Genomic DNA, 439,765 nt, shown 5'->3' with positions numbered 1-439,765 from the left:
CTATCAGTTGCTAGTCCTAACTTCCCAACTCTGAATCTAGTGAAAAAGACTGAAGATTCCTTATCGTTTGAATATTACCCAGTTGTTAGCCTGGATTGGAAAACCTTTGAGCAGTACCTCTACACGCTGGTAGGTGACGACACGAGGCTCTGCACTGATGCTGTCCCGCTCCAGAAATGACTTGTGGAGGCAATATAGGCACCACACCTGCGTGCTGATGTCAGTTCCTTTTTTCCAGATATGGTTCCGGAATCTGCTTTTGTCTCTATAGAGACCCTTTTGCTGCAGAAATTTCCGATTTAAATACCAGTTTGCGTAGGAAATGTCACTTTCCAAGTATATGCCTGTGACAGATCCCCATCAGGTTTACCTGTGGGGCCTCAGGTCGAGCTACGACTCCAATACCTGCAGTGACTGTGTGTCGATGAATCCAAAGCCATACGGTACCACGAGGTGAAATTGTATGGCACCAAATATCATACGCCCGCTCAGTTACTAGTCCAAGTCCAAGGGTCGGTCCCATTCCCAGTCCAGAAGTCGGTCCAGAAACCGATCGTCATCGCACTCCAAATCCTTGACTAAGTCCGCGAAAAAAACATAAAAAATGTAAGTGAGACTGCCCCTTTCCGCCACTCTCATACACCAGAGAAGGAATCCAACACTGCATTTCCTAAAGCAATTTGTTGTAATTACTTGCGTTGTAAAGGAACCTGTGGTAACGTTGCAGTCGTCGTACTGACTGCGTTGTAAAGGCACTAAAATGTAATGCCTGCATTGTATTAGATATTTTGCTTCCGAAACATCATGGAGCCTCTTCGGAAGCTGACAGACTCAGCCTCCGGCTCCACAATCCACTACAGTTCCCAGAGTGTCGAAGCTGATGCTAACTCCATCAATTCGGGAGGACGAGGCCCCCATTGTGCTCTCCATTTCTGAACCAGCACCGAGACAGCCTAAACAAAGACTACGTTTGATGCCCATTGACCCGCAGTCTTTGCCTAAACCACCTGACTCTTTTAACATCCCATTTGTACAGGACAGGCGCCTTACTCTGCATTCTTTATTTGGTATGGACTCTGATAATGACTATGATGGGGGGATGAACTTGGGCAACCCTGCCAAGGGAAAATTTGTATAAGGACCTCCAGGATGCAAGCGGCCTCAACTCCAGTCAGGCCAAATGTCATTATCGGCCCTGACACTGAAGAAATATCCTCCTTTGCAATGGTTATGCGGAGGGCGGCTGAGGTTCTCAATCTCCAACTCTCCATAATGGAGGGAAAAACGAACGTGTTAACTGAAATTCTGCAGCTGGATCGGACTAAATCTGATCCCTTTTTGCCTTTTAACAAGGCCATCACCATCATTCTTCTAGGGTCCGGGGCTGAACCTTGCTCTGGCCCTCCAGTGAATCGCCAGAGTGTGCTGCGCCATTGGCTGGTGCCCTGCGACCCAACCTTCTTGACACATTTCCCTTCACCCAAAATCTTGGTAGTTCAAGCTTCTACCAGCAATAAGAACCCACAAGCCTTGCCCACTACTCCTACAAAGTCCAAAAGAATTGAGACTATTGGGAAGAGGGTATTTTTTCCCCTGAACTTTGCCTTGTGCTCAGTCAATGCCAAATGCCTCTTATGCCGTCATTCCCACACTCTTTGGGACACTGTGGCTCACATTCTGTCCAGCGTTCCAGATGACAGCATCCCACCCTAACTCAGGCTATACAAGATAAACATGACACAACATAATTCTACATTTGTTGCAGCCTGGACACTACAGACTCCATTGGCCAGGCCATTGTTTCCAGTGTAGTCATCTGTCACCATGCCTGGTGGAGATCCACTGGTTTCTCCAGCGACGTTCAGTCATCCCTTATGGACATGCCATTTGATGGCATGAAACTTTTTTGGGACGTAGGGGATTCAGCTCTGTAGTGCTTTAAAATAGCAGGGCCACAGCGTGCTCCAGCACATCAACTGTATGCACCAGGTAGACCTTACCGCAATTTTGGCAGGGGTATACAAAGTGGACAGCCCACTCCAACCTCAGCAGGTTCCAAGCCTTTCCGTACCTGAAGTTGTGGTATGGATCAGTCCTGTGATCAGGGACAACTTGCCTGCCAGTCTGCTATATTTCCTCTCCGATCCCCTTCAGTGGGCCCACTGGCCAAACTCCTTTAGCATGCCCTTTGTAGAACACAGCCACCTAGCTGGCGGCAGAATCCAGTGGGCTTGTGAGGAAGATGGCGGCCGGCTGACGGCGGTCGCGAGAGCTCCCTCCTGACTGGGGATGTCTGGTCTCTCGGTTTATTGTATCGTCGCCCGCCACGGAAATTCATGCGGTAAGCGAGCGGGTTTGCACTCTTCCCTTCTCTCGAGCAGTAAACTAAAAGGGGGTGTCCTACTTTCTTTCATACGGAGGACTCACCAGGGGACACGGTGCTGCGGAGCCGGAGACATTAGGACCCGGCGGGAGACCTTCTAGACTGATGGGCGTTGACGCGGAGGCTGGAGGCGGAGGCGGAAGGGGCGATTGTGCTCTGCACGGACGAGGCAAGAGAGGTGGTCTCTACGCGGCGAGCAGGTTTGGCTTTTGGTGGAGGAAAATACGAGGGGCTGCTGCTAGAGTTTATCCTAGAGGCCACAGATCATTTGCGGTGAGCGGGTATTGTGGTTGGGGGGCAGAAGAGAAGCTGGTTAACGAGTGTGGCGAGTGTGGCATATCTACAACAAAGGCACAGCAGAGATTAAGAGCGAATGACTCTGGATCACGGAGGGGGAGACTGGCCTCTTATATACTTATAGAGTCTAAGGGGATGGACTCAGTTACTGGCTCGAAGTCCAAGGTCCCTTTGGATACAGCGGAGAGAGCTTGTCTGCAGCAACAGGATTGTAAGATAATAAGCCCCAATCTAGATTTAAGTACAATCGATCTTTTGCAAGGTGCTGCCCCTCCGGTAGTAAGAAGTAGATACCTCCTCCGTTCTTTGCCGGATAGAGAACTCTCATATCCCTCCCTTAAACGAGACTGTGGGCCAGTCCCTCTAACCCCATTACAGAAAAAAGAGAAGAGAGAAAGGAATAAGAACGTAGAGGGGGAAAAGCAAAAAAAAAAGACATTTGCAGCCTCAAAACAAGCCCCCTCCTTAACATCATATTTCAAAATCATGGAGAAAACAGCATCCAGTCTAGAACCGTCCACCATTGAGCAACTTTCAACCCCCGTGGCTTCACAAAACTCGCATGAAGTGGCCTTGCAAAATAGATATGCACCCTTACTGATAGACCCAGAAACGGAGATGACAGATGAGGTAACTGATGACGTCCCAAGTGGTGATCTACATAGGGATGACTCACAACCTGTGGTTTCCATAATAGGCAATACGGGCCCTGAGGTAGCTGGCTCTCCCACTGGAAATGGTTTATGTGAGGATAAACATCATAAAGCAGGAGGTGAAAGTATGGAGCACTTGTTTAGATCTCTACAGGATGATCTTTTGGCAAAACTTTTACCTAAATTTGAAATCTCTGAAGGTAACCAAAAGGAAATCGCTCAGAAATGCTCTATCTTGGAAGGAAAATTAGATGATGTATGCACAAGAACAGCAGCATTGGAGGGAGAGGTTGCCGTGCTTTCAAGGGCCTCACAAGCACAGTCCAACGCAATATCTGACCTGAGAGCCAAGAATCAGACCCTCCAACAGGATATGGAAAGGTTGGAAATCCACGCAAGACGCAATAATTTGAAATTTTTGAGAATACCAGAGGAGTCTGAGAATGGTGATGTTAAAACCATGATTTGCAAGCTCCTGAGAGAAGGTATCTTAAAAGACAGACCGGATATTGACTTAGAACGCGAAATTCAGAGAGCCCATAGAGATCCATTTCGTAGACATTCTGATAGAAATGCCCCAAGGAAAATTCTGGTTAACTTCCTATCTTATTCTGTTAAATAATTAATATTAAGTAGGGCTCTGAGGGACTCTTCACTTCAGATAGGGTCCTCAAAATATTTAATTTGTTCTGATGTAGGTAGAGTGACGGCCCAAAGACAGTGGGAGTTAGGATCCAGGATGCAGGAATTGAGAGGTCTGGGTGCCCAGGTGATGATGAGATTTCCTGCCTCCCTACGAGTGGTATGGAATAACAAGACCTATAATTTCGCATTTCCCCACGAAGTAGATGACTTTGTAGTAAGTGTGAAAGAGGCTCAAAAAGTATGAGAATAACGGAATGTTTAAACTTGAGACTTTAGTGGATTATATTAACAGAATGATTACCACTTCGTAGAAATACCATTACGAATAGTTACATTAAAGTTGTAGGTTTGGGAAAAAAAAAAAAAACTATGTAAAGCACAATAAAGATGGGGGAAGTAGGGGAAAAGGAAAGAGGGGAAGGGAGAAAAAAGAAAAAGGAAAAAAGAAAAAGAGAAGGGGAGAAAAAAGGAAAAAAAAATGTTTTTTTTTGTTGATAAGTTGGGTGAAGGTACATACAATTGTATAGTATGCATAGATAGGACCAGATTCCAGTTAGGGGGAGGGGCCTCGAATGGCGATATCTTCGCCAAAGGTAATATGGGAAGGTTCCTCATGGGGGGAGGAGGGTGGGGAGGGCAGGGAGGGAGCGCTTAAAAAAAAAAAAATTCCTCAAATAGCTATAAACTCCGAGAGCACTAAGAGTCAATATGCAACTAAGATCCACTTCCCCTTAGGGAATAATCAAGGAATATGGAGAATAAATTACAAATAATTAGCTGGAATGTCAATGGACTGAGGGAAAGCAGAAAAATCGGTAGAATTTGTGAATTCCTAAATAAGTCTGGCGCCCATATTCTTCTATTAGAAGAAACCCACCTTAATCCACAGGAGTGTAGATTGGCTTTTAAAAATCAAAAATGGATACAGGATATTCTATGCTCTCAGCAGTGCAATAATACTAGAGGAGTGATGATAATTATCAGAATTAATAGTGGAATAAGGGTTGAGAAATATGAAACAGATAATACAGGCAGATGGCTGACCGCATCATTGGTAGTGAAAAACATAAAGATAACATGTACTGTATACTATGGCCCAAACCAAGATGCGCCAGAGGCCTTGGTGAGTCTGAAAACTAGCCTTATCGAGTTGAATGCCCCCATCATATTAGGTGGCGATTTTAATTTGGTTTTCGATCCTAGATTGGATCGCACTTCTAAGGCTCCTGTACCTCCACTACTTAGATCTAAAAGGGAGCTTGGAAACATAATAAAGGACTTCAATTTGATAGATGTCTGGAGGACTAAGAATCGGAATAACAGAGATTATTCATTTTATAGCCACAGACATAAGCACCACTCACGAATTGATTTTTTTCTTATCGATCAAAGTCTTCTTTCTGAGACTCTTTCCGCGGCTTATATTCCGGCAATATTATCAGATCATTCCTTAGTGGAGCTAGTGCTTAAGCTCCCACAGAATTTACAAGTTAGGAGATGGACCTTAGATAGATCCTTATTATCACAAGAGAATCTAAAGCTTGAACTATTGAAATATATGACAGAATATTTTCAACTAAATAAGAGCACTGTATCGGAGCAAATATTATGGGATGCTTTCAAGCCTTTCTTAAGAGGTATATTTACATCCGAAATGATAAGAAGAAATAAAATTAGAAAAAAGGAAAATGAAGACTCTTTATCCCTTATAAAGCAAAAAGAGCAAGATTTACAGAAAGCTTGCTTAGAACAACGGATCGAGGTGACATCCATTCAAAAAGAGTTAGAGAACTTAAAAATTAAATACCGGGCCAACCTAGATAAAATTATTAAATTAAGGTGGGATACGAGTAGACTCCAGAATTTTTCTTATGGGGAGAAATGTGGGCGAATACTAGCTTGGAAGGCCAGAGCAGATCGTGTTAGGAATCAGATATCTGGTTTGAAGATACAGAGCTCTGGCGATATATCATCAGATAGTGGTGAGATCTTGAGGGAAGTTCAAACCTACATGCAAAATCTATATATGGGGAGTAATGACAAAATATGTTTGGAAGAGGTAGCTCAATGGTTGGAGGGAGTAAGTGTACCACGCCTAACAGAGACGGATAGCTCTATTTTAAGCTCACCAATTAAAGAGGGAGAGGTACATGATCAAATCAAGAGGATGGCCAGCGGTAAGGCTGCAGGCCCAGATGGGCTCCCAGCCGAAATATACCAAATAGAGCCGGGAATTTTATGTCCCATTTTAACAGCCCTTTTCAATCGAATACATTTAGAAGGAGATCCTATACCCCCGACATGGTCAGAGGCCACAGTAACCCTGGTTTTGAAACCTAATAAAGACCCCTCACTGGTTGAGTCGTTTAGGCCAATCTCGCTGCTGAACGTGGACTATAAAATCTTTGCAGGGGTTTTGGCAGCGAGATTGGCCAAAGTTATTAAGACTATTGTTCATGAGGACCAGAGGGGCTTTATGCCGGCCAGACAATTAAATGAATTGACCTTTCAGGCCATTGCGGCAATTGATTTTGCTATAGTGGAGGAGGTACCATTAAGTATAGTAGCAATCGATGCCGCTAAGGCCTTTGACCAAGTAAGTTGGACGTACCTATGGGAAGCTCTGTCAAAGTTTGGCATACCGACTAACTTTATAACATCGATAAAAGCGTTATACTGCCAACCCAGAGCTAAATTCTTAGTAAATAACTTGCTTACAGATTGGGTTAAAATTACACGTGGTACTCGGCAGGGTTGTCCCCTATCCCCCTTATTATTTAATCTATACTTGGAGCCCTTTGTTATCAAATTAAGATCAGATGATCTAATCGAACCCTTTCGCCTGAATGAGCTAAATTTGAAATTTGCCCTATACGCTGATGATCTCTTAATGTTCACATCTAACCCCGAAACGTCAATCCCTCAATTATTCCAACAAGCAGAAGCATTTGGAGAAGTTTCTGGGTACAAAGTAAATAAAGAAAAAACTGAGGTCATGCAATGGAACCAGGAGGTTAGGTTTCCTGGTGTAAAGACCCGTATGAGATATCTTGGTATCCAGCTTGTACAAAACATTACAGACATACCTAAAGTTAATTTGGAGAGGGTACTTAAAGATATCAACACACTTTTACACCGATGGTCGGGATTGGCGTTAAACATCTTTTGTAGAGTTAACCTGCTGAAGATGATCATCTTACCAAAGATCACCTTCCTTTTTAACTCAATACCTCTTTCATTTAGCCCTAAAGATATTGCTAAAATTCAGGGACGGATAGGGTCCTTTATTTGGAATTCCAAATCGCCCAGAATTTCTATGAAAAAACTTAGAAGAAAGATCAAAACAGGCGGGCTAGCTTTGCCAGACATTCTCCACTACTGTCAAGCTTTTCACTTTAAAAACTTTAGGTCAATGGCCGATAAAGCTGACTCATCCTGTTTGGGTCAACTATTTCAAGCTTTGTTACATAATATTCCTCAAGGTAAAGAATTTTTTTTATTTAAGTTCGGAGACCCGAAGTTCTACAAGAAGGTCAGACTAAAAATCCTGGGAACAGCTTTGCGAAATTGGGTGTTTATCAGGAAAAAACTGGACATCTCTTACTACACTCCCCTTGCCCCCATATGGGATTCGCCGGGAACACCCGAATGCCTGAGAGATCAATTATCGATTCCTCTTAGAACAGCGGGCATTGGACAGTGGCAAGACCTTATCGTAGACTTTAGACTAATGGAGTGGGATTCTTTATCCAGATTAACAAATGGAACCCTTACCAGATTCAAATTTTATCAATTATCCAACTGGTGTAGTACTATAACTTGGAATCTCACAACTAATCCTAAATTTGATCTAGTAAAGAGAAAAGGGAGCTGGAAAAAAGAAGTTGCCTTTTGGTACGACGCACTAAATGAGAAAGATCAAGCCACGGAATCTGAACTTAACAAATTATGGGGAGAAGAAATAGCTCTACAACATGGCGAACTACAAGGTCTTTGGGGAGATTCTTTTAAATTGTTGCATACGGTTGTTAAATCTGCCCCCTTAAAGCGAAACCATCTGTTTACATTATATAGAGCGTATTTTTCGCCCAAGAAGCTTTCCAAGTTTACAAATATGGATTACTCTTGCTTGCGCTGTAATCTTTCCAAGGCTGACGACATACATATGTTCGCAGAGTGCCCTAAATTATCTCTCTTTTGGTCCAAAATAGAGGAATTTATAATAGAAGTGTGTAATATACGGTTTAAAATTACTCCGATGACCATTTTTTTCGGGCTAGAGTTTGGATCTCCGCTTAATGAGATGAGGACTAAATTTATATTTTATGCAATGATTATAGCAAGACGAGAAATTTGTAAACTTTGGAAGTCAGAGATCATTCCTACCTTTGCAGATTTTTTAAGCTATATTATATATATCAGTGAAGCTGATCTTGCATGTGATAATTCTTGCCTTGACAAAACTTGGGCGGCCCTGGTGGCCTGGCGGAACCGATGATATATATTCCTATGATTTCACCTGGGTCCTGTGGACGCTTGGTATCCTACCCAACTGAGGGCCGTATCGACTATAGGGTATGGAGTGGACCTAGCTCACAGTGGAGACTGGAGGGGTATCCGACCTTCTCTCCCAATCTGGAGCCAAGACGGTAGTTTTGGTCCAGTTGGACGGAACATCGCATTGAGGAGAGGAGGAGATACCCTTTCTAGAATACCCACTTCTGGTATATGAGGAATAAAAAAAAATAAAAAAAAGAATCCAGTGGGCTTTAATACATGGCAAGCCGTAACATCAGACAGATTGGTCCTGTAAATTGTTCAGAGGTTGTACACACTCCCTTTCCTGACTTCTCTGCCACGCCTTCCACTGGTCCCAAAATGGCTGATGGAGGACCATATGTACATCTTATAGCATGAAGTGCATGCCCTTTGGGCCAAAGGGGCTATCGAGAGGGTGACTGCACTGGGGGTGGGTTGCAGTTGTTACTCCTGCTAGCTCTTGGTGCTGAACAAGGACAGAAGCCTTCATCCTAATTTAGACCTGTGCCGTTCACACTGGCCCAGGTCTTGTCTCCCCTAAACCGTGGAGACTGTATGGTGGTGCTGGATCTGCAGGACACTTATTTCCATATACCGGTCCTGCAGGCCCATTGTCGCTACTTGCGGTTTTGATGGGGCAGATTAATTCCAGTTCAGTTTGCTCCCCTTTGGTCTCAACAGTGCGTCTCTGGTGTTCAAAAAAACCATTGGGGCATTTGCAGCACACCTCCAGAGGTCAGGGTTCCCAGTCTTCCTTAACCCCGATGACTTGCCATTGAAGGTGGGCTCGCCTCGGGCAGTTGTCAACTACCTCCAGACTACAATGAACCTCCTGTCATCTTATGAAGCAAACGCAAAAGAGGGTTTTTTTGTATGGCAGGAGATGGCGCCAATGAGGTGTGCGTAAAATATGTCAGATGACAGTGAAGTGGTGAAAATAGGTGAGGGAGAACGCCCTAAGCCCTCCAAAATAGACCGGGTTAATTCTGAAACCTCGGAGCGCCGTTCACTATGGCCAGCGTACTCGCTGTTTAAGTACTCATACTCGGAGTGCTACGAGAATTCCTTATCTATTACTTGGACCCCACATACAGGTAAGCACATTCACTTAAGGACGTTTGTCCATTGCCAGGATTTCGTTAGAGAACATCAATTTTATCTACTTACCAGCCGGGATGGAATTACAACCGGCAGAGAGAAGCCCTTCAAATTTTCAAGTATTGCCATAAGCCCTGAAGAAGTCACGGGGTACTTCCCCAGACAAAACACGTGTTGGCTGGGAAATTGTTCTGATTAAAGGAGACAAGATAATCACGACCACACTGTTTTGATATGTATGATACATGTACCTTTTGATTCTGTGAAGAATTTGTACAAATGTCTTATTGAACATTGGAGTTTTAGCATGTGCATAGGCTTCCTGTAATCTCCCGTCATCTTCCTGACACTCCTCTTCATACTGGAAACAGTTCAATTTCATATCTTTCCCCTGGAAAAGAGAGTCCAAGACATTTAGGCCATGTTTCCGATATTTCTGCCTCTGTCTTAGATTTCAGTGATGTCAACTCTTAGGCTGCTGGAATCGATGGCCTCCTGCATCCAGCTGGCCAAGCACTCCAAGTGGCTTAATGAGGGCTCCGCAGTGGAATCTGAAGTCTCAGTGGGCCTAACATCAAGGGGACCTCTGCAACCACACGCAGATTTCATAACCCTTTCACTACCCCCTCAGAGCTGACAGTGGTGAACGATGCAACCCTGATGGGTTGGAGTGGGCACCTGGGATAGGTGAAGGTCAGAGGTCTCTGGAGTAGTCCTGGTTCCTTATCAGCTTGTGGAGCTGAGGGCAATCCCCTTGGCATTGAAAGCCTCCATTCCTTCCTTCCATCAAAGAGTGGTACAGGTGCTTATGGATAACACTACCACACTGTGGTATTGCACAAAACATGGTGGGTGGAGTCCTGAACCCTGTGTCAGGAGGCACTAATCCTCTGAAAATGGGTGGACCATCAAGAAATGTTCCTGTTGGTAAACCACCTAGCAGGATCTTTGAATGCCAGGGTGGACAAGTGGATCACTAGTAGCCGTTGCACCTGGAGGTGACACAAGGGTTCATTCGCAAATGATGAGAAGCTTGGCTCGATCTTTTCTCCACCACAGCTAACTTGCAGTGTCAGCAGATTTGCAGGTTGGATTTTTCAAGGCATCTCTCGCTAGGAGAGGTTTTCCACCTAGAGTGGAACTCTAGACTCTTTTATGCCTTCCTGACAATACCTCTCTTGCACTGAGTTCTGAAGAAGATCAGGACCAACCCAGCCCAAATCATCCCAGTGGCACTGAATTGGGCATGGAGAGTATGGTATACAGAGCTCCTGGGCATGAGATCTGTCCTCAGATCAGGCTACCCCATCCAAGCATAGTTGCTGTTGAAACAGTGGGGCAGGGTTCTGTACCCAGGCCTTTGCAACCTGCCCCTTCATTTTTGGAGCTTCAGCAGCCGCAGCTGAAAGCATTTGACTTTCCCCCCCAGAGATGGTTGATATAATCTTGGCAGTCAGGCATCTCTCAACAAAAACGGCATATGTCTGTTGTTGGGACAAATTTGCGGCTTAGTATGGTGTATGACAGATCAAATTCCTCAAGGCTAAGTTATCTGACTTTTTTTGTTTATTTTATCCCTTGCCTGGTAAGGTTTTTCTCTGGGCACAGTTAAAGGAACAACATTAATTATTTAAATTACACATGGTTTTTTGAAAGGCCTACAACATGTGTGTCCTCCCTCTCTCTTTGTCGTGCCACAGTGGTACATTCATTTGTTCTTCTCATACTTGATGTGCACTCCATTTGAACCGCTTCACAGCTGTCCTTTGTGGCTTCTAACCCTCAAGACAGTGTTCCTCATGGCCATAACATCAGCGCAGCATGAGCGAGTTTCAGGTGCTCTGCGTTAACCTGCTGTACAGCACCTTCTTCCCAGAAAAACTGGCTCTGTGGAAGCAAGCAGCCTTCTTGTCGCAAGTTGTGATGCTGTGTTCCACATTGGTCAAAACATCAACTTACCAGTGTCCCCTGCTCTGCCTCACCCCCTCTAAGGAGGAGGAAAGACTGTATTGCTTGGATCCGAGAGGAGCATTGAGCTTTATTATGGATTTTACCAAAAAACATGGGTTGGACGATCTGCTGTTTAAAATGAACCATCTCCCGTTGGATCGTGCTCTGCATCAAGATCTTCGTCAGGGGTCAGGGGTCACTACAAATAACATTGATATACGCATATGTTATTTCATTTAACTATTGTATATGCTCAACAACATGTAAAAAAAATCTAATAAAAATTGCTACTGACTACGTCCCAACCTTCTGACTTCAAAGTGGAGCCTCGCAGTCAGGCCGGGGTCGTTGTTGAACCCCTTTACCTTGCAGGCGATGCATGGTCGTCGAGAACCACAGGGATGTCCTCAAAGCAGCGATGCGTTGTCATTAAGCCTGGCAGGGATGTCTTCTGATCTGAGCTGCGTCAGTGTCGAAAATTCGCAGTCGGGACTGCGTCATCGAGGTATACGGAGGGCACTGACTGGGTCCTGATCAGCACAAAGTCATCACTGCGCTGCTTTTTGCAGGAAAACAGCAACAGAACCCACTTTGAAGGCCCAGGTCTGGATTGGCACCCCTTGGCAGGGCAGGATTCACAGCTGGTAGAGACCAACGGGTCAAGCAGAGTTGAAGGAAGTCTTTAATGGCCCAGAGACTTCAAATATAGAGGGCAAGCCAGCAAGCACTTGGAGAAACGTGTGTTCAAGAATGTAGAGAGCAGGTCCAGTCGTTCTCACTCCCAGGCAAGAAGCAGCAGGTACCAGGCCAACACAGGATAGAAGGTAGCAAGATGGCAGTCCATCCTGCAGCACAGGAATCAGCAGGTAGCAGACGAACACAGCAAAGCAGTTAGCAGCTCTTCTTCCTGGCAGAATGTCCATGGTTCCAGCAAAGTTCTTATTTGGTGGTGTCAGGGGTCCAGTACGTATACCCAGTTGTGCCTTTGAAGTGGGGGAGACTTCAAAGAAGCTGTTGAAGATCACAAGGTCCCTGCCTTTCCTACCCTGGCTCCAGACTGACTACAGGGGGTAAGCAGCTCTTTATGTGGGGACAGACACAACCCTAATCAGGTGCAAGTGTCAGCTTCTACCCCCAATCTACCTCAAATAGGCCCATCAGCCTGGTGATGGGCCATCAGGATGCAAAGCTCCCTTTGTGTGTGACGGACTAGAGGGAATGCAGAAAAGTCCAGCTGTCACCCAGCCCAGATATGTATTCAGAGACACAAAATAATTAAAGTAAGAAAATGCCACTACATTCCATCCCAGACATACAGTTTAAATCCATACCGCAGGTGCACTGTTTTTAATCCTGGCAGCGAGAGCATACAAAAAAACATGTATTCTCTAGCTAGTTTTATCATCACTCCCATCACATTGAATCATGTTTTGCGCTGAAAATGGAAGCACTGCTTCCGAGAGAGCCGCCTGTTGACCCCTGTGTGCGCAGGGCGGGCACAATTATCGATTTATCACGTTGGCACTGATTGCTGAATGTAAGTTTCGAGTGTTTGCTTCCAATGTTGCCAGTCACCATTGTTTGTTTTCTTGGGAACCATTCTGCCTCCTACTTAATCCTTCTCAGCTGCAATCCTTGGTGCGATTTCCCCTGAATTCTTGCATTCTGACCTTCTGTTTTGCTGACTTTCAGTGGCAGATGATTGTGAGAAGTTACCCTGGCATATGATGTCCACTAGTTCTAGTGGGCGCCTTGCACCAGTCTAATCGACCCTTAATGATGGTGGTTGTAAAGTCAACCTTATAGAAAGCTATCCTAGTGGTAGCATGAACCAGCAGTCATCAGGCTAAGACTTCAGTAGGCGAGTTAAGCAAGATGTTTTACCAATTATAATCCTTTGAGTACCAAATGAAAGGACACCACACAAGGTATATATCAAATATATATGTATTTAATCTAAACACAACCCCTCTGCACTCTTTATGAGGTCAGAGGTAAAAATACAATACAAGTCACACAATTAATATACAATAAGTTGCACAGTATACGTTATGACCTACGGGCCTCACAGACCATATACTAAGTAAGTGGTATAAGAACCACAAGAGAATTAGAAAGCAGGCCTGAGGCCTGTGGAATCGCTGGGGCTACTCTAATCAACCAAAGGTTAGGAAGTAGGAGGCCCACGGGAGACGTGTGCAGTGTCTAAACACAGGCGCGGGTTACCATTGACTTTCTATGGAGATCGCAAAAAATTACAAATATACAATTTAAGGACACTTCCGGATGGACTAGGATGAAACCCTTTTAAACTAGGACACTTCGAGAGTCAAGATCCACAGGAGCAATCCGAAGTACTCGTGTTACCTCACCCAGGGAAGCCGAGTTCATAGGTGTATTTTCGTGTCGGGTTTTGTCGTCGTTTCCTATGGAGAGCTGCAAAGAAGTGCTGCAGGCGACCAGAGGAAAAGTGTCCGGGTAGATCCAAGGGTAAATCGAAGATCTGAAGAACTCGAAAGCAGAAGGGACAGAGTCTGGGTCACTAGCCAGTGACCAGGAAGGAGCCAGGAAGGAACCAGGGGATGTCGGGTGATTTCAGGTGAAGTAGTCGAACTTGTCTCTTCAGCCAGGAGGCATCAACGATGACCAGGTGCTGGATTCGAGCTGTCCCACAATGGATCTAGTTGACTGCGGTGTCGGTATCCGGATTTGACCCAACAAGCCTTGGCAACCGCAACCCACGCAGGATGTCAAGATTGGCTCTGTTGCAGACCAGTAAGGTCTGTGGTGCTTCTCCTTTGCAGGGAAGCTGGAGCAAGCCTGAGCAACCAGGAAAGCGAGTTAGTTTCAAAATGGAGTCTTCAGGGGGCTCACTAGCCAACGGACTAGGAACCGGGAAGACGCGTCACGCTCAAATTCAAAAGCGGGGCCCACGGAACACTCGCGGAGTGTGGGGGCCTGGGCTTCAGTGCAAATGGTACTCAGGGCTGGGGCTTGAAGCACCCCAAAGCACAACTTCGAGATACCTTGTTGAAGGAGTGCAGCTTGCAAAATGCAGAATGTCCAGGAGTTCCGGTCCCAGGTCTCTCGTGTCTGCCATGTGTCTCAGCTTTGCTGTGGATGTGGGTCGGGTCAGAGATGTCTGGAAGTCAAGGTCCTGTGTCGCAGATTCTTCGGGATTCTTCGGGATCCGGCGGGAGCCTCGAAAATGCAGACTGGCAAATTTGCTGTTGGTGCCTGTTTGAACAGGGTGGCCACTCCTTGACCACAAGGGAGATATCTTCCGTCTTCCAGTCAGAATGGAACGTCGAAGGTCCAGGATATGTCTTTCAAAGATTCGTCCAGGGTAATCTAAAGTCCTAGGGACACAGCTCCTACACTTATACTAAGGATGGGGGCTGGACTACCTGGCTAGGTCCCTCCTATGGGTGGATCTGAGAACGGGGTCGTTACACCCCTTTCCCTTTGTCCAGTTTCACGCCAGAGCTGGAGCTGAGTGCCCCAGCAACTGGTTTGAACCGGGCTATGCATGGAGCACCTTGTGTGCCCCAGGCCCCTAGCATCCTCCCTGCCCCAATACACAAAACCCTGTCTGGAGAGGTGCTGGCACCTCCTTGGACAGGAAACCTATTGTCCAGGCCACCCCTGCCAGAGTTTCGTCCAGCAGCAGGAGGTCAGACTCATGTCTGTGGCAGCAGCATCCATTTTGTGATGCTGAGGCTCTGTTTAACTTTAACTGGGTAAAGCAGTAACTACATATCTTTTTCCTTGAGAAGGGTGGACTGTTACCCCCGCTGCCAGGACTGGCGGGCGGGGGGTAGTATTCCAAAGTGTCTGACACCTTACACAACATGTTTTGATGAAGCCAAACCAAAGTTAGCATTAACCACGAGGATTATAATGCACTTAATAGTATATGGCATGGCTATATCATAGAACAGCTATAAGGAGATGGTTCCAAAAGTTGCAGAGGGGCTCAGCTCATGCTAGGGCACCTTCTCACATAAAACCAAGCACTCTGCCTCCAGGATTGTTAAGGCCTGCCATAGGAGTGATTTATAGGTGTATATGTGTCTATATGTATATATAGATATAGGTATACTATATCTAAGTAAGGGGTGCTTACACCACCTTACCCAGGCTGTGTGAACAGACCTGTGGTGTCAGTTTGGGAGGCAAACCAGGGGTGGCACAATACATGCTGCAGCCCCTGGTAGGCCTAAGGTGCACCTTTGCCCTGGGTACCTATGGTACACTATACAGGGGCTCACAAGGGTGACCCAGTAACCAATCTGGTATGTACCTAAAGCACATGGAGTCCGTTTAATAGAGAAAGCAGATAGACTGGGGCTCTGAATAGCTGGGTCCCAGGGCAACTAAGTCGAAAACCAGCAAAACACCAGGAAAAAAGTGGGGGTAACCATATAGTCAGATTCCACCTTCCTACAATGATGACTTTGGAAAGCAGTGGGGCGTAAATGTGGCTGTCAATGGAGTGAATTGTCTCTCATCAATTAAGCAAAATAAACGAAAATGCTGTCACTAGAAGTAAAGAAAGAAAGGAGAATGTTTCTTTCTTGGCTTGTAGTGACAGCATTTTGTTTTTATTTTGCTTAATTGATGAGAGACAGTTCACTCCATTGACAGCCACATTTACGCCCCACTGCTTTTAAAAGTCATCATCTGCCACTGGAAGTCAGCAAAACAGAAGGTCAGAACGCAAGAATTCAGGGGTAATCGCACCAAGGATTCCAGGTCTAACAGAGTCACTACCAGAAAGAGCATTACCAAAGGTAAGTAACTTGTAAATTTCATCCAGAGTATCGCAACTCTTTGAAGCACAATCCTATATTCTCTGGGACATAACTGAGGACAAAGGTGCAGGAGTATCTAACTTATTTTGTGGCCGGCGCATTACAGCACTACTGTCACTATCCTAGGGATACATACCGTGCAGTTTTACGGTTCTGAATAGTTTCTTGTATATCTTGTATCACCGCTTATGTAGGTAGTCACAGTTTTTGCCTTGAGTGGTGGCCTCAGAGCAGCACTTTCCACAGTGCAAATGTACTACTTTTCAACCCTTTCATAAAACACTTGGGGAATTTTCAACTTTCCCCAAGCTATTCCAAGACAGGAGTTACAGCGGTAAATAAGTCCCCTGGAATATTTGAATAAAGTGTTACTCTCCGTAAATGTTCCAGTATTGGGGTTACGTTAGTAAATAAGCTTCCTAGATTATTTTGGTGAGAGCTAGACTTTGGCAAAATATTCTAGGACTAGTGTTAGATTAGTACATTTGTCTTCCTAGAATCATCTGCATGATGGAGCAGTTCGAGGCAAGAAGCACACAAAGAAGGTGGCTGTGTGTGCTCTCCACCTAACATTCTGCACTGCAATGCTGGCTTCACTGCCACGTTGTGTTCTTCATCTGGTACGTCATCAGTTAATCTTTGATAAGGGGAGGAACGACTTGACAATCCTGTAGCCAAGACTAGATCCTTGGGGAAGTTTTGACTGAGGGCACACAAAGCTCTCTTCAAAGTTATGCCCTCTATATCTGTGCCTGCAAATCTTATCACTATGAAAAAGGTTTTAGCAAGGGAACAAGCCACAAAAAGAAACTTGTTTAAGATATTTCTCAATAGTTTCAAGCTTAGTTGCCGGGCATCGCGCATTCCCTAGGACATAATGTCCTTCAAATATTTCTGTGTCTGACCAATCAGAACGAGAGCCACTGTAGATTTTTTTTGTTTAAATCTTTTTATTAGGGTTTTTCATTTTCAAGCAAAATCCCTTGCAGGAAGTACAACAAATCACAAGTCTGTCAGTATATATGTAAACAGTGTTCTCCGTTAGCTATCATGGCTTGTCAACAGCATAAGGACTCCAGTCTCTGGAATGAAACGGGTGTGATAAGCAAAGGGAACTAGGATCCGTCTCCCGAGTTTGCTATCGAGCTGTCTCATCGATGCATGTCAGTCTTGCGTATGCCTGACCTCTCTCAGTGTGTGGTAGCTAGGTCGGCGTGAAACTATTAACCCTTCTGATAGCGAGGTACCCTTGTGGAGATGTGCGAGTGATTATGTTTGCGTAACTGAGTCGGTCTTTGAACTGCTGACTGAGACTAGGCTAGTAACGATGGAGGGGGGATACCTCCCAAACAATAACCGGTGAAGAGAATGAAGGGGGGCAGCGGGGGAGCAGGGGGAGAAGTGCGGTGGATGAGGGCGAGTGGCCCATGTGGTCAGTGTGTGGGCTGGTCGCCAGGCAGTGGGGGGGGTCGACATGCATGGCCCAGAGGGGGGGAGAGGGGTGGGGGACTACTGAACCCACACTATCGGCGGGCGTTCGATGCAGCAGAAACCGCCATTTATCGTATGCCTGCCTCTCTGCTCACATGGTGGCGAGGGGTAGCGGGTCGGGCCTTGCTCAGGGTCGCTGGGTGTGGGTTGTGTCAACTCCGGGGTGTCCTCTACGGCTGTCTCCAGCTTAAATTGTATGAGGAGATGCGCCCATTCCATAGATATAGGGTGTTTGCGTGTGCCTTTTACCTCCTCCTCCCTCAGGGTCTCTTCTTCTGCTGCTCCCCACTTATTTACCGCCCCTATCGAGGCCGCCAATGCATGGATATATTTCTTTTTGCTAAGAGGAAGATTAGGGTTACAAACCGCCACTGTACTTTCTCCGATTTCTTTTTCTTATAGACCCCCAGGGCGCATACCTCCAGGGCCGGACTGGGAACCAGAACCGGCCCTGGCAAAGTGTTCGGCCTGCCTCCCCCCCCTCCTCCGGGAGGAAGGGTTGGGGAGGGAGGGGAGGGTGAGGGAGGGAGGGCGGGGAGGGGGTGCGACCGCGCTCTGTGCCAGGGCCGGTTTCCGGACGTTTTTGTTACAGGGCCGTTTTTGCAGCATAGCTGCAAAAACGGCCCTGTAACATAAAACGGCCCCCAGGGGACAAAAACCGGTCCCCAACCATGCGGCCCACCGGGGGATTGCCCGGTGCCCGCAACGGCCAGTCCGGGCCTGCATACCTCCCATGTGTCAGCGTATTGCAGGTGGACCAAAGTCTGTAAGGTGTGATGCACTCTGGTCCAGTACGGTTGCAGAGACAGACAGTCCCAGAACATGTGTCTGAAGGTCGCGTTTGGCGTCTGACAACGGGGGCATTTAAATTCTGTGTCTGGGTAGAATTTCTGCAGCTTTTCGGGTGTAAGGTAAGTGCGGTGTAGAAAGTTATATTGTATATTTTTAAAGCGGGATTTGCGGGAGCTTTTTTTGGACACTCTAGCACTTGTGTTCATTCCTTGTCGTGGAAGACTCGGCCTACGTCGTCTTCCCAGGTTTGGCATAGTCTGTCTAAGGGAACTTTAGTCAGCTCCCGTATGGCTTTATAGTGCCATGTCACTAAGTGCCTGCACGTCCCCATCTGTAGTCTCGTGTGTAGTACTGGGTGTGTAGGGGGTTCCCCATTTCTCAGATCCCAGTAAGCTCGGCCACTGTCTATCAGTTGCCTGTGCATCAGGAATTGACCCAGCGGGAGGTCGTACCACTCAATTAGTTGGTCATATGTTTTCAGCTGCCCTTCGAGGTACAAGGCTTCCATCTCCGTCACTCCACTATCTGTCCATGCCCGCAGATCTCCTTCTGTATAGTATCCCTCTTTTCAAGGAAAACCTACCAAGGGGAGCAGAGGGGAGTACAACGGCTGCCCCTTCGACAGTCGGTGAATCCGCAGCATGCACTTGAGAGCTACAGTGACCTGTATCGGATGTGTGTCATTCGGTTTGGAGCCTGGCATTAATAATCGTCTAATGGCAGGTAGAAGCAGCCTCCCTCCATCAGTAATCGTCTCGCCTAAGTGTTTCTCGGCTGTCCAATGAGACAACCATTGGAGTTGCGCAGCCAGGAAATATGATTCAAATGACGGGGCGCCCAGGCCTCCCTCAGTTGTGGGCAGCTGTAGATTGCGCAGAGCTATTCTATGTCGGCCATCCCCCCAAATAAGTGTAGTGAGAAGCGTGTCCAATTCGCGAAAGAAGAACCGGGGTGGGATCACCGTTAGATTGGTGAAGTGGTACAGTAGTCTGGGCACCATAATCATTTAAGCTACGGCTACCAGCCCTATAGGAGCCAGTGGAAGTGACTTCCAAAAACCGATCGCAGAGCGAAGGCCTGCCAACACCTTTCGATGATTTCCTTCGTATAGATCCTCAGGCGTTCGGTATAGGCGCACTCCGAGGTACCTGTGGGCCGCTTCGCTCCATTTCAGGGTGTGTGTGCCTACTTGCATGCCATGGGGTGCCAGATCAGGGCCAAGTGGGTAGATTGCCGATTTTTCCCAATTAACATTGAGGCCTGATAGGGCTCCAAAGTCCTGTAGTGTACGCCAGATTGAGGTGAGATCACCCGTCGCATCCCGGATGTAAACAAGCAAGTCGTCCGCGTAGAGCTGTGGTTCCCAAAGTGTGCGCCGCGGCGCCCCGGTGCGCCGTGATTAGAAGCCAGGGGCGCCGCGGCGCGGCGCAGGATGTGGGTCGTTGACATTGCAGCCGAAATTCCTCCCCCTCCTTTGTGCTGCCAGGTCACGTGATCCTCTTGAAGTGTTTGCTTGACCAGTTGACGGCCCTCGCATATGACACGCAGGGCTTCCACCGCTCTGTTCCTGAGGGAACAGCACTCCGCTGCAGCTCAACCAAGCATGGGCGTGCACGCTTTCTGGCAGACTGAGCCGATATTTAAGCAGAATTCCGATCATAATCCTGTGAAACGGAACCCATCAGTAAGAAAGGTATGTCTATTGTCCCCATCCCGAGGGACCTATGTCTAAGAGACCTTTTTAAGTCTATTTCGCAGTGGTGGTGGTTATTACTAATTCGTCTCCTCGTATTCATTTTTAGATCTCTGGTGCCTTTGATTTTTGCGAGCCCAAGTTTATGAAAATTGGACAACAATTGCTGATTTATTAAAAGTAGGATTCCTTTCTCGTATCATATAGCGCAACCTCGACCCGAAGGTATTGGAGCACTTTACGTCAGCACCAATTTCAGTACACAAGGGCACTTTATTTTGTGTATGTTTTTACAAGTGTCAGAGTATTGACTCGTTGTACATGGGCACTTGCACAGGTGGAGGAGCGGGTGGAGAGCCTACTAGTGACATGAGATTTGGCATATTGTACCAAGACACTGACACACTGATGAATGGGTGGAGCGCTACAAGTGGCACGTGTTGTGGCACATGGTACCGGACAGTGCACGTGTGGAGGAATGGGTAGGGAGCCTACTAATGGCCTGGGTTTTGGCATATTGTACACTACAGGGGCACTAGCACTTGTGAATGAATGGTTGGAGAGCCAAGTCGTGACCTGGACTTTGGCACTTTGTATGCGAGTACTGCTCCTGTGCAGGGATAGGTGAAATGCTTTCAAGTGGCCTGAGTTTTGGCACTTTGTTCATTGGCACTGGCCCATGTGGAGGATGTTTCATATGAACGACTGCATAAGTAAGTGCTCCTTGTTGGATGGGTACAGGGTCAGAGGCGTGGTGGGGAGCGTTGCGAAGGAGGGTGCAGGGTCAGGGGCCTGGTGGAGAGCGTTGGGTGGGTGCGTGCAGGGTCAGGGGCCTGGTGGAGCACATTGGGTGGGTGATTGGTGGGTCAGGGGCATGGTGGAGAGCGTTGGGTGGGTGCAGGGTCAGGGGTCTGGTGGAGAGAGTTGGGTGGGTGGGTGCGGAGTCAGGGACCTGGTGGAGCATGTTGAGTGGGTGAGTGGTGGGTCAGGGGCATGGTGGAGAGCGTTGGGCGGGTGCAGGGTCAGGGGCCTGGTGGAGAGCGTTGGGTGGGTGCAGGGTCAGGGGCCTGGTGGAGAGCGTTGGGTGGGTGTAGGGTCAGGGGCCTGGTGGAGAGCGTTGGGTGGGTGCAGGGTCAGGGTTCTGGTGGAGACCGTTGGGTGGGTGGGTGCAGGGTCAGGGGCCTGGTGGAGCGCGTTGGGTGGGTGCAGGGTCAGGGGTCTGGTGGAGAGCGTTGGGTGGGTGCAGGGTCAGGGGTCTGGTGGAGAGCGTTGGGCGGGTGGGTGCGGGGTCAGGGGCCTGGTGGAGCGCGTTGGGTGGGTGAGTGGTGGGTCAGGGGCATGGTGGAGAGCGTTGGGCAGGTGCAGGGTCAGGGGCCTGGTGGAGAGCGTTGGGTGGGTGCAGGGTCAGGGGCCTGGTGGATGGCGTTGGGTGGGTGCAGGGTCAGGGGCCTGGTGGAGAGCGTTGGGTGGGTGCAGGGTCAGGGACCTGGTGGAGAGCGTTGGGTGGGTGCAGGGTCAGAGGCCTGGTGGAGAGCGTTGGGTGGGCGCCTTATGCTCTGTAGTGATGGCTACTCTCTGAATCCTTCATCAGGTCTAGGCTTGATTCTTCATGTAGACCAGTGGTTCCCTTAAGGGAGCGCCGCGGTACCCGTTCCCGCGGGTAAAAAAAATTGGTGGGGAGCCACGGTCAACTGCCAATTAGGTCAAGGGAGCCACGGGTCAAAAAAGTTTGGGAACCACTGGCGTAGAGGGAGACGCAATGGAGTCCGTCCTCAATCGGAATGCCCCAGTCCTCTCCCTCCCTCCGTAATCGGATACCCAGGGGTTCCGCCGCTAGTGCGAACAGGAGAGGGGAGAGGGGAGAGGGGGCACCCCTGTCTGGTTCCCCTCTCCACTGGAAACGGGGCCGAAACCAGTTTCCCGATCCGCACCCTGGAGGTGAGTCCTCTGTAGAGGAGCTGGGTGTACGCCGTCAGTGTGGGGCCTATCTGTATTGCCTGTAGGACTGCGAAGAGGTGAGACCAGGCTAGAGTATCGAACGCCTTCTCTAAATCAAATATTAGGCAGGCCGCCCGCAGGAACCGGTCCGAGACAGTGTCTTGTATATGAAATAATCTGCGTAGATTGTGGGAGGTGTTATGCCTGGGCACAAAGCCGCACTGGTCAGGATGTACCAAGGCTGGGAGAATTTGACTATAGCGGTCTGCCAGTATCTTCCCTAGAATTTTACAATCTGCATTCAGCAGTGTAATTGGTCTATAAGAGGCCGGGAGTGTGGGGCCCCTGTGCGGCTTCGGGAAAGTCACGACTATCGACTCACGGAACGAGTCTGGCAGTATGCCCCCGGCCAGGGCCTCTTTGAACACTAGCACTAATTGGGGCACCGTTTCGGTCAGGAAGGTCTTGTAGTACTCCAGGGGGAACCCGTCCATTCCCGGTGCTTTTTTCCTTGCTAGCGAGCCTACAGCATGTTTGATGTCGGAGGGTGTAATTTTACCGTCCAGTTCCTTTCTGTCCGTCTGGGATATCGCCGGCAAGTGTGACGGGTCTAAAAAGTGAGTGAGGTTGTGGTGCGTCGTCGGTGTCGGGGCGTGGTATACCGCAGCATAATGGTCACGACATATGTGTAGGATGTCGAGTTGGGAGTGCTTAATCTGTCCATGTGCATCCACAAGTTCTGTTATGGGGCGGGACATCGTGTCTTGTTTGATCAGCCAGGCTAGAAGCGTGCCTGTTCTGTTGCTCTCCTTATGTACTCTAGCAGCGTAGGTGCAAAAGTTATATTTGCGCAAGTCTCTCATGGCCTCTGCATGCGCGAGTTTCGCTGCTGACAGTTGTGCAAGCGTGGCCGTTCCCTGATCCGCGTAAGAGTTCTGCTAGCGCTTTCTCTGCCCCGCCCAGTGCCAGTTCTAGTGTGCGCCATACCCCCACCACCTGTTGAATGCAATGACCCATAGAGCTAACTTTGTACGCGTCCCACTCTATTTCCCTGGAGGAGGCTGTGCCATTATTGCGTAGGAAGTGTTCCCTGATGTAGTCCCCATGAGTTTGATGGAACGCTTGATCTGTAAGGCACTCCTGGGGTAGTTTCCACGTTGGGACTGGGGGATGGGGCGGCTTCCATCGGATGACCACCACGTGGGCGTCGTGATCTGATATGACTCGTCCCAGGTAATCTGTGTACTGTAGCTTGGGTAGCAGGTCTGTGGAGCATAGGAACCTGTCCAGTCGGACTCGCAAGTCGTGGGGAACTGAGTGGAAGAAGAATAGTCTATCTGTAGGATGTAGTGTTCTCCATGCGTCTACTAGGGACCAGTGATCTAGCCAGCGGCAAAGTCGCTCTGTTTGTTTGTGTGCCGGAGAGTGTACTGGTGGGGGAACGAGAGCCACTGTAGATGATGCCGGTTAGGTTTCTAGTTGTCTGGTGTAGCTTTCTTTAGTAGCAGCTGGGCCAATCAACAAAGCCAGTTAACGGTCCTCACTGGACTCATGTGCGCCTAATGATGTCAACACCACCCTCTCCACCCACATAAATAATTTTCTGTTAAGAGACTTGGTGGCATATTTCCAAAAGTGGTGAAGCGTGTCGTTATGCCATGAATGCTAACAACATGCTCCGTCTCTTTAGTTACACAGGGCTGCACAATATTTATAAGAATATGGTGCGGTCCTGAATTTTTCCCTATGCTGGTGCTAAATTTAGCTGCCTAGTGGCAATACAGGCATCCTTGCACCATAGTACAGGGGTGCCTGTGTTGAGGGGAGTGATTGTTTATGTTCAGGAAGGGGGACCTTCCTGCACATAAACAATCTTTAAATGGCGTTTTGTACCTTCTATGTGTGCTGCTTAATGCAGCACCCATAGAAGTTGTAAAACTTCTTTTTTTTTTTTAAATGATTGTTGATTTGGAGGAAGGGACATCTTCTTGCACATAAACAATCAATGGCCTTTTGCAGTTTCTATGTGTGCTGCACAATGTAGCACACGTGGAAACAACAAAAACGAGGAGACAATAATCATTTTTCCTTATTGCGCCCTGTTAAGACCAGTTTTTTTGTGGTCCTAATTTTGGTGTAGCCCCATATTTACGCCATTCTTGTAAATATAGGCAGCAGCGTAAAAATGAATGAGTGTTGCGGTGGAACGCCTGTAGCAACACCCATTGCCCAACCCTTTCCGCTAAGTGTAGCGTGAAAGGGTGCCTTGTAAATAAGGCGAAGCCCCTATCGCCACCACAATGTCTTTAAAAGTGATGTTGTGGTGGCAACAGGGGCTTGTAAATATGCCCCTTGAACTGGACGTTTCAAACCACATTAAACGAGCCTATTTGACAACCTGTTTTCTACAATCCCACAGAACTCTATGGAAGCAACTTGCTCATCTTTGATAACAAAAATCACCTATTCTTCCACACCTTCCCCGTTAGTGAAGAAAAGTCCTTCGACTGACATCAACACACTGGTCATGTACAGCACACTGGTTGTCTTGCCAGAATTTACTTGCACCTTCGCGGCAAAATTAACACAGAAAAGAGTTACATCATTTATAAAGTACTGACCTAGATGGACCTGCTTCATGTACTCCAGTAAGGCCGCTCGGTTTTGGGTCCAGAATTCCGGAAGCTGCGATGGAAGTGGATATTTGCAGCAGGACAACTCGATAGTGATCTCAAAACACTGTCCCCACACGTAATTATAATCCTGCATGCCGCCTAGAAGAAGGGACAGGGGTTAGAGCATCACGGAGCAGCCTTCTCGAACAAGCAGACTGCAGATAAGTGATGTGGACAGGGCATATATCACAAAGGTTACACAATACATCGCAAACAATGAGGACAGACAATAATGACCTGAGTTAATGGGGATACACCCTAGGATGGCAGCTGCCTTTTGCCCAACTGGGTCAAAACAAGGTAACTGCATGTGCCTATCGCTAACACTAATTTGCCCCAAAATTAAGGCTTTTTAAAAACTAAGGGGCATATTACCAAGCAATAGCGATAATTATCGCTATTGCTTGGTTAGAGACAAAAATTTACCGCTGAGCTGCGGCGATTTTTATCGCAAATAAACCTTGGTATTACCAAGGTGTATCGCAAATGCGATAAAAATCGGCCGCAATGCATGAATATCGCTGAAAAGTCAGCGATATTCATGTATTACCGAGCTAATGCTCTTAGCCATGCTATCCACCTCCCATTGGATCACATGGCTAAGAACTGCACAGGGCAGGTGTTAGCTTTTGGAGATATTCGCGCTTAGCGCGAATATTTCCAAAAGTTGGTAATAGGAGATAGCGATGTTAGCGACTGTTTCCAGTCGCTAACATCTTGGCACGCCCACTTTGCATGTCATTAGTGATAAATATCACTGACATGCAAAGTGGGGCCCAAGATGGTCGCTATCTGCTACTAGCTGTCGCTAACTGTTGTTAGCGACAGCTAGGTAATAGGGAGATCATTTTATCTCCTCTTTCTTGGCTTTGAAAGCCAAAAAAGCGGAGATAAACCCCCTTGATAATATGCCCCTAATTTATTTTGAATTTGCATTTTATTTAACATAGCAGGAAATTGCGACATTTTTGTATTGTTGACACATTTGAAATCCCTTCTAAAATCCCATCTGTTTTAACAATGATCATTGCTTACCGTCTCGGATTTTGTTCAGCGTCAAAAACTGCTATGATTCGGCGTCAGGAAAACAAACATCATTTCTCTTGCCAAATGTTGGCGTTTCGAGCATTGGGGCTAATTATTGGGCAATCGGAAATAGTACCAATATTACCAAACTGGCAGTGTGTGATCTTTGCACCGACCTTTGCACCAGGCAGCCACTGCAAATCAGCATTTACAGATGCAATGGACTTGACCTTGGTTGTCTCCAAAATCTGGATATTGGCAATGACTCATCATACCTGGGTTTCACAAGAAGGTTGGTTGAGCATATTAACTAATGTATAATTGTGACATATGTTCAGTTGTTCCAGTCCCTCACTTCACAAGATCTTTGAGGTTTTCTGGCAAATGGCGTCAAAGGAGAATACGATTCACGTGTTCAGGATCCCACACAGCAATTAGCATCAATTGTTCCATACAACAGCACGCTGGTGCCCGCTGATGGGGACATGCATCAGAAACCTGTATCAATGACCCTAGATGGTTCTAGACCTAGGACCATCTCAGTGGTCCTAGGACTAGAACCATGATGACTTCTGACTGTGTAAATTAGCTCCAGTGAGTTTCATTTTGTTTTATAGTGTGAAGCTGACTCACGAGCATTGGAGCACTTCACGATACAACCTGACTAGGTTACGCTTTTTTAGGCACACAGAGATGTAGTGATTTGCTCAGAATCACAGAACTTTGAGCAGACTCCTTGATAAGAACCTCGTGCCCCATGTTCCAGAGTCTATTTCTAAAGTCTCTGAAAATCCAGCATGGATTAGACCCTCCACGGACTGTGTTTGGCAAACCTCTCTTAGAAAGCATATGCATCAGTTGCACTAGAATTATATGCATCAGTGGGCCCAGGCAGTACATTTGCATTATGGCGTCTCACGGCAACATTGAAGACCTCACTCAATAAACAGTTTTTATGGCCCACACAGTCACTAACCTTAATGGCCAGACACAGTGAGAATCGCTGCCAGCTCTTTTCTGCATGCTCCTATCTGCAGCTAAAGTGAAGAACCGACTCATATTAGTGGACCATGTGAATCTCCAGTGCCCGGAAGTGCCACGAGTGCACGCTGCTTACAACAACAATGATGCTGAACACTATTATGAGCATTCTTACATTATTGTTGTGCACCAGTAAGGTCAATCCTAAAATATTATTTTGTTATTGATAGTACTGCCAAATGGAGCTGAAACTTTGCTAAAATGGTGAAGGAAGTAGTTTTTTCATCCCGTTATGGTTTTAGCAGTAAACCCCTGATGGGAGGTTCATAACAGCTTTGAACTAGGGGAAGGGAAACCACTGTTGGGAGTGTTGTGCTCTGGTGCACTGGAAGTCAAGGATGTGAACCGTTGGTATAAGGGCTATGCATGCCCATTGGAGCGTAAAGCCATTGACGTCAACTGGGGTAGCCCATTGTGAGAAGGTAATGCCATTGCAGCTAGTGGAGGCGAGTGTTATGATGCATATAACGCCATTGAAGTCCATTTAAATAACTACTGTGGAAGATCTGTTGCTTCTCCGCTGGAGGATACTCTGTTCTAGGAGAGTGATACATATGATTCGAGGGTTTCGCCAGTAACGTAATCAGGGGTAATACATTTCATCCTATTTAAATCAGTGAAGTTTAGCCATTGGTGGTAGTGTGATGCAGGTTTGTGGAGGGAATTGCTGTTGAAGTCAATCACGTTCAACTTTGAAAGGGTGACGAAGGAGTTTGACCCCTTTTAGGTTCTAGTGGGGAACCAATGCTTTGTGGAACATGTTGGCTTGTTAGAGGGGAATGCCACTGAAGCCAATGGGGTGAAGCAATGTTGGAGGTGTGATGTAAGTGAAGCCAGTCGCTGCTGGGAGCTAATGACACTGAAGTCAGTGGGTGACTGTGAACCATTGCTAGGAGTGTGTGCAGGGTTGCTAGGAGGCAGATGACATTGAAGTCTATGGAGATAGTTTGCTTGTTTGTTCGGGATGTTTCTGGGTCGAAAGATGAGTCTGGAGGCAGTGACCTACTCTTTAGAAAGATAAGATGAAAGAAATGGGAGCATACCAACTACTTTACACAATGTATTCACTTCAGAATGCATCTGTTAGCATCATAGGGAACCAGGGAGTTTGGAATAAATACCTACGATCCAAGTGCCAAGAAGGAATTCAGTTTGGTTTAGGTGTATGAGTAATACTTTGTAAATACAAATGTCCTCTAATTTGATGGTAATTTCAGTGGTTTCATTACTGCCTCCAAGTAAGGGTTGGTACAGTGCTCTGATTATTTAGTGTTTGCTGAAACTTTTGTTGACTGAGCGGTCTTATTCAATGAGATGGAGGGAGATTGGAGGTTCAACTTGTCAGCAAGTGAGCTATCCAGCCAGCTGTCCCTTCTGGAACATGTATTTGTACTTTCTTAAGATAAACACTGGTCTACAACAGAATGCAAAGCAATGAGGACTTAACAGGGACTGTAGGCTAATGATCTGACCAGAGAGCTCAGTTTATCTCCTATCAGAGGCACTAGGCCATGTAATCTGTCACGCTCTTTGTACTCTGCTATTTGAGGTTTACTTTTCTCCTTATACACTCTGGACCACAAGTACTAGATTTAAAGTGGTTTACGTTCGAAAGGTAACATTATCTTTATAGGTCCTCCCTTTTTGAGCAACTCCACCTCTCATTCAAGAAGTGGGAGTTTCGTTCCCTCTCTCCTGTGAAGCAGTGAGTCCTCTCAGGCTCAACAATGCTCTTCGATCCCCAAGGGCATTGTGTCCCTCCTCCCAGCATCAGTGGATCATCTCACCTCCTGCCCCTGAAAAGCTCTTGCCCTGCCCCGAGCTCATGTGCTATTAACTTCAGGCTGCAGAATCCCAGAGTGAAGTGGTGAAGGAAGCCCGTCACACGCATGAAAATGACTAGTTTTTGGTATAACTGGACATGTTTCCACCCATACATCCATCATTTCACCATTCCTTCCATCTATCGTCTCATCGTTAGTCTTGCATTTATCCTTCTACTCACACTTCCAACCATTCCTCCATACTTTTAACCATTCATTTATCCACCAATTCACCCTCCTTTTACCAATCCACCAATTCATCCTTTTACCTTTCAATCCAGCCGTCTATACATCCATCCACCCATCCACCTATTCACCAAGCCTTTCATCATTACGAACACTTTCTTTCACCCACCCTTGTAAATCTTGTTCTCCATTTCCATCCATCAAACCTTTTATCCTTGCATTCACCCTTTCATCCACAGTTCCTTCCTTATTTTTATATTTCCTTGCTGTTGCTCTTCCTTCCAAACCTCTCTCCCACTCTCTTTCATTCCCTCTCTTTCTCTCTTAATGTCTTTGCTGTGCTTAACTCCTTATCACTGTGTTGTTTGTCGTTTTCCTTTACGATTGATTTTTTAATAGCTTTTACCTGCAGAGCTGCAGCCAGGACAGGGCCATAAATAACTATAATTGTCAACACTACTTCGCATAAGTTGTGAAAGCGGGGGTTCAGGACGCCCTCTGGTCATGCCTCTAGGGCAGCAACTGCTCAAAAAACATCTTATGTACTTGTGCATATACTTATGTTTAGGAAGAGTGCGAGAATGGACGCAGTGGCTTATACAGATACCTACTGTCTTTGGAGTGGTCTTTTGAAACAGTTTAAACCACCCTGAATATTGAGTTTAGTAAAGTGCAAGAGGTAGAAGGTACTTCCCTTGAAATTTACAAACTTCAATCAACTATATATATACTTTGGAGTTCAAACAGGAGCAGCAGAGAGGAAACCCAAAGAAATGGACATTATCAGCAATAGTATATGTTTTAAGTGGTTTAGGGCCGGATGTAGGACGGTCGGTAACGGCCGAAAATCGGTATTTTCGGCCGTTACCGACCGAGATTCACAAAATGGTATGTAGGGCCACATATTTTACAGATTCGGTAAATTTACCGATCGGTAAATTTACCGAATCTGTAAAATACCGAATCGGTATTTTTACCGATTCGGTAACAATGAGATGTAGGTGGGACTCTTCTGAGTCCCACAAGCCTTACAGAATCGGTATTTTACCATGAAATTCAACTTCATGGTAAAATACCGATTCCGGTGTGCATGCACATGTGTGCATGCACACCTGTGCCATATGACAGGCAGACCTGCCCTTAGGGCAGGTATGCCTGCCACATGGCCCCCGAATCTTTTTTGGGGGTGCTAGAGGGTGTCAAAGTGACACCCCCTGCACCCTTGTCAAAATCAGTATTTACCGATTCGTAAATACCGACCGGTAATGACCCATTCATTCGTATGGGCTTCAAAGCCCATAGGAATGAATGGGGCATTACCGGTCGGTATTTACCGAATCGGTAAATACAGATATTTACCGATTCGGTAAAAGGAACATCTGGATGTTCCTACATATCCACCCCTAAGATTTACCGATTTTTAATTACCGAATCGGTAGAATTCGGTAAATAAAATTCGGTAAATCTATTTACCTACATCTGGGCCTATGTTCTTGAACGGTTTAGGTCCTTCCATCAGAACCGCTCTCAAAGATTCCTAATCAACGGTAAACTGTCCGCTTCCTCTCCGATAACCGTCGGAGTCCACCAAGTATCAACCCTGCCCTTACCCTCTTTAATCTTTACCTTGAACGGCAATCAGAAGTATTACGCACCGCCAATATCTCCTATCAAATGTATGCCGATGACACCCAGATCTACATCACAATGTCTTCTCCCGAAGAGATCCTCTCCCTGAACGAGGCCTTCAAGCCGACTGTCCAATGGCTCACATCTAACCAGCTCAAACTCAACTCACAAAAAACGGAATTTCTTCTAAAACCCCAACTAAAAACAACCCCCACATTCAGGAATGTACTAAAGCGATCACTGCCTTAAACTGCACTACGACCATAGTGGACTCTGCCAAATCCCTTGGAATAACTCTAGATTGCAGTTTAAATATGCATGGACACATTAACTCAATGGCCATAACCACCAGATTTCACCTGAGCTATCTAAGAAAGCTAAAACCCCTCCTCGACACCCCTGACCTCAAAATGGCAGTCCAGGCACTAGTCATCTACAGACTCGAATATGGCTGCTCTTCTCTCTCGGGCCTCCCCAAGATCTCCCTGACCCCTTAAAAGCCTGCCTTAACACTACCCCAGACTTCTAACAGGCTCAAAGAAATTCGACCAGATTTTACCACACCTGAAAGCTCTTAACTGGCTTCCTCCTGAGGCCAAAATCCAGCTTAAACTCGTTTGTATCACTCACAAAGTTCTATACACTAATTCCCCTGTATTTATCGCCCAGAACTTGGAGCATCCGGAGGAACCAGAAACTCCTGGTCTGCCAGAGACCTCTTGCTCCAGCCTCCGCACTTGCGAAAGAAAAAAACATACAATCAGGCTTTCTCAGAGGCTGCACCAAGAATATGGAACTCACTCCTGCCTGCCATCAGAAAAATTCCATCCCTGGCACGCTTTAAAAAGAAGGCCAAAACCTTTCTAATGGACGAATTCCTTGCCTAAGTCCTGCACTGCACTCACCTCATACCCTACTACTGCCGCACCTTGGATTTACCAGATTGTATCCACCCGTCACCTCCCGGCATCACTCCTTTAGACCTCTCGCTCTTGTAAAATGTATATATTTGCTTTCTTTTCACAAATATTCCACCCCCTTACTAAGTTCTTTTGTATTAAAGTTTTAATCCTGTGAAGCGCTCTGATACCCTTACGGGTCAAGTTCGCGCTCTATAAAACACAAAAATAAATAATAAAGTATTCCCACGTACAGTGACAATTATATCCATGCCATAGTATATGCCGGAAAAGTGAGAAAGGGTAACACATTGGTACAGGCGTTATACAGCCAGCCGTGGCACTTGCTCTGAGGAGTGTACCAATGAGCAGCAGGGAGAAACTGCTAGGAGTACGAATAAATGCAACCAAGCCATACAATGTACAGCAATCTGTTGGGATGGGCACTATAAACCAGCCCCAAGGAGTGGACATTATAGAATCAGTCATAGCATATGCTCTGAAGAGTCCAACAGGAGCAGCAAAACTGCACTCTACTGGCTAAATGACAACGCACAGAAATGCCAATTTCGGGCATGAATTTACCACCTAACCACTAACAATTAGGCCTAAAGTTGCATCCAAGCTATGTGTCAACAGTTTGTGTGCATGAACGTCATGTCTGCTTGTGACAAAAGTGTATTTGCAACCTCAAATCACAAATTCTAATTCACAAAATAAGAATTTGTGGATTTTCCCAGATGATGGCCTTCATAGCGGCAGAAATGCCACCAGGATGCTGTGGGGAACATCCTTTTCAACGCGGATGTTACCCCGCAGTGCTTTTACGACGCGTCCTTTACAACGCAAGTCGTAACCACGACTTGCGCTGGAGGCACTAAAGGATAAAGAATAGTATATTTACTATTCCAACACCTTCCCTACTATCCACGGGGACTGGTGTAGAATAGTAAATTATACTATTTACTATCCGCGTCCAACAATGCAAGTCGTTGTAACGACTTGCGTTGTTAAAGACGCTTTGTAAAGGCACGCGTTGAAACGATACGCGTTGTACCGTCATACATCCGGATGGTGTACCCCTGTATTCAGTTACATGAATAAGATAGTTGTTTATGAGGATCTACTTGAGAATCTGAAATTCCATGATCAAGATAAACATTACCACTATGGTTTTGCCAAGAAAAGATTTCTACATTTTGTTTGTATTTATGTCAATTATTTTGTGTAGTGGAAGCTCCCTTAGTCCATCTCCCTCCCCCACTCCTCACCCCCAACACCCTGCAACCATCTGCAGGTCACACTTCGAGTCCCCCATCACAAACCCTTAATCTACAAAAAGTTGAGGTCATGATTTTCTTGATAATGGTGTTCTGGGTTTCTTGGTGAATATATTAAGATTTAATATATTTGGCCTCAATGTATGGGATTTTTGTGGTCTCTATCATAAGAATGAATAACTTTAGTTTCAAAATCTCTGAAAAGAAATGAGTTGTAGGGTAGTGGGTAAACTTTCAAAAATAATGGTATTGTTGTTTTGCAGGATATACCTCGAATCTCCCCCATTACCCATCACTTACCCACTTTTTGAGTGAATGAGTGCTTTTTTAATGGTCTGACTTGACAGCGCAGCTGTTGTCAGATAATTATGTGAGCATCACTAGTCAGATAATTATGTGAGCATCACTAGAGAGGGGCTTTAGCTACGCCCACATGTTAGGAGGCTGGAGTACATGTTTTGATAGGGCACTAATTGTGTGCTTCCACAAAAAAAGTGATTGACCTAGACACAGCTGTGTTCATTTTGTTTATTTATCCAGCTGCTGAAGCTTGATCTTTCAGGAGCACATGCATGGCATTGGAATGCTATTATAAAGTCTTAGATACTAAGATAACTTATGTTATTTTTCTCTGGCAGAAGCACAGATAGGAGGATGGCAGACCGTAGCTACATTGAGTTTTAGTTCTGGCTTGACAGTGCAACTGTCACCTGACCTTTTAACTTACAGCAACACTATATTATAGCTCTCTACTTCCACACAAGTGCACATCTATTTCCATGCTACTTACTAGTAACGCTTCAAATGACAATACAACATTCCTTGAAAGCCAGACATTTTGGCATTGCCAATGCTTTTTTTAATTTCCTACTTGCATCTTCCCTATTTGGCTGTTTTTAACATGCCTGACCAAGATTACTAGGGACTCAGTTTGGTTGCCTGCAGTATTTATCGTCTGTGGAGACGACCATAGCAGTGTCAACAATCTTAAATATGGGAGCACAGAGATGACAATGATGGAACTCTTCCTTGGTTCTGGTCATAAGCTAGTAAGTTCCCTTTATAGGTCAGGTTCAACAGTCTAGCTGTTGCCTTACCTTATGTGATCAACCTAAAAAAGAGCTTTCAAGAGTACTACAGAGTGAAGTTTTGATTCCGTCTACATGTTGGTGGACAGGAGTACATGTTTTGATTAGGAAGACGTTATGTGCGTTCACAGAAAAAGTGCTCACCTTCCAAGAGCTGTAATTTTTTTATCAAGTTGATTAAGCCAAAGATCTTTATCCATCTTGTGAGTTGCAGCCTACCTGTGCCCCAGATTGCAATGAGCAGAGTCGAGGAAGTGGTAAGGAGACAGACTAGTGCTGTCTCTTCCCCAAAACAAAAGTTGTTAAAAAAACGATTTCCCTTTCTGTGATTACTGTCTTTGCTTGTGGTTGTTACAGTTTAAAATTGCAGTTTTAACCTGCCTGTGATTGCATATTTTAGCACATGTTTTGTGTTTTAAACTTGTGGTTTTCCTGTCCACGATTGCTTCCATTTAATTTGTTGAATTGTAGGATTTGCAGTCCAAACTCTGTAGTTTATCCCTTTCATTCCTGGTGACCATTCAGTTTTCCCTCCAAATTTCTCCTTTGCTCTGAGCTAAGACCTTTATGTTAAAACAGTGCACCCCAGTCACCATTTTGTGTTCACAAGCCAGTGAGACCAGCCCCCCTGCCCCTCCCCCCCAGCAACTGGGATAGTCTACATCAGAGGGTGCTTCTGTGAACTGTTTAAACTGGGTTTACTACGGACTGTACACTTTGTTTTTTGGCCAGGAGAGGGAGTAACGTTTTATTCAAACAGTATTGTTAGATTTCAAGTTATTGAGGCCTTTACCTGCAGAAGTCCAAAGTGTGGATTGCGCCTGTCTTCCGAGGCGATTCTGAACAGGAGAAGCAGCTCCCCAGCCCCCATCCCCAGGCCAGCAGACCATTGGCTATTCAGCTACCAGGCAACTCTGAGCCCTCCCCACACACCTGCCCCGGCCCCTTAAGGCTTTGCTGGGTGCACCCCAAATCATTCTCCTCCATCTTGTGAGTTGCAGCCTACCTGTGCCCCAGATTGCAGTGAGCAGAGTCCAGGAAGTGGTAAGGAGACAGACTAGTGCTGTCTCTTCCCCAAAACAAAAGTTGTTAAAAAAAACGATTTTCCCTTTCTGTGATTATGGCCTGTGGTTGTTACAGTTTAAAATTGTAGTTTTAACCTGCCAGTGATTGCATATTTTATCACCTGTTTTGTGTTTTAAACTTGTGGTTTTCCCTGCCCATGATTGTTTCCATTTAACGTGTTGAATTGTGGGATTTGCAGTCCAAACTCTGTAGTTTATCCCTCTCAATCCTGGTGACAATTCAGTTTCCCCTCCAAATTTCTCCTTTGCTCTGTGCTAAGACCTGTATGTTAAAACAGTGCACCCCAGCCACCATTTTGTGTTCCCAAGCCAGTGAAACAAGCCCCCCTGCCATCCTCCCAACAACAGGGATATTCTACATCAGAGGGTGCTTCTGTGAGCTGTTTAAACCGTGTTTACTAGGGACTGTGCACTTCGTTTTTTGGCCAGGAGAGGGAGTAAAGTTTTATTCAAACAGTATTGTTAGATTTCAAGTTAGTGAGGCCTTTACCTGCAGAAGTCCAAAGTGTGGATTGAGCCTGTCTGTCTCCTAAGAGATTCTGAACAGGAGAAGCAGCTTCCAGCTCCCTGGCCAGCAAATCTTGTCTGAGGAAGCTGGGACCTTATATGTTCTGCTAGTGTTTGGTACATGTGTACACTGATTGGTGGTTGTATCTGGTGTTTCTATTGGATTAGGGTTAGTGTCCTCATTGGTTTGGTATTTGAGGGTTCTGATTGGTTTCTGGGTCTGTGATTCAATCAATGCAGGGTTGGTACTAGGGCTAGGGTTAGGATGTCTATTGGAAGTAGGGACTAGGGCTTCCTATGTTATTGGTTTTTGTGAGTAGGGTGGGACTAGGGCTAGGGTTGGACCTTTAATTGGAAGTAGCGATTAGGGCTTCTGGTGTGATTGGTTGCTGGACTAGTTGTGGGACTAAGAGTAGGGTTAGGCTTTCTATTGGAAGTAGGGACTAGGGCTTCCTGTGCCATTGGTTGCTTGGACTTGGGTTGGGACTACTGGTAGGGCTAGGGCCTCTATTGGATGTAGGGATCAGGGTTTTTGAACTGATTGGGTGCTTGGACTAGGGATAAGATTGGCTGTAATGTCCTGGTCTTTTATTGAGTCTAGATTTTAGGGCCAGTGTTGTGATTGGATAGTGTTAGGGCTAGGGTTCCCATTGACTGAAGGGTTCACCTGATTACTAGGGCTATAAAATGCCAGGGTTAGGACGTCTCAGCCCGGGCTTCGAGGCTAAGGGCAGAGAGGACAAGGGCAGTTTCCTGTTTGGGACGGGCCAGAAATGCTGCCTATTTTCCCACTTAGCAATACCCAGCCCACACCATCCACATCCACAAACTTATGGTACTTATGGATCTATATATTTATTACCTTCTTCTAATTTAGTATTTCCAATGCACTACCCTATTTCTCATCCTATACAACTATCAATATATCCTCTACATCCACTCTCATTTATCCCAAACCCCATACCACTACTATGATCCCCAAAATAACCCTTTCTAGACTCTATCCTACTCTACCCTCCTTGCACCATCTGACACCTCTTTTACTATACTGATTCCCTAAAACAAACCTTTCTAAACTCTTCCCTCTGACTCCTCCTCTCCAAAACTCATTTTTACTCATCCAAAAGCCTCCCCCTACTGCTAAAAACAAAAAAAACATATTTCACTCTTTTATCCCTTCACTATCCTTTTCAATCAAAATTAACAGACTAACATGTTCACTTCTCAAATTCCAAATTCAACTATACTAATTCACCACTAATCTTTTATGGGTTCCGGAGTGGCGTGCGACTTGCCAGAAAAGCGCTTCAACACCCATCAGCGGTAACAAGTGCTATATGCATGCAAACCTTTCTTCCCCTTTTATCCCTCCGCTATCCTTCTCACTCCAAATAACTGACTAATATCCACCACTGAAATTACTTCATATTTCGCCATATTAATTCACCACTAATCCTTCATGGGCTTCCTAAATAGCGTGCGCCAACATCCCATCAGGAGTAACAAGCGCGATATAAATACAAACCTTTTTCCTCCTCTATCCTTCTGCTTTCATTCCAAATCCAAATAACTTACTAACCTACCCACCACTTAAAATGTACTTGCATGTTTCACTATACTAAGACAACACTAATCCTCTAGTTGTCCCGGAGTAGCGTGCTACTCGCTGAAAAAGTGCTTCAATGCCTCGTCAGGGATAGCAAGCCCAACATAAATGCAATTAAAATACAATTCAACAGAGCTTGACCTTTAGGCCAAACAGATGCAACTGCAATGCTATATGCCTCCTACATAATTAGATAATGATGGTGTCTGTTCTTCTCTGGCAGTAGCACAGATAGAAGAAGGGATGTATTGCAGTCAAATCCACCTCCCCTTTCCCTTTCTATCATCTACTTCAGGAATAACGTAACATGACACTCCTCGAGAGAATGGTGTGTTTTTCTAATTCCTATTTTTAAGACAGATGGGCTGGAGAGGCTTTTTTAAGGGCCTTGACTCCTAAAAAGTTTATTTAATTATTTATTTTTATGTCTTTTTTAATACGCTACTAATATATCTATTATATATCTATATTTGCACATATTATATTAAACTAATTTATTTATTTAATAAGTACCCTTCGGTGAACCCTAAAATGCCTTACTACATATTAGTGTTACCTATCCTTGAAGCATAAAAACTGGTACACCTTTCCATCCCTAAACCATAAAATTCCCATAGTATCCATTCATTCTACCATTCTCAAGAGCCTAGAGACACTAATACCTCTTACTGCTATCATCTCGAAACCTTTAACATCCCTAAACACTACTCTTCCTCAACTGGAAAACTTTACTACCCTTGAACGCTGCCCATCCCATCCCTGAACCTTAAAATCCCTTACTACACCTTAACACTACCCTTGCTGAACTGAAAAACATTACTATCCTTTAATGCTGCCTATCACATCCCTGAACCTTAAAACCTCTTACTACTCCTTAACACTACCCTTCCTTGAACCCTAAAAAGTCCTTACTACTCCTTAAAGCTACACTTCCATGACCCCTAAAAACTCCTTGCTAGTCATTACGGGTACCCTTTCCTGAACACTACAAAACCCTTAACATCACTCTTCCCTGAATCCTACAAACCCATATTATCACGTAATGCCATCCATTTAGGAACCCTAAAAACCTAAATATGGCTTAACACTACCGTCCTTGAACCCCAGCTGCTATCCCTTAATGCTATGCATCCTTGAACTCAAAAAACCTAAAAACACAAACATTCTACATTCCTCGTTATAAGTAAAATTGAAAACATTTTAAAAATATTGAACTGAAACAAACTTAGGGGCCTATTAGGATGGTGGGGGGACTTACGTCCGCCCACCATCCTTGCAGTGCTGGGACCGGCCGCCAGTGGTGCGGCTGTCTCGCACTGGTAATTAGGATGCCACCGCCGCGGTGGCGGTGGCATCTCCCATCCACAACATTGTGGCGGGGGTGCTCACAGCACCACCCGCCACAATGCTGTTGCTGCACACTGTGCATTTGCATGCACAACTTGGCAGGCACAGCGCGGTGCCTGCCACGTTGTGAATGCAAATGCAGGGGGGTACCATAGGTACCCCCCTATTTGCCCCCCTCCACCCCCAACATCCTGGGGGCCCGCAACAGGCCCCCAACTGTGAAATCCGCATGCCTTTGCCGCCACGGAAAGGCTCATCCCCGCTTGCATTATAATATGGATGGCAATGTCTAACAGACACCGCCACCATATTCAAACCTTTTCCACCTGGCCGACTCATCGACCAGGCGGAAAAGTGGCGGACGGTCTTTCCGTCTGCCGCGGTACCCCCGCCAACATTATCAGGTGGTGGATAATGGCGGGCGGATCGCCACCGCCATACGCGCGTTGGAGATCCGCCCCCCATTATAATAGATCCCTCAATGTTTAGAAATACATTGGGCATGTGTTGCAAATTAATAAATAACGTCTATATATAAAAGTAAAACACACTTTAACCTGCCATGATCAAGGCTGACGGTGAACGAAACATGTGGGCACTACAGACACTGATACATAAATATATTTGTGTCTTTCAGTGAAAATAACTGTTGTAGAAAGCCGGCTCTTTAAATAGTGGATCAAAAAGAGGTACACTGTGTAATGAGTCCAGGCAAACCCCAGTCGGTAAATAGGGGCACAAATGATAACCCAAATGCTCTCTTAAGTGGTAGTTTGGGTGAGCAGTAAGGCGTATCAGAGGGTAGTGCTAAGCATTTGTTGACACACACTGAGGCAATAAATAAGACACACAAGAATAAATCTGAGACCACAGTCGGTTTGTCGGTACCCAGGCTGGGTCGCTCGAGTGCAGAGTGGAAATGTCAGCTGGGCTTTGTGTGACTTGGGACCTTGCATTGGTTGGTCTCACTGATTGAGGATGCAAAATCAGGAAAACTGGGCTACTCTGGAAGTGGGTCTCTTCAGAGCTGATGTTCCCCGACAGCTCCGTCATTGGGAGTCCTGATTGGACTATCACAGTCTCAGCTTGATGCAAGGAGTCCAGGGCCCTGGATATTGGTCCTCTGATGCTGCAGTTGGTCCTGATGTCCTCTCACTTGGTGTGTGGACAGATCTGATCTTCAGGAGCACAGGGTCCTCTTCCTGGGTGGCTGCTGTGTTGAGTTGGCTGGGGATCGACAACATGATAAACCAGACTTTAGGTTTCGATGACTTCCGACTGCAGGGAAGTAGCTCCTCTACTCCAAGGGACATTGCTTGGCAATTTGCTAAGGGTTGGCAGTATACTGGGGTTTTGGAAGCTGGTCGGCTGCAAGACAAGTCACAGGGTCCCAACTGTCGAGATTTAGTGCAGCAGGCAGGGTTTGGTGCCAAAAGTTCACAGCAGTCTTCAGTTCTCAGTTTTTCTTGGGGCTCTCTGTGTCACTCTCTACTTGATCGGTCAAATCTCAGATCCCGGTGTCAGAGGTGCCACCTAAATACACTAGGGACGTTATGGGGAGGGACAAGTAGTAGCCAATGGGTTATCTACCTTAAGGATTTCCACTACCTCTATATGCCTACTTCCTGTGGGAAGTTGGCATAACCCTAACCCAGAGACCCTAATTTCACCAAAATTAAGATGGAACTAGGCTGAGAGGGAGGCACGCCTCCTGACTAGCTAATTGTCCCACCTGTCTATGTGCCAAATGGGCCCAGGGCAGGGGGTGGCATTTCCTCTGTCTGGGGAAGCCTTTGGATTGCATATCAAAGGTGGTAAAGGCCTTTGAAACCTCCTGCCTTGATTTGCTGATCACTTAGCCATTCTTCTTGCAGGAATTAACATCACCTCTGGCCAGAGTAGTCATTGTTTCTGCCTCAGAGAGCGCTGGCTGTCACTTGCAGGGGGTCAGAAACCTGCCTGTGGTGGCAGGCTGGTCTACAACAGTCAGTCAGCTCACTAGTAGTCGGTAGGTTTTCAGGGGGAACCTCTGAAGTTCCCTCTGGGTATATGTATTAATACATCCACCACTGGAATCAGTGCGGGCTTATTAGACCGAGATGTTTGATACCAAACATCTCTGGTTTCAGTGAAGCCATCATGTAGCTGGGGTACTCGTTAACACCAGTGTCCAACACATGTACTTAAAACAAGGAATCAACTCAGATATCACAGGGGCACATCTGCTTAGGCATATATGTCCACACATGGAGTATGGTGCACCCTGCCTTAGGGCTGTAAGGCCAGCTGTAGGGGTGATTTACCTAAACTGCATGCAGGAGGTGTACCATGTCGTGTCTTCATTTTTCTCTGCACCACGGCCCGCAGCCCATAAAGGCAGTTTACATGTTGGTGCTGAGGAGTCCCCTAGGGTGGCATAATACATGCTGCAGTCCTTAGGGACCGTCTTTAGCCTCCTTGCCCTGAGTACCAAGAGTACCACTACTAGGGACTCAAAAGGGGGGGGCTAAAAGTATTGCCAATTGCAGGAACAATTGATCAGTTTAGGGAAAGAGATGTGGCACTAGGGACTTGGATAGCAGGAACCCAGTGCTATTTTCTATCAAAATGCATTAGATACCAGGCAAAAAGTGGGGGTGACAATGTCAAAATGGAACACTTTCCTCCATCTGTGACCCAATAAGGTTGTTATCTGGAGCAGCTGTACCAAATAACACACATTTATATTGATATTACTACAAAGATCAAAATCCAATTTATTACCACAATATAGCAAAGCGTGCAAAAAACACGATTTATTTACTGCCTCACAGATTACTTGTAGCAATGAGTTTCCAAGGGGACTCAAGTCTCCTTATAGTCTCGTCAATGTAGTTTGACCTTACTGCACAAATTGAACCCCTTGTATTCTGGTCCTTTTTAAATACCTTTTGTTAAAACAAAATATACATTAAAAGATGCCATGACGTATATGCAGGGTAAAATATACTATTTACTACCATTTGGAGTGATGAAGGGGCCTCATGACCCACGTGAGGTTTCACCTCTCCATACACATGACCCCTCTCCACTCATCGGAATATATACTGTACATATATATGTTTGTTTTGTCTGATATTACATAGCGGGATCAAAAGAGGTCGTCAATTTTGGCAGTTAAGGGAGGGTAGAACAGGTCACAGAAGACACATCTCAATGTGTCTCCACTTGTGGCCATAATTCGAGCTGTTGGGATGTACATGATATCATATGCTGATTGTGTCGATTCCCAAGAACTCTGCCACCACTGCAGATAATTTTTCTCAATGCATGTCGGCAGTTGCAGACTGAATGAGATGGAATTTTCAGAAATTAAATGGCGATAAAACTGAGGTGTTGTTCTTTGGCCCGCACTCTTATTAGCTGGAATAGCAATTGGTGGTCAGACACCTTAGGTATATGTCCCGTCCCAGTTGAGAAGGCAAAAAATGTCAGTGTCATTCTAGATTCTGCACTTAAATTTAATGACCAGGCCAAACACACTGTGACAGTCTGTTTCTTGCTCAGAAAGTGCTTAGAATGCTGTTTCTATTTATTCCCCGGCCTGCACGAAAGCAGGTTGCACTTGCCCTAATCATGTCCAATTGGACTATTGTAACTCCCGCTTTCTGGACTCCAATATTGGCAATTAGCACAATTGCAAGTAGCACAGAATGCGCTTGCTAGAACAATTCTGGATATTTCCAGGCGCCAATCCGCTACTGTGGGGTTGGGGACCTTACACTGGCTCCCCATCAGAAAGCGCATTAATAATAATAATAATAATAATAATAATCCACATTTGTAAAGCGCACAATCACCCGTAAGGGTCTCTAGGCGCTGGGGGCCGTCGGGAAGATTAAGCAAGCTATTGCCCAGAGTCACATGGTGCTGGGCTAATCTGCCGCCGGCCCTGGGGATCGAACCGTGATCCCCAGATTCCGGAGTATGTTGAAAGCAATATGTTACGGATGACAAGGCCCTTTTTCTCCACAGTCCAGCGGGGATCAAAGATATCTTTCACTAGCATATTCCAGATAGAAGCCCCCGATCTGCACATCGTAACCTGCTCACTGTGCCAAGGACCAGTAAGAAGAAACGGGGAGATAGAGCTTTCTCGATGGCTGCAAGCAGACTCTGGAATTCCCTCCCACAAAGTCTAAGAACTATCCCAGAGCTGCTACCTTTCAGAAAAGCCCTCAAAACCTGGCTCTATACTCTATAGCCTTCATTTTTAGGTCGAGCTCGACCTGCATTCAATGCGAAGCATTGATTGCTGTCTGCTCGGAACCTATTGTCAGCCGTTTCTAGATGTTTCTAGGAATGGAGACACGAGTCAGACGCGCGCTTTTGCAGTCTCAGTTTTGACCGCAGGAGCGCGCTTCTGACCCGCGCTTGCGCAGACGAACTCACAACCCCGGCTTTCCCTTCGCTCGCATGCATTAACGGCGCACACACACAGACACAGCCAGCCCCCACCCCTCTGCATGCACACACACACACACACACACACACAGGCGCGCACACATACACACGCTACCGCCCCCCACCCCCCTGCACACACACAGACACGCACGCATACACACGCCGCCGCCCTCTGCCCCCCCTCCCCCACACGCACACAGTGGTTGGGTGACACGGGCAGCTGCCCTCTGCCAGGCTCATAATAAGCGAGAGGGAGGGGCTTTGCTTATCCTTACCGGGGCTTTTCAGATTGTAGCGGGCTTCCATGGCTGCGGCTGCAGCTGCGGCTGCGGCTGCGGCTGCTGCTCTCACGGATGCTCGTGGTGTGCCGGGTTCATGTCGGTGTTCTGCCGCCCCAGCTTTAGCCCTGACGTGGCACCAAGTTCGTGGCCCTGCCCCGGTGCTCACACTAACGCTGCAAGCTGCGGTGCCCGGGGAGGTGACGTCAGCTCCAGCCGCTGACTGTGTCCTTCAGTGCAGCGCCGACATAGAAAAGGGACTGGTGCGGCGGAGAAAGTGCAAGCGGAACTGCAGGAAGGGTAGGCGGAGGCCTCGAGCGCGCAGACACTCAGGCCATCTTATGAGAAGGCTTCCTCTTCAAGTACCGTTCATCATTGAATTGAAAAAAAGAAAACAGATTTTTATTATGCATCTGACTTTAGGTAATGGCTTCTGGCTGCGCTGTCATAATTTTAATTGACATTCGAATATGTTTGCCGCTTTAGTAAGTAAGTACCCATAATATTTTTATAATAGGGATATGAAGGGCTTTTTTGGTAATGTTTCAAGGTATGTGACGTATACGCAGAGAAATCACATACTTGTTTTTTTTATCTGTCTCAGTGTGACTGTGTGTGCGCTAGGGCCTGGCCAGTGATTTATGCCATCGTTAGAGAAATTACATTTGTTGGCATTCTGTTGCCCTATTTTCTCCATCCTAGCACAGTAGCAATATTTGTGGCTTGCAGGGGCCAACTATGTAAGCCCCTCCCTGTGTGTGTGGTACCGCAGTAGGGTGAGCAGGTGTCCCGGATTCGCCGGGGCAGTCCCTGTTTTTCAACCGCTGGTTTGGGTCACGTCCCGGTCTTTAGAGAGGGCCAACTCAAAACAGTGAGAGACGCTTTTTTAGGTGTTCCAAATCAGCGATAGTTCGTAGCTGTTACTAGTAAGCAATTTAATTAATCGGTATGATGCTGGTTTTGAAAATTAAATTTTTTCAAATTTCTTAGTGCTTTTTCTCTGTGTTTGTGTTGTTGAGGGTTGTCCTTCTTTGCCACTTCCTTGATGTACAATTCTAGTCCTTCCTCTGTGTTTTTGAAATGTCCCGGTTTTTCAGTCGCATGATCTGGTCACCCTCTGTGGTAGGCATCCCCGACCAGAAGCTTCCTATTGGTTCTGGTCGGGTTCATTGCAGAGGTGGGCGGAGAGTCGTGGGTGTGGTCGACCCGCAGGAGCAGGGTTGATGCATTCCTACAGGTTAGTAAACATCGATGTGATGTTTGGTGCCACAACAATTTATCTTAAGGGGACCAGGTGCGTACCCATTCACATTAGTGCAACAGGAGCAGTGGCACCGGGGTCTGTCGATACTGGGGACAAGGCACTACACCACAGTTATGGTTGCATTTTACAACTGAACCAGGGCACCCTTGCTACGCCCCGACCCAGCACTGAAAGGAGCATTAAATATATCACTAGAATGTAACAAGGTAACCTATAGGTTACACATGCATCTCTGCAGTTGGTTCCTCAACCCATTGAGCGGTCTCCCTTAGAACAGAAAGTGTGAGCTCAGTTGCAGGTTATATTCTGGGATAGCAGTCTGCTGAATAAACTGATAAGTCGATCATACCTTAAGCTGTGTAGCAAGCACATTACCCCTTGGGCCCCAAGTCATCGTTCCAATAATACATGGAGAGTTCTGTAAACCAGATAAAGCATGGATATTTCCTGGATATGATCAGATAATGGCTAAGCCAATGTATACACTTTTAAACATATGTTCCGCACCTTTTACAAGGACAGTCATTAGCCAGACGCTCCAGTGAGCTATTTACGTAGCAGTAGATAATCTACATGAGAGTTAAGAAAGAAACAGATCTCTTTATTAATCAGACATGGAAGAATAGTTGGGACGAGCAACAAACGGAGCAATATCCTTTGAAGCCATGCACAGACTCTCACACTCTCACAGACTCTCACTCTCTCACTGACACACACTAACTCTCACTCACACTGACTCACTCACACTGACCCACTCACCCCACTGACTCACTCACACCACTGACTCACTCACACTGACTCTCTCACTCACTCTCTCACTCACACTGACTCACTCACACTGACTCTCTCACTCTCACTGACACTCTCCCACTCTCACTCTCACTAACTGACTCTCCCACTCTCTCACTCACTGTCACTAACAGACTCTCACTGACCGACTCGCCCACTCTCTCTCACTCACTGACTGACTCTCCCACTCACTGACTCACTCACTCACTGTCCAGATTCTCACTGACCGACTCACACACTCTCTCTCTCTCACTGACTCTCCCACTCACTGACTGACTCTCCCACTCATTCTCACTCACTGACTCACTCACTCACTCTCAACACATATGGTATTACAAATGTAATACGTTTCACATTTGCGAAAGTTTAAGATATTGGCATTGTAAATGACAATGCTATTAATGTATCTATTTTCAAAACCAACACATAAATAAAAAAAGTATCATTTACAATGCCAATAGCTCAAACTTTCCTAATGCGAGACCTATTGCATTGCAAATGCTTGTTTTGTCTTTGGTGGGCTTATAGATAGGGGTTTCCTCTGGACGGCCGGCTATAGCACCTTGATGCCTTCGGGTAATTGTTGTGCTCTATATAATCAAAATCAATCACTCAAATCAGTGACACACTGATGTTATGATAGCACATTCAGACAATGACACTCGGAGCATGCGTTCAATCACAGACATGCTCCTTTCTCCTGTGTACTTTATTCATGCATTATTTTTCAGCGTGCAATTTAAAATCTTAAATAATGTAGGGCAAGTTAATAATGAGAGGCAACAGTGCCACCCACTGTACGCTCTATAGGCTGAAGGCAATGCACACGTTTTGCGAGTCAGATTTGCCCATTCAGACAGCACACTTCGCGAAAGAGCGCAGAGCCGGCACTTGGTGGGGTAAGAATTTAACCCCAGGTCAGGATGGTGGTAATCTGAGAACTTGCAGCATTTGTATGTGTTCAAAACACTTGCATGTTAGTCATGCTTTGTGTAAAATATGCGAAGCAAAAATGGTATTAAATGTAATAATGACCTTGTACTGCATACCACGTCCATCCATTTGTTATGCCATCTGCAAAAACAAGTGACCCCGGGCAGGAGTTGCCAGTGTCCATGGTGGTATGGCTCGTGGAGTAGGTTAGAGCAAGATGTTTAAAGACATCATCGTCCGGGGAGATAGCACTTGTACCTGCATTGTGAAAACAAAAAGTTACACCTATAAATTGTCACGTAGCATATTAGAACACACGCAGTTTGAAATAGTTACTCTACAGATAACATTTGTACGTTTCCTTATTGTCAGGTATGGACCGTAAATAAAATAATAGATCATAAATAAGAGTAAAAAAGTTGCAATAAAACATAAAAATAGGTTTTAAAAGATACACTAACTTTAAAAGCTACACTATAGGTAATAAGAACCCTAAATTATACCTTCTGATGTGATGTATTGAGATTTAGTATTACCGATTTTTAATAATGAACTTAGCAAAAATGACTTAAGGGGTGCTGTTCATCTGTCAGTTTGACTGATTACAGGGCATATTTACAAGCCCCTTGCGCCGCCGGTATGTCCCTTTTTCCCATACTAAAAGTGACGCATCTGTACAAGGCCGGCGACGCCAGGGTGGTCTCTGGAAGGTTTGAGTTGGGGTATCACACGTCACTCGAATCCCCAGCCAAGCTCAGAGTTGCATACCGGGAGAAACACTTTTCACCGAGGAGGAAACTAGGAGAGCCTTCACGGAGAAGTTGAAAATGAGCCCAGAGTGAATGTGACTCCGCTACTCTGAGTGATTGTCTCAGGCTTGGTGTGTCCTCGAGCCCGAGATAAGGGTCGCGGGTTCTCTCCAGAGGGTCACGAGGACAGCCTTGTGTCGTAAAAGATGATTTTATTGTCTCTGTACCTATCTGAAAAGAATCTTCTCTCCTCATCTCTATTGCTGAGTTAGGGAACGGTTATCAATGTTGTGAGACAGAATGTATTTAACAGAAAGCTAATGGCTGAAGGCTGAAGGCTCCTGGCCCTATGAGCCAACGCCTGAAGGAAACTGAACCAAAGCCCGCTCTTTATGTGTATTATATACTTTATGAAAAATAAGGTGTCTGGCAAATGCTTAATTTGTAAAGAAGTAAGAGCCAGGGCCCTTCTCAGGTGGCAGCGGTGGCTTGCACCGCCCATTGCCCCTGTCAGTTCTGCCTATGACGTGCTATGACAACTATTGACCATTGCAGATCGTGACAATTCAGACTACCCCGAGCTATGAGAATGTTGTGGGCTGCAGGTATTATTCATTTTTAATGTATATGGAATTACTAAACACTGTTGTTGGGCTCATCTCAAAATTTGACTGACAGCTCCACTATGTATTGGACTTGTCATTAGTGCTGGTGCTGAGAATGAACTGGCTCAAATTAAGCGCTGGGTCTTGGGTTATGCCGGACATAAAGATAACCAAAGAGTCATTAAAACCGCAGTGCATTACCTACAGCAGTTTGTGGTTACATTTTCATGTGAGTGAAGAGACCACGCGGGACTGGGCCTTGTGCTTCCAGGTTCAACAGAATGGTTCTGTTTTACATAAGTACCTTTCCTGACGCCTGGTGTTCAGCGTGTTTCAACCAAGGCTCGAGTCGGGGTACCATGCGGGTGGACGGCGACCCCCGCTTATTTTACCGGGAGCTCGATGACTGGAGAAAATGGAGCCACACATTCACTTTTTGGCCTCTCTGTGGCGAGATCGGAGTTCATTCAGCACGCTGCTCACGCGCTGGCTTCTCTGATGAAATTGCATCTAAGGGGTGAGTGAGGGGAGGCAATGAGTCTCATGGTGCAAGCCGCCTTTCGTGACGTCAGCGTCCCCCCAATTCTTTTTTTAGGACTTGTGCCCTGGTTTCAACCATTACTAACTTTAACAAATAAAGGAGTGCACCCCAGCGATATGAAGGGTTTGTATAATTAAATGCACAATAGCATTACCATGACAAAAGAATATTAACATGTATTAGAAATTTGACATTATGTTGAGGTAACTGTGATTATGCTAACACTAGCTAATGTAGGCCTCCATTTCAAAATGGTTGGGGCTGCCTGCATCTACCTTTTCAGCATGTAATTATCTTTCGTTTCTGTCTCACCCTGCACACTCACTTTTAACGCACAAGCAACTTTGTAAATACTGCTTCGAGATGAATGATGCTTTCCTAGTACAGAATGATGTTTGTTTTAGAGTTCTGTAGCACAATGTTCCACTGGGAGTGAATGTTCCCAACGCCTCACTCATTGGGACAACAGTCATTTCTCATGAGAACCTGTCCTCCTATATTAAATAGCGACATTTGTATTAAAAATGTAGGCATCGACAACGGGAACTGCATTATGTGAATCTGCGGTAAATATATTTATGTTTGGTATTCATTGTATTTTGCATTATAAAAGAAGTCCATTCCAAAGGGTTGTCTTTATCTTTAGTCGGTCTGACCTCTGATTTGTAACTTATTTTAATTGAGCTGAACAATATTTTGTTCTATTATATTAATATTTGCATTTTATTAGCTTTATGCTATAATTTGATTCACAAGACCAATTGACTGATTATAACAAGTTAACTGCCTTATATAATTATTTAAACCTTTATTATATCTTTATAGCCCGCCGTAGTGGGCTATACCCACCATTAAAGGCTTGCTCCAGCGTTAAAGGCCCGAGCCAAAGGTGAGGGCCTTTCAAAAGGGTGAGGAACTTTAACGCCGTATAGCCCAGCTACAGAGAGCTATAACGCTATTAGAACATTCTGCCACTAGAGGGCATAATGTTCTACCAAATTAAACAAAGGCCTCTCGGAAACCGAGGGGATTTAAATCCCCTTGGGCTCCGAAAGGACTTTGTTCACAGCAGCAGCTGTGAATGGAAAAAAAAACATTAGAATGTTGCTCCGGGCTTCTACCGGCCCGTAGAAGCCCGGAGCACTCCACTGTCGGCAATGGAGTGCTCAACATTCTAATGTTCTAATAAACTGTCCATGGTTTTATTTTAAAATTTGTCTTGTTTTCATTGTAAAGGCTAATGTGCTTTATTATTTACATTGTAATTGGCATTGAAATTTGTTGATCAAGCCCAGTTGAGTGGCAACAAAATCCTTGGGGTATTAAAACTACATTCGTTCCGTCAGGAACACTTTAAATATGACATATTTGAAGAAAGCTCGATCAGATCTTTTAGCAGAAGATGGTTACAATCTAGACTTGGATGGTTAGAAACCGAATATGCATGGTTTAAAATTGGATTTAGATGCAACAGCTAATTATATCCAGAAACAAAATTTCCCTAACTCAGACTGTACTCCAAAATTCAAGGGTCCTTTTTGGATTGATGGCAGTGGGCCAGTGTTCCCAAAGCTGATCCATAAATTAAGGAGAAGTGAGTATAAATAGTTGATTTGTCATTGTAGACAAAGTCATTGAGAAGAAGTGAGTATAAATAGAGTGAATGATCATTATCATTGTAGAGAGTGTCGGTGAGAGTGCATTATTGTGTTAGATGTAGTGCATTGTGGGATTTGTAGTTTGGGTCTTCACTGTCATGAAAAATATAAGCAGGTTGTGCTTATATGCAGCTTTAATCTGAGGGATAGTAGGAGCTTTGGTTATTGTGGTTTTGACGCTTTGCTTCACTTTTCCGTTGTGCCCACTAATTGCAACCAAGAAGGCTATGTGTTTGCACTTAAATCTCAGGTGTTCCTTTGTCCTTATTGAATGTGCTTATTTTGATTAATGTGCTAATTGTTTTAAGTTTATGATTTACGTTATCGAATTTTGTTGTAAATTCAACATCCCGCAATAAAAATTAATTGTTGAAACCTGCCTGCTAAAGCTGAGTTGTGTATTGTGAGGCACCACATTCATATCATGGGATAAATTTACTAAAGTTCGAGTTGTGTAGTTGTAAATGCATATTAATGAAGATTGGTGATTGTTTATTCTTTGGCGCATAGGAGTAAATACACTATTCAAGGGTAGGTTACTGCTGACCATGCACCTGTTTCTCCTGTTGTGATGCCTTATAGAAGACATTTGATTTTCCCTTTTTTATTTTAAGGTCAAGCATGCAGGATGTTTTAATCCATTAGTCATCTCAAGTAGGCTGAACTCAAATATTACATTGCAGTGAGTCGCATAGTGTAGTGTAGGTTGTTGTATGGTGCCATGCAGATACAAGCTGTTATTGGTTAAACTGTGAAATGAATGCACTGCAATGAAAATGGGAATTTCATGTAGAACACCTTTCACTGCCATTTGTGAGGGAGAGAAATTGCCACGTGAAGGTACACCTGCCCATGACAGGGCATTTACCAAGGGTTTACACACTTGTCTGCTGATTAAAGATTGGAACAGGATCATTTCTGATAACAAGGGCATTCAGTTTCCTCTGAATGGTACCTTTAAAGTGAGAAACCTTTAGAATTTGAAACAAGTGTTGTATAAAACAAAAACCCCAACCCAGACCTGCCTACTTTTAAACATTGAATGCATGGGAGCATGTTCCACATGAGAAAGAACACAACTCTGATTAGAAACACTTTTAGTAATTGGTTGGATGCCAGATGGAATTGGAGACAGAAGGCATGATGTGGAAGTGCATTTGAAGGTGTAGGGGTTTATCCTGCAATTGTAAAAGGAAGAGAAGTGGGAGGCACTCAGAAAGGAGAGTCAGATTAAAGATCAAGACAAAGAAAGAGGACAGTCTGATGATAATCATAATGATGATGAAGAAGATGATTTTTTAAATGATCTATTGAGTGCCTCTGTATCAAATTGTACCCCCCCTGCAGGATCACAAACATAGTGTATCCACTGTGTCGAGTGCACCGGGAGGGGTAAGACTGTCTGTCATACTAGATACACTGATGCACCCAGCACAACTACTGTTGCTACAGCCACTGAACCATAACCTCACTCTGGAGAAAAGTGACCAAAGAGATTGAGATATATTGATTTTAAAGTTTGAAGACATTTTGAGGGAAACAATTGACATCAGGAAATTGAATACATAGGATGAGGTTGAAATGCGATACTAAACTAAAAATGTGCTAGGCATGCTCATGAGGCGCATAAGAATTCAGAACGTTTGTCTGAAAAGTATAACATTGATTTAAATAGAAATCAAACTTGCTAAATAATTTTTAGATTGGTAATGAGTGATGGAGAAATAAAGGAGATGAGATTGCCAAGTTTAAGAGTGCCCATTGAAGAATTAGTGAATTGCACAAGAACATTGGTAAAAGTGAAGAAATTTAAGACCAATGAGCAACAAAAGAGGGGGTCAAGGTGAAATAGAAAACGGCTTGGGGTGGAGCTGAAGGAGGTGCGAGTGTAAGCGAGTGAGTTTGAAACTGGAACAATTTCTGGACTCCATGTATGAGAAAGGTGCATAGAGGAATGTATGTGCCTTGGGGACCATCTGATCTTATTTCATTTACAACAAAATCCCCAGAGCTTTGGGGAACTGGTACACAAAAGAAGAAAGACATGTTTCTGTTTTGAACGTACTCTGGGAGTACCTGATCACCCTATTTGAGATTGTGGTTCCCAAAGACCTGTGGATGGAATGTAAGAGGGTTGTGAATTAGCCAACAGAAGAACTGGCAAGGGATGTGCCAACGAATAGTCAATCACCGGAAGTGATAAACAAATACAGAGCAGTAATTGAGCATTTGAAATTGAAGGTTCAGAAGAGAGAAGTGAATTGGTCTGAAATTATGAGCGTAATGCAAGAGCCAAAAGTGTCAGTGCATACCTAGTATGAGAGGCAAACGCAGATCTATAGAGCAGTTGAGGACCCAGCTGTGAAAGCGGTGTGTCTCCGTGTTTGAGCTTGGTCTGCATCCTAAGCTTAGTTCTCAGATACAGCAAAGTGTGATGGTTGTCGGACCAAATCCTTGGACAAAATGCTTATATGTGCAAAATACTCTAGTGATACATATAATGCTAATAAGAGTAAGAGTAAGGAAAAGTACACAAACAAAGATGGTTTATGGAAGTGGGAAGAGAGGTTCTTTTGAATCAGATTCAGGCCTTCATAATCTTCTCGGTTCAGGCATAAATATGGGCATGCAAGGAGTTGGTATTCAAGATAGTGTTCACAATGTGCAGACTGGGAATGTTGCTCCTCAAGGAGGTAGAGCTTTGTTGATAATGCTAATATATCTAAATATCAACAAAATTCTAGCTTTCATCAGAACCCATTGATAATCAATGACAGTTTCCCTCAGTTTTCCCTTTCTTCTAAACATGGCCCTAATCAAGCCCAAAGTGGTTGCTTACTCAGAATGATGCGAGAAATCTGGTACCCTGGGATGACAAATGGTTGAGTACCTTCGTAGAGCTCAGCAACTAACTCTGTACCCACCAGCACAAGAAATGCCAGACTATGAGAAGGATTTTTTCTTCTTCAGTCACAAACATGGAGGGTACATATTGTCGGGTTGACACAGATTTATGGTTGCCTGTAACTGGCTGCACCAGTCTGTGTGGGGATCCAACAGAGTGAAGAAATTAGTGAAGGGTTACACTCTTATTGAAATGGTTCCTCATTCAGTTGAGATTTTGATGACTTTTACTCTAGTTCTTTAATACAAAATGGAATGTACATTCTAGATCTTCTTAAAGCACTAAAGTTACCTGGAGAGATCTTTGAGCGTTGCACACAAGAGTGGTGGTGACATGGCCACATTGGTAAATAGCTATGCCAATAAGATGGCAAAATACTGCACTCTTGAGTCCTGCTCATTCAATTTAGATGAACCAAGTTAAACTGACAATGACCATGTAACCAATGTGTTGTTGATACCAGTCAAGACATTCAATGAGTTAAGGGAACCTCAATATCACGCACCTGAAGATGAGAAAGAGAAGTGGATATGAGCCGTATATGGAAGCAATACTTGAGTTTCAAATGATGGCAGGGCTGTGTTACCAGATTCTTGGTTACATGCATTGGTCTGACAATTCCATGCTCCTACACATGTTGAGAGGGATACCTTCAAAAGAATTTGTTTCACACCCATTTGTGGTCTGTGGCTGGGAGTTTGTGACCGAGATGCATTACTTTCCAGATTGTTAAATACCAATAAGAAAACAATTGTGACCATGAATCACATAGGAAAGTCTAATGGACCATTCAATCGAATGCAGTTCGATTTTGTGAAAATGCATCTGTATAACAGGCTTATGTATATTTTAGTAGTAGTGCATCTTTTATCCTGGTTAATTGAGTTATGCTCAGCAAAAGATATAATAGACTCATTGTAACAAAACTAATAAAGAGGGAGTTAATCCCTAGATTTGGAATACCAATTTCTTTAGAATCTGGCTGTGGGACCCATTTCAAGAATGATGTAATAAAGCTACTCTCTGTAGCCCTAAACAGTCACCAACAGCTTCACTGTAGCTGGAGACCAGAAGCATCAGGAGTTGTTGAGCAAATTAACAGCACAATGAAATCTAGTATTGCAAAAGCGTGCGCCTCCACCTCTGTCAGATGGTCTTATGCATTCCCACTTGTCTTGATGAGCCTCAGAAATACCCCAAATAGACCTTTTTCACAATATTTGGGAATGCCCATTTGTCCGATCATACTAGGACGCTATTACTAAACAAATGGAGAGGGCTGGGGGTAAGACATTGATGGCCTTCCCAAACCTTTGTCTACTAAATGTGTGGGATGCCACGGACCTCATCCAGACCGAGAAAACATGGGTCTCATTGGAATGGGCCATTGCAAAACGGAACATCGCACAAAAATGGGGTATGGGAGCGATGCCTAGTATTCGAGATTGGGCAGTTGACATGGATCGCATCATGATAGCTGAAAAGGATGACTTTAAACACAGGAGATGCCATAAAAAGTGGGATCGCAAATGGGGTATGTGGAACAAATGCAGAGGGGATATGTGTTTGTCTCCAACAGTTGAACTGCGACGTGGTGAAGCGGGGTTCGATGATACATGTGCTACCGAAGGGTCACCTCCGAACTGAGGGTCATAATGTTATTAATGTAATGTTGATCAGCTCACACGGATTGTATACCTAATGCATACCATGGCTTAAAAAAGCATTGCTGTATTGTTGGTTATGTTAATCAATAAAACTGTTTTTTTTAAAAAAGGAAATGCCCCAAATAAAAGGGCATTACTCTCTTACTATGAAGTGAGGAATTGTGAGGGCCATGATAATCACTTCTGTTCCTACAGCCACACTCCTAAATAGATGATATTGTTCTTAAGTATTACAATGGGCTGGCTGATGTGATGCAGTTTAGCTCTCGTTAGGTCAACTTGGCAACACCAATAGTGGGGCACAACCTCAACCCTGGAGGCTGGTTTAGGGCAAAAAAGCATGGTCATAAGATCTGATTGAGGCTTCGCTAGAAAGGCCTGTGTCAATTGATTTATGTAGCCCACAGTACAGTGAAATGTGCTGGATTGCCACAATGGATTCTGTTGGAGCAAATTTTATTCGCTAACAAAATGCTTACATTAATAATGTGCAAAGCTTATGTTTAAGTTACACTTATGCTAATTACAAAATTTTTAGTAGGTAATCATACTTAAAAGTTGTAGGCCTGCAAATGCATGTAGGTGCTGATTTAAATTGATTGTTTGTGGTGTGTCTAAATTTTTAAAGTGGTTTTGGTTGATTCGCCTAAGAAGGCTTTCATTGGCAATTTAATTCTTGTTTTATCCAACCTTATTTTAACATTTGTAATACACTGTGTTTGCTGTAAATATTGCCCTTTTTTAGGATTATATATTTGTATTGTGACTGTTGTAAATATTGTGTCTTTTTAAATAATATGTAAAGCTTTTATGATATTTTTACATATCGAAATAAAGCCTATCAATCAATCAATCAATCAATTAACCTAACTGTCGATGCCATGCCAACTAAAAAATAATGCGTTAATAGTGAAAGGCCTGATTTTTACATTGAATAGTTGTTTGTGCACAATATTTTTTTGCTTTTTGCTTTGTTACAGACATATTTGGCAAGAAGCCTTCTGTTAGTTATTGAATAGACACTTCTTTTGTATTAGACAACTGATAGTGAGCTCTCACCAGGAGGAGAGGAGGCGACCGAAAGGATGATTCATGAGAAAAACTGCCTGGACCACAAAATATCAACAATGTAACCTTTAAAGGTCTAATGTGTGAAAATCAATTGTGTCTGTAAGGGACGTTTGGGAGTTTGTGTAGTGCCAGGAGTTTACTGAAAGTTTATTGGAGGATGAAGAAGACGGAAGAAAATAATGTTGCAACATAGAAGTTGTGTGTTTATATCAGTGAATGTTCCCAGAGGAGAGCAGGATTCCTTTCCCAACACTCTGGCTGGAGACTCATCTCTGAGCTTCTTAGACTTTTCTACATAAGAGGTTATTAAACCTATTTTCCTTACGTCTGTTAACTTATATTTTAGGGTCCAAGATGCAAAGTATTTATGCTTGTACATTGATTCTCTCATCAGAGCTCTTCATTGAGTTTCTGAACTGACACCTTTTCTGTTTCACTCATTAGTCCAACTTAATTTAGAATAGGACGTTTTCCTTTATGGAACATTCTTGCTGTATTGTTACTGTATTAACTGTGATTCTAACTCACATTTTGTTCTATTTTACAATCAAATATTGATTGATGGATTATATTCATTTTTAATTCTGAAATCTAATGATTAATACCTAATGAATAAAAAGATGAAAGACTAAAAGAATTGAAAATAAAACACTTTAAGTCCCACTAATCCTCTTTAATGACTACATTAAAAGTCTTTAATGATTTACCATTGCTCCTTACTTCCCCTTGTTGATGAACAAAGGTTCATATGACCAGAGGAGGGGGTTTGTTTAATGATTACACCCAAAGATTGAGATCTAGAAAATCCTGCTTTCTTAAATCACACATCACACATGAAGAGGGTGAGACAAGCTGACGAAGAACTGGTGAAAACAGCCACCGATTCCCCAAGTCAGAACCCAGTCTGATGTGTGGGTCTGGAGGAGAAGAAGCACAAGTGGAGTCTTTGCAAGATGAGTGTTAGCAGGTCGAGTCTTATCAAGCCTTGGAGCTACAGCAAAAAAGGTGAGGATTGTCAAGAGTCTCAAATCCATGAATAGAAACAGAGACTAAAATGAAACTTCCAAAACTCCATGACCATTAGTGAATTTTGGTCAACCGTGAAAGATGAAGATGATCAAATTGAAAACCATCTTCAAGCTTTGGCAAAAGAAGTGCAGGTATCTGCAGTGGTCGAAAACGGATCTGAGGGGGTCACGTGGTCAGGGAACATGGCGGCTGGCTGAGACAGTCGGGAGAGCTCCGGCGCGAGGCGAGAAGTCCGGTGCTAATGCGCTAATGTCTGGAGGAGATTCGCTGCAGTGCTCCAGTGCTGCTGTTGCTGCAAGCGGTGATGTTGTTGGCGCGATGTGCATGACATAAAGCCTTCAGGTTTAAAGCGTTTTTTTGTGCAAGTGGTTCGGGCGACGCCAAATAGCGGATACCTCACCCTCTACGCTTTGATTGTGGTGGAGACATTTACCGGTTTAGAGCTGTGACCTCCGGTACGGTAAGGTTCTGCATGGGATTGATCTCAGCTCTCCCTGCTCCTGCCGCCGAAAGACGTGGCTCTGCCCCTTTGGGGGGTTGGAGTCCGACAGCAGTGTGCTGGAGGAAAATCCGTACAAGTGAGTCTCTCTGTGTCGGTAAGCAGGGTCGGATTGGGATCACAATTCGGCCCGGGCACTGACGAAAAAAGTGGCCCACATTCAAGAGGCTTGGCCCATATTTAAGGGGCGTGGCCCACATTCAAGAGGCGTGCCCTTTCATGAAACACTATTTGCACAGACAAGGAATGAAAGTGGGAGGATACTGTTCTTGCACAGGACACAGGGCAAAGGTGCAAATGGCCTACATGCTGAGCAACTAAAAAAAATAGCAAGGCCCCTTTCTGTCACAAAATTATTCCAGCCCTCCAGCACAGGAGCACCTGAAAATCAGCAAAGCCCCTGCTATTACTAACCTACTTAGCCCTCCCCAGACCTTCAGCTCAGGAGCACATGAACAGAGGTAAGGCCCCTGCAATTAGTAAATTAATCAGCCGTCCAGGCCTCGGGAAAATGTCCCGGCAGGGGAGCACAAAACACAGCTTTCTGGGTCATCCAAGGTAGCCAGGTAGCCAGGGGGGAGGCTGAGGTAAAGCTGGTGCATGGGAAGTGCCTTCCCAGTGTGTTCTGGCAGTTTGAGTGTTTACCATTTACTGTAGTATTACCCTTGTACCCGTGTATGGTACCCTTTTGTAACTTGCACACGTCACTTTTCTCTGGTATCACACTGTATGCTACCTCTCACTTTTGTTTGCTTTAGATACTTGCACAAGTGCCACCATTGCCTATGTAACGTTTGTTCTTGTGCTGGAGTGTCTGCCATTTATTGCAGTATTATACCTCTACTTGTACTTTGTACGCTTTTGTAACCTGCACACATATCACTTTTTCCTCCTGTAATGTACCGATTGCTACCTCATGTATTTTGGTTGCTCACTATTGTCACTTTTGATTCATGTAACTTAACGTTTGCTTTTGTAATTTGTCCACTTGTAATTTTTCTCCTCATGTATTATTGCTGTTCCTTGTGTGAAGCGCTCTGACACCTTCGGGTAAAGTCCGCGCTATATAAAATTGCATAAATAAATAAATAAAATAAAAAAATTCCAAACATCACCTGGCCCCCACAGCAAGACGCATTCTTCCTCGTCCACTATGCCCTGAATGTGAAGGGCTGTGGGCGAGGTGCTAAGACTAACACAGTTTCTGGGCTGCATGGGCCCCAGGGGGGCCGAGTTGAAAATGGCTCAAAGGCCTGAGAAACACCTGGCCCCCAGGGAGGCCGATTCTTGCAAACAATCACCCCTCCCCAGCCCAGCCTCAGCTTGATTGCTTGGCAGGGCAGGGGTGAAGAAGAGGCCACAGCTGACAATCGCTGTCTGGCCGCACTGCGAGGCTGCTTTCATTTTCTCTGTCTCTGTGGGCCGTTTTTTTTTTCTCCCCTTTCCTAGTCCACTCTCTGTGGACTGGGAGAGGGGAGAAAAAAACGGCCCACAGAGGGCACTGAGGCACCGGCCCTTCGGCCCATTCCCGAATGCCCGCCTTGCCAATCCGCCCATGTCGGTAAGTGTGGATTCTTCCCTATTATTTCATGTAAAACCTGTGACATCAACAAAGTGATCAAGAACAGAATTATAACTGGTGAATCTAATGCTTTTGAGCCATCTAAAGCAAACATACACGTTTCCAGAGGAATAGCAACTTCAGTATTTTCGGGGTTTGCTACAGTCACAGGACGGGACCTACAGCGATATCGAAGTCAGGAAGGGGTGGATGGAGAGTGGGTCTCACCCCCGTGCCCCAATACTCGATATACAGCACCCTATAAGTCTGGGTGAGGAGGGGGCCAGGTTACCTACACTAGGACGCGTGACGGAGGAGCTAAGCTCCCTGAGTGAGAGTATTATTAGTAATAAGGGAGCGAGGTCACCGCCGGTAAGGAGCAGATATCAACTTCGTTCAGTCCCGGATAAGAAAAAGAAACCGACAAGTAAGGATAAAGCTAAAGCTGACGAATTACATCCGGTGGTGACACCAAAGACACCTCTTAAAAAGAAGTCAAAAAAGGCTCCAATTAAAAAGTGTAGGTCAAGAGAACTGCAGTCATCTACTAAGCCACTCCCTTCTCTCAGATCGTATTTTTAAATAATGGAACAGGTTGCAGGTACAAAATCAATGGCTGGAGAGAGTGAGAGTGCACCGAATGTGGGGGAAAGCATGGCATCCCCTGTGTCTCAGGGTATCCAATTGAGACTTGAGAATCGTTTTGCTCCGCTCGCAGAGGTGCAGGAAAACCCACCTAAATCATCTCAGAATGGGTCAATGATGGAACAAGATTTGAATATTGAAATTGTAAGTGGAGCTCTGCCTCCTGAACTTCCGCATCCTGTTCAAGATGAAGCTACTTTAGGGGTGTCAGGAGGTCAGTTGGTGGATCTTTTAACTAGCCTAACACAAGAGATTCTAGCCAAGTTCGAGACTTCTGAAAACAATCAAAAGGAAATCCAGGATAGAGGGGAGATCCTTGAACATAAGATCGATGGATTAGCCAAACGTACGGAGAGTTTGGAAGAAGAGGTGAAGGTTTTGAGTGAAACCACTGCTTCAAATCTCAGGGAGATTGAGAAGCTCAAGCGAGGGAATAAGGAATTACAAGAGGATATGGAAAGGCTAGAATTGCAGGCTAGACAAAATAATATCCGCATTCTTGGTATAAATGAAAACGCAGAAGGGGTGGATATCAAAGATTTGTTTGTAAGCTGCTTTGGGAGCTCTTTCAAGATGTAGATTGGAGGAAAGAGCTCCAGAGAGTGCATAGAGACCCTTAAAGGTTACAGCCTGGGAGGAAAACCCAGAGGAAGAGATTGGTTTATTTTCTCTCTTATTTCGTCAAAGAGCTGGTTTTGGCCCGGACATTAAAAGACCGGTCACTGATGTTTGGGGGTTCCACCTATCTTATACGATCTGATATGGGCAAAAGAACAGCAGAGCGCAAATGGCTTCTAGGCTCAAAAATGAATGATCTTCGGTCCAAAGGGGCGCAAGTTCATATGAAATTTACCGCCATGTTGAAGATCATGTGGCAAAACAAAATGTATAATATCCGAGAGCCGGAGGAGGTGGGTGTACTATTAAAACAAATGGGAGGATCTGAATAGACTGTAGCTTTATTGTAGTTTCGGTTAAGGATATAATTGTAAATAATTTCCAAAAGAATTAGGTCTTTCTTATATCGAATATGAGTTTAGAATGGCCTATTCTAGGATAATTGGACAGTACAGCTGCACTGCTAATATCACAGAATATAGGTGTGGATGTTTATTCTTAATTTTGGTTTTTGCACCTAGACTTGCCTCGTCAGCGTAGGGATACCTCGAAGGCATTCGTGCCCTAAGAGATAATTAGGGGGGTTTCCCGGGGTGGGTGGGGGTCACTGGGTGTTGGGAGCACTTAAGAGAAAAAATTAAAAAAATGTGTGTCCTTAATCTGCCATATACGATTGGTTTCTTCTTTCTTTAAACTTTCTTTGCCAAAGGACTAGCTAACCGGCTCTTGCCCCATATCACAGCGTTGATCCACCCAGACCAGGTGGGCTTCATGCCCCAGAGGGCGGCCAGGCACAATATTCGGAGAGTGCATGTAGCGGTGGCAGCGGTTCAGCGCACAGGGGAGCAGGCAGCACTTTTATTAGCGGATATGGACATGGCATTTGATTCGCTAAGTTGGGTCTATCTGTTTGTGCTCCTGCCTCGGCTCAACTTGGGGCCCGACTTTCTTTCATATTTGCGACTTCTATATACGGATCTGAAAGCCTAGGTTCGAGTGGCGGGAGCCTTATCCTCCAGATTTTCAATTGGGCGCGGTACCAGTCAGGGCTGCCCTCTTTCGCCGTACCTAGTTGCCCTAGCCATGGAGCCGTTGGCGGCATGGGTGCGCATTGACGCGCAACTGCGAGGGTTCAAGTGGGAGCGGGGACTGTCTGACAGAGTCTCGCTCTACGTGGATGATGTCCTCTTTTTCCTTACAGACCTTAATAGGTCGGGCCGCGCCTTCTAGAAATCATGCAAATCTTCGGAGAATCATCAGGGCTATATATGATCCCTCGCAAGTCGACTCTATGGGTGTTGGGGAAGCGCTCAGGAGTGGGGGACTGGGCGTCTGAGCTTCAGGTAGCGGTGGGCGGCATTAAGTACTTAGGGGTGTTTATCTGCGAGGTGCCCGCGGTCTCCTGGGAGCGGAATGTTGTGCCGGTCTGGGAACGGGTCAGGCGGATATTAAGACGAGGTCCCGCATGCCATTGACCATATATGGTAGGTCGGCCATTTTTAAGATGGTGGCCCTCCCCAGACTACTATACCAACTGCAGAACCACCCTTACCCCATTCCGCCCCAATGGTTCCGACAGGTAAATTCTGTTCTGGGGCAGTTCCTCTGGGTGGGGGGCACTATACGGGTAGCATTGCGCACCTGTTTTTTTCTACTTATTGTGGGGGATTGGCGACCTCTGATATTCTTTCTTACTATCAAGCCTCCCATCTCCTAGTGTTAAATGAGTGGTGGTATGGCGACCGGGGGGACCCGGCATATGCCTTAATACGCAGCCTTATGGGGTCTCATACGCTACACACCATTCTCTATGCGGCGCGCTTACAGAAGACACTACCACAGGCCACGCAGGTTGTGTTCCAGATTTGGAGGCAGGCTCTGCGTCGCATGGGGTGGTGGAACACCCTGACGGGCGAAAACCCCCTGTGACACAACGTGCGGCTCCCTGGGCTCGTGAAACTGCGGGGATTCCGGGGATGGGACAGCATTGGAATCTCGACACTGGGAGATGTGCTGTCTGGTACGACGCTTAAGTCCTTTCAGGATCTATGTAGGGAATTTACTATGCCTCGTTCTCAGTTTTTTAAGTATCTTCAGTTCCGCCATGCCCTCGCCCTGAGCGTAGGGGGCCTGGAGTCCCTCCCCAAGATTAGCCCTCTGGAAGCAAAGGTGTTTATGGGAGACCTAGAGACGAAAAAGATCTCTCGCATATACCAGTCACTAGTCACACATTCTGCCCCTACATTGCAGCAGCTCCGGGAGTCCTGGGAAAGAGATGTGGGACAATTGGAGGAGGAAGATTGGAGGGAGGCCCCCAGGGGTACCGCCATAGCGATGCGCCTACGACTCATCCAATTCAAGTATTTACACAGAGTGTATATCACTAGGGAGCGGTTATGGCGGGCGGGGCTAGTTGCATCTCCGGACTGTCTAAGATGTGGCCAGGAAGTGGGGACGTTTATACTCACAGTGTGGGGATGCGGCTCACTAGTTCGGTTCTGGAAGGGGGTGCTGGATTGCTTGTCTCAGGTTCTGGGGTGGGAGGTCCCTGTACACCACAATTAGGCTTATTGCACGTGATGGATGGGGTGGGCGGTAATGTCTACAAGAGACACCTACTGCTGCTGGGCCTCACTCTGGCCAAAAGAGACGTGGCTAGAGCGTGGAAGGATCCGCAAGCCCCTTCAGTGGTGGGGTGGAAGAGAAGGGCTGGACTTCTGTATGGGGATGGAACAGTCGATTTTTGTAGCCCGGGGATACCCAAGAAAACACTATAGAATTTGGAAACGTTGGGCTGACTTTAGGGGCCTGTGGCTTGAGCTGCATGTGGACCGGGAAGATCTTCCGGGAGTGGCATGAAGGGGCCATGGTAGAGGTGATATGCATGTAGCCATTGGGATGTTTGATATGAAGGAGACACGTGATGGACCTGGTGCGACTCGGGTGGGTGGGATCCGGGAGGGGGGAGTTGGAGGGGGGTGCTTAGTATTGCTTTGTTTGTTTGTTTATCAAAAAATAAAAGAAAAAGTTGCTTGCATCTCAATTGATGTGGTATATCTGTCCTGCAGATATCTCTGGTGTGCAGAGCTCTGGGGAATATGTGCAATTTTTCAATAAAGTTTGTTTAAAAAAAAACAAATCTTGTTGCAGGCTGTAAAGAACTGGGTGTATATCCGGAAAAAATTGGGAATATCATATTAGTCAGATTATGCACCAAGTTGGGGTTCGCCTGGCACTCCAGCATGTTTAGATGACCAACTCAGCCTACCACTAAAGCATGCTAGTATCTCCCGTTGGGGGGACTTAAAAACAGGTGTGGATTTCATTTCTTGGGAAACTTTGAGTTTATGTACCCATGGTCAATTAACTAGATTTAAATATTATCACATGTCTGCTTGGTGGGCGGGACAACAGTGGGAGGATCAGATGGATTATGCCTGGTTAATTCAAGCTATGAAAATTGTGAATATTAACAAAGAGGTGGCATTGTGGTATCGAACCCTGATTGAAGCAGATGACAATGTAAAACGGGATATTGAAAAGCTTTGGAGTAATGAAGTAGTAAATATTAATCTGAATGAAGCCTGGTTGAGCTCATTCTCATTGCTCCGAGAGACTGTTAAGCCCGCATATTTCAAGCGAAATCACCTCTTCACTCTTTATCGGGTATATTGGTCCCCGGCGAAACTTACAACATTTTCTGGAAATCAGTTTCTCTGTTCAAGGCGCCAAAACCATTCAGCAAACGACTATCATATGTTTTTTACTTGTCCTGCAATTACAAAATTTGGGATCGAGCTGTGTGAATTTCTGTCAGAGGTAACAGGAATTCAGATAGAAGTGACCCCTGTACTTATGTTTTTTGAATTAGATCAGGAAAGTACTTTTGTTTCAAACAAAACTGTGGCGAGATTGATTTTCTATGTTATTTTACTGGGAAGACGAGAGATCTGTAAGGCCTGGAAGTCGGCCGTTCCACCCCTCTTCTCTGACTGCAAAAATAGTATTATATATACTAGCCAACAAGACATGGCATGTGACTCTAGAAGTCAGGAAAAGGTATGGGCTATGTTGGTTGATTGGTGCCAGAGGAATGTAATGTAATGTAATGTATAGGCATTTATATAGCGCACTACTTACCCGGAGGGTCCCAAGGCGCTTCGACCGCTGCGAATGGGGTCCAATGATTACGTCAATAAACAGCTGTCGGTCCTGGCCCCCTCTCTTCGGCATCTTCAGTATGTGTGCGTAAGAGGGGTTGGAGTGGAAACAGCTTGATTTCTTGTGTGGAAAGACTCTATTTCCCATCCGGTCCCAGTAAGGTAAAATGAGTATAGCCAACAAGTTAATTGGCAGAATGAGGACCAAAAAAAAATGAAAAGAAAACGGATCTGAGGGTGTAAATGATCACTGCGAGTCAGAGACATTCTTAAGTAATTCAAGAGGAAGACTTGCAAGGAATTGTGAAGAATGTTGGCCCAGACCTATTAGCCGATGATTCTGTTCCAAAGGTGTGTACTCATCTATGTGCCTCCAGTAATGTGCATCACCGTACAGTTATAGGACCAGTGTGACGGAATCCGCTAGTGTAGTCATTGGGAAGAGCCCAAAGGAGTACTTGTACAATTCAATATTCAGAACATTGAAACTATCTTCAAAAACTGCAACAATAACATAATAGTTAACAATAACTTAAAATATAAGAAATCAGAAAGAAAGAAAAAAGAGGCTGGTTGTCAATGTTGTGCTACCGCTAGTATAAAGAGTCTGATGCGTGGTGTGGCTGATCTGGGAGCCAGGGGGGATATGCAGGTGACGCGGTCCGGAGGGGGGGGGGGCAGCGGGGAGGTGTAAAGGGCCAACAATGTTCTCAGCATCAGCAATAGGATTTCAGCACATTAGGAACCGAACTATCGGGATTCAATATGCGGGTATGTCAACGCTGCTCCACCAAAGACTTTTCCCGAGGTGGCAGCTAGACACAAAGTAATTGCACTGGGCCGCCCCCTGTGTTAGTGTCCTGCTCGAAAACTGGGTCAAAGAGAGTGTGTCTGTGTGATTCCACATAGAAGGCACGCCCGGTGAAAGGCAGCCATGGTGTCATCCCAGGACTGTGCTATAGGATATGCTCGTAATCCTGCCGTTTCTTCCCTATGCAGTGTTATGCTTTCCGCTCTCACCCAATTGTCAAAAGAGCTGCGCCAATGTGCCGCCTGTGGGGGCTCGCTGTTTTTCCAGCGTTTAGTGATCAGCCGTTTGGCCGTGATCAAACCAAGGTCCCAGAATCTAGTGGGGACTCTCATCTGCTTCGTCCTTTTGTAGAGGCCTAGGAGGCATGTTTCCCATGTGTGTTGCAATTCCCCACCCACACTTCCAGCTAAGGAGGCTGTCACCGTGCGCCAATAGGCGTGCAGCGAGGGGCAGGACCAAAGCATGTGCAAAAGATATGCTGCAACAAGTGCACATCTCGGGCATGCAGACGTTGTGAGCCTGAAGTAGCGATTGATCTTGTCTGGAGACAAATATGCGCGGTGTATGATGTAGAATTGAATACGTTTAAATTGGGAGTTGCGTGGTATGTTCGTTGCGCCAGCCAATACCACTGCCCATTCCTTGTCTGTCCACTCCCGTCCACTGTCTACCGCCCACCTGTCCCGCAGGCGCTGAGAAGAAAATTGTGTGTGAGTGTGGAGGGCCTGCGCGAGCCAGCGTACCACGTGGGACCCGTTCCCCATGACATGCAAATATTGTATTAGCAAATGAGTTGGTAGTTCTTCAGAAAGGTCGCCCAAGCCCCGTGTTAGTGTGCGTATGAGTGTTGCATGTAGCAGAAACTGTCCCACTGGGAGGCCTGTGTCAGTGGCTGATGTCCCAAAAGGGGCCAGCTCCCCCTCCGCATATAAGTTCCCTACAGTATCCACCCCAGCTTGCACCCAGCTGCCCAGCATCATCTCTGTGACCATGCCCCTCTCCCTGGGTGTCCCCAACAGAGGCAGGATCGGAGCATGCAGCCTCATGGAACTAGTGAGTTTCAAGCTTCTCAAGTAGCACCTACGCGCTACTGCTAAGTGTAACTGTGTTGGACAACGGGTTTTGGCCAAAGGGTGGAGCAGTGCATGGATTTGTGTGAGCGTCATGACAGTGATGTCTGTGGCGGTATCTCCCAGGTTTTTTCCACTCAGCCAGCCGGCTACCCACTGCAGCTGTGCCTCTAAATAATAAAGTTTCTGGTTGGGAACCGCCAGGCCCCCTGCGTCTGTGGAGGCAAACAGCGTCCTGAAAGCCACTCGGGCCGTCCCGCGTTCCAGATAAGATTCCGAACAGAGGATTCTAGTTCTCGAAATATGCGTGTGGGAACATGCACTGGGAGGTTAGCATAGTAATACAATAATCTGGGCAGCGCTATCATCTTCGTCAAGGTGACTCGGCTAGGCACATTCAGGGTGGGGGTCTTCCAGAAAGTCATCTGCGCCTGCAGGGAGGAGATCGCCCGTACTAGATTGCCCTCCAACACATCCGTAAGGCTCCTATAAATATACACTTCACGGTAATGGTACGTGGTGGGGTACCAGTTGAGCCTTTCTCTGTGGATGGTAATTGCACATTCCGGCGTGGCAGCATCAAAGGAATACACACCAGACTTGGCCCAATTGACTTTAAGCCCCAACATTGTTTCGAAGGTACGGAAGATGGTAGTGAGAGCTAATGGAAAGCAAGTCAAGTCCCTGACATAGAGCAATAGATCATCAGCATACAACAATACTATGTGTAAGCCGTCAGCTAGGGGATACCCCATTCCGCGCCAGAGGTTCTCAACTGCGCTGCCAGGGGCTCCATCACTCGTGAAAAGATTAAAGGGGACAGGGGGCATCCCTGCCGAGTCCCCCTGCGCACGCGAATAGTATCCGACAGCAGCTTGCCCGTACGAACCCGCACTGTGGGCCTCTGATATAACAGCTCCACCATTTGGATATAGTCATCACCTAGGTCATATTTCTGCAACATCGCCATTAGATAAGGCCACTCTACAGAATCAAAAGCCTTTTCAAGATCGAGCACCAAGCATCCAAAGTGGGGCCACCGATTTGTGGCAAAGTTCTGTACCCTGAACAAGCGCCAGATGTTGTGTGAGGTGCTACGAGCTGGCATGAAACCATTCTGGTCGGCATGGACAAGGCTAGGTACCAAGGGAGCTAAACGTTGGGCCAGTGTGGAAGCCAGAATTTTGTAATCCGTGTTGAGGAGGGCCAATGGGCGGTACGATCCTAATTGGGCACCGTCTCTGCCAGGTTTTGGAAGGGATATCAGGTTGGCCTCGTTCAGCGTGGGCGGGAGGGCAGAGTCGACGAAGGCCGCCTCGTAAATCCGCAATAGTTCCGGAATCAAGATAACAGAATAAGCTTTATAAAATTCGGCAGTTAGCCCGTCGGGACCCGGGGATTTACCATTGGAAAGGGAAAAAATGGGTGTGTGCAATTCTTCAGGCGTCAGCGGGGCGCCTAGTACGTCACGCTGTGCGTCGTCTAACCCGGGCAAGGGTATAGCAGAAAGATATTCCGTTATGTCGGTGGTAGAAGCTTGCAGTCGGGAACGATAAAGGTCTGCATAATGGTCCGCAAAGGCGTCATGAATGGCTCTCTGCGTGTATACAGTATTACCCTGTTTAGTGCATATTGATGTCACTGGTTTGGGCTGGGCGTCTGGGTATACTCAGATGTGAGTCCCTAGCTCATTGCACCATCAGGATTCAAGCAAGCCGGGCCGAAGACGGCTGAAATGCCAGAAACCGGTCCCCGGTAGCTTGTTTCCTTCCCAGTATAAGAATTGGCTTGGTAGTTTGGTCTGCCCTGTTCCCATGATGCACTGGGCCAGGGTCAGACTAATTTGCATATAGCCAAGTTCTGAGCTGGGATGATGCAGTGAGCTAAAAAACGGTGATGGATCAAGCCCTGATCTTTGGACTGGGTAAGAGTGGTCTGCTTAATTCAGACACTCTGTTCATCACCACCCCCTTTTCTGAATGATCAACCATGCCAGCAGTTTGCCTGATTTATCCCCGAGGTGATGGGTGCGTGCTGAATGAGCTGTATAGTTCAAGTGTCTTAGCCTGTCCAGTAATTGTGCGTGTGCCTCTCGAGCTTCTAATAGCGACTACCCGTCCCCTTCCACCGCCTCCCGCTCCTTTTGCAGCAAATCAGACTCGGTGCGTGTCAGGTCTCAATCTATCGGTTTCTGCATACCTGCTTGTGTGCCTAGGCAATGACCCCTAATGACAATCTTGAACGCGTCCCATTCGAGCTGTGGGGTGGATGCAGTGTGATTGTTTTCTTCAAAATATTGTAAAAGACGCACCAATAGCGTGCCACGGAATGGAGCATCTAATAACAGATCAGGTTGGAGCCTCCAGGTGGGTATAGGTGGATGTGGTCGCTCCCATGCTAGCTCTAGGATATGAGGGTTATGGTCGGAGTGAGTGCGACCCATATAGTAAGTGTCAATGACGTGAGGGAGCAAGTCACTCGATAACATGTATCTGTCCAGCCTAACATGCAGTGTGTGTGCGCCCGAGTAGTAAGAGCATATCTTAGTGTGTGGGCTGCGACTCCGCCAAGCATCATATAGATCCCATTGTAACGTCCAATTCGTCAGCGCCCTCATGGACCCATGCACTGGTCCACTAGCAAGGGGTGGGAAGGAGCGATCGAGGGCAACATCCAGGACACAGTTATAGTCGCCTCCCAGCACCAAAGGAACACTGTGCCAAGGTGCCAGCACCGCAGACAACCGTGCAAAGAAGTCTCCCTGCTCAGTGTTAGGGGCATACAGGGATGTGAGGACAATTAATTGGCCGTCTAGTTTGCCTTAGATGACTACGTATCTGCCCTCCGTGTCTACCCTAAATTGGGAAAGTGCAAATGGAGTCCCAGGCAGACCCAAATTAACGCCCCTCGGCATAGGCCGAATATCCAGTAGCATACAACTGCCCCCGCCACCTACGATGTAGTTTCTGCATTTCCGGGCCAGTCAAATGAGTTTCCTGCAAGAGGGCTATGTGGACGTGATGCTGTTTAAGGTAAGAATAAATTTGGTATCGGCGTGATGGCGTATGCATGCCTCGCACGTTCCATGTGCATATTTTAACCGTTGACATGGTGTATCCAAGCACTCTCCACGTCCCCACCCCCCTAACCGCCCGCCACAGACAACCAGTGCAATGCCCCTTCGAGCCACACACCTAGAGTCACATGGTCATATGCAATTCATGACTAACAAGCTGGACAATCAGATGTAGAAGTCATCAATTTAACTGGCTTTCCAATAATTTAAAAAGAATTTCCATGAGTATGAACTGATTGAATTGTAACAATCATTTCCTGAATAATTTCCTGATAAATATTGAACTGAGATTCAAACTGTAATTTTGAGTATGAGTATATTTTGTTTTGTACCTGAGGTATCCAGTTTAAGATTCAGGGCTTTCTTTTAAGTATCCAGTTATAAATTGCAGGTTCCTCAAACATTAAATTATGAACTGAATGACATCTGAGCTTTTTGATGAAACTGAAGCTTTATTGATTTGCAAGATTACAATTTAGTAGTTAGATTTTGATGTTATTTTATATAGCATTTTTCATAGAAGAAACATAGCTAACGGCAAGAAAAACGGATGCGAAATTTTACAATTAATTTTGGGGTTATGATATTAATATTCATAGTTGGCTTCCTAGTGGGATCTAACACTTCGTTTGAGCATGCCTCGCCTAAAATAAAGATTAACCAGACCTTAATAGATGGAAGAAGAAAATTATATAACAAGTTATTGCATTGAGATCATTTTGTAGGTCATATTAGGGAAAAGGTATATTTTAGATTGTTAAATGAATATTCAAAACTCATGGAACTTGGTGAGTGTTACATCTGTACCTTTTTAGGTTTCGCCTGGCGTCGGAGCTCCTAGCTCCGCCCAGGAGAAATCTTATGTCCCTACAGTGTAGGGCTTAGTCCCGCCCTCTGTTCCATTGGCTAGCTCCATAAATGGAGGCTAGCCATTGGAACAGAGATCTGTCCGTCATGGCCGGACCAGATTCGTGGGCGTTCCTGAGATTTTTTCGCTCTCCGCCTCTGCGATGTCGTCATCGCGGCCGTGGGCGGGGTTTATTTTTATCATTCCGCCGCCGGAGGAAGTCCAGGTGAGTGCTCTCCGTACCTCCCTCCAATGGAGGAAGCCTTCCCGACCACCCCCCCGCTGTCCGTTCCCGCCCCCCCTGACCATGTCCTTTTCCCCGTCCCCCCCCCCCGCTGTCCGTGTGCCCGCCCGGCCCCCCTCCCGCTGTCCGTGTGCCCGCCACGCAAGCGGCAATTAGTAATAATAATGTTTCATCCATTGTATTTTACAAGCCGGCATCCATTACTGCTCTGCAGTCAAGTGTTATGGCCACGAGGCATTAACGTCTGAAGCAAGCACGGTGTCTGCGGGTGCGGTTCGATAACGCAAATCTAGTGGCAATGCAAAGTGGCGCTGTACAGGGGTGGGGGCCGGTGGGTGTACGCCACAGCTAGCTAGGAACATAGGAAAAGGGGGTGCTATCAATCCACGAAGTGCAGCTTAGGGTTCGAGGAATCTCGAAATAGCTTTGCGAAAACCGTTTCTAAAGGATTTCGGAACAAGGTTGGTCAGGAGAACTCCAAGCTGTAGAAATAGGTGCAGTTTTTGTTTACTGACAAAAACATCAAATTGTTGTACAGTTTCAGTTTTCAGTAATCTCATTTGATGGAGCAACACAATTTTATAATATTGCTGTGATCAATATAAACACTAATGTACATCCTGTTCTTCAGTCACTCGTATGACAATGATGTGACTTGGGCACTTTGATATTTGTTGAAGCCAAATGAATGACACCTACTACAGCCAACACCCGTTTCATTCCAAGGATCTTTTTCACGGCTAGTGATGTTTTGAAGGGAAAATGCAATGTTCAAGTCTTGCACAGGGATAATAAAATGTATATTAAACAGCAAATTATTGTGTGAAGGTTTTATATAATATCCAATCAAATGAAACTGGAGTGATTTGAGCGCAGCAGCTGGTAGCAGTGAATAAGATTGGTATGGGAGCCCGTATACCCGTTAGTTCTAGCTGTTCCAGTGGGCAGCAATATCACCAGCCTCATGTGCTTTGAATTGACATCTGCAGAAGCTACTGTTTACTTGTCAGTTCACGCTTTGCCCTTTTTTAAAGATGTTGGTCAGTAGCCTATAAACATGGTCAACTCCCTCAAAACATGTTTGCAGTAATGTTATCAGCTGCATTCAGTGTGTTTAGAATGCTGAATTATCACTCTATTTTCTGGTGTTGGCTCTAGGGATTGCTCCGCCCCATAGTTTGAATTCATAGCGGCACCTCCATTAGTTGAACTGAGTCCCCTCCTAAAAAAAAGTTCTGGCCTATTTGCCGACTTGCAATAACACCCCCCCTCTCTCCGCCACACACACGGTACCCACCAGGAATGATTCACGGGCTCATGGAAATGGTCTGATAGAGAAGCTGAGATGGAGAGAGGCGCAGAGGTTGAAAGGGGGAGCCATGAAAGGAGGTGAAAATCAACTAGGAGATGGAAATAGGCTGAGATGTGAGTGGGCTGAGAAGAAAGGGGGTGGAATTTTAATGCAGATACATATACATGCGAGAGATGAGGGGGCTAGAGGAAAGAGGGGTGTGTGAGCGAAGGGATGGAAAGAGAAATAACATGAAATAGAGACGAGTCAGGAGATACGGTTAAGGAGGGAGGCGCATATGGCAGAGATACAGGGGTGAGAATAAAGAAGAGATGGGTCGAAAGAGAAAGCAGCAAAACAGAGAAGATGGGAGCCTGGAAGTGGGGGCGGGGGGGTATGAGGTGAAGAGAAGACGTGAGAGGAAAGAAAGGGCAAAGGAGACATAGCCCCCCAAGAACTGTGGTGAGGAGCCCCTGAGCCTGTCCTAGCTCCCATAGAGGGCTGAACGTGGGGCCTGCATTGCTCCGGAGAGCGCCAGTGAAGCTATTGCCATTGTAAAGGACAATGCCATTTATTTATCTGTTTTCAAAACTAACACATAAATAAAACGTTTGTCATTCACAATGCCAATAGCTCAAACTTTTCCAAAGGCGAAACCGTTGCATTGTAAATGCTTGTTGACTTCATCTGCTCCTGAAGGCGTGACATATCATCACCTTATCCTCACCTACCCCTCGTCATGCAGTGTATTCATAAATATATCCTAGCAACAGAGGTTTCTTGAATTATAATGCTCAAATTATGATGTTTCTTTGGAGAAGATCCTTGCAGTCTTATTATGGAAGGACAAGCAAGGGAACTGTCTACATCCATCAAACACATTACATAAATGAACCAAACTAACAATGTTGTTAACAAGTTTGCATGCAGATTAAATAGAAATGCGAAGGATTTTGTGGAAGATCTCAACGAACGTAAGGCAAGATGCAGTGGAAAGTTACAGGAGGAAGAGTGATTGAGGTAGAGAGGGGAGAAGAGAGGGTCGGAAATACAAGTGTACACCCAAGACTCATCTTGAATAGGCATGAAAGCGACAGATATGTATGTGAAAAGAAAAGTAGTGGTTTGGAGCTAGTGTGAAGAAAGTTATGTGGCAAATAATATGATTTTGATTGGACAAGATCCAATTATCAAGGGGATTTATTATATGTGTGGTAGGATAACCTATTTTAAACTCCCTCATAATTGGTTAGGTTGCTGTTATTTAGCCTTAGTTTTCTCCAGTGTTCTTCACATGGGTGAATTTGGTGAGTGAAAGATAAAATGGTAAAGAAAAATAAATATAGCTTTGATCAAGTGATGGCACATATATTTGGTGCTAAGATTTGATCCATTAGACTGGCTTTGAATGGCGTGAAGATCAGAAAGAAGTCTACCTTAGATCGGTAGGCTACTAACAGTGCTGGTGATTTAACATACATTAACAAGGAGCCAATGGCTGTCTGAGCTCTGGAAATACAAAATAGGCTTGCTCTATATATATATATTATCAGCAAAGAAAGGCGGAGTCTGCTGCAAATTGAGGGTGCAAAGAGGCTGCAATTGTGTACTCCATAACAGTAATCAGATTAAAAATTATATTTTAAAAATCATTAACATCATGTGTGTGGTAAGGGTTTTTGAAGAGCAAGAAGCATGGGAAATAGTTAGTTCAGTGTTTCTGTGAATGGAAAAAGGTTTTCAAAGATTAGTGAGTGGTTTGGTGAGATAGGAGGAGGCGCCGTTAGTATTTTATCAACCAATGTAATAATTGTTTTGATTTGCGTACAGATCGTTTCGCTGAAAAAAAAGGTTTTAGATCCGTCCATGAGGGGGGCGGATTACATTGTCAACATAAGAAGAAGCTGTCAGCAACGAGCGGAAGTTAGAAAAAAAGGAAAGATTCTGATGTAGAGAACATCCGATCCAAAGTATATGATGAGATGAAGGAGTTGAAGGACGCCAGAAGCAGGAAGTTGAAACTAACAAAAACTGTAACATAAGGGGATGTCGTTAATGAAGTATGACTTGTACTGATTTAAAAAATCATCACAGCAGGGTGTTCACGAAGGATTTTATAATTACCAGCAAAATAGTATTACCTTAGTAAAAGAAAATTAACATGCAGTTGAAATCAGACATTATGTTGAGGCAACTGTGCTTATGTTAACATTAGATAATGTAGGCCTCATTGTCAAAATGGTTGGTGCTTCCTGCAACCATCTTTTCAGCATCTAATTATCTTTTGTCTCGCCTCAGCCTGTAGCACACTGTTCCATTGAGAGTAAATGTTCCCACTGTTTCACCTATTTGGACAACAATGATTTCTTGTCCTTGTCTATTAAGTAACAACATTTGTATAAACAATTTAGGTGGCTAAAAAGCACCAGGGTTGGGAACTGCAGCATGTGAATCTTTAAGATAGTGTTGAATAATTAATTGTTAAGAAACTGAATTGATCTTTCTTTAACCTAATTTATTCCAACAATGTGATTTCGGTATAACTGTATTTATGTATTGTTTTAATTGTCTTTTTAATTTGAAAAGAAGCCCGTTCCTGACCGTTGTGTGTTCTTTCTCCCCTAATCTTTAGAAAGTGACACCATGTTGGTTTGACCCCTGATTTGTGACTTATTTTAATTGACTGAACAATATTTTGGACTGCTATTTTATTGTTCGCATTTTTGTTTCCGAGCTGCTGCTATTAGTTGATCTAAATGACTAGTTGACTGATTTTGACGATTTATTTGCCTTCTGTTATTATTAAACCTTTTAAAAACCATTTTAAATCCTTCGATGGTTTTATTTTAATATTTGTTTAGTTATTCTTGTAAAGCCTAAAGTGCATCACTATTTAAATAGTAATTGGCTGGACTAGCTGAGAAGCATTACAATCTTTGGGGCGTTACACCGCTCCCGGTCCATCAGGATTGGTTTAAATTTGATATATTAGGAAAAAAATAGCACTATTCTCCATGCGCAGAAGAGGTATGTAAACTCACTTCCTCTCACAAGGCTGCAAAGTTTCACCTGGCAATCGTATGACCCCACTAAATGCACATAATGTATAGGATGAATTTACCAGCCTTATGAAACAGACAAGAAAAGTAGCACTTTCAACATTTAAAACAAACTTCTTTCATTTCATTTCAATTGAGCTTTAATATACAAGGTTTATAATCACTTTTCATATTGAAGGTGGCTCATTTGTTCTTAAAAAGCATTCAGTCATCGTTTCCCCTACTACAATTTACAAGAATAGGAATGTGGATTTCTTCAGTTGCACTGACAGGCCTGTGTAGGTGTGGACTTAGTAAAGAATGTGATAGTGACGTGTGGAATGTTGCGGTCTGGGTGCACCCTGGCAGAGGATTACAGACGGATGGAGGATGAAGCCATGACAGCATCTATGAGGCTGTAGCTGTAACTAAGCATGAAGTAAATACCTTGAGTCCTTTTAAGTGGCTCCTGACTCACCTCTATTTACGATCTTGCCTTCCAGCTACATCACTTTCCTGCACCTGTGCTTGTCTCTTTATCTTTGTTTAGTTGTGAATTTTCTAGAGCGTGGTGTGTCGCCTTTCAGTTACTACAGTGTTGATGTCCTGACAACAAACCCCTAGACAGACTCTCATGCAGTTCTTGCCAAGGCATATCGAAAAGGCGGTGTTGCAATAGCTTGTTCTTTTGTTGATGGTGAACTAACTCTGATTGATATTCCCAAAAATTGTTCATTTGTAGGGCCTACCATCAAAGATGATGTTCGAAAATTAAAGGTGTTATCTCATTCACCCCCTATGCCCCTCATAATCAATACTTGCCACCCTGTTAAAAATCAAGGGTCCTATCATGGAATATTGCGGGTCTGAATAATAAGATAGACTACCCGGATTGGGAATCTTTTACTAGCCAATTCGAGATCTGCATGTTCCAGGAAACCTGGGCCAGAGGGGACACTTTTAAGTCATGCTTTGCATCATTTAGTACCCCCGCAACATCCGGGGGTAATGGAAGACCTTCTAGTGGTCTTATGACATGGGTGGGAGTTCATTTGGGTTGTACTGCCGAAAAGATCGATACAGGTTCTATGACATATTATGTGTCATATTGAAATTTCCATCTTCAATCTCGGTAGTCCTCCTAAATGTTTATTCTAGACCAATACCCCAGGGCAAATAGTCTACCACGCTGGAGGAATTTACATCATTCTTAGGCACCATAGCTGTCAACCATATGGTGATCCGAGGTGGAGACTTTTTTTGAGCCCCTAGAGGGCATGCTACGGGATAGTCTAGATGATGAGGATGACTTTTGGGCAATTCCGGAGACAAGATGCCCAAAAGTTAAAAAACGGTCCCCGCTGGTGATTCAGTTGAATTCCCTTGTCCTGAAATACTCATTAAGAGCTTGTAATGAGAGAACCCCTTCAGATACATCCAATGGTTTTACATTCCATAGAAAAGATCGTGGTTCCCTATTAGACTATATCATAATCGACTCCAAATCATGGGGAAGATTGATTGATTTCAAAATTGTGCCACGATTGGATAGCGATCACCATGCGCTTGTACTTGAACTAAAACCATTTGTCTCAGGGAGTATGTCCACTTTGGACAATCCTATAGATTCCAGGTTGACAATCTCCAATTCCAGGCGAAGAGTACGATGGACTGATTTCAGTCAATCAGAAGATAAATTAAGCACCTTATATGAAGCTATACTGCCAGTGCTTTTGACGGCCTCCACCTCAAAAACTCATAATAGAGATGGCATAGACTTAGATACGGTTGAGATGAATCACGCTAGATTAGGTGAAGTTGCATTGAACTTCTTTTATCCCAAAAAAAAACTATCGGCCCAATTGGACCCCTCCCCACCCTTGGTATAACGATCTTTGCCATAAGGCTAAAAGATTACTAGTAACCACTATTGAAGCCAATGATCGTCCACAAATAAGATCTGCAAGGAAGGCATACAAAGTGGCTTTTTGGCTTGTGGTTAACACTGGTAGCTCTGGGGGGGAGGAGCCAAGATGGCGACCTGAACGGACGCGCAGCCTTCGGCTCCGCCGGCCCCGGAATCCCGCACCACGATCCTGCTTGCCCGGCTACCCAGTTTTGGTGCTAAAAGGTGCGGGAGACGGAGCTGCTGCTGCCGGTGCTTTGCCGGCCTCTCCACCCGCCCGGGTTCGGATGCTGTGGACGGACGCGCCCTGGCCCGAGACCCAGCTTCTTCCGCAGCGCCCTGCTGCCCTCGCGCCCCCTCCCGCAGCTGCTCTGTGACGGTGGGTGAAACGGCTGGACGGAGCTTCCCTGGGTGATTGCGACCAGCGCACTGCCTGCCAACGGGGACCGCAGCACACTTTCCGGGCTCCATGGTGCCGGTCGGCTTGGGCGCCTCGCCAGCGGGACCTTTGTTCTTGGCCGCCATTTTATTGCTCCTTGCTCCGTGTCCCTCTGGCTGACGACGGCTGACCCAGCCCTGATCTGCGGACCCCCCCGAGCAATTGTCGGCCCTCGGGTGATCCTCTGAGACGGGCGGCCCTTTGCTGACCGGTGGGTGATCGGCAACCGCCTGACCGCGTCCCGCTGCCTCCCCCCCTGCCTCTCCTTGCACTGGGCTGGACAGAATTCATGATGGCGCAGCAGATGGCTGCCTACTGTAACACAGTCTACACAGCCCCCCATCGCAGCAGCGAGCTCTCCGGCGTGAAAGGGATCGTAGCAGCACCTCCCCATGAGTCTGCGAACATGGGGTCTTTGCAGCCCACATTCACCCTTGCCGACGTTGTTGCAGCCCTGGGTGAGGTGCAAATGGAGATGTGGGACATCTGTAACGCGCTGGGGGCACGACTCGATGCCTGTTCCCGAGATTCCAGCCTGGAGCAGGGGCATTGTCTTCGACAAGACTCCGGACGGGAGTTACTACAGCCTGAAGCCGCAACATTGTTTCGTGAGGTTGCAGTGGAAGATATTGTAGCCATCGCGGGAGCCGGTAATGGGCTGTTGCCTCTTATTGCTACCATCAACGACACAGTGTATCTCCCTTGCTCCACGCAGAACTGTGTGCAGCAGCGCGAGAGATCGTGGCCTGGGCTATCAGTGTTTTGTTCTCCTGCCTCACCACCGGCATGCTTGCCTTGGATTTGCTTTGTACTGCTTTGCGACTTGTACGGCTGGACTATGCCAGAGCGGACTGGGACCGCGGTGGGCTCTTTTCCTGTGATCGGACGCCATTCTTCCTTCGATCGTGCACCTCCCCCCTCCCTCGAGCGGCCTTCCTTTGTTCTCCTGCACTACACCGGACTAGCGAGCGGAGGGGGTGAGAGACTGAGCCCCAGGACTGGCCAGGGATAAGGGACTTTCTTTGCTTAATTCCCGGGCGGGTGTGTGGAGGTAGGGTGGACCCCGAACTTGGCTTGCTTTATTGCTTATTACGTATTGATTCACTCCCCACTGTATTGCTTGCTGCAGCTTTATTGATGTTGTTATTGGGGTGGGGATTGATTATTGGACTGGCGGAGCTTGCGCGCATGTTTAATTGACCCTCCTCCCGGATCTTTCTTAGGGACGTTCAGGGACGGGGTTCCTGTTCTTACTCCCTATGTTATTGGAATTAGTTCTTTACTCTTACTTTCACTTTCGCTTTCTCTTCTTCCTCTTTTCTCTTTTCTTCCTATATTTCGGGTTTACGGGGCGACAGACACTCTGCTAGGGGGGGGGTAAGCCATAGCCTCTGCATGTGTGTAGGGTGGGGGGTTTAATTATTAGTTGAGTTTTTTCTTTCTATGGTTCCATTTTTGCTTTCTTTGATTTTCCCTTCTTTCTTAGGCCCGTGTTGGGTATGCTGGGGGATGGGTGGTGGCGCCATTGGAGATGGGTAGTTGGGTCAGCTTCCTGTGGTCTTACTATTCTGTGGCCATCCTCTGGTCGGGACTTGCATGTTGTGAATTGCTCTGCCAGACATGGATGTTTTTTGTCGAGTCCCGCCTACATGGACCTTGCTTTTTCTTTTTCGTTGCTTGAGTGCGGAGCAGTATGACCTGACCTTACTCTTTGCGCAAAAAAAGACTTTGAAATTAACCTACATTGCTCCTGTGCCTAGGTATGACGGCGCTTTCCAGTCTACTCTTGTATTGCAACCAGTGTCGTGCCGCATCACCATGGCGTCGTATTGTATGCACCGGTGCTAAATGTGTGACCGTGGCCGGCCGGATGGTTGTGGGCCCGTATTTGTACTGTCTTTTAGCACAATAAAGGTTTTAAAAAAAAAAAAAACACTGGTAGCTCTGTTTCTAACACACAGGTAGACCCGAACCTGAACGAAGAGATCTGGCGGGATCACTTTGAATGTCTTTATACCGAGGCAGAGACGATGAATCACCATCCATCTCGTCTGATGGAAGCATTTTGGGGACTGATGCTCCCCTCTCCTAAGGGGGAAATTAACTTCCCCGAGGAAGACAGCCCCAGTAAAGGTATAAGTTTAGATGAAGTAAAGGGAGCTCTATCAAAAATAGCCCCGGGTAAAGCTCCAGGCCTGGATCTTTTCTGAAGTGAGCCATCTGTCTGGGCTCCCTATATTTGGGTGTTATTCAATGCAATTTTCTAGGGTATGAAGATTCCCGCCAGCTGGGTTGGCGCGGAAATAATTCCAATTTTTAAAAAAGGTTCACCGCTCCTACCAACTCATTATAGACCAATCAGCCTGATAGACATCTCACAAAAAAAATGTGCGCATATTTTGCTACTCAGGCTACAAACCTGGATGGAAGAAAAGGGGATATTATCTCACCTTCAGGCAGGGTTCAGGGAGAAGATGTCCACCCTGGACCAAGTACTTAGGCTACAAATGTTGTACTGGAAGACTGTGAGCCTGGAGGGGGGTAGTCTCTACTTAGTGTTTGTAGACCTGAGGTCAGCCTTTGACTTGGTCCTGAGGGAAAAATTATGGTTAGTATTTTGCGAGATGGGGCTCCAGCATACTTATTCAATTTGATTAAACGGCTCAATCAGAACAACTTCGCGCAGATGAGGTTTGGTAGGGATGGGAAGTTAACTGAGATTTTCATACTGTTGTCTTCTAAATATATGTAACTGTTTCCTTTTTGATGCAATTCTTTTCTTTTTTTTTAAATTATATTGTATGTACTGTGTTGTACTTTTTAGGTCACGTTGCCCGAAATAAAGTTGTTTGAATACGAATGTTCTCTAAGCATGAGTAACAACTTAATCCATTGCGAAACCTTGTTACAAATTTCAACCAGTTCAGCATCCGAGAGAGAACTGCACGGTAGGATGTGGCTGATGGGCTGAGCAGCCAGATTTATCATTGCACTGCGTTACAGCCTAACATTACAGTTTGCTGAAACAGTTCTTGGAATTGATAAAGCTACATTGTCGGCCTTCCTTCTTCAGCAACTGCTTGCCAACAGATTCTGCCTGAATTTTGATTGTGGGAATATAGACTCTGTACAAAGGGCGAAAGGGGATGCATGCTGGGTTGACTATTATGCGAAAGTTAGACCTTTATTTACTAAAGGCTGAGTGAGCCTTTATAATGGTAGTAAATTGACACTGTTGTACGTTCAGTTGGATCACAAGTCTGTTGGCACAACACTTTAGTAATTAATGGTCTTAATCTTTTGTCCTTCATTCTGTTGATCTATGTGGTGCTGATGTGACAGTAAGTATAATACTCTTATTGCATTAATAGTGACTGCATGATGTGACCCTTGGAGATTTGTGTGGCACTACCCTCGTTTTCCCAAAAAGTATAAATATTGTTGGAATGGGGATTGCACGCATCCAAACTCAGTAACTTTGCACAGACACATTATAAAGAATCTTACTCATATTTTTGTTGTCATAGGGGTAGCTGGCGACCACTGCTCCACCGTGGAAGTTGGCAGAAAGGACAAACGTCTCACTTTGAATCCAATTCATCACTGCTTGTGTCTCAGGCTCTCGTGCAACATTATTTGCCTGGAAGGCGTCTGGGAAATTCCTATTGAGATCCACCATATTCTGGTTCAACCTTGGGATGCAAAGACATATAGAGGGTTTGTTTTGTTTATTTCTGCTAGCACGCTCCCCCTGTTTAATCTGGGAGCACCCCCAGATTTCTGTAGATTGCCCATGTCTGTTTCTAAGAATCATTTGTGCCATTTAAAATTGACCCCCTGAAAATTCTTTAATCAATACTCATTATTTGCTTTTGCACTTTATGCAGCCAATTAGTGGTTAGGAATAATTTTAGCCCAAGGAAGTTAGGTGTAATTCTAGAAAACAGAGCTTATAATATGTACATGTAACATAGTAAATTAACGAAGCGATGAGGAAATGCAGTATTCTTAAGCTGTCAGATGACACCAGTTTCTCCTCATGGGCACCACAGATCCCACTGTCCCATCGCCTGCAGAGTAACCTCTGGATTCATCCTTTTCCTAGTCATCTTCAACATCTTCATGGAGCCTCCAAGAACTCTTATCACCCACAAAAGCAACACACTACAACAATACACCAATCCCATACAACAGTATATGAAAGTCTCCTTCACTTGTGACATTCACTTCCTCAAGAACTACTCGCACCTTTGCCAGTCCCAGCTATCCACAACTACCAAGATCTCAACCTCATAATAACCGAATTGTCCTTTTCACTAAAAAATGGTCAAAACCTAGTGCAATGCTCTCAACCTTGATGGCACTAATGCTCAACTATCAGTCAACACCAAATCGCTTGGATTCACCCTCTACAGCAATCCTGAAAGAAAACCACCAAAAGACCAAAATACCTTGGTACTAAGTCTCACTAATAAATAAGTGACACTATTCTTCCCAGAAATTGACTTCAGAACTGCTGTCCAGGCCCTCATATTCACGTCTGGATGGTGTCCAACATTTTGCTCCATGAAATCCCAGACTTCATGCTGACTCTCCCAAAGGCATTCTACATCAGGGACCTGAAGAAATTAGACCATCTCATCCCAGCCCGAATACATTCCCGCTTGCTCCCCCAATGGCCCGCTCCACATTTAAAACCAGCTGCACTTTTAACACCACTTTCAAAACTTGTACTAGACGTACCCCGAGCAAGGATATCACTAGACTGGAGTTGAAGAGGTGCAGGAGGGAAAAAACAGAAAAGCTTTTTCCATCTACCAAAGCAGTACCTAGAACAACATGTCCAGCTCCATCGGAACTGCTGCTCCCGTCTTCCAATTCAGACAGTCCCCTTCGCCTCTCAGATCTCATCAGCTTCCCTCCTATAAGGAATACTTTCTTTGGTATTATTTGCTACAGCCTTGTGGGGTGCTCTTTTGCTTCTGGCTCGATTTTCACAGTATCAATAATTCTTACATACAAACATAAATACATGCGTCAACGAAGTATAGAAGATCCCCAGCACATGTCTGTGTAACCAACATACATCACTAGCTGGATGTAAGTTTGGAATACAGCATACAGTGATCGAGGATGGCTTGCTGGGTGTTGTGCAGGAGGGAGAGCGTAAAATATATTGGAATCCTCATTAAGATGATTTTCCTTGTTCAGTTTGCCCTGTTCCTCATCAGTTTGACGAATCTGAAACCGTGTATACCACAAAGAGTGGCAGAGAGTACGTGCCTCACCAGGCGTCAAGCAAAGAAATTGCTCTGAATGTCTTGGCAAATTGGTGCAAAGATCTTCAGAGTCCCTGGGGGAATGATGCTAGTAAGGTCTCACATGAAGACTTATGCTCAACTAGATTGTATGTTGGAGAGGCAATGGTAAGATTCCATGCTAGAGCACGAGGTATTAAGGGTGATATCAAATTGTCCGTCATACTGGTGCCTTGTCGCCTCTTTTTTCAATGAAAAGATGTTGAGTATTTAAGGATGCTGAACTGGTTGGTGATGTCTCAGGGATTCGTCAATTCCTGTACAAGTCAACTGAATAATGAACAACAAAATATCCGCTTGGTAATACTTCGAAGGGTTCAGGTTCTTCTCAGAACACAAGCCACTTACTTTTTGAATTATTCCTATGTCAATTCCTTTTCAACTCCAACTACGTCGTTGTATCCTGAGATGTCCAAATATATGCAAGCTAGTTTTTTAGGAAACATAACACATGTATTTGTAAAGCACACGTTTTCCCCAACTGGGCTTTTTGGCACTGAATAACAGATGTTTATTGTTACCCAACTCAATGGTACTCATTTGCGTACCTAAAATGGATGAAAGGCTGGTAATGGTACTCATTTGATCAACCTAAGATGGATGAAAGGCTGAGCCAGGATTTGAACCTGTGACCATGAGGTCGAACACAGGACACTACAATGGGTGCATTAGTCCACTGAGCCACCAGACCTGGCATACAGGCTTCAGTACAGCAATAGAAAGAAGGGGCCAGGAATGAACCCCATTCTTGTGCCAGGAGACCTGGAACTCGAGCAAGTAATAGAAAGATGGAATGCGAGATGAGCAGGAATACTAGGACATTATATTTTGAATGCCAAAATTACTTTCACTCCGGGGTTGTAGGAACTCATGAATTTAAAAAGAGCCAAACAAATGATGAAAGTCTGAGGTAAGTCATAAATAAACAGTCTTGGCCATTAATCAAGTGGTAAAGCCGTTTAAACTACTTTAAAAGCTTTGCCCTAAACAATCATAAAAGCAGAAGCACAGGATATGCGTTAATTACAAAGGCCAAAAGTGAATATCGGAGCTGAATTAAACGTACATTGAAATTTTACAGTGGTTAAACACTAAAATGAATGCATTTAGAAAAGGGGTACACTTACAAGCCCTATGAGTTGTACGAGTGGGCCCCCTGTTGGAAGTAAGTGGCTTAACTAGCTACAATCAGTGAAGAAAGGAGTGCAACTTCAGATGCAGCAAATGGTAAACATCCTTTACAAAGACTGCTTTACAACGCATGCCATTACCCTTCATTTTTTACTCCACACCATCTTTTAAAAAGCAGGGCTTTACACCGCAAACCATTACAACGCACTCCTCATTACAACACCCCGGTGGAGTTAGAATAGTAAATTGCGTTGTAACGGACAATGCGTTGTGATGGATTTTGTTATAAAGCCCTGCGCTGTAAAAGATTATACAAAGTAAAAAATGTGGGGTAATGGCACGCATTGTGAAAGCGTGCGGGGTAAAGTCTCATATTCGCAGCAAATTAGTGCTTTACTTGAAATACAGATTTAAATTGCTTCTAAGTGTAAAACATAAACGCCCTGTGAGATAATCAAGTAAACCCCACATTAGATAACTCACATCATACCCCACCTCAGGAAACTTCACTGGCTCCCCGTACAGAAGAGATGCTAATTTAAGCTGCTGACCCACGCACACAAGGCTCTACACTACCAAGGACCCGTCTACATTAACCACCACCTGAGCTTCTACCAACCATTGAGAAGACTACGCTCCGCCTCTCTTTCACTAGCTCATACTCCCCGCATTTACTGAAGCAGAAGTGGAGGACGCTCCTTCTCCCACATTGCAGCAAAGACCTGGAACAGCCTCCCAACGCACCTCTGGACCATCACCTCACTTCTGGAATTCCGAAAGGTCCTCAAGACCTGGCTGTTTGAATAAACCTCCAGGGCCTGCAAGCGCCTGGATACCCTATTGGGTGATCAGCCACGAGTTATAAATCCTGAATGATTGATTGATTGATACTCTGTTTAACATGCATATTTAAAGGGCTTCAGGTTGAAGTGTTGCTTAAGGTGTGGGTAAAAGTGCTTCAGGCTACTTTATGAAGTGCTATATGTGCCCACCCTGTGCCCTCTTGCTGGCTGAATGAAATGGCAGGCAGTTGGTTTGGTAGGAGGGCTGAAATCCCCTACCCTTTTTAACCAATAGGTCACAGGGGGACAGAACCGCACAGTGCTTCTGAAAAAAATAGAGAGCTTCAGGCTAATATGTGATGTCCTATAACATTTATCAAATTTTCCAGTGTCCCCGTGATCAAAACTGCACTGAGGTTGGGGGGTGGGGTAGGCTGGAGAACTAAGAAAGCGGATTTAAACATTTCAGGAAGTGAGCAGATGACTGGGTAGATTCCCCCTGTAAGGAACATTTCATTTCCCAGTTGTGAGAGCGAATATTCAACAACTTCAGGATGAGATATATCCAATATCTTCTGTGCAGAAGTAGCAGTTTAAATATGAAGATTAGGGTTCGCTACTCCCATGGCACATAGCCTACCCTGTGTGTCCTTTTCACTCCCTCCTCCTTCCAAACCAAAATGTTTTCCACACAAATGTTAATCTCATCAGCAATTTCTTTTGGCCCTTGGCGAGAGGCTGGGACAGATAAATTGGAGGAACCCTATGGTCATAAAGGCGGATGGCCCAGCTACCATGGAATTTCTCCTCCTGAGCATTCCTGTCACAGTCTGCTTGCTTCAATAGTAATCTCAAAGTCTGCTTCAGAGGGAGATTAGCGGGTCAGATATTGCATAATTCTAAGTCATTTGGAGAGCTATTGCCCGGGGAGGGCTCTTGTTCTAATGCATGCCACAAGAGGTGTTTTAGAGTACTGACATGTGCCCTTTTCAATTGTAAGCAATAGGACAAATATTGTGCATTCAAAAGTAGATGTTGACATGTCCACTTAAATCCTAATCAAACTTGGGCTTGAGTTGTGCTGTCGTGTAATGAAGATATGTTTCTGTAGCGGTTGATCTGGACTCTGTCCAACCAATTTGCAATTCTGCCTTTGAAAGCCTAGACACCATAGGCTGCTGAGAGCATTAACTTACATTAGCTTACTGGTTACTACCTTTAGCAAAGCTCTTAGGTCCGGGAACTGCAGAGGCTTGCGCAAAGTACAGAAGGCCAAAGTTAGGGAGCAGCAGCTGCTCCTATGCTATGGCGAAGGCGCTTCGCTTCCCCTGCCAGCAGCCAAAAAAATAAAAATAAAATGACAATGAATCTGTGTTTATTATCGTTTTATGTTTTTCCATAGCATCATCTAGGGGGCGGGGACATGGAGATGACAGGGAGAGGGAGAGTGGTAGGTGCACTGCTTGTCATTGCGCATGACGATTTGGCTGGCCGTCTCAGGCCTGCCAAACCGCCATGTCCATTGAAGCTCTCTCTAAACCCAGCTGTGTTGCTGGGTTAGAGAACGCAGGCATAGGCTCTCAGTCTACCTGGGAGCACAAATCCACAGTGCTCAGGCCAAACCTGACAGATCTTTCAAGCAGTGTCAGGATTGGCCCGGGGGATTCTGGAAGCCTTTGCCTGCAGAGCACCGTGACAGAGCCAGAGAGGAGCGTTGGAGTGTTGAACAGGTACTTTTTTTATTATTATTTTTTTGTTGTTGTCCATCTCTGGTCCTCCCTCTACCTCTTCCCCGCCACTTTGCACAGCCACCAGCTGCTACTGTTATGGAGTTGGTTGAAGCTTTCTGGGCTTGAACTTGTGCGGAGATTTGGCCTTTTTCACCCAGCCATACCCCTAGATACTTATATAATGGTACCTTCCCAACAGGACTCTCTTGAATAAATCAGGACCGTTTAATTGATATGGACTCCAAATAGTTAGCCTCCATCTTGGTGGAATTGTTGGTGGTACGTTTTGGCAGGTAAAATGCCTTGACAGAAAAAGCCATCGGATGCATCGATTAAGAAAGTGGACCTAGCCCTCTACAACATTGTTCTTGCACCCTCCTGGCTTTGAGGGCAGGGATCTATGAAGCGCACACTTTTCAAACCTTTTTTTCAGATTTCTAAAAAACTATTTAAGGCAATAGACTAAGGTATGGAATTCAATAAAATCTCGGAAGCCAGGAAAGACAAATTGAATTCATCCCTGATCTTTCTTCTGCTATTGATAGAGCTGAAGCCTTACCTCGAGGGGTATCTGAGGCTGCATGACATAATCTGCTTCTCAAAGACTGGCACACTGATGCTGCTTACAAGTCATCTGCTATGTGTATGTCATTTGAGGGGACATGTTTGTTTGGCCAAGAACCAGAGGAGAAGATGAGGAATTTGTTTAAAAAGAAGAAGCAGTCTTCCTCCTACAATAATTTTCAAATACATCTCCAGGATCAGGAAGTCAGTTCTTTTGTTGCCTATCAAATCTAAAACAGTAACAAGTCTTCCTTTAAAAGGTGGCGAAAAGGATATCAATCCAGTATCACAAAAAACCCAAATAAGGTTAATAGAATACTCAGAAGTCCTGGGTACACAGACAAAATATCGATTTTTAAATATCGATGTACAAAAATATCGAAGTTTAAATATCGATGGGACAAAATATCGAAGGTAAGTAATATCGACAGTCTTAATATCGATATTGGTATGATATCAGTAATATCGAAGTTGTAAATATCGATGTCAATAATATCGAAATTAATAACTTTGATGTTACTAATATCAATTTTTAAATAAATTTAGTGTATATTATATTGTATTTATTATGTTTTATTATTTATTTTTAATGTAATTTAATTAAATATTGTCTTTTACTACTGTAGCGGGTTGTGGGTTTATAGGGGAATAGGGTGGGAAGTAATTTAATTATGTTAAATTAATTATTAATTAGTAGGAATTATTAATTACTTAATTGAGAAATAATTTTTATTTATTTTTAATTAATTGATTAATTGATAAATATGTTCTGTAGCGGGTTATGGGTTTATAGGGGAATAGGGTGGGAAGTAATTTAATAATAATGAATTAATTGATATGGGTTTATAGGGGAATAGGGTGGGAAGTAATTTAATAATAATGAATTAATTGATATATGTTTGTACATATTTTAATTAATAATTAATTGGTAATTAATTTCTATTAATTAGTTAATTAATTAATATAATTTGTGACATATTTATAATTATTAATTAGTTGGTCATTAATTAATATTAATTATTTAATTACATTAATTATAGTAATGTTTTTTATATATAATGTATTGTTATTCTTAATTAATTAATTGGGAAAAATAATATTAATTATTAAATTTAATTAATTACAGCAAATGTGCTAATATATTTACTTTATTGTTATTGTTAAATAATAATTAATTGGTAATTAAATAATATTAATTAATTTTGGGTAAAGAAGTATTTTTAGGGTTCAGGGTCAGTTTTCAGTTTTTGGGTAAAGGGGTATTTTTAGGGTTCTGGGTCAGTTTTCAGTTTTTGGGTAAAGGGGTATTTTTAGGGTTCAGGGTCAGTTTTCAGTTCATGGGTAAAGGGGTATTTTGAGGGTTCAGGGTCAGTTTTCAGTTTTTGGGTAAAGGGGTATTTTTAGGGTTCAGGGTCAGTTTTCAGTTTTTGGGTAAAGGGGTATTTTTAGGGTTCTGGGTCAGTTTTCAGTTTTTGGGTAAAGGGGTATTTTTAGGGTTCTGGGTCAGTTTTCAGTTCATGGGTAAAGGGGTATTTTTAGGGTTCAGGGTCAGTTTTCAGTTTTTGGGTAAAGGGGTATTTTTAGGGTTTAGGGTCAGTTTTTAGTTTTTGGGTAAAGGGGTATTTTTAGGGTTCAGGGTCAGTTTTCAGTTTTTGGGTAAAGGGGTATTTTTAGGGATAAGGGTCAGTTTTCAGTTTTTGGGTAAAGGGGTATTTTTATGTTTCAGGGTCAGTTTTGGGTTTATGGGGTACAGGGATATTTTTAGGGTTCAGGGTCAGTTTTGGGTTTTTGGGGTACAGGCGTACAGGGTAAAAACAAAAAAAATTACATTAAATCAAATAAATTACATGAAAAAAATAAAATTACTTTAAATTATTAAGTGTTTTATTTTTTTTAAATGTATATGTATTAGTTTTAATTTTGTTTTAATATTTTTATTTAATAGTTGTAAAATTATATGTATTTTAAATTTATTTTTACATTATTATTAATACATTTAAAAAAACGATATTTTTGTACTTGGATATTATTTTTTCGATATTTTTGTACTTACCTTAATGAAGATAGGATTCCGATATTTTTGCTGTCGATATTTTTGCTCCGATATTTTTGCATATCGATATTCTGTCTGTCGATATTATGTCAGACATTCAAAGTCCTGACTATGCCACAGATGGCTAAGGGTAGCCAGTTGGAAGAAGAATACAGTTCTTCAAATCAACATGAGAGAATCCACTTCAGATGATTGTGTTCTACGAATAATCAGAAATGGATATCAAATAAAATCTGTCCCCTTACCTGACACAGGCGACAGGAAGACTCCTTGGCCAAAATGTTTGAAGAAAAGTTGGGCTTTTGCACTATCAATCCAGGATCCAGTGACAAAGAAATGAAATGGCTACTTACATGCTGTGCATTATTACACAATCTGATGGTTGGCTCCGAAACGGTCTCTGTTTTTCCTTTTTTTCCCTGTGGATGTCATCAACTACCATAGGGTGCTAGGTCCATCCACCATGTGATGTCAGACTGCTCCCAGGATGTTCCTGTGCATGGTAGGCATCGTCAGATTCTTTTTTCTTCTTTTTTCATGAATGTTTATTTTGTTTCCTTTATCTTATAACTTTTCTCTTCCTTATATGTGACCTCCTTCCGACCTGTTTTCTTTCTCATATCTGAGGCGGTAGGTGGGTCGCATGTGCATCTAGAAAACTCTTCAAGCTTCAAAACTACTCCTACTGGTAAGCATCTATTTCGTTTTACAGCATGAATCCTTCTCTGGGTTTACATGCTGTGCATTACATTATGTAGCAGTTCTCCCCCCTAGAGATAGGCTGGGTTAGATGAAGAAGAGTTCGCAAACAGGTGTTGTGGTACTTTCTGTCTAACCTGAGCTTCCTTTCTCATATGAATGTCTATAAAATAATGTTTGGAAAAGGTGTGTGGGGATGCCCATGTTGCAGCTGCACATATAGTGTCTACTGGCACATTTGCCATGAAGGCTAGAGTTGCCCCCTTTTTCCTTGTCGAATGAGCTTTTTAGCATAGGGTTAGAGTTTTTCCTGTCGAAGAGAAGCATGTTTGAATTGTCTCCACAATCCATTGTACAATAGTTCCCTTTGTAACAAGTGAACCCTTGCTGGTTTTAGCATGTGAGACAAACAATTGGTTCCCTTTATGAAACTGTTTTATCTCCTAAAGATAATACAGTAATGCTCTCCTTACATAGGCAAGCTCCTCTCCAGCTGTGTTTTCTGGTTGTTGAAGAAAACTGGTAACTAATTGCTTTGATGCAGGTGAAATCTGCTCACCCCCTTGGGTAGAAATTGAGGATTAGTTCTAAGAACTATTTTGTCTTTGTGAATTTGCATATATGGTTCCTCAATAGTTAACGCTCAGAGTTCACTTACTCTCTGTAGTGATGTTATTGCTATTAAGAAGGCAGTTTATAATGTGATATGCCATAGTTCTGCTTTATGCATAGGCTCAAATGGTTCTGATATTAGCTGTGTCAGTAAAGTGTTTAAGCTCCACACAGGGGCTGGGGCCTTCCTTGGAGGAGCTATTCTTTTGGAACCTTCTGGAGATCATTTGATGGCTGGTGATGTGAAAAAACTTTTACATGATGCAACCCTGGTGTAAGCCACAATAGCTGCCAGATGCACCTTGAGTGATGAATAGTTAATTGCACTGTCTAGTAACTGAGTGAGGTATATTATTGCTGTTTCCTGTGTAGACAATTGAGTCTAGGACATTGTTGCCTTTGCACCATAGGACATACCTTCTCCATTTCATTGCGTAGCATTGTCTGTTAGTTTTCTTGCCTCCTTTAGTACCTCCATTGGTCTTTGGAGAAAGGTTAGGTGCCCAAATTCTATGCATCAGGCACAAGGCTGCTGGGCTGAGTGCTGCTGGTTCCGTGTGGAACACGTGTCCCTTTTGCATAGTGAGACAGTCTCATTCCTCCTTGATCTTGATCATCTGTCCTTGGGACAGCTTGAGCAGGTCTAGGTACCACGTTTGTTTCGCTCATTGACGGTCTATGAGGATTATGTTTGTTCCCAGTTGCATGGCATTTACCAGTACTCTGCATAGTAGAGGGATTGGGGGGAAAGCTTGGACAAACCTCCCTGACCAATTTAGTGACAGGGCATTCCCTTCTGCCTGGTGGTGTTGACACCTGGAGGCGAAAAGTTGGCATTTTTTGTTCTCTAATGTTGTGAATAGGTTTATTGTTGGCCTTCCACAGAGCTTGAACATCTTGTCTAGGCCCTTTTGTCTTATCTTCCATTCGTGTGAGGTGCTGTTCTGTCTGCTGAGTTGATCTGCTGCTGTGTTGTCCTTTCCCGGTAGGTGGATTGTTTGTAGGTTGAGCCTCCGTGGTATTACTGATTGCCATATCTCTAGCACTAGTTTGCTTACGGTGAATGACTGTTTTCTTTCAAACCTGTTCAAGTAACACATATTTGTTCTATTGTCCATCTGAATTAGTATTGTTTTCCCTATGATGTGTGCTTGAAAGGCTTTCGATGCTAATAACACAGTCTTCATCTGTAGGAAGTTGATGTGATTTATGGATTCTGGGATGCTCCACTAACCACGAATTCTTGCGTTTTCTGTATGACCTCCGCACCCCTTGTGCAACATATCTGTTGTGATGGTTACTGAGGGAGGTGTTGTTTTTAAAGGCGTCCCTAAGGTTATGTTCTTGGATGCACCCTTCAAGTCTAAAGTTGCCATATATGCCCCCTTGTGGAATAGTGGGATTACCTCTTGTAGTGTTGTCATCTTGAAGTGTTGTTTGTGGATGAATATATTTATAAATCTAAGATATAGAATTGATCGCAGAGTGAGGTCTTGTATTGGTAGTGCAATACTTTTTAGCTCTATACAATAGCCGTGGTGCACCACGTTTAAAACTAAAGTGCCCATGGTGATCCTTTCCCATTCTTATGCTAATTGCGCTATCCTGCCACCCACTAGTGTTATGTGGGGGCCAACTTGGTTTCTGAGTCACTTGGAGCCTGTTCCTCCCACCCCTAGAGGACTGTCCTCTAGCCTTTCTTTTCCCATGAAAAGTCTGTCTTGTGTATTGTTGCCAGGATTGGCATCCTGACTGTTGGGTTGTTTGCTGTCCACTGCCCTGCGTTTGCTGTTGCTTATGCTGCCCTCCAGCTAGATTTCCCTTTTCTGCCGGATCTGTGAGGTTATTTCCTCCCCTTCTGAAGGTTCCTCTGTACTGTAGAGCACCCATCACCCTTGCTGTTTCATTGTCCTTTTTAAATTGGTGTAAGGACTCGTCTACCTCTAAGCCAAACAAGGCATCTGCAGTAAAAGGCTTATTAATTATTGTGGTTTGGACTTCCTCCTTGAAGCCTGAAATTCTGAGCCAGGCGTGTCTACTAAGGGTTGTGCATACCCATTTCCCCCCCAAAAAGCCATAACATTTTCGGGAATTTTCTCCCAAACTTCTGAGATTCTCCTTTTGCTTCCAGACCCAACAGCAGAAAAAATTATCTGAAGATGGCTTCCATGCACTGGAACGTCCAAGGTGCTGACTGACGTCACACAGGGGATGGACCTAGCACCAAAAGGTGGTCAACAACACCGACAAAGAAAAAAATTAGGGGAAAAAAGGGAAAGAGAGACTGTTCCAGACCCAACCAATAGATGGCCGAATAATGCACACCATGTGAATCCAGAAAAGGATTCATAATGCAAAAGCAGTGGTTCGATATCTGCCTCTGAAGAAGGAGAATGGAATGTTCTCCATAATTTCTCTGGTTTCCACGGCCCTCTGTTGACGAGGATACAGAATAGTGATTGACCTCAAATAAATAAATCAGTGGGTAATGGTGATTCATATCAGAATTAAGACATTAAAGATGATTATTGCATTGATCCCAGATGGGAATTTTATGGTGACCATAGCCTACTTTCAAGTATCAGACACATCCAGTCACCAGCAGTATCTGAGGTTCTGTTTTCGGGAGAATCCAGATCAGTTCCACGTCCTCCCCTTCAGACAGCTGAGATCACTGCCCAGGGTTTAATGAAAGTAGTGGTTCTTTTCCATCTGCAAGGCTGGTCGCTATTTCCGCACCTGGTCGATTGGCTCCTTGGTGCTCCTTCTCAGTCCAAAGCACTGGAATTTCTGGAAGTAGTGTGCACATTCTTAAAAGATTATGACTTTATGATCACCAAAGATAAAGGTCAGATGGTACCATCTTAACATCGGATCATTATGGGAGCAAGATTTAGGACAGACCTGGATGGTTTTCCTTCAGGAATTCAGAGTGATAGGCATTCAGAAAGTATTGCCAACTTTTTTAAGCATACCCCAAGCTATGGCTGAAAGCTAAGAGACATCTTACTTATTTCAGTGTCCCTTGGGCATTGATTTAATTAATACCTCACCTAAAGCACATGGAAATGTTTTGGAAACCCAGTTCCTTGAAATATGAGACAACGATTTCAATTTCAGATCAGGAAATCTTTAAGTTGATGTATGAATCGGGAAAATCTGGGCTATTTACCAGTAATCTTAATTACTCTTGGTCCTACTCATACTGGTCCCAGTCATTATGACCCTCTCTCCCACCCTCGACAGTAATGCAAGAGTACCAGTAAGTAATCCGGCCAATCCTAAACACTGTATAAGCCTTACATTTTCTCAGTGCCTCTTAGGGTGCACTAAAATTATACATGGGTAATGTAAAAGACTGTCCTCCAACCCTGTTTCCTCATGAAAAGTGTGTGGAAACTGCAAAACCTGAACTGAAGACCAGTTATCAAATCTAATTGGGATACACAGACAAAAAAGCATGTCATTTCTTATATAAAGAGCGCACATTTAGGCTTGTGTTCTGGTGAGTGCCGATATCTGTGGCTCAGCTATGGTGGAGGATTAATCTAAAAATGCCCATTATGGATAATGGGGTAACCCAAAAAGTCAAGACGGACCTGGGTGCAATACGGGAATGAAAAAATGGTCCGTGACCAATTTACCTATTGAATTCAATTCAATTATAAACAGTCTGTGTTGTGTAGAACACTACAACACTGATATTCAATATCCAAATGAACTTACTCATGCATGCACTCAATTACTATTTATGCATACATGTATCGAGAAACCACACAAAAAATAACGCCAACCAAATCAGACTAATTTAAAAAACATTTATTTGTTGACTGGGCAAAGAATTATTTTCAATAAATATAGGTTGCGCGCAAGAAGGGTGAAGGGTGAAGAAGTAGGGAATTGGTGGTGGAGGATAGTGAAAGTGCAAATCATAGGAATAAGGATAGATACAATTAGATACTTTTAGAATCACTGGTAATCAAAACCAGACAATGGAGACCTGTCCGATGTATAGCATTCATTTACATGTAATCTGTAAATGTACAATGTGCACTCAATGCATATTTCAACGGTATATCGGATAGAAAGCAGGTACAGGTCTTGTGAAGGTGTAGAGCGTCGACGTTTTGACTCGGCTGATGCAAGAAGGGAGATTTGAGCCTCAGCTGGGAGTCTTCTGCAGGACTGGGTATGGCAACCTATACCTGGTGCCAGGCCTGGCTACTCAGGTGTATAATCCAAGAGTGAAACCAATGGCCCAATTTCGCCAGGGGTACAGGAAACAGGGGTGTGCAGTGACTTCAACACCATATGTAGTGTTGAGTGTTGAGTGTAGTGATGAGTGTTATTAGAAACACTACCTGAATTCCGGAGACCTCGGGTCCATCCACGTTGCTCCAAATGCTCCCGGGCCGCGATCATTTGGAGCCTCCCCACTATAAACCCATGGATGCGACTCAATTCCAATTTATGCACTAGACAAGAGTGGAATTTTTTTATAGCATCCTGGGAAAAGCAAACACTCACAAGGAATGGAAGATTAAATTAAGCATGTGGTAAAGCATCTGAAATATAAGCAGGAACAATATGGTTACCATAAAGATTTGACACTCAGGTCCCCAGTAAAATAACTCAATATAAAATAAGATAGCACGGTATTGAGTTTAATAGTTGAAAATGCCGCCATCACCAGGTAGCGTCAGTTCATCATTTGTAAATATCAGAAAAACCTGATGACAAAAATACAGTGGTATTATGTCAAATTTTATTTTAAACTTATGGGGGCAGATTTACAAGCCCCGTATGCCACATTTGCGTCGCCGTTGCGTCACTTTTATGATACAGCGGCGGCACAGCCAGCGCCATGCTGCAGGGTATTTACAATGTGACGCATCTAGGGAGATGCGTCACGTTGTAAAGCCCTGCGCCACATGTGGGCATTCCGGCGCAGGAACGCCTCCTAAAAGTGGCTGAGTGAAATCGACAAGATTTCACTCAGTCACTTTTACGGCCATGCTGCGTCAAAACCCTGCGCCTGCTTGAAGCAGGCGTAAGGATTGACGCAGCATGTTAGGCATAGGGGCACACCGAGCCTTGCTGGAGCTGCGTAGTGCATTGGACACAACTCCAGCAATGCCTCACCTTTCCGGCATCAGATGCGTCACGCATCTGTCTATTCTTGCCCCATGGTGCGCCGCATTGTAAATGCGGCGCATCCATGGTGGCGCAAGAAGTGTCTGCCGTGACGCACAATAACTGGCGCATCTCTGCTGATATGTAGTTATCTCTGAGCCATGTATGTATGCTACTTACCTGTTCAACCATACATTTGAAAAGTAATACAAATAATTTAGTCTCTACAAACTGCATTAACTTTTTGCATGGGTGCATGCGTTTATGACAATGATCTTGTTCACATTGCTTAATATTATTGGGCTTTTTAATCAAACTAGAAGTCAGCTTTGTTTGCCCTGAGGAGTTACAAGGAACTCAGGCCTCATTTACAAAAAGATGATGCAGTGCAGACTGCAAGCCATTTTGCTGCGCTGAGCTGCGGCATTTTAAAAGCACAGGGATGCGTTGTATTAACAACAATATGGCGCATCCGTGTGTTTTCCCCGCACAATTAGCTGCACTGCGCCAGCGCAGGCACCCTTGCATCATGTTACAAGGGTGCATGCATTGTGAAGATGAATGTTTTAGTGAAGAAGGGACACCTTCCTGCACAAAAACAATCGTTGATGGCATTTTCCGCTTTCTATGAGTGCTGCAGAATGCAGCAGCACTCGCAGAAAGAGGAAAAACAAGCATTCACAATGCAATGGTCTCGGCATTATCAAAGGTAGAGCTATTGGCATTGCTCATGACTTTTTTTTTTTTTAATCTTAAATAAATGGCATTGCCATTTACATTGCCAATAGCTTAATCGTTAAATACATGGCATTGTCATGTACAATGCCAATAGGTTAATCGCTCACAAATGCATGACCTATTGAATTTACACCCACACAGAGTCACACACACACAAAGCCACCCACACACACACAGAGCCCCCCCACACACACACACAGAGCCCCCCACACACACACACAGAGCCCCCCACACACACAGAGCCCCCCACACACACAGAGCCCCCCACACACACAGAGCCCCCCCCCCACACACACAGAGCTCCACACACACAGAGCCCCACACACACACACAGAGCCCACACACACACACAGAGCCCCCACACACACACAGAGCCCCCCCACACACACAGAGCCCCCCCCCACACACACAGAGCTCCACACACACGGAGCCCCACACACACACAGAGCCCCCCCCACACACGCACACACACACACACACACACAGAGCCCCCCCCCCCACACACACAGAGCCCCCACACACACACAGAGCCCCCCCACACACACACAGAGCCCCCCCACACACAGAGCCACACACACAGAGCCCCCCCACACACACACACAGAGCCCGACACACACAGAGCCCCCCACACACACAGAGCCCCCCACACACACGCACACACACACACGCACACACAGAGCCCCCCCACACACACAGAGCCCCCACACACACACAGAGCCACACACACAGAGTCCCCCCCACACACACAGAGCCCCCCACACACACACACAGAGCACCACACACACAGAGCCGCCCAAACACACACAAAGCCCCACACCCACTCACACCCAGAGCCACACACACACCCAGAGCCACACACACACCCAGAGCCACACACACACCCAGAGCCACACACACACCCAGAGCTACACACACACATAGGAGAGCAAGCACAGCAAGGGGGCAGGGAAGCAAGCACAGCAAGGGGGCAGGGGAGCAAGCACAGCGAGGGGGCAGGGGAGCAATCACAGCCAGGGGGCAGGGGAGCAAGTACAGCCAGGGGGCAGGGGAGTAAGCACAGCCAGGGAGCAGATGAGCAAGCACAGCCAGGGTGCAGGGAAGCAAGCACAGCCAGGGGGCAGAGAAGCAAGCACAGCCAGGGGCAGGGAAGCAAGCACAGCGAGGGGGCAGGGGAACTAGGGGGCAGGGGAGCAAGCACAGCCAGTGGGCAGGGGAGAAAGCACAGCCGGGGGAGCAAGCACAGCCAGGGGGCAGGGGAGCAAGCACAGCCAGGGGGCAGGGAAGCAAGCACAGCCAGGGGGCAGGGAAGCAAGCACAGCCAGGGGGCAGGGAAGCAAGCACAGCCAGGGGGCAGGGGGCAGGGGAGCAAGCTATCCTGGCAAATTTAGCGGATGTCCAGGTTTTCACACAGGAGCAACTGGAAACAGAGGGATTCACACTCTGCAACTCTGGGCATTAGCATGCTTAATCTCCACAACGCCCCCCCCGCAGCGGGATGCCTGGCTTTCACCTTGGGGATGCCCAGTACGGGTTATCTTACAGGGAAAAGCCAGGTCGGGTTCCCAAGGCAAGCGCCGAGATGCCCTAGGGTAAGTCAAGCGCTATATAAGAACACACATACATACATATGTAGTCATTTTGTGCATCTTTGTATGTACTCCTATGTTGATAAGCGCTGTCATTTAAGTCCCCATTACCACTCAGATATAACATTGTAGTCATTCTTCTACATCTACTAAACGACCCTGTTTTTGGCTTTCAAAAACCTGGTCACCGTATTGTCAATAGAACACATAATACATGGGCAGAGGCGGCTGCCATGTAAGGTGTGGGCAACAAGCAACGTACCCAACTGGCGGAAGCGTAGCACCATGAAACATATATTGGCTTATGTCCGCAGTTCCTGTTACTCTGTAAGAACGTATTCTTTCAGTGAAACAACCTTACCTGCAGACAACTCGCAGCTCCGCCGCAATCTCCGCGTTGCAGCCCAACTCTTCTACCACTGCGAGTTCTTCCTCCTCCGCATCGACTTCCTCCTCTTCCTCCAAGGTGAGGTCCCGGAGTAGCAGCACCTCTCGCCACAGCGTACCCAAGGATCTCACGTGAAAGGTTTTGCTACTTACATCCTGGACTTCATATTCGGGAACGGTGCACCGTTCTCCTTGTGTGCTCTCCTCCCCTCTCGTCTCCTGGTGCTTTCTCTTTCACCCCCCCTTTTTCTTTCTAATATCTAACCCCCCCTTTGTCTCTTCTCTCCACTCACTCTCCCCTCCTTCTTTCCCTGTCTTTCTCTCGGCGTGTGATTGAGCGTCACACGCTCTTTCTTGCCTTGTTTCCTCTACACGTGCCCCCGTGTCGTCCTTTGTGATCTTGCTCTCTTTCTTGTTCTCCCCCTTTCTTGTTTTGCTTCCTTCGTTCTCCTGTCACTGTATATCATCCTCTGTTCCCTCCCTCCCTCTGTTTCTTTTTCTCACACCCCTTCGCTACTTCTCTCTGCCACATCTTTCTCTCTCACTCGCCATCTTTTCCCCCTCTACTCATTCTGTCCCTTTCTCATCCTCGTTTCTCCCCCTCTCATTCTATCCTTCCATCTACCTCCACCTCTCTCCCTCCCCTCTCGCCCCCTCGTTCCCTGTTGTTGTTACTCCTTCGCCCCCTCCCTCACCCCTTCTGCCTGTTTCTGTTTTCCCCTCACCTCAAGTCTCCATAAACTCCCTCAACCCATGAGTGCTTGTAGCAATGTTTTTTTAATGTTTTCTGTCTTTTAGTTGCTCTTTTGGCCCCTCACAGGTTCCGTAGGGGCTGCTTCTACCTCTATTAAATGTAGAGGCCCCTGGGCCACCGAGGGAGTACGAAGGTGAAGCCGCAGCCCATGGTAGTGGCGCACAGTAGAACCGCGTGTGTGATCCTGGGCTGGTAACAGAGAGGGGGAGGGGACTGAAGGTCAGAGCTGGGGTTCACTGGAGCAGGAGTGTGTGTGTGTGATCCAGGCATACACAAGGGGGCGCTGAAGTCTAGCAGTGAGATGCACCAGTAGAGCTTTGTCGAGGGTGCAGTCATGAGATAGAGAGGGCTGAATGTCAACATTAATGCACATTGCTGGAGCTGCTGGTCTGATCCATTAAAGATACACGGATGCTCGGGGTCACGAGTGACGTACATTGGCAGAGCTGCGCGCGTGACCCTGGATAGCGGGGTCAGGACTGAAATATTTTGACAGAGGTGCTTGCGTCTTCCCAACCATGGCACGCGCAGGTGGTGAGGGGCTACAGGTCATGAGAGAGGTGCTGTGTGACCCCAGTGAAAGGAAATCATGGGTGCTGAACGCCGAGAGTGGTGTGCAGTGTGCCCCTCTCTCTCTTTGCTCCCCCACCACTCTCTCTGTCTCTCTCTCTCCCCCTCTTTGTCTCCCTATATTTCCGTCTCTCTCTCGCTCTTTCTCTGTACCTCTCTTTGTCTCTCTGTATCTCGCTCTTCCCCTCTCTTTCTATATCTCTGTATTTCTCTTGTCTGTGTGTCTCTCTCTTGGGCACCATGTACGAGCTGCAGGCGGCTGCGGGGGACTCGGAGATCGACGTGGAGAGCCTGGAGCTGGACGAGGAGAGCGACGTGCCCCCAAGCCTCAGCCCCCCGCCGGCCAGGGACACCTGCGAGGAGGAGGAAGACGACGAAGAGGAGGAGGTGCCGCCAGGGTTTCGCCCCCCGGCACAGGGCACCCCGACGGGCACCGACAAGGGCTGCGGGGAGCAGAGGAAGCTGATGGAGGTGGTGTCCTGCCTGAAGGGGCGCAAGCGCTCCTTCGCTGGCGGGACTGTCAGTGTGCTAACTGCCTGCTGGTGGTGGCGCGGCAGCGGGTCATGGCGGCGCAGGTGGCGATCCGGGTACAGCAGGAGGGGGGCGGGATACAAAGACACGGACAGCGGGAGGGGGGTGGGATACAACGGGAACCAAGACACGGACAGCCGGAGGGGGGCGGGATACAACGGGAACAAAGACACGGAAAATAGGAAACACAAAAGACCCAACGAAACTGCACGTATAAAACAAACATGTGCTTTACCTTCAAACGGAGCCGGCGGCAGCAGTGATCTCCGGGTGCCCAGGGGACAGGAGGGTGGGGGACTGGGTAGAAGAGGCGGCGGCAGGGTCATGCGGCATAAGACGATCGATCCTCACCTCACCGCAGACGAGAAAAAATGGCACCCGCCAGCTTCCGAATTTTTCGGATTCGGGGGCGTGGTTTTGCTGTTTTGAGTGACAGACAACGTCACTGTCTAAAGAACAGCAAAACTTACGCCCCCAAATCCGAAAAAGACGGGGCTAAATCGGAGTGACGCATCTCTCCTCCAATGGCTGGCCTCCGTTTAGGAAGCAGCCAATGGAGGAGAGACAGGGCAGGGAGGCGGGTTCCAAAGCGCTACTAAGGGACATTAAATCTCCGACCCCAGACTGCGCAAGCGCAGCCTTTAGGTCCTCGACCTAAAAAGGAGGAGAAAAAATAGTATATCTCTTTGTTGCGCCACTCCTATGTCTCTCCTGGGGAGGCGTAAGACTCTGATGCATTCCCAGCTTTACAAAACTTTGTAAACCTGGGGATGTGTCAGGTTGCATGGATGTTGTGTAGTAACACCCACAGCAACACGCACGGATCACCCCTTTCACACAGAGTAATGCGAGAAAGGGGCCATATTTACAAGGCCAAGAAATGTCTTGCAGGGTGCCTTAAGGTGACCTTGTAAATATGGGCAGGCAAACTGCGCGCCCGAGTGTCAAAAAAAAGATGCACCTGCGACGCAATGCCATGTACAGGAAGCCCTCAAAATGCATGTTTTTGTGTTTTGAGCAGTGAACAGCTGCCTGGTCTGACTTCTTGCAAAGGTATTCAACTGTACTGGTTAGAAGGAGTGGCCGAACATGACCCTTTATGGCCCACAGTTCAGTAACCAAGAGTAGGAATTCATATATTTATTGTTCCACCGCCGGACGGGGCCCTTACTGATCTTTTCCTGATGGCATAATATTCCAAACATACTGGATTACTCCACAAGCGCTCGTGTAATCTTTTCATCTTTAACTTTCTAGGCCGCGGGCAACACACTCCAGATGCGAAGAATCACAAACAGCCAAAAGTACGGAAGAGGGACATGCATTTGCACAATGTGTGAAATTCGTTCATTTGAGTACAAGGTTCATGCAACCACGTGGGTATAACGATATGCCGACCACTATGTAAATAGCCGAATAGTTTTTAAGGCTCTCAAATTAGGGTCGGAATGTTTTACACCCTATTGGAAAGCGTAGAACACAACATTTTAAACGAACCTTCGACTAAAAAACACACAAGATCTCACGATGCCGCGACGATGAGACGCGCACATGACCCCAATCCCCAAGGCTTTCATTCCAAAAACGCCATAATCCCGGGGATAACCAATTCGGCACTGCGCCTCTTGGCGCCGGTGCAGCATTACCTTCCTAACACACCCATCCACCGATACACACTACTTTTTGGATTATCCAAATGTCACCCACAATTTGCCAGAATATTACAAAAACGCTTGTCATGATAACAACGTATTATTGCTTTTAGATTACTAGATACCATCTGAAAATATTAAAATCTGCTTGTGGCACCGTTTACACTCTCGTTAGACCTTGTCGGAGGTACATAACCTAACCCAAACATGAGCTGGGCACCAGTGACATGTAGACCGTGCAAAATACAAGAAAGGAACTCTGGGTAGTTCCATTTTATGGTGAGAAGTCCAAGTGAAATACACCTGTCTCTCCCTTTTTGTTTCGATATCTAATTCTATATAAAATAAAGTAAATAAGTGGACAACATAGATGATTGGGCTTGTTGATGGTCAGTGTTGTAGTTAGTATGTGTTAAAATGTATGTAGTTCAAATGTGACATGTATGTAATTAAAATGTGACCTCGTTCGCAGTCTTACCTTCCGGTTTGGTAAGCACAGTCAGGTAGATAAACGCTGTTTTCAAATCCATCCGGGTTCATGGAGGGCATGATGTGGATCCGGGTGTTATCCATCATTCCGGTGACAACTGGATCCGTCCCATAGTTCTGCACAAAGTACTGGATCAAGTACAGCAGCATCTCCCGGCCAATGACCTGCAAAAGCAACACTTGAGTGACAGGGCAGCATAAAACGTGTCCTAAAGTTTTGCAAGCTGCCAAGTGTTATGCCACACCTTAAGTATGGATTTCACTCTCACGCTACTTTTTCTTGAAACCAGGTGTAGTAAAACCAGGGATGGGATCAAATTGAAATTACAAAGAGGAGAAGCAAAAGCCCTTGTTCAGGATAGCATAATGCAGTGGAGGATTGTGACATGCGCACATCAGAATTTTGGTGAGTCTGGATACTTTTGAAACTCTACAACTGAGGGCATAATTGCTCAAATTAAATGTAGAGTTTGGAATCCCAAATACCATGCAGCAACTTTATTAAAGACATCCTAAACACATACATGTTTCCAGCCGTTTCACCCAATTATGTCCAAATGACAAACAGAAGTAATCACATCCTTCATGTGTGATCTCTTATTATGTAGCCTGTACACTGTTTTTGAGAAAGCTAGTGGCATTTTGGCAAAAGTAAGAACATAATTCACTATAAGACAGGGGGAAATTTATGTTGTGTGTGAATTGGGGAGGAAATCATTGTAAACAGAATTATAAGAATATTTTTGATGAACAGAATTGTGTGAAATATGTGGTGAGCGCAATATGAAGAAATTCATGGTGTGCAACAGACGTAGATTTTCTGGACACTGAGCAACATATGCCTGTCAAAAAAAGTGTTGAGCAACGTCCAGAAGTTAGAACACGACGGAACGTATTATAGAACAGATGATGATAAAATGATTCTTCCATGATTTAGAGTTGTAATTAATGTAATGTTAGAAATATGTGCATATTCACTCATTTAGAGTAATTGCAAATAATGTTAACTAGAATATGGAATATCCCTCCATGTAAGACAAGTACAGAGTCCAGTTCACATTGCTTTTAAAATTACGGCGTGAGTGGTAAATGGTGAATCTTTGAGCACTTTGGTCAAACAACATTGGGAAACACATTATAGACTTAAAAATCAGTTTTCGGGGTCATGTAGAATTTCTTGACCAATGATTGTTTAAAACATTTGCACGTGGTGCATTTTATTCACGTTAAGAGAATAATATTAGCTAACATTTTCAGGGATTAAAATTACAGAGACTTCGGAGGGTGTACCTAAAGCATTTTGGTGAAATCGTATTGGGAATTCTGCATTTTACTTAGCACATTAAGCCAGTATAATTTATCTAAGCATGCTAAGATTTAAATAATATTTTTGGCTGCTTTATCCAACTGATTTTTGGACAATATAGTGACAAATAGATTTGTTGATGTTTGTTAAAAACGGAGTTTCTAGTTGGCAGATGTTTGCACCCTGTCCAAATAGAGACTACAATCCCAGTCAGGGTAAGTCATGTACAAAACCTAAATTAACTTGTACTCAACCTCTGGTAGACTGATACATACTGCACACATGTTAGAAAAACAGAGCATAATTTAATGAACAAAACAAGACCAAAACGACAAAAATCCAAGAATTGAGCCAGAGTTATTCATTTTGAAAGAATGTCTTGAAATCTAGTGCTTAAAAGTCAATAGTACTTAGGGGTTACTTGAGTCGTGCTGAACCGGGTCAAATCTGAAAAGTCAAACTGACCGGGATGGAGCATGTATCAGACACATAAGCTGCGCAGTCAAGCTGAAAACAGTACCTTTCCGGAAGATGCATCGATGTCGAGGAGCAACTGCGTCTGTTGCGAATCACACAGTTGGGCTGATGCGTCGTCGTCGGACCTCGCAGATGGGTCCTACGTCGTCATCGAACCCCTTACGATGGAGGCGATGTGTCATCATCGAGCCTCGCAGTCGGGTCCCACGTCGTCATTGAACCCCTTACGATGGAGGCGATGCGTAGTCCTCAAGCCTTGCAGTCGGGGCCCAAATTATCTTTAATCCACGCAGAGATGTCCTTCAACCGGCACTGCATCGACTTTGTCCCGGCTGGCACAATGCAGGCAATGCATGGGGATTTGGAGAAAACAGATGCAGAAACCCTCTTGAAGGCCCAGAACTGGATTGGCGCCTGTTGGCAGGGCAGGATGCAGAGTTGGCAGAGTCCAGCCGCTAATGCAGAGTTGGATAAAGTCTTTGATTTCCCTGAAACATCAGAACAGGAGGCAACCCAGCAAGCCCTTGGAGTCACTTGGTTCTTGGAATATAGAGATTCAGGGCCAGTTCTTCTCACCACAAGGCAATGGGCAACAAGGCAGCACAGCAGATCAGGAGTCCAGCAAATCCAGCAAAGTGACAGTTCTTTCAGTGCACAGCAGTCCTTCTTGCTGGCAGAGTGTCCTTACATCCAGAGTGTGCTGAGTTGGTGGTGGAAGGGGCCCAGTACTTATACCTAGTTGTGCCTTAGAAGTGATGGAGACTACAAAGAGGTCTTTGAAGATCACAAGGTCCCTGCCCTTCCTCACTACAGGAGGCGGGGTAGGCAGCTCTTTGGATGGGGACAGGCACAGCAAGTGTCAGCTCCTCCCTCCCACTCTAGCACAGGAAGGCCCATCAGCCTGGTGATGGGCCATCTGGATGCAAATGTCACACCTCAGCTCCCTTTGTGTGTGACTGTTTAGAGAGAATGCAGAAAAACTAGTTGTCACTCAACCCAGACGTGTATTCAGAGACAGGCAGAGGCACAGAATGGCTAAAGTAAGAAAATGCCAACTTTTTCAGGCCTGCAATTCAAAATCCGACTTCACCATAAATAGCTTTTTTAAATTGTGAGTCCAGAGACCCCAAACTCGACATTTCCATCTTGTCCCAAATGGAAATTACACTTATGAGATAGTATTAGGTAAGCCAAATGCTAGCCTATGGTCAAGATAGACCTTACAGTAGTGAACAAAGAATGTAAGAATTGTTCACTACTTAGACATGTACATCTTAAAAGCACATTACCAAATTTTTAAATACACTGTGCCCTGCCCTTGGGGCTGTCTAGCGCCTACCTTAAGGGTGACCTGTATGTATGAAAAAGGAAGGTTCAGGCCTGCCAAGAGAGTTAATTGCAGTGGCAGGCCTGAGATATGTTTAAAGGGCTACTTGAGTGAGGGGCACAGTCAGTGATGCAGGCCCACTAGTAGCATTTAATTTACAGACCCTGGGCAGATACAGTGCACTTTACTAGGGATGTATAGATACATAAAATATGCCAATTATTGATATGCCAATGTTACCATGTTTTATGGAAAGAACTCATGCACTTTAGCACTGGTTAGCAGTGATAAAGTGCACAGAGTCCTAAAACCAACATAAAATAGGTCAGAAAAAGGGGAGGAGGAAGGCAAAATGTTTGGGGTGACCCTGCAGAAAGGGCCATCTCTAACAATATTTATACATATTAGATCAATCAGTAACATTATTCCATTTCTGGTACAACATAAGGACCAGTCTACACGGAGGTTTGATACTTAGATCCTTTCTAAAGTTTGGGGATATTTAGATGTACATGCTGCATTTATAAACATATGAACCCAGTGCCATTTGTCAAAAAATCGAGGCAAGCTATATTGGCTCAAATATTAAAAAGAATTAGACACCACTATCCTCCAGGCTTGGGGGCTCTCCCCATAAAAAATAATGCTAATGTGCACAGCTTTTCCATGCTCTTGTGCCTCTGTCAGAATACAGTTCAACGTACTTTATGTGCATACCTAATTAGTACACATTTACAACTTCCAAAGTAACTCCCGTACAGCTCTTCATGTCAAACATTTCCAGTTTAGTATCACTGTATTAACACTTGACATTACCCAAAACTAATTTTTCAAAGCCATCAGGATGATGGATTTAGCCAACCCTGCCAGGATTTGAAACTATGATTTGGAGCTGTAAATAGATATTTGAACAGGATGCTTAGCTCACTAAGCTATTTTCCTAGCTCACACACCCAGCATATTTAACCTTCTAAATTACCATACTATTTCCCAGGTTTGTAATAATGCAATCCATTCAAATTGGCCAGTTTAAGCCACTCTCTACGCAATATTTCTTCAAAAATATTCCATTCAATGATGCCACAGCCAGCCCTTGCCCCTTTGGCTGCCTTTCTGTGGCTCAGCTCAGATGTGGGGAGAAGTTGTGTCTGGCTTATCTGAAAGTGCTGGCACAGGCTGACTGGTCTGGTCAGCTGTTGTACTGGCACAGGCACCATAGCCGGTCATGAGTGGAGCAGCTGATCCAGTATTGCTATTGCCTGCCTTGTTTACTGACTGGCCTCTTTAGAGGAGCCCTGGCCCATGGCCCACCATTGAGTGGGAAGAGTGGTCAATTTACTCCTGTGCTTTTCCCCGCCTGCCATCCATAGTGTCTGTTGTAAAGAGGGTGTTTGCCCAAAGGCTTCTCTCTCCAGCCCATCCATCAAAGGTTGTACACTCCTGTTAGGGGGTGTACAAGCATTCAGGCAGTCGAGTAAGTCAATCAGGAAGGCACCCTATTCAAAATGTAAAACATGTTTGGTATTGAAAGAAAGGGGTGAGAATTCCTGAGCAACAACATGGGGGCTGAGAGCAACATGCTGATAATGAGCTAAACATTGGTGACCACTGCTGGACATAATTGTGGGAGTGGACATTTCTGAGTGAGCAGAATACACATTTATACAAAGTCCACATGTAGCAGTTATTCATAAGAATATGCAGAATGGTGAGAGAAATTCATGGTAGAGGGATTTCATAGGGAGCAGGTAAGTTAACCCAACCTGTATCTTGTTAGTAATCGAACAGACATCAGAATAAACTGTAGGTTTATGGGGAAATTTATATTATCATGTTCGGCTTGACAACTCGGCTGTCTGCTGACCAGTTGTTACATATTCTTTGCCACTGGTTCCAAGCCAGCCTGGCTGATGAGGGGTGTTACTCTAAAACCGGTCCCAGGATGCTTGTTTCAGGTCCAGTGAAAACCTTGCTTGGCAGTTCGACTGGACTGTTCCTATGAGTCACAGGGTCAAGACTGATTTGCATATGGCTGGGTCTGAACTGTAGCGGCAAAGTGAGTTAAAGAACGATGATGGATTCAACCCAGATCTGTGACTGAGGGTGAGTGTCTGAAAAGTTTCAGTGTTCCCTCCATCATCTCCTTGTGTTTGCTTTTTAATGCTTTAGTTAGGACTTGCATTTTCTGTGACAGAGCAATCAGAATCTACTGACATTCAAGCACAGTGGTAAAGCCAATCGATCGAATTTTAATATGCTAACACAAGCATGCACAAATGCTGTTTGGATACATTTGCACAATAAAGCCTGACCTACTGGTTTTCCAAACACTTGTTTGTGTAGGTAGAAGAAATGTCTACCTGATAAACAGGCAGCATAGATACAGGCACATTTAATGAGTGAGTGGAATTTAGCCAAAGTGCTGCAATCAAAGGATGTAGTAGCACAACTGCTTATTAATTCTTCAGTATGCTCAGATGGAAGCTGACTGAAGCATTCAAGAGGGCTACTATAACACCCAATCCTTAACCAGTACCACAACATTTCGACCTTTTGATACCTTGTAACCTGCATGAGGGATTTGTTACCTGGGAGCGATGGCATCAGGAAGCATGGCTATAGGTATTGCTTATCATTTACAACTTGTGCTAGGGAGTTATACTCCAAAGCCACTCACACTGAGTTTTTCCCAGGAAGAAGCAGCAAGTGTTCCCTTCAGAGTGTTGGTGCTGTTTGAACTCTGTACTGAGCTTTTACATTTGTAGAGTATGTACTAAGCGATAGTGTCCTGACAACAAACTCAGGAGGCCTTGAACTCTCACATAGTCTGGAGGCCTGGCAGCCATTGGGAATACTTGGGTATAGCTTCCCTCGAGGCCCACGGCATGTATGTTGTGCAATCATGATACAACCATGCTATAGCCGGGACGTTGCTACAAATTTTTTAAATGTTGTTTGCTAATGGGCAGTTGCTTACTTGGATTGCACTGAAGGACTTTAGGCAGTGGCAGTGGGTGCTTGTGGCGATCCCTGCGTTTGCAACCCCATGGCAGCCGCAGTAAAGAGCGGGGAGGGTGCTGGCGAGCATTTTCTCAGTTTGCCGCCTGAGGCAAACGCATTGTGTAACGCGTGGGCTTTGCTCTTGCTGCCCGAGATGCCAGGTGATAGCGGGGGAGGTCGCATCCCCAAAAACTCGTGCCGCCCGGGGCTGGCCGACCCCCCTTCCCCGCTCCTCCCTAACTACGCCACTGACTTTAGGAATACAAAGAGGTGTTTCTGTAAGTCGAGTTGTTGCAGGATAACAAACTGAACCAAGATGGAGTTAGAGCATACATAAGATGGAGTTGGACCTGAGGGGCTTTACGTCAATATGAACACTTATGAGATCATGAGTTTGTTGCATTTTGCTTGAAGGCTTCCTGTGAAGAAACAGGAAGGACCATTAAGCCAGGGCTATGTACTTTTGTTCCTCGTGGTATATATGTGTCAATGCATAAGATATTAGAATTCGACGATGATAATACTCTTTGCGAATGAAAGAATATTATAATATTTAACATTTGTTAATTACCTTGCAGTACTACACAAGACAAGTAGAAATTCTAAATCATCTTCCACAGAAAGTGCATTGTGACGAAGCATTAGGTAGTTATTAATTTCACACGGAGAAATGTTTAGTGAACATATTTTGACGATACTCATTATTTGTATATCTCGTTGCAGGAAATACATATTCCACACCAAACTACAGACAGTTGTCTATACTGAAAGATTGCCAAGGTACATCTATTCACTATTTCTGTTATGTGCAGGGCTCTTCTGGCACTTTACTGAAGATATCTTTTTGTCTTTAGACATCCATAACAGTCTGCAGACATTACTGACCAGCAAGAGTTATGAGTCAGTGTGGAGTCCAGTGTCTCTTTTATGTCTAGCATCTCATTCCCTAGTCCCTGTGCCTACCACGGTCCCTCATAGTCCTGTGTATTTGGTCATTGGCGGTAGTGGTGGGAGATGAAAGAGTGTTTTACTCCTCTTGGATTCCAAGTCCAAGGTTAGGAAATCCCTGAAATACAGTCAATTGCTGCTGCATACTGACACCTCACCTTTGTTCTGTAGTCCTGGTTTCTAGCCCACCACCAGATAAAGAGGTGAGTAACTTGGTGACCTAAACAAAGGAGAATCTCTCATTGGATCACAAATTGAGGCAGTGCCTATGTCCTGTCACAACCAGCTCTGAATCTTGCTATTGGAGCTCTGCCTACTGCAGGATGCCAAGCCCAGTTGTTACAGCCCCCTTAGTATAACTGAGTCTGGGCTACTATACTTTTATTTTGGCGAAGCATGACAGGAGCGATATCTACAGATTGCTGAGGAGCTGCTTCTTGAGCAAATAAATAAAAAGAACTTGGATTGTTGATATCCACTATTAAAGTTAAGTGCAAAGAAACCAATACTGGCATAGGCGGGCGCAATAAAATTTAAACAACAAAATATGAAACAAATAAAGGAAACCGTTTACCCTCTTCTATAAAAACACTCTCACACTGGTGGTCTAGTTCGGGCAATCAGTGGAAGTAGAAACACAACTGAAGAGATACCAGCACACTCATCAAGGGACTTGTGACATAACGCGTTCGGAAGTAGTCTATAGTTGTGGTGCATTTTGTGGTGGGTGAAGGGGAGCTGAGCTCCTCACTGTGCAGGTGCACAGAATAGAAGACAAAGAAAACTGACTAGCAGACAGCTTTCTATCCCATGATTTCCACTCAAATAATGCAGGTCTGTCGCCTACTTCCCTCATTTTTTAATCATTGTGTAAAACGCCTCATTGGGCAGAAATACATAAGTCCTTTAATGAGCAGAAGAGTAGATGAGATTTATGATTTATCAGCGAACTTTATGGTGAGCACATTTTTGGCATAGAGCAGACCAGGGGCTGCTCCTCCGTTATGGCGGAGGAGCGTCGCTCCCTGCTGAAAGTCGGCAGAGGCAAAGGACAAAAATAAAATGACAATAAAACATTTTTATGATCATTTTATTTTCAGCCCTGCAGGGTGCGAGCCGAGGGAGGTGCGTGGCCTTCCATCCTGATGCTACAGCTGCAGCACCATGGAGGAGGGGGGAGTGGTGAGCACTGCCAAGTGCTCAGAACGGGGTTGCCAGCACTCTGGGGCCGGCAAGACTGTCATGCGCACTTAGCCTTTCCACCCACTGTGTTGAACAGCTGGGTGGAGAAACCAACCCTGCTCCCTAGTCTATGTCTGAGCGCCGAACTGAGGCATTCAGACCAATCCCAGTGCTGCTTACATGCTGGGAATAGCCAGATTGGGAGCTGGGAACCTGTGAGGCTGTGCATTGCGCAGCAAGCTCCCGACAAGGAGCAAGGATTGGGAGCAAGGCGGCGGCCGTCGGAGCAGGTACGTTTTATTTCCTTTATTTATACTTTTATTTTTTTTGTGTTCTCCCCTCCCCACCACTTCGTAGTACGATTGGCTGCTACTGGAGGTGTTGGTAACAATAGTAAAGTAGGTGCAGTGACACTGGGCCCATGAGTATTATGGCCCAATGCACCAACATTTTGGCTGTATCTTACTGTTCAGTCATTGAAAGTGGCAGCCCATAGAGCTGACTTGCACCAGTGGCCATGGTAGTAGCGAAATCAATAACTCATATCATGGTGAGCGGGATTGTAGCAGAAACACGTGGTGCACAGAACTGTAGGAGATAATGATAGAATCGTAAGTGAAATTCATGGTAACCCCCTGAAGGACATCTGTCCAGGAAAAACAAGACGAAATTAAAGAAATAAAAAATTGCTAGGAAAAAGAATAGAGTGCTATTATGCTGGCTCAGATCCGACGACATTGAATCGAAAGCCAATACCGCCTCTGTATCTAGAAAAAACATCCATGGAGGAGGAATTTTAGCCACCTGCTAACAGACATTGAAAATGTGCCTTTTGTCGCCCCAAATAAATGAGACCACAGTAGTAACCTTCTACAGCAAAGATATGGCCTCTGCCCTACTGAAGAATAAAGATTGTTTGGGCGATTGGGGCATCCAGATTAGTCCTGCAACCAAAGTTAAGTACCCTGCGTTTTTAAAGGACAGAGCTCCTAATGCCACAAAAGATTCCAATATTCCAACTTTCTCTAACAGTGATTTAACCAGGCAGTTGCCTACTTCAGTTCTGTGTGGTTCCCTAGCGGGTACCCAAACAATGCCCTGGAAAAAGAACCCGCTATAAATAACATCCAGAGTAGGAGATTCCCGCCAGTGTGATCTCAAACAACAGAACTCTCAAGATTGGTCTTGGCTCTCTCATGCCTTAGGTTGAAGCACATAAAACCTCGACTGGACATAAAACCAGTAAAGATGCTGCTTACCACCTTAGAATCTGTTCTTGCAATATCCGAAGACTAACCAAGGAAAAGCTGAACGATTAACGACTTTGTTTGTGAAAAAATACGACATTATTGCTTTGCAAGAAATTTGGTCCTTGCAAACTATCCCCTGGGTGGACTATACTGTTTATGAATCTTGTGCAATAGCATCTCAAGTAGGCGGCCATGCGCCAGAAGGAGTATTAATCGCTTTGAAGAACAACCTGACCCTAAAGGTCTCCCCACTCTGTAAAGGGCAAGGCGAGAGTCAACCTTGAATAAAATGCTCCCTATCATGAGAGATCTTCTCGTGCACTTCCCAAACGATATGTGGCTAGTAATGGGAGACTTTAATGCTAACCTAATGGAGAAAGGAGTGGATTCTTCTCTCCTATCCTCATTGGACAACCAAATGTGGGCTATCCTGGATATAAGGTGCCAGTACCAACAGAAGGACAATCAAGGGACAAAGGTGGAAGTGTGCTTAAACCAACTAGGGCCCCGCATTTTAAACAGAAGACTTGATTTAGACTCGCCTCCTGCTTATACCCATGTATCCCCCTTCAGAATGGCTACCTTGGATTACATATGGATCTCAGTCGCCCACTTTCATCTTGTTCAGGCATTTGTGGTAACCCCCTCATTGGAAAGTGATTGTGCCGTCCTAACGTGCAAAGTTCTATCCAGGCAGAGCTCCCGCCCAAAAAATTACTTGATTGGGAAATAATCTATATTGGAGCCTATTAGAAAACTACGGTGGACCCTGGATCAACAAGAAACAATTGAAGAGAAGGTGGATGACTTCTAAGAAAACCTGAACCATGAGTTTAGCAACCAACTGACGGCACTATTGTGGAAACAGGTAGTGGAGGACCTAAATAAAATCTATCTATAAAGATACTTAAAAGTTCAAATAATTCCCCCTCAACTCTACCCTACTTTAGTGAGCACAAGCAAACTATGTTGAGTATTAAACACAAATTAAATAACCAAATGCACATACACCAACATAGTTCACAAATCCTTACGAGAGAAACCATTGATTACTCGCAAAGAGTATAGGAAGGCAAGGTTCACCTATCAGAGGATAAAAGAAGAACCGCACTAGACAATTGCCCATGAAATCATGAAATCAAAGGATCAAAAGAGGTTTTGGAGCTGGGTAAATAAGGCTGTTAGATCAGATCAACCATCTACAGTAACAAATATCTCCCCCACTGATTGGGAGGCTCATAGTGAAGCACTTTACGTTGAGCCCGTCAGAAACAACTGGCCTAATGATCACAGCTCTATTCTCCTTAATCCTCATATTGGAACGCCACCCACTATTAAGATCACCCCTAAACAAGTTGCACTTATTATAAAGCAAATGCGCCCAGGAGGGGCCCTGGGCCCAAGTGGTATACCAACAAAGATATATAAAGCTTCCACTCATAAGTGGGAAGCGCTCTTGGCCCCCCTATTTGAGGCATGCAGAATGGGCGGGCCTATTCTTCATTCTTGGCAAGGCGCTCTCCTCGTCCCAATCTACAAAAAAGGCCAGTGGTCTAATCCCAATAACTTTTGGATGATTGTCCTCCTTGACGTCGACGGGAAGGCCTATGCAGGCGTCTTATTACAAGAATTGATCAAATGGGCAGAAGACCGTAAACTAATACATATCACGCAAATCGGTTTCCAGAAGGGCTGTCACATCAAGGACAATCTGATCTGCTTAGCCCACATGATTGAGGATACTCTTGCAACAAAGGGAAAAATCGCTATTCTTGGGATTTATTGATTTTCGAAAGGCATTTGATAGCGTTGTCCATCCCAGGCTTTGGGAAAAACTGTTCAAATGGGGCATCCCGCAGTCTCTATTGAATGCCATTATCGCTCTCTATACCGATACCTGGGTAAAAATAAAAGTTTCCGCTGGTTGGTCTACAACCAATAAAATCATGACCAACAGAGGCCTAAAGCAGGGATGCATTTTGGCGCCTTTACTCTTTAATTAGTACCTTGCGGACTTGCCTGAGTGGCTGGCCTGTTCTCGAGCTTTCCCACCAAGAATCGCATCTGCTAAAATCCAGTCAATGCAATAGGCAGATGACATGATTCTTGATCAAACTCAGGTGGGCCTTCAACGACTTCTTGATTCACTGGCATCATATTGTGAAACAAATGTTTTGGAGATTAATATTTCTAAAACTAAGGTGATGATAGTCTTGAGGCGTTGAGCAAGACAGCGCCCCTGGTACATCGCTGGGAAACCTATAGAGGTAGTTGCCATATATAAATATCTTGGAGTTTGGTTAGACCACAGAGGGAGCCCGGGTCCGCAAGTCGCTGCAATGCAAGGTGTGGCTCGCAGCCTGGAGGGGTCTTCCTAAGAACTAAGAAAGCTCTCCATTCTCCAGACTTCCCCCCGTTAATTCGACTGATAGGTGCCAAATTACTATCCACTATAGTTTTTGGCGCCATTATTTTTAAAGATGAAATGTTCACCTGGTTGGATAGAGTACAATCAGCTTGTTTTCGCAGAGTGTTTCATCTACCCAACTCGACCTCTCATGCCCAAATCCATTTGGAGTTCTGCCTGTCTTCTCAACATTGGATCATGAAAGCAAGATTCATTGCCTATTGTGCAAAAACTAAAATGGCTCACAACTCTACACTAAGGAGCTGTATACGGTCACTGTTGAACAAACCTGGAATACATTTTTAATATTCTGCTTGGACGCACTAGAAGCTCTTGAATTATGGGCAAGCTCGCTGCCCATAGGGGTGGTTGCTAAAGTTTTGACTAAACAAGCAAAGATCTTCTCAGTGGAACAAGATGCATCAGCCATGAAAAATCTATCCCATGGCAGTTGGGCGTCAAAACTTTATGACCTTAAAACCATACCGCATTATCTGTCATCCTCTATGAAGCCATCGGTGAAACACCAGCTAATGAAACTACGTTTTGGCCTAATCCCTCGATGGGGTATAAGGATGGACGGAAGTATAAGGCAGATCCGCCCTCTCACTGTCGTGTTCGCTGCAATACGGAAGAAAATGTAATACACGTTTTGTGCATCTGTAGAATCCTACTCCCCTTTCGAATTTTTTGGTTGTGTCCTATCTGGAAAATTCTCAATGTGCGGACATGCCAAGAAGCCCTAGAGGAGTGGATGAAGGGGGACTCATCTCAGATGGCCGCCCGATTCGTAAAATTCATGATTAAAATAAACTCAATTTTACCAGTAGATGTTCCCCATGAACCTCCGCTGTGTTAGCTATGAAGTTCTTCCTTATTTTTTTTTAAACATTAACTTTTTAATTGAGAGTGGAAAGTGCTTTTTCATGTCCTTTTTGTATGAATTGCAATGATTTTAAATATTTGTGCAAATAAACATATCTATCTATCTATCTATCTATCTATCTATCTATCTATCTATCTATCTATCTATCTATCTATCTATCTATCTGTCTATCTGTCTATCTATCTATCTATCTATCTATCTATCTATCTATCTATCTATCTATCTATCTATCTATCTATCTATCTATCTATCTATCATGGTAACAAGAATTCTTGAAAATTCATGTTGTGCAGAGCTGTGGAAAGTTGATGAGATACTGAAATGTGATTAAAATAGTGTAGGAAATGTATGAACAACATAGGAAAAGGGAATACCTATGTTGAGTAGAAATGGGAAAACGCACACGATAAGCAAAACTATCCAGAATGAGGAATAATGTGAACCACTGAATGGGCGTTCATAGTTAGCAGAACTATGGGATAAAATCATACAAGGATGACTGTAGATAAGTAACTCTATGAAGAGCTGCAGAAAATTTATCTTCAGTAGAATTATGTGGGGCATAAAAGGGCATGGAGCTTGGTTCCCAAATCCATACTGAGCCAAAAAGTGAGTGCATGTTGGGGGCATGATGTTAACCTTTGAAAATGTAGTCAGCAATATGGACGGGGAAGCTGAAAAGAAACAGTATTAAGGACAATACATTTTAATATGATGCATCTGAGCACTATCTGAAAATATATCTTATTTTGACTATGTTCCTTAAAATGATATACTAATAATGGGTACAATTTACTTAACACAACCCCAAATGTCAGGGTAAGATTAGTAAAGTAGCCGATCAACAGATGGAAAAACATGAGCCTTGTGGAACCCTAACAGGGAGCACAAGGTTTATAGTGAAGACGGTACAAGTCATTTCCCAACACATATGGTTCTCTGGCCTCACACTGACGGGGAATACTAACCAAAACACGCCTTATAATAAATCATACCTGTTAGATATATGATCTCTAGTTGGCAGAGGTATGTACCCTGTCCAAGTTGGGACCACACAATCCTAGTCAGGGTAAGTGGGGTACACACTAAAAGTTTACTTGTGCTCAGCCTCTGGTAGCTTGGCACAGAGCAGTCAGGCTAAACTAAAGAGGCAATGTGTAAAGTATTTTTGCACATGCACACAGTAACACAGTGAAAACACAACAAAAGTACTCCACACCAGTTTGGAGAAATTAGCAAATATTTATCTGAGTAAAACAAGGCCAAAATGACAAAAGTACAACATACACCAGTCAAGATGTGATTTTTTAAAGATTAAATCAAAACTGCAGTGCTTAGAAGTCTATAGCCCCAACTGCAGCTGTCTGGTCACGCGTGATCTCAACAAAATCCAAAAGTTCATTCTTACTGCGATAAAAACGCAGGCTGGATACAGTAATCACGTGACCCCCTTACAGTACCTTTGATGAGTACAGTACCTTTGATGAGCTGAAAATGAAAGATGATGCATGGCGCAGAAGAGGTGAGGCGTCGTGGATTCAGGTGATGCGTCGGGCCCCTAAGATGGCGCAGGGTTGTTGAGCATTCCCGCTCAGTATTTGATGTCAGAGGTTCAGTACGCATCCCTATTTTAGCCTTTGAAGTAGAAAGGTCTTTGTGGCATACAATACCCTGCCCTTCCTGGTCCTAGCTCCTGACACACTACAGGGGGTATGCAGCTCCTTGTGTGGGTACAGGCACAGCACTATTCAGGTGCAAGGGTGAGCTCCTCCCACCACTCTAGCTCAGGAAGGCTCATCAGCCTGGTGATGGGCCATTAGCATAAAGGAAACACCTCCGCTCCCTTTGTGTGTGACTATCTAGAGTAAATTCACAAAGCCCAACTGTCATCCAAACCAGGTATGTATTTTGGGGACAGGAAGAGGCACAGAATGGTTAAGTAAAAAAATACCAACTTTCTAAAAGTGGTATTTTTAGACCTGCAACTTAAAAAACAACTTCACTAAAGGATGTTTTTATATTGTGAGTCCAGAGAAACCACTCCCAGTTGGAAGATACATTTGTAAGATGTTACAAGGCAGCTCCAATGCTAACCTACGGGAGAGACAGGCCTTACTGTAGTGAAAAGCTAATTTAGCAGTTTTTCACTACCAGGACATGTCATACACCAAGTACATGTCCTACCTTTTAAATACACTGCACCCTGCCCATGGGGTAACCTAGGGCCTGCCTTAGGTAAATGGTAGTTTAAAATTGCACACACAGGCTCTGCCGTGGCTGACCTGCAACAGGTTTGTAGGGCTACTCGTGTGGGTAGCACAATCAGTGTTGCAGGCCCACTAGTAGCATTTGATTTATGGGCTGTGGGCACGCACAGTGCACTGTACTAGGGACTAACTAGTAAATAGGTATGTATTTTGGGGACACGCAGAGGCACAGAATGGTTAAGTAAGAAAATACCAACTTTCTAAAAGTGGCATTTTCAGACCTGCAACTTAAAAACCAACTTCACTAAAACAAGTTTTTTAATTGTCCAGAGAAACCACACTGCAATTTTCTAACTGCTCCCAGTTGGAAGATACATTTGTAAGATGTTGCAAGGCAGCTCCAATGCTAACCTACGGTAGAGACGGGCCTTACTGTAGCGAAAAGCTAATTTAGCAGTTTTTCACTACCAGGACATGTCATACACCAAGTACATGTCCTACCTTTTAAATACTGTTCAAGATAGGTAGCGCACAGCTTTATTTAGATATGTTTTAAATTCTTGTGCACTTCGTGACACTGACGACCGGAGCTATCGACCACAGTACAACGAAAGCTCCCCGATGAAGGGCATGTTCTGCCCGAAATGCATTGGAGCATTTGGATGTATTTACGTTGTAAAAAATCCCATTGATATGATTTGAACTGCTTTAAATGAAGTACTATGAAAACACAGATGAATGATTAAATAATTCGTCATAACGATATTGGAGTCTCGCTTTCTTGAGAACCAAAGGTGTGCCCAAATGTGCAGGGATGACACCATGGTCCCATGGTGACACATGATTTATCTACCTTTTAAATACACTGCACCCTGCCCATGGGGTAACCTAGGGCCTACCTTAGGTAAATGGCAGTTTAAAACTGCACACAAAGGCTCTGCCGTGGCAGACCTGCGACAGGTTTGTAGGGCTTCTCGTGTGGGTAGCACAATCAGTGTTGCAGGCCCACTAGTAGCATTTGATTTATAGGCCCTGGGCACGCACAGTGCACTGTACTAGGGACTAAGGGCCAGATGTATCAAAGGGTTTTGCCCATTCTGTGTCTATGGGGAAATGTGTTGATACATATGGCCTTAACTAGTAAATCAAATTTGCCAATCATGAAGAAACTACATTCCATTACATTTTACACACAGAGCACATGCACGTTAGCACTGGTCAGGAGTGGTAGAGTGCCAAGAGTCCTGAAACCAGAAGTCAAGCACTCAGTCAAAAACAGGACAGGAGACAGGGGAAACCACACCAAAAGTTGTCAAATCTAACAATACATTTGCTCCTTCTTTATACCTGTCTCCATTAGTTTACGGCACAGGTAGGGTTCATGAATTTTCACCACGGTCCAACACTTCTACTGAAATATTATTTATGGTCAAACAACAGGTATCAAAGAATGGAATGGACTTGAACTTTGTCATGCTTTTAGTGGAATGTAACTTTTTGCTAACTATTAACGCCAACATTCTGAGTTAGCTGATATTTGCATGTGGTAATACCGTCTGGGGAACTACCAATAACATACGGTTTGGTTTTCCTCTACACAGTATTAACTATTACGAGTTCTGCAGATCAGAATGGGGATGAAGCAATATTTGTTCCCCCAATCTGAGTTCCGAAACTAGAAATGTGGTGAAAATTGGGCAGGGTCAAACTGACCGATATAGGAAGCTGTCTCTGTATATACTGTACCAAAATGAGGAATAGTGGGCACAGAGTCCAGTGGAACCCCAAAGGTAGGCAGAGGTAAACGTAGATAGCACCTTACTCTCTAGTAGTGGTAGTGTGGGCGTACAGTAAGGCTTTATCAGAGGGTAGTGTTAAGCATTTGTTGTACACAGGCAGCAAATGATGTCACACACTCATAGACTGAACTCAGACCAATTTGCAGGTATCAAAAATATTATTTATTTATTTTATTTCTTAGAACCAAGCCAAGCCTGGTGCAGGAAAGTGAAATCATACTTTGCAAAATCTTATGCAATGATTTACAGTTGAATGCAGGTTCAAATGCAGTTGGTAGAATTACAGGTAAGGCAACAGTTCGAAATTACTATTCAGTTACTTTACAGATTACTATGTACGTTACTTTTTAGATTACTTTTCAGATTACTTTTGCTAATCAGTGTGAAATGCCTAGATATCACACTGAGATATCTTCTAGACAAAAGGTAAGTAAATCACTTCTAGTACAAATCCAGTTTTTCAATGTTCCACACAAACCAACTCCACACAAAAATGTTCAAGGAAAAAAAGTCAATGTATTCCTATGGAGAAAGATGAAGTTGACGGTCTGCAGGTAAGTCCTTATTTGTTGGAGTTGGTATTCTGGGGTTAGAACTAGGGTTCTCCCAGGGTCAAGGCTGCACTCTCAGAACACCCTCAGCGGCACTAGGATGACCAGGTGCAGAGTGCTGAGGCCCAATGTTATCCAATATGGGATAGGGGCCTCCGGTTGCTGGCTGCTCACAAGTAGGCCACAAAGTTGTGGGAGCAAAGCTCATGGTGTTAGGCTCAGGGCAAAGGGGCATCCGGTTTAGCACCCAAAGTACACCCGCAGTGGTGCAGGGGGGGTCTTGGTGCACTGTACTGTTTTGCCGTCGAGTGTCCTGTTGTTTTCAATGGGGATTCTCCCGTTGCAACAAAGACTGTAGGCTCAGGCTGAAAATCTTCTGGAGGGGACCACTGGTTGGAGAGGTAAGTTGGGAGTCCTGGGGATGCTGGGACACCATCAGTTGGGCCACCCAAGGCCGTGGGATGTCGGGTGCAGGGGTGTCTTTAGGCGTCGTATTTTCTTACCAGTTCGGGTCGCAGTGGTGGGGGTTTGGACAGTCGATGCAGGTCAGAGAGTACACCAGATCTCAGGTCAGGATCGCTGGGGAGACCTCCTCGTGGTGTTGGGCCACTTGAACTAAGGCCATAGGCATCGGGTGCAGACACGGGTTTTGGCTGGGGCCTAGAGTCTGTTGGTGAGACAATCCGGTGCTCACAGGAGACAGTCTTGGGTTTGGAAGACAGGGCAGGTCCTTCGCGTTCTTGAGGTTGCTGGCTGCAGGACACACTCTGATTTTGCTGGAGCAGGTTCAAGGTGGGGATAGGCCAGTAGGGCTTAGCCAAGTTAGTGGGCGTCCTCCTCTTCTTAGTTTCAGGATGGCTTCTTCAGTCCTTCTTCTTCTTTTCTTCTGGTTGGTTCTTGTCTGAGGAGGCATGGTTCAGGGTGGCACCTAAATACTAGATTTAGGGGCGTTACTGGTAAGTAAAGGTTGGGACCAATGGGTCCCTTCCTTGGGGTGGGTACACCAACTATTATGCCTCCCTCCAGTAGGAGAGGGGCATATGCCACTCTCTGGTTGGTTGGGTACCCCATATGCAAGATGGCAGGGACTGAGAGTTGTGCTTCGCCTCCCCTCCCCCACCTGAGGTGTGGGGTTGGCAAAGGTTTGATTTTATTTGATTTGATTTTTAGATTTCTAATGCACAACGAATGCCCGGAGGCGTCTTGGCGCTGAAAAACTCAGAGGGGCGTGCAAGGGTGGGGTTTGCAGAAGTAAAATTAAAGGTCTGCTAGGTTTAGCCATGTTTTTAGTGATTTCCTAAATGATTTGAGATTCCGGCTGTTTTTAATTGTTAGTGGAAGAAGATTCCCAAATTTTGCAGATCTTAGCAAGAAGCTCCTTCCTCCCCATCGTGCCTGCTTAAACCTGGGGAATTGCAGCAGATTTAGTTGTGCACATCTAAGGTTCCTAGACGGCACATAGTGTTTAATCCGTGACGCAAGTAAGAAGGGCCCCTTTCTCGGAGCGCCTTAAACGTGATGCACAGTGACTTAAAGATTATTCTTTTCCTAACCGGCAGCCAGTGCAGAGCTCCTAGCTGCAGGGATACTGATTTGTGTTTAGGAATGTCCAAAATCAGTCTTTTTGCTGTGTTCTGCTGATGTTGGAGCTTTTTCAGATATTGTGTTTGAATCCCCACGTAAAGGGCATTTCCATAATCTTGTCTAGAAATGGCGAGGGCAGTCACCAAAGTTTTTAGAGCCTCAGGGGGAATGAAGGAACGGGTCTTTCTAATCATTTTTAGGATGGCCCAGAAACTGTCGGTAAGACAGCTGATCTGGCTGTCAAAGGTCAGCCGACAATCAAAGGTCACCCCTCTATTGTTTGCCTTTGAAACAGGTGTTGGGCACTCACCCAGCTCTGTAGGGCACCATTTCGGAGACCAGACCGGAGGATTGGCTCCCAAAAACTGAGTTTTAAACAGTTGATTGCATCCAGGTGTTGACATGGGACATGCAGTTCTTAAAACGGTCGGCAATCTCATCCTCATTGTTGGTTATTGATACGACCACTTGCTTATCATCTGCATAGGATATTACAGAGAACCCAAACTGTGTGATCAATGCGGCCAGAGGGGCCATCTAGACATTAAAAAGCGTAGGGCTCAAGGACGAGCCCTGCGGCACTCCGCATTGCAGATCGAAAGTTTGAGAGCTGGTTTCGCCTAATTCAACTCGGAAGGATCTGTCCGAGAGATATGATGTCAGTAAAGTCGTGGCAGATTCTTGAATGCCAGGCTCAGACAGTCTAGCAATTAATAATTTGTGATTGTGAAGGTGGGCACACCTCCCTTCCTCACTTGGTTTTACAGCCGATTCTCCCACCCAAAGTAGGGGTCAGAACCGGTGGGGGCCAGTTGCTGGAAGCAGCAAATGGCTGGTGTAGCGCACAAAGGTGGCAAGGCTTTGAAGTTTCCCCTTTGTGTACCCTGCCCATTCTGGGGGAGGAGGCTTGGCACCTTATCCCAGAATGTGCATTGTTTCAGACTCCTGAGAGCAGCAGGCTCTCGACCCAGGGGTCCAGAAACATGTCTGGTGGTGGCAGCTGGCAAGCAGCCACTCAGCCACGGCACTAGTGTTAGGTCGTTTTTCAGGGAGCATATCTAAGATGCCCTCTGTGTTCATTTTTCATTAAATCCCACACTGGCATCAGTGTGGGTTTAATGTGCTGAAACGTTTGATACCAAACTCCCCAGATTTCAGTAAAGCCATTATGGTGCTGTGGAGTTCGTAATGGCAAATTCCCGGTATCAAATAGTCTTAATGGCATTACTGCACTTTCAATGTCTAAGAATTGACTTAGACACTGTAGGGGTACAGGGCTCATGCACCAGTACCCTCACCACTGGTATAGTGCACCAAGCTAGAGGAGTGGTTGACCTATGCCAGGGCAGTGGGTTGTAGGCATGGCGCATAGGGATGGGCCATGTCGACTCTCCACTTTGTTCTGCACCAAAACACGCAGCCTGCAATGGCAGTGTGTGTGTAAATGTACAGGCCCTCTAAGGGTGGCACAATAAGCGCGGCCACAGTGCCCTTGGTACCTAGGGTACCATTTACAAGGGACTGACCTGTGGCCAAAGAGTGGCAATTGAGATTTTTATTAAAGCACTTTTAGGGAAAGAACATAGGCCCGGGTACCTGTTTGGCAGGAACCCAGGGCACATTCAGTTAAAGTAAATCAGCAGTTTGGCAAAAAGTGGGGGCAACCATGCAAAAAGAGGTCACTTTCTTTCACCGGATTGGTGGGAAATTTGCTCCTGACTTGTAATGCTGATTCAGGTGCAAAACCCCATATTCATCTAAGTCGGCATTACCAGATGGCTGAGAATCGGGGCCAAAGTAGCAGTTAAAAAGCCCAACGCTACTAAAGCTTCCTCCTAGTAGTTCATTAGGTATCTCCATACCATCCAGTACTGTTCCATCTTCATCACTTGGCATCAATTATCAAAATAATAACCCTAAACCATTGTATCTGTCATTGTTTCCATACTGGGTGCAAATGCTTTTCGAGAAGACAAATATCTTACCTCATCTCCATGCATGTTGGCAACATACTTAAACTCTGGTATTCCAACTGTGTGTGCAGAAGGAGATTTTCCCAATACAAGTACCCAAAGGTCTCTACCTTCAAGCCAAAGGGAAACAAAAGAAGAAAAATGTTGTTAGAAAAATGCTGCAGTTATTGACTACTATACAAATGTGAATCACATAAAAGAACAAAATACGATTGGTTTAACGAATGAAGAATATAATTATATTCAAAATAGAACATGCTCATGCATTCAAGGTTGCAGATATCGACAACAATTAATATTAATTATTATGCATTCTTATTTGTGTGGATCTCTCTGTTATATTTTCTTTGAACAAAGCTGGACTGTTCCTATTGGAGCAGGACCAGACTCATCTGCATGTGGGTGGGTCTAATCTGAGGTGGCATGGTGGGAAAAAAACAATGGGTAGGAATGCTACCTAAATGATTACCAATGGCGAGACCAAGTACAAGCATTCTTCCCATCACCTTTTGTGTGCTTGGTGTAACACCCTAAGTGACTTAGGTATGTCCCGACATGGGTCTCTTGCTCACTGTGCCACCGGAACAAAGATGCACCCGTTTGAAGATGTCCAATTATGCCTGAAACTGGTCTTGTGTTGCTTGTGTCCTGGCTCAAAAAGATCCTGTTTTGGCAGTCCTGATTGTACAGCTCCTTTTGGAGCAGAATCAAGGCTTTTTTAAATATAGCTGCCCCTAGTCTGAGGTGGCATGGTTGTCAAAACAACAGTGGATTGGAATGCTACACTGAGCGATTGTCTTTGGTTAGACAAATTGCAAGTATTCCTCCCATCATGATTTTGCATTTGTTTCTCTATTTAATTTGAGCCATGTTTGCACACAATTAAGCATAGCTGTCCTTGTCTCTCTGGGGTCATATTACATTAATATAGCTCAAAGAACAGAGGTTGACTGGGTGGTTGCGCCCGCTGCAAACCGGAACCGTGTGGAATGTTACCACCATAATATGCGTTTGGGACAGTGCATTAGGACAGCGAAGCCTGAAAGGCAGGGTGGCAGTCTGAACCTGCTAGTTTTCCTTTTAGTGCAAGGGGAACATTCTGCTTTTTCAGGGGGGGTATGGTTTCTCACCACAGGTGGATAAACTATGTGACTATACACCCCCTTTCCTGGGGGTTCTATGAACCCTATGTAACTCCTCCCAATGGGACACCGTCTGGAGTGCCAGCTCATGTGTATTGCACAATCAGCGCACCTCTTAATGGCCTGCCTCTTTCATACTGCAAGGGTGCATGGCAAAGGTGTTCCCTCATTTGCAAGGGGCCACAACCTCATGCGGATAAGATACATTCTCCTTGGCATCATGAAGGTGCAAAACGTTCACTTGTGCGATCTATACTAGTGGAGGTGCTTCACAAGAGTCTGTACCTCCTCTGTAACACCAAAATGCCCCAGTGACATCAAAAACACATGCGCATGCCTATTGTGCCTCAGGGCACTTTGTGTAGCACAACCCCGGTGTGATACCGGTCAAGTCAGTTCAAATAAAACGCAAAGACTTGGCTGAGAGGCGAGTAAAATTGAAAAAATGCTCAAAAATATGTGGTACCGTAATTCTGCCAGAAGTGGAGTAAACACTTGTCCTTTAGTTGTAAAAGAGCTGCTGAAGTTTTTGGCTGGAAATCCAATGACTGATCTTCGACAATGGCATTCATGTACAAATATGGATTTTTTTACTCCACCCCTGTGGTGGAGGTGCGGGATTTCCCAGCGCCTGATATGGTATTTCTGCTAGGAATCATTGAAACCATTGGGTTTAAGAGTTTATAAATAATATTGCTTCCTAGAAGGTGGAGCCTTTGACACTGTATCCCACACCATTCTTATCCGAAGGCTTGGTGAGGCTGGCATATCTGGCAAAGCGCTGGACTGGTTTCAATCGTTCCTTTCGGATCGATCCTTTCAGGTAGTAGTACCACCGTTTAGATCCAAGCCTCATGCCATCACCCAAGGAGTCCCGCAGGGTTCGGCGTTGAGCCCCACTCTCTTCAACCTATACGTTCAACCTTTGGCGGAAGTTGCGAAGAGTTGGGGTCTCACAATGGTATCATACGCCGATGATACCCAGTTGGCGGTGGCTCTAAACGGGGACTCTGACCAACTGGCATCAAATTTTGCGGATGGTTTGAGGGCTGTTGCTAGTTGGCTTACAGCCAACTGTTTACAGCTCAACGCCCTCAAAACCGAGGTGATGGTACTAGGGAAACATCCTGATCTGTGGGGTGCGAGCTGGTGGCCTAAGGAGCTGGGACCCCCTCCAAAACCTGTGTTCGAACTTAAAAATCTTGGCGTCTGGTTGGACTCCAAACTAACCTTCTCGTGTCATACTAAGAAGGTGGCATCCATGTGCTTTGGCATTCTGCGTGGTTTGAGGCCTATCCTCAAATTTTTTGATGCCCCTACACGTCAGATGGTTATTCAAGCTAGCGTATTATCGAGGCTCGATTACGCGAGCTCACTATTTTTGGGCGCCAACCAGGCGGAAGTCCGGCGACTCCAACGAGTGCAGAACGCGGCAGCCAGGGCCCTGGTGGGCTTGCCGCGTTTCTGCTCTGCCCGCAGTACAATTTCTAAATTGCACTGGCTACCAGTAGTTAGACGCATAGAATTTAAGACTCTTTGTTTTGCGTTTAAAATTCTTAAAACTGATACCCCTACCATCCTCCAGCACCTCCTGACTTTGTACACCCCTTCACGCAGCCTCCGTTCTGCCGGTCAGAATCTAGCACTTGTCCCACGTTTCCAAAAATGCAGATTAGGTGGCCGATCGTTTATGGTACTAGCCTCCAAACTGTGGAACACGCTTCCTGTCTACATTCGCTCTTTAGAAGATCTTTTTGCTTTCAGGAAAGCTGTTAAAACGTATCTTTTCCCCCAGCCTTATTAAAAACTCCCTACCGTGTCTGTTCCTGTTAGTTATGTTACCTTTCAGATATAGCGCCGGGACGCCCCTTCGCTGGGGCAGCTGTGCACTCAAAAATTTAATTAACATAACATAACATAACAAAAGTGAAAAATGTGGCTAAGTGGAGAAGAAGACTAATCCTCATAAATCTAAGCCAATTTCCTTTAATGAAGCAGTAAAAAAATAACCAAACATTTTGCCATATCTCAGAAAAGTCAAGGCGCTGATGCAAAACATCTACTGTAGATAGGTTCACACTCTACTTAGAGAAACTACCCCAGTGTGCTATACACATTTTAATAGTCTGTGGAGTTCATCTGCCTTGACGTTGTCCACATCCCATCTCTCTGACCTTCTCGCCAATGTTATTATGCTCTATCTGGCCAGTTTTCTTGCATTATTTTGGCACTTGTTATCCACTATAAACGCTCTCGTATATGATGTCAGCAGAGAAAAAATCTAAGCGTAAAAATGTAAGTGGGGCAGATCACAGAGCTAACCAAAGTGGTGAGTTTACCTCAGAGTATCAGCTATGGTGTCCTGATTACTTAGCGGTAATCCTCATTACTCTTACTCCTACTCATCCTTGATCCAGTCATAAAATATGAGGTAATATTTACTAACAGGAAAAAAAACAGGAAACGCTTGCTAACTCCACCCACTCTCCTACCAGGGGTTATTATACTTCCTGACATACCGAGCACAACAAAGGCCTGACACAGTGAGTTTGGCCACTAAGAGTAATGAGGATTGCTTTTTATACATTCTTCAAAACATCACTTTTCTTCTTCCGGGTAGCTGGTTTCGTGAGTTTGACTGGGTAATTACCACATTTCTGTGGGGGAGTGGAAGACCACGTATGGCCCTGGCCCGCTGTCGGATACCTACCTTTGATGATGGTATGGGGATGACCAACCTTCATCTCTACTACCTGGCCACCTGGCTTATTGTTATCCATGACTGGTTCGCTGGGGGCTGGTCTGACTCGGCCTACCGAACCGAGCTCAGAACTATGGACTTCCCTCGGCATCAGGCTTACCTGTACGGGACCCCTATTCTGCAGAATACCCCGCCCATCACCAGAGCGGTCCTAATGGTCTGGTGCTCTGCCCTGCGATACACATAATGGGACAAGAAACTCACTCAACACACGCCTCTTTGGCACGGTATATGGCTACACGAGGTATCGGCTCTCTGAGGGTTTCAACAATGGAACCGGATCGGGATAACACTCCTTGTGGATGTCTGGGTTGGTGATCACATTTGGGCCTTCTCCGATCTGCAGCAGCGCCATTCCCTTCTCCCTACACAATTTTATAAATATCTGCAACTCCGTCACGCCATTAATACACATGTTCCACCACATACCTCTCTCCCCGAATTTAATTCGCTGGAAGCTAAGGTCATGATAGGCAATCTGGGTAGAGGGGAAGTGTCACGGATCTATCGTTCCCTAGTGAATAACGGCCCTGCCACCTTAGAGGCGCTGCAAGCCCGCTGGGAGGGATGGTTGGGTCCCCTGGAAGAGGCAGACTGACGAGACGCCCTAATGGCTCCTAAAACTCTAACGACCTCCTCTCAACTACGCCTTATTCAACTTTACTACCTCCACATGGCGTATCTCGCCCTGGTGCGCCTACACAGGGCAGGTCTGCGCCCCTCCCCGGACTGTACCCATTGTGGCCAAGCGCTGGCTGATTTTTACCACTTGGTCTGTCAATGTGCTGCTCTCACCTCCTTCTGGGCAGGTATAGAGTCAGAACTCACACATACTTTGGGGTCCCCTATGATCCCTTACGCCTCCTCCTAGGAGTATTTGACGGCTTGGGCGGCTCACGACCGGACAAGCGTTTCCTGGGCACGACAGTGGCAGTGGCCAAGCGAGATATTGCTGCGGGGGGATGTACGACGTTACAACACGTACTTTTACAATGCATGCCGTTACTACGCAACTTTAACAACGCAAGTCGTTACAACGACTTGCGTTGAGGGGTGCTGGATAGTAAATATTTTAATTTACTATTCCAACTCCAGTCCCCGTGGATAGTAGGGAAGGAGTTGGATAGTAAATTAAACTATTTACTATCCTGGAGCGCCCCCCAGCGCAAGTCGTTGTAACGACTTGCGTTGTAAAAGTTGCGTGGTAACAGTACTGCGTTGTAAAACCTTTGTTGTAAAGGTTTTTCCCCGCTGCGGGGTGGTGACAAGCCAAGCCTCCCACTGTACATAAATGCGCCGAGGGGTGGATTGGTGCGCGGTCCAAGAGGAGCCCCTCTTTGTGGCCCAAGGTTGTCCTGAGAAGTTTGAGAAGGTGTGGGGCAAATGGTTAAACTTGCTGTTTTGAATTTTATGTTTGTTTTCCTCTTATATTGTTGCTCACCTTCCTCATATGAGACAATTTGTTAAAGGGCCTTATATTCGGATCAGGCCTCCTGCTGTCTGTTGATGATGGACTTCGATGTATTGTGCATTTGATGGTTGTCTTTATATGTTTTGTTTCTACAATTGATTATAAAAAAAAGAGTAATGAGGATTACCAGTAAGTAATCAGGACATTACCTCTCTGCCCCTTGTCCTCATCCCAGTAATAAAACATGAGGCATACCAAAGAAGATCCCGCCAACATGAAGGACTTTGGCACACCAGCAGAAAGAGAAGCACACAACAGTGAACTTTAATGGCATGAAAACCACTCATTGAGGAACAGCAGGCTCCACAGTATGCAAAACACCACACCCAATATTCAAAAGGTCACCCAGAGAGCAAATCAATCTGTAATGTCAAATAATTGTAAACGCAAGAGGCCAAGTCCCAGCACAACAGAGCTCATCGAAAGCCACCCCATGAAAGGCGTCCCAGGAAGCCGAGACCCCAGTGGACCAGGCCTAGACCCCTCAAGGACAGACCAAAAGTCCCACAAAAACTGTCAGAAGCACGAAAGGCAGCAGACCTGTCCACATACGAAGACAAAGCATGCTTCACATCCAGAGAGTGCAACAAGTGTTCCTCAGGAGAAGAGGTGAAGAGTAGAAAGAAGGAAACACCAACTCCTGAGACGTATGACATTTTCAGAATAAAACCAGGATCCAAACGCAAAATCACAGCATCCTCCACAAATCTAAAAAAAGGGGCAGAACAACGCAAAGCAGAAGGTTACCCCAACCTCCGAGCCGAAGTGATTGCCACCAGGAAAGCCACTTTATAAGACAAGAACTTGACATCCACAGTCAACAAAAGCTCAAAAGGAGAGTCCTGAAGAGCATGTAGGACCAAAGAAAGATCCCCGGTAGGCACCGAAGACCAGACAGCAGGGGAGGAGAGAGAAAAGCTCCGGAAAAACCGGGACACCAACAGACCGTCCGCAGAGGACAAACAAGCTAAATCCCGGAAAGCTCTGACAGCCACCCACTGGCCCTTCAGGATAGACAGAGCAAAACCCTTATGGAACCCATCCAAAAAGAACTGCAGAACCTCAGAGACATAACAAGAAGTAGAGGACAGGCCACGAACAGAACACCAGCTGTCGAATGAAGACCAATGCTTAGTATAACAAGAGAAAGTGGACTTCCTACGTGAACCCTGCATCATGGAAATAATGTGGTCAGGCGGACCCCACCTTCCTAGCAAAAGACACTTAACCTCTAGACCGCTAAGGTGAGTGGAAGTAGCAGGGGAGGAAAGGAAGGTCTCAGAGGAGAGGGATGCTGCAGCAAGATTCAAGGAGGACCAACCGCTAGACTCAACAACAGCTGGAACCAAGACCTCCGGGCCAGTGAGGGAACACAGCCACCACATGTGCCCCCACCCACTGGATCTTTAACAGGAACGCAGGAATGAGGGGAACAGGAGGGAAGACATACAGAATTCAAGGAGGCCACATGAGGGACAAGGCCTCCACACCCTACGCTCCCTGCTCTGGAATCTGGGAACAAAAGAAAGGCAGGAGAGCATTGGTCCTGGAAGCAAACAAGTCCAAACTGGGAGTCCCGAACCACTGGCAAAATAGGCGGAACACCCTGGGAGACAGACACAGCGTCAGAGAGGAGGAAAACCTGTGACTCAGGGAATTACCCACCACATTGTCAGTGCCCCTGACTTGTTGATCTGAATTGGCCTGGAGATGCAGCTCCGCCCAACTCGCTATAGCACAGGCCACAAGAGTCAAAGAATGACTGTGAGTACTGCCCTGATGGTTCACATAAGTCACAGTATTGTAGGACCACAACAGGACATTGCAACCCAACAGACAAGCCTGAAGTACTGAAGGGCTCTGTCCACAGCCAACAGGTTCCTCCAGTTGGAAGAGCGCATGGTTTCTGACCCCAGCCAACGTGCCTGCACGGTCTACCGACCGAGTCGCACCACCATCCCATGGCACTGGGATCTGTCGACAGAACGTTAGGTGGTGCAGGATGCAACCACATGCACCGGGAGAGGTTGGACACGTTCATCCACTACTGCAAGTTGCGCACCACATCTGGAGTGACCGGCGCCATCAAGGACAAACTCCGAACAGGAAAATGAACAAAGCAGTGAAGATGTCACAACGAGGGACGAAGATGCAACCTGGCCCATAGCACCTTGAACACCGAGGCCGTCATGTGCCCCCGCACCTCCATCCAACGAAGCAGCAGGCCCGAGGGACGAGATAACAGAGCCCCTAACAAAGACAGCAGATGCTGCATCCGGGTGGTAGGCAGGAACACATTGCCCAGAACAAAGTCGAAGTCCACCTCTATAAAAGACCTCCTGGTGGCAGGTTGAAGGTGGCACTTTGAAAAATTCAGGAGTAAGCTGTGACTCTCGAGCGTAGGTATATTCAAAGACAGAAGTTAAGACATAACCAGAGTAGATGGGGCCTGCAGCAGCCAGTCGTCTGGGTACAGAAACACAAAGACCTCCCAGGAGGTGCAGGTGAGCCACCAGGGGATCCACCACCTTGGTAAATACTCTGGGCGAGGAATGCAGACCGAAAGGGAGGGACACAGAACTGCCAAAGATGACCCTGCAGGGTGAAGCGCAGAAGCTTATGGTACCCCAATGCTACAGGCACATGCAGATACGCATCTTGAAGAACCAAGGTAGACATCCCACAGACGGCTTGAATTAACAGGATCACACGTTGCAGGGTCTCCATCTTGAATGGGATCTTCCGGACAAACCTGTTCAGGGGCCTGAGGTTGATCACAGTTCGTAACCCCCCTGTAACCTTTAGGGCCAGAAAGACAATTGAATAAGTGCCTCAACCCCACTCTGACCTCAGAACAGGGATGATGGGCTTCTTCAGGAAAAGCAGTTGAACCCCTTCCAACAGAGCACTCTGACAGGGAAAATACTTGGAACCGGAGTGCGAATCGTGCCAGACTTCGGGGGTGGGAGGGGACAGGAACTCGATCTGCTAACCCCTCTCGGGGACACTCAGCACCCACTGAATTTGAACAGTCTCCCACCAAAATCGGTTAGCAGGACCTTGGAAGTGCTTCCACCAACCAGGCAGAAGCACTTTTGACAAAACGGAAATGGCGACTGCCCGCCACCTCTTTGAAAATCTGGCATTTTTCTTGTTCTGCAGAAACATCTATACAATTAGGGTGTTTTAGAAAACAGGAAATGCTGCGTTTACATGACAAAAGTGACACAAAACAATATTATTGAAAATCCCTTGAAAGTAATAAAAAGCTTTGCATTACTTAGTGCTAAGGAGGCGTACCATGGGGGGTGCATGGGCGTTCCCATGCAACCATCCAAGGTTTCTGACGATAAACCCTATTTACTTTAAAATAAGTAGACCTGGTTTAGCACCAGAAAATAGTACCCATTTGAGATAGGCGCTTTGAAGGAGACATGCTTTTATTTCTCCTTTATTCACAGCATAGCACACATACAAAGTGGGTAAATATTTAAAATTAGTCTAAGCACAGTATTTTGTACTGGAAGGCTACCCTTCCAGTACAAAACCTATGCTAGACTTACGGAGACACCCTTGCACTATGGTGCAAAGGTGTATCAATAGTGCACTGCCGCACATTTCTGCGCCGGCGTTAGGGAGAGCGGAGGAGAGTGCTATTTTTTTGTAAATATGGCAGTCTCCTGCGCTCTCCTTCTCACGCAACGTAGCATTAGCGGTTGCTGCACTGTGCTGGTGAGAAACTGGTATATCTGTCCTTAAAGGTGGCAGATCTGTGGTGGATGGGCTAATCAGACTGCGGGTCTCCCACCTCTAAATGGGTCTTGGGAATGAGCTGTTTGGCTGAGGCGGTTTATAGCAGAGTTCCCCATGGCCAAATCCTAAAAGACCCCCGTAGTCAGTACTGTCTGCCTTCAGGATCTTTTCCAGTTTGCAGCATCTCATTGTGACACATGCTCATTGTGTGACTGAGCTACAGCTTGTGACATTGTGTGACTGAGCTACAGCTTGTGTACTGACTCGATGGCAGACTTTGGTTTTTGCTAGTGGGCAGACTGGAAGAAAGGGGAGATAATTGGGCCTTGTTTATTCCATTCAAACATTAGCTCCTTGCTAACGCATGCCGAAACAAGAGTGTTGGCCCGCGACAACGCCCTCAATGTGATTATGTAAAACAGGCCTTTTGTCGGGATAAAGCCACACACAATGGGTTTCTCGAAGATTATCATCAGCATAAACAATCAGGACGAGACAAAGAGGCATGGGGTGTGAGTATAGAGGAGCTCAGATCTCCTGCCAACCTCCCACATCAGCACAGAGGAACAATAGGCAGCAAGGCACGGTTCTGCTGCTCTGTGCCAGGCAATTACCTGGCCAAAACCGACAACATCCCAAGATACATCGAGAGCTTCCAAGGAAAGAAAGATGGAGGCATGAAATGGCAACAGTTGGTTGCATAGTATGTACTGTAACACTTTCAGGGACCACCTGTTATTCTCTTTGCCTTTAAAAAAAAAATAAGATTGTTGTTATTAGGCTCCAGCGGAACAAAAGTGCATTATTCAAAATGCCATTCTTCAGGAACCAAAGACAGAATATATAAATCACTTCTATTAATACAACGGAACTACCAAGGACTTACTACGATATTACAATGAGGTACTTTATGAATAAACATATTTATACATTTAATGTTTTTATGGTAGAGTACTGCCTAGTGGTTGTTGCTTCTCGTCCCAGTGAGTTGCACCCACAGCAAGAATTCACAGAGGTAGCCAGCGAGTTGGTGGCCCACTCCACATCTATCGCTCTTGCACTCCCTTTGCGTGTCAGACCGCCTGACCCGGCCGATTTGTCCACTTGCCCTTATTCCATTTTTCATCACCATCAGGTCTTGGTACCAGGCTCTAGTTTGTTCTGCCCCGCAGGCGAGCAGCTAGAGCTTTTCGCTTTGCTTGACATTTGATTACACCAACATCTAGGGCGATCTTCGGCTCTGCCTACCCTTGGTGGCCGCTGTGCCGCGGGACCTGCAGCGCTTCGACTGCAGAGTTGTGTGGGGTTGTGAGGGGTGCACTGCAGTGCCTAGAAGCAGGAGCTGCAGGAGAGGAGGTGAGGTGGCTGACAGGAAGGTAGTACTGGTGAGGCTTGTGACTCTACTATGAGTCGAGTTGAACCCACCGTATAGCCAAACAAAAGTCTTGTACCCAGATGACTCCCCCCTTGTTTCTCAATAGCTTCTGGGGGCAAAAGGTGGTAAGACTCCTAAAACGCACCTTGCACATAGAGGACTGTGCTTGTACTGACATAGGTATGGTACAGAGCAAACAGTGCTGCAGCAGTATCACAGCATCAGAGATTTGCACTATCCATATCGCATCCCTCCACTCCTTTTCTTGTATTAGAAGCAGAGCATGGCGTCATACTGCAAGTTTGATGCACACTTTCTCTTCCCATACCTACTACTATTGATGGCATCAATGCACTTGTGCCGGTGCCATGCCTGAATCTGTACCCACACTCGCCTCTTTGCTCTAGGTTGTTCACTTTGCAGGATACCCATCATACCACTGTGCTCGTCCCTCCCCTGGAGCCAGGGTTTTTGGTTGGCCATGGTGTGGCTCTTCAGCCCTACAACTAATTATTATGTGTATTGATGTATTACTTTTGAGTATTGTATTATTGCAAGTGGAAAACGTGGAACAGCCAGTCCCCAAGTCCTTTTGTGTTTTTCTTTCTTCGCCCCTCTGGACTGTTTGGGACTCCAAATCCTAATATGCCTTTTGGCTCAATTTCCTTAATCACTATTAATAATATTTGTTTGTTGTACTCTATACATGCCACTGTTTTAGATAGATTTGTTTCATTGCATCACAAACTGACTACCAATATACTGAGGTATGACAATTGACAAGCTGCACTCCTATGTATTGGCACCAAGAAGATCTTTAAGTTTCCAAAAAAGGCTGTTGGTTGCGGTTAATCTCCTTACCTAAAGCTTCTATACCAAATGCAATTTACAAATATTCATCGGAAGTCTTAGTAGATCCTAATGGCATAGCAATACTGGTCAACCTAACAACCAACCCTAACTACCAATCAATTTTCCCTTAATGTGCCAAGTGGTCAAGAATCAATGAGAGCAAAAAAAGCCTCTGAGCGCTGCTTAGAAATCCTGTGAGTACGCTAACTTAACAAGTGACGAACAGACTGCACAGGTTGTCCAGGAGCTTACAGTAGCTACCCCGGATGCAGGCTTGGGAACCTCGTATGACAGGCTAAGAGAAAACAAGAGAGCCTAGGAGGACCTATCAATAAATACCAGGAATACATTTTTGTCATATAACTCCACCCCTAAGGTACGCAGGAGTCTTTCCCTTAGTGAGCTCTTATTCTCCAATTGATTAGACCCTCCCAGATGTCTCATTTGTGTTAAGATCTGAGCCTCAGGCTACTAAGTCTGCTGAGGGTTTGGTGCTCAGAAAACCAAAAGAGAATAAGTCAAGCACATAGATAGCTCACAATTAGACACTGCAGACTGAGTTTCTCAGAGACCTACAATGAATGTCATCATACAGACTGATAGATTGAGACATTGTCAGCCCAGAAGCAATGCAGTCGCCCCAAAAAATAGTGAGTTCCATATTTTCTTTGTTTGAAAAATCATTAGCAGGATCAGCTCATATTTCAACAGTACTGGCTACAATATTACAAGTTTTAACTCAATTCAAGTTCATAATTAATATCGCGACCATAACAGACAAAATAACTCTTCCGCTAAAGTCTTTTCAGTGCTTTCCTTGGCCATATCCCAAAAGGAGCCGCAGACATGCTAGGCCTTCACAATCACCTATGAAAGGCACGCAGAACCAGAACCCAAGCACTGCAACAGAAGGGGGAGAACTAAAGTATGCAGTAACGTGGACACAAGAAACAATAACAGCTAAGAAAGCACCGCCAAAGGCAGTCCATGTGCCTATTAGGAGTTTCAAGAAAAAATGCAAGAACAGAAAGGGGAAACAGATGTTGATTATTCCAGCCATATTTACTAAGTGTGAGCATGAGCCTGCAGCCAGTATGGTGAATGCGGAGCTTAGTTCAACTATTCAAGCTACGGGCTGGAATCAATAGCAGCCTCCTCTGTACCCCAAATTCTTACACAAGAGGAAAATAACATACAATAATGATATGAAAACAGATGAACCAGAGTTAACCCCCGTAAAAATTAGGAAAAAGAGTGTAATGATGAGAAGTCCACATGTTGAGTAGTATTTAGTGATGCTTTATTCCAAGTTCTATAGAGAGACCCCACCAGGAGCATCCAACATGGTGCTCAGCCCAGCCAACTGTAATCTGTCAGGCAGATCACCAACATTCTGTTAGATGCATCACATCAACATTCCAATAGAGGTAGAGAGAGAAAGCATAGAGAATAACAATATACTACAAAGAGCAAATTAGCAAAACATCCCAACAGGGGAAGGGCTTTTAAACCAAAATCTAGAACACACCCACAAGTTGCTGATAAAAATGTTCAACTCGCTCAGAGCCACTTGACTGCTTACTCGCAAACTACTTGAATCAATTTACCTTGGCCCCTATGGCAAGCAGACACGCCCTTTAATTCACTGGTACTTTTCTTTACCACTTAAACCCCGGAAGCTCTAGCTGAAAGGGTGCCTCAGATTGAATCAGATCTGTCAGCACTTGATAGCTCTTTGGACACACATTCTTCTCTATCTTGTAGATCTTTTTACAGATGTCAACTCATATAAGCCTCTGAATGGATAATGGGTGCTTAGTATATTAAATGTTGTCTCGTTTCGAGACTAATGAACCCTCAGAATATGAAGCTAGTAGATACAAATCCCTCTGAAGAACATGAAACACAAGAATTCTAAATATCTGGCAAATGAAATACAAGAATGGTAAATAAGTGGCTATCAAGTAATCCTTATGACAATAAATCTCCTCCAGCAACATCCTGGATATGGCTGCTAGCCCCGAACTGTACTAGAAAAAACAAACCTTCTTAACCAGTCTCACAGTCTGTTTAGAATTATGATCGCTACATCCACTGATATGACCCATCTCAAGTACCATCATATAGGAGTGGAGAACCTAGAACAGTGGTTCCTAACCTTTTGCTTCCAGGGACCACCAGTTAATCATTACTGGAACTTGCCCCCCCACCACTGAATTACTATTGCAATTTGAGGACCAAACTGAGTCATGACCGGAAGTCGGGGACCCTACCCTAAGCATTTTCGATGATCTGAACCTCAAAATAATAATAAAAAACATACAGGAACGAGCATTCATCAAACAAATACACAAAGTATGCAATATTTTATTCAATTCACAAACAAATATTAAAAAGAATATCAATTTTTTATTTTTAATGGGAAGATTGGAGGTTCTCTAATTTCACAACTCCCACGATCAGTCTGAGGATGACAACTGTATTTTTAGCCATTAATTTCAAATTCCTATCACATTTACAGAACGTTTTGAAAGGTTCAGTTTTCAAGTTTGCTTCTTTATTTATACACAATTCATTAATCTATTAATGTTATTTTATTATCTGTTACAGTCGCGGACCCCTGGGGTAGGCTTCATGGTCCCCCAGGGGTTCCCGGTCCACAGGTTAAGAACCACTGGCCTAGAACAAACTTCTAATTGTTTGCTAGTGCTCCCTGGAACACTGCAGGCTTGATTGGAAAGATGGATGACGTGGAATGGCAGACTTTTATAAAATCAGCAGATATATCTTACGGATCACTGAAACAATATCGATGTCAACAATATCGAATTACAACCATATCGAGGAAAAAATATAGAATACCAAAATATCGACCTCCTATCTCCAAACAGGTAAGTTCGAATAAAAAATATCGATGTAAAAAATATAGTTAGTCAAAATATCGAATTTTTTAAAATGCTTTAAATTAATTAAAAATTAATAAAATAATAAATATAATTTACTTAAACATACTTAAAATACTTAATAACCTTAAAAGTAATAAATAATTAATGTAAGTTAAAAAAAAACATACACATGTATTTGTTAATACATATATATATATATAAACGTAATATTAATAAAAAAATTACAATATTTTTACCGTAGGATAGCGGAAAGGGTAACATTTACTATTACCACTCCAGTGAGTGCAACAGTAGGGAAAGCGTTGGATAGTGTAGGGGTAACATTTTCTATTACAACTCCACAGAGTGCAACAGTAGGGAAAGTGTTGGATAGCGTATGGGTAAAAATTACTATTCCCACTCCAGAGAGTGCGACAGTAGGGAAAGCGTTGGAGAGCGTAGGGGAAAAAATTACTATTCCCCCTCCAGAGAGTGCAACAGTAGGGAAAGCGTTGGATAGCGTAGGGGTAAGAATTACTATTCCCACTCCAGAGAGTGCAACAGTAGGGAAAGCATTGGATAGCGTAGGGGTAAAAATTACTATTCCCACTCCAGAGAGTGCAACAGTAGGGAAAACGTTGGATAGCGGCAGGGTAAAATGTACTATTCCCACTCCAAAGAGTGCAACAGTAGAGAAAGTGTTGGATCGCGTAGGGATAACAATTACTATTCCCACTCCAGAGAGTGCAACAGTAGGGAAAGCGTTGGATAGCGTAGGGGTAAAAATTACTATTCCAACTCCAGAGAGTGCAACAGTAGGGAAAGCGTTGGATAGCGTAGGTGTAAAAATTACTATTCCCAATCCAGAGAGTGCAGCAGTAGGTAAAGCGTTGGATAGCGTAGGGGTAAAAATTACTATTCCAACTCCAGAAAGTGCAACAGTAGGGAAAGCGTTGGATAGCGGAAGTGTAAAAATTACTATTCCAACTCCAGAGAGTGCAACAGTAGGGAAAGCGTTGGATAGCATAGGGGTAAAAATGACTATTCTCACTCCACAGAGTGCAACAGTAGGGAAAGCGTTGGCTAGCATAGGGGTAAAAATTACTATTCCAACTCCAGAGAGTGCAACAGTAGGGAAAACATTGGATAGCGGCAAGGTAAAATGTACTATTCCCACTCCAGAGAGTACAACAGTAGGGAAAGTGTTGGATAGCGTAGAGGTAAAAATTACTATTCCCACTCCAGAGAGTGCAACAGTAGGGAAAGCGTTGGATAGCGTAGGGGTAAAAATTACTATTCCAACTCTAGAGAGTGCAACAGGAGGGAAAACGATGGATAGCGGCAGGGTAAAATGTACTATTCCCACTCCAGAGAGTGCACAGTAGGGAAATCGTTGGATAGCGAAGGGGTAAAAATTACGATTCCCACTCCAGGGAGTGCAACAGTAAGGAAAGCGTTGGATAGCGTAGGGGTAAAAATTACTATTCCCACTCCAGAGAGTGCAACAGTAGGGAAAGCGTTGGATAGCGTACAGGTAAAAATTACTATTCCCACTCCAGAGAGTGCAACAATAGGGAAAGCGTTGGACAGGGTGGGGGTAAAAAATACTATTCCCACTCCAGAGAGTGCAACAGTAGGGAAAACGTTGGATAGCGGCAGGGTAAAATGTACTATTCCGAATCCAAAGAGTGCAACAGTAGAGAAAGCGTTGGACAGCGTAGGGATAAAAATTACTATTCCCACTCCAGAGAGTGCAACAGTAGGGAAAGCGTTGGATAGCGTAGGGGTAAAAATTACTATTCCAACTCCAGAGAGTTCAACAGTAGGGAAAGCGTTGGATAGCGTAGGGGTAAAAATTACTATTCCCACTCCAGAGAGTGCAACAGTAGGAAAAGCGTTGGATAGCGTAGGTGTAAAAATTACTATTCCCACTCCAGAGAGTACAACAGTAGGGAAAGAGTTGGATAGCGTAGGGGTAAAAATTATTATTCCAACTCCAGAGAGTGCAACAGTAGGAAAAGCGTTGGATAGCGTAGGGGTAAAAATTATTATTCCAACTCCAGAGAGGCAACAGTAGGGAAAGTAAATACTTCATATATAAATAAAAATAAATTAAATATTAATACCAATTACAAATGAATTAAAAGTAAATAACCATTTTATATAATATAATAATTAATCAATTAAATATACAAATGAAATGAATTATTAAAAAGTATTACCTATTGCAGTGCGAGCCGACGGTCTCAAGAGCAGGCGGAACAGCAGAACATACACGATGACTCACCAGTACCCCGCTCTGACCTCGTAGCAGAAGAAGGCGCTCCATGACATCGCGCAGCGCATCGTGGCCTGCGGCAAGGGCATCCTGGCGGCCGACGAGTCCACCGGTAGCATTGCTAAACGCTTGAACTCCATCAACGTAGAGAACACAGAAGAGAACCGCCGCTTTTACCACCAGCTGCTCTTCACCGCCGACGACCGCGTCAACCCCTGCATTGGTGGCGTGATCCTCTTCCACGAGACCCTCTACCACCATGCCGACGACAAGCGCTCCTTCGTCCAGGTCATCAAGGACAAAGGAGCCGTGGTTGGAATTAAGGTTGACAAAGGTGTTGTCCCCTTGGCCGGAACCAACGGAGAGACCACTACACAAGGTCTCGATGGTCTTGCTGAACGCTGTGCCCAGTACAAGAAGGATGGCGCCGACTTTGCCAAGTGGCGTTGCGTGCTGAAAATATCCGAGCACACCCCTTCTGAACTGTCCATCATGGAGAACGCCAATGTCCTGGCTCGCTACGCCAGCATCTGCCAGCAGCACTGCATCGTTCCCATTGTGGAGCCCGAAATTTTGCCCGATGGAGACCATGACCTCAAGCGTTGCCAGTACGTCACAGAAAAGGTCTTGGCTGCTGTGTATAAGGCCCTGAGTGATCACCACATCTACCTGGAAGGCACCCTGCTGAAACCCAACATGGTGACACCAGGCCATGCCTGCACCAAGAAGTTTTCACATGAAGAGGTTGCCATGGCTACAGTCACCGCTTTGCGCCGCACTGTGCCCCCAGCTGTCTCTGGGATCACCTTCCTGTCTGGTGGGCAAAGTGAGGAGGAAGCCACCATTCATCTGAATGCCATCAACAAGTGCCCTCTACACCGACCCTGGCCAGTCACCTTCTCCTACGGCCGTGCCCTGCAGGCGTCCTGCCTGAAGGCCTGGGGCGGCAAAAAAGAGAATGTCAAGAATGCTCAGGAGGAGTACATCAAGAGAGCCTTGGCCAACAGCTTGGCGTGCCAAGGCAAGTACGTTCCCAGTGGCCCGGCCGGAGCTGCCGCCGGCGACTCCCTCTTCGTCTCCAACCATGCCTACTAAGACCAGCTTCCACGTAGCACCTGCATATGAAGCTCCTTCTATGTGTCTCTCCCAATGCCACCGTTTCACATGTTCGCCTCGTGCTCTTCCTGGAATGTCTGCCCTGATTGGAGTGGCTCCCCTGACTATGCCGGCTGATGGAGTAACGTCAAAAACATCTGGAGGGTGAAGGAGTGGATATTGTCTAGAAGCCCCAAACTCTTCTGACTAGTTCCTAAAATGCCATCTGGCCCTTCTGTCTGGTACCATGGAAACAAGGCATCATTTCTAACGGTTGGCAGCCCATGCTCCCCTGGGTCCCCACTGTGGCTAGCTGTTACTTGCACCTCCCGTACGGTCATTGGTTCACCCATGGATGGCATGTCTGCTAAAATATGGGAGCAGTGGTTGCACTTGTCTGTTATTGTAATGGTTGTGTATTGTTGTGCAGGCCTCTGAGCTTTAGGTCCTTTCCATTTCCTCCAACCTAGTGGTGGCCACGCTTCTGGTGTTCCTGTTATTTCCATCTCACGCCGGCTCTGAGTCTCACATGTAGTGTTGACGTTCAAAGTATATATCTAATAAAGAAGTATATATTTAAAACGGAATAAAAAGTATTACCTATTAATACAAAATATTTACCAATTAACAATTAATTAATTAACAATTAAAAAATAATTAATCATTTGAACAAAAAAACAATAAATAAATTAAAATATTTAATTCATTACAATTAAATTACTTCCCACCCTATTCCCCAACAAACCCACAACGCGCAACATAAAATAAATTAATAAAATTAACATAATTATCAATTAATCAATTAATTATAATAAATTACCAATTATATTTTATTTAATTACCAAGTAAATACTTTAATATCAATTCATTCAAAATAAATACCAATAAATACATTAAAAAATGTAATGAATTATAATTAAATTACTTCCCACCCTATTCCCCTACAAACCCACAACCCGCAACAGAAAATAAATTAATAAAATTAACATAATTATCAATTAATCAATTAATTAAAAAAATTACCAATTATATTTTATTTAATTACCAATTAAATATTTTAATATCAATTAATTCAAAATAAATACCAATAAATAAATAAAAAATGTAATTAATTATAATTAAATTACTTCCCACCCTATTCCCCTATAAACCCACAACCCGCTACAGAAAATAAATTAATAAAATTAACATAATTATCAATTAATCAAATAATTAAAATTAATTACCAATTATATTTTAACTAATTACCAATTAATAATTAATTAACAAGTAATTCAAAATACCAATAAATAAATTAACATATTTAATTAATTATAATTAAATTAATTTCCACTCTATTCCCCCATAAACCCACAACCCGCTACAGAAAATAAATTAATAAAATTAACATAATTATCAATTAATTAATTAAAATTATTTACCAATTAATAATTAATTAACAATTAATTCAAAATAAATACCAAATAAATAAATTAACATATTTAATTAATTATAATTAAATTACTTTCCACCCTATTGCCCTATAAACCCACAACCCGCTACAGAATTATATTACGGAAAAATAAAATACCATAAAATGAATTAATTAAAATAAATTAGAAAATATACACTTTTCACACATATACTAACATAAAAAATACTTTAAAAAATTGTATATTATTAAAAAATTAATATTAACTTACTTACCTCAAATTCGATATTTTTGTTGTCTATATTCTGTCCATTCTATATTTTTGTTGTCTATATTCTGTCCATTCTACATTTTTGTTTCCTATATTCTGTCCATTCTATATTTTTGTAGTCTATATTCTGTCCATTCGATATTTTGTCCATTCTATAATTTGAATTCGGTATTAATGCTATTCTATTCGATATTTTTGTAGTCTATATTCTGTCCATTCGATATTGTGTCCATTCTATATTTTTAATTCGATATTAATGTAAATCGATATTAAAAACTCGATATTTTGACTGTATACCATATGTTACCCCCAGGAGACGTGGGAGTTAACAGAGTCCGTGCTAGATGGGTTTGTGAAAATTCACCTCCCAGCAAAAAAACTCAATCAAGGATCTCCCAATTGGGAAGGGAGAAGCATAGTTTGTTGCAATTCAACTACGATGTAATATAGCAGTCGCCAACCCACAATGCTCCACTGAATGCTTTACATATAAGACTGACTAGACTTACACCCCCAAATTAGACTGTTGACATCTTGTATATTTTTCTTGCACCAGACCACAGCTGAAAGGAACATCTGATCATTGAGGCACTAGAAAAAAACTGTAGGGCAGCTAATAACTGATGCAGAAACTCAAGTGTTCTATGCACTGGAGTGTGGTGATTTTAATATTGATCCTCTCTGAGGAGTTATGGAAAAGCTAATTTCTGAAGTGGACGAAGACTGGCACCTGAACCAGTTATTCTGGAGAAAAAGAAAAATCCAAAGGGGGAAATATTATACCTCCTTGTTATTGAATTGTGTTTTATGTTTTGTAAATGGCTGCACCAATTCTAACTGCTCTGCCCCTTATACTTCTAGTCCTGGAAGTAATGAAAATCTGATAGACTATGTTTTAATCAATCTGGAGTCCTGGAAAAGGGTCATCAATATTAAGGTGGTCAAAATATCAAAAATCAATCATAACCCATTGATAGAATCACTCTACCCTGAAAATTACGAACATTGACTTGTTCAATTGTCATTCAGGGACAATGTCAAATAATAATACAAGGGGTATAAAATGGAACTTGGAAAGGCACTATAATCAGATACCGATATTACTAGAAAAGCTAGCTGACACTCTAAAAGCAAGCTTCATAGCAACCAAAGGCCATAAAAGATCAGTCCTCCAATTATTTGAGGTAGAGACTTGAAAAGTTGCAGCAAAACGATCAACTACAGCATAGTCTAGAAGAAGGAATATGAAATGATACTTAGACGGGTTTGATACATTTTAAGAAATAAAAAATGAACTGTCAATCACAAGTTAAGGAATAGTTAAAAGAAAACAAAAAAAACGTGATGCCCTAACACTGTGGAATGAGCCAAATCATGCAACCTGCTGTCTTAACTGAAACGTGCACACAGGGGATATGCCTGATTCTACCCCTAGAATGGCTATATTACTCCCAGAGGGGATGAAAGCTATTAAATCAAAGAAGGTTAATAAAGCACCAGACTCAGATCTGGTCACTCTAGTCTTTTGTTGAGCAGACCCCAGTCTATTAGTTACGGTCTACAGTGCAGGTAATTCCATCACATCATCCTGGCAATCAGTCATTATAGTCCAGCTGCATAAAAGGAATGCTGTAAATTACGAACCGATTACCTTGTTGGATGGAGATGGAAAATCGTTTGATGCAGGACTAAGTTGACACAAATTACATCTCAGTAGACACTCAAGCCCAATTCTGTAAGGGACTAGAACTATCCATCAGGCAACTGTGTAAAGTATGTTCATATAAAGGAAATTCCACTATATCTGACCTTAGTTGACTTAAAAGCGGCTTTTGATTTGGGCAGTAGGTCGAAGTTTTGGAATACACTGCAACAATTGGCAAATGCCTACTCCCTATTAACAACTATAAAAAAAAAATCACACCGCAACAACGGCTTGACTTTGCTACTGGCACTTAGGAGAATGTAGGATTGGCATTTGCCTAAACTATGTATTGGCTCCTCTCCTATTTAGTATTTTTCTAAATGATAGTCTGGCATATTTGAGAGAGCCCAGCTTTCATGTTCTAAATTTGCTTGGCACAAACGTACCCGTTCTTCTCTATATGCAGATGATACAGTCTTGCTGTCTCATAACTGAAAACTTGAAGCGCACAGTTATGTTTTCAAGTATGGTCAAAGTGGGCAGTTGCCAATGGCCCACATCTTCCCAGGGCTCCCTTGGGACAGTGATCTTTCTCGTTCTATATTTCTTTATCTCACCCACTCTCCCTGCCTACCTATGCCTCTCACTCTTGCTCTCACTACCCAGTGCCATTTTAAGGATTTTTGGGACAGTGGGCAAGACATATTTCAGCTATTTTTGTGTGGCCCCCATGTTTGAATGTTAAAGTATAACTACTTTTGCTCAGCATTATGTGGGCTTGAATTAGCAGATGAGGTGTAATAAAATTCAAAGTTTTCTCTGAAGTGGTGGGCCCAAAATATGTCTTTCCCAGGGCCCCAAACAACCTTATGGTGACACTGTATGCACAGAGTGACCATTAATGTTTCAAAAATAAACATCTTGCTGATTAAACCTGCCCCCACTCTTAGAAGTCAACTCCCCAGGAATGGGCTATGTCTTGAGAGAGTGAGTAGTTTCGACTGCTGCAACCTTGGGCCATACCAAAGTTAAAGAGCTGGGATAAATAGAGAATAACCGCTAAGGCTCTTTGTTAAAGCTAGGAAATGGTACACCCCTAATCCCCTGGACCACGAGCTAGCTGCTAGGTATCCAACGTATTTCATTTAGGAACCACCTTGCTAGCTCATATCTAACATTGCTACTATAAGTAATCGCTTTAAAAGGGGCCGACGGTAACCACAGGACAATGTATGTAAAAAAAATTGCTTGCGGATTTGAGGTTTAGTAATGTATGGAATAATCCTGCCTCAATTAGACCCAATACTAATTGAACAGTTAACCGCATCGCTGCGGCGCGAATTCCCCGCCCATGCTGACTCCGCCTTGTGCGGGCGGAGTCATGACGGAACGGTTCCGTCATCCGCACAGCTCACCCGACGTGCATGACGGAACCGTTCCGTCAACAGCATCGAAGGGGTTAAGGAGGCAAATTGGTCACAAAGCGCTGTAGTAGACCAAATTCTACCAAGACTGCCTCTGTAACATCTAACTACTTGGCCATCAGAGGCACTGTTGGGTGTGAACTCTATTTTGGTCAGTTACACCCAGAAGTAAAACATACCTTTTAGGTAAAATTTAGGTTGAGCCTCAGCAGCGCAAGTGCTGCTCTGAGAGACATGCTGTATTCCAGTATGGACTTGAAGCCTCGCACACTCTCCCCCATATTTGAAATTGACTTGTCTTTGTCCTTCCTAAATGCTGGCTTCTGATTCGTTAATAGGCTTGTTGGTCCCTTCTTAGTACCACCTGGTCTTCATTTGTAACCCCCAATGAGGACTGGTCCTTTTACGTCCTCTGTTACACAGTCCGTCCTATTTAGTCTTTAAATACTATTTTCTTTCATGAGTTTCACCTACTGCCGGCACGACATGCTTTCCTGCCACATTCAACGCGCCATGCGCGCTCTCCCTCTCCAAGCAGCCAAGAACAACGGCGGCCGCTTCTTTGAAATGCAATAAGTCACAAATTTACAAGAGTTTGAGCTAATGCCGTTGTAAATGGCAACATCTTTTATTTATGTGTTCATTATCAAAACAGATAAATAAAAGGCATTGTCATTTACAATGCCAATTGCTTAAACTCTCACAAAATCGAAGACCTATTGCATTGCAAATGCTTGTTCAATATGTAAGCACGACATAAAACCGAAAGAGAGCAGATTAAGTCTGCTTCATTTTATTGTCCTGGTGGAAATATTTTTACGTGGAAACGAGTCTTTGCTTCCTCTTGCTTGCAGCTCTGTCAAACCTCTGTAATCTGGCGCCTGTTCTAACTCTGAACTGAAGAGGAAAATCTATGGCCCCAGTTGAGCATAACTTTTGTTTTTATGTCTTTTAATTTCGTTCGGTTTCTTCGGAGGTGTTCATTACCATTGAGGCCGCTGCATACATCTTCTTAGAATAGTTGGACACTTGTTTTGTGTTCTATATCTTCTCAATCAGCTCTAAACCAGTTTCACGCCCCAGGATCTCACACCAGTAGCTCTGTTTACTAAGTTATTCACAAACAGACAAAGGGCCTCTGACTGGTAACCTGAATGCCGTTCAACAATAGTCTCCCATGACCAGTGAAAAGGTGCCTGAAAGTAAAAAAAAAGATAAAACGAAAAAATTGTAAAAATCTGATAGCTTTCGTTCCAGGGGATTGGAACACGATCCCGAGCGCTGTCGCGCACTCCTCTCGCCTCCATACAACGCCACTGCGCACTATCTGCTGGACCATCACGCTGCTTTTTTTCAGGAGGGCTGCAACGTGTCTGCTCTGCTACAACGTGGAATAATGTCATTCTGGCGCCTGGGGAGTCCTCGCAAAGGCCGTGGTATTTAAGAGAGCGTACAATGTTTTACAAATCCCAGCGGCCCCAAAGTAGGTTACTGTACAAAGAGCACCTTCACGAGCGGGCCGCAGGCTCGTGGGTGCCGGAAGGGCTGGCGCGCGCGCCACCGGCTGGTCAGGGAGGCGCTGTAATGCAGCCAGACACAGCAAACATCAGGGCTCAGTGAGCACCTGTCTGCAGTAAAGTATTCAGCGGCGACCGGTCCATTGGGGCTCAGGGTCACCTCCCCCACACCTTTTGCCCACACGAACAGAGTCTGTCAGGCTGAACAAAGGTCAGACTGACAGACACGTTCACTTTCAGGTCAGACAGCCAGGAGCCAGACCTGCGAAATGCTCAGGCTCCTGGCTGCCTGGGCTGAGCTTTGTTGGGCTCAGGAAGGCACAGATAACTTGGGCATGACCTCCTAGCTCAACAAAGGTCCCCGAGGCCCTGCCCTCAGTGACCAGGGGTAACATCACTAATTACCTCGCACCTGGGTGCTTTAGTTTTAAGCCTCGAGGGTCAATCAGTGACATTTCATCACATTGTGGGGTGGGGTCAGCAGTCTCACTGACTTCATCCCCCTCTCTGATGACGTTGGGACTGCTTTACTCCAGCCAATGAAGGAAGGCAGTCCCAAGCTCCTGGGACCTCCAAGGCAGAGTTGCAGCTAAGTGTGTGTTTTTTATATTATTAATGTTTGGTGCATGCGTGTATGTATGAATGCTTGGTAGTGAGTGTTGTGAATGGACGTGTTTGTGCGCGGGTATGAATTCATGTCTGAGAGTGTGTATGTGTGCATTTGTGTCCTGTCCGCCCCCTCCCTCCTAAACTTACCGACACTAGAAAAGATCTTTCAGAAGGATCCTCCGCAACAGGGAGATCAACCTCTTTCCCCTTACACAGGAAAAATCAGTTTTTCTGGATTTGTGGGTTCGCTGTGATGCACCCATCGTGGGGAACAAAGAACATAGAATGACATACTCACAATTATCGCTTTACATGAGGATACAATCTATAATGTGCATGTTAGGGTTTTCTAAGAATGTTCATGCTAAGACATTTTCATAAGCAGTGTTTTGTAATACCGTCCTCCTCTTCTCATCTGTTACTAAGCAGAGGACAGAATAAAAATAAGCAGCCATTAGGTAGAGTATCTGAAAGCATGGTTGCTGTCAAGAGAGCGGCTATGCCCATGCGGCCTGTTTGTAAAATCTAGGGAATGCCCAGCTTTTTGCAAATTGATTACGATTTTGCTAACTGACCTATGTACTAATAGGTCAGTTTAAAAAAAATCACCATTTGGAGTGAATCGCAATTCAAGCGATCGCATGAATATTCATTCGGTAGGATGTCACAAATTGCGATACACTCAGTTTGGATAATTTCACAGGGACGGTGGCCTGATGATGTCAGCAGACCACCATATGTGTGATAGCATTTGAATAAAATATATGTTTTATTTGAATGCAGACTGTTTCCCTTTCTATAGGTGCTGCTGTGTGAGTAAGGGCTTTCATGTTCCTCGTTCTGTGCTGGCCCAGCGGCTTGGATCACTTCGAGCTATGAAGAGCTGGTGGAGAAAAAAGGCTGGAACAGGAGTGGTGGTGATGCTGCCACAGTACGGAGCAACGCACCACCACCGCCTTCCTGTTATAAAGAGCAGAAGCACGCCTCTTCCACAACTTCTTACTCTAGCTAGTAACTTAAAGAGTTTCACTCATTGTTCTGTAAATCCTTTCTGTCCAATGTCTTGGGAAGGATATCTTTTAGTATTTTATGTAACCTTATATGCACAGTTATTTATTATGCTTTTCTGCTACAGCACGTTTGTGGTGTTCAATTTAGGCTCCTTCTTCAAATTTCCATTACAGTTAGAGTTTGATCTTTCTAGCTGTTCACTGTACTTGGGTCCTAGGGAGATGGCAAACTTGAGTTCTGGTTACTTCTTGACTATCAGCACTACACCTACTATAGCAGAGACAAGGTGCAAGGGGTTTGTAAATATGCCCCTTGGTGTCTTCGACACATGATCCGTGCTCAGTAGGAAAGCAAAAAACACATCTTCCTTTAAGAGATTGCATGACCCAAGTCAAGACACATGGCATGCGACTGCAGTCACAGTTTTAAATAATGAATGTTCGTGGTCGGCTCAGTTTCCCTGAATGCGGTCAAGCATCTCCACTTGATACGAAACATGTTGAAGTGCCCTGAAGTGCAAACTTGCTGCATAGAATCTAGCAAGCTTGAGAATACTTTCCCACACCCATTATACAGCCCATGCTCGTGGTTTAGACTTGAATCGTGAGATGCAATAGCACCAAAACATGTATATTTCTTGCGCAGGGTAAAAAAAATACTCATGTATCATTATTTATGTTTTTGTAAAGCGAACAACAAATGCTCTTGATATGGCACTTCCAAGCAAGCCTTGATGAAGTTTATTCACTATAAACTGTTTATTGCGCATGCACGATACCTATATTATTCATCCCTCATAAATATGTCCTGGTGGTCTGTGGTTCCAAAGCCATAGAGTGTAACCCCGGTCCCAGCATTGCTCCAACCCCCACTCCACTCCTGCGATGCAAGAGGGGCCCCCAACCTCCTGGCCCTGTCATGTCATCTTCCACCTGGGTGTGAGAGGGCCCTCCTTGTACTCCTCGGGAGGGAGGGGGGGGTCTCACAGATCGTCCGACCCTGATTCTGCAGCACACATAGAAAGAGGAAAACACATCTCATGATAGTTTTTGTGCAGGAAGGTGTCCCTTCCTGCACAAAAACCATCATACCCGCAAAGTAGGCACCCTTGCACCATTGTGCAAGGGTGCCTGCATTGGCGCATGGCAGCCAATTGTGCACCAGCTCAGGGATTTGTCATATTGTATTGTTTTGCTTCGGAAGTAACGAAGCATGGAGCAGCCAAATGGCTTGCGGCATCGCAATGCGTTACTTCCTTGTAGATATGGCCCAATTTCTCCTTGTTGCACTTCCTTACGTGGAGGCCAGGGCCGGCGCTAGGCATGGGCAGTATGGGCAGCTGCCCAGGGCCTCGCGCTCAGGTGAGAGGCAGGGGGCCCCCCCTTCACTGTGAATTGAAACACTGTCACAGATTGCCCCCCTGCTCCATGAGGGCCCCCTCCCCACACAATTACAACACATATCAGAGATGTCTGGTGTCGACTGCGTGGTGGCATTCCTGGGGGTGCAGGGGTGGGGGGGAGGGACAAACAGAGTGGGGAAGTCAAAGCGGCAGGCCCAGCAATTAGGGCTCAGAGTGTCAGGGGCGAGGCAACACCTCTCTTAAGTACCAGCCATTCCCTGTCTGCATTTTGTTGCTAGGTAACAGAAGGCCCCTTTGTTTCCAGGACCAGCTGGACACAGGTAAGGAGCAGTGGGTGAGGGGAGGAGGGAGCAGCCAGATCAACTGGTGCTGCAGCAGTGTTTTAAGAAAGGCCTTGTTACTGCTTCAAAGGCCCAGGGGAGGGGGCTCCCTTTCGCTGGGCCTCAAAGCACTATAGAAATCTGCAAGGTCAGGGTGTGGGGACACCCTTCCCAGGTCCTTTTACCCACTACTCCCTCTTTCTTTTATTTGTTCCCCTGTGAAATGAATCCAAAGAAAAAACTTTTTTGCTGGAAAGGTCATCTTTTTTGTGACATTTTTCACTTCCAAAGTGCAGCCTTGGGAAAGAGAGAAATAAAAAAATTAAAAATGTAAAAAATAACTAAAGAAAGACAGAGTGGGCCGAAAAGGAGAAAAGGGGCCAGATTGATTTTATTCACACCCAAAACACATTAGTGCCACTACACAGAGTTTACCAGTGAAGCGCTACTTTTGTTTTCTTGTCTTTCTCTAAACAGCATTGTTCTCCCTGGGTGGGGAAGTGCACCATTTCTGGATGTACTGCAATACCTGCTTGATGGGCGGACAGGAAAATAAAGTGCATACCGCTGCTCTGTATTCACAAATGTGGTCTTTTTAAACCGTATTGCTTTCGTTTTGTAAGGATATAATCAATGGGCATTGAAGCAGGTCCGTTCCGGCCCTGTAGTCATGGCCTTAACTTTTCATGCAAAAGCACTCATTCATTTCTGAATAAGTGCAAAAGCGTTAAGGTAACCATGTTGTTCCTGCTTACATTTCACATGCTTTAATTAATCTTACATTCCTTATGAGTGTTTGCTTTTTCCAGAATGTTGTCACTTTTTTTTTAGGCAGCATATTGCTCTTGTCTAGTGCGTAATTTGAAATGAGTCACCTCTAGGTGTTTGTAGAGGGGCACAATTGGGTTGTAGTTGAAGGTAGTGCGAGTTTCTCTCAGTGGGGTAGTATGGTGTTCAGTGGGGAGAGGATATGGCACTATGGTCAGAGCTGCCGAATTTGGACCTGGGGAACCAGGTTCATCCTTCATGATCAGTCCACCAGACCAATCTCCCTGAGGGAGTCAATGCTAGACCTTGGAAGGACCCACACTACCTTAGAAGCCCTGGTGTCTTAGCACCAGCAGGTGAACCCTAGCAGTAGCAAGTGTGGGTTAACCTTGAAGGCCTGTCCACCACAACCCCTATTGAAGCCCACCGCAAGTCATTGGGCAGGCCTACGAAGCAGCACACCCTAGAGCAACAGTGACCCTGTCATTGAGGTCACAGGACCCTTGAGCAGGGAGGCTCTAGGCCGGTGCAAACGGTGAGATTGCATTGAGCGCTGACTTTGGGTCATGTTTGCGAGTATATTATGTTTCTAAAAGCACTTGCTGCCTCCTTCCTGGCCTCCAGGAATTTTCGGCAACAATAAAAATGTAATGAAACTCCGGTGATCAATGTTCTTCCTAGAGAGAGATGGAGGTTTGTCAAGTGGAAGTTTTAACTCATGGAAAGGTAGCACAGAAGGTTAATGTGCTCGCTGCAAATAACATGTACCATGCAGATCACTAAGTCCACATAATGTAAATAGGCCAGTGGATTACTGCTTTTGTCAGAGAGATCCGATTGGTACTTGCAGTTTATAAGTCAAAATCCTAACATAGAACAATGAGCTATTAACTGCCATCTAAGAGCTGCATGCCAACTGCAAGGTATAATTTACATCGTTATGTTTTTTTCCCCAGACTTTAATTAACATAATGTTGCGAAAAGGGTTCACTTGAACAGAAATCAATTCTGGTTATTAAAGAGAACTTCCAACCATGGTATTACGTTCTAAATTCAGAGTTTGTGTTTCTCCAGATCAATCACTATTAAACTATACTGCCTACTAGTACGATTGTCATGTGACTCCTAGTCCTTTGTCCTATATAAAATTACCTATTGTGATTTACACATGTATTATTGATTATCTCTGTGTAATGTGTGATATAAAGTTCTCTGACACTCTAAACTGGTATCAGTGGTGCTGTTTATCAAATTAAATGCATCTGAGAGAGAGTGTAGTTATGGAGACTTGAGGGGCAATGTTAAAGGGTGGTAGTGAGGGAATAAGTGGCAGAGCAGGTCATTGGGTGCACCAACATTGTCGCACAGGGCTCCACCAGTGCTAAATCTGGCCACATCTACTTCCTACAGTTCTAACACCAAATCAAAAGTGTTGATTTGACAACCCCTTGAATCTGTAGCACACCTTCAAGTCAATGTATGATTTAGCAGTGGTCTCGGTTGTTCTAAGTCTTTTTTTGTTTATGTACAATCTTTATTTGTTTGCAACGGTGTCTTGTAATTTTGTACTATATGTGTTGTGTTTTTGCACTTAACATAATTCTGGCGAGTAAAGAGCACACACACAAAAAAGATTGTCCTACGTCTCTTAGCATGGGAGTGTGGGATTCTGGTGAGAGGACTTATGTTAAAACAAATTACGTAATGTCATCCTAAGGTAGCACAATAAAGCACAGAAAGATAAGGGAGCCTTTTGAAATGTGCAATTATATCCATGGTGTGAGAGGTTTTCTCTTGTGTAATTTTATATTTTGAATGATCCCGCCCCTCATTACCTCAACAGGATCTTCCCCCTTTATGAGGCAGAACTGGAAATTGTATCATGCACTCATCTGGAAACAATCTGTTAACGAGGAGTAAATAATATACATCTTTGTGAGACCTGCACCTAGCTTTTCCATCTAATGAGACAAATGTAATCCATTTAACAGTTTTAAAATATATGGACTTATTTCATTTGTATATTTATCTTTTTGTCCATGTTACTGATATCCACATTAGGTCTCTTCAGGGATGCCAAATAAGATCAATAGTCCTGCGATGTCACTTTCTATGATGTCACTTCTTGTGATGTTACCAAGGGCGTCTCCTTCACTAGGGCGGAGGAGCGACGCCCCACTACTTTCTCGCAAAAGCAGAAACACAAAATGCTAAAACAACCATTTTATGTTTCTGCTTCTAGCACTGCGAGAAAGCAGAAGTGTTTTGTTTGGGGCGGGCAGGTCTGTTTTAGGGCATGGGAGGATTGCCTTCCCAACTGCTAAGGGCGCTGACTGTTCGGCCAAACCAGTCTTGCGCACTCTGGCCTTTCTCTATGTAGGCTGCAATGCAGCATACATGGGGAAAATTGCCTCCCCATAGGCGCCTGGCTGGTCGGCATCCTGATCAATCACAACGCTGCCATTGCAGCATTATGATTGGCTTAGGGGAGGGGAGGGAGGCTGCCTGCTTCCTGTTCTCCCCCCCTTCCGAACTCCCTTGAGACCCTCCACCCGTGAGTCATGCCGGCTGCGACTGGAAGATACATGCAAATTAGAGGGGCCTCACATCTTCTCTTTCGCACGAGACCCCAGGAGTTCTAGGACCGGCCCTGGTGGAGGCGTTGGATTCTGACGTATTCCCAGATTTACGAAACGTAAATCTGGGAAGGCAATAGAATCTATGGGTGTTGCGTGGGAACACCCACAGCAACAACCATGGAACACCTCTTTCACGCAAAGTGATGCGTGAAAAGGGGCTGTATTTACAGAGACATGAAAAGTGCCGCAGCGGCCGTGCAAGGGACTTGTAAATATGCCCCAAAATATATACCCTGGTTTAGGGTTAGGTAGTCTCAGGCCCTTAAAATAGGAATATTTCACAGCCTGGTGGCCATAGAACCCCCATGCATTAGCTCCTCTCTCTTGGGGACCAAATTCGATAACGAAGGGGGCACAGAATACAGTCTGCATAGAGAGCAATGAGTACCACCCCACGGGCAGAAAGGGTTAGCTCTAGACCACACAGGTTTCTTGGGATCTGGCCATGCTGCAAACCAATCAGGTGCTGGATCTTATCTGCTGGCTCAAGGAAGATCAAAATAACGAACGTTGGTGCATAGAGGGAATTCACTCACTTGAAAGAGTTACCGCTCTGCTCACCTGTACTTGTAATTTGCTAGAGAAAGGCCATTTTACTTTCTATTAGTTAGGAGTAGAGATGGTTTCAAGGCGCTGTTTCTAGACTCTGCTTTCACACAGACATGGTCCACTGTATGTATTCCCTCCAGAGATTCCTGGAATGAACAGTGACATAAGCGAGGAATGGGACTGCCATGGTTGCCTCGGTGGGCCACATCATTCCTCCATCATACAACCACCATGCTCTCAAACAAATACATGCTGACCATCAGCTACAATTAACCCTAACAACAGGTGCACTGGAAGTAATCTTAAAACAACTGACCGTGCATTTGGATGCTTGTGAACCATATTGCAAAAATATGTACATCGTCTTCAGAAACTTTTCAAGTACAGCCACAAAAAGCATGACCCAGGCTGCTGTACTAAATTTATGTGTGGCGGCAGTGGGCTCCTCCTCTCAGTGCCGCTACTGTACCCCAAAAACTACAATATGCTGCCACCAGCCAGAGCTTGTGCATTATGTCAAAGGTGACTCTGAATTGGTGGGAGCCCGAACGAGAGTCCCCACATCTGAGTACAGCCAACTCTGGGTCACCAAATGTATAGTAGGAGAAGACCCAAGGGACCCCGTAAACGCCGCCACACAGATAAAAAGTTGGGGAACAAGGCAATCTCTGAAGAGATGGAAACATTGGCAGGGATGGGACAGGAGGATCCTGGACTTTTGTCTCTACGCGCCAGTTTATCATTGCTCTGTTGTAAAGTTCTTAATATACAGCAAGAACTACTAGGGCCATTGACACCCAGTGCACTCATTTAAAACTTATTTAAGACTCGCGCCTCCATAATTCTAGAGCGTTTGGTTCTTCCCTTTAAATATTAACTGTTTAGTTGACACCTTAAGTAGAAATACTGGAGGAAAGGAGCGGCCAGGATCTAATAGCATCTGATAGGGGATTTCTAAGGGGGTTGACCCTAGTATGAGACCGCACCTGGAACTAGCGGTACAAACATCAGACTAGCCATGTACCCCAGAGGTACAATATTAAGTACAGAACCATGTTATAATACAAATTCTATAAGTGCAGGTTAGAACTTCCCAGCAACCGAGATAAAGGCAAAAATAATAAACAAGATAGTGAGAGGAGCAACAGCAGTGAGGAGGCAGGGCAAGCCTGGTGACCCATATACAAAGGTGTGTCAGAAGAGGGCAGGAAATGGGCACGGGTTTACTTGGTGATCCGTTGCATCATTTTATCCCATGGATATGTCATGCATATTAGGACGGGGACACTTACAACATGTATAACTGCACATGAAAGTGCAAGTCGTGGTCTTATCTGTGGCCAACAAATCAGGGCTCAGGCCATCAATAATCCGCCCAGGGACGCCCAGCTAATGATGTGCTGCGCGAGAGGATCCTCCTGTCTCTTTTAACTTGATCCACACTTGGTCAGTCACTAGAAGATGCTACAGGCCAGGGATGCTTGCGAGTGGTGCTTCATCCCATCCTCTGCCATAACGTCACAAGAGAGGATTTGCCTTGGCCGTTCACGAGTAACACATGGACGCACTAATGGATTGCTTTGAAAATGCACTATTAATAATAGTAAAAGGCCTTCTAGTAAAGCAGAGGCATTAGAGAACAGGAAAGTAACTTAATACCGGTGTAGGATAACAATGACTCTCTTAATTACTGTGCTAGTAAGAATGATTAAACACGGAGACAGGATGCGGTAGGAGGAGTTTTCATCACAGCTGTAGTGGGTTCGTAGGATTTAAAAAAATATTTGTGTAATGCGCTTACTTACAGGGTCTTTCAGCCAGCAGTCTGCATTCACTGGGCTGGTGTTATATAATTTACATTTTCTTCAGCCCACTACTGCATATAAAATGGGGTAATGGGGCTGCCCACTTCAGCAAATGGGGGCAAGTGACCACATTCTACCCTTTCTGAAGGAGCACATTCACACACAAAGTGAGTCCCTCCAGTGCCCGAGACTACAACGTCAAAGTGTGCTTTTTGAGACCAAATATATTTTTACTTTTAACCAATGTTTTTTAGATTGACAGGGCAATGATAGCTTGCCCAACAATAACATTTTGCATAAATCGTGACAAAATATAACAAGTATTGACAAAACCAAAAGACTTGCAGTCAACACGAGTGCTTTGCCAATGCTTGTTTTCTACCCGCACCGTGGTCCAGAAGATACAAACTGCTAAGAATGTAATTTGGAAGCCCCTCGTATATGGTGATCAAATTGGGCCCTTTTAGTGCAAAGCCAGTATACTGACAACCAATACTTTTTTTTTTTAATTTCAAAATACTTTTTATTTTTTTTCACACTGTATACAGACTTGTAACATATATTTGTCATTGCTTTGTCCTTACAGGGTTACAGCCCCAACTGGCTTATTTAGTGGCAGCACCGTTACAGATTATACAAGTTTTACTGTCCCCCTATCCACTTGTCTCAGAGAGAGTAGGGGAAATCGTGAGAGGGGAAGAAGTAGGAATTGGGGTAGAGAGAAAAGGAGCTCGAATACAAGAAGTTTGCTTTCGGCTCGGTCTTGCCATGGCCCCGGTAGGGGGGGGGGGGGGGGGGTTGGGGAGGAGAGGGGTCTGTTACAGCAGCTTGTTTTCGTTTTGTTCGTGGTGTTTAAGGCGAGTTATATGTGTCTAGGAATTTGTCCAGGGTCGCCCACATGCCTCTGTGGGGTTGTTTCCACAGTGAGTTTTGAAGGACGATTGTGTCAGCCCCCCTGAGGTACGTCACCCAGTTGAGCCAGCCCTTGAAGGTTGCTTTGGAGGTGTCTTTCCTTTTGGTGAGAACTATTTTAACTGCTTCTGTTAGTAGGAGATCCAATAGGTCTCTGTCCTGTTGGGATTATATCTCTGTAGACAGGAATGCGGTGGTAAGGATGGCAAATTCTGGTTTAAGCGTACACCCTAGTGTTCTGTTTATGAAGCTAAATATCTTCTTCCAGAACTTTTTGACCTTGGGGCAGTGGTAAATAAGATGTGCCAGGTCTCCCTTCTCCTTGTCGCAATTCCAGCAGTGGTCGTTGTCCCTCAGACCTAGAGTCGCCAAGCGAGCCGGGGTCCAGTAAGTTTTGTGAAGAAGCCAGAATGTTATCTGTGCTAATATTGGGGAGATTTTGTTTTGCGTGGGGGAGTTCCATATTAAATTCTATTTATGTTCTAGCCTATCTTGGAACCTCATGCTGAAAAAGCTGTCAGAATTAAGTAGCTTCAGTCATGCTTTAAAAATTAATGCAGAGTTTGAGTTGTGTTTATTTTTAATGAAGTTCCTAGTGTGTGCGCTCTTAGGTTCTCTAGCATATAGTTAGATACTGTAAAGGCTATATTTGCCATCTGCTCCATGATCCAAGGAAAATGTCCTATGCTCATATAGTATTTCTTTTAGCCCTTAATTTGTAAAAACAAATAACTAAATAAATGAATGCATAAAGAAATAAGTTTCAGTGTCCAATGTTTTTTCCGAGGGGAGCCCACCCTCAACTGCAGGTTCATTGGTTTTGGGGCAGGCAAAGGCTGGACTGCCATCACGTATTTAAAATAAAAACATATAAAAATACAGTTAGTTAGACATACACACAGCTCAAAAGAAGTCCCAACTTCAGAAATCTTGAATAAAACAATCAGAACTACAGATAAAAGAAGAACTGAAAAAAGTAAATATAATAGCAGCAAGTCTGGCTCACAGTTAAGTTACCCAGATGAATGCATAAACTATCCCATAGTAGTAAAACCTAAATCACTATCAATTCTTTACCGATGTCAACCAATATATAGAGACATGTGGAATGTTTTGATCCCTTTCGAGGCACAAGCTTTATGTACCCGACTTGGGGCACCAGGCCCACCAATCTCAATTTTTCATTACAGTTTACAATTGTTTTAGATAAATGTTATGCATTCTATTGATAGGCTAATTTAACTATGTATAATCGCAATACTAACAAATAATGGATTACCTTAGTAATCTACAGCAGAAAATAAAATAAGAAGAAGAAAGAGAGAGAAACAAGCATTTGCAATGCAATCTGTCTCGCATTTACACAAGTTTAAGTTATTGGCATTGTAAATGACAATGCCTTTTAAAAACCAAAACATAAATGAAAGGCATTGTCATTTACAATGCCAATGGCTCAAACTCGTGTGAATGTGAGACCTATTGCAATGCAAATGCTTGGTTCGAGTTGGGTGAGCCGTGCGTCTCGTTGTGCGCGGCCTGCATTATTTAGCATGTAAATAAAAAATGTAAAAACGAGTTGGGGGAGTAGTGTGCAGCGAGATGTGCGGGCGCTATTATTTTGCATATAAATAAAAAAAAAAGCATTGGCACAGCCGATAGGTAGGCATGATGGAAAACAGGTAAAGGAGCCACGACAATGGGAGGGAGGGGGGTAAAGAAGGCACGGATCACGGGATGGAGGGTGGGGAAAAGAAGGCACGAACAACGGGAGGGGGTAAAGAACGCACGAACAATGGGAGTGAGGGCGGGGGGCAAAGAAGGCAGGGACAGCAGGGACAGCAGGAGGGAGGGCGGGGTAAAGAAGGCACGGAGATCGGGAGGGAGGGCGGGGTTGTAAAGAAGGAACCACCAAATAAATGTAATCAAAGCATATCATGCCTTCAGTAAGAGAAACTCAGTAAATAAAATAGTGCTAACAGACTTAAGAAGACTACCATGTAACAACCAAAGTAAAAGGGCCAGTCACCATGGGAGGTTACAAATGAAGACAGGGCGGTACTAAGGAGGGACTAACAAGCCTATTTACAAATAAGAAGCCAGCATTTAGGAAGGACTATGACACAAGCCAATGGCAAATATGAGTGGAGAGTGGGCGGGGCTTCTATTCCCTACTCCACTACAACAAGTTTCGCAGAGCAGCACCTATGCTCTGACCAGCGACGGCTCGTGGAGGGAGTTACGGTGGGGCAGGAGGGCGGGGAGGGGGAGGGGCAGGGCGGAGGTTGCTAAAAACCGGCATATGGATAATTGCAGGTAAGTAAACAATGTAATTAATAAAACGAATTTCGTAGCTCGCACTGCATTGCATTTTGCGATGCAAGGCGCACTACGAAATTCGTTTTATTAATTAAATTGTTTACTTACCTGCAATTATCCATATGCCGGTTTTTAGCAACCTCCACCCTGCCCCTCCCCCTCCCCACCCTCCTGCCCCACCGTAACTCCCTCCACGAGCCGTCGCTGGCTCTGACTCTAAGCTCGACCTAAAAACCACAATACCCAAATAAGAATTCAACCACATATTATAATCTAAGAGTCAGTAAAAGGCATAAAAAGTCATAAAGGAAAAACAAGACATAAGACATTGTGAGATGCAATCCAAAATTCATACGTCTGTTGGATTGTATTTTTTTAAATAAATACATTTAGGGTAGCAAGTTAAAATAATATGAAAACATTCTATTAAAAATGTAGACCAAAATAAAAAGTGCTGCAGCATTCGTAACCTTATTTAAAATTAAATATATTAAATTAAATCCCAAAAGGAGTTTCCAGAAGTGTAAGTTAAAGAATAATTTCTCACCTAATGTAAAACATTTTTTTAGTATGTATAATTAATTATTAAAAGGATGTAGAAATAATTAAAAGTAATTTAATTATATTTCTATAAAAATAACGTTGCTTCAATTTATATAATCAAGGTTGCAAAAATATTTTATAATTAAATAATGTTTTCTTTTTTGGATTTGTTTCTAAATAATTTAATTTAATTTGACACTATTTCTTTTGGGGTTTTATTTTAAGTCCCTACACACATTTGTTTCTTGCAGTACCAGTTGTTGGCCATGTGTGGTGCTAGACTCACTCCAGCTCTGAGCTGGAGTGATGTATTACTAATGTGGGTCTTTTTTGGTCTCGCGCACAGCATTGCAGTGCGCAGCACTTCTTGTGCAGCGCGAGACATTTAGTAGGGTAAAAATAGGATCTCAGAAGTTGACCTAGGAATTGCACACTCACAAGCGTGTGATTTTCCTTTGGGGCACGTTATTGGCCTTTGCGTGCAGGTTTTTTTACAAGGCCAGCACGTAATAGGCCAAAGGCGGGTGCATTGCTCCGCCAATGGCCTATTGGTGTCTGTTATGAGCACCGGCCGTCATGTGGTTTTAATTATCGTGGCCAGACACGGGCGTGATAATTGAAATCACATGTCTCGCTTTGGCGAGCACTCGCGCACCACTCGCGGGGTTGTTCTCTTTTTGGATCCATTTCATAGAAAAGCAACTAAATGAAAGAAGGAAAGAGAGGTAGGCTGCTCGGGCTCACCACTCATTTAAATGTTATATCTGAATTCTGACCCTCGCATGAACAAGAGTACTTAGAAAGTGTAGTGGATTGGAGCTTTAAAATTGGTAGTTTTCAAAATCCCATTATTCAGAAGTAATTAAAACAATGCTCATAGTGCAATCCAAGCCCCTGGTAGCTTTTAATTTTTAATTTGGTGCGCCATGGAGCTGCTCAGTTTTATGCTCAACTATGGTTAGTTTTCATCTCAATTAATATTTATTTATTCCAGTGACAGCAGGTTTATGGACTTCTTTCTACCTTCAAGTGGTGTCCTGCTTAAATAATTTACGTGCGAGCTACTGAATGTCAAATGCACTCCCATGCAAAGAATTCCCACCATGCGCCCGCAAGTTTTAGAATGTTTTATAGGTTTAGATAGTGAAGGGAGGTTTAGAAAAGCGTTGTCTGTGAGGGTAAAAATAAGAATCTGCTTTTATTTAGCGCCTCTTATCTTTTTGTTTCTCGGCACTGTGAACAACAGATCTGCCTATTACCAATTTTTAAGGGACTCGGTTTACTGGAATTGGAAGGCTATACGGCTGAGATTGCCTTGCTGGATTTGAATCCACGACGTGTAGGTTACAGCAGTCAACTCACTGAGCCATCTAGCTGGCTGACACATCTAACATGGCGTTCACAAATTTCCGTGTAAGCAGCAGGCATTTGCTGCACAGCCTCAGAGGCCAACCGAGGCCAGTCAGGACTAGGCAACTGGTTGAGCGTTATAACCGGCCTTCGAGACAGGGTACTGGGCACAGGTGTCTCATAAAGGCCCGGGAGGCAGAGGAAGGTTGCTACAACAGGAACCCAGGGGGCTCGGAGGGACAGAGCAGCGATAGATACGCCTACAACCTGCCAGGAAATAAACATTATTCTTTCACACTCCGCCCACAAACAGATGGACAAGAGGAAACTACACACCAAGCTATTCGAGCTCACTTTATCGATCACATATTAAAATAAATTAGGGTATTGAGCATTTTGTGCAGAGAATTGCGTGTACTCTGCTGACCACAAGCTAAATAGGCCTAACATAGGGGCCGATTAGGATTGCGGTGATTCCGTATCCTCTGGGCCGGCAGAAGCCACCGCCGGCCCGGAGGATGCGGAATCACCCCAGCAGTGCCTCAAAAGACCCCCCGCCAGATTAGGATGGCTGGGGGGTCATCGGCGGACAGGAAAACCGTCCGCCGCTTTTCCGTCGCGGTCGCCTTCCGACCGTGGCAGAAAAGCTCTAATATGGTAGCGGTGTCTATCAGACACTGCCAGCCATATTAGGATGGGGCAGGAAACATGCTTTTCCACAGCGGCTTTTCCGCCGTGAAAAAGCATGTGGTCTTTTCAGTTTGGGTGCCCGTTGCGGGCCCCAGGGTGTTAGGGGGTGGGGGGTGCACATGGGGGTACCTATGGTTACCCCCCTGCATTTACATGAACAAAGCGGCAGGCACCGCGCGGCGCCTGCCGCTTTGTGCATGTAAATGCAATACATGCATTTTTAACCTTGCGGCGGGTGCTGCTTCAAGCAGCACCTGCCGCAAGGTTAAAGATACGGGATGTGACCGCCAGGGCGGCTGTCACATCCTAATTTGCATGGAGGGACCGCCGCTGCCTATGCGGACGGTCCCTCTACCTGGGAGGTGGCGGACGGACGCAGGTCCGTCCGCCATCCTAATGACCCCCATAGTTCGGAGGGTTAATGCGCCTCCTGCAGAGCTTAGCAAGTAACCTGCAGGTCACAGGTTTGTATTCTGTTACAACAGCTCAGTGGGTCAGGGTACATGCTGCTCAGATACTTCTACAAACCACTAGTCACATGTTCCAATTGTTGAAAAACAGCGCATTGAGATACGTGCCCACTGCCTGCAGCTAACTTACAAGACAGAAGAGTGAATCCTTCCAGGTGCTAACTCAATCGTTCATTCTTCTAAGGTTAATAAATGTCACAATCTTGAAACGTCATCCACCAGAAAAGCAGACAGTTCAGGTGACTTCCCTACGGGCCTAAAAAAAGCGCCTATCCTCTAATGCTCACTGAAGGCAACAGGCGCCTTACATATACTGTTAGTTGGCTTGTTTAAAGTGACTGGTATGTCGCAGCTCGTACAAGGTATTCAGTGCAGCTCGTGTGAAGTGACTTGACTATCTTATTGCAGCTCCTGTAATGTTGCAGCTCATAGAAGGTGCAACAAGTACTGACATGCCCCTAATATGATGTGATGGATGGACGGCTCTAAGGCCTTGGCAACTGAACTTTAACTTGGCAGCAGAACTGGGGCAGGTGGCCTTTTTCCTGTGCATCAGTAGCCAATTAATTTGAAATCCGATATTGTAATGTTAACTTCTACAAACACCACTTCGAATATAAATAATAATGGTGCCAATTTATGACATAATTAGTAGTCAGTAACCTAACACCCCCTCCTTGACCTCCATCTTCACACCACTGGATAGATCCAATAATCGCGAATATCGTGAAACAAGCATGATTATGGCTCCTTTTAGGGGGCAGGCAGCCAGCCCAGACACAGGCCTCTTGGTACTGCGTGTCCCGCACAATACCACGAACACCACGTACATGTTGCCTGGCTCTGCCTACGAAACCCACATATTAAATCATACCTGGCTGTTTTTATATTAATGTCTTTGTGTTAACTACTGCAGGACATCTTCGAAATATCCAGCCAAAACTATTTTGCGCCCCTCATAAGAAACAGGGGCCCTTTCAGGTGGCTCTAACTTTCTTTCAGGCCAAGTTTCATCAAACAACTCTTGAGTGATCATCGTTATTCTTGAACCCGAATCGACTAACAAGGTAAGCACTTTATCACCCACACCAAATTCTTCGTAAGGATCAACACAATCTGAAGGGTCTCCAGTGATAACTCCATCTTCCCGTACCACCACAACCATCTCCCTAAGGTCATCTTGGATACTGTTAATAGAATCAGATTCCTTACCAGCATTTTCATTAAACTCTGAAACATTTCCTACCCCACTTACATTACCCTGTCCTTGAGACTTGTTCATGAAAACTGAATTTCCCTGTCTATTATTTTGGCATATCTTTGCAAAATGACCATATTTCCCACAATTTCGGCATGTAGAATTCCTTGCAGGACAGAACTTGTTACCCTTATTGTGCGAAAGATTACTACATCTATAACAAATGTGACTCTGCCTATAAAAAGTATTTCTGTCATAACGTTGTGAACTAGGAAAGTTGTTCCTTTCAAAACGTTGTTGTTCTGATGCTGCCTGCTTATTTTCCTTATTTTCCTTAGACCTAACTGCAGAAACTGCTTCTTCATTCTTCTTTTCAAGTTCCTTGACCTCTTTCTTTGACAATTCTATGCTTTTAGCCGTACGGATAGTCTCTTCAAGTGTTGGATTGCCCAAAGTAAGCAGTTTTTGTTGAATTGACTTGTCAGTACATTTGCATATATACTGATCTCTAATCAATTGTTCTCTGAAGCCTTCAAATTTGCATTCTGCACTTAACTGCCTTAGACTTGACACATATGTCTCGACATCTTCTCCCGGTAACTGTTCTCTATTGAAAAATGTATGTCTAATCACAACAAGGCTAGGCTTAATATCAAACCTCAACTCCAGTCTGCTTCTTGTCTCTGTATATTCCTCTATGTCTTCTTCAGCGTTGCCTCTTACCAAAGGAGGTAAATGTTTAAAAATGTCCCTGCCTTCAAACCCTAATGAGTGCAACAATAAACATTTCTTCCTTTCTGCGCGATATCTTGATGCACCTATTGCACCCAAATAGGTTTCAAACGCATCAAACCATTTCTTCCAAATTATTGGTGGATTTCCTGGCGTTTCCATAAAGGGTGGTGGCGGTGAAACTGATTGCATCTTGCTCAAAGGTAATTACTTTTCCACAGAACTTCACTTCCTCAATTTTCTTTACTACGTATAACTATCCTAAAGCTTTTACACTTGTCGCTGTTCTCATAAGATAGCAAAACAGGATAAGCAACACTATGAATTAGGATGAAAAAACTGTGAACAGGCGTGACAAATGTTGAACACTACACAACAGTTGTTTCAACGTGATGCACCAGTCATTTAATGAAGAAATTGATTTCCCAACTGGTTCTGCATGTATACTTTAATTATTGACTTTTATACTTTCAAAGTCTTTTGCGTCAATTACTTTGTCAAACCAGGTTAGGCACTGCGTACATGTTAATGCGCGCTGATTTGAATATAAACTGAGATACTACGCGCAAAATCAACTAAAATCTTTCTCGCATTAGCTCAAAAAGCTTGGTGAGCGTGCTCAGCTTATATCGCTCTGCGCAGCGTCTCGTATCACGCTCCTTCAGAATGCCTTGACAGCGTTACTATGGTTACTCCTCAACGCGCGCACGGACTTCAGTTTCTCAAATGAAATGGCCGACCTCAACGCGCTCATACGTTGTAAAGCGCTGCCAACCATACGTGTCTTCTTTTGCCAACCACGACTCGCGCTGATATTATGCGCTGCCAACCACACGCGTCTTCTTTTGCCAACCACGACTCGCGCTGCTAATCAATTTTTTAAGAATACAGCTTTCGTTTTCCAGCGAGCATACAACTCTTTCGAAATGCTACCGGAATGAGGCATGACTTATCTGCTCTATCTTGCTACGTTGTTAACAGCGTTTCTTCGTTAGTCCACAACGCTCACAATCCGATGCCGATTTCGATGATGAATCCACGAGGTTGATCGAGGTTAGCCGGGTTCTTTACTTTCTCTTGAGCATCATCGCCAAAAATAATGTAGTGTGTTGCTCATCAATCACTTAGACTTGAAGGTTGAAAGTAGATTTATTCTGCTCAAGAGAATAACAGCGACATCAGGCAGAAGCAGGCATCAACTGCCAGAATGCCCACATTCCAACACAGAGCATGGAATGCCCACACAACAGGATTCTTACTACAAGTGCCTGAGAGGCACAATACTTAGAATACTACATTAACCAAACAGACAGCGTCCGCATGATATGAGCCATGATCAGCCTAAAACAGTTTGTAGCTTTACTGAGCATATTCGTTCTAGAGCTGTGGAATAAAGGGAATAGACAAACTTGACGACCGTTTATCATGGGAACCTACCACCAGCTGCACTGTCAACTACTCGCTAACCTTTAGACCATCTAGATATGGGGTGATGATTACATGATTGTATGTGCACTGCGCTTTCGGTGCGCTCTGCGGTGTGAGGGGTTAAGAACAATTTAGGGCCCTGTTACCTGATTTGGTATGTGCATGATGTGGTGCTTTTAATTAAATTATCTGTGACAATCCATGCAGATTTGAGAATGACCGCAGTAGTTAGTTTTGGGATTACTCATAAACTTTTGAACTTTTATACCGAATTTATTTCAGCCCTTCCAGACATCACTAGAATGTGTTAGAATGCAGCGAGAGGTTAGCGACGCACAGTTCAGCACACCCTGTTCATCAGAGGGAGCAATATATAGTGGTATGAACAAAGGACCCCGGACTTTGTATGCATATCATTAACCCTGAACTGCTCAACATCTACAAACTGGAAGAAAAGACTGGATTCCCGGTACTTCCGCCGAAGTTCTCCGTGACTAGAAACACGACAGGATGATCCCGGGGAATGAAGTTTGCCGGATAAGCCAACAATGAAGGTCCCTGGTGCTTTATTATGAGTAAGGCTCCGTTTTCCTTTTTTTACTGATTTTTACAGATACATACAGAAAACCATTTCTTTTCCTGTCAGTTTTTTTTAAAATGTGGGTAAAAACGGAAATATGGGTTGTTTTTAAGTGATTCTAAATGCTGTCAATCATGACTGCCAGGCCAATAGCTGTGCAGATTGACAGGCTAAGTGCCAGAGCATTGCTACATATGGGGCTGGCGTATGGGGTTATGTAAATACGACCGAACTCCAAAAAATTCTAAATGGCTTCGTAAAATATCTGTTGGCCCTTCCCCAGAGTGCCCCCACATACGGATGCCACACCGAGCTTGGGATTGACTACCTAGCTGATTACATCAAATGTCAACCAATGCTCCTATGGCATCGTATCTGGTCTAAGCCTGAATGTCACCTTACTCGGGCCCTGATCTCGGATTGCCTGGGGCTGTCCTCTTGGAAAAAGATCCCATGGTTGGCTTACGTTGTCAACTTCTTGGAAGATTTGGATCTTAACCAATACGTAACAGAGCTGTCATTAATCAGTGAGCTAAGTAGAAAAACCTTTAAGTGCCATTGTCTTAACCATCTTAGGGAACTTCGTTTGAGCGGCGAATTACCCAAGCAATCAAATGCCCACGTTATGATGGTACAAGTTTCTCCAGGCTTACAGCCTTACCTCACTTATTATTCGACTAACTACGAAAAATACCTTATAACCAGGTTTCGTTTCAATTTGTTTTTCCGATTGATAACCTTCCCAAACCTATTAAACTGGTCTCACAATCTAGAGAAATGCCCATGCGATAAGGTCTCATCCCAATCCACCTTGCATGTAGCTTTTTTCTGTTATTATTACGCCATACCCCGCAAACGCTGGGTTTTGCCCGTGTTGCGTCAGATGGGGTTGAGGACCTGTCGACCAGCGCTTCTTGCATTGCAACAGCCAAATTCACAACACGAGGCAAAAAGCCTGGCAATGTATTTGAAATCATGTATAATAATACGCAAAACAATAAGGAACGAGGATTTAACACCTTGAAACATTGTGCTGGTAGTTGACTGAAAGCGTAATTTTCCCTTCTGTTATTTTTTCTGTAACGTTATAGGCTTTTTTTTTTTAAATTGTACTATAATGTTATAATAGCATTATTTGTTCCGAATTTATGTAAATATGTATTTTTAAAATTATGATGTACTTTTTATGGTTAACTAATTGTCTAACCGAATAAAAGAATTTGATTTGATTTGACAGGCAAGAGGATTAAAACAAGCATTTGCAATGCAATAGGTCTCGTAGTGTGCATTAGTAAGCAATTAATGGCTTTAACTTTTCGAGAGCTTCTAGCCGCACATTTGTTCATTTGCAATGCAATAGGTTTCACATTACTGATAGTTTAAGCTATGGGCGTTGCATTATTATCAACAACGCCAATAGCTCAAACTTTCAGTAATGCGAGACCTATTGCATTACAAATGCTTGTTTGGATGTAGTAACTTCAAAAGTGCAGTTTATGAATAGCAATGAGTTTACTCTTTGGCGGGTGGGTGCATGTTACTTCCTAAATCCTCCCCTAGCCCTTCCTAAATGCCCGCTTACTGCTCTTTAAACTCCTCTCAAGTAGTAGGTATGCCCCTCCAACATTTGCTACTAAGTAGTAAACTTACATGTGTGAGGATCTCCCCACAGAAAATAAATGATAGGTGGATAGGAGGGTCTCTCAGGTCTGTGAAGAGCATTTTGTGTACTTTACTGTACTAAACATACTACAGAATGCAGTTTGTGACTAGGGCCCCATGTGTCTGCCACATGAAATGCAAACATCCAGGTTTATTTATTGTGAGCACAACTCATTGTAATTTTCTGGACATTGCATATAGCCTTCATTGTTAAGGCACTGTAGAAGCCCCATTGCTGAGCTGGAGTAGTCTACACATAAGAGAAAGAGCTGAGAAAAAGGCCAGATGTCTTTTGTGTGTGTGCTCTCTTGTCCTGGTGTGGCATTGCAGCAGAGACTGCCTGTGACGAGAGGCCAGAGAAGCATAAGAAAGCACTTAAATCTTTGTGCCAGAGCCTTGATGGAATGAACTGTCCAATCAAATATTCCAGGATGCTACAGCTGTGGTTGGTTCAGGATAGACCAGGCAGGAGGAAAATATCTTGTGTAAGTGTGCTAATACCTTGAAACTGTTGTTACCATTTTACTAGTTCTTTCCAGTTCTGGTTTAAGGTGGTGATATGAGTCCTCATCTTATAGGTGTACTATGCAAGAACCTGGTATTTCTCTTTGTGATGCTGGCATGCATATGAATGCTCCTTGCGCCCCTTTTGAACATACACATCCAGCACCAGCTAACTTATACTTGGTATTGTGTTGACTCTGACACCTACACAACACTTATGCTGCTCTTAGTATTAACACTCCCACTTCAAGGAAATACATGTTGACAGGCAGAATAATTGTGGATTTTTGTGGGAAACTCAAGGAAGTCATTTTGGGGGATCACAGTAGGGCGCCTGTTTTTTTCTGTGGGAAGAGCCATGTGTATCTCAAGAGTGTGATTATTTGGTCCCAGTAGTCATTGTATTGTCTCCAAACTATGCGGGTGGTGTGCTGATTCGCTATTTGATATGGGAAGGTTGTCGGGCCGTTCTCTAGATTTAATGGGAAGCAGGGTCAAGACTGATTTGCATATGGCTGGGCCCAAACTGGGTTAACATGGTGAGCAAAAAAATGATGGATTTAACCCAGATCTGTGACTGGGGTGAGTGTTTGAAAAGTTACATCACTCTGTCCATCGTCTTGTTGTGTTGCTACGTTTCAATAAAGCAATCTTTTTTGTTTAAAAGTAGCCCATATCCCTAAATGGAAAACGTGATGCCTTTAAGAAGAAAAATTAAATGCTTTGCAAACATGTTTTAGTAGTAAGCGTTGGTCTTGAGGACTACTGCCAACTTCTAAAATATGTTTTTTAAATATCCAGAAAGGTGAAGGATTCCCTTGGGAACCCATTCCCATTTGCAAATGGGTTACCACCTCCTTTGAGGCTGCAGTAAAAGACACATGTTTTGCAGTGCTTAATTTGAGCTTGTGGTTCGGGAGCTCAACACCTACATTAATTGTCAACACCGATGCTTGTCACAGTCTGTCACAAGGTGCCCACAACAGCAATTAATTATAAATTCAAAAGACATTAAAAATGACTATTACCTGCCGCCCAAGCCATTTTTATAGCTTTATGGGCCTAGAATAGTCACACTTGTTGGGCTGTGATAGTAGTTGTGTTGTTGCTGTCATTGGGAGCGGGGCAGGGACAATGTGTGGTGCAAGCGACAATGGCCTCCTGACGAGAGCCCAGGCAGTTACTTTTTCACAAATTAAGCACTGAATGTTTTGAAACCGGATTTCGGCCTCAAAACATTAATATGTAACATAAGGATTTGGTATTTGGAAGAGACGCCCTTAATATGTCCATTCCACAATCCGATTAGAAATAGTACCCTAAACCCATTTAACGATTCAGAAAACCTTTTCCAAATCATTAAATGGGCATTGTACATTTTAGAAAAAGGGCTTTGGCATTCATTAACCTTCTTTTTACCAAAACTGAGTTTGCGAATGCCAATACTGTAAGTATATAAGCTCGAAGTTTTCCCCCCCGTAAATAGCAGTCACCGGGCCACACTGACTGCAGAACAAGAAATATTCCTTCTATCATTCTACTATGTTCATGGAAGGGCTAACATCCACACAGGCTGAATGTATATGCACAATTACATAAATATGTCTAAATGCAAAACAGCTATGTGGATGTTGAATACACACTATCATATACTTCTTAGCACTTAATAGATGCTAAATAATAATGAAAGCCTGGGAAGTTATTAAAAATGACCAGGTTCAGTGACAATTTAGTCATCACAGCAAGCTACACTACATACATTGCACCAATGGCTTTTTTCTAAGAGATGAGGATGCAGGAGTTTTGATTGAATTATTTACACCAACATATTCAACATTAAAATAGTGATGAGTTTCTGTCATCAGAGTCAGTACATATCAGTCTTCCTTAAGATGTGAATTTCTTCCTAATAATACTTCCATGTTTCGAAGTAACTGTCTAGCAGTCCTGAAAACAGAGCACTTGCAATAGGAGTTCAACACTTTGGAGGTCATTAGGATCGCGGACGGACTTGAGTCCATCCGCGACCCCAGAGTAGGAGGGAACGTTCGCATGGGCTGCGGCGTTCCCTCCGTGCAGTTTAGGATGTGACCGCTAGGGTGGCAGTCACATCCTCTATCTTTAACATTGCGGCGGGTGCAGCTTCAAGCTGCATCCGCCGCAATGTTAAAAATGCATGCACCGCATTTAGGTGCACAAAGCGGCAGGCACCGCGCGGTGTCTGCTGCTTTGTTCACGCAAATGCAGGGGGTACCATAGGTACCCCCCATGGGCACCCCCCACGTCCCCTTCACCCAGGGGACCCGCAACGGGCCCCCGAAGTGAAGGTCCGTATGCTTTTTCCACGACGGAAAAGCAGCCGCGGAAAAGCATACATTTTACACCATCCTAATATGGCTGGCCAGCCATGTTAAAGCTTTTCCGCCGCGGTCGGAAGGCGACCGCGGAGGAAAGGCTGCGGACAGATTTCAAGACCCACCGCCATCCCAATATGGCGGTGGGTCTTTCGAGGCTCCGCAGCGGTTTTCCCGCATCCTTCGGGCCGGCGGTGGCTTGAAGACCAGGATTTGTTAGGGACATTTCAGGGAGTCTAAGGTGAGTGCTCGAAAGCTTGATAGTCGTTGCTCCATTAGAAGCACTCCTTCCTCTCTGTGAAGGATGCCTGAGCTGTGAGTGGGCGTGGGTGGAGAGGGGCAGGAGGTGGGGCTGAGGCGGAGCGCGGCCTGTCTATTATCTGCCAAACACCACACCGGAGCTGTCCACTGCATTTTTACAATATATCCCCTTCACCCGACCATCCATCCCCAGCTCCTCTACCCCATCTCCATTGTGATCATTAGAAAAATAAACCTTGATTTTTGCACTTTTAGTAACCCCTTCAACTCAGGTTATAAAGATAAACTCCTGGACGTATTTAAAAAACAATGAAGAATTATGCAATTTGGTATGGGCTTTGTTATGTTATGTTAAATGTGAAGTGGTGTGGCTCACTGGTTAGAGGCCGCAGACCTGTAAGCAGAGGACGGCCCGGGACCAGGGTTCGATTCCCGACGCGGCAGGGTCGTGGACCAGGGTCAGCGGGCTCGATAATTCTCGCCTCGGTGCCTACTCCAGTCAGGGACCACACTCGGCAACTCTGGGCATTAGCTTGCCTCATCTTCACAACGGTCCCCCCAGACTGCTGGGGATGCTTGGTGGCACCTTAGAGATACCCATTAGGGACCATCTCTCAGGGTGAGCCAGGACGGGTTCCCCAGTGGTCGAAGCGTGGAGATACTCCTCCGGGAGTCGATTCTAGCGCTATATAAACCCACAATTAAATTAAATCTCACAAAGCTACTCAAAGAGTGTATCGGTGCGTGCCTAATGTGGAAATAGCGTGTGGGAGGAGAAAAACCAGCAGAGAAAGGAGAGAAGGCTTAATTGAAGAAAAAAAGTTTTAAGTCTCTTTCTACATTTTTGGGGATTCTGAAGACAACGTAAGTCAAACGGTAGTGTGTTCCAGGCCACACCGCTGTATGGGCCAGGGAGCTGCAACCTATCCTTTTAAGGTAGAATCTGGGGCTGCGCGCCCTCAGCATTGTAGAAGAGCACAGTTGCCTGGGGGGGGGCATAGAATTGAAAGCGTTTCCTTAAATACAGCGGACCCAGCTCATAGAGAGCAACATGTGCCATTACCAGGGATTTGAATATAACCCATACTTTCACAGGTAGCCAGTGCCGGTTACGAAGGTGCTGCCTAATGCTGATCCACTTAGGGAGGTTGAGAAGATTTCAGGCAGCGGCAATTTGAACAACCTGCAGTTTGTCTTAGAGATAGCTAGACAAACCAGCATACAGCGCATTGGCTTAGTCAAAACGAAAGGTGATGAGCGCTCGAGTGACCGATTGTCTTGCAGATAAAAGGAGTGACGGCAAGGACTTTTTTGTCATTTCAATATGCCAAATCACATTCTTGTCAGTTTATTGATCTGAGAAGCGAAACTTAATTTTCCATCAAACCAGATACTTAGGTTCTTGACAGGTTGACCCCATGGGGTAGGCCTGGGAGACTCATCTGGCCAGAAAGTATGCCAAACATTTTTTGAGACTTACCAATCTTTAAGAGGCACTGTCCCCATGTGACTGACTTTCACCCAGCAAGAATCCTGATACTGCTGCTCGGGTCGTGTGGGGGGGGGGTGGGGGGGAGCTGCGCTGTGATCTGCCCCTGAGCCACGCGGTGCAGAAGCTGGCCAAAATGTTATAAGAACTGCTGTGCTCATACGCGCTTGCCACAGAAGGCAGCAGGCGCAGACGGACCTGCCTACTGTCATCATGTGTCTCAGAAACTACGCTGTGTGTTGCCATTGGGCACTGATACTCCGACCGTATGAGGTCAGTGATTGGCATTGCTAATGGTAAATGCAGTGTCTGTGTCGGGTGCATACTGTTACATTGTAGCACTGTGCAGGCTGAGCTCTAGCAGCTGAGCAAGAGCACTAAAGCCTGCTGAGAGCAACGCGCACCAGCTGCCACTCACTGCATCTAATTTACGTTGTATAGTGTGGAATGTTATGGTATGGAATGATCCGGTCTGGCATGGTAAGTAATGGTCTATAAATGTATAGTGTGGTATGCAATAGTATGGCCTGTTATGGTGTGGAATGTCATTGCATTGCTTAACATTGCATAGTATGGTATAGTATTGTATGGTATGGTGGTATGGTTTGGTATGGGTTGGCCAGTTATTGTATAGTGTAGTATGCTATGGCATGGCTTGTCATTGTCTAGTATTGTATGATATAGGATAGTTTGACATTGTATTGTATGGTATGGAATGGTTTTCTGTGGTCTGGTTTGGTATGTGTTGTCAATATATAGTATGGTACAGAATGGTATGGTATGGTATGATATAGCCTGACATTGTATAGTATGGTATGATAATACCTGTCACTGTATAGTATGTTATGGTATGGCCTGTCATTGTATGATATGGTATTACATGGTCTGGCCTTCTATAGTATAGTATTGTATGGGATGGAATTTGGAAGGACTTACGTTGTGTTTTGAAGATGTAAGATGTTATCGTCATGCGCCTTAAAATTGGTTGCCGGGACAAAAAGTGTGTTTCCAAAATATAAGTATCTAAAATTGTGGAGATGTAGCAAACCTTTAGTAGGATGAAAATGACAAAGCAAAACACTGAAGGAGGTTGGTAAGAAAGGAACAAATAATTTTTTTTAAAAATAGGCGTTTAATTTTTTAGTAATTAAACATAACATCCTGGATGTGGCTGCAAAGTAATATTTGGAATGCAAAAGTAGAAGGCAAGCCCTGGAGCGGCCAGGCATGTTCACCAAATATGCTCACAGGCAGCTGTTTGTTTTGTTGTTAAACAATTGTAAAAGTGCACCAAGTGTACTTTATAGAAATACAAAATGGCAATAAATCTTGATTACAACAGTTGTTGCCTTTGACTATGAGGTTTTGTAATACTGTATATTAAGTGTTTTAGAGCGCGTTAATCTCCATACAGGAGGAAAGTTGTTGCAGCTGTGCTTATCTGTATAATGAACTGTAGCGAACAAGGAGATGCCAGTGTACATCCAGTTGCAACTGGCATTTTCCGGCAGGGTGGAGCGGGGGGGGGGGGAAGCACAGAGCATGTGAGCAGCGCCAGGATTGGTGGGAGCGGCCTCACTCTGCGCTTAACAGTGCCATGGAAGCCTACACTGTCTCTCAACCCAGCTGTCTTAAGACAACAGCTGGGTTGAGAGGTTCAAAGTACACATGTAGCTGGCCGTCGCAAGACGGCCTACCAAAAAGACATGCACACTTTAAACAGTGCCATACCAGCCCACCCTCCTCCCTGCTGAGTGACATGCTTCTGTCAATCAGCAGCAGCCCCGTTCCTGTCCTGATGCTCGGTTCGGGACGGAGGATTAAAAATAAAATGGCAATTAATTACCATTTTATTTTTTATCTCTGGGTGGATTTTTAAGTGGGGCGATGCTCTTCCGCTCTAACGGATTAGCCGCCCCCATGTAGATCACAAATGGGTGATTCCCTTCTGTACTTTGGTGAGTGCTATGAATCTTATGAAGGTGAAACCAAAAACCTCCAAAATATAGCGAGAAGGCAAAAATAAAACCAGCAGCAGCATAACCAAGGAAAAGAAAAGTAATGTGAGTTGTAATAATGAAGCCAGCCAATGGTAAGGGATGAAAAGGCTCAAAGCCCTTTTAAGTTTTTGTTTTGAGATAACAAAAGATCTCGCAAGTGACAGCGCATTTGCTGTCTAAGGCGAGACTTGAGAACCAATGCCAGCCTAAATAAACAAAACTGACACAACTTCATTGTGGAGAAAAGGCATAATGCCAGAATACCGTTTCCACAAAAATAAAATGGTTGTGTTGAAAAGGTGTACCAGACTAAATTCCGGGTGTGGGAAAAGAATTCTTACAATTCCTCTTACAGTAGCGTTCAGAAGCACTTTATCTTGTACTGTGCTTGTTCTACTTATGAATTGTAATAGTTTTGTATTTATATCATTCCTATGAATTACTCAGACCCAGGGCCGTAGCTTGGTCAGTAAGATTGGGGGTGTGTACACTTCAGAATTTCCGACAACCAGGCTGGGATATAATGTTTAAATACAGTGTATTTGTTTATTTATTTATTTGACATCCCGGGTGTATGAGAGGGATGTATGACGGTACGACGTGTACTTTGACAACGCGTACCGTTACAACACTACTTTTACAACGCAAGTCGTTACAACGACTTGCGTTGGGGGCGCTGGATAGTAAATAGTTTTATTTACTATTCCAACTCCAGTCCCCGTGGACTCTAGGGAAGGAGTTGGATAGTAAATTAAACTATTTACTATCCTGGAGCGCCCCCCAGCGCAAGTCGTTGTAACGACTTGCGTTGTAAAAGAAGCGTGATAACAGTACCGCGTTGTTAAAGTTTCGTCGTAAAGGATGTTCCCCGTATGAGAGGGGCCTAAGAGGCAGTGGAAAGGGAAAGGAATGCAGATTGGTAGGATCGCTAAGAGAGAAAACACAATATTTTGTAAAATAACCAATATTTGTGAGGACTCTCAAAAAAGAGGGGGTGAGGGGTTGTGCGCGTTTTTGTCTGTGTGTATGGGAGAATTCCTGCTGAAATCTAACAGACACTTCACCATACCTGACTGAAAGCACCTGGTCCCAACTAGTTGTCGGAAAATACATTTACCAGGAGAGGTGTAAAATCTCAAACAACCCCCCTGAAGCTACGCCCCTGCTCAGACCTCTTTGGCATGCCTGAGACCTGGCAGGGAGTTCCATGACACGCTTCCTTATCCTGTCCTAAGGGGAGGCGTGGAAACCAATCAGCAGCAGTAGGTCATCCCACACAAACTGCAAGCTTCTTCGACACATCCTTGTGGCTAGGGCTCTATAGGGCGCTCACAACGTGCAATTCGCTGCCCCCCTACTGCAATAACTCCCAAGGAGAGAAGAAGAGAGACAAATGCAATTAATGTGGTTTAATCAAGGGCGTAGAATCATTGCGAAATGGTAGCTATAGTTAAGCAGACATTATTATGCGAATACAGGACTTAAGTAGACATTGTTATGAGAATACAGGACGTAAGATCAGCAAAGACGTACATTATTGTTATGAGAATGCATGACCGAAGGTCATCAAAACCATTTCAAGATTGTGCAGTACAGAGGTGTCTCCACCTTCCATCACAGCTAAACACTTCAGGATGGAAAGTGCCAGAAGGCCCCTTTCCTTATCTATCACCCCCGCCCTCCACAAAGGGCATCTAGGGCATATATACCTTGGTAGGAACTTCCCCTCACCTCTCAGAGGGCTTGTCAGGCAATACTCTCTGTTCCATTCCTACACATACACCAGGGCACCGCATAGCGCTCTATCCCTGCTGGGGTCACCAGCAAATCCCCAAAATGTTCAACTCCAGGCATCCCAGGGTAGGGCAGTCAGGTCCAGGACCACCAGTAGGTCAGCTCCCCTTCCTGCCTACCCAGTGTCCACACAAATCAACACCCCTCTAAGGGGAAAGTTCCCTTTTCTGCTGTAAGTAATTCCTCCAATTCTGCCTTCATCCAGGAGTGGATGGGTGGGTGTGAGAATGCGGTAGGATGGAATCCGGTGCACAGTGGAAGAGAAAGAGGCCAATCCTTTGCCTCGCGATGCCTTATATTCTGTAGGCCGGGGCGGCGCCCCAGGTTATGTCACATGGAACCCTTGTTCGTGGTGACAGCGATCAGAGACTCCCATTTTGCTCATGCCCATGGAGCGACTAATGCTGTCCCTCTGCTATTTGCAGGGCGCGCCGGGACAGGGGACCCAACGCTCAACATTACTCTTTTATTCTCAGCCCTGTAAAATGTGTTCATGGCATCCTCCGGGAGCCCACCCAGGGAGTGGAGGGGGCGCGTCTGATCATCAGGCCTTGGAGGAAGAGGGCAAAGTCTATACGTGTCTAGATGAAAATCGTGTTTTCCAACAGGGCTGTTCGCAAAACTGGATATTTGATGCCCCACCATTCCATTCCACCACAGGGAGCGTCCTGCTCCTCAGCCTATCCACGGAGCCTGCAGCACAGCTCTGTTTCACTCGAGCGCTTTCATTTCCCAGGGGGAACTTCGGTTTTTATTGAGAATACTGACAACTGCTAAACGCAACTGAGTCAGGATAAAGGCTCTGTCCGGCAGTGTCTCTGACGGCCTTTGCAGCCTTGTTTCCTGTCTCCTCGAGCTTTACACTCCATCCCTTCGAGAAACCTATCGTCCACGGAAATAAATAATTGTTTTAACATATGGCAGCTAAATGTCACGAGGGAATCCAAGCTCTGCAAATACCAGCTGCTACTACAAGTAGTGGAACTCGTTTAGTCGTTTTAGCAGCAATGGAAGGACGAGGGTTGCGTGTGCGATGTAGTACCGTTAGGTGCGCAGTACACGAAGACCTCTTTTAAAACTCAATCAACAAATGTACCTACTTTACGAAGAAACGTGGGATTTGGCGGCAGATAAGGTTTGCCAGGCCCGCCATTACTACCAACGACGTGCCTGCATTTCACTCACAAGTCAGCATGCTCTCCTCTCCTGCCGTACAACAGCGTAGTTAATATCACTGTTCTTGAGTTTGGTTTAGGCCCCTCTGAATTCATTTTATTTTTTTATTTTTGCACTAATACTGTTGGGCGTCTCCACCTTCATTTTATTGCATGTGGCTTGAAAACACATTTACTAACATTACACTTAAACATTTTACACACCCCCCCTCCAGTCTAACAGGGAGCCTTCTGTTTCTAAGATTACTCTTTCATTCAGAAACACTGTTTTCCTAGTACTGTGTTTGCCCAATTTATGACATTTCTTATTATTGAATTCAAATAATTCACATGAATTATTCAGACCACCCACACACACAGAGCCACACACACACACACAGAGCCACACACACACACACACACAGAGCCACACACACACACAGAGCCACACACACACATACACAGAGCCCCAGAGCATAATTCCAAGAGCCAGTGTAGTTTAAAACTTACTTGTGAAGAAGCATCCGGGGCACGTGGAGGCGCTGACAGCTCATTTACTACAGTGCGCCGGGGGGTCCATCACTGGGTGCTGAGGTAAACACCCTGCGTCACGAGGCCCCCAGAGACTTAAAACGAGACCTATTGCATTGCAAATGCTTGTTTGTATTCTTCGCAGAAAAAGCAGACATGGTCTACAGAGTAAACTGCCTTTTTTGGACGCCAAGAGACCGACATTGTAATCCCGGCTTCCACACTTCAACAAAGTGTTTTGTTCTGTGCAACTAACTGCATGTGTGTTAGTTCATTGTTTCCAATTCATGATCATAAAATCTGTAGCGCTTAGAAGCAGCCCGGACACCAGCATTAAGGGGCGCAAAAGACACCGGATCGTTGCGTTCAGCCTGGGAGAGACCGCTCAGTTTATAGCTGTGCGCTAAAGATGGACCCTCAAGACACCAATACAGTGCCTTCGAAACACACAGGTGACACGCAAAGAATAATTGTACTGTATGGTGGGGTGGGGGTTGCCCATTCATCACAATCTAACGGAGAGCTCGCTATGGATTTTCCACCGGCTGAAGCAGGACCATGGGAGTCCAAACTCTATAGTAAATAATGAAATGTCAAAGGTCAGGACACGCTGTTCGAAGGCCCCTTCCGGTAAATTGATTATATGCTGAGTTATGTTGATGCATGTTGCCTCCTGGCTAGAATCCTCTGCAGCCCCCCGGAAGGAATCTGTGGTGTTTCCTCATATGCAATACTTGCGGGCATGGTTCACATGTGAAAGGGCATCGCCGCACTGTATAACTGCCCGAAGAGGGCCACTAGGCGCTGTATTGTGCCCCAGCCGATTAGAGGACACAATGCACTTTTTAGGAGGTGTAAGTAAGACTGGCGGGTCCAGCGCTAGGCGAGGCACTGCCCCCTCATGGGGCGGTGGGGGCGAAGGCAATGCCAGATCAGCCCACTATAGACTTTAGAAAAGGGTCTTTTCTGGCACAAACGAAGGATTGGGGATTAGAAGGTCTTGTTTTTATTGAAACATTGCTCGAGGCAATGCAGAATTGGTATGTAGGTCAATGCCAGGGTGGTCAGAAAGAAAGTGCCTCGAAGCCACACTAATGTCAGACTGGGTGCTATAAAAATGCATGCCACATAGCAACACACGTGCAGAGAAGGGAGATGACGTGGGCTGGTGCGATCTTCGGTCCTCTACACCAGAAGAGATGAGTCTTTGTAACCTTCTCATTGCAACACACTGGGATACAATGCACTCGCTCTCTTTGCAACAGCTTCAATACATGTACTCAATGTCTATAGTTGAACAAATCTTTTTGGAGCATTCATCACGGATGTTGCAGTTTGCAGGTTGTCTATCATTTATGAGCCTTGTGGAGGTGATGTTCGAGGTGCTCATTTTCAGCAGACATGGCGATACTAAAATTAAAGACATTTTTTTTTCTATTTCTTTCATTTTGGTATAATCGTGGCACCCGCGCTTTACTTATAACATTTTAAAAGTAATGAGTGGGTGCCGCGATTATACAAAAATGAAAGAAATAGAAAAAACATCTATTTCTTTCATTTTGGTATAATCGCAGCACCCGCGCATTACTTTTAAAATGTTATAAGTAAAGCGCGGGTGCTGCGATTATACTAAAATGAAAGAAATAGATGTTTTTTCTATTTCTTTCATGTTGGTATAATCGCGGCACCCATGCTTTACTTATAACATTTTAAAAGTAAAGCGCGGGTGCCGCGATTATACTAACATGAAAGAAATTTCTTTTAGCCCCACCTCTTTCAGACTGGGTGCCCCAACTTACTGCTGTGGTAAAAGGTTCCTTATCTTCTTTATGGGGCGAAACAGATGGCCCCATAAAGAAGATAAGAAAGCTTTTACCACAGCAGTAAGTCAAGGAACCCAGTCTGAAAAGGACGGGGCTAAAAGAGGAAGAAAAACATCACTGGGACCTCTTCTCCAATGGCTGGCTACCGTTTAGCATGAACGGTGACGCCAGCCAATGAAAAAGTGGGGCAGGGCTTAACCTCACTAGTGAAAAATACCCTACCTAATTAAATCTCGACAGCTCGACTGCGCATCTGAGCAGTCTTTCGCAGGCTGAGACCTGAAAATGACAAACTCCCAAAATGTTTTTCATGCTGGGAAGGTCATTCATGCTCTCTTCTGCAGCCCTCAGTTTCTCGGGCCAAGCTACTTGGCATGCGCGCACTCTCCAGTAACAGATCTTTCAAGGTCCAATCATAACTGATTATCTGGATCTTCTTCGTTACAGGGAGCCCTTCTACCCTTTGTGTCCCTGTAGCAGCAACAGGAGGCAAACCAAATGAGAAGATGTGCTTTGGACAGCAAGAAGATCTGGGCCCAACAGGAGTCAAGCCTCTTCTTGTCTTATTCTTCTAGAGTCTCTTCCAACTTCAGGAATGTTCTAAGAAGGTGATGATGAGGTTGTATTCTTATTATGCACACAGGCAAACAGAGCATTCACAAGCTGAAACTGGAACCCCTTCCTGCTCCATCTTTGCTTAAGAGTAAGGGCACAGGTAAGGAGCACAGGGGCAGCAGGGTTTAACAGCTAGTCTCTCGGTACCAGAAACAGTCAGAGGATAACCTGGGAGCTTGACACTGAGATTCAACCAGTAGTATTTATGTCACCATAGTATATCCACTGGAAGGTTTTTTCACTGGTGTATTCTCCTTACTTAAGACCTTCAGTGCTGCTGTCTTTTATATCGGCAGGCACACCTCCTGCCTCCCAATGCAAATCATTCAAGAACAACAGAAACTGGCAATTCTCCAGAGAAAGTGCATGTAGGGATAAATGAAAATGGATTTATATTAAAAACATACATAATCTGTAGAAGATAATCTCTTTCTCAAAAGCACCCAGGGTTATTTTAATTTTGTTGTCATGTGCCCGATTTTGATAGATAGTTTATTAGACACTGCACTACATATATGCTGAAGAGCACAAGGGAAAATCCATTGCTTTGGAAAAAAAACCCTATTTAAGCCAATAGGCACCATTAGACAGCAAAGGCCGGTTTAAAGATTTTAATTTCTCCCCATCAGCAGAGTAGATGTCCAAAACCAATATGCTTGCAATTGGATACAGTAGAAAGAATGTGTAACTGGTCAACTGGAGCATAATCCCATAAAGGAGTTCATAAAAACTCTTGCCCACTTAGAGGAGGAGACACAAAACGGAGATGCACAGGAACAGCTCATGAGTGTTTCATCAGCAGAGGATCATTAATATGGAGATTTGGTACAAGCTGAAATACCACAAGAAGGGGAGCACCTATATAGTTAAATGTATTCAAACATAACAAATAGTCCCAAAATTCATATTCTCCAAGGAATATCCATGTTCAAGTGCCAAATCCTAAAGGAGGCTCTGCTGCCGTTTGTTAAAAAGAGATCTATCTTTATTCTTTATTCTTCATCTTCATTAAAAACAGACAGCAAGAGCCCAGCCAACGCATTTCGTCCCCACATGGGACTTCATCAGGGGAAAAAAAAATCTGCATGATCCTATGTCGGATATGTATTTTCCAATTTCCTTTGAATGTGGTTCAGTATTAAGGGCCTCATTTACATAAAACTGGCATAGAGCAGTGCCACAAGTTGTTTGCTGTGCTGTGCTGTGCTGCCCTGCGACAATTTGAACGGGCAGGAATGCACTGAGATGTGGTGAATTCCTGCATTCCATATGCTTTAACCATATCGATGAGGCCATGAAAAAGCCACGCAGGGTGGCTTTGCGTCGCTTCATAGATATGATTGAGAGGCCTGTGCCACCGAAGCGTCAAGCAAAGTGACGCTCCTGCGACGCAGGCCTCTTGAAAATAAGCTCCTAAGTATCCCCTTCAAACGTATTCACAATCAGTATTGTTATAATTACACATGATCACCTGCAATATATAAACGTTCCTGCGTACCACAACATTGTGTCTGGATATGAAAATGAAAAGAGAAGAATTAACTATCTAGGTGCTCCTCCTCTTTTGGTATTTCTTATTGGTGAATCAAGGGGTTGTTAGGGAGTCCAAACCAGTGGGTTGAGGCACCATTTCTATTGAATTGTTGTACTGACACTTGTGTGGTAAAGGTTCACATTTTTCTGCCAAGTATATCAGAGTGATGCTTCTATAAGCTATTTACTCCCAGAACCAACTCTGAAGCAAGCATCAACTTCCTGTGGACTTCATCAACATCAATCCTTTACAGCCACTGTTTTGGGCAGGAAGTGGGTTTGTCTCTCATGCAAGTCTCTTCCGTACAATCAAAGGTGCTCTCTTTTGCAAAGTTGTGAAACTAGATCTCTGCAATTTCAAGATTCACTCAAGTGTTTCCAAAAAGTGTTGTCTTTCGTGGTTTGCCAGCATCAGTGAATGCCAGCTGACCCCACCACCCTTTCAAGTAGAGAAGACGGGAAGGCTTGTTTCAGAATTGAATCTTCATTATGAAGGTCCACTTGTCATGGTGGCATGCTGTTGAAGTGATGATGATCAGATACTGAGCCTGGCCATCAGTGCTCAAACAAGGGACCTTGGTGATCCATCTTTTCCATAATACTTGTGCTAAAGTGAGATGATCTCATCTCTCGCCCATCATTACATCATCCAGGCTGGCATCAAGGAGTGGAAGAGGGAGTGGAAGAACCATAGCATTTCAGAACATTGATGTAGAGTCTGCTCAACTGTGCTCAATAACAAAGCGATTCAATGATGCAGAATCCATCAAGTAGACATGCATGGTACTCCTCGCTTGCACGTCTTAAAGAATTGCCTCTTCTACAATCACTTGTTAGCCAAATACTATCCATATATAAAACAAAACTGTGGTATTCATTTCAGAGCAAGCAAATGTGCTAGCGAGGAGTTCCATTTCTTGCTATACCGACCAGTTCAGATGATGATGATGAGTACATATCATGCTCCATTTCAACCATCTGTAATATCGAATTGGTGCAATTTCCTCATTCTTCTTTGATTCTACAAAGTGAAGATCTGACTGTTGGGAAAAAATGTTAGTGATGGATTTTGGTGCATGTGCCAGAGGACTCTGCCATTTAATTGAACCGCAAATTTGAATGGTTATCAGGTACCTAGGCTGCAGTGCTAGTGCTGCTGAACAGTTTAAGCTTTGGGCTTGTTTGGAAATTCAATTGAACATAATGTTGAATCATCAAAACTGATAATCAAACCATTGCCTTAGAACAATGATAATGGGATTTTCTATTAATTTAATAAACTATAGACATGTAATGCAGCTCTATGGAAGCATGTGGGCATGCTAATCGGCCACAGCTCCTGGAGCTCACGCTAAAAGTCATTGAGTTCATTCCAAAGCTCTAGGGCTCCTATTAGATTGAAAGTAAATGTGTCTAAAGTTTCACATCAAAATATAGCACAAGCTGTATAATTCTTGGGAAAATCTAAACACCAGCAATAGAACACAAACCAAAACGCAGGTGTTGAAAAACAACTCATGGTCCAACTGGAGCATTCAATACAATGCTAAAGTAACTTTGTATTGCCCGAGCATGAGAACATATGAATAGTGTGTCCGCAGCTCATGTGGACATATTTGAACAATCCCATGTGTCAATCTCTGAATCAACGAAAATAAATATTTGTCAACAATTTTGCTTTTCTGGAGAGCTTGCAGATTGCTTTTTGTTATTATTAATATCTTTACCCATGCCTAGTCTTTCAAACAGACCAGTAGTGTAGCTTAGATGCCACGGGCCCTGGTGCCACTAAGGAAAATCCCCCCTTTGACTGATGGTTAGGCAGCAAAATACAGCAATTATAAGGATTTAATGGGCCCCTCAGGGCTCTGGGCCCCGGTACACTGCACCTGATGCACCAATGGTAGCTACCCCCCTGGAGATGAGCACATTTTGAATGCTGGGGTAGCTGGTCTTGCACTAGTAACAGAGAACGTGTTGCAAGTGGTCCTCTGGCATTGAAGAATGTCTTCACTATGTGATCACTCTAGCATGGAAAAAGCATTAGAAACTGGGCTAAAAAACTCGAAAACAACCTAACACGTGGCTGCCTGGCTCCCAGAGCAGCAATCAAAGACAGATATGATTACATGAATATTAGGATATGTTTGTCTACTGTACCTTTGGGAACAAAAGTGCAGCTAGTCCAAATGTGAAGATCTTTGGAAGTTCTCTAAAACAAGCCATACAACTGTCATGGTGAGCCTTACCTAACACGGATTTCCCAATACTGTGCAGGTAGGTGATGGAGGGGTAGTCTTTGGCCACACTCTGCAGGAAAGCTTCCACCGCTGCGGTGTTGTGGTAGGTGCTCAAGTCCAAGCCAGAAACCAAGGGTAACAGTAGCAGTGCTCCCAGAGACCAGCAGCAAAAGCCCATATTCTGGAAAGAAACAATTGCCAAAAGGAATTAGAGCGGGAAAATTAGTCCAGCCAGTTAGTTTCCTACATCTCTGGAAATTATTTAATTACCTACAGATAATATCCATGACTTCAAGTCCGACTTTCCCTCTCCACAGTCCTAATTACCAAAATTGTTCCTGAACTAAACATGTCATCACTCCCCACACGTTACTGTTTTGCCCTTCTTCTATGTCTTAAAAAAATGCCAGCTCCATCAATTCCTCTATGTAGGATCACCCGCCACCCCGATATGGGCTTGACTGGCTATTCCAGTATTCTCCGTAGGCCGCAGGCTAAGGAGATGGTTTTGAAAGCAGTATCATCTGCCATCACCGAACCCCACTTCCATGGCCTCCTTTCAGTCGAAGCCCACTACAGTGTAGGGCTATCTGAACATGTTTGCAAGGGCTGATCTTAGTTTCTTTTTTTCAGGCCAGGCCTCGTTGTGTACCTCCATGTTTGCAAGGGATGATCTTGGTTTCTAATGAGGCCTGGCCTGGTGTACCTCCATTTTTTCTAGGGCTGACCTTGGTTTCTAATGAGGCCTGGCCTGGTGTACCTCCATTTTTTCTAGGGCTGACCTTGGTTTGTAATCAGGCCCGGCCTCGTTGTGTACCTCTATGTTTGCAAGGGCTGATCTGGGTTTCTAATCAGGCCGGGCCTCGTTGTGTACCTCCATGTTTGCAAGGGATGATCTTGGTTTCTAATCAGGCCTGGCCTCGTGTACCTCCATTTTTGCAAGGGCTAACTTTGGTTTCTAATCAGACCTGGCCTGGTGTACCTCCATTTTTGCTAGGGCTGACCTTGGTTTCTAATCAGGCCGGGCCTCAAGTACCACCATCTTTGCAAGGACTAATCTTGGTTTCTAATCAGGACGGGCCTCATGTACCTCCTATGCCTCCTATGGTGTCTAGAAATGAAGGGTTCCCAGATGGAAGCTGTAGCCAGACTCTCCCAGAGTGGGAGAAAGATATATGAAGACTGCAATGAGGACTAACTGGACTCAAAATAACGGTCCAAACCAGTATATAGTTGATTTATTAACACTTTCTCGCTCTTACTTGTTGCAATTCTTTTTCAGTGAGGAAACACCTAAGGAGTGCCAGGTTGCTCTAAATAAATCATGATGCTCTGGGAATGAATTTCACACAACAATAAAGAAGCACACAATGGAGGACAGCGTGGCACCCACCTGTCAAACAAAAGACCCAGCAAGCAGCAACTGTTGCTGATTTGCTTTATGTCAGTGCTGGGTCAATGCATCAGAAATGTTGCACTGGTGCAAAAAGCAAAAAAAAATCCATTCACTCTATTTTGATGCGTATGTAGCATGAAACAGCTCCAGTCTATGTTACAGAACATTTTGGCACAAAGGTAACTAAAAATACAGATTGCTTGTAATGATTATAACTGAGTGATAGAGACATTAATAAACGAAAACCCATAACCCACGAGTAACTCTTAAAACAAACTGATTTTTCCACAAACAGTCCGATCTATCATAATTCTAGCAGTGAGGGGTGCATTTTCTCTACTTATTATAAAAAGTGAACCAAACATGAAATACGCTTGTGCTATGCAAACAAACTTTGTTTGTGCTATTTGCTTCATCGCCTATTACACAAGAAAACAAAATGGTGTAAATGCATTGGCCTTTTTTGTCCCAGTGCAAGTCTTCGTAATATGGCACTCAGGGTCCATTTCCAAAGCCCGCCCTATCTGGATTGACACAGGGTTGATATATGGACAGGACATTGGTGGCATCCCCAGGGGAGATCACCGCCAATGGTTCAAAGAGAAGAGGGGAGGGGTGGACCCAAGGCATGCAAAAAAGTCATAAACCAGCCGGAACCAGAAGTTAACTTTCATCCAGAAATGATTGGGGCTGGAAGGGTCAAACCAGGGAGTGCATGTTCACCCATAACTGCTTGTATGGCTAGAACCTTCTGGTAGAGGAAGGCCACTCAGACGTAAACTAGAAGAGAACTGGCACCACGTAGAGTGAATACAGGAAGTAGACTATAACTCTGCATGTCTAATTAATCAAGGGTGAATGACAGGTGGTTGCCGGAAGGCGCGGGCCTGCCTCCTGTATGACTGTAGGAGAATGAGGTATAGCTACTGGAGGTACACAACTTGATTGGCAGAAAGGAATGAATCATGGTTACCATACGGATACGGTCAGGTGGAATGTCTGATATACTGAGATGTAATCAAGCATAGCAGTCACCAGGGGCTCTATTGGAGATAGGGCTCACTTTTATTGTTTACGCCACAGCCCACCTTTACGCAGGTTTGCCAAGTGCAAACAGGAAAAGTGCGCCCTATTTTGTTGAATGCGCTGCACTGAGGGCAGCCGCGAACTAATGCTGCCGCAAGGTCGGCACATTCAAGTAAAATACAGACAACTGTTTAAAAGCTGCTCCGAGTTTCTCTGTGCAGACGGCTACCTGCTTGCACTTTTAAGAGGGATTAGAGATCCCCTTGCAAGAGGGTGCAATGAGTGACTGCACTGGCCCGAAAGGGGATGTCTGGGGTGTCTATGGGACCACATTTCATCCCACCATAGGGATACCTTCAGGGGGGACACTGAAAGTGTGCCACCTTTTGGTAGAACACTTTCTATACACCGCCTAAAGGCATGTTCCCTCTGTGCCCACGTCAGTAACAAGACACTTGCATAGAGGTTAAGAGATTGCTTCATTTTCATGGGGCATACCCCCATGCAAATGAGGGAACTCTCTCTAATGATAGCGCTGGCGCTACATGTGCGCCAGCACTATCTTTATCACAGAAGGAGCCGCGCAAGCCTTTGTGGCCCCTTCTATGACACCAAAGTGCTCCAAGGGTGCACAAAGCAGGTGCAAACACCTGTTATACCCCTGGGACACTTCCGTAATAAGGCCCCTGGTATGACTGACTGACTGAAAGCCATTGGCAGAAGAGTCATGGAGCAAATGGATGAGTAATGAGTGGCTTGGAGCCTACTTGCAGTGCACAGAGATTCAGTGTAGGAATAAGTGAAGGCGAATATAAGTGAATGGCTACATGGTCTGAGCAACTGGCATAGGCTGCCAGGAGGGTGTGGTCAGCAGTGCTTAATTTGAGCCAGTGGTTTCCTTAATTGTCAACACCGGCAATTATGAAAGCTGCCACATGGTAGCACTGTTTGTGCAATTAAAAGATTAGCAGAATAACAGTTGCTTATTGATTCAATATACATTCAAAACAACTAATACCAGCTAACCAAGCCATTCTTATAGCTTTGAAGGCCTCGAACAGTCTGAAATGTCGCACATGTAACAGTATGATGCTTAGTAGTTGTGTGGGTACGGTCATTGGCAACAATGGCCATGGCACTGGGTGGTGCAAGCTGTGGTGGACTCATGGCAAGGGCCCTGGCACTTATGTTTTTTTTAGAAATTAAGCACTGGTGGTCAGCTAGTGAAAATGAGCATGGATGTATCTTGGTTTAAAGTTTTAGCATTGCTGCTCAATTGGGTGGGCACCTGTAAGTTAGAGCAGGGATTACAATTCCAGTCTTTACTCTTTCAAGCATATAAATGTGGCCCCTAACAGTGCCCTCCATGTGGATGACTCTAGGGGGACAATCGCTCTGCATTCTGGAAATGTGATGGTTCACTTTATTTGAATCAGAGCTTCCACTTGAAGTTCGAATGTGAATATATTTCCTTGGCTCACAGCACCAGCTTATGTTTTTATACAGTGGTATATGAGGGGGTGAAACCAGCCACTCAGAACTGATATAGCACTTGAATGTTTGGAGATATGCATTCTTGTTCATGGGTATCTTGATCAATGTTGAGTTTGGCCTCTTAGGAGCAGACTTCCCATACCGTTCTCAAGCGTTTAGGCCCTGTGGGGAAAGCAGGCATCCCATAATATCATCAGGGCTGTGAACATGACTGAGATTGTCCTTCAGCTAATCAGGTATGTGCTGCTCGGCTTCAGTTTTCTTCTGCCCCCTCTGATCACAGTGTGTGAAAATGGACACAGCACGTCTTTACCAACCTGTTTCAGTGACTAGGCCCTTAGCTACAGTCTTTAACCTGATGATGCGATGCTATCTCTCAGGCATGCACTGACCTGGCCAAAGTGGTCTGAACAACATTGGTAACCATAAATGATCACTCTCGCATTTGCAACAAGAGTTCAGAACAAGTCACACCCCAGCATATAAAGGCATCCGTAGGGAACAGTAGCAAGCAGGTCAGAAACATGCAGTCATTTCCACCTATACAAACAAACAAAGGGGTTTGTAAAGCGCCTGGTGACGCCTCCCGGCGTGTCCCCGCGCTGTGGAGAGAGAGTACTTTTAGGAGGAGAGACAGAGATACCTACAACTAAAGAGTAAATAGATGGGTTTTCAGTAACTTTCTGAAAGATGCCTCCTTCGTTTCTTGCCTGATGTACGTGGGGAGGGCATTCCACTTCTTGGCTGCAAGAGTGCGAAAGGACCTACCTCCCATTCTAGCTTTTTTAGAGAGCGATGTTTTAAGCAAGCCCATTCCTTTAGATCTAAGAGATCTGTTGGGCTCATACGGTACTGCCAGATCGGCCAGGTAGGAAGGGGCTATTTGGTAGATAATCCTATGGCACCAGAGGAGTGCTTTAAAAAGTATCCTCTTGCTAATTGGCAGCCAGTGGAGGGTGGCCAGGGAAGGTCTGGAGGGAGCTCTACGGGAAAGTTTTAGCACTAGGCGAGCTGCTGAGTTTTGCAAGACTTGAAGTCGTTTGATGTTTTTTTCTGATGTGCCCAGCAGCAGCACATTCCCATAATCTATTCGGGAAGTGATAAGTGCCTGTGTCATGGTACGTCTGGAATACAGCGGGAGCAAATCCAGGGTACGATTGAGGGTTTTCATGACTCCAAAGCACTTGCCTACTGTTTTTTTGACATGGCTGTCAAAGGAGAGCTTATTGTCTATCCAGACACCCAAGTTTTTTGCTTCCTGATTGGGGGTAGGTAGGGGACCCAGACAGATAGGCCACCAGTCTTTCGTCCATTTAGTGTCATTTCCACCTATTATTAGAACCTCCGTTTTTGTGCCATTTAATTTGAGACAGTGTTCCGTCATCCATGCAGCAAGCTTGCACATGCAGGATTTGAAATTGTCAGCCTCGGAGGAGGGGGCTTGGGACAGGGAGATTAAAAGTTGAGTATCGTCGGCGTAGGAGACAAGCTCTACGCCGAACGATTGTACCACTCCTGCCAGCGGTGCCATGTACAAGTTGAACAGGGTGGGACTCAGGGCAGAGCCCTGAGGTACCCCCTGTTCTAGCGTCATACTGTCCGAGAGGAAAGTCCCTCTTTGGACCTGAAAGCTCCTGTTAGTAAGAAAGGCTTTCAACCATCCCAGTGCCTTTTTGGTGACCCCCGCTCTGTTTAGACACTGTAGCAAGATGGAATGTGCTACAGTGTCAAACGCGGCACTGAGGTCCAGCATGATGAGAGCCATGGTCTTGCCCTCATCCGCTCCTTCCCGTAAGGTTTCAGTTGCTCTCAAGAGAGCTGTCTCAGTAGAGAAGCTGGATCTGAAGCCTGACTGTGAAGTATGGAAAGCATTCTGGGCTTCAAGATGGGCCATGAGTTGGACATTGGCAACTTTCTCCGCTACTTTAGCTAGATATGGTAGCAAAGAGATTGGGCGTAAGTTCTCCAGTACGTCCTGACTCATACTAGGCTTTTTTTTAATTGGAAGCACTATGGCTTGTTTCCAATCATTAGGTAGACAGGCAGTAGAGAAAGAGACTTGAAGCATGTGTCTAAAATGGGGCTCTAACACGGAGATGGTCTCAGCCAAGATTTTAGGTGGTGCAGGATCTCGTGGAGAGCCAGATTGAATGCTTTTGCACATTTTAGCCAGAGTTTCAACGGGAGGGACAGTGAATGCACATAGACATACTTGAGTACATATGAGATCTTCACTCTCTGTGAATTCAGTGCCAGGTTTTATATTATTGGAGAAGCTGGCATAAATGTTAGTAATTTTTCCTGAAAAATATTTAGCAATATTATTGCAGGTTTCCACTGAATCATTCTGAGAGGTGGGATTGGAGTCAATTATTGAAATTTCTTTATAGATCTGATAGAGCTCCTTAGAGGAGTTTTCCGCCTCCAAGATTCGGTTGTTATAGTGAGCTGCGTTGGATAAGCGTACTTTTTTGTTGTACTCTTTTTGCGCTGCTTTATACTGGGCTTTGATTTCAGGGCAGAAATTGTGACGCCATACTCTTTCGAGCTTTTTACATGCTGTTTTAAGGATCTGAAGCTCCTACTAAACCAGGGGGCGTTTTTTTTGGTTCTCATGGCGTTGGTTACGATACGAATCGGGGCTGTAATATCGAGAGCCTTTGTGATGCAGTGACAGAGGTGTTTGTATGCTGTCTCACAATCAGTCCCTCTAGGAGGCCCTGCATCCTGAACAATTTTACTAAATGAATCTGCCGAGAAATTCTTCCATTTCTTTTGTTTATAGCGTTGAGAGTTTTGTTTTTGATGCTCAGTCCTCTCTAATTGGAGTAGTATGGGGACAATAAAATGATCAGACCAAGGTATAGGTTGGGGAGGTAGGGTCTGAACTCCCTCCCAATTCCCAAAAACTGGGTCCAATAAATGACCTAGTTGGTGTGACGGCTCGTTATTTTTTAAATCTAGTTGTAGGGAGAATAGCTCAGAAGTAATGTCTATTGCTTCCTTATCAAGAGGGTCATCAAAGTGGACATTTAAGTCTCCTAGCACTAGTACACGATTTTTCCTAAGTGCTAGATGGGTTAAGGCTTCCATGAGAGTAGGAGTAAAATCATATAACCTGCCAGGAGGGCGGTATACAAGAATACCTGTGATAGAGTGGTTGGGGCCGGTATTAATGGTAAAGGAACCAGCTTCACTATGGTCCACCGAGATAGGGGATAGGGTACATACTAGAGGGGCTTTAATAGCAATGGCAATGCCACCACCTCTGCCGTCCTTCCTATCCAGTCTGGAGAGGGAGTAGCCAGGAGGAAGGGCCTGAATGATATCGGGGTCTGAGTATTCATGAATGATATCGGGGTCTGAGTATTCATCATTCATCATACGCTCAGGCCATGCATAAATGTGGCACCTCCAGGCCCCCATTTCAGAACACCCTGGCACTGGGCACCACATATGCCCGCTCGGCATCCATCCTGAATGATACACACCACGTTTCAAAATCTGTGCCCCTTCACATAGAAGCACCTGCCCCCAGACTACTGATTCCGGTCATGTCCATAGTAATTGAGCAGGCTCTGGCAGGATGCTGCAGTCAGGAGCAGGCACACATGTGGCACTGACACAAAGTGGATGTCAACAAGGAAGCAACCAGTTCTTGAGCACCAGAGGGAGACCCAACAGCTTTACATCTTTTATACTAAATTGACTTATCTCGCCTTTTCCAAAAACACATACCTAGTAGAATGGAAGCTACTATCCTTTTATCGAGGGGTCCATGGCATAGCTAGACCATTGGCTGCCCAGTGTGTCCCGTCAGTTGCCGCCCGCAGCGGCATGTAAGAGTGGGGGGTTCCCGCTCGGCTGCCGCCCAGCAACGGCCGTTGGTATGAGTGAGGGGGTGGGGGGAGACTGCTGCCCGAAAACTTGTGTCGCCTGGGGCGGTCCACTGGATGGGTCTGTCAGAATATTCATGTAACCATCCATTCTTTTACCCAGCCATCCATTTACTTTTTGTCATCTGTCCATTCTTCCATCCTTCTATCTAGTCACATTTTGACCTGTCAATCCTTTTACTTTTACATCCAACCTTTTATCCTTTCATTTGTACACCCTTTTACCCTTCCATCCATTCACCCATCCTTCCATGTTACCTTTCACCTTTTTTCCCCCTTTCATCTCCTTTGTTTGTGTCACTTTCCTTTCTTCCTCCTTCAATTCTGTCTGCCCTTTCTATTTACTTATCTTTTTTCTCTCATCTGTGTTTTTCTTTCTTACCTTTCTCTCTCAGTTTTGTTATTTTTAGGTTTCGTCGGAACAGTGCGCATGCGCTGTCAGCAAAATCTATTGTTAATTTTAAAAAAGCTTAAACAATGGGCTTAGAGCCCACTACTTACCAATACTTACCATTGGTTGGCTTCCATGTCACTCTTGTTTCCTTGCTTCTTATTGGTCATGCCTCGTGCTTCCTCCCGGCTGTTCGCCTCCTCCTACTTTCTTCCCCAGGCATCTGTCCCTGCCATTGAGCATGGACCTACCACAGCTTCCTAAATGTGGGCAGTGTCTACACACTGCTCCATGTACTTTTTGCTGGACACTCAAGAAGTGTGCATGGCAATGTATGGCCTCCCTCAGACCTCCTTTTGCTGTCTGTCGCTGCTTCTCCCTGCATTTCCCCACAGGTCTCACGTGTCTTCTCTCCCCCCACACCCTTCTCATGCTGTCCATTGCTGCTCCATACCTCAACCAACACACCTCCCTGTTGTTGGATTTCCCCCCTGCTTCCAGTTGTTTCAGTTCCCTATCTCCTCTCACCCCCAGTGCTTTTTAGACATATTGCACAGCAGCAAAGACTGCTGTGCAAAATGGCATAAAGAAAAAAAGCACAATGACGGGTCACTGTTAGGTCTCGCACCCGCGATACAGGGCGAAAGCCCTGTCGCAGCGCGAGGCCTATAGCTGTCGGCTCTGCTAACAAGGAGCCAAAAGGGAGACAAGAGATGGGCACGCGCAGCCTGCCGGAATCGGATCAGGTCGCGCGCGCATTCACCATCTCTTGTCTCGCACACACACAAGCGCACATACACGCACGCACACACACACAACTCCTGCTGGCACCATACACGTGCACATCTCCTGTCTATGCCCGCCGCACTTAAGTGAACCTGTGTGGCCAGCGTGTAATTAAATCTAAAATCCTCAGCTCTCCTTGCACCCCCTCCAGTGTCAGCCAGCCATGCGCCATCTGCCAACAGCTGCTCTCTCCCCGCATTCCTTACCGTCGTTCCGCCATGCTTCAGTGTGATACCCTGCAACGTGTTGCCAGAGCTCACAGGGTGCTCGGTGTACCTCTCAGCCCAGGCGGCCGCCGTCACGCTGGCCGTGCTGCCTTAGGAGCGGGCCAGGCTCAAGCAGAGTTCAGCCTCCGATTCAGACTCGGAGCCTCAGCGCAGATAGACGGCGTGTCTTCTCCGGCGATCCTCAGCGTGCGCCGGGACAGCCAATGTGCACGCTCACGGCGTCTCATGCGCTCCCACCGCGCTTTCAGCTTTGTGAGCTGAGACAATGCCCCCGCTGCACTCCCGACGACTCCGTGGGCTGAATATTTTTCTTTCTTCGCTTTTGTGTACATAGTCAAACAAAGTCCTTCGTGTGCTGGTAGCCGCTTTGAAATGGGAAGACACCCAACGGAAAGAATCATGAATTACATATTCAATTCAGGTAGTCCAATTGATATGAATTATTATATGATTATTTCATTTCTGCAAATGCCCAGGCTTGGATTTGGACTCCAAGAACATTACAGGCATTGGTAATGGTTTGTTGTAACTATGGCGCCTTCTTCCTGTGAGCCGGAAAAGCGGAATTTAACATTCACTAAACGTATGCGTGAGTTCTGAATGTACGTAAAGCACACAGACGTCAGCCTAGCCTTTCCTTCTACCATCAGCCAGCGTTAAATCCCTGAAAAGGCACCCTCGCCACTGAAGCAGACACGTACCCACCCTTTGTTATAGAATCAAGCAATACATCCTACTTGAGTTGCCTGTTTTTTTTTTTATTTTGCATTGGGAAGTTTTTTCTTAACATCCCCTTAACAGTAACGCGCTTTTAACCCCTAATATGTAAAATTTGAATGTTTCTCGGCCTCTCCCTCAAGCCCCCGTGTTACTTTGCAGTTTGCCCAGTAATGTCTCCCATGTTGGTCTGATGTTCCCACCACCTTCCATAATGATGCTTCCGCTCCCTGTGTCTTAAAGACATGCTTTTGGTCGTTTTCTTTTCTTTTTAGTTACAAATTCAACTCGGATTAGAAGGTAAAAAGAAAAAAAGCGCCTTTAACATATTCTAGGTACGCATGCGTGGTGTGGGCATCAAATGCTTTTTTGTGTTTAACTTCAGTCACCCGTGGTGGATGCTGTGCAACTTGTTATTGTTAGTCTTTCACAGACGCAGTTCACATGTTAGACATTCAGAAATGGGGTGCACATTCATGGGATAGACTTGTCACAGACGGAGCTGTACATTTAAGATGAGTGCATGTTCATGGTGAAACACTTTCACAGATGGTGCTGCACGAGTGCACATTCATGGTGAGAGACTTACACTGATGGTGCTACACATAAGTGCACATTCATAGTGATAGACGTTTTCAGACGGAGCTGCACATTTAAGGTGAGTGCATGTTCATGGTGATAAACTTTCACAGATGGTGTTGCACGAGATTTGAGCTATTGGCGTTGCATTATTATTTGCAACGCCAATAGCTCAAACTTTTAGTAATGCGAGACCTATTGCATTGTAAATGCTTTCCCTTTTTTGGCAGGGAAAAAACTGTCTTTTGTCACTTTAGTACAGTTTGGACAAAAAGGAAGAAATACAGGGCTGCACACCGAGCACAGATTCAAATGTGAAATTTCACAGCAGAAGCCGCTTGCCCGTACCAGCTTTCCCCTGGGCTGCTCAAGGCTCACAGAAGGTGGGGGGCACCTAATGGAGATGGCTTTCTTGGGATTCCTTTCCCAAATGAATCTGTGCTAGGAGGAAGCGGAGGAGGAAAGCCTGGTCAAGTTACTCTGGGCCCAAGCCCAATCAGTTAAGCTGAAAATGGTGTTCAGAGGGGCACGGTCGTTGCTGCCCAGCTCGCACTCTCCTTGGTTGCAAACTGGCCCAATACAGACTTTTCAGTTCCTGCTCAATGCTGCAGGCAAGGCCCAATTTAAAGCCACAAAAATTCTATCACAAGCTTTAAAATCCTTCTCTTACAACTCCGAATTCCAGTGTTTTAGCTGCCCTCAAGTACAGGAGTACAGTGGCAGGGGTAATGTAGACACAGCTTAAAGTATTTTGTATTTCTGTTTTGGAAGTAGGGGAAGGTGGCACCAAGTTTTGTACAATTACCTGTGTAATTTACATCTTACTGGCAGTCCAGTAACCAGACCACCACTCGTCTTCAAACAGGTGTTCTGTTCATGTCAATGGTATCCAAGCTGTATAATAGTAGGTATATGGGTAATTGAATTGAAATTGGGTCCCAGTATTTCCCTCCACCAAAAATGTGTTTGGCTTACACCATTAAAGAATATTTGGTGGAAAAAAATACCTGCCTGTTTTTAAGTTGTCTGTGTTTAGCAGATTCAAAGACACTACTAGTGTAGTGCAGCATGTGACTTGAGCCACAAAATTGCTGACCACATGGAAAACCTTGGCCCACGTGTGGGGAAAGGAACACAACAATATAATTCCACCATGAATTTATGTGTCCACCGCGAACACTCCCCGGAGATCCAGCACAATGTGTTCTACGGCGCCACAAGGACATGACAGCTTTTGGTTGCTTGGCACTTGCAGGCATTGGAAAAAAGCATCTACGGTCAGATAATACATGTGTAGCAGAACTGTGCATTAGGGGGCCTATGTCAAAAATATCTAGTTTCTTTTAGATCAGATGTAAGTTCAGGACAGAATACTAGTCTTAGTCAGCCAACCCAAGAGTTCTGCTACCTATTGTATGTAAATTTGCTTGATAAGATTAAGAGGTGCTTTTTTGTGAAGGCATTGGTGGGCTAAACAGGTGTGTTTGAATATAACCATCTGAGAAACTATCTGGCTGAAGAAGGTGTTATTGTTCACAAGGGGGGCATTGATGCCCATGGAATGACATACTCAAATTCTAACACAGGCAGTCCCCGACTTTTCTGTACAAACCCATCAACCCAGCTCCGATTTCCTCCAGCCCTTTAATGCTTGCATCTTTACCTCTCCTGCTCGCTTAAGGCTAGCTACTTGCATTGCACCACTGCTCCATCCAGCGACATGCTAGCATTTTTTGAAAAAGGTCGTTCACCCACATCATGTTTTATATTTCCCTCCAACTTATCCCCTAATTTCCCCTCTATTAGTGCTTCTTTTGCATCTCACTTGTCCTCCTTCGCCAGTTGAGGCAGCCTGAGGGTTGCATAAAGCATTGTGTAAAACACCAAGTAAAATAACGTAGAGAGGTATATTTTTAGATTACTGCTTGTGCAATTTTGCAGCATTTCGGAGTGTGTTTCCTGAAGCCACCTGAGGCTGTGAAATTCCTGTTCCTCTTGCTCAACGTGATCTTGATCTTGTCCAATATGGAATGCAGGTAGCAGCACTGGAGTGGAACACCTCAGAAACAAGCATTTACAATGCAATAGGTCTCGCATTATTAAAGTTTGAGCTATTGGCATTGTAAATGACTAACGGCCAGATTCATCAAGCCAAAAACGGCTAGCAAAGGGCCAGATTCTGAGAATCTGGCCCTTTGCGAGCGCTATTTTTGCATTTGGGATTCATCATCCCAAATGCAAAAATCGCATTTTTAGAAATCGCATATTTGCGAATAATTGCATTTAAGGAATCTCAATTAGAGATTCCTTAAATGCAATTCAAGAAGCATTTAAAAATGGCGAAATCGCTATTTTTGGCCGCTATTTACCGCGAAGTCTGACTTTGTGGTAAATAGCGAAAACTTAGGAAAATGCACTTTAGTGCATTTTTCTAAGTTGTATGTTACGCACACACATGTCCTTTGGACATGTGTGTGCGCAACATCAGTCTAAAATTACATTTCAGGGGTGCTACAGGGTGTCCTTTGGACACCCCTGGCACCCTTGAAATCGCATCCTTATTTGCGATTAGCAAATTGCTAATCGCAAATAAGGAATGACTCCCCATTCATTCCAATGGGCCTTTAGGCCCATAGGAATGAATGAGAAGTTATTCCTTATTTGCGATTAGCAATTTGCTAATCGCAAATAAGGAAGGTGTAGGAATCGCAATTTTTTAAGGGATTTCTACATGAATCCCGTTTTGCAAGTCCTTAATAGCGATTCCTTAATAATCGCTATTAAGGACTCGCAAAATGGGACAATGATGAATCTAGCTGAATGCCTTTTATTCATTTGCATCGGTGCGTAAACAAGCACTTTGTACTTATAGTCCATGCTTATGAGAAGCAAGGCAGAGTCTCTTTTACTGCCAGCCTTGCTCATCGTAAGCAAGGACTAAACGTTCAAAGTGCGTGTTTATGCACCGATTGCAGGTTTTAAAAACAAATGAATAAAAGGCATTGTCATTTACAATGCCAATAGCTCTAACTTTAATAATGCGAGACCTATTGCATTGTAAATGCTTGTTTATTCTTTACTTTAAGCCATGTAGATCTTGCATAGGCAAAACCTATTAGATTCGGCAGTGCTTCTTCCGTTTCCTTCAATGTGCATACCAGTCCACAGTCCACAGCCCTCATACAAGGTATTCTCATAACAATGTGATTTATGACTACAGACCTGCAGACAGAAGGGGCCAATAAACGAGTAATGAATGTTTAAGTGGGACCAGTTGCCAGCCCATCATGCCCACTGGAAGTGGGGCGTTTGATGCGTCATGTCGTCAGTCAGGGTTCCATATTGACTCTGTCCTCCCTGCTATCTATTCTTTCACAGCCGATTTTCCTGGTGTCTCTGCACTCCGCCCCGTTAGTCTGCTCTGCTGTCTTCTCCACGCATGCAGCTTACAGCATCAGCCCCTCTCTGTTGGCCCCCTTTCTGTTCCCTTCTGTGGCTTCCCCCCGAACCATTGGCAGCAGTTCTGCAGCACACGCCCTCCTCCATCCACTCCACACAAAGGAACTGGCAGTGCAGTGATGCTATCAGTGTCACAACCGTCAGCAAACACAGGACACAGCAAAAAAAAACTGAATAGGGCTTTGAAATGAAAGGCTTTCTTGTGCTTGATTCAAATGTGCTTGCTGTATATCCCTCAGGAAAAAAGATGGAATGCGGTGGTACCACTAAGGTCCAAACCTCTGACCTATCACTCTAGCAGGTACATTAACCCACTGTACTGTCTTACATGCACAGCACTTTGTTTCATGTAGTTCATGACAAATATGCATGTAAGTTATTCCACTAACATTCATATTGGTTATATAAATACTAACGGTCTGTAAAATCAGGAAAAACATGTCTTTGGTAAAATGGTTTGGAAGACAAAGGCTTCCACTGGAAAAAATCTGTGAACAACGTCAATATGGGTTGCTATAGTAAATTTAACCTTGCATCCTTCAATAACAATAACATGATTATCATTCTACTGAGTAACGGTAGTACCTTTTGTTATAGCTCTTTTTACTCAGAATCTATTTATTTAATCTCAACAGCAGCATTCGCGGATACTGGCCACATAATGCAATGTGCAAAGTCATTTATCAATGAGGTAGAGACGGAGAGCCATACAAATTGACCACGTCACAGTTCAGGAAGTGGGCTTTAGGGGAGATATAGAGAGACAGAGAGACAGAAAGGGGGAAAGGCGGAGGGAGCATCTTCTAAAAGCTCCATCAGGAAAACATCAATCTGGTGCATCAACGGAGGCTCACTGAGAGCCTCATTCCATACCAGGACATTGTGAGTAAGGCAGGTCCTAATCTCCCGCTATCAGCATGGCAGTCACCCAGTCTGGTCCTCTACTGGAGGAGCACACAAGAGAGCAACAGTGTTCACACTGAGACCTCAATGCTGCTCCAGGTCGCTATCGTCGCAACACTAAAGGAACAAAAAGAAAGAAAAACAAAAATCCCCTCCAGGTAAGGAGACAATGGTCCCAACGGTGGATAACAGGGAGGAAAGGTGTGTGTGATCCCTTCTTGCTGAGCAGATGAGAAAAGCAGTGCCACTAAGGGCGCAAAAGCGTAAGCGGTGCAGGACAAAGGGGCTAGAGGTCTGGGGGAAGGAGATGAGGTGTGTGGGGGATTTAGGGGCAGCCATGATCAACCCTGGCAGTAGTGAGGGCTGTACACGAGGAAGACAAAAACCCATCACACAAAAAGATCAGTCAAACAGGGCAAGAGAAAAGAAGCGTGCTTTGCATGTCCGTGCTATCACTGTGGAGGAAATGACACCCTGTATTGTTGCCTTAAGTTGATCTCATAGCATTTGAGGACGGATATCAGGTAAAGCGTTGAGTTAGAAATATTCTCAGATCATAATATTGATAGCAGCCCTATCTACTGGGTCAGTCACCACCAATGGGGAGGCACGTGGGGTACCTGTCCGGGAGAGCCAGGTCAGCTCTATGTGTGCATGGCCCGAGATAGAAAGGGCACACATCAGTGCTGTTTCCAGGCCGGGCAGGAGGGAATGCGGAAGGAATACATAGTCAATACGGGAATATGACTGATGTACATGTGAATAAAAGGAATAATCCTGAGCATCAGGTGTAAGTAGTGGCAAGCATCAACTTGGCCTGAGTCTGTAATTTCCCTCTTAAACTGGGCCGGCATTGCTCCCATGCCCTTTAAAATGAGTGGCATTCCTGTCAAGCATGGGCTCACACACCAAGTTGAAAATCCCTCTTGAATACCACCTCTCCCTGGGAGAGACTGAGTTGGTCCTTAAGAATCCTGCGGAGGAAGAAGTCCTGGTTGGGTTAGGGGCATACAGATACAGAAAGATCAGGGTATTGCACCCTCGCTCCACAATCACCACCAGGAAGCGACCCCGAGATCTCTGACTACATGTAGCAACTTAGTAATACATCTCTGCGTGAAAAGGAGGCCTGCCACTAGCGTTATAGTCTCAATATAAGCCCAGTAGTGGGAAGGGTACTTAGGGTGTAGCATATGAGGGCAGTCCTCGCAGAGCAGATGTGTCTCGTGTAGGAAGATTATGTCTGGGTCATGGTGGAGGAGGTATTGCCATAACTGTTTCCGCTTACTATGAGAATTAAGCTCCTTCACATTGAGGGAGACGATTTTGGTTTTAGTACGGGTCACCATGGTCTATCTAGTAGAAGAGAGGAGAAAGGGAGATTCATTACTACTGTTGCAGCCACAAACCCACAAGAGAACTAAGGCAGAACCAGGGGAAGCAATAATCCCAGACCAATATCATCCCCCAGGAACCCAGGGTGTGTACCGGGCAAGACGGATCATAAACCAACAGAAAACAAATGGACCAACAGGGCCCAACATGGCGAGTCACTCCATCATTAAACTGATGAGGGATTCCCTCAAGTGGAGAAGTGCCCCAATGAGGGGAGGAGGCCAGACAGGTAAAGAAGAGCAGGCAATATCCAAGTCTACTTCTATGTGTATGACAGAACACCACAAGAGGCAATACAAAAAGGAAAGTCTAGGCCTGAGGTCGCAGGCCCTGCAAGAAAAAAAGGAAAAGATCAGCAAGACAATGTGTTCCAGCGGCTATGGTAGAGCTGATGCAGCCAGCTCAAGCAACAGTCAAGTGTCTGAGTCAGAATGTTGAGAAGATTACCGCTTCATATTTTGTGGATAGGATATGATGTTGTCTCGTCGCTCAGAGGACTCTCGCCTTCCCCAGATGATCCCTGCTGAGTCTGCCAACAATGTCTCATGTCGGGAGCCATCTGGACCCCTCCTCCTGGGGTTCGTGTGAAGTCTCTGAATCCGGAGAGCCCTCCGACAGGCCCAGCAGGCACTTGGCTTTGGTTAGGGAATGTACCAACCGCTGTTTACCATTCAACAGGAAGAGCAGGCCAAAAACGTGTGCCCATTGATATATAATGCCCATTTCCCTGAGTTTTGCTGTGACTGGCCTGAAGTCTCTTCATTTCTTAAGTGCCACTGGAGTGAGATTTTGAAGGATTTGCAGCATATGGCCTCGAAAGGCTAGGCCAGCCTTGCCACTAGCTGCTTTCAGGATGGCCTCCTTCTCCTACAAAAAGTGGAGTCTCATTAGACTGTCCGGATTGCTGTCTGATCGGCCTGACATGGCTGAAGACCCGATGAGTGTAGTCCAGGAGCAATGGCTGAGCTCCTGTATCTCTTTGGATATTTTGGTGGAGGACTTTTGTGAAGGTCATAATATCATCTGCCTCATCGCCCTGGGTAACACCCCGAATGCGGAGATTGTTTATGCTGCTTAGATTCTTCAAATCCTCCTGTTTGGCATGGAGTTCGATCTGCTGGTCCTCCAGGGCAACAATATTGCGCATAAGCATCTCTTGATCCTCCATGCAGGAATCCATTGTGCGGCTGAGGTCATCCATTCGCGTGCCCACTTCCATAATGTGTCTGCGAAGGTCCTGCATGCAACTTTTAAAGTCTGATTTCTTGCTTAATGACATTTAGAAATTGGACCATGTTGTCCTGAGTAATCGGTTGAGCTGCAGCAGCTCCAAGAGCCTGTGTGGAGGGCTACTCCTTAGTAGCCATGGCGTGCAAGTAGGACTTGGACCATACAGACACTGCACAGCAGTCCTTGGAGGAGTTGCCCCTCTGTATATTATCGTGGGGACAAGCGTTAGATGGGCATGAAGGATGGAGCTGAGGGCTTCAGCACTGGGTAAACATCAGCAAGCCCGGGGGGGGGCGAAGATATCTATACTGGAGGATGGCTCAGAAGACAAGGGGGCCAAAGGATGCAGCGCCCAGAGGTCCCATTCGGGGGGAGGGGGACAGACCACAATGCTGGAACCTGGCGCAGCCAGGTGAACACCTCAATGTTGCTCCATAATGTCCTCACCACTTTAGGAGCAGAAGATAGTATACGGAGAACGCAGTGAACTAAATCACGATCAGGGGGACCTCACTACCACCAGGGCAGCAGAGAGGGGGGCCGGGCCAGGAGCTCTCCAAGACGGCTGTTTTAATCCATGGAATTTGCGGGAGTCTGTGGGGGTTAACCTGTACCCTAAGCACATACACCATTAGTGTCCCAAAAGAAGTAAAGTAATAGTTGTCAGAACGCTGTCCTCTTTTCATCAAGTCTTCACTTTATTCTAGGATAAAGCAGCCTCACACCAGCCAACATGTGTGAGGCACGTGTTTCGTCTTCAGGTTAAGTCACCCTACGACTTCTTCAGGGCTGGAATTGTTAACACGCGCTTACTGGGCGCTTTAGTCTTACCTCGAAGGAACGAAGGCCTGAGCTCGGTGACCTGTCCTACCCGCCCTGGTCCGTCGCGGTAGCAGTACCGTTGTGTGGAGGGCGTGGTAGGTAGAGTCAGGCACTTCCGGTTTTGAGGGTTAGCACTCTAGTTGCAGGGGAGAATCCCAAGGATCAAGTTAAAAATCTGGGAATCTGGATTGATTAGAAAATCCCCTATGAATACCATACCAAACGCATGGCTGGAACTTGCTTTGGCATTCTGCGTAGTCTCAGAAAGACACTCGATCTGCTTCCTGTGACATCAAGGAAAGCCCTGGTCCATGCCCTGGTTACTTCCAGGCTGGACTATGGGAACGTCCTTTATTTAGGAGCTAATGTGAAGTGTCTTCAGAGACTACAGCATATTAAGAATGCTGCCGCCCGCTTGTTGTTGATGTTACCCAAGAGAGCCACCTCAAAAAAAGCCTTGGACATGCTCCACTGGCTACCCATTAGGGAACGCATCCTGTTTAAAGCCCTTTGCGTCAACCATAGGATTGCGCAAGGGAAAGGTCCTTGTTTCCTGCGCAATTTGCTTAAAGTGTACACTCCTTCTCGGCTGTTGCGATCGCAGAGGGCTGGCATGTTGCAGATTCCAAAAATCAGAAGGGCCAGAATGGGAGAAGGATCCTTCCGTTTTTTGGCTGCCCGTCGCTGGAACACCCTGCCCCTGAGGCTGCGTGTTGAAACCTCTGTGGTGGTTTTTCGTAAAGAGTTAAAAACCTACTTATTTCCTAGGGATTAGTTCTATTGGGCGAGCTTGAGGAGGCGGTAACTGTGGGATGCTGGGGCCAATGACTAGCGAGGGGACAAACTGGTTAGTGTAACCAGGCGCTGTATAAGCTCAGGATTATTATTATTATTATTATTATTTAATCAATACAACATTGTCTCAATATACAAATATTGGTATTGATGGTAACACCTAACCACTGGTGATGGTGTTATACCAAAGTCAGTGTTCGCCACATTCTCAAAAAATCTAGAGGCACCTCAGTGCCACTCAAAGAACCACCATTCATAAAGTGAGTCGATCCATACAAAGTAACTGTGACAAATAAAACCAAACAATACATGCATTGTGTCCTATTTATATAAAGTTACATCGTGGTGTTTATAGTAGTCACTGACACCAAGGAGATATATGTAAATAGGTATATCCCACACCGATGTGAGAAGAAAGAGAGCTGTGCAATCTAGTCCTAACCCGACTAGAATATCAAATAAAATTACCTGCATATCTTGGCGTGATCTGGATGAGGGAAAGTTTAATTAAATAGAAATCAATGTGTGCAAACTATGTCATGTTTAATTTATGACATGTCATGATATAAATTTATCAAGACACATACCCCGTATGGTATTCTATCTTGTCTACCGTTTCCAGACTTGTTGTCAATCAATTACTAACATTTAAGCGTATCTGTGCTCTTGTCACCTCCTGCAAAGTAAAGTAGTATATGTCTGTCCGACCAACTATATGTCATTGCCATACAATACTAGATGGTGTAACATTTCAAAATTATTTGATCGCTTCTGGCACAGTCAAAATATGATCACGCTTACAGCATACTATGTCAGTGGTGCCTTCACAAAATTAGGTGCACAATTAATGTGGCGAAGTAACCACCAAAAAAGCCACATTATGATACTACCGCCAATGAAATCATACTCAAAACAATGGTATGTTATTAAGTGACAAGCCCAACCGTAAAACGGAATATTGATAGTACCATCATTCAAACTAAAGGCAATGGCGTTCTTGAAAAAACACGTATAAACACGGTCAAAGACAAGTAATAAGACACTGGGTAGTTTAGCAACCATCTGAGCTATCCACATCTACGTAAACCAAGTAGTTCCAACATTAATGGTTGTATATACTGGCAGTCATTACAAAACATTCGTACATTTACAGCCATCAAATGCACCAAGTTAAATAGCCATCAGTGAATACCAAACCGGTTTTACATGCATCCAAATAATCCTCCACCCAGTAAAAGACCGGTATAACCGTCCCAACTCACCAAAGTATGGTCAGGCGTCGATCATCCCGCATCTCCATATCCGTTGTGGCATCCATGCGCCATATTGTTAATGAAGTGCTATTTAGACATGTGTCGGCCATATCGAAATTCTGCGCCATATTAAAGTGGTTGAAGATCCACATAAAGGATCAGATAAAGGATTCACTATGTGTATAGTAAAGCAACCCCTCGCCACATCTCCAATACGGGTACTCTATGTGTACAGCATGTATATAGAATATATTCGGCATGAGTAATTCATCACCATATTAGAATAGTGTAAATCGCACAAAAGTACATCCAAAACATCTGACAATATTGCGCCACAATAAAGATAGTTTGGCACCACCTGATTTTCATCACCAATACAAAGTCTTCAAGTGTAAGTAAATTAGATATGGCATGACCTGTAATTTGCTCCCATCTTGGAGTGGTGTAAAATGAAACAAAGTTGGAAAGATATACGTAAGACCGGCAAATACAGTTGCTAGTCTAGCATCTCCATATATTAATCCTGAATAGGTGTGGTAAAACTTACACATTTTTAAATAGATTGTGCATAGAATGAGCCATAAATCGTCGCCATATTGGAATTGTGTAAATCAAAAGTAACACTGTAACATTTATAGTGATAAAACCGGTATCACATACAATTATAGAAACCAATGTCAATACAATTCTCTTAAGCCATGATGGAGTGAGTGTTTTCTCCCAATAGCACATAAAGTTATAGAATACAAATGCCCATAACAATGATGTATCTATCATAGATTCTAATAGCCTTGGTCCATGTGTTTGTCAGTGCCGGAACCGGCATAGATACAATTATCTATGCCCTAATGGAGTAATTCTTCCCAGTATCCCTTACAATATAACAACCCATAAGAGATGATATATCTATCATAGACAAAAAAAAAACTGCACATCCAGCTCACGCTAAAAATAATGTAACGCCTATCCAGGCAAAAATATAAGAATCTCTCATCCGGGGGAGGAGCTACGCTAGCAACCAAGACGGCCGCTTAGGCTCCCGGCTCCGCTGACCTCCGTCTCCAGCCAGATGATCCTGTCATATATCCTGATCGTACGCCCGACCTCCGTGTAGATGAACCGTTGCTGAGTCTGATGGTGCAGTCCCGGGAATTTTATCACCCCGATTGACAGAGTTGTGTCGTGTTTTAGATTTCGGCCTAACCCAGCTTGTGAGCCGGGGCCTCGAGTACTGGCCCAGCCGGGTTACAGTTGAACAACATTGGCCGTGGGACTCAGACAGGGTCCGGTCCCTTGCAGTGGAGGTTATCCTGGCCCGATTCTGATGGCGGTCATTTTGTCTAATCGACACTGAAGGAGTGGTAACAAGATTCGTCTGCAGCTGTGGGGGGATGTCCCCGTCCCGGCGACCCGGTTTGCCCGCCCCGGGGTCTGCTGGGTTGGGGCCCTCGCTCGCGGTAGCAGGATACAGTCCGAGGCCGTCTGACTGATAATGCACCCTCCGTTGCCGTCCGCCCCGCTCTTGCCTATTTCCCCGGAGAGACCCGGTACTCCGGGGTGCACGCCCATGTTTGAAATCGAACGAGCGGAGATGGGTCGGACAAATTGTGAGCCGTCATTGAAGACCATACTGGCCGCCATTGGGGCACTTTATTCACATCTGGAAGTCATTGTTAACAAAATGATCGCTGGTAAGATCGAAACTAGGCATCCGCGTCCGGGCTCTGATCCATCGCAAGAGCTACAACGAACTGAGTTTCCCACGATGCACATAGTAATGGAGGATGAGGGCCTGTGCAGGAAGAAGTATTGATGCCCTTTGTCAGTGTGCAAATGAGGAGTCGCGGACTTGGTTCTTCGACAGGATCGCAGCATCCACCATCGCTATCGATCGGGGTAGATCTACTTGGTTCTTTACTCCTGGGGACTTCCATTAGTGACTATCGGAAGGCAACAACGTCTTTTCCCTCCCTAGCGATTTTATCACATCCATGGAGGAAACAACAGCTGGACTTAATGTCGGTGAGGGAGATCCTATGTGTGGCTGCGGTTTGCAATAACTCAATGTTTTTGACTTGTCCCAGACTACACTTTATTGAACTCCCTTCGAACTTCGATTCTCCTGGGATTGCGATGGTGTTACCAGGTAGAGTTCGCATGAAAGATCGGAAGGGCCAAGGATGAGATTGTTTGCCTGGGTCTTATTTTGGGGCTTTAGAGGGCACGGGATTTGCTACCATAATGCTTACGGGAGGTTGGGCGGTGCTTAACGTCTCCCCTGTTTTGTTCTGACTGCCTTTTGTTTACTACAGGGGTTGTTCGTTTCTGGCGGAGGGAAGGGAGACCGGGATGAAACTCTCCTCCTCCATTTTTTCTACTTTTAGAACTTAGTTAGTTGGGGCAACAGGCACACTGCTAGTTGGGGTTAGGCTATTGCCATATGCAGTGGTGCAGGGTGGGGGGGATGGGTCTATTGTTTTGTTTTAGATTTCGTTTTTATAGTTTCTTTTTTTCTACTCCTCTTCAGTTTCTCTTTAATAATATTGGGGAATTATCCTGATCTTGTCTATCGTCTAATGTCTGGTGAACGTGCTTCTTTTACTATCCTGATTCTATAGGTGGGCAGGATCTGAGGGCTTGCGCCTACGTTGGGTCGTAGATTGAAATGTTGTAAATCCTGTTTTGTAATTATTAGAGCAGGCATCTCAGTTATTCTTTTATTGCTCCGTGTTTATCCTGTTTTGTACCTGCTCGCCTTATTTTCATGTTTGATTGTATGGCATCAGATATGTCTATTCATTTTTTGTTGTTTTTAAAGTAATAAAAAGATTTAAAAAAAAAAAGAATCTCTCATCCTTCTAATCTTGATGTCAGGATGATCTCAGATGGGATGGCAGTGATCTCCACTTCTTGAAAATGAATAGCTATGTGTGTCAGTCTTAGGGAAGAACGTGTGTGTATGAATCAATAAGTAAAATATATTAATGTAACAATTACACCCTAACTGGGACCGGAACCCCAAACCGGTGTGTTTTGTGCTCCAAGATTCATTATTGCACAATATGCATGATAGGAGCAGTAACCACTAAAAACACCTCACATCGTTTAAGCATACAGTAAACATTTAGTTGTAAAGCATCATTAACCATTACTCTTCATCGGTGGGAAAACCTCACTACTATCATTGAATCATTAGAATTAGAAGGAAATAAGTATGCGTTACTGTAAAACTAAGCCGCAACAGAGACACAGGTATACATAGCATCCTTCACCTAGCTCCTAAAAAGTAATGATGTTCATGGTCTGTATTTAGCCCATTCACAGCGTGTGCAGACACAATATCCATTTTGCTTCACATCTCCTAAGGGTTAGTTCTCTATTTCCTCCCCCGGGTCTCGTGGTATATGGTCTATACCAAAAATTTCAAAGTTCTTATGTAGCCCTTGTTGGCCACACTCTCTTATGTGTACTGCTACTGGGTATTCAGGGTCCTGCATCTTTAATGCCCTCATGTGTTCATATATCCTGTCCTTGAGTGCCCTGATTGTGCTCCCAACGTACATGAGTACAAACTTGCACATTATGACATAAGCCACAAATTGCGTATAGCACATGACATTATGACATATAGTGTAGTTTCGCCCCCCCCCCCCCCCCCCGCTCTGAGAAATTGACAGTATTATCTTGGGTGCACCTGCACACCATGCAGTGTCCACATTTAAAGAAGCCCAACATATGTGGTGTTAACCAGTTCTCCTGTGGTCTAGGCAATGGATAACTGGAACAGAGGAGAGTCTTCAGAGTACGTCCTTTCCGGTAAGTGACCGAGCAGTACTTGGTCAAAACCTCATCTAACATTCTATCACCCTTCAACAGGTGCCAATAATTATTAAGGCACTTACGATACCTGTTGGACATACTTTTGTAATCTGCAATTGGATGCACTATCTTAGAATCCTTTCTTGTATCTGTGCGGTGTTGTAGTGTTTGCTGTCTCTCGATTCTGTTCACTCTGTTTATGGCTGTTCTCACTACATGTGTATTGTATCCTCTGACTAAAAAGTGTTCTCCATATCCTGAAGGCATATTTGAAATTCAATATTATCACTACAATTATGTCTGGCCTTCAGCATTTCTCCAAAGGGAATCGCATTAATCTGGCTCCTAGGGTGAGAACTAGACGCATGAAGCATGGTATTGCATGAGGTTAGCTTGCGGAAAGGTTTGCTCTGTAGTTTGGTATCATTGACATAAATTTCAAGATCCAAAAATTCATTACGTTCCTGGCTATATTTGCTGGTGAATCTCATGTTGGCATCATTAGAATTAAGATAAGTAACAAATTCACTCATTGTCTGTCCAGATTAGCAGGCAATCGTCAATGTACCGCCCCCAGTACAGGATATGGTAAACCCATTCTGAGCCTAATTACAAGGCAAATAAGACAGGATGAGTAATACAATAAACAGGTATATAGCATGCTACGCAGGAAGGCACACTATTGCATGGTAAGGAAGAACAGCATCAAATGTTTGTACAATGAATGTAGGATCACTAGCTTCGAGCAGGAGAAACCTAGCCCAATTATGGTCAAAATGTATTCATTAGGACTCTTTTGGCTTCCATTTTGAAAGCAGACGTTGAGGAGATTCTATGAATTTACGGTGGAAGGGAGTTCCATATCGTTGGGGCCGCGCCGGAAAAGGCTCAGTGACAAGTTCTCTTATTGCTAAGGATGAATGGTTTCAGAAGAAAAGTGTTAGCGCTTCTTCAGGCTCTACCGCCACATGATAATTCGAGCTTTTGCACTAGGTATCTGGGAGTATTGAGATGCAGAGATTTGTGCACCAGAACGGCAATCTTTAACTGAATTCTAGTTTCGTAGGGCAACCATTTAAGAGATTTGAGAATTGTTCCTAGTAAATTGCTGGCCTAGTATCAATAATACGTATTAGGGCTAAGATACCCTTCTCAAGTGAAGTAGATGTGTGCAGTGAAGTAACATCAAGTGTAACAAACCATAGCCCTGACTCCCATTATACGTCCTGTAAAACATTCAAAACATGTTTAGTGTCTCTTATTTATGAGGGAAGTTTCTCTACATACGTTTGCAAGAACAAATCAACAAATTCTGAGATCCTCTCTGTGGGTCCCCCATCCCAGAAACAATATTTTTTACAGAGGTATCAGAGCGCTTTACATAGCACCAGTTGTGTTACATGAGGACACATTTATTTTTGTAAGACACAGGGAGATTACGTGATTTGTCCCGAATCACAGGATGTTCAGCATCATTGCCGAGACTCGAACCTGGTTCCCCAGATTCAAGAATGACCGCCCTAGCCGTTAGGCCAAATCCTCTCCAGGTCTACCTAGTGGGAACAAAGCCATTTTATGAACTTTAGGCAGAGTATACAGACACAGGTACTTTGGGCTATCTATATGCAAGTAATGGAATTCATCAATGGATAGTAGGCCACCATCATACAACTTTTTCAATTGTGTATTGATGTTTTTACTCAATTCAAACATGTGAATATTATGAAGCTTTTCATAACACTGGGTATTATTTAGTTGGGACATAATTTCATTTTTGTAGTCAGAGTGGTTCATAACAACAATATTGCCTCCTTTATCTGCTTCTGTTATAATAATATCACTGTTGTGTTGGAGCGTCCTATGGGCTTTTCTTTAGCCACTAGTTAGATTACCAGGTACCCCCAAGTATCAACTAATTTCAAAGGTAGTTCAAAAACTTCATTGGCTACCTATAATAAGCCAAATTAAATTGAAAGCACTCTGCATTGCCTTCAAGGCCATCCTCAAAATTGGACCTGATTTCTTGAAGACAGCTCTGTGTGTTTATACTCCCAATTGACCCTTGCGTTAATCAATAGCCAACCTTTTGAAGGTCCCTCGCACTAGAAAAGTTTCCTGGGGGGACAGAAGATTCACTGTCGCCACTGCCAAATTATGGAACACTCTCCCTCTGCATATTAAATCCTGCCACACCCTACTTGCCTTCAGGAAACTGGTAAAAACATGGCTTTTTAATCAATAGGCACCCCACTCCTGGCTCGATCTTCTACACAGTCCGCAGCGCCGAGACGCCCAAGGGTATTTGTGCGCTCTACAAATTGCTTAAATAGATAAATGATCTACTCTCTACATATCTCGCCACTGACTATCAGTGTCCATTTCTGCACATCCCTACTCATTAGAGTATAAAAAGTATCAATTGTATTACCACTCGTTGAGTCTGTGGGTGTCCGGGTTCCACACCACCTAAGGGAACCCCCAGAGACACAAAGAGTCTGGGGCAGGAGGACCTCCACCCAGTACACTTAGTCCTCAAAGCGGCACTGGGCCACCGCTTCAAACCTCCCAGTCTGCACGGGGCTCCTACTACCCCGTGCCGAGCAGCATTCAGCTAAGGGATCTCAAGCAGCATGCGGCAGGCTAGCACAACTTATACTCGCCCTGCAATGTAACGTGGCGGGTGTCACAGCCCTCTGCCCTGGGGCTATGCAATGATACAATTTTTGGAGGCAAGGGCCTTACCACAGGACACACCCGTCCTGGGGGGCATCCAGGCTCTCGACAGTCAGCCCCTTCGCTCATCGGGTCTGCAAGTGTAGATTTCAATCAGGGGCCCCTTGGGCACGTCAGGAGGGCCCAGTGGAGCGGCAGGTCAGCATTCCATCCACGCACCCAGGAGTGCAGTGCAGCAGTAGGCCAGTCATAGCCGGGAGTCTTCACAAAATGGCGGTCCAGGAAACCGTAGTGACAGGCAGCACCCCGCTCACCTGCAAAGCTCCCCGCTCTCACCGTCAGCAAGCGCCTCAGGGATCTGTTGCTGCCGTGTGTCAACAGCCTGCCTCTCATGTGCACTGTGTTGCATTCTTCACTCTTCCCCACAGTCTACAAGCCAAAATGGTGGGCGCTCCCAGGCCCCGGAAGCAAAGCAGGTCACCGCGTCCACCAAGAACCTGTGCCCCTGGCTGCAGTTGACTGATCCCTGGAGGGACCTCAGGATCCAAGCAGCAGGTGAGTCCGCAATTGGCCGGTACAGCAAGACAGGCGAAAATAAGCATATAGGCCCGCGGGGAGCATAGATGAGCTGCATCCTACTCCATGTACTGCCAAGCCACGCCCCAATTATAGCTTTTAAATTAGGTGATAAAGAGGTGTATAATCAACCAGTTATTAATATTAGTGTGAAACCCACAAGAACAGTTAAAACAGAAATTTCATGCCAGAACCAGGCTTAAAAGCTGTTTTCCAGATTCCCAGATTGGACTACGGATTTTCCTTCTCTCTAGTCTACAAAGCCCACTTGGCTCCCAACAGAGCACTTCTTGATGAAGTGGCTTGTTTTATCTCAAGTCAGAGGAAATTTGACTACATCACTCTCATCCTACCGACTCTTCAATGGCTTTCCACTGATGCCACAAGACAGTTTAAACCTGCTTGCATCAAGCACAAAGACCTACAACTCTAGTCCCTCCTACCTGACTGGAAAACTGAAAACCTCTGGCCGTCAACATGATTGGAGAAACGCAGCTGCCCTTGTCCTGGAGCCGCCCACATTCAAGCAGGAACGCTATATGAGACAGTGCTTCTCTGGAAGCACAACAAGGATTTGGAGCTCCCTTTCTTTAGCCCTGATGGCAGGCCACGTTTACAAAGGACTCAAAATCCATCTTCTTGAAAGTCATTTTGGCTAAAGCTATGCTTGCCCCTAAACTTATCTCCTTCAACTCCACCTCGTCGATTTTACATTTTCACTGTGGTTTGCTTACGTTTGCGCTTGACGACTGTTTGAACCTGCTCTCTTCTACCTTGTGGGTTTCATGCTTTTTACCTTGTTTTGCTTATGTTTGCACTTCACGATTGTTAAACCTGTTGTCTTGTGAAACGCTCTAATGCCTCATGGGCCTTGTACGTTCTCTCTCTCTCTCTCTCTCTCTCTCTCTCTCTCTCTCTCTCTCTCTATATATATATATATATATATATATATATATATATATATATATATATATATATATATATATATATATATATATATTCCAAAAGACGAAATCCGGCGAAACAGATTGTTCGAGCCCACACAATCAATTTCAGCAGGTAAGTTTATTTCTTAAGCGGATAAGGACTACGCGTTTCGACCATGTCCGTGGTCTTGGTCACATGATATATATATATATATATATATCAGCTCCAAGTTTTCCCCCCGCAATGGAAGGAATGGCCGCACTCGCGTGGTCGATATAGCAAGTTCGATTGATTTGCACAAAAACAGGACGCGTTTCGGCATACGTGCCTTTTTCCACTGTGTCAACATAAATTAAATCAACCGCCATTTTATACACATCATACTTGCGTTGTTACTCGGAGCCTCTATGGTCATCATAGGCATGACCATAAAAAGTGGACTACTCATCATCATCATTACGAGCGCCATCTTTGAATGTCAATGTATACAGTATTTATATAAGTGCAATTAGATATACAATCATTATCTCAATAAATCAAATTGATATTTTGTAAGTTTCAATTCAATGGCGCAAAATTGTGCCCTGTATAGGCTTATACATCAACATAATTATACCCAAAAATGAAATTCTTGCATATTTCTGGCAATTCATTCCACCTTATGTTTATACTCTTTTTACATAATTGAGCCCTAAATGGGCAAACTCATTACTGAAAAGGAGTTGTTTCCAATTCAATCAATTCATTGGGAAATCATTGGTGTTTTCATTGATGTAATTCATAATCATAATTCACGATTTGATGTTAATTCAAAGATAGAAAACCCATATGTTAAGGTAATATAAGAACATCTGCGTTTCATGTAAGGAATCCACTACCTTCCTGCTCTAGTTACTTCAGAATCTCCTTAACCCAAGTGTATCGACAGTTCTTCTTCTGTATTTAGACCCAAAGGAATAATTGTGTGTAGGTCGATTATGTATCTCGATTTGAGTTTACGTAATCTTAATTCCCTATTACCGCCACGCTAATTTATAGGAACGTGGTTGATACAGAAAAATGTTAGAAGTGTACGATCACTATTATGACATTCAGAAAAGTGCCTCGCTACCAGGTAAGAAGGATCCTTGTTCTCAATTGCACAAGCATAAATACTCGTAACTGGGGGAGAAGCAGGTGCCCATCGCGGTCCCCCTTATTTAGCGGTAATGTTGTTTGTCAAAAAGGAAGATATTATTGTTGAGAACATATTCTGCAAATTCTAATAACATCTCATTATATTCAGATAATTCAATTGACCTTCCTTTTAAGAAATACCGTACAGCTTGTAATCCTTTTTGATGATCAATTACTGTATATAGACTGGTTATGTCAAGTACAATCATCAACATATCCTGCTCCCATGCAATGTCCATAATACTCTTAATAAAATGTGTAGAGTCTTATATGTATGAGGGCAGAGTTATGACAAAGTCAGAAAGGAAATAGTCTATGAATTGAGACATTGATTCGGTTAAGCATCTTATTGAGGAGACAATGGGTCTCCCAAGTGGCCTCTTTGCATCTTTGTGAATTTTAGGTAGATGGTAGAAAATGGATGTAACTGGGTGTGGGCATGAGAGAAATTGTGTTCATTATCATGTATCATGCTCCTATCTTCCCATTTCAAAATCAATTCATGGTATTGATGAATACTTTCAGTATATTCGCCTTTTGTAATTTTCCGATAACAATTTTCGTCTGACAGCTGGCGAATTGCTTCCTGAGTATAAAATTCTCTTGTCCTCAACACAATATTGCCACCTTTGTCTGAGGGCTTAAATATTATATCCTGGGTGTCTTGTAGTTCTTTCAAATCTTTCTGTTCTCCTCTTGTCAAATTATATTCTGGATAAAGCACTGGAGAAGATCTCATTTTGAGTAGATCTTGATTAACTGCCTCTTCGAACACGTCAATGGCATCATAGTTTGACAAAGGTATATACGTCGATTTTGGTTTGAATTTTGTAGATATCGATTTTTGATTGATACCAAAGCTCCTTACTTCTGATAGATTCAGATTGGGGTCTTGAGAGCTAGTTGGATCTTGACTTGATATCACTTGTAGAGTTCTGAGATCTTCGCCGTCAATGTAGAAATTTCTGTGCTTGTACTTTGTTCTACAGGGGCAGATATTTGGTGTTGTCCCCTTAATTTAAAGAATTTTCGTAATTTCAATTTGCGAGTGAACAAGTACAAATCTATACGTGTTTGAGTATATTCTGATTTTTTAGAGGGGCATAAGGTCAGTCCTTTCTTTAGAACCAATTCTTGATCTTTAGATAGCTTGTTTTTAGTCAAATTGATAATACTAAGATCAGTACCGGGCTCTATTTCTTTAAGCTTTTCTTGCTCTTTGGCTGGCCATTCCTTGTTGTTGTCCTGAAGCGGCCGCCCCTTCGTGTCTTTCTGTGGCTCTGCTTCTTTGTTTCTGTGGTTTGCCTCTCCCCCCTCGTTGTCGGGAGGTGCGGATCAGTTGGAATTCCTCTAAAAAACGCCCCCTGGCGCTAAGAGTGTATTCTGCTGTGCCTGAGAATTCTTCCCCAGATTGCTCTGTATCAGTGCTTACAGCTGATTCCGATGTCTCCCTTGTTTGAACATATTTTTGACCAGCTCCTCTCAGTACTCTCCTTGGAGCATCGAATTTACGAGCAGAGGTCAGAATCCTTCCTTGCTCCTAGTCTCTAGCATCGCGATTCAATTTGGTATGCTTTCTTTGTTTGATTTTATCCTGATATGCAATCAAACGTGCTTTCATTTTATCACGAAAATCATCTTTGGCCACTGTATCTGTGTTAGCATCAATCAGTGCTTCAATCTCTGCTATTTCCTTAAGGCATTTCGCTCGGTCACTCCAGGCAAACTTAATAAGTATCTTTAGCATGCCTGGACTTGCCTCTGAAGGGGACTCTGACCATTCTTCAAGTAGTGCAGGGTCAGGGTTCTCATAGGATGGTATGGTATAAATACGTAGTCCGCGTGGGACGCGTTTAACCTCCAAGTAGTGCTGCAACGAGGTTGCCTCCCACCACTTGCGGATTTCTCGTTCCATCAGGCGTTCTAACTTGTTAAATTGTGCCTTCAATGCATTTAGAGTGCCATTCGCATTGCTTTTTTCAGGACGCTGCATAGGGCTACATTTGAAAACATCCGCTGCTTCCTCATTGCGTGAGGCATCCGAGAACATGTTTTAAAGTGGGCGGTGCTAATTTGCGTTGAATACGTGTACTTTTCAGTTAGTTTTTAAAGACCACTCACTCCAGCTGCGCTTGATAAATATACAACGTATGATACAAAAGTACTGTCCGGCTTATATTGTTAGTTTTTCAATTTAACACTAATCACTCGGCGACAGGCAGGCAAGCGCATTTGCAACTCACCGGCCTGACAGCCTTCCGCGTTCCAGTGATGCCGGCTCCCAGTACGCCGCGGTGCTCTCGCGGCAGGTTCACAAGGTCCTCTCTCCACCTCGGTCGCCTCGAGCACCTGGGAGTGGGTGCGGACCGATGCGCGGCGGTGGCATCGCGTAATAAATCAGCTCCAAGTTTTCCCCCCGCAATGGAAGGAATGGCCGCACTCGCGTGGTCAATTTAGCAAGTTTGATTTATTTGCACAAAACCAGGAAGCGTTTCGGCATACGTGCCTTTTTCGACTGTGTCAACATAAATTAAATCAACCGCCATTTTATACACATCATTCTCACGTTGTTACTCGGAGCCTCTATGGTCATAGGCATGAACATAAAAAGTGGACTACTCATCATCATCATTACGAGCGCCATCTTTGAATGTCAATGTATACAGTATTTATATAAGTGCAATTAGATATACAATCATTATCTCAATAAATCAAATTGATATTTTGTAAGCTTCAATTCAATGGCGCAAATATATATATATTTTTTATTTTTTGTACATATATACATATATATATATATATGTATACTAGCAGCACGCCCCGACCTTGTCCGGGAGCTTTCAGGCTTCCCCCTACCCCTGCCTGCCCCGACATTGCTCTGCTCCTCACCGTTGGCTCGCCTGCCCCGTCCCCCGCCTGGCCCGACACCCGCCTGCCCCTACAGCTCTGCTCCTCACCGTTGCCTCGACTGCCCCGTCCCCCGCCTGCCCCGACATTGCTCTGCTCCTCACCGTTGCCTCGCCTGCCCCGTCCCCCGCCTGGGCCGACACCCGCCTGCCCTTACATTGTCCTCGAGCCTTACCTCAGCCGTCGGTCCGGTCCACGCCGCTCTGTTCCTCACCGCCTGTCTGCCACCGCTCCTCCCCCGCGCCATGTCCGCCTCTCCGCTGCTGGTACCTCCGCTGTTTCTGACGTCACCGCTCCTCCCCCGCGCCAAGTCCACCGCTCCTCGGACGCCACTCTGACGCCGCTCCTGACGTGACCACGCACGTCGCGGCCGGCGCTACTTAGGACGGACAACTTCTTAAAAAATATAAATTTTCTAAATAAGGTTTATTTTTTTATGTATATAGGCTATAACCATCTACACACCCTGCCGATTTCAACGGTGTATCTGGTGTGTAGATTGGCGCTGTGGTTCGCGAGTTTACCCGCCTCAAAGCCTGAAAGTTACTACTTTATTATAGTAGTATAGATATACTAGCAGCCCGTCCCGACGTTGTCCGGGTAGGCTTTGCGCGGTGAAAGGTAGTCACCAGCATTGCGCAACCCGGACACGGCCAGCTCCTTTCTGTGTTTTAGCAATCAGCCCTTTTTGCCCACTTCCCCTCAAAGTACTTGGCCTTCTGTTGTGAGAGCCTGCGCATCTTCCCTTCCACCCCCCCCCCCCCCAAATCTCCTGTAGTCACCAACATTGCACAACCTGGACACGGCCAGCTCCTTTCTGTGTGTTCCCCTTAAAGTACTTGTCCTTCTGTTGTGAGAGCCTGCGCACCTTCCCCCCCAATCTCCTGAGCCCAGTCACCTCATCCTCACACTATCACTGGAGTACACTCACTTCCGCGCTCCTCCGCAGTGAACAGTGTGTCGGTTCACACTATCACTCGAGTACACTTACTTCCGCTCTCCTCCCCGTGCTCCTGGCCATAGGCTGAACACCGCCTTACTTTTCTTCTTTACGGCTGCACTTTCGCCGTTCCTCCCCACGGCTCCAGTGGCGCACATTGCAGTGACCCGGGTGTTGGTTGCACTTTCGCCGCTCCTCCCCACGGCTCCAGGAACGCCATTGCAGTGAACCGGGTGTTGGTTGCACTTTCGCCGCTCTTCCCCACGGCTCCAGGAACGCCACCTTACTTTTGTTGTTTATGGCTGCACTTTCGCCTCTCCTCCCCACGGCTCCAGTGGCGCACATTGCAGTGAACCGGGTGTCGGTTCCGCGCTCCTCCTCGCGTCACGCTCACAAGCTATTGCGTTGTATGCACCCATGACGCTGACGCTGAACGCCGCAATCAATCACTGTAGGCCTACGCCAAAGGACTACTTTTCCCCTAACGTTCTTTCGCCCTCCTAATGTATATGTTGTGGTGATTTATAGCCTATGTCCATCTCCTGGACCTCCCCTTTCCAACGCTGTATTGGGTGTTGTGATTGGTGGTGTACTTCTGGAGTTTACCTTGCCCAAAGGTTCCCAGTTCTCTCTTTATAATAGTAGTGTATATATATATATATATATATATATATATATATATATATATATATATATATATATACTCCAACAGCCAAGGGTGCTGACTAGTATTAGACAAATCAGAAAAAGCTCCAGAAAAGTTTCTACCTGGAGGTACCGAGGGACACATCGGGCCTCTTAAAAACTGGTGTCGAGAGAGGTGAGGCTTAGCCCTTGACAAGCAATTATGGCGTAATGCATCATGCATGTATCAAAGATCTGAATACTGATACAGCAGAATCTATACTGTATGTATGAAATCTCATAATTTGCAGTGACAAAGTGGTGTTTTGTATAGGTCCTAAAGAAAGCCAGAGAGAATTATCCTAGTGGCTGAAACATGTTGACCGCCGAAAAAGTGATTACTTCATAACTGTTTCTTTTTTCACCTTCACACTGGTTTTAAGCAGGAAAACAAATTAGAGATTGTTAGAAAAAGTGTTAGAAAAAGCATTATCTACATACTTCATCTCTGTTGTTTATCCTTTTTAAATCACATTTTTCACTTTTCTTGCACTGCACTTACAAAATATTCCAGATAAAAATATAAAAAGAAAGAGTCCCTTCTGTATCTATTTTTCCTTTGTGAGAACCGCACAAGAGGATACAACTCATTCTCTCTGTTCCCCTCATGACTCTTATAAGTAGCGTAGGATTGGTATTGTACCTTTGTATATGAGGTATACGTCCATGGCGAGTATATTAACACTACGGTTTAGTCCCTTTTTGCTGTAATGATGAATTGTAATGAATAAATATGATGGCGGCCTCTCTGTGTTTGTAAACACAGAGGAAGGCATCGCCGAAACGCATCTGTTTAATTTGGAATAAATACAACTTGGAAACGTCTCTCGAGAGTGCTGCCGTCTTCTTTCAAGTAAGAGGATTCGAGCTGTGTGATATATATATATATATATATCCAATATTGCTGTTGCTGTAAATGCTGGTGTGCTGCCAGAACGCTGGTGGTGCTTCGGCAATAGCGCTACCGCTAGCGCTTAGAATATGAAAAAAAGTTCTTCTTTGAAATGTTTTTTATTTTGTGCAAGAAATAGTGTTAGTGTTCCCACGAGTATGTGAAATACCAGAGGCGTAATAGTGAAGTGCATCTTCTATTTTTAAACCTGTGAAAGCTTTAAAAGAAACTCCCAGTTTGATGCATTTTAGGTCGAGAAAGGCAGCATGACTGCCGAAACGCGTCCCTCTTGAACCCAAGCTGGTTTAAAATGTCCAAAGTTTTGCAAAAAAATGAAAATGCGCACTCGGAGGGGAATTTCAATCACCAGGTTTTAATCCATGATACCGTTACGCGTTTAGACACACAGCGGTGTCTTGGTCACACGCCCAAGACACCGCTGTGTGTCGAAACGCGTAACGGTATCATGGATTAAAACCTGGTGATTGAAATTCTTCTCCGAGTGCGCATTTTCATTTTTTTGCAAAACTTTGGAGATATATATATATATATATATAACAAGAGTCCAGTAATTTGTTATATATACATTGCATTATTCTGTTTCTTAAAACTCCCAGTTTTGCAACAATGCAGAATTTGGGTTTAAAGTGATTAATACAGGATCAGACAGTTTAGTCAGTAAGGGTAGCTGGGATTACAACTTTGAGCCCCTGGGGCCACATTGACAGATTCGCCTTTCGGAGTATACCAGGATGTGAGATATTTCTCTCATCACCAGTGATCCGGGACACCAGCAGCCTGAGTGACAAGTATTATGAGCGCCTTCCTACGAAAAAGGCAGGGAACGTGTTTTTGGCGGGAGGAGAAATGTTCACACTCGAAATGCCTGGAAGACATGGCAAGTACACAAGAGAGTGTCACAGAGCTTGACGAGCTGTGTTCTGCAGAGAATGCTGATTGTTGGTAAGGAGAGAAGGGGTGCAACCTGGCCAGTGCATCTGGAGATGCCTTTAGCAACACTTTCTAGGGAAACACATTTGTAAACAAAATAAAATAAGTTCTGCCAATGTGCACTGTTGTCTGCCAAATTAAATAAGCGATGTTTGCACGGGTTCTCCCTGTGCACGCTTATTTTTTTGCACTTTGATAAATACGGTAAATGAAGCCAGGAATCTTAAGATCGGATTGTGCATTGAATTCCTCTCTCTGCACATCATGTGTGTTTCCAGGCAGTCAAGAGAAAATAGCCGGACACATCTAGCTCTGAGTGAAGGCAGAACTAAGCAACTGCCTACGGTGATAACAAATGAGGTGCACCTGATTGCCCGATAAAATGCATCAGGCGTGGGCCACACTACCAGGGACATCAATATGTTTCTTTGTTCAGATCATATTTGCACCTCTACTGTAGCAGGGGCTTGAAGAAGACTTACTTGGCACTCATTGCACAGCGCAGCATAAGACAATAGGCTCATGCAGCAGAACCTGTGAGGGCAGCAGGAAACCACATGCATCACATTTAGAGAGACTTGGCAGTCACATATCTTGAGGACTAATTTTAGGTTTCACTGTAAAAGCTACAGCTATCTGCTGCAAGACCTCATGTCATGTGAAGTGTGGACAGTTTCAACACAGTGGCACTTATTGGATGTGCCAATGCTTGTTTATTCATTAGCCTCAACCATGTGGATTGATGCATGTTCAAAACACAATGAAAAATCATACTAAGTTGCAGTGGCTCTGAGTATCACCTGCTTTTGGGCAACCGACAAATATATATTTGCTACTGTCTGATAAATGTAATACTATTTTGGCCTTCATTGCGAAAACCTGCAGCTACCTATTTCTATGAAAAAAATAACTCTGGTTATAAGAAACAAGTACACGTCACACACACACACACACACACACACACACACACACACACACACACACACACGCACAAACACACACACACACACACACACACACACACACACACACATATATATATATATATATTTGCTAGCACCACATCGTAAAGCCAGTGCAGGTAACACACTTCTGCACGCGTCTAGCCATCATCGTAAGCACCTTATTCATAGCATCCCCTATGGGGAGATGCTACGGATTAAGCGTATTTGCAGCAAACAGGAAGATGTGAGGGAGGCACAAGAGGCTTGTCGATTACGTTTCTTGGCTAGAGGGTACTCTGATAAAGTTATTAAAACAGCTATCAATAGAACAGAGGCCCTAACTAGGGAGGAGCACTGATGACAAAATCGATGAAGGAAACTTGCAGTGCGTCACCAGAATCCCAGCCAGTACGCCTAATCACTACGTTCAGTAAACAACATTGTACAATTCGGAAAATTTTGGGCAAACATTGGGCTCTAATCAAAAATGACCCAATTCTAAAAATGCAAGCCCACTCATCCCCCACAATCACTTACAGGAAAGCGCCATCTATGGAAAACAGGTTGGTGAGCAGTAGCCCGGAGGTCTTGGCTAAGACCAACTGGCTCAGCTCCCACACAGGGTTCTTTAGGTGCGTCTCCTGTAAAGCCTGTGGCAATAGTGTGAATATTACATCATACTCAACACCCTTTGTGGATCACAAAATTCCAATCTCCAAATACTTGACGCGCAAAACAGAGTATGTAGTTTATAATTTGGAGTGCCCTTGTCCTTTAAGATATGTGGGGAGCACAAAGCTCCTAGTGCATAAAAGGGTGATCCAGCATATGAGGACCATTACAAACTGCGACGAAACATACCCAGTCGCAAGACATTTTAATGACTGCCTCCGAAGAGATGCAAATCTTTTAAAATACTATGCAATAGATGCAGTCATTCCTCTCAGACGGTGGGGCAATAGGGAAGGGATCCTTCGCCGATTAGAAACACACTATATTTTAAACCTAGACAGTAAGCAACCTACAGGTTTAAATGAGAGCGAGGATTTTCATACATGTTTGTAGCCTATTTCTTAAAAAGATAGAGAAGTCACTATTTTATTTAATATATACATACTCTGTATTAAACATTAAGGCACAGGTCCCACACTGAGACAGCTTGGAAAAATCTTTTGGGACCTTGCAACATCCATAGGTGTATTTGGTAGTTACTCGCTATATTCTTTGAAAAAATGAAATGTTCTTTTATTTATTTTTTTTAATTGCTTTAGTACAATTTCTTCACACTTTGTTCACTAGTTTTCATTATTTGTTTGGTGAGCATTATTTCATTCGATTACACAATCGGGGTATATTTAATAAATTTTCAGTATTATGGAACTCGTATGTACATAAATCAATAGGTGATGGATAGGTTGTGCCCCAAACATTTTTTTTAAAAATGTGATCTTGTATTTTACATTTATGCACCAAGCCCGATTATAATTTGAAGGGTTGATTTGATAGACTATGATCGGCATTTGCCGTTTATCTATTTTAGATTCATCAATACTCATATTTTATGAGGAAAACTATTTTGTAAATTACAATGTATTTATACTTGTGGTCTGATTTATGTATTTTAAAACGCCAATGTTTTTTGAAATAGTACGAATTCCAGCTGAAACTTTCACTATGTCTATGATGACGTACTTTTAATTCAAAATGCACTGTCACTTTAAATAGCCGGACACTTCTCCAGGGCCGTGTCATGTGATCAAGGGCCGTTAGGCTTGAAACGCGTTATGGCGGCGGTGTGGGGAAAAGCACAATAAAATTCTAAGCACTTCTAACCTCTGGGTCCGCTGTCGTCCTTTGGAGTTTGGTGCTTTGGCGACTGTTGCTGCACATATATATATATATATATATATATATATTACGCAAAGTGGTCCTAAGGCCACATGAGAGCGCTCAGCAGTGTGTGCTCCACCCAGGGGTCGGATCCTGACCCAGGAAAATTTCAGCAAACAAAAGATACCGGTGACTTTTTAAGAATACTAATGAATGTAAACTGGAACTCAGAATATCTGTTAGCTACCATTGATGTAGTCTCACTCTACACTTCAATCCGTCATGAGATCGGGATGCAAGCATGTGAATATTATCTGAAGCAGCGTAACATCATATATCTGGATCACTCAAAAATGCTAATCAAGATGATTGACTTATGCCTGAGGAATAACGTATTTCTTTTTGACAAACAACTATTTAAACAAATCTGTGGTACTGCCATGGGCATTTCTCTATCTCCCAACTACGCAAACATCACAATGGGGTGGTGGGAGAAGACTATAGCGTGGAATGAGGACAACCAACAAGATCTGGAACGAATAATATTGTGGGTGCGTTATATCGACGACCTGTTTATTATTTGGCATGGCACGGATGGTCAGTTTCAAACCTATTTTAACAAACTGAATGATAATGAATTGGGCCTACAGTTCACATGCAATACTAGCACAAAAGAAATAGACTTTTTGGACACTAAAATATATGTGTCTGATGACAAGCTTGAATCTACTCTATTTCGCAAAAAAACAGCAACAAACAGTGTGCTCCACGGAACGAGTTTTCCTCCCACACCCCTTCTACGAAGTATACCGTATGGAGAATTTACATGCCTCAAAAGAAATTGTTCGGTACCTGAGGATGCGGAGAGAGTAATACAGGAAAGTAAATGCAGATTCAGAGCAAGAGGCTATGAAGAAAGAGTACTGACAAAATGTAAAAGAAAAATTGATTTGAAAACGAGGACTCAAACATTAATGGAAAAGCCTAAAAAAACGGAAACTCACACACCTCCTAGATTCATAACGACTTTCAGCAAAGAAAGTGGAAATATTGCCCGCATAATGAAAAAATATTGGCATCTACTGTCAGGGGACCCTGACATTGGAACAACCCTCGGTGAAGCACCATCAATAACATACAAAAAGAACACATCTCTCAAAGATTTGTTGGTCAAAAGTTACTTCCAAGAAAAACCGAAACCAAACTGGCTGCAAAACCAACGAAAAGGGTTTCAACCATGTAATTCTTGCAAAGCTTGTAAGATCGGCAAAAGTATGAAAGTGATCGAAGAACCTGATGGAAAATCAATGAGAATTGAGCAACAAATCTCATGCACTTCAAAAAACGTTGTATATATTATAGAATGCAAATGTGGAATGAAGTATGTGGGATGCACAACTTGTATGTTAAAAAAACGGATTTTGGAACATATCCGGGCGGTGAAAAACTCTAATATGCAATATGCCACAGCAAAACACATGAGTACATGCCAAAATGGAGATTGGAGACAAATGCAATTCTATGGGGCAAAAATGCTGGACAGAATGGCGAGAGGTGGAGATGTGATTCGAAGACTGCGGCAAATGGAGTCACGTATGATAATCAAACTCAGAACAAAATACCCAAAAGGGATGAATTTTGGAGAGGATCTGCATATCCATCTGGAATGAAATGTTCTCAACATGACATTGGGTACTATACCCTTAATCTGAAAACATGACTGAAATAATGAGGAACACTAATGAAAGACTTGGGTACTATACCCAGAAATCGTTTCTATTTTATTGTAAAGCCACAGTGAACTATTAGTCACATATGAGCAGTAATTTAAAAGCACACATTGTCTTTCTTTTATTTTATTTTCACTAAAAGTAATGTAACTACAATTCCCATAATGCTTCCTAAATGGCTAGATATGGGATAGTACAAATAACAACACTGTGGAGGGACTAACCAACCGTGAGCAAGGCCAGTTGTGGCTGAAACGCGTTGGTGGGGTGAAGTCTTGATTAAAAAGGCTTAAAACATTTCCTGATTGTGCCGCCTCTTTTGTTTGCTGATATATATATATATATATATATATATATATATATATATATATATATATATATATATATATATATGTGTGTGTAACAGAGCACTTCATGTGACAGGAACAGTGCAAGGATTTAGAGCATGTGGCATTTTTTTCACTAGGATGCACGCGGTAGCCAGAAAAAAAAATTGGGGGCCATTTAAGGTAATTTGGAACCCTGCTAGGTTGCACCCTAAAATCACATGGTTGGTGTGGAAGCACTGAGCCTTCTATGAGGTAATTCTTATTACATTTATATAGCACTTACTACCCCTGACAAGGCGCCAACGCTCTTTTTCGGTGAGTAGCGCGCTACTCCGTAACCCATAAACGATTAGTGTTGAATTAGTATAGTAAAATATGAAAGTAATTTGAGTGGTGGCTAGGTTAGTCAGTTATTTAGATTCAGAAGTATAGCGGAGGGATAGAAGAGGGAAAAAGGTTTGCATTTATATAGCGCTTGTTACTCCTGATGGGATGTTAAAGCACTTTTTTAGTGAGTAGCACGCTACTCCAGACCCATTAAGGATTAATGGTGAATTAGTATAGTGAAATAGGAAAGTAATTTGGGTGGTGGATATTAGTCAGTTATTTGGATTGAGAAGGAAAGCGGAGGGATAGAAGAGGGGGAAAAAGTTTGCATTTATATCGCACTTGTTACCTCTGATTGTGTGCTGAAAAGCTTTTTGGGTGAGTGGCACGCTACTCCGGATCCCATAAAGGATTACTGTTGAATTAGTATAGTGAAATATGAAAGTAATTTGAGTGGTGTATATGTTATTCAGTTATTTGGATAGAGAAGGGTAGTGGAGGGATAGAAGAGAGAAAAAGGTTTGAATTTATATAGTGCTTGCTACCCCTGATGAGGTATTGAAGCAATTTTTCGGGCGAGTAGCATGTTACTCTGAAACCAATAAAGGATTAGTGGTGAATTAATATAGTGAAATATGAAATTTAAGAATTGGACATGTTAGCCTGTTATTTTGATTGAAAAGGATAGTGGTGGGATAGAAGAGTGAAGGAATTAGACTTTTTTTTCATTTTGTTGGAGGTCAAAGGAATGAGTAAAAAGGAATGTGGAGTGGAAGAGTCAGAGGGAAGAGTTTAGACAGGCTTGTTTTGGGGGATCGGTATAGTAAGAGAAGTGTCTAATGATGCAAGGAGGGATAGAGATGGGGAGAACTTAGGAATAGTTATTTTTGGGATCATAGTAGTGATATGGGGTTTGGGAGAGTGGTTGTAGAATATATATTTATAGAGGTATAGGGTGAGAAAAAGGGTAGTGCATTGGAAAGAGTAGTAGAAAGAGGTTTGAGATGAGCCCGAGAGTTGAGGTAGAAGATATATTGAGAGAGGCATAAGTTGAGAAATAGGGTAGTGCATTAGATATGCTGAATTAGAAGAACGTAATACCTAGATAGATTCATAAGTACATGGAAAGTATATAGATGCATAAAGGAAGTAAGTATATGTAGATTAAATATATTGATAGAGGTATAGGGCGAAAAATTTAATATGCTTTTTAGGAGAGAAGTAAGAAACATATAGATCCAAGTAAATTGATGGCATAAAGATGCACAAAGGAAGTAAGTATATGTAGATTAAAGATGCATTAGAGGAACTCTGGTTTTCAAGTGTTGTTGTACCTAAAAACATTTTTTGTTTGTTTTTTAAAACTATAATTATTCTACATGGTTATACAAAGCAATACACATATATATGTAGGCCAAAACTACAGCATTGAAAATATATACATTTAAAAACATGCTGTTCCTCCACACTGATGGGAGTATCATAAGACTGAAGAGGACCACCATCCAGGCCTGGAATTCTCAGGTATTAGCTGTTAACCTGGTCCCAATGGTAATTTCATGGACACGTTAAGATGCAGGAATCTGGTGCTTCAGCTGGTGCCAAATTTTTAAGTTGCTACCTAAAAAGCCTAATATGGACACAGGAGCGGCCACGCAACTAAAGAAAATATTAATCATTAGAGTTTCCCTTTGAGAGACCTAAACGTTGGAAAAAGATTAGCCCGAGTAACAAGCAGAGGTAGATCCTCCAAACCTCATGCAGAGTCTGTCCTACCTGGACTGGCCACATCTGAGACAACTAAAAGCCACCAAGTGTTTGAAACTGCTGAATACCACTGAATGATGAATACATGAGATGGGATCTAGACTGCTACCAATTCTTATGTATGGCATCAGAAGGATGAACTTGTGCAGTGCACTTAGAGAGAAGCACAACAATTGTAGAGACTGAAGGACTCCAAGGGAAGAGGTGTGGCGCTGCGGCCAGGGCAACTGACTCCAGAACCCGGGGGCTCACGGTTCGAACCCCGGCGCCGGTGGCAGGTCAGCCCAGCACTATGTGGCTCTGGGCAATAGCTTGCTTAATTTTCCCGACGGCCCCAGCGCCTTGACACCCTTGGGTAATTGTTTGCGCTTTACAAATACTGGACATTTACAACCACTGTAATATACCCTAAACCATTGAACAGTTTGGAAGAAAGACTTCAAAGCATCTGAAGCAAGGAATGTAAAATGAGGAAACATATTGAGGAAGACACCCAAGGCAGAGATTGCCCATGAAAAAATAAATCTCTTTGCAAATAACTAGGAACCGGACCCGGAGAGAGTGGAATTCTTCCTGGGTACGTGAGGCTCTAATGCAACATGACCTAACAAATTTGTAACAATTGGGGTTTGCCCCGGATTGACAGAGAATCCGGATTCTGAGCCCCAAAGAAAATGAGGCAAAATCAAAGACAATGGACACCTCCACCAAAGTTGTGAGCAGTACCACGAAAGGAACGTCTGCAGCCCCCCACTGCCTGATATATGATAAGCTGAATGTTCACATGCGTGCAATTGTACTAGAGTTCTGTATGGTATATAAGCTGTGCAATAGATGCCTTTCTATCGTCCAGAACCCTGAGAGGATCAAAAGCAGAGTAAAGTGCTTCAGAAACCCCCTAAAATGAGTTAATACATGCATTTGAAGAAATATCATGCCTTGTGGCTTTAGAATAGAAGAGCAAGCACATTTTTAGACTTTTAGCTTAACATTGTGTCAGAAATGTTGAGCAAATGTGCAAATGTACAAACAAGGCATTTTCAGCTTTGGGAAATGAGACCTTACAGGCATCTCCAAGCTAGGGGATATCATGTCAGGGATGGTAGTGAAATCCCGTACCAAACTACAGGAGAAATACTGTCTCCACCGCAATACCTCCAGTTTCAATAAGTCATAATGCCCTATATAAGGAATCTGGAAGACACCCCCTGACCACAATCCACTGGAAACAAAGGTACTGCTTGTAAGGATGAAATCTCACAAGGTCTTGCAGATTCACGGCTCCTCAGTTGCAAAAACTCTAAACTCCTTTGACAGATTACGAGGAAGAGGGGAAGCTGGGAAGGAGATGTGGGCCCCCTTGATGACGACAACCGGAGGGGGCACTTGCATCTCTGAGGAAGGTCGCAATTGCTTCACAAGTTCGTACCATGGAACTAAATTTACCTGCACCATGCCTACTAATTCCCCAACACACTTATGGAAGATGGAGGTTGTCTTCCCCTTTCTGTCTGGGATATTCAAACCAAAGGAGACCCCTCCTCCATACTATGTGGGGGTGCAAGAGGTTAACTGTTTGGGTGAGGAGTTGTAGTATTGTGTTAATAACAGAATGTTTACTACATGAGAATTCTCTGAGGAATTCTCATAGTTCATTCCATGTAGAATGTTTCATGTACAATGTTCTATGCTTGGTTTGTATATCTTTAAAAGGGTTTGTTTTGTTAGATCTTGTAAAATCAGTAGTTGTTAGTTGCATTGCTGATCTTCAAGAAGGTGGATGCTCTATTAAACACCTCTTCATCAAATCTTGGATTTACTGGATTTCTTTTGTTATTGAACTACTACCACAGGAGTTGGCTGGGGACTGCCCTGGGATACCAGGATGACTCTCCGGGGTGTCACAGCAGACATCAACACCAATAAATACAAACTGGCATTGCTGTGGTTGGGACTAATGGTGTCCAAGAGGGATATAGTCAAAGCATGGTAGGATCCTGACCCTCCAGCACTGGTGTCATGATCGCGGCTACGCGAACTACATTTCCCGGCATGCTCCGGGATCGAACTACGACTCCCGTGATCCTTCACGACGCGCCGCATTCTCGCGAGGACCTCCATAAAGAGAATGGCGGCCGGAGGATGGGTGTCGGGAATTCCGTTCAACTTGCTCGTTTGTTGCTATAGTCCTTGTTCCTGTGCGGTAAGGGTGCTTGCACCGCTAGAGACTTGCAGTGTTTCGCTGAGTGCAGTTTTGTAATCCGTTTCGGCTTGGGAAGCCAGTGGTAACGTTTGTTCGAGTTACCAGGCCATTTCTTGTTTTTGGGGACAATTCTGGGATTTGTATCGGTTGGCATTTCGGCCAACGGTGGTGGGTTACTAAGGTGCTATCAGACATTGGATAGCAACACTAGCTTTATGGTTACTTTGCTTTGTTTGGATAAATACCCGAAATTCCAGCTAAGAGGCATTAGCTGGTATTGTGAACTCTCATGAGTCCAGTGGAGTTTTGTGGATGCCATTGAACTGTGTGGAAAGGCTATTTTGCATACCTTTGTTTTAGGTAGTAACTGTGTAATGGAATCTTCTATTAACAGGGGTACAGGAGGTGTGGCTACACTCTTCCCCTGTGATGTTTATTGGATTCATTACTTGGTTACGCCATATCGACCCCTACGTAGCCTCTACACATCCACAAGGCATTATTCTTCTTTTACAGGTATAGATAGTTATAATCACTTGCCATACAGTGTGCTAGTTACGGTACAAGAACCCTGGTCTTATGCTTGTGTTTTGTTCCTGTCTTTCAGATCTCCCTCCCTGCTGTCCCCTTCCTTTCCTTCCATGGTCTTGTTTCTTATCCCCTCACTTAATCTTGTCAACGCTCTGTGCCTTCACGGCTATTCAGACATTGGCTCGATTTAGAGGTGGGCTTACCATTCGACAAACCGATCCCGAGGACTAAATTCATAACAACTGGTGGGCTGGAAGAAGGGGCTAGATCGGTGCATGACCCTAGAGATGCCAGTGTATATAGACAGGTAGTGCCCAAGAAAACACGCTAAGATCTGGGAGGACTTATGTCAATACATCATCCTCGAACCAAGTGCTGGTTGCCAGAGACAGTTGGACCGAATGCTGGTCATGTTGGGAAAGGGCCAACTTACAGGAGGCTGGAGACCAATCCTGGTACTAAGAGCCATGTTTACATTCACCGCAACTCGCCTTTTGTATAATTTTGCAACTCAAAACCTCAATAAAATGTTTCATAAAAAAAGAAGAAATTTTTAACAATTTAAGCATTTGCATACCTGTCAACTCACACGGTGCCACCGTGTGACACACAATATCGGCACATATCACACGGTCTCCCGGTAGGGAGCTAATATCACACGGTGGCAGGGAAAGCAAGCTGTAAATATTGGTTTTCCAGATTGTTTTCTGAGACTTTGAACTGCCTACGTCCATTAAGGATTGTGAAAACACGCTAGGATATCGGATTCAGCCTCAGCAAGCTTCTTTTTTTGGGGGTGGGGGTGGGGAATTGGGCTTGGGGGCAGGGTGATGTTCAAAAGTGTCTCTTAGGTACTTCTGGGCTCGATGCCCGCCCCCTTCAGGGCCCCACCTCCTCCACACCCAGTAAGATTTTTGTTCAGATTGGTAGGTATGGTATTTGAATAACATAAATGATGAAGTGAACAGACCAGCCAATGCCTTTGCATTGTAATGGCATTTCTTAAGTTACCTTGTTCACGGACTGCCACGAGGTGAAAGAACTGCACGTCATGGGTGGTTCTGGGAATTAACTTGAACTTCCAGTTTCATTACAGCTCTTGCGTCAACACACAAATGCCATTGTCAGTGGAAGCCTAAAGGCCCTAATTCAGTGACAGGGACTCGCTCCTGGCAATGACTGAAAACAGCACGCTTTGTTGTGGCTCAAAACAATATGCCTAACTACTCGTGTCACCAACACAAATGCTGTTGTCAGAGGAATGACACAATGAACAACCAATTGTGTGAGGTGAGAAAGTAATAGTCAATTAGGCAGAGTTAAAGCACACTATATTGTTATATTCACTAAGTTTAATATTGTTCGGTTCTAAACATGTACATGTCATGCATTATTCTGAACGTGTCATGTATTCTTAATTCTGTGTTCGCTGTGTTCGCTGTTGGGAGAGTTCTATGGATGGGCGGTTAGAAGGCATTTATGATTGGAACTGTATCGAGTGGTTGTTAAGCTGTCCTTATCTTATGCTAAATAAATACTTTTTCAAGCATTTCACTTTGTGGTCATTGTGATGAATATATCATATATCTATAATTTAAAGCATTGGTAACAAAGGATCTACAGATAACTGTGGTGATAAGCCTGAACTAAAAATGGAAATTCAATACTGATGTAATCCAGGAGACAGAAATGATTGTAGATAGGAGGTTTAATGAAGAAGAACAGCTTGTACATCCACAATCATCAAGAGACAGACTTACACTGCCCAACTCCCACATATGGAATGTAGAAGCATGTAAGAACCATAACAATTCTAATGGAACCAGAAAGGAGGAATGCTACACATCTTCCCCCTTTTTGAGAAAACAAACAAATAAAATAATAAAGTACAATAGAATAAAAATAAAAAGAGAAACAAATTAGTGAATATAATCACGCAATTTGATAGGAGAATGTTTAACACGAAAATGTCTCCTTAATGCAGCATCAACAGATTGTTCAATAACATGCCCAGCAACTTCATTATCAACATTTAGAAGTATTATTTTGAGTACAACTATCATTAATGAGTAAGTTAACGTTTCCAATTTGTGACTCAACATTCTCAGTTTGTGGCTCACACCCAAAAGTGTCTAACATGGCTGAAAAAGTTACATCATCTTCACCATTTGAGCTTAATTGCAAAGTAACTTTAGAATCCATAGCTTTACAGAGAGAAATCCTTCTAAAATTCCATATCTTACCTCCTTCAACTCTTACAGCCTTAGTAAAAACGTCAGTTACTTTGCACTGATCAGACCATTTATTCCACTTATTGCCAAATGTTCTACCAAATTTTACTCGCACAAAATCACCCACTTTAATTTTCCGACTGTGAATGACTGGACCAAAAGAGTTTCTCTTCATCCTTTCCTGATATGCCAACACCTTGTCTTTGACTTTAGAAAGATCAAATGAATACTCACAAGGAATTTTATTTTTCATCCACCATGGTAACAGTTTTGAGCCAGGTTTCCTACCTCTTAACATCTCAAATGGAGACAAACCCGTAACGGAATTAGGAGAAACACGATAAGACAATAAAGAGGCACGTAGTGCTTCTCTCCAGTTTGGATTGCTTTTAACAGCAAGTTGGAAGGACTCTTTAATCACTCTATTAAAGCGTTCTGTTTGACCATTGGCCAGTGGATTATAATTAGATACCTTTTTGTGTACAATACCACACCTTTCAAGAAATGAACCAAATTCTTTGCTAATAAACTGTGGACAATTATCTGAAACAATTTCAGCAGGAATGCCTTCTCTACAAAATACTTCATCCAAGAATTCCACAACTTGAGTTGATCCTATTTTATTCACTACTTTTAATTCTGGCCATTTCAAGAAATAATCAATCAAAACCAAAATTCAAACATCTTTGTTGGCTGACAAATCAAGTGGGCCAATAATATCCACTCCCAATTTTTTCCAAGGAGACGTTACAAATTTGATAGGTGAAACACCAACAGCTAATGGCTTAACTGACTTGTCACTCAGAGAACAAGGAGAACAAGAACTGACCCATTTTTCGACCATACTATCAATACCTGGCCACCAGTAAAATTCACGAATACGCCTTTTGGTACTAGACATACCCATGTGACCTTCATGAGCCATTGAGATCATTTTCTTCCTCAAATCAAAAGGAAAAACTATTTTATCTCCTCTAGTTATAAAACCCTGGTCAAACATGATTTCATCTTTTATCTTACAAAATGACAAAACATCACCAGACAATTTGCATTCCTCAGGCCAACAGTGTTGTATGTAAGTCACTACATTTGATAAACTAGTATCTCTGTACATCGCATCTCTCCATTCAGTTTCTGAAATAGTATCAGACAATTTGTTGTTACTCTCGTGTAATGTAGGTCTTGGCTCGCGTTGCCGCTTTGACGTGGGTTTGGGCTCGTGGGTTTGGCTCGTGTCTACCTCACGAGCCAAAGCCCGTGTTTAGTTTTGTTATCTTTTGAATCTGTTATTCACGTGCCATGGTCCATGCATACCGTGTTATGTTTTAAAGTGTTTACCTCGTGCATGGACGGCTGAGTCTTTCCGTTTGCCATTGTAACCACCGGCTTTACGGAGACCAGACGTCCATGACGGGTGGAGTTATAACCTGAGGATTAAACTTCACACTTACCTGAATCATTTGCCTCCTCTTCATTTACGACATCTCGCCATTAACATCCTCAATAGTAAACACAACATCAAAATCACCATTGACATTGGAAATCTGCAAATCGTCATTTAAAGGCAATCTAGACATGCAGTCAGCATGTACATTCAGGCGGCCAGGAACATATTCCACAACACACTGGAATTCTTGCAGCTTTGCAGCTAAACGCGCTAAACGCGCCGTCAAAGTCCTACCACCACCAGCTGCCAACATGTTAATTAAAGGCTTGTGGTCGGTTCGTAAACGGAATTTTGTTCCCCAAAGAAATTGTCTAAAATGTTCAACAGCCCAAGTGCAAGCCAACAACTCTTTCTCGATAGTAGAATAGTTGTACTCGGCACCAAAGAGAGTCCTCGAGGCATAGGAAACTACATACTTTTCACCCATGTTCTTTTGCATTAACACAGAACCTAAACCCACATGGCTCGCATCCACACATACAATATATTCTTTTCCCATTTCAAAAGGTCGTAAAAATGGAGCATTAACAATCTCCTTTTTTAGCAAATCGAAAGCAAATTGTTGTTCAATATTCCATATAAACTTGGCATCTTTTTTCAACAGTAATCTTAACAAATGTACTTTTGATGAGTAATCTTGTACAAATTTACTGTAAAATTCTGTGAGTCCTAAGAAAGACACAAGTTGTTCTTTACTAGAAGGTGCTGGAGCCTTGAGTATACTTTGGATGTGATTAACTTTTGGTTTAATACCTTGGGAAGAAATCTCGTGTCCAAGATATTCCACTTTGCTCTGTCTGAACTTGCACTTTGAAAATTTCAAAGTTAAACCTTTGTCTTGAACACGTTTTAGTACAGTATCTAAGTTCTTGTCATGGTCTTCAAAATGTTTTCCAAAAATTAAAATATCGTCCTGAAAAGCTATGGCTCCCTCACAACCCTCCAGAACTTCTTTCATGAGTCTTTGAAAGACCGATGCTGCACTGGCTAAACCAAAAGGCATGCGACAAAACTGAAACATACCCTCTGGTGTTATAAAAGTAGTCAAAAACTTAGACTATTCATGCAATAGTACCTGATGATAAGCACTTGCCAAGTCTACCGTGGAGAATACACAAGCACCTGAGAGAGTGGAAATTAACTCATGTATATTGGGTAAAGGGTGCCTATCAACCTAAATCTCTTTGTTTAAACTCCGAAAGTCCACACATAGCCGAAGTTCGCCATTGCTCTTATTAGATAAAACCACTGGCAAAACCCAATGCGAAGATTCAACAGGTTCCACTATTTTCCTGGCTACAAGATCAGACAAAATTACTTTTAGTTTATCACGATATGCTAGTGGCACATTCCTCACCTTGTGTCGTACAGGAATAGCTCCTTCCTTGAGAATAATGCGATGTTTAAAATTTTCAAATTTGCCTAATTTGTCAGAGAAAATAGCAGAAAATTAGTTTTATATTTGAATGGTAAACTTATCAACCTCAGGAGATATAACATACACAGGTGGTGATGCATTGGGGTCAAGTTTAATACCTAATTCATGCTGGTGGGGCCAACTAAGAATCGATGCACCTTTAGTAGCAACACAAACCTTACCCTTAATACTCCTGCCTTTAAATGTGATGTCAGCTCACATAAAACTAACCAGATCAATTTTATGACCTGAGTAACCACCGGGTATTACATCTGGTGGTGATAATTTCAATGGACCCCAAAATTTGCTAAAAATGTCCTTGCCAATAATACTGTACCATGCACAGGAGTCAATGAGCATGGAAATTTCTTCGCCATTAATCAAGATTATATCTTTTGGAAAACCTTTACATTTGTTCTCACCAACACACAACAGGCTATTAATTCCAAGACCTTCAACAGGATCTGATTCTTCATCAGTCAGTAAATTCACTTTTTGAGAAGATCTGCACATTTCATTAAAGTGACCTGGTTGTTTGCATTTAATGCATATTTTGTTCCATGCAGGACAACCTCTGTAGCTCCCTACATGATCGACACTTCCACACCTGTAACAAACTACTTGGTTTCTTCTTTCAAAAGGTTTAATATCCCTTCTAAAATTCTCTTTTTTGTTAGGGACAAACTGTGTTTTTTTTAAATTAGGAGATTCCTTCACTATCGAGACTTCAGGAATCACCACCTTGTTTTTACCTTACTGACCTCAGATCTCACTTACAAATAATTCAGATTGGTCGATACCTTTTGCAATATTTAACACAGCCTTAAGAGTAGTTTCAGTTCCCATCCACAAACGTTCCTGAATTTTCTTACTCTTAGTTCTCATCATAATTTGATCCCTAAGAACCTGTTTTAAATTAATTGTCTCAAAGGCACAAGAGCCAGCTAAAGTTTGCAAGGCAGCTACATAGTTCTCAATTGACTCATCCTCTTTTTGTGCACACGAATAGAATTTGAAACGTTCCATTACAGTATTTATCTTCCTTCCAAATCTAGCACTCATTTGTTTAACAACAACATCAAATACATTTATATCATCTGCACCCTCAATAGGAGGTACATTTTCTAATTCTTTAAGTCCAGCACCACCCAAACAATTTTTTAATAGCGCTAATTTCCTTTTAGGAGAACATCCGTCCTCCTCTACTACATCAACATAAGCCAAAAATGTAGGAAACCATAGATCCCATTCCATTTTGGGATCACCAGCTATTGGTAGAAAATGCGCAGGAGAAGCAATATTGTTGGACATTGTAGAAATCTACTGTAAAATATTAGTGCTTAAATAAATAATAAAACAAAATATGTGTAAGGTATCAATAAAACAGCCTTAATGTAACTGCATTACACACATATGAGCGCAAAAAAACCCCTAAAATAATAGAGGTAGTCACCGATGTCTATTTTGAAGAAATGAAGGAGACAGTGTTCGCTGTAGTAGGAGAAAATTAAGTTTGAATGCTGTAATATTCTTCGTTTTTAAAATGCCGTATAAATTGACCCCAGAGACATCCTTCGTGAAAACACCTAAAATGGCCACCGTACGTTGCACGTCGTTTCTGACCTTTGCGCAGCGTAGTGACAAAATGTAACGCGCAGTCAAAGCTTCTGAAGAAATGAAGACGTGTTCGGAGCACGCACCAGAGAAGACGCGTTCCAGGCTCGCAGTGGAACTCCGATAGGTATTTCAAAGATGCATTTGGCAGTAAACGGCAAATTTCAAAGAAAGTCGAATGAATGTAACTCGAAATTTTAAATTAATAGTGCAGGAGTGTCACAGTCCGTATACAAGTAGCAGGAGTAAATTCTCTAAATTAAAACGCAAAGTTCAAATTCCGCTTAACAAACACCTTCCAATTTTATAACAGGAAGATAAATATCGCCTGCTGGTGCAATTAAAGCACGTCCATTAAAGAAGACCAGGCGCAGGTGCAATCAATATACACTTAACATAAATAAATATCTTTAGGTGTGCGTGAACGCTGTCTTCAACGCTTCCTCCAAATTTTCACTTCTTTTTTAAAAAATTTTTTTTTAAACTCCAGGAGATGATGTTCTTAAAATAGATCCCAAAACGTCGCCAAAATTATGATGTAATCCAGGAGACAGAAGACAGAAATGATTGTAGATAGGAGGTTTAATGAAGAAGAACAGCTTGTACATCCACAACCATCAAGAGACAGACTTACACTGCCCAACTCCCACATATGGAATGTAGAAGCATGTAAGAACCATAACAATTCTAATGGAACCAGAAAGGAGGAATACTACAAATACCCTGTACAAAATAGGAAGAGCAGTATAAGTGTATTTCAAAGGTAACAAAAAACAGGGGTATTAAGGGGTGTATGTGGTTCTACTTATGGGCAGACCTTCAAATTGTGTGGCTTTGCAGCCATTTCATTCTTTCCATAATTATGTTATTGGTGTACTTGCATAATCTACTAAATATTTTGTCCGTTTCAACAAAACATGAAAGAACAGCTCGTATTGCTTTGCAAAAGGAAACTTGTCCCCTTCACCTGATGCTGGTGCTGTCTTCATGCAAGAATGAGGTGAGATTTCTGATGCGGTGTTCTTAATATCTGCAATTAACTGACTGGGGAATATCGCCTGTCTAGAGTGGACAACAAAACCCTCATACATTTAAATGTACCTCAAGCAGGGTTGAAATAATTAATTATTCTTTGTCATGAAAATATTTTTGCTCATCATTAGTGCAAGTTCATATTTAGCCTGAAGTGTTTCCAGAACAGTAGTAAGGTAAAGGGGGGCTGTGAGTTTAGAAGAATGAAAATCCCAACCAGTTTGTATCTTTTAAAACCTTGACTCTCGTTCATGCAGGGATACTGATTTGGTATTCCAACACCCAGAACTACAAATACTGTGGGTACCAGCAATTCTGGGATGTATGAAAGCTATTATTTTTAACATAGAGGGTACCCTTAAAAATGGGAAACCATTGCTAGAACCACATCTGATTCCCATGACAATTCCTAATTTTCAGGCCATTCCCACCAAGAACTTTCACCACCTTTTACCTGGTTAAATATCTGGTGAGAAAAACCTAGAATGTGGTATTCACGCATATCTTGTAAACCCCAGTTTGGTTTTTTTACTGGTAGAATCGGTAATTGCTCGAAATGGGCAACAGAGGCCTACATGTGTCTGAAAAGTAAAGTACTATTCTGAAGGGCTGCTTGTTGTAATCTCGCTGAGTATTTTTGCTGTTCCAAAAATTGCATTTATTGTGTTTTTTTCCTTTCTCTTTGGCCCTGTTTTGCTATCTTCCTTCCTTCCCCTTTCTCTGGTTCTACCCTTAGAATGTTTGCGGTTCTCACAAGATGTTTATCAGTTGGGAGCTGACTGCTGGTGTTGTAGTAAGTGTAGGAAATTAGTTTATTATTTGGAGTGGTTGACTACCCACCTTAAGGAATAATCGCAACCCTTGTCAGGATGAACACTCAAAGTCACTGCTCAACCCCCAGGTAGCTATGGCAACAAAACAGTAATAAAATAAAAATACAAAACAATAATGATACCAAAATAAAAAGAAACTAAATAAGGGGAACTGGAGCTATGAATTTTTAAAGTTTTAATTAGAAGTGCCACCAAAAAGCCCACAATGCCAATGATGGGCAATGGTTATGGTAGACCTGGACCTGGACACAGGTTGAGGCTGACTGCGATGGAGCGCTGGTCAGATAAAACAACCCAGGTTTGTCCTTGTCAAAGATTTTGCCTTCTGACTGTAGTTGTTTAAGTCCCACTTCAACACAGCAATGGACTCCTAAAAAAACAGAATTGCAGGGGAGGCACTGAGACACTCACAGTGTGTCAGGCAGAGGCCAACAGCAGGGTACGGTCCAGGTCAAGATGCCACTGGTCAGTTGGGTGCTTCCAAGAAAAGGCCCTTTGTAGCTTGCTGTATCCCAGTAGCTTGAACAGGAGGTCACCCTTATGACCCTGCACTCTAGTGGCACAAGAAAAAGCAGGTCCAGTCTTTCAGGTATCCTTACAGGTCACTGAGAGCAGGTCCAGTCCTCTTCTAATATTCTGCAGATTCAGAAAGTGTTCTCCAGTGGGTGCCTGGGCAGGCCCGGCCCGTGCAGGGCGTTATAACGGGGCGGTGACGTCAGGCAGGGGAGGGTCAGAGAGCGGGGTTGTAAAATGCGGGATATGGACCATTACAGGTAAGTACAGAAAAAAAAAAATCGTTGCCCACGCTGCCTCACATTTGGCGATGCAGTGTGGGCAACACATTTTTTTTATTTTCCGGTACTTACCTGTAATGGTCCATATCCCGCATTTTACAACCCCCCACCCCGACCCTCCCCTGCCTGACGTCACCGCCCCGGTATAACGCCCTGCACGGGCCGGGCCTGTGCCTGGGGCAAGATTTATGCCAGGCACTAGCAAGTGGGTGGGAATGACTCCTGGGCTTGCCTTAAACCAATGGAGTAAATGTTCCCTGGGCAAACCCTACCACTTTGGGCATTTTCACGATGATGAAAGCCTTCTGAGGGTTGGGGTGTGTTTGGGGAGTGCATTATGGTAATCATAGTGTCCTCTCACATCTAACACTAAAATCCAGTTTGAGGTAGCCACTGTACCCAGAATAAACCTAGAGACCGAAATCTGGTAGGACAAATGCAGAATCCTTTAGCAATTAGACCGTGTATCCACAAGAATTGTCTTGCCATCCTGTTCTTTCCCCTTTCAAGTGTGCCCCAGGTCTTATATGTGAACCCGGCAGACCCGTCAAGCAGGATAAGATACCCAGGGAGAACTTGAAACTGTAGTGTCAAAGAGGATAGCTGCAACCCCCACCCTGCATATTTTGAGGTTTAGTTTATGTCCATTGAGGTCAGCCTATTGTTTCGTAATGGGAGGCATTTCACACCTATTCAAAGCTAATTACTGGCAGGCAGAGCCAATACATATTAGCTTCCAGGAACATAAAGCAGAGAAAAGGTGACTTTCAAAAAGTTATTTTACCTTAATATTTATTAAAAATCCAAATTCACCATTCTATTGGGTTATTAATAACTATTAAAATAGTTCTTTAATTATTTTTGTAACTGGTACTTTTCCTGAGATGCAGTATTAGTATTGTAATCTATACTCTGGCTTTATGTATATAAAATCTAGGCCTGCTATTGTAAAAATTGCTTTTGGGTGTTAATCACTCTAAGGAAATATTAACATTGAATGTCGACATGTTTTACTTTTAAATACCATGCACACTGCCTTCTGGGCTACACACCCTACATATGGGTGATATTGCTATTTCAAAGGAAGGTTTTTACCTGTCAAGAATGGTTTATTTTGACAGGTCACAGTGTATGTTTTGCACTGTTACATTCAGGTGACACTGGTAGGCCTGAAGTCATGTTTGCACTGCCGCTATAGTGGATGGCACAATAACTACTGCAGTCCACTAGTGGTATTTATCATGCAGACACCTGGGTGCACTTTGCATCATATACTAGGGACTTAGAGGCAAGTTAGATATGCCAATTCAACCTTGTGTAAAGGGGGAGCACAGGCCCTTTACTATGGTAATTAGTGATAAAGTGCACAGAGTTCTAAAGCCAGCAAAAATAAAGGGTCACGAAAATGAGAAAAATCCAGGGTGACCACGAAGAAAAGGCGTATTTCCTACAGTAAGAAATAAAATGCTCTTCATGCAACTGAGATTTCTGTCATCATTGCTGGATACCTGACAAAAAATGTATACCACTGGAAATTTGTGTCATGCCTTTAGTTTAACTCATTATCACACTGGTTTTTGTTGGAATGAGGGGATTCCAAAAGCCCTACAGTGTAAACACAGTATATGAGAGGCATAGCTTTTATAACAATTTCATTTTTATGTAATACACTTTGGACTAATGGACTTTGGATACTCACGATACTGTATGTAAGAGGACTAAAAAATAAAATGCAAAAAAAGAAATTGCTTCAGTGCACTATATTGAAGGAGGAACAAGTAACAGAAAATAGCACTCAAATGTGCAATGACAAGGTGCCAGATTCATACAAATAGTAAAATACAGCCCTTTTCAACTGTAAAAATTCTACAGAAATCTCATCAGCAAAGTCTAGTGACAGAGAGCTGTGATGATGTTCAGATTACAGGGTACTCACTCCAGCTGTGGTCAGCAGATCTCAGTAGTCTGTATTCCTTGTTACGGTGGAGGAGGAAGACTCCTTTGTTTGTCCCAGCATGAACTTACTTCTCTTTATAGAACCACTCTTGACATTCTCTATAAATTCTTTTACCTCTAAGGGTAATAAACAGCACTTAACCCTAATCCAGTTTCCAACATTTTCGGGAAATTTCGTTTTCAGCACATGTCTGTAAAATCTTTCTAACACAAGATGGCTCCTATTCAAACTTCCAATGAAGAAGCAGGAAGTAACACATTTAGTTCCTCCCAAATCATTGTGGTCACTTACTATATTGTTTTTGCATCCCAACGTATCATGACAGCGCCACATCCTATATGTCCCTTCCTGCTTCCTCCTTCATCTACTTCTTATTTCAACCTACAAAAGGAGCGGAAAGTCTTAGTATGATGCAATGCAAACTCTTCATTAACAGTGGCAGTGGGTTTTGCCTCCTGGTTACTTGTGCCTGTATTCTGTGCTTTCTGGTCTATCTCCTGGGATACTGCTCTGTCTTCTGGAATCCTGCTTTATCTCCTGGAATCCGGTTCAGTCTCCTGGAATCCTGCTGCCGCTGGATCCAGTCCTCATCTACTTTATGGTCCCCAATGATTTTTTATTTTGGATATTCTATCTGCCTGGGTTTTTTTTTATGCCGCATGACTTTTTCTTACAAGTAGTGACCCTATGAGAAGATACCTGGTGCTTCCACTTGACATTCCTGAGAGTTGAGAAGCACTTATTTATGGCAGCTTGAATGATAAAAGGAGGTGTGACTGTTGCATCCAGCTGTTGACCGGAGTCAGGATTAAAAACCTCTGGAATTGGTTTGTATTACATAATATCATCTTCAAAAATATTGAAATACAAAATATCTCCAAACAAATGTAAGAGGACAAAAGTAGCGATCTTACATACTTAGCATGTGAAGTACAAAAATATTGAAAACAAAAAAATTACCAAAATATCATCAGAAAATAGGTGTTTACAATTGTAAATCTTAAACATTATATTAACTTTTTAAAAATATATTACAATTAAAAAATACATAACAATATGCATATAATATATAAAATAGAAAAAAGCTTATCCTTTACAAATATAACATAAAATATATAATTTAAAATAAATACAGAACATAATAAACATAATCTATAAATGATTAAAATGATTAAAATGATTAAATAAACATAAATATTAACATTAGAATACTAAGAAAATTTCAATAATAATTACAAATTGATGATATTAAAAATTATAAACAATGACTTTGAAGGTTTGCTATTACTACTACAAACTGAACAACAGCATGGAAAGTGTTGGACTTGAAGGGGTCAGGTTTACTATGCTGACATCATCATAAACAACATTAGGAAAAGTGTTGGACTTTGGATCGGTCACATTACTATTCTCACTGCAACCAGAACAACAGTAGGGAATGTGTTGGACTCTGGAGGGATCAGATTTACTATTCCCACTCCAGCGTAAGCAACACCAGGAAATGTGTTGTAGATTGGGAAACTCAGATTTACTATTCTCAATCCTAAATTTAAAAATAAATAAATATAGATGAATAAATAAATAAACATAAACAACTGCCTATGAATAAATTGATTCAAATAACAAAAGAAATCGTTAAATATATTATCAAATCAAAATAAATTAGTGAGACAAACAATTACTACACATACTTAACATTAAAATAATAAAAACTGATTACAAAACTAAAAAAAACACACAAAAAATTAAAAAACGAAATTAAATATAACTATATTTTAAAACACAACATAAAATACTTAAAAATTACATTCTTGCCTGCAAAATTCTCTCTAGCGATATTCTTGACATCACGATATTTGTGTCAATCAATATTTTTGAAACAATTTAAAGGTCACAAACAAACATCTGATCTTCCCAACATTCAAACTTGGAGTTATGAGCTATGAACCATGCCCAATAAAATGGGTTACATTGACAGCTGCATTACATGTTTAGTGTAACTAACTATGGGTGTCCATATATTGCCCTAGAACAATGAAAGCCACCAATAACATTTTATTCTCATTCTACAACGGTGACCCGATGTGCCACAGTACAAAACATCCTTAACAAAAATGCTTATATATTTAGTAACACATCCTTTTTATTATAAATGAAATAACTACAACTTAAAGCATTTTCAGTTATATTGACTAGTTTTAGGATTTTTAGTTATTGTTTATTTCATTCTTTTCTATTTTTATGAAACTTTTAGGTAGGGTCTATAAGTAAAACTTACCATATACCAGGTATGATATAGTTGAGAGAAAAGAAATACAGCTTTTGATGTTTTTAATTTTTTTCTAAAACCCATTAGACCCCATCAGGATTCTATGGTGAGCCGTATCAGAGTTCTGCCATTACATAGGGACCATCTGTACAGTGTAGTGTGTGCAGAAGGTCGACTTAGGTCAAAAGGCAATATGGGGCTGAGGTATGCTTCACTTAAAAAACGTCGCACCTGGAAAATGAAGCGAATGCACAATCTTTCAGCAGGTTCCAATCGTAAAGAAAGTAAATTGTGGACGTATTATGAATGCCAGGCAGAAACTAAGCTCTGGTATAAAGTTACCCACTAGGGAACTACGAGACAGTTCTGTTTTGTGTAATTCTTTCATAAAAAGTAGAGCTTATTATTTTTGTATGTCTGTTTTTTAAACTGAAAGGTTAAATTTAGAATGGAACAGCAGTGCATAAACATCCATTCAAAGCAAACATTGTCATGCCTTCAACTCTCTCGCTTCTAAAGAAACACACACGTTCAAAAAAAGTAAATGCTAATCACAGAGAAGCTTGTCAGTCAATGCACCCTGGGCCCATCCAGACTGGGAGTGGGGGTGAGACTGCAAACGGTGGGGGAGGGCAGGGTGATTGACAAAGAGAGAGTAGCGCCGTTTCTAATCCAGAGAGATCAGTACAGCTTCAAATTCTTGTCCATTCCCTCCACCCCCTTGCTCACACTGTGTGCTACTGGGCAAATGAGGAGCGTAAGTGGTTTTTAGGTAGGCTCTGATTGGGGAATTTGGGGAAATATGACAGCAAATTTAACACATTTTACATTGTATTGCACACAGGAAAAGTGACATTGATCAAAACTAGAGAGGATTTTACAGTGAGGTGTTATGAGTTGCTGTGGCAGGGCGAGCCATTTTCTTTAAAATATAGCCATTTAAGGCCATCAAATGATTTGCAATGATGGAGATGATGTGGCTCCTCTGCAGATTTGGTTGACTTCTCTTTAAATGGCCCGGTTATGGGTGGCTCAGTAAATTTGCAATCTCACGGATTGCAATGATCAGTGGTGTGATGTTTATGTGCACCGCTTGTTAATTTAATAATTGAAATATACATGCAAAATATTGAGACATGGAGATTTTGGAGCGGAAAGCACCGATTTCAGACATGTAACGCCCAATTACCTCCCCGTCAGCCCTCCCCGTCCCAGTCCTTACTAATGAGCATAGCTCCTCACACCAGAAACTCCCAAGCAACTAAAAACCCATCCCTTCCCTAAAGGCCACACCCACATCCGGAGACATATAACCCTGCGACACGCCCATCCACATCCTGTTTGTTTTTTCTGTGGGATAATTCCTGACAACTTCATCGTGGGCGGGTGTTGGACCTGTGCCTCCTTTCGGGTGAGTGTGAAATGGTCTGCTCGGCAGCCGTTTAATCCCCTGAAGTACTGGTCATTACATGTGCGTTTGAGTCCCTGCTTTAGCGGGACCAAGGGTTAAGGGGTCCGGACTGCCTGGTGTGGGCTGGTGACTCCCTGCAGCGGCCTCCCCTCTCCCGCGTTCGTTCCCTGCTATAGCGGGCACACCCGGGGAAGGAGGGGAGGTGTGTTGGGCACGGCTGGCTTCTCTGCGTGCCGGGGGCGTGGCGGTGTGGCTCCTCCTCGGAGGTGTGTGTGAGGGGCTCAGTGCTCTTTTCGTTTCGCACCAGAGTTTCAGTTTTTCTTTTTCTTCCTGCTGTTTCCGAATTGGTAATGGTCTGCGCTTTGTGACTCATGCTCGGGGCCAGTGCTTTGGAAAGGCAGGGCGCTGTATACCAAGGATGCATATCCTTGCCGCCCCTGCTACCCCGGTCCACCGCAAGCGCTAGGCTTGATTGTAGTGGAGGGTGTAGGGTGCTACCTTCTTCCGGGTTCCCTCCCGGTGCCGGGCATCGATTGGTTGAGAGTGTGGGGAGGCGGTGTTGAACGCTAGCACGGCCTCTACAAAGCCCCAGTGAAACAGGTATTCTCCCTAAAGACACGCGCATTTCATGTTCGCAGCGCGACCTGGATACTAACTAAACGCTTTGTGTATATTGACTGAAGAATTGCACTGAGAGTGCGACCCCGAAAATTTTAATAGCTGTGTGTGAATTGTGTTTTAATTTGCACGGATGCACTTTAATTTTTAAATACTGTATTGCACTCTACTCACAGACCTCTTTGTGGCAATCCTTGCCGCCCCTGCTACCCCGGTCCACCGCAAGCGCTAGGCTTGATTGTAGTGGAGGGTGCAGGGTGCTACCTTCTTCCGGGTTCCCTCCCGGTGCCGGGCATTGATTGGTTGAGAGTGTGGGGAGGCGTGCTGAACGCTAGCACGGCCTCTACAAAACACTGATGACACCTAACACGCGCAGCGTCCGCACCGTCCCCGCGCCGAAGACACCCTAAAGACACGCTAAAGACTAGCCCGTCCGGGCCAGGACGGGGCACGGGGCAGAGGGCTATGTCACCCGGGCAAGGACTAGACAGGTAATGTCGTCTGACCATCTGAAAGCACTGCGCCCTGTGAAGCATGGCGACTGCACTTTACTCGTATTTCCCCATACTGGAAATGCGACCTGCCCTAACTGCAGTCTCACTCTATCTAATTTCCAACCCTATCCCGATCGCAGATTCAGACATAGAAAACGCCATAAACAATCCTGTCCCATTGACACAAACTTTCTGTTCTACAGTATTAATTGTCGCTCCTTAACCAAACACAAGTTGGGCATTTTAAATCTGTTATTAGATGATAAACCAAGTGCACTATTCCTGACAGAAACCTGGTTACATGAGGGCTCCGGCCCAGATGTGGCCACTGCTCTTCCATCCAACTATGCGATTGTCAGGAAGGACAGAACTCTCAAAACTGGTGGCGGAATTGCTATTATTTATAACAAAGCACTTAAATGTACTTTTGAACCGGTAGACATCGCTGATTGTGAAGCCGCATTTTTTTAAACTAGCTTGAACCCCAACTTCACGTTATCCGGCATCCTAATGTACCAGCCACCCAGGAATGGCACTCAATGGGCTTCCAAGTTAGCTAACTATATTACACCCTTTCACTTGGCCTCAAAAAACTTTTCTCTTATTGGAGACCTAAATCTACACTTGGAGGACCAATCGAACACGACTTGCACTAACTTGCTAGAAGATCTGACAGCGTTAAACATCAGTCTCCTAAACTCAGGATCTACCCATCAGGCAGGACATCTGCTCGATCCATTATTTTCTAATCTTCCAGAATTTATCTGGCAGGATACCACTCCCGTATGCTGGTCTGACCATTACTTGATCAAATTTAATCTTAAACCACCTGCCATCTCCTCTGCTCAATTTGTGTTATCTGCCTCATCAAGAAAAAATTGGAAATCCCTAGTCATTTCAAAACTTAATACAGCACTCAGCAAGAATCCACCCAATAAAGGCCAATGTATGGAAAATATTGCAACAGCTACCCAACAATGGCTCAGCAAGGCGGCTGAGACTTGCCTACCTACACCTCACAATAAGGGCAATAGACATCGTCCCCCAGTCCCGTGGTTCAACGACTCACTCAAAGAGGAAAAAACTAAATGTAAGGTACTTGAAAGACAGTGGCGGAAAGACTTCTCTCCCCAAAATAAAAGGAAGTACCAAATCGCAAGAAACCTATACCACACTGCATGCAAGAAGGCACGCGCCTTGCATGTCTCTAATACCATCACGGAAGCTGTAAACAAAGCTAAAACACTGTTTAATACGGTTAAAGATCTAGCAGGGGCTCAAACTACAGCTCCTACCCGCCCACTTAATGAGAGACAATGTCAGGATCTCGCTCAATTCTTTTCCGATAAAATAGACAATTTAATCGTTGAAATCAACAGCACCAAAATTGATACTGCCTCTCAGGATGATTTGGAGTACACTCCTAGTATAAACGAGACCTTAGAACACTGGCTGCCCATCACAATCGTTACTCTAAAATCCATCCTCAAGACCATCAAATCTGGCTCTCCGTGCGACCCTATTCCTATCAATATAATGAAACTATTGGACACCCCCTCCCTTGAAATTATTGTGGACACTCTAAATTCGTCACTGGAACTCGCTACAGTACCCACTCTCTGGAAGCATGCTATGGTGACCCCACTTTTAAAGAAACCAACAGCAGACCATGAAAAACTGGCTAACTACAGGCCCATCGCACTTCTCCCAGCTTTTTCCAAATGTCTGGAGAGACATGTGCACTCTGCCCTAACTTTCTTTTCAGAAGAAAATTCCCTCCTCCATCCGACTCAGTCGGGATTCCGAGCTGGCTTCTCCACGGAAACCGCTTTGCTGGGAGTTACCGAAACCATTCGGAAACTCCTCGACGACGGTCAAACGGTTGCGCTTATTCTTCTCGACCTAAGCGCAGCCTTTCACACTGTGTCGCACAAAAAGCTGCTCACCACGTTAGAAAAAAACGGGATCCGTGGCGATGCCTTGAAATAGATTAGATCCTTCTTGGACCAACGGATGTTCCAAATTGCATCATCCGTTGCGTGCTCTGAACCTTTCAACTCCCCCCATGGAGTGCCGCAGGGCTCTATCCTCAGCCCGCTGTTTTTTAACCTTTATCTTAGACCCCTGGCGGATCTAGTGGAGAAATCTGGACTTACCCTTATGACATACGCAGATGATTCACAGATTATCTTCTCGCTGTCAGAATCTCGTCCACTATCTCCGTCCCTCCTTAAACAAGGTCTCCTGAACATCTTTAGCTGGATGACTACCAACCAGTTAAAATTAAATGGCGACAAGACGGAGATTCTCCTTCTGGGCAAGCAGCGAGATCTCTGGAACGCCTCACACTGGCCTTCCAAGATGGGAAATCTCCCAACACCAGTCACTCATGCAAGGAATTTAGGGGTAATTTTGAATAGCTCTCTGTCCATGAAACAACAGGTCAGCAAGGTGGTAGGCCTTTGTTTCACCATCCAATAGTGGCTCAGAAAGATCCTTTGGGTGCTGCCCATCTCCACTCAGAAAACAGTAGTCAATGCCCTTGTTACATCTCGGCTTGACTACGGGAACATCCTGTACTTAGGTGCAAACAAAGTTATAAAGAGGTTACAGCTTGTACAAAACTCAGCTGCCCGACTTCTTTGTAACATACCAAAAACCACCTGTGTGTCCCCCTTCTTGCGTGAACTACACTGGCTTAGGGTGGAAAACCGCATCAGATTCAAGACTATGAACTATATGTTCAAGATTAAAGCAGCACCGCACCTAAATACCTTCAGGCATTAGTTCATCCCTATATTCCCAAAAGAAATCTACGGTCGCAATCAGCAGCAAACTTCTGTGTGCCTAGATTCAAGCTTTCCAGGATGGGAGGGAGATCTTTTGCCCACCAGGGTCCATCCATTTGGAATGCACTTCCGCCCCATATACGCAAGGAGGGGAGTTATTCCAGGTTCAGAAAAGAAATAAAAACCTGGTTGTTCGATCAATAATCTTGAACGACCTCAGTGAACCCATTCCATCTTCTGTGCTGTGTTCTAGGTGCCGGGAAACCCTTTTTGGGTAGCTGTTTGCGCCTTAGAAGTTTAAAAAAAAAATAAATAAATAAATAAATAAATAAATGCATAGCTTTGGTTTCACCCTGAGCCTCTTTAACCTGCCATGAGATGCTCCCTGTCCAAGCAGTCTGAAATCCTCAGTTGGGAGAGCGTTTGACTGATGCTCTGAAAGGTCCCTGGTTCAGATCCAGGGTTTTGGCTCAGTTGGGACTTCTGGTTTCAAATTTAAAGAGCATCTCGTTTAATTGGAGCAGTGTGTGCCTGATAGTAAGAGGGCTGCCTGTGCTTTCAGTTGTGTGTTTTCGTTGGTCAATACATGGGGGGGCGCACTGGTGGGGGGTTTCCCGGTAAATTGAGCCAGTTTTCTCTGACGTGTACTACCTGCACAATGTGTCTCTGTGACCTTGTGGTTGAGGTCTCTCACTCCTACGGATATGTGTTCATATCCTGGTGTTTCGGTTATTAGGGTTCGTCATAATGAATGTTATAGGCCTGTGGTCTGCATGGGCTGGTTCCTGTGGCTGGGGCTTCTGGGCTCCTGGTGGGCCGGCCTACTGTCCTGTTGGGGTTTGGAGTTCCCTGGTTCGCCCTTATGGATCTTGCATTGCTTGGTCTGGGGTGATTTGCTGGGCACTGGTTTCTCTGTTCTGTTCACATCATGGAGATGAGTAGTTTGGCTGTGGGTGGGCTCCGCTGTATGGAGATGGTGGGGGTCGCTGGGTCTTCCGCTGCTCCTTCCCTAGTGTCATGTGCAGGATGCCTCTGCTGACATGGCTCCGGACATGGTTTCGGATGAGACCTGGGGGCAGGCTTTGTGGTGTTCTGCTGCTTGTACGGGACGGTTTGGGGTTCCCTAGGCCCTTGGGGGGGGCGAAGAGTCTGTAGACTTTTTCGCCAATCACCAGTTGAAGGGACTTGTGGCCTCCCTATTCCTAAACTCTGTTAGTAATGTGCTAGAGGGGGAGTAGAAGGATGTTGTCAAACATGTTTTTCCCCGGTCTCTGGTGGAGGGGTATCCTTTACAGTGGTTCGCTGAGGTATCATGGCTGTGGTGATGATGGATCCCTGCTGGCTGGTGTAGACTCTCGGTGCCTGGTGGTGTCCGTGGGTGCCTTTCCTTCTTATTCTGTGGCTCTGCAGGTTGAAGGGGCCTTGAAGCGGGCTTTTACTGCTTCTGGTCTTGCAGTTCGGTCTGTGACTTGCCCCTGCTTTCGGGTTCAGTCGCTTCTGTATGGCTGTCTGGGTTTTCTGTGCAGTTCTTGCTGGATGTGGATCCCTCTGAATCTTTTTCCGTGTTGGGACTGCAGTGGTGTTTCCTGGTGGATTTGTCCTTCGATTCCCTTGGTACGGCAGCAGCTTGGACCTCTGTGGCTGCTCGATGGCAGTTGTGACTTTAGCCTTGGAAGGCGGTGCTGCTTGGAAGTCTACCATGATGGAGCTTCCCTCCGGTGCTCTATTCTGTTTGGGAATCCGTTGGAGGCCTTGATTAGTATGACGGGTGAGGACAATCATTTGTTGGCTCCGGTCCGGTTTCTCGGTATGGGATGTTTGCGGGTTGTGAGCAGGCTTTTGGGCTGCGTTTCATTGGAGTTGGCGGCCCATCCCTTTTGTGGTGTGGAACTTGGCCGGTGGGTCCCTTCCTTCTACATGTCCCGGGGTCGACGGGGTGCTTCTACTTCTTCTAGTCCCTCCTTATTGGGTTAGACTACTGGATGAGTTCTGTGCTGCCCCTTACCAGTTCTCTGGCGATGTGGCGGGCTCTTTTTCAAGGTGTTCGGGACTTAGTTTCTGATGGGGCTGTGTATTGAGGGCCTGTGTGTTTGCAGCCTCGGGGAGGGGGGTCCTCGATCCTGTTTCTGGTCCGGAAGTCATTTGGGGGCTACCATCCTGTCCTGGTTATGAAGGTTGTATGCCTGTGTCTTCTTCATCGTTCCTTCATAATGGTGTTTTTCCGGTTGTTTCTTCCCTTCCTGTTGGTGGAGGTTTCCTGGCTTCTCTGGCTCTCCGGGACGCCTACTTTCATATGCCAGTACACGCAGCTTCAGGGTGGTTCCTACGTTTCGGTGTGGGAGTTATTCATTACCAGTTTCTGGGTATTGCCTTTTGGGCTGTCTGCATCTCCTGGGGTGTTTGCTGAAGTTTTGGCACCCTTGGTGGTTTTGTTGCATGCTCGGGGGGATCCTTGAACGGTTGGTTGATTCTTCCTCTTCTTTCCTTCCTGTTCGGGCTTTTTCACTGGGTGTTTGCTGGCTACTTCGTTGATTTGGGTGGATTCTAGGCTTGGAGAATTCCATTCTTTGCACTTCTCTGGAACTACTATTCGTTGGGGGTTTTCAAAGCCACTGTGGGTGAGGTGTTTCTGTCGGTGCCCTGCGGCCTGGCTCTGTTGCACGAACTGAGTTGGTTGTTGGGGGATCAGTCTTCCACTGCTCGCCGGTGGCTCCATGTTCAGGGACTGTTGTCAGCTGCTATGGTGATTGTTCCTTAAGTCCGTTGGCACTTGTTCCCCTGGTGTGTCATGCCCTGGGGCTTTGGTATCCAGCATCTCTGGATTTGGCGCAGTTGTTTCAAGGGGTTGTGGCCATTGGCTGGGGGTTGTCCTGATGGCTGGTGGTTCAGGGCCTCTTGCTGGGCTCGCCCTTTGTGTCCCGGGAGCGGTTGGTCCTGAGTCTGTCTTGAAAATTCTGACTGGGGTTTTCCAGATTGGTGGCCTGTTGGCCTGGTTCGGTGTCCCAGTGGTGGACCTGTTTGCATCTCAGGGTGTTGCCTTGGGGTGAGGATTGTTTTCTGGTTCGATCAGATGCTGTCTGGGGGGTGGTTGCCCTGTCCTTCCAGTGGGAAGGGATCTGCTTTGTGTTTTTCCCCAATTGCTCTGATTCCGCGGGTCCTGCTGCAGGTTGGAATGGGTCGTGCCTTGTTTATCCTGGTGGCTCTGGTTTGGTCTGGGAGGCCTTAGTTCCTTCTGTTGTTGGTGGTGGGGGTGGGGCCTTGCTGGAGATTGCAGGTGGTCCCTTGTTGTTTCCCCCTCTGTGTCAGGGGGGTCTACGGCCTTTCCACCCTGAAAACACTTTGTATCGGTTGTTAAGCAGGGCCGGTACTGGTTAGTGCCTTGCTGGAAGTCCACCTGGGTATGCCATGTGCTGTAGGCTTAAGGTGGCTGTGGTTTGGCTGTACCTCGTGGCTTTGGGGTGTTCTCCTTCTGTGGATGAATTTGTTCAGTGGTGCAGGCGCCCTTCAACTCTCCTGTCCTTTGCCTGATACTGGATTGCAGTATGACAAAGGTTGGGTCTGCATTTGATCCGGTGCGTGTCTTGGATTTCTTGGTGGTTGGCTTTGACTTGGTCTGGCTGTGTCCTCCCTGTGAGCTCTGTGGATGGCTGTGTGGGCCTTTCGTGGTTCGGCCTTTGATCCGGTGGACCCCTTGGTGTCCCAGTGGTTGGGGAGTTGTTTCCTCCTGGATCCGGTCTTTCGTTCTTTTGCTCCTTGTTGGGTTCTCCTTTGGTTGGTGGGCCTTGAGGGGTGCTCCTTTTGGGCCTCTGCATTTTGGGTCTTTGCAGTTGACGTTAAGGGTGCTTCCTGGTCGCACTTGCCTCTGCTCGGAGGTTTGGGGAGTTGGGATCCTTGCTTTGTTCTGTGCCTTTTTTGCTTTGGTTGTTCTGCGGCCTGGTCCTTCCTTTGTTCCCAGGGTCCCTTCCTTGTTTCGCTGCTCGGAGGCTCTGAATTTGCCTGTTTTCTGCTTGTTCCTCTTTCTGGAGTTTAGGTGTGGCTGCTCTGTTTGGCCATTACACGGGCTCTGGAGGTAAGCTTCCTTCATGTTGTGCATTTTCATAGGGTGGTTTCCCTTTTTGTGTCCTTTGAGCTGGCTGGTCGAGGTCTAATGCCTTCTGGGGCTGCTCTCAGTCAGTGGCTGAGTTGGCTGTGGGGCCTGCGTGGGGACTTGTGGTGTCTTGGCGTCTGGGTCGGTTTGTGGCGAGTCCACTCAGGGATGGCTGTGTCCTGGGCTTGCTTCTGAGGGGCTTCCATGGTCGTGTTCTGTATGGATGCTGCTTGCTGTTCTCCTCACACTTTTATGTCCCGTGGTCGTTGTGTGATGAGTGGGACTGTGTCTCCTGGGTTTGGGGACGCGGTATTGCATTCTGCTCAGGTTGTGCGACTTTCTGCTTGTGCTGATTAAGTCTGTTTTTGCTACTGAGTGGAGCTGATTCTTGCTTTGGTATCTGCTCTTTAGTAAGGACTGGGATAGGGAGGGCTGACAAAGATATAATGACTGGTTACTCACCGGTAATATTCATTACTCCGAGTCATAGCCCTGCCCGTCCCCGTCCAGGTTCCCATCCCTCCCTCCATGTTCGGTTTATTGTGCTTGGTGGTACAGAATGGAGGGGGGCATGTCGCAGGGTTATATGCCTCCGGTGTGGGTGTGGCCTGGAGGGAAGGGATGGGTTTTTAGTTGCTTGGGAGTTTCTGGTGGTAGGAGCTATGCTCATTAGTAAGGACTGGGATGGGGAGTGCTACGACTCGGAGTAATGAATATTACCGGTGAGCAACCAGTCTTTTTCAGGTAAAATACAGGATGGGGGATACTTTCTGCACGTGACCACCCAAGGGCACTCATAATCAGGTAGAAAGTATTTAAACGCGGAATTTAGGATTTGGTGGAGAATCTGCTCATTTACAGAATAAAGCAAAGAGAAGAAAAGAGGTCCCGTCGTGCTCATGGGTAAGGATTTTGTACAGCCAGGGAGTAGCATTTGTACAGATGTGGCACTGATAGCTGTGGCCAATGCTTTAATTCTATTCTGTATAATGAATGGAGGTTGATAACACTGGCCCAACATTACATTATTTATTTAATTTTAGTAAAGTTTGACAGAACATAACTAAACACACAAATTAAAAAATATTAACACATTAAAGTTTGAAACAAAGTTAATGACAAATATTAACCATGGTAGTGAATATACTAATGAAATTGTATCAGTTATACCAATCATATTTTTCGTTTGGCATGCACATCAAACTAATAAACAATACATGCATTGTTTCCTGTGTAATACAATTACAGAGGTTGCACAGTGAAACAATAGGGGCCCCACCCTGTCTCAAACTAATAACAAGCACTGACTTGGACTAGCCTATATGCGATGTATTTGCTTTGTCAATCTTTTATATATATATATACATATATATATATATATATATATATATATATATATATATATATATATATATATATATATATATATATATATATATATATATATGTGTGTGTATATATATATTACCTACTGGCAGTCGCCAGTAGGTATATATAGTTAGGATTTTTTTGAATAGAGATTTCTGAAAATTCTATGTTGAATAACTTTGGCATTGATTGACGGAATTGGCTGAAATTTTCAGGAAAATGGCACATTTTGTTTCTGAGCGTCCCCTGAAAGTTTGGGGGGGTTTCGTCAAGCGGGGGCCGAGAAAAAAGGGGGGTCCCAAAACGTGTTTTTAACATTGAGTTTTCCATAGGGCGGTTGGACTCACTTTTAGCTCGAACGGCTGAATGGATTTCTATGAAACTTGGCAAAATTGTAGAGACTGTTTGCCCGATGTGCCTTTGCTAGGTCTCAAGATATGTGCTCCAGTGGATTTTGAGAAATTAACGTTCAAAAAAATATATATATCTGTGACAGCGTCCCGGTTAGCTCCCCGGTTCGCGTACCAGACGCGTAACGGAACTTCGCGAGGAGAAGCGGATTGGCTCTCCGGTGACTGTCAACATTCTAAACAGTCCGGAGCTGCCGCCATCTTGTCTCTCTGTAGGATCGAGAGACAAGAGGTGGAAATAAACGAAGGGGGAAATGAATGAAAGGGGGCAAGGTAGACCCCTCCTGACCCCCTAGGATTGATGTGGGGGCTATTAAAGGGCCCTGCGGGGCAAAACAATTAAAAAAACATTTTTTCGATTTTTTTGCGGTGGAAGCGCTACCCGGTACGCGAACCGGGTAGCTCACCGGTAGCGTAACGGGAGTCCGCCATCTTGTACTTCGGACGAATTTAGTCACAAGATGGAGGATAAACAATGTTGGGAATGGGTATAAGGGGGCAGGCCAGACATATCCTGACCCCCTAGGTTTTCTGAGGGTGGCTGAGGAGGCCCATATATGTAAAAAAAAAAAAACCTTTTTTTTCAAATTTTCGCATGGTTAGCGCCCGGTTTGCGCACCAGTTAGCGTTCCAGAAAGCATAACAAGGGGAAAACCAAGGGAAACAGTAAAATAATATTTTAGAGTGCTTTGAGGTAGGGTAGCTCTGAATAGAGCTGTTGTGTTGTGTGGGTGATGTAAGTACCAACATGTAGGTGACAATGAAGAGTCTAAAATTCAATGTACACCGTCTCCTCTGTAGATATTTTGTATGTTCTAATATGGGTTATTTAAATGTAAATGTGTGGAAAAGCACTTCATGCTTTAAAGCAATTGTATTTTTGAACTGATTGTTCTTTCCTCTTAGTCCTCCTCTTTGGTTTTTTTCCCCACACTCTTCTTCAGCATGATAGTTGATAAACTCGCTTCCTCACCTCACCTCCCTTCCCTCTCCCTCACTCCCTTTCCTCCCTCACTTTGCTTACTGTCCTTACACTGCTTCCCTTAGTCTTTCCCTCACTTTTCCTGTATCGTTACTTCTTTTCTTTCACCCTCACTCTCCTCCCCTCGATCTCTCTCACCGCTCTCTTCTTACTCTGATACCTCACTCTCCCTTAGCAGTCCTTGTCTGTCCCTCACTCCCTTTCCCTCACTTGCCTTCCTTCACTCCTTCTCTCACGCACTTTCCTTCATTCTCCTACTGCATGAATTACAAATGAAAAAGAATAATGTGTCAAACAATTTTAAATTTCTAAATATAAATGTATTCCATAGAATTTTCTAAATTTTGAAGAACTTGTAACAAGTCTTTATCAGGGATATCCACTTGAATTATTTCCTCAGGAATGTCTTCATTTGAAAGTCTTTCTAACAGGTCAACTGTATCCAAACATTTGAGGTATTCCTCATCAAGAGATTGATCCCAAAAATCCCTGTCTTCTTCTGCATTTGAAATTTCATCAATATTTTGGCTCTCATTTTTAGGGTGAATCCTAATTTCCTTATAGGTTGATGATATCTCCAAAGTATTTGCAACAGCCTCCAAATTGAGAAATAATATGTATTTAATTATATAAATTACCTACTAATACTAATAATTTACCTATTAACAATCAATTAATTTAAAATTTAAAAATATTTTACAAATTAAAATCAATATATTTATTTAAACAATGTAATAACTTACAATTAAATTACTTCCAACACTATTCCTCCATAAACACACAACCCACTACAGAAATTAAATTAATTAAATTAACATATTTATTCATTAATAATTTAAATGTATTTACCAATTATATTGTAATTAATTACCAAATAATAATTAATTAACTATTAATTCTAAATAAATACCAATAAATTAAATAACATATTTAATTAATATTAAATTACTTCCCAACCTAATCCCCTATAAACCCACAACCCACTACAGAAAATAAATTACTAAAATTAAAATATTTATCAATTAATCAATTATAATTAATTACCAATTATAGTTTAATTAATTACCAATTAATAATCAATTAACAATTAATTTTAAATAAATACCAATAAATTTAATGACATATTTCATTATTATTAAATTACTTCCCACCCTAATCCCCTATAAACCCACAACCCGCTACAGAAAATAAATTACTACAAATAAAATATTTATCAATTAATCAATTATACTTAATTACCAATTATATTTTAATTAATTACCAATTAATAATTAATTAAGAATTATTTTAAAATAAATACCAATTAATTAAATAACATATTTAATTAATTATAATTAAATTACTTCCCACCCTATTCCCCTTAATACCCACAACCCGCTACAGAAACTAAAAGACTAAAAATAAAATATTTAGTAGTCTATATTATGTCTAGTCGATATTATGTCTAGTCGAAATTAAAAACTCGATATTATGTCTAGTCGAAATAAAAAACTCAATATTATGTCTACTTACAGGTGAAATGCGGCGCCGTTGGCCCCCAGTTCTCTTCCTAATGACAGCAAGAAGCACCGACCAGATTCTCTCACACTATTGAAAACTACAACAAAATGAAAGGCGCAAGGAATCATGTGTAAGCGTAATCGTCCATAAAATAGATACTACATAACAGATAGCAGGCCATTATGACCCCATAATGCCCTCAAGTGGATTTGAAGTCATTTAGTAAGACAAAAGTACTCATCGTATTAAAGTACCTTTATATAGCACTTACATTCCCCAACAAGTCGCTAGAGTGCTTTAACAAATCTTATTGAGTGTTCAAATGGAAACGAGAAAAGTGTTTCTCGCGCCGCTGGCTTTACTGTGGCACACAAACTTGACTGGTCATGCTCAAGGACATTTTGAATTGTTTGTTGTCCACAAAATGCTGTTTGCAACTTTGCAGCGACACACGCCACGAGGCGATTTTATCACATGCTTGCAAACCGAGTAAATGAATATGCACACATGCGTGAGAAGCAAAGTTATGAGGCGCTTGTAAAAAAATCCTGGTACGTGAGGTGCAAAGCGAGACGCACGGTGCGTGTGGGAGAACCTTACAAATGCGAAAAGCTTGCAGCGTGCCAGATGCTAATATGTACGTGCGTGATACAGGTAGACACGCAAGAAGCCCAATGTGGAGCGGGAAATGCATATGGATGATGAGCGGTTAGATGTACAGTACGAGATGGATGTGTGTGGGTGGTACTCAGAAGTGTGGTGTTTGCGATAAACACAACATGAGAGACTGAGGGAGATATTTGCAAACTGAGTGAGAAAAGCTTGCAAATGAGTACGCTGCACGCGGTCACAAAAGAGCAGTGTATGAGATACCTGCAAGCACAACAAAGTATCTGTGAGACTTATAAACACATGTACCAATTTGTATGTTATGGTTGGTACGGTGTGTGATGCTCACAAACACAGGAAGCCTTGTGTGGAGAAGAAATAGAAAAACAGACAGGGTAGGGGAGAAGACCGTTTAACATGGGAAATTAGTATGAGGTGCTAACAAACGAGCCATGTGTGAGGTAGTGTGTGTGTTTTACGCCACAGGGAAACGCTGGTGTGAGAATACAGACATGTACCAGAGGCTCATAAACACAAGCAAAAGTGAAACTGATCGAGATCAAAGAGCTAGGGGGTGGAGGAGAATGAAAAGGAAAATTAAACTGGCTACCCTTAAGATCCTTTACCTCAATACGCGCTCCATGGTGAAACATCAACTCGAGATCTTCCATCTATTAGATGACACTAAGGCAGACATTCTCTTCCTGTCAGAGACCTGGCTGACGGAAGACTCTGTACCCGACATTCTAGCCGCTCTTCCTAACGGATACTATATCCTGCATGTTAATCGGCCCGGAGGGCAAGTTGGCGGCGGGGTCGCAGCCATCATCCGCAAAGAACACGCCTTTTCCATGCTAGATTGCACCCCTATCCCTCACTCTCAAACCCTTGCCATTCTGCTTCGCTCACCCTCCACTTCCCTTGTCTGTGTTCTCATGTACAGACCCCCCACTTATATGCCCTCCTTTGCTCTTTCAGTTGGGGAACTCCTTTCTCAGCTTCTTATAAACCACTCCAGAATTCTTTTTCTGGGTGATTTTAATTATTGGCCTACGGATCCCCAAGAGAGCCGATTGTCAGAACTGTTTACGGAAACTCTTACCAGCCTGAATTATCAGCAGTCGATCTTCACTCCCACTCACTGTAAGGGCCATATACTTGACCAGGTCTGGCTGGCTAATCTTGACTCTTCGGCCCCCCTGGTCACTCCTTGAACCTGGTCCGACCATTATCTTGTTTCCTTTTCTGTTAACCTGCCCAGTTTTCACCGTCCTCTGCGCCCTGCTGGCATTATGGCCCGTAACTGGAAAAATGCCAATATGACTACTCTCCATTCGCTCCTGGCAGCCTCAACCCCTCCTGCTCTTGAATCTGTTTCCCGCCAAGCTTCCACTCTTGAGCTCTGGCTGAAGGCAGCTGCCGATGTTGTAGCCCCTTTAAAGTCCATCAAAATCTCTCGCCCCCATGACGCTCAGCGATGGTTCTCGGACCAGCTCAAACTCGATAAGCTGGCCCTTCGCCAGGCTGAACGTCGCTGGCGCCAGAAGTACGACCCTGTACTCAAGACTGAATTCACTACTCTACTAAATAAATACAAATCTTCTATTCTTGAGGCCAAGACCTCCTACTTTTCATGCAGGATCCTGGAGTCGGCTTCAAAAGCTAAGGACATCTTTTCTATCGTCAATGAGCTCTCCCTCCCTGACCGTATCACCCTCCCGCCTGCTCCCACCCAGGCTCTGTGTGATGAGCTCAACTCCTTTTTCCTAGACAAGATTTCCACAATCAAAAACAACATTCCCCCGCCCTCTCCCTCCAATTCTTTCCCTCTCCCTTCTGAAAATGCCCAAAACTTCCATACCTTCCCTCCTATTTCTATCACGGAATTTCACAGCCTCCTCCACAAAGTTAGCTCTGGCTCCCCCAGGGACTGCTGCCCTCCTCACATCTTTAAAGAAATTTTTAGGCTCTGCCCTGATCCTGCCCTGGCCCTTCTCAACTCTTCGTTGACATCAGGGGTTGTTCCTGAGGCTTTTAAGCAGGCCATTGTGTTACCTATCCTGAAGAAGCCAAGCGCAGACCCTCTTGTGATGAGTAATTACCGACCCATCTCTCTCCTCCCCTTTCTGGGAAAGATCTTAGAGACATATGTAACCAAGTGCCTCAGCTCCTTTATGGAAACTTCCTCCTTCTTGGACCCTCATCAGGCTGGCTTTCGCCCACTACATTCCACAGAGATGGTGATTGCTGCAGTGATGGACACTCTTAGAACCGGCGCCGACAATAACATCCCCCAGGCTCTTGTCTTGTTAGATCTGTCGGCGGCTTTTGACACGGTCGATCACACCATCTTGATCGACCGTATCAACAACGCCGGGATCCGTGGGATCGCCCTTGAGTGGGTTCGCTCCTTCTTACACGGCCGCTCCCAGGCTGTCCACCTCTCCACTTTCTCCGCCCCTTTCTCCTCCCTCACCTGTGGTGTTCCCCAAGGTTCAGCCCTCTCCCCGCTCCTCTTCAATTTATATATGCAACCACTTCTGGCATCCCTTCGTCACTCCCCAGCCACCATATACAACTATGCAGATGATCTGCAACTGATTTTTCCCCTGGACACTTCCCCTACCTCCCGTCTTAACATCCAAACCACAATGCTACGTATTTCTGACTGGATGGCTCATAGCCAACTCAAGTTGAATCCGTCCAAAACGGAACTCGTCCTGGTGGGCGGCTCCACTAACCCCTGGAATGACAACTTTTGGCCATCTTCCCTTGGCGCCCCTCCTCGTCCAGTCAGTACCGTGAAAAGTCTAGGAGTGATCATCTCGGAGGATCTATCTATGAAATCTCAGATCTCTGCAGTCACATCATCCTGCTTCTTCCAGCTGCGCAGGATTCGCAAGATCTGCAGATTCTTAACCAGAGAGGCACTTATTCTTACCCTCTTGGCCTTGGTCATTTCCAGGGTTGACTTTTCTAACATCTTGTATGCGGGTATTCCCTCCTACCAGCTTCAAAAACTCCAGCTAATCCAGAACCAGGCGGCCCGCCTGGTGTTTCGTCAACCCAAACATCAGCATGTCTCCCCTCTCCTGAAGAGCCTTCATTGGCTCCCTGTGGCCAAACGGTGCTCCTTTAAACTCGGTTGCACCGTATTCAAGTCCCTTCACAACCACGCCCCCGAGTTCATCTCCTCCAAACTCAGGCGATATCTCCCATCCCGCAACCTTCGATCCTCTGCCGACAATCTTCTCTGCATTCCATCGATTCGCTGAAAAAAACACGGTGGCCTCCGGTTTTCCTTTCTAGGCCCCACTTTTTGGAATTCCCTCCCTGTGTCCTTTCGTCACTGCCCTACTTATGATTTGTTCCGAAAAACCCTGAAAACTCACCTTTTTAAGTTAGCCTTTGAGTAATGCTCCCTGCCTCAGTTTGTTATGTCTGTTATGAGCGCCAAGAAACCGTCTCGGTGTACGTGCGCGGTACAAATTTTTTTAACATAACATAACATAACAAGGAAGGAGTGGGAGAAGGGAGGGGTAGGGGAGGGGATTCACGTGCTGTAAGGCTGTAAGGCTTAATGAGCCATTACAGAAAGCCAGTTGGCAGCTGTGCGCGTCCACGTGCGTGTAACTGCACGCTGGAGGCCGGCAAAAGCCTTTGGGTAGCACTTTGAAAACGCAGTTACTAAATGTCTCGCCAGAGCAGCGCATGCGCTGGCTCAGGCGAGACTAAAAAATACATACAAAAGGGATTAAAAAAGGGATTTTTCATTCATCTATTACGAGTTCCAGGAAGCCTTCTGGCACCCAAGCGATTGAATCCCGTCTCCTCCCTTGATTGACTCGGGGTATCTGACGTTCTTTACATAGACTTAGGATTTTGCAACCTCTTACACGATGGATTCTTGTCTTGATTGGATCGCTTCTTTTCTTAAATCACACTGAGTGTCTTCTCACTCCTACCTTCAGGTTTTTGGGAACCCCGGAGCCCCTGATCCTCCACCATTGACTAGTGAGAGGCCCCCCACCCTTGCACTCACGGTGCCCCCTCACCCCATACCACTTTCCACTTGTCCTGAGGAAGACCACGCGAGTAAGGTCTGAATAATCTACACACCAATTGGGGTTGAAACGTCGACTCTTGAAAATTGCCAGTCCTTTCAACAGTACTTACTTTACTGTGATTTTTGGTGCTACATGGCAAAGCTGTACAGATACTGTGTACTTAGATGAATATGTACTTGATTACTCGGCATATGAAGAATATATACCAGAACTGCCTGTGTTTTTATGTCACTATTGTTTACTTTACCTCACTACCACACTTGAATCACAACCTTCCCCTATTTCTTTCTTTCCTTTTGGGTACTGTCATATTGAAACCTTGACCTACAAATATATGCAATTTAAAATCTGTCTGATGAAATGACGTTCAGTTTCAGTGTGATTAAATAACACTGGAACAAAAAATTTTTTGTTTATTTTGTTTTGAATTCTTATTGAATTTTCTCCCCGTTCTACACTAATGATGTTATTGTACTGGGACCACCCTAATGTATACTGTCTAGTACCCAGGTCCCAGTGATTCCGGATTTACCAATTTTTTGTAACCATACATCTATTACGGCCACTGACCATCGAGTCACAAGCCCTTCACTTTCTTCAACTTTCCGTCCTAGGTATTTAAGTAGAGGTGCCAACTACAGATATAAATTGGATAAAAGTGGCTAATCAGGGACTGGTCTTTTTCCTAGTGTATAAAGAGCAAGATTGCCATACAGGCGGCTGAAGTTCCCTTAAGTAGATTAATATAGGACATTAAAGTGCTTATGTGCAGGACTGAGGCAGGGATATTTATTGTGCCAGATGGGCTGTGGTTCCCCCAGTAAAAGTGCAAGTGTGCAAGACCAGGATAAACAAAGTAGTTGCCTGAGCTTAACAGGGATAGGGAACAGCTGATTATGGCGATCCTTAGCAACCCGTCCTTGAAGAGTAACTGCTTATGTTAAGTTTGCCTTAGGGGCTACTAATTTATCACGTTTTAAAGTTAGAATTGGAACCCCCTCAGGATTACCCATCGCCCAACCTATAAGCTGATCATCTTTTTGAAAATATTCAACTGGGTTTGTCTAATATTCAGCATTGTATTGATTGGGTTCATAGACTCCACCAGTGCAGACCTACACGACCTAATTCCCCATTCAATGGACCATCAATACAGGGCAGATGCATACAATGTGGAGCAAAGTTTAATCCCCCTGGTGGAATAGACCGCAGGACCAATCTTCACTTAAACCAGCCATCCTTCATTTTGGCATGAGGTCTAGTGTGGTTATTTATCTGAATCTTAAGGCAAGGAATGACCGTTTGATCTCCCGGTGGAAGGGTGCTGCATATATTTTATTGTATGGAATGGTATGGTATGGTATGGCATAGTATGGATGGTATGTCCTGTGGTATGTTAAGGTATGCATGTCAAGGTATGGTATCGTATGGTATGGTGTGTTTTGGTATCATATGGTATGTTATGTATGGCATAGAATGGTATGGTATGGTATGGCACGATATGGTGTAGTATAGCCGTTCATTTTATGTCATGATATTGTATGGTAAAGAAACTTTATGGTTTTATTACACATCAAAGGAAAATATTATTCTTACTGGTACAAAAAAGGTACTATCACCTCCGAATTAGTGTAACCTGAAGACATTTAAACACACACGCATGGTCAAAAAATAAAAAAGGAGAAAGAATGGAAAGAAAAAATACCAGCAAAGTATTGGCCCAACAGGCAAAGCGCCGAATTGTATTCCTCTTTAGGCGGATACGCACTTGTGATCAAGAAAAAATCACAGTGCAAATGAGTAAGTGACTGAAGTGGGATGATCCATTATCCCATGCTGCCTGCTGTGGTGGGCAGAAGCCCATGTGAATGACAACTGAACAGACCAGTGGATGAAGATGGCTGACCAAAAGTACCTCTCTGTATGTATTTATTATTTATGATTTTTTATTATGAGATTAGAGAGACATATTGTTCATATATGGCTGGCAAGCCAAGCACAAATAATCCGGTCTTTTTTCGATGGGTAATCCTGAGGGGGTTCCAATTCTAACTTTAAAACGTGATAAATTAGTAGCCCCTAAGGCAAACTTAACATAAGCAGTTACTCTTCAAGGACGGGTTGCTAAGGATCGCCATAATCAGCTGTTCCCTATCCCTGTTAAGCTCAGGCAACTACTTTGTTTATCCTGGTCTTGCACACTTGCACTTTTACTGGGGGAACCACAGCCCATCTGGCACAATAAATATCCCTGCCTCAGTCCTGCACATAAGCACTTTAATGTCCTATATTAATCTACTTAAGGGAACTTCAGCCGCCTGTATGGCAATCTTGCTCTTTATACACTAGGAAAAAGACCAGCCAATAGGTTGCCCTTGCCCCTCTTCAAGATCTATTTGGCTTTGTCGATGTTGTTTTAGCCGTGCTGTACAGCAGCATGACTTCTGTTCAACATGGTTGAAAGTTTAAAAAAAAGAGAGATATGGCACGCTCAATGTTGGCTTCGTCAGTGTTTTTTTTCCCTTTACTTTCAGCCATGTTGCACTGCAGCCATGCTGCTGTAAGACATGGCTAAAAAACATTGACAAAACCAAGCAGTTCTCAAGTATGCAAGAGCTATTAGGCTTTGTCAAGGTTTTTGTTTGAGGCGTTGTGAGACAGGGCGCGAGGAGGCAGATGGGGCACAAAATGACAAACAGCGGAAGGATGACTGGACGGACAGCCAACACAAGGGAGGGAGGTTGGAGTAAGGTCACAGATAGCGGAAGGGAACAAGCAACATCTGGAGGAGGGTGGGAGGGGAGTGAGAGGGAGCAAGCAAATTGTGGCATGGAGGCACAAAAGACGGGCAAGTAACACAAACAAGGGGTAGGGAGGGAGTTTGGGGCAGGATGACAGACGGCAGGGGGGTTGACAAACATGCACTCTCTTAAAATGCAACAGGAAAGGTAAACACACATTTGCAATGCAATAGGTCATTGTAAATGACAATGACCTTTATTTATGTTTTGTTTTTAAAACAGATAAATAAAAAACATTGTCATTTACAATGTCAATAGCTTAAACTCTCACAAATGCAATACCTTATGCATTGCAAATGCCAGCAACTGTGATAGAAAAATTACAAAAATGCATTAGGAGAGAGAATGTCATGCCTGCAACAACATGCAGGACCAAGCTATTTGAGAAAATAGTGCTGGGAGGCTGTAATTAAAGCATGCTGAGTAACACGTAACGGGGGTGTCGTCATGGAAGGTTACAAAAGAAGACAAGGCGGTACTGAGGAAGGACTAAGGGGCAGATTTATGTCGGACTTGCGCCACGTTCACGCCGCCGTTGCGTCACGCAACGGCGCGGAAACGTGGCGCATCCCTGCGACCTATTTATAACGTGACGCATCTAAGCAGATGCGTCACGTTGTAAAGCCCTGCGCCACATGAAACCTGAGTCAGGGTGGGCGTTCCCTCGTAGGAAAGCCCCGTAAAACGGACGCAGTGAAATCTACAAGATTTCACTGAGTCAGTTTTACGACACTGCTGGGTCAAATCCTTACGCCTGCTTGAAGCAGGCGAAGGAGTGACGCACCACGTTATGTATGGGTGGCCTCCGTACATTGCAGGAGTTGCGTCGCACTTGCGACGCTACTCCAGCAATGCGCCGCCCGTACACCACAAGATGCGTCACGCATCTGCCCTTCCTTGCACCATGGTGCGCCGCATTGTAAATGCGGCGCATCTGTGGAGCCGCAAGGAGGGAATTGCGTGACGCATCAGTTCTGGCGCATCCCTGCTGATTTGCAGAGATGCGCCAGAACTCATAAATCTACCCCTAAACGTTTTGACGAATGAACAGCCACAGTTTACAGTGGACAATGACACAAGCCAATGAAAAATATGGGCGAAGAGTGGGCGGAGCTTCAAGTCCCTACCCTAATACAGCACACCTCGCAGAGCAGCAACTGTGTTGCCCAGGCTCGACCTAAAAAAATAAGTACCTCCAGAAGCCCACCACCAGTGGATGGGCACTGGCCACAGTCAGGAAGCTGCAGTTGGTCCATGCTCAACACCATGGCCAAACACTGTAAGAAAAGTGAAAGCTGGAAGAAGTAGGAGGCAGTGACCAATGAGAAGCAAGGAAAGAGGTGACGTCAAAGACAACCAATGGTAAGTAATGTGCGGCTTTAAGCCTGTTTTAACATTTTTGTTTTTTCAGTTTATAAAATATTTTGCAGACAGAGTATGCGCTGTCTCAGGCAAAACCTACAAAGGATTATATGGAGAGAAAACACAGCAACGAACAACCAATGTCATCAGGGAGTGCTCACAACAGCGGCTACAGTGAATGCACTCGGCCTCTCTTAAAGCAGTGGTGGCTATAAACACGCTGGTAAGAAGCTCTGCTTGGTTTTGTAATGAACTGTAGCGAACAAAGGAAAGAGAGTTGTAAAGCACACGCAGCTGATTCCCTGCAGTACTTTGGTGTGTATCAAATCTAAAGATGGTGAAATCAAAATCCTCCTAGAGCTGTCTGCAACGAGACCGCAGTCAGCTGCCACTGACCAATGAAAACAAGCATTTACAATGCAATAGGTCTCGCACTGACATTGTTTTGAGTAATCTACATTGTAAATGACATTGGTTTTTTTTTGTTTTCTTTTGTAAAACATAAATAAAAGGCATTGTAATTTAAAATGCTAATAGCCAAAAGTTTTGTAAATGCGAAATGTATTGCATCACATTTACACAAGCGTGAGCTATTGGCATTGTAAATGATAATGGCTTTTATTAATGTTTTTTTTAAACAACATCAATATTATGGCATCACTATGGGGACTGTATATATCAAGGGAAAAAATATCATAATGCGGGCTGTGGGTGTAGAGCTTTCTCCCAGGGACACTGTGGAGCACGGCCCCTTTGATGACGCGGGAAGGGGGTGGGAAAGGGGAGTCGCACTGCACCATAGTGTTAGTATCAGGGTGTAGTGCCTTCTCTGAGGGACACTGCGCAGCACTGCTCCCATGATGACACGGAAGGGGGGATTCGCACTGCACCTCAGTGTCAGGGTGTAGTGCCTTTTCTGAGGGACACTGCAGCACTGCTCCCATGATGACGCGGGAGGGGGGAGTCGCACTGCACCATAGTGTTAATGTCAGGGTGTAGTGCCTTCTCTGAGGGACACTGCGCAGCACTGCTCCCATGATGACGCGGAAGGGGGGATTCGTACTGCACCTCAGTGTCAGGGTGTAGTGCCTTCTCTGAGGGACACTGCAGCACTGCTCCCATGATGAGGCGGGAGGGGGGAGTCGCACTGCACCATAGTGTTAGTGTCAGGGTGTAGTACCTTCTCTGAGGGACACTGCGCAGCACAGCCCGCCCTAATGACGCAGGAGGGAGTCACACTGCACCAGTGTCAGGGTGTAGCGCCTTCTCCTAGGGACAGTGCGCAGCACTGCTCCCACGATGACGCGGGAGGGAGGAGTCGCACTGCACCTCAGTGTCTGGGTGTATTGCCTTCTCCTAGGGACACTGCGCAGCACTGCTCCCATGATGACACAGGAGGGGGGAGTCGCACTGCACCTCAGTGTCAGGGTGTAGTGCCTTCTCCGAGGGACACTACGCAGCACTGCTCCCATGATGACGCAGGAGGGGGGAGTCGCACTGAACCTCAGTGTCAGGGTGTAGGGCCTTTTCTCACTGCCCCCATGATGACGCAGTAGGTGGGTGACCCACAGCTGCGCTCGGGTCTAGGAACGGGCTCTTGAGGTGTGTGACTGGGGGCGATGCCAATGGAAACATCCAGAGGTTTCTCTGCGGTGCTGGGCACGGACGGGCCCCAGTGGGCACAACCTTGGCAGGTGCGAGGATGTTTCCTTTAAAGGAACGGCTGCTCAGAGTTTCCTCGAATGTCTACATGCTTGCACATCTCCCCCATCTTCTGTGCGCTCACAAGGCGCTATCTATCCCGAAGGCAACCTGGAATCTGTATGTTAGTTGCCTGTTCTCTTCCCTGGAAAGGCTGGCTCCCCTTTGACCCCCGAGACCTATAACTTCCATTCTTGCTGGTGGTACGCATGAAACCGGCCCCCACACCAAAGGAGACATCTGCAGCTCGGCTGGGCTTACTTTGTAAAAGAAAACAATAACTGCCCGGGCCTAAAGCTTTAGAGGCCTGACACATGTGCTGATGATTGTCAGGGTTGCTGAATATCAAGAATACCTACCTAGTCTTGTTTCTGTCTCTTGTACCTCACATCCACCACCGGCACAAAGGAAGCTGCCAGTTGAATGTAAACATTTTGGGTGAGATCTCTCCACCCTTTCACGAGGCTACGATCCATCTCCGCCCACTCTCTGCCCATCATTTCCATTGGCTTGTGTGTTAAATACTGACTTCCGATTGGTTGCAGGCTTGTTTATCCCTCCTTTTGATAGACATGTTTTCATTCCTGTCCTTCCACAGTTACTGGCCCCTTTACTGCACAGACTAATTTCTTCCCATGCCTCCACCCTTCCTCCCACAGTCTGATTCTGTCTCACGCCCCCCCATTGCATTGCCAATGCTTGTTTTATTTGTCTGTCCCAACCCTCATCTGTCATCTCGGTTTATTTATTTATTATTAATACAGCCAACATGAGGCTTAAACCCTGCTCTCCAGCTTGAAAGTCGGCAGTGTTCCACTTTGAGCCATCTCCTTCAATTCTCTGCACTCTTTGTTTCACTTGGTTTCAGATGCTACATTGTTATCTGTCTCGCCCCTCCACCTGGGTTGTGTTTTTTCTATTTGTCTCTCCCCTCCCTCCCACTCCCCTCCAAAATCACTGTTTATTTTTAATTAGATGATAGAGCCAACGCTGAGGCTTGAACTCTGCTCTCCAGCTCCAAAGTCGGCAGCCGCGATTTACTTTTAAAATGTTACAAGTAAAGCGCGGGTGCGCGATTATACCAAAATGAAAGAAATAGATGTTTTTTCTATTTCTTTCATTTTGGTATAATCACAGCACCCGCGCTTTACTTGTAACATTTTAAAAGTAAAGCGCGGGTGCTGCGATTATACTAAAATGAAACAAATTTCTCTTTTAGAGCCTTCCCACTTGGACGGGCTTGGCCTGACTTACGTGTGTGGTAAAAGGTTTATTATTGTTCTTTATGGGGCCATCTGTTTCGCTCCATAAAGATGATAAGAAACCTTTTACCACACACGTAAGTCAAGGAAGCCAGTCCAAGTGGGACGGCTTCGAAAGAGAAAAGAGTACGTCACTAATACCTCTTTTCCAATGGCTGGCCACCGTTTAGCATGAACGGTGACGCCAGCCAATATAAAAGAGGGGCCAGTCTTAACCTCGCTAGTGAAAGTACTCTGAAAACATAAAATCTTGCGAGCTCGACTGCGCATGTGCGCAGCCTACGCTAACGAGACCTAAAAAAGAAATGAAAGTGATGATGAAGCCAATTAGTTGTAAGTAATGAGTGGGCTGGAAGCCCTTTTTCTGTTTTTTTTATCAGTAAAAAAAAGATATTTGCATGTGCTGTCTCAGTCGAGACACATAAGGCGTTGCATAACTGGGTCCACTTTGGTCCTTAAATACAAGTGCACCTGGGACATTTCTGTAGTGTAAAAACCTCAGTCTTATATTTAATTACTATGCAATGTTCAAACTCACTTTTGAAGCTAAGATGTTTTGCCCCAGCTTTAGTTTTTTGTTTTTATGCAGCACGTCCGATATATATTTGTTCTGGGTAAAATGGGTGATGGCGTAGTGAGAATTTAGATCCATGAAAAGCTCATTAACAGTTACTGGCCATACTAAACCTGCAGGAGAGCCCCAAAAGTCAATCACTTGTGCAAATTGCAAAAAATGTTACACTCACCAAGCCCAAAGTAAGGCAAATTTCATCTGAAGAATCACTTTGACTTAATGACAGATTTGCTGGTCATAGCGGCTCTTCAACCATATCTAGTGTCTCACTTGCCTTCCATGATAAGCTTTCCATCCCATAACCAGTCATTATAGGAATCTCAACACAATAGACAAGTAACAAAGCTTCAATACCACATTCCCCACTGTCTTAAAGAACGAAGAGATTTTGCTGTTTGCACCCTCAGAAACAATGTGTGGGGCAGATTGTGATAATTTCCACAACATAGCAATACACATTAGCCAGTACTAAGATGAAGATCACAAGCACAATGCATTTGGTATTAAACAGCTAGATTTAGATTGAGTTAGGTTTAAATTGATCCAAATAACAGACTACATCGAAACCCATTTCATCAAGTGAAAGGTTGATTGTTACCCTAAGATCTCAAGTTGCCCAGTGTCAGAAGCAACCGACTCATAGAGTTCTGTTTTTTGTCTTTGTTTCAGTATCTATATCCAAGTTGAAACCTTTCACTCTATGTTCCAGAAGTCAAAGAAAGATGTGGAACAGATAGTGCTACTCAACATGGATCCAAGTATAACTTGGGGAAATGTGACACCTTCAGTCCTTCCACTCCACAAATGGCTAACAAATTCTGATTGGCAGAAATTCTAGCTGCAGAGTGGTCCCTCAGTCATGTGTCTCTCTTGGCTTTATAGTCAACACCAAGCAGAGGCACATAAATCCATCCATTCAAAGAGTTATTTGCCAAGTTGTTTCAAATGACACATGTCCACATGCCATCCATGAAAACAGCGCTATGCACATTGTGCACCCCTAACGCTGCTGTGTGTCTGGAGTGTACTACTAGAAAACAAAGCTATCAGGCAGTTGAGGACCTAGCGTGTAAAGGGCACTTAATTGCCTCATGACAAACTACAATAATCGAATTCCCTGGTGGTGTGTTGACAAGTTGCCTCAATGGTAGCAACAGGTTAATTGTCTTTGGTTTGATTTAACAGTGGGGTATAGTCGACAATTTTTCCTCAGACTACGCTAATGTACATGATACCATTCAGTCACGGCTTCTAGTGGGAGTGCTGCGGGGCGGTGGGGCAGGTCGGGGAAGAGACAGGGTGGGGGGTAGTAAACTCTGGCATACGGCCGACTGGAGGTAAGTACATAAATAAATAAATAAATAAAACCAATTACATTGCGCATCCTGCAACGCAAATGGCGTTGCAGCTGCGCAATGTAATTTGTTTTATTTATTTATTTATGTATGTACTTACCTCCAGTCGGCCACATGCCAGAGTTTACTACCCCCCTCTACCCCTCCCCCGCCCCACCGCCCTTTAGCACTTCCACTAGGAGCTGCGACTGATAACATTCATATGTAAAAGGAAAGTAAGGACTGGAAAAGTGGAATCCGCTGACATACCAGGCTGTACTATCAAGGGGTGAGTATACGTGGTGGGACCAGTTTCGTTGAGGTCCGGGCAGTGCAGATGTAGATAAACAGCCTCTGCTATTTGGAGTAATTTCACTCACACCTCATAAAGAAAATGCATGCAGTGGTACCGCAGCACATAGCATCTGCTGCTGGCTGCTTTTTGTTCTGGGGACAGAGAGATTTACTTGACTCCCTAAATTCAGCCCGTCCCAACTCCCCAAACAGAGACCTTAGTTTCCTTTGTGTCAGATCTAGGTAGCTCCTCCAGTTATGTTTTATTCGTTTGGAAAGTGTGTAATAGTCCTGCCTTTATGATGCAAAATCCACATCTACAATTTCAAGAACATAAAGAACTGGATGACCGATCGGTTCCTACCATGCAAATAGCGAAGTGGGAGAGAACTTTTGAGAACACCATATTTTGGGATGGGAAGGGCCCCTGCACAGTATAAGGGCATCCTGACTTTTGTTTTGGCCCTGATGCCATGCTGCTGATCTAGTGTGTGCTCAACAGCCTAGGCCAATCCTTGAAAACATGAGGTCTAGGACCTCTCCTTTGACACTTCGGGTTCCCTTATAGTAGATAGATGACTACTGTAACTGTCCTGAGTATAGCACATAAAGTGGTGGTGCCAGTCACCCGTGATTTTGAGTTTTATAGTAAAACCAGACCTTTTCTCTGAGTTAGAGAGTGTGTGCCCTGCTGGCTCTTTCATGTAAAGATCGGCAGTTACGTGGATGTCCATAACCTTGCATTGACTGACATTCTATGTGCATGGTGAGTGTGTGTGTAGTGTGTGTGTGTGTGTGAGTAGTGCATGTGCAGTAGTAGGACTCTGTGTGCAAGAGTCTGAGTATTGAAACCAGTGGGATTCATTCTGTATGATCTAGTTTGTCATGGCACAAGATGGAGGACAGCTTCCCCAGAGATTGGAACTGCATTGCCTTAATTTTGTGGCTGGAGGTGGAGATCCAAACACTCAAGTAAGAGGAATTGAGACAGGGTGACCAATAGAAATTTCTTGAAGTCTTTGGTAGCTATTAGGTGTTTCTGACTGCTGAACAGTAGAGGTAAATGTTGGCACTGAAATATTTTTCTTTAGTCTTTTCCTGATTATTACTTCATAGAGACAAATAACAGTCTGATTCAGAAACCTTACAGAGGTGCTCTTTAGGCAGTTCTCAGCCCAAGACTGTGCATCCTACATGGCTCCACCCCCTCCACATATGGTGAAATATGTTTTGGGATATTACCTGCACTATCTTCTGGAAGAGCTGAGGGTCTGCTTAGAAGCTGGCCTGCCTGCTGAAAGAGGGAAGGAACCCGCCCGTCCCTCCATGAGGCGAGGCTGTCCAGAAGTAGAAGCCCAGAGTGTTCCTGGTTGGAGGAACACCCACAGAAGGCAGATGGTTGGAGAGCGACCTGTGCTGAAGAGGGTTTCTAGTCTCTCTGCGATTCCTGATGCAAGACAGGTGTAGGCGTGCAGGCCTCCTCAGTGAAGTCAAGCCACCAAGTTCGCAACAAGCAGGTGTAATTGTAATTGTAAATTGACACTTATAGAGCGCAAAGCTACTCAATAGAGTATCCCGGCGCTGTAAGACCTCAAGACAGACAACTGACAGTAATAACTAGCGAATACTCAGCACAATGTACTATTGCTAGAATAACCATGTTTTCAGTTTCTTCCTGAAGGTAAGTAAATCTTGCTCTTGTCTAAGTGTAAATGGCAAACTTTGAACTGAAGTCCTGCCACCACCAGTGCTAACTAAGAAGACACCCAAACGAGTGGATTGGTTACACATTTACCTTGTGGGGCACCGATACGCTGTACCGTGGCCATTTTCATGCTTCTGTCATAATTACAGTGGGACACTTTGTCTAGGGTCACCCTGGTGGGTATAATACTGAAGGGGACAAGTGGTATACTGGATTGAATTGTATAGTACTTTGTAAAATTGTGAGAACAAAAATGATTTTCTTTTTTTTAAAAGACATGCACTGGGCTGGACATTATTGTTTCTATTGGTTGATTGTTGAGTCCTGTGCTCATGCCCCAAACAGCCTCTCGCAGCTAGCCTTCACTATTCTGGGAGTAAAGTGCGGAAAGGAGTGTACTAAGCCCAGCTGCAGAGCCATAACACGACAGACCCCAGGACACATGCAGCAAATGTGCGCAACCATCACAGTTGTGGCCCAGTGGTTTCTGTCTGTTCGTGCCCCCCTCCCCTGAAATAGGTCTGACACCATTCTGTTTTATTTTATAGAAAGAGCTCTTATACTTTTTCTTTAGAAACACTCCTGAATGGTTGATTTTTTTTTCTCTGAATTGCTGTACGAGGCAAGTCATTTACATCCCCCACTCTCTCATCCTTTTCTATATTCCCCTCATGCCCCCATTCACTTCTGTCCATTTTCTTTGCCTCCTCATCCCCTTCCCTAACCTTGCAAGCTCCAAATACAGCAGGAGTAAGGGTTTGAGAAGATGACAAGGGATTGCACTTCCAGTTGAGGCATTCAAGTGCCTGCCCCTGGATTTCGATTTGCAAGGCCATAGAAATGACAAGCTGTGTTTACATCCACATAACATCCACAAAAATCATACAATCTGTCACATTATTGATTGCATTTGAACATAGGTTATAGCTTGCAAAAAGTATGATAAGATGGAAAATGAGCACGCATCAGGGCTTTAAGTGGGGCGGGACCCACCAATAATTCAAAACTAACAGGCCCTATATTCATGTCACTATCTTTACAGACAAAAAGACTGATTAAGGTCTCAACACTATCTTTAAAATCCCCTAGGATAATCTATTTTAGTGACAACGTCCTTGTTTTCTTTTCACAAGTTATACATCTTGCTTTCCTTAAGGTTATTTACTTTTTTGCAGATTTTGTATTTCTTTAGGTTTTTAATGCAATATATGACTCTTGTATACAGCATGCTATGAACCCAGGTGTCGGGGTGAGTTCAGGCTGTGTATGGGTATTTATGATGGGACATATTTGAGAGCTTTGGAGTTGAGGAGGAAGGCAATGCCTGGTTCTCAGTAGGTAAGAAAGGTATTCCGATAACATGCTCATCTAATCCAATCCGTCTCTGCAGAGTTTACAGAGCGTTTGTCACATATGTACCAATTGTAATCACCATTTTATGAAAAAGAGTGTGAAGGAGGTATGCACAGCTGTTTTAATACTGACGGTGCCAGATGGAGGGAGGGAGGGAGGGAGTGTGAGAGAGAGTGGGCATGGTAAAATAAAAGTGATGCCAGGAAGTACAGGCAGAAAGGCAGAGTGAAAAGACAGTGGAGAAGAGGAAGGAGATGACATTTTAGATATACAAGTGGAGGATTTAAGAAAGATATAGCACAAAAAAGGCACGTGTCCAAAAGAAAGAGACATTGCAGAGAAAGTGGTGTGAAGGGGTGAATGTAAGTGTCTGAGACAACTCATAGACCTCATCAATAGATCGTAGTAATGTTTGGTTTATAGTCTCATATTTTCAGAACTGAAATATTTTCAGTTCAAATTATTTAAACACAATCAATGAGTATAGTTACTCCTGTATATGATATGGCTAACAAGCATTAGCAAACCAATATGTCTGGCTTGTTTTAGGCTCATATTCCTTGTTCTTCATTTGTGTGTTATGTGTGGGTGCCAAAACAGAAAAATCACAGTGATGCACCCAAATACAGGTGAGGGGGCATGCTGTGTGAAGCACACTTTTTGGATAGGATTCCTAGCTATGGTTTTTTTGCCACGTCCCTTTTTAGAGACCCTAGGCTTTTCTCATCCTACTTGAAGCAACTGCAAACATTATAGCTGAATGAGGGTTGGCCAAATGAAGAAGAAATGGGAAACCCTTTCTAGGCACTGGGGTCTTCCTGAAAGAAATGTAAATGTGTTAAGTAACTTGATTAGTAAACTAATGGTAGCTTAGGCGACACTATATGGCTGCAAACAATTATATTTTCCGGATTTACATGCACATTACCACTAACACATCAGCCTTTCATTAAAAGAAAATGGTTCTTTTGTCTGCTTTTACTAATTCCTTTTTTTTCATTGGTCAATAGAATACATTTGTCCTGCCTTAGGGCTGTTTTATTCCACCCCGGGATCTGCCCCTGCTACATGAATCCTTTCACTATGGACCATATGTTTTCCTTCAGTGCACTACTTTGGGGGTGATTATAATGGCGGGCGGATCGCCACCACCAGGCTGGCGGTGGCGATCCGCCCGCCATCCCAACTTGATTTACCCCCCGCCATATTATCATGGCTGGGGTACAGCGGCGGACGGAAAGTCTGTCCGCCGCTTTTCCGCCAGTCGGCAATCGTTACGATTGCCGGCCGGGCGGAGCTGGGGCATAATATTATGGCGATGCCTGGAAGGCACCACCATCCATATTATGATGCCTGGTTGAAAAGGCCTTTCCATGGCGGTGATGCCGCCATGGAAAGGCTGGCGGGGATGTGCTTTGGGGGCCTGTTGCTGAAACCACAGGGGCGGTGGGGGGTGCACTTGGGGGATAGCCATAGTACCCCCCTGCTTTCCCATGCACAAGGTGCCAAGCACTGTGCGGTGCCTGCCACCTTGTGCATGGGAATGCACAACATGTCAATTTGGCATTGCGGCGGGTGCTGCTGTAAGCTGCACCCGCCACAATGTCAAATAGGAGGACTGTGACTGCCAGGTTGGCAGTCACATCCTAATCAGCGGTGTGGGACAGCCGCAGTATGGCGGCCGGTCTCAGCAATGTGAGGATGGCGGGTGGACTGAAGTCCGCCCGCCATCCTAAAGGGCCCCTTAGTCTTTTGCTCTGTCCGTGCTGCTGCTCCCAGTTCACTTACTCTCTTGTGCCATTCTCACAACACCTCCCGTCCCTCGCAGCTAGTTTGTATTCTAAACAGCTGCTCTTTGCTCCCTCTCATGGGCTGCACCTGCCTCCTCTTCCTCCATAAGCCCCACCCCCGCCCTGTTAACGACGCGATGAGGAAGATGGAAATTTGTTTTAATCAAATACTGGCTTGTAGTAGGTGTTACAGTAGTTCATGTTTGCTGGGTGATTGTTTCTGTTTTCTGTGCTTTACAAACATCCTTGAACTTTGAGATAGGTGAGTAAACATATCGAAACCATAAGTATTATGGAGGCTTCTGCGACACGGACCGCAGAATTCAACTTTCAAGATGGACGCTCGAAGTTACCTTCCGGGTAACTTGCATTAAAATCAGATGGCCTCTGTCAATTGTGTGTTTCCGGTGTAATATAAAGGACTTAACTTGCCCTAGAACTGTTTCAGTTGAGATTTTCAGTGAGCACGAAATACTAAAGGGTGATTTTGAAAATCTTGCTTTGGACTTTTTTGTAAGCAGTATAAGAACTGCCAAATATAGTGCAGTTTTTGCTTTTCCTTTGGGACGGGGTAAAAGCATCCATGTCTCCACAGTACAAAATACCATTCCAAATAGTTACACTCCATAATACACAATCCCATGCCACATAATTCCAGTACAATCAACAACACATAAATATTATCCACACAATTCCACAGCACACAATGCCACATAATTCCACTACACAAATCCACTCCACACCACACAATTACATGCCACAAAATTCCACAAATCTGATAGGGGTATTTGGTGCTGTACCCAATTAAAAACAAGCATTTGCAATGCAATAGGTCTCGCATTAGGAAAGTTTGAGCTATTGGTATTGTAAATGTCAAATTTTTAATTTATGTTTTGTTTTTTAAAATAGTGAAATTAACAGCTTTGTCATTTACAATGCCAATAGTTATAACTTTCGCAAATGTGACACCTATAGCATTTGTAATGCAGTATGTGTTGTATTTACGTGACTTACATATATTGATATTACAAATAACAATGGCTTTTATTTTTTTTTAAATTTAATAATTAAATAAAAGTTATTGTAATTTAAAATGGCAATAGCTTAAACTTTTGTAAATAACTTCAGTGAATTTTATTGTGACGAAAATCCAAGAACAGAAGTGAAATATTAACATCTTTTTGTTACATTTGTAATAAAGCTTGAAACTTTGAGAGAACATATTTGAACCAGTTGTTGTTCAATGGTTGCACAGATTGATGCTGTAATTGCGAACGAGTGATGCTGTGGCGTTCAGTGATGCTGTGTAGCGCAGAGTGATGTTGTGGTGCCCCTAAGTGATGCTGTGGTGGTGCTGAGTGATGCTGTATGCTATGCTATGTTTTGCTTTGCTATCCTATGTTTTATTTTGTTATGCTATTTTATGTTTTGCTATCCTATGCTTTGATTTGTTATGCTATGCTATGCTGTGTTTTGTTATGCTATGCTGTGTTTTGTTATGCTATGCTATGTTTTGCTATGCTATGCTTTTTTATGCTATGCTATGTTTTGTTATGATATGCTATGTTTTGTTATGTTTGTTGTGTTTTATTATGCTATGCTTTGTTTTGCTGTGCTATGTTATGCTATGCTATGCTATGTTTTGTTGTGTTTGGTATGCTATGCTATGTTTTGCTATGCTATTATATGTTTTGCTATGCTATGTTGTGTTGTGTTTTGTTAAGCTATGCTATGTTTTGTTGTGTTTTGCTATGTTTTGTTACGCTATGTTTTGTTGTGTTTTGCTATGCAATGCTTTGTTATGCTATGCTTTGTTTTGTTATGCTATGCTATGTTTTGTTGTTTTATTATGCTATGCTTTGTTTTGCTATGCTATGCTATGCTATGTTTTGTTATGCTATGCTATGCTTTGTTATGCCATGTTTTGTTATGCTATACAATGCTAAGCTTTGTTTTGTTATGTTATGCTATGTTGTGTTTTGGTATGCTATGCTACGTTTTGTTATGCTATGCTATGTTTTGCTATGCATTGTTATGCTATGTTTTGTTATGTATGCTATGTTTCGATGTGTTTTGTTATGCTACGCTATGTTTTGTTTTGCTATGTTTTGTTATGCTATGCTTTGTATTGTTATGTTATGCTATGTTTTGTTATGCTATGTTTTGTTCTGCTATGTTTTGTTCTGTTTTGTTATGCTATGCTATGATTTGTTTTGCTATGCTTTGTTGTGTTATGTTGTGCTTTTTTTTGCTATGTTTTGTTATGCTATGCTATGTTTTGTTGTATTTTGTTATGCAATGCTTTGCTTTGTTGTGTTTTGCTTTGCTATGTTTTGTTTTGTTATACTATGTTTTGTTTTGCTATCCTATGCTTTGTTTTGTTATGCTGTGCTATGTTTTGCTATCCTATGCTTTTTTTGTTATGCTATGCTGTGTTTTGTTATGCTATGCTGGTGAGGGTGAGTGAGGGTGTGTGAGGGTGAGTGAGGGTGTGTGAGGTGGGTGAGGGTGTGTGAGGGTGTGTGAGGGTGAGGGTGTGTGAGGGTAAGGGTGTGTGAGGGTGAGGGTATGTGAGGGTGAGGGTGTGTGAGGGTGAGGGTGTGTGAGGGTGAGTGAGGGTGTTTGAGGGCGTGTGAGGGTGAGAGGGTGTGAGGGTGTGTGAGGGTGAGAGGGTGTGAGGGTGTGTGAGGGTGAGGGGTGTGAGGGGGTGTGAGGGTGTGTGAGGGTGAGGGGGGTGAGGGTGTGTGAGGGTGAGGGGTTGTGAGGGTGAGGGGGTGTGAGGGTGAGTGAGGGTGTGTGAGGGTGAGAGGGTTGTGAGGGTGAAGGGGTGTGAGGGTGAGGTTGTGGGGGTGAGTGAGGGTGTGTGAGGGTGAGGGGGTGTAAGGGTGGGCGGGTGTGAGGGTGAGTGAGGGTGGAAGGGTGAGTGAGGGTGTGTGCGGGTGAGAGGGTGGGTGAGGGTAAATGGGTGAGGGGGTGAGGGTGTATGAGTGGGTGTGAGGGTGAGTGAGGGTGTGTGAGGGTGAGAGGGTTGTGAGGGTGAGGGGGTGTGAGGGTGAGGGGGTGTGAGGGTGAGGGGATGTGAGGGTGAGTGAGGGTGTGTGAGGGTGAGAGGGTTGTGAGGGTGAGGGGGTGTGAGGGGGTGTGAGGGTGAGAGGGTTGTGAGGGTGAGGGGGTGTGAGGGTGAGGGGTGTGAGGGGGTGTGAGGATGAGGGGATGTGAGGGTGAGGAGGTGTGAGGGTGTGAGGGTGAGGGTGTGTGAGGGTGAGGAGGTGTGAGGGTGTGTGAGGGTGAGGGGTGTGTGAAGGTGAGAGGGTGTGAGGGTGATGGGGGTGTGAAGGTGAGGGGGTGTGAGGATGAGGAGGTATGAGGGTGAGGTGGAGTGAGGGGTGTGATGGTGAGGGGGTGTGAGAGGGTGTGTGAGGGTGAGGGGGTGTGAGGGGGTGTGTGAGGGTGGGGGGTGTGAGGGTGAGGGTGTGTGAGGGCAAGGGGATGTGAGGGTGAGGTGGTGTGAGGGTGTGTGAGGGTTAAGGGGTGATGGTGTGTGAGGGTGAGAGGGTTGTGAGGGTGAGGGTGTGAGGGTGAGTGAGGGGGTGTGAGGGTAGGGGTGTGTGAGGGGTGTGAGGGTGTGGGAGGTGAGGGTGTGAGGGAGAGGGTGGGTGTGTGAGGGTGTGTGAGGGTAAGGGCGTGTGTGAGGGTGAGGGTGTGTGTGAGGGTGAGGGGGTGGGGGTGTGAGGGGTGTGAGGGTGTGGGGTTGTGAGGGGGTGTGAGGGTAGGGGTGTGTGAGGGGGTGTGAGGGTGAGGGATGTGAGGAGTTGTGAGGGTGTGAGGGAGAGGGTGTGTGAGGGTGTGTGAGGGTGAGGGAGTGTGTGAGGATGAGGGTGTCTGTGAGGGTGAGGGTGAGGCAGTGTGAGGGTGTGTGGGTGGGGGTGTGAGGGTAAGGGTGTGTGAGGGTGTGTGAGGGTGGGAGGGTGTGTGAGGGGGTGTGAGGGTGAGGGTGTGTGTGAGGGTGAGTGAGGGTGAGGGTGTGTGAGGGTGAGGGGGTTTGAGGTGGTGTGAGTGTGAGGGGGTGTGAGAGTGAGGGGGTGAGAGAGTGAGGGGGTGTGAGAGTGAGGGGCTGGGTGAGGGTGTGTGAGGGTGAGGGGTGTGGGGGTGTGAGTGGGTGACGGTGAGGGGGTGTGAAGGTGAGGGGGTGTGAGGGTGAGTGGGTGTGGGTTGAGGGGGTGTGAAAGTGAGGGGGTGTGAGGGTGAGGGTGTGAGGGGTGTGAGTGTGAGGGGGTGTGAGAGTGAGGGGGGTGAGAGAGTGAGGGGGTGTGAGAGTGAGGGGCTGGGTGAGGGTGTGAGGGTGAGGGTGTGTGAGGGTGAGGGGTGTGGGGGTGTGGGGGTGTGAGTGGGTGACGGTGAGGGGGTGTAAATGTGAGGGGGTGTGAGGGTGAGTGGGTGTGGGGGTGAGGGGGTGTGAAAGTGAGGGGGTGTGAGGGTGAGGGTGTGAGGGTGAGGGGTGTGCGGGTGAGGGGGTGTGGGAGGGTGTGAGGGAGTGTGAGGGAGTGTGAGGGTGTGTGAGGGTGAGGGTGTGTGAGGGTGAGGGGGTGTGAGAGTGAGGGGGTGTGTGAGGGTAAGGGTGTGAGGGTGAGGGGGTGTGAGGGTGAGGGGGGGTGAAGGTGTGAGGGTGAGGGGGTGTGAGGGTGATGGGGTGTGAGGGTGAGGTTGTGTGTGAGGGTGGGGGTGTGAGGGTGTGAGGGGGTGTGGGGTGAGGGTGAGAGGGTGTGAGAGGGTGTGAGAGGGTGTGTGAGGGTGAGAGGTTGGGTGAAGGGGGTGTGAGGGTGAGGGTGTGTGTGAGGGTGAGGGGGTGTGAGGGTGAGGGTGTGTGAGGGTGAGGGGGGTGTGAGGGTGAGGGTGTGTGAGGGGGAGTGAGGGTAAGGGTGTGGGAGGGTGAGGGGGTTTGTGAGGGTGAGGGAGGGTGAGGGGGTGTGAGGGGGAGGGGGTGTGAGGGGGTGTGAGAGTGAGGGTGTGTGAGAGTGAGGGGGTGTGAGAGTGAGGGGGTGTGAGGGTGAGGATGTGTGTGAGGGTGAGGGTGTGAGGGTGAGGGGGTGTGAGGGTGATGGGGTGTGAGGGGGTGAGGGTGAGGGGGTGTGAGGGTGAGGGGGGTGAGGGTGAGGGTGTTTGCTGCACTGGTTGCCTGTATCCAAATGGTTTCAATTTAAAGCACTAGCTGTTTTACCCTCTGTTTACGTGATCTTCACTATTGCCATTTATTTTGTTACCTAAACTATTGTATTCGCATTTTTATGGTTCATTGTTTTTATTTCATAGGATAATATACTCCTTTTCTGGATTGGAAATATGATTGCTTGTTTACCTGTATTCATAACTAACAAAGTTCTTTAAAACTAGAAAGCTATAGGGGGAGACTTCAACGCTACAATTGATGCATCCATAGACAGAACGCCTCCTAGAGATCCCAGCAATGTTAACCTTACACTAGTGGACTTTGTTAATGCAGTCTGCCTCCTTGATATCTGGAGAAGCAGGTACCCTCTGGAGCGACAATATACCTTTCATTCAGGGGTGCACAATAGTCTCTCAAGGATAGATTATATATTGATATTGGCGGCAGGGCTGGAGAGGGTGTCAGATGTAATGCATTTACCCAGAAGCATCTCAGATCACTCGCCAGTGCTCCTCACTTACATGTCCTACACTCCGGGGAGACGCCGATTGTTTCCACTTCACCCAGGGTACCTTAAAAACTGTACAATTGGTAAAGGCCTACTCATAGCCAAGGAGCAATATTTTATAGAAAACAAACATTCTGTAACCTCCCCGACGGTGCTCTGGGAGGCATTTAAAACCGTACTGCGGGGCCAGGCAAATTTCACTAGTTATACAGCACAAAAAGACACAAAAACAACAGATCGAAACACTGGAACAAGAGGTTGCTCAGGCGACAGCTGACCATACCGCAGACACCAATGTGATACGACACATAAACTGCATTTGACACAACGGGAATACACGGCCTACGCATGGGAGGCCAAAGCCAAACTCACCAGCACACAACACACTTTACGAACTGGGGGACAAAGCCGGTAAGCTTCTTGCTTGGTTGGATAATAAGGAAAGAGCCAGCCGATGAATTGCACAACTTGACTTAGAAGATGGTACCACAACCTCAGACCCCCAACCCATTGTTGAAACACTAGCGGCCATTATGAAAGAATATACACACCCGCAGCCATAAACACTAAAACAGATAATCTGGCTTTCCTAAAAGACATACAAATACCCAAACTGTCCAGCGATGCAACTCAGACGCTAGAAGCAGATCTGACTCCAGACGAAATTGAGCTAGCAATAGGAGCACTACATACGGGAAAGGCCCTCGGACCTAAAGGTATCCCAGTAGAATTCTATAAAAGGGCCGCCAGTCAGCTCGTACCTCACCTGCTGAATATGTACACAGACAGTTTGAAATGGGGAGAACCTCCTAGAGATCAGCGCCTCGCAGCAATAGTCACAATACACAAACCCTGGCAAACCGCCACAAGAATGCATGTCCTACCGGCCTATATCGTTAGTAAATGCAGAAGCTAAAATACTTGCGAAAGTACTGGCCATGAGACTGCAACCATATCTTGCAACGGTAATCCACCCGGATCAATGCGGGTTCATGCCGAATCTCAACACGGTGCTGAACTTCAGACGACTACACAGTGTCATGGCACGTAAGTCCACGATTGCAGAAGATGCAGTCATATTATCCCTGGACGCGTGTATGGCATTCGACATGGTCGAATGGCCTTTTCTCTTTGCGGTCCTCTGACACATGGTTTTCTGCCCAAAATTCTGCCAATGGGTGCAGCTGCTTTACACTAAACCCCTGGTGCAAGTGGTAGCAAACGAACGCATCTCAGCAGACTTCCCCTTGGGCAGGGGGACGAGACAGGGTTGCCCCTGTCACCACTCCTCTTTGCCATGGTACTGGAACCACTGGCGGCATGGATACGGAAGGATCCGGTCATCCGGGGACTAAAATGGGATGTGACCACTTTGCGACCAGTCTGCCATGCTTTATTTTGTTATTTATTTATTTTTTACATTTTGATTTTTGTTTTCTCTCCCGACCCGAGGTTGCACTTTGGAATAGAAAACTTTCAGAAAAAGACGACATTTGCAGAAAAGGTGTTTCTTTTATTTTTTGGATCCATTTCACAGTGGAACAAATAAAGGAAAGGAGAGGAAAGAGAGGGTAAAAGCAGTTTGTTGAAGTCAGGGTTTTCAGCAAGTGAGGAGAAGCGAGACAGACAGAAAGAGAGGGAATAAGAGGAAGAGGAAGAAACATGGCAGAAAACGCAAAGTGATTATAGTTCATTAGCCAGCTCACTTGTACATTTTTATTAACCTCGGAAGGAGGAAAGACTGGTTAAACATGGATTAAAGCTTGTGACCTGTACGTTTATATGTGGAGGTGTATCTGCTGTCCCAGTTTCTGTGTTTGCCAACTTTGTAAGCACTCACAAACTAACTAAAATGCTTGTATTGGGCTGTATAAAGATATCTGGGCACTTGCACTGATTTACGTACCTGTATTTTAATGGTAGGATGCACCATCCCTTCCTATAAGTCGCTGGTGACTAATTTGAGGTGTCGCCCTTCTACGACCATTAGCTTGGTAGATGCTAACAGATAGCCTGCACCATCTGTGCCAAACGACTTCTTGAAAGCACTTTATAGAGGGCACTTTACCTGAACCTTATCAACAAACCCAGCCCTATATTTGTAATTGATGTTTCCAGGCAGGGCATGAAGTACTTTTTGCATTAACAGGTTTTACTTACTTTCCAGTTCAGTTATATCTGGTTTTCCTGTGGGTTCAGTTTGAACCTCGTGAAACAGTCTGCAGGTGTTCTACCTGCTTAGCAAGTCCTGTGACGAGAGGCACGGGCATTGGGCACATGGTGCATTTTTTTCTAAATTATGGTATTTTCAAGACTTACCCATTGTGTGTGCGCTCACAGGGCCGGGGGGTGCATGAGACTGAACAGGTGTTGCTCATGGAAACTAAGGAAGCTGTGGACTGGTTTCGAATTGCAAAGCCAATTGTGTACAGAGCATCACTTCAACAGTTCAAATGTCGCCCAGTTTATTCAACTAATACACCGGCGTTGTTTGCCATCACAAATACCTATACCAAAAGTGCGGAAAACGCACCCAGAACATTCCAACAGGTCTGGTGGTGGTCTCCACTGACTTTAGGGTTAGGCAACTCTTCTTTTGTTTTGTCATGATTTTTTTTTTTTTTTTTTTGGGAGAGCTTCCTAGCAATCACCAATATATAGCCAGCAGTAGCCTAAGCAATAATAAAAAAATCCACGTAGCAGGGAAAGGATTTTGGGAGGATTCGAAACAGCAAATTCCGGGACGAATTAACCATATTCACCAATCACAAGCAGCCATTTAAAAACGACATTAACAGGAGCCAATAGAAAACATGGGAGGTGCTCCAAGCCTATGCTCTAGATACAGCATATCTCTAGGAGACAGCGCATGCAAAGCATGTGCTGCCTAGGTGAGACCTAAAAACGAATGTACTAGTAGAAAACGTAATGCCAGCACTAGGTGCACAACTATTCACAGCTGATATTAGACAAAATGAGAGCTATGTGCCAGTAGCGTAACACAGGCCCCTACGTCGTGGGGGTGGTGCCCAAGCTCCAGGGCCCCCCTCAGCACAATACTCTGGCTGGAGAGCACCTGATTGAGTCCCGAGGGGGCTCCACATACCTTGCAAGGGGGCCCCTCTTAAGTCTCGTTATGCCAGTGCTCTGCACGTGGGTCACTGGTGCAGTCTACCTCAGAGGGAGGCTGTGATCTCAATGCCTCAGGAGCCTCCCTTTGCAATGCAGGCTGCATGACCGAACTCGACTTTCAGACACTTAAGTTGGTCTCAGTCCAGTCCAACAGCCCTTTGGCTACTCCCACGTGGACGATCACCCGTTCCTTCTGTTACCAAAATAAGAGCGCTTAAAAGCAGGCTTAAACAGAGGTATTGCCTGCTGTATGTAACTAACACGGCATTTGTACAGAGCACTGTCTGTTCTCAGTGTGTGTGACCATAGCCTGGGCATAACGTGTGGACACATTTCAAACCTTTAGAGGTAAGTGTAAATAGACATCGAACCTCAGCTTTCAGAGGGGCACGAATCAAAGTTCTCCGGGGATTCAGGCGCTCACATAATCCAATATTATGCTGATACGATGGACTTTTGGAAAGCTGCTGGTTAAATAAACACGCTTAAACTGACACTGTAGAGTGAGTTTACTCACATACATTCAAGCCCAATGCTAGTAAATATTCCACGCAGGCCAGTAAGGTCTTAACCTAGACCGATTGAAGACTTACATGGAACCGAAGGGTCTCGAAATGCACTATATTGGCGCCAAACAACGACAGGACTAAATGAAGTAGTTAAAATCACTTTCAATAATATTAACCATTAATAAATACACTGCACACCACAAAATGAATGGCTTCGAGGCGCTTAAAAAATGACACTGACTTCACCACTCATAGGGCCTATTTAGGCGTTGTTGAAAGACCACATCAAATATCTATTGCAGAGATTTTATAGAACTGCAACTTGAGATGCTCTATTAGTTGTATTGTTTTTCATGAGTAAATCAATTATTTTTATATTTTTCAGACGTGAGATAGTTTATGAAAATGAGAGGGAGAACACTACTATCTTGTAGGAGATGTGGCCCTTACAGGTCCAGGCAGGACTTTCAGTGGGATGAAAAAAACTGGGGGGTCTCTCAACGGGGCGTGGCCAAACTAATTAAGGTCGTGGCTTTAAACACGTAAGCGAAAAATCTGTGCTTAGTTAGCATAATGTGCCGCCCGACTGGGACTTTGCTGCTTCTATCATTGTATCCAGAAATATAATACAGCATGTAACATTCTACCTATAGCAGGCCAAAACGATTGGATTTGTCAATGGTTATTAGTTACATAAGCAACAACTATGACTTCGTTGAATATGACAATTCTTCAGTTCTGAAATGATGAGAGCGTGAAAGAACTTTAACGAGTCTCTTCGAAGTTAACCCAAAGCCAGTTAAGGGCGGCACTGCTGCAGGGTTAAGATTTTTTCACCCTGAGGGGGATGTAAAAAATGGAGAGCACGATAGGGACCGGTTTTGGCACCTGCTTTTTAGAACTGCCGGTGCTCAGGACAGGCGGGACCCGGTCCACTTAAAGCCAGGGGCCCAGGTGATTTACATTCTAATCCCGTATTGTGTGATCTTGGACACATTTCTTTATCTCCTAGTAATCAGTTCCCAAATATTACAAGCTACTCGACTCCACTATAGAGTACTACTTAAGAAAGATTTCCGCTTAATTTAACACTCACAGTCGCGTGTGGTATGCAGCATTGTAAACATACATTACATTTAAAAAGAAAGATCGGGAAATAAAAAAGTGAAGTGGACGCAAGATGTTTACCTTGCGCATCTCTGGCCCGCAGCGCGTCCTCACGAGTCCTCCTTGGACCACCCCGGTAGCATCGCCCGGTGCTGCGCCGGCTCACTGAAGCAGCCCCGTCCGAGCCGCGCGCTGACAGGAACTGGTCCGACCGTGCCTGTCGCCTGCCAAGCTAGCTCATCAGACTCTGTCACCGCCCACGCTCCACCCGCGGCCGCCTGGTGCCTCCCCGTGTCCTCCCCCATGGCAGTCTGCAGGGGAGCAGAGTCCGGCCGTCTGGCTCCTGCCTGGATGCTGTCATATCTCACCTACAAGCCCGCACTCGAGTGCACTGTCAGTCAGAAGCGGAAGAGGGTGCCCGGGGCAACGCCACCGTGAAGCGCGCGCTCGTCTCCTATTCAAACGCACAAACCCTGGCCTGAGCTGTAAGTGCCACACACCCTGATCGTAGAGTGTGGAAGAAAGTCGTACAGCAGTGGAAATGATTCGTTTCCTATTGAACTCTCCACACAGACCACAGGATCCAGGCATGGACTACATTTAGGGTTTTAAGATTATGACGCTGTTGAGCACACGCGAATTTCCTAGCACAGATTGCCAGGATATTCTCCTACCCTAAAATCTGTGTTTGTGGAATCTCTCAAGGCGGGTAAATAATCATAAACGTGTTATTCACTGTCATATCGGCGTGCTACAAATTGATTTAGGTTTGTCTTTGACTTGTAAAGAGAGTGGATGCCTTCATGATACTTTACTATTGACTACAGATCTACTCAGCCTGTCGTGTGAATGACATGCAGCGTCTTTCTTCTTGGCGCCTTTTCTATGCCTCGGTATGAAAGCTATACTACATCAGACTGACACGCTGTAAAGTTTCTAACTGTAATTGCATATATATAGTGCTTGCTACTCACGACAAGGCGCTGAAGCGCTTTATTGACAAAGCAATAAACAAATCTCACAATATGGTTGTTTTTGAGCGCTGTCACTCAGAAACGTAACAAAGCTGGAGCAGAATAAAACAGCTGCTTCACTAGTAGAACTCGCTGGTGCCAGGAACATGCCAGTGTGTTGTGGCATTAAGCACTGGCAGAGCATTGTTGCAGAAAGCTCACACTGTGGGAGTCCTGCGGATCTGACCAAGTATGTGCTGCTGGAGCCCTATAAAATACTGGATTTAGGCTATTTAAACAGAGATCCCCCACCTACAAAAGGATTAGGCCCTTCCTTCCACGAGGTAACGGCTGCACAATTGGATTGCAGAGATCATGAGAAGAATTGATGATACACTTTGAACATAACCATCTTGGTATAGCTCTCCAGAAAATACAAGTCACAAGTTCAGGACAATACAATAATAAGCAAGGGCTAAAGAATCATGGCCTCCTGGAAATCGTTATATCGCTCCTTGGGTGTAGTAGTCGATTCAGAATTGACTGGGAAGCTCCGCTGTGAAGTCACGGAAGCACTATACAAGATTTGACTGTTAACCCAAGCACTCGGGCCAGCCTGCCAGAATACCAAACCTGCACTCTTTGAGAAGAAGCATACAAGCAGTCCCTTGCTGGAGCTCAAATGGCCACACTTTATTTACATTTTAAGAGACACAATAGACCTGCTTGCAGGCAGGGCAAAGCAAATTCAATATTTATGACAATTTATATCAAACTTGGTAATACTCCATCATAAATAATCAGGCACAGTTGAACTCAGTGTGTTTGAGTAGGTCTGTCTTTGGAGTTCCCATAGTACCAGATGCTAAACCTAGCCCACTACCTTTGTTAGTTCTTTACAACTGCCCACCGTCCGGTCTTGGGATACGAGTGCCATGTCTGCTTTGGAGTAACCCTGTTGGCCCGCCATTTTTCATTTCAAGGCCTGTTGTTGCAAACCATTCTCCATCTGGCACTCTTTTTGACCGATGGAGGGGCACAGTGTCATGTCCCTTTGCGACTCCCCATTTGTGAGTCTGTCTTCTATGCCTGGCTCGGGAACACATGGCTCATTTCTAGGGCACCAAAGATGTTATGGGGTCCTCCACCTCCTCTGGGTACTATGCTGACTTTTTCAAGTTGATCAGGTGAACTCACCTGGTATCTTGTCCTCAGATGCTAGAGTGTTTCAATGCTGATTATCTGGTAGTGGACTTAGTAGCAGCCCTGTCTATCAGGCCTGGGAGGAGCATGTCCAAGTGTGTTGCTATTGGTGACTGTAAATATGCAGAGGCCTTGTTTTGGTTTCTGGTATTCCTGCTGGTGGCCACTGTTTGTCAAATGTTCTTGGCTGGTGCCACCTGGGTTTGCGTATTTGCTGCCCATTTTTCTTGGCGTTGGTGTACTCTGTCATCAGCCCGCTCCTCTCACTAGCAGTAATACTTCCTGTGAGATCGCAACCTCTTCCCCAGGCCTCCTTTGATGCTTGATGTGCTACTTTACCATTGACTTGCTGGTTTGGCATTACAGCTGGCAGCAAATTCCCTAGTGAGGCTTCCTTCAGGCGCTGATTTGGTGCTCAGCAAGGTGCGTCCTTGTAAAGTATAGTTTTTCTTCCTTTTCTATTTGTACATGATGCCACTGTTATGTAATGTGTTCTATGACATTCACGTTCTGCTTCTTCCATCCTTTGTTAATGAGTTCTATGTTATGCTCGCTCTTATGTTATGCACGCTCCACTGCTGCATTCTCGAGAGTGTGTGTATCTTCAAACATAAGTTTATGTTTGAAGATGCATCTCACGAGGATGATCTATCGTGTGGAGTTACAGTGGTGGTTTTAGACAATAAGCTGTTGGTCATTCTCAGAGGCAGTGGTGCTCCCGTGGAGATGCCGTTTTACATGGAATAAACTTCATTTCTTTTCACTCCTGGATTCGTTCTATCATCTTTTTGGAACCTATTTTCACCTCGTAACATTTGGCGACAGGATTTTGTGGAGTTTGAAGCATTTTTGGCATTTCTACTAATTTCTTGAAAAGTTACCCTTCTTCGTAACGCTCAAGTTCAAGGAATATATTTGCTCTACTGTGCTCATTTTAAAGTAAAGCGTGCGCTTTACACTTACCTTTTCAAACGGATGTCGTACGAGGAGTTTTCATCCGAATACGCATTTTAAAGTGAATCCGTGATTTTAGACGTAACCGAAGAGGCTTGAAGTTACGCGAGAAGAGAACGCGATGACGTGATCGAAAAACAGAGGAAGTCATTAGTTAATGCTGATTTCATGAGCGGAAAGATATTTTCACGACTTATTTGGTGAAAGTTAACATTTCAGTTGAAAGTCGTTGTGCTAGCAGTCAGTTCATACGGAGATCTTTTGTACATTTCTGTAGAAACTTTTGAATGGTATATGCGACTGGTGTACATTGATGGTAAGCCGATTTGGAATTTTTCTTTGGGCATTTTAAAGACTGTGGAGATATAAAAGACTAACAGAAATATTTAAAGTTCAAAGAGAAAGTTTTAAGCTTTTGCATTACCTGAGAGCCGGTGGCGCTCCTGTGAAGTGCATTTATGGGAAGGAGGCTGAAAATAGCTCCTTTGGCTCTTTAAAGACATTTGACATTTAAAAGATTGCAGAAACGTTGTGAAGCACATTGCTGGTAAGGAGATTGGAAACATCTTCGTAGGCATTTTTAAAGGTATTCAGCATTTTTAAAGAAATTTAACATTTTAAAGACATTCAGCATGTTAAAGACATTCAGCATTTTAAAGACAATTAGCATTTTAAAGACGTTCAGCATTTGAAAGACATTTAACATTTTAAAGACTGCAAAATTTAGTTTAAAGCTAAAAGAAAGGAAGAGCACAAAAATTATTAAAATTTTCTAGATAGTATATTGAAGTATATTTACAAACTATATTATATTCAGGGTAATTTATTTATTTATTTATTTTAAAAAATGGCTAATAATCAACAGGTGATTATTCTGAACAAATTCTTACCTGTTAATAGAAAACCTGTGGAACCGTGGAAAACTTGGTTTAGAAGCTTCGAGAATTATTTAGTGGCAATTGATGCAGAGGAATATGCTCCTAAAAGGAAACTTGCTATTCTTTATAGTCACTTGGGGAGATCTGGTAGAGAACTTTACTATAACTTACCCCTTTCAATTCCACCTTCAGAAAGAGGCGAAGGCTGGAATGTTTACAGAGATGCAATTCAAAGACTTAATAGGAAATTTTTGAAACTTCCGAATGTCATTCTGGAGCGTTTTAATTTTAGAAAGAGAAAGCAAAACCTGGAGGAAAGCGTAGAAGACTTCATTTCAGTTTTGAGGAATATGTCCGCTGATTGTAACTTTGGGGCTGATCTAGACATTTACATCAGGGATCAATTTGTTTATGGTTGCTGCCATAAAAAAATTCAAGAACGAATCTTAAGTTGCAGGAATCCAACATTGGCTAAGGTGGTTGATATGGCTAAAAGTATCGAAAGGAGCATTGTTTCTTCAAAAAGTATTATGGTTGAAAATGTTTCTCCTGTTAACTTTATGCAGAATGATGTTTCTGTTAATGCAGTTTCATTTAAGAATAGTATTAGTAAACCTCAGCAGAGAGGTAATAACACATTTTGTTTCAGGTGTGGATCAAGGACACATCTCAGTAACAGTCCCATGTGTAATGCTCTAGGGAAGAAGTGTACAAACTGTCAGAAGTTTGGTCATTTTAATAGTGTGTGCAGGGCTAGGCCTACTTTACACGTTAGGTCTGTGTCAACATTTGAGAATGCTGATCAACATGATCAACATGATGTTTTTTCAGGGTTTGATGTGGTTCCTTTAGAATCTGACATGCAACATGTTTATATTAACACCTTAGATTTACCTTCAGTTTCTAATGAGTCTCTGCAGGGAGGAATTGTTCAACTATAGAAACATTAATTTGTTTGGGGGCGGTTAAGAAACCTAAGAGTTTTAGTTGGAGCACACACTTTGTCTTATTGGGTGTCCACAAAATTTATGCCAAGATTTGGCAAGAACTTTTCATTTTAAGTTATATCTTGATGTATGGAGATAAAGGGATCCCATCTTTTTCTTCCCGCATGGCATCAGTGGAATGTGTGCATGGAGTTTACTTGGGCTTAAGTAGGCTAAAGTGTATTATTGTAGAAACTTGCAAAAGGAGTATTTTAATGTTTCTTCTGATTCTTTTCTATTTTCTATGAAGGTCTATGAAGACTTCAAATGTCCGGTTTTATTGAAAAGAAGGGGTGGTAGTGTAAAAGGGCTTTCGTGAAAATTTTCATAGTTCAAGCATTTTCAGGGTTATAGCTAAAAGAATTCTTTGTTACAAATCTGATTCTCCCTATGATGTATGTTCACATTTTTATTTAGGTACACTCTCTGATTATCCTCATAACAATCTTTCTTGTCCTGTTTCACCTTCCACTTCGTCATTGGAAAAGTTCTATGCTCACAAAGTTTAAGGATTTTTATATGTATTATTTTATTTTATTGTTTAACATTTCTTTTTGTTACTATAGGAAGGGAGATGATGTAAGGTATAGTCTTTCTTCCATTTCATTGTCTTCATGATGTTATTATGATGTAATGGCATTCTGTATGTTTTCTCGTTCCACTTCTTGCATTAAGGATTTTAATATGTTTTATTAGTTTATTTGTTTGTTTTGCATTTTTGTTTATTATAGGAAGGGAGATGATGTAAAGTATAGTTTTTCTTCCTTTTCTATTTGTACATGATGCCACTGTTATGTAATGTGTTCTATGACATTCACGTTCTGCTTCTTCCATCCTTTGTTAATGAGTTCTATGTTATGCTCGCTCTTATGTTATGCACGCTCCACTGTTGCATCCTCGAGAGTGTGTGTATCTTCAAACATAAGTTTATGTTTGAAGATGCATCTCATGAGGATGATCTATTGTGTGGAGTTACAGTGGTGGTTTTAGACAGTAAGCTGTTGGTCATTCGCAGAGGCAGTGGTGCTCCCATGGAGATGCCGTTTTACATGGAATAAACTTCATTTCTTTTCACTCCTGGATTCGTTCTATCATCTTTTTGGAACCTATTTTCACCTCGTTACAGTCCTTCTCACTAGTGGTAATTCTCCAATCTATGAGCATTGGTAGCTCGATCCCAAAATATGGTGAGAGGTATCCTCATTATAGCAGGATTTCACCAAGGACGGGAACCCATGCTGTGTATTTCAAGCAGTGCTTCACCATTACTCTTCCTAGTCTCCAAAGCACGTCATCATCATTTGCCAGCTGTTGAATCCAAGTTGCCCGCTGTTGATGTGCCTGTCTCTGGGGGGGCCCTGTTTAATTCCCCCTGAAATGGCCCAGATTGGCCTATTCAAGTGCCATGGGTCAGTCATAGTTGTTTGAGTGTCAAGCTCTCTCTTCCCCCTTTGCATCCTCACTTGGTGGGCTTCACAGCGCTTCCTGTCTCCATTTCCAGCCGGACAGACCCCTTTTAATGTTGTGGCTCCTACATTTTGCCTTTGTTGTACACCTTTGTGTGGATCCTTTGGGCACCTGGGCTCTCAGTCGGGTTTACAGTTCGGCCCCCTGAGTGGGGAAGCCTTTGTTAAACCCTTACATGAAAAAGGTATGGGGAATTCAGTGGACCCCTTGGGAAGGAATATTTGATGAAGGTGAGCCCACCACCATTAATGGTTCACTACTTGCAGGGGCGGCTCTCCCTTATTTTCTGGCCTGTTTTCATTTTTATTCTACCAAGAGTGAATAATAATCTAATATTCATTCTCGGAATAATAAAAAAAAAATGCTTCCCTGCAAGTGCCTAAGGCAGGTTGTGGTAACACTTTTTGATTGCTAGCACAGGTGCACCAAGGTACCTGCACCAGCCATCAGAGAGATTGTCCAGGGTTGGTGAAGTCCCCAGCCCTGGCATGCCTCAGTGCCTCCCTATCTGTGAGGTTTAAAGTGTCACAGCTAAAGGTAACCATAGGCGCTGCAGCCTAAGCCCTAAAGTGCCTGCGGCTCCTGTCAATAAGTCAGTTACACCACCCTTCCCCAGCTCATCACAGAGTTAGGAAAGGGTGGGGTGAAAGAGCAGGCAGCCGGAAGTGACACCTCAAATCTGTGACTGCACAGGTTCGAGGTTTCCAGTTCATCAGGCTCCTGGACTGGAAGCAGAAAGGAGCAGGTGTCCAAACGGGACTTGTGCAGACAGAAACATAAGTGCTAAAAGCTTTTTAACGCTTGTTGTGTGCATGCGTGAGAGTGTGTGCCTGTGGGAGAGCATGTGTATGTGTGAGCATGTCTGTGTGTGGGTGTGAGTGAAAGTGAGAGAGTGTCAGTGAAGGAGTAAATCCGAGTGAGTGACAATATGTGATAGGAAGAGGGAGTATGCGTGAGATTGAGTGAGTCTGAGTGAGTCAGAGTTAGATTGAGTCAGAATGAGTGTGAATGGATGAAACTGAGTGTGTATGAGTGAGTCAAAGTGATAATGAGTGAATCAATTTGAATGAGTGAGTCAGAGTGAGACTTAGTGAGTAAAAATGAGTGAAACTAGTAAAAATGAAGAGTATGATTTAGTCAGATTGAGATTGAATTAATCAGAAAGAGTAGGACTGGGTAAATCAGGGAGTACGCATGAGTCAAGAGGAGACTAAGTGAGACTGAATGGGAATGAGTGAGCATCAGCATGAGTGAAACTGAGTGAGATTTTGTGAGAATGAATGAGTCATGGAGCGATTGAGCCAGGTAATTGCAGTCTGTAAATTTTAGATGATTTTTTTAACCACAGCTGAGAATATTATTTTTATTTTTTTTTAGTTTTGAAAACCTTTATTGAGAAACAGTTTGCACTTCGAGTTACAGTACGTACAGGCGGGAGGTCCGCAATCACAAAGAGAAACACATTTGTTACATACATCACATGAGCCATCATATACAGAAAATCGATGGCATTGCACAGAAGGAGAAATTCGGAGGTGGAGTAGGGGTGGTGCCCGGGGGAGACACAACACAAACGGGAGGGAACACAAGGGACCCAGGGGGCACACGAGTGGGGGAACAGCTCCTCACGTACCAACACCGGCGGCCGCCGCAGGCGGAGTGCCGGCAAGGAGCGCGGGAAAGGCCGCAGCGGGCAACACGTCCTGTCACTGGAGATAGGAAACCAGGGGAACCGAGATATCGATCGGGCAGCAAGTGGCTGTCACCAAGTCCCAGAATTCAGACAGAAGTGTCTGACAGCGTGAAGCGTCCTCGAGCCAAGCGTTAACTTTGGGCACAGACCTGCGACTCCAGCATATGGAGGCCCTGCGCCTTGCGAGAACGAGAAGCATTGCAGTCAGCCTGCGAGAAGCGGCAGGGCTGAATTTTACAAAGCCTAGGAGGCAGAGCAGTGGGTCAGGCGTGACTGGGGTAGAGGTAATTTCAGTTATAGCGATGTACACGTCGCACCAGTATGCTGAGACCTTAGGACATATCCAGGCAAGATGGGAGAAATCTGCAGCAGAAGTGGAGCACCGCAAGCATCTGTCGCAGGGGATGAGGCCCATTTTGTGCAGCTGAGCAGGAGAGCGGTACGCTCTATGCAAATATTTAAAATGTATGATACGTAAATGATAATTTGGGGATAGGTGCTTGGTCTGATTACAGCAGTACAACCAGTCCTCATTGTTATGTTCCTGGAGGTCCGCCCCTGACGCCCCGGGCGTGGGGCACGCTAGTCATGTGACTCCTGATAATAAAAAGAGGTCTCGCACGCACGCAGGCATTCGGAGGCGCGCAGACCGAGCAACAAAGTTATTCCCAGTGTCAGACTGAGTTTATTCCAGGGCCACGTGTTAGGCCTAGTTAGGGTTAGATGCCCCGGAGTGTAGGTCCCAGATTGATACCCCTAGGGTGATCACTTCCCCACTACAGGACACAACAATTGGCGATGAGGGTGGTTGCCGACCCCTCGCTTGGGGTGTGTGCGTGCCCGCTGTCGGGTCAGGCGGCTGCGAGCGCTGCCACTCGCTCGTGGTGCTCGTGCCTGGCTGTCCCACACGCCCCCGCACAGTGCGCCTGGAGAGACAACAACTTCCACCCCTGGCACTTTGGAGGTGAGCGGCGCTGCCCAACGCTACCCTGCTGCGCATCGAAGCACGATTGGTCGTGTGCGGCCTGTCCCCCGCAGGATCTCCCCATCCGGTGCCGCACAGTGACCGGTGGCACGTGTGTGAAGCGCACCTCGGCCCGCCTGGCGAGGCGATCTGGGTGGCGTCCGGTCCTGCCTGGCTGCTCGAGGGGACGTGGTGCCTGCCTGTCCCAAGGCGCCTCATTGCCATCCGAATCCGGAGCGCCGGTCGCACGCGCTCCGCTGCGCTTGCTGAGGGACACACCGCGGTCATTGTCCGCACTGCCGGTGGGCATTGACACGTCCGTGCGAGTCCCCAGTCGTCAACGACCTCATCGAAGTGCCACTTCGGACCTCACCTCGGCCGGCCACGGGCCTGATCAAGCGCGTCCTGGGCGATGGCTACCATTCCGCCCATTGAACCGTTTGTGGTGGAGGGTGCGCCCTCCACTCTCGCTCCGAAATGGAAGGAGTGGGTGGACAGGCTCCTAATATTCTTTGAGGCCACCAAGGTCCACAAGGAACAGAAGCGTGCCATGGTTCTCCACCTTGGCGGCAAAGACATTCATTCCATTGCTCGGACCCTCACAGAGGCGACCCCCAAGACTCATCATACCCTGATTAACGCTCTCAATGCGCACTTTGAGCCCATGGCGAACCAGGACTACGAACGGTTCATCTTCCGACAAGCACGGCAACTGCCGGAAGAGTCGCTGGATGCATACCACACCAGACTTAAGAAACTGGCACTAACTTGTGGGTTCCAGGATGTGACGGAGGAGATCAGGGGACAGATAATACAGGGGTGCGCTTCTGCAAAGTTACGAGAGAGAATCCTGGAAGAATCGGGGAAGCCTCTGCCCGACATCCTCACCCTTGGCCGCACGAAGGAGCTATCCAAGGCCAGGGCGGCACACATGGAGGCTGCACTACAAGCCAATGTGAAGGTAGAACCGATCAATAAGATACAGGTCCAAACACCATCCAAATGGCCCAAAAGAACGACACCCCCCCAAGGCGGGGCATCAGGACAGTCATGCGGTTACTGTGGAGGCCCGAGACACCCGGCACCTGAATGTCCAGCACGGGGCAAGAGATGCTCAGGATGTGGCAAGATGAACCACTTCGAAAAAGTGTGCCGGTCCAAGAGGTTCCGCAAGCCACGTCCGACGGTGCACACGGTCGTGGAAGGTGAGCCCAGCAACAGCGACATGGATGACGACGACGAAGAGGAGCGGTCCGTACACAAGGTGCACATGATCGGCACCGCCACCAGACGCACCAGGACACTGCCCCAATGCTCCATCCAGGTGGCGGATCAAGAAATCATGGCGGTAGTGGACACCGGCGCATCCATAAACCTTATGAGTGCGTCTCTCTACAGAACCATGCCTACACCTCCGAGCCTCAGCCCCACCCCCATCACTGTGTTTGCCTATGGTCAAGACATTCCGCTCCGGATCCGTGGGAAGTTCAGGGCGGCCGTCCGCCACGGGGACAAAGTCACAAGAGCCAACATCTTCGTGTCGGAAGAGGGTCAAGGCATGCTCCTGAGCTGCAGAACAGCCGAGGACCTGGGAGTGGTCACATTCGCCTTTGGAGTACATGAAGAGTCGGTTCAACAACTGATTATGGACTTTCCAGTTCTATTTGAGGGAATTGGGTGTCTCAAAGGTCGTGAAATACATCTGCACGTGGACCCCACAGTGCAACCGGTGGCCCTGCGACACCGTCGCATTGCATTCCACCTTCGGCCACTAGTGGAAGAAGAACTGCAGAAGCTGGAATCAGCCGGAATAATCGAGAAGGTATCAGGCCCCACCTCCTGGGTTTCGCCCATCGTGGTCACGCGGAAACCAAAGCAGCCGGGAGCAGTCCGGATCTGCGTGGATATGCGCCTCCCAAATGCTGCCATCAAAAGGGAGCGCCATATCACCCCCACGATAGACGACTTAATCGGGGAAATGGCTGGAGCCTGCTGGTTTTCCAAACTTGACCTTCGTGCGGGGTATCACCAACTGGTGCTAGATAAAGAATCAAGAAATATCACAACATTCTCTACCCATATTGGACTTCGCAGATACACTAGACTTAGTTTTGGGATATCCAGTGCGGCCGAAGTCTTCCAAAATGTAATTCAGGAGCTGATTGCTGGCATACCTGGAGTGATAAATGTCAGCGATGACATCATGGTGCATGCCCGAACAATTCCAGAACACAATCACCGTTTGGCACAAGTATTCCGCAGGCTCCGCAGTGCGGGGCTCACGCTACACCGAGACAAGTGTGAATTCTTGCGGACCAAAATAGGGTTTTTTGGATACGTTTTCTCCGCTGAAGGCGTAAACCCCGATCCTGACAAAGTCAAAGACATTAAGGATGCGCCACCACCCACGACGGTCACGGAAGTCAGGAGTTTTCTTGGCATGGTAAACTACTGTGGTCGTTTTATCAAGGACCTGGCCAACCTAACCCTCCCGCTGCGTGAGCTTACCAAGGACTCCACTCCGTGGAGCTGGGGACCGGAGCAAGAGAAGGCGTTCCAGGACATCAAGAGCTCCCTCTCCAGCAACACCACGCTGGCGTTCTTTGACCCGCGAAACTCCACACTAATCGGTAGATGCCGGACCGGCGGGGTTGGGGGCCGTGCTGATGCAAAGGCCAAGAGATGAAATAGACTGGACCCCAGTTGCCTTCGCCAGTAGGTCCCTCACGGACACTGAACAGAGGTACTCACAGATTGAAAAAGAAGCAATTGCAATTCATTGGGGATGTCGACACTTCCACCTGTACGTCTATGGTAAGCCATTTACGGTGGTGACCGACCACAAGCCGCTGGTGGCTCTGTTCTCAGGGACTTCATCGAAACCACCCCCAAGAATAGAAAAATCGATATTGCAACTGCAGGAATACAACTGCAACATCGAGTATCAACCCGGAGCGAAGAACCCGGCAGATTACTTATCGCGACATCCCAGGCCCGCGACTCCGGAAGAGATGGATGAGGCAGAAGAAACAGAAGCGTATGTGAAGTGGGTAGTGGCCAGGTCATGCCCGCGCCCCATATCCCTGGAAGATGTCGTGAGCGCCACGGCCCAAGACGCCTGCATACAGCGGGCCAAGGACCTCCTTCGGACTGCCAACTGGCATAAAGCCAAGGAGAGCTGGAAAGTGCTCACCCCGGAGGCTCAGAAAAGGATGGAGAGTCTGTACCATGTCAGGGCTGAACTTAATGAAGATACGGCAGGGTGCCTGCTGTGAGGACATCGCCTAGTAATACCCACGGCTCTCACGGGACAAGTAATACAACTAGCCCATATAGGTCACCAGGGGATGGTCAAGACCAAGGCCCGGCTGCGAACCAAAGTATGGTTCCCACTCATGGACGACATGGTGGAAAGCGTGGTGAGGTCGTGCACTGCCTGCCAAGTCACGGGAGAAGCTTCCCGGGAAGCCCCCATCATTGTGGAGCCTCGACCACAAGGACCCTGGGAGCGGGTCAGCATGGACTTTGGCAGTCTCCCGGACGGAAGACACACTCTGGTGATGATAGATGATCATTCAAAGTACCCCGAAGTGGAAATTGTGACAAGTACCAGTGCAGACTGTGTTATCCCCAAAATGGAAAAGATTGTTGCCACTCATGGTGCCATGAAGGAACTTCGAACGGACAATGGACCACCATTTCAAGGGCAGGATTTGGCTACCTACCTGTCATCTCTTGGGACACGCCACAGGCGCATAACACCTCGGTGGCCTCAAGCCAATGGGGAAGCCGAGAGGTTTATGAGGACACTGAACAAAGTTATCCGCATTGCTCACGATAAGGGACAGTCCGTGGAAATGGCCATTTTCACGTTTCTTCGAAGCTATCGCCAGACCCCTCACTCCACAACGGGGGTTGCCCCGGCACATCTTCTCCTAGGGAGAGTGGTGACGGACTCCATTCCACATCATCCACAGTGATCACCTGAAGTGGTAAATGAAGAGGTGGTCGCGAGGAGAAGAAACACCACGTTTGCCAAAATCAGCCAAAGACGACGGGCAGTGCCACCCCAATTCAGACTGGGAGATGTGGTGCTTCTTCGCAATCGCATAACTACTGGCAAGTTCAGGCTCAATTACGAGAAAAGGCCGTGGCGAGTGATTGGGGTGAAAGGCACCCGTCTCACGGTGATCCGAGGACGAGAGAGGGTGACTCGCAATGTGGCTCACTTCAAACTGTTTCACTCTGCAGCCCCGGAGTCAGAGCATCGGCAGGGTGTGGAACAAACTGAAACTGCAACTAATTCACCAAATGGTGAATCAACACCCAGTCACGAGGTCAAACAAAGTAACGATCCACAAGCCGCAAGTGAAGAAGTGGGAGGTGACGCGGAGGCCCTTGAGGAGGCCCCAGATCCGGAGGGGGCCGACAGAGAGGCGCCAAGTCACGAGGCAGAGGCTGGAGCGGAAATGCTGAGTCACAGTGGGTCGCAACATTGATTAAGAGACAATCCCACCCCCTCCGGCTGGTTACGAGACTACTTCACGTAAGACTGTTCCCATTTGAATATACACATAGCCAAGCAGGCCAGTAAGTAAAATGGTGCTGCAATTTGAGGACGCTGAAAGTGTCGGTCCTAATGTTTAATGAGACTGGGTTAGAATGTTTAAGGTTGGTTTTGTTGTGTTTTGGTTTTTCCTTATTTTAGGAGGAATGTTATGTTCCTGGAGGTCCGCCCCTGACGCCCCGGGCGTGGGGCGCGCTAGTCATGTGACTCCTGAAAAAGAGGTCTCGCACGCACGCAGGCATTCGGAGGCGCGCAGACCGAGCAACAAAGTTATTCCCAGTGTCCGACTGAGTTTATTCCAGGGCCACGTGTTAGGCCTAGTTAGGGTTAGATGCCCCGGAGTGTAGGTCCCAGATTGATACCCCTAGGGCGATCACTTCCCCACTACAGGACACAACACTCATCAGAGAGGTCAGTGCCCAGGTCTGCACTCCACGCTGCACAGGAGCGATCCGTGGAGATAGAGGAGTCTGCTAGTGCAAGGGCGTAAATCCTAGTGACCAGCTTATGGGGGGAGGGGGAAGTGTAGAAAAAGTGAAGACCAGTCATCAAAGAGGGGCTGAGGAAATGTGGGGTGAAATTCCCTGCACAGAGCTCTGAGTTGATAATAAAACAGAGTGTCCATGGGACCGTACTCAGCCGGTAAAGAAAAGAAAGTGTTGCTGGGATAAAGGTCTGATACCGTAGAGAGTCCCAAGCGAGAAGCACGGTTGACCATACCAGCTGTCTGCAGAGGGGGGAACGTCGGGTTGTGTGTAATGGGTATAGCATTTGCAGAGAGCATACTAAAGCCAGAATATCTCGGGAGCCCATCCAGGCCCATCGCAGAGCCTCAACCATGTCGATATCGCCGCCTGGGGGCTTCGCCGGGGCAAAAAGAGCAGTCGAGAGCAGCCAGGGGGCTGCGAGATTGGCCTCCATCGCAACATAGGGCTGGAAAGGCGTCGGGTGTAGCCAGAAGTGAAGAAAGCTGCCTTGAGCGCTGAGGGCGTAGGGTTTAAAATCCGGGGCAACCAGTCCACCACGCGACACAGGGAAAGTGAGTATTTTATATGCAATTCTAGGCTGCCGTCCTGGCCAGACAAGGGTGATTATAAGTGAGTGGAGTCTGCAGAAGAAGGGAGCTGTAAGGGGATGGGGACGTTCATGAATAAATACAAAAACTTTCGGAGCACCACCATCTTGGCGATGGCTATGCGGCCAGCTAGAGACAGAGGTAGCCATCGCCAGAGTTGGATCTTAGACTCCAGCCAGTAACCAGCGCGGCCGAAATTGGTATTCCAAAGTTCATCCACATCCCTGCTGAGCCAGATGCCAAGGTATCTGGTAGGTCCCAACGCCCATACAAACGGGTAGTCTGGATGAAGGGGGCAGTGGCATCAGTGAGGGAAAAAGAATGGATTTGCTCCAGTTGACCTGGATGCCAGAGAGGCCCCCGAAACGTACCCTCTCACAGACATTAGGGCCGAGGTTCTCCTGGGGATTACGGACATAGAGTGTTACGTCATCCGCATACATGGAGACGACCAGGGCATGAGATGCGAAGCTGAGACCCCTCTGGGTACGTTGTTGCCAGAGCCTGGCGGCAAGCGATTCCATGGCGATGGCGAATACATGGGTGAAAGCGGGCACCACTGCCTTGTGCCCCAAGTGATGGGAATAGGATCTGTGATCTGACCATTGATCCGAAGGCGGGCCGTAGGGAGGGTGTAGAGGAGTTGGACTTTGCGCAGGAAAATCAGGCTAAAGCCCACGCGAGGGATAAGATAAAAAAGAAAGGGCCACTTCAGAGTATCGAATGCTTTGGTGGCATCCAGAAGGGCCGCCACAGCCGGAAGAGCGGGATTAAATTGAAGAAGGATGGAGAAAATGGTCCTGAGATTATGTGAAGTGGCACAGCCAGGAATGAAGCCGGATTGATCCGGGCGAGCAATAAGCAGCATGAGGGGGAGAAGGCAAGAGGCCAGCAATTTGGCAAAGATCAGTATTGATGAGAGACAAAGGGCGATAAGAGTCGCGGAGCTCAGAGGGCTTGTACGGTTTCAGGAGAAGTGTTAACAAAGCCTCGTGGAGTGAGGGAGGCAATTGACCACACTCAGTAAGCCGTTAAAGCCGGGAGCTTTGTCCCCGGGCAGAGCGTTGATGGCCGCCAGGATTTCCTCCTTAGAGAAAGGTTCATCCAGGTATTCCCGGTGGCAATTGCCCAGCCATAGGAGCTCGAAGGTATCAAAATATTGGTCAAGGATATCACGCGGGGGCACAGACCCAGCTGTATAGATCTGGGAATAAAATGCGGTGAAACGAGCCACCACTTTCCTAGGAGAGGCAGTTTCATCCAAACCCCCGTCTTGAAGTGCCGTAATATAAGAGGCCGCATGAGGCTGCCGTAAGAGAATAGCCAAAGTCTTGCCGGGACGGTCCCCCGTCTCCGAAGTGGCACGCCCTCGCCTCTCTACCTAAAAAGGAAAGCTCCCTATTGGCTTTGTCAGCGCAATCAGTAAGCTTACCCCGAAGCGTCGCAAGAGTGCCTGGTGTAGGGTCTATGGAATGTGAAGAGTCCAAAACCTTGATCTCACCCTCCAGCCTGTCCAGGGTATTACGAATGGAGCACAGCATGCCGGTTTGTTTGGAAGTGCACTCGCCACGGATCACCACCTTAAAGCCCTCCCGAAGTGTGGAAGGGGAGTTGACAGAGCCTTCGTTAAGGTCAAAATAATTTGTGATTGCGGTCTGGATTTCATCACAGAATACAGAGTCTCGGAGCACGTTGGGGGGCAGCCGCCAAGAGAACGTGCGCCGTGGGAAGTGGGGGAGTTGTATACAGAGGCAAACAGGAGCGTGGTCAGAAAGAGTGCGCGCTATGTGTTCCACCGAGGTGAGTCACGCAAAGGCGTCAGGCGTCATGATCCAGAGATCCAAGTGGGACCACAGCATGAGAGCCCGTCACGCAAGGCCCCTCGCACTTCAAAGGGCGAACATGCCGCAACACATCAAATAAAGAGTTGTCAGTGAGTATGGAGTTTAGAAGAAAGGTCGCGCATGGGTGGAGAGCATGGGTACCAGAGCAGAGCGATTGAGAGCGGCTGATAGTGTAATGTTGAAATCCCCCCCCCCCCCCCCCCCCCCCCCCCCCCAAAGGAGCGCGGCTGGGCCCAGAGAGGAGATATGCTGCCAAACCAGTGCAAAGATTTCAGGGTCGTCGGAATTGGGACCATAGAGCACCACAAGGGTCAATGGCTATGTTAGGAGTGTGCCGTGCAGGAAACAAATCGCCCACTGGGGTCATTAATCACCTGAGAAGTGTGCCAAAGGAGCCCTCTGCGCAACAGGATGGACACCCCACGAGAGTAATTGGAATAGAAGGAGGAATGAATTTCACCCCAATGTCTGGATAGGAACCTGAAGGAGGTGGCAAGCAGCAAATGTGTCTCCTGAAGGAAACAAATGTCAACCTTATGCCGGATAAGGTGGGCATGCACCAGGCGGGCTTTGCAGTGGTCATTAAGCCCACGGACGTTCCAAGTCCAGAGAGTGGTGTCTGTCATATCTATGTGCTCGGGGAGTGAATGACGGAGAGAGCCAGATGTGTGACGGGGACCATAGGCAGAGGAAATGAGAAGTGTAGTGTGAAGCGCAATGTGGTAGTTATCATGTTGCAAAAAAGAACAAATGACAAAACAATCAACAAAGCCTCGAAAGGAGGCAACAAACCCAGAGAACCCCCCTCCCAATACCCACTCCACCCCCCAAATAGGCTGAGAGACCAACCCCACCCACCCAAGGGTACCACAACTGGGAAGGGGAAACTCAGTGTACAGGAAGGGAATTATCCAGTGGAGGCATGGATTCGCCCGGCATACACCCCTGCCGAAGAGACAGGGTGGCCAAGCCGTGGGTCATTGCGGACAACAGTTTGAACAGAAGAGAATTGCTGTGGAGTCTGGAACAGGGGACCCCAGCTTGGGAGCAAGCAGAGGGTCTAGGAGAGAGGAAGTGAGGTGAGGGCCTTTTCGGCAAGATAGGCAAGTGGCCCGCAGCCATGTTAAGCCTCATGGTCAAATGAACAACAAGCAGGAGCGCAACAGAGAAGAAGAGAATAGCCTGCAATGAGTGGAGCAAAGTGGAAGTCAGCCATGGAAGGTAACACTACACAAAGAGGTACAAAATACAACAACATAATAACTACAGCAGTAGTCAATCATTGTCACTTAGGTTGCCGTCAGCAGCAGCCTGGGAACCAGGAGGGGAAGAGCGTTGTGCCTGGTCAAGTTTTTTTGTCATAAGTCAATGCAGCCTTTGGTTCCAGAAATACATGCATCTTGGAGCCCTACCTGACTCGCAGCTTAGCATGGTACGCCAAGGAGTAGGAGACATCAAGTTTTTGAAGTATTCTCTTGGCCGGGAGGAATTTGCGGTGGGCAGCCTGCACAGCCATCTTGTAGTCGGGGAAAAAGGCCAGGGAGTTCACTTGATGACGGATTTCCCCCTTCTCCCTGGCCGCACTAAGAACAGCGTCTCGTTCCCTGAAGTTCAGCAGCTTGGCGATGATGGGGCTGGCCGGCAGGTGAGGAACAGGACAAGGGCCCAGAGATCAGTGGGCACGCTCTACAATAAAAACGGTGGTGAGGACGTCGTCGAAGAGATCAGAGAGGAGCTGCTCAACAAAGTCTTGCATTTTGGATATGTTGGATGATTTGGGCACACCAGTGATGCGAAGGTTGCTCCTATGGGAGCACGCCTCCATGTCCTCGTTCTTATTTTTGATCAGCTCAAGAACCTTGTCCATCTGAAGAAGTCTGTGAATGGTCTCGTGTCACGGCATCCTCAGCATCTGAGACCCTCGCTTCTACCTGAGCCAAGCGTGTGTCACGCGAGTCGACCTAGGCCTTCACAGTGTCCAGGCGGGCAGACAGCTGGTCGAGTTGGGCGGCAATACTGTGGAAAACATGTAATATTTTACTTGTCATAAGCTGCAGCCATTTTGGCTGTGGTATCCGTTTAAGTTTCCTTCGTAATTTTTTTCTTCTTTTCACTCTGCTTGTAGTATCTATAGTTGACTTCCTGACACAGCTCAAAGCAATGTACATGTAGCTGTTAGTACATCTGCTGAATGTCAATCATCTATTGCTGCCATAAGTATTTCTGTTCCCCCTCCCACTTTGCTGACAATGTAGTTTTTATCTGTCGTTGTTTGCTGATAACTTTTCTAAACCTTGTTCTCCCTATTTCTGTTCACGTGCTTACACTGCACAAAACCTGTATAAAGAGGGCACTGGTTTGTGAAGCCAGTGTACTACCTCATGCAGCATTTGAGAATGCTGTGTGGATGTGGTTCTACTCATGAGTGATTAATAAACTTGTTATTTATTCCTACTCAAGTGCTGATCTCTACTGTGTTTGTTTTTGAACCTGTGGACAAAAGGGTGACCCTGCACCAGTGTACCCCTAAAAAAGGAACATTTCCACAGTTTGGTGCCCGACTCGTGGGGCCCCATTGAAGATGCGGCCGCCCAAAGGAGTGGTCTTGATGGAGGATTGACATTTTTCTGAGGACCGCACTGCACGAGGAGACCTTTGTCTTTGCAGGCCGACTTGACTTTTCCGGTTTTCCCGATTTGACCCTCCAGGTGGTGGCTGGTTTCAAGTGGGGTTTTTCAGTGGCACACTTTTGGAGTGACCATTAGGTCGACCAGAGATCAGCAGGTGGGAGTTGGAGTCTTCTGTCTGGTAAGGTCGCAAAAGCGGCACTCTTGATTTTTTAAGCCTGGGTTTTTTGTTTGAATCTGTTATTCAATCTTTGCAAAGATTGAAGGCATGCAATGTGGAGATTTTTCTACTTTTTAAATATTTTGAAGTAGTAATATTTTACATACATATTTCAAGCATGCCTGTTCTCAGCACGCTCCGTAGGTGGTGTTGCTGTTCTGGTGGTTCCAAACAAAGTTTAGAACAAAGTCAGCTGGCTCCCCCAAAGGGGACACCTAATAGAGACATGTATATCAAATATGGTATTTCATCCATAATGTGTGGTCCACTGTGGAACAAATACACCAAAAAAAGATTCTGATCTACCATGGCCAATGAATGGGTCATTTGATTTTTAAAAAGGTTCAATATATAGACCAGTGTTTATTTAACAGAAAAAGTAGACAGGATATGTTTGATTGTGTGCGTATGTGGGAGAAAGACATACGAGAGAGAGCAAAAAGAGCACAAGCTATAGCAGAAAAAGAACAACAAAAAACGAAATATCAAAAAGCGCTAGAATTAAAAAATAAAGAAAAGAAGGAGAAATAGAAAGAAAAGATAGGGAATGTCGATTATAGGTAAATGGCCAGTATCCTGGAGAGTGTGGCTCAATGGTTTGAGCGGCAGACCCTGATGCAGAGGTCTGGCCCGGGACCAGGGTTTAATTCCCGCCTCTGCGGGTCTTGGGCTCAATTTTCTCATACCTGATCATTCTCGCCTCAGTGCCTATTCTAATCATGGGTCCCACTCTGCAACTCTGGGCAATAGCTTGCTTAATCTCCACAACATCCCCAACAGCGCTGGGATGCCTGGCTTCACCTTGGGGGTGCCTATGAGTGGATATTTCACAGGAAAAAGCTAGGAAGGGTTCCACAGCGGTGTGCGTACAGCACCAGGAAGCCCCGGTTGGGGTATAAGTGCGCTTTACAAGTACAAATACATTCATTCATCCTATTAGGTGCCCTATTTATCCTATACTTAATACGCCTCAGGATGATTGCATCCTATTAGAATGCCACCCCACCCCCATATAAATTTCCCACTCCAAGTGCCCCTGTTGAGGTTTCTGACGACGAGCAATTGTCTTCAGACAACAAAGAACAAGATAAAGAAAATGGGCGACAGACCCGCTTTACTTTGACTAGAGCAGAAAAAGATAAATTAAAAACCGCTGCTAGGGAAGAGGCTTGTTGATCTCACGTGGCATCACTCATTGTAACTGTGGTTCAACAGTGAAACAGCGCAGAGCAGTTTTATTTTGTAGAAAAATTTGTTTGGGAGGTAATATTTAATAGACAAAGTTCTTAGGAACTAGCGCCAGCTGATATAAATATTGATTACAAACGATTAACAGAGGGGACTTTTCCTTTTTCAAACCGATATGATATGATTAGACGAGTAGTTAAAATACGAGACGCAACATTGCGTTTACGAAAGGAGCAAGAATTAGCTAGAAAACAGAGGTATGGAAGTAGTTCAATTTCAAGCACAGAATGTAGATGCTCCGGTGGAAGAGGCTACACCCAGTAGTACTACAGTTACTGTAAAACCTATGCGTGAAGTTGCACCCCTGTAAGTTCCTCCTAAGGGTGCGGGAACAAATGATGATAAAACTTCAAATGATGCAAAGGGATATTTTATATATAATTGCTTTTATAATCCTTGGAGTAGAGCTGATGTGATGGCTCTTAAAGCTGCTTTGCCGGACCCCCGGAAAAACCCGGCCACTGTCTATGAGGAGGTTGAAGGAGCCATTAGCTCCTGCACAATGACCTTGCCAGATATTGATATGTTCTTTGGGCTTATTTTGCCTCCTGATATGTGGAGAACAATACATAAAATAGATGACAATGTAGTATATGGTGATACCTGGGATGATTTAGAAGAAATAGATGCGGAAAGGGAGCCTGTGCAGAAACCTCAGAAGGAGATATTAGATCTTCCTAAAGCTATTGTGACTAAGTTAAAGGCTCTCATACCCCCTATGAAAATAGATTGGACTACGTTAGCGTCCTGTAAACAGAAAATGGGTGAGTCAGTTTCTGACTTCTTTTCAAGGTTTGAGGAAACATTCCATGATTTTAGTGGTCAGTCATTGGTTGATGATACAGGTAGGCATTTGTTTGTTGATAAATTTGTCACTAATGTGTAACCGGAAATAGCCAGTTTCCTTTTTGACTAGGCCTCAATATTATGAGTGACTAGAACAGGAAGTGAAAGGCAGGGAGGATAAGGTTAAAAGACAAAAGTTATGTTGGGTCAAATATGGTCCACCACTTAGGGGAGGTGGAAAAGCGGACGTGCAATGTATAAATCTGGGGTGCCCCTCTCCCTTGAGCAAATTTGTCCCCTGATCAGTGTGCTTATTGTAAAGCGACTGGGCATTGGCGTTCAAAGTGCCCTCTTTTGTAAAGTCAGCAGTACCAATGGGTAAGTGGTAGTTTGAGAAGACGCTCAGGGAATTCAGGAAACAGGGGAGGTATAGGAGCTCGCCCCAGATTTGAAGCAGTTGAACAAGTACCAAATTACCCTAATACTTTAGATAGACAAAATCAATATCAAATGTCTGATTGTTCTGAGGAGGTCCTTGCAGATTCTGATTATGGATAGGGATGCCAAGGACGGGGTAAGGAACCGGTTGAGGTGCTAGTAGATCAGATGGGTCCTTATGTTGATGCAAACATCTTGGGATCTACTGATCGGTTTCTGGGTGATACAGGGGCTACCCGTAGTACTCTGTCTAAAAATGGTTCCTAGGGCTCCCCTATCCGGCACAATGATAACATTGAGAGAATTTGATGGGACACCTACACATAGTCCACTTTCACAGCCACTTGAATTCAGACTTGATAAATTTACTGCAGCATGTCCATTTTTGCTTTTCCCAAACACGCCGGACAATATTGTGGGTATCGATATGCTTAAATATATTTGTGTCACAATATGTTGTTCTCTGTAAGGGGTGTGTGTTATTTTGAAGGAAAATTATACAATGGTTGAAAGGTCTTGTCTTATCAATGAGGATGTCGCTCTGGCATCCTTACCTAGTGTGAAGAAGGAACACAGTTATTGTTATCTTTTCTTGCCTCCCATCATTACAAATTCTCACGAAAGAAATTGCAATTTTGTAGACAGCCGATTACCTATTTAGGTCACCTCCTGTCTAAGGAGGGACGTGTACTCACACCAGACCATATTCAGACCATTTTAGATAGTCTTGTACCCCGCACTTAGAATGATGTTCGTGCACTGATTGCCTCACTTCTTTTGTAGGAAGTTTTTCACACATTATTAAACCTTTGTTGGCCCTTTTTTGCCCCTCCCATGGACTGCTGAGTGCCAGAGCGCCTTCCAACAGTTATGCCAAGCCTTTTGTTCTGCACCAGTATTAGGTACCCCAGACATGTTGATGAGTGACTATTTGTCCCAGTTAACTGACAGCTTGTCTTCTATTTATCATCAGGTGCAGGAAGCTCTTCCTTTGTGAGCTCTACCATGCTGACAGAGCATCGCAACATTTTGGTCACGGAGAGAGGACGAGCTGTCTCACCTGAAGGACCCGAGGAAGTCTTCCCAGACCACATGACCCCTGGTACATCTAGATAACTGCTTTGATCCAGGAAGAAAGACATTTCATCACAGAAAGAGACTGTTTGAGCCACTGTCCTGGGTGGACTGACTACAAAGGGGGATAGCCTATTAGTGACTACTCGTCTTAACGTTAGTAAAGAAACCAACACCTGCCCAGGACCTTAAGGCATCATCTGTTTTATTGTTTGCCGATGAAAATGAGTTTGCCTAAAAAGAAGGAGATGGCTGCGACAATATGCACTAGCTGTACAATCTGCATCTTTGGTCTGACATTGACTGCTCCCATCATCGCTACTGTAATGTGTGTAGTGGAGGAAGTAATGCCTGGAGCCTCCTTACCTAACATTACTGGTACATCACTTGCTGCAAAAGAGCACCATCATTTTGATTTGCCGCAACATGAACAGGGATACCGGCAAAATCTGAGAAACAAATTCATTTCTTCAAATTTTGCATCAGACACACCAACTAAGCAATGCTACCAACTGTGGGTTTGTAGCAAGATTCCTCCTCATCAGAACATAAAAGGAATCCCGTTGTCACCGCTGCCATTCTCTCACAATGGCTCATGCCCAGCTTGGTTCAAACTTCTACATGCCTCTAATGAACAAAGTCTGTTACCTCAACAAAGATGGGGACCCATAAACAAAAGGGACTGCTTCAGAAATGGATGGAAGAATATAGTAAAAGAAGTGCAGCAACAAACTATGTGTTTTCAAATTTTAGGTTGGCTAAAGGAAATAGACCCCTTGTTATCTCTGTTGCCATGACCACTGGACCCCTTTGTGTACAAAGTACAGGCGATGTGCAAGTGGACCACAGTAACTGGACTGCAGTGTTGCAGATGTCTACGAAAGGCCGAAGCAGCTTCCTTGCATTACGTCATACTTATTGTGTTTGTGGAACTAAGGCATACTACTTCCTACATCCAGTCTGGTCTGGTACCTGTTACATAGCCTTCCTTCTACCACCTGTGTTTTTAGCTCCCCCAACCTACCATCAAGATTTTCAATTGTTCAATCACTATGCTGGTAGTAGAGGAAAACGTGCAATCGATGTCTCTGAAGTTGACCAGACAGATGCTTTGTTCCCTCAGTATTTCCACTTGTACTACTTGTCTACCATCTAAAACAAATGTCCAAAATGTCTTACTGTATGCTTAAAGGGCAGTCTGTGGAAAACGTGTAATATTTTACTTATCATAAGATGCAGCCATTTTGGCTCTGGTATCCATTTAGGTTTCCTTCATAATTATTTTGTCTGTTCACTCTGCTTGTGCTATCTATATTTGACTTCCTGACTCAGCTCAAAGCAATGTACATGCTGAGAGTTGTAGCTGCCAGTACATCTGCTAACTGTCAATCATCTATTGCTGCCATAAGCATTTCTGTGCCCCCTCCCGCTTTTCGGACCATGTAGTTTTTATCTGTCCTTTTTTGCTGATAACAATTCCTAAAACTTGTTCTCCTTATTTTTGTTCACGTGATTACAATGCACAAAACCTGTATAAAGAGGGCACTGGTTTGTGAAGCCAATATACTACCTCATGCAGCACTTGAGAGTGCTGTGTGGATGTGGTCTCACTCATAAGTGATTAATAAACTTGTTATTTATTCCTACTCCAGTGCTGATCTCTACTTTGTTGGTTTTTGAACCTGTGGACAAAAGGGTGACCCTGCACCAGTGCACCCCTAAAAAGGTACATTTCCACAATACCAGTAACTGTGGTCTTCACGTCCAGCATGATGGCCTTCAGATCATCCTCCCTAGTCAGACCAGCATCGGACTGGGCGGCTGGTTTGCCCGCTTCGGTGACCACTCCATCTTGCCGCATCTGCCTGCGTTGATTGAAAACAATTTTAGGTTGTTTTGGGTCGGCTTTCCCCATGGTAAGGCAATGCGCATAGAAGGGACCGCCAAGGATTGAAAGAGGCGAGGCACCAGCACTGAGTGAAGAAGATGGTAGCAGGAGAGGCCGCAACTGGGGGAGGCAAATGGGACAATGTGGCAAGGGAAAGAGCCAGCTATTTGAGGCTATAGGTTCTAGTATCAGGTTAGAGAGCTGCGATGAAGCAAGGTTCCCAGGAGAATGGAGATGACAGAAATGGGCTGTTCTTGGCAGGTCAAAGTCCAGCAGGCATTATGTTATGTTATGTTATGTTATGTTAATGATTTGTTTGAGCGCACAGCTGCCCCAGCTAAGGGGCGTCCCGGCGCTGACCGTATCATTGTACCGGAAAAGAAAGTTGCAAGAGAGAAAACCTAAGTCAGAAGGAAAAGATAAGTCTTAATGGCTTTCCGAAAAGGGAGAAGCTCATCGATGCTACGAATAGATACAGGCAAGGAGTTCCACAGTTTGGCCGCCAACAGTCGGAAGGAACGACCTCCAACACGGCAGAGTCTGAACTTGGGTATGTTTACCAGATGTTGACCCAAGGAGCGCAAGTTACGCTGAGGAGTGTACGAAGTTAAGAGTGGGCGGAGTAGCTCAGGACTGGTACCTTTCAAGATTTTAAATGCTAAACAGAGTGTCTTAAACTGGATTCTAGCTTGAATCAGTAGCCAGTGTAAGGCTCTGATAGTGGCTCTAGCAGAGATCTGCGAGGCTGTCCGACAAGAGCTCGGGCTGCCGAATTCTGAACTCGCTGTAGACGCAGAGTCTCAGCTTTATTTGCCCCAAAAAATAGCATGCTAGCGTAATCCAAGCGCGATAGAATTGTAGCCTGGATGATAAGCTGCCGAACAGGCGCACTAAAAAACTTCAGAATAGGGCAAAGGCCCCTCAACAAGCCCACACATGTCGCTGTCACCTTCATTGTGTGGCACTGAAAATTGAGATCTGCATCCAGCCACACTCCCAAGTTCTTGACCGCTGGCTTGGTTGCAGGCATAATGCTGGCCACCAATGTTCGTTCCAAAGGGAGGTGTTTTTCCCTACCAGCATCACCTCGGTTTTAGTGGCATTCAATTGAAGGCAATTTTCAGCCATCCATTGGGCAACAGCAGTCATCCCATCTCTGAACCTAGAGGCCGCGCCAGAGGGACCTTCAGCCAAGGTGACAATCAGCTGAGTATCGTCAGCGTACGAAACTAACGTTAGGCCCCACTCTCTAGCCACAGCCGCGAGAGGTTGAACATAAAGGTTGAACAACGTCGGGCTCTACACAGAGCCCTGCGGAACCCCTTGGCAGATGGGATGGGCTTGAGACCGAAAAGGTGGTGCCGAGACCCGGAAGGATCTATCCGTCAAGAATGCTCGGAACAATTCCAGGGCCTGATCCATGATCCCAATTGCCTCCAGACGGTACAACAAGATGTCATGAGACACCGTATCAAAGGCAGCGCTAAGATCTAATAATATAAGCGCTGCACTCTGACCGGCGTCATGAGTAGATCTTAGGTACTCCGTGGAGGCCAACAAGGCTGACTCAGTGCTATGACCCGATCTGAAGCCGTTTTGAGACGGGTCCAGAATGTTGTTAAGGGTCATATGTCGAGCCAGCATCTTGTTCACATGAGCCTCAGCTATTTTAGCAACCCATGGAAGCAGAGAGATCGGCCTAAAATTCTCAGGCAGAGAGGGATCAAGTGTGGACTTTTTAATGATAGGAGAGTCCAAAGCCTGTTTCCAGGCCAAAGGTACTATCGATGTGGCAAAAGACAAGTTAAGTATCTGCTGTTGAGGTTTCAGAACAAGATCCATAGAATCCAAAAACTGTGCCAGCCTCATAGGATCAACTGGAGACCCTGATTTAACCTTTCTACAGAGTCTCACAAGTTCGTCACACGAGAGCTCAGGTATCATGGTCAAAGTGGATGTCCCCTCTCTGACCGTGATAGGACCTGGAGCAGAGGAATGCTGAGGAAAGGTGGCAAAGATTTTCTGCACTTTGTTCAGAAAGAAATGAGCAAGGTCCTCGCATTGCTGCACTGAATTTACATGTGAAACTGAAGTTTTGGTGTTTTTTAGCTCCTGAACAATGTTGAATATGTATTTCGTGGGATTCGAACTATCCCTGATTTTTTCCGCGTAAAAATTGGCGCGCGTGGAGCATATCATTTTATGGTAGTGTTTTAATTTAGCCAAGTACACAGATTTAAGGTCTTTGTCATAGTCCCTTCTCCACAGTTGTTCGGCTCTTTTACACTCCTTCCTGAGTATTCTAAGAGAATCAGAGAACCAAGGGTTGGAGATCGAGTTCCGCCCCCTGACCCATCTAGCTGGAATCAGAGCGTCAAGCCCTCCGCTAATCCAGTCGCAAAAGGCAGTATATGCGATCTCAGGGTCAGCCAAATCTTCTACAATGGTCTCTCTCAGGTAGGTGTGGAAATCGTCTAGATTAAATTTATGCCAAGGCCTTTTAAACGTCAAAGTTGTCCTATTAGATTTTGAGGTTTGTGTTATCTTCCAACTAACTTTGATCAAATAATGATCAGTCCAGCCATAGGAAGAGGTTGATCAACCTGAACAGTAGGAAGTTTGGAAAAAACCGGATCCAATATATGTCCTGCGGCATGAGTGGCATCCCGTACCAGTAGGTCCAATTGGAAAGCTGCTAGGTCAGCTATCAGATTACAGATAGCGTAGTCCTGTGTTTGGTCAAAGTGGAGGTTTAAGTCACCTAAAATAGAGAAGTTGGAGGATTGCAGCACCAATGAGCCCACTAATTCTAATAAGGCTTCATAGAACTTGGAAGCATGACCCGGAGGGCGATAAATATAAAGCCCCGAAAAAGCAAAATGCGGGTTTATATCTAGTCTAAAGCGTGCACATTCACAGCCCCACAACTTCTCCGCCGTGAAAGTACAGGGATACAGAGCTTTGTAAATAACAGCAATCCCACCTCCCCTGGAATCACGGTTAAGGATCTTAATCAGATAGCCTTCTGGGAGAGATAAACCAGTTATCCCTGCCATATCATCCCGCAGCCATGTCTCACAAACGAAGAGAACATCAGGGGTTTCGTCACTAAGTAACGAATGAACTTCCATATGGTGTTTAACCAGGGAGCGCACATTTAGTTGTAGAACTGTGAACACCGTTTGTGTACCTAAGACTTCAGTACTCCGGACCCCCGAAGGAGAGGGTGTTGTGAATGCACAAGACTGACATCTCAGGCTTGACTCATCTAGCTGCAATGGCAATTCCACACAAACCCCCGCATCAGGTTTTAAATGCATGAGTTGTTCCTTATCATACCTGTGCACAGGGAGTTGGACCGGACCAGGGGTACTGGCGAAAGGCGATAGCAGGCGAAAGTAGCAGTGCCAGGCAAGGGGGTGTCGTGCCGGGTGGGAATTAGGTGGTATCAGTGTTTGGAGAGGCAGACAAAGCAGTAGCGACCGCCGGGGTCGATTCACCCTCAAGGCCAGCCCAGCACCAGGCACAATGTGAATACGGTGAGGGACCGCTAGGGCCGCTGCCTACAATGGAGATAAGTGGATATCGCCCAGCCAGACCGCAGGCCTCGGTGAGGGGGGGAGTGACAGCGTGAAGGGTCCGGAGCGCCAGTGACAGGTGAAGAGAAGGCAGCCGCGTGGGGCCCAGCACCTTGCAATGAGCGCAGCAGAAAATAAAAGCCAGTGGGGTTATAAGGGGGTGCACCGCCCTCCTCGCAGGAAAGGCAGCGAGAAGTGGTAGACCCAACTAGAGGACGGAAAGTCCCAGGCCCCGCGGTATGGCACGCGCCCCCCTACCCCGCCGCAGGAAGCCACCACTGCTGTGCGACTCACCAGGGGGAGAAGAGGCCGGGCGGCAAGCAGGCTCCGATGGAGCGGTCCAATCCCAGCCAGTCCGCAGAGGCGATGGGAAGAAGGTGGCGGTGACTCAGCGGTGTAGCGCGGGCTCCAGCTGCACCTTTAGGAGGGATCAGCGGCCGCGCCAGGCCTCAGCGGCTGAAAGTGTGTATAGACAAAAACAACAGTTGATGGACAGAATGCAGAACAATGTCATACATTCACCCCAGTACAGAGATCTGGGCCTAAATCCATCGTTTTTTTGCACTCCACACCACCCCAGTTCAGACATGGCCATATGCAAATCATCCTTGACCCTTTGACTAATGGGAACAGTCCAGCCCGAACTGCCAAGCCATGTCTTTCCTGGACCGGAATCAAGCATCCTAGGACTGGTTTCTGGCTATCAGCCGTCTTCAGCCAGGATAGCTTGACTCCAGTGGTGTGGAGAGCATGGGACTCACGTCTGAGCATACCCATCCCACTCTGGGTGACAAATGCAAAAACAACAGTTGATGGACAGAATGCAGAACAATGTCATACATTCACCCAGTACAGAGATCTGGGCCTTTCTAACCAAAGTAGCTCAAATTCAAGTCGACTCCAATGAAACATTGATACTATGCACAGCCGATGTCAGCTCGCTATATACCTCCATACCCCACCAGGGCGGTATTGAAGCGATAGAACAAGCCTTACTTGAAAGCAACATTGATCCCCTTATGCAGACTTTTATCATGGAACTCATGATCTACACGCTATATCATAGCTATTTCCAGGAAAATGACAAATGGTTCCTTCAGCTGTCTGGAATGGCGATGGGGAATTGTGCGGCTCCTACGTATGCCAATATCTATATGGAAAATTTTGAAAAATCTCACATATACGCCAACAAATCCTTCTTCGATAAAATCAAGATGTACGTACGATACATAGACGATCTATTCATCATGTGGACAGATTCACAAGAAGCACTCCAAAAAGAACTCAACACAAAAGACGAGCGCATCAGTCTTTCATGGCAAATCAGCAACACAGAAATTTCTTTTCTCGATGTACTAATTAAAATCACTGAAAAAGGCATCAGCACTGACCTACATCGAAAAAATACCGACCGCAACAACACACTGCATTTCACTAGTTTCCACCAGGGATCTCTTACAAAACATTTACCTTTTTCACAAATGTTACGAATTAAACGGATTGTGTCAGATGAACAAACCTACAACATTCGAATAAAGGAAATGCACCAACGTTTTCTCGACAGAGGATACCCTGCAAACATTCTCAGTGAAGCACAAACACGAGTCGCCAACATCACCCGACAACAGAGCCTTTCTAAAAGCGAAAAACAGTCCCAAGGACACATGGTCCTTGTATCCAAATTTTCTACAGTAAGCCACAAATTTAAGCAAATCATTCTCACCCACTGGCCTATTCTACAACTAGAACCAGACTTTCGGGACATTTTTCACACTCCCCCACTGTTTTCTCACACTCATGGTAAGAACATTAAAGAGATACTTTCCACCCAAACCCCCACGAATCAAAACTATAAAGGAACCCTCCCATGCCTAAACTGCAGCAACTGCAATTGCATCATCAAAGGCAATCACATCAAACACCCCATAAAAGGCCACTCCATCAAGTTACATGTAAATGCTACATGCGACTCTACGAATCTCATTTACGCTCTGAAATGTCCGTGCGGAAAAATGTACGTCGGCAAAACAGAAAGAAAAATCAAAATTCGGATAAATGAACATAAATCAAACATTCGTACCAAACAAGAAAAATCTAATGTTGCCATGCATTTCCATGAATTCCACCACACCATAGCACAACTCCAATTTACAGTATTGGAAACCATCACCCGCACTGAAGGCATAGACAATCGGAAATGTTTACTGAAAAAAGAACTACAATGGATATACCTTCTACAGACACTCAAACCACATGGATTGAATGATCGCATTGAATACAGTTGTTATCTTTAATAATCTGTCGTTATTTGATATTGCATTGCTCTTTATTCTTTTTTCTTTATCCTTTATTTCTTATTCTTTTGCACCCACCCCAAGATGGTTCCCATTTTCTCCCCCCCCCTGCTTTTCAGCCCATTCCAAGATGGCCCCCACGCTTATTTTTACGTAATCCGTTCTTTACCTTTGATTTATATTCCTACTCGCCGACCACACATTTCAAACACTCGGATCATCACACCGGAGAACCATACGGCTTCAGGCCATGAAGTAAGTCCTATCTATGCACGCAGCTTCCCACTCGGGAATCGCATATCCCTAACCCGAACACCGTCCTAGACTTCACGTTATCACCTTATCATTAATCCACCAGTCCACCGCCCACTAGATCCACAACCCGTGCACTACCTGTGCCCCAGCATGCCATAACCCATTACCCCGGTACACATTCTAATTTTTTCATTGATCGGCACTTTTAAATAATTTAACTGGCCACTAGCGTTCCATGACCACCCTTGTCCTTCGCCTAACATGGGCTTATTTCTTCTTTCTTTAGTTCTCCTTGATAAAGGGCGAGCAGCCCGAAATGCATTGGAGTACGCGTATACACAGCACTGTGGATGTAACAAAATAATATGAAGACAATATTGTTTGAAACATCATTCCAATGACTTAAAATTGATGAATAAAACCTAAACTATATCGTAAAACTTTGGAGTCATTTCGATGAACATTTAAGGAGTGCCTCATACAGGGGATGTATCTGCAAACCTTTGCATACACTCATTAGTCCTATATTCCTAGGCGCAGGACGGAAGCGCCTCCCTGGAGAGCACCCAATCCTGCCTCAAAACCTACACACCTAAACCACCACCTACCGTGTTGTGCACCTCCCAATCCTCTTATTTTGTTAATGCCACGTGATAACATAATCTTTCATCAAACTTACACTCACAAAGTCAGTGGCAACCTCATCAAAATCTACAAAATCACTTACTTATTTACAGCACTCACCTCTCGAGGCACTGCATTTTTCAAATCCCTCTTGCTGATGTACAAGACCAACTTCTATAGCACCAACAAACCATTGACAAAGTCACTGACTTAATCTTCCACCATAAAAGATGACAATCAACAGCAACTTTATTGATCATTTTACCTAACGGATACTGCTTCCAATGCAGTGGAAAAAGCCTCACATCCATGGATCTCACCCCACACATAACAACACTAATCCAATGGCAAAGCACGTTTCCCCATCTTCTCTGACAATCCTTCACTCATACCCCAATAAAGTAATTCAAAATATTTCCCATTACCTCTCTCAGTCGGAAGCTTATTGAGCATCTGGACAGCCCTGCTGCAGCTGCCAACACAATCAACACCTCACTCCATAATATTAGTGATCTTGACACATCTGTCGGGCTTGCCGGAAACAAAAGAGGCTGAGCAGGACAGAGGAGTGCTTTGCATTATTGCGTCGCGTGTGTGCCTCCCATCCTGCCTTTCGCCACGTACCTGATTTTCTTCTGGGCTTTCCTTCGGCCGTGGGAGTCTTCTCGCCAGAATCCTTGGCTCTGCTACATCGCACGGGCCATCATTTCTCTGGTCTAGTTTGCTGACGTTTCCAAATCCGTGCGGGCCTTCATGTTATATTCTGCTTCGCTTCGGGGTCCTTCAATTACATTTACCACTTCATTGATATTTGCCAACACCGCAGAAACTCCTAAAATGTCCTGTGTTCAGCGGCGTGTTCAACGTCGCAGGGCCTTCAGTTCTTTTTCCTATAAAGGAAAAACACTGATAATGCTCACAATGAATCCACGTTCATTTATGTGGTAACATTATATTTTACTTCTGCATGCATCATACATTTATATTTATCTGAGATAGTCTTGGTTCATGGAGATTCTGTTTCCTTGCTGGCATTACTTGATGGCTATAAATAGGAAGAATAGATCAAATTAGCCTCCTGAGTTCTAAGGGGGCTGTATTGTATTCTTAGCAACTAGCCCTGCACATTTTGGTGCATATTTTTGTATTATTTATTATCCTTTCTCTGAGAATATGTTTTTGGTTTACTCTTTGTTCTATGGATATGAATATGTTGGAGCTTATTCTGGATTCTACTCTGAACCTCTTTAAAGTTGGTTATATGTATATCTCTTTTGATTACTGTGTTGTGTTGTTCTGAGTATTCGTTCATAATATCATATCTCTTCCATAGGTATATATATCACTGACCCTGTTGTTAAATATTGACACACCCTAGTGGAAGAGGAATTCTGCAAGTAGTTATCGTATTGCATTATAAATTGAACCTCAGTGTTATTTCTAGATATTTTTTACATGCCTTTTGTGATACATATAACCTTATTTCTACTAAAGGAATCACATAGGAGCCTTCCAGCCAGAATATCCATACCTGATGAGTGTTGATGCCGTGTTTTCTCTCCCTTCTAACTTTCCTTGTTTTTTGTTTCCCCTCTTCCCCCATATCTACCGTGTTAGCTTTGACCCTGTTGGGCTGACACTTGTGGATGTGAGAAGTTGGGGCCTATCTTCATATCTTGCATCTCGCCCCTGTGGAAAAAACAAGTGAGAATTACAACAACCACCGCCCAACACTAAACACCTTAACTCCAAACCATTCATAGCTTGATACGTGAATAATAACAGAGAAATTATGTAAACTTGAAAAAGATAATGTTAAAACTTAACTCCCCGAAGACCATAACTCACTCAAAACAGTCTATAAAACATACAAACACTATATTCAATGCAAATACTTTAGGCCAGACCAACAATGAAAGGACCTCTTTAGTTAATGTCAAACATGGCATCAAACCACTTCCTGTGTCATCCCACATTCAGTGAAAAAATGAACCAGCATCAATCACTACTTCATGAAATTCACCACCTACATGCACAATATAGGCTTCCCAAACACCCTTTTAGGGTTCCACACATGTACTGCCTTAGCATTCCAAATGGCCCAAATTTGAACTTCTCACCCCTGGTTCTGTTGTGAGTACAAACAACCACATAAAAACCATGTCCTGTAAAGCAATAACCTTCTCCATCTTCAAAACTTTCTCTCAAGTGGTGCTAAGTCTCATTGTCGATATTGTCAACCCCTCTTTCGTGACAGGTTCTTCTCTTCACTGAAAAAAACGATTATTACTCCTCTTCCTGGAAAAAAGCCTTGAGTCAGGTAAGCTCTCCAATATCCACCCATCACCCCCTTCGACTTCATTTGCAAATGCTAGGTATTGCATGTATCAGATTGTAAATATTGACAGTCATAAGTTGCTCTAAATGTACCCATCTAGGATTTGCCTCACTGCACACCAAAATAGACAAAGATTCACACCTCCTAGTGCTCACAGACCTGTAGTTAGCATCCGCCTTGGTGGCTCACCAAGCCTTCCTCTCTGGATTTTAATCCCACATGAACCGCTCCCACACCATCCTTGAAATTGTCTTTTCATTCCAATCTGACAAATGCCACTTTCTAAATATAAATATCTAGACCCACCCTCTTTTTGTGACCTTTGATGCCCCCCATAGCCTAGAAATATTATATTTGATCTTTATTACCAGCATAGAACCCAGGTGGGCTCTGCTCATAATTCCTGCACCAATTCACTATTGACACACATCTGCTCATAAAAATTATAGGGGTCATTAGGATGGCGGACGGACCTGCCTCCGTCCGCCACCCCGAGGTGGAGGAACCGTCTGCAGGGGCAGCGGCGGTCCCTCAGGTTGAATTAGGATGTGACCGCCACCCTGGCGGTCACATCCCGAATATTTAACATTGCGGTGGGTGCTGCTACAAGCAGCACCCGCCGCAAAGTAAAATACGCATGCTGTGCATTTGCATGCACAAAGCGACAGGCACTGCGCAGTGCCTGCCGCATTGTGCATGCAAATACAGGGGGGTACCCCCATGTGCATCTCCTCTGGCCTCCATGCATTAGTGACCACCCTTCCCCTAAATTGGAAGAAAATAGTTTTCCTGGATAAAGATCTTACCATGGCCTCCCAGGCTAAGAAAGTGTCCCAGACATGCTTCGGTCTTCTAAGAGCCCTTAGGAAGACGTTCAAATGGCTCCCTGTGAAAACCTGGAGATTTGTGGTAGAAGGCCTTTTACTTTTGCGTCTAAATCATGGCAATTTGCTCCACTTAGGCAGACCTTCCTGCATCACCAGGAGACTGCAGGTTATTCAAATTGCCACAGCCTGAGTTATGCTGGGCCATCCAAAATTTTAGCCTGCACTGGCTGCCGGTAAGAAATAGAATCAAATTTACTTTTGTTTACAATTTATTGATAAGAATGTGTCTTTAAACATGTAATTGAGTTTGTGGTTGGGAAGAACACAAAAAAATAACTAAATCTTAGTATAGTGTGTCAGATTTTGTATCTAGTGTACTTAAATAATGAAGCACAACAGTGGTATCCCGCATTAACGATTCCATATTGATCACTTCAAACAGCAGTGGCACCTACAAACTAGTGATGTAATGCAGTGTTTGCTGTGTAAACCAGCCTTTCCGCCTCTGTAAGGATGCCCCAACTGAAGACATACAGATCAATCATGGCCAGTCTGCCTTCCCTGGATTTCCTCTGAGCAGCATGGCACCTTGCACAGCGCTCTGAACAAGATGGGTCCTGGATTTAGTTTTGTACTGTTACAGCTAAAATAAATCTGGCCATTAGCCCTCTGTGATCTCCGACTCCCACTCAATAATCTAGAGTGATAAATCCCCTCAACTGTCCTGGTGCCAGTGGGGTAGTCATGCTCCATGTGGTCTAGTCAGCAGTGTCTGCTCCTGCGCTATGGTGAAGGAGCATAACTACCACCTTAAAACGCGAGTAAAGGAAAAATAAAACTATAATAAATACTTTTATTATTGTTTTCTTTTTCCTTTCCTGCTGAGTCTTGTGGGCGGAGCCAGAGGGATGACAGTCAAAGGGGGAGTGTTAGTGCACTGGCCGGCCAAACCGTCAAGAGCACTGAAGTTCTCTCCAACCCCAGCTTTATTGCTGGATTGGCGAGAACAGGTACAGGCTCCCAGTCTCCCTGGGAGCACAAATTCAGAGTGGTCAGGCCAATCGTGATCCTGCTCTTATGACATGAGAACAGCGTCAGGATTGGACACAGGGGAGGCTGGGAGCCTGTGCCTGCAAGGAGAGGAGCAGAAAAGCACAAGAAGGGGGCTGCAGGTAAGTTTCTTTTTTATTAGTTTATTTGTTTACTTTGTCCTGTGACCCCATTCCTTACCTGCCTCACCACTCCCACACAGCACCGGCTGCTACTGTTAGTCAGTGATAGTTGAGAGCCCGCCACCGCCGCTTGTCCCCGCCCCTTTTTCTCTTCTGCAACCCTCCCCGCTCCCGCCTCCCAGCTGCTCCGCCCACCCGCGCACTTCGCCTTAAATGGCGACCGTGCGAACGCGCAGCGGTCACGCGCAGCGGGCGCGCCGATTGTGCGCCGAAGGCGCGCCAAAGGTAAGCCCGTCTGCGCCCGTCCGCGACCGGATCGCGACCAGCGCCAGGACCCCTGGTCCTCGAAGACCCCGACCGACCCGCAGGACGTACTCAGCCGCCACCCTCAACGCACTCAACACCGGCTGACGCCCAGAGTGCCACCAAGCCACACCACGTCACACCCACGGACCCTTCAGCTGCCACGCCTGCAAGTTCTCCTGCATCCGGACCTGCCTCGCACCAACACCCGCCAAGTCAAACACCAGCAGCACCCACCTCAAGTGCATCCTACTCAACACCCGCTCCGTCCACAGACACGCCATCGAACTCTGGAACCTCCTAGACGCCACAGCCCCAGACGTTGCCTTCCTCACAGAGACCTGGATGAACGCCTCTTCAGCTCCCGACATCGCCATCGCTATCCCAGAGGGCTACAAGATCGTCCGGAGGGACCGAAACGCCAACCAGATGGGAGGAGGCATCGCCATCGTCCACAGGAGCACCATCCGTCTCACGACCAGCACCGACAACACCCTGACCAGCGCCGAACACCTGCATTTCCAGATCCACACCAACCCGAAGACCACCCTCAGAGGCACCCTGATCTACCGACCCCCTGGACCACGCACACAATTCAGCGAGGACATCGCCGACTTCGTCAGCCCGCATGCCCTCCCCTCCGCTGACTACATCCTCCTGGGGGACCTCAACTTCCACCTGGAGAACAACAACGACCGCAACACCAGCACCCTGCTCGACAACCTCGCCAACCTGGGACTCAAGCAACTGGTGTCCACCCCCACCCACCTCGCCGGACACACACTTGACGCAGTCTTCTCTTCCAGCACAGACATCGACTTCAGCCACGCCACTGAGCTCCAATGGACGGACCACAGCTGCGTCCACTTCACCTTCAGAAGAACGACGACCCACCACCACCAGCAACAGGCCGCCCGCAGAAGCTGGAACAAGATCACAGCAGACCAGCTCGCCACCTCCCTGAGCCAGCACCCTCCTGCCAGCTCAGCGAACCCCAGCCAGGCCGCCGACAACCTCACGAAGTGGATCAGCAACTGCGCGGACGAACTCGCCCCACTGAGGACCCCGCCTAGCAGACCCGGCAGCAAGAAGGCCCCATGGTTCACCGACGAACTCAAGAGCTCCAAGAAGAACTGCCGAGCCCTCGAGAAAGTCTGGAGAAGGGAACCGACACCGGACAACAGGACCTCCTTCAAACTCGCCACCCGGAAACACCACCAGCTGATCCGCGCCGCCAAGAAAACAGCATTCAAGGACCGGTTGGACAACAACGCACACAACTGCAAGGAACTCTTCAACATCGTGAAAGAGCTTTCCAACCCCAGCGCAGGAAACAACGACATCACCCCATCGCAAGACCTCTGCAACTCCCTCGCTTCATACTTCCACAACAAGATCGCGGACATACACAGCAGCTTCAACAACCAACCAACGCACACCATGACCGAACAACCGCCCCCCACCACCACCCTCCACGCCTGGACCCCGATCAGCACCGAAGACACCATCCGCACGATGAACTCCATCCACTCCGGATCACCGACCGACCCCTGCCCTCACCACGTCTTCAACAAGGCCGACGCTGTCATCGCACCCCACCTGCGAGACATCATCAACACATCCTTCGACACCGCCACCTTCCCTGAGAGCTGGAAGCACGCCGAACTCAGCGCTCTACTCAAGAAACCCACAGCGGACCCCACCGAACTCAAGAACTACCGCCCCATCTCGCTCCTCCCGTTTCCAGCCAAAGTCATCGAGAAGACCGTCAACAAGCAGATGGCCGCCTTCCTCGAGACGAACAGATCCCTCGACCCCTCACAGTCCGGATTCCGAGCCAACCACAGCACCGAGACCGCCCTCATCGCCGCCACCGATGACATCCGAGCCCTGATGGACAAGGGAGAAACAGCGGCCCTCATCCTCCTAGACCTCTCCGCGGCATTCGACACGGTCTGCCACCACACCCTAGTACGGCGCCTCAGCAACATCGGCATCCAGGACAAGGCGCTGGAATGGATCATCTCCTTCCTCGACGGAAGAACACAGAGAGTCCGCCTTCCACCGTACAAGTCAGAGGCCTCCGAAGTCATCTGCGGCGTCCCCCAAGGATCATCTCTGAGCCCCACCCTCTTCAACGTCTACATGAGCCCCCTCGCGGCCATCGTACGCAAACACAACCTCAGCATAATCTCCTACGCCGACGACACCCAGCTGATCCTCTCCCTGACCAACGACCCCGCCGCCGCCAGAGCCAACCTGCACGAAGGGATGAAAGAGGTAGCCGAGTGGATGACAACCAGCCGCCTGAAACTGAACTCGGACAAGACGGAGGTCCTCATCCTGGGCTCCTCACCCTCCGCCTGGGACGACTCCTGGTGGCCTCCCGCCCTGGGCACCGCACCCAAACCGACAGACCATGCACGAAACCTGGGCTTCATCCTGGACTCCTCCCTCTCCATGACCAGGCAAGTCAACAACGTCTCCTCGGCTTGCTTCAACATCCTACGCATGCTACGGAAGATCTTCTGGTGGATCCCCACCGAGACCAGGAAGACCGTCACCCAGGCCCTCGTCACCAGCCGACTGGACTACGGCAACGCCCTCTACGCCGGTACCACCGCCAAGCTCCAGAAGAGACTCCAGCGGATCCAGAACGCCTCAGCCAGACTCATCCTCGACATCCCACGAACCAGCCACATCTCCGGACATCTGAGAGACCTTCACTGGCTCCCCGTCAACAAAAGAATCACCTTCCGCCTCCTCACCCACGCACACAAGGCCCTACACGACCAAGGCCCGAGCTACCTCAACAGCCGAGTCAACTTCTACGCTCCCAAACGCCACCTCCGATCAGCCAACCACGCCCCCCCCCCCCCCCCCCCCCCCCCAGCGCCTTGAGACCCTACGGGTATGTAGCGCGCTTTACAAGTGTCACTGATTGATTGATTGATAAGTGGTGCGGGTGAGTCACTTAGAGATGTTCAGGGTGCTATTCACTTGTCCCTCGACTGGACCTAGTCTTCTAGTGTGTGTGGTACAAGAATATTGTCTGAGATAAATACCATGTCCTAGATATCCTTTACAACATTTTTGTGCCATAGGAGTTAATGACAGAAAATCCACCAAATGGGACAATATTATTGTAAACTATAGTTGAGTATTTATGTCGGATGATATTTCTCATACAATATTCTGACAAGTTAACCTAGTAGAGTGGGGATCTGGATGCCATTGGATTGTCATCAGCTAGTTGCTCCCTGAGACGAAGGGAAAGCCCCATACCCTGATAGAGGCATCGGTGTCTCTCTGGGGCTGTGTCTGACTGCAGAATATGTTACTTATGTTACTTATCTATAAATAAAGCACACTCCCTCAGTGGTTATGGAGCCCAGGATCACCCAAGTGAATTCCATCACACTTTGAAGTCTGGGTTAATTTATGATCTATAATATTACAGAGCATTTGTGGCTGCAAAACCACTGAGGCACTGTTTGGATTTTTGGCTATAGCATTGCATGGCATGCAGTTATATAAGCATATGAACTTGATGTAGAGGCTGGTGATGACAAGTCATAATATTTGTGTGCAAGTCTAGATAGCTGGAAAGCTCTTTCCTTTGTGAGTATGAAGCAATCTAGAGGATCTAGACTTAGACCAATCCATTTTGTGCGTCAATGGGGTAGGGTGATGGTCGAAGCATAGATCCATGCATTAAAAGAGAGAGGTCAAACTTGGTCTGTTGGAAGAAATGGGTGTGACCAAGCCTTAGAAATGTTTCTTTCCATGATGGGGGTCTGTACAGGGATTACTGCCTGAAATTCTCTATTGAATATGGAGTCAAGTATTTTCTTTTGATGTCAGTTCCTGTTTGAATCATATATAACAAGACAACAATGATTGATGGATGCTTCGCAACTCTGTTGGTCTCTTATTTTTCATCGTTCTCAACGTCAACTTTGTACTATATTTGTCCCTGATTTTTGTTCCTTTGAAGCCAATTTCCTTCAGATGTTTTTTGGAAGTTCTTACTCAGCTCTCTTTGCTGCCCTGATGTCAGTGGGAATTTGCTGCCTTTTTTATCTTGTTCTGTGTAAATCATCCTCTTCCATCAAAACAGTACAATTGCCACTGAAGTTTTATTTAAACTTTTGCAGCTTTTCCTTGTCAACTATGACCTTTCATGTGTACTTTTAAGTGAAGGTTTGACACCATCCTTAGTGGGTGGCACTTTCTTCAGGTAATCAAAAAGGAAACTTGACAGACCTTCACAGCATCCAGTCCTTGACAGACTGTAATGTCAATGACTCCTTAGCTTTGCTCATGCTTTGGATTCTTCGCAGGATGAAGTGCAAGAGGTACAAAAATATTGCCTTGAAAATTCGGCTTTACGGCATACCTTGGTATTGAAGTATACATTCCAGTATTCCCTGCTGATAACCCAATTTTTTGGGGGGATGCTGTGAAGTTAAAGGAAATAAATTATGGAATTCTTTTATGGTGCTTTTTCCTTTTTACCTGCGCAGTTGAATCAAGTTCAAGTAAAGGGGGTACCCAACTCGTTGCCTAACTAGACCTAATTTGGCCTGGGAAACTCCCCTACTAAAGATTTTGGGTGCCAGTTTGAAAACTTTTGAACATTTTATTTTTGCATTTAAGAAGCTTTATGAATATCATCATTTGGAGCTTACTGCTGAAGAAGCTGTTGTATTTAGAAATGCTTGTTCTGGGTTCTACACAGAACCTCTATGTGTTGCCTTAGCACTGATGTGTGTGGGGGGGGGGGTTCTATTAATGCCAGTTGGTGCCTCTCATCTGTCAGGAGAGGAGCAGTGGCTCATTGTTCCCACTAATAAATACTCAAAGACTTACCAGTTGTGTCCTGTGGTGATATCTGGTGTCTGGGGGCACAACACCATTTTTGGCGACGAGTGGGCGAGCCACTGCAGCATTTCAGCAGCTGAAGATTATATTGTTAAATGCTGACTTGTTTAACAGGGGAAACATCCTTTACAACGCAACTTTTACCACACAGTGCTATTACAACGCAGGTTTTACAACGAAAACCATTACAACGCATTGCGCTGGGGGGTGCTCTAGGATAGGGAATAGATTTAATTTACTATCCAACACATTCCCTAGTGTCCACGGGGACTGGAGTTGGAATAGTAAATTAAACTATTCACTATCCAGCACCCCAAAGCGCTATGCGTTGTAATGGTATGCGTAGTAAAACTTGCGTTGTACCAGCATGCGTGGTAAAAGCATGCGTTGTAACGTCATACATCCGTTTAACAGTACTGCTGTGTCAGTTTCTAGTAGTTTTCTTCAAGGCACTAACCTTCGCACTTCTGTTTGAACCTCCTCCAGCGACTGATAATGTTCCTGAAGAGAAGGTGAGAGTCACTTCTCCTGCAGCTGATAGCGATATTCCAAGCCACAGGAAAAATCTAGTGAGGAGGTCAGCGGGGGGGGATTTGAGTTGTTAACAGCTTGAAGACATTTTTATGTTCTGAATTCCTCTGCAAGTTGTCCCAGTATGCCTGATTAATGGGGAGCAGAAAATCATTGGCAGCCGGAGCTCCTTCCTGGTGGCCTGCCTCTAGCAACTGATGACGCTCTGTAATCCTGCAAAGGGATTCAGTAGTCATCCAGCGTCATATTTGTGGGCTGATTGTCTTGTGCCATCGGTTATTTCTTCTTCTCCGGTGTCAGTCAATCGAGACGTCTGGTCACGTTGAACTTTCGTTCCAAGACCAGCGTCATGAATTCTTACTGCATGTTTTTTTTTTATAGAGGGCTTCATTTACAGCATGTGGAACTTGAACTTGAAGATACCACACGTCAGAGCGAGCTGAGAAGAAGGGACATCACGCTTCTGTGCCCAAGTAACAAATTTTCGCTTTCCATTTGGGCTTATTTTAAAGGCTCAGAAACATTGGCACGTTAATATTCAGGGATGTGTGCCTGTTTTTGTTTATAGATTGGCAACTACATGTTGGTATTCTGCATTCATGAAATTCTGCATACATTCGTAGTTCAGACAAGCTTAGTCGTTTATAAATACACTCTTCATTTATTTATTTTTTGAAAAGACCTACCTCATTTTATTCGGCAATTGTGTATACCTCATAATTTCATGTTTCTTTTTACTGTGTTTTTTTTAGGCATAGGGCTTGTGCTTTGCTACTTTTATCTCATAAGTATAAAATTATAGTGCTGTGTTTGTTGTATTTTGTGCAACGCAAGTTGCCTCTGCTCATTTTAATATGCAAGTGGTAAATCCACCTCCACCATTTTTGGAAAGTCCGGGCACACCTCAGATTCAATGGAGACAGTGGTTTGATGCTTTTGAAACGTATTTAGGTGCCATTGGTGCATCACGTTTCAGGACTGAAAGAAAGAAGTATCTTCTCCTCAATTCATTAGGATTTGAGGGAAGTGAGGTTTTCAAACATCTGCCTGATATTGTGGTGGTGGAGGGTGAAGTTTTTGATGTTTATCAAGAGGCTGTTAAGTAATTAGTAATCAAATTTGAAATGCAACCGGGTTTAGTTGTTTTAAGGCACACATTTTTAAGCATGCACAACAACAAAGTGAGAATGTGGATTCATATTTGAGTGCGTTGCGTAAACTTTGTGCTGAATGTCATTTTCGTGAGTATCGTGATCAGCTTGTCGGAGACCAGTTCATTGCACATTGTTGGGATAAGCAGATTCAACAGAAATTGCTTAAAATGGGAAATCCTAGTCTGGAAGAGATCATAAAGGTAGCAAAGAGTATTGAACTGGCACAGATTTTGATCAAAGAACTTAATGTGAGTTCCACCTCAAAGCAATCTGTAAATGCGGTTGCTGCTGCCAATGCCAATAGCAATACATTGCGTAAGATTAGGCCGAATAAGAAAGGGTTTTTCAAAAGAAGCAACATTTGTTATAGATTTTGTCCAGGTAAAAATTCCAAGTGCCATAAGTGTGGGAAAATAGGACATCTGGCAAAAGTATGCCAATCCAGTATCAATAAATCTGAAAAAGTCAATTGTGTAGTTCAGGATGAACCGTTATGTGAAAGTGACCTAGGTCAAGATTTCCAAGACATGATTGTAGCGGTCACTGATGAAGGAATAGTCTCAGGTGATCCGTCTGATTGTGTAGATCCCTATGTAGGCGTGTTGGTGGGTGACGTTTGCTTAAAGTTATTGGTGGACTCTGGTTCCCGCATAACAATAATTATGTATGATTTGTTCAAGAAATCTTGGCGGACAGATCTCTTTTTCCTCCAGATAGAGCACCCGTCTCTTACGAGGGATGAAGAATTCATTGTAGGGGTTCCTAGAGGATGTGTTGGAATTCAGGGACCTTAAAATACAAAGTAAAATTGATGTGGTTGTTCGTGGTTTAAACATCCTTGGATGGCACCATCAAGGGCTGTCTGGGTTGGTATTGTGCCCTGGAACCAGTGAATACGTTTTGGTTGTCAAAGATAGTCCTAATTCTGTCTGCTTAGAACAAGAGTTTCCTAAAGTTTTTTCTGACTCCCTTGGAAAAAAATGAGTTTTTAGCACAAGATCAAATTGAATAAGGATGCTGTACCAGTGAAGCATAAGGTAAGGTTTGTGCCATTTAGCCTTAGGAGAGATCTTAAGACGGAACTGGATAGATTGCAGAGTTGTGGGATCATTGAGCCTGTAGAATCCAGTCTGTGGTTAAGTCCATTAGTTGCCACACTCAAACGGAATGGTGAAATACGTTTATGCATTGACTTGAGAAGTGTTCACAAAGAAATTTGGGTCGATTCACACCCCCTTCCAAAAATTGGTGACCTGCTAAAAAAATTGAGGGACACAGAATGGTTTTCAAGATTGATTTGGCCTCTGCGTACCATCAAGTTATGTTGGATGATGAGTCTCACCACTATACAGCTTTTAATTCCCCGTTTGGTTCATTTCAGCTCTGTAGGATGCCTTTTGGTCTCGCCTCTGCTGCTTCCGTGTTCCAACGCATAATGCAGCCAGTGATCCAAGATGTAAATGGTGTTGTTAGAGAAACATGATAAGATTTTGAGGACTGTGCTTGGTACTTTTGAAAAAAAAAGGGATTGTTGTAAAAAAAAAAAAGTGAGTTCTGGAAGAGAGAAATAGAATTTCTGGGACATCTTGTTTCGGGTACAGGTGTTAGCCCAAGGCCAGGTCTGGTGAAAGCAGCTGTTGAATGTCCATGCCGTAAAAACAAGGATGAGTTACGCTCTTTTTTGGGGCTGTGTGAGTTTTACTCATATTTCATACCTGATTATGCCAGCAAAATTAAGGTCCTTTCTAATATGTTAAGGACGAACGTCACTTTTGTGTGGGACAATAGCTGTCAAGAAACTTTTGAGTTGGTCAAGTCAGAAATGGTCAATGCAAAAACGCTTAGTGCTTATGACCCGGCTGTTCCTTGTACCATTACAGTTAATGCAAGTAATTATGTTTTAGGGTCAGCGCTTACTCAGTCTTCAGGTGTGAGTGAAGTTACTATCAGCTATGCTTCCAGAGCTTAACTACTCTGTGATTGAAAAGGACCTGTTGGCGTGTTACTGGGCATGTGAAAAGTTCCGAACTTACATTTGAGGTAGGAAATTTGTCATCCAAACTGATCATAAACCCCTTGTATACATTCTGGGGGGAGAACGTCTTAAATATGCCATGCCTTGTATTGCACGTCTGACTACCAAACTTTTACAGTATGATTTTGTGGTAAAGCACATCCCAGGAAAGGAAAAAAGTCAGGGCTGATATGCTGTCAAGACTTCCTTTAAGTGAGGATGATGTACTGGATGTGGATGAGGACAAGGAGGACTGCTTTATTGCTTTTGTTGATGCAGTTGAAAATAAGGCTTGCTGTGAGATTGAATGGAAAGAATCGTTGAGTGAAGATTCCATTCTTGGAAGAGTAAAATAATATATTGTGAAAGGTTGGCCCAGAGAAAGATGTGTGTCTCCTGAAATTCAACCTTTTTGGAAAGTTGCTGAGGAACTGTCTATCGAAGATGGTGTCATCATGAGAGATGGTAGGTGTGTTCCTCCTCTTAATGTACGAATCAAGTTGGTTGATTGTGTCCATGATGGACATCTACGGGCAACTATGACAAAAAAGGCGTGTCAGACTGCTCTATTCGTGGCCTTCTATGGACAAGGACATAGAATTAAGAGTCAAGGAATGTGTTGTCTGTTGTCGGGCTGAAAAAGCTTTGAAAGTTGTTACTCCTCCTTTACAGCCCATTACTTTTCCAGTAAAGCCATGGCTCATGGTGGGGGTTGATTTGGTGGGTCCCTTCAATTTTCTGCCCTACAACTTACATCTTGCGTTTGTGTTGATGGACTTTCACAGCAAGTGGCCTGAAGTCAAGTTTTGTGCTTCTCCCACAGCAAGCAATGCGATTCTTTTCCTTTAGGAGATCTTTATGCGGGAAGGATTACCAGAAGCACTAGTTTCTGATAATGGTGTTCAGTTTGTGAATCAGGAGTAGAGTGTCTTTTTGAATGAATCTGGTATAAAACGTTTAAGAAGCTTGGTTGGACATCCTTAAACCAATGGTCTGGTTGAGAGGATGCACATGGTTGTGGTAGAATGTATTAAGTGGGCAAAACATAATGGCTATGATGTGGAGGGCGCTGTCAGATCCATGCTGTGGTTTTATCGCACAACGCCACATTCACTCACAAAGTTTGCACCCTTTGTATCACTTAGAGGTAGAGAACCTACTTCCGCTTTATGCCCAGCTTGGCTTTTAAGAACTGTTTGTGACAACGTTTCGTACTGAGTAGATCATGCTGCTTTGGAATCCAGAGTTGATGCTGCGCATAGGAAGATGTCTGACAGGTATAATCAAAAGAAGTCGGCAAAGACAGTTGATTTGCATCCTGGGGACATGGTCCGTATCAAGAACACTAATGTTGTCAAACAGAGAGTCATGTCCTTTGGTGATCCTATCTGTGTTGAGAAACCTGGTGGAGGTGCTGTTATGGTACGTGGAGGGCATTGCTGGAATGCTGGGGAAGTTGCGAAAGTTCATTCTGATTACCATAATTCTAATTTTAAAAGGAGTAATGTTGATTTGCCTTCTGGCTTAATTAATGTGCCTACTGGTAATACTTCTGAATCATTTGTGACAAGTGAAGCGCCAAGGAGGTCTAGTCGCGTTAGACGTCTTCCTTGGAGGTTGCAATGATTTATTCTATTCTCCTTCATTATTTTGTCTGCATGAATTGTATTACACACAATATTATTCCTGTATATCTATGTTCATTTTGACTATTGTTGGTTAATAGTTTTATTTTAATTTTTATTTATGTTTTTTTGTTTTTATTTTCTTCATAAACAAAAGGAAGTAATATGTTGTACTTATAAATGCTTGTTCTGGGTTCTACACAGAACCTCTATGTGTTGCCATAGCACTGATATGTGGGGGGTTCTATTAATGCCAGTTGGTGCCTCTCATCTGTCGAGAAAGAAGCTGTGGCTCATTGTTGCCACTAATAAATACTCAAAGACTTACCAGTTGTGTCCTGTGGTGATATCCGGTGTCAGGGGGCACGACACCATCAATGTGTGTTATTCCATGAAATGGAACTGATGTATGGGATTATGTGACTCGATTCTGTTCATTAGAAGCAGACATTTTCTTGGTTGGAATAACCAAATGACTAGTTTTTGACGAAGAAGAAAGAAAGATGTCATTAAGGATGAGTTGGTTCATTCAGAAAAATTCTACTTTGTTTCCTGCACTTATTGATTTAGCGCTATTTATTGAATATCAATAACACCAAGATGCAAGGAAAGAAGAAAGTCGAGATAATGTTATTCTGACTTAGGAGAGTTTCCTCGTTGTCCTGGTTAAGCAAAGAGCTGCACTGTTGTTGGGAATCCCAGTCATCCCACTCACTCTTTTGTGCATGGGTTAGATACGTGTGCACAAATCATAAGGAATTAGGGGGACACAGAATAGGAGAAAGCGATGCACACAGGTTCCACTCCTCTCTTTCTTAGGAATGTAAATGAGGTTAGCAGACATGGAATATCTATGGTCTTGTGTACAAATAAACACGCTGTTATGTTTGGTAAATGCAGAAGAGGTAACAATCACTATAATCAGCATCTGCCAGTGCTTACAAAACTCCTAAATGGATTGTGTTGTTGAGTCCCCACACAGATTAGATACAGGTTTAGAACCCAAGAATGCAGAGGATTGCCAGGACTTCCAGATGAGAGGAGAGGACCCTCAGTGCAAACAAGCAAACAAACTTCCTAAAACACTGCTAACCTGAAGAAACAGAAAAAGGAAAAAAATAAGAAAGGCGAGGTAATGAGAAACTAGGTACCAAACTAGCCAGTGTCAAAAAGCCATATAACACAAAGATAAGCTGCCAGGTAGCTCCTGCCAGGCACCTTCTGCATACTCAAATACTTTTGCTGATTGGTTTGCCCTGAAAACGAATTCCCTCACACAGCAAAGATTATGCAGATGGGTTAGCAGCCTGGTTCACAGCTTAACATCCATTGCTCAGTTTTCCCTAACTTCAATTGTACCCTGCGGCCAAAACTCTTTAAACATGCACAGGCATATGGGGCGTATGGCCCACTCTGTCTCTTCACCCATGTTTTCTTTTTCTGTGTCTTTCCTTTAAGGGTTGTGTGACCATCCCCTTGATGGCAGCCTGAAGCTCACTTGAATTCATGAGAATCATTTGGTCTACCAGATTTTCTGGTGGACCCCTTAATTATACTAGCTAAGGCCCCTTCGCCAGCGAATGAAAAAGAATGACTGAGAATGCTTGTGAAAGGATTGGCTCTAACCAGAGACTGGTGATACTGGAAGCATGAGTCTGACTCGCCTTAAATGATATCAGAAGAATTTAGGAAGAATCCAATTCTCTTTTGAGAAAGAGATGAAGAGGCATGTTTTAACTTCCTTCTAATCGGTTTTCTTTGAATAGCACTAACAATCATTAGTTTCTCTTGACAATTATGTCTGGAACGGAAGAAGGATAGATATTAGTACATCTGCGATGTTGGATACTGTCCCTTAAGAAATGTTCAGGAAATGTTCATTGATCTGGACAGGGACACTGGGCGTAATATGAGGTAATTCAGACAGTTTATAGTTATTTATAGTTATGTATTTACTTGACATACAATACTGGAAGCCTCTTTACTTTTGCCGGTCTCTTTTGAAGATAATACTGCAATAATTTCCTTTGACATTGTAGCCTCTTTAAATTATGCTCTGATATTTGGAATTTCTTGAATGAAGAGGCCAAATCAATATGTCATTTGGTCAACAGAACAATATCTGTGCCATCACATTTTTTCATTATCATTGTTACAATTCTGAAAGGTATAGGTCATAAAATGATGAGACAAATTATCATTTGCAAAGATAACTAGGACTGCTAAAAAAGGAAACTACAAACAGAGAATTTTGCTGAGATTATCAAGTTGAAAAGGTGTTTAATAAACTGAAAGGGATGCTTTCTCAAGCTCCAATTTGTGTCATGCTGATACCTCTCTAAGAAATTTAATGTGGAAACAGATACCTATTGAATAGATGTAGCAGTGGTGTTGCTATAAAAATAGGATGACGGTGGACAAATACACCCTGTCTTTAATGTGTGCTATGTTTTGTTATACAGTGAATGGATTTATTCTGCTTTTGAAAATCACCTTTAAGCCATTAAGGCAGCTTTTGAGGGCACTAGAGAACCTTTTGAAATTTGAAATATTTATTTGAATTTGCAATGTTTAAGAAATCTTCAATGCAGGAATAGTAAACAAGGTAAATGGTAATTTTCCTGTCAAAGTATGATTCCATTATCACATATTTCTCGCTTGAAAGATTTTTTTTGACTGATACCTTATCCAGGTATTATCCTGAGCCACCATTCCTCATTTAGATCAACCTGTGGTTCGTTCTCATAATATGGTTAGAATTGTTCAGTCTTTCTTCAACTGAGTAAAGATGGGTAAAGAGCAGGTGGATCCAAAAGAATTAGAATATCTTAATATACCTGTTGTATGACATAAGTAGTTTTATTTAAATCAACAAATTATTTTAGTTTTAACTAAAATACATCTCAATGTGATGAGAATGTGTCCCGCATCTGCTATTTCTGGTCAAAAAGAGGTTATGACTACATTGGATAGAGTTTATGATACTTTTTTTGTGGCCTATTATTTACTCTGATGTTCACAACTATGTTATTGCTTTTCCCCTATGTGGCCAAAATTAATCATACAGTAATACATTGGAGTATTAGTTGAGAGGGAGGGGTAAATAACAGCCTCTAGTAATACAATTCTTTTCAAGGTTTACCAGTTAAGTTAAATAAACCTAAGGTCAACCCCCTAGTAATTGTGGCACAAAAAAAGACAGGCTTAACTTAGAGGGAATTTGCAAAGAATTTATGTAGTAATAAAACAGTAACCAAATCAAAAGACAAAGCAATAAAAAACAAAAATCAAATTAGAAGAATAAAGTACCATTTAATAAACAAAATGAAACCTAAAATGTCAAGCATCCAAGAAGGGAAACCGAAGATGTGAATTTGTAATGTTGTAAGTAGAAAAGCACTAATGATAGTCCATAGGTGCAATAGAACATGACCAAGGCCCAATTTGACATGATGGAGAGCAGGTTTATCCTGGTCAAAGATTTTACATTATGAGTTTAATTCTTTAGGTCCCAAACCACCAGAGGATTACACTTCTAAAACCACCATGGATCTCAAGGGAGACACTTAGAGACTCAAAGAGTGGCGGGCAGAGTCCAGTCCAGGTCTAGTTGCCACTGATCAGCTGGGCAGTTGCAGGAAAAGCCTCTTGTAGCTTGTTGTGTCCTTGCTGCTTCAATAGAGGGTCAGCCTTGTGACCCTTGGAGTCATTGTCTTTTTCCTGCGTACAATATGGAGAGCAGGGTCAGACTTCTATGCTCTTCTGAGTTTCAGACTGCAGGTTCAGTCCTCTTCTGATCTTTCACACGTCCAGGAATGTTCTGAAATGGGTCTCTGTGGAAGCTACATTTATGCCTCGCATGAGCTGCTGGGTGGGAATGACCCTTGGGGACACACTAACTAATGAGGTAAAGGTTTCAAGGACTAACTTCACCCGCTTTTGGGCAGTTTCCAAATGGGTGAACTCTTTGGCCACAATACAATTGGGCTCTGAAGGCAGTGGGTGAGTGCATGGGGCATGCACTCTGTAAAACCTGGGGCCCTCTTACATCTAACACCTAAACACGTTTTAGCCAGTTCCTATACCCACAACACCAGAAACAGACCTCTCGGAGAACAAATCTGGGTTTTCACTAACCAGATTGGGATGCACAGGAATTGTTTTGGTCTCCGGTCATCATCCTTTGAAATGCACCCCAAATGCTATATGTAAATCCAAAAGACCTTTCAAACAGGCTGTGACACTGTAATGTCAAAAAGAGGTCCACTGTGATTTAGGGTATGAATGACTGGGGGAACAAAAGAAGGACCCTGCCTAAGTGTCAGCTAACAATTGCCTTTGATAGGGGAGGTCTCGTTGAAGTGCACCCTAAGTGTCATTTGAAAACCTCAGTAGACCTGAGAAGCAGGACATCGCTTTCAAGCGGGACTTGACACTTTAGTGCAAAAAAGGATCCTCCCAGAGCCCACAGCATTTTCTTTCAGGGTCAAATAGATCATCTCTTCCCATTCAGGCCGGCCTTTTGTTTGCTCCTGGGAGCAAGTTCAGACCTCATTCATGCATATTCAAGTGCTATTTAGATGTTAGTTACTTCAGCCAAGTTAAAGGTAACTTTCTAAAAATTACTTTTCCATAATATATAGACAAAGTTCCACTTCACTATTGAATTGGAGTTTTAATAACTATTAAAAATAACTGTTGAATACTTTTTCTAGCTAGTCCCATTCCAGAGATACAGCATTTGTATTTAACATTGCATCCCAGTGCTTTCCTAAGGAACACCAGCCCCTGCGACAGTGAAAATAGCTTTGAGGGGCTATTCATTGTAAGAACATGTTTAACATTAAAGTTTTTCATATACTGCTTTTAAATACCATGCACCTTGCCTTATGGGCAGTAAGTGCCTGCGTAGTGGTGACATAAATATTTAAAAGAAAGGCTTAGGCCTGTCACAATTTGAAGTTAAAGCTGCAAAGCCAGGCAACTGGTGGCAGGCCTCCAGTCATGTTTACATTGTCACTGTAGTAGATGGCGCAATGAGTGCTGCAGTCCACCTGTGGCATTTACCTTACAGGCCCAGGGTACACATTGGTCCCATACACTAGCGACTTATAAGTAAGTTAAACTTGCCTATCAATAGTATACCAATTTACCACATTGAAAGTAGGAACACAAGCACTTTCCCACTGATTAGCAGTGGTAAAGTGCACAGAGTTGTATAGCCAGCAAAAATGGAGTCCACCAAAAGGCACACAAAAACATCAAGGCTGACCCTGCAGAAAGTGCAAAGTTTCCAGCAATTACATTCTAAACCTTTTCAATTTACAGCTATTGCCAGGAGTTCCTGAACTTTGGCATACAATTTAATTTTTACAGATTTTATTATTTAACTTCCACTTTCAAAAGGATATTGAGTATTAATGGTTACAGTAGATACCTTTTCAAATATGGCACACGTTTCTCCTTTATTAAAGTTACTGACAGCAGAAGAAGAGGCTCAATCTTTATGACTGATATTTCATGAATTGCCTCATGTGACAGAGAAACTCAATACCTTTCCAATTTTTATGAGCTCTGTGTATGGCATTAGGAATTGAGCACACTCTTTGCTATGGTCACCATATCCAGTCTTATAGACAAACTGAACCAACTAATAACGTTTTAAACAGGTTCTGGGATAATAATTAGGGCTCCCAGTTTTCCGTTTTTACTGATTTTTACAGATAAATACAGACAGAAAACTATTTTTATCCTGTCTGTATTTATTTTTAAATACAGAAAAATACAGAAAAAACATGTCTTCTTTGGATGTTTTTTTCTACTGTCAATCATGAGTGCCAGGTCAGTAGGTGTACAGATTTAGAGGTAGGGGAGATGAAAAAAGACAATTAATTTCCTAATTAAGCTTAATTAAGTGCAGATCTACAGTTGTTTATGCTAATCTGCAATGCAAGTGTTTTCATATAACGCTATTGCACTGTATACAGCTGAAACCTTTTGGACATTCAAATGCGAATGTACATTTATCAGTCAATTAAATGTGGAAAAATACCTATGGCAGCTTCAGTTGTACAGAAAACACAAAATAAAAATGGATAAATACAGACAAAATTAGCAAGAAATAAATATGGATAAATACAGATGGAAATGTAGAAAAAATAAATACCATAAAACCGGGAGCCCTAATCATAATGTAATGCTACTTGAGATCATTTTGCTTCCTTTTTACTAACTGTGTCATTTTCTCACAACTATGTGTCTCATAGTTCTAGTGCTACTGACTTTTCACAATTTGTCTGTATGAAATCTTTTCTTTGTAGAGTTTTTCGTCCTGCCCCTCATATGGACCTTTTGATTTCAGCAGTTATTGATTATTTGAGTCAGGCGCAGAAACACAGACAATTAGTTTCTGAATGCTTATTGCATTCTAAAATCGAGATGAAGGAATATGCTTCCAAATAAAGATCAAGTTCTACTTTAGTCACCTGGAGTTGAAATGTGGTTGTTTTCTTATTTTCTTCCTCTTCATGCATTGCTAATTAAATGTCAACCTCAATATATTGGTTTATTTGGCATTACTCATCAGATCTTGTGGCATTTTTATTTGAATTGTCTCCACCAATCATGGTGCAAAAACAAACAGGATACGAGGTTCAAGAAATCAATCATTCTCTGTTTATTTCGAGATGGTCTTCAATTCTTGATTCACTGAAAAGACTACACATCTAGTAAACATTTATGGCATGATACTTCTTCTGTCATGCTCCTCTATTAATTCATTAGTTAGTCCAGTGGCACACTGATAAATGCAGAACTTTAGGAGGAGAGTATACTATTACATCCAAGCCAGGAGTTTATGTGCAGCGCCTAGTGTTGGAAAGAAGATGATGCGCTTACCACCATCAGGCAGTATTTCCCCGGATTCTACGCTCAGAGTGCAGCTGAGAATCTTTTCACCTTAGTCCACACTGGAATATCCACGGTTGCAGCCACTAAGAGGGATGATCTGCAACACTTATGGAGTCTCAGCAGGTAAGGGAGGTGGTTGGAGCACAGATCTTGATTTGAAGGAGAGATATCAAGGCTAGTGAACTCCATGTGTTGGAATAAAGGGGCATGGCCAGGTTTATAAATAGCCCATTCCAAGCTGGAGATCTCTAAAGAGATAACTGCCTGGAAGTCCCAAATCAATATGGAGTTAAGTCTTTTCCTGTGATGTCAATTACTATTGGAATAGTATGCATGGAGGTATTGAAGATTGATGGATTTTTTTGTTGTTGCAGGCCTCACCCAATTACTACTGTTTTGTCCCTGATGTTGCTCCTTTGCTGCCAGATTTCCTTTGGAATTTCTTCTGGGAGTCCTTGTTCAGCTATGCCCCCATCCTGCTGAAATTACGATCTGAAAATGGAACTAAACGATTGAAAAGGTTTTTTTTTTGCCCACTGCAGCTCTTTCCTCCTAACTGGGACCCTCCTTGTGAGACACTTTCAGGAGTGCTAATGAGTGCAGGGAGGCACCATGTGGGAAGGATCACCTTTCACCTTTTCCTCAGACGGAAACTTGAGAGATCTTCACAGAGTCTGATCATTGGCAATCCTTTTAGTAAACCTTTCTAATATGATATGTTTGCACAGTTATGGGGCTTGATAGATTGTCTGACTGCTTGTTCAGCTAAAAAACAAAGTATGGGCTTTGAGCAATTACATAACACCACCAGTATGTAGGTGGAGACCAGAAAGATATCTGGGACCTGTTAGGTGTTAGGGATCTGCACCCTCTTACATTATGCTGAAGTACTCTGGTGAATTGAGGGTTAGCAATTCAACCTCTTCTGAGTCAATTACCAGCGAGTCTTGTTTTTATGTTCTGGTGGAAAGAGGGCAAGTATAGCACCATAAATAGGTATTCTTCCTGGGGTATAAGGAAAGGACATGGCTAGATGTACATCTGTTCTTTTCATCCATGTTCTGAAGCTCTAATGATGCTTTTGTCCTTGTGATCTCCTGCCAGGATAGCCTTTAAGAGCTTCTTACATTTCTTTCAGCAGGAGAGATGAACACCTGGCAAGAAAGTCTGCAATAAATTACTGAACGCAAAAGCACTGCCACCCTTCCTCAGAAGGGCTGCCAGAAGTTCACATCTTTCAAGCTTGTGCATTTCCAGGTACACCGTCTAACTAGGGAGGAAACATCTCAGTTGGTGGAGCCCTCCTTTAAGTAATTATTTGAAGGTTACCCTGCAGTTTAATGAAGTGCACAGAATGTTCTGGTACATGGAGGCTTAGACAAGCTGTATGCAAACAAGGAGATTCCCTGGCAGGCTTGTGCCTCTTAAAGGCTGCCGACTGTTAGGCTGACTCAGCCATCAGGGACGTATCTTCAGGGGGGTTTATGGGGTAGAATACCACCTAATATCACAGGTTCACAGGCTTTTGTCAGCTCAGTAACGGTTGGATAAGTCGTCCCTGTGAAATGACATCACTGCTGGAAGGGTGAGAGTTCACCTTAGTGTGTGTGTGTGACATGGGGATGGGGAGATCAGCTGATTTAATTTACCTGCTGATGTCATTGGCCCCCTCCTTGTCATTCCCGCTGCCTATCTGGATGAACCTAGTGATGTTTCGGTTACGAATCACACTGAGCCATATTGAAAATGGTGCTCAGTTTGGACTATGCTGTAAAATCTAGATTGTCCCTACCACATATATCTAATGGACAGCTACTCTAATCAAGGAGAATCTATGCTTACAAGATTAAAGTAGTGAATAACTCTTTAGGGTAACCAATCAACCACTAATATCGTAAACTTGCTCATATGCAGGGGAAATAACAATACAATATCTAACTTACTGATGTTGACAAATTATCAACACCATTCACAGAACACAAGGTATGCAGGTAAACAGCAAGTCTTCACAACAATACATTTTAAAAATGAATTATAAAAAATATATTTAAAAAGGTTTATGTTTATTCTGCTTCAATCAAGTATATTCGTACACAGTTAAAAATACATATATCAATTTCAGTACATCACTATAGTTATACAAGATATTTAAAAAGATTTACACATCCATGTTTTAAAATTGTTCGAGAAAACAAGTGTCGACGCAGCGTTTCGGTGATGATAATAAACACCTTCTTCAGGACTGTTTATCTGTTTAAAGAGACACATAATTACTATACAAAACATATGACAATTGCTGATATTTACAGTGAATACCTAAACTTTAGAAGTTTTATCTAGCTAATAGTACATAGTTAAAATTATTCCATTATCCTGTATTTAGCATAGCATGTAGGTCAGCTTTTTTCATTTCTCAGCACATGTCTCATTTTTCATTTATACACCTATAGTTTCAGTTCACGCAGTGGTTAGTTATGGTTCCCTACTATGCAATTTCCCTGAATCTTCAATTCTATAGCATACAGAGACAAAGTAACAAAAATGTTTTTCTGTTACGTCTCTTACCTTAAGCTTTAAGGATCTGGGTTTACTCAGACTCATTACGCAGTGTCGCGTCCTCATGTGGCGTTAGCGTACTGCTCCAATACGGGCATCAATATTTCTGCCTGGTATTGTTTGTTCAGTTTCTAAATAGGTGATGTTAAAAGTAAACATTAGTACTACTACTGACCCTATGTCTTCATTACAGAGTACTCTTCCCTGATAAAGAAAATAACATCAATACCTGTATTCAGTTGCTTGAATCATTTACCCTGTCTGAGAGGAGCCACCGATCTTAATTCCGGTGTTGGAAATCTATGGAAAACATACACATATGGCTCAGTGCTCTGTTTTCCTCTCACTTAAGAATTGTTATGTCTAATAATGTTGGTCACTCACCACCGAATTTTTTGATAATTCTGGAATCGCTGTATTGCTGTAATCCTCGGCACTATTAAACATAGGGTTGACCTCAGGTTTAAATGCGATCTAGGAAATGGAAGGTATTTTTGTTCAAAATTAACTTTGTAGTCTAATTGTATAAAGTACAAAAAACTTCCTTTACAGATATCTACTCTTGATGTTAAATAAATGGGTGACTGTGATTTGTTAATTTCAAGCTCATATATGATGCTGCCAATAATACAGTTCACAAGATGCTCTAAAGATCCATCTTGTAATTTTTATTTGATTCTGTTGCAATGGCAATATTGAATCTATACGCATCACTGTATATACGTTACTGGAGCATGATAGCTGTTTGCACCATATTATTTCAATTTGGGCAATTCAAATGATTACAACTTTCAGTTAGTTTCACATACGCCGCTGTTATTACTTATTTACGTGGTTGGGCTACATCATTGTTTTCTATGTTGGTACACACAAAGTACGCACGTTCATGTATTTATTTATTTACGTGCCTCGTGAGCGAGAGTGTGCACCCAGCAAATATAAATGGTGCATACTCTCGTGTTGCCCTGGCATCTTAGTCATTCCTACTGATCGCTAACGAGAAAAGACTAGTCTTTATATTGTTTATTTTAAATGTACTCTCGCCCGGTGACTTCTATATTTAAAACGTAAGCTCTATCCCTACTTAAGGCACCTGCAGTGTTAAAACATGAATACGCATATTATTATGTTAATTCGTTTGCGTGCGGCCTCTTCTAAATTTGGAAAACGCGTCTTATGGGCGAGAGTTTACACCCAAACAACAGAGAATTTTAAATTCTCTTGTTTCACCTTCCTTGCGGTAATAAAACGTACATACAGGTCGCTAAGTAGCCAAACTCTTGTCTATTCTCAATAATATCGTTAGCCAGTGTGCCGACCTTAAAGTACACAGAGCTTCCTTGCAATCGCTCTCACCTTGTTTAAAAATGTCGGTCTCCCTGCTCCTCCTCAGTCAGCGTTTTCTGGAATTCTGTTTTTCGTCGGGAATGTAGCATGAACCTGCTACAGACTTTGCTTAGATAGAAAGACACACCTGATTAGCCGTATGAAAGCATCCCACTAATTGGTCGCTTTTGGTCACGTGTTGCAAGGTTTGAAATTGCAAGCCAAGTCTACTTTTCAATAAACTTTACTCAAAATTTCATTTTATTCAAGTGGTGTTTAAATCGAGAGTTATATATACACAGTCACCGCCAAATTTTAAAAGAGTTAGGAATGGTGTCAATTAGTTGCTTTGCTCCACTAGTATTTATAAGGTGCAGAAATGACGATTTTGGTTCTTTTCTATATCTTTTTTGTATGTCAATTCGTTGACATAAAGGAGACTATTTAATAACCCTGAATTCATAGAGGAAGATACTATTTCATCCCTATGCAGTATGAACTTTACATTGATCTGGCAGTATAAACAGAGGAAATAGATAACAATCTATTATGTGTCAAAACATGCTTAACGTTCTCCACATGGTAGATGGTGATACAATATGGGACACAACAGTAATTCTAATATGCTGTCGCTAAACATCTAAGAGGCTTGTAATTCAGTGTTACAGATAGGCTGAGATCACTTAAAGTATAATTTATAATGATGTGCATGTCTTTACCCAGTAACCTGTGGTTCTTGTTCCTATTATAATAAAACTAATAGTGTCAATATCAGTTCATGGTCCTATCTTCTGCCCTGATCTACATTAAAGCCCTAATTGATTCCTAATACGAATTTGCTATGACAGTTTTCAATCTATTATTCGTTCCCAATCCTCTCTATTATTAAGACCATGTCTAACACTGTTACATCTAGACATGTAGTATTGCTCGCACTTCTTCCTTTTCTGATTAATGTCTCCTCCGCGGGCACCGATCATCACTGTCTCTAAACAGCACCATTTGAAATCATTAATTGTGTGGTTGGCAACCTTCCGATGGTCTGTCAATGGAGCTCCTTTTTTACCATTTCTAAGTGCCGATCTATGTTCATTCATACGTATGCGTACTTCACGAGATGTCTCACCTATGTAAATAAGGTCGCACGGGCACTTAATCAAATAGATGACATTCTTGGTGTGACAGTTCATGAAACTATTGATTTTAATATCTCCTGTCTGATTTTTAATTGTACTTCCTCCGATATTATCCTTGCAGTTGGTACAGCCTGAACATGGAAAGGTGCCGGTTGGCAAGGGTAATCTATCTATGCACGGATGGCTGGAGGTTCTGGTGTCTCTATGTGTATGGACAAGGCTGTTACGAATAGTGCGATTCCTCCTAAATGAGAACATTGGCTTTGGTAAATTGTTCTGTTGTTTGCCCGTCACCAGGTGCCAATTTCTATTAATGATGTTTTTTAATCTATTACTAACCTGGTTGTAATTAGTGACAAAAAGAATTGGTAGAGAAGTCCTCTCAGTTTTTTGTTTAGTAGCGAGCAAGCTGTCTCGGTTGTAGTATTTGGCGCGCCTATATGCATGTCTTACCATTCTCCTTGGGTATCCCCTCTCTATAAATTTTTGTTTGAGTGCTGTGGCACGTTTGTCAAAATCCTGGATGGTTGTGCAATTGCGTTTTAACCTCAGGAATTGCCCAAAAGAAATATTATTTTTTGGACAGGAGGGTGGTTGCTTTCAAAGTGGAGCATGGTGTTCCTGTCGGTTGGTTTAGTGTAAAGATCTACATTAAGACATCCATCAGTGTGTTTAATTATAATGTCAAGAAACTCACAGCTCTCTCTATCAGTATGCGAGGTGAAATTTAAATTTATGTCACCTTTGTTCAACCAGTCAATAAATTCGGCCAATATATCTTCTGGTCCGGTCCAAATAAAAAATACATTGTCAATGTAACGGGACCATTCGGATATATTTTCATAGAAAGGTGCCATTTGGTTGAAGATATGTTTTTCTTCAAACTGGGAGACATATAAACAGGCCAGACTGGGGGCACATGTGGCCCCCATTCTGGTCCCCTTGACTTGTTTGTAGAGGTCTTTATGAAACAGGAACAGGTTATTTCTTAAAACCAAAGAGACACAATCCACGACAAACACTTCATGGGCTGTCAAGTCTCTCCCATCTACACTGAATAGAGTTTCGACCATACTTATAGTGGCTTCTTGAGGAATATTGGTATATAAAGCCTCTATATCTAATGTGACTAAGATCTGATTCTCGGGATTAAATTTGAGGCACTCTACTTTCTGGATGATAGCTGTGGTGTCCTTTATATATGCTTTTTGAGCTATCACCAGCGGCTGAAGGAATACATCAGCATATTTGCTTAATGGTTCCTTTAAAGAACCGATACTCAATACAATAGGCCTCATTGGTGGGTTGCCTATATCTGTTTACCTGCATACCTTGAGTTCTGTGAATGGTGTTGAGAATTTGTCAACATCAGTAAGTTAGATATTGTATTGTTATTTCCCCTGCAGATGAGCAAGTTCACTATATTAGTGGTTGGTTGGTTACCCTAAAGAATAGAGTTATTCACTACTTTAATCTTGTAAGCATAGATTCTCCTTGATTAGAGTAGCTGTCCATTAGATATATGTGGTAGGGACAATCTAGATTTTACAGCATTATTTCCTCTGGTCCTTTTTTTGCTACCTAAGGGGGCCTCCTGTGTTTTTCTCTATTATACTCGGCTTGTTAGCTGAGGAGGCGGCAGTTTGTGGCAATATAGAGTGCCGTAAATTGGTGGATTATCATATTCCACAGTAATATGGAAGGAATTAAAACACTTAGTTACTCTGAAGACCAGTTTAACAAAAAAATGAATGGGTCTACATCCAAGAATGTATCAACAGTAAGGTTAGACAAAGCTGATGAGGAACAGTGGCGGACACTGTGGACTCTTAAAAAAAGGTCATCAGGGCAGAACTGCATGCAGACTTCCTTGTGGAGTACTGTAAGAAGGGTATAATTCCTAAGGGCCTCCAGGTTATCAATGAACCAGGTATTTTATCAATAATAGGAAGTTTATAGAGAATTGGACCTTAGTGGCGAATTGCTGTAGTCGTGACTGGATGCTTTTAATCATCGAAACGGCCTATGAAGTTTTAATTATAGAGCGCAAAGATATTGAAGATTTAGAGGCCAAATTTAATGACAACACGGCGCTATTAGATGCAAAACAAAAGCTTGATGAGATCCAAAACGACATCACCGGCTATAGTGACTACCTTATTAATAAAAAAACAAATAAACGAAGGAAAGATATTGCAAACTACAACCATGAGGTCGCTTACCCTTACTTGCAAAAAGATTTCCATAAAAGATCTAGAGAGAATTGTCAGCCACGCAGACAATGGCAAAATCAGCCCCGCAATTACCCCCAAAAAAAGGTTAGATTCTTCGATACATCCTATACTAGTTCAGATTCTGATGGAGAAACACTCAACGAGAGTAGAAATACTAAAGAAAGAGAGACAATATCTGGTCCATCTAAAGAAGGGCTCTCTTTTTTGGAGCAACGCCATCAGAATTTTGGTCAACCAAGAGGGAGAGGGAGGGAAAGGGGGAATTACAACCAAGTACCTCAGTTCCAGCAACGTCCTCGTACAAGGAGCCAGAAGATTTGTGATTAGTCAGTACTAAAAAGGCCCCTATAATAAACCTTTCCACCTACAGATTATCTGCCAGAAAGATTAGTCTTCTGGAAAAAGGGTTAGGATTTGCTATTACCTCCATTGTAGATAGATACTCGCTAGAGAGGGATCTGCAAAGTTTTTTTCGCAAGATTAGGTTAGCTATCTTTTTTTAAGGTAAGGAGAGACAGACCAAAACAAATAAATCAGGGCTTAGAAATAAATCCTCTTGGACCCCAAGTATCAACATGGTGTCCAAAGACATTGAGGCCTTTGAAAGGAGCGTAGATAAAAGTGTGGATGATCTGCTTAAACAGAAACATTGGATCAACCACAATTTGACCAAAGATGAGTCCGCAGCATTACGAAACCTAGAGAATAATGTTGCGTTAACAATAAAACCAGCCGACAAAGGCAGTGCATCGTCGTGATGGACACTCCTGACTACAACAATAGGATACACTCTCTTTTAAACAACAGGGAACATTATATCCCATCTGATAAAAATGAACTGGTAACACTAAAAGAGACCATTAAAAGGTTACTTCATGAAGCAAGAGAGGATGAGGTCATCTGTGATGAAGAATTTGCTTTCCTTAGAAATGATAACCCTATGACTGCAGCTCTTTATGGACTCCCTAAAGTCCATAAAGATATAGGCCACCCACCAATGAGGCCTATTGTATTGAGTATCGGTTCTTTAATCGAACCATTAAGCAAATATGCTGATGTATTCCTTCAGCCGCTGGTGATAGCTCAAAAAGCATATATAAAGGACACCACAGCTATCATCCAGAAAGTAGAGTGCCTCAAATTTAATCCAGAGAATCAGATCTTAGTCACATTAGATATAGAGGCTTTATATACCAATATTCCTCAAGAAGCCACTATAAGTATGGTCGAACCTCTATTCAGTGTAGATGGGAGAGACTTGACAGCCCATGAAGTGTTTGTCGTGGATTGTGTCTCTTTGATTTTAAGAAATAACCTGTTCCTGTTTGATAAAGACCTCTACAAACAAGTCAAGGGGACCAGAATGGGGGCCACATGTGCCCCCAGTCTGGCCTGTTTATATGTCTCCCAGTTTGAAGAAAAACATATCTTCAACCAAATGGCATCTTTCTATGAAAATATATCCGAATGGTCCCGTTACATTGACAATGTATTTTTTATTTGGACCGGACCAGAAGATATATTGGCCGAATTTATTGACTGGTTGAACAAAGGTGACATAAATTTAAATTTCACCTCGCATACTGATAGAGAGAGCTGTGAGTTTCTTGACATTATAATTAAACACACTGATGGATGTCTTAATGTAGATCTTTACACTAAACCAACCGACAGGAACACCATGCTCCACTTTGAAAGCAACCACCCTCCTGTCAAAAAAATAATATTTCTTTTGGGCAATTCCTGAGGTTAAAACGCAATTGCACAACCATCCAGGATTTTGACAAACATGCCACAGCACTCAAACAAAAATTTATAGAGAGGGGATACCCAAGGAGAATGGTAAGACATGCATATAGGCGCGCCAAATACTACAACCGAGACAGCTTGCTCGCTACTAAACAAAAAACTTCTCTACCAATTCTTTTTGTCACTAATTACAACCAGGTTAGTAATAGATTAAAAAACATCATTAATAGAAATTGGCACCTGGTGACGGGCAAACAACAGAACAATTTACCAAAGCCAATGTTCTCATTTAGAAGGAATCGCACTATTCGTAACAGCCTTGTCCATACACATAGAGACACCAGAACCTCCAGCCAGCCATGCATAGATAGATTACCCTTGCCAACCGGCACCTTTCCATGTTCAGGCTGTACCAACTGCAAGTATATTATCGGAGGAAGTACAATTAAAAATCAGACAGGAGATATTAAAATCAATAGTTTCATGAACTGTCGCACCAAGAATGTCATCTATTTGATTAAGTGCCCGTGCGACCTTATTTACATAGGTGAGACATCTTGTGAAGTACGCATACGTATGAATGAACATAGATCGGCAATTAGAAATGGTAAAAAAGGAGCTCCATTGACAGACCATTGGAAGGTTGCCAACCATGCAATTAATGATTTCAAATGGTGCTGTTTAGAGACAGTGATGATCGGTGCCCGCGGAGGAGACATTAATCAGAAAAGGAAGAAGCGCGAGCAATACTATATGTCTAGATGTAACAGTGTTAGACATGGTCTTAATAATAGAGTGGATTGGGAACGAATAATAGATTGAAAACTGTTTTCCTATTAGGAATCAATTAGGGCTTTAGTGTACATCGGGGCAGAAGATAGGACCATGAACTGATATTGACACTATTAGTTTTATTTTAATAGGAACAAGAACCACAGGTTACTGGATAAAGACATGCACATCATTATAAATTATACTTTAAGTGATCTCATCCTATCTGTAACACTGAATTACCTGCCTCTTAGATGTTTAGCGACAGCATACTAGAATTACTGTTGTGTCCCATATTGTATTACCATCTACCATGTGGAGAACGTTAAGCATGTTTTGACACAATCGATTTTTATCTATTTCCTCTGTTTATACTGCCAGATCAATGTAAAGTTCATACTGCATAGGGATGAAATAGTATCTTCCTCTATGAATACAGGGTCATTAAATAGGCTCCTTTATGTCAACGAATTGACATACAAAAAAGATACAAAAAAGAACCAAAATCGTCATTTCTGCACCTTATAAATACTAGTGGAGCAAAGCAACTAATTGACAACATTCTTAACTCTTTTAGAATTTGGCAGTGACTGTGTATATATAACTCTCGATTTAAACACCACTTGAATAAAATGAAATTTTGAGTAAAGTTTATTGAAAAGTAGACTTGGCTCGCAATTTCTATAAAAACGGTAAAAACCTTGCAACACATGACCAAAAAGCAACCAATTAGTGGGATGCTTTCATACGTCAAATCAGGTGTGTCTTTCTATTTAAGCACAGTCTGTAGCAGGTTCATGCTACATTCCCGACGAAAAACAGAAACCCAGAAAACGCTGACTGAGGAGGAGCAGGGAGACCGACATTTTTAAACAAGGTGAGAGCGCTTGCAAGGGAGCTCTGTGTACTTTAAGGTCGGCACACTGGCTAACGATATTATTGAGAATAGACAAGAGTTTGGCTACTTAGCGACCTGTATGTACGTTTTATTACCGCAAGGAAGGTGAAACAAGAGAATGTAAAATTCTCTGTTGTTTGGGTGTACACTCTCGCCCATAAGACGCGCTTTCCAAATTTAGAAGAGGCCGCAGGCAAACGAATTAACATATTAATATGAGTATTCATGTTTTAACACTGCAGGTGCCTTAAGTAGGGATAGAGCTTACGTTTTAAGTATAGAAGTCACCGGGCGAGAGTATATTTAAAATAAACAATATAAAGACTAGTCTTTTCTCGTTAGCGATCAGTAGGAATGACTAAGATGCCAGGGCAACACGAGAGTATGCACCATTTATATTTGCTGGGTGCACACTCTGGCTCACGAGGCACGTAAATAAATAAATACATGAACGTGCGTACTTTGTGTGTACCAACATAGAAAACATTGACGTAGCGCTTATGTAAATAAGTAATAACAGCGGCGTACGTGAAACTAACAGAAAGTGTTAATCATTTGAATTGCCCAAATTGAAATAATATGGTGCAAACAGCTATCATGCTCCAGTAACGTATATACAGTAATGCGTATAGATTCAATATTGCCATTGCAACAGAATCAAATAAAAATTACAAGATGGATCTTTAGAGCATCTTGTGAACTGTATTATTGGCAGCATCATATATGAGCTTGAAATTAACAAATCACAGTCACCCATTTATTTAACATCAAGAGTAGATATCTGTAAAGGATGTTTTTTGTACTTTATGCAATTAGACTACAAAGTTAATTTTGAACAAAAATACCTTTCATTTCCTAGATCCCATTTAAACCTGAGGTCAACCCTGTGTTTAATAGTGCCGAGGATTACAGCAACACAGGCCCGGCTACAGTGATTTCAGAATTATCAAAAAATTAGGTGGTGAGTGACCAACATTATTAGACATAACAATTCTTAAGTGAGAGGACAACTAGCACTGAGCCATATGTGTATGTTTTCCATAGATTTCCAACACCGGAATTAAGATCGGTGGCTCCTCCCAGACAGGGTATACAATTCAAGCAACTGAATACAGGTATTGATGTTATTTTCTTTATCAGGGAAGAGTACTCTGTAATTGAGACATAGGGTCAGTAGTAGTACTAATGTTTACTTTTAACATCACCAATTTAGAAACTGAACAAACAATACCAGGGAGAAATATTGATGCCGGTATTGGAGCAGTACGCTAACGCCACATGAGGACGCAACACTGCATAATGAGTCTGAGTAAACCCAGATCCTTAAAGCTTAAGGTAAGAGACGTAACAGAATTTTTTTTTTGTTACTTTGTCTCTGTATGCTATAGAATTGAAGATTCGGGGAAATTGCATACTAGGGAACCATAACTAACCACTGCGTGAACTGAAACTATAGGGGTATAAATGAAAAATGAGAAATGTGCTGAGAAATGAAAAAAGTTGACCTACATGCTATGCTAAATACAGGATAATGAAATGATTTTCACTATGTACTATTAGCTAGATAAAATTTCTAAAGTTTAGGTATGCACTGTAAATATCTCTAATTGTCATATGTTTTGTATAGTAATTATGTGTCTCTTTAAACAGAGAAACACTCCTGAAGAAGGTGTTTATTATCATCACCGAAAAGCTGCGTCGACACTTGTTTTCTCGAACAATTTTAAAAACATGGATGTGTAAATCTTTTTAAATATCTTGTATAACTATAGTGATGTACTGACATTGATATATGTATGTATTTTTAACTGTGTACGAATATACTTGCATGAAGCAGTATAAACATAAACCTTTTTAAATATTATTTTTTATATTCGTTTTTAAAATTTATTGTTTTGAAGACTTGTTGTTTACCTGCATACCTTGTGTTCTGTGAATGGTGTTGATAATTTGTCAACATCAGTAAGTTAGATATTGTATTGTTATTTCCCCTGCATATGAGCAAGTTTACGATATTAGTGGTTGGTTGGTTACCCTAAAGAATAGAGTTATTCACTACTTTAATCTTGTAAGCATAGATTTTACAGCATTATTTCCCCTGGTCCCTTATTTGCTACCTAAGGGGGCCTCCTGTGTTTTTCTCTATTATACTCAGTTTGGACTATAGACACAGTTCTCCAAGCATTAGCAAAGCCAATGACTCTTCCCTACAAGAGCTATTTTTTTGTGAATGTTTTTTAAGCCATGTTGTAAAGCATTGCATCTACTATGCAGCATGACTGAAATTTAAGGTAAGTGCTATTACGCGTCCAGCGCTGGCCACGTCATATCGCTTTTTTGTTTTAATGGCTGGTGGTAAGGGAGGGTAGGGTATGAGGCAAGATGGAGGATGCAGATGTGGGGAGTGGAGGCGTAAATGGACAAATAGTAATAGAAATGCTATGACCCAGCCAGTTTTGGCAGCATCATAGGTCTTTTTTTGCATTACAGGGCAGGAGGCAATACAAGAGAGAGGGGGATATGATAGGCAACATGGATAGAGGGGGCGTGCGTCAACCTTGACATAGAGAGGGTGCTCGGAACGGTCTGGGAGCAAGCAGCCGAACATCAACACTTGCGCTTGCATAGGGAGCTTCAGCAAAAAGAGAAAAGTCGTTCCTACGATGCAAACAGTGGAAGGACACAAGTACTTTGCCATGCTCAAGGCTAAAAGTCAAACATAAGAAGAGGACATGAAGCGTCCATGGGTTAACAAACCAGAAGAAAGCAAATGAGAGTGACAATGAAGTAAACCAATGGAAAGCAACCGGCGAGCTCTAAGCCCACTGTAAACAAACAAATTGTCTTGCAAGCAGTAGCGGATGCGCTGTCTCAGGCAAGACCTAAAAACAGATGTAGGTGATGTATCCTTTTTTTCACAACACATTTTTATTGGGTTGTAGCCATATAGTAGAGCCAATTTGGCCTGCGTACATATACAGGATTTTTCAAAATAAAACCCTCCCAAACACAACCAAAACACAGGAACATGCACTGTACATCCCCAGCCACCCCCCCCCCATCTCAGATCTCCAACAAGGACCTTATTCCAATGTAGTCCTAGACCCCATCCCTGTTCGCTTGTGTCAGAGATGCTTTGTTGCATTTCTGCATCTAACTGAGACCCCACAGTGAGGACAGGCTTCAGTATGATGCCCCTATTGTCTGCCCATCTCTGCCATATCTTTTGATGTTTTTGTGGGAAGACCCTGGCTTGGAGTACCACCACTTACGGCCCCTTGCAGTGATCTAGTCCTCTCTTCCATGCCCCTATCGATGGTGGTGTAGTTGCTTTTCAGTGCCTAGCAATGTCTCTTTTTGCCAGTGTAAACCCCAAGAACAGCAAATGTTGCTTATAGCTGTTCTCTCCGCTCCCCTTTCTACTATGAAGCAGAAGCAATTTTGAATCTCCGGGGACAACCCAGGCAAGCACCTGCCCAAGCAGGATGTCATCCCCCACCAGAAACGTGCTAGTACTGTACAGCTCCACACTGTATGGGAGAAAGTTACCTCCCTCGCCTAGCAACGAAGACACATTGAAGATCCAATGAGACCTTAGGCGGCTTCTTGTGTAATATGCCCTATCCAAATATTTTGATTGGATCACCCGAAACAGGGAGGATATAGCTGCCCCACTGGAGATTCGAGGACCTCCATCCAGTCAACCTCATCAATGTTGTCAATGTCTTCGCCCCATGTCACACAAAGGGTGGGTAACATAGTGGAACTATGTGTGATCAGGTATTGATAAATCTTGGAGAGCTTGTTGGTATCGAGATCTCCCATCAGCAATTTGTCTTCTAGTGGGATGAATTCCAGCAGAACTTGAGGTCTCGTAAATAAGGGGATAAAGCGTGGCGCAGTTGCACTGCCTTACCTCCCTACTTCAGCTGGGAAGACCCTGGTTTCCACCCTAGTATTTTCAAAAATTGACTACGGGAACGCCCTCTTTCTAAATACTCAGAAACTTGTCCTATCGAAGCTGCAGTCCATACAGAATGCGGCTGCAAGGATTCTTCTTAACATCCCCCGTCGCCAGTCCACTACTCCCGCCATTCGTCATCTGCATTGGCTAAAAGTAGAGAGCCGAATTAAATTTAAGGCCCTCTGTATTGCCTATAAGGCAGTGCATGGCGTCGGACCTAAGTTTCTGACAGAAGCGTTTCAGCTGTACACCCCCAAGAGGCAGCTTAGATCCGCCAACACCTGCCTCCTTCCAGTGCCTCGCACAAGAACTGCTACCTGGGGAGACAGGCGCTTTCTGGTGGCTACACCCAAACTTTGGAATCTATTGCCATTGGCGATTAAAACTGCCCCCAATCTGATGAGCTTTCGTAGGCTCTTAAAAACATGGTTGTTTAACCAGTAAGTTGCTGTCTGATCGTTTTAGCCTCCACATGCGCCGAGACACCTTCGGGTATTTGTATGCGCAATAAAAATCTCGAAAATAAATAAATAAATAAATAAGTATTTGTAAAACTGGCCACAATGCAGCTGGTAGGTTGTTTGCATCTCTTGAAAGGATTTAAACACTGTGCTGTGCATTATATCACCTAGTGCAGAGATGCCTATGGTATGCCACCTGCAATAGCCTTGCAGCTGGGTAACTTATCAAAGGAAAATACCCTGCCAGAGTAGCGTCTCCCGGGTCAGTTGTCCCCAAAACCCCACTTCATGAAGTGATCTTCTCCATACTTGTAATACCACCCTTGCCGCTGGGGGAAGAGGGCGGAGCTTCTTCCCACTGTAAAAAAAATCTAGGACCGAAGTATCACCCATCTCTCAGTGGTGTATGCTGGGTCATCGTGTGCCCCATACTACTAGCCATTAATAGCCTGTAGGTGCTAAGACTGGGCATCAGCAGGGGCAATGCCCCCACAATATGTGGACTGACAGCATGTTCAGAGGGCAATGCGGGATGAACCAACCCTCCATAAGATATGACCTAGGACTGCTTTAACCTGTTGGAACCATGATAGAGGAATAGTGCATGGATAATTTTGGGATTGATCAAGTGGGTGGGGCAGCAAGACTATTTTAAAAATAGCTGATCTTCCAAGCATAGACAGTGGCAGTGGGGACCAGGCTTTCACCTCCTCTCTAACTCGCAGGAGCAGAGGGGCCCTGTTCTGCATCCAGGAAAGCTCTGGGTCTGGGGATACAAACACCCCAAGGTACTTAAATTCCCTAATCACTAGTGACAGCCCCAATGCCCTGTCCATGTCCCCTCGGGCCCACCTATCGGGAATATCACAGATTTTTCCATATTCATATATAGCCCAGATGTCTCGCCAAAGATTTGCATACTTTGCAGAATCCGATGTCCCGACATCGCAGGGTCTGTAATAAAGAAAAGCACATCATTGGCATATGTGGCGACCCTGTCTGATAGCCCCGCAGACCATTCAAAACCTGTCACTTGAGCATCTACCTTCACCCTGGTGGCCAAGTGTTCCATTGCCAGAACGAACAGCAGGGGAGACAACGGACACACCTGCCTGGTACCTTGGCCAATCGAGAATGGGGCAGAAACCTTTTCGGCCAACCGAACCAATGCTGTCAGATCAGGGTACAGTATTCTAATGTATGCATAGAACCGCAGCCCTAGATTAAGACGCCGAAGGAGAGTCGGATGCTTTATCTATATCGGCCAGTATTAATCCTGCCGCCCGCTTCAAATGGTCTGCCAATGCCAACGCATTATATGCACGTCTGATATTATGATGAGTAGCCTAGTGTGGTATAAAGCCAGCCTGGTCAGGATGTACCAGCTCCGGCATATATTTCATTAATCTTTTAGCTAATGTTTTGGCAAGCAATTTAACCTCTTTATTGAGAAGAGAAATCGGACGGCAGCAAGAGTGAACCTCGGGTGTATAGCTCTACTTGGGAAACACAACAATTTCAGCATGTCTCCAATCCTATGCAAGCTGTGTCTCCTCCAGCATAGAGTTGATGACCCCCAGCAGATGCGTCCCCAGATGCTGCTTAAACAGTTTAAAGAAACCACTGGGCGTGGGGCCCTTTCCAGCTGCAGCTCTGCAATGACCATGGATAGCTCCTCCTCTGTAATAGGATCATCCAACTGTGTCTGGGAAAGATCTGTCAGAGATTTAAGAGGTAGTTCCTCGATGAAGCCTAGGATATGGTTTGCCGCTGTTGTCTCCCTTTTTGCATATATCTTGCTATAATACTCCGCGAAGTTTCGAGCTACATCTCTGGGGCCCAATATTAGCCCTCCAGCATGTCTTTGAGCACTGGCATTGAGGAGGCAACCCAGACGGCCTGGCACAGCTTGTGCAGCATTTTGCTGAATTTGTCACCCCATTGGTATTATTGGCTCTGTGAAGCATGACGAGCCTGTATGGCTTCATCCATCAACAGATGCTGATACCGCTGCTGGGTGTGACCCAATTGTCGCTGCGAAGCCTCACCACCCCACTCAAGGCTGCGTTCCTCCAATGTATGCATTTGCCACTCTAGTTCTATTAAGGCATGGGACGTACGCCGGCGCTCACTCGTGTAAAAGCTGATATCTACCCCTCCTAGCATCTGCTTTAGTGCCACCCATAGCGTTGCCTTGGAGGACACCGCCCCAATGGTGAACGAGAAATATTCTGTTACAGACTGATAAAGAAGCGTCTTATATGTAAGGCCCCCTGTTTTCCGTTTTTACTGATTTTTATTCATAAATGCAGACAGAAAACGATGTGTTTTCTGGCTGCATTTATTTTTAAAAGTGGATAAATACAGAAAATTAGACTGCTTTTAAATGACTCTCCGTGCTGTCTTTCATAAATTATAGCCTAACAGCTGGGCAGATAAACAGCATCGGAAATTTAAAAAAAACAGGATGACATTTCTTTAAATAACTGCATATGTCAATATACGTTTGTTGTATAATGCTAGCATTTACCACAGGATGTATTTTTATGTAATATTTGGCAACTTAATTAGCTAAAACACGACCGACATCACAGTATGAGATTGTGTCTATCAATTAAATAAATATGGAAATGTACACTTTTACAACTTCATTCATACACAAAACACAATAGAAATATGGATAAATACAGGTAAAATGACTAAAAAATAAATATGGATAAATACAGACGGAAATGTTAAAAAAAATAAACACCGTAAAACCGGGAGCCCTACTTATATGTCAGGATTCTCAAGTGCCAAGGCAACAGTAGCTATCGAAAGGGAGAGCATTTTGGGGCCACATGGAGCTGAAGGGCCTTCGGGAAATGGTCGCGGTGTCCCCTGGGTAAGATGTCCACCCCATATGCCCTGTGTACAAAATCTGCTGGTACTAGTATGTAATCCAACCTGGAGAACAACCCATGGACTGTTAGGCCATACATGTATCCATTGTCTGCGGGGTGATATGCCCTCCAGGTGTCCGCCTATCCCAATGCAGAAACCAATGACCTCAACTTGGACCCATGTATCCCCGTGTCTCGCCTCTGGTGCGCCACCGGTCTATCTCTGGCTGCATAACATCATTCCATTCCCCACTGACAACCCATAGACCACCAGGCAGTTCTTCCCATAAACCGACAATACGGTCCACAAAGGTCTGCCCCATTGATGGCGGGCATAGACACTACCAAGTGTGATAGGCTCCCCATAAAGTATCACTGCCACAAACACATATTTGCCATGATCATCCGCCCACACTCTAATGGCCTTGAAGGGCATTGTCCAATGTATAAGAATACTTGTGCCCCGTGAAGGCGGAATTACATTTTTGTGTATAGATGAGTCGGACCAGGCACCAGACTATAGACCCCAGACCTCTCTTGTAGTAGAAGGATATCTGCTAGCAAGCATTTGGCTTGTTTGAGCACAGCACCCCTCTTTATCTTGTCTAGGACTTTTCTGGATGTACCAAGTGAGGGCACGAAGCTGCCCAGTGGAATCAATGCAGTCTGTCATTGGCCTTTTAGTTATAAATGGGTAGGGGCTATGATAGCCCCATCTATGGTTAAGTGGTCTCTGCAGCACAACAACTGATAAAACTTTTAAGCAAACTTCCCCTCCCCCCCTGCTTCCCCTATAGTTCAGCGATGCAGAAGTATCTGTCGTGGAAGAGGCCTGCCATCGACCCTAATGGAAGTGGAAAGAGGACCTCGCCAATTGATCCCCATGTCACTGTATCCAATCATGAATTTGTACTAAAGAAACTTGCCTCGTGGAGTGTAGTCCAATCTATCGTGCCGACTTCCCACACATGCATTATACTACAGCTTTTCAGGCACATAATTTAGAATCAGCCCATTAGCCGCATGATGGCATATGGGCCTGGCGTATGATATCGGCGGACATCTGTTAGTGTTCATCATCGCGTTGTGTATTTCTCCAGGATGAGCAGGACCGGTTCCAATGCTTCAGCGCTGACTTGGCAGGGTGGGTGCGTCTATCACTCAGAGATGATTTGGAGTCCATGCGAGATGGAGTGTGGGGCTTCACAGCCACCGTCTCTTCTGTCTAAGTGAATACTACTTCCAGTGTGTCTAAAAAGGAGGTTTAGGAATTGAAGACCACCTAGAGGCGAGCGGTATAGAGCAGCATGTATTGTATTTTGAGGTCTTGGAGATGTCACTTTGCAGCTGTAAATGATTGGGTTGTTGATGGACCATTCTCATACAATCCGAGAAGATTATGATGTAATCAGATTTAAAAAGTACCTTGTCTTGGCTCCTGTAATATCTAAGGATTGCATCTCTGTCAACGACGTTGAGGATTTTGGTGATAACCGGTTATGGCATGGCACCCTGGGGAGGCTTCTAATGCCCTGTGGGACCTTTCTATTACAAAACACGGTGAGAGGGACTCCACAGGCACTATCTATTGGGGGCCACTGAGCCAGGAACTTGTCCATGGAGGCACCCTCGCACACTTCAGGAAATCCCACAAACAGTAGACTGTTTCAGCGAGTCCACCCCTCCATGTGCTGCTAGTTTTTGGTTACCATTGCAATTGGGTTAACTTTCAATTGGAGAGAAGCTATTGAATCCTCTGTGGTTGACACTCGGGTTTACTGCTTTTCGGAGATCCTGGCATAGAAGAATGACATTGGATCCAACTGCGCCTACTTTTGCATCCAGCATGTCCCTTAATTGTGTATTAGCTGCCAACAGTGCCGCATTATCCGGACCAGATCCTGCATGCTCATTCCATGTCCACCGACGCAGCACCTACACAGGTGAATTTGCCAGAGTGCTCTGCTTGGCTGCGGCATTGGGTAATTTATGCTTCATCATGGTGAGGCCCTCCTCTCCCAGGTGAGATGGAGGTGTTTCTCTTGGCGAATGCAGGGGTATCAGACCTACCACCGGACCCCTCAAATGTGGCTCCGTGGGGCGGCACGAGCCATCAGTAGTGAAAGCAGCTCTCAGAGCAAAGCTGTGTCTAGGATCATGTGGGAATATCAACGGGCCCAGTCAGGGAACCACACAAAGCGCGGGCCCACATATCCTAGTCAGTGCCTGCCCACAAGCTGTAAAAGGACCTAGCATGAACCCTTCTGCGACCTGGGGACCAGCCGCAGCACTATCTCCTAACGAGAGCCCGTGCCAACCCACACCTGTCGCATATATTCTCTATAATAGTCTGTATATCGCAACATTTTGAAAATGTAATGTAAAAATAAGAACCAGAGTTGTTCATTTTAATAAATGAAAAATATTGATTACATGTATTTTTTTTATTTTTTATTGTTGAGGCCCTGATGAAGTCCTTATAAGGGATGAAACGCATTGGCTGGGTCTGTTTTAAGTGTGATGGAATTGAATACCAAATAAAAAGAACTTTATGGAAAAAACACCAACGTCTGGAAATTAATTGAAAAACTAAATATGGAAAGTAAAAACAAAAGAGTGATTACAGATTATGCAATTCAAACTGGAAAGTTCAATGTGAACAAGGAAATTAGGTTGCCCTCCTAATATTGTAAAAACATTTATCAGGTATAAATTAACTTTTGACACCTAGCAGATGGGCTACCGTTGGCGGGGACATTGTATATATTTTTACAGTTTGAAATACATAGATCATTTCAATATTCTGTTTTCATATGTCTATATAGAAAAAGAAAATAATTATTGACAAGAAAAAAAACACCTCCGGAAAACGAGAATTTATCAGTGTCCTTCCAAGATTTGATGTTTGCATGCTAATGAAGCAGTGTGCACACCCAGCACAGTCGAGTTGTGCTGCTCTGTTGATTGATTCATGGTTGGTGTACTGTAGTCAGGCAGTCACCCACCTCAAGGCCAAGCAAGAAGCGATCACTGCAGAAAATACCTACTATAGACCTGCATGTAAAACCACAAGAAGCAAAATGCAAAAGATGGACATGGAAATGGATGCACTGGCATGGAAGTGTTTGAAATCAAGGAAACTTCACGGCCACTTCATGGACACGTGAAACTGTGCAGCAGCTATCGGTGGTTCACGCGTTTTGCAGTTTAGAAATGCTAAAAGTGACTGAATATTTACAGAGACGCACCCTGAAGCATTTCCCTCGCACACCGAAAGCCATCTACACACTCAAACACGTCGGTTTAAACGTGGCTGGGTGCCTCCCTTGCTTCGTCTACTACTCTACACCTCCATCACGGCACAAAGGTATTGGTTCTTACTTGCAGTGTTAATGGGCATGGCACACTTTAATATTCAGCTAACGCACTCATGGGTGTGGTAACAAAGAAAATCCAAAGCAATGCTTTCCAAAATGTAAACAAAAAGGCAGAATATACAATGTGCTGTCGCACCCATCACATGGTATAAAATGCTTCATGATTAGGCAACCAAAGGTAAGCAACCCCCGCCCCCTCCCGCGCAGGGGAGCATAGCATTTGCCAAAGTCAGCCAGAGCTTTCCAACAGACAGTAGTCTGTGTTTGAAAACATAGATTGAGTGCGACACCTTTAGGACTAAAAATAAGATGAATGTAAATGTTTTTTAAAAGCACCACACTCAGAGGACCATTTCTGACAAGTGCCACTCTAGTGGACCTCGCACACGCTTATGCCATTCCCTTTCAACCACACTGTGCCTGTGACGTCAGACCTAGCCAAAGAGTGTGGTAACTGGTAAATATGACCAGGAGCGGCCACAGAAGCTGTAAATTGGTCAATAATCAATCAGCCTCAGAGGCACACAAGCCTGATTTATTGGCAATCGTCAGCCACTTTGTGGCAGACAGCTGTGTATTTGTACATTTACAAGTGTGTGTGTGCGTGGGCAGATGCACGCGCATGCCAGGGAGTGAATGAGTGTGTGAAGCCTCCTGTAGGCATATGTGTACCCATTTAAGTACACCCACGGCTTTAAGAGTGCAGGTCCTATTAGCATTCAGGCTTGCCAGTAATTAAACTATTTGTGAAACGGGTCCCTACGGGGCCCTATAGAACTATCCAACACTGCATAGACAAAACAATTGCCAATTTCTTAACAATTACTATAAAACCCTTAACGTTATGTAATCCATGTCGGGGATGCAGTCCTATTTACGTTTCTCATGTTTTTTTAAATTCAACTTGTTTTTGCTTTTTCCAAATGTTGCACCGGCACCCGGACTGGAGGCGCTTGATTAAAAAGTGCTCATTGCTCATGCGGCTGCTTCACTCCTGGACCCACCTGCCCCGGGGGCACTCCGCCCACTGTAGCCACCGCACCGAGAGGCGCTTGTTTAACATAGTTTCCATAGTTTTTTCACGCCACATTAAGAGTGTTGTATACCCATACTTTTAACTCAGCCGTCTTTATGTGTGGCTGTTGCCGCCTTTGTGTTGCATCTCCCCTAACGCAAGCATGTGTAACATATGTGGCAGGAAATTAGGGGCATATTATCTAGAACGGCGTTACAAATTATCGCCGTTTTAGGAGCAGAAAACTGCTGCTAAAGCGGCGATAATGGGCTTGATAATATGCCCTTGAGAATTTCAATAGAAGCCCATGGTCTGGTGGGAACATGGGTTTCTATTGGAATTCTCCAGGGCATATTGTGGTGTACATCTTCTCGGACATGGAGGCTGTTGCTAGTAAATTGAAAAATTACCTGTTTAATATTGTCACCTGGATGCAAAACAATTGCCTTAATTTGAATTCCGAGACTGAGGTTATCCTCTTTGGTTCTAACAACTCTTTCTGGAACACGTCTTGGTGGCCTTCCAGTTTAGGTACCCTTCCTTGTCCGTTGAGAAAGTGATACATCTCTGCGTGTTGTTTGATAAACAGCTTTGTTTTTCAGACCACATAAATAAGGTTACATCCCCTTGTTTTCATCTCCTCAGTGTGTTGAGGAAGATGTTTCCTTTCATTCCTGTGGATATGCAGAAGTTGGTCACTGTTGCATTCATTCTGGCTAGGAGAGACTACTGCAATGCATTATATCAGGGCATCCAGAAAAGATTGGAGCTGAAGGTTCAGTCACTTCAGAATGTGGCTGCCCATTTGCTGCTGATTATCCCATGATTGTTCCCATTTCCAAGGGCATTTGTGACCTTCATTGGTTGCCGGTGACTGAACGGGTCAAATTTAAGGCCCTCTGTATTGTTCACAAGGTCTTGTAAAATGGAGGGACCGAATATTTTCTGGCATGTGCCTAAACGTAATTTAAGATCTGGCCCTGCAAAATTAGTGGCAGTTCCCAAAATAAAAAAGAGAGTTGGGGAGGGAGATGTTTTTCTTTTTTGTCTTGTAGACTGTGGAATTCTTTTCCTCTTGTCCTGAGATCCCAATCCACAAAGTATCCTTCAGAAAATTGTTAAAAACCTGGCTCTTCTGTATTCACTCCTTTTATATACGTATTTTCACTTCAGGAACGCTGAGAGCTAAGATGCCACAGCACATGTGCACTTTATAAAATGCTACTTACTTACTTAAGGGACTGTTCAATAAAACACAACTCCCGATATGTGTCCCAAATGCAAAGAGAGCAGACTAAGTACCCTTTATTTTGCCTTATTTTCCATGGCTTGACTCTCACTGAAAAACGCTTGTACATTCAACCCCAATGAGTGCCTGATTCTCAGGTGCTGCTTTGCTACCTGCAGCCCTAGGGTTGCATGTTTAATTTGGGATTTTTAAATAAAAAGAAATATAAAATATTTTTTATAAATATAGAAGTCTTAAAATGTTCAGAATAATTTTTTTTTTTTTGCAGCCTTGTCAAACACTGTTGGATGGGAAACATGCTGCGTGGAATTATGTTTAACTAATTTTAACAATAGTGAAATACAATTTGCTACGTTTTAAAGAATAGGTGAATGACAAGGCGATCCCATATGCAGGAAAAGTCGGTTAAATTTGCTTTTACTAAAATCTTTGGCCTAAACTGCAGTTGAAAACAGTAAAATACATGGTAAAATGTAAAATAAATAACAGAGGCGAGGTTAATTCTTTTCACCAAGGACAGGAACAAGCACAATGACAAATCTTTCTAGTGCCTAGTTAGACAAGACCTTGTGTCGCATATGATGATCCTCAGTTTGTTTGTAAATATTTCCAGACATCCACTGGTAGCTTGGAGTAAAAGGCCCCTACACAACACTATCTAAACGTGCAATTCATGGGCAATGGGAACAGGTCATGCAGACACCAGGCGAAGCCTTCAAAGGGTTAGGAAGTCAAGCGGAACTTGGCAAATTTTCAGGAGTATTTGGCACCATACAGAAGCACTCTGCATGCAATCATCCAGGTACCTGCCAAGCAGTAAATATTTGGCAGACGAATGTGCAGAAAAGGCTCCCTAAGAAAGGATAGTATAGAAGTATTTTGATGATCTAAGGCCCTAATGATGCAACTGTACATCCACAGAGGCTGAAAGCAGGCCTAATGTTACAGGGAAATGCAAAAATTGGCTTTGGGATGTGTTTCCATAAATTCTGCATGGTAGAGACAAATGGGTGTCAAGAACAGCATCCACATGCCTCCCAGTGGTGAGCAGGCCAGTCAACACAGACTGAATATCTTCGGCCGGTCAGCTGTTAGAAGATGAATATTAAATATGGATCATGGGCAACAAGTGGAAAAAAAGTCCCAACACTAGAATCCCATAACAAACAGACAGGAGGAAGTAGGTGATCCAAGAGTCAACACCCCTTCCTCATGCTAGCACTAAACCTGTAAACCTTCAGAGGTCCTCGCAGAGGCCTGACTAAAGGAGAGAAAACACATTCATACCTTATGTTGCTTTCTTGTTTTCTTCTGTTTTTAGAAAATGTGCTGGCTGCTGCAGCATTGCAGTTCTGGTCAAGGTACAGCAGAATATCAGAACTATTTTCTGATGTGATGCCTAACCACCTAACTACCCAGCATGTGCTGTGTTTTAAGGTTTTCACCACTCCTCTCCACAGGACAAAAAGCAAAAAATTGGCCAATTGCCAGCCTTCATATGAGTGCTACTTACATGACAATTCTTTTGATGCCTTGTGTTTTGGCTCGAAGGGCTAAGTAGGATAGCTGGTGTCGCTTTGGCTCGGTTCTCCCATTGAATTCATTGGCTATCCCACTTTATTGCTTCTAAGTGTACTATGTTCCCCATGCTGCTCCAATGGCCCAATAGCAGTTCTGATCATGAGTTTTCAACCAGCCCCACTGTTAAGACCTCAATCTAAGGACGTCAGTTGACCTAAATAACTCAAGACAGCAGTGCTCAGCCATTGTCTATGCTTCTCTCCGAATACTCGCTATTGCTGCCTTTAGAGAGAATGCAAGAATCTGAGGGAGAGAGCACTCCAGGGCAACAACGAAACTGCGCTGCCCCACAGGCAGCGTTTTCGTGTGAAAAATGGAGCGGCTGCTTTAAAGCCGCTCCATGTTTTGACAATGCAGGCAACAATCTGCCTGCACTTTTAAAGGGGTTTAGAGATCCCCTTAGTGGAGACATATGGGGGTCCATTGGATGCCCATTATCTCCTCCAGAGGACTACCATCACGGGCACACTGATAGTGCGCCACCTAAAAGGTGGCATACTGTTAGTGCACCTCATGAGAGCTTCTTTAACTTTATGCCATCTGATGTAATACGGCAAGGGCGCAGATTCAAAGGGATTCACTAATGTGCATGGGGCACACCCATATGCAAATGAGGGAATTTCCTCTGAAGCCACCGCTGGCACTTTATGTGCACTAGCGCCATTGGTATTACAGAAGGGGACGCACAAGCGTCTGCAGCCCCTTCAGTAATACCAAAGGGCCCTGGGGGTGCAAAGCAGGCATAAAGAACCATTGCGCCCCAGGGGCACTTGTATAATATAGCCCTACATGGTCTAAAACACATGTGGGAACATGGCTTTGAAAGTCAGTAGTCAGTAGTAAATTAGGCCTGGTTGAGAACCAGGCCTAATTTACTTCTGACTTCATAGTTTGCAGGCTACATACCAGCACAGCACACATACCGCTCCAACACGCTTAGTAAATAGAGTGCAGTCACCCTTCCAAATTCACTAAGTCAGTAGTCAGTGGCATATATGCAAACTCTTTCAGGCCTCCATTTGGTTTAAGCCGGAAGAACAGTAAGGTTGAAGATGCTTTCATGCTCATAATGGGTTGTAGTCAGGGCCGTTGGAATCATGTAGCAGGGGAGGACCAATTTATGCAACAGGGTTTACTACATTATGCAGCAAGAAAAGGCAAATTATGTGGTGTAATGTGCACATTTTATGTTGGTATAACCTCATTACTTTAGCATTTTACTTGTTACTTTACTATGGGAAAAGGTTTCACCTCGTTGATACAGAAATACAGAAATAAGCAACGGAAAGGTTAGCAGTCAACCTTTGCGAAGGACCTTCCACTGCGCAACAACACGTGTTGCGCTACAACACGTGTTGTTGCGTTTTGGTAACTTTGAATCGCTTGAGCTAAAAAAACTTTTTTGCTGAAATTTGCAGATTATGGAGCAAATTATCTATTATGTGGCAAATGGGGCAAATTCATAATTATGCAGAAAATGCAGAAGCCGGAAAAGTCACATAATTCCAGTGGCTCTGGTTATAGCTTACTCTGGTCACATCTGAACCAGCATTGAGTAGACTCTGTAGGTAGAAACAGTTTTTCTAACAGGTTAGTACTTCTCACAGGTCACTACGGTTGGGCAGAATTGGTGGAACTTAAATTCCGCCCTCAGATATGGCAAACCCAGCCCATGTTCTTTAAGAGGCACAAGTCCCTTTTTATAGGAATAGCCCACCTCTTCTTTGCCCTGATGAAATACTTGTAAGTCGCCATGAAATGGAAAGACAGCAAGAGAAACCTGATGAAAGCAGCAGAAAGCATGCTTTCTCCAACAGGGACTTGAATCCCCTGTGGACTAAGAGCCGCTGGGGTGGTCTCAATAAGTCCAACAAAATACTCCACATTCAAGCATTTTCAATGAGCAATCAATATTAATAAACTCGTTATCAAAAGCACAGTCATATGATCTTCAATAGGAATTTCAGTCAACAATAATACAGGGTAAAAACATAGCCACCATGATCTTTTCCGCTACAGCTATCCCAACGATAGATGCTGGTAATTATCCGAACAATATGTGTGTCGCTTAAGAGTATTTTTAGAGTAATGAAATGGCAGACTGTGTCTTGTGTTGACGCAGTACTTCACCCTCTGCTTTGAGCTCTGTGATATCAACACCTCTCATCAAAGATGCGTAAAGCTTGCATACTTTATAGCAAATAGAATATTAGTGTGATAAAATATCAAATTATGCAATTGCCCCCTTAAGTGAGTAGTAAGAGCACTGTGGGCCTTCATGGAAACAATGAAAACAAGCTCCTGCCCCACCTTATAACAGTTAAAGTCATCCATATTTGGGATGCGGTGTGTACTTTACGCTGAGGGCTTTAAGTGGGATGAAAACGGTGGAGGGTCTCTGAAGGGGCATGGCCTACATAATTAAGGGCGTGACTTAAACATGCAAAGTAAGGGGCATATATTTCAAAAGGTTTGCGTCGCCCTTGCGCCATGCAAGGTAGCAGAAGGGTGACTCAAAGCCTAAAATGATATTTACCTCGCGTGGCCCTTTGTGGCTTGATAAATCTAGAGTAACGCAAGACAGCTCAAGTCGCTGCCTTGCATTACTCTGACCCAGGGAGGTGTTCCACGGGTGGAGCATAGATGTTCCCACGCATCCACCCATCGATTTTGGTGCAGACCCAGATTTACCAAGACTGGTGCACTTCGGACTGGGTCAAAATGTTATGCCTTCCCAGGGGAGGCATAACAAGGAGAATAACAAAGTGTCACTGCCTCGAGTCAAGATAGTGACATGTTAGAACTGAAAGACATTACTGCACATCAGCCTTGGTACCAGCACCCTCGACCAGTGGCAATGAATACCAGAAGTTTAAAAATGTCAAAGATGGGGGGGGAGGAGCCAAGACAGCATCCAAAATGGTCGCATAGCCGCTCGGCTCCGTGAGCCCTTCCGCCCTGCACGCCTATCCTGCTAATCGTTCTGAACTAAGAAGGTGTATTTAGATAAAAGAAGGAGAGCGTTCACTTACCGCCTGCTCCTGAGATCCCTGCGTGCTGTGAATCCAGAGAATTTCCCATTCACCGCTCTGCGGCCCGTGCGGTGACGAAGCCGGGATGTCGATTGCAACTGGCAGCCGGCCGTGACTACAACAACAGCGGCCGCCTCTGGTGGTGGGGAGTCGGTCGGAGGGTGCCGTTGTCTTGAAGTGCCGCTGACGGCGGTCTCGACCGGGTCCCCTCTCTGGAAGCCTTGAGGGCCTGCGGGGCATACTGGAGTCGAGGGGGGTGTGTGGCTCTTGGACTCCGTGCCCGGATATAACCAAGGATCGCCCCCGAGACAGGTGGGCGGCCCCCAGGGAGTGGTGGGGTCTTTTGTTTAGCCTTTTGGTGACTCTCCCTGGGGCGCCCACCTCACCTCTTTGAGCTCCGGGCGTATATTTGGTGGCGCCCTGTGTCGAGGCCGGTCCCTACGGTGAGGTGCATAGGGACGGGCCGAATTGACAAAGATGGCAGCTGACACCCTCCCTCACGGATCCAATCCCGGTCGGACGGCTGCCGTAGGCGTGGAGCTGGGGTGCTTGCTGGGGTGCTTGCTGTCTTGGCCACCCTAGCGGATCTACGCGAGACCCTGATTTGCAATGCCTGTGACCTGGATCGAAGAATGGCCGCCATCGCTGTCTCATCACCCGGTGGGGACGTGGTCCGCTTCCAAATGAGTGCCGGCGTGCCCGTGTCTACCTCCTTGGGTAGGGCCTTGGCCCCGCCCGGGTTTCGGGAACTGCCGAGGGCCCTGATCCCTCCATCCTCCCTGGACAGTGCGGCTGTGTGTATGAGTGACTCTTTGGGATGTGTACTCGGCCTGAATCTAGGGACGCGACGCTGTTCTTCTCGGGCCGTCCCGACAACACTGCAGCACTCGCCGAACTGTGAGTTTTTCCTGTCATGGATGGTGTTATTGTGCTTGAACTCTGTGACACTCGCGGGCTTGATACCGGCGCCCTTGGATTTCAGCTATAGTCGTCCTGATGGACTCGAATTGCTGATTTTTTTCTTGGTATTGTTCGGGCCCGATTGGCTCGGATCCTCCAGATCCTTCAAACAGTATTGCATATCGATTGTCAAGGGGTCATTTGGTGGTTCTATCACTAGACGAGGCCAGGGATGATGCAATTTAGGTCTCGTGGCCCTTACGTTCACAGATGGTGTTTTGGATGTGTTACAATGGGATTGTATTACTGTTGTACTTGGTGCTTGATGTTCTCCACGATACTCTATTATGCTTTTGAATCTTCCTCACGTGCAGGGGCGATGGGCGGGGCCGGGCGGCGACTTTGAGGGCCCTCCTCCACTTATGTTTCTTGTCTTTTTTCTCTTTTTCTTTCTAAATTTCGGGTTCTAATAGGGCGACAGGCAAGCGGCTGGGGGGGTAGGCCTTGGCCTTCCGCGGGTGTGCAGGGTGGGGGTAGGGGGGCGGGGTTTGCTTATTCTTTATTTCCATGGCCCTTTAGTCTTTTTTCTTTTACTATAGTGTCGTCTTCATCTGTGGTTCCTGTAACGTGTATTGTTTTGAGAGGTGGGGTTCGGGTTTGCTATCCATTGGATTTGTGCCTAAGTTTCTCCTGATTTGTGTGCCTTACCCCACTACTTCGTTTGTATTTATACTAATTGTTGATATCCTGATAGCGTGCAGTGTTGCAGGACCACGTATGATTGTATGGCACTTTTTCAGTTCCTATAAATTTAACAATGAACCTTTGTAATCCTGACTTCGGACCTGATCGTTTAACTACGAGTTGTCTCCTGTTTACATATCGCCCAGGCTTTTGCACTGTTCTGACTCTCCACATTGATTGCTATACTCTTACTCTACTTCGCGGCCGGCCGAGAAGGTTGTAGGCCCGTACCTGTAATTGATTGCAAGACTAATAAAGGTTTTAAAAAAAAAAAATAAATAAAAAAAAATGTCAAAGATGAACTGTCCATTACACAAGAAGGCATAATTCTAGGAGATTCGAGAATTGTTATTCCGAAGAGTCTGTGACAACAGATAATTGAAGTGGTCCATGAAGACATTGTGGAATTGTAGCCACCAAACAAGCTGTCCAAGACCAAGCTCAGGTTTCCCATCTTGATGAATGAGTTGAAAGAGAATTGAAGGCCTGTCATCTGTGCACCTGTTGAAAAAAGGTACAGGCAGAAGACCCTTTTCCGCAGTTGCCCGGCGTTAACCGCCTCTATACCCATTCAAGTTACCAAACAAAGAGGCAGGCGCTGGAGACCGAAAGGCAGGAAACAGAAGTTTTATTCCGACGGAGCAGAACACATCAAATCAGACAACAGGGTATCTTCTCGAGGTGCTCTAACTGCATCTCTGAGGCCTGGCCTCTTATACATGGGTTTATTACTTTATTGCATAAAACACATCTCTGTCAACTCTTTGATGTACGGAAAGACATCCTCGGAATCCCCACTTCAGGCCCGTTCCCACACACATTTACAGTTGAAGTCCCCACCCCTTTCACAACAGGTGATGATTATCGCGCAGCTGGACATTCCGCCGATTCACGGAATGTGTGAGGTTGATCGGATCTCATGGGGTGAGGGCTTTGATCAACTCAGGGATCCTTTGATGGGGGGGGGGTGTGTTTCCTACTGTACAGGAGGAAGGGGGCAATGACAGTATCCGCAGGGCCAGGTGGCGGCTTGGGAACGAGTGAGACAAACGGGCACAAAGGAAAGAGAGGTGTTATCAAGGGATCCGGGACCATGAAAGGGATGGAGGGAAGTGTCGCGCTGGGAACAGGATGGGGTTCCGAGGCAGAGCTGCGTGGAAGAGAGGTTTACGACCCAAGGCATGTGAGAGCGGGGGCTGTCAGCGTGCGGGGGATGTGTTTGTGAGGGCGAAGCGCCGTGTTAGGGGTTAGTGGCGCGCAGAGTGTGGTTCTGGCCAAGGCACCTAAGATGGCTGGTGTGCACGAAAAAGTGTGGCATCGAGGGAAAAGGCAAGATGGCGCCGATAATGTTGACGTTTTCGGCCTATCTTTTAACAGTCCTCCCTTTTCAACATATCTAGCCAACTTGCCTACTCAATGTCAATCTTCATCAAATTCCTAACCTCGGCATCATATAATGCTCCCATGCGTTCGTTTCCAAGGTCCACAGTCTTGGGGCAAATACAATTTGTACATAATGAACACAGAGGTGGCAGGCATTGAATTCCTAAGCATAGACCACATATTGCCACTACAGGGATCAAGATAATGGTAAATAGCCTCCAGCCCCAGTTCTTAACCGTGCTCCAGAACCATCCACCAAGTGACCATTCTTCCTGCTCCTGGTGGACTTCTGAAGACAGTCTGTGGAGATGCTTGATGGCTTTATATACTGATGGTGAATTGTCCGGTATGTATGTACAGCAGCTGGACCCAATAATGCGACATGCTCCACCACGGTCCGCAAGAACCACATCTAGCACAAGGCGGTTCTGGAGTGCCACCAAGCAGACCGCTTGAAGCTCGGCAGTGTTGTTAGCAAGGATACCTGCTGTGATGTTCATTGTTGTCTCGACTGCCTGAGTCAGATGTCGGATGGCACGGCTGTTTGCCATCGGGCCCCAGAGTGGAACGAGTCCCTTCATAGCATCAAGGAACTGTGCTCCTGTTGAGTCGGCTTGTTCAATGTCCTTGGCTCGTTTTTGTCTGTGGTGATTCGCTGGAGCCACATAAGTCGGAGGAAGGATGAAGGAGATGAAACAGGTGCCCCCCCAGCCTTTGGGGAGCCAGGTGTAAGCCTTTGTGCCGCAAACGAAGTACATATTTGGAGAGGATACAAAGGAAGGTGGGTCGGTGGAGTCCAAAGTTCTGGTGAAGCGGCAGGCGCTGCGGCCTACCAGCTGTGTCCCAAGCCCTTCTATGCACATGTGGCCTGTGACGTTGATGACCGACAGGGCCACAGTCAGAGTGGCAGCCGTTCATTTCCGCAGGTAAGAGAAGGTGGGTCTGGTTGGATTGTTGAACACCTGCATTTCAATTCGTTCTTTAGCAGGGATGTCCATGTGGATTGAGTTGTTGGAGGTCTGCGGGCAGAAGTGTGTTTTTGTCCGGTTTCGCCAGACCCCATGATAGAAGTGCGTCATGGTTTTGCCGGAAATGGCATTGTCTTTATAGCTTTCTTGCAGGAGGATCAGCCAAGCAAGGCAGGAGCCGTGAACTGAAAAGGGTGAAGGGATGAAAGGTATCGAGTGCCCAGTGGCATGGGGTAGCAACCCATAGATCCAACAGTTGGTGGAGTTGGTGGCAAGATTGTGCTGGTGCAGCAACTGTACAAAGGAGTTATTCCAAAACTCCTTTCGTCTCTCTCTGAGTTGTGGGGAGAGCGAAATCAGATAATGTTCCTTCATGGTGGTAGGCTGAGCAGTGGTCAGGAATGTTTCGTGAGCAGGTGTATTTTCTTCCACAATCCAGAGCATGGTCATGAGGAGAAAGCAGAAAAGGATCGTGATAAAGAGTGCAATTGTCTTTGAGCTGTGGAGTCTGTCTGCTTTCGGGTTTCTGTAGTGGGTATTTCCTGTTGCTTCCATCATCTTCTTATTTGGCGCTTCCATCATCTTCTTATTTGGCGCTTCCATCATCTTCAAGGTGCTCGGTAGCGGGCAGAACCAGAGACTTCGTTTAGCGTCTCTCCGGGTGACCCTTGGTGGTGTTTTAGGTCACCGTTCTGAGATTTTAACTTAGCCCGTGGTCTACTTAGCCGAAGCTCCCTCCTTTCGTCGCAGGAAATACCCTTCTCTGGATGGCACAGTAGGATCAGAGAATTTTGCAAGTTCAAGGGCTTCGGAATCAGGATAGCAGGCTAGCGACGGTCGGTCCTTGTTCAGGAGTTCTTCTTGGTTGTTGATGCTTTCTGTTGTGGTCAAGGTCGAGGAGACCTTCTTGCAGTGGTGCGCGTGCAGCCAGTGCCGCTTCCCCTCCACACGAAGAGCCGTCCGGGTGGTGAGCAGCACTTGCCAGGGGCCCGTCCACCTGGGTTCCAGACTTTTCGTTCGCTGAAAATTCCGGATCAGCACGAAATCTCCAGGTTGGATGGCGTGACCCGGACCCCTGGAAGCATCGGGGATGGCCTGCTGCACCTGCTGATGAATGACAGACAGAGTTTCAGTTAATTTATACAGATAATCAGACATTAGGACGTCTGGGACATCATGAATGGAAGTCGGTTTTGGTGCAGACCAGACGCTCATGGGTCGGCCGAAAACGACCTCGTAGGGTGTCAAGTGGTGCTTGGTGGGGGTAGAACGCATCAATAGCAATGCCAGGGGGAGAGCGTCTGGCCATTTCAGTCCTGTGGTAGCTACTATCTTGGCTAGTTTAAGCTTCAGTGTGGCATTGTGTCGCTCGACAAGTCCAGCAGACTGGGGGTGAAAAACTGCGTGGAACTTCTGCTTGATGCCCAGCCCCTTTATGATGAGCTGGATGACTTCGGCTATGAAGTGGGGGCCATTGTCGCTCCATAAAATTCGACAAAGGCCGTAGCGAGGGAAGAATTCCTTTAATAGTACCTTTGCAGTGGCCATGGCGGTGTTGTCACGGGTTGGATATGCCTCTACCCACTTGCTAAATGCGCACACCACAACGAGTACGTAGTTCAGGCCTTGGCATCTATCTAGTTGAATATAGTCCATCTGCAGGACTTCGAACGGGTGATTTGGGACCCCAAACCCTCCCCGGGGTACTACAATTCCTTTCCCGGGGTTGTGTTGTAGGCATATCAAGCATTGTTGGACCAGCCTTTTGGCGGAGTCTGTGATTTTATCATTGTGCCAAACTCTGGAGACAAGTTCAATCATGGGGGCTGATCCTATGTGGGCGGGGGAGTGTGCCATAGTCAGTCAGTATGGGAATCAGATAGGAGTCAGGTAGCAACCATTTGTTTGTGTCCTTTGTCCGCCAGCAGCCTTCGTCGTCTTTTAATCCCACCCGTGTCCATTCAGTCAGTTCGTGTTGTGTGCTAGCCATTTGAATGTCTCTAATAGTGTCCCTAGCGTCAGTCCATTTCTCTGCTTGTGACCTGGTCACGTACATACGTGTTGTCGTCCTGTTTTCAGCTGTCGTTCGAGCAGTGATGTCGGCTAGTGCATTTCCTTGTCCAATAATGTCTGTCACCTTTTTGTGTGCCTGGCATTTGATGACTGCAAGCTTTTTGGGGAGAAGGATGGCTTCGATCAAGGCAGAGACTAGATCCCCATGCAAGATGGGTGTGCCGTGTGAGGTCAAGAATCCCCTCTCCCTCCAAAGGAGCCCAAAATGGTGAACCACCCCGAAGGCGTACTGGCTATCGGTGTAAATGTTTGCAGTGGTTCCTGCTGCTAGAATGCAGGCTCGTGTCAGGTCAATCAGTTCCGCTGCCTGAGCAGATCGTTGCGTGATGCGGGCTGTCTCGACTACAGTTCGAGCCGTGGTGACTGCATAGGCAGCTGAAGTGGTGCCATCGGGGAGTTTGATACAAGAACCGTCCACCCACAGCTCTCCGTCAGGGTCAGGAAAAGCCGTGTCTCTGAGGTCAACCCTACTTCTAGTCTGTTCGTCCGTAAGAGTCACACAGTCATGTACAGGGAGCACATTGGGATCGTTCTCTGGTAAGGGTAACCGAGTTGCCGGGTTCAGTGTGGTGCATCTTTTTAGGGTGATATGGGGTGCTAGCAAGGTCAGCTCGTATCCAGTCAGTCGTGCACTCGTCAGGTGTTGCGTCTTGGTTTGGTTCAGGAGGGTGTCAACTGCATGGGGTACCAGTACGGTGAGGGGATTCAAGAGTACGATCCCCTCACTCTGTCGGATAGAGATAGCAGCGGCAGCTACAGCTCGAAGGCAGGCAGGCAAGGCTCTGGCTACAGGGTCAAGAGTGGCAGAGAAGTAAGCGCACGGTCGTTGCTTGGGCCAATGGACTGGGTCAGGACAGATAAAGCGCACCCCTCCCTTTCGTGAGTGTAAAGGGAGAAGGGCTTTGTGTAATCAGGGGTACCTAGGACAGGGGCCGAACAGAGGGCGTCTCGTAGTTCTGTGAAGGAGGTTTGGCACTCAGGGGTCCAAGGGAGTGGGAAGGGGACGTCTTTAGCTAGCAGAGAAAGCAGTGGTTTCACCACGAGGCTAAAGTTTGGCAACCACTGTCGGCAGAAGGAGGTGAGGCCTAGTAGGGAGCGAACCTGTTTCTGAGTCTTAGGGACAGGAGTTTTGAGAATGGTTCGGATCCGGTCGGGAGTGAGCTTCCTTCCGTCTTTGGACAGGAGGTGGCCTAAGTACGTCACTTGGGGTTGGCAGAATTGCAACTTCTTCCTGGAGACCTTGTGGCCATTTTCCGCAAGGAAGTGTAGGAGTTGAATGGTGACTGTGACTGCTAGCGGAGTGGTGTCGGCCGCCAAAAGGATATCATCGACGTATTGCACCAACACCACTCCATCGGGTAACTGGACTTGATCCGGTTGTCTTTTGAGGGCCTGGCTGTAAATGCTAGGGCTTTCTGTATAGCCCTGGGGTGCTCGACAGAACCTATACGAGCGGGCCTTTAGGGTGAAGCCGAAGAGATATCGGCTGTCTGGGTGAATGGGGATGGAAAAGAATGCGTTTTTGAGGTCAATGACAGTGAAGGTAGTAGCAGTAGAAGGAATCAATGTCAGGATGGTGGTGATGTCTGAGACCACGGGGTACTGGGGTACCACCACTTTGTTGATCTCTCGAAGGTCAATGATAAAGCGGTATGCTTTCTCATCTCCTTCTCCTTGTTTCTTGATGATGGGCAAGATAGGGCTGTTGCAAACGTTGCTAACCACTTCCTCTACCACTCCTGCGTCTATCAGTGACTGAATAATCTTTACCAATGCCTTCTCGCCTTCGGGCGATATCGGATATTGTGGAAGTTTTGGGAGTGTTGCGTCTGGTCGGACAGTAATGTGTATTGGGTCAATCATCATGCGCCCTATGTCTGAATCTGTCTTGGCCCACAGATACGGAGGCAGGGTGTCAAGCAGGGATGCGTCAGCGTCAGTGATGGAAAACATGCGTCGGGGAGGGCAATGTCTAAGCAGAACGGGATTGTCGTAAAGGAAAACTCGAACTCCGTCTTGAGAGCATCTAATTGTCGCTCGGAAGTGTTTCAATAGGTCAAGTCCCATAATGGCGTCGGGGCTATTGGAGGAAAGTAAAAACGTGGTGTCAGTGGTGTTGTTCTCTAAGTCGAAGAGGATCGGAGCGGACAAAGGGTTAGTGGAGGGCGTTCCATCAAAACCTGTCGATGTTATAAGTGAGCCAGACAAGGGTGCGCTTGGAATCAGTCGTTTAGATAACGCACTACGTGTTGCGCCAGTGTCTACCAGAAATGGAGACTTTGTACCCAAGACCTTAGCAGTGACATAAGGGCCTTGCTGGTCAACATAGAGCTCGACTGGATCCCTCCCATGCCCTTGGCAGTCCTATGCAAAGTCGTGGGCGTCGTCATAGTCAGACTGTTGGCATTGGTTCTGTCTGGGTCGGTCAAATGTATTTGGTCTGCCTGATCTGTCATTAGTCGTGTCATTTGAAGGCCCTCGCTGCTGTCCCTTATTTCTCGGCCCGTTTGCTATGTCCTTGGGGTCTTTGTTTCTGATTACTTCCAAAAGGATCGGGCATTGGGATTTCCAATGGCCAGTTCCTTTACAGAAGGCGCACTGGTCCTCTCTAATGTCCGTACGTCCAATGTGGGGAGTCGAAGTACGGTCCTTGGGAGGTGCAGTCTTAGGGACGTTCATCTGATAGTTTCCCCTGTATTGGTCACGTCCTATAGTCACCCCTTGCAGTTGTGCGATCATCACCCTCTCTTTCAAGTCTTTCTTCTTTTTCTCTGTTGCCCTTTCGTTTTCATTTTTCTGATGTTCGTAATATTGGGCCATCTGGAGGATAGCCGTGGGTTTGGAGGCTGCCCAACTACTCTCGCTGGCCTGCAGTTTCTGGGAGACATCTGGTGACAAACCCTTAACATAATTCTGGACGAACAGATGGTGTCCGGTTGCAGAGGTCATGTCCTGGCCGCTGTAATCGGAGAACACCGTTTCAAACCGGGAGAAGTAATCCGATACATCCTCTTGGGGTTTCTGGCGACAGGCCGTTACTATCGACCAGTCCACTTTCTTTTCTGGAATCAGGGTTTTTAATCTCTGTACGATTTTGTCTGGGAGGTCTAAAATAGATTTCAAGGGCTTTTGTCCAGGTTCTCGTTGTTTATCAATGCCATCGAGTTGCGACCAGGTATGTCCAAACAGCTCAAGGTGGTCGACTTTCCGGATTTGCTTCCACACATCAGCTGGTAGACATAACCCGAAGAACAAGTCGATGTCAGCCAAGGTCATAATCGTTGAACCTAGGGCTGTAGCTAACTCAGTATAGAAGGCAGTGGGGTTTTTACGTAGATCAGGCAGAGATTTCCGAAACGTCAGAATCTCTTGCGGGTCCCACGGCTGGTAGACCCAGTTGTACACTACCCTTCCTTTTGCATCTTTGTTGTTTGCATCATCGTGAGTCCCTTCACCTCGTGGGGGAACCCAGTAAGGGGCAGCTTCTCGTATCGGCATCATGGCGTTAGATTGCTCAGTTTGTGGTTCGGTCACTACGGATGTCGTGGTTTTAGTTCCTGATTTTTGTTCAGTGAGGTGGGGGAAAACCTCAAGCGTGCGCGTAAGGAGGTCCGTCACATCACACTCGCCCTCATCCCCGATATCGACCTTCCGGTACAGAGTCGTTAGGCTCTGGGGAACTTTGTCTCGATATCGGTCCTTGTATGCATTCAAGACATAGTAACACAGTCGAACGGTGAAGTGTCGTCTGTGACTTCCTGTATACGATTTAAACATATCCGTGATATACTCTTCATCTTCCTTTCTTTCTACCAACGTCCTTGCTATTTTGTCAATCCCTGCTCGCTCATCTTTGCTTAATCTGTTTGTTCTTGTAGAACCAGCCCTTCGGGTCTCAGGGTTACCTAACGTTGTCGTTTGTGTAGTATCTAAGACAAGGAGTTCGGCCGGCACAGAGGCCACGGGGGCCGAAGCTGTGGTGCTACTTTCGTTTGTGCCCGGGGATGGTGGGTGTTGTGCTAAGGGTTGGGAAGGGGCATATGGAGGGGGCATGTAGATGATCGGAGGACCTAGCAGCAGATCATCGTTGGCTCGCTGTTTCGAGGGTAATTCAGGGTAGAGTGTGGAGGGCGTTCTAACCGGACACTGGTTCGATGTTTCTATCTCTGGTTTCTGATCGGCTTCCTCTCTTTCCTTGATCTCTTCCTCTAGTTTCTTAGCAGCTAGGTGGGCTGCCTTTCGCAGCTCTTTTCCCAACCTACTCTCATTTCTCTTCTTACGCTGTTCGGTTTCTTTGCGCCACATGCCGAAACTATCAAGCATAGTGGGTGTTGTCTTGTTTTTACCAAGGGCTGTTTCTAGCGCGCTCATTTTATCATCATCGAAGGATCCTATCAGTGGCCACTGACTTTCTCGATCCTTTTTCGTATATTTATGCCACAGCTTGCTATAAGCTATAGCGATCAATCCATGCTTCATGAACATGTCCTTATTAGGGGTGCCTTCCAGTGGAGCCGGATGGTTCATCTCTAATAAGCGGTCCGGGCTAAACAGGCTACCAATCAGTGGGGAGAAGACAGGCATGACGGAAATGGGGACAAGAGTCAGCACTACCTATCTTATCACTGTGTGTAAAGACTAGACAGAATATTTCTATTCTACGTTGTTTGCAGGCAGTGAATACCTCATGAACCAATATCGAGCAGTCAATGTTCAATCAAATAATCAGTGGGGAGAATAAGTAGGCCCGCAAAAGTCTGCGTTACCTACCCTTTCACTATCTGCAAAGAGGAAACCTGTTCTTTCTTGTTTGTAGACAGAGAATCTCCAGAAAATAATCCGCGAACGGTAGTTCGGGTTCAATCAATTAATCAGTGGGGGAGAAGGATAGGCGCGATGGATGACAATGTGGACAAAGGTCTACGTTACCTATCCTTCACTGCTTGCAAAGAGAGAGCCTGTTGTTTCTCCGTTTGCAGGCAGCGAATCTCCAAATGAATCAATCAAAGAGTAATACTAGTATTTTTCAAACAATCAATCATTTCGCAATTTGTCGTGTCTACACGACCTTACCCGGACCGCATGGACAGTTTCTTGTCTTCCGAATCCAGCGCCCGATCGTCCTCTATTCTTCGTAATCCTCGCGGCACTCCTGATGGTTCCCAGTCAGGACCGTAGATCACTCGAGAGAGGTCTGTTCGGAACCAGTGAAGTTCGGATGATCGGCTGTCAGACGAGGGTCTATTGGACAGGTGCACTCCCGATCGTTGCAGTCGTTCACTCTGTCGTCAGGACCTCTCCCACTGGATCCACGAGTCGCTGATGGGCCCCACGTTAGGCGCCAATTGTTGAAAAAAGGTGCAGGCAGAAGACCCTTTTCCGCAGTTGCCCGGCGTTAACCGCCTCTATACCCATTCAAGTTACCAAACAAAGAGGCAGGCGCTGGAGACCGAAAGGCAGGAAACAGAAGTTTTATTCCGACGGAGCAGAACACATCAAATCAGACAACAGGGTATCTTCTCGAGGTGCTCTAACTGCATCTCTGAGGCCTGGCCTCTTATACATGAGTTTATTACTTTATTGCATAAAACACATCTCTGTCAACTCTTTGATGTACGGAAAGACATCCTCGGAATCCCCGCTTCAGGCCCGTTCCCACACACATTTACAGTTGAAGTCCCCACCCCGGTCACAACAGGTGATGATTATCGCGCAGCTGGACATTCTGCCGATTCACGGAATGTGTGAGGTTGATAGGATCTCATGGGGTGAGGGCTTTGATCAACTCAGGGATCCTTTGATGGGGGGGGGTGTGTTTCCTACTGTACAGGAGGAAGGGGGCAATGACAGTATCCGCAGGGCCAGGTGGCGGCTTGGGAACGAGTGAGACAAACGGGCACAAAGGAAAGAGAGGTGTTATCAAGGGATCCGGGACCATGAAAGGGATGGAGGGAAGTGTCGCGCTGGGAACAGGATGGGGTTCCGAGGCAGAGCTGCGTGGAAGAGAGGTTTACGACCCAAGGCATGTGAGAGCGGGGGCTGTCAGCGTGCGGGGGATGTGTTTGTGAGGGCGAAGCGCCGTGCTAGGGGTTAGTGGCGCGCAGAGTGTGGTTCTGGCCAAGGCACCTAAGATGGCGGGTGTGCACGAAAAAGTGTGGCATCGAGGGAAAAGGCAAGATGGCGCCGATAATGTTGAAGTTTTCGGCCTATCTTTTAACACACCTGCTTGTCAAAAACCACTTAACATAACACAAACATGTCAGAGTTACCAACACAAGCATGGGAAGCAATTGCTGATGACTTCTTTGGTCCTCTTGACAGCGGACATCACCTGAAGGTGATCGTTGATGAGTACTCCTGTTTTCCATTGATCTCTCATCTATCAATCAGGAAAGAGTTATCGAGAGATTAGACAGCAACTCCATGACATTGGGTGTTCTTGTGCTCTTAAAGTCTGACAACGGCACACATATCAACATTCGAATTCAGAGTCTTTCTCAGTCATTTTAATGTGAAGCAGCAGAAGAGCCTTGTTGAACATTTCAGGAGTACTTTTAAGAAGCTGTTCTGCGTGATGTACTATAAAAACTCAACCTTAAAGCTGTCTTAAATTTGGCACTTCGAGCTTACCATTCGACCTCTCACTCAACAACAGGTGAAAGTCCTGCAACTTTTATTTTCGGGAGAGCCATGACATCCAAGTTAGGTCATTGGACCAACAGAAGATCAAATACTGAGGAAGAAATTTGCATGAAAGACTTGGATAGTAAAAGGATAATGAAGGCCTGTGCAGACAAACATTGACATGCAAGAGAATCTACATTCACTGGAGGTGATTGAGTGCTTGTTTGTCAGCAGAGAAAACCAAAATCTGACGCTCCCTTTGATGATGAGCAAAAGACACATGTCGACTGCTCAACGTCTTGGGAAGTCCATTACATGAGAATCCTCGCATTTCAGACTTGTGGCTCATCGCTCGTCAGGCACTGAGGTCAATGTAGAGACTGGGTCTGCAAAGACAAGTGAAGATCCCTTGACTGCTGTTGTTCCTATATCACCAATGCAAGTCAAGGTCGGGACATATGATCAAAGCGCCACGAGGACTCATTGAAGAGCTATGATTGTGTATACATTTTTCTATTTAACAGAGGGAGAGATGTAGCGTTGTATAAGTTTGCAATGATGGAACCTTTATGGCTCCTGATGAACACCGTAGAACTGTGAAGTAATTGTTAAAGCATAGTGAAGTGAATGCGCGGTTAGAATGTTGAGTTCGTGGTTACATGCAGAAGAATAAAGACATACTATACTAAACTCTGTGTGTGTTGTAGTCATCAGTGAGTACCTGGGTGGGGGAGGACGCTGCACATGTGCAGAAATACATCTTTGATCCCTTCACGTGAGTGAGCACGTCTTCAATAATCAGTAGCTCATTCTTAGGAGAGTGAATAAGTCCTTAACAATGTCTTCTCCTAAGTAGCTGATTCTTACAAGTCATACATCACTAGTAGCCACAGTTGGTAGTTTAAAAGGCCTGGAAAAAAGACCCAACCACCAGCACCAAGGACGCCTTCAAAAACGCCACCCGCACTCACCACCAACTAATCCGAAAAGCCAAGAAAACAGCATTCAAGGATCGACTTGACAACAACGCCCACAACAGCAAGGAACTTTTCAACATCGTCAAGGAATTTTCCAATCCCTCGGCCAACTCCAACGACATCACCCCCTCTCAAACCCTCTGCGACTCCCTAGCCTCATTTTTCCACAACAAGATTGCAGACATCCACAACAGCTTTGACAACCAACCCGGAAACCAACCCACCCTACCATTTGCTGATCATCTTCCCCCCGTGAACACCCTTAACGACTGGAACCCAATCTCCACTGAGGACACCATCCGCCTGATGAATTCCATCCACTCAGGATCCCCCACAGACCCATGTCCTCACCACATCTTCAACAAAGCAGACTCCGTCATAGCACCGCACCTCCGAGACGTCATCAACTGCTCCTTCAACTCCGCCACCTTCCCGGAAGACTGGAAACACGCTGAACTCACCGCCCTTCTGAAAAAACCCACAGCGGACCCCACCGAACTCAAAAATTACCGCCCCATCTCGCTTCTCCCTTTCCCGGCCAAAGTCATCGAGAAAGCTGTCAACAACCAGCTCGCCGCCTTCCTCGAAACCAACAAATCCCTCGACCCCTCACAATCTGGCTTCCGAGCAAAACACAGCACCGAGACCGCCCTCATCGCAGCAACAGACGACATTCGAACTCTACTGGACAATGGAGACACAGTCGCCCTCATCCTCCTCGACCTCTCCGCAGCCTTCGACACAGTCTGCCACAGCACCTTTCTACAGCGCCTCAGAAACATCGGAATCCAAGGAAAAGCACTTGAATGGATCACCTCGTTCCTCACCGGAAGAACCCAGAGAGTCCGCCTTCCACCATTCAAATCCAAGGCCTCTGAAGTCATCTGCGGTGTACCACAAGGATCCTCACTCAGTCCCACCCTCTTCAACGTATACATGAGCCCCCTCGCGGCCATCGCACGCCATCACAACCTCAACATCATCTCGTACGCGGATGACACTCAACTGATCCTTTCCCTCACCAATGACCCCAGCACCGCCAAAACCAACCTACACGAAGGAATGAAAGAAGTTGCCGAATGGATGAAACAAAGCCGTCTGAAACTGAACTCAGACAAAACAGAAGTCCTCATCTTAGGTACATCCCCCTCTGCATGGGACGACTCCTGGTGGCCGGAAGCCCTCGGAAAAGCACCCATCCCGACAGACCACGCACGGAACCTAGGCGTCATCCTGGACTCTTCACTCTCAATGAACAGACAAGTCAGCGCCGTATCCTCTTCCTGCTTCAACATTCTTCGCATGCTCAGAAAAACATTTCGCTGGATCCCCTCCGAAACAAGGAAAATAGTCACCCACGCTCTGGTCACGAGCCGACTGGACTACGGAAACACCCTCTACGCAGGGACTACCGCAAAACTCCAGAAGAAACTCCAACGAATCCAAAACGCCTCAGCCAGACTCATATTAGACATCCCACGCAACGATCACATCTCTGGTCACCTTAAAGACCTCCACTGGCTACCCATCAATAAGAGAATCACTTTCCGACTGCTTACCCACGCACACAAATCACTCTACGACATCGGCCCAGAATGCCTCAACTCACGACTGTCCTTCTACACCCCCTCCCGCCAACTACGTTCCTCCTGCCAAGCCCTCGCCACTGTACCTCGCATCAACAAGACCACCATGGGAGGCAGATCCTTTTCATACCTGGCTGCTAAAACTTGGAACTCTCTCCCCGCTTACCTTCGCCTTACCCAGAACCACCTAGCATTCAGAAAGCAACTTAAAACGTGGATTTTTGACAAGTAATTCTCCTCCCCCTCCTAAGCGCCTTGAAACCCTACGGGTATGTAGTGCGCTATATAAATCCTTTGACTTGACTTGACTTGACATATGTCAGATTACATTTTAGTTGTTGTTATACCATCCTTTTCAGTTAATCTGATCATAGGGTAGGAGACTCCATCCCATAAGAGCTCGCTTCATTCCTTTATGTGAATTACAATTGTATTTTACTGAATGTACATATGCACATTATGAGCTCTTAGGGCTACTTTTCTGTAAAAGCATTCCCGTACATTGCAACAACTGAAAGACAGCCATGTGAGAAGCTGCAGTAGGACAATACCAACAGTCATAGCAGCACCAAAGAATGCCTTACTTGCTCTCAATAACTCTCCTCACACATTGCCAAAATGAAGGATGGCTAAAACTACACGAAACAAAAACATTGTTCATCCAGAAATAAGACGTGAAAGCATCTCTGTTTTGGGAACGTAGCGTATACTACAACCAGCATATTAAATAATTATCATTTTTTTACTACTGACATCTTTTTTGGGAGAAACAGGTGCCTAAACTGAATGTGTGCAAATAAAAATTCAAGTTACGGTTTAGATGTGTGTTGCTTCACTGAGAGGGTCTTAATGGTCGACTTCAAAGAACTGTTTTAGCAGTTCTCCTACACCAACTGCTGAGTTACCTTTTCCTGTTGTCCAGTCTAGGCCTTCACCATATGCCAATCTGAAATGCAAAGCAGCCTCTCAATCACTTCAGACGTCGTCTGCTTTATTAGTGTCAATGGTCTTAGTATGGCGCCAGGGGCCCCGCCCCTGAGCACGAGAGGCGGCTAGGTTGACCAACTGTCCCTAAATTTCACGGACCAACTTATTTTATTAAGATGTCTGTAAGGTGTCCGTAATTTGGGGTCCCCAAAATTACGGACGCCTTACAGAGATCATACTAAAATCAAATTGGGGAATTTCAAGAAGGTATGCTGTTCCCCTGCGAGAGGCCCATGAGTCTAAGTTTTCACTCGGGCCTCTTGCACTCATCTTTTAAACTGTAGACTGATTCTCCCTGCAGCAGCCCCTCCCGGACCTCGCAAAGACTTTGGACTGGCCCATTGTCATTCTGAGACTACAGACGATTATCACAGATAGAATAACAATGGGCCCTATTGTAGTGGCAGCATGTGGTGTGCCTTCGCCTGCACGAATCTTGATTGCAGAAAGGGCCTGATTTTGCTTTGCAAAGCTGCGCGCATACTGAAAAACTGTGAAGTGCATGATTGTTTCAACCTTATATAAACTTATTTTGACTTGCACTTATTTTAGTTGTCTATTTAATTATATACTATTGTGCAACCCCCTCTGATATGTCTGTAAAACGTATGTTTTGTCCCAAATTTTTGTCCTGAATTTTGACCTGTCCTGATTTTTTGTCCTAAATTTTGACCCTTTGTCCTGAATTTTTACATTGACCGTCTTGAATTTTCACCCATGCCAGTTGGTTACCCTAGAGGCGGCTTCCCAGGGTAGTGCTCTTTTAAATAAACCTCGTTGTGAATTATTACTTTTATCATCAGCTCTCAGAGAAACCTCGAGCTGCCAACTGCTCTCTCCCCTCCTGACTGGAGTTCAACTATCCATATTGGCTCCTTTGTCCTCTCAACAAAAGTACATCAGCCAATCAGAGCTCACCCGTTTCAGACAAACCCCATTTCCACACCACCTAATTACTTATCTTAGGGAACTAGGTAAATATGTTGAATCATATGGATTAAATATGTTGACAGTATCTTCCTCTCAGTAAACGACTGGAAATTGGGTACCGCATGCAGAATTTGACACAGCGCACTTAGGAGTGAGCAAACCACTCTTCCAGTGCTCCTTTGTGCTCTGAGCAGCCCCGACCTCCCCCGCCCCGCCCGACGGCTGCTGCAGCAGCAGGAAACTTAAAATAAACATTACGCGAGTTATTAACATTTTATGTGTCCTCCTGCGGAGCAGTGGTTCGATGCTGATTTTGCGCTTAGACACGTGCAAATCCACCTAAAAAAAAGTTCACTTCAGTTCCCGGGTTGGTAAGCCAATTTTTCTTTTCATTTCATGTAAAGAAAATGCGGCTGCCCGAGGTCACCGGAGGAGGCCACTCAAGAGGGCGGCCCTCTAGTGCCATCGGGCATTCCACCCCCCCTCCCTTTCCTCCTAGGGGGCAGGGACTCTCGGGGAGTCCCCTCCTGGACGCGGGCAGGCCTTGTCATGTCCGGTGCGCGAGGTGGGGTGAGGGGTATATATGTCCCCCTCACCACGCTGACGACCTCTTTGTCATTGCCTCGCGGGACACGCCATCTAGATGGGCCGTTTGGGAGGGAGGGCGAGGGGTGAGAGAAAAGTAGACCAAAAATTGTTTGTGTGTGTGTAAAAGGCCGCTTTATTAGGAAACAGGTGCACATTACAAAATACAAACCTTGGCAAACGCCTTACAAAACTAAACCTCGCTAAATAAATAAATAACTAACCAAACGGGCCCCCAACCCCCACCCCTAACATATTTGGGCCCTCCCCACAATATATCAATACACATTATAACATCATTATACATTACGTCATAATAAAACATTACATCATCAATCAACATTACGTCATATATATAAAACATACGTCACCAATAAACTTTATTCATCAAACCACAACTGAATTAACATTTGTCATGTCCTCCGTAATCATCGACCCTGCCTGACCCTGCACTCCTGCAGAATACCCCTTTTCCAAACTGAACGGTCAAACCATGACCAACCTGCCCCGGCCCCAGTCCAAGAAAATTCTAATGAAAATACAACCAACAATCTGCCTGAAACCGAACTGATACACCAAGACCCCGCACTGCACCTGCTCCTAGCGACAAATACAAGTACAAGAAACAACCCCTGCACACCGGTAACCCATAAAAAACAGCCTTTTGAAAAAGAAAATTATTAAAAAAGGGGAGAAAAACCCCAAAAAAGGGGGCAAAAACGAGGGAGCGAGGAGGAAGAAAAAATTTACAGAAAAACAGGGAGGGAGGGTGGGACAAAAAGCTAAAGCACCTAGCCACCAGGTCACCAAACCTAAAATGGTGGCGGTTAGCGGGAAAGGTGGAATTTATACTTGGGCTGGCTGGTCCTACTAGACCAGCCCAAAAACTAGAACATTCTGGCAACTTCTGGAAATAACCCCTCGCAGCCCTCCCAAACCGCCCGGGGGAGGAGACCTCCCTTCGGTCGGCTCCCTCCCCCAAGCCCCCCTTGGGAGGGAGGGCAAGGGGTGAGAGAAAAGTAGACCAAAAATTGTTTGTGTGTGTGTAAAAGGCCGCTTTATTAGGAAACAGGTGCACATTACAAAATACAAACCTTGGCAAACGCCTTACAAAACTAAACCTCGCTAAATAAATAAATAACTAACCAAACGGGCCCCCAACCCCCACCCCTAACATATTTGGGCCCTCCCCACAATACATCAATACACATTATAACATCATTATACATTACGTCATAATAAAACATTACATCATCAATCAACATTACGTCATATATATAAAACATACGTCACCAATAAACTTTATTCATCAAACCACAACTGAATTAACATTTGTCATGTCCTCCGTAATCATCGACCCTGCCTGACCCCGCACTCCTGCAGAATACCCCTTTTCCAAACTGAACGGTCAAACCATGACCAACCTGCCCCGGCCCCAGTCCAAGAAAATTCTAATGAAAATACAACCAACAATCTGCCTGAAACCGAACTGATACACCAAGACCCCGCCACCCAGAAAGGTAGGCAAGTGGGGGGGTGAACACACGGCACCTTCCTTTCTGCCCCCCAACCGCGTAGCGAACGGAAAGATAATTGGAATCAACGCTGCATGGCCAAAGCCCGTGCTAACACCTCACGAAGCTCTAAAAGATAAAGGTCCATACCCACCCGTGACAAATGTACTCCGTCATCCCGGAAAAACTCAACTGACTCAAATTTAATGTCCCTGTGCGATATCCTGCTGAAACCGTGGCCCCTGCAGCAACGAGACACCTCCGAATTCACCTTCTTCCTCGCCCGATCCACAGCCCTGGGGTTCACAGCCCCTCTCCATGTCCTACGCGGTATCAACTCTGTCCAAAACACATGGCACCCAGACCAGAGTTCCTTAATAAGGCCTAAATCCCGCTTCATAGCACGCAGTAAGACAACCCCTTTCGTGGCACAAAGATCATTTTCACCCAAATGAATTACCAAAATATCCGGGCATAAACCGCCCACCATGTTACTGTTTAAACAAGGGATTAACTCTCTCCAGAGCATCCCACCTTTACCCTTCCATACAACGTTAAACATGCGATCATTAAAGCCAAGTTGTTCTCCAAAGTAGCTCCGTGCCGCCTGGACTCTGGCCCATTTAACGAAGGAATGCCCCACTATCCAGACCGTTACCACTGGCGAGCGAGGTCCAGCAACGGATCCTGAAAAAGAAAACACAATTAGAACACATGACTAGGCTGAGAACGCCTGCGCTTCTTCTGCCGGGCTCCGCACATAACGCCGGAAACAATTAGAAGACCAGCGCCCCAACCTCATAATATCCCTCTCAGTCCAACCTCTGTGAAAGGCCTCCGTGGCTGCACCTATGCGGAAAGAATGAGTACCATATAAACTGCTATCAAGCCCAATGTGTTGCAGAGCTTTACGTAAAACCATCCGTAACTGATAAGATGTGACAGGTGAACCATTAATGTGTTGGAATACGAGGGCTTCATCCCCGCCCCCACACAATGAACGCCAGCGCCGCGCCAGCAATAAAGGGCAAGTGAGCTTTGGGTCGCGCGCTTGTAACCAAACCCCTTTCCCTTTACCCGTTTGATCAGTTTTGGAGCTGGATAACCAGACATGAACACCTTTATCATAACAAAAAACATCCCTCCAATGTAAACCACCCTTATGCTTGGTCCCCAACAACTCCGAGACCCTAAAAGCACCAAAAAACATAAACGCCATGAGCATGGAAAAGACACATGCCTCAAAATCATCTGAACATACCAAAGGTAAGACTGTGATTAACCTAGCCAGTATTTGCCAGGATAATGGAGCCCTGGATCGAACAACATGCCCCTGTTCCCTGGCCCATCCCTCAAGCATCCTCCTGCCTATTTCTCCTGCTGACGGGGTGTAACCCCAGAACAACTGTCCCATAAAAGCAATACCCGCTAGTTTCCCCGCTATAGTCACTTTAGTGAGGCCCTTATCCATGAGGTCCAGTATAAAATTAACGACATCCTCCGACCGCTGCGACAGATCCTCCCGTCTGACAGCACCAGAGTCCAAGAATTCCCTCCAGGCCAAGGAATAAGCAGTACGTGTGGACACAGATAAAGAACCTACCACCAATTGTACGACCCTACCTCGCCTACACGCCACAGATGAGTCGGCATCGGAGTCGGGGATCTGTCTGCATCCCTCGCCAGTCCACGGAATCTCCCCCACTGTGAACGAGACAGAGCATCCGCAATGTCATTGTCCACGCCAGGAATGTGTAAAGCACGAAAATGAATGTCGTGTTTCAAACAACCCAGAACGAAAACTCTCATCAGTTTCAACACCTGTTCGTCTCTGGCAGACTGTCGGTTCACTATCTCCACAACAGCCATGTTATCCACACGAAACAACACCTTCTTGTGGGCCAATTCCTCCCCCCACAGTGTCAAGGCCACCAAAAGAGGGAACAATTCCAAGAAAGTGATGCTGCGACCACCATTCAACCATTCATCCGGCCAACGTTCCGCACACCATCTGCCATTCCAGAAAAGGCCAAAACCATCACTGCCAGCCGCGTCAGAAAACATCTGTACGTCCCACTGGAAATCAACGTCTCTGACCAAGGGAACACCATTGAAAGAAGTCAAAAAGAACTTCCACATTCTCAAATCCTCCTTCACACCAGCAGACAAGCGCACACGATGATGAGGCAAGTGATGTCCTGCTAAAGCCCTACCCAATCTCCTACAAAAAGTCCTACCTGCTCTCACCACCCTACAAGCAAAATTCAAATGACCCAAAAGCACTTGAATCTCCTTCACCAACACTTTCTTTTTGGCCAACATTGTCTCTAGCAGTTGCACCATGTTGCTCCTTTTATCCTCAGGCAAGCGAGCAGACATAAGTACAGAATCAATTTCGATACCCAAGAAGGAAAGGACCGTATTGGGGCCCACTGTCTTTTCCGGAGCTAAAGGAACTCCGAGATCCTCCATGAGCCCATGGAATGTGTCCAGAGCTGTCTGGCACTCCGCGGAGCCCGGGGATCCAACAAAGAAAAGTCGTCAAGGTAATGTGTCACCAGGGAATGACCAGACCGATTTGAAAAATACCACTGTAAGAAAGTGCTAAAACATTCAAACAGCGCACACGATATTGAGCAGCCCATAGGTAGAGCTTTGTCCACATACCAGTTACCTCCGAATTGTATACCAAGAAGGCACCAATCATCCGGGTGGACAGGCAACAGGCGGAAGGCAGATTTGATGTCACACTTGGCCATCTCAGCGGCTGCGCCCGCGGTCACAACTAGTGACATGGCTACGTCAACCGAAGAGTAGGAGACCGACACAACCTCCGGGTCAATAAAATCATTAACTGAGGATCCTTCAGGCCATGATAAATGTTGAATGAGTCTGAACTGACCTGCCTCTTTCTTAGGAACAACACCGACTGGAGAAACAATCAAATTGAGTAACGGCCAATCTTTGAACGGGCCAGCCATCCTACCCTCCTGAACCTCCTTAGTAAGTTTGTCTTGGACAACTGCGGCGTGTTCCGACGCCGATTTCAAATTGGCAGACCACCTCCGTTCCCGGGATCCTAGGTAACCCAGTCGGAAACCAAACTGAAAACCGTCTAATAACTTTATTTTTGCAGACTCATCGTCATAACCTTGCAAGGCAATCCGTAACCTGTCCAATTTAACCGGTGTACGAGCCTTTGGCCCCAGAACCCTTAGCACCTCTGGATCCCCGACCCCTTGAAAACTGTGTTGACGAGTTGGAATTACCTGATCCTGACTGCTTCCCCTGTTGGCTGCCCGAAGGCTCGTTGTCCCAACATTTGGATAACGGGTGTTTCCTCCCGCAACCTGAACACTCATGCTTGAATTTACAGTACTCTCTAATACAGGAACCCCTATTGAATTCCCAACAGAAACCAGATCCTGATTGAGTGTTAGTGTTGGACCCCACCCCTCCCCGGGTGGGCTTCCCCTGAAAGGGCCGATACACTAGTGGTAAACCACTGGCCGTAAACACAGTCTTCCCCCCAGCTGATGACCCCATTGTGTGTTGCCATAAATCATTATCGAGCTCACCCCACTTCGCCTCAGGGTCCCACGCCATCCTGGCCCTAAATTCCTCGTCGTATTGAGACCAGGCAAAACCACCCCCGGTGATCTGAGCTTTACGAATCACATCCATGTACTTAAACAGGGAAACGCTGCGCTCAGGGAACTTTTCACAATACACACTGGCATAAATCAAAAACGCAGCTGTCCAATTTTCAATATTTAAAGGTACTTTAGGGCGTTTAGCCAACTCGAATTCTTCCTCTTTAGAGCCCTCCTTAGACCGGACTTCTCGGTGGAGAAGCTTAAGGAGCTCCACATACTCACCGTTCCAAATTCTTTCCTTAGTACTAAGCATCAAATGAGCACCCAGAGGCTTCGTCACCCCCATGTATGGCAGTTTTTTGATTTTCAACTCTTTACTAGCCACTGGCTCTTTAACATTGCTGGAAGCACCAGCTATAACACCACTGTCCATTTTGTCTGTAACTTTGCTGGAAGCACCAGCCATAACACCACTGTCCACTGTCTCTGTAACGTTGCTGGAAGCACCAGCCATAACACCACTGTCTACTTTGTCTGTAACTTTGCTGGAAGCACCAGCTATAACACCACTATCCCCTTGTTGTGTAACTTTGCTGGAAGCACCAGCCATACCACTGTCCCCTTTATTTGGTATAAACAGTTCGTCAGTACCCACTGCAGTGTCTTTGACATAACGACCTTTAACCAGACGGCCATCCGTAATGACCACATCAAGTTCACCACCGGTACCCACAGACACCATAACAGGTTTGGCCTGTGGGGCCGTTTGCTCACCTGGCAAAAGAGATACAGCTCTCGATGGCTCCGCCCGTGGCGCCGAGGACAGTGCATCCGGTCTCCGAGGTGCCCTACCCGATGGGCCGCGCTCTCTTCTGCCCTGCAGTTGCCTCTGGACCACTGGAGCCTGTAAAACACTATGAGAAGAATGAGAGGGCACCCCCCCCTCAAGATCCCGCAGTTCACCTTCCTCGGGACTCTCCTCATCATAGTCCAATACCACCGAGTCCACACTAGTATGCATCACATCACCACAGGTCTTACCCAACCCGGTATCAACCACTGTACATTTAAAAGATTTTGAAACTCCAGGTGGGGGAGCAGACTGTACACGCCTGTACCTCCCTGGGCGCTGACTCTGTTGCTCCATAGCCGCCGGCAAGGCCTGCCACCTGTACCTGCTACTCGTTGGGGCCAGCGGGATCACGCCAGACCTATGGGTTACTAAGCAAGCCGAGCACCGGGAGGATTCATTCTCATGGCATTCGCTGTGTGAGCCTCTCTTTTAGGAATCCACTGCATTACGGGGTAAGTTCGAATAGGAGCCCCTTCTAAGTGCATTGCTCGGACACGTGGGATGGGGAGGATGCTGCCCGGGAAACAGCGACAGCAGCGGGGATGGAAAGAGTCCTTCCCCCCCAAACCCCCCCCCTCGCCTGTGGGGGACAGCTATCTGGACTCGTCAATTTATTTATTTATTTATTTTATGCGTTTTTATATAGCACAGACGTTACCCGAAGGTGTCAGAGCGCTTCACAATAGGATCAGACTGATACATGAGAACATTACAAGTGAACAAATTACAAAAGCAAACGCTAAGTTACATGAGGCAAAAGTGACAAACGCGAGCAAACAAATACAAGAAGTAGTAAATGGTGCATTACAGGAGGAAAAAGTGACATGTGTGCAGGTTACAAAAGGGTATAAAGTACAAGTAGAGCTAAAATACTGCTATACATGGCAGACACTCAAACACAAGTACAAACGTTACGTAGGCAATGGTGGAACTTGTGCAAGTGTCTAAAGCAAACAAAATGTAAGAGGTAGCAAACAGTGTGTTGATTAATGGTGTTGACAAAGTCGGGCACCGAGTTAGTTTCCACGGCCTGTGGCTGGTTTCTCGATACCATCGATGTTGACCCGGGATAGTCTTTACTACCATGGTTCCCACCATAGCGTTACCCCGGGACCCTGCCCAGGTAAAGCTCAAGAGTATCAATCTGACCCCCCCCCCCCCCTTTTACAACGCTGTGAGGCCCGTAAGGGTAGCTTGCTAATCTTTAGGTAGCGTGGGACGTTATTGTTCCTTGTGCGGCCGTATCTCGGCGCCTATATGGCGGCCCCCTCTGGGGGCTAGGCCTTGCTTGCAGTGCTTTGAGGCCCGTCAGGGCATCGCACCTCACATAGAACAAAGACACTCACAAAGAATGTTACGGCCTCCTCCCCGCAGCGCTGGATGCCCGCAACATCCTCTAAACACACTGCAATACGGAGCTGTAGCTCAGAGGCTAGGGCTTCTGCCTTTGGGGTCACGGCCCTCTCTGAGTCAAAAGTTCAAGCCCTAGTGGTGGGGCAAGGTTTTATTTTATTTTATTTATTTTATTTATGCATTTTTATATAGCGCGGACTTTACCCGAAGGCGTCAGAGCGCTTCACATTAGGAACAGAAATGAAACATAATGAGAAACATTACAGAAGAGCAGATTACTAAAACATACGTTACTTACATAAGGTAATAGTGACAATTGTGAGCAAACAAAAAACATGAGGTAGTAAAAATTGTGAGCAACCAAAAATACATGAGGTAATAAAGGTAATAATGACAATTGTGAGCAAACAAAATACTTGAGGTAGTAAAAATTGTGAGCAACCAAAAATACATGAGGTAGTAAAGGTAATAATGACAATTGTGAGCAAACAAAATACATGAGGTAGTAAAAATTGTGAGCAACCAAAAATACATGAGGTAGCAAAGGTAGTAGTGACAATTGTGAGCAAACAAAATACTTGAGGTAGTAAAAATTGTGAACAACCAAAAATACATGAGGTAGTCAAAAGTGCACAAGAGGAAAAGTGACAAGTGGGTAGTTATAAGAGAAAACAGAGTATAATTTGAGGTATAATACTGCAATAAGTGCTAGGCACAAGAACAGGCGTTACGTAGGCAAGGTGGCACTTGTGCAAGTATCAAAGGTAAAAACATGTGAGAGGTAGCAACCGTGTGTTACAAGGGCAAAGTGTTGTGTGCATGTTACAAAAGGGCACCGAACACAAGTACATGGAGAATACTGCAAAAAGGCAGACACTCCCACCACAGGAAAACACTGGGAAGGCACTCCCATGGTCATGGAAAGTAGAAAATATCAGTAGTGGGAAGTCTTCCTCTGATTAGCAAGAGGACGTGAATTGCTTTTGGAGGTGTCTCTGGAGGAGGAGAACTTTGAGGTCCCTTTTGAAGGCCTGGGAGGAGGCGGTGGTCCGGAGCTCAGGCGGAAACGAGTTCCAGATTCTCACTGCGTTGCCTGAAAAGGATTGGGCCATTGTTCTTTCCTTCTTGAAAGTGGGAGGTTCAAGCAGTAGATTCTCGGCATTGCGTGAAGGTCTAGAGCCTCCAGAGAGTTTCAGTTTATTCACCAGGTAGCGGGGAGAAGAGGAATGCAAGGCTTTGTGGGTGATACAAGCGGTCTTGTAGATAGCTCTGGCCTCGAAGGGAAGCCAGCGGAGGGTGGATAACAACGGTGTGATGTGATCGCTTCTTTTGGCCCCATAGATGAAACGAGCTGCTGAATGGAAGACAGACTTAAGTGGGGACAGGTGAGATTTGGGGAGGCCAGTAAGAAGAGAATTGCAGTAGTCTAGTCTGGAGAGGACCAGCGATTGCACCAGGGTTATAAGGTCCTGCTCCGGGAAGAAGCGACGGATTCCCCAAAGAAGGCGCAGTTGGTAGCGAGCAGATTTTGCAATAGAATTGATGTGGGGAGTTAGATTGAGTTTTTTGTCTAGAATGACATCAAGAGATTTTGCGCTGTCGACAATGATGGGTTTGTTGTTTAGTAGATTCATCTGATCCATCCATGATTGAACCGGGGGAGGAGAGAGTGAGGAGGCGAAGAGGAGGAATTAGGTTTTGGAGGGATTCAGAATTAATTGATGAGATGACATCCAGTTTTGAATGGAGTCAAGAGTAGATTTTAGGATGAAGAGATCATGAGTGGAGGCAACCTTGAGGTAGAGTTGAGTGTCATCTGCATAGAGATGATAGTGAATCCCGGATTTGCTTAGGAGGTTTCCCAGTGGTTCTAAGTAGAGATTGAACAGTGTGGGTGCAAGTATAGAGCCTTGGGGAACACCTTGACCCACCGCCACAGGAGACGAAAGACTGTTCGCTATTTTGATCATTTGAGATCTGTCAGAGAGGAAGGATGCAAACCATTTAAGCACAGTGCCCTCCATGCCCATTCTCTGTTGAAGAATATTGAGGAGGGTGTTGTGATTAACAGTGTCGAAGGCTGCGGAGAGGTCAAGGATAATTAGCAGACAGGACCCCCCTGAGTCGAGTATCCTCAGCGCATCATCAACCACTTGCAGTAGGGCTGTTTCAGTGCTGCAGTTTTGGATGAAGCCGGACTGACAATTGTCAAGAAGATCATTGTCCTTGATATGACGAGAGAGTTGTTTGGCTACACATCTTTCCGTTATCTTTGCAAGAAAGGGAAGGTTAGTGATGGGGCGGTAGTTATTGAGGTCATTCACATCAGCAGTGGGCTTTTTCAGCAGAGGGGTGACCTGCCCAGTTTTGAAGGGGACAGGAAGGGAGCCTTGCCAGAGGGAGAGGTTGATCAGAGTGGTCCAATAGGAGAGGGAATGGGTATAGAAGTCAAAGGCAATGGCACTGGGGATAGGGTCAAGCGAATGGTTGGAGGGCTTTGTTTCGCGTATGCATTTGAGAAGGGCATCTTCAGATATGGGGTCAAAGCTCTGCCAAATGGCTAAGGATTTGCGCTCCTCTGGAGGTGTAGGATGAGCAACCTGATCCACAAGTGATTTCACCTTTCCATCGAAGAAAGTAGCGAAATCCGCTGCTCTCTTTGTAGAATCCTCCACCTTGGAGGTTGGGGGAGAGCAGCTCGGAGTCTTGATGAGATCGAATAGTTTTTTGGGTCTATTTTTGGCGGAATCAAGGAGGGTTTTGAAGTGCGTCGCTTTCTCAAGGAAGATGTGCTTGTGGTATTTGGATCTTGCTGTGCGAAGCAAGGCTAAATTGTCAGTGGAAGGCAATTGCCTCCATTGCTTCTCCAGGAATCTTAGCTGCTTCCTTTCCTCATAAAGGGATTTGTTGAACCAAGGTGCTGAGGGAGTGGGCCTTATCCTTTTGCTTTTGAGTGGAGCGACGTTATTAATTTCAGCTTCAAGAACTGTGAGGCATTGGGAGGTGAGATCGTCAACAGCTATGTTCGTGTCTAGCCTTGGAAGTGAAAGCAAAGCTGATTCACAGAGGGGACCGACATCAATGTTTTTGGCATCACGGAACCAGGAGATGGCCCTCTTGGGTTGGCCAAGAGTTATAGAGTGTGAAAGTTGAAGAGAGAATGGGATGAGGTGGTGGTCAGACCAATCTACATGAATAGGGGTAGTAGTAGAAAGCATGCCTGCTTTAGAAATAACGAGGTCCAGGATTGCGCCCTTAGAGTGGGTTGGTTCAGTGCAGTGTTGGATAAGATCATTTGCCGAGAGGAAGGTGGCCAGTGAGTTCGCAGAGGAGTCTTGTGGTGCGCCCCAGTGGAGATTGAAGTCACCCACGATGGTCTGATTGTCACTTTGAGAGTATTGGTCGCTGATGAAGTCTTTGAGATCTTCTATAAACGAAGAGCTACTGCTACAAGGCGGGCGGTAAATTATATGGAATCTGAGCGGTGAACGGTGTTGCAATTGAAGCTCAAGAGAAAGGCATTCAAAGGTGTGGGAGGAGCTGCTAGGAGACGCCTTAAGTTGGAGGGCGTTTCTGAAGATGACTGCAACACCTCCCCCCGTGTTTTCAGTTCTGTCATTCCTAAATATGGAATAACCTGTGGGTAATAGGAGATCAAATATAGAGTGAGAGGTATCTTTGAACCAGGTCTCTGTGAGGAAGAGCATGTCAAGTTTGTGAAGGGTGATGGTGTCGGAGATTTCAAGTTTGTGTTTTACTGCAGATCTGCAGTTGTGAAGCATACAGCGCAGCTCTGTCAAGACTGTTTTGGTGACGGGGGCACTTGGGCTCTGAAGGGTGATCGGGATATTGTACATTTGCGGAGGTGCTCGGGAGGGTTTAGGTGGACGCTTTGTTCTGACAGAGGTGATTGTCGGAATAGTGTAGACAGTGGGGTTGCTAGGGTATGCCTGTTGAAGAAGGGTGGCGTTCAAGGGCTTGTGTGAGTTAACGACTCTTGCAGACGAAGGGTTGAGCTTGGCTGCATTGGGGTGATGGGGCGAGGTGCATCTCTGGGGAAGTTGCGAGGGGGTAGAGGTGCATGGAGGGGTGGGGATCTTAGAGCATAAAAGTGAAATGGCAGCTGTCAGCTGAGAGATGGAGGTGATCAGAGAGCCTAGCGTATTTTCCAGTGAGAAAGAGGCAGAGCACGGAAGGTTGGGTGGCTCGATTGAAATAAGGGGGGGTGGAATTGGTGGTGGACGGCAGGGAGAGGTGGGAGGACAGGGGGTGTTTGGGGGGTGGGGTTCACAGGTGGGGAAAGGTGGAGGTTGGGAGCGGGAGTAAATGAATTGGGGGTTAAGGGAGAGTTGTCATTGTTGGTGTTGCAAGAGGGAGAGGAATTAGGGACAAATTTAGAGGGAGAAATGTGCGGAACACGTCGGCAGGGAAGTAGGAGGGGGGAGGCCTGTGTGGCGTCATGGGAGTGTAGGAGGTTTGGGCGGAAAAGAGGTGCATTGGTTGCGGAGGTCCTGTCAGTTAGGAGAGGTAGCAGCGAGGGAACGGTCATCTGGCAGAGTGAGGGGGGTTGAGAGAAAGGGAAGTTGAGGAGGGGAAGTGGTTCTGCTGGGCCCGAGGGAGGGAGAAGGAAAGTGTTCCTAGGAGGGGAAAGGGGGTAGTGCGGCAGTACTGGAGGAGTAGGAGGGAGGAGCGAGATGCAGTGGGAATGTGGCAAACACGGGGTGAATGACGAGGGAATGAAGGGGTGGAGAGGAGGGACGGAAGGAGGGCTAAGGGGAGCATAGAGACAGTTAATTGGGGAAGAGTGTTGGAGGAGAGGTGGACTAAAGAAGGGGGTGATGGGAAGAAGTATGGGGGAGGAGAATAGATTGGAGTATCGTGATAGTGCAGATGGGACGAGGAGCGTGTTAGCTAGTGGTAAGGCTGAAGTAATGCGGGAGGGGACATACTGTGGGGGGGAGGAATAGGCGATGAGGTAAGTTGGGGGGGGAAGGGAAAAGGGCCGACCTGCGCTTCTCGAGAGTGCAGCCAATTGGAGTGGGGTGGGGTCGGCGGAGGAGAAAGGGAGTAATGGGTGGAGCTGGAAGGAGAGTCAAGGGGAAACCCGGTTGCAGAGACGGGGAGTAAGGTGGGGAAGAGGTGGTCAAAGAGCGAGAGGCAAGAGTCTTTGCCTTGGATCATGACAGTACCGTTGTTATAGAGTGAGATAGTGAGGTAGCCATTGAAGCACCCAGAGGGGGAAATTTTTAGTTGTTTCCCATAAGGGATAGAGGAGGAGGAGACGACGTTAAGGGAATTGTAAAAACTGTTGGACCAAGAGGGGATGTCGCGAGTGAAGAAGATGAAATCGTTTTTGAGCCTCCCAAGACGACCATTGTAAAATTGATCCACAAAAAGGGAGTCCGGGAAACGTTCAATAGTGTTATGCTTAAGTCGTTTTATTGTAGCTTTAGTCTGGTCGGGAGGATAAATGATTTTGTAGCAATTGGCTCCAGTCTTAACTCGAGAGGTGGCCATGTTGGGAAGCTGAGGCGAAGGAGGGTGGGGGAGAGATGAGAGGGGTGTTGCTGGGAGAGCGGTAGTGAGGAGAAAAAAGAGGGCAAAAAGGGGGTGCATAATCCAAACGGTTATGGTGGAAAAACTGGGTTAATGTGCCGTCAGGCTGTAAAAAAGGTTGTTTTCCCCACGTGGCGAAGTGGATAGGAGGCGCCTTATCATGTGTTTACCTCAATTGTTAGCAAGTGCAATTCCCTTTGAAATCTGAGTGGCTGCTTCCCTCACGGTTCCCAAGAGGTATTAAACTTGGTGAAGCGTCTATTCAAACCGACAATGTGACTGCCTGCACGCATGCGTACATTATAATTTTGGCACATGATCAGAAAATGAACACTACGTTAGCACCAAGTTTAGGGGAGAGGTCTGCCGACTTTGGCACTGGAGACCAGGGTTCACATCCCGGGGCCGTGTCCACATCCGGTAATGAATGTGTGTTCTTGTGTAACGTAACTGGTGCCATGAAAAGCGCTCCGACACCCGGTTCACCTTCCACTGTGTCAGAGAAGGAAATGCCTCCACTGACATAACATGCACAGAATTTTGCTGCCACGATTAAGCCATACCGTGGGTCAGATTCGTGGTTTGCAGGGCTGTAAGTGGAGGCTGGGGCACGGGGTCAACGCGGGCTCGTCCCAGCCCTCAGCCACCTCTCATGTGTATCTGTGTATCTGTTGCGGTGCCGAATGCCCCACGTCCCGGGTTGGGAGGAAAAAACTGGAAGGGTCGCTCAAAGGGGGCAAGGCCAATACGATTAAGGGCGTGGCCTATGACGCACATTAATAAATTGGTGCTTAGCATAGTGTGCAGCAAGTGTGGATTTTAATTTTAGGTCACTGAACATTGATACAGGATACAACAAGTCAAGACTATTGGCTTGTTGAATGGTTGCGAGTCGCACAAGGTACATGCAACTATGGCTAGTACATAATATTGAATAAGCTTCCACTTAGAGCCCTTATAACACCAGGATAGTGTTGCTGCTCCCGAGTCTTGCAAAGGGAAGGGAGGCCCAGCAAGAAAACGACTCTATAGATTCCCCCCCAACAAAGGTCACCTGGCTCTAACTTCGCCACCAGTGGGAGGAGAACAGTGTGAGCAAGGGCTCATGTGTGCCTCCTGGCACTGCAATCTGGAACATATCGGGCTGCAGTGAGAGCAGGCACCATGCAGAACCTGAAAGAGACCTGTTCTGGAGCCCCCTTTAGACAACTGTCTGTGCTCAAGACTTGGTGCGACCCGGCCCACTTTGCTCTGCTTCCGGCCTTGGCAATATACTGGCAGTAAGAAACACAGGCATACGCTACCGAGATATCCTCTGAGGGTGTTTTAACCACCGGGTGGCACTGTTCTACTGTTTGTTTCACATTCAGTGGGTGGTGTGTTGGAAGTCTGGCAGGTGGAGCCTACAGCAATCCAAGTGGGGTAACCACAGCCTCAAAGAAAATGGAGGCATGCATGATCTGGGAGGCCTCTAAGTGTAGCTGCATTATCACAGCACACTAGCAAGAAAGTACCAATGCACAAAAAGAAAATGGCACAGAGTTTCAATATAGAAACGAGATGGCATGGGGCCCATAACATCAGTTTCTATGTACGCAAGGATAAGACATCCGCTGGGCATGTGTATGTATTCACCGTTTACAAAGCATCAGCCCTTGTGCTGCCAGGTGGTTATAATTTTCATACTCAAGTCTACCTGTGCTAAATTTGACCTAGCGATTTCTGGTCCATGGCACAGTTACTTATTTGTACCCCCAGCGCTTGGGACAGCCTGCCACGGGTTGGTGCTGTCTATGTGAGAGATGACTACAACAGGCACTGAATAATTTCAAATACATTAGCATTATCATTGGCTGCTGCACTAGATATTCGTACCTGGAATAGCGTGAATTGTCACACTGGTACAACTGTGAGGGTTAGGAGGTTGGCAGCAGGGGTAAAGTGTGGGGTAGAACTAAGTGGCTGTGTTCTAAAACAGAGTGGCCGCCTGTCGGGATCCCGGTCAGATGGCTGCACAAGTGTCAGGGTTTGTAGTTGGGATGTATGATTGGCAGCATGGCAGGAGCAATATGGGGTGCGAATTTAACTGATGTCTGCTTGGCATGGTTCCCCATTCAAGCACGCAACGTGTGAAATCTGTGAGGTCCTGGGACAATACAGGGACTCAGCACTGCATCCTTCAGAAGTCAATGATACTGTACCATTGAATTGGGGCAACAATAACCATGTTGTTCAGCGCCAATATACCATTGTGTGAAATATCCACAATCAGCCTGGTATGGAAATTTTATAGGAATGCCGTGAAATGCGGTAGGATCACTCAGCAGTGTAGGAAGCAAGTGTTTTGCACAATTTCCATAGGCTGTAGGGTGGGCAGGCAACAGGTCATACCCAGCCGAAACAGCAAGGCCCCCTATGTCGGATGCACAGTAGACATACTTATTGGAAAGGTTTTATATGTGAAAGGTTTTATACTTGAATGGTTTTATTTAGCGCTGGCTAGAACCTGATGTATCAGAGCGCCTTACATGAGTAGCAGACCATAGTTGCAGGTTACATCGTTACAAAGGATACAGTATTAGAGAACAGCTACATAGCTACATATTCGGTCGAGACAAACAATGAGGACATGCTAAAGGGAAAATAATAGCCATGGCAAGCGATTCAGGGTGATACATACATACATGTGCGAACCAGATTGAAACCATTCAACTGCTGCCGTAGTTTGGTAAACAGTCAAAATATCGAGTAAAAAATATCGAATGGACATAATATCGAGTTTACAATATAGAATGGACAAAATATCGAATGGACAGAATATAGACATCAAAAATATCGTTTTTAAGGTAAGTATTGTAATATCGAATGTTAAGAATATAGAAAGTTAAAATATCGAAGTATATAATATAGGTTATTAAAATTATCGAATTTTTAATAATATCTAATTTTTTATAGCGTTTGTTATGTTATTATATGTGTGAAAAGTGTGTATTTATGTTATAATTTATTTTAATTAATGAATTTTGTTTTTTTAATTTTTGTGTAATTTAATTCTGTAGCGGGTTGTGGGTTTATAGGGGAATAGGGTGGGAAGTAATTTAATTATAATTAATTAAATATGTAAATGTATTTATTGGTATTCATTTTTAATTAATTGTTAATTAATTTATATTTGGTAATTAATTAAATTTTAATTGGCAATTAATTTTAATTAATTGATTAATTGCTAATTATGTTAATTTTTTTAATTTATTTTCTGTAGCGGGTTGTGGGTTTATAGGGGAATTGGGTGGGAAGTAATTTATTTATAATTAATAAAATATGTAAAATATTTATTGGTATTTATTTAGAATTATTTGTTAATTAATTTTTTATGGGTAATTAATTAAATTTTAATTGCCAATTAATTTTATTTAATTGATTAATTGCTAAGTATGTTAATTTTACTAATTTATTTTCTGTAGCGGGTTGTGGGTTTATAGGGGAATAGGGTGGGAAGTAATTTATTTATAATTATTAAATAATTTAATTTATTTAATTGTATTTATTTTGAATTAGTTGTTAATTAATTTTTAATTATTAATTAATTAATTGTTAATTTGTAATTAATTTGTATTAATAGGTAACTAATTGTAATAATTAATTTTAATTTGTAATTTAATTGATTAATTATTATATTATATTAAATTGGTAATTACTTTTAATTAATTTTTTATAGATATTAATTTATATTTTTTTAAATAATATATGAAGTATTTACTTTCCCTACTGTTGCACTCTCTGGAGTGGGAATAGTAATTTTTACCCCTACGTTATCCAACGCTTTCACTACTGTTGCACTCTTTGGAGTGGGAATAGTAATTTTAACCCCTACGCTATCCAATGCTTTCCCTACTGTTGCACTCTCTGGAGTGGGAATAGTAATTTTTACCCCTACGCTATCCAACGCTTTCCCTACTGTTGCACCCACTGGAATGGGAATAGTAATTTTTACCTCTACGCTATCCAACGCTTTCCCTACTGTTGCACTCACTGGAGTGGGAATAGTAATTTTTACCCCTACGCCATCCAACGCTTTCCCTACTGTTGCACCCACTGGAGGGGGAATTGTAATTTTTACCCCTATGCTATCCAACGCTTTCCCTACTGTTACACTCACTGGAGTGGGAATAGTAATTTTTACCCCTACGCTATCCAACGCTTTCTCTACTGTTGCACTCACTGGAGTGGGAATAGTAATTTTTACCCCAACGCTATCCAACGCTTTCCCTACTGTTGCACTCACTGGAGTGGGAATAATAATGTTTACCCCTCCACTATTCAACGCTTTCCCTACTGTTGCACTCTTTGGAGTGGGAATAGTAATTTTTACCCCTACGCTATCCAACGCTTTCCCTACTGTTGAACTCTTTGGAGTCGGAATAGTAATTTTTACTGCTACGCTATCCAACGCTTTCCCTACTGTTGCACTCATTGCAGTGGGAATAGTAATTTTAACACTCTTGCTATAACTTAAATTAATGATTTAATAATTTTAAGGTTATTTAAGTATTTTTAAGTATATTTTAGTTATTTATTTTTAATATTTTTTTAATTTTACATTAATTTTAATAAATTCGATATTTTTACAAAGTACATATTTTTAAACGATATTTTTGATTCGATATTTTTGTACTTACCTGTTTGTAGATAGGACTTTGATATTTTTGTAGTCGATATTTTAAATGCCTATATTTTTGTAGTCGATATTATGTCAGTGATCCCCGTAGTTTAGCTCCAAAATGTCTGGTCGAGTCCGCTAAGCCTGGGCATGTGGCTTCAGTAGCTAGAACCTTATGTAAAAGTGCTAAAGGTACCCCCAAAAATTTATTTTAGGTCTAGAGGAGGGGGAAACGAAACTGTGCAATATATAGAAAACCTCTGAACTGACCTATCTGATTTTACAAAATGGTATAACTCAAAAACTGTTTTTTTCAAAGATAACGCACAAACATATTCAAATATCCAAGAAACAATGACTTTCTTTTGAATTACATTTTATTTATCTTTCATTTCTTTTTATGGCAATTTTTTTTTTAATGACATTTCAAAAGCAATTTTTTGGGTTGTTATTAGATTTTTTATACAAAACAATGATTAGCAATTAGGAAAAAACTAATCACAAAATACATCACAAACTTTTTCATACATATGTTCAAGACAAACCCCCAAAAAGACAAATATAAAAAAGCTCGGTAAAATCAGCCTTATACATTCATTCAAAACAATCTCACCATTCAGTCTACTCACACATACACACTCTCACATTCTACAAAAAATATAGAAACAACAGACAAAAACTGAGATTCAAAGACCCAATTGTGAGATATTGTTCAGATATTTGCACTGGGCACCATCCCCAATTTTTTTATCGGTTATCCTTCTCTTAAGGGTCCTTCTTTGTTAGTTTCTCAGGTGTCTGTGTACGGCCTACGTACGTTTTGGTGTAAGCTAAAATTGTGCCACCTTCATTAGGGCCAACAAATATATATTAGTATTCCTGTGAATCTGGGGGTTCTTCACATCTGCTGGTATACTTTCACAAGGACTTAAAAGAATAATATATACTGGTCAAACACCTCTTTATCAGATGTTAGGATATCAAGAGGTATGGGCTCTTTTGTACTTTATGCCTTTTGGCATGTCGTAGAATGGAGCTGTATATGGTCTTTTCTTTTTCGTATCTGTATCACGTCTCTGACGCGTTTTTGTCCTTCTTTAACGTGAGAATAAAGCACCTTATTATTGACTTAACGTTCTATGTGATGTCCTTATTGTGTTCTTTGACTTTTCTGTTTCCGTTGACCGTAATGACAATTGCGAAGTGTCTTTTCTTAGTAGTGTTTAGTCCTCGCCGGCCATGTCTGCTGTATCCGTTCCTCCAAACAAGCCATTTTGTAAAATCAGATAGGTCAGTTCAGAGGTTTTCTATATATATATTTCAGTAGCTAGAAGCACCTACCCTTTAGCCTTGGCAGCATGGCGAGTGTGGGAGTGGTCACTGGAAAAATTGCGCCATACTCAATTGGTTGGGGAAAACACTGGTTTCGACCACAAGGGGCAACGTTGTAGTAGGAACTCCAGGCTTTCCCAGTATCCTAGAATGGGCAGGCAGCGGTCATACTGTTCCCTCTCCTTCGTTCCCACTGACTTGTCTGCTCCCTGGTACACATTAGCAAAGTCTAATGTGTACCACACCCATACCTCACCCAGGGGGCTTGGCCTAGAGTGAAGGGACAGGTCTAAATATATCACATTTACTGTAGGTGTAGGAGTTTTCCATTATCTGTGCATAGTTACAGGCCAAAAGATTGGCGGCATGGCCCCTGTGTTTTGCGGGAGGCTTGATTGTTTTCAAGCTTCTCAATGTTTTTGCAAGCTTGCGCAGGCGATTGTGGCCGCAGAGTTTGGGTAGGTTAGTGTCCCCTCCTTACATTTAGCATTCAAACAGCACAGTAGTTGACAGATATGGGTAAACACTTTCCCAAATCTGGCAAACACAAGGTTAGTCAGGGCCAACCTGCCTGTTGGGTCCCTTGTGCAGGTGAAGATTCAAGTCAGCTCCTGCACAGTCCCACCAATTTGGAATTAAAGCGTCGCCTGAGTTATCCCTGGGCATAAAGGATGGCCGGGTAAGCAGCCACCGGTCCACAGACAGGATCCCTTAGCGTAGTATATGCCTGTTGCATCACCTACACCAAGGAAGCAAGCATGCCTCCATGTGTTGGGCAAGACCCATACTCGGCAGGAGGAGGGATGTGGAAGTGATTGCCCCTCTTAGCAGCTGACTTTGGCACAGGAGAAAGGAGGGTGATTCAGGGGACACAGGTGGGGGTGTCGGCTATGCTAAGACTGGTTAGGTAGTTTCGCATCACCATCCAGAAGGGTGCCATGGGCAAGAACCAGTAAATGGGTTGATCCATGGGTGCCTTTGGCCTTGCGGTTAATATCTTTTCAAAGGAAAGAGATAAGTTAGGTACCAATTGTTTCCCAAACCGTGGTCCGCGGACCCCCAGGAGTCCGTGAGACATTCCCAGGGGGTCCGCAGGACTCGAGTGCCTGTCGTAGTGAAAAATTAAACGCCCATGCGTCCTCACAGCACACAAGAGCTGTGACACAGAAGGCAGAAGGGCACAAAAAAACGAGTGGAATAGAGGGCAGAAGGGCACAAAAATCAAGGGGAAAACGAGTGGAACAGGGGGCAGAAAGGCACAAAAAACAAGTGGAACAGACGGCAGAAGGGCACAAAAAAACGAGTGGAATAGAGGGCAGAAGGGCACAAAAATCAAGGGGAAAACGAGTGGAACAGGGGGCAGAAAGGCACAAAAAACAAGTGGAACAGACGGCAGAAGGGCACAAAAAAACAAGTGGAACAGAGGGCAGACGGGCACAAAAAACTAGAGGAAAACGAGTGGAACAGAGGGCAGAAAGGCACAAAAAATGAGTGGAACAGAGGGCAGAAGGGCACAAAAAACAAGGGAAAACGAGTGGAACAGAGGGCAGAAAGGCACAAAAAACGAGTGGAACAGAGGGCAGGAAGGCACAAAAAACGATTGGAACAGAGGGCAGAAGGGCACAAAAACGAGGGGAAAACAAGTTGAACAGTGGGCAGAAAGGCACAAAAAACTAGTGGAACAGAGGGCAGAAAGGCACAAAAAATTAGTGGAACAGAGGGCAGAAAGGCACAAAAAACGAGGGAAAACGAGTGGAACAGAAAGCAAAAGGGGCACAAAAACGAGGGAAAAATGAGTGGCACAAAAAACGAATGGCACAGAGGCAAAATACAGAATACAGAAATATAGGGGCAGCTAAGAACAGAAGGCAGAACGGGCAGAGTGGCACGAGGGCAGCGAGGGGAACAAAAGGGAAAACCGGGCAGAGACACGGGGCAGCGAGGGGTACAGAAGGAAAGACCGGGCAGAGAGAGCACGGGGACAGCGAGGGGAACAGAGGGAAGAAAAAGGGGCACGGCCAAGTACAGGCAGCGGGTGAAGAATGACAACAGCAGTCACAGACACAACAATGAAAATACAGGCAATACAATAAAATCAATAAAACGTTGAAAGGCAATTGTGTATAGGTTACCGTTACTTGGCAGGCAGGTAAAAATAGATGCAGCCAGGATCAGCATTAGGATTTCCGTGCTGCTGTCTGATTGCTCACTTTCCACAAGCCCTTGGGTACCACTAAATAATACACTGCTGTATGCATACATGTCCATGCCAATAGACCCAATTCAGGCTGTCTCCCTCTTGAAATTGCCTCTGCTTCAAAAGGCTTTATTTAAAAGAAATTTAAATTGCACAAATTGCTTGGGGGTCCCCGGCTTCCAGTAGTGATTCAGTGGGGGTCCTCAGGAGTCAAAAGTTTGGGAAGCACTGGCTTACAACATAGCACATTAAGGCAGGTGGTGTTGTATGGCGATACAGTAGATGGGTAACATATACCGTCTATTCAGCGGCAGGGCCCTGGGGCTTCACCATGCTGCAACCAGTAAATAGGTAGAGGTAGCTCTATGGCCTGAAAGCTGTGGGAAGCCATCCTCAAGTTTGAGGTACGCCCAGGTGGGAATCAGGTGCTTTTCAGGGTCCTCATGACCACTGTGGCTTACCATGGCACACCAAGCGGACTGTCCAAGGTCTCCCTGTGCTGCCGTCCCTAGAAATGGGGAAACAAGGTGTCAAGACTATGTAATATAGCATGTGGCTTCTCCAGTGTGCTACAAGAATTTAAATTCAGCAGGGCAGGCTATATTCCACCCCGGGGCTGCTCAGTGTGTACAGGTGAAGCCTCCCGACTCCCTATTCTTGAACATGCTAGGGAAGGGGTACGCAGGACTTAGTTCAGTCCTTAAAGGTAGGCACCATCTGACCAGCAGTGGGCACGGCATAGTTCAGACATTCTGTGAGTCGGTAGGCCCAAGGGGATCCACCACAGAAGGAGCTGAATTGGCTTCCCTTGCTCTTTGTCAAATACTAATAGTTATGGACAACCAGGTGCGGCATGATTTAGAAAGCACAATGACTGCAAATGATAAAGTATATTCCTTTTCACCCTAACAGCCTAAGTGGGCAGGCGGGTGTCGGAGCGGTCAGCTAACAAGTGGGCTGCTGCCCCCTAAGATGTGGGGCACAGGTGTTCAAGACACTCTGTGCAGCCTGGTGCGACCAGTAAATTCAGGGGGCCATGTGAACCACAGTGTCTGAATCTGCCGAGTGGCACGGGACAGAGTCATGTAAAGCGATGGAACTTTCCCAAGGGATAATTAGTTCTTGGCACAAGTTCACTTGCCAGAAAGGCCTTCATCATGAGACTCTGGCGGTCTAACGTCAAGGGTCACTGGGATATAGATGGCGTCTCCTGCCCATGTTGGCAGGGGGCCTGTATATGAGAAGTTGCAGGGATAACGGAGCTGTTTTGTTGGGGGGCTCTGTTGGAGACGCTGGCCGCCGCCAGAACTGTGGCGGAGTTACAGGGCGATCTGGAAGCAAATGGGTACAGAAGAGTACCTCTACACGGCACATAGGGGTGCCAGAGCCAGAGCCCAGGAGCCTCATGGGAGGTTCCTGGAAACCGTGTCGGCACCCCGTTTGTCCTTCGGGCAGTTGTGGGCCTGAAGAACCTGGGGCTTGCCTTGCTATGCTCCGCCCTGAAAGGGGCGTGAGTAAGAAGTGTCACATGATCTGGGAGGAAGATTATCAGAAGGGGCAGCACAGACGGGGTTCGCCCCAGTGCTGTTTGGCTCATCAGGCGGGCAGGTGGCGAGAATGCTGCCTGCCCTTGGATCGCCCGTAAGATAACCCACCATATTACATAACGTTGTATGTAATAAACCTGCAGCAGTTTTTCCCATAACAAAATTTGTGTGGTGTGTATTTATTTGCATGCATGCTATGTGCTGGGGGGGTGGGGAGGGTCACCATGATGGTACTATGTATTCTTGAACGATATTTGCTTATTTGCGTTTTGTTTTTCAAGCATACAACCACCATTAGACGGCAGTGTTTTTACTACCTAATGCTTGTACACTTTTAATGTCTATGGCGAATGTATGCAAAGAAATATATAAGCAAATAAATAACACATTTAAAAATATTGCAGGCCTATATTGGCTTTTTTACTGCATGTTTTATGCTTGGTTTAATCACTAGCTAAAGCTGGCACAAAACCTGAATCGGTACAAATAGAGAAGGCACAACATCAGTTTGTCTCGCCTATTTAACACCTATCACAAGTATGTGGAGAATTACATGCAGATTGTGGTATTTAACGCACCAAAATCCGCATGTTATCTTAAATACCGTACAATATCCCCTGTTAAATTGCGGCAGGTTGAGCCTGCCGAAATGTTAAAGACAGCGGAGGTAATTAACGCATCCGATTATTAGGCGTGAAATACAGCCAATCTCGGAATTCCGACCCGTGCGCTAACAGGCGTTTACACTCGATGCGAATCTTGTTACAGGTGTCCGTGCCGTCCTTCCTGCAGTATGTGGGCCCGGGGCCCACAACCTAAGACTCATAATCAGGGTCAGAGAGTTAAAACCATTTAGTGCTGCGCAGGACTCAGGGTATGGCAGCGCTATGTCACATAATCTGTCGCGCGGGCTGGAAGGGCTGCAGGCTATTATCTCTCGAGCGCGCTTCATTGAAACGCCAGGAGACGACTGCTGACAAGACCAGCCATTTCATGAACTGCGCCTCAAATCACCCTCAGTGAACCACTTGCAACCAGAGAATCTCGGTCTTTTTGCTCCGAATGGTAAAACACGACATTCTTGGCACATGAATATATTAAGTACATAATCATATGTGGATCTAATTTCACGCCAGGATCAGTGAAATGTGTGCATGCATTCCTAAGGCCTTTCGTTATTTAGGACTGGGCCAATCACATTGTTTTGTTCAGTCGCACACGTAGAATGCAGCAGCAGTAGATATGACAATACTGTACGCAAAAGGCTGAGCACAATTAATTTGTAGAGAATGGAAATTAAGTGCAGTCACAATTTAAAAGCCAAACTTCTAAGACTAAAGGAGGGTAGTGAATGTACCACACCCGAGCTTCTGGAAGAACAGGCACACACTTTGCAGTGCGGCTACACGGTACAGTGGATGTATTGTGATTTGAATAATCCACTAATTAGCCAGAGCCTTGTCTCACAATGACTGCTGATCCTCATTAAGTTTCTCAAGGTTGTGCTTTGCAGATGACTGGATTGGCCCTTGGAAAACGAGCTGGTGGTTGGCACGGCAGAGGGATTTTTTTAAATCTTCTAGTGAGTGATTCGTTTTTTAACCCTTAGTTGTCCAACATAGTCCAGTAGTCCATCCTAATTCTTCAATATTACCACTGACTGTCAACGTGTTCCATAATTAATCGCTATTTGGAGGTAGCATTTAGGACCTTCCTTCCAATTAACAACTTGTTCCGGAATTTATCAAGGTTTAGCAGCCGCTACAAGAGCATAAAATATTGAAAAGATGTAGACTCCAAATTTAGGGTTGTTAGACAGTCAAAAAAGGCAAGAGGCCCACTTCCATTTGTAAATGTTAAAAAAAATATTTGATAGGGAATAGGCTACCTACTCTCAAACTTAAAACATGTACTTGCCGCATTAAAAAATATTTACTTTATTGAAAATGTGGTTACAGACAATCCTGAAATGCTGGCCCGAGCAGATCATCCGGTGATGGCATTCAATTGAAGAAAGTTTTAATGTACGACCTACCTCATTAATTTAGATGAGGTGAGTCCGAATGTGACCCTCAATGATTGAGAATTTTGTAATCCAACCTATTATTACATAGGTCGGTTAAAAAAATTATTTTTTCACTCACAAAAGGTCGGCGCACACTTTTCAACTACTTTTTGTGAATGGAGATTTTGAACATCAGGCCCCTTTTTTGGTATTTAGCAGACTGAAAAGCAATCATAGAAAGACAAAGTGCACACAAATGGAAAGAGGTATTTAGAGATTTTTAGAAGGGATATAGTATAGTTTGAAAGGAGAGGTTCCTTCAAAGGATGTAAACTAGCACCACGGAGAAGAATGAAGGGATGCTGAAGTCCAGGGTCATGCAGCTGTACATTTGACTCCGTTGACTACTTTGCATGCACGTTTCTACTAATTTCATTTGACAGATTTTTCTACTAGATCAGTACAATTATTAAATTAGAGAAGGTACTGTTTTCTGAAGCCTGGTCCAGCCATGTAGCTTATTTATATAATTGAACTTACTTTTCCCCCAAGAGTGCTCTCTTCCTGTTCTGTGGTGGAATTGGAAAGAATGGACAATGACAGAAAAAAAGATCATCATGTAAAGTTGTGTACAGCAATCTGCTTACAAATAAGGAACATTCTGAGAAAAAAAACAATTCAGTCTTTGAAATGTGCAAATCAGGTTGAAAAAAGGAGGGGCCAAAATGTGAATTTTGCCTGGACGGGTGAATTTGGTGGCCCTGCAATGGCTATGCGTCAGATTAGTACCATTAACATGCTGAACAGTGGTGTGATCAGGGAGGGAACTCTACTTTAGCGCCTTTAGGACCTCTCTTTGATGGGAGATCCTTGCAGTGGGTAGTCTTGATACAGCAGGAAATAAACCAACAGGCGGTGATGGGTTGCCATGAGTAACCGGATTATATAGGATCACTTGCATAACAAAACATGTGGGGCCCCCCTGCAAGGTAAACGGTGGGGCCTCCTCCTGACTCAATCAGGAGCTCTCCAACCAGAGTACTGTGCTGAGGGGGCCCCCTGGAGCTTGCCCGCCCCCCCCCCCGCAGTGCGGGGGCTGCTGGGGCCTGTGCTATGCCACTGTATGTGATGCTGTGCATCAGCTTTCCAAGAACCCATTCACCCTTGGGGTGGCGTGGGGATCAGAGTCATAACCCCTGTTGTTCAAGACATCTATACCACTGTTAAAGAACGACAACAAAAAGGCATAACCTGAAGCGCCATTAGAATGGGGATAACATACAGAAACATCTCTGAGACTCACCAAGATCAGAAATACTGTTCCTGTCTAGTTATGATAATATTTGGATCGAGATGAAATGATTAACAGTAAATCAATTCACTACTGGTGAATGAACTTTGGTGTCTGAGACTCTGTCTCCAAGGTTTTCAACGCAGGAGTATGTTTTTAAACAAAATGTAATACGAGGTGTTGGTTGTTCCTTGGGCCCACTCATATCATCTCATAATGTCAGATCATTACTTTATGCTTTGTTTTGACCCGTTTAGTCCTGTTTTGGAATCTGGTAATGGTCTCTAAAGAGGCAAAGGTCTCTTCCACAATGTCAATAATTCAGTTTACGCGTACTCCGCTACCAGTAAACTGAGGAGTATGTCACAATCCAGGCTCATCAATCACATGCTCTGTAATCTGCACAGGTTTCCAGCACCTTTTTAAAAACAACACAGTGAATTGCATTGAGCCGTATAGCTGTTAAGCATCTTTTATGGATCATTTATATGTCATTTTAATTATAAGTATGCTCAGTCAGGGGCATAAATCTCTGCAAGTATCTTTCTGTTTTCTGTTCTTTTTCTTGTCTCAGGCCCCACTGCTTGCAGCAGAGTCAAGCATTGGTATAGCCATAAGGGATGACGCTGACTGTGGACCTTTTGACTTTGCCAATACGTCTTTTGTTTTGAAATGGTTTTTGTAAAACTTTATGATAAATATCATTCAAAACTGTTAACTTGTGCATGCAGGTACATATATGCACATGCATAGGTAGCCATCTTTGAATGGCTTACATTTTTTTTCAAGTTGGCTGACCATACAGGTGCATGTGTGGGCAGATATCTTTGAAGGTTTTTAAAGTCTATTCAGGGATGGGCAATACTTCAGATGAGGGCACGGGATGTGATGCGTTGTAAAAGGATACAGGAGCCTGGAGGCAGTGCCTGGGGAACTTCTGAACCCCCACAAACTTACAAAAATGAAAAGAATGTGGTGGCTGCACGGCCTGCCATGTAGCCATGCCTTTAATCCTAGTCCCCACGGGCAGCCAATCCCGGTTACACACGGCCTTCGAGCAGCTAAGTAGAGTTTGGAAACCAGACAGATGGCCTACTAAGGATCCAAGAGTGCTTGCCTTAAGTTAACAGACCCTGCTGCATGAGGGTACACAAACTCAGCGGGAACATCTATTTTTTAAAATATATTTTGATCCCAGTTGAATCAGGCAACCCAAGTATGGATCCTTTATGGATACCCTTTATGGATCCTTCTGTGGTTTTTCCAGGATCCTTATGGATCCTTCTGTGTGTTTTTCTCAGGATGCGGTGACTGAGCCCTACTCTCTGCAATGGCAAACAGAACAAAATGTGTCTGCTGTGGACAGTCAAAGAGTTTTAACTCGGCAGCCCCAGCTTTGGATATACATACCTGAAATGCATAACACAAGAAAAAGCTTCCTCATCCGATCAGAATTATTTAATTTTAAAATGTGGTCCTGAGATGGGTAGGGAACCTGAGCTACAGTCCAAAGTTCTCTACATTTTATCAAGAGCTTTTTCAGATTTCCTGAAGGAGATTTTCAATATTCCTCTGTCGTGGACTGAATCAAATATTCCTACTGCCACTCAACATGCTTCGTCTTATTTAAAGATCTTGATAAATGTGGGGGCAAAAAAACACTTTTAATGATCTGTATTAAAATGGGGAATAATGTGTACAAACAGTTTTAGCACCTCTTGTGCTTGGTTTTACCATCAGCTAAAACCAGTTCAGTAGATGCAAATAGCACTGGCACTAAAGCAAATTGTCTCCCTTTTGTGCAGGGCTCAAAATAAAGCATATCTTTGTCCCAGACTCTGTCACTCTGGCTGGAAGAATTGTGGGTTATTTGCTATCATGAAAGCTTCATTGAGATATATGGAGACAGACTCCTGACAAGCATAGTAGTTTAATGAGTGGAATATTTGAAATCTCTGACCGAACCACCTGGCACCAAAATAATAAGAGCTTTATTTCACAACCAGACTGTAAACACCATTCTTTATCAGGTAGTGTATTAAGTACATAATCATAAGTGGAACAAAGGTCATGGCGAGAAGTGTGCATGAATTTTTTAAGGTTGACTGTAATAATTCTGTAAGGGAAGGGATTTTTTTCTCTATAACTATTAATAACTCACCAACTTGACTCAATTTACTAGTGATACCTTGCTCAGGGCTCTTTCCATGGAGGGGGAGGAAGCATCTGGAAGGATGAGGGCCTGTTTCACTGTTGGTGAGGGCTGGTGGCCGGTTTTGTTGCTGGTGATGGGTTGGTCCAGAATCTTTGGTGTTTTAAAAATAAATAAATGAACATCAATTGAATTTAAAGCTTGCTTCATAACCATTTGTTTTTGCATTTGGGTGATTTCTGTCTCCTGCAGGGTCTCGAAGCAGTACTAACCTTCAGGGCTTTGTGGTGATGGGGGTGGCTGAAGGAATGATGAGTCTGCAGTTGCTTAGCTCAGACAGATCAGTATATACGTTTTACTCTTCAAAACTGAAAACAGTGCACAGTTTGGTATGTTATATTACACCATTGCATTGAGTGGCAATTGTTAGAAGTGACAGATTCTAAACAATAGCGTGGAAATATGCATGCCCCGCCCCCATTGCCCTGGCAACAGTGCTATTAGTGAACCAAGAGGAAATCTGACTTTTATCTCCTATATATGGCCTAGGGCAGTGCTTCCCAAACTCAAAGAACCACAACCTACTTTTTAGAACGACAATCTTTCACGAGCCACCTATCTTTAATGGCCATGAGGCAGGCGATTTTTTAATGTAACTAAAGCAACATGTGGCAGCACAGTGTCATTTACTAACAGCACATTTTCTATTGAAATGTCCACCACATTTGCAAAAAAATACATTTTTACTGCTAAAACTAGATTGCACACAAAAGATAATGTGTAGGAAAGCAGGTTTTCAGTGCAAATTTATCATTTGTGCATCACCAAGGACAGTGTTTTGATTTATTTTGATCCTATTAAAATCTTTGCTTCATCACACTTCAGAATTACAAAGAATGTGCTTCATTTTTGCTTTCTTAAAAGCTGAATGTGTACAGTCGTTTACAGGTATTTACATTTTGTTGTGTGTTTAAAAAAATGACTTCCTACAGCCATTCTGTTCACAAACTGTGTAAACCAGCAAGATTGTCACATAATGAACTTTACTTTTATTTCTCTGATTGCATGTTAAAAATAAACAAACAGCAATTTGTCAGAAGACATAGCCTGTCATTTGACTTCTGTCTTTAAAGTGTGTGAAATGGGACAAGTTAATAATTTAATACCATCTTTATTTATTGCTTGGGTTCCTATACCAACCAAAAATTGGCTTGTGACCCAACCATAATTTGAGAAACACTAGACCTAGGGTTAAAGGAGTAATTTTATAGTGCTTTGTGCATTCTTCAAACGGATGTATTTCAATGTGCTCTCATGTGATGATCAAGGAAGAGGAGGGACTGTGAAAAGCAACTGCATAGGATCACATTGTGGTCAAGTGGAACTAGAAATTGATGCAATATTTTTGTGCACCCAGCCAACAAATGATAATTTAATTTTCTCACCTGTTTTAGTTCAAACCTTAATGCCTTTTGCTTAATTCTGTTAGGCGCGAAATCAGTGCACTGTGTTCAATCCATCCATGCTATGGATGTTTCTTATGTATTGATGGTAGTAGTGCTTGAGGAAGGGGGAGTTTTTTGCAGAAGTTAAAATGCAAACCAGAGCACCCAAACCTGGTCAGTGCATTGAGAACATTTGCTCCTCATACTAAAAGTCTTTAATCATTGTCATCCATTTGTGAGTTAATTGATCCACCCACCCCATCTAACTGTTCATTTACTTATTGAGCTATGCTGCCATGTCTCCAATCTCGATCAATCCATTCAATGATTGGACAAGGTTCTATAATTAAAAATATGTTGTAAATTACAATCTGTTTAAACAAACTCTTGGGGGAAGAATCCTTCCAAACGTCCCTTGCAGGTGTCAAGCTCTCTCCCTGTGCGTGCTCACTACGTGCAGTATGAGGGATGGTCTAACAAAAAGTTGACAGGTCTGCTTTTGCTTCCAAGTCCTGCCCTGGTGGCGGGTGATATCTAGTGCTAGAAGCGGATCTAGGTTGCTTTACTTGTGTCCTGGCCTGTTTATGATGAGTGAAACTATGAGCCTGAGGAGAAGATGGTACATTCTTCCTACGACAGGCAGCAGGCAGGCAGCGGGATTGAGGTGATGCCACTCTCAACCCCACTGACGTCAAGGTCCTGACAGTGAGGTATGTTCTTTCTGCAGGGGAGTGGTGGAGAACAGTTTGGGCCTGTCACCCCCATTCCACTTATACATTAATGGCTGTGTATAGTGGATGCAGTAGCCGTGCGAGGGGCTGTGAGCACCATTCTAGTTGGTTCTTTTAGTGTATGGCAGTGCTAGATGTTTTGGTGCAGATCTTAGAGGCGCCAATTTGGAATTCATAATACAATGTATAACCCTAGTTTTGAAAAGTAACATATTCCTATTCAAAGATGAGCTTTTTCTCCAACGCAAGGGCACCAGTATGGGGGCTACTTGCACGCCGAGCTTGGCATGTTTATACGTTGCCAGGTTCGAGGAGAAACATGTGTTCAATGAAGCGTCGCCATTTTTTGAAAACATCTCATTATGGCGGCGCTTCATTGATGACATCTTCTTCATATGGGAAGGAGAGAGTGACACCCTGGAGGAATTCTTGGAGTGGTTGAATCTGGGAGATGAGAACCTCCGTTTCTCAGCAGTGTTTGATAGAGAATCAGTAAACTTTTTGGATATTACTATAAAAAACACCAAGGGCAAACTGGAGGTAGAATTGTATTCTAAACCCACAGACAAAAACACGTTATTGCACTATAGTAGTTACCATCCCCGCTCCCAAAGGGATAACGTCCCTTTTGGACAATTCCTTCGACTTCGAAGGAACTGTTCCACCCTGGAAGACTACTCAAAACATGCTAACACATTAAGTGAGAAACTACTAGACAGGGGATACCCCAAAAAACTAATTAAGAACTCATGTAAAAGGGCGCGATTTTATAATCGTGATAGCATGATACACCCAGACCAGGAGACAAAAAAACAATCTGTAAGCGACTCAAAACTTGTTTTCGTAAGCCAATTTTCAAATATCAGTAACAAGCTGAAAAACGTGATTCATTCCAGTTGGCACATCCTAAACGATGGCAAAGAGGCCAAACTGGCAAAACCCATCTTTGCGTTTAGACGGAATGAGAATATCCGTCAGAACTTGGTCCACACATACAGAGAACAGACCCAAAATAACCAACTGACGATCGGCGGCAGCAAAGCAGTGGGGAACCACAAGTGTAGTAACTGCTCGATATGCGAAAATTGCATTATCGGCAAAACACTGACCTACAACGACTACACCATAACTTCGAAAACTTTGAACAATTGCAGAAGCAGCAACCTTGTTTATATAATCTTATGCCCCTGCAAACTAGCTTATGTAGGAGAGACGGGCAGAGAGATAAGATTGCGCCTTTTAGAACACAGGTCCGCTCTCAAAACAAACAAAGAGAACGCCCCCATGGTTGACCACTTCAACAAATTACAGCATAAACACACAGAGTTTAGATGGTTTGTGATAGAAAAAATCACGGCATCTAAAAGAGGAGGCAACCTTGAGATCAAACGCAAAAACAGAGAACAGTGGTACATTTCCACGCTAGATACTGTGAACAGAGGCCTTAATACAAAAGAAGACTGGATGAAAATAGTGTCATAATATTCCTTGAGATACTATGGACACAACTGCCCTACAAATCTGCAACACTGATCATCCAGAATTCTTGAATGCCCAGATTCTATGAGCCAACAGACCACCCCCTGATAGCGCATTGTGTAATTAGCATAACAACTATGCGTAGCATATTAACTGATTACTCTGAGTACTACCCGTAACTAAAGAACACTTTTTAAATAGTGAAGAGAGTTTTGACCCCTCGCCAAAACTTGACTTCCCCTTTATATTTTAAAAAAAACCCGAGATGGATTGTAAATAGGTACAATATGAATAAAACTGAGATAACATGAAGAATAACCAGTGTATAGTTAACAAATGTATTTATTTTGATTGTTGCTTAAACTAGACTTTCCGTCAAAAAAAACCCGAGATGGATTGTAAATAGGCACAATATTTAATAAAACCAAAATAATACAAGGAATGACCGGTGTATAGTTAATAAAAGATTATTCTCGCTGGTATACATTTAAAATAACAATAAACTAACACTACCGGCATCAGTAAACCATCTATAAGATACGTCTTTGTTCACATTGAACAATAAAGTTTATCCCAGCAATTTGAAATTAACTTTTTTTAAAAAACGATCCAAGCGGGTTAGCTCAGCAACGTAGGTCTACCCTCAAAATCACGTGACCCCAATACGAGGTAAAAAAGCGACGCCTAACGCGGCGGGCGACAAAATCATTATCGCAGCGGTGATTCAAGAGACGCCACGAAAAACAGCACCGGGAAAGCCAGCCGTGCGCCTACATTAGGTGAGAATCGACTAATGCTAAACGAGCTCCCAAATAGAACGGGTGTTTAGACTCTAAAATGCTAAAACCTCGTAACTAAGTAGCAACCTTAGTGAAACGCTTTTATATGTTTTTTATGCAGCCACGTGCATTACTCTACCCGGTTGCTGGACAAGGACCCCATTTAGGGAAGTTGATCCACATACCTCGGGTAAGATTAAACGTAATATCATATACAAAACACGGTTGGGGAATAAGGTTACACTATGTCTCACTTTAAGTGAACGCAATGCTCTTTTTACCTATTACTGCAGTAAAGAACAGTACCCGGAATAGATGTGAGACCCGAAATTTAAAAACGCCGCCTTGTGCGAGTTATAAGGTAACTCCGTTTTTGAACTTTTAGGAGATCCTAAGCACAATTGTCAAACATACGGGGGCCCATAACCCGGTTTATTTCTGTAATTTACACAGGACCGCGCAGAGCCCAATACCGACTGAATTTTTAAACAGACGAGTGTCTCAATAAAAGCACCTATCCGCACATCGAGGTAAATTAATCACAAAACCCATTATACTATGTGATGATGGCAAAAGCACCCGCAAACATTAAATATGATATCCTCCTAATTACAGACAGGAGAGTGAAAACCCGGGTGACCGTTACAGACGAGAAACAGAGGATTACTATATATTTGGTAGCCTCTTTATGGAAATAGCAACCATTACGGTCAGTGAACCATCGCTGCTAGTGTGTATGAGTGATGTATGAATGTGGTGTATACGAGACATGAGAATGGGGATAACACTAACCAGGAAGCGTAATGCTAAAATGTTTTAAGAATAACTGGAAACAGGAAGGCTTTTTCGAATTTTGTCAGGGTTTGGAAATAAAGGTTAGATCTCTTTGGGTGAAACATGTGGTTTTTAACCCGGAATACCAATGTGTTACTATGAAAAGCTATTCTGTTTATGTTGTTTTTTTTACAAAAAGAACCCCTCTGGTTGGTTTAATTTTATAGATTATGGAACGACTGTATAATTTGAAAAATACTGACTGATTCAGGCACATAGATCCCTTGTTAGTACAACAGGCTCTCCTGTGATTGTTTTCGTCATGACTGCAACTTGGTGCATAACTATATATATGAAATGTTTTGTGTTCAAGCTCGAATCATGAACATAGTAGAAAAAATGAATATGGATAAAGGCTTTAATATTATTGACAAACCTACAGGGGTTATAAACTGTCTTTGTACCACCTTCTATCATGGTTTGTAAAACAGAGCATAAACCTTAGGATTGTAGCTAACACAGTGCTGTTTAAAATAGGGAAAACATGAAAATGTAAAAAGGTTCTAATAGTTGTATTATATTTTATTTATGCATTAGGTTTGATATCAACTTGTGGAGAATACATAAACAAACTGTCCTGAGGAAGGAAGCCATTATCATTTTTTAAGCTTCCAAAACGCGTCGACGCCAACTTCAAAGTCATATTCGGCATTGCCAACAATCTAACTGACCCAAAGGAATATTATTCCTCTTAGTGTTGACAAATGAGGGCCCGAAATGACAGATCAAAGACAGATATAAGTGTCTCTTTTGATTAACTTCTCCACGTCCACATTAGGTGGTTTTTAATTGTGTATTTCATTGTGCTTTTTATGTTTTTTAATTTATGATTCATTGAAATTTCTGTATATTTTAGAATAAAGTGTATACTTTTTATAGTACAATTAGACTGGGTGGTTTTCCTTTCTGGTGAGTGTTCTCCCGTTCCACAAATATGAATGGTATGAATTGTGTTTGACAGTTTGAGTCCTGATTTAGGAGCAGGAAATAATATCTCCCATAGGGAAATCCTTTGTTTTACTTTTCAAGTATATTGGTGCTCTATTTCCCTTTGGGTTATTAAGAGCCCCTCTCTTTCCTTTCTACCTATCTGGTACAGCCTAGTGCTGGAGAGAAATCTCTGATCGCTTTTTAGCGACTAATATAAAATCCAGACTAATAAGATTAATTATGGACCCCTTCAAGACCTTTGCTTTTACAGAAGACCAATTTACCAAAATAGTTGGTTCCTCAACCAACAATACTAACAAGATTGTGGTTGTCACTGGTAATAATGATAAATGGGGTAACATACTGAACCTTAAAAAAAAGGCAGTGAGGACCGAACTCCATGCAGAGTTCCTAATACAATACGCAAGAACAGGGGTTATACCTATGGGACTACAAGTCCACAATGAACCCGGGCTCTTTACAGATAATATAAAGTTTTTAGAAACCTGGACACACATTGCAAATAGGTGTAGTCGGGACTGGATCCTTCTTATTATTGAAACCGCACAAGATAGAGTAATATTAGAACGGAAAGAAATAGAGAAACTAGAACAGGCTCTTCAAGAAATGTCAGCAGTAGATGATGCCAAAAAAAGGTTAGAAGAAATCAATGCAGAAATGGATGGCTATAAAGATTACTTGCTAAATAAAAAAAACATAAAACTCAAAAAAGATGTGAATAAATATAGCATAGAGTTAGTTTACCCTTACATTAACAAAGATTACTACCAACAACCAAGAGAGGAAAGGAACGTTGAAAACCGGCCAATATATAATAGAGAAGCGAAGAAAAGTGTCACATTCTCTGAAACCTCAGGATCAAGTAGCGAAGATGAGGGATCCACGACGGGGAACAGTGGGTACAACAGTGAACAAAATGGAGGTAACCGTTTTTTAGAGAATCACCAAAGGAGAGGCGGGAAAACATACCCGTACAGGGGACAATATCAGAGAAAACAATATCAGGCCCCGAGGGGTGGTTACAGGACGAATTACCAACACAACCAGGCCCCTCAGGAATATCCCAATACAAGAAGTCAGCGATATCGCCAATAACTTCTAATAACTCAAACAAATTTCCAATAATTAATCTCTCTGACCACTCCTTAACCAAAGTTGAGTTGGAAGTATTGGAAAAAGGCTTCACGTTTGCTCCCACTTCCAGTGTCAATAAGTTTAATTTAGAGAAGGACCTAAAAGCATTTTTCCGCAAAATTAGATTAAAAGAATTCTTTGAAGGAAGAGACTACAGCCCCCCTAATAATGTATCAGGTCTTAAACAAAAATCAACCTTCACTCCAGCTATTTCACAAGTTAATAAAAATGTGGAGGTGTTTGAAAAAGTTGTGGAATCTAAGATAAAAAAGATCCTGGAGCATACATACCCAGACAAGAACAATATGTCTAAAGAACAGAGAATAGCAATGACAATGTTAAAAAACGACTTGCAGCTAACCATCAAACCCGCCGACAAGGGCGGCGGGGTAGTAGTCTTCAACACCGAGGATTACAATAGGAAAATGCTGGACCTGTTAGAGGTCAAAGAACATTACCAAAGAGTTCCATTTTCTACTTTGGATGCTCTAAATAAAAAAGTTTGGGAAACAGTGAAAAGTGCCTTTGATAAAGAACAGATCATGGTGACCCTCGATATAGAGGCGTTGTACACCAATATACCCCAAAACGATACGATCAATGTGGTATCAGAGATATTAGGAAACGCAGATCTTAGAGGCGCCAATTTGGAATTCATAATACAATGTATAACCCTAGTTTTGAAAAGTAACATATTCCTATTCAAAGATGAGCTTTTTCTCCAACGCAAGGGCACCAGTATGGGGGCTACTTGCGCGCCGAGCCTGGCATGTTTATACGTTGCCAGGTTCGAGGAGAAACATGTGTTCAATGAAGCGTCGCCATTTTTTGAAAACATCTCATTATGGCGGCGCTTCACTGATGACATCTTCTTCATATGGGAAGGAGAGAGTGACACCCTGGAGGAATTCTTGGAGTGGTTGAATCTGGGAGATGAGAACCTCCGTTTCTCAGCAGTGTTTGATAGAGAATCAGTAAACTTTTTGGATATTACTATAAAAAACACCAAGGGCAAACTGGAGGTAGAATTGTATTCTAAACCCACAGACAAAAACACGTTATTGCACTATAGTAGTTACCATCCCCGCTCCCAAAGGGATAACGTCCCTTTTGGACAATTCCTTCGACTTCGAAGGAACTGTTCCACCCTGGAAGACTACTCAAAACATGCTAACACATTAAGTGAGAAACTACTAGACAGGGGATACCCCAAAAAACTAATTAAGAACTCATGTAAAAGGGCGTGATTTTATAATCGTGATAGCATGATACACCCAGACCAGGAGACAAAAAAACAATCTGTAAGCGACTCAAAACTTGTTTTCGTAAGCCAATTTTCAAATATCAGTAACAAGCTGAAAAACGTGATTCATTCCAGTTGGCACATCCTAAACGATGGCAAAGAGGCCAAACTGGCGAAACCCATCTTTGCGTTTAGACGGAATGAGAATATCCGTCAGAACTTGGTCCACACATACAGAGAACAGACCCAAAATAACCAACTGACGATCGGCGGCAGCAAAGCAGTTGGGAACCACAAGTGTAGTAACTGCTCGATATGCGAAAATTGCATTATCGGCAAAACACTGACCTACAACGACTACACCATAACTTCGAAAACTTTGAACAATTGCAGAAGCAGCAACCTTGTTTATATAATCCTTTGCCCCTGCAAACTAGCTTATGTAGGAGAGACGGGCAGAGAGATAAGATTGCGCCTTTTAGAACACAGGTCCGCTCTCAAAACAAACAAAGAGAACGCCCCCATGGTTGACCACTTCAACAAATTACAGCATAAACACACAGAGTTTAGATGGTTTGTGATAGAAAAAATCACGGCATCTAAAAGAGGAGGCAACCTTGAGATCAAACGCAAAAACAGAGAACAGTGGTACATTTCCACGCTAGATACTGTGAACAGAGGCCTTAATACAAAAGAAGACTGGATGAAAATAGTGTCATAATATTCCTTGAGATACTATGGACACAACTGCCCTACAAATCTGCAACACTGATCATCCAGAATTCTTGAATGCCCAGATTCTATGAGCCAACAGACCACCCCCTGATAGCGCATTGTGTAATTAGCATAACAACTATGCGTAGCATATTAACTGATTACTCTGAGTACTACCCGTAACTAAAGAACACTTTTTAAATAGTGAAGAGAGTTTTGACCCCTCGCCAAAACTTGACTTCCCCTTTATATTTAAAAAAAACCCCGAGATGGATTGTAAATAGGTACAATATGAATAAAACTGAGATAACATGAAGAATAACCGGTGTATAGTTAACAAATGTATTTATTTTGATTGTTGCTTAAACTAGACTTTCCGTCAAAAAAAACCCGAGATGGATTGTAAATAGGCACAATATTTGATAAAACCAAAATAATACAAGGAATGACCGGTGTATAGTTAATAAAAGATTATTCTCGCTGGTATACATTTAAAATAACAATAAACTAACACTACCGGCATCAGTAAACCATCTATAAGATACGTCTTTGTTCACATTGAACAATAAAGTTTATCCCAGCAATTTGAAATAACTTTTTTAAAAAAACGATCCAAGCGGGTTAGCTCAGCAACGTAGGTCTACCCTCAAAATCACGTGACCCCAATACGAGGTCAAAAAGCGACGCCTAACGCGGCGGGCGACAAAATCATTATCGCAGCGGTGATTCAAGAGACGCCACGAAAAACAGCACCGGGAAAGCCAGCCGTGCGCCTACATTAGGTGAGAATCGACTAATGCTAAACGAGCTCCCAAATAGAACGGGTGTTTAGACTCTAAAATGCCAAAACCTCGTAACTAAGTAGCAACCTTAGTGAAACGCTTTTATATGTTTTTTATGCAGCCACGTGTATTACTCTACCCGGTTGCTGGACAAGAACCCCATTTAGGGAAGTTGATCCACATACCTCGGGTAAGATTAAACGTAATATCATATACAAAACACGGTTGGGGAATAAGGTTACACTATGTCTCACTTTAAGTGAACGCAATGCTCTTTTTACCTATTACTGCAGTAAAGAACAGTACCCGGAATAGATGTGAGACCCGAAATTTAAAAACGCCGCCTTGTGCGAGTTATAAGGTAACTCCGTTTTTGAACTTTTAGGAGATCCTAAGCACAATTGTCAAACATACGGGGGCCCATAACCCGGTTTATTTCTGTAATTTACACAGGACCGCGCAGAGCCCAATACCGACTGAATTTTTAAACAGACGAGTGTCTCGATAAAAGCACCTATCCGCACATCGAGGTAAATTAATCACAAAACCCATTATACTATGTGATGATGGCAAAAGCACCCGCAAACATTAAATATGATATCCTCCTAATTACAGACAGGAGAGTGAAAACCCGGGTGACCGTTACAGACGAGAAACAGAGGATTACTATATATTTGGTAGCCTCTTTATGGACATAGCAACCATTACGGTCAGTGAACCATCGCTGCTAGTGTGTATGAGTGATGTATGAATGTGGTGTATACGAGACATGAGAATGGGGATAACACTAACCAGGAAGCGTAATGCTAAAATGTTTTAAGAATAACTGGAAACAGGAAGGCTTTTTCGAATTTTGTCAGGGTTTGGAAATAAAGGTTAGATCTCTTTGGGTGAAACATGTGGTTTTTAACCCGGAATACCAATGTGTTACTATGAAAAGCTATTCTGTTTATGTTGGTTTTTTTACAAAAAGAACCCCTCTGGTTGGTTTAATTTTATAGATTATGGAACGACTGTATAATTTGAAAAATACTGACTGATTCAGGCACATAGATCCCTTGTTAGTACAACAGGCTCTCCTGTGATTGTTTTCGTCATGACTGCAACTTGGTGCATAACTATATATATGAAATGTTTTGTGTTCAAGCTCGAATCATGAACATAGTAGAAAAAATGAATATGGATAAAGGCTTTAATATTATTGACAAACCTACAGGGGTTATAAACTGTCTTTGTACCACCTTCTATCATGGTTTGTAAAACAGAGCATAAACCTTAGGATCGTAGCTAACACAGTGCTGTTTAAAATAGGGAAAACATGAAAATGTAAAAAGGTTCTAATAGTTGTATTATATTTTATTTATGCATTAGGTTTGATATCAACTTGTGGAGAATACATAAACAAACTGTCCTGAGGAAGGAAGCCATTATCATTTTTTAAGCTTCCGAAACGCGTCGACGCCAACTTCAAAGTCATATTCGGCATTGCCAACAATCTAACTGACCCAAAGGAATATTATTCCTCTTAGTGTTGACAAATGAGGGCCCGAAATGACAGATCAAAGACAGATATAAGTGTCTCTTTTGATTAACTTCTCCACGTCCACATTAGGTGGTTTTTAATTGTGTATTTCATTGTGCTTTTTATGTTTTTTAATTTATGATTCATTGAAATTTCTGTATATTTTAGAATAAAGTGTATACTTTTTATAGTACAATTAGACTGGGTGGTTTTCCTTTCTGGTGAGTGTTCTCCCGTTCCACAAATATGAATGGTATGAATTGTGTTTGACAGTTTGAGTCCTGATTTAGGAGCAGGAAATAATATCTCCCATAGGGAAATCCTTTGTTTTACTTTTCAAGCACCTTGGGGATTGACAGGCCACGTGGCTGCCCAGGGGATGTGATTTCCTCTGGCCGCAGTGAATAGGCTCTTGATGGAATTGTCACGAGGGAACTAGACCGTGCCGAGGCTGGTGGCAGCTCCCTAGTTGCGCTCTTAGACCTCCTGGGGAATCTGTATTGAAGAAAAGGTGTGCACAGCTTTACTTGTCTGGAGAGATTGTCTTTTTTTACTGCACACTGTTATCCTTTGTGCAGTGTATGTGCTTTGACCCCCTAAAACATGTTGAATTGGGATACTAGTCCCTAGTATAGTCTACAAAGTGTACCTTGGGCCTGTAAGGTAAATGTCACTAGTGGACTGCAGCACATATTGTGCAACCACAAAATTGACAATGCAAAACAGGACTGCAGACCTGCCACCAGTAACTTGGTTGTGCAGGGTTAAACTACAATTTCGACCTGTCAAACTAACCCCTTTTGATAGTCTTTTTTTAATTTTTATTATCATTTAATCGTCAGGAATTTACATACAGCAATAAACATCAGCCGCCTCCATTTGTGATGAATCAGTACATTATACATTTCACTGCGTGCAGGACATGTTATCTTAATACATTTCCAGTTACTTAGCAGAAAACATCAATTACACCGCTCCTTTCTCCACCCCCACATTTGAAAGTGTCATAAACATAGCATAAAGCTCCCCCTAAAATCAGGGGCTGTCTTAAAGGGTTGATGACGCACGTGGTGGCTCACAAGGATTGCCCCGGGATTCATTCCATTTCCCCCAGATTCTGGACCATTTTTTAGGACATCCCCGGTTGGTATAAACCGCTTTTTCAGCTACCATAGCGGTATCCATGTCATTCATCCATTGTGACTGCGTGGACACCAACCCGGATCCCCAGTTCCTGGCTATATTTCACTTAGCCGTCGCCATCCCGAGTGTAGCCCAGGTCTGTAATTCCAGGTTAAGGTCCGTCGGCTGCCATATATTTAGCAGGCAACACCCAGGGTCCCGCTGTACCTCCACCCCACCCACCTCCGAGATCTCATTGAGCACTTGCTCCCAGTAGGTTTGTATCTTTGGACATTCCCATATTATATGAAAGTACGTTCCGATTTGTCCGCATCCCCTAAGACATAGTGAGTCTGACGCGCGCCCGAGTTTGTGTAGTGTGGTACGAGGATAATATATACAATGCAACACTTTAAGTTGCACTAGTTTTAGTCGAGATGGGATCGCAGCCTCTCTGGCCGACGTCAGCGCATCCATCCAGTCCGATTCCTCTATGTCTCCTAATTCTACTTGCCACTTGCTTCTTAAGACTACCAAAGGGTCGGGGAGATTATTGACTAATTTACGGTATGTCAGTGATATGGCTTTTTTGTCCATGTGATCTGTGAGGATTCTATCTTCAAGGGGTGAGGAATCAGGTAATTTGGTGCCCAGAGGAATAGCACTTTGGAGGGCGTGTCTGATTTAAATATAGCGGTATAGTTCAACCCATACTTTTCTTGCAGTGTTGCGAATGTAATGATTTCCACCTCACCCATAGATCCCCGATTTTCGTAATGCCTATGAGGTCCCATTGCCTGAACCCCTCAGTGTTTGCCAGGGTGCCCAGGCGGCGTGTCTCCCAGAGTGGTGTAGCCAGTGCGAGCACTCCCTCCCATCCCAGAGCCCTCTGTGCAGTGTGCCAAAGTTTGATTGTGTGGGCTGTGGGGCCTGTGAGTGCTTATCGTCGTTTGTTTCTTTTGACAGTCTTAACCCCTCCTTTTAAATACAAACTAGTCACCGCTAAGAATGCCTTAAATGCCCATAAGGCATGGTGCATGATATTCAAAAGTAGGACATATAAAGGTTTTATGTCAAACATGTCCTTACAGTGACAATGTCCTAAACCCTATCTCCACTGTATCAGGGCTAGCTGTTCCATAGGAAAGCATTGGGGTGCATTGTTAAATTTAGGAAAGTTATCTCTGCCTAGGAACCAGATAAAAATTTAATTCTTAGACTTTTTAAAATGTTTTACAAATCCAATTTGGATTTGTAAAAAGTACTTTTAAAAGTTACCTTTAACCTGTCTAAAGCCAGAACTGCTCCAAAGGTCGGTAGGGTTACCCTGCAAACCTTTTCCCTGTTGGTTAGGGACGGGCCAGGAGTCAAACCCCCCCTCCACCCATAAGTTGGTGCCAGGCATACATGAGGCACCTGTGGGCACCCTCTTCAGAAGACTGCTGGACCTGTGGAAGACAGAAGAAGTACTGCACCTATTATTGAGGCTTGTGAGGAGAACCCCAGGGGCTGGGGTCACTTGTACCCAGGACAAAGAAGAGGACTCCAAGGGTCAGTTGGCTGGCCTCCTGTTAAGCTACAAGACACAAAAGCTGAAAAAAGCCCACTTTTCTGAGAGAAGCCACGTGCAACACAAGTCCACCGAATCCACTCTGGACGGTAGCTGACTGAAAAATATATCCACCAATGTAATCCTGTATTTAATACCATCCTTTATAGAGCTGTCCCAACACTAGGGCATAGGCTCCTACCATATCGTTCTCTAATGAGTGGGGACTGCGGGAATTAAGCATGCGTTCCGCATGTCCCGTAAAAGTCAACCACGGATATCATGCATACGTATGTGCATGGAAGCATGCTACAGGTCTCAACCATTCTATCCATATCACAGTTCTTGGTATAAAAGTATGCTTTGTGTCCCGTCCACATGCCATGCATTACTTGTGTGCTCATCAAGCTTACAACATTGTGCTACACTTAGTTTTCAATGCCAAAAAGTCACTTCAAGTACGATCGAATTTTTGCAACATCTGTCCGATCTATTGCGAGAACCTCTAAATATGAAATAATAATGATTATAGTGCTTGCCAACTGTAAACATGAGGAGATAGCTGCTAGCGTCGGGCAGATGAACATACATTAGTTAGGTATGCAATGACATGCATCCATCGCCGGAGTCTGCCGATTCACTTGTGCAGTCTAATAGGGGCGGCAGAAGCCACTTCTTATCCGCTGTGGTGTCACTAACCACTAGATCACTAACAGTGGCCACCATCTTGGGCTTGAAACCAGGCACGGCTCCAGGAATTTTTATTTGGGTGGGCCAATGGAGCATTTGGGTGGGCCACTGAGTTAGTTGCGTCCGGCATGACTCGCGGAGAGAGGGAGAGGGGGCAGGGGGGTCACACTGGGGGTTTAATTTAATAATATATATTTTTTTAAATGTAGCGTACCGGGTCCCACGTCTTCTCGGCTCCTGCCCAGGATGCAAGCAGCCAGGCTCCCTCCCCAATGGTGCATAATTCCAGTGGCCCTTGTTATATCAATACACCCCAGCAGGCAGCAGTTAATGACTGTGCTGTCTGAACAAATAAACTATGGCGTAAACATTTTCAGTTTTGCTGGTTTTGATTGAAAGGGCTTTATTTTTTTTTCCAAGGAAGGAGTACATGATCAAACATTTGGTCTCTCAGAAAAACCATAACAGTTTCTGTGGTGGCCCTTCTTTGACTTAGGTAACTTAAAAGTTACACTGCGGTGGCCCTAGGGCCCAGGAAACTCGCTGCCAAGGGCATCTGCTGACAAAGCCTATACATTAAATGCCACATCTCAAAGAGATAGGTAAGGTGGGGGTTGGTTTCTGGTTAAATTCTGAGTTTGAGATGGGAGATTGGTAGAGCAGTGAGGATGCCTTGCCTGGCCAGAATGAGTTGGAGTCCGGCTAGCCATCCACTGCGAGGAGGGAGGGAACAAAACCCTGTTTATTGCCCTCATCACTTCCTGTTCCAAGGGGAGTGAAATCTCTGGCCCTCTGTAGCAGCATCTCCCGTGGTGAGGCCTCACTGTCATACCCTAAGGCAGTGGTCTTCAAAGTTTTTTGCATGGAGCCCCCCAAAGCAAAATGTTTTGAATTAGGGGACCCCTGCAAAACTTTATTCCAAGGATCGGGAAACAAGAGAGGCAGGGCTGAGCGCAAAGGCAGAGCTTTTGAGATCATATCATGGATACTTTTTTGTAGCTCATAATCCACAGTAAATGTGAAACATATGATAGGGAAAATCATCAAACAATAACAAGAAATTGACAAAAAACCTGTTCTGTCAATAAATTGGTTCTTGTGAGCCCCTCGCACTCCTGGGTCTGAATGGAATTTTATTTTCTTCCCTAATGATAGCTGAGGCCCTAAGTAACCCCCTACCTCCTCTGCCTCTTTCACAACTTACCGAACATGGCTATCACTCCAATCTTGAAACAGGTTATCCATCCCTTGTTTAGTTTTGCGTAAGGAGGACCCGGCCCAAGGGCATTGGGAAACTTTAAATAAACACCATTTACATTACACAAATACAATTTCATAATAATTTATTATATATATTTTTATTTTAGGCACTGGACTATTAAGTGATTTGAGTTGAGCTGACAGGAGGACCTAAACTAGGTTCCAAAGTTGGAAGCTCTTGCCATTAGGACACAACTCCTCCCTTTTAGAAATCATGAGCTTCAACGTGCTGCCCCCACCTTTTCGCAGTAAAGGTGCTCTCATCTCTCTGTGAAACGCACTTCGCAAAGCTTGACTGGTCCCCTTTCTTTTGCTTTTTGCTATATTTGGGTATTAAACCAGCATTAATGAGGTGAAATAAATGCCCAGATATTTTTTCCAAATGTAAAAATGAAAAAGTAACAAAGTAGATGCATGACAAAATGTTCTGTATAACCCCACATCATTTACCTTTACTTGCCACATAATTTAGTCAACCCTGCCACATGATTTGGTCCTCCCCTGCCACATAATTCCAGTGATGTAACCCTGGCTTTAATAGGCCTCTCATGACACTGGACCCTATGCAACTGGTTAAGCAACACACATAAATGCAGCAGAGGAGCTAATATATGCGTTATGTGATGGCAAAGTGCTTTTTACCACAGGCATGGAACGTGTAGCTCTATAAATACACTAGTTACTATTTCCCACTGTGAAAACCAGGATTCAAATCGGCGGCTCTCTGGTCAGACACAGAAATCTGCAGTGATTGCTTTAGATAACGGAGGTTTATAACGTAAGAGAGTATATTTTCCCAAAATTCATTTCATTTGCTTTGTTTTTTCATTTACTGTGTGCGCGCGTTTTTTATATATGCAATTATATGAAGATGAAAAAATTATATAGTTATTAGCATATTGTGTTTACCCTTGAGCCCCGTCTCCCTACTCACTGACAGTGCCCCAGGAAACACTCAGGATTACAGGTGCAAACTTTTTATGCTGTTTAACTTCTGCATATAAATGAAGACATCCTGTGAACTCACCAGATAAACGGCGACCCTTCCAGGCTATCTTCATTTACAATTCCTTCCTTGCAGACGCACCACAGTTTGAAGACCTGTGCCCTAAGGCCAGGGCCGGAGCTCCCACCACATGCTGTGCCTGCTGGCTTTGGCCCATTGTCATTCTATATGTGACAATGGGCCGCGGTAATCTGTGCTGGGCTGCGCAGAGGCTGCAGCAGCCTCTTGACTTCGGATCAGGAGAGCCAGCCCAAACACCGATGGGGGGGAGGGGGAACGGCTCACATCAGGCTTTGGGCCAAGGCTCATGTTTGGGTGGGCCAGGCTCATGTTTGGGTGGGCCTGGCCCACCCGGCCCACCCTCTAGAACCGGGCCTGCTTGAAACTATGCCTGGGCGGAGTATGCGGAGTGGTGCTCCGCGTAGGTCCACGGAATAAAAAAAACTCTCTGGAACTACGCTCCACACTTTCCTTGTCTTCTATCTCGTCTGCGGGCCAACCTCCTCCTCGTCGCGGTGTCTTCTCTCTCATGGCTCTCGTAACACGTAGGGGGAGGAGCAGGACGTAAAGGAGGAGAGACAGGATTTCCAGGAAACACCAAGGCAAGATGGAGGGCGGCCCCCAGACCACATAAAAGACAAGGTAAGTGCATTGTTTAATAACTTTTTTTGGCCTTAGTGCAGGGGGCTGAGTGGCGTAGTCCGCTCTGCCGCGGAGGTGGCGTTTTACCTCAACTTTGCATTCCCTGCGGAGCGCGGAGTTGGTAAAACTCTGCAAACTCCGCTGGCGGAGCGGAGTACGCCGCCTGGGGTTACTTGAAACTAGCCCCTCATTCTTATACAACAAACCATAGTAATGTTAAACAATTAAAATACTAAGTTTGCGTTGTAAGTTTCCTTCATAGTCCAGTCATATAAGCATGTCCACGATTTACTCAATCAGGTTTAGACCTCCTGACATGTAACATAATTAGGACACCACCAAGGCCTAGCTTTGTCAATTAAGAAGTGCCTGAGCGATCAGGATGGTAACAAGGAACCTCAATAAGAGGTCAATGTTGCCATGGTGTGTTTGAACCTGGTCTGAGTGTGATGGTAAACAACGCAGTCATTACATCGCACTACCTTTACAACGCAGTCATTAGAACGCATTATCCTTTACATCGCATGCTAACCAACGCAGCCATTACATCGTATGTCACTAAAACACATGTCATTACAACGCATGTCACTACAACGCATGCCATTACAACGCAATATAAGGTAAATAATGGGGAATAGAAATGTTTACCCCTACACTATCCAACACTTACCCTACTGTTGCTCTCACTGGAGTGGGAATAGTATTTTGTACCCCTACACTATCCAACACTTACCGTACTGTTGCTCTCACTGGAGTGGGAATAGTATTTTGTACCCCTACACTATCCAACACTTACCCTACTGTTGCTCTCACTGGAGTGGGAATAGTATTTTGTACCCCATCACTATCCAACACTTACCGTACTGTTGCACTCACTGGAGTGGGAATAGTTATTTTTACCACTACACTAACCAACACTTACCGTACTGTTGCACTCATTGGAGTGGCAATAGTAATGTTTACCTCTATACTATCCAACACTTACCCTACTGTTGCCCTAAAAGTAATATCCTTTGTAATGGTATGCTTTGTAATGGTGTACATTGTAATGGAATGCTTTTTAAATGTAGTTTCTAAAAATGCGTTATGATGGCATGCAATGTAAAATCACATGTCGTAATGGATGTTTTGATGTAAAAACTGCGTTATAAAGGCATGCGTTGTAAATGTTTATGTTGTAATGTCATTCATTTGTGTATTATACCGCCATAGTATCAAATACCAATGTACCTAACCGTAGTGTAAGGCATACATTGGAATGGTGTGTTCCTTAGTGCTTGTGTGTCAAGCATGTGTCAATCTGTGACTGCGCAAAAATGTGTCTACCAGATAAGGAGCACTCATCCACAAGTATAGTAGCATGTTATACATACCTAGAAAAAGTCCATCTTGAATCATATCAGCCCACCACGGTCGTAAAATCTACCTAATGGGCCCATATAAAAGACATGAAGGGGTGGTTTTGGGCTCCACCACTGTAATTACGGGCCACCAAGGTGCGACAACTAACCATATCAAGTAGGAAGGACTAAGGGCCAAATGTAGGTATCCAAATACCGGTCGGTAACGGCCGAAAATACAGATTTTCGGCCCTTACTGACCAGTATTTGGATACTCAGATGTAGGGCATCTCAAAATACAGATTCGGTAATTTTACCGAATCAGTAAATTTACCGATTCGGTAAAATTACTGATTCGGTAAAATTACTGAATCTGTATTTTGATATGCAGGTGGCACTGTAAACAGTGCCACAGGGCTTTAAGGATTCGTTATTTACCACCAACTGTTAGTTGGTGGTAAATAATGAATACCTGTGTATATGCAAATCTGTGCATGTACACCTGTGCCATGTTGCACACATACATGCCCTTAGGGCATGTATGTGTGCCACATGGATATGTGTGCCACATGGCACACAAGCACTAATCAGGGGTGCAACAGAGTGTCAAAGTGACACCCTTGAATTATTCGGTATTTACGGAATCGGTAATTACTGATTCGGTATTTGCCATTGATTCCTACGGGCCTAGAGGCTCATAGGAATCAATGGTGAATACCGAATCGGTAAATACAGAGTCGGTATTTACCGAATCTTTAGCGATTCGGTAAAAAAATACAGAATAATTACCTACATCAGATTTACTGATTCTAAAATACTGAATCGGTAAAATTCGGTATTTTAGAATCGGTGCCACCTGTGCCATAGGGCATGTATGTGTGCCACATGGCACACAATCACTAATCAGGGGTGCAACAGAGTGTCAAAGTGACACCCAGCCACCCTTGAATTATTCGGTATTTACCGAATCTGTAATTACCGATTTGGTAATTGACATTCATTCCTATGGGCCTCCAGGCCCATAGGAATCTATGGCAAATACCGAATCAGTTAATACCGAGTCGGTATTTACCGAATCTTTACTGATTCGGTAAAAAATACCGAATAATTACCTACATCAGATTTACCGATTCTAAAATACCGAATCGGTAAGATTCGGTATTTTAGAATCGGTAAAAATGATTTACCTACATCTAGCCCTAAGAGTCGTCTCAGTTCATAAACATCGTTTGGTCCCATTGTAGTGCTCTTGAGCATGCCAGGCCATTTACATTCTCTATGGTCAAGGATGTTGCTGATATTTCTTCCATGAGTGTCCACTGTCACAACCTTCGTCACTTGCCAGTATAGATCACTTTCCGTGGGGGGGCACTAGTGAGCCCGGGCCGACACATTTATCAAACATTTAATAGACTTACGGGGACATCCGGTCGGGGACATTGACTCCCTGAGTGACTGGAATTAAGGGGAGCTCATCATTGCAGATGGAACTGGCAGTGAGCCAAAGTCAGAGCTGAGGCGAGATCTGCTGCTTTAGGTCCCAGGCAGTGCAGGCTGTTGATGCGGCATGATGGAGGATTGAGGAGGCTTGGCGAGACTAGTGGTGATGCGCTGGAGGCCTGGCCAGTGAGGACCAGAGAAGCAAGGAAGGGCGACAGCGGAATCTGAGGAGTGAGTACGGCAGGCCCGCGTGCATTGGCATGGCTGGCGGCTGGTCTGTGGTGCTGTGACTTAGACCAATGTGCTGCTTCTGCAGGAGGGTGGAGATTGGTCCATCGGCGCTGCAGAGCTCCCGGCCTGCTGTGAGGGCCGCAGAGGGCTGTGGTGGGTTAGCTGACCCTGACATCTAGAGTTGAGCCATGCGGAAGATTTGTGAAGGCGGGCGGCAGCCAAAATAAGTACTGGAGTCGAGGCAGTGACAGAGAGAGCGCAGCGTGAAGCATAGTGACTGCACTGGGATGTGACTTTCAAGAACCCTACTGAGAGCAGTAAGTGAACTGGTCTGTGGCCTGCTCCTGCCTTACCGAGTCGCTGAGGCCGGGCCTGGTGGGGTGTGAGTGCTGGACCCTATCTCCTGGTGGGACACATGGAGGTGGTGTTGAAGGCGCTGAATGGAGAGAAGAGGTAGGTCGCTGCTCGCGGCCTGGGTGTTAATCCCTATGGGGACCTGCATTAAGTCACATGGAGGAGTCTGGAGATGCACAGCCTTAGTGAACACACCTGCATAAATCCCCACATGGACTCAAGCTGCTTTGCTGCAGTACGGGAATACAGTGCTGAGACATCCTGCCCTCGCATTGGACTGGTGTCAGGAGGGCTTCTTGCAGGGAGAACACCCCACGGACTCCGTTGTGATGGGGAAAACGGATACATGTCAATCCCTGCCCTTCAAGCAGCGCAGGCTGCCACGTGGCTCTGGCACTCCCCCAGAGGAAATTCCATCTGACTGTCCAGCTGAGGGCGGAGCCTTCCAGGAACCTGACATTCGGGCCATGTTTAAAGACCTCAAACAGTCCCTTATGGCTATAGATAATAAAATTGACTCACTGTCTGATAGATTTGACTGTCTAAGGGAAAAGGTATCCAGCCATGATGAAAGGATTGACCAACAGAAGCAGCGTATGTCCATGGCGGAGGATGTAGGCAACGTGGCCAATGAGAAACTACTACGGATGGAAAAGGTGCTTGATCTAATATGCGCCAAGAACGAGGATTTAGAAGCCAGATCCAAGAGAAACAACATCACTATTATGGGTTTTCTGGAGTCAACTGCCATGAACCGAATCTAGGACTATGTGGTGTCCTTTTACCCAGACTTCACAGGCTGCGCAAAGCGACTTTCTCCCAGTAAAGCGTTCACTCCAAAAATCGAATGCAAATAACTTGTTTCTTTATTCAGCCAAACTTTGCTTCTTCCAAGCTGGGAAGACTGTTTATTTTGCCCACCCAAAAGCGGCTGCGAAATACGTTAAATGGCGTCTGCCGATGAGGCTGGGATTAATGGGTTCCTGGTGATTCCTCCATTGGGATGATTCCCCTGTTGTTCAACTCTGTCAGCCACTGTTGGCTGTTGCGTGGGTGGAGGTGTTGCATACAACCCAACAGGGGGGCTTTATCCGGTGCAGGTGGTGGTTCTTGAGGGTGTTCGAATTGCTGTTTATGCTTTTCCACCCTCTTTTCTCTATTCTCAACCCCTTTGTCTCTCTGGCTGCCCAACCTTTTTGGACCACTCACCAGTGTCTATTGTACTCTCTGTGCCTGAGTGCCCGGGTAGAGCATTCACGTGACGGTTACTTTAGAGACCGAGTGTTCCGGGAAGCTACCGTGTAACGATGTTAGGATATTTCGAATACAATGTGGGTACAGTGGACTCCTCCTCTACGTTGAGGGAGGCTTTCAAGTCAATTCGTGGGGCGTGTATAGGTAACAGGTGGGAGTTCTGAGGGTGATTAGAGGGGAATTAAAACACCTTGAGGAAGAAATCCAAACTCGATTGCTAATGTGTGTATTCTTCAAACTCTGTTGCTAATGTGTGTATTTTTCTCCACTACAATTGCAAATGACAATGTGACTCATAAAACCCGAAGACAACGCAGTGCTTAACTTTGTGCATAAACATTAAAATATATATAAAAAATACATCATAAATGCTCCTTGGTTCTTAAGCCAAGTTTTTCAAACATACATGTGCATACAAAATGGCACAATGCAGTTATAAATAATCAAGGAATGATAATACACAGACAGAGGTTCTTCTAATGCAGACTGATGATTGGTCTGGTTTCTGTCTCCCGACATATGCAGATAATGAGTCAGACTACTTCTCCTTCGTCCTGAGGAGACCCTTTCACTTACACGGGGTCGAAATGTCGACGTACATCTCCTTTGGTTCCTTGATTATTTGTAATACTCATTGTGCTATGTTAGACGCACATATATATTTGAACAACTTGGCTTAAGAACCTAGAAGCTGAATTGGTGTCTTTTGTATATATATTTTAGTATTTATGCACACACTTAAGCACTGTGTTGTTTGCTCCTTTGTTGAGTCACATTATCATTTGCATTTGTATTGGAGGAAAATGCACACCAGCAACAGAAACTATTTTTGTCTTATTGTCTGTTTTATGCAACCCAAATGAGAACTTACCATTAAGCTGCTAAATAATACAATGAGGGGTGTACTTACAAGGAAATGACGTGGAACTGCGCCACATTTTGCAGCACTGTGCTGCACCATTTCAAAATACAGGGATGTGCCATATTTACAAGAATACAGTGTACCTCTGTGTTTTACCTAGCGCTGGTGCTAAAAATAGCTACTTAGCGCCAACACAGATTCCGTTGTGCCATACTGCAAGGGTGTCTGTGTTGCAGGGGTGATTGTTTATGTGCCGGAAGGTGTTCCTTTCTGCACATAAACAGTCAATAATGGCGATTTTCTACTTCTATGTGTGCTGCTTTTTGTGCAGGAAACAGCATATCGGCTCCGCAGTAGAGAGAATAGAAAATATAATTTCATAACATATATTGAACTACTTTTCCTAACTTGTATGTAACATTCACAGATCAAAGAAATATATGCTTACTAAATGGGGACATGTTTCTTTAATGTTGTTAAGTTAACTAAATGAATGACTAGTACAAACTCTTTTGCTTCAGCCCACTATGAGTTCGACCCTGGGTGTTTCCTAAGAAATTAGGAATTACTATTGGAATCATAATTTTGGTTCAATTACCCTGGTAATTACATATTTTTCCTTGGACTTTCACATAGACATTTCAACAGTTTTCAGCAGCCAAAGTCTCCAGGTCAAAGTTAACAAGCATTGAAAATGCAATAGGTCCCGCCTTTGATTAAGTTAAAGCCATTTGATTTGCTAATGGTATTGTATAGCAGAGCAAATGGCTTTAACTTAATGAAAGGCGAGACCTATTATATTTCTAATGCTTGTTTTTCCTTAGGCACGGGGAGATAAAGTATTTGCTCAGAATTACAGGATGTTGAGTTCAAACCCAGTTCCCTAGCTTTGAGATCGACCGCTCTAGCCGTAAGGCTACATACAGTGAAAGAACTTCTCCCTTGAAGGCCGCCCTTGGCACCAGACACCAGTGCGAACCCATACTCCAAATGTTGAGTGCGTTTATGCGCTATAGCACACATATCCATAAAGCCTCCTGGCTCCCAGGGAAGAACATCAATTATAAAATTACCCAGGGCAGCAAGAATTACCTTTTGACAATTACCTTTAAATATTGTTTGCTCCTAACATCAGCTTATAAGTTTTGAAAAAAAGCACATTCTATTGGTAAATACATCCTTTTTAATTTTGGAAACATGCCTAATTCAATCAAACAAAAGCTTTTCATCCAGTAGGTTGGACAGCACATAGAGCTACCTGTTGGAGAACACTGGGGAAATGGGCCTTCTTGTTAGCATCCCTTCATACTAATTTTTTTTTTTTTAATTTATTTCAGTTTTGTAGCGCTAGCTAGACCCGGAGGTATCAGAGCGCTTCACATCGAGTACAAATAAGCATCAACAGGACAGGTAGGTCGAAGCAGGGTAGGGAGAGTAAGGGGAAGTAGAAGTCTATACAATACCAGCATGAGGGCACAACATGGCGGAGTTCAAGGGAGAGTCATCTGGTTCTCTCTAGGACCATATAGATAGTGAACAATCAAAGTCAGACGAGGGATTCTCGTTACGATCCAGCGTGCTCAAGAAAGAAGGCTTTGAGTAGTATCTTGAATTTCGGGAAGGAAGGGGTCATCCTGATGTGGGGGGGGTGGAGTTCCATATCTTTGGAGCATTACCCGCAAAGGACCTGTTAGATGTTTTACGTTTCTGTGATTTCAGAGGAATGAGTAGTAGCGTGTTGGAGCTTCTGAGGTTCCTAGACTGACCGGCTCTATTGAGTTTGTTGGCCAGATATTCCGGTTTTCCTGTGTGTGAGGCAAGCTGTGCGGAAGTTGGCTCGTAGGTTAATAGGAAGCCATGTCAGATACTTGAGAGCCGGGATGATGTGCTCATATTTCTTAGTTCCCGCGACCATTCTTGCTGCTGCATTAAGGGTGGCAGTCAAAGGACCTAGGTGGGATTTGGCTGTTCCAGTCAGAGTAGCAATGCCATAGTCAATCCTGGAGAGTACCAGTGCCTGAGTGGCCTGTTTCAGGTCTTTCAAGGGGAGGACGGGTTTGAGTTTGTAGAGAAGTTTCAAGTTAAGGAGAGCACTTTTGGCAGTTTTAGAGATGTGCACTTTCATGTCCAGTTTTGTGTCAAGAGTGATCCCCAGTGATTTGGCGGAGGGCGTTTAAGGCTTTGAGCCATTCAAGTATTTGGGGATTTTCACTTTTGTTTGAGATGAGGAGCACTTCTGTCTTTTCTTCATTAGGTTTGAGGTGGTTCGATGAGAGCCAGTGTTGGACCTCTAAGAGTGTGCCATTTAGTCTGTGTATGTCTGCGATCAAAGTGGTTTCCAGGTAGAGTTGTGTGTCGTCCGCATAGAGGTGAAAGGGGATGTTGGAGTTCCCTAGAATTGTAGCGAGGGGCTCCATGTAGATGTTGAAGAGTTGTGGAGAGAGTACTGACCCCTGTGGGACTCCTCTAGTAATGGGGAGGGGGTCCGATTTGAAGCTTTTAATTTTGATTATTTGTGCGCGGTTGTTGAGAAAGGAAGCGAACCATTTGAGAAATGTCTTTTCCAAACCTGCTCTCTTCTGAAGGACATTGAGTAGTAGGTTGTGATCCACTGTGTCAAACGCTGCCGAAAGGTCTAAGAGGATGAGGAGGCTACATCGGTTGGAGTCAAGAGACATGTGTAGGTCATCCATCACATTGAGGATTGCGGTTTCTGTGCTGCAGCCCTTTCTGAACCAAGATTGGTGTGGGTCAAGAAGATTCAAGATCTCTAGGTGATGGGTTAGCTGAGACAGCGCACATTTTTCCAAAATGTTCGATAAGAGCGGAAGGTTCGAAACTGGTCTGAAGTTGTTCATGACCATAGGGTCGAGGCCGGATTTTTTTAGGAGTGGCGTGACTTGACCTAGTTTAAGGCAGTCAGGAATGGAGCGATCGTTCAAAGAGCTGTTGATGATCTTGGCCCAGATCGGGGCTAGAGTAAGTTTCAGGTCTTTGGTCACTCTCTAGGATAGCTGATCAAGGGAGTGTGTTGAGGGATTAGCGGTGGCAATGAGATCGCTTATCGCTTCAATTTGGATGGGTTGGAAGGAAGACCAGCGAGTGGTTGCGGTTGTTGTTGTTGGTCTTGAGTGGGAAGAAGCAGTGGGGAGCAACTCTGTGAGGGCGGAGGGCATGTCGCTGAAAGATCGGTCAATTGTGGCAATTTATTCGTTGAAGAAGTTAGCAAAGTCATCGCACTAGGATTTGGACACTGTTAAGTTGTCTGTCATAGGTATGGAAGTTTGGTTCCTGATGATATTGAAGAGTTCTTTGGGGCGGTTTTTAGCCTTGTCTAGAGCAGAGCAGAAGAAGGACGACTTTATGTTCTTGATATGATTAAGGTATGTTTTGCGAGCTGCCTTGAGTTGGTCCCGGTTGAGGGCATTGGGGTTGTTCCTCCAGGATCTGGAAATGAAAATACCCTTCCCTACCATCCACAAACTGTGTGAAAACTGCCCCATAACCTAT

The 439,765-nt window shown here is 44.6% G+C and overlaps 1 protein-coding gene and 1 pseudogene across 1 annotated transcript; one reads left to right on the top strand and one right to left on the bottom strand.

Moving 5' to 3' along the window:
• Positions 1-24,756: 24,756 nt before the first annotated feature.
• Positions 24,757-285,858, bottom strand: LOC147662809 (carboxypeptidase M-like). Its single transcript, XM_086950897.1, has 7 exons — positions 285,556-285,858; positions 183,381-183,552; positions 122,261-122,358; positions 101,341-101,516; positions 80,130-80,314; positions 46,295-46,450; positions 24,757-25,067 (listed from the first exon to the last, which is right to left on the bottom strand). The coding sequence occupies exons 1-7, from the start codon at positions 285,562-285,564 to the stop codon at positions 24,757-24,759; spliced, it is 1,107 nt and encodes a 368-aa protein (XP_086807023.1). The 5' UTR covers positions 285,565-285,858.
• LOC147662810 (fructose-bisphosphate aldolase A pseudogene) lies at positions 138,721-140,453 on the top strand (annotated as a pseudogene).
• Positions 285,859-439,765: the final 153,907 nt, after the last annotated feature.

This window comes from Lissotriton vulgaris, unplaced genomic scaffold (assembly GCF_964263255.1).
Source record: "Lissotriton vulgaris unplaced genomic scaffold, aLisVul1.2 SCAFFOLD_2136, whole genome shotgun sequence".
Classification (NCBI taxonomy): Eukaryota; Metazoa; Chordata; class Amphibia; order Caudata; family Salamandridae; genus Lissotriton; species Lissotriton vulgaris.
This window is presented reverse-complemented; position numbering and strand designations above follow the sequence as displayed.

Excerpts from the sequence above, each read along its gene's own strand:
- LOC147662809 (XM_086950897.1), bottom strand. Across the intron at positions 101,517-122,260 it reads CCAACATGCATGGAGATGAG|GTCATTGGCCGGGAGATGCT; the intron begins GTAAGATATTTG and ends TTGCTTTTGCAG. Across the intron at positions 25,068-46,294 it reads GACGTGGTATGCAGTACAAG|GCGGCATGCAGGATTATAAT; the intron begins GTCATTATTACA and ends CCCTTCTTCTAG.